This window comes from Panthera pardus, unplaced genomic scaffold, assembly GCF_024362965.1.
Source record: "Panthera pardus isolate Hobbes unplaced genomic scaffold, ASM2436296v1 HiC_scaffold_20, whole genome shotgun sequence".
NCBI classification, from domain to species: Eukaryota; Metazoa; Chordata; class Mammalia; order Carnivora; family Felidae; genus Panthera; species Panthera pardus.
This window is the reverse complement of record NW_026526766.1, coordinates 59042579-59554791: the sequence shown is the minus strand read 5'-3', so window position 1 is coordinate 59554791 and position 512213 is coordinate 59042579. Positions and strand designations below refer to the sequence as shown.

General features: G+C 46.8%; 5 protein-coding genes and 2 pseudogenes across 16 annotated transcripts; 4 read left to right on the top strand and 3 right to left on the bottom strand.

The window, feature by feature from the left end:
* Window positions 1–10618: 10618 nt before the first annotated feature.
* On the bottom strand, window positions 10619–75583 carry LOC109270115 (stimulated by retinoic acid gene 6 protein-like). Of its 4 annotated transcripts, none has more exons than XM_019454425.2 (19): window positions 75475–75583; window positions 65448–65608; window positions 49694–49769; window positions 47910–48010; window positions 44948–45078; window positions 40150–40270; window positions 38543–38588; window positions 34951–35079; window positions 34542–34612; window positions 33010–33121; window positions 28017–28170; window positions 20903–20978; window positions 17538–17619; window positions 17155–17203; window positions 16584–16701; window positions 15508–15627; window positions 14076–14239; window positions 12714–12860; window positions 10619–12002 (listed from the first exon to the last, which is right to left on the bottom strand). In XM_019454425.2, exons 2-19 carry the CDS (start codon window positions 65465–65467, stop codon window positions 11854–11856), a joined length of 1866 nt encoding a protein of 621 aa, XP_019309970.1. In that variant the 5' UTR covers window positions 65468–65608; window positions 75475–75583; the 3' UTR covers window positions 10619–11853. The 4 variants fall into 4 exon arrangements, with proteins under 4 accessions (XP_019309970.1, XP_019309971.1, XP_019309973.1 ...); XM_019454426.2 differs by lacking the exon at window positions 75475–75583 and adding an exon at window positions 59724–59860 and having other exon boundaries at window positions 65448–65774; XM_019454428.2 differs by lacking the exon at window positions 75475–75583 and having other exon boundaries at window positions 10619–10745; window positions 65448–65777.
* A 52-nt stretch (window positions 75584–75635) lies between these two features.
* IGFBPL1 (insulin like growth factor binding protein like 1) lies at window positions 75636–92239 on the top strand. Of its 3 annotated transcripts, none has more exons than XM_019454432.2 (5): window positions 75636–76144; window positions 85538–85647; window positions 86358–86474; window positions 88309–88411; window positions 90325–92239. In XM_019454432.2, exons 1-5 carry the CDS (start codon window positions 75697–75699, stop codon window positions 90330–90332), a joined length of 786 nt encoding a protein of 261 aa, XP_019309977.2. In that variant the 5' UTR covers window positions 75636–75696; the 3' UTR covers window positions 90333–92239. The 3 variants fall into 3 exon arrangements, with proteins under 3 accessions (XP_019309977.2, XP_019309976.2, XP_019309975.2); XM_019454431.2 differs by having other exon boundaries at window positions 75638–76144; window positions 88309–88490; XM_019454430.2 differs by having other exon boundaries at window positions 75643–76144; window positions 88309–88467.
* A 7313-nt stretch (window positions 92240–99552) lies between these two features.
* ALDH1B1 (aldehyde dehydrogenase 1 family member B1) lies at window positions 99553–340394 on the bottom strand. 4 transcript variants are annotated; one of them, XM_053908111.1, is made up of 3 exons: window positions 340191–340394; window positions 245183–245445; window positions 99553–102172 (listed from the first exon to the last, which is right to left on the bottom strand). In XM_053908111.1, exon 3 carries the CDS (start codon window positions 102160–102162, stop codon window positions 100603–100605), a length of 1560 nt encoding a protein of 519 aa, XP_053764086.1. In that variant the 5' UTR covers window positions 102163–102172; window positions 245183–245445; window positions 340191–340394; the 3' UTR covers window positions 99553–100602. The 4 variants fall into 4 exon arrangements, with proteins under 4 accessions (XP_053764086.1, XP_019309978.2, XP_019309979.2 ...); XM_019454433.2 differs by lacking the exons at window positions 245183–245445; window positions 340191–340394 and adding an exon at window positions 104392–104535; XM_019454434.2 differs by lacking the exons at window positions 245183–245445; window positions 340191–340394 and adding an exon at window positions 103996–104366.
* On the bottom strand, window positions 166558–166890 carry LOC109270220 (60S ribosomal protein L35a-like; annotated as a pseudogene).
* Window positions 252863–253684, top strand: LOC109269845 (60S ribosomal protein L12-like; annotated as a pseudogene).
* A 711-nt stretch (window positions 340395–341105) lies between the features above and the next one.
* On the top strand, window positions 341106–475320 carry SHB (SH2 domain containing adaptor protein B). Of its 2 annotated transcripts, XM_019454435.2 has the most exons (6): window positions 341108–342443; window positions 390974–391094; window positions 427366–427581; window positions 443906–444077; window positions 449267–449386; window positions 474445–475320. In XM_019454435.2, exons 1-6 carry the CDS (start codon window positions 341730–341732, stop codon window positions 474626–474628), a joined length of 1527 nt encoding a protein of 508 aa, XP_019309980.1. In that variant the 5' UTR covers window positions 341108–341729; the 3' UTR covers window positions 474629–475320. The 2 variants fall into 2 exon arrangements, with proteins under 2 accessions (XP_019309982.1, XP_019309980.1); XM_019454437.2 differs by lacking the exon at window positions 449267–449386 and having other exon boundaries at window positions 341106–342443.
* Window positions 475321–489576: 14256 nt separating this feature from the next.
* On the top strand, window positions 489577–506188 carry SLC25A51 (solute carrier family 25 member 51). Of its 3 annotated transcripts, XM_019454438.2 has the most exons (4): window positions 489577–489687; window positions 493116–493199; window positions 493749–493872; window positions 501942–506188. In XM_019454438.2, exon 4 carries the CDS (start codon window positions 501983–501985, stop codon window positions 502874–502876), a length of 894 nt encoding a protein of 297 aa, XP_019309983.1. In that variant the 5' UTR covers window positions 489577–489687; window positions 493116–493199; window positions 493749–493872; window positions 501942–501982; the 3' UTR covers window positions 502877–506188. The 3 variants fall into 3 exon arrangements, with proteins under 3 accessions (XP_019309983.1, XP_019309988.1, XP_053764085.1); XM_019454443.2 differs by lacking the exons at window positions 493116–493199; window positions 493749–493872; XM_053908110.1 differs by lacking the exons at window positions 489577–489687; window positions 493116–493199; window positions 493749–493872 and adding an exon at window positions 497517–497564.
* The last annotated feature ends 6025 nt before the right edge of the window (window positions 506189–512213 follow it).

Below are 512213 nucleotides of genomic sequence, written 5' to 3'. Positions count from 1 at the left end.
CTGCCCCCCTGCCCTTCCTCATCCTGCTCTTCTGCTGGGATCCTTCTCTTTCCGCAATCCCAGACCCAGCCAGCCTTCCACTATCAGTAACAATTATCCCAACCACTCATTTGCCTCAGCCCCTATAACCTCTCCTCTCTCTGGATGTTGATTGCAGTCAAATACAGGAGTTCAGGACCTCTAGAGTAGGCGTTTCCTGAAGGGCAGGTACACCTTATTAATTTTGACTTAGCGGCAGTTGCTCTTAGCACAGTGTCTTGCACATGATTCAGACACAATGAATGCTCCCTGGGTAAACGCATGAATACCTAGAATGTCCTCATCTGACACTCCTAGAGTTTGTCTCTTTCCCACACACCCAGCCATAGTCCTATGTGGCCAGACCTGAAAATACTTGTGGTTGACAGTGAACCTGGCTTGAGGGTTTCCTATGTTTTGTGAGGTACTCAACTCCCCCAGAAAAATCCCTCTCCTCGGCAGGGATCTCTGTTCCAATTGCTAGTAAATGCTCCCTATGACAACTTCCTAGAACAAGTGATCATTCCATCCAGACTAGCTTCAGAAATTAATTAACAGTGAATAGAGAACACTTTTATTCCCCTTCTTTGGTCATGGATTTTATTACCAAAGTGAAATATTGTAAAAAAGATTGGACTAATTTTAACTGGAAAAAGAGAAAGTGTAGGTAACCAAGGGAAGGGGTAAAAAAAAAAAAAAGAAAAAGAAATGTGCAGGAATTATTTGCAGTCATTCATACCTCTGTTTATGCCATGCTAGCTTGAACCTTATACACCGGAAACAGTGTTTTCCCCATCCAGATGTTTTCTGGGTTCTAGTGTCTAGCACATCTATAATCAGGGTTCTTTTTTTTCTAGATATTTGGATACATATATGTAGGTATGGATATATCATGTGTCGTGTTTTGTTCTGAGTAAGCAACACACTTATTGTATAAAGTAGGAAAAAAATCCATGGAGAACATAAAAATAACCCATGGTCTTACCACTGAGAATTTGCCTCCCTTAGCTCCTGAGTCTGGGCCTTTGTGTTTGAGTTTGGATCAAACATGGGAATTTGTGTTTGGCTTTTGGATGGCATTTGCATTGCCCTCCCAACTCTGCAATGTGATAACCAGCTAGAGATCATCTGGTTAGTCCCTCTCACATTAGAGGTGGGCTGGAGGTGAGAGACAGGGAATGGTCTTTAGTGGAGTCCTTAGTGGAGCCAAGCCTTTAGACTCTTTTTCTGCACCTCACCATCATATCTTCCCCCTCAGTCTTCATCTAGAAAATGTCTCTTGACTAGAGTCTCATCCTTTTCCTTCCTCTTCCACTGGTCATTGTCTATCTTCTCCACAGTCCATAGAACGGAGACCAGTAAGGACCGACAAGAGCTAATATTCATTGAGAGGATTTAATCCCCTCATAACTATGCTCAGGGTAGCATAATAAGCCTATTTTCCACATGAAGGAACTAAAGCTCAGAGTTAGTAACTTGGCCAAGATCTCCAAGATAGGAAGGGGTTAGATCCAGGATATGAATTGAGTTCATGTAATTCTAAAATCTTGAACCAAACGCTATGCCATCTGGCCTTGCTACCAAATGGGAAAAAAATTCTGGATCAAACTGATTGGATCTGTGTGTTGAAGCATAGCATACATACCAAAGAGTATGGAAATCATAAGTGTATACAGCTTAATAAATTACCCAAAGGGAACACACTTGGTAACCAGTACCCCCAAGAAATAGAACATTACCAACTCTCCAGGAGCCTCCCTCATGTACTTACCCCAAGTCACTGCCCTCTTTTCCCCAAGGATAACACATATTTTAACTTTGAATTAGTTTTGCTTGTTTTTGAACTTTATCTAAATGGAATCATACAGAATATACTCCTTTATGTCAGACTTCTTTCATTATGTTTGTAAAGTTCCAAACATTTTTTAATGTGGCTGTGAGTTCATTTTGATTTCTGTATAGCATCCCATTATTTTAAAATGCCCCATTTTATTTATCCTTTCTATTATAGATGCAGTTGTTGGGTTGTTTCCAGTTAGAAAATTACCAAATAATGCTGCTCTGACCATTCTTTTGCATGGTGAACATATGTAGGAATTTCTACTGGGTATTTACCTAAGAGTGGAAATTTGGGGTCATATAGAGTATGCATAAGTCCATCTTTTTTTATGAAGTTGATTTATTTTGAGAGAGAAAGAGAGAGAAAGCACAAGTGGGGGAGAGGCAGAGAGAGACAAGACAGTGAGAATCCCAAGCAGGTTCTGCACCAGCCCAATGCAGAGCCCAATGCAGGGCTTGAGCCCACGAACTGTGAGATCATGACCTGAGCCGAAGGCAGGCACTTAACCAACTGAGCCACCCAGGCGTCCTTGTGTAAGTCCATCTTTAGCAGATACTACAAAAGAGTTTTTGAAAGTGGTTGTATGCGTTTACACCATGGCAATGTATGAGAGTTCCAGTTGTTCACGTCCTCATCAACATTTGGCGTTGTTAGCCTACCTGGTGGGCTCAGTCAGTCAAGCGTCCGACTTCAGCTCAGGTCATGTTCTCATGGTTCGTGGGTTTGAGCCCCACATGGGGCTCTGTGCTGACAGCTCGGAGCCTGGAGCCTGCTTTGGATTCTGTGTCTCCCTCTTTCTCTACCCCCCCCCCCCAGAAATAAATACACATTAAAGAAAACATTGGCATTGTTAACATTTTTTATTGTAGCCATTTTGGTGTGTGTAGTGGTGTTTCATTTTGGTTTTAATTTGCATTTTCCTGATGAGTAATGAGGTTGTGTAATCTTTTATATACTTTTTGGCTATTCGGTTATCTTTCTGTGAAATATCTGGTCAAATCTTTTGCCCATTTTTTTCTGTGGATTGTCTCTCTTATTAATTGATGTGAGTTAGTTACATATCTTATCTGATGCTTTTTTCCATATAAACATATGACAAGTGTTTATTCCCATTCTGTTCTTGCCTTCTTACTCTCTTTTGACAAAGAGAAGTTCTTAATATTAATAAGGTCCAATTTATTAATTTTTGCCTTTATACTTAGTGTAATTTATGTCCTAAGAAACCTGTGCTTGCCCCAAGGTCATGAAAATATTCCCCTATATTATCTACTACAAATGTTGCTGTTTTAAACTTACACATTTAGCGGTGCCTGGTTGGCTCAGTCAGTTAAGCGTCAGACTTTGGCTCAGGTCATGATCTTGTGGTTTATGAGTTCGGGCCCCACATCTGGCTCTCTGCTGACAGCTCAGAGCCTGGAGCCTGTTTTGGATTCTGTGTCTCCCTCGCTCCCTGCCCCTCCCCCACTTGTGCTGTGTCTCTCTCAAAAATAAATAAAACATTTAAATTAAAAAAAAAATAAACTTACACATTTAGATTTAAAACCCACCTGGAATTGATTTTGTTTATGATGGAAGGTAGGAATCAAGATTCATTGTGTTCCCATATAGGTAACCGGTGACCCTGGGCCATTTACTGAGAAGACTATCTTCCGCCCATTGTTCTGCGTGCCTCTTTTGTTATATACAAAGTGTTCATATGTATGGGTCTCAGTTGGACTCTGTCTATTGCTCCTTCTGTCTGTCCTCGCAACTATTATAGCTCACTGCCCTGATTACTGTTGCTTTATCCTAAGGCTTACCATCTGGTAGCGTAAGCCCTCCAAGTTTGTTCTTCTTTACGATTGTCTTGACTATTCTTGGCCATTTTTATTTCTATGGAAATTTTGAAATCATGTAGTTAATGTCCACCAGATATCTGCTGACATACTTTATTGTGATTGTATGAATCTATAGATCAGTTTGGGGAGTAGCGACATCTTAACAATACATAGAAAAACAAGCAAACAAACACACCAGGCCAAAAACACCACCAAACCAATCAAAAAAAAAAAAAAATCCCAACAAAAGAAGAGAGAAATGATAAACTGGGAATAACTATCTGCAATTTGTATTACAAAGGGGCTCACACCCCTAATATCTAAAGAGTTCCTAGAAATTGATAAGAGAAATAACAGACACACAGTGGAAAATGTGGCAAAAGACATGAAGCCACAGTTTATAGAAAAAGAAACATAAATAGCCTTCACTATATGAAAATGTGCTCAGGCTCAGTCATAATGTGACAAAATTGTGAAAAATTTGACAAATACATTCTAAAGCTGAAGGGGAAAAATAGAAAAGGAATTCTTGCCTCTCCAGGCTCTTCAGGCCCACCAGGTCCGACACCCTGTGGACCGACCTGACTGTACTGGGAGCACCCACAGGGCTCCAGAGGACTCACGGTGCTCAGAGGTGGCGGGCAGGTGTACAAAGAACTCACCTGAGCAGAGCCGTGGGTCCAGTGAGCATGGTGTGCAGGGAGGTGGGAATGCCAGATCCTCAGGAGCTTCTGCTCACTGTATGCCATTTGCCCGCTGAAGAAGACGTGGGGAAAAGTTTCCAGGTGGGTAGTCCTCTCTCCATAGGAGCAGGGTGGGTGAGGAATCTCCCAGAGGACTGGCATTGCCCCCTCTTTCAGCTGGGACCTTTTGGGAGGCAGCAAACCTCAGGGACAGGGATTGAGCTGGGGGTGGGGCCTCTGAGCCTCCCTAGAAACTTAGGCCACCAGTTCTGCTTTGGGTCTCTTCAATGTCAGAGATTGGGTTGAGCCAAATTGGAGATTTTTGAGTGCTTACTTTGTAGCAACAAATTGTATGTCCAGTTGGAACCCAAACTGGTCAAAATAATGCTGCTTAGAAGAACTGAGAATGGAGACCCCAGGTGACCACCATGAAGGCTCCCCTCCCCAGGCCCATAGAGCCCTTTGAGCTCAGAGGAGCCCAGTGGAAATGCTCATGCAGACAGTTTTGATCTTCTGGGTTCTCAAATAAAAAGTATTTATGCTCACACCCTTCCCATCAATCCCTCAAATTTTCCTTCCTTCTTTTCCTTCTCCTCCCCTCAGGAAGAGCTCCTGAAATTTTCAAAAACTTTGTAGCAAGACAACTCATGGAGCAGGGACGCTACTTATCAAGGTAGAGTGGAGGCTGGAAGTCTGGAAAGAAGGAAGGGGTGAGTGGAGGGAGGGCTACTGGACAGGGTGTGGTTTTATTTCTCACTTAAAATCTTTGAAAAATTCCAGTCTTGTTTACATTAACAGAAAGAAGGATCTGTTTGGTCCACGAGCAGGTGAGGAACACTTTGCAGGGCAGATGGCCCTGGTCATAGGATACAGTGGTGGCAGCTGGGCTGTTCCACGAGGGGGTGCTGAGCTGGCAGAATTAGCAGGTGTCTGGCTTCCATGGGGTCCATCCTGCTGGCACTTAGCTTCCTCCAGGCTGTTGGGGATCAGTGGGGGTTTCTTTCTTCCCTAAATAAGCCTGGCCTGTCCTCAGGAAGGCAGGGCCCTACTGCTCCTCCAGTACTCACTCCATCTCCAAGAGGAGGGCACCCTGCCTGCACCAGGGTGGGCGCTGCAGGGGAATCCCATGGGCCAGGTGGACAAACAGACACCTAGCCTTGGGTGCAAACGGCTGGGCCAGGGAGAGATATGTGTGCCTTCTGTGACTTCCTACTTTGCCCCTCAGGCATCAGTATTAATCAGTCACAGTCAGGAGACTCATCTGGGTGTCTAGTTGGCCATGACATATGTCCCAAATACCTTATAAGAGTTTGGGGGAACTAATGGATTCTTAGAGGATCCTTCCTGAATGGAAGTCAGAAGCTTCAAAAAGAGGAAACAAGGTGCTACCACCCCGTGCCCCGATTGCTCTCTACTCTGTCAGTCAGAGATGGCACCTCAGCAGTCCCCTTCTGAGTGGATGAAGAACACTGCTGTGGAGAGGAATGTCCTGAGGGGTACCTTGGGGAGGTGAAGCCTTTGGCCTGGCCTTGGGCCCAGCCTGGGTGGTAGAGACTCCAGTGGGCTGGAGCAGGCAGGGGCTACTCAGCCAAGCCCCCAAGACCCCTGTCCCTCTTCATCCATGGCTTGGCTGGGCTGGGGGCCTGGACACACATTGAGAGCCCAGAGGACAGGACTTGGTCAGCGGTGGGGCTGAGTTGGGGTAAAGGCAGCTCTAGGGCAGGACCTCTGGCTGGAAATGGCAGCTGCCTCTCTTTGGCCTCTGAGAAAATCACTGCCCCTCTTGGGGCCTCTGTCTCCTCATCTGGAAAATGGAGGGTGATGATCCCTCACCCTCACCTGTGAGGGTGCAGGCCTCACAGGGTGGTGATAAGGTTAAAGGGAGGAAAGGAATGTGTTGGAGGTATGAGAGGAAAATAATGATGATAGTAACACGATATTGAGTCCTCTGGAGACCCTGTGAGGTAGGTGGAGTTCACGCATTCTTCAGATGAGGAAACAGACTCAGGGAGGCCAGGCCACAGGCCCAAGGCCACGTATCGGGCGAGTACTGGAGCTAGGACTGTTCTAGAATCAGAACACACTAGAGGACAGAGTAGCACTGGTAGCCACTGACTTAAGTCAGTTGTCCAGGGTGTGAGGTTAGGGGATCTTGGAAGAAATGGGGTGAGGAGACAATGGCCTCACTGACCTTGTCCTTGACCCTGGCAGGAGGCATCTCCAAGTTTGTCACCCTGGAGATGATCCCCCAGAGAGTCAAGAAGAGACAGCAGCAGAAGGCAAGTATGCCTGTGGAGAAGGGGCTCTAAGGTCAGAGGAGAGGGGGCTCTTCCCTCCCAAACAGAGCTCTCCACACCCAGAGGAGGGGCCTTCCCCCTCCAGCTTTGCCTCCTGTGGTCAATGCCAAAAATCCTCCATTAGAAGTGACCAGGACCCAGGACCACACACCCTGTGATTGCGAAAAGCAGGCCCTGAGAGGTGATTAGTAGGAGTCTGGTGTTCTTGGAGGGCGGGGGGAGGAGAACTGAGGAACCCTGGGGTGGAAGCTTGAAGGTGAGGAGTTTTCAGAGTAGGGTTCCAGGGGACCCTGAGAGCCAGTGCTCATCCCCACTCCCACCCTGATGGCACAGGGTGTGTTCCCCTTCCTTGGCACGTTTCTCGCTGACCTGGGGATGCTGACACTGCATGCAGGATTATCTGGAGGTGAGAGAACCCGGGGCGGGGCAGCACGGCCAGGAGGCCAGGATCCGGGTGGGGGTGGGACGTGGGTGGGTGTTGGGAGGAGAGAGCCCCCTGCTGAGTCCAGAGGTCACAGCGCCTGGCAAACCTCTCTGGCACTGGAGCATCCTGCTCCTCTTAGGGATGACCAGGCCGAAGAAGTTGCCTGTCCCGGTCACCCAGGCTGGGGGAGCAGCAGAGCTTCCCCACTGCAAAGCTGCGGGAGGTTTCGTGGGAGTGGGACCTCTCCTTCAGGAGGTGCCCACAGAGGGGAGGGAGATGTAGGGTTCCTCCAAGTCACTTCCTGCCTGAGGCCTTAGTCTCCCTGTCTGTCGTCAGAGTGGGTTGGGCTAGAGGGTCCCTGAGCTTCAGCTCTCTCGCGCCCGTTCTCCCAGTCCAGAGCCTGGCCTAGGTCCCACGCCTGTTTTCTGTGCATGCCCTGCCCTCTGGAGGACCTCGGCGGTAGTGCAGCGTGAGATGGGGCGGGGAAGGGAGGCTAGTTGTGGGCTTGAGGGTCCCCCTTTTTTAAATTAAATTTATTTTTTTATTTATATTTATATTTATATTATTTATTTTTATTTGTCTTTATTATTTATTATTTTGTTTATTTTTAAAATTAAATTTAAATTAAATTTATTGTCAAATTGGTTTCCATACAACGCCCAGTGCTCATCCCATTGAGGGCTCTTTCTGATGGCTCCTGGCTGTCTGCCTCTCAGAGGAATCTGATCAACTTCCATAAAAACAATGAGGTGAGCAGCTGTGGGAAGGGGGGAGGGAGGGGCATCAGAGCTCCTCCCCCCACAGGAGGGAGAGTTTGATAACAGACCAGTGGGAGACCCATCAAATTGGTGGGTGGGGTAAGTCCAACTTTGTGAGGAGGGGCTACTTATGCCCATCTCAGAGGATAGATAGGACCTGGATGGAATTGGAGGGTTTCCCTGTGTACAAAGACCCGGGAACCAGCCTCCTGCCTCTCTCCTTGACCACACATTGTCCAGGAAGCACCACCCTGCCCTGGCTCTGTCTGCATCTGTCCTTCCCTCTGGCTCCAGGAATGCAAAGTAATGCAGCTGCTCCCTGTGGCTGCAAATCATTACAGCCTTGAGCCTGAGGGGCAGTTTGAGGTGAGACCAGGCAGGAGTGAGCCAGAGCAGGTACAGACTCTCCCTGGTCTCTCTCTTGTGGCTGGCTCCAGAGATCCTTTGGCCGTGACTCCCTTGCTGACCACAGGCCCTGTTGCCTGGGGACTAATGGGGCGCCTGGACTACACCTGCCGGGTGGGCACTGGAAGGGACATCTGACCGTGGCTCCTGGTAGGCTCACGGGTGAGCCTGTCCTGTAGCTACAACTTGTCCTGCTGGGGGAGCTCCTGTCCTATTTGGCCAGCAGAAAATTCAAGGCCAAAAAGAACTGGTCATCAATAAGCTCAAGGATGAGTGAGCACCCAGGCTTGGCAGTAGCTGAATCCTGGGGGCTTACGGTCAAACTTCAGACTAAGTGTGGTCTTGGGGAGTGAAATTCCAGCTCCACTATAGACCAGCCCTGTGCCTGGGACAACTCACCTTAGGTTTCCGAGACTTAGTTTCCTCATCTGTGAAATGGGTGATGCTGATTGATCACTTGTGTGGCAGGGACAAATAGGGTACTGTTGACTAAGCATTTAGCGCAGTGCCCAGAGCACAGTGCAGTGAGGGCAGGGTGGGGAGGGTGGGCCATGACCATGGGGGACGTCCCTCTCTTCCAGCCAGCCACCAAGCCCCCAACAGAGCCCAGTACCAGCAGCAGATCACACCCCAGAGGCCAGCTCAAGTGAGACCTCTTCCTCAACACCTGGGACCCTCAGAGTGCATTAGGTCAGCTATCCCATCTGAGGTGCAGAACATTGTGAGCCCTTTCTGGGGCTCCCCGGAGGACCAGAATAAGAGGAGGTGACCCTGCTTCATCTCCCTCTTTGTTCTTCCCCAAGGCCTATTTCCCTGTTATGGAGGGGTGTATCTATTTGTAGCAAATAGTAAATGCTGGATTTGAATATTATCTTAAAATCCTCTTTTTTTTACAGCCTGAGAATTAAGGTTTGGGTCTTTCATTTCCCATGCTAATATAAATGAGATACTGACTTTCACATTCCTCCATGAACTAAGAAATCCTGCAGGGTCACCAGCTTATTGTATGCGGGGAAAAGGGAGATGGGCCAGGCCCCTTCCCTCACTACTGAAGGAGGCCCCAAATCCCACTTCTGCAGAGGACATGTCATTTCAGTATCCCTAACCTGGGCCAGGAGCAGAGACAGCCCCTCAGAACTCTTGGGAGTCCAGCGGTTGAAGGCACCTCCATACGCATTAGCTACAACCATGGAAGCTGGGTGTCTAGAAATAACACTTACCAGGCCCCTTTCTGCCCCAGGACAGTGGCTGCCTTCCTACAGCTTTGAAAGAAGAGGAAACATTCTCTGCTTTTCCTGTTGACGTTTCTTTTGGCCACAGATTAGGAACTGTCGTTTTCTAGTTCCGTCTCTGGAATTAGTACATCAGTACTATGTAGAGGAATCATGTAAAGAAATCAAACGTGTGTGGAAAGGACAAGACCAGAGAAAGAGAATTTGCCAGTGGATGAGGTCCCAGGACTTTCTATCCTCGGTCTCCCTCTAGGGGCTCCGTGTTTCCTCTTTACCTACATGAGAATCCTCCTGGGATCCTTGTCCGTGACCTCCACACTCTTCCTGCTTGCTTCATGTCCAGGGGCAAGATTTGTGAGGCACCTTTCAAGGCTACAGCTGGGCCTCATTCCATCAACATTTATGCTACCTATAAAGTAGGATTTCCAGCGTTCCTGTACCTCTTTATACAATTCTTTTAAAGACAGACATTCCCTAGAGGCCCCAGCCTGTCAGGTACATTGTGGCCACTCCTCCCTGGTGGGGACCTGATGGGTCATGGATGACTTCTGACTTTCCAGGTGTAGGGTCCATATATGTGGCCATGGGACGATCCCCACACTCTCCCTTGCTAGCCAAGATGCCTTCTGAGGCCAAGTCTACTAGTAGGTCTAGAAGCAAATAGGGCCGATGAGTGTAGATCCTGGGGAAAATCAGCACTAATTTGCAAGGCAACTACCTCAGGGGAGACCATCACAGGCTCCTTTCTTCATGCAGCTGAGAGCATAGTGAGGTGAACAGACATTAATCACATCATAACGAAGTGACACAATGAAAATGACAATAACTGATATTTATTCAGTTTAGGATGTATCAGGCACTAACTTAGGAGTGTTTGCATGTATTAACTCATTTTATCCTCAAAATAATTTTGGGTGTTGCAGGTATTGGGTTTTTGTTTTTGTTTTTGTTTTGTTTTTTTTTTTGAGAGAGAGAGAGAGAGAGAGAGAGCAGGGGAGAGGGGCAAAGGGAGAGGGAGAGAGAATCCCAAGCAGGCTCCATGCTCAGTGTAGAGTCTGATGCAGGGCTCCATCCCACGACCCTGGGACCATGACCTGAGCCAACGCTCAGGTTGGACGCACAACCAACTGACCCACCCAGGTGCCCAGGTATTGCCGTTTTTATTCATAAGGAAAAAGCAGCACAGAAAGGCAAAGGAGTTTAGCTGGTGTTACACAGCTGGAGGTGGTCATGTGGGGATCCCGACACACCAGTCACAGTTTTCTCAGTTTCTGAAAGTGGAGTGACATAGTCGCAAAGGTTAAATTAAAAGAGATGAGTCTGGCAGACACGTCTAGCAATAGGACCAGATTTACAGTAGATGCTTAATGTGATTACCGAACTTCAATGGCTCTGGGACTCATGAGGTGGATGGGGACTTCCCTCACCCTGTTGGTATGTCCTCCTGGCACTTGCACAAGCTGCATGACTTTGGTCACTTTGTACAAGCCCTGAACCATCAGAGACCTTACACGAGGGTATGAAGACTCAGGGTGAGGACTGGGCCCTCTGCACACAGAGAAATGTCCAGGCCTGGCGTCTTCCAGCCTGGCGTCTGAGCCTCCCTAGGTGGTCTAACCCATCCCTGATTCCCTGCACTGCAAACACCAGAGGCCTCCCCTCCTCCAACATGCCTGGGGCTCTCCTGCTCCCACTCCTTTGCTCTGTTGTCCTCCAAGGAGAATGCCTGCACACCCCCTGCTCTGCCTCCGCAGATAGGCAGCTTTCCTGGGGGATACCCTCCTCATCAGATGTGTATATCTTCTTTGTGCCCAAGACCCAGGTCAGTTCTGATCTGTTCCTCATCCCAGTGGCCATGGCAGGAAGAGTCCAATGTGTGCCTGCTCACACTACCAGATTAGAAGCTGGGGTCTTTCCCACCACCAGGAGGCCTGGAAAGTGGGGGAGCAATGAGGATCCTATTAGATTAAGGCCATATTGTCTCCCAGAGAACAACTGTGTCCAATAGTTAAACTCTCCTGGTATAGATAGCCATTTTACCACATTCTTCACTGACACAAAGTTCTGCCCTGTGGTCAAACTGTTTGTCCATATGGAACTCCCCAAGGCTGCCTCCTAACCATCGATAGTGGAAATCATTGAGAAAAGATTGTTCAACAGAAATTCTCTTTAGTTCTTGATCTTTTTACCAGGGGAGTGAATTATTAGGGCTGAGACTTCATGGTTCGGCCCAGGTGCCATCCACGAGTGTCTGGTGCTGTATGCAGTGGACAGTGACTGTGCATCCTGTCACAATGCAGGGGACAGCTGCTGGGTAGCCTGGGTCCTCTCTGGAGCAGTCATCCTGGAATGGCCTTATAGCAAGGTCGGAGGTCACTGTCAGCTCTCCGAGCCCATCAAAAGAATCTGGGTAAACTCCCGGGAGCTATGACCTGGTCTTGATTTTCTGAGCATGACTAGTTTGGGATTGTTGACCAGGGTCTGCAGCAGAAGCCACCGCGTCCTGGACCTGGCTGAGACTCGGGGACCTGGGAGAGAATCAGAGCAGACAGACCTGGAGGACAGGGCTTGTCTCTGTCCTTCTCAGAGGCTATTGGAGAAGCTGACTGGTAGGTGTGAGGTGTGGGAGAAGGAGCTGCACCAGGACCCCTGGGGACATGAGGGTGACAGAAGGGACATGAGTTTGTCCCAGAGCTGGATATATGTTGGATATAGCTGGATATAGTTGGGAACAGTGATGAACTTAATCCAGACTCGTGCCCACAAAACATGACTAATTGGTGGGCTTCCCAGCAGAAGGCAGAGCAGAGTAGTAGGGGTGGAGGGGTGGAGTAGACGGTTATAGAGCCTTGAGGAGGCAGGTGTTGGGGGCCAGAAGCACTTGTGGTAAGCAAAACTGAGCCCCATCTTGGAGAGTACCTGTTCTGAACCCTGGGATATGGGTGGGGTCTCAAACAAATGGAATAGTGAACTCAGACAGTGGAACTAGAGCTCATTTCTGGGAACAAGGGAGGAGCCCACTTAGAAGGACAAGGACACCAGACCTCAGGGGTCCCATGGCCAGGCTGGCTGAAGACTAAGCCTCCTGCTTTCTCAGGTCAAAGGTCTTCCAGGGCAGGGAGTATGGAGGAAGGGGGACAGGGAAAGGGGAAGCTGGAACATCTCAGGGATCCCAGAGAAGCCTTAGGGTACTCGTTCCCTATTGTCCAACCCCAGCATGGGTTCAGACAGAGCCTTACCTGCTGACTGATTTAGGCACCAGTATTTGATGGCCTGCTGCAGCCTCCGCTCCCTGTGCCCTGTGATCAGGATGTTACAAAAGCTGACGAGCACAGGGTTGGTATGATAATGATCCACATAGAGCATGCCAATCCAGGCGCTGAACCCTGAAACCCAGAAGGCAAGTCAGGCCATGCAGTATGCCCTGTGTCCCAGGATGCCCGAGCTTGTGCTCTTGATGATGTGGCTGCAATGCCACTTTGTTCCTATATGGTGCCCATGTTCTCACTGAGAACCTAGAAAACTAGGTCAGAAGAGCAGGAAGGGTTCTTAAGATAGCATTCTAATCCAACCATGTTATGGAGAATGTGAAGCTCAAAGCAGAAGGAGAGCTGTGGCTGATACGGAGAGGCTGTCAGTCCTACAATGAATGGACGAGTGAATGACTGGACACAGGTCAGAAATAAGACAAAAGCTGGGGCGCCTGGGTGTTTGGTCGGTTAAGCATCTGACTTCGGCTCAGGTCATGATCTCATGGTCTGTGAGTTCAAGCCCCGCGTCGGGCTCTGTGCTGACCACTCAGAGCCTGGAGCCTGTTTCAGATTCTGTGTCTCCCTCTCTCTCTGCCCCTCCCCTGTTCATGCTCTGTCTCTCTCTGTCTCAAAAATAAATAAACGTTTAAAAAAAATTAAAAAAAAAAAGACAAAAGCTACTTTCGCTCTACAGAAATGGCTTGATTTCAGACTATCTCAACTGAACAGACCGTTTTCATAACTAAGTTAGGTTTCCAACTAATGACACACCAGTCATTCCGAGATGTGTTCTTTCTCAAAATTTTCAGAGCTGTGCATTCATATTTACATTCTGACTGTTCAGATGGAATTTCTAGTACCTCTTACTGCTCTCCATGATATCTTGAAGGTCTGTCAAATATGCAGCAGTTTACTTGCCTGAATTCTCTTCTGACCATTAGGCTGAATGTGTTTTTCTTTTTCTTTTTTTTTAAGTTTATTTATTTATTTTGAGAGAGAGAGAGAGAGAGAGAGAGAGAGAGAGAGAGCAAGCTAGGGAGAGGGGTAGAAAGAGAATCCCAAGCAGGCCCCGCACTGTCAGCGTGGAGCCCGATGCAGGGCTCGATCTTATGAACCATGAGATCATGACCTGAGCCAAAATTAAGAGTCGGACGCTTAACCAACTGAGCCACCCCGGAACCCCCTGAATGTTTTTTGCTACTCAGCTTTATAGCCTCCATAAGAAGCTGAGCTCTGAGGCAAAGAGTGTGAAGTCCAGGCCTCTGGTACCCAGCCTGAAGGCACCACAAAGATATAAGACTAGTCCCCTCCACCTGACTCAATGCGTGGCCTCAGGGACCGGCCACTTACCCATGTCTGCACCCTCATAGCCATTCTGCATGATGGTCCTGTCGATGCGGGCAATCAGCCACGTGCCCAGGATGCAGCTGATGAGCAGCCTGGAGAGGCAGGCGCCCAGGCCCAGGAGCACATTGTAGAAGAACAGAAAGTAGTTGAAGTTGTGGAAGGCTTTCCTGCAAACAGAAGCAGGCAGACGGGCAGCACCCTTTCAGTAAGAGGAAGTGGCTAGCAGGCTGGTTCAGCGCCCCATGCCTGTGATCAAATCCTGCTGCTCCCATCTCCCAGCCCTGTGACCTTGTGCTGTAACTGGGAGCTGACTGTCCCCACCACACAGCACTGCTGTGGGGACTGGCTCAGACACCACATAGAAGGCGCTGAGCCCAGTGCAGGACAAGTGGAGACTGTGATGTTTCATGGGATCCTTGGGTTTTGAGGTTTCCTGTATGGGAAGGAATCTCATGTGGCTACAGCTGGCTTTGTGGTTACAGCAGAGTTTGTGGCTTTCCCACTGTCTGTTGTAACAGTGACCTGCCCCCAGCTGGAACTGTTCCAAGTCCTCCAGGGGAAACTTTTCAAGTGACCACTTGACCATGCAGTTTCCTATTGCCTATGGGATAAAGCCCAAACTCGGCATGCTGGATTTCTGGGCCATCTCTGAGAAGGGCCTTTCTGGGATCATCACTTTGTGCCTCCTCTCTGCCCCTCACCATCTACGGTGACCACTGCATGGTCACCATATTGGATTCTCATGGTTCTCTCAGCACATCTTGCCCTTTTATGGCTTCCTACCTTCATCTGTGCAGTGAGGGCTGCTGGCCATTGCTTCTCCTCAGCTCTCCCCATAGGAATCCCACCACCCTACTGACCTCAGCTCAAACTCCCCACCTTCAGCTGAATGAACCACCCCGTCTCTCTTTCTCCATTCCCTGTGCTGCTCTTATGAGCCTTTCACACCGTCTGGAGTGTACTGGGGCCACGTGACTGTGCCTGCTGGCTCCTGTGGACCGTGAGCTTCTGCAGGCAGGTCATGTAGGAATATCTCTTTATCTCCAGTGGCCCTGTTGTTTCCTCCCCGAGTGAATGGCTTCAAATGAATGAGTTCCAAAGGATCACCATGGGCCAGGTACTGTTGTTCTAAGTTCATATTTTAACACATCTCATTCTCAGAATACCTCTGTGAGGAGTGTGCAATTATTTGTAAAATGAGGAAACTGAGGTTCGTAGGTGTTCAGTAAGGTCACATAAGGTCACACAGTTCATAAGGGGTGGAGCCAGGATTTGGACCCAGGCGGTTTGGTTCCAGAGCCCACTCCTGAGCCACGGCCCCTCACCCTCTCAGAGAGGGCACTATCCCCCCAGGAACCTGCCATGGGTGAAGAGGAAGGAAGGAGAGACTGCTGAAGCCAAGGCCCCCGAGCCCCATTTCCTTCTTTGCCCTCACCTGTTGTTGAGAGCCAAGGGCTTCTGCTTGTCAGCCGTGCTCATCTTTGGCTGCAGGAAGAAGCTGGTGGCAATCCATACCTGCAGGGTCATGAGACCCAGGACGATGGATATGGTGAGGCTGAAACACAGGGCGAGACTGTTGCGGCACCTGCTCTGTGCTTGATGCACACCCACTGTCCGTTGAGAAAACGGAGGCTCACAAAGGGGAGGTGACTTTCTCAAAGTCACACAGTCAGGTCGTTTGGCTCCATACTAGAACTCCAGGATTTAATTATATCCCTTTGTCCACGAGTGGCAGCTGGGATGCGTGTTTAACAGCATGGGAATCAAAGAAAAGCATGAAGTTTTTAAAGCGCTCATGAAGGTCCTGAAAGTGGACGGGCAGGCTCTGCCCAGCCTCCCACATAGCTTTGGGGGAGTGCGGAACCAAGGAGCTCAGAGCAGGGAGGTCCCCGGAGAGTGCCACATCCTGTGTTTGCATCGCCTGAGCAGCAGTGTGGGTGGCAGTCAAATGGGGCCTCGGCTTCAGATCGCTAGCTCCCAACCCTGCCTCTTCCCCTCCTTGGACAAATCGCTTAGCCTTCTGTGCCTCTGTTTCCTTGTCTGACAAATGGGTGTTAATATGAGGCCCGGCCTTTAAAGGGTTCTTAAGAGAAAAGATGCACAGTGAATTATCAGTTACGTCAGCCTTCACTCTTATCTTCCATATGGGATAAACTGAGGCTCAGAGAAGTAATTTACCCAAGGTCACACAGCTGATCTAAAACCTGAACTCAGATTCCCTCTATAGTGTCCGAACTCCCTTGTCACCTCCCTGCACTTTAACCTTCCCAGCTATACAATGGATATGTGTGTGTCCCCCCCAGACACAACTGTGAGCACCCCACTGAACAGTGAGAATGGAAATGTCTTATGAACTGTAAGGCTCCCATTGTGATGAGTTGCTATCTTGGCCCATCCTTGGGTCCGAGCTGAGAGTGTCGGTCCAGGAATGGGTGAGAGCCCAACAGCAGTTTTGAGGCTACACCAGTGCCTAGGCCCTGGGCAATGACAGAGAGCCCACCCTGCACTTACGTCCCGATGCCCAGTCCTTGGAGCATCTCCAGGCCCTGGTTGTGGACGACAGGCAACACCAGGCTGTACATGATCATCAGACCACACAGGCTCTGTACCACATGGATGATGAGGTAGCCTGTGGACCAAGGGAACCCATAGTCACTCAAGGCCCTTCGCGACCCAGTCATGACTTCCTGCAGAGCCCCTCTATCTTCCTCCCACCAAAGGTCCTGGCATTTTTGCTTATGCAGCTTCTTCTGCCTGGCACGACCTCCCTTTTCCTCCCACTCACCTGCGGCTCACCCTGCAGTTCAAATGTCAACTCCATTAGAAAGCATTTGTGTCCTGCCTGGGAGAGTCACTTGCTCCTCTAAGTCACCACCACCTGTATCATCTCTGCCCCATGGGCTTCGGGCAGGTAGTAATGATAGCTTTGTGAGTGTGGGATTCTCCCTCCTTCCTGAAGGAAGGTAGGTGATTCCCTTTACCCATACCTACCCCCCACCTCCTTCTTCCTCACCTCTCTTCTCTCTCCCCACAGCCAGGACCCCATAGGTGCCCAGGGAATGGGTCACATGATGACACTTACCCCACAGAATATAGGCTATTTGCCAGCCAGAGTACCTTGCAATGGCCACCTGAGATTTAAAAAGGAAAAGGGGTCTCATAGGGGTGAAAACACTGATTACCTCCAATATACGGGGCCAGAATCTCTGCCTCATTTGAGGTTCACCCACCAACATACCAGGGCAGATGCCATGACTGTCATTGTTTTACAGATGAAGAAACCAAGGGCCAGATGGGGATAGTGACTATCCTGGGTCACCCAGCAGAAGAGTATACTAGAATTGAGGACTCTGGATGCCCAGTGCAGGGCTGTCCCTCCCCCCGGATGCTGCCCCTGCCTAAGAGGCAGGAGAGCAGGACTTGGCCACTTAGTCTCAGAGCAGAGACAGGCCTCTGTAGACTTACCACACTCTTCGATGAGGAAGGATGATGGAACTTCAAAGGGAGAAAGTGTTTATTTCCTGCCCACAGCCTCTTCATGTGCTTTCTAGAGAAAAAGTGGGGAATCAGTGATGCTCATAACCACAGCTCCTTATGTACTTAGAGCTCAACAGATGCCAACAGAAAAGCCTGCAGAGGGAGATAGAAGCCAGCTCAGCTTCCTTGTATTGACCGCGGCTCGTGGGACAGTTCTCACTAGCCTTAAAAATATTTTTAAAATACGTTTTGGGCACCTGGGTGGCTCAGTTGGTTGAGAGTCCGACTCTTGAGTTTGGCTCAGGTCATGATCCCACGGTTCTGGGATCGAGACCTATGTCAGGCTCTGCACTGAACGTGGAGCCTGTTCAAGATTCTTTCCCTCCCTCTGCTCCTCCCCAGTTTGTGTGCGTGTGTGCGCTCTCTCTCTTAAATTATACAAAAATAAAATAAAATAAAATAAAATAAAATACATCTTAAACTGAGATATAATTGACATATAACACTCCATTAGCTTCAGATGTACAACATAATCATCCCATATTTGTGCATGTTGAAAAATGGTCACCACAGGAGTCTAGTTAACATCCATCACCTCACATAGTTACAAGTTTTTTTCTTGTGATTAGAACTTTTAAGATCTACTCTTAGCGACTATCAAATATGCAATATGGCGCCATTAACTATAGTCATCATGCTGTAGAGTACCTCCCCGTGACATTTATTTTATAACCGGAAGCTTGTACCTTTTGATTCCCTTCACCCACACCCATCCCCTATCCCCACCTCTGAAAACCTCAAATCTGTTCTTTGTATCTATAGCTTGGGTTTTTGTTTTGTTTTGTTTCAGATTCCATATATAAGTGAGATCATACAGTATTTGTCTTTCTCTGACTTCACTAAGCATAATGCCTTCAAGTTCCAACCATGTTGCTGCAAATGGCAAGATTGCACTCATTTTTCTGGCTGAATAGTATACCAGTGTGTGTGTGTGTGTGTGTGTGTGTGTGTGTGTGTGTGTGATACGTCTTCTTTGTCCATTCATCCATCAAAGGACACTTAGGTTGTTTCTATATCTTGAATATTGAAAATAATGTTGCAATAAACGTGGGTGCAAATATCTTTTCTAAATACTGTTTTTGTTTTCTTCAGATAAATACCCAGAAATGGAGTTGCTAGATCATATGTAGTTCTATTTTTACTTTTTTGAAGAACTTCATACTGTTTTACACAGTGGCTGCACCAACTTCCATTCCTACCAACAGTGCACGAGAGTTCCTTTTTTTCCACATCCTCGGCAACACTTGTCATTTCTTGTCTTTTAGGTACTATCCATTCCAACAGGTGTGAAGTGATACCTCACCATGGTCTTGACATGATTTCCCTGACGACTTAAAAATCTTAATATTATATAGTTCCCAAATCTCAATGGTGACCGAATGTGATAGTTGAGTCTCTGTGTGGCTTTTATTTTCTTCAATTTGCTCTATTACTTTTTCTGTGACGTGTATGTATTACTCATGTAATAATATTTCAAAATAGGTAAAAATGGAAAACTGTTTTTAATGATAGACCCACCTTATAGCAACATCAAGGAAACAGAGAAGCCCAGCCCCCCAGCAAACCTCTGCATGCTTTCCCCACGTGCTGGTTTCAGCCTGGCCCTCGGCACGAAGATTAGGTTGGCAGTGGTTATGTTCACAACCCCTATTTACATCTGTGTCCCACTTTTCCTCTAACATTCTATATCCAGCGTTTTCCAGGAGGTTTTGCAACATTATAATCACTAAATTGGCAAGACTTAGTATGAAATAAAGAATGTAAATATCTCATTAATAGTTTGTATATTTATTACACAATGAAATGATGGTTGGGGGCTATGTTGGGTTAAATAAAACATGTTATTAAATTATTTTCATCTCCTTTTTTACTTTTTACTCATGTCTATTAGAAAATTCAAAATTGCATCTGTGGTTTTTATTATGTTTCGGCTCGGCAACACTGGAGTAGAGTATGCCATCAGGAATACAAACACACAGATATATTTGCATGGTGCATAGGAAATTTCTGGGGGGATACAGAAAATGAATAACGTTTAGCTCTGGGGCAACAAACTTGAGTCTGAATGACTTCAGACTTTCTTTACACTAAATATTTTTTATAACATTTTTTAAAAGAGGTTGTATATAGGTTGTAATAATTCTAAGAAAAATAAAAATACTGGCACAGTGCTAGTGCTGTCCACTTGAAGGACTTTCTTATCCACTATTTCCTTTGCCCCATGGTCCTGTAAAGCAGACAGGGCAGGGATCATCATTCCTCTGTGACAGGTGTGGGAAGAAGGGGCCAGCCTGGACACCAGAGAAGCCTCCCCACCACAGAAGCCATTTCTTCCCTGGGCCCTCTACCATGTCAGTGCAGCCAGCTCTAAAAGGTGTCTGTGACTGGCTGTGGTCCAATGTCTCACTAATCATCTCCTAGGCACTCGCAGGTCAATGAAGGGAGGAGCAGACATATCCTTGCATCAGGCAGGGAAGGGGAGAGCAGCAGTGTCCAGCCCACCCATGGGGTCTGGGGAGAAGAAAGCAGAGAGAGGGAGCAAGCTAGGGCTGTGATGGAGAGCTGGGGCCTCTTTGTGCCAGGATGCGATCTGCCAGAGACCCACCTTTTGTGCAGCCAGATGGGGAGGATGTAAAGGCAGGATGCTTTGGAGGGGTAGGAGCTGGCCCTGGGCCTCCTGTGACTGCATATGAGTTACAGCCTGAAGTGGAGGGAAGAAGGAACTGAGAGACAGAGAGGAGGGATGGCAGATACTGCTGTCTGCAGTGGAGAGCTCACTACATACTGAAGGCCATCCCCTCCTCCTGCTCTGCTCTTCTAGAGACTGATGCACCTAGTGCCCTTGACCCGATCTCCTTTGATGTATCCTTGAGCCAGATGCACCTGCTGGGAACCCAGTGTGTTTAGTCCTGGAGAGCGGGGCAGGCCTGACACCCAACAGGGATGCTGAGTGTAGCAGAAGTGACAAGACCTCTCAGGACATGGCCAGCTGCTAACGGCTTGGGTGAGTTATTTTGTTGAGTCTCGGCCTTCTCAGCTGTAAAAACAGAGCTGAAACTACCTCTCACGGTTGTAGTAAAAATCAAAAGATTCTAAGCACAATATCAAGCTTATGGTAGAAGCTCAAATCAATAGTGTTTTCGTTTTGGGTTTTGTTTTATTACCGATCAATGAGGCTGTTCCTGGACCATGTACACCTTCCTGGTTCCAATTTGGGTACTGCTGTCACTGCTCCAGAATTTTTAGAAAAGTACTGGCTGAAGACACACAAATGACTCCCAGAGCCCTCTTACCTGTAACAGGCCAGTATGTGGAACAGATAGCTCACACACGTGAGGGAGGCGGGCAAGATGGTCACCAGCCAGACTCCTGAAGTAGAAAAAGAGACATGAGAGGCCTGAGAAGATGAACCAGAAACAGTATTTTCAAAATGCGGAAGCTCACACAGAAAGGGTTGTGTAAATAAAGTTTGTTTATATTTCTGGTTCATTTCAGACACACACACCCTTGATATCCTTTACTTCCCGCACAAGCCTCTCCTTGGGTATTAATATTTTCCATCTACAGTGAGTACGGGGAAGAGAAAATTAGGGAGTATACACATCGTAGTTCCCTTCCATTCTTGTAAAACCATTGATAGTTGACTTCGATTGGCCACCTCTAGTAAAGAGCAACCATGTACAAGGATAACTGGAATCAAGAGGTCTTGAATGTTCTTTCATCCCATCCATCCTGTGGAGAATCTCCACGGACATTACTCACAGTTTTTAATAGGTTGTATCTAATGTGCTTTCATTGTGATCCTGTGTGCTTATGAGAAAGGGATGGAGAAACAGGAAAGAGAGATGATTTGAAGGTATGAAAGCTTCTGGACAAGCTGTTTCTCAGTCAGTCCAATCAAAGCATTTTAAAAAATCCAACACCCCTTTTATCCTTAACCTGATAAAAAGCATCTGCAAAAAAAAAAAAAAAAAACCACAGCTAACATCATACTTAACAGCGAAAGACTGACTGCTTTCCCCCTAAGTTCAGGAATAAGAAAATCAACGTCCACTTTTGCCAATTCTATCTACATTATACTAGAGGGTCTAGCCGAGGCAATTCGGCAAGAAAATGCAGCCAGACTGCAAAGGAAGAAATAAAACTATCTCTATTCACCAGTGACTTTTTCTTATATTTAAGGATCCTAAGCAGTAAACAAACAACCAAAAATATTCAAGCCCATTAATAAATGAGTTCAGTAAGGCTTCAGGACGCAAGACAAATATATAAAAATCAATTGTATTTCTGTACCCTAACAATGCACAATGTGAAAATGAAGAAAACAACTGCATTTGCACTAGTAGCAGAGGATAAAATACTTAAGAATAAGTTTAGCAGAAGTATATAACTCATACACTGAAAACTACAAAAAACTGTTGAAAGAAATTAAAGAAGACTTAGATTAATGGAAAGACACACCACTTTCATGTACTAGATCTTTGGTAACATGGCAATGCTCCCTAAATTGATCTAAAGATTCAACCCAACCCCTGTTAAAATTCCAATGAAATTTTTGCAAAAATTGATAAGCTAATCCTATAATTCGTATAAAAATGAAGGGACCCAGAATAGGCAATACCATCTTGAAAAAGAAGAAGGAAATTTTGAGACTCACACTTCTTGATTTCAAACTCACTACAAAGCTACAGTAATGAAGTGTGGTATTGCCATACAGATAGACAAACAGATCAATGTAATAAACTGATAATCCAGAAGTAAACCTTCATTGTCAATGCATTTTCAAGAAGGATGAAGAGGCAATTCAGTGGGGGAAAAGAATATGCTTTTCAACAAATGGCACAGGGGCAACTGCTATTCACATGCAAAACAATGAAGCTAGAATCTTACCTCACAGCATAGACAAAAATTAACTCAAAATAGATCACAGGCTTAAACGTAAAAGCTAAAATTATACAAGTCTCAGAAGAAAATGTGAGAATAAATCTTTGTAGACTTCAAGTTAGGTAATGTTGTCTTAGATACATACAAGTGATAAAAGAAAAATGAATATGTTGGACTCCATCAAAGTTAAAAACATTTGTGTTTCAAAAGACACCATCAAGAAAGTGAAAAAGCAACTCGCAGAATGGGAAAAAATATTTTCAAATTGTATCTCTCTTATGGGATTTATGTATAATATAAAGAACCCTTACAGATCAATAATCAATAAATAATTCAATTTAAAAGTAGGCAATGGGGGTGCCTGGGTGGCTCAGTCGACTGAGCGTTCAACTTCGGCTCAGGTCATGATCTCATGGTTTGTGAGTTCGAGCCCCACGTCAGGTTCTGTGCTGACAGCTCAGAGCCTGCAGCCTACTTCCAATTCTGTGCCTTCTCTCTCTCTGCCCTTCCCATGCTCATGCTTTATCTCTCTCTGTCTTTCTCTGTTTCTGTCTCTCTCAAAAATAAATAAACATTAAAAAAATTAAAAGTAGGCAACAAATCTCCATGGACATTACTCACAGAAGATGTACAAATGGCCAATAAATACATGAAAGGATTCTCAATATCATCAGCTATCAGGGAAATGAAAACCTAAACCACAAAAAGATGCCATTTCAGACTTATTAGATGGCTGTAATAAAAAAGACATATAGCTTAGCGCCTGGATGGCTCAATCGGTTAAGCACCCAACTCTTGATTTTGACTCAGGTCATGATTTCACTGTTTGTGAGATTGAGCCCTGCATAGGACTCATAGGACTCTGTGCTGACAGTGAGGAGGCTGCTTGGGATTCTCTCTCTCTCTCTCTCTCTCTCTCTCTCTCTCTCTTGCTCTCTGCCCCACCCCTGCTTGTGCTCTCTCTCTCTCTCTCAAAATAAATAAAAACTTAAAAAGAAAGACACATACCAACAAGCGTTGGTGAAGATATGGAGGGAATTGGACCCCTGATGGTGGTGGGAATACACAGTGATGCAGCTGCTTTTGAAAACAGTCTGGCAATTCCTTGATAGGTTAAACGTAGTTACCATATAACCCAGAATTCCACTCTTAGATACACACCAAGATATATGAAAATATATGAAAAACTTGGAGATGAATGTTCATAGCAATATTACTCATGATAGCCAGAAAGTTGAAACAACCCAAATTTCCATCAACTAATGAATGAATAAGCACAATGTGGTATATTCATACAACAGAATAAAATTCAGCAATAAATAATAGGGGCACCTAGGTGGCTCAGTCAGTTGAGCATCCGACTCTTGATTTCGGCTCAGGTTATGATCTTGCCATTCTTGAGTTAGAGCCCTACATCAGGCTCTGGGCTGACAGCACAGAGCCTGCTTAGGATTCTCTTTCCCTCTCTCTCTCTGCCCTCCTCTCTCTCTCTCTCTCTCTCTCTCTCTCTCTCTTTCTCAAAATAAATAAATAAACTTAAATATTATTTTTAAAGTCCAGCAAGAAAGAATAATGAAATTGGGACACATGCTATGACATAGATAAACTTTATAAACATTGGCTATGTGAGAGAAATCAATGAAGAAAGACCACATATTATATGATTCCATTTATATAAGAAGTCCAGAATAGCCAAATCCACAGAGCCAGAAAACAGTGGTAATCTAGGGCTGGGAGAGTTAAAGGGAAATGGGGAGTGATTACAAATGGTCATGATTTCTTTTTAGGGTGATGGAAATATTCTAAATTTGATGTAGTGATGGTTGTGCAATGGTGATGGTTGAGAAAATACTAAACCCGCTGAATTGTACTTTCTTTTCTTTTTGTTTTTTTAATGCTTATTTTGTTTTTGAGAAAGAGAGAGAAAGAGAGACAGAGCGTGAGTGGGGGAGGGGCAGAGAAAGAAGAGACACAGAATGAGAAGCAGGCTCCAGACCCTGAACTGTCAGCACAGAGTCCCGAATTCACAGACTGCAAGGTCATGACCTGAGCCAAAGTCAGATGCTTAACTGACTGAGCCATCCAGGTGCCTTAAAAAATTTTTTTTAATGTTTATTTTATTTTTGAGAGAGAGAGAGAGACAGACAGACAGACAGAGCATGAGCAGAGGAGGGGCAGAGAGAGAGGGAGACACAGAATCTGAAGCAGGCTCCAGGCTCTGAGCTGTCAGCACAGAGCCTGACACAGTGCTCGAACTCGAGAACTGTGAGACCATGACCTGAGCTGAAGTCGGACACTTAACCAACAGAGTCACCTAGATTTCCCTGAATTGTATTTTAAATGGATGAATTGTATGGTGTGTTAACTGAATCTTCAAAAAGTTCTCTTAAAAAGAAGGAAAAGAAACTGATTTTCATTCCTTTCAAGTGTTAAATATGCCTCCGTCCCAGAAATCACTAGGATTAGGCAACAGCTATATCCCAAACCTCAAGCAATACAAAGGAAGCTGGTAAACCACCAAGTGTCACCCCTGGGGGGTGCAGGGATCCTTGAAGGAAAGGATTAGAGGAGTCTGGCCACAAGCAGAGTGAGTGCAGACTCCCTCCAGCCAGCAGCAAGAACATGACTGCACACCTTTAATTTAATGCCTTTATCTTCCCAAAGATGAAGCATGTTCAGCTTGAAGTCTCTCTTGGCCAGAGGGCAGCTGTTTTAAAGCTGGAAAAAATCAAGACAGAGTGATTTTTATATTTTGATTCTCAAAGTATCTAAACATGTGAGCAAATCCATGAAAGAGTGGGTAAACCATGAATGAATGAGATGATACAGTTACTACAGTTCACCCAGAGCAAGTAACTGAAGTTGGCATTAGAAACTTGCTCAGGGGTGCCTGGATGGCTCAGTCAGTGGAGCGTGAGACTCCTCATCTTGGGGTCATGAGTTCAAGCTTCCCACTGGGTGTAGAGATGACTTAAAAATAAAATCTTTAAAAAAAAAAAAAAAAAACTTGCCCAGAAGAGGGGTGGAAATGTAAACTTAAAAAAGTATGACTTAAAATTAGTATTGCTGAATTTAAAGATTAGAGTATGCTTGCTGAGTGCTGTACTCAGGGACTCATAAGGCAGAGCATAAATCAACATTAAAGGTGAATACAGATGTTTTTTTTTTTGTTTTTTTTTTTTAATTTTTTTTTTTAACGTTTATTTATTTTTGAGACAGAGAGAGACAGAGCATGAATGGGGGAGGGTCAGAGAGAGAGGGAGACACAGAATCCGAAACAGGCTCCAGGCTCTGAGTGGTCAGCACAGAGCCTGACGCGGGGCTCGAACTCACGGACCGTGAGATCATGACCTGAGCTGAAGTCGGACGCTCAACCGACTGAGCCACCCAGGCGCCCCGAATACAGATGTTTAAGGGCAACAATAAACTGTGGTGATAGGGAAGAAGCAGTATCTGCCCCAGTGTTCACATAAAAGGTAACTTTCCAGCTACCCTATGACACAGCAATTACACTACTCGGTATATATCCAAAGGATACAAAAATGCAGATTTGAAGGGGCATATGCACCCCAATGTTTATAGTGGTACTACCAATAATAGCCAAATTATGGAAAGAGCCCAAGTGTCCATAGACTGATGAATGGATTAAGAAGATGTGGTGTGTGTGTGTGTGTATATATATATATGTGTGTGTGTGTGTGTGTATACACACATATATGTATATATGTGTGTATACACACACACACACACACATATATACACATATATACATATATATACACACACACATACGCATATACATACAATGGAATACTACTCAGCAATAAAAAAGAATGAAATCTTGCCATTTGCAACAATGTGCATGGAACTAAAGGGTATTATGCTAAGCGAAATAAGTCAGAGAAAAACAGATATGATTTCACTCATATGTGGTATTTAAGAAACACAACAGATGAACATAGGGGAAGGGAAGGAAAAATAAGATAAAAACAGAGAGGAAGGCAAACCATAAGAGACTCTTAAATAGAACAAACTGAGGGTTGCTGGAGAGTTGGTAGGTGGGGGGATGGATTAAATAGGTAATGGGCATTAAGAAGGGTCCTTTTTGGGATGAGCATTGAGTGTCATATGTAAGAGATGAATCACCGGGTTCTACTGCTGAAGCAAAGACTAGACTGTATGTTAACTAACTTGAATTTTTAAAAAAAGGTAACTTCCCATGTCACATGTATGAAAGAGAATTTTCTTCAAATAATCCACACTAGATCTATTTCTACTAGTTTACGAGTCTTAAGTAAACATATCATTGGCAACACCTATTTCATGGCTTAAGGAGCATTTTGTATTTTATGGCCACTAAAAGTCAGTGCCACAAAGGCTTCTGGAAACCTTAGCACCCCTATCCAAGCCCCATTAAATTTTTTTTTTAACATTTATTCATTTTTTTTGAAAGTGAGAGAGGCAGAGCATAAGTGGGGGAGGGACAGAGAGCGTGGGAGACACAGAATCTGAAGCAGGCTCCGGGATCCGAGCTGTCAGCACAGGGCCCGACACGGGGCTCGAACTCACAGACAATGAGATCATGAGCTGAGCCGAAGTTGGACGCTCAACCAACTGAGCCACCCAGGCGCCCCTCCAAGCCCCATTTTAAAGATAAGAAAACCAAGGTGCAAGAGAGAGGACCCAACTTGTCTGATGACACAGAGTTTACCTGACATCTTATCCAGGGCCTTTCTCAGCAGGCAAGAAGGAAGAACTCTCTTCCCTCTGTGGGCAATGGGCGCAGAATTAGAATGTTTTCAAAGAAAGCTGCTTTTTTAAGGTAAAGTGGCTGCTATGGGCAGATTCACATGTTGAAGCCCTAACCCTCAGTATGATGGTGTTTAGAGATGTGGCTTTTGGGATTATAAGAGACAGGAGAGGGCCTGCTTCCTCTCCCTGCTCTCCAGCATCTGAGGATGCAAAGAGACGGCCATCTGGAAATCAGGAAGCAAGCCTTTATGAGACACCAGATCTTCTGGCACCTTGAACTTCCCAGACCCCTGAACGGGGGAACAAGTGTGTGTTGTTTCTGCTACCCAGTCTACAGTAATTTGGTATAGCAGCCTGAACTAAGCAGAAATTAAATCTGAACAACATAAATACACTTTTCATATAATCCTAAAGAAAAGCCAAGGCTTGCTGTTTTCTTTTTTCCAAAGTGAAAAATATATGATGATTTTAGTTGTTCCCACTGGCACCAGAACAAAATAGGCTATTTAAAATGAGAAAATTCTCAGGGATGTTCAATTCAGCCCCAAAGAGTTTTTAACAAAGTGGCCTGGGTCCTGACCCCACTGGCCTTCTAGTCATCCAAGGAGGCATAGATCTGTTGTAACCCACTTTTCCTCCCAAACCAGTCACCTCATGCAGGTAGTAGCAATACTACAGCAATCATTATTCCAGGTGTGCACCTGCCACCGGTTGTAAGTCTTTTTCTCTGTTTCCCACACTTTCCCAACAAAGGGAGCGGGATGGTTTTACCTTTGCTGACGTTCATCAGCTCTTTCACCTGCAGGATGACAGGGGTCAGGGTCCCCGTCTGGTTCATGGAGGCGATGTAGTTCTCCAGCTCCCCTTCAAACACATCCAGCTCGTCTCTCACATACATGAACATGCAGAACTCAATGACAATGAACTGGTGCAAAGAGCAAACATTTCAAAGTCTCACCTGAGTCCAGCCTACTATGTAAATAACATATGGACCTCTCTTTGGTTTTGAGGTCAAACTCTTTGAAGTTCAAAACGCATATGAAATAGATTCTGACCACTGGCTATACCAAGATGAGTGGGATTGTGACTTCTCTGAAGACATCTTTGGAGCCACCCCAAACTCTTTTCTGCACCCCATAGCATATAAGACTAAGTCCTACAATGGCTCAAGTCAGTCCTCAAACATTAATTACCTCAAAGTGAAATGAATGTCTAACTTTGAATAAGAAGTGACCTTGGGGACAATTCCAGCCATATCTCTCCCCACTCTTCTTCTTGCATCTTGGTGGTAACCACGTTGGAAAAAGTACTGTTTGCTGTATACACGCCACACTTTCTCACTCCCATAATCCTGTCATCATGCCTTTATACCATCTACCACCATGCCAAAGCTTCTACAGTTCCTACTGCCATTTTACTTCATCAACCAAATTTTGTTTGTCTTTGCGCAGCTCAAATGCCACCATCTTCAGGCAGCTTCTCAATCTCGAATAATGCACTAAACTTTCAGAGCACTTTCACCTCATCTTTGTCTCTCTTTACATGGCACATACTTCATACCACATCATATCCCCTTCTCTTAGACCATGGGTCTCTCCCAGGCCAAGACTCTGCTGAATCAGCTCTCTTCTCTCTTCCAGGTCTTAGCATGGTGCTTGCCATACAGTAGATAACCACTAAAGACTAAAGGAACACAATGATTCCAAGTCAATTACTCACATTGCAGAGAACTCCACTTGTCAGTTAAAATCCATTCTCCCCTTCTTTGGGCACAAAGCTGGACTACATTTCCCAGCCTCCCTTGAGGGATGTGGCCATGTGACAAGGTTCTTGCCCATGAAATATGAGTGGAAGGAATGTGTGCTATTCTACAAGGGCACTTTGAAAACCTCCCACATGCATTTCTCCATGCACCTTCCCCTTCTGTTGACTGGATGCAGAGGGTGAAGGTTCTCGGGATAATGAAGCACATGATGGAAGAATCTCAGTTACAGAATAACACATGGACGACTGTTGTCCCCCAAACCTGAACACCTACTCAACATTGTTACATAGGCAAACGTATTTATAGTGTTAAGTTACTAAAATTTAGGGGTTTATGTGGTACTCCAGCATTACCTAACTCATACATTCATTTAAAACTTAATCACAGGAGGGGCGCCTGGGTGGCTCAGTCAGTTAAGTGTCTGACTTCGGCTCAGGTCATCATCTCAAGGTTTGTGGGTTCAAGCTCCACATCAGGCCCTGTGCTCACAGCTCAGAACCTGGAGCCTGCTTCGGATTCTGTGTCTCCTTCTCTCTCTGCCCCTCCCCTGTTCATGCTCTGTCTCTCTCTCTCAAAAATAAACAAACATTAAAAACTTTTTTTAACTTAATCACAGGATTAATTTATATAGGTATCATCCAGAAGACAATATGGTCTTCCACTTCTATCTCTCCATTTTGACTCTCCTTTTGACTCAGACGTTTTACCTCAGATAACTTTGACCACGTGAAATGTTTGGCTCTGTGCTTAATAAAATATGAAAGTCAGAATGATGGCAACATTAAAAAATTTTTTGTTGAGAAAGCAAACTTAAATAACGCACCTATACAAAAAAACATGATGATCACCCAAAGTCCATAGTTTACGTTAGGGTTCGCTTTTGGTGTTGCACATTCTGTGGGTTTGGACAAATGTCTAGTGACATGTATCTACCATATAGTATCATACAAAGTCTTTTCACTGTTCTAAAATCCTCTGTGTTCTGCCTATTCATCCCTCCCTCTCCCCAATCCTTGGCAACCACTGATCTTTTATTGTCTACATAATTTCACCTTTCAAAATGTCACGCAGTTGGAATCATATAACATGTGATCTTTTCAAATAGGAATCTTTCACTTATTAATATGTATCTAAGTTTCTTCCAGGTCTTTTCATGGCTTGGTAGTTCATTTCATTTTAGTGCTGAATTGTAGCCCATTGTCTGGATGTACTAAAGATTATTTATCCATTCACCTACTGAAGGGCTCTTGGTCACTTCTATATTTTGGCAATTATGTATAAAGCTGCTATAAACATCCATGCGCACGTTTTTGTGTGCACATAAGTTTTCAGTGCATGTGGGTAAATACCAAGCAGGGTGACTGCTGGATCATATGGTAAGAGTACCATTTGTATTCCCACCAGCAATGAATGAGAGTTCCTGCCAGTTCACACCCTTGTTGGCATTTGGTATGTCAGCATTCTGAATTTTGGCCATTCTAATATTTTAACGTACAGTAGTTGTTTTGATCATTATTTTAATGTGCATTTTCCTGATGACATATACTACAGAGCATGTTTTCATTTGCTTATTTGCCATTTGTATGTCTTCTCTGTGAGATGCCTATTAAGGTCTTTGGTTCATTTTTAAATCGGATTATTTGTTTTCTCATTGTTGAATTTTAAGAGTTCTTTGTATACTTTGAATAACAGTCTGTTTCAGATGTATCTTTTGGAAATATTTTCTCCTAGTATGTGGCTTGTCTTTTCACTCTCTTGACAGAGTCTTTTGCAGATTAAAACGTTTTAATTTTAATGAAGTCCAGGTTATCAATCTTTCCTTCATGGTTCGTGTCTTTGGTGTCATATCTAAAAAAATCTTCACCACTGAACTATAGAAAACCAACTAGTGGTTATCAGAGGGGAAGTGGGTAGAGGGATGGGTGAAACAGATGAAGGAGATTAAGAGTACACTTTTCATGGTGAGCACTGAGTAATGTATAGAATTGTTCCATCACTATACTGTATACTTGAAATAATATAACACTATGTTGCCCACACTGAAATTAAAATAAATATATATACATACCTACACGCAAACATACATTCATGCATAAATTCACTACCACTCTCAAATAATTGGTAATGCCAAATAATAACAATAACTAATTTAATTAAAAAAATAAAAAGTCATCACCAAACCCAAGTTAATCTAAATTTTCTCTGATCACTTTCTAGGAATTTCATAGTTTTGCATTTGACATTTAGGTCTGTGATTCATTTTAAGTTAATATTTAGGAAGGTCTGTGTCTAGACTCATTTTTTTTTTTTGCATGTGGATGTCCAGTTGTTCCAGCACCATTTGTTAAAAAGAAAATATTTGCTCCATTGTATTGCCTTTACCCCTCTGTCAAAGATAAGCTGACTCTATTTATGTTGGTCTATTTCTTAGCTCTCTATCCTGTCCATTGATTCACTTGTCTATATTGGCAACATCACACCATCATGATTAGGGTAGCTTTGTAGTAAGTTGAAATCGAGTAGTGTCAGTCCTCCAACTTTCTTCTTTTCCTTTAATATATTGTTGGCTATTATGAGTCTTTTGCTCTCCCTATAAACTCTAGAACCAGTTTGTCAGTATCCACAAAATAACCCCCTAGTTTTGATTGAGATTGCACTGAATTCCAATATAGATCAATCCCAATATATGTAGATCAAGTTGGGAAGTACTGATATCTTGACAATACTGAATCTTTCCATCCACACATATGGAATATCTCTCCACGTATTTAGTTCTTCTTTGATTTCTTTTAACACAGGTTTGTAGTTTTCCTCATATAGATCTTTGTGCATATTTTATTAGATTTACATTTAAGTATTCCTTTTGGGGGGTTGCTATTGTAAATGATAGTTTCTTTAATTTCAAATTCCTCTTGTTCAATGCTGATACATAGAAAAGCAATTGACTTTTGTAGGTTAACCTTGTACCTTGCAACCTTGCTATAACTGCTTATTAGTTCCAGGAGTTGGGTTATTTTCAAGATTTTATTTTTAAGTAATCTCTGCACCCAACATGGGGCTCGAACTTAAAACTTTGAGATTAAGAGTCACACGCGCTATCAACTGAACCAGCCAGATGCCCCTTCAGGAGTTTTCTGCTGATTCTTTTGGATTTTCTACATACGCAATCATGTCATCTGTGAACAAAGACATTTTTACTTCTTCTTTCCCTATCAGTATACCTTTTATTTGCTTTTCTTGTCTTATTACCTAGCTAGGATTTCCTAAGTAAATGCTGAGTGATGAGGGGAAACAGTCTTGCCTTTTTCCTGAGTTTAGTAGGAAAGTTTCTAATTTCTCAACATAAAGTATGATGATAGCTGTAGATTTTTTTGTTCATATTTTTTATCAGATTGAGAAAGTTCCCCTGTATGCCTAGGTTACTGAAAAAAATTATCATGAACTGGTGTTGAATTTTGTTAAATGTTTTTCCTGCATCTCTTGATAGGATCATGGGATTTTTCTTCTTTCGGTTGTTGATGTGACTGATTACGTTAATTGCTTTTTTAATATTGTACCAGGTTTGCATACCTGAGATAAATCCAACTCAGTTGTGGTGTATAATTCTTTTTATACATGCTGGATTTGATTTGCTCCATTCCATTGTAATTCTTTAGATCCACCTGTCTCCAATTTCAGGGACAATGGTTTGTGCCATGACTTCTCTTATGGATCTAAGAACTGTTGAGTTTCAGTTCAGATTTTTACTTGTTAGGATGGACTGGCATCTTGCAAGCTCTTTACATGGAACTGACAACCGGAAGTCTCCATAAATAATTCAATTATATTTATTAGTCATTCACCATGTGGGTAAAAGTGTCCTTGGAGTAAAAATGGTGGTCAAAAAAATGTACTTCTTTTATTTACAGACTCAATTTTGACCCAGCTTTTAAAGAATAAGCCCTGCCCTAACCCCATCCCACTTATAAAATAGGAAAGGGTTTGCTTGGCTCTACTTACAAGGTACAGGCATATGAAAGCCAACACAGTGGTTCCAATCATTCTGCTTGGGAACTGAAAGCAGGGGTCCCACTCATACACCCTGGTTTGGAACCAGGACTTTTTAGTCTCCCTGTGAATGAATAAATAACAGAAAAGAGAGGCTGTGGTTGGTAAACAAATGCCCGATTCTTCTGAAAATAACCTCTGCTTCATCTTAGAATTTAGTGAAGAAAAAGAACATCCTGGTAGATTCCAGTTTTCATTCTCCCCTTATTCTTAAGAACAGAGACTCAGTTTTATTCAGTACAGCAATTCACCAAACTAAAGGGCTATGGTTCCTGATCTCTCTTACAGCTAGAGTGACTAAGATTAAGCACAGGCCAATCAGATGTCACCAGATGTGGCAGTTTGGGGGAGGGTGCTGAGGTATAATTCACACAGCTGGGAGGGACCCCATTGCCCTCTTTCTTTTCTCCTGCCTGCTGTCTGAAACACAGACATGGTGGCTGATCCAAGCTGGAGCCCACCCCAGCATCCGTCTTGGACCACGGACAGCCTTCATAATGACAGTTACTAAGAGCTGGAGCAGAAAGACAGATGACCAGTAAGTTCCCGTGGTGGGCAGTTCAGGGTCAGTATGAACTACCTGCCTCCAGAATTCTTTTATATGAGAAAGAAATAAATCTCCCTCTTGTGTGTCCCACTGTTATTTTGCATTTTCTGCTACATGTAACTCAACGTACTTCTAACCAAAGTACTAGCTTTGCCACTGTATGACCCTGGATTAGACGCATCCCACTTGTGGGGCTTATCCCCTTGTACACAGTGGCAGTGGCAGGGATAGGGTTGATCACTGCTTTTGCTTGGCCATGAGCTATGTCCCCTGGTATTGGTAACAGCCCCTGCACTGTTTCTCTGGGAACCTGCTCCCTCCCCTCAGTCCTACCGCTTAAGTGAGGCTGAACAACTTCCTAGTTCCAAAGATGAACATATGACAGGCTTAACGATCCATTTACTCTAATCACCTAGCCACAGTAATTGGTTCTGGGAATGCATGTGGTCTGATGCGACTCCCTGAAACCCACTCATAGGACTTTGGTTTGAATTACTAGAAAGGAAAGTTTCTCTTTCCTGTGATCTTAAACCAGGAGGGTACAAGCTTAGAGATTCTGAGGGCCACCATGGGGAGGAAGCCCACCTAACTACAATGCTAACACAGATCAAAGCAGAGCTAAGAGAAAATGAGGAAACCAGCCCTGGTTCTGATATCAGTGAAGCCACTGGATCCGTCTGCATCGGAACCGTCCACTTCTAGAGTTTTTAATTATGAAAGGCCACACGTTTGCTTTTTCTCTTTAATCTAGTTTGAGCTGAGTTTCTGTCATCAGCAAACAAGAGTCCTGACTAATGTGCCCATCCAGTCATCTCAGGGTCTCCCGCACTGTCAGGGCTCATCAACACTGGCACAAATACCTGGGTGGGGGGGGGGGGGGAGGGAGGAAGGAGGGAGGGGGCTGGGGAGGGGGGGAATGAAGCACAGGGGGGCTTACTGCAGGGGGGCCTTCCTCAGGAGCCGCTTGACATGCTCCGCCTGGTGAACTTCCAGGAAAGGCTTTTCTTCCTGTGAGAAAACAGAGAGGTGTATGCTGGGGCTCACAGATCCTTGTTAGGGTTTCGGTCCCTTTGACGGGTTATCGTCACAGAGGGCAGGAATCTGGGTAAAGCTGCTCTTTTAGATTGAGCACAGTGGTTAAGAGAGAGCCTCGACAGCCAAACTCTCTGGCTCCAGGTCTGGTTCCGCTCCAGACTGGCGACATGACCTCAGGCGACACAACTCACCTTTCTCGGTCCACGTCTCTTCATGCAGAATGGGAGAAGTAAAAATAGCGCCTGCCTCACACGGCTGCTGTGAAGACTAGACCTGCCAGTGCACATACGGTGCTCATACTCAGTACTCACCATCTGCAGCTCCCAGCCCAGGTGGACTCTCAGCGACTTGACAAACATGTGAAGGAAGCGGCCCAGCAGGAAGGCCAGGCACAGCAGTGATGGCCAGTAGAACATGACGGTCTCGTACTTCCCCAAAAACTGCAACAGAAGCAGAGCATGGAGCCCGGGCTCTAGGCAGGGCAGGGCCAGGCTGCCCGGGAAGCTGTGGACAGGAATCTGCCTGCCGGGCCCACTCTCACCAAGCCCGCCTTCCCAGGGCTTGGCGGTCAATGATCGATGTTCTGCTCCCCCAGCCCCACACCCCCGCCTGAGCAGTGGGCCTAGAGTCCAGCAGCCCTGGATGTGAATCCCAGTGCCCCCATTTTTAAAAAATTTATTTATTGTTTAATTTACATCCAAGTTAGCATATGGTGCAAGAATGATTTCAGGAGTAGATTCCTTAATGCCCCTTACCCATTTAGACGATCACCCTGCCCACAACCCCTCTAGCAACCCATTTTGTTTTATAAGAAGGGCTTTCACAGCTTTTTCTGATTAGTTATTAAATGATGCTTTTGGAAAATATATACGACACAGAGAAGGAGAGAAAGAGGGGTGAGGAGGGGAGACAGAGCAGAGGGTTGGAGATGAGAGAGAGGGAGAGACATGTGGACAGAAGGAGAAACAGAGAGGAAGGAAAGAAGGAAGGAAGGAAGGAAGGAAGGGAGGGAGGAAAGAAGGGAGGAAGGGAGGGAGGGAGGAAAGAAGGGAGGAAGGAAGGAAGGGAGGGAGGAAAGACGGGAGGAAGGAAGGGAGGGAGGAAGGGAGGGAAGAAGGAAGGAAGGAAGGAAGGAAGGAAGGAAGGAAGGAAGGAAGGAAAGAGGGGAGGAAGGAAGGGAGGGAGGAAGGGAGGGAGGAAAGAAGGGAGGAAGGAAGGAAGGAAGGGAGGAAGGAAGGAAGGAAGGAAGGGAGGGAGGAAAGAAGGGAGGAAGGAAGAAAGGAAGGGAGGGAGGGAGGGAGGGAGGAAAGAAGGGAGGAAGCAAGGAAGGAAGGAAGGGAGGGAGGAAGGGAGGGAGGGAGGGAGGGAGGGAGGGAGGGAGGAAGGGAGGAAGGAAGGGAAGGAGGAAAGAAGAGAGAAAGGAAGGGAGGGAGGGAGGAAAGAAGGGAGGAAGGGAGGGAGGGAGGAAGGGAGGGAGGGAGGAAGGGAGGGAGGGAGGAAAGAAGGGAGGAAGGAAGGAAGGAAGGAAGGGAGGAAAGAAGGGAGGAAGGAAAGAAGGAAGGGAGGGAGGGAGGGAGGAAAGAAGGGAGGAAGGAAGGAAGGAAGGGAGGGAGGGAGGAAGGGAGGAAGGAAAGAAGGAAGGGAGGGAGGGAGGGAGGGAGGGAGGAAGGAAGGGAGGGAGGGAGGGAGGAAAGAAGGGAGGAAGGAAGGGAGGGAGGAAGGGAGGGAGGAAGGGAGGAAAGAAGGGGGAAGGGGGTCCCATAACTGCCATCATGTTGGCAGCAACACAAGTCCCTGGGAATACGGGTCTCTCAAAATGGTGCTCATAGTTTTTCTACGATTTTAGTTCCATTTTAATGAAAAAAAAAAAAGTGGGTTTTTTCACTGTTTTAAGACAAACAATATTGTAACTTATTTTTCACAATTTACTAGTTGGTTTCATGTTTTTTATGTTTCCAGAGTACTCGCCCCCATGGGGAGTAGGGTTTTGATGTTGTGATGTTTGAGTGTGGGACACAGACATGCTGAGATGTGGGGGCTCATATCTCCCCTTCATCTTCCTCTCCAATATATGTTCACCACTTAAACATCAGATATCACCACTGCCAATATTCCAGTGTCTTTCCTCTGTATCTACCCTTAATCTCTATCTGTTATAAATTGATATTATACCAAATACATAGGTCTGTCTAGATCATAATCATCTCCCCATGTGGTTATGAATTATTCGCAAACATCACTTTTAATGCTGTATAACAGTACACTATTTAGATGAATCAACTTTAGAGTCTCTCCTAATATTAGGACATTTTAGCCTGTTCAACATCTCATTTTTATATCTAATGTTTCCATGAACATTCTTCATTTGAGAACATGAAGTGAAATCTTTATTATTACCTTAGTCTGGGTTCCAGTTCCATGATTTTTAACTAGTAAGTCCCGTTAGCCCCTGAGTCTCACTTTCTTACCAGTGAACTGTGGAGGTACTAACACCTTTCAAAGTGCCTTGAATCACCTTGAACTATGCAGTAGTTAATTTGGGGGACTGAGCCTAGAACACCCAGCACACTGTGGTTCTTAACATTAGTGATTCTGAGCACAGAAGTGAGGCCCTGCCCTCTCTTTCAATTAACCATGAATGTTCTGAAGTTCAAAAGAACCCCAGGAAGACTGGAAGCTCTCCAAGACACCAAAGAAAATGCCTATGATCTGGAATTTCAGGCACTGTGAGCAGAGTGAAGGAGGGCATCTTTTTGGGTAGAGGTATGCCAGAATGTTCTTAATCCCAGCCCAGAGATGCAGAGAGAAGTCCCAGCCCCCAAGTTCATTTTCCAGTCCAGCTCCCCCACTCTCCATCACGCCCTGTAATCCTCCAAGGTTACTCAAGTCTGGGAGAGGTTTTGGCAAGGCTCCTGGCCCAGGTGACCTCCTGATGCTCCCCCTACCTGCCCAGTAACCCTTATAGATGCAGTGTGACTCAGTCTTTCATCTTTTTCCTTTTTATGGTGTACAAGGTTAAACGGATGAAATAGTTTCCCCCAATTCTGAGGACAATGCATGATAAAGCTGGAATGTTCATCCAGTCTGAGACTTCCATTTCATAGACAGAGAAACTTAAGCTACATGAAGGAGTGGAAAGAAATGAGCTTTGGAGCGTGTCTGGGTGCCTCAGTTGGTTAAGCGTCCAACTTCAGTTAGGTCACGATCTCATGGTTTGTGAGTTCGAGCCCCGTGTCAGGCTCTGTGCTGACAGCTGGCAGCCTGGAACCTGCTTCAGATTCTGTGTCTCCCTCTCTCTATGCCCCTCATTAAACATTAAAGAAAACATTAAAGAAAATTAGGGTTGCCTGCATGGCTCAGTCAGCTAGACATGTGACTCTTGATTTCAGCTCAGGTCATGATCTCGCAGTTCGTGAGTTCAAGCCCGACATAGCACTCTGCACTGACAGTGTGGAGCCTGCTTGGGATTCTCTCTCTGCCCCTCCCTCCCTCTCTCTCTCTCTCAAAATAAATGAACAAACTTAAAAAAATTAAAAAAAAAAAAAGAAATGAACTTTGTAGTCAACCAGACCTGGTGTCAACTCTCAAATCTGTTATTTCTTAAGAGTTACTTAATAAACTTGGGCCTCAGTTTCCTCACCTGTAGAATAGGTCTGCTGAGAGGTTCCCTACCTCGAGGGGCTGCTGTGAACATCAACTGAGAGAACATCTGTCTGTGAATGAGCATCCTGATGAACATAAGATGCTATACAAATGGAAGCATCATGAATGGCTCCAGCTCTCCTTTCGGTCACATGAAGGAGCTGAGGCCCAGAGAGTGGCAGAGGCTTGTCCAATGTCACGCAGCAAACTGGTCGTGGTGATAGGACTGAATGTTCTAAACATAGTTCAGCAGGGACTCACCTGCCCATGGGGACACTGTATGATGTAAAGGATGGTGACAGCAAACCTGTAGGACAAAAACAAGGCTTGGAGCACTGTAGTCCCTCCCAGCCCCTGGGAAGAAGCCCAGATCCCATCAGCCTGCAGCTACTTCCTCTTTCCTTACTCCTTGGGAGGGCTGGTTGCCAGGCCTCTGTGTACACCCCACCCAGACTGAGCACCCTATTTGTGCCAAAGTGCATGCACCAAATACACTTAACATGTCCTTGTATAGGACATAATGCTGGAATCCATGCAGCAGAGCACAAAGACCCTGAGTGATCTCCTCCTCCCTGCCCTCACCGGACCCCAGAGAGGGAAAGGAATTTGTCATGAGTCACACCCAGAGCAAGGACCAAGGCTCAGGTCTCCTGACTGGTGTTGACGCTCCTTCTGGTGGGACTGGCCTTGTCTGGAAACACTGCCCTGAGGAATGAGCCTCAAGGCTTTAGTCCCGTGAAACACACACTCCTGGCCATAGTCAAGCTTGATTCATCTCCCAAGATGCACACGCTGCTGAGTGATTCCCACCACCCATTCCTCCCCAGGTCAAAGGTTTGTCAGAGGCCAGAAGATGGTATTACCCCAGGTCTAACCCCGGATACCCTCTCTTTTAATTTTATAAAGCAAGCTGTTTACAAACTTAGGAATGGTACCCATGGTGTGTCAGGTGCTGGTGAGCCCCCCTCCAGTGGCCCACACACTGGGCCTGAGGACCCCTGCCTCACACAAAGTGCTGCAGCAGGAGAGCCAGCTCAGTAAGGGGGACAGGGGCTAGAAAGCAGAGTGCTCGTGGGAGGGCTCAGTCAGCAAGGATTCCTGGGACCGGCTCCATGCTGGATCTGGGGTCAGTGCTGAGAGCACAGAAATCAACAGGAGGGTCAAAAAGTTCTCCATCTGTGGGGTTGGTGATCCATGAAGGATGAGCATGGATCTATCAATGGACCAAGTCAGGGAAGATAACCCACAGGGGAGAATAACAACATATAGACAAAGAGGCCAGAATGCATGATCCACAAGAGTCCATCTTGTTCTCCAGTGTACTCCCTGGCCCATAGCAGGGATATAACAGCATGTTTGCTGAGTGAATAAGCAGGTGGATGAAGGAACGCAGGAGTCTGGTGTGACTGGAGGTGTGTGCTAGAGACTGTTAGGGATGGACACACAGGGGAGGCCAGACTACAGTGGCCCCAAATGCCAAGTTAAGGCACATGGATTTTCTCCTGGGCTCCCAGGGGAGACATGACAGCACAGAGAAGAAGCGTCCAAATGGGTCTCCTACATTCCCCAGTGGGACCATTGGCAGTTGACAGAAAAGAAGTTTTCTACATCCCCGACTTCTGGAATATTCTAACCGCGAGTGGCCTGTGAAGCAGAAAGAATGCCTGACCTCCTGCAGCCTTACATGCAGTCCCAGGGAGAGGCCACTGTGGGATCTGGGACCAGTCACTCCACCTGCCCATCCTGGGCCTCAGTTCTGGGCAAAGTTGCCCTCCAAGGGGAGCTCTCGGGTCACCTCCAGCCCTTTGTCCAGAGTGCAGCCACGGCAAAGGAGTCACAGGAGGGCAGACACGCAGCGTCCGTCTTACCAGATCAGAGAGTAGCTGAAGCCAAGGATGGAGCTGACCAGCCGGAACTCCGACGAGAGGCAGGCAAAGAAGGGGAAGTGAGACAGGCCGACTTCCATGCCTCCAATCAGAAGCACAAAGGCTGGGGGAGACAGGGCCAGAGATCCTGTGAGCTCTCTTCTCACAGGCTCAGGGGTGTTGCAACAAAGATACAGGGCTTTACGCCCACTTCCTGTCACAGGTCTCAGGTCCCAAGGAGGTGAGTGGACAAGCCCCAGCTCGGTAAAGAGGAATGGATGAATGTCTTTCATTCTTGCAACAGACCCTTCCTGGGACCTGTTCCACGCCAGGCCCTGGCTAACTATTGAGATGAAGAAGATTTGGTCCCTGCCCTTGGCTAGCTCACACTGTGATGTGCAGAGACAGGCCCCATAAGTGGACAAACAGCCATCACTGAGACTAAGGCCACCATAGCAACATGAAGAGTGGTGATGTGTGTGTGTGTGTGTGTGTGTGTGTGTGTGTGTGTGTGTGTACAAAACTTATAACTATCACATACTCTCTAAACAAGGCAGTGATAAGATTCATTCTGCCACTGACTAGCTCTCAGAGGATCTAATAAGATCCAGGAAAACCTACTCATGCAAGAGGATCTTTACAAAGTGCCTGCTTTGAGCTGGGTCTGGGGCCAGGCACTAAGGCTGCAGTTGGAATGAAGAAGTCTCTTGCTTCCTGAGGTGTTTACAGTCCAGTAGAGAAGACAGGGAGGAAGGTGAGTGATGTGTTAACAGAGGCATATTCAATCTGCTGTGGGGACAAGGAGAGGAAGCCACTGACTTCACCTGGGGTCTGGGTCGGGGAAGGGAAGTGGTGACATACAACAAGGCCAGAAAGTATAAGCAGGAGTTTGTAAGATGGAGAGAAGAAGGGAAGGGAGGGCATTCCTCACACAGAGGATGGGAAATGGCTGGTTGGGGCTGGTGAGTATTTATGTGACCGTGAGGGGTGGGAGGCTGGCAGGGAAGGACGACATAGAAGGAATACTTTCTGTGAGGATGGAAGCCATGACAGTATCATTTTGTAATCTGCCAGAAGCGCCTCTGCCCTAGAAGCAGACAGAGCAACTAGAATGGCACAACCCACACCTGCAGACAGCATCTACAACAAAGTCAGGTCTCGAGACCATTTGTATCAACACCTGAAGTGGGAGGAAGCGGAGGAAGGCCCAAGAACAGAAGAACCCCAAACTGCCAGGAGATACAAGAGACCAAAGCTGCAATACCCGGATCGAGCCCCCCGTGGAGGCAGACAAGAAGACTCCAAGATGACAAGGACAGGAACACTAGGAGCTGGGAAACAGGGGGTCCAGACAAGAAGCAGAGGCAAGAGGCAGACTCGGAAAGTATGAGGATGTTAGGATGATACATCTATATAATCACCTCGTGGAAACAAAAGAGAGGAATCTAGAGCCACGAACCAAGAAATGATATTCTGACCCAGCCAGATGCTCAATAGCATTAGTCTTTAGGGAAATGCAAATCAAGATAGTAATTAGATACTACTTCACCTGCACTAAGATGGCTATAACTGTTTTCAAAATAGAAAATAGTGTGTGAGGATGTGCAGAAATTAGAACCCTCACACACTGCAGATCAGGGTCCAGAACAGAGTCCAGAAACAGACCCGTACTTATGGAGCCAATCGACGCTGACAAGGGTCCAAAGGCAATTTTGTGGGCAAAGGACAAGTTTCTGAAATAAGCAGTGCTGGAAAAAATGGAAAACCAAAGGCAAAAACAAAAACAAAAAAAAAAAAACAAAAAAAAAAACTTCAATCTATACCTCACACTATATGCAAAAAATTAACTCAAAATGTATTACAGACCTAAAAGCAAAATATCGTAAGACTATAAAATTCCTAGAAAAAACATAGGAGAAAATCTAAGTGATCTTGTATTAGGCAAAGATTTCTTCTATGACACCATAAGCATGAGCCATAAAATAAAATGAATAAATTAGATTTCATCAAAATTTTAAGGCAACTTTTCAAAAGAAATTGTTGGTAGAATGAAAAAACAAGCTACACACTAGAAGCAAATGCAATTCTCATGTCCGATAAAGGACTCGTGTACAGATTAAAGAACTATCAAAACTCAGAAGAAAATAAAAAACCTAATTTTTATAAATAAGGAAAGTGATTTGGACATGTCACCAAAGAGCTATAGGGATAGCAAAAAGCACATCAAAATATGATCAGCATTACCAGTCATGAAAATGCAAATTAAAACCACGATAAATCACTACATACCTCTTAAAATGGCTAAGATTAAAAAGACTTTGTCTACTCATTTGGTATTTAGATTCTACATATGGGTGAAATGATATGGTGTTTGTTTTCCTCTGACCTATTTCGCTTAGAATAAATACCCTCTAGATCCATCCATGTTGTTGCAAATGGCAAGATTTCATTCTTTTTATGGCTGGGTAATATTCCATTGTGTGTGTGTGTGTGTGTGTGTGTGTGTGTGTGTGTGTGTGTATAACATCTTTATCCATTCCTCTATCAATGGACACTTAGGTTGCTTATATTTTTGGCTACTGTAAATAATATTGCAATAAACATAGAGTGCTTACATTTTTTCAAATTAGTGTTTAGATTTTTTGTTTTATTTTAGAGAGAGAAAGTGTGAGCAGGGAAGAGGTTCTGAGGGGGGTGAGAGAGAATCTCAAGCAGGCTCCATGCTCCGTGCAGAGCCTGATGGCAGGGCTTGATATCACAACTCTGGGATCACAACCTGAGCCAAAATCAAGAGTCAGATGCTCAACTCACCAACCCAGGCGCCCCAATATTTTCATTTTCTTTGGGTAAATACCTAGTAATGGGATTACTGGGTCATATGGTAGTTCTATTTTTAATTTTTTAGGAACCTCTATACCGTTTTCCACAGTAGCTATACCAGTTTGCATTCCTATCAACAGTGAATGAGAGTCCTTTTTTCTCTACATCCTCACCAACATGTATTATTTCTTCAACAAACAGCATCAGACCTATATTTACAGAGAACAAACTGATGGCTGCCAGAGGGGGGTGGGGTGGAGGGATGGACAAAATGGGTAAAAGGGACTTCCAGGCTGTCAGTATGGGAATGAATAAGTCATAGGAACAAAAAGGCACAGCATAGGGAATATAGTCAGTGATATTATAATAGTGTTGTACAGTGACAAATTACACCTCCACATTTGCGGTGAGCAGAGCATAACAGAGAGATGTTGAATCACTGTCTTGAACACCTCAAGCTAATTTAACATTGCATGTTAACTCTACTCAAATTAAAAAAAATGTTAGAGAGACTGACAACAACAAAAATGTAAGTAAAAAATAAAAAGACTGACCACATGTTGCTAAGGAGAGAGAAAAACGGGAAGTCTCACATAAGTGATGGTGGTAATCTAAAATGGAACCATTACTTTGGAAAACAGTTTGACAATTTCTTTAAAAAGTATGATCTAGGGGGCGCCTGGGTGGCTTAGTCGGTTAAGCGTCCAACTTCCACTCAGGTCGTGATCTCACAGTTCTGAGTTTGAGCCCCGCATCGGGCTCTGTGCTGACAGCTCAGAGCCTGGAGCCTGCTTTGGGTTCTGTGTCTCCCTCTCTCTCTGCCCTTCCCCCGCTCGTGGTCTGTCTCTGTCTCTCTCTCAAAATATAAATAAACATTAAAAAAAATTTTTTTAAGTATGATCTACTACATGATGTGTACGATCCAGCCATTCCACTCATAGGCACTTACCCAGGAAAAATGGAAGCACAGCTACACACAAAGATTTGTACACAAATGTTCATAGCAGCTTTATTTGCAGTAGCCAAAATCTGCAAATAAATCAAATGTCCATCAAGAGATGAATGCTACACAAATTCTGATTTCTCCATATAGTGGAGTGCCACACAGAAGCAAAAAAGAATGAATTTCTGGCACACGTTAAATATGTATGAATCTCAAAATAACTACGCTGTGTGAAAGAAGGTCACACCCGTACACACACACACACACACACACACACACACGTACATTCTGTATGATCCCATTTATATAAAATTCTGGAAAAAGATCAGTGATGAGGGTAGTGAGGGTAGTGGGAAGGAAAGATTACGAAAGGGGACAAGGAGACTTAAGGGGCTCCTTATCTTGATTGTGGTAATGATTTCATGGATATAAACATTTGTCAAAATTTATCAAATTGTATACATTAAAGAGGTATGTGGTGGTATATCATTTCAGTTTTAATTTGCATTTCCCTAAAGACTAATGAGGCATTGGTAGGTATTTGATCATATAGCTCTGGAGGCCCTGAGAGAGAGCCGGGCTGGACAGAGAGGTTTGGAGTCATTGTATTAGGATGGCTGAATCTGTAAATTAGAGTTGATCCTTCAGGGAGAACATGAGTCATGGGGAATGACGAGACCTCAGGCCAAGGGACAAAGAAGTAAGCATTGTTCTGCGAGGAGGAATCCTAGGGCTTGTTGATATCAAGAAGGCAGCAATGGCTAAGACTTAGAAGAGATTTTTGGGGTAGGTGATGGTGAACCTACTTTCTGAGCCTTTGTTCTCAGTCTAAAGGAGCTCTGAATCTCACTGGGGGAAAGCCCCATAAATAAGCTTTGAGACCTGGTGGGCTAGGCATTTTCCTGGGGCAAGTAACAGGTGGGGAACACTGACTGCTCACAAAGTTTATTTCCTGATCCCAGGGAACCCCGGCCAGGCAGTCTCTGAGAGCAAGACTTGCCATGACAAAATTCCCAGCAGGTATGAGGCAGCCCTTACCTTGTGCCCACTGAGGGATATGTAAGGGCTGGTACCCTTCTGAGAACAAGAACATGACTTTATTGGCTGTGGCCCCAAAGGCGATTCCATAAGACCATCGGTTACTAAAGGTGCCCACAAAGTCCAGAGGTCTGTGAACAAGAGAAACAGCTTGTGAGGCCAGAGAGTGGCTCATTCCCACCAATAGCCTCCAAAATAGCAACCCCACCCTGAGGCGGGATTATCGGGTAGCAAATTGTTCATTTCAGCTGACATTGTCTGAGGCCCTCGGTGCCAACAAGAGAAACAGCTTGTGAGGCCAGAGAGTGGCTCATTCCCACCAATAGCCTCCAAAATAGCAACCCCACCCTGAGGCGGGATTATCGGGTAGCAAATTGTTCATTTCAGCTGACATTGTCTGAGGCCCTCAATGCCTCGGCAGGCATGGATTCAGGGTACTGAGGTGAGGAAGACAAAAAATCTTTGCCCTTGAGGAGACTTAGGGGAAAGGGTGTGGGGAGGGGGACACAAGCAAGGACACCAATAGCCATGACAACAAAAAAAATGGGATGGGTTTCATTTATGAGACACACAAGCAGTATGTCTCGAGAGATCAAAATGAGGAGTATGTCCTAGATAGGCTTGGGGAGCCTGCCCCATACTCGGCCCCTGTGAGAGTTCCAATATCCCTGGGAAGGTCTGGGACTCATTGGCTGTGCTGGTTCCATGCAAGTGTCCCTTCCTGGCCACAGCTGATTGGACCAGGGGTGACCACCTGACTTTGGATGGGCCAATCAGACGCCCGGTCTCGTATAAGGGTTTCACACCCTGAGGACATGAGCCAGTTAGCTGTTAAAATTCTGTTCTGGAAAATCATGGCAAGTTGGAATCAGAGTCAGAGCTAGAGGCAAGTGGAGATTTTAGGGAAGCAGAAATCCTAAGTCATATTATAAAGTCAGACAGCAGAGAGGACAAGAGTAAAGTGGTGCTGAGGGGCTCCTCTGACACAAGGAGGCACAAATAAAATCAGTCTCCCAGAGATGCCCATCTCAAAGTTCCAGTTACCATGAGGCCGGCCTTGCCAGTTTCTGTGAAATCTCTGTAACTTTACAAAAATCCTTTCTTTTCCTTTTACATAAACAAACTTTACAGGATAGCTGTTTCTTCTTCTGACCAAAATACTTTGTCTACATCAAAGTAAGCAATCACATTTGGAAAGAAGAGAATACTTTCCCATTGAAATGCCATCTGATGTGGCTTTGATGAAAACTCAGGATGGCACTGGGGAACTACACGTGGAGGTAGGGATCTGGAGGCAGGATCTGGATCTCACCTCATACCCCCTTAGTCTTGCTCATCTTCACTTTCAAGGCTCAGCTCAAGGAGCACCTCTTCCAGGAAGTCCCCGCCCCTGCCATTACTCTGACCACTTCCAGCAGGCCCACCTAGCTCCTGCCTTGCTGTGTCCCCCAAGCACTAAGTGGGCATGTCCGTGTTTTAGCATGCCCCTCTGCATTGTTGCTTGTCTAGGAAACTACCAGCTTCAAGGGGTGGGGACCTAGCACAGAGCCTTGAAAAGAGTAGGTGCTCACTGCATGTTCGTGGACACCCATTTTGTTGAAGTGACCTGCATTCAATCAGTCCTCCCTGTAGAGCCTCAGAAATAAGTGAGACTGTTTACATATCTTTAAACAGATGGCAAGCCCCGCTCTGCTCATGTCACAGAGACACCATGGGCGGCAAATGAAGGGCTGCTTGACAAACGGTGGTATGCCACACACATGTGAGGGGTTTTTAATGAGTGAGGGGGGTGGGCTGGAACTACTCAGAAAAGCAGGGGTTTTGATGGGAAGGTGGCCAGGGAGCAAGCGAGTGGTGCCATTGTCAACTGAATTCAAAGCAGTTTGACATGACCCATACAGAACTCCCACTTCTTAAGAAGCCCTGCACCAGGCCCTGCAAGTCAAATGCCCAGGGCAGAGTCTGCCTCTGTGTCCCAACCAGTGTGGCTCAGACCTGGCAGTTTGGGAGAGGCTGACCCCTCCAACAGGTGATATCCAGGATAAGTCTGCTACTCAGAACTGGTACAGGCGGTCCCTGGACATTGCAGGTGGATTTGTCACCCTGAAGCCCTAGGTCACCGCTAGCCTTGGTCCTGACACCGTGGTTTCCTCTCCCTTCTCCAGAGCCCAAGGCTGAGACTTGAACAGGTTTACACACATGAGCCTGCTTAGGCTATTGTGCAGGGGAAATGAGAGTAAATAGGAACCAGACCTCAGTTAAAGCTCTTGTCACCTATTAGCTGTGTGGACTTGGGCACGTCACTCAACCTCTCTGGGCCTGAGTTTGTTCATCCATTACATGAGGATAACAACCTCCAGCATGCTACGCTGGCAAGAGTGTTCATCCAAGTAATGCAGGCAAAGCAAATGGTCCAGTGCCTGGGTCACAGTCACCATGTGATAACTGCTATATGCGTTATGATCGTGATTATCATCAATCATTGAAAGTGAGGGGGCATAGATACGAGCAATTAGAGCTTAAGAAAAAATGTGAGAAGGGGTGCAGAGACTCAGAATGGCAGAGCCAGAAACCGGCCCTGAAGGCACCTGGTCCAGCGGGACCTCCTGGTGCCATGCCAGCACGAACGTTTGCTGCTGCCTGTGGCCAACCGAGAACTCTCTTCCTCCTGCTTCCTGAGGCAGCCATAGTGCTGACTTTGGGAAGGCCTTTTCCATAGTGAGCTGAACCTCCTTGAGACGTTTTAATCATATCTGGGCAGCCGTGGGTGCTGAGGCTGCAATGGCTTGGATGTCAATTCTGAACCCCCAGAGCTTGGTTGGGGTGAGGCAGGGAGGGGAAGGAGCGGTGGAGATGAGGCAAGGCTGGGGAGGTAATGGGGTGTTATCCTGGCCTTATAATGGGTGTTGGCCCAAAATACAGGGTGCCCCAAGCTGTAGAGATCAGCCTTAGCTCAACTCACATGATGATTCCAAAGCGGTTCCCCAGGAGGTGAGAAGTATCATCTCTCTGCTTACGGTGCTCTCGTCTTTGGAGAAAGGACAAGACCAAAATGATGAAAAGCTACAGGAAGAGAAGATGAGAACGTCAATGGGCCCTCCCTGAAGGAGGATGTGTGGGTGAGCAGAGGGCTCAGAGTGTCTGTGGCTCCTCAGAGCCCAGAGTCAGGGAGCTAGCTGCACATGCCCTTGAGCTTCCAGAATGCTTTGTACTGAGCTTTCCTCTGTGTTTCCCTGAACAGGTTCAAATTTAGTCTCTCTCACATATTGACTAGAAGAGAGACCCAGCTTCTCCAAGCCTCAGTTTCCTCACCTGTGAAAAGGAGATAACTGTCACACTGTGAATCCTTCTTTCCTTTTTGCTTTTTGAGAATTCAATCATATTCTCAGGCACTTGATGCCCTTTTTCTCTTCCTTTTACTAGAAACTTCCTGAGAACTGTCTACACTTGCTGCCTCTATTTCCTCACCTCTCATTGCTCTTCAACCCCCTAACCTGGCTTCTCCTTCCCATCCATGGAAAGAGCTATGGCCAAAGTTGAAAACTACCATGAATCCATTGGAAACTTCAAGCCCAAATCTGGCTTGATCTCTCAGCCGCATTCCAGTGTTGACCACTTCCTCCTCTGAGAAACACCCTGTTCCCTAGGCTTCCATCAACAGTGCTTTTCTGGGTTTTCTCCATTACCTCTCAGTCTCCTCTGCTGGATTATTCTTTATTCCACCACTAAAGTCGGGATTTCCTCATCATTCAGTCCAAGGATCACTCCTCTTATTAGCAGATCCTCTCACCCATGTCCATGCTTTCAATGGCCACCAATGCCCACAAGACTCAGCTTGACTCTTCAGCCCAGACCTTGTCCATGAGCTCCCCAACTGTTCATCTAACTACAGAGTTGGCACTTCTTAAATTCAGTATGTCTTAAATGGAACTCACGATTTGCCTCCCTGCCCTGTCTTCATCCACCCCAAACCCAGATCTCTTCTGGTTCTCCTTAACTAGTGAATGACAGACACCGTCTTCCTTCTGGCCATGCAAGTTAGAAACCCACGTTGTCCTCAACCCCTCCTCTCCCTAACTACTCTATCCAATGCATTAGCTAGTCCTACTGTCTTACTCCCAAACATCTTGAGCTGACCACCACCCATCCAGGATGAGCTAAAATCTGAACCATCTCCTCTCTGGCCCACCTCCACCTTGATCCCCACAATGCAACAAGAGTGATCATTTCAAAACAGAATACTGATCACATAAGCTCCACGCTGGAAAAGTCCAGTTACTTCCCACTGCACTTAGAATGCAGACACCACTCCTTCACACAGAGCCCCAGAGGGCTCCACCTGGCCCAGGCCCACTCACCTCCCAGAAAACTCTACCTCAGCTCTCCACTCCAGCCACGCCAGCCCTCTCGGCTCCTCACACTCTCCGTTCCCCTCCTCTACAGGGCCTTTGCACATGCTCTCCTCTCTGCTTGAAAGGCTCTTGACTACATCTTCCAACAGACCTCAGCTGTTATTGCTTCCTTAGAAGAGCCTTTTTTGAATCCCTAAAAAACCAGTGTCCTTGACTCTTCAGCCATTAAAAGCCTTCCTCTGCCTGTTTTTTGGTGCATAATATAAGAAAGCAAGTCAAGGAAATTCAATTGATGTCTCTCTGCTGACCTATTCAGGCCCTTTGGGGAGTCTGTGTATGGGAGGGACCCAATTCCCCTCCTCTCTGTTTCTTGCTCTCCTCTGCCTTTACTTACTGATGGGATGAGGGAGTAATGGAGGAAGAGCTCCATGTCCACTGAGCTGACACAGGTGCCATTTAGCTGTCTGGTTCTGAAAAACAGCCAAAAAAACACATTCACATCATCAGTCACTGCTGCAGGCATTGACCCATCAGCACTGAGCATCACTGTCAGGAGTTCAGCTTATTCACCACTAAGATCATCTTATCTTGTTTTTTGAAGGAGAGAGAGAGACAGAGAGAGAGAGGTGGAGGGAGAAGGGGGAGGGCCAGACAGAGAGGAGAGAGAGAATCCTGACATAGGGCTCGATCTCACAACCCTGGGATCACAACCTGAGCTGAAATCAAGAGTCAGATGCTTGACTCACCCAGGCACCCCAATCATCTGATCTTTGTATTTGTTATTTTATTTTTAATTTTTATTTATTGTTGAGAGAGAGAGAGAGAGAGGAGACAACAAGTGGGGGAGGGGCAGAGAGAGAGGGAGACATAGAATCCGAAGCAGGCTTCAAAGTTGGACACTCAACTGACTGAGCCACCCAGGTGCCAGAAACAAAAAGACTTCTATGTTATTCAGAAGTACTTTGATCAATCACATGATCATGTACTATGCAACCAGTATCAATTTGAGAAGAACATTGACTCAGTGCCTAGTAAACTCTGTTCTTGCTGCTCGGACTCCAATACACCCTGTCTACGTGCTCACCGGGACCCGCAGACCTGTGCTGACTCTGTCTCCCACCCCTGCAGCACGTCGGCCATCTCCCAGGCCCCATTCCCCTGCCAGCTCCTGCCTTTCCCTCAGAAGTCTCAGGGAAGACCACTCCTCTGGGGAACCCATGAGCAGGGCACACCCCCACGCCGGAGTTCTTTTAAAGCCCCAGTATTCCCCAGTTATGTCTAACCATAGGTCTGAAAGACCCTAGAAGCGGTGGAGAAGGTGCAGGAACTCAGGCCATCAGAAATGTGATAAAGCTGTAAAGCTCACACTTCTGCTTTTAGGAAGGTACACTGAGAACATGCATCAGTCTCCCCATCCTATATGAAACCCTCAAAATGATAAGGATGTTATTTTTTATTTTTTTAAGTTTATTTATTTTGAAAGAGAGAAAGAAAACACATGAGTGGGGAGAGGCAGAGAGAGAGGGAGAGAGAGAGAATCCCAAGCAGGCTCCATACTGCCAGCACAGAGCCTGATGCAGGGCTCGAACCCATGAACCGTGAGATCATGATCTCAGCTGAAATCGATAGTCAGAAGCCCAAATGACTGGGCCACCCAGGTGCCCCAAGATGTTATTTTTTTTTTAAAAAAAAGAAAGAAAACAGAGATTTTGAAAGCAAGAAGGGTATCTATTGGGGGCACAGAAACTATGGGGAGACCCCGAATGATGGAGAGCAACTGGGACTAAAACAAAGAGAAAAAGAGTGAGTCAATGAGGCCACAGACTGTGGGGCCACACAACGAAAGGTTCTACACTCACAGTGTAACAGGACAGGGTTGTCAGCAGCCCACGGAATGATGAACTGGGGTCTCACAGAGACCCAACTGTCTTCCCACCCCTGCTGACCAGTCAGAGGCAATGGGTGTTGTCCCCAAGAGTAGTGTATATGGGTCAGAGGTGGGGGGGGCAGTGCTCTGGATCACAGATGGTCCTGCAAGGGACCAGAAGCTTCAGCTTCCAGACAGCCCCTGAGGCACCCCACCTAACAGTATCACCTCCATCGCACTGCCCTGACAGCAGCCTTAGGACTTGTCACCCTCCACAAAGCGGGTACCCCAGTGGCCAGCTCAGTCACAAAGATGAGCACACAATCAAGAGCCATCAAACATTTGAGGAAAGATAACACCACAAAAGGGAGTCAAAAATTCAAGAAAGAGGAACTTATTCCTGAGGAGATGAAGTTAATATGGAACCTCTCTGAGGTCATTGCTACAGGAAATCCTGTAGAAGCATAAATCTAGGAGCGCCTGGGTGGCTCAGTTGGTTAAGATGGGACCCTTGATTTCGGCTCGGGTCATGATTCCAATATCATGGGATCGAGCCCTGTATTGGGCTCTGCATTGAGTGTGGAGCCTGCTTGAGATTCATTCTCTCTCTCTCTCTCTCTCTCTCTCCCTTTGCCCCTCTCTCCCACTTGTGCTCTCTCTCTCTCTCAAAATTAATTAAAATTTAAAAAAAATTTTAAAAAGAAGCATAAATCTAGGAGGAAATAGAGGGGCACAAAAAGCAATAGCAGGCAAAAAAAAAAAAAAATCCCTGAGCACAGGATTCTAAGTAAATATACATTTAAATAAATATATATCTTTACACATAGTTAACATTCTTAGACACACAAGGACTCAAAAGACCTTCTCTGGAAAAAAACAATGGAGGAAATTCTCAAGAAATAAGAAAGAGGACTCTACAACCGAAGCTGGAGGCATCGCAATCCCAGACTTCAAGATGTATTACAAAGCTGTAATCATCAAAACAGTATGGTACTGGCACAAAAAGAGATGCTCAGATCAATGGAACAGAATAGAGATCCCAGAATGGACCCACAAACGTATGGCCAACTAATCTTTAACAAAGCAGGAAAGAATATCCAATGGAACAAAGACAGTCTCTTCAGCAAATGGTGCTGGAAAAACTGGACAGCGACATGCATAAGAATGAATCTGAACCACTTTCTTACACCATACACAAAAATAAACTCAAAATGGATGAAAGACCTCAATGTAAGACAGGAAGCCATCAAAATCCTCAAAGAGAAAGCAGGCAAAAAACTTCTTTGACCTTGGCCAAAGCAACTTCTTACTCAACACATCTCTGGAGGCAAGGGAAAAAAAGCAAAAATGAACTACTGGGACCTCGTCAAAATAAAAAGCTTCTGCACAGCAAAGAAAACAATCAGCAAAACTAAAAGGCAACTGACAGAATGGGAGAAGATATCTGCAAATGACATATAAGATAAAGGGCTAGTATCCAAAATCTATAAAGAACTTACCAAACTCAACACCCCAAAAAAAATAATCCAGTGAAGAAATGGGCAAAAGACATGAATAGACACTTTTGCAAAGAAGACATCCAGATGGCCAACCGACACATGAAAAAATGCTCAACATCACTCATCATCAGGGAAATACAGATCAAAACCACAATGAGATACCACCTCACACCTGTCAGAATGGCTAACACTAACAACTCAGGCAACAACAGATGTTGGTGAGGATGAGGAGAAAGAGGATCTCTTTTGCATTGCTGGTGGGAATGCAAACTGGTACAGCCACTCTGGAAAACAGTATGGCAGTTCCTCAAAAAACTAAAAATAGAACTACCCTATGACCCAGCAATTGCACTATGAGGTATTTATCCAAGAGATACAGGTGTGCTGTTTCGAAGGGACACATGCACCCCAATGTTTATAGCAGCACTATCAACAATAGCCAAATTATGGAAAGAGGCCAAATGTCCATCGACAGAAGAATGAATAAAAAAGATGTGGTATATATATACAATGGGGTATTACTCAGCAATCAAAAAGAATGAAATCTTACCGTTTGCAACTATGTGGATGGAACTGGAGGGTATTATGCTAAATAAAATTAGTCAGTCAGAAAAAGACAAATGTCATATGACCTCACTCATATGAGGAATTTAAGATACAAAACAGATGAACATAAGGGAAGGGAAGCAAATATAATATAAAAACGGGGGGGGGGAACAAAACATAAGAGACTCTTAAATATAGAGAACAAACAGAGGGTTGCTAGAGGGGCTGTGGGAGAGGGGGATGGACTAAATGGGTAAGGGGCTTAAGGAATCTACTCCTGAAATCATTGTTGCGCCATATGCTAACTAACTTGGATGTAAGTTTAAAAAATTAATTAATTAATTTAATTAATTAATTTTTTAAAAAGAAGGAAAGAAAGGAGTCTAGGAAGAAGGATTTAAAGGCAACAGCCAACACAGAAATGAGTAAAATATCTTGTTAAATATCTAGGTAAGTAGTTATTGTGAAACAAAATGTGTGAAATGCCAATTTGGAGGTAAAATCCCATGGGGGAAGGGGCGAGCTGAGGCCAGGTGTGGATGCAGCGAGAACAGCAGGATCACATTCTCCTGTTTAGCAGGATGATGGAGAAACCTGTTTTCTCTTTCTGGGCTTTATAAGAAAAATGCAGTTCTAGGTAAGTATGTTAAAAGTACACAGGGAATTGCCAGAAGAATACAAATACAGTGTAAAACGTACATTAAAGGGTATCTATGAAAAAAAGAAAATTCAATCCCTCCAACAAACTACAGGAAGAGAAAAAAATAAAATTGAGACTAGAAGAGAAACACCACAAGAACAAAAATGTCCAAAGAATAGTAAGCCACTAACAAAGAAGAGATACAAATGCGTGATAAGTTCTTAAAATTGCAACTAGTAATAACAGTAGAAATTAAGATAAAGTGTTGTCTTATCTATTAAATTGAGAATTATTGAAAATACTACCCAGCATTACTGAAGATTAAAACAAGTTAGTATCCATTTCCTGTAGTAAGAGTATAAACTGGTATAAACATTCTGAGGATTAATTTTGCAACATATACATGAAGAACTTTTCAAAATATGGCAATTCCACATTAAGGAATCCTACTTCTGAAAAATATAAGCTAGGGAAATACTCAGAGAGGTGCCTAAAGATATGTACTAGAATGCCCAGATTCTTGCTCTCTTTCTCTCTCTCTATCCCTCACTCTGTCAATCTCTCTCTTGTGTGTGTATAATGTTTGAATTGTAATATACGCTCATTGTAAAACACGCAAAATGTCTACCAATGTATAAAGTAGTAAATAAAAGTCCCTTCTCCTTCCATAACTATGCGTGTTTATAACCTCCATAATTTTAAGCAAAAATGGGATCTGACTAAACTTGATTTCTTCATTTAATCAAGGAAAAAAATGTGTTTACTAAAGAAAGGAAATTTCTGTGTGGGTATAACAGGTCCGTCAGACTCCTCTGGATGGGTGATTGCCTGTGCAGACTCACCGCCTGGTCTGCGTCCTGCTGCCAGGGGTGGAGAGTGGGCAGCAGCTGGGAACAGGTGAGCTCCAGGAGGGTGGACAGTGCTGCCCTCTAAGGGGCCCCAGCTGCATAGTCTGGAACCCCTGGGGTGCACTTCCTCTCCAGCAGCCACTGCAGTGAGCATATGAAACATACTGCAGTCAAACCAAGTTCAAAAGCCACTGAGGCCCCTTCCCTGGTCTTTACTACTCATGCTGCTTCCTGGTGGGTCCAGGGCTGGTGGGGCAGGAATGCTGAAGGGTGGACAACACCTACAGGGCAGCCCCGAGACAAAACCCCCAAACACAGAAGATCTGCTTTCCACGGATGGTGCCTTGGAAATATGTTTATGATATACCATAAAGTGAAAGAAAATTCTTTCTTGATCCCAAGTCGTGAAGAGTGGTCATCTCTGGGTAGTGGCATTTGAGGTCATTCGACTGACATTTTATGATTTTTTCTGAATTGCAGTACACAGAGATATGCGGCTTACAGCTGTGTCCGTCTATTGGAGAGCTTAGAACAGCGCCTGGCACAAAGTAGAGGCAATAAACCCATGCTGAATGAATGAACAGGTCGCTCTGTAATCAGGGAAAGACTAAAGGTAGTTCCTAAGCCATAAAACACCATTCTGAGGTAAAGAAGGGTGTGAAATCAGCATAAAGTGAAAACGTGTATGGTTTGGGGTGGTACAAATTACACATCTTTCATTAGTTAAAACATTCCTTTTTGAAAAATGTTTATTTTTGAGAGAGAGAGAGAGAGAGAGAGAGTGCGCATGAGCTAGTGGGGGAGGGGCAGAGAGAGAAGAAGACAGAGAATCCGAAGCAGGCTCTGTCTGCGCTGATAGCAGAGAGCATGACGTGAGGCTCCAACTCACGAGCTGCGAGATTATGACCTGAGCCAAAGTCAGACACTTAACCAACTGAGACACCCAGGTGCCCTTCATTAATTAAAAAATTACTTAATAACATGCTATGATAGCCAATCTGAGGTGTGCTATACAGCTGGTGCATCTAGATGATGGGTCGTCTGAATTCCCAGCTCCTGTCTCCAACACCCCCCTACTGATCCCCTGCCTGTGGCGGGGGGGGGGGGGGTCTCTGCCCCACAATTCTTTTGCTTCCTTTGGCCCCAACATTATCCTTCCATAGTAGTAAGTTAAACATATGATAACAGCTTTCTTTGATGGATGTTACTTTAATATGTGTCACTATGGCCTAGAAATTCTGCCATTTTAGATTATCTAATCCTTGCACGAATCTCGTGAGGCAGGTTGTGTTATCTCCTTTGTAAAACAAGGAACTAAAGCCAGGAGAGGTTTCACACCCCACAGACTCATCTCTGATTCCTAAGGTCAGCCCAGCGCCTGGCACGGAGAGGCTCAGGAATGTCTGCTGAGAGGCAGGCAAACCCTAAGAGACTCTTAAATACAGGGAACAAACTGAGGGTTGATGGAGGGAGGTGGGTGGGGGATGGGCTAACTGGGTGACAGGCATTAAGGAAGACACTTATTGGGATGAGCACTGGGTGTTATATGTAAGTGTTGAATCACTAAATTCTACTTCTGAAGCCAATACTACACTATAAGTTAACTAACTTGAACTTAAATTAAAAAAAAAAAACAACACATTCAGGGGCACCTGGGTGGCTCAGTCAGTTGAGTGCCCGACTTCAGCTCAGGTCATGATCTCACTATTCGTGAGTTCGAGCCCCACATTGGGCTCTGTGCTGACAGCTCAGAGCCTGGAGCCTGCCTCAGATTCTGTGTCTCCCTCTCTCGGCCCCTCCCCTGCTCATGCTCTGTCTCTCTCTGTCTCTCAATAATAAAGAAACATTAAAAAAATTAAAAAAAAAAACATTCCAAGGGAACTTCCCTGAGGAAACTGAAGCCCAGAGAGGGCCAGTGAGCAGAAAAAGTCAGGACGCCCAGGACTATTTCAGGTGAAACTCAGTGAGTTCAGGCACCTTGTGGGCAGGCAGCTGCAGGACCTTGGTGCTCAGCACAGAGAAGGATTAGGGAAGGAGGAAGAGGTGTGTGTGCATGTATGTTGTATGTGTTTATGTGTGTGTGGGTGCCTGCCTGTCCTTGTGACACCTCCAGCAATGCAGTAGTCTGTGTGTTGGGCTGTCCGCTTCTGGGCCACCCTGACCCACCTCTGGGAATCCCATCAATCCCCTGGTGCACAGCCTCCTTGCCATCCTGCCTGAGAGTTCCAGGCAGATGTAATAGTGTGCTCAGGCTGGCTTGAATCACCTTATCAGGAATTTCGCAGGCCCATTGTGAAACACCAGCATTGTTAAAAACTGAATTATATAAACTTATAATTAAATAAGTTATGCTAAAAAGAAAGGTAGCAAAGATTCAAAACCCATCACTTTTTTTTTTATTTTGGTGATGTCTTTATTTTTTTTTTCAATATATGAAATTTATTGTCAAATTGGTTTCCATACAACACCCATTGCTCATCCCAGAAGGTGCCCTCCTCAATACCCATCACCCACCCTCCCCTCCCTCCCACCCCCCATCAACCCTCACTTTGTTCTCAATTTTTAAGAGTCTCTTATGCTTTGGCTCTCTCCCACTCTAACCTCTTTTTTTTTTTTCCATCCCCTCCCCCATGGGTTTCTGTTAAGTTTCTCAGGATCCACATAAGAGTGAAAACATACGGTATCTGTCTTTCTCTGTATGGCTTATTTCACTTAGCATCACACTCTCCAGTTCCATCCATGTTGCTACAAAGGGCCATATTTCGTTCTTTCTCATTGCCCTGTAGTACTCCATTGTGCATATAAACCACAATTTCTTTATCCATTCATCAGTTGATAGACATTTAGGCTCTTTCCATAATTTGGCTATTGTTGAGAGTGCTGCTATAAACATTGGGGTACAAGTGCCCCTATGCACCAGTACTCCTGTATCCCTTGAAAACCCATCACTTTCTAATTATTATACTATTATCTATGCTCCTGAAGTTATTTACATCTCTTGCATGTGTGTGATGGAAACTATGTTATGGCGTGCTACTGAGTTATCTCTTTCCACACCCATATTCAGCGACTTCATGTAGGCACCTTGAAACTGGCCACAGCGGGAATATTTACACCATGCAAATAGGCCAGACACTACAAATCAGGGCTTGCTTTATTGTTTTGTAGATTGTCTATAAAGTGACAGAGAAGGGGCACCTGGGTGGCTCAGTCGGTTAAGCGTCTGACTCTTGGTTTCCACACAGGTCGTGATCTCACAGTTCGTGAATTTGAGCCCCGCATCAGGCTCCGCGCTGATGGTGCAGAGCTTGCTTGGGATTCTCTCTCTCCCTCTCTGTCTCTGCCCCCCACCCTGCATGCACTCTCCCTCTCTCTCTCAAAAATAAATAAACATTTTAAAAAAGTGACAGAGAAAATGTTAATAATGCAGATTACATTTAAACCTATGTTTGTAGCTATTACACTGTGAATAACAGGAAAAAAAAAATTGAAGAAGTATTCTCCCAGAATTCAAAAACTCTTATCCTATCTAGGAAATAGTTTCTGTCGATTGATGAATGAGGGAAGTTTTGACCTAACTCTTGCCTTCATTGTTTCACATTTGTCTTACTCATTAGTGTAAATAAAAATATCTAATAACATTCACGTTGAAACTATGCTCATTCATCAACTACAGGTTGGCTGTAGATAAAAGAGTTCAGTAAAAATCAATAAAAGCATTCTGCAAGAATTAATTGATTCTATGGAACCTGTAATAAAGAGCATTGTATATTTCATTACCTGTGAGTTGTGTGATACATCCATTATATCAGTATAATTTATATTAAATATATGTACGTATTTTTCTCAGACAGCCAGTTGTTACACATTCTCTGGCACACTGCTGGGCAGATGTGGCCCTGGCTCTGGGCACAGACAAAAATAAGGAGGCTGTTCAAGTTTGTAAACTGGTCTGAATATAAACTAAGCTTTGGGAGAAAGGTAAGTTTAGAGGAAAAAACACAGGACAGAGCCAGTGCTCCAACCAACCCTCTTCTCCCATGCTCTGCAAAATGAGGAGTTTGGCCCCGTTCAGTGTTTTTAAGTTTTCTGACTACGAGTCATAGCTGTAGTCAAGTACACGCTATAGCCATGACCCAGTTCATGTGTGTGCGTGTACACACAGCCGTGCACAAACATGCAGAACAAATTTTCGTAACACAATACCCTTCATATCCTCTACTATTTTTAATCTGATTCAATTCTATTCATTTTGTTCTGGTCCATTCCATTTTGTAAAGTGCTGGTCATAACCGTTAAATTAATTTTACAGCCCACTAATGGTTGTCCATCAGCCGTTTGAAACCCTGACCATGAGGTGATTGCCGGGGCCGGGGCGCACCATCCCCGAAGGCCTCTGACTCACTGCACCTTCTGCAAGTATTTGTCCTTGTACGGAGGGGTTCCCAAACACCAGGCCTTGCTCTGACGTGTAACAGCAGGTGAGGTCATCTGGAAACTCTTTAGCCCTTATCACCTGCCCTTCGGGGTGTTGCACCAGCCTCCTGCCCTGGCTCGTCTCCCTGGTGCCAGAGTCCGTCCCTCCAGCCTCTTTGGGAAGGACCCCCCCCCCCCACTCCTTAGCCTCATCGCTCTCTGGCACTCATCACTTCTTGCTGCAGGGGCCTTCTTCAGGCCTCGGCTTTCACTTTTAGCCTGGGCTGTTCCAAAGCAAGGAGCATTTCACTCAGCTTTAAACTCCAACCATCTTCCACTCCAGCCCTACCCCCAGCTTCTGACTTGGGACAGGTACATACATAACAAATCCAAGTAGGTGCCGAATGAATGAATGAATCAATGAAAAGAAGGAAGGAAGGAAGGAAGGAAGGAAGGAAGGAAGGAAGGAAGGAAGGAAGGGGGAGGAGGGGACGGAGACTGAGAAACCGGCAGTGCTGGGTGCGGCGGACACGCGTATGGCACAGCTGCCTCCTGTCCACCCCTGAGATAGAACATTCATCCACTCAGTCAGGATCACAGACACCCACCTGGTCACCTAGAAGCTCTGGAATCCAGCCCCTTCAGATGCTTGAATGCCTTTTAGGACGTTCCCCAGCCCCACACCCACACTCAGGCAGCACTTCCAGGGGTAGGAATCCTCTCCAACCCTTCCATCTCACGGGGCCTAGAGGAAAAGCACAGGGAGCCAGGCAGACCTGAGAGCGAGCCCAGCCCCCTCCCCCCCCCCCCCAGCAGCCGTGTGATGGTGGGTGAGCCATGCCTTCTCTGGGCCTTACTCTCCTCCTCCTGAAAGTGGATCTAATGCCTCCTTTCCAGGCTGCCTGATGATCAGACACAGTGAGAGTCAAGTGCTCGCCTCATGCTCAATGAGAACTGATCTTCTTTTCCATCCCCTTCCCGCTTCTGCACAGCTCTGACCAAAGATAAGCGATTTGCCTTATGTTGGGCTGAAAAGGAACTCTCCCAGGCTCCATTTCTACCTCCTCAGATCCCAGACCCTGTCTGCTCCTCTGTCCCTGGAATCTGCTGCCAGCCCTTCCCAATCCAGTGCATGGCACGGGCAGCCAGCCTGGCTCCCCGTGAGGCACCGGGGTGTCGGGGACTCTGCTGCCCTTGGCCCCTGACCCTGCAGTGAGCTGAATCGAAGTCCTTCACCTGGTTAACCAGTAGCCATGGCAGCTGCCCACGCCTGACTCCATGACCCGTCTCCCATTTCCATGCTGCTGGCAGGGTGACCCAAAGCACAGCACCTTTGCCCAGAATAGCCCCGCCGCCCTCCAGACCCACCCGCTTCTGAGACCCTCATGTAAGAGGACTGGCCGGGAACAACTGCCTCCAGGCCACCTGGCTCGGCTGCTGAGCGCCTTGGCTCCTTAGGCTCAGAGGACCTGCGGGTCTCAGTCTGGCTACTTGTGAATGGAGAAGGCTGAACTGCTTGGGACACAGCCCACTGTCATAGCAGCCAGGCCACTGCTTAGAAGTGTCTTTTCCTGGGTCTGTGTCCCCACTGGATGGGGAGCTCCCTGGGGACGGAGACCCTTCTCATGTATCTCCGCATGCCCAGCTCCTGGCCCAGCATGTGGCACCAGTAAGTGCTCACTAACGTTCCCTAAGTGGGTAGAGGGACAGATAACATTTCTCAAGGGCCCACTGTGCCCCAAGCTATGCTTTAGCGGCTACACATTTATTAACTAACTTCATCCTCCTGACAGTCCTGTGACAGAGGTACTATTATCAGCCCATTTCACAGATAAGAAAACTGAGGCACTGAATGATCAGGAAGCTCATCCAAGCCTACCCAGTTAATAAGTGGAGGAGCCAGCAGGACTTGAACCCTAGCAATGTGGACCCTCACATAGGTACTTTCTGACTCACATTCTAGGACCTTTCAATGTAATTTTCCACTCCTGTGGCCAGGGTCATGTGGGTTCTGTCAGATGAAGACGAGAGGCTCATGGGGGCTTGTGAAGAGTTGACTTTGTGTGCGGCTCATTTGTGCACAGCTTCTAGAATTCCATGGGGGAAAGCAAACTTCCTTTCAAAACTGAAATCCATGATGAGATGCTGGGCTGTCTGGAAGAGGGGGTGCCTCTGAAACAATGCTGGCCATGGAATTTGGCAATGGGAATACGTCCATGGGTTTAATATACTAGTCCCTCTTCTTTTGTATAAATATACATACTTCCAATTTTAAAACTTTAAATTGTTTAAATAAAATAAAATTAAGCCCATGACTATCATAAAACCCACACAGGCAGCCACCTTGCTGACAGATCTCTCGTTTTCTTCCCAGCCCCACAACCCCACTTCAGGCCTGCCTCTGACAGCCTTTCCAGAAAGTCCTATGTGTCTTCTGTGTGATTCCCTCTTACTCCTTGATGCTTTGCCTCTGTCACTTTCTCTGGCTCTCTGGGAATCAGGAGAAATACATACACATCCTGTTTTTATTCCATTTTTTTTCCCCAGAGCTATCTCTTCTGTGTGTCCAAATCCATTTCCTTCTCTTCGGCCTTGACTGTGCCCGTTCATTTTGACCTTGTTGTACCACTAGAAATGGTCAGCCCTAGGTCAGTAACCTCCTTTTGAGGGCATGTATGGGGTGTTTTCATGCTCAAGTGAGACCTCAGATCTGTCTGGAGGGAAGAGCCTGGGATTTGGAATCAAAGAACTTGCAACCTGGGGTGAATCATTTGTCCTTCTGAAGCCTCAGTTGCTTGTCTGTGGAATGGGTGGAATTCCATCACCTCCCTGTATTATTTAAATAATGGGTATGGGGGTGCCTGGGTGGCTCAGTCAGTTAAGCGTCCGACTCTTGATTTCGGCTCAGGTCATGATCTCATGGTTCATAGGATCGAGCCCTGCCAAAGGGCTCTCACTGACAGTGCAGAGCCTGCTTGGGATTTTCTCTCCCTCTATCTCTTTCTGTCCCTCTCCCACTCATGTGCACACACAAGCACTCCCTCTCTCTCTCTCAAGATAAATAAACTTTAAAGAAAAATTTTTTAAAAGAATGGGTATGAAAGGTGCCTTGTTAACTGAGGCCTGCATCCCCCTTCCCTGCAGCCACTTCTCCCAGATGCTGTTCCACAAGCTAGAGGTAGATTTCAAGCAGCAGCCTGGCCCACAGGGGAGCCCGGGGGCACTCTCCTAGGGTAACACCAGCATTATTGAGAGACACAGAAGCCATTGTACAAAAAAGCTGGACACCCTGGCTGGGTGCCCCGGGTCCACCAGTGTCTCAGAGAGACAGAATCAGCTTGGCCAGGTTGGAAACAGAGCTCTCTACTGGGGCATGAGCCATGGGATGGTCCCCTGTGCCAAGCTACGGGCACCATGGGAAAGATTGGGGCTTTACGGTCCACACAGCGTTCTCATCCCCGAGGTCTTGCTGGATCCTTAGAGAGCGAGGTTCAGAAACAGGCTGTCACTTGTCCACAGGGGGACTCAAACACAGATACTAACGTGAAGCTGTGAGGATCAGAGATGAGGTATTAATTGGTCTTTTGTGTCTTTATTCCATTTTCTCCCATGACCCCCTGTTTGTCCCTCTGTGTCCAGGTCTCTGCTTCCTCTCCTCTGCTTTCACCTCGCCCATTCATTTTGAGCTTACTGCAAAGCTAGGAATGGTCAGCCTGGCTGGGCACCCTGCCTCAGACGGTGAGTATGGGGGGGTGTTGCACCCACGTCTGAGAAGTTCAGAGAGAGTTGCCACAAAAAAATGTATGACTGAGGAGATAAAAGCCCCTTTTTGTACTCCCTACTCTATTAAATGTCCAATAAAGCAACGTTCATTTTCATTTCTTCTCCCTTAATAAAATAACAGTAATATTAGGTACCGTTCATTGAAGGTTCATCCCGTGCTAGGCATGGGGCTACGGTTTTATAGTTATTATCTCACTTAATCCTTTCACAGCCTGTGCAGCAAGGACTATTATTCCCACTTCATGAATGGGAAAACTGAGGCTTTGGAGAGGTGAAGTAAATACCCATAGTCACTCAGCTTGCAAGTGGCAGAGCTGGAATTTGAAAACTTCGTATATTTTCTAAACAGGAAACAGACTCACACATTAAAATTACATGAAGACATTGATAAAGGTTCTGTGTCTGGGGTCCTCAGAGAAGACAGTGACCCCCTACTCTTCACTGGGCAGACAAATCTGGACGATGTGCTCAGGCCTGAGCCCTGCCCTGTAAGAAGAGCCGGACAAGCCAGCCTGGGATCCGGGGAGATGACCATGATAAAGAGGCGGTCCTGGGAGGAGTGCACGGAAGCCGTGGAGGGCATGGGGCTGATTTTGAAAGAATGTCCGGGGCCCAGAGGGTACAATGACCCCATGGGGTGGGCCACATTCTCGGGGTCCAGCTCAGACTTTTATTCTGAGTCCAGACGATATAGCCAATTGCCTGCCTCCTGGTCATCTCGTTTGGGATGTCCTGTGGCACTCCAGTCTAACATGTCCCAACTGAACAGTCCTGCCAATCTGTTCCTCCTTGGGGAACCTCATGTCAGGAATGGCACCACTGTCCACCCATTAGGCCAAGCCAGAGACGTAGAGGCACGCTCTCCAACACACCCCCAGATCAAGCCCTGTCAGGTAGACCCTCCAGTCCCTGCTGAATCCAGACATGTCTCTGTCCCCAAAGCCACCACCACAGTCTAGGCTCCCCTCACCCTCACCTGGACTTCAGGGTCAAATCCCTGCCACGTCCCGTACCTCCTACACTGCCCCCTCATCCCTCCTCCACCCCGTGACCAGAGGGACCTTCCTGAAGTCCACATCCAGCCACACACCCCTGCTCCCTCTTAGCCCTTCCCTCCCAGTCCAAGGAGCCCAGCTGGAATGAGGGGAGAAAGAGACCAGTGCCCTCAGGCTTCCTAATTGTGTCCCCCAGCACCTAGCTGACTCTCCTTTCCGTCCACCTGTCCTTCAGGACACCCTCTGGTCTATTTCCTGTCCCATGTCCTTCTCCACCCACTGCCCTCACGCTTCGTCCCTCCTTCCCTGTGCCCAGGACTCCAGGTACAGGTATGTCCCACTTTTCAAAAGTTTACATTATGCCACTTTGCTTTTATAAACAACCTACACTACTACTTGTTTTCACTAACCGAAAGAAATCCAAAGAGGATTTTCCCCTTTATGAGAAAAGGCCAAAAGCAAAAATAGTGTTCGGCGTTTGTTTTGCAGCGAGCCATTATAGAAGCAGCAGGCACCCCAGTAGGGAGATGGGTCCCACCAAGCTCCTTCCCCAGGGAGCACACTCAGCATCTCCATCAAGCCGCCAAAGCTTTGAACTGTCTGTGAGCATTGGTACTTCATCTCCATCTATTTTTGTGCACCTGTTGGCAAGATGTGTCCGAAGGCAACAGAAAAGCCTAAGAGAGGTTATTTTTGGGGTCTGGGAATGCTCAAAAATGTTTCCACGTAATGGCTTGATAGCATTCTGGCTCATGAAAGGTTTCATAGGAAGGAAGCTCTACCCGCAGACAGTGGGGAAACCCTCATCTGCTTTCCCAAGGGACTCCCATTAGACAGTCTAGACTCCGTCTGTCTTTCCATGATGCCTCTTCTGTCTCTCACCCTCCATGGCATCCCTAGACGATCTAACCAGACACACGACGACACCAGAAAGTGACAGTTCTATTTTCTGTCATATTTTGGGCTAGTCTTTTCAGGTCTTTTAAGATTTAAGTAAGATTAAAAAAATTTTTTTTAATTAAATATTTAAGTTTCAATGTTTGGCTGGAGACAAGTTTCAATGTGAGAATTCTTAATTCCTGGCATCTGTACAGGACTTCACAGACCTCAAATCCTTTCACATTCTTTTTTCACATGATCTTCACAAAGCTGGGGTTATTACACTTGATTTATAGGTGAGGAAACTGAGGTTTTCAGATTTCCCAGAAACTACAGAGCCAGGATTCCAACTCAGGTCCTTCAACACCATATCTGGGCTCTTCCCATTCCACTCTGGCTCCAAACTGAAGATAAACAGAAACCTGTTCATTGACCCAGGAACCCATCCATGGTTTCTTCCCAAATATATAAACCTAACTAAACCTATAAACCAACTATAACCACATATATATAACCTACATACATAAACCTAACTAAACCTATAAACCAACTAAACCTATGCCTTTCTCCCAGCTTCCATGAATCGCCGACATCAAAGAAGACAGTTGCCATGAACATGTGGTTGTCCTGTGTGACTTGTGTGTCCTGTGTGTCCCGTGTGACCTGATAACTCACCTGGAGTTTGCAGAAATCATCTTGGTGGGAAAGCACTGCCTGTGGTCCCAGTGAGCGATCTCCTTCTCTGGATTGTTCTTTGAGCTTCTCTGGCCTCGTGGTTATTGACTGCTTCTGATATTCTGGTGTTCTGCCCAGTTCTCTTCACAGCACCCAAAAACCTCAGAGAAAAGGCAAACATCCAGTCAAATATTTACCAGAGAAATGGAAACAGGCAGGCAGCCTTCTTCCTTGTTTCAGAACATAACTGGTTATTTTTCTGCCCTTCCTCCTCTTCTCCTGCAAAGCAGGAATATCCCTCCTATTTCCTCTCTCCTGGACACTTGCTATCTCTTTTAGCCCCCTCGTGTGGGCAGTGGGCCCCCTGAGCTATCAGAACTTTGCCCAGCAGCAAAGGCCTCTTTGGCTGGCTATAAAAATTATGACAGGTAATAAAGTAGGACTCTGCCTCAAGGCAATAAAGTGGGAAACTAGGACCACGGGCTTCAAGATTCTCCTTGGAAACAAGGTCACCCATTGCTGGGAGAAGAGGCTGGAGACAAGTTCAAAACTGAACCCCACCCATGCAACAGAACCAGCTAGCTGTCCACCAGGATTCCTGTTCCCTTTTCATAAAGTGAGGCTGCTGCTTGGAAGCATCTGTCCAGCCAGGGCCACACTCCCCAGGCCCCGGCATCTAGGAACAGACATGGGACTAAGGCTCACCAATGGAATGTGAGCAGAGATGATAGGAGTTACTTCTGGGCCAAAGCAAGTGTGTCTTTACTACCTTCTTCTCCATCTGCTGGTTTTGGACTCAAACACCCTAAAGAAATGGGATGGAAGGAGCCTGGGTTCCTGAGTCACTATGTAGAGGAATCTGTCCTCTGCACCAACTGTCCTCTCACACACTGGTCCGTGAGCAAGAAATGAAGTTCTACTGCAATAAGCCAGCAAGCGTGGGCTTATTCATTATAGCAAATGTTGCCCTAGCTGATGTGGCACAGAATATGGAGGGCTTGTAAGCATCATGGGGTCCAAGTCCTTTATTTGAAGGGCAAGCAAACTAAGGCTTAGGAGGGGAAGTGTACTCACAGGATTGGCCAAGCCTCAGAAAGCCTGCCATGCCCACAGAGCTGTGCCAAGGGCATGAGCAGATGCCCTGGTGCCACAGGACTCTGCCCCAGGGCACTGCCCACCAGACCAGGTGCCGGGCCCAAGAGCAGCCTGTCATAAACTATGTCAACCTATTATCTGTGATGGACACTCTGCCCAGCAGACCATCTGTCTTGGGAGGCTGACCTTGAGACACAGAGCAAGAGTTAAGCACTTGTCAGCGGGACCAAGAACCAAATAACACACACAGAGATGCAGGAATATAAGGCGTGGCTGCATCCTGATCGGGGCAGAGCATGCCTCTTGCTGCTGAGGATGAATTAAGATTTCCCAGTTACCACAATGGCCATGGATTCTCAATGGCCACACTGTTCCCAAATGGTCTTCCAGGCCAAACGGGAACTAGACCCCAGATGTCCCCGTCTGTCAGTTCACCACATCCATCAGCTCCTAGGCCAGGTAATGGCCCCACCACACTCTCATCCCCCATAAGTTTTCTGTGGCTCCTCCCCTGGTCTCGCTCCATTCATTCTGCCTCCCAGTGGTTCTCACCCATCCCTTCACCTCTGTGTGGGAGGGCTGGCTTCCTCCTTTCCCTTCCGCCTGCTCGGAGGAGGTGGTGTTCGGAATGGTGCAACCACAATGAAGAAGGAGCCTGGGGCCCTGCATCAACACTAGGAGACAAGGACCTTCCTCACCCTTGCCAAGCGCCCTCCCATGGCCTGCACTCCTGCCCCTGGCATTCCAAACCTTCCAAGGAGTTGCTTCAACCTGCTTTTCCAGCCTGATCTCCACTAGTTTCCTGCACACATTACACTTTTTGTGAGCTGCCAATCTGTCACTAAACACAGCCTTTCACACTTCTCTGGATCTTTCAGAAGGAACAGAGTCTACTCAAGTTGCCTTTAGCCAGCTGGGTTTCCTAATACTCCCCCACAGGGGTTTGGGACCCAACCTGGGAATGAGCTAGAAACTGAAGCCACTCTTGGGAATGGTCCCTCCACGCCCGTGGCTGAGGGGTCTTTCTCGTCTCTCTCTCTCTCTCTCTCTCTCTCTCTCTCTCTCTCTCTCTTCCTTTTGGCATTTTTGCTTCAATCTCTTTTATGGTTCAGCACATTTGCTTTTTTATGGTTTCTGCCCTCTTGTGGCTTCAACTCACCACTGCTGACTACCCCCCTCCTTTGCAGGGTCCCCCAGTTCTAACCGATAACAGAAAAGCTCTGCCCCAGTTTCTCTTTATCCCCAAGTAGGTCACAGGCCAGTCTATGTTCTTCTGTCTTTGGTTCAGTCTTACAGCCCTTTCTTACTTTGCTAAGGGCTGCCATAAAAAATACCACCACACAGTGGGGCTTACCCAACAGAAATTTATTCTTTCACAGTTCTGGAAGCTAGGTGTCCAAGATCAAGGTATCAGCAAGTTTGGTTTCTATTGAGGCCTCTCAGTTTGGCTTGCAGAGTGCTGCCTTCTCACTGTCCTCACGTGGCCTCTCCCCTGTACCTGTGTGTCCCTGGTGTCTTAATCTCCTCTTCTTAGGAGGACACAAATCAGATTGGATTTGGCCCAACCTAATGGCCTCATTTTAATTTTAACTACTTCTTTAGAAGTTCCAATCTTCAAACACACCCTAAAATACTGGGGTTAGGGCTTCAACATGTGAATTGGAGGGGGGGACATAATTCAGTCCATAACACCCCTGGTCTGATCACCTATGGTAGAGTGGGAGAGGATCATGCAGGGAGCAAACAGGCACCACAACTGACAAGTTCAGGCCATATGTGTTTGATCTCTTCACTCCTACGTGGACCACCTTCTCCCCCTCCTGCTTATCACCAGCGTTTTTGTTCAGTAAGTCCTAGTTCAAGCATAATATCTGTCACCAAGTGTCTCCTGGTCACTATGGTGTAATCTTCCTTTTCTTGATGTGGTCTACATCTCTTTTATGGCACATATGGAGGCCTTCTTTATTTGCTATGTAACACATATTTATGGAGAAGCACTCAGCTGCAGGGATTTTGAGTGTGAACTTTGGGGCCAGCTCCGTTGTGTCCTAGCTGGATAATTCTGACCAAGTTACTGTTAACCTCTCTGATTTTCAGTTTAATCTGAGATAAGGTATTCATGCTGCATGGTCATATGAAGTTGAAATGGGTTAATTCACATAAAGCGTTTAGGAGGGTGTGTGACACATATTAAGCACTCAATGAACCTCAGCCACCTGGGGACACCTACTCTCTGCTGGGTACTGACTGGGACACAGAATATACAGTCACATCACAGGTCACTGTGTCTGAGTCTCAGCTCCCCTCATAGATCATAGTGGCTTTAAAGCCATGACTAGATCTGGTTCAATGCATCTGGGATACAGGGGAGGCCTTGTAAATGCTTATTCTCAAAATTGAAAAAAATGAAAGGAAAATGAAAAAGTCAGAGACATATGAGGATCGGGTCCAACATAACTCTGTTATTGGATGTCCAGAAACAAAGAAACACTGGAAATGTGTTTCCTCGAAAACAAGGCCCTCTCCTTCCCTGGAAGAAGCAGTTCTTGGTGCATTCATGCCACATGGTTCAGAGAAAAGAATTGCAAAGTGAGCTCCTTCCAGACACAAGGAGATGCTATCTCTTCCGGGAGAGCCCATCTTCCAGGTGCTTCCTGGCTCCAGTGTCTGGGCTTCAAATGACTATTTTAAATTCTTGGATTATAATAGTGGTTTCCCTCAACTCTACAATCCTCTCTTTACACTATTAAGGAAGGGTCATTACTGAATTGCCACCAACTGCCCTGGGGAGGCTGGGAAGGCAGCCACTTTAAAGTGGGAGAAAGGCTAAAACAGTTGTTTTAAAATGCTCAAGTTCAGCAAAATTTCATCCATAGTAATAGGGACCTGTTTCTAAGGAATTACGATGCTCCAGACATGACCCCTTTGAACCTGGATACAACCCTGTATGATAGATTTAACTTACCCTCCCTCACGTTTTTTCATTTTAGTGTTGAATCTAAATAAAGAACTTGACGTCTATTTGTAGAACATTTCAACATCTGATTTCCCTCTACCGTTCTAACTTATGCAACCTTTCTGAATATTGCTTCTTCTATCCAATGCACATCAACACACATCTATCCCTTTTGAAGTTTGACAGCATTTTGATACTTCTGCTGAGTTCATCCAGGTTATCGATAAAAACCCTGAACAGAATAGAGCCCTATAGCACTCCATTAGAGACCTCTTCCCGGGAGCTACATAATGGTGCTGCGGTTGGCAGAGAGCGAGGAAAGAACCCAGGTTAGGCAGACTTACTATCTTGCAACCATGTATTTAGCAGGGTTCAGAGTTCTGGTGACATGACAGAAGGGAATCCAGCAGCACCTCACAAAGGCCATGCTTATTCCCTGAGCATTGGGAGCTTATCACAGAACAGCCTCTATTTATTCCAAAGACATATGGCCAGCTTAATTATTAAATTTAGAAACAGAGGAACCCAGATATCCAGATGATCTAGTGCAATTTCTTCATTAAGTAACAATGATGACTTTTGGGAGCAGGTATGACCCCCGACTAGGGACAATTTTTCTCACTTTGAAAAAGAATAAAATGAAATTTATAGTCTGATCCTGTCTCTTCTCTGTCACAAATAAGCCTGGCTCCCCCTGCTGGTAGAATAAAGACAAACTCCTTAACTGGGCATTCAGTGACCTTTGTGACTTTGGCCTGTATCTTCCTGGACTAGACTCAACTCTCGATAAGTCCACAGGATATCTGGACTGACCTCACAGGTACCATCCGACAACCCTGCCCTCACCCATTCATTCATGTCACAATATTTACGAAGTACCTGTGTGCCAAGAAGTATGCCAGTCTCTGAGGATAGGTGCTCTAGGGACATACCTTGGGCCCTCTTCCCATGTTGGCCAAGATCTTGGCTCAAGAACAGTGTCCTCCCTGAGGAAGGTTTTGGTGCTTTGCAAATGATCACAGATGGAATGCAGACAATGAAATTATTGCGCAAGAAGGCAGACTGGGTCAAGGTGCTGGGCTGGGGCTGCACAGGGACAGCCCAGAGCAGCAGATCGACCCTGCAAAGGCTATTTCCATAGCACCAGGAGAGGGACCCATTTAAACTGAAGGCAGACCACGTACTGGAAAAAGAGCTCTGGGCCAGGACACCCAGAGACCTGGGTCCTCGCCCCAGCTCTGCTCTTGTTCTGCAGGGTTCTGTAACTTTGAGTAAGTTTCTTCCCACCCTGTGCTTCAGTAACACCCCTCTGTAAAGTGAGGATGTCAGAGGTGGTCTCTAAAGACCCTTTCTCCCTACTTGACCCAGCTCAGATATCACCTCTGTGAAGCCTTCCCTGATCTCCCTCAAGAACCCCATTGTTTCAGGGAGGGAGACTCGTACCTCTGAGCACAGATTATCTGTATCCATTTCTGTTCTCTCCTCCTAACCGAGAGTGCTTTATCTCAGCACGTTGGTTCATTTGAATTATTAGGAAGTATAGAGGGGGAACTAATGAATGAGGAATGTTATTGCTAGGTCTGTAATCCCTGCATTGTCCACCAGGTGGCAATGTGCACAGGTGGCCACAACACAAACCTTGCGTTTGGTAGAAGCTCTGGAAAAAGATGCTGAAGAGAACAGAGAACCAGGAAGGACTCTCCTCAAAGACTTATCCTCTGATTGTTCAGTGCGTATTTCCTATCCCTTTTCACCCCACACCTTTAAAGTGTCAGTCTGTCAGACAACCACACAGGCCTGAGCTACTGGCCTGGATTCCATGTTTCCAAGCTTCTCAGCTGGCTGAGCCAGGACCGTGATCTGGCCCTCACTGACCTTCCTGGCCTCTGCACTCTCCACAGCACCGCAGCTGGGCTGAGACTTCTCCTCATTCCTGGCTGTGCCATGTTCTCTCTGGTCTTCATGCTTTCAGCCACACAGCTTTCCCTCTCTCTAGACAACGTTTACTGGCTCCTCAAGGATCAGTTTAGGGAACATGTTTTCCAGAAGGTGGACTCTTTTCCCCAAGCACTTTTCTGACCTAGCGTTTATTTATTGCCTCCAATCTGCCTTCCTGAGGCCACCTTCTTGAGCACACAGCACCTGGCTTACTCATCTACCCCGCCCCCCACCCCGGTACCCCGCACAGGCCTGGCAAGCAGTAGCAGGCCCTCTGAGAGATTGTTGAATGAAAATGAATCAGTGAATCTACAAATTAGGGATGTGATGCAGCAGGATGAACAGAGAACCATCTCCCCTGCAACAGGGAGACATCTGAGAAGAGAATAAGAAAAAAACAACTACAGTTGACCCTTGAACAGCGTGGAGGGGTTAGGGGCACTGACCATCTGCAGAGTTGAAAACCTGCATAGTTTGGGAGTTTGACTCCCTGAAACTTAACTACTAATAGCCTACTGTTGATCAGAAACCTTACCAATAACATGGTCAACTAACACATATTCTATATGCCATGAATTGACATATAAAATTATATGTCATTGAATACTGTATTCTTACAATAAAGTAAGCTAGAGAAAAGAAAATGTTATTAAGAAAACCACAAGGAAAACACATTTACAGCACTATACTATAAAAAATCTGCATACAAATGGATCTGCACGGTTCAAATCCATGTTGCTCAAGGGTCAACTGTGCATTTCTATATTGACACTGGCTCCAGAAGAGACCAAATGCTCCTTAGCACAATAATGACATACTATTACTTTGAAAGGAGCAGAGCTAAGGGCATGTTAAAAGGAGACAAATGCTTTCCTCAAGTGAGACTAGACTGTGCTGTCTTCTAAGAAAATGAATCCTCCCCGTGGCAAGGTGACTCCTCCTTCAATTATTTATGAGGAAGCTGATGGCAGCTGCTAACTCTCCAGGTGAAAAGGTAAAGTTCAAGGGACTTTCACCCGGCCCTGCCTCTTATAATAGCCCTGACTCCATGTGTCACAGAACTCATGTGGAGATTCTGCCAGTTGCCAATGCGTCTCTTCTATGCAGGACCTGGGAAGTAACCACAGGGGGGTTCACTGTGATTTGAATGTGGGCCCTGAGTGAGGCAATGCCCCTTCCTTTCACTATGGGCTACAGGGAGCCACTCTAGTAAATGGACAGGTATCCTTCTAGTTAGGCCTTAGGGAGGATTTATAGAATTTGAATAGCATCCTTCTGCAAGGGGACCTGACCTCTTCTACATTAGGTCTGAAACCTGGATAAGACACCCTGGTGATTCAAATCAGCTTTTGGACACCAGTTTTCCTATTTTGTGCAGCAAGTAACATTTTAGGAGGATGTTCACTCTTTCTTTCCTAGGGACACTGTGACAACCAGACACTGCCAAAGACCCCTGTGAATCAAAACCAGGATGTCACCTCATCCTACTGGCCATCATGATAGCTGCGCCCTGCTATGTCTTTGGCAGTTAAGTGCTGCCACTTGGCTTCTGCCCTCTGCAATCCCACCATCCCTAGAGGACATCTCAAGGGTGGCATCTCTCAATCATATATGCCAACAGAGGAGAGCACACACCGAGCTTTTCAAGGATTCCAGAACTCCCCTTGTTAATGAATTTCCCAATGTCATAGGGGAGATGTCTTCTGGAGCCCCTTGGGGAATGTAGTGGGTGGTTGTGCGGGGTGTCCGTAATTCATTTATTTCAAGATCTTCCCTAAGCCTTTTTTATTTCTTCCTTTACAACACACTAGGGAAGTACTGGTATCTCAACTTAACTAAATACAGATCATCATTAAGCCTCAGTTTCATTTAAGTAGCTAAGTAAACTATACAGTCACCCCCAGCTACACCAACCAAAACACTGAACCCAGAACACCTGCATCAACTCAATCAAGAGTTATATTCTGTCCTCTTTGGTCTTTCACCCTTAGAATCTATTCCTGCACATACTCCCCAAGTTGCTGCAATGTAATTTAGCTAAATCCTGACATTTTTGTGGTATAAAAGCTCTCTTTTCAGATTAGACTTTGTATTTGCCCTGCTCAAGCATGTGGAACTCCGATGCCAGTTGAGAGTCTAGTGGCCACAAGAGGCAGGCGGGGTAAGTCTTTTTTTTTTTTTTTTTTTTTTTAGTGTTCATTTTTGAGACAGAGAGAGAGAGAGAAAGAGAGCGCATGAGTGGGGAAGGGACAGAGAGAGAAGACACAGAACTAGAAGCAGGTTCCAGGCTCCGCACTGTCAGCACAGAGCCCAGTGCAGGGCTAGAACTCACAAACTGTGAGATCCTGACCTGAGCTAAAGTCGACGCTTAACCAACTGAGCCACCCGAGCACCCCAGGTGGGGTAGGCCTTGAAGAGAAAGGGTATGCCTTGCAAGGTAACAGCCCTGGGTAACTTCATCACAGGGTCCTTAACCAAGAGAAAGTGAATCTTCTCAGACACAATTGGCAAACTGCTTCCACTGGCAGAAAAAAAAAAGGGGGGGGGGATGCTTAGAATAACTCAAAGGCTCAAGATTCTCAACTTCATCTGCTTCATTTGAATCCACCCAGCCATCCCTATTCAAGGCCAGTACCTGCAAACAGTTGTTGTATTAATTTTTCTAGGTGTTATAGTTATGTACAGCAGGAGGGCAAATCCTCTATCATAGCTTGGCTGATCAGCATGTAAATTTCCATCTTTAAAGAGCTCCACATCTGGCTATGCTCCCTCTTACACAGTATCAAATTGAAATCTGTCCCTCTATAACCCCCTCTCCCATGCATGAAAACCCACCCCTCTCTCTGCTCTGGAATGGCCCACCAGGGGCTTGGAGGCAGGGATTTTGTTTTCTCTCAGCCTGGAAGAGGGCCTTCTATGAATGGCTTGACTGTTACACTTGAGATTCAAGTCTATGGCCCATTTATGGAGAAATCTCTGCTGACCCTAACTCCTCTCCTTAGCTCCTCAGACTGGGACATTCACACCCACTTCAGCAGCTTCTGAGGATGCATGCATCCCCGCTAAGTGCAGTATGAGGTAGCCTCCCCTGTGTGCCAGCTGTGAGCAGAGAAGGTAGAAATTCACACCACAGGAACTCACTACCTGCCAGACAACAGAGGGGCCTCAACCCCCTTCCCTGCCAGGAGAACTCATCTCTTCTTTTTCCCATAATCTCATGGGGCCCACAGATGTTGCCCACAGTGTTAGTTGGCACTCTGGGACCCAGAGTTCACTGGGCTATGGGCTTGCAGACAGTTTTATAGGAAAATGGACAACAATCCAAAAGGCCCCTCCATCTCTAAGAGTTCAGAAAAAGGAAAAACTGCACAGGGCAAATGAGGTGTAAAGGCAGGAAGAGCCATCCATACAGCTTGGTCAGCAAGTCCCTCCCTCCATCCAATGTCTTCACTTGGCCACACATCAAACTCCAGCAATCAGGACTCCCTAGGGTGTCCTGTTTGGGTCCCTTGCCAGAACTGGGCCAGGGATAGAATACACAGAGCCTGGCTTCAAGCAGAGACCACATGAATAAATATCTGACTACAAAAACCTGGGTTACCATATCTTTCCAACATGCACTGCCCACGAACCACAGATATGCTGACGCTTGTGAGCCAGGACATTCATCACAGCATCATTTGTAGTAACAAAAGGATTGAAAACTGGCTAAATAACTGCAGGTTTTGTGCAGTTAAACGCTGTGCAAAGTTTGAAAGTCCGAGGTCAACCCAAAATAGATGACCATATCTCATCACAACCAAAGTCGTTTTTAACTGTGAAGTATACCGTGACTTTAGTAGCATGCGGGGGGGGGGGGGGGGGGACAATTAAACAATGCTCCATTGTTTGTACAAGCCTGATCCTCTTAGGAGGATTAAGGGACATGATAGTTGGAGCTAGCTTTGGATCTGGAGACCGTACATCCAATCCAGGCGCTACCACAGCGTGCTCGGGCAAGTTCCCGCCTGGAGTGGTCTGTTTCCCCCAAGAACCCACCAGGTCTGGGAGAGTAGGTCTCAGGACATCACTCCAGCTCGGAATTGGGGCGGCCGGGAGCCCACCCCTCCGCTCCGGTCCCAGGCCGGGCAGCCGGCTGAGGCGCCCCGCGGTGGAGCCCCGGCCAATCAGCGGCCGCGGGGCGGGCCGGGTGGCGGCGCGGCGCGCACGAAGCCCAGCGCAGCGCGAAGAAGAGGCGCCAGTGCCGTCCCGAAGCAGACCATGCCGCGCTCCACCTCGCTCTTCCCGCTGCTGCTTCTGCTGCTGCCGCCGCTGGCCTCGGGCCTCGGACTCCGCGCCGCCGGCGGCCGGCGCCCCGAGTGCGGTCCGTGCCGGCCCGAGCACTGTCCGGCGCCCGCGCGCTGCCCCGCGCCCGCGATTGCGGCGCGCGACGAGTGCGGCTGCTGCGCGCGCTGCCTGGGCGCGGAGGGCGCGAGCTGCGGGGGGCGGGCCGGCGCGCGCTGTGCCCCGGGCCTGGTGTGCGCCAGCCGCGCCGCGGGGGCGGCGCCCGAGGGCACCGGGGTCTGCGTGTGCGCGCAGCGCGGCGCCGTCTGCGGCTCCGACGGCCGCTCCTACCCCAGCGTATGCGCACTGCGCCTGCGCGCCCGGTACATGCCCCGCGCGCACCCGGGCCACCTGCACAAGGCGCGCGATGGCCCCTGCGAATTTGGTGAGTATGGCTTTTGCCCCGCGGTGCTGGGGTATGAAGAGAAAGAGGGACCCCTCCCCCCAACCCTCAGGAGTGTGGGGCTAAGGATCCCTCAAAGCACAGTGATTGACAGCCTAAGGTTTCCCTTCGGAAGCAGTTTTTATTACCTGGCCAGGTACTCAAGAAGACTGGGACAGGAATCCACATCCTGCACCCTTGCTTACCAAGCTCATGGAGATACAAGTCCCCGAGCTGGTCAGAATTTTGGTGAGCCTGTTGCCCCTTTTGGTATAGTACCAAAAAGGCCTGCAGTTATGGGCAGGCCTGACATGTTTACCTCCACCAGCCTGGGAGTTGGGGGAGGAGGTGTCTTACTGGGTGCAAGTCCCCCTGGGTCTGGCACCGAGCCAGGCCAGGGTGGGGTTTTTGAAGCGAGAGGCAGAGAAAGTGAAAATCCTGGATGAGGAGGAGCTGAAGACAGGGGACTCAGGAATCACTGGGCCAGAACACCAGGGTTGGGGCTCTGCTGGGAGGACCTGAGGGCTCTCCCACCCAGGACAGGTAAGACCTTTGGAGACCTAAGCTCTGAAAAGATGGTGCCATCAGGGAGAGATCTGGGTTTTGTGGGTGTAAGGCTTATCTGATTCGGAGGGTGAAGAAATAGAAATTTTTCCATTGCTGAGTACCTAGAAACTTAAAGTTCATTAACTTCACAGTAAAGTCATCTAAAGTTGCCCACCTCTATATGTAATTTTTAAAACCCAAACAAAAATAAATGAAAAACATCAGTACAGGTATGCCCAGTGAAGCAGCCTCCTGCCCCATTAGGTTTTGGAGAACTGCCCCTGTCTACACTGCCTGGAGGGGGCAGTGAAGAGTTGAGGTGAGTGAGCTTGTGGCCAGGATGTTCCAAGGAGCCTGGCTTGGAGCTCTGGCCTGGGCCTGGAGACCCAAGTCTAGACCTAAATGCCCAAGTTGCGGTGATGACTTTAGCTCCAACAGGGAAACCTTGGCAGTGGGGGATGACCTTTTCCAGACCTTGGGAAATTTCTAGTATTATTTCCCCCCAAGCATTCCTGGTAGATGCACTCAAGTGCAGGAGACCCAGGGGGTTGTTCGGGATGAGACAGGAGGGCTCCTGTCCCGGAAAACAAAAACAATGTGCTGCCCTTTGAGGGGTCTGAGGCAGCCCTGGAGCACAATAAAGTCACGGGTAGCTGTTCCTGGCTGGGGCACCCAGTGGAGGAAAGAGCTGTCTGGTGCTTCTGTGATGCTGCTGGTTCCCTGAGTGACCTTGGGCTGTTACCTACCCCTCTCTGGGCCGAGTCAGCCCTGTAGAACCACTATTGAGGCCCCCTTCCACTTTGAACCTTTGTTTCTGCTGTGTGGCATTAAACAGTCCTGTCTCCTCCCTTCTAGTTCCTATTCCTCCTTTTTACAATCTGCTTTCCTTAGCAGTTAATTCACAGGCAGTTCTCTTTGTCTCCAGATAAGTAACTCCACATGCAGGAGACACAAGAAATGCTGACCAGGTCCCCAGAATCCAACCGGTGCTGATAGTCTCAGATAATTTCTCCTTGGAGTGATAGTCTGTTCCTAAGAGAGAGCCACCTTGAAGACACATAAACCAATTCTGCTATTATGCAGAGGAGACTGAGACCCAGGGGGTCAGGGGACACATCCAGAGTGACCAGTAAAGCTTGACCAGCATCCAGGACCCCGACACCTTGCGCAGTTGCTCTTTCAGGACAGGAGTTGATAGTGTTAAGTCAGGCAGGTGGTGGTTGCCATGGTTACCAGAGTGCGGCCAGATGGCAGATGGAAACCCCATACCCCTAATTCATTGAAAATTACCAAATGACAAGTAAATGTGACAGCCCCTCCAGTCTGATCTAGGGGGCTCTGAGGCCCACCCCAGGCACAAGCCCCAGGAGTAAAGATGTTCAAGGGGCCAAAAGGAAGGGAATTCAGAAGCTGCTTTTAATGATCCCATTAGTGACAGGCATCAGGCCTCCCCGGAATTTAGCTCTCCTTCCCCACCAGCAGTTGTATCATTTGCCACAGACCTGGGCACCGTTCCCTATCTCTTTTTGTCCTGAAGTGTTTGTGACACTGAAGTGTTTGTGACCCCTGTCCATGTGAATCATGAAGGTGTAGACAGGGGGATCTTTCCCGGCCAGTGAAGGTGGCACCTCGTGCTGTGCTGCCCTAAAGCCATCCTTTATTCAGAGGACATAGCAGGGGCACTTTTTAACAATGCCCCTAGGGACCCTGGTGGAAGGGAAACAGGCTGAGTCACAGCAGCAGCTGTTCTCCTTCAATACTGTTAATAAAATCACCCTCCTTGGCCCTCACCTATCCTTCAATAAACGAGCACCTGACTTTCACTGAATGAGACCAACGTAAATATTTATTAGGTTCCGCACAGTGTGGGAAGTGTTCTTACACATAACTCTGAGGGGCATTTGGAAACCATGTACAGGCTTAAACTCTGACCTTTCCTCCCATGCTCTGAAACTCCCCCAAAAGCCTAAGAGCGAGAGCAATCCTTTAACACATTTAATGAAGATTCCTCCTGTTCCCACATATGAATAGTTCTTTACTGTTGGAAATTGTTCTTTCATTCCATCTTCTTACTCAATTCTCACAACTACCCTGGCCAGATCTCACTCCTATTTAATAGAAAGGAAAACTGAGGCTCACGGAAGGGAGCTCCCTGGCTAGCTCCTAGCTGATGTAGGGCTCCAGCCTGGGGTTTCCTGGCTTTTTTTCTTCTTTAATGTTTATTTACTTAAGTGGGGGGGGGGGCAGAGAGAGAGGGAGACACAGACTCGGAAGCAGGTTCCAGGCTCTGAGCTGTCAACATAGAACCCTACACGGGGCTCGAACTCACAAACTGTGAGATCATGACCTGAGCTAAAGTCGGATGCTCAACAGACCGAGCCACCCAGGCACCCCTCCTGGCTCTTTTCAGACGGAGCCATGCACCTCTAACCTGCTGGCCACCTGATTAGAAAGCGGCTACAAAGCAGCTACACTTGAATCTTGAGGGTTTCTCAGTCTGGAGCCACCGTCCTGTTTTCCCCCCAAGGCTTGCTGCTGGTTCGTCTATTGAGCACTGGGTGATGGCTCCAGAGAGGAACAGGGGTAGCTTTATAGAAGCGAAAATACCTGAGAGGAACCCTGAAGGACTGGCAGAAAATTCTTGGGCAGAGAAAAGGGGATAGGAAGGCTCAGCATGAACTAGGCATGAAGGTAAGAGCAGGTAGGAGGAGGTAGGGGGCCCATGATGGGTGTGAACAGTGACCTGCTGACAGGTACCCAGGGGGATAATTGGGGAAGGGGGTGAGACCCAGAGAGGTTGGGAGGGGGGGCATTGCCAGCCTTGAGTGCCGGACTGAGGGATGAAGCTTTGTTCTGTACGAAGTTACTGTTCTCGCTTCTCTGTTGTAAGGTGGTGTGGCGTTGTTTTTGTTGTTAAAAGGCTGTGTTGTTCCATGTGTGCTCCCTGACCATTTGCTAACATTGGGAGGGGGTGGGGATCCTGCAGACAGCAGGTTGATAGCATGTTTTGAATGCTAAATTAGATAGGAACAGGGCCCCGTGCCAATACCCAACAGGGCACCGAGCCCCTGAGCTTCAGTGAGCTCTTGAGATCCTGAATCTTAGAAAATTCACCTCAGCTGAAATTCCAGTCCACTTAGAAATCTCAGTCTGTGCGAGGTGCGTGTTACCAGGTAACCAGGAGAGGCTGCGAATGCCACTTTGTGAGAGGGACAAAGAAGGGGGGCCTCGTGCTCAAAAGCCTTTCATGCCGAGGGAGGGGGTCTGAGGCACAGGCTGCAGGGAGCCGGATTAAGCTGTTTCTCCTTCCACATCCTAACATGACTATTAGCATAAATTATCAGGGCTGTTCAGTGCGTTGATGATTAAACTCTTTGGCTGTGCACTTCTTTGTACAAGCAGATGGGGTCCTGGGGGATGACTCTTGATATTCCTTCTTTCCTTGGCACTGTTAACTTTAAATAAACCTGGGAGGCATTTGAGAAGATTGTCCATTCTAGCCATCCAGGACATATTTAGTTGACCAGGTGGGGGGACAGATCAGCACACACTATAATAATAATATCGATCCTTTTCATTTGTACGGATCCACATGGTTAATAATTCAGTCACATCCATTCTGTCCCTTCACCCCAGAGGATGTGGGGTAGCAGTCATTGTCTTTGTTTGCAGACAAGGAGGAAATGGTTAGCAACTTGCCCAAGCTCCATTGGTTGGCACCTGGACCCCCAGGCATTTGAGTTTCCCTTGGTGCTATTTTGCTCACCCCCAGTGGGTGTACAGGTGGGTGACTATTCTGTTACCTGATGGACGGATCTGTGTGTGCCATCCCAGCATTTCTAGGGCTGTTGCTGGCACAGACAGAAAGAAACAAGTATTGAGCAAGAAAGATCTAGAGAAATGAAGCTGGCACATTCAGACTGGACCCACGAGGCACCATCCTCCCTCTTGAAATCCACATTACTCTTGTCAAATTCAGGTAGAAAGCCCTGGCTCTTCCAGGAGTGTGGCAACTCTGGCAACAGTGAGGTGAGAGGCTGTGCTCCAGGTTTGCCAGGATAAGGGCTATGGGCATGGCCTCTGGATCAAGGTAGATAGAGCCCACCCATAGGCCTGCTCCCCCAGAGGCCAGCAGGGGCTTTGGAGCAGGCAAGGCACTTCGAGGAGATTACCCTTGGGGTAGCACAGTCTGCCAAATCCTTGGGTCTCTCTGTGGAAGCCTTTTAGTTTGCAAGGGGTCTTGTAACTGTTCCTCCCAATAGCTGAGGGGGAGGGGTTGGGGTGGGGAACAGACTCCTGTGCCCATTTTAAAGAAGACACTGAGACCAAGTCACAGCATTGGGGTGTAGCAGAGACAGGATTTGAACCTGGGTTCATCCTGCCTGTGGTCATGACGTTGAGCACCCCAGCACGGCACTCGAATGAGCCCTTGGGGACAGTAGGATTGGGAATGACCTGCTAGTGTAAAGAACGTACCAGCCATTTAATAGTATCTCTACATCAATCCCAGGGGTGATGTTTGGAGGGTTTTATTCCCGTGCAGAAGAGAGTAAACGGAGCAGCCCAGAGACTGTATCCTTAGAAAGACCTGCTGGTGAGATTGACCCTTGGCTAGTGTCTGGGAACTTGGATTTCAGGAGGGTTCCTGCCATTTTCGGAACTGCTGAGGGTGGCTTACTGTGCCTAAACTATACCAACACTGTGGTTCATGGTGCACACCTGCTTTCCTTCTGGGACCCTTGAATTTTGGTACATAGTAAGCAGAGGGTGCCCAGGTGACCTACCGCCAATAAAAATCCTAGGCAAGGGGTGAGCCTCCCTGGGAGATGGCATTTCACACGTGTTCTCACCATTCATTGCTGGGGGATTAAGCGTGTCCTGTGTGATCCACTGGGAGAGGTTCTTGAAAACTTGTGCCTGGTTTCCTGTGTCTTCACCCCGTGAACCTCTTTTCCCTTTGCTGTTTTGCTTTGTCTCCTTTCACTGTAATAAATCATAGCTGTGTATAAAACTGTGCTGGGTCCTGGGGGCACCTCGGTGGCTCAGTCGGTTAAGCATCCTACTTGAGCTCAGGTCATGATCTCATGGTTGGTGGGTTTGAACCCTGCATCAGGCTCTCTCCTGTCAGTGTGGAGCCTGCTTTGGATCCTCTGTCCTGTCTCTGCCCATCCTCCACTTGCATGTGCGTGCACTTTCTCTCTCTCTCAAAAATAAATAAACATTAAAAACAACAACAACAACAAAAAACACCTGTGCTGAGTTTTGTGTGTCCTCCCAGCAAACACTGAACCTGGGGATTGTCTTGAGGATCCTCAACACAATCCCTAAGGAACCCTTTCTTATTCTGGAATGGAAACAGGCAACAAATGTTTCACTTTAAAAATGAGTGTGGTGGGGCGGCTGGGTGGCTCAGTCAGGTAAGCATGCGACTTCAGCTCAGGTCATGATTTCATGGTTTGTGGGTTCCAGCCCTGCACCAGGCTCTGTGCTAATAACTCAATAACTCAGAGCTTTTAGCCTGCTTCCGATTCTGTGTCTCTCTCTCTCTCTGCCCCTCCTTACTCATGCTTTCTCTCTCCAAAATAAAATAAACATTACAAAATTTAAAAAGTAAAAATCAGCGTGGAGTTGATGAAATCAGGTGAGTTTGAGTCTCCACTCCTCCAGGCACTTCATCTTTCTGCGGTTTAGTTTTCTGATCTGTAAAATGGGGATAAAAGCACGTGCTTAGCAGGGTAGGTATAAGGATGAAAGGAGTAGTGTATGTGGAAGTGTCATCCAAGTAGAAGGCAAGACAGTGTGGGACAGAGCTCAGAGCCCAAGCCCTGGGCTCAAAGCCTTGCCTATCATTTAAGCCTGGGTAACTCTGGCTAGCTCTACAGCTGGTGAAATTGCTGGAAAGATCAAACGGGTTAATCCTCTGTAAACAGAATAGAGTGCCTAGCACACTGCAAGCTATCAGAGTCAGACGGTGGCATTATTACCATTGTTACTATTATGACATCGATAGCTGATTAGAAAGAGCTATTATGGATAAAAATGTTTTAAATTTACAATCAGATATGTTAATATTAAAATGAGATTACTATGACAAAAGGCAGCATGAGGAATTTTTTTGAGATAACTGGACTCTTCTATATCTTGGTTATGGTGGTGGTTATGTGACCGTAGGCATTTGTCAAAACTTAGAGCTGCACTCTGCAAGGAATAACATGCTGTATGTAAATTTTAAAATAAATAAAAATTTGAATGTCACTTTATCAATGAAAGCTGGGACTCTTTTGTAAAAGAGGTGGTATTTTCTGCCACAAGATCAGTAGCAAAGACAGTATTTCCAAGACAGTCTTTCTTAATTGCAGTTACTCAAAAGAGGGAGAGGGAAATTCGAGGAGAGAGAACGTTGAAATGTGATTTACCAGTTTATTCATTTAGGACTGAAAGGGATTGATGAAACCTCATTTAAAATTGATGACTTTACATGAATGAAAGTAAAACATGTTGATTGAGTGTCCCTCTGGAATCCATTGAGGGCTCTGGAATAAGATGCGGTTGTGATTGTTCCCCCAGCGAGCCATTTGAGGACGGCTGGGCTCCGGGGAGGTGGTGTTGGCAGGAGGGGGTGGATAAATTAGACTCTCTTTGTCATGTTGCAGATGGGGCCCCTGCTGGAGAGGCGGGGGTGGGGGTGGGGGGGTGGGGGTGTCCTTTGTAGCAGTTTGCAGGTGGCTGGGATGCATAGGGCAATGTTAGAAGCCTAAGACCTTGGTTCACTGGGGGTCCTTTGGTTATACTCAGTGTTGTGGCTAGAGGTGTGGTGCTTGGGGGCAATCATACAGGCACAACTGAAGGAGTGGGCTGATCAGGCTGAGAGGGAAGAAAGCAGCCTGGGCCTGGGGAGGAGGACAGTGTGGCAGTTCAGCTAGGAACTTCTCAGATGCCTGCATGGGCTCCACCCCAGCCAGCCTACCCACACCCTCCCTCCCCTTTCCAGGGTGGAGAAGGTAGTGTCTGTATTCATTGGAGGCCATTGGGGCACTCTCTGAGGGCTGTAGGACTCCAGGAGGCATCAACGTGTGGGAGTTATAGGGAGGTGGGTTTTAGCTCCAAGTGAAAACAAGCTTTCTTAGGAACAGAGCCCTCCAAAGATGGAGAGGCCTGGCTCCATAGGTAGTGAGCTCTCTATCACTGGAGGCATGTAAGTAGATGCTAGATGAGCATACCACAGATGATCAGGGACAGGATCTTGGGGAGTTGGGCCCCTCTGGTCTGAGACTCTGGTTCTAAGACAACTTTCCAGAGACTTTTTTTTTCTTTGGTACCAGCTTGACAAAGTCTGTCTGGAGAGGCCAGAGCAGTCTCATTTCTGTGCCCTTTCACTCCTGAACTTCCCTGCTCTTCCTGTGGCCTTCTGTCTCCTTCCTTTGCTCTCCTTTTTATTGCAGCCTCACCCAGGCAGGCGAGGGCCCTTTCCTTCATGCTTCAGCAGAGCCCTAGGAGCATAGACCCTGCAGTTTGATGGCCAGACAATGAATGTGTTTGCTCTTTATTTGCCATTTGCTTCTTCATCCAGTCATCTGCTTACCAAACCTGCTCCTGACCTCCACTTACGTGTCCTGTTAACTTAAACCATTACTCTAGCACTCATCACCTAGTAAGATGAGCTCAACAGCCCTGTGAGCAGGGGGTATTATCCCCATCTTAAAGATGAGCAGACCCAAGCGGAGACCATTTTCCTCCCTATGCCTCCCCATTGCATCTTGCCCAAGAAACCGAGGGCCAGATGCAGGGATGGGCCCAGCTGCCGTCTAGTTCAAGTGAGGCGGGATGGAAGCACCTGGACGCCAGCAGGCTCTGCTCCAGCAGGTCAGGGAGGTACAGACACCTGGTCCTAGGACACATACCTTCTAGGCCCTGAGGAGTTGAGAGCTATATTCCATGCAGAGTGGGGGAGGCAGTGTGGGCAGGTCCATTGAGAGGCTGGGTGGAAGGCCAGAGCCGAGGTGGCTGCACTTGATTCTTTTAGCACCAGTGTGAGCAGAGGAGGCAGTGGGCCCAGGGAGGAGGACAGTGTGGCATGTCAGCTAGGAACTTCTCAGATGCCCGCATGGTCTCTATCCCAGCCAGCCTGCCCACACCCTCCCTCCCCTTTCGGTAGTGTTCTGGCAGCCTTGAGCTGCACTGCCTGGGTACAGTGATCCCGGCAGCTCCCTCTCTCCAGGCGTCCTCTGTCCCAGTGCCGGCTTCCGTGCCTGCAGCTCTGCCCACCGGGAGGGGGCTGTCGGGGCAGGGAGGCCTCCTGTGGAGTCTGAGAGTCTGAGATATGCAAACGAGCGTCTGGACCGGCCCCGCAGGGGGTCTCAGCTCGGTGTGTGCAGCTGTTCCGCAAGGCCTGTTCTTTGAACCGCCCTCCACGTGGAAGGAGAAAAGCCCATCTGTTAGAAGACTTGGCATTGGTGAGGTGACACCAGCCCCTCCCCACGCACGCTCAGTGTCTCACGGAGTTGAGCTGTAAGCAGATGGCAGCCAGAGTCCTGGAAGGGGCCCTGGGTGGGAGTGTGATGAGACCAAGCCCTGCCACAGACGAGGCGGGCGATTTGGGAAGTCGCCTCTCCTCCCCAGATCCCTGTTTTCCTGTTGATAGAACAAAGGCAAGGATGAGGAAACATGTAGGCATGCCTCCAGGTCTGAGGGAAACACAAGTGCGTTCTTTATGTGTGTAGAGCTTTCTTCTGCTGCTGCCCCCTCACGTCGGACTATCCCAGCTGGCTCTCTGCAGGTAGGGAGTTCTAGTGGTGGGGTGCTGGGAACCTGGCAGGGTAAAGCTTGTGATCCCTTGTCTTCTTCCTCCAGCCCCCATGGTTGTCATTCCACCCCGGAGTGTCCACAACGTCACTGGTGCACAGGTGTACCTGTCCTGTGAGGTGAGGGCTGTGCCCACCCCTGTCATCACGTGGAGGAAGGTACTTATGTCCAAGAATTCGTGTGTGTGTGTGTGTGTGTGAGAGAGAGAGAGAGAGAGAGAGAGAGAGAGAGAGAGAGAGAATGAGAGAAAGAGAGGTGTTTCTCATGTGTATGTCTTTATATGTGAAGCCGACTATTTAAAAAAGATATCTTACATGTTCACTCCTCTACCTCCAGGTTTATGCCTCAAAACTTTCACCCCAAAGCTGCCCCCAGAGAAGGAGAGTGCCATCCTTCCTTGTGCCATTTGCTTCTTTGGCCACTTAGTGGTTGGAAAGTTCATCTACTTATCTAGCCTAGTTCCACTGGAATGAAGTTAGAGCCTGCTTCACTGGATCTGGGTTTTAGAAAGACTATCCAAGTCTTATTCAAAAACTAGATCTTCCTGCAGATCAATTTTTGAGAGACTGGTGTGGATCACAGCATTTCTTGTCCCCCTATCTCGACGGACAGCCCAGAGAAGGGCCATGAAATTCTGAGCTGCTTCTGTGAGATAGTGATGGCGTCGGCATCGTTGCTGTCCAGCAGGGGGTGCTGTCTGCACATACATTTAGGTTTAAAAAGCCACTGACCTTTGAATAGGAGTAAGAGGTGCTAGGGTTTGGCCTTTGAGTCAGTAGGAAGATGTAGACAGCAAGGATGTCTGTGGTGCAGTTCTTAGCCAGAAATGCTCTTTCTAAATCACTCCTGGCTTTCCTGTCCTCTGTAGGTCACACAGTCTCCTGAGGGCACTCAGGTGCTAGAGGACCTTCCTGGGGACCACGTCAATATAGCTGTCCAGGTGCGAGGGGGCCCTTCTGACCACGAGGCCACAGCCTGGATTTTGGTGGGTATCTCATTTGTTTAGGATTACTTGGCTATTGTTCACTGGCCCTTATAAAGCACGCTTTATATTTCTATAGCACATTACACATTTCAAAGCTGTTCTTATCCCTTTCTTGTTGGACCCTACCATAACTGTGAGGAAAGCTTAACCCCGGAGAGCATAAGTGGTCTTCACTGGTGTCAGAATTGTGGCCCCAAAAAGATGTCCATGTCCTAACCCCTGGAATCCGTGGGTATGTTATATGCATGAGGGGATTAAGGTTGCAGGTAGAATAAAGTCAGCTAATCAGCTGACTTTGAAGATGGAGGAAGAGAGCCACAAGCCAAGGAACACAGGCAGCCTATCTAGAATGGGTTTTCCCCTAGGATTCCTAGGAAGAAGGCAGCTCTGCTAATACCTTCTTCTTAGCCCCCTTTCTCATTCAAGAACTAAATAAATACAGGCGCACCTGGCTGGCTCTGTCGGGAGAGCGTGCAACTCTTGATCTCAGAGTTGTGAGTTTGAGCCCCACGTTGGACACAGAGGTTGCTTAAAAATAAAATCTTTTTTTATATAATTTTAATGTTTTTATCTTTTAAATAAAGTCTATTTATTTTGAGAGAGAGAGAGCAGGGGAGGGGCAGAGAGAGGAGAGAGAGAGAGAGAGAGAGAGAGAGAGAGAGAAACCCAAGCAGGCTCTGCACTGTCAGCACAGCCCAACACGGGGCTCAGACTCATGAACCATGAGATGAAGACCTGAGCCAGAGTCAGACACTTAACTGACTGAGCCACCCAAGCACCCCAAAAATAAAGTCTTTAATGAAAAATTTTAAAAACCTAAATATAATAAATTTGTGTTGTTTTAAGCCATTAAGTGTGTGGGAATTAGTTCCAGCAGCCACAGGAAACTAATACACTTGCCCAAGACCATGTGGCCAGTGGAGGGAAGACCGCACATTGGCGCCCCCTCCAGGGCTCCTCTAGGCCACTTGCAGTAGTTTAAGTTGCTAGAACAGTGTGGTCTGAAAGAGTGAGGGAGTGACGGAATGGGGGTCCGTGTTGGGCTAGTCAGTCTACCTCTTGAGCTTCAGTGTCCACAACTGTAAGAGGAGGGCCCTGTGACCCAACAGTCTGTGACTTACCTGCCAGCCTCCTATAATGTCAGGATAACAATGCTCCCCCTTTCCCTCACCATCAGCATGAGTTTAAAATGAGATGGTGTACGTAACTCCCCCGCCAGTCTGCCGAGTGACTCACGATTGACAGAGACAGCAAGAGAGGAGAGAGCCAGTGTGGGTCTGCTCTGCAGGGGCGTGAGAACGGGCTGCTCTCTGAGGGTGTCTGTTTCCTTTCACTCCCATCTCTGAAAGGTTTGGTGACTTCTCCATCCAGCTCAGGGACTCAGAATGCAGCTGGGTCCATGGCTTTTTCAAATCAAGCACATCCCCCTCTTTATTACAAGAAAGGGTAGGGGGAGATGTTCTCTCTTGTGTTACTTTGTAAAGGCTGCCTCCATTGGGAGCACTTGTGCATCATTCCCCAGTCAGTAAATTTTCGTTCTTTTAATTTGCAGTATTTTCTTGTGATGTATACTTATCACCTTCAATAAGAGGACCAGGTAAGCTCACAGTAAAAGGCAGGAATGCAGAGGAAGCCTTAAAATGAGAGCTGCAATAGAGAGGGTACAGAGTATAAAATTTAACTCTTTCTTGGCAGCTAAGGCAAGAAGAGAAATAATGTGCTCTATCTTATTTTGAAAAAGAATAAGTGCTCAGACATATCATTAGGGACTAAATAAGGAAGTGATTTTGCTGTGCCATATATGACCATATAAACTTGCCTGTTTTATTTCTAGATCAACCCTCTGCGAAAGGAAGATGAGGGAGTGTACCTGTGCCATTCAGCAAATGCGGTTGGGGAGGCCGAGTCCCACGGCACGGTGACAGTTATGGATCTGAGTAAATACAAAGTCCCCCGCTTCCCAGCTCCAGACGACCGCATGTGATGGAGCAATGTACATGTTCTAAGTCATTTTCGGTATTTATACACCTGTGTCACAAAAGATTGAGATGCCTTATAAGATGTGTGATAAGAAAGAAGAAAAATACATAAATCGAGGAAAGCAGAGGAATACCCAACAGTGGGAACATATTACAGCTAGCAGGTAGAATCTCCAGGATGGTCAACACCCATACCGCTCTGTGCTTCCCACCTAGCAGGCAAAGTCGGGAACTGTGAACGTTGTGGGTGTCAGTAGGTGGGAAAGACCAGTTGCTTGTGTTCTGTTTCTGAAGTGGAACAGAATATTTCCTTCAAGTCCTGGAGAGGGCACAGAGAGAGCAGACATTGTCATTGTGACAGCACCCGTGGGAAAAGGTGCCCGCAGAGGAGGCTGTCTGTCTGTCCCCGGGTTCTTCCTGGGGAAGAACAGCAGCTCGTGCTTAGCAGCGTGTCTCCAGGAGAATCTGCGTCTCCTCTGGCCCCGTGGCTTTGTCCTCATAGTCAGCCAGGTGAGAGCTGGGGTTGCTTTAGTCCCTAGGAAACAAGCCCCCTAATTAGCCAGCTTTTGATGCTAAACAGCCCCAGGGCCTGCTGGTGCACAGCCATCAACGTTTATGTCTTGCTCACATTCCTTGTCGTGGCTGCCGGTTGGTTGGCTGTGGCTCTGCTCCGAACGTCATATGGGGACCCAGCTGGAGGAGCAGCCCCAGCGTGGACTGGGTCCATTCTTTGTGGCAGAGGGGATGAACGAGAGATTGAGCCAGGTACACAGTCCCTTTTAAAGCTTCTGTTCAGATGTGGCAGATGTCACATCTGCTGAAGTGCAGCCATGCCCGGCATCAGTGGGGTAGGGGACGTCTGCTGCCATCACAGGAGGCCAGGGGCCGGGATGCAGGATTTTGCTGTGGCTGTAATCCATAGTCTTTCCTATTGAGCCACTACTGTCGTGTAGCTTCTGTGTACAAGGCCTTACATCAGGTCTGTACGGATGCACAGAAAACCAAAACAGAGAACGTCATTAAGCGAGAATGGGGTACAGTGTTAAGGAAGTGAGGGGCGTGCATGAGTTTGAGGAGAGGGAAGCTGCTTAGAACTGGGGAAAAACGAAGATGTTGCTGAGAAAGTGGCATTGGGGATGAAGGATGGTGGATGAAGTAGTTCGAGCTCTTGGAAACAGGGAGGAAGACAGAAGGTAGGAAATGGTCAGATAGGAATTCAGGTAGGAGATGGCTCTTAAAGTTGCCCTCCTGATACTCTGGTTTTTCTGTATATGTATTGTTCTATGCTGTCATATACATATCACGTATCAGGACTTTTTCCCTGCACACGTGTACACATATACATGCATATACATATGTATGTGTGTGTGTATATATATATATTTCATGTTTCAAATGTGTACACAATTTTTAAGTATATACGTATTTAAAAAATACAGTGAACTCAGGCTATGAACGCAGTCTATTATAGATGAGTTTTCAAAAGAGAGCCACAAAGAACCATGGAATTTTAAGAACATGCCACCACCCAGTTCTTCAGTCCCCCCTACAACAAGCAGTACTGTCCAGCTCTTGTTTGCATACCTTTAGTGGTGTGGAGCTCACTACCATCAGACATCTATCTTTGGATTTCCCAGTATTTGTAAGTTCTTCCTTGTATTAAGCTGCATTCTGCCTCCCTGAAATGTCCACCCAGTGGTCCCACTTGTACTTCTTGGACACCCACAAGGCCCCTCTGCTCTCCACCAGCACCACTCCTTGCTAGGAAGATTTAAGATTAAGGATCGTTTCCCCCATCTTCCATTTACCACATAGTTGATTGTGACAGAGTAGACTTCTTTTCTCTTATCCTTTTCTCTTTTTCCTTTTAGGGTCTTAGAAACCTGATGACAAGATGTTGGAAAAGTCAAGTCATGGATCATTTTTTTTTCGTGAAGAGTTGGAGAAACTGTTTGTAGATGACCCCTTTTGTATGTTTTTACAGATTAGATGCAAACTAGATTCGTATGCAGATGTAGTTTTTAGCAGGGCAAGCATTGGGAAACCAGACTGCATGTGGCTTTTTTATACTTTTGAAATGAACTGCTCCGTAAGAATTCTTTTTTAACTACTCCCTCCCAGGGAAGGTCACCTGGTGGTATATTTGTAATTCTAAAGGGCTGGAACAAGGCCTGTTTCAGCCTTGTGTCTTTACCTCATCTGTCTGTGACTGATTAGGAAAGCTCTGTGACTTAGTGTGTGTTGTAGAAGGAGGGAGAGAGTCCCGTCCCGCCTTCATCCTCTGCCTGCTCTCTGACATGCTGTGTGACCTGGATAGGCCCCTCCCCATTCTGGACCTTTGTCTCTAGCTGTTTGGACTAGCTGTTACCCAGGTCCCTTGGAGCCCTGCCATCCCAGAGTAAGATGGCCCTGTGGAAAAAATACAGGAAGTGTAGTCTTAGCATTCGTTTTCAAAACTGCTCAAAACAGCTGCCACCGCTTCATACCAGAGTGGGTGTGGAGCTGGCCACAGCTCTTCTGTTCCTGCCATTTTCCTACCTTAAAGAGATGGAGTTCTAGATGGGACACTTTACCAGACTCCGGAGCCCCTTGGCTGGGTGCTTGGGGACCAAGGTGTCCCTTTGTCAACAAGCCCAGCATCCTCTAACCAGGTAAGCAGTAGACACCTGGCTTCTGGACATCAAACTGGAGAAATGGGGTCAGATGCTTCTTCCTCTGAGCTGTGGGATTAGAGTATTAGTAGAATACATTTTACTTAGAGACGTTTTGACCTCACCCAGAAATTAGGCTTACTTTCTTTCTTTTCTTTCTTGTTTCTTTCCTTTTCTTCTTTTCTTTTCTTTTTTTAAAATATTTTTAATGTTTATTTACTTTTGAGAGAGAGAGAGAGAGAGAGCAAGCGCATGTGCGCAAGTTGGGGAGGGGCAGAGAGAGAGGGGGAGACACAGAATCCAAAGTTGTCAGCACACAGCCCGACACCAGGCTCGAATAAATTCACGAACCGTGAGATCATGACCTGAGCTGAAGTCAGAAGCTCAACCGACTGAGCCACCTAGGTGCCCCTCTTTTCTTTTCTTTCTTTCAGTGAGACGAGTATTTATTATCTGACTGAAAAAATAGATTCCCTTGGGTGATTAAAAATTTTTTTAAGTCAGAATTGGGATCTCACTTGTGTCTTGTCCTTAAAGTTCATGAAGTGCTTTTCTGTCTGTGGCCTCTTCACAACTCCAGCACGGCAGGCAGGGTGAACACGGATGTCCCGACCCCCTTTGCAGATGAAGAAACCAGGCTCCGAGAGGGAGACGCTTGCCCAAGGTCCAAGGGCCTCCGAGAAGGACCAGAACTTGGGGCACCCTTTCCATGCCATGGTGCTGCTTCTCGGGATAATCTCATGGCTATGGAAAGGAAGGGGCTTCAGGGACTCTCCTCCTGGTCCCTCTCAGCTTTTACAGCATACTCCCACGCCCCTACCCCCTAGGTATCACATTCTGGTATCCTTTTTGGAATTGCATTTTCTCCCTTTGAGCCTGGCCGTTCCGTATCTGAAATATTGGGGTGGCATCACCCTGATGTACTACATGGCAGGAGCAGAGCCTGAAAATCCAGAAACATGAGGTCCATTTAGGGATTCATCCCTGGCTTGCTGCCTGACTCCGAGCAAGTCCCCTCACCTTCTGGACCTCCGTTTCCTCATTTGAGTAAGAAGGCAACGAAACTAGATGGGTAGTTTGCAAACTTTAAAACATTGGAACCCCTTTCTTTGAATAAAATCAGAGTTGAAACTGATTAACTGGAAGCTGTGCCTGTGTGTTGGAAGTTGGGGCTATGGAGGGTCTGCTCACATCCCTCCCTACTCAGCGCCCCTACCCCCCTCCCCGTACTGCAGGGTTTTTGTACCCAAGGTCTGCGGCTGAGTCTCCGTGTGATTTGCATAATTGGGAAAAGACTTGGTAAGGCACTTACAGTGCCTTCACTTACAGTGAAACTGTCAGAAGTAGGGATGCTGTGGCCCCAGACAAGGTACTAGAACAACATCATGCATGTGCTGATAAGCACATCCAGCAAAATCCATTGACTCAACTTACATTTGCCCAAAACAGTTGGAGAGCTGGGTCTAGATGCAGAGAGCAGGGCAGATGGAGCGCTTGGGTGACAGAGCTGAACATCAAAACCACAGGGGGCTGGGTTAGCATCGTAATGATGTGCAAAATGATAATAATAATATTGCACTCTCTGAAATTTTCACCAAAACCAAAAAGGCAGATTAAGAGGATTGTTCCAACCTAACGACTTTTTTGCACTAGGAGAGCCCCCAGACCCCTCCCAGGGCTGAAAGAAAGGGTGCTGTTGCCGTTCAGAAACATGGTGCCCCCAGGAACTGGGTTTTCTGCCCTATTTTCATAGATGTGCTGATATCACATGACCCATGCACCTGAAAATAAATGTTTTTAAGGACAGTCTTTGTGGTCTGTTTGTCCTGGGAACACTGCTGTGGGTGGGCGCAGGTCCCACTGATAGGTCTCCACTACCTCTGACCATCTTGTCCTTTCCTCATCCACATCAGCTACTTTAGTCCTAATCCTCCTTCCTCTCACACCTGAGTTCTCGTCACAGCCCCACCTGGACAGCTTGGGCGCAATTTTTAACCAGTCCTAATCACCTACCAGCCTGATCCTTCTAACTCTCCTGGAACTCATGTCTCCTGCTGGATACGCATCCCAGTATTTCATTCATTCAGCTTAGCTGTGCCCTCTGTCATCTCCCGCATGCACACGGAGTGGCGTTTTCCAGAGGCCAGAAGGGTGCAGACACCGGCAGGATGAAGATGGGTAGGAACTGGGCCGTCAGGCGAGACTCCAGTGGGGAAGATGAGGTTGCTGTCCTGCCAGGCAGCACAACGTGTCTGCTTGGTGATCAAAGCAGGGGGAGATCAGAGAAGACTTCCCGGAAGAGGAGGCATCTATGCTGCGGACTGGAGTGGGTATGGGGGATTCTGGACCAGGGAAACAGCATGCGAAAGGAGCAGGGACGCAGAAGTGCAGGGTGGCTTGTGAAGGCGAGTAGTGAGCTGTGACTGGTTGCCTGGAGCTGTGGTGGCAGGTGGGCCGAGCAGTCTTAGGCCACACCCCTAAATGCCACCTGGCATTTGGGAGGAGGAGGTTGGACCTGATGCTCCAAGCGGTGGGCAGCCTGACTCACAGTCTCCTGTTTATAACTGGGCTTAAGGGAGACCGTTCAAAAGCCAATGTTCAATCCCAAAACCTAACCACTTCCCACCATACACAAAAAAGTCCAATTTTTAGTCAAAATGGACTTTTTCTTCAGATTTTATGGTAAAAATTAATCCTATGTCTTTTAAAAAACATTGCCCTCCCCACTCCCCCAGGATGGATGACACAAGAAAAATTAATAAGAACCAGCAAATCAATTGACAGTGAACAGTCCCCTCTAATGAATTTCCTCATTCCCAGCCTTTGCCAGGGCCTCCTGAATGTTAAATCAGAGAATGATTATTATATGATATTTTAATTAATTAAAGGAAGCGAAAGTGGCCTGGCGTCTGTAGCTGAATAATGAATTCAGAACGTGGGAGCCTGTCACCCAGGACAGAGCAGATAGCAGTGATTGCCCATGCTTGGCTTGGTGGGACTGACTTTGTCTCCTGGAGTGTGGACTTTACAGTCAGGGCTCCCTCTGAGTCCAGGTGCAAGTACATCAGGGGCAGCCAGGAGGCAGAGCAATCTGTCTCCTTTCACTATGGCTGTCTTCCTCATGCCTAAATCTCCCTCAGGGCAGTGGCTGGTTGTCGAGGGAAGAGGAAAAATCATTGGGGGGGTGGGGATGGTGTGCAGAAGCTTCTCTTCCCTCCACTCATAAACCCACCCACCACACACATTTGCAGACCACCAACCTTGCTCGGTGCTGAGGGGCTGCTGCCACTCACAGCCCCCCCGAGTCGCTGGTGGCACCAAGCCACCAGCTGCTGTAGGTGCCATAGTTGTCCCTCAGGTAGAATGGGCATTAGCTTTGGAGTTGAAGACTCAGAAGCAAGGTCAAGCTGCACCACAGTCTGTAGGTCTGGGTCACTTCCTCCGCTTTCAGAGCCTGTAATTCCTGGTCGGTCCTGCTGCCCGAGCCTGCGTGAGCGAGTGGACATGCTCGGTCCACTCTGGAGGGGATGCTGAGGGCTGGGTGCCAGGTGGCAGGGGCTCAGGGAGACAGGTCAGACATGCTGGGGGGGCTTGTGGAAGACACCATCCAGTGGGACAAAAAGTGAGACCCATTTCATTATATGCTGACAAAAAAGAGCCGGCACAGAACAAAACTAAATGAAGGGTGGGCCTTATGAGCTCAAAGGGGCCAGAGATGGCTGATTAAGATGGTCAGAGAAAGCATCCTGGAGGAGATGGGCCCTCAGTAGGGGTCTGAGAAAATGGGCTGGGTTTGGATAGGAAAGAAGAAAGGAGGAAGGAATAACATAAGCAAAGCTGGAAGGTGGGGCGCAAATGGCCCATGAGAGGGTTAACTCTAAAAATATCTCTGTGAGGAACATCACACACACCCGCATGGAGGTGTCATGTGTGTTAAAGCTGGGATGAGCTATCTGCTGAAAACTGGAGACCTCTCCCCAGTGTCAAAATGTCCTTGTAACTACATTTCCCAGCCTCCTCCGGCACCTGGCACCTTGGTTGGGTCAGGTCATTTGGGCCAGTGGACTGAATGGAAGCGATGTGTTCCATGCCGAGTCCAGGGCTTTAAAGAAGTAGGTGGGCCCTCTCCACACTTTTGTCCCCATCTACCAGCTGACACGGAGGCCTCTGAGGCCCCATGCGGGGGGGTTTTCACTTGGGTCTGTGGACCCCTAGGGATTCTGTAGATGGATTCATGGGTCTGTGAGCCCCGTGAAAGTGTGCAGAAGTTTAAAAACAATTTTTTTAATGTTTATTTATTTTTGAGAGAGAGGGAGGGACAGAGAGAGAGAGAGAGAGAGAGAGAGTGAGTACGGGAGGGGCAGAGAGAGAGGGAGACAGAGAATCCAAAGCAAGCTTGGCGTGTCAGCACAAAGCCTGACGTGGGGCTCAAACTCATGAATCAGGAGATTGTGACCTGAGTCGAAGTTAGGCGCTCAACTGACTGAGCCACCCAGGCGCCCCAAAAGTGTTCAGAATTTTATGCGGATGGGCATGGGCTCAGTTTTTTCTAGTAGCTTTCATTGGCTTTTCAGAAGAATACATAACATAAATGGTTAAGAACCATTGCTGACAGTGGAGCCACAAGATGGAAGGAATCTGTGCCTCTGAATCTCCATGTGGGAGATAAGTGCCAATTAACTAGACACCTGCATTAGATTATTACAAAAAATTAACCATCGTTATTCATTAACCACTTGTTAACCACTGGTTAATTGCTTAACCAAGATTAAGTAAGAAATAAATGGTTGTTGAGTTGACCCCCTCAAACTTGGGCGTTTATTGTGGTACTAAAGTTAGGCTGGGACACGTGGGAAGAGTATGTGGCTGGGGGCCAGGAATCTGTACTTCAGGCCACGCTCTGGCACCACGGAGCCCCATGGCCTTGGACGGGTTACTTGGTCCACCCCTCTACCTAAGTGAGTGGGGAGTCCGGGGCCTCTCCAAGGCCCTCATAATGTGCCTCCTTGCTTTCCTCCCAAGGTCCTCCAATTCTAGGATTAATGTATAGATCCCAGGGGTTTGAGGGGATTAAGTGGTGCTCCCAATCTACAGTAGTCTGGCTTCGACCCCTACCCTTCTGCACAAACTGCTCTTACCAAGTCTCGAGGGAACCCTGAGGCTTCAGCCAGGGCACACTTCTCTGTCCTCTTACCTGACCTCTTGGAAGCACTTGACTCTGCCGAGGGCTCCCTCCCTTTGCAAACTCGCTCCTTCCTTGGCTCCTTGACTCCTGCCTCTCAGGTCTTTTCCTCATGGTTCTCAGCTGCTTCTCCTTAGTGCCCTTTATGGAATTCTCATTCTTCACTCACTGATGTTGGCATTATCAGGATCAAGCTATCCTTCTTCTCCCAGCAATCTGTTGTCAACATGGCAGCTCCCGTGATCCTTTTAAAACATGTCAGATCATGTCCCTGGTCTGTTCAAAAACCTCTGATGGCTCCTTCATCATGCAGAGTAAAGGCCCCAATTGGCACAGTGACCTTCAAGGCTCTAATTACCCTTACCCCAAGACCCTCTACTTCTCTATCTCCATCTCTAGCCTTTGCTTGCTCCACTCTGGCTCCTTGCTTCCAGCCTTTGTGTTCTCTGAGCCCCCAAGATGTGCTCCATCCAGCCTCAGGGCCTTTGCACCTGCCATTTCCATAACTCTTGTAGTCCTTTGTCATCTCTTCAGTGAAACCATCTCTGAGCACCTTATTGAAAACTATAATTCCAACCCCACCATACCCACGTTCCCTATTCTCCTTCCCAGCTAGACTTTTCTCTTATCCATCTGACAGACTGTTTCACTTATTTTACTTGTGGTCAGCCTCCCCCATCAGGGAGAAGGTCCAGGACTGGTATTTAGCTCCCTACTGTGTCCCCAGCACCTGGAATAATAGTTCCTAGCACATGGTCAGCACTGAATACAATGTGTTGAATAAACGAGCAAACAAATGAACTCAGCACCTTGTCCCCAAATCTGCCCCTCCAGCTAGGTTCCCTTTCATAATGCTAGCACTACTGCCACTTGGTCCCCAGCCGGGAGAATGGGTCACCGTAACTTCACTCTCCTTTTGCAGCAATCTGTCACCACACCACACCACCTGTGGGCTGCCAGGATCTGCCACCCGTCCTCACACCTGGCTCAGGTCAGCATCACTTTGGCAGTGGCATCAGCTCAAGGCCGACCCCCCAACCCATCCTCCCACCGAAGCATAACCAGCTTTAGAAACTACAATATGATCCTATCACTTTCCTTGGGAAGCCCTCATGGCTTCCCACTGCTGGACAGCATGTGAACTTCCTTGTCGGGCCTACAGCCCTTCGTAATCCAGCCCCTGCCTCCTCTCAGGCCTTTCTTCCCAGGCTTGTCCTTTCCACACACCATTTCTCACACCCTCCATAATGTCTCACAAACCCCAGGCCCTTCTCCCAGAAACATGCTTCCTGTGTCTGCCTGGTTACCTCCTTTTCATCCAACAGATCCCCTGCCCCTCCCTTGGGCCTCTCCCTTGGGCCGAGTGGGGTGCAGTAGAGTCAGGACACCTGAGTTTGAATCCTGGCTCCACTTAATAGCTGAACACCTCTGGGCCTCCACATTTATTTAGCAAGTGGAATGCTAATAATAAGTACCTTGTGGGTGGTTAGAAGCATTCCATGAGTCCACATATGTTACTATAGGTGCCTTATAAATATTGTGTCGGCCTAATGTTCTTTCTTTCTTTCTTTCCGTGACCTCATGGCCTCTGTGCTTCTACTTACCACAGAACTTTCATCTCATTTGGGAATAGTCTCCCTGCCACACTGTGAGCTCCTGCAGGGTCAGGACTGCCTCATTCAACTCTCTTTCCCCACAACCTGCCTAGAACTGGCACCTGAGCCTGTTTTTTCCCCCCCAATGAATGAATGATCCAAGCAAATTAACTAACAAGGTGACCACCAGAGGTCAGCCTCACACCCAGAATAGAGTCAACCCAAACTATACTTCTTCAAAAGGCCTGGGATCTGGGATCCGGGATCTGATCAAGGGTAGCCTTGGTGGATCCAGCAGAGAAGTAGGGTGTTTGATCTTGTTCAACAGCAGTGCTATGGGCTCTTGAGGTTTCAAGGTATGGTTAGACACTGGCCCCCTTTCTGGCCCCTAGTGTATGCCTGAGAAAATGAGTCCAAATGAGCTGCAGGCTAAACCTCTCAGTTCCCACTTCCTCATCTAAAAGGGGTCAGCCCACTGCCTACTTTACGAGATTGTGAGGCTTTGCTGGCGTGTGAAGACAACTGGCAGAGATCATGCTCCACAGAGGAGGTGCTTGGTGCAAATTTGTTGAATGAGTGGTGGCCCGGAATTGCAACATCTAGGACCAAGTGAAATCCTGCCCTTAACGCTGTCCAAGTCAGGCTCCTGCTCACACCTCCCACAACCAGAGCAATGACAGAGGACAGAGGGGCCTTGGTGGCTCAGCTGACTAGGAATCTGACCTGACTCTTCAGTCTCAGAATTTCAGGGATCGGAAGTGAGACCTATTAGATTGTCTTTTCGCAGTCCCACCCACACTGGGACACCTTCTGACAGTCCCTCTTGGTTTAGAAGTAGAGAACAAATGAGGAACCAGGCTGAAAACATTAGGATGCTACTTGTTAGTCATTAGAGACCCCCACCCACCCAGCCACCCGCTCCCTCCCACCTCCCCCCACCAATGGCCTCCACGAGAAATAGGTAAAAGGTGTGCATTGCAAGGGCAGTCAGGGTCACCCCAGCCTTAGACAAATGGTGCAGAAAGTAGGCCCTAGGAAGGGAAGAAGAGGGGTCTGTTTGGGCCTCAGGAAGCAGTTTCTGGCCCACTCCCGAAGACACGTGACAAAATCACCTCGATGCCTCGGTGAGATAACAGGACATTAGAGATGACAACCAACGCTGTGCATTTCCAAGACTGAGTGGACCGGGAAGTATGGGGACTCGTGAGGTCTAGAAAGATGGAAGACGAGGAGAGAGAGGATCAGCATTGTTTCTGTACCGTGGTCTGGCTGACTTGGAATTTCTCCCTTCAGATGAGGAATGAGGTCAGAAGACTAACAATAAATACATTGAACTCTGAGGTGTGAAAGTCTGGAAACCCCTAGTATGTCAGAATGGCCCTGATGCTGGGCTTTGCTGGAGGGGCAGTGTGTTTGGGTAGAGGCTGGGTGACAATGTGGAAGCCCTGAAATGGGAACCTAAATGAACTTGCTCTAGGCAGGAGGCAGGGCTTTTCTCTATGGGCCTTCAAGTTGCACTTTGTCACTCAGCCAAGAGAAAACAAAAATGCAACTAGAAATATTGGGGAGGGGACTTTTGTACCTGGCTGGGGGTTGACTGGATGCCCACCTGGGTCCCTTCCATCCCCACGACTCTAAAATTTTCAGTTGTAACAGAATATTGACCCAAAGTTCATTTGCAAATGGAATTATGAGTATTTTTTATTTAATTTTTAATTGAAATTAATTCACATATCATAAAATTCACCCTTTTATGTGAATCGCTGTGCAACTCAGCACTTTTTAGTATGTTCACAAAGCTGTACAACTCTACTATCCAACTTCAGAACCCTTCAAAACTTCCCAAAAAGAAATCCTATACCCACTGGCAGTTACTCCCCCTTCTCTCCTCCCCCAATACCCGGCAACCACGGATGTACTTTGGGTCTCTGGATTTGCCTATTCTGGACATCTCCTATAAATGGAATCATACAACATTTGGCCTTGTATGTCTGGCTTCTTCCAGTCAGCCTAATGTTTTCAAGGTCCATCCATGTAGAATGTGTCAGTACTTCATTCCTTTTATGGCTGAGTAGTGCAAGGAATATTCCATGGAAACATTTCACTTATCCACTCACTCACTAACTGATGGACACTTGGGTTGTTTACTTTAAAGGAATGGTTATATAAATGCATTCTTTGCCCACTCCTTCCCTCAAATGAAGGAAAATCAGTAACAAAATGTAGGGTAAGCAAGCGAAACAGCCTGATAACTGGTAATTTAAAAAGGGAAAGCATCCTTAATTTTTAGGTTAAGTCACTGAAAAATGGGGCCAAGATTTGGCATCCACCTAGTTCGAAACTCCTAACGCCTTCCCATCCTATGTCTAAGCCATCAGGTTAATCCACTGGGAAGTTCTTGGATCAGAAGGAAGAACTGAAAGCCACTGTCCAGGTGGTTTTCAATGTATTTTCTAGACTCCCAAGATTTCATGGAAGTAACTCAGGGCCACCAAGGGGGCTGGGACCAAAGGGCAGGTGGGTAGAACTTTGAGCCCAGTCCCCAACCCTGCTTTAACTAGAGCAGCTCTCATTTCAATTGCTTTATTTGGTAAGCTTCCCTCAAAGAGTTCATTTGGGACAAATACAGTGGGGGCTGGGGCTAAAAAATGATTTGGCAACCGCTGGTCTAGGTGATTATGGAATTCCTGGACTGGAGGAGGGTCTCTGTGGTGGCCATTCTTATGAGTTCTTCTGAGGAATCTTGATGGTAACTGTCTTCACCTCGGTGTAGGCCTTTAGCCCATCCTCCCCCAGCTCCCTCCCATTGCCAGATTCCTTAAACCCTCCAAATGGCGTGTGGCAGGTGACAATGTTGTAGGTGTTTACCCACACTGTGCCAGCCTGGAGTGCCTGTGTGAAGTACATGGCCTTGTCCAGGTCCCGAGTGAACACGGCGGCAGCCAAGCCATATCTGGTATTGTTGGCCCTCTCGATCACCTCCTCCATCTTCTTGAATTTAAACAGGGGCTGCACAGGCCCAAAGATCTCCTCTCTGGCGATCCTCATGTCATCCTGCACACCACCAAAGACCGTGGGCTTGATGAAGAAACCACGCTCCCCCAAACGCTCCCCACCGCAGAGAAGTTTTGCCCCCTCCTTCTGGCCAAGCCGGATATAGCTCAGGATTCGTTCGAATTGCTCCTTGTCCACCTGGGGCCCCTGCTGAGTGTCCAGCTCAGAGGGGTTCCCGACTCTTCTCTGCTTAGCCTTCTCCACGGTTCTCTCGAGAAACTCATCGTAGATGGATTCTTCGACGAAGGTCCGGGAGCCTGCACAGCAGCACTGGCCCATGTTGAAGAATAGGGCTTCGTGGCACTGCTCCACAGCATGGCCCAGGTCAGCGTCGGCCAACACGATGCTGGGGCTCTTCCCGCCCAGCTCCAGGGTGACTCTCTTCAGGTTGGAATCGCCAGCCGCCTTCTGGATCAGGTGGCCCACCTCAGTGGAGCCAGTGAAGGCAACTTTGTCAATATCCATGTGCTGGGCGATGGCCGCTCCTGCCGTCGGGCCATAGCCAGTGATGATGTTCACCACCCCAGGGGGAAAGCCCGCCTCTTTAATGAGGGAGGCCAAGTACAGGGCAGAAAGGGGGGTCTGCTCTGCCACCTTCATGACCACAGTGTTGCCTGTGGCAAGCGCTGGGGCGAGCTTCCAGCCCTGCATGACCAAGGGGAAGTTCCATGGGATTATCTGGCCACAGACACCAACAGGCTCGTGCCGGGTGAAGCAGAAATGCTCGCCATCCATAGGGATGGTCTTGCCGTGCCACTTGTCGGCCCAGCCGGCAAAGTACCGGTATACTTTGATGACCTCATCCAGGTCCAAGACATAAGACTCCTGGAAAGGCTTCCCGTTGTCCAAGGTCTCCAGTGAGGCCAGGTAGACACGATCCCGCTCCACAAGGTCAGCCAGGCGGTTCAGCAGCCGGCCCCGCTCTGAAGCATCCATCCGGCGCCACGGAGACCCCAGGCGGAAGGCCTCACGGGCTGCTTTCACAGCCCGATCCACATCAGCCCGGTCCCCTTCAGCCACGTGGCCAATGACCTCTCCTGTGGTGGGGTTCACTGTTGGGAAGGTCTTCTTGCTGGCTGCATCTTGCCACTCATTGTTGATGAACAGCTGGTTGTAGCGGATGTCTGGATTCAGGATGGGGCTGGGGAGGGCAGCTGCCGAAGAGTACGGGGCAGTCCTGCCATAGAGGCAGAGCAGTCGGGGCACAGGCACCAGGAAGCGCAGCATGCTCACGACTCTGGAGGGGGACAGGAGGAACCAGAGTGAACGGGTGACAGGGGACAAAGTGGTCCCCCAAAGGCCCACCAGCTAAGATGCTCCAAGATGCTAGCATAAAGGGGTGTCACTTCTAAAAACATGGATTGTAAGGGGTACAAAGGCCCTAAAGAACTCTGGCCCATCTCCTTCATGTCCCATCTTTCCCCCAGCTCACTCCCTCACCTCTTCTGGGTCTTGGGTCAAATGTCACGTGCTCAGCAAGGCCTCCCCTGACTGCCCTTTGTAAAATTCACAAAAGTGCAACTTTTCTCACCTCCAGCACTCTGTCCCCTACCCCGTGCCTTATTTCTCCCCATCTGACACACCAAATAGTATATTTACATACTCACATGTTTATTGTCTGCCTCTCCCGAATAAAACATCAGCTCCGAGAGGGCCGACATTTTTTTCCCCTGCTTTGTTGTGTCCCTGATACCTCGAAGAATGCCTGCTACAGAGCAGCTGCCCAACAGCTAGTTATTCAGTGATATATATCAAAATTTCCACAAAGACTGTTCATGATTTGACCTAATAATGGGTAGAAACCAAGGGACTGACAGACAGAGTTACCTCTGAAACAGGGGCTTGCTTCACTTTACCTCTGTGCCTCAGTTTCCTCTTATGTGAAAAGCCTCACGGGGCTACACTGAACAGAGCTGTGCACATAAAAAGCATGGTAAGCCTCCACCCCAGCATATCAGAGCTGGCCTCAGACACTGGCCCAGCCGGACCCAGGGCAAAGGTCTCAATTTCCCAGGAGTGCAGCAAGTCTGGTAGCAGCTGGGAAGAAGGGCCTGTTTATTCTTGCCTACAACTCTGAAAACAGGGCAGACTTTATTAAAACAACTAAAGGGGCACTTGGGTGGCTCGGTCAGTTAAGCATTGACTCTTGATTTCGGTTCAGGCCATGATCTCACAGTTCGTGAGCCCCTCATGGGGCTCTGCACTGACAGCACTGAGCCTGCTTGGGATTCCCTCTCTGCCCCTCCCCTCTTCCTGCTTGCTCTCACTCTCTCTCTCTCTTTCTCAAAATAAATAAATAAATGTAAAAAAACCACTTTTTAAACCAACTATAAAATTAAGACAGTATATAAAATTTATTCAATGAAATTTAAATGGGGTATAAAACTTACAGATTCATTGAAACAGTTACTCTTTAGCCAGGACATCAATCCCTTCACCTTCTCTGTTTCACTTGAGTCTTGACCCACCCAGCAGCCAAAAGGAATTGCACCTGCCTTCTCCACCCCCACTCCCCATCCCTGTATGGCTCACCCTCTGCCACTGGGAATCCTGGAAAGCAAAGCCCCAGCCAGGCCCCCCAGCTTCATATAAATCAGGGCCCTCCCTTGGAGGGTGGTTGAGCCAGCAGACCTATAAGGGATACACTCAGGTTCCAACCTGTTCAGAGCTCTGTGTTGTGTTGAGACACAAGAAACTTTGGGTCCAACAGACCTGGGTCTGAGGAGGGAGGGAATCCCAGGGGAGGGGTAACAACCCAGGGGTGGGGGAGTGGAGGGGCTTACCAGGTGAGAGAGATAGTCATAGGCCAAGGCTGGCAAGTCTTTCATGCTAAGCCAAGGCTGTTCCTCCTCTAGGGGCTTAAATAAATAGGGTCTGTGCTTAGAGCTTCCACTTGCATATAGTAAGATCACTGCTCACAGCACAGCACACTTTACAGTTTGCAGGTCATTTTCTTAGCAGTAAGTCACTGAGACTCCCAGCAATCCCCGGGGTGATCTGGGCAGATGATGACCCCCGTTCTGGAAGACGGCTGGGGATCAGAGAGGCTAAGGGACTCACCAAGGGCACACAGCAAGTAAGAGTAGGAGTCTCAGCCAGGATTCCCATAGTCTCAGCTTTGTGTTTCCTCCGACTGTGGGCAATTTCTTACAGTTCCTGGTATTAGTGCCCACTGTGCCAAGGGCCGGCCGCCCTTCTGGATCACCCAGCACGTGGCACCAACTTCACCTTCTGCGGGCAGGAGGGCGCGTGTCACAGCCTCTTGGCTCCGGTCAGGGGCTCTAGGCTGGAGTGCGCTGGATGGGCGTGAGCTATGATTTCTAGCTAAGGCGGGCAAGGTTTGCTGGGATCTAAGTCCTCCGGGCCCCAACAGGAATCACTCCGTGCCCCGGGTGCAGGCACAAGCTTGGAAGCTGCAGCCTGCCCTCGGGATCGAGGGAGAAGGGCGCTAATTACCTGCGGCAGGCCCGGGTCCAGGTGCAGCTTCAAGCTCTTCCAGGTCTAGCCCAGCCTCCCGCCGCCAGCCCAACGCCGGTCCCCCTTCTGCGCAGCGGCTCAGCCTCTACCCCAAGCCGCGAGGCTCCGCCTGCGTCCCAGGGAGCGCCTATCTGCGGCCCGGGGCCAAGGCCGCTCCTCCCTCTAGGCGGGGGCGGGTCGGGGCTGGAAAGGCCGGGGATAGGGGAGGGCAGCGCTCCCCACTTCCCGGGTAACCCAGTCACCGCCTTCCCCACCCCCGAGTCTCGCGGCAAGCAAGAACGCCCTCGTCGCTTAGCGGCTCAATACTGCGGTCCTAAAGGCTCCTTTAAAAGCGGAAACAAAGACCCAGAATGGGGTAGGCCTTTCCCAAATCACAGTGATCACTCCGATTACATTTTGCATATTCTCCCGCAAGGTGCACCTAGTTAGGTCCTCATCCTCGAGCCTCTGCTTAACCTCTTCTGTGCCTCCCTTGTCTTCCACCTTCGCCGCTCTTCTTCCCTGTACCTTTAAGATTTTATTTGGGTGCATTTTAAAAATGCATCTTTTTTTGTTTGTTTGTTTTTTGCCCTAGGACAAAAAGAATATAGGCACAACGTAGAAAAGCTTGGAAAACACAGAAAAGGATGAAAGAATTTTTAAAAATACCTTCAATGCAGTTTTTCTATCAATTTCTGAGAAACATGTTAAAATCTGTGACGATTGTGGATCTATTTCTTTTAATTCCATCAGTCTCTGCTTCATATATTAGGTACATATATATTTATGATTATTTTGACTTATGTATTGAGCTTACATCATTATGAAGTTCTAGTTTTGATCTCTAGGAAAAAAAAATAACTTCAATCCTTTCAACCAAAAGTTGCCATTTATCTTGTCCATATTTTTTCCTCCGTATTTTTCAAAAATCCACTTAATAAAAAGGAAATCTTATGGTGACCTCTATTTTGCTGCCTGCTTTTTTCTTTTTCTTTCTTTTCTTTTCTTTTTTTTTTTTTCACTTAGTGATTTATTATGAACCTTTTCCATGTCACATTAATTAAAAAGCAACATCACCCTGTCCAAAGTGGGCACCTAATTCCATGGTAGGGTAGACTGCTGATGGACACTTAGATTGTGTCCATTTTGTTGTTGTCTTAAAGCGTGCTAAGCACACATCTCTGAGTCGCTCCACCTCCACTGTGCCTTCCTTCTGGTTGGAGAGAGTGGGAAGCTACAAGCTCTTGTAGCCTTGTTTGCAGCTAGAGTTCTGGAGTGAACTGGCTGCTTCCAAATAGCAGTACCCCTGCCAGCTGTGGAAGGTGGAGGTTATTTTCCTGCCCCTTTGGAGGCAGGAGATTGTGAAGGCAGGTTGTGAAGATTCTGCATTGGTGTTCCTCCTGGGTATGGGGTGGGGGCTGTGGCTGTGGCTTCTAGACTCCTACTACCTGCTCTTTGAATCATGCTGCAGGGGTGTGTCTGGACCTAATAGCACCCGAGGTGGCCTCAGACAGTAAAGAGACTGGTGAGCCATGTCTTTCTTTGTTCTGGGAATCTGTCCTGAAGGACTAGTTCTCCCTGCTTCTCCCTCCAGCCCTTCCAACAATTCTATCAGCACCTGATTCTCCATATTAAATCCCTACCTCTGCACATATTTAGTGCTCACATTTTCCTGTTCGACCCTGACTGATTCATATAATTTTTTCTTAAGCTACATCTCTATGGAATCTTCTGTTACCATGTCATCCTTAGGATGTTTACAGCCCTTGCTGCAAAATGTAGTTCTTCACTAAAGCAGTGAATCTTGTGTCTTGCCACAGCTCTGTTCATGTCCTGCTTTGGTTCTCCCCGGAAGTGTGGAGCCCCTGCCTAAGCCCCTTCTGCTCTCCCACAGCACATGGCCAACCTAGCACGTCTTGGGTGCTTGGCACTCCATGATGGGCTGATTCAATGATTATTTGGTCAGTTAACAGCCTCATTGGTAGAGGTAGTGAGTCCATAACAAAGGGAGTATCAGTTTTCATGACAGTTTGGAAAGCTGTGGCCAGAGGCCAGCTGGCAGATAGGAAGTGGCCCCACAGAGACAGGTTGAAGTCTGTGTCCTGTGAGGAACAGCTAAAAAACTGGGGTATCCACCCCTTGGAACTCACAGGACAAGTTTTTGCCCTCCAAATTTCCAAAGGACACAAGCAGACATCTGCAGGGTCCTAGAAGGCAGAGCCAGATCAGTGAGGGGAAGTTACAGGGGGCAGAGGAAGTACTTCCTCACAAATCAGTGCTGGCTAAGGAGGGATAGGAGGGTCTGCTTTGAAAGCCAGTGAGCACCCCCCGCCCCATCACTGGAGAAGTACAAGGAGGGATAGACAACCATTTGGCAAAATCCTGTGGAGAGGAGTACCAAATAAGGACTAAATAAGACAAGTGGCTTCCAAACTTAGCTGTGCATCAGAATTGCCTGAAAAGTGTCAAAAACAAAACAAAACAAAACACCACAATCTCCTGGATCTTACCTTCAGAGATTCTAAATTATTAGATGTTGACTGAGACCTAGGAATTTTTTTTTTTTAAGTTCTCCATATGCTCCTGATATGCAACTCTATCTGGGAAGCACCAATCTAAGTGGTCTTTGGGGATTCTACGACTCCACCATGGATGGTTTTCAGAAAGGGACTAATCCAGTGAATGCTTTGTTTGTATCTAGATTCCATTCAGCTCGCCCCCCCCCCTTGACATTTCATAAGCTGTGGCTTTCACCAGAACTCACAAAAGTAGTCCTGTTGCAAGTTATTTGTAAATGCAGCCAAAAAATTAAAAAATAAAAACCTTCCACAATGTCTGACATTTACAGTTTGGAGAAAAGGATAAATGTGTCATGGCCCAGGGTAAAGTGCATAAATTATTTTTGCAGAGAGTTGACTATTGTTCAAGAATGTTTTGGATTCAGCTTTTTAATTGGCAAAAAAGATCTAGGCCTCTATAACGGATGTTGGGCCTGGAGCCACTGTGAGTGTTTGTACTAAAAGGATTGAAGGAGAAATAGTGAGATAACACAAGCCACAGCCAGGTCATTGTCAGCAAGGAATGTCACTCAGGGATGTGTTTACACTGGCCTGGTGGGGGAAGAGAAGCTATTTCTATCCTTTGGTGTTTTGGAGCCTTATATGTCTAGGAAGTTACTAGAGAAGATTCCTGGCTCTGAGACAGTCAACAGATCAGATAGATTCCAAACAAAAGGACATGCGAGCTGCACTGGGCATTTATTCTGCACCGAGCATAACAGGTGCCTCCATTCTCTTCATTTGAACCGGAGATGGAAGACTGGGTCAAGACAGTGAGGGAGTTGCAGGGAATGAAAATTTAAAAATAAAAATGCATGTAAAAGCAAACCAAAATAGGGGTGCCTGGGTGGCTCAGTCGGTTAAGCGGCTGACTTCGGCTCAGGTCGTGATCTAGCGGTCCGTGAGTTCGAGCCCCGCGTCAGGCTCTGTGCTGACAGCTCAGAGCCTGGAGCCTGTTTCGGATTCTGTGTCTCCCTCTCTCTGACCCTCCCCCATTCATGCTCTGTCTCTCTCTGTCTCAAAAATAAACAAAAACGTTAAAAAAATTAAAAAAAAAAAAGCAAACCAAAATATACCCTTCCCCCCCACCTTTTCCCCTGAGTAAATCTCTACACTGAAGTGAAGTTTACTCTGTGTGAACATGACCGAAGTCTCAATGTTGTCAAACCAAACATGCCCTGAGTATTGACCATAAACTCTGTTTCCCTTCCACCTGCCTGACTTCTTCTTTTCCTCCCTCTGCACCTCAGTTTATAGTTGAGCAAACTGAGACCCAGAAAGGGAAAGGGACTTGCCCAAGGACACACAGGAGATGCGTGGCCTGAGTTCGCGCTAAATCCCGGCTCTCACACAAGCACACAAATAACACTGACAGGGAAGCGAAGCACGGGGCAGCTCATGGCACCTGCAGTTAAGGGTCTTGAGGGAGAGAGATTATCCTGGATGAGATGGGTGGGTGCAATGTCATCACAAGGGTCCTTATCAGTGGGGTATGGGAATGTCAACAACACCACAGGAGATGTGATGACAGAGGCAGAGGAAGGAGTCAGGCAGCCATAAGCCAAAGAACGCAAGTAGCTGGAAAAGGCAAGGGAACAATTTTCCCCCAGTGTCTCCAGAAGGAACACAGCTCTGCCGACACCTCAATTTTAGCCCAGTGACACCCATTTCTGACTTCTGAGCTCCCAGAACTGTAAGATAGTAAGTTTCTGTTGTTTTAAGACACGAGGTTTGTGAGGGAAACGAATATGTTGACTCACTCATTATAGCCCTTGTAGGCATTTGAGTTCATGGCCTCTGACCCGAGCACGAGCAGGCCTGGTGGTCAACATCTTCCACTATGCAGATGCCATAATTACGAGCAAGGGACATTGTTTCTTTCGTTCACCCAGCATTCCTTTGTTCCAAAAAGGGACCCTCTCCTGCCTCCACCCCAATCATGTTTTGGAGTCAGAACCGCCCATCAATGCATTCTCCGTATTCTGGGGACCTTGCTAATCCTGTTAACTATAAATGCCTTATATTTTGCATTTCTAACAAGTTGCCTGGTGATACCAATGCTGCTAGTGCCAAGACCGGGCTTCAAATAGAGGGTGGAAGGTGAGATCTGAAGGACAAGCAGGGGCAGACTAAATGAAGAGGCAGGTGAAAGGGACAGGCTTATGCACAGGCCTTGAGATGGGAGGGGTCAAGTGCACTTAAGGAACTGGGAGAAGACAAGCGGGAGGAGGGAAGGAGTAAATAGCTCTGGAAGAGGCTGGAGGTGTGGGCAGGGGCCAGACCCCACAGGGTTCTGGAGGCCCAGGTAAGAACTCTAACCCTTGGGCCAGGCACTGTGGATAAATCTAACGTGGTCCCGCCCTGGAGGAGCTCAGAGGACAGTGGGAGGAGCCTGACCCAACAACACTAATGCAATACACTACCACCTGCCTCCAGCAGAGAGTAGCACCTAGCTCTGTGAAAGCAGAAGAGGGAGCCCTGAGATCCCCCTGCCTGGGACTTCTCAGGAGATGATTTCTGAGCTGAGCCCCATGTCAGTTAGAACTAGTTCAGACACGTATCATTAAACAAGTGGTTCTCAACCTGTGGCTGCGTGGTAGCATCACGGACAGCTTTTTACAACACCGATGCCTGAGCAACACTTCTGATTCCCAGTCAGAATCCCTTGGTGTGGTACCGGGTTGTCTGATTTACATTGTTGCTTTGGTCTGTTTTGTTTTTAAGCTCCTCTACTGATTCCAATATGAAGTTACATTTGTGAACTCCTGATGTAAGAGAAAACCCAAAATAAAAGTGGCTTTGGGGCACCTGCGTGGCTCAGTCGGTTAAGTGTCTGACTCTTGATTTCAACTCAGATCATGATTTCATGGTTCATAGGTTTGAGACCTGCATCAGGCTCTGAGCTGACAGCGTGGAGCCTGCTTGGGATTCTCTCTCTCTCTCTCTCTCTCTCTCTCTCTCTCTGCCCCTCCCCTGCTCTCCCTTTCTCTCTCTCAAAATAAATAAATAAACTTAAAATAAAGTGCAGAGATAGGGTGTCCATGGTGGAGTGGAGCTTGGCTTTGTCTTCATTTCTAGGGCAGAGAATTCTATTAGAGTTTGGAGGAAGAAGGAGGCGAGTAGACACGATCCAGTTTGCAGTTTGAGAAGATGATTCTGGTTGTAGTGTGTGCCTCCTCCAGTTTCCTAGGGGGAGAGATAATTCCAAGTTATGTTACCCCAAACAGCAGGTGTTGATAACTCCTTAAGCTAGCTGCTAGTGGACATAGGGGGGTCATTATACTCTATTTCTGTGTAGACTTAAACTGGTTCATAATAAAAAGTAAAAAAAAGTACCAAAAGATTATGTTACCAAGTCAACAGAAGGTGTTCTCTTGGTTCAAAGGCTCTGTAATATATCTGTCCCTTTGTGACCCTCATAATTGGGCTCAGTGGGTCCATATCTTTATCTCAATGCACAATTATGGGACAGCAATCACAGGATGGGGCATGAGTGGTACAAAGGGCATGGGTCTGGGTGTCAGAGCTTGGGCCCCAGTCTCTGCTCCAGCCTCTGTGTGACCTTGAGCAACTTCTTTCTCTTGGCCTCAGTTTTCCCTGTTGTTGAAGGAGGAATCTTGAGATACATGAAATGGCCAGGCCCCCAGAAAGTTATGATAAGGCTGTTAAATAACGTTCATTGTTAGCAGAGTCCTTGGACCACAAACTTTGGCCCCGCACACGTTATTTGTGCAACTGTTAGTTGCCTTTCCTGTTCTGTTATCATTACTGGTTATGGGCAGTGATGAGGCAATGACTGAAGTACAAAGTCTTGGCAGAAGCCAAGTGTATCTTTACACATGTGCTGACTGAGAAAGCCTGAGATACTGCCCCACCGTTTGACACCTGGTGCGGATTTGCCGATGAATGCACGAGGGCCGCTTAGATCCAGGAATATCTGACTACAGCAGGGGAGCAGGGATGAGCCTCTGCTCAGGATGACCTTGCCTTTCACTTCTGTCTCCAGTCATCAGTTCTTCCTGCTTCTAAGACTATTTCCACACTAATAAGCATCTGCCTTCCATCTTTCTTCCCTTCACCCAGCTCCTATTATGGATGACCCTGTTGCAGAGGCCCTGGCGTGCACAGATGAACCAGGCACTATCCCTGCCTCTGGGGAGGCAGACAGACATGGACACTGGTGTGTTTCTCTCACACAGTATGAGGAAGTTCCATGGTGCCAACACAGCAAAAAGAAATGAAATGGAACACCATAAATCCTGTGAAGGACCTGGGAGTCTTCCTGGAGGAAATAATACCTGATCTGAATACTGAAAGCTGAAAAGGGCCAGGGGAGAGATGGCATTTCTGGAGAACAGAGTTGCATGTGCAAAAGACCAGAAATGAGAGGTGCCTGGGTGGCATGGGGAGCTATGAGTAGCTTCTGCTGTCTGGCGCCTGGGCTGTGATGGGTAAAGTGGGGTACAGTGAGAGAGCCAAGGCTGGAGTGGTAAGGGGGACATATCATGAAGTGCCTTAAGTGCCATGCTAAGGAGTTTCAATGTCATCCTGAGCAGCCACAGAAGGGCCTTAAAGCAGGAGGGTGACTTGGTTAGATGAGAACCATTCAATTTCATCAGATCCCATGGCAGTGAGTAAGGATTAGGTTTAACTCTGAGAAACAGAGACTCTAATACCAGCGGCTTACACAAAATGGGAGTTGATTTCTCTAAATAAGTAAAATAAGCCTGGAGGTGAGCAGTGCAGGGAGGTGACAAATGATCCTCAAGGACACACATCCCTTCCAATTCACCATTTGGTCATCCTTAGCAGCAAGCATTCTTTGTGGTTCAAAATAGCAGCTTCCACATCCATATTTCAGGTGGCATGATGGAGGGAGGGATGTGGACAAAAAGGCAAATCATGTGTGTCCGCTGCTTTTGAAGCAGGGTCCCCAAAGCTACCCCAAACCGTTCCTCTTGCGTCCCATTGGCCAGAACGTAGTCACATGGTACAACCAGGTAGGCTGGGAAATGTAGTCTTTATACTGGGTGGTCATTTGGGGGAGATTCCATTTCTGTGATTCTGTGGGAAGACAGACACTGGAGAATAACTGAGGCTCTGCCACAGACCCTCCTAACTCTGTGAAGACAAATGTTATCAGCTTCGGTTGACAGATAAGGACCCTGAATCGGTGCACCTGAATTGCAAAGCTTGACTCTGAATGCTGCCCTCTTAAGCACTAGGCAAGCTACTGGAGGTGACTGACCTGGGTTGAACCTCCCCTCTCTGGTTCCAAAGATCCTGCCATGACTGCCTCGGTGGGTCATCTGGGAGGAGAAGCTCCCCACCTGAGAGGATTCCCATGATGGCTGATCCGGCCCCTGGCTTTACAGAATCAGGGACAGAGCAGGGAGCAAGGGGTGTTCTTAGAGCTTCTGCCCTAATGTTGCCATTGCACAGATGGGGAGACTGAAGCCCAGAGAGGCAAAAGGACTTCTCCAGATCCTTCAGGGAGTCCATGGAGGTTGGAGGGGAGAGGGGCTTGGACTACCATCCGTAACAAGAACCCACACATGTCACAGTCTTATTTATTATTCACCTGGTATCTAGTGTGGTTTTTAAACAACCTTTTCAGATAGGCTGCATCCTGGTTAAGGTGGCAGCTTCAGGTTGATGAAATTGCCCCAGGGTTTGAAAAAGAAGGGTGTTTCCCATAGCACATCCATTCATAAGGACTATGGACCATGGGACATTCCTTCCCCAGGACAGAATAATGTGTCTGCAGTGATGGGCAGGATGGAATCACAGAGGAGAGAGGACATGAGATTTAGTGGCTGGGGGCCAGAGGCCTGGATCCCAGGCTGCCTGCCTCATTGTGTGCTCTCTGGGCCTCGTTGTCCATATAGTGAGGGGACTGGGCTAGATCACACACCCAAATGAAATCTCACACAGAAGGCCAATGTCAATCCATGTGAAAAGGAGCTGTTTGCTGGACACCCCCACCCTCCAGGACCCCCAAGGCAGCTCTAGGGGTCTCTGTGGCTCAGTTGTCTTTCCCAGCTTTGCCTCTGGGCTGAGGTGTCTAGGAATGCGCACGAGAAGGGGCATGAAGTGACTCAGGGACAGGAACCAGGGAGTGTGGCCCCCACCTGGTCTGGTGAGAGTCCTTCACAGGGTCTGGAGGACAGCTGGCCAGGTCTGTCCTCCCAGGGCCAACTTTTTGGACCAAATGACCTCCTAGAAAGGAGGGTGGATGGACAGATCAGGGGTCCCTCGCTGGGCAATGGCTTCCTAGCAGTCTGAGTTTGTCCACAAGCTGGACCCCACTCTGGTGTGTAAAGGCGGGTAGAGGCTCCTCAGAGAGACAGTATCAAGACTGAAGAGTGCTGAGCCAATGGAGGAGCCTAGGCGTGCTATTCAAGGCCCTGAATGCCAGAAAGTCGCACTGACGAGTGAACATAGAGCCTGCTGTAATTCTTCTATGCCTGGTCCTTGTGTCCCCCTCGCTGGGCCAGGCATGTCTCCTTTGGATGCTGAGTCACGAGAAGGTTTTGGGGGTCCTTGGGCAACAGCTAGGAGGCCAGAGTAGACACAGGTGGGCATCTGAGGGCTCAGACATTGGCTGCTTACAAACTGGTAGGTGATCATTTCATATTCAAGCACCTATATGGCAGTACTAACGCTTTTCAACTGAAAATGAGTCCTGCACTGTCATTTAGGACTTGAGCCAAAGGGGTTTATCACCGTGATGAGACGAATATGAACTAAGAGCATCGTTACCCTGATTGTACAGGACAGGAGACTGAATTCTGAGCAGGGACAGCAACTCGCCCTAGGCCAGGCAGAGAGACCCTGGCAGGTGAAATAGACCTGAAGTCTCTGCCTCACACCCTGAAGCCACTACATTGGTGGCCTTGGAGGTACAATTACTGCCTGCTGCGGACAGATCCATGCCTTTAGTAGGCGTGTTTATTTAAAGGGCTTCCCAACTCTCAACACCCAGAAGGAAAGAAGAGAAGATTCAATCTTGTTTTCAAACAAAAAGAAAACCAAAGAGGAAGGGTAATGAGGGGGCAGAATCATCCTCCAGTTCATGAGGCCTGAATCTCAGATTGTATTCCACCAAAGCCATCTCTTTTGCTGGGGACAAAGGAGCGGCTGTACTGAGTGGGGTTGTTTGTTCACCGAGCCACGTTTGCAAATTTGTTTAATCATTCTCTTCTAGTGTGTGTCACCATTTCTCTGCTTCACAGAGCAGCAAGGTGTGGCTAAGAGCGCCCTCCTGCCCTAGATGTATGGACTTCAGGTCCCACCCAACCTGGGTGTGCCCCTGCTCGTGGCCTTGATTCCAGCTCCCAGGGCTTGTTGCCTTGAGTTCCATTCCAAAGCTCTCTTGGGCTAGGAAACTGTTTCTGCCTCCATCTGAAGAGCACTGAGGAGCACAGAAGAGGAAAAACAATTGTTTTTGAAAACTCAAGGTCACCCCTTCAGGGAGCCCTCGAGTCCATAGTGAACCAAACTCCTGGTCTTAAAACTTGAAGGATTTAAAAAATCCTGGTCTGTTGGTCAGGCTCTTCCCTTCCTGAATATGTGTAAATGGGTAATTTCTTGCAACCTTAAGGTATGCTGGAGCAAGACACTCACCTAGGTGACACTGAACCAGGTGCTTACCCTCTGCTTTGAGAGGCACAGGAATCCCATGAAGCTGGAGAGATGTCTGATTAGACCCTGTCTTGTGTCTCCCTGGAGTTTTAAATACTTGATTTAAGTGTACCTGAAAATGTCACCATGTTAGTGATCTACTGAACCTTCCTATTTACCCTGAACATTTTAAAAGTGGATAGAGTAGGGGGCACTGAAAGATGACTTCTCTGCCTGGATTGCAGTATAATACTCATTAATAGTCCTTGAGGGCTTACTCTGTGCTGAGCACTTTACATGGATTACCTCGCTCAAGCTTTATCACACCCATGTGATAGATAGGTGACCAAACTCTGATTTCTATCTCCAAGGAGGAACAGATTTAGAGACGTGCTGATCAGCCTGGCTGCACATCAGAACCACCAGGGAGCTTAATAAAAACACTGATGCCCAAGCCCCCTCCCCCAGACCACCTGAATCACCAGAGTCTTCAGGGATGGGACCTGGCCATGGATATGATTTGAAGCATTCCGGGTGATTCTAATGTGTAGTCAGGGCCGAGAAGTTGGAGTTGTATAACCTGCTCAAGGTCATCCAGCTAATGAATGGTGGATTCAACCCAGCATGTCTAATTCACCAGGCCTCACTTGAACATGCTGGAAATCAGTGTCTTTTGTTACCCTCCCAAAGGAACTAGGTAGGGCTTAGGTGTGAAGTTCCTTCTCCCCTTAACAAAGGCATGTGTGAGCCGGAAACCTCTAGCACTTGCAGCTCTGGAACCAGAGGTGTTTATTTCCTGCTCTGCATTTTCCTGATTGTACCACATGGACGTGACACAGTGTATTTGTTTGCTATTGCCCCAGTACAAATGACTACAAACATATGGTTTGAACTCATGCATGCTTATTCTCTTACAGATCTGGAAGTCAGAAGTCCAAAGTCAGTTTCAGTGTGTCAGGGCCGGCACAACTCCCTCTGTTCTCCCTCTAAGGGAGAATCTACTTCCTTGCCATTTTCAGTTTCTGAAACTGTGTTTCTTGCATTCCTTATCTCATGGCCCCTTCCTCGATCTCCAAAGCCAAAGCCAGTAGCATGGTATCTGCGTCTCTTCAATAAGGACCCTTGTGATTGCATTTGGGGTGTAAGTGGATAATCCAAAAAGTCTCCCCATTTTAGGATCTTTAACTTCATCACATCTGCAAAGACCCTTGTCAATCTTTCAGTCAGCCCCAGGGGCATGGTGTGGGACTTTAGTATCTGTCCTCCCCCCATGGCTAATCAGCCCATTGCTTGAGAAAGAATGAAATCTGGCCATCTGCAGCAACATGGATGGAACCGGAGGGTATTATGCTAAGTGAAATAAGTCAGTCAAAGAAAGACAGAAGCCATATGTTTTCACTCATATGTGGATCTTGAGAAACTTAACAGAAGACCATGGGGAGGGAAAGGGGAAAAAAGTTACAAACAGAGAGGGAGGGAGGCAAACCGTAAGAGACTCTTAAATACAGAGAACAAACTGAGGGTTTATGGGGGGTGAGGGAAAGGGGAAAGTGGGTGATGGGCATTGAGGAGGGCACTTGTTGGGATGAGCACTGGGTGTTGTATGGAAGCCAATTTGACAATAAATTATATTTTAAAAAATCAGCCCATTGCTACAGTAGCCACTCTAGTGGCTTTACTTAAGTGAAATGGAAAGAATCTATTATAAGGGAAAGAGGTGGGTTGAAAAGCAGGAAAAAACAAAGCATCCTGCTGACAATAAAAAGGCAGAAAGGGGGCCCATCAAAGTCTCTCATAAACAACTGTGGCAAGATCTCATATTATCTGGGACCTTGAGAGAAAACATACACAAGCTCCAGAGTTGGGTCTTGCTAAGCCTAATGAAGGTGCTGCCTCAGGGAAAGCAGTTTACTCCTGTGAAGGAAGGCTCAGAAAAGCCCGGTGTGTTGGCAAGTGCCCTTCTGCTAACAGAAGAACTTCAGGGGTGGATTGCCCCCCATCCCTAGAGACCAGGGGTTAGGCTAACGTTGCCCTCTAGAGTGTATAATAGGGGTGACCAGAGGCCCTATGTTGAACGAATCATTTTTGGTCTCTCACTAACAGACTATATGAGCTCTAACAGACACTGGAGATGAGTGCACACTTATCTATAGAAACCTCTTGAGATTTTGGAGAGAAATAAAGGCTATTAATGGCAAATTTCAGGCAAAGACCCTTTTCCATCTAAGGTAATCCTTATCGGTTTCAGGGGTTAGGACCTAAATCTCTCTGGGAACCGTTACTCAGTTTACTACAAACAGGAAACAGGGAGATACCCTCATTCGTACTTCCATTCAGGTTCAAGGGAGCCATCGGTGATCTGGCTGAAGGCAACTGGAGTGGAATCATGTTGGTGGATATTAGTGTGGTCCAAGTGAAAATTCGGTTAAGAAAAAAAAAATGCTAAAGCTAGCATCCAAGATAGCCTCCAAGGACCCCTGTCTTCTGGCACTCACGCCCTGCCTGCATTGTGCAGACTCCTCCCACACTGCCCTTGGAGGGTTGGTCTACGTGACCAATAGTGTATGATAGAAGTTGACGGTGGTATGTTACATCCAAGATTAGATCATGAAAGACTGAGGCCTCCATCTTGGGCTTTTTCTTTCTGATCTCTCACTCTGAGGAAGCAAGCTGCCATGTGAGTTTGGAGACACCCACCTCAGAGGAACTGTGGCCTCCTTTCAGGCGGCCAACAACCCATAAGTGCACTTGGAAGGGGACCCACCAGGCAGGTCATCAGGGAGCTGCCCATGGCTTACTCACAGCCCCATGAAAGACCTGGAGTCAGAACCAGCCAGCTAAACCATTCTTGCATTCCTGCCCCTCAGAAAGCTGCCCCTCAGTGCTAAGGTTGGGGACAATCTGTTTTGCAGCAATAGATAACAACTACAGCGACTGTTCTGTCTCTGTTCCAGTACTGGTAACTTTTAGTTTCTCCAATGGGGCATTTTGCAAACTTTAAGGTAACCTGAAGCACTTTTGTCCATTTTCCAGGAGTGTGCAGTAATTGAATTTTCTATTTTGGAAATGTTCAGCCATTGATCTCTGTGTTCTCATGTTTTAATATGAAAAAAGGCAAAGAGAAGATGACTTAGAATGATCTAATATCCAAAAATGGAGATTGGCTGGGACAAGGCACACAGTTCATCACTGGAGCTTCCCTGACACAGGCTGTGGGAAGTGGCTGGGACCTCCTTTATCAGGACAGACCATTATATCCCAGAGGGCCCATGGCCCCTTTCAAAACCACCTTCTCTTTCTTAAAACCTCCATCTTCCCCTCTACCCGCTCCCTCCTCCCTAACCTCCCCTTCCCCTTTCCCTTCACCAGGGAACTTTGGTGAGAAAAACTTCCTGCAGTGTTGGGAATCACCTTTTCCATTCCTGAACTGGGTCTCGCTTTATCTGCTTTCCTAATCTGGCTTCTGGGAATTTCTCTTCCCTACTCTTGACCTTGTTTTTCTCAACCCGCACACTTACTATAGTGAAATGACGCTGACTCTCTTTCCTTAACAACATTTCCACCTGCTCCATGCAAGGGAGCCTCAGCTGAAGGTCAGAATCAGAAGGAAAGCATGGGGTGCCTGGGTGGCCTCTGACTTCGGTTCAGGTCATGATCTCACGGTTCGTGAGTTTGAGCCCCACGTTGGGCTCTCTGCTGACAGCTCAGAGCCTGGAGGCTGCTTCAGACTCTGTGTCTCCCTCTCTGTCTCTCTCCCCTTCTCTCTCTCAAAAATAAATAAACACTAAAAAAAAAAACTGAGAAAAAAAAAGAATCAGAAGGAAAGCAAAGGGATTGGAATAATTTACACCAGGGGATGAATGGCTGATAGCTCCAAAACTATATCCACGCCTATTACTTATATCAGCCTTAAAAACAAAAACAAACAAACAAACAAATGAGTAAGAGTGAATTATCCTGGTGGTGTTTCAGGGGGACTGAAGAAGAACAGGGAACCACTCTGGTAGGTGAGAAAGATACGGAGAATGGAAACTTCCACAGCCTGAGGCCAGGCTTCAGGCTCTGGGATCACAGAGCTGAGGCTGAATCAGCTCTGCCACTGCGGGCTTTGTGGCCTTGGCAAGTTAGTAACCTCTCTGAGCCTCAGTTTCCACATCTGTAAAAGGCTGTCATGACCTCTGCCTCTGACTTGTGAATAAGCTACAAGCAAGTTAAGCACAGGTGAGGTGACCAGCACCTAGCAGAGAGCCAAGAGGGTGCCCCGGTGCGGGATTTCCTTTCTTCTTTCTCTCTTTCCACAGCTGAATGTGAACCTCCTGCCCGTAGCCCCAGGATCTGGTTGTGTTGGCCTTGAGCAGGGTAGACTGGGGGAAGGGAGACAGGTCTGCCCTGGCCATCAAGGATGGGAGGATGGTGGGTGACCTCCCTCCCAGAAGCCCCTAGTCCCACATTCACTGACTGGGTGCAGATGGTGGAAGCTGAGGGTTGGCTGTAGGACAGGCCTGGAAGCAGGCTCCCAGGTGCCAGGTGGGGTGGAGCCGGAAACAGCTTTCCTTCAAGGCAAGTTGGCTCAGCCCATTGCTTTGTTTAGCTTCAAACATTCAGCTTCTCGCTTCTGTTTGAAAACCTGCATCTGATGTGATGGCCTGGCAGCTGGTGAGAAATGTGCGGAGCTGCATCTGTGTGTATCTGACAGCCCAGGCTTCTCTGTGTCTGGGATCTTGTTCATTCATTCATTCATTCATTCATTCATTTATTCATTCATTCATCAAATATCCAGTAGGTGCTTACAATCTGTGCTAAATACTGGGATCCAACTGTGAGCAAGACAGACATGGTCCTTGCCGTCAGAGTGTAGGTTCATGTAGGGGACGGGCTGTCAAACAAGGCACACAGGTTGGTGTAAAGTTAAGGCCCATAAGTGTTCTCAAGGGCCGGAATATGCTACCATCAAGGTGGGTAATGGGCCTTAACCAAGTAGAAGGGGCTGGTGAATTTAAGTGTTTCTGCTAATCCATTTATCCAACAATTATTTACATCTACTCTGCCCTGGGCATGTATTAATCATCCCTCAATGGAACTGTCAGAACTGTCAACTGTCGCCTTGCCTACCAGGAGCTTCTTGAGGGACATGCAGATATGTAATCATTCTTCTCTGGGCCCTCCATGCTAGACCCAGGCTTGATTATGCAATAGAGACTCAGATTCTGACACTGGAATGGAAAACCATGCAGAAAAGCAGAGAATCTTTCCTGGCTGAACAGGGATTTGAGGAAGCAGGGTGTGTGTGTGTGTGTGTGTGTGGGTGGGTGTGGGTGTGGGTGTGGGTGGGTGTCCCAGATTATCACTAGCATTACTGTGAACACCAGGGACCAGACAGACTCAGGTTCTGGCCCCGGTTCTCTTACTCAAGAACTGTGTGACTTCAGGCAAGCCCTCTCCCTCTCTGGTCTTCAGTTTCTCCTACTGTAGAAGAAAGGGATTGGAACAGAGCAATGCCAGGGTCCAAGCCCCAGAACAACATCTGGAACAGAGCAGGAACAACTGTGTCATTTGTCAGAGGAACCAGATGCAGTCAGGGTTGGAGACATGAGTCGTGGTGATGACAAGCAGTACTAAGTAGTGCCATAATACTCTCCTTCTCTCTGTTCATAAGCAGGGTTGTTTTGTAAGCTGAGGAACGCAGCATAGTATGTTTATAGTAATTCTCAGATCATTGGGTTTGACAGGTAAATTTCCTTTTAAAGCTGGATGTTAAATGTATTTTCAAATGATCATAGTTCATCAACTTTTTTTAAAGAACAATTATAATACGGTGATAGATTCTGGGATCCATAAAATAGGATTCTAGATCCTAGCTTTGCTTCCAAAGAAGAGAACATGGAAAGGAAAAAATAGTAACTTTCCAGCAGAGACACCTGGCAGACAGCACCTCAACTGAGTGATGAAGGACAACCTCACGAATGATGTCAGGTGTCACCGAGTATGACGTGACGAGAAGAACATTTCACCTCTGTGGTATCCTTTCCATAAATCTATAACCTCAGTCTAAGCATGAGAGTAACACGAGCCAAGCCCAGAGTAGAGGACACTATCTAGGATATTGAACCAGAACTTCCTGAGACTGTCAGGCTCATGAAAAACAAAGAAAGACAGAGGAACTGTCATAGCCCAGCGGGGACCATAGGAGGCATGACAGCTAAGTGTAACATGGTGCCCCGTGTTGGGTCATGTTGCAGAAAGAGGACATTCATGGGAAAACTGGTGAAATCCAAATAAAGTCTGGAGTTTACTTCCTAGTACTGTACCAATGCCAAATTTCCTTGTTTTGACACTTGTACCTTGGTAACCTGAGATGTTCGCAATGGGGAAAACTAGACGAGGGATATTTATGAACTCTCTGTACCGTTTACACAATTTATTTTTTCCGTGGAACTAAATTTATTCCTAAATAAAAAGTTTATTTTAAAAAAAGGAAGTAGAAACATTTTAAGACTAAAATAAAAGCATTTGGCAAAAAAAAAAAAAAAAGGAGGAAAGGATGATTAAGAGACAAAATAGTTTCCTTCTTAGAAAATGGCATAGAATAATTTGTTTTGTCCTGGTTGATGGGGTTAAGATTTTTGATAGTTAATGAAATTCCTAAGGAAACTAAACCAAACTATGAGGATTTAGGTAAGGTGCTGCCTTATAACCTCATGCTTCAGCTTGGTGCTAACATCGAGGGCTGCACAAGATATACTAAAAGCACAGGAGGAATCACTAACTCTGGAAGGGTTGCAGAAGACTTCCTGGAGGAGTGGGCATTTTGAAGAGTTGCTGAAAGGGTGTATAGGAGTTACGGAGCTAATGAGAAAGAGTAAGGATAGGAATCTCTATAACTATATTTAATAAACATTTATTGTTTACTTATTAAGTGGCAGCCACTAGGCTAGGCTCTGGGGATGTAGCTGTAAAGAAACCAAGAAATGTTCTCTGTTCTCATGGTGTTTTGTTTCCTGTTACCTTCCAGAACCTATGTAACTACATAGCTATAGTTATGGAGTGGCTGTGGATATTCAGGTGTGTGTATTCTAGAAATATCAACTACAGGTCTGCCCTGTCAGCACCCCGACTGCTCAGGGACACCCTCCATGCTAGGCTTCTGCTGTCCAGGCCACCATGTGTTTACCAGACTGGTTTGACAGATAGGTGGTCTGCACAATTGTACAGGACTCTTGGTTTTTTTTGTGTGTGTTTTTTTAATGTTTATTTTTGAGAGACAGAGACAGAGACAGAGTATAAGCAGGGGAGGGGCACAGAGAGAGGGAGACAGAATCTGAAGCAGGCTCCAGGCTCTGAACTGTCAGCACAGAAACCAACGTGGGGCTCGAATTCACAAATCGTGATGTCATGACCTGAGCTGAAGTCAGATGGTCAACCAACCGCCTGAGCCACCCAGGCGCCCCAGGACTCTTAGGTTTTATTTTCTGCTTTCATCATCTTGAAATGCTGAATAACTTTACCTGTGAACTTGAGTTTGGTAAGTGAAGTCTGATGAGACAGTGGAGCACGAAGTGAGCAGAGGAGATATGCTGGTGGCAGGGCTCGGCCCCACGGGGACTGTGGGTGGTGCACAGCAGACAGCCTGGACACTGGGTGCGCATACACAATACACCTGGGGGCAGTTTTGGGTGCTGTGGGACCCCAAGGGGGCAGCCAGGGCTGGGACGTGAGCTCAGATCGATGGCAGTGATGGCAGCAACAGCCAAAGCAGCAGCGCTGGCGACAGCCAAGGCCTCAGGAGAGAGGTGCCTTCAAATCTGAGATATTGGTCCTTTACTTGATTGGTCCTTGCAGTTATGAAGGGGTTACTAAGTGTCAGGTCCTGTGTTTGATAGGAACTCTAGTTATGCCCCGCGAGAGGTGGGAGGAAATGCCAGGTTTTTTCCTTAAGTTTTTTGTCCCCCTAAAAAAATATTACATAGCAAATTTGGAAGAAATAAAAAAGAATGGAAAAAAACTCCAGAGAATCAAAACCTTGACAAATAACTATTACCATTTTGGTCCGATGTTTTCTAGACTTTGCTATGAACATTTTTACAGTGTTTAAATGATATATATAATATACATTTTATCAAGTGAATACACCACATTAATTTTCTTTGACACTTACGTGGTTTCCAATTTTTTGATAAGACTTTGCTTTACATCTTTGTACATAATTGTACTTTTCAATAAACTCACTCGGTTAAAAAAAGCATGAAGTTCTTCATGAATTTCAGATTATTTCCTATCCCAGAATTTCTGTTCTTTGTTGGCTATGGGCTTTTTAGGTGAGTCATTCACTTGTGTGTTTGGTTATTTCAGCACGGACTTATCCCTAGCTTTATAACAATACATTTCATAACTCAAAATGAAATGGACAAATCCCTTGGAAGACACAACTACCAAAGCTTCGCTCAGGAAGAAATAGGGAACAAGAATGGCACTGTATCTGTTAAACAAATTGAATTCATAATTGAAAACCTTCCAACAAAGGAAACTCCAGACTCAGATGGCTTCGCTGGTGAACTCAAATACCAACTTATTTAAGGAAGGAAGAATACCAATTCTACACAAATTCTTACAGAAACTAGAAGAGGAGGAAACACTTCCCAATAATTTTATAAGGCCAACATCTCCCTGTTACCAAAAGCAGACAAAAGATATCCCCCTCCCCTGCTGCAAAAAAAAAAAAAAAAGAAAGAAGAAAAAGAAAAAACCATAGTCCGATACCTTATGAATATAAATGCAAACAGCTTCAACAAAATGTTATCAAAGCAAATTCAGCAGAACATACAAAGAATAATTCATAATCACCACATTGGGAAATAACCTAAATGTCTTTCAACTGGTGAATGGGTAAACACACTGTGTTTATCGTACATTCATATGATAGAATTCTGCTTGGCAATTAAAGAAATGAACTATGGATACACACAACATGGATAAATCTCAAATGCATTACAGTTAGTGAGAGAAGATGCACTCAGAAGCCATATACAGTAGGATTCTATTTATATGACTTTCTGGAAAAGACAAAATTATAGGAACAGAAAACAGATCATTAATTGCCAGGATGGGGAGAAAGGGTGACCACAGAAGGACAGCACAGGGGAATTTTGGGGGTGAGAGAATAACTCTGTGTCTTGATTGTGGTGGTGGTTACAGAACCATGTGGGTTTTGTCAAAACTCATGGAATTCTATGCCAAAAAGCATACGTTTTACTCCATGGAAATAATACCTCATTTATAGAAGAAGAAAAAAAAAGCCCCTCTATGCTTCCATTTATCACATTCTGGAAAAGGTAAACTACAGGGACATGAAATAGATCAGTGGTTGCAAGGCTGGGATGGAAGGAGGGATTTGAGTACACAGGGGCATATGTGTACGTTAAAATATCTCTATGCCCTGGTGCCCGTGATTGCTTGGTTCATATGGTAGCAGTCCTTAAAAGGACATGTGTATATATTTTCCTTTTAAAAAATGTCTCTAAAAATGTTTGTTTATTTTTGAGAGACAGACAGACAGACAGACCGCGAGTGGGGGAGGGACAGAGAGAGAGGGAGAGACAGAATCCAAAGCAGGCTCCAGGCTGTGAGCTGTCAGCCCAGAGCCCGATGCGGGGCTTGAACCCATGAACTGTGAGATCATGACCTTAGCCAAAGTTGGATGCTTAACCAACTGAGCCACCCAGGCACCCCTATATATTTTTCTTAAGGCATTGATTTAAGTCAAATTATCAAATACCCTGCTTCCAGATTTCAGCGGTCTCATCTGTAACATGGCATTTCGACCCTTGTCATGTCTTAGAATGGTAAAGAATGTGGTTTTGAAGTTGAATAATTCTGGGAACAAAATCTGTCTCCACTTCCCAGCTGTGTGACTTTGGGAAAGTTGTTTTAGCCTTGCTAGGCCTCAGTTATAGCTACAATAACAGCACTTGCCTCATAGGAATGTTGGAAGGATCAAATGAGATGGTCCATCAAGAGCATATATAGTGCAATGTCAGACACAGGGCAAACATTCCACAAATGGTACCTGTACGCTCCAGTCCTACCTGTCCTGACCTGTGCAGAAATGTAGAGGGAGATGAAGGGTTTTGGGGTGGGCATCTGTAGCAGGCCGAATAATGGGCCCCCAAAGATGTCCACATCCTAATACCCAGAACCTGTGTTTGTTACCTTCTATGGCCAAATGGACCTTGCATATGTGATGGGATCTTGACATGGAAAGATTATCCTGGAATATCTGGGTGGGCCCAAAGTATTCACTAGAGTCCAGAAAAGAGGGAGGCAGGAAAGTCAGAGTGAGAGACAGAGATGTGACAACAGATGTAGACGTTGGAGAGACGTGGGGCTGCGAGCCAAGGAATGCAGGCAGCCTCAAGAAGCTAGAAAATGCAAGGACACAGATTCTCCCCTAGAGCCTCCAGAAGGAAGGTAGTCCTGCCCTCCCATTTAGATGTCTGACTTCCTGAGCTCTAAGAATAAATTTTTGTTTTTTTAAGCCACTAAGTTTGAAGTAATTTGTTACAACAGCAAGAGGAAACTCGTATAGCATCTCAGGGAAAGGGGCCCTCTTTCCCAGACTATTGGGATTTAGCATAGTACATGAAGGGCATGTTGCTGAACATGTTCTTATAATTGGGCCTGGCAGGGCAACAGAGAATGCAAAACCCCAGCAAATGTGGAAGCTTGGAGAAAGGTCTCTCCCCACCATAATCTGATTATGCACAGCCTGCCTCTGTCCTGGCCCATGAAGCCACCAAGTAGAAGCTCAGTGACCTTGCCTCCATACCAGAGGATGAGTCCTTTCACCCGACACTATGAAGTTGCTGCCTGTGGGCTGGACCCTGCACAGAGTGCCCTGCTAAGTGGGTGCCTGACCTCTCCCGCCCCCTCAAAGACCAGCCTGGAAACTTTGCTGTGTGTGTCACCATGGGACCAGTCTGGAATTGGAGGTGATCCAGATCCTGCTTTCTCTGAGGGAGTCTTAGGGTGCTTTCTTTTGATGTCCACCAGAGGGCACTGTGTACATGTGTATAGGAGGCTCTGAACACAAATTTGGGCGTTCTTCCCTGCAAACATTCAAGTAGAGAAACTCGGACAAAGACATCCCCACACATGTGCCTACAATCAGACACATGGACACATACAAATCCACAAATCATCACACCCACAGCACCCACTCACTCACACTGATAGATATGTATATACACACCAGCATATGTGCACGAAAATCTATCCTCACGAACAGAGCCATGTGGCCATTCAACACAGACACACAACGTACACATCCACATACATTCAGATTCATACAGATTCATCGATATACACACACACACACCATCAACCTAGACATCCACGTAGCCAAGTATACACTTGGAGACAACGCACAGTCAACACACAGTACATGGTGTCATAAACACATATTCAGATACACAGACATAAGCACAAAAACACAGGCATGCACACACATCTCAACACCGACACATGTGTACCTATGTGCACACCTGGTCTGGGGCTTTGTTATCCTACTTTTGTGGAAAATTAAGTCCCTTGAGGGATGATTAATGTTGTGGTGTTTTCTAAGGAAAACAGTGAAAATGTCAACTTCGTAGTCCCCCCGGAACTGTTTTATTCGTTAAATGTTAATGAAAGTCAGGTCAGACAATACACTCAGTTTTTAAACTGAGACATCCTAAAACAGATACTGGTTTTTAAAAATGCCAAAGAAATTCCAGTAGACAAATCAAGATAAACCAAAATATCATGTTAAGATAAATAATAATAAGTCGAAGCAAGTCCTTCCTTCCCAGAAAGGGTACTAAAGAGGCATGGAGCCTTTGCAAATGATTATCAGATGGCCAGGCCTGGAAATTTGCCTTCAATAAAACAAAGGCATTAAAATAAAGGAAAACATAAAAGAAGGAGAAAGGGAAAAAAGCCTATAAAAATAGCTGATTCGATAACAACATTGTTTAGTTGAAAGAAGTCAGCTGTCAGAAATGCAGGCGGCTCTGGCCGCCAAGCCTTGGCATGAAACAGGTGAATGTTCTCCGGGCAATGGGCAGAGGATCAAGCAGAGGCATGAACGGCTTTGCACAGACATACACTGTCCATTGCTGTGTCTTTTTCCACAGAAGTCTTGGAGGCAGGGGAGAGAGGCTCAGCTTCTAGGCCGGGACACCTAGGGCCAAGTCCTGTTCTGCCCCCTCCCTCCCTGTTGTATGACACTGGCAGGTCCGGCCTATGCCTCGGCCTTGGTCTCCCCAGGTATACAGGGAAGTTCCTGGTCTCCCCAGGTATACAGGGAAGTTCCTAATCTCTGAAGTTCCTTCCTTCTCCGACGCCTTATCATTACAAGTCCCCAACGCTACCTTTCTGAGACCCCACTGCAGCCCATGGCAAGAACCTTTGCGAGTAGCTCGATTTGTGCATTTAACAAAGTGCCCGTTCCAGCCCATCAGTGCGATCCCAGTGAACAATAGCTCAGGAATAGATAAAAGGCATTCATCAGGCAGCCAGGCCCAATTATCATGTCACATTGAATGAATGTATTTTAAAATCTTTTCTGACAAGAAAATGTTCCAAGTAGATACCTTCAAATTAGCTGGAAAATCCAGAAAATTTGCTATTAGGCCTTCTTTGAAGAATCTTTATTCCCCCCTACTGTTCCAGAGGAATTCCTTGGATATTATTAATTCCCTCTAAGAGTATGACCTTGTGCCCCCTGCTGGGACTGAAACACTTTGTCTGTCTGCCCGACTCCCCCGGAGCCATGGCAGAGATGATACACGCCATAGTCCTAAGAGGGGATCACCTGTCCATCAATCTCAAGTGTCAGGTGGTCTCTAGTACAAATTCAGTTCCATTCAATTCAATTCCACCAACATTTGCCGAGCATCTTTTCTGTGTCTGCGAACACCGTGATAAGAGCTGAGTCCACCCAGCTCTTGTCCTTGAAGGGACACTCCACTAACAGAGACATGCTTATAAACAGACCGGTGTCAGGAGGAGGGAGGTCCTGTAGCACAGGGGAAAGCCAGACAGACTACATTTTGAAGCTTGATTTGGCTACTGGCTGTGACCTTGGGCACAAGGTGTGACCTCACCTCTCTGAGCCTTGCTTTCCTCACCTCTAAAAATGGTGGAAATGGTATCTCCGGTGAGGAGGGTCAGTTTCATGGGACATAGACTGTCCCTCCCTCTGACCTAACTGTGGTCAAGACCCGGTGTTCCAATGTCATCTCTGCCTCCCAGGGTTGAGGGGTCCCCTGAACTCTCCTCCACCCACAACAACACAGCAATCTTCCTGCTACTTTATTTTCCACTTCATATTGTAGATGGCTCCGCTCGGCTGAGGGCTGGGAGAAGAGAGTTCTCTAGTCTAATGAGAAATTGCATCAAATGCAGCAATGCCTGGAACTTATGGCTCTGATGTGGAGCTCTGGAAACGCAACAGCAGCATTTAGAGAAGAGACTGATTCGGGGAATTCATTTCCAAACAAATATAGAACAATATGCTTTAGCTTCTTCATATCACGGGTTTGTGCAGGAGCAGATTGTTAACGAGGAGAGATTTCTTATTGACCTTCACAATTTTAGGACTAGAGGGAGACTAAAGACCACCTAGTTCTTATTTTACAAGTGAAGAAACTGAGGCCGAGAGAGGGGAAGGGACTTGCCCAAAAGCACACAGTAAGCCTAGATCCCAGATGCCCTATGTCTTGGCTGCTGTCCTTCCTTCATCTCACTGTGTCAGATTGCTACCCAGAGAACTGGGAATGGGCCCCTCTCTCCAGCTTCCCTTCCTTGCTTCCTTGCTTCTGTCCCCCCAGGGATGCCCCCCAGGCCCTGTCCCCCACCCCCCGCCTTGCCTCGAGCTACAGACCTGGGGGGCGTCCCAGTATCCTGAGTGCATTAGATCCTGCCTCCAGCAGACCTGTGGACCTCAAGGCTGAGGGAGGAGTTCAACTGCCCTCTCTTCGGTAGGATTATGCCTAATGACTACAAGTAAGGCCTAGTGGGGTGAGAAGTCTCACTGTGGAAGCCTATTCAGGTGATAATTTTTGTCTAGGGGAATAGAACTCAGATGCCACCAGATACCCGGGAACTTCTACTCGGCTTAATTAACTTCACAGTCTACAAAGCACTTCCACATCCATGAACAGGGTGGGTTCATCCATCCCATTTTATAGATAAGGCTTCTAGAGTGCAAGGGTGTCCCCCTAAGGCCACACAATGACAGAACAATGGAGTTAAGATTTGACTCCAAGTAAGCCCTCTAGGGAAGAAAGGAGCTTAGCGTCAACAAGAGAGAGGTTGTTTGTATTGACTTCTATATTCTCCCTAGTCTGAGGCTTGATGTAGCTGTTGTGCCTCAGGAAAACAAGACACCTACCTACATTCTTGCTAGTTACTTACTGGACAGCGTGTTGCCTGATACTTTCCCCGAATACCTCTGGTTCATTTTACTTTGACCAGGGATGTGCAGAAGAAACTTTCAAACATGCTGCCTACAGGACTGTCTCAACTTGACCCAGAAAAGTGGAGAATGCTCTAAGAGGTGATGTCCATCCATTCCTCTGGCAGGGAGGAGGAGGAATCTTCAAAGACAGGCAGCAAAGGTGTGGGAAAGGGAATGCCAGCCAGAGAGGACACACAGGCAAAGGCCTGGAGGAAAGAAGGCACATGTTTGGGAACAAGAACTTTGATCTGGGTTCAGTGTGGAATGTGTGAGAGTCTGGGGAGGAGAGACGAGGTCAGCACAGGGGACTGTAGTGAGGGGTCTTGATCATGAGCATAATGAACTTAATAAGATCTAGGAGACAGGGAGCAGCAGGATTAAGAAATGTTCTGATCTCTACGTGAGTGGACGGATGGATGGACAAGGGCAGAGATGAGATGAAATCCACCCATCAAATGACCACTCAGTGGGCAGCAAGTCCAGACCTGGTCCCGTGCTAGAGTCTGCCAAATCGGCCCAGATGGAAGGCCTTATGGAAGAAACCCACACCATAGCTCCAGGCCAGGCTCAGGTTGCCCACCTCTGGATGCATCCACCTCAGACTATATCTTTTGAGGCAACACCTTCATAAGGCAGCCTCAGAGGCCCACAGCTGCCAGATTCCTCCTTATCTCTCTTGTAAACACAGATGTTTTACTACCTTGTCAAAGGACTGCTCTTACAGCCTGCCTTGGGGAAAACAGAAATTTCAACCCCTTCAGCCTCCTGGGAAAAAAAATGCCATTGTGAGGTCTCTGGCTCCCATGCAAAATTGTGCAAATCTCTTCTTTCAAAGCAGTGGAGGGCCTCCCCCTCTCCAGGTCTCAGCTCCTTCATGTGGTAAAGGAGTTGGCAGAGAAAGCCTCCTCCTTATATTTACTGGTCTATCTCCCCCTAGCTTGAAGCCCCTGAGGGGGAGGGCATGGCTCACCCAAGTGGGAATGCCTGGCACCTGCCTGCTGTGGCGTAGCTGCTCAAGGAATGTTTGTGGAGTGAATGAATGAATGAACAAGCAGATAACAGAGGGTGCCTTCTTGATGTGTTGTCCTTGGATATCCAGGAGGTCTGTGGAACACAACTTGCCCCGCAGCACCCCGCAGCCAGTCTGCTTTGGGCAAGCTCTCAACTCCACTAGAGCTAGAATCTGCTGGCTGCTCCAGGGTTTAAGGCTCATCTCTTTGCCACCAGGCTCAGAGTTGGACATGGATTTCCCATTAGTCACCTCAGATCATGGGACTGAAAGGCTGGGAGTCACTCCCAGAGGACTCTCATTTCTCAAGGACAATTGAGTCACTCAATTCACATGACAGCCATTGCCTGGTTAAATGCCCACTTCCCATCACATTCCAGATAATGATCCAAAAGACCCTGTTCCCGGGACCCCACGATGAATGACTGTCAAGGTCAGAGGGTAACTTCCACTTTGCCTCTTTACAGCCGCGTCGGAAAGGCAGTGGGGGTGTGGGAGACAGAGAATTGGACATCGTGCCAGATGCATTTGGGTCTCTCAAGCCCCACCACTCTGTAGCTTTGTGATACAGGCAAGTTCCTTGATCCCCTGTGCCTCAGCTTCCTCTTTTACACGAAAGGAGAAATAATATCTGGGATCTTGGGCCCAGATGGCAAGACATGCTCAGGTAAGTTGGTTCCTGTCCTGGGTTCCAGCTTTACCTCCAGCTTCTGAGTTCCTTCAGTTGAGCCTCCCACAGTCGTCACCTGTAGAACAGGCATTATAGCCACCTCAGGAGGCTGGCAAGGGTTAAATGAGATAATTTACAGGAAAAGACTTCTAAACAGAGAAGGGGTGGGCACTGCAACGGAGCTAGGATTCTATTGTTTCAAACTGCTTAAACCAGATGCTCTGCCAAACGTGAAGCATGTGGACCTCAGTGCTGGGGTTTGAGCCCAGCCATGGCTTGTGTCACCTTCTCTGAACAGGTCAATGGCCACACATTGAGGGTGTGTGACAGTGGTAGAAATCTCTCGTGGTGACCATTATGGGTGTGGTGATAGGAGCTGATGCTAGAAAAACGATGCATGAAAATGACTGATTTGAGGCTTTACCCAGTAGGCAATGGGAAGCACATAAGGTCTTTAAGCAGGAATAAGGCAGGATCATATCTGTAAATGAGAAAGAACATTCTGACAGCCTGTGTGGCTTGGGGAGGCTGAACTTGGAGCAGGGAAACTAGCTAGGCCTCAGCTAGCAATGCACAGTTGTCCTGAGACCCAGGTGAGGGATGGCAAGGCCAGACAAGGGCTATGTGACTCCAAGGTCGAGGTCCACCGCCATAGCACTTTGGTGCCTCGCTCATTAATTAGAAATATGAGGGAGGACCTTTTGCTAAGAGCACGGCTGAAGATAAGAGCATTAACCTTTCATAGGAGGGGTTAAACATCACAAGCAGGAGGCAAGAAGTGGTTCAGCACAGCCTCACCCCCAGCCTCCCAAATGGCCCATCTTTGGCTTGGTAACGATTTCTTTGAAGTCCTTGAACAGACGGGGGAAAAAAAAGTCCCATGAACAAATGTGTACTTTGCTATACTTGTGTGAGTGGAGGCTTACGGAGGCTTTTATTTTTAAGGCCACTTTCTTCCATTTAAGGGAAACAACTATCCAGGTAACCGAGTGGTACTTGCCCACACGAAAATCCTGCAGCTCCCTGGTGTATGGCCGGGTCTCCCCCTGGGATGGTTTGGGTAAAGCAGCAGCAAGATGACGCCCATGGAGGCCAAGATTGACCCCAGTCTCACTTCCGTCAATATATTCCCCCTGGCGTCCTCAGCCTTGGTGCTACGACTGGAGTCGATATCTGCTATAATGTGTTTTGGTCTCATTAACATGGACTGGATTAAGCAGCCGCAAGGGCTTTTCAATTAGGAAGACAAGTTTCTGACAGTGTTTACAAAGGGATTAGATCCCTGCTTAGCAGGTGGCAATCCTTGCCTCTCCTTCCCCCTTTCCTTCCTTCCTTCCTTCCTTCCTTCCTTCCTTCCTTCCTTCCTTCCTTCCTTCTCTCCCTTGCTCCTTCCCTCCCAACCTCCTCTTCTTGCTTTCTCTCCCTGTTTCCTTCCCTGTGTTCCTTGAACAAATGGGTTTGCCCTGTTTTTGTTTTGGGGATATTTAGCCAGATGTGCATGTAAGAGTGGGCATATGATTAGTATCATTTAACCATCGATGCTAGGTGACATCTAATCCAGCTGCCCACCCACACTTGGCTCTATTCCCGCCTTGGCTTACATACCTCCCACCCCTGGGAGCTCACTACCTCAGGAGCCAGCCCAAGTCACTGTTAGAAGGCTCTGACCATAAGAGTCTTCCCAGAGCTGAGCTGTCACCAGCCCCCAGAAACAGTTTCCCCTCACACTCCAGGCCTGCTTTTCAGGTCCACGAAATCCCTGCAGCTCCTGCTGCTAATCTGGAGTGACCTTTTGTGACTGAGATTCAGAAATCTCCTGTAGCAGGGTAGTGTCCCTCTGTGCAAACACCCCACTTCTCTCAATGGCTCCTCCTTTGCATGAAGGCAGTCCCTGCTTCACACAGGCACATGTGCATATAGTTTCAATCATACTGTAAATAGCCTTTTGTTCTCTTTTTTAAAATTAAAAATATACCATAAACATCATTCCACATGGTAGGCTCACTCTTCAAAACGTAACTACCCTTTTAGGCATTTCAGAGTATTTCATGTGGAAGCGTTATGGCTTGATTCACCATCTACCATTAATGGATGTGTGCTCTCTGTTTTAACATTTTTTCACAGCATCTTTGTTCATTTGGCTTTTTCCTTCTGCTGAATGATTTCCTCAGGAGAAATATTAGTGAGATTCCTGGATCATTTGTCTTGATTTGATTTTTGGTACATGTGGTTAGATTGCCTTATAAAACATCCATGCCAGTGCAGGTTGCCACCCCAGCAGCTGGTGGGGTTTTGTTTTGCTTTTGCTAGAAACTTCACCTGGATCAGGTATCCTCTTTTTAATATTTTTCCTATTTTATGGAAATAAAGCCATCTTGGGGTTGTTTTAACTTGTCTTTTACTACCGATTAAAGAAGAAAAGAGAGGAAAAGACCTTTTTTCCTTGGGTTTGATTGCTATTTGTCTGTCTCTGGAGAGACCGGTCTATTTGTACCCTTTGCTCATTTACATATTGGGGTATTGATATTTTTCTTAGAAATTCTAATGAGCGCTTAGATTGTAAGGATATTAACCCTTAGTCTGTCCTCCTTAGACTTCCCCACAGCATGTTCACGTTCATTTTAATAACGCTAGTCTTGTTTTCTGCCTGGAGGAGCTCACTGCTGGGGACTGGGCACTGACTGCCCAATCCCCACAAACAGCACCTTTGAGACCAAAAAGATAATATTGACCAAAGCACCATACTAGGTGTTCTGAATGTATCTTCTCTGATCCTCAAAGTGATGCTGGCAGACATTATGCCTCTTTTACAGGTGAGGCAACTGAGGCTCAGAGAGGTAAAGTGCCCCACTCCAGGTCACACAGCATGGACACACGTCAGAGCTAGTGAAGGTAAGCATTGTCTCCGGGTCTGCCTGCCCTTTTCTATAAGACCAGCAGCCTGCAAGAGAAGAAAACATCTGCTGCCAACATCTCCAGGTTTGTGACTTCAAACTCCCCTGGCAGAGGAAAGAATTACCATATTTGGGGGCAATTTACATCAAATTACCATGCACCAGCCAACAGCTGCCGCCTGGAGCAGGAGGCTGGCTGCACGGATACGATCACATTTGTACACACGATAATGAAAACCCACGCTTGGGCCTCCACATTCTCCCATAAATATGGTCATTATGATCTTGTTGGCATTGCTTGTTGAATTCCATCTTGCAAATTGTTTCCTGGTTGCCTGGGGGAGCTGACTCGGGCTCTTCTCATTCTCCTTTTCTCTAAGATGTGACAGTGCTTGGGCTCACCCGCTCTCCTCAAACTGTCCTCTGCCACAAGCCTGACAATTCTCAGGATGGCTTCTACCCAGTCCTATGAACGTTCATCAAGTGCCTGCTGTGTGCATGGTATGTGTGTGCGCGGGTGACAGTGCTTTCGGGGCTGGCCGTCTCTTTCACTGCACTTGCAGATAAGGGCTGCCCAGAGAGGGTGAGAGGCAGGAGTGGGGTTAAATCCAAGATAAAAAGGATGCTTTGTGTTCCCTGCACTGGATCTCCCCATAGCACCTGAATAGGGACAGGTGGGCTATGGGGCTGCGTGCTGGTGCGCCCTATTTTCAATAGTTAGGGCTTCCTAATTGCAAATAATAGAAATCTTCTGAGCTGAAGGATAAGAAGGATAAGAAGAATACTCTAGCTGAAGGATAGGGGGTAGGAGGGAGAAGATTCTGTACAAGGACACAGGAATCTCATAAAATCCAAGGGCTAAATCAGGTCATGCCCCAGGGGGACTAGAAACAGGAAATGGAGAGCTAATAGGAACCCAGGCTGCCCTTTTTCCTCAGCTCTTGTCTGCTTTTCTCTGCAGAGGATCTGATCTTCTCAGCCTGCAAATGCTCACCCTCTGCTCCTCCATCCATGGGGTGGAACGTGACACCCAAAGTGCACTGTTGAAATGTTACAAGTCCAGCCATCCGACGGGTAACTCTCTCTGGTGTCTCAGTTCTAAACTGCCCCAAAGAACTGAGGAGTGCCTGTGATTTTCTCAGTGTGGATCAGATGCCCACTCCTGGCTCAGTTACATGCAGCCAGGAGGGTGAACTCACTTCATAATACATGACTTCTGAGAGCCCACTGTGTGGGCAGAGCTGGGAGTTTCTGGGGAAGAGGCACTGAGAAGAAAACCACACTGGCTCTGCCCTACCCTCAGTCTAGCACTTTGTAGTTAACTAAAATTTGTATTTGGGGTGCCTGTGTGGCTTAGTCGGTTAAGCATCCAACTTCAGCTCGGGTCATGATCTCGCGGTTCGTGGGTTCGAGCTCCATGTTGGGCTCTGTGCTGACAGCTTGGATCCTGCAGCCTGCTTCAGATTCTGTGTCTCCCTCTCTCTCTGCCCCTCCCCCACTCGCACTCTGTCTCTTAAAAATAAATGTTAAAAAATTTTTAAAAAAAAAAAGGATTGTAGATTCACATGCAGTTGTAAGAAATAATGCAGAAGGAGTTCTTGTGCACTTTACCCTGTTTGAAAACTATAGTATATTAGCACTACCAGAATATTGACATTGATTCAACCTACCAATCTTACTCAGACTTCACCAGTTTATGCTTCTACTCAATTGTGTTTGCATGTGTTAGGTTCTATACAACTTTATCCCACGTAGGTCCACATATCCAACACCACCAGGATCCCTTGTGTTGCCCTTTGAGGTAGGCTAACTAATGTCATCACCACCTCTCTCCTGCAAAGACACCTACACCTAATTCCTGGAAACTGTGAATGTCACCTTCTATGGCAAAAGGGACTTTGCAGGCATGATTAAGATCTCAAGATGGGGCATTATCTTGGATTATCCAGGTGGGCCCTAAATGTGATCACAAGAGTTCTTGTAAGACACAGGCAAGAAGGTCAAAGGAAGAAGCAGAAAACATGATGATGGATATGAGAATTTGGAGTGATGCTTGGGAGGGGTCACATGTCAAAGCATGACCTCCTGAAGCCTAAGGGAAGGGAAGGAATGCAGTGTTCTCTCAAGCCTCCAGAAGGAATAATAGCCCTGTCACCACCATGACTTTAGCTCAGTGAGGCTGATTTTGGACTTCTGGTCTCTAGAACTGTGGGACAATAAACTTGTGTTGTTTTAAGCCACTACATTTCGGGCAATGTATTACAGCAGCAATAGGAAACTAATATACTCTTTCACAACTACACCCACCTCTGTGCCAGCCCCTGGTGTCCACCAGCAGCCACTCATCTGTCCTCCACTTCTAAACTTCTGTCATTTCAATAACATTATATAAATTGAATCATACAGTATTTTGGAATCGGTTCCCCTATCCCCATCCCCTCTGCTCAGCGGAATTCCTTGGAGATGCATCCAAGTTGTTGAATGTGTCAATAAAAAAGTTCACTCTTTTTTATTGCTGAGTAGTATTCCACGGTATGGATGTTAAGTCTAGCCTTCTTTAATGCCTGTATATCTTATCTTTATCAGAAGGTCTAATTAGGGATATGTAACAATTCTTTTTCAATGTTTATTTATTTTTGAGACACAGAGACAAGCCTGAGCACGAGTGGGGGAGGGGCAGAGAGAGAGAGGGAGACACAGAATCTGAAGCAGGCTGCAGGCTCCGAGTTGTCAGCACAGAGCCCAACGTGGGGCTTGAACCCACGAACCATGAGATCATGACCTGAGCTGAAGTTGGATGCTTGACTAAGCCACCCAGGGGCCCCAGTCTAACTAGGGATATTTTTAGAATAGTCTCTTGAAGCAGGATGTAGGAAGGAAAGTTAAAAATCATTCCATCTTTGGGCACCTGGGTGGCTCAGTTGGTCAAACATCTGAATTTGGCTTAGGTCATGATCTGGCGGTTTGTGAGTTCGAGCCCGTATCAGGCTCTGTGTTGTCGGCTCAGAGCCTGCTTCAGATCCTCCGTACCCCCTTCTCTCTGCCCCTCTCCAGCTCACACTCATGTGCACTCTCTGAAAAATAAACGTTAAAAAAAAAAAAAAATCATTCCACCCTCCCTATTATCATATCAGGCACCCAAGTCCCCTCTAGAGCCTGCCTAGTGCCACCAGCTTCTGCTTGCATACCTTCTCTGACCTGGATGAAGTGACCTTCTCACTACCTGGATGACAATACCTATTACACAGTTGTACAGCTGTACCAGAAGTTCTGGTCTTGAGTTCAGCCAAGTACCTCTCTTAAGAGGGGGATGGGGTCAGACCCAGAGAACCTCTTCGAAGGAGAGCAACTTCAGCTGGAAAGGGAGCTGAAAGGGAGTCATCTGGGCACTGACGTGGGCCCTATTCACAAATCCTGGACACCTCCACATCCCGTTCCAGCTCTTCCCTAGGAGCCTCGTGCCTAGTGGCCCACAGCCAGGATCCCTACTCCATGAATCCTCCTCCTCCCCATTTGGCTGCATATTCCTCCGTCTTCTTTCCCCTCCTCCATGAGGAAAGAAACACCATCCTGCCAGCTACTTGAAGAAAAGGAGCCAGCCCAAGTGGGAAAGTCCAAAGACTCAGGACAGAAAGACCGGGCAGATCTGGAGGAGCAGGAATCAGAACCTGCCCTGCGCCCCAGGCGGTGCACTTTAACAAAAGGGCTCTTTCTAGGCTCCTCCCTTCTCTCCCCTGGAAGAAGGGAAGCTGGCTCCTCCCAGGCCCATGCTTCCACCCTGAACTCTCCCCACCCCCACCCCCTTGCCTGGAGAGAAGCACCCTGGGGATTCTGAACAAAGACATCAGGGAACTAGAACAAGAGCAGGTCGTAAACCACCCTTTGCGCTGCCAAGCCCCCCCTCCCATCCACACACCCCTGGGCTCCCGCAAACACTCTCTGGCTCAGGCCCAGCTCTGGGCCTTCTGGCGAGAACCCCTCCCTGGGAGTGCCGCCTTCTGGGCAGCTTTTCTCCGGGACTGAGCTGTCAGGAGCCTCTGAGAGATTTCAAGACAGCTCCCCTCCCCCAAGGGATGCCTTTGTCTTTGTCTCCACAGAGGAGGCAGCAGCAGGGGTTTGGAAGAAAGGGGAATATGAGGCTGGTCTTTCTTTGACCCTAAGGTGCTCAGGATTGGGTGTGAGGGGTGGCAAGGCAAGGATGCCTTTTATCCTTTAAATTTGGGGGAGCTCAGAGGACTGAGAGTTCACTGCCTTCTGAAAGGTGGTCAGGGAAGGCTTCATGGAGGAGGCAGACTTTGAGCTGTCCTGGAAGGACAGTGGGGTTCGATGGGCAGAGATGAAGAGGAAGAGTGTTCCAAGAAGAGCTGTGAAAGCACCAGGAATACTGGGGAACAGGAAGTGGTCCGGGGTGCAGGCCCTCAAGGGGGAGTGTGCTGGCACATAAGGCTGGAGAAGCCCCTTGGGCAGCCAGATTGTGGAGTGCCTGGATGCTGGAGAGGTGAGGGCTATTGCTCAGGCAATAGGGAGCCACTGAAGTTTTTTGAGTAAGGGAGCAACTTGACAGGAATGATGGCTTTGGTCACCTGAGTGAAAGATAGGTGAGGTGGAGGCAGGGAGAGCTTCCTTGGTGGCCTGGGCAGGGCAGAGGCAGTTGAGGTGAAGAGAAAGGTGCACATGTGATGAACATTTTGAACAGAAGGTAGAACTTACGGAACATGGGACTGATTGAACGAAGGCTGAGGAAGAAGAAGCAGTCAGGGCTGACTCCCTTGTAGAAGCAACAGGTTGAGTCAAGAATGGGAGGGGGTGGGGTGGCATCCTCTGAGCACAAATGTCTGTGCCCCTCAGGATGTCTGTGGCCCCACTTTTGTGTGTTTGCCCTGGGCAAGACTTTGTTGCCTTGGGCTCCCAGCTGTGGAAGCTAGAATAGGTCCTTGGAGCATATGGCAAGAGGCAGGGCTGGTGTGCTGTACCCAGGCAGGCCTGAGTACCCAGCAGAGGCTTGGGGAAAAGGGAAGGAGCAGGTGGCTGGCCAGCCATTAGACCACACATGGAATGTGTGAGCGAGAACACTATTTTTCTCTCCACTTAAAGTTGATGCTGACTTCGACTTTTCCATCATTCTAACATTGACTGAGCACCTCTGTGTGCTAGATAGTGGTAGGGCCATGGTGGGTTCCAGCCCAGGCCCCTACCCTCAAGGAAGTCTCAGTCAAAGCAGGGAGGCTGGTGTGGACATAACGGACTCCATTACTAAGGCCTACAGTGCTCAGTGCCATTAGCAAGAGACAGAGAGTGACAGGTCAGAGAAGGAGTCCTTAAGGGGGCTTTATCGCAGGGGCGTGGGGCAAAGGGCAATTCCAGGAGAGGACATAGCTTGAACAAAGACATGGAGATAGGAGTCTGCCAGCATGTACTGGAACCCAGAAGGATTTGAGTGGGAGACCAGAGACAGGAGGACAGTGGAAGCCATTCTGGAAAGGCATGTTGAGGCAGATGCAGAGGACCTGGGTGCTGGCTGGAGGTGGGAGGCTGCAGTGCAGGCAGTGGAAAGGGGCAGTGGGGGTAGGCAATGGGAAGGATGATGGAAGAGTTTCATAAAGGCGGAGGCCGTGATGGTTGCCGGGCCTGAGAGGCCACTGAGCCCTGGCCACCCCCGCCTGCCTCTCCAGGACCTCTCAGTTTACATTACTGTCTGGGTCCTGACTCCTTTATGTTACATTTTTGGATCACCCACTCATAAATCCTCATCTTGCCTGGGGCTGGGAGCCCTTGAACAGAGAGCAGCTTTGATTTAGAGACAGAAATGGCAGTAAAGGGGGAGCAAAACTATCTAGAGAAGAGCACGGGCTTCCCCTGGGGGCAACAATGTAATTAAAATGGGGCCAGCTCTCTTTCTGGGGTGGGGAAGTCTGGCCCAAGCTCTGTGTGGCCCTGAGAACCTCCCTAGAGCGCTGATAAGGGAAGATCTCCATGTGCCACCCCTGTCCATTGTGCCAGTAGACTTCCAGATCCAGGAAGAAGGGCCAAACTCAGAGCAGCCCAGCTCCCTGCTGTGGTAAGCAGACTTACAGCCCTCTATACTCGCCCCCTGCTAGTAGTCATGTTTTTGTGTATTTCCCTCCCCTAGGGTGGGAGTCTGGAGTGACCTAATGACTTTTTCTGATGGATGGAATGCAGCAAAGGTGTGGGTTGTCACTTCTATGATCAGGGTACAAGATCATGACTGTATTGCCTTCTTGCACACTTCAGTAAAGCGAGCTGCCACATTGAAGAGGCTCTCATGACAAAGAACTGAAGGTTGTCCTCTATCCATAGCTAGTGAGAAAATTAAGCCCTCCGTCCAAAAGCACACAAAGAATTGAAGCCTGCCAACAACTATGTAAATGAGATTGAAAGAAGATCCTTCTTCCCCAGTTTAGGGGCTCCTGGGTGGCTCAGTAGGTTAAGCCTCCGACTCTTGATTTCAGCTCAGGTCATGATCTCATGGTTTGTGAGATCAAGTCCCGAATTGGGCTCTGTACTAACAGTGCTGAGCTTGCTTGGGATTCTCTCTTTTCCTCTCTCTCTGCTCCTCTCTCTCTCTCTCTCAAAAATAAATAAATAAATAAATAAACTTTAAAAAAGAAAAAGATCCTTCTTCCCCAGTTGAGCCTCAGATGAGACCACAGATTCTGGGATGACATCTTGATTATAGCCTCTTGAGGGACCATGAATCAAAAGATATAGCTAAGTTGTGCCTGGATACCTGACCCACAGAAACTATGAGATAATACTGTGTACTCTTTCAAGCTGACAAATTCATTCATAGCAGTAGGTAAATTATATACCCACTGATTTAAGCCAGTCAATTCCTTACTCTAAATCTCAATGTTCTATCTGAATAAATGGGTTGATGATACTCAAGCCAATGTGTTGTTGTAGAGATCAGAGACAATGGCAGATGGGAAACAGGTCTGTAGACTGTGAAATGCTGTGTACATGGAATGCATTTTTGTGAATTTGATTATCTCAGTGAAGGGTTAGGGAGAGCATGTTCTTGTCTCAGCTTCTCAACTTACATGCCAGGTGACCTTGTATAAGCCAGCTAACCTCTCTGTCCTCAGTGTCCTCATCTGTAAAATGGACTTGCTGGGAGGACATTGCTGTCCCAAGGATGCAGGATGCTAATGGGAGATAAAGCGGGGGGGGGGGGGGGGAGTCCTGGGGACAACATGCATCTTGGTTAGTCTTTTCTTGTCTCTATTGGGTATTGGATTCTCACTGGCTGGTCCTTGCCCTTCTCATGACCCACAGGTAAGGGGTTCTCTATACCCTCCTGGGTCAGAGTCAGCTGGGCAAAGCCATTGGCCCAGAGAGACAGTGACTTACTTGCTCAGGACCATGAAGCCAGTTGATGGAGGAGTAGGGAGCAGGAAATGTGTCTTCTTGACCTCAAAGCCCATGAAAAAAATTAGCTTGCCGAAGTTGAGGTTCTAAGTTTAGACTCATTACTGTTCCTTGCAAAGAGAGGATAAAATTTCAGAGTCTAGATTAAAATCTAGATTTTAGTCCAAAGGATGACCTTCCTGCAGTGTCAGAGCCTGAGTATATTCTGTCCTATATGATCACAGAGATGATCACAGAGATGCTAAAGAAAAGAGTTAGCTTCTGAGAGAGACAATGATATGGGAGGCCTCATTGGGATAGGTGAGAGGTATAAAGAGAAGACTTTTCTGAAAGCAGCTGAGATCTAAAGGAGAGTAGGAATCACCCAGGGAAGAGTGAAAAAAGAGAGTCACAGGAGGAGGAAATAGCATGTGCGAAGGCCCTGAGGCAGGAAGGCACATAGTGTGTTCAGGTGATGGAAAGGACACCAGTCTTCTTGGAGCTTAGTGAACAATGGGATAGTAACTTGAGGCCAAAGTGTATAGTATCTTAGAAGCCTTGATAAGAAGTTTGGACTTTATTCTGAGTGATCCAATTGTCATTATAAACAGGCAAGACCTCTGGGCATGAGGTGGTGGGGTGGTGAGGCGTGGTAGGTGGCAGGAGTTTGGTTGGAGGTGGTGCTGTGTCCTGAGATTAGATGACCAGTAGGTCTGGAAGGCAGATGAAGAGATGAGTAAGATGAGGAAGCACCAAATCCCTTTGAACAAATAGCCTTGGATTTCCTGGGCAGCCTGATGCAGGGAGCTTGCTCCGGGTTGTCAGGCTGAACTATCAGAAGCCATGGCCCCATCCATGAGCTCTCCAAGGTCCTGTGGGACTGTGTCCCAAGACAGAGACTGCTGAAGCCTTGGCACATCTGGTCCAGGCCTGACACACCTACTGCCAAGTGACTGGCTGATGGTTTCTGGGGGCAGGAATCTTCTTTTTGTCTCTGTGACAGGCAAAATAACGTCCCCCTAAGAGGTCTGTGTCCTAATCTCTGGAGCCTATGAATATGTTATAGCTCACATGGCAAAGGGGAATTAAGATTGCCGATGGAATTCAGGTTGATAATCAGCTGCTCTTAAAAGATGGTGAGGATTCTGGACTACTAAACTGGGCCAACGAAGTCACAAGGGTCCTTAAGAATGGAAGGGGGGTGGGCAGGAGACAGGTCAGAGAGATGCGATGTGAGAAGAACTTGACTGGCCTTCTTTGCTGGTGTTAAAGATGCAGGAAGAACTCATGAGCCAAGGAACTCAGGTGGCCTTTAGAAGCTGGAAAAGGCAAAGAATGGATTGTGCCCTAGAGCCTCTAGACAGGAGCATAGCCCTGCTGATAGCTTGCTTTAGCCTGGTGAGACCCGTGTCACAACTTTATCCTACAGGACTGTGTGGTAATTTTACATTTGTGTTGTTTGAACCACTAAGTGTGTAGTAATTTGTTATGCCAGCAATAGGAAACTAATACAGTCTCCTTTCTCCCCAAGGGCAACGCTGAGGCATACGGGCACCACCTCTGTGCCGATGGCCAGCTTATTCTCAAACAAATAAACACTATCCCCAAAATGGGGCACAATGGGAAAAGCACTAGGTCTGGAGTCTGGGAGCTTGGGCTGTCACTGTGGCTTTGCCAAATAGGTGTGAGAACATAGGCCGGTCCCTTTCCTTCTCTGGCCTCAGTCTGGACTGGGGCTAAACCCTGGCTGGCCCCTTCTGTCACCTTGCAGGGGGGACAGCACTCTGTGAACTATAAGGTGGTGCACTTGTGTAAAGGATGCAGGGGGTGAGAGCTGAGGAGAGGGAATTCATAGTCCTAGAAGAGCAGACATTTCAGCGAGGAGAGAAAAGACATGGGCACAAGTCAAGATAAAGTAGGAAAGCCACAGAGACCTGTGACTGGAAGGCACCAAAGCCAGCACTGGAGGCCAGGCAGCCCTGACTGTGTTCAGGGAATGGTGAGTTGCCTGACTGCACTCAAGTCTGGGGCATGTAGGGGAGGGATGGACACAAGGCTAGAGCCTGGCCTTACAGCGCCTTGAATGCCAAGAAGAGCAGCCCAGACTTCAACTTAAAGACTGACCCTGGAGAGCCCTTGTGGGGACCCAGTAACTTATTGGAAGGCCACACAGGGGCTGGAGCACAAGACCACCTAGGAGACTGATACCAGAATCCTGGCTTTGGGTGCCCCTAGATGTGTAGATGCCCTAGTTTGCTTTTTCTGACTCATGACTCTGCTCTCACCAGCTGGGAGACCTTGACAAATCTTTGCCCTCTATAATCTCAGTCTTCCCTCTTGTAAAATGGGGCTGACAATGCTAACCCCGTTAAAGCATTGTGAGGATCACACAAGAAAACATGTAAAATACTGGCTGTGAACTCCCTAAATGCTACCCAAACCACCAGGATCCCTTCTCACAATACAGCGACTTCCACCTTGCTCAGGTGGACATTTTACACCTTTTCCTTCCCCCAACAAAAGCAACTTTTCTTTTCTGTTATCTGTATACTCTTTCCCAGCAAGAATTGTGGATATCTGCACGGAGCATCCCCACATTCTTCAAAAGACGTGTTTGGAAACAAGAAATTGCTAGAGAGATGATTCAGTCTTTGGCCTCAGATTGTGTGTGGACATAAGCAGGCCCATCTGCAGAGCCTACACTGCCAAATTCTGTCACTCTTGCTCCATATGGTCTGTGCCCCCCCACCCCCCCGTCTTGCCTCCCAGAAGCTGCAGCCTGTGCCTGTCTCTCACTCCACTTTGGTTGCTACACAGAAAATTCAGTGAAGGGTGTCTTGACTCCAGTGGGTGGGGCATTTCTGCTCCTCTGCCGTTATGCCTACGGCTGTTAAGGGACCAAAAGCCAGTCGACAGTGGGGGTGGGTATTGCTGGACTTCTTTGGGCCCCCTCACTTTTTGTCCATGTAGGGCCACAGTGTGGAGTCCGAGAGCTGAGAGGGACCAAGGGGGGCTGTCGGTTCCTGCTTCAGAGGCAGAGATCTCTCCTGTAATGAAGTAAGCTCCTAAAATGTTGTTCACCAGTCCATTCGCCTTGTCCCAAAGCAGAGTGATGTTCCACAGCCTCTTTCAACCACATCCTTGCCTCACAGGCAGCTTGACATGGCATTGGAAGACCCCAGTTGAAGTCAAGCTGTGTGACCTTAGTCATTGGCTAGCCTTTTTGAGTCCTCCTTTCCTCATTTGAGACCTGTGAGTAGTGATTCCTGCCCTGTTCATATGGTAGGTTGGTTGTGGGGGTCTAATAAGGTAACAGTTGGGAAAGAGCTTTGTAAATTGTAGAGCAGCGGACTCAAAGTGTAGCCCCAGGGCCATCAGCCGCAACATACAAATTCTTGGCCCCTCGGCCAAACTACTGACCCAGAAGCTCTGGAGGTGAGCCCAGCAGTGTGGGCTTCCACAAGCTCTCCCAGTGACAAGCTTGGGGATCACCACTGTGGGAAGATGGGCACAGGGATGAGATTGTCTCCACCCCATTGTCAGTTTAGCTCAGGGAGTCGCCTCAAGTGTACCAGAGCCTGTCCCACGTTGGGCTGTATAGATCTTTCATCACAAATGGTTTAAGGTTTCAAGATCTGCATGAGAAATCATGCAGGCAAATCCATTTCAAAATAAATTCATGATGTTCACGGTCAGATTGAAAAGCAACTTCCCAGGGAGATTTAAACCTTGGATGGAAAACTCAAAGCCTTCAGGAGCTAAGCAGGGGATGTGAATGAGGCAGAAGCTGGGTGGGATAGGAAGGGGGAGAACCGAGCTGTGATGCAGAGTTGAGACCCTACCTAAAGCCATTAAAAAAGTAAACCCATATACTGGGCCAAACAAAACACATATGTTAGACAGATCTGGTTCAATGCCTGCCAGTTTGTATGTAACTGGTGCAAATGTTGAAAAAAAGAAAAAAAAAAAAAAAGATTTGTTCTTCACCAAGCTATGCATTGGCCACAGGCTTGATTGCCCCGGAAAAGAGTGTTTGGCACACAGTCATAATTTCCAGGTTCAGCCTGGACTAAACATGGTATGATTTCATTAATTCACTCATGTATTCATTATCAAAACACTATCTTCTAGGTCCTGTGCTGAGGTTTGTCAACCCAAAGCTGAATCAGACACTGTCTCTATCCTCCAGGGAAGCAGGGCATGGCTGTGAATGGCACCATGGCATTGTTTTCCAGCATTCTGTGGTATGCTGCTCAGTGAGATAATGAGTGTTCCATGAGAAAAGTGGTGCAGGGTTAAACATGGAAAGCACCAAGTTAAACAAAATTGAACCTATTACTTCATTACAGGACTTCTCAGAGCCTTTACTATGCCCATGTGCTTCACCTATTACATGACCGCCAGGTACCTGGGCCTGTCTGGGGGGTCCATGATGGGCCTAGATGTCCTGACCTCTATTGGGGACTGGAGAGTGAGCAGATGTGGGGCTCCCTTCCCCAGGAGGTGGCTGAGTCAGGGACCTGGTTGCACTTAAGCTTGGGCCTCCTGATGAGTGGGCTGAGGCCCTCCCTTCAGGGTTCTGCAGTGCAATGCTGAGGGGCAGTCCTCAGGGGTAGATTTTACTTTCTGTGGCAGCAGGAAAACCTCAAAGCGTTGAATCCCAGGGCCCCTGGTCCCGCTGCATTTGAGAAATATGACTGCCCTATGCTGGGGAGGAGGCATCCACACCAGGGAATGGAGAGCAGTCAGTGTCCCATGCAACAGGAATGTTGAAGCCTGCTCCCATAGCAGTTTCCGGGTTTTATTACCAAGAAAGGGGGAGAAGGCAATTCCGTGTGTACAAACAGGGTTTGATCTCCCTCCCATAGCATAGGCTGCTGCTCTGCCCAGGAGAATAAGGAATCCTCTGACAGAGCCTACAGTTACATTAACTGCTGCTTTTCCACCAAGGGTGGCTCTGACTTCTATGAATAAAATTGCGAGGTTCAGGATGGATCTGAAAACCAATCTGCCCCTTTCTCTTCTTAACCCTCCCCATTCATTGTCTGCGGCACTCACTCTCACTTGCTCTCTCTCTCTCTCTCTCTCTCTCTCCCTCTCTCTGCAATATATGAAGTCATTCCAGTTTGGGACTCAATACCACTTTTGTTCTGAAAATCCCCACAGCGAAGGCAGAATGAATTGCGACTTGGTCAGGAATAATCTTTCACAGAATTGGGATGGAAACACATTCATGGAAAAACACAAAACACAACAACAAAAAACCCAGACTCCCTTGAAAACATAATTCATGGAGATCTCCAAGACGTAACTTCTCAAACCAAGAGAGACTGATTCTAAAAGTGTCTGTTGTGACTCCCTTTATGTTCAGTTTCAGGTACCCAAAGTACTTGTGCCTAAAGTAGAAAGGGTGGGAAAATCCCACTTTCTTGTAAGTCCTATTTAAGGATCGGGGTAGGAAAGTTTATTCTGGCAGAATCAGAAAAAGCTGGAAGCCAGGAAGAGGAGACATTTAAATCAATCAATTAATTAATTTAGTTACTTAATTATCTGTTTATTTATTTAGTTATATCGCCCAGGGTGTGCTCAACGCTCTTCTGAGACATTTCTATGTATTTCTCCCATTCACACTATCTTCCAAATGCCCCATGTTCTTTGTGCTCAAGAGAGTTGAAGGGACTTCCCGAGGCCAGATGAGCAACAAAGGGCAGCTTTCAGAGTTCAGTCTATTGGTTTTAAGGCCTGTCTGTTCTGTGTCTGGGATGGACCTCAAAAGATCTAGATATCTGGGGGGGGGGGGGGGGGGGTGGCAAGAGAGAGAAGTTTCCACTTGAAGGAACAGCAGGAAGTGCCTGAAGCTGCTTGTCTTTGTGACAGAAGGGAGAGGGATTCTCCCCACAGACGAGCCTGGGGATTTCTTTCCCTCACTTTGTCCTCAGTCCCTCTTGTTGGCAGCCTCTGGTCTGTCAGTTTGTGGGGCATACACCAGCCAGCAATCCAGAGTTCTGCTCCCAGACCAAGAAAAACTGAACTAGAACCTTCCTCCCAAACAGTGTGCAGGACACACAGCCCAGACTTCATGGGAATCTGCTTATGCGCAGCTCCTCATCAGCCAGGAAAGACTGCTCAGCGGCATGATTTAAGAGCAGGGCTCACATTTCTCACACAGTTGGAGGAGGTTATAACCCACAGAGGGCTCTGGCTTCGATCTGGCCAAGACTACAGAGAACATCTCTTTCCCAGCTAACGTGGACGTTTCTTGCTTTAATTCTTGTCCTGTCATTGGTCTGTGTGCTGAAAGCAGGTCTGAACTTGTGGGAGCATCCAACAGGCAGACAAAGGAAATGAATTATTTCTGTAGACACCAGAACATTGGGTCTAGAAGGAGGGAGGTCACAGTCCCACCTTGGCCGCAGCTAGGACATCAGGATCCAAGTACAAACAGCACCAAGCAAGTCCTCATGGCTGGTGGGTGACTGTTTGTATAAATAGGAGTGATGCTGCCAAGATACCTGTCCACCTGAGCAGTTTCCAAGGTCACAGCTTCTATTTTTGCCATTGTTAAGCTAATCAAACACTTCCCAAAGCATCTTTCCTTATGGCATGTTAACAGGTGCTATATGGGGGTAGTCAAATAAGTTTGGAGGGAAAGCCGAAGTCAAGAAGATTAATTCAATTTATTTAACTGAAAGACTTCTCAGAGGCGTTAGCACGCTAACGTGCTTTATGAATCTCTGAGAGGGAAGTAGTTGGTAGCATTCCCCAAATTTATTGATCAGAGATTCATTTTTCCCTCCAGAGCACCTCAGGGGATGAATGTTCCATGGAGCATATTGCTGGAAAGGTGGGTTTCATGTTACACTTTTCTTACTTTTGTAAGGATTGACATTAACCAAGGCACGGAAAAGGAGGATGTCACAGAAGGAGATGAAAGAGAGCATGGAGTGTGGCTACCCCCAGCTGTTGAGAGGTTCCTAATGGCCAAGGCAAAAAGAGAGACACTCGGCTACTCTAACAACTATTGTTTCATGTTCCCTGGGATATTTTCTTCCCAGTCCCTTCTGTCCATTAATGTTTTCCCTCCAACCTGAGTTATGTGTCATTTAGGATTAGATTTGGTTACAAATAATAAAGACTCCACAATAGTGGCTTAAGCAAGACAGAAGTACACCTTTCTCTCACATAAAAACAAAGAGAGGAGGCAATTCAAGGCTGGTAGGGCAGAGACATGGCATCAGGGATCCAAGCTCCCTTCTGTCTTGCTCCTCTGTCACATGTAGCTTCCATTCCATTCCTCATGATGCACATTGGCTGCTGGAGCTCTAGCCATTGCACCCACATTCCAGGCAATAGAAAGGAGAAAAGGGAGGAGAAAAGGACAGCCTTTCCCTTTTAAGAACTTCCAGAAATACCTCAGAGCACTTCTGCTTATATCTCACTGATCAGAAGTTGGACACATGGCCATACCTAATAGCAAGGGAGACTGGGAAATGTCTTAACTGGACAGCAATATGCCCAGCTCAGAAACGGAGGTTCCAGCACAAGGGGAGAATGGATATTGGGAGAAAGCACTCTACCACACATCAAATATCATTCCCCTGACTAGAAAATTTTGGTCAAGCTGACCAGTCTGAGTTTTGCCCCTTTAGTTTGAAGCTAAAGGGGAAGAGTCTTTTTCTTCTATGGCTACTGAGCTGAAGAGAGTCTGAAGGTTTGAAGTGCTTCTCCCCAGTGGAGAAAGCAGGTTTAGATGGAGAGGACAAAGCCAACATGCAGAGAGACTGGGGAGGAGACTGGAAGAGGTGTGAGCTGACTGATGGATCCCCAGGTCCAGCCATCCCAGAGGCCAGCTGCTCCCCCGGCCCCCTCCTAGTTACATGATCCAATAAATCCCCCTTTTGACTTAAAGTGTTTCAATTTGGGTTTCCATCATTTGCAATAAAAGAGCGCTGGCTGCTCCTTTCATTGCTGAGAGCGGGTACCACATGGATCACTCTTTTGACAGGGAAAGCTTTTTCCTGGAACTAAATCACAGAAGGACTTTATTGCCTGATTTCGTATTGAAGGACACTGGGTAATATAATCACACTCTCACCCATCTGTGCAGCTCTTCACAGTTTACAAATTTCTTTTACATCCGTCGGCTCACCCGGGTTTCACAGTCTCTCTGAGATGCAGGTTTTATTTCCCCCTATATGCAAGATGAGGACCCTGAAGCTCAGTGAGATAACCTAGTTCATCTACATGGCTGGTCAGCAGTGGCACCACTTGCCGTTCAAGTAGTGCTTTGTGGGCGGCCTCTGTAAAGATGAGGATGGTATGACTCTGTCACAACATGGGGAGGAACACAGTATGCAGGGTGGACGAGCTGAGGAAACCCGGCCCATATATCTTAGTTCAGGGCCAGACCTCAGAGCGAACGACTGGAGAGAGGGCATGGCCACGGGACTGTCTCAAGTACTGGTTGAGATAAAATCGTTTTCAGATGAATACTGAGGTTTGCCACCAACAGACCCTTTCTGAGAGAATTATGCTAGGATATACTTTAGGAAGAAGAAATTCAAACTCAGACAGGACAAGTAGAATGTAAGAAGGTATGTGGAGGAAAGATATAGTTAACATGGGGTGAAATCTAAATGTGCACTGAATGTATAAAATACTAATAATCTGGAAGATATGAAGATAAAGTGCGAGTAAAATACTGTACAACAATAAGACATAAGGGGTATGGTGAAATTCAGGGTGTGCTAAGGTCCTTGTATTGTCTGGGAAGAAGGATAGACAGTGATTAACATGCATGTACTATGCATATTAAAAAATCAAGGGCAGGGGCGCCTGGGTGGCTCAGTCGGTTAAGCGGCTGACTTCGGCTCAGGTCATGATCTTGCAGTCCGTGAGTTCAAGCCCCACGTTGGGCTCTGTGCTGACAGCTCAGGGCCTGGAGCCTGTTTCAGATTCTGTGTCTCCCTCTCTCTGACCCTCCCCCATTCATGCTCTGTCTCTCTCTGTCTCAAAAATAAATAAACGTTAAAAAAAATTAAAAAAAAAAATCAAGGGCAACCAATAAAAGAAGAAATCATATATATCATCTCTTAAAGATTGAAGGGGAAGCATGTGATAAAAGAAGATTCAATCATACTGACAGAAGGCAAATAAAAGAGCATGGTAAATCTAAAACATTAAATAAGATGGTAGAAATAAATTTAAGAAAATTGATAGTAACCACGTATGTAAATAGACCAAAGTCTCTGATGAAAGAATAGAAATTCTCAGATCAAAATTCTTTTATAAAAATTTTGTTAATGTTTATTTATTTTTGAGAGAGAGAGAGAGAGACAGAGTGCAAGTGGGGAAGGGGCAGAGAGAGAGGGAGACACAGAATCGGAAGCAGGCTCCAGGCTCTGAGCTGTCAGCACCGAGCCCAAGGTGGGGCTCAAACTGTGAGATCATGACCTGAGCCAAAGTCGGTTGCTTAACTGACTGAGCTACCCAGGTGCCCCCCCAATCAAAATTCTTATAAAAAGCCATATGCTATGTATTCTGGGAAAATATTGACCAAAGTAAAGGTGGCATAGATATTTGGATAAAATAGACATTAGCGTCAAGAGTATTATTAGGGATAAAGATGGTTATTACAAAATATTAAAAGGAACAATTGATAAGAAACATATAAATTTTCAAATCACATAAAAATTCTAAGGTAGGGACAAGTTTGGTGAATTGAAGGGACAGAAAGATGACCAAGGTGGCTCTAAACTGTCCCCATCTTCTCTCACTCTATATCCTTTCTCAGTGTCATCTATCCAGTTTGACCTCTGTAATCACCTATAAAGAAGTAGTTCCCAGAGCTCTTCCCCAGAATTTCTGACTGTTTGCTGACCATTTCCATCAGTGTCCCCAGGCAGCTCACACCCAACATGCCCAAAGCCACACTCCTCACCCACACGTCTTCCACAAATATACTTTTCTTCCCCTAGTCCCCCATCTTTGTGAGGCTTTCATAACCAACTCATCACCCAAGCTAGAAAACCGGGAGTCTTCAAGTGGCCCGTAGTCCAATGTCCACAGGCCTTTGCGTGGTAAATCAACATGGCAAGACAAGTGGAATTTGGGAAAAGGTTTGGAGGACAGGAACCAGCAGAAGACTTAGATCATATTCCTTTCCATTTTTGTTAACTGTTTCTAGTAACAAGTAATCCAAACAAAAAGAAGTAGATATTAAAAGTCATTCAACATTACAGTTCCTCAGTCATTCTAATATGTACATCCTGTCAGATCTTTTAAATCCATATATATTTATAGGTGTATGTATATTTTAGATTGTTGCACAATTGTGAATATATTAACAGTCCAGTTTTTTGCTTCTTTCATTTAATATACTTCGATGTCTTTTTATATCAATTCTTTTTATTTATTTATTTATTTATTTATTTATTTATTTATTTATTTTGAGAGAGAGAGAGAGAGAGAGAGAGCATGAGCAGGGGAGGAGGAGCAGAGAGAGAGGGGGAGAGGGGATCCCAAGTAGGCTTCCTGCTGTCAGCGCAGAGCCAGGTGCCCCTCAAATCTTTAAAAAAAAATTTTAATGTTTATTTTATTTATTTTGAGAGAAAGAGAGGTGGGGGAAGGGCAGAGAGAGAATCCCAAGCAGGTTCTGTGCTGTCAGCACAGAGCCTGACACGGGCGATCTCACGAACCATGAGGTCATGACCTGAGCCAAAATCAAGAGTTGGATACTTAACAGACTGAGCCCCCCAGGCACCTCTCATATCACTTCTTTTTTTTTTAACATGTGCATAATAATGCATTATATGACTATGTCCTAATTCACTTAACAAATCTCCTAATGGACATAAAAATGTTTCAAACTTGCCACTTGTACAAGCAGATGCAGCGAACCACCTTGGGTGTGTATATGTGCATTTGAGTGAGGAAATGTGCAGAATAAATTTGTAGAAATGGAATGTCTGGGTCAATAGATATCCACATTTTAATCTTTGATGGATTCTGCCAAATTGCCTTTAAGACGTTCTTTCAATTTACCCCCTTCCCAACTGGGAACATATTTCCCTACCATCTCACTAATGTCAAGCATTATCCATCTTTAAAAGTGTTTTGCCAATCTGATAGGTGAAAATATATTTTTGTTGTTTTAGTCCATATTTCTTTGTTAGTTTAAGCACTGTGTATTTCTATTTCTTTTCAAGAGACTTTCTAATTCAAATCTTCTGCATATTTATTACTCAGGTGTTTTTCTTTTTTTTTTTTTTTTTTACTGAGTTGTAGAAAGTTCTTTATATATTAACACTATTAACCTTTAGTGTGTAATAAATGTTGAACATGTTTTTCCTCAATTTGCCATCTGTACTTTTGTTTCCTTTATGGTATCAGTTGCCTTACAGAAATTTTAAATATTTATGTAGTTAAATGTTTTCTGTCACGATTTCTGGCCTTATTTTCATTTTACCTCCTTGTTTTCAATGATCTGTTAATGATTTTACTCTCTAGTTAATCATGAGTTCTTTGAAGGCAGAGGCTACCTCTTACTCATGTTGGTAGATCCTACTATAGAAATCACTCACCCCTCAGCCTTGGCTCTGATATATGCTCAATAAATAAACACATTTTAAATTTTTATTGAATTGACAGAGTTCTGTGTGCTATAAAATAAGCAAGCATGGAAAATTTAATTCCGAGATTGAAGTTGAGGGAAAAGCCAAAATGCACGGTGAGGTAGAAAGTGTAATTTCTATCAATATGTGGAATAAGATCTGGGTTAAATTCAGCTGGTAACAGAAAATTATTAAAAGGATCACAAGAAGTGTGTTCTATGTTTCATTTTAAAAGCTTGTTTTTGTCACTGAATTATCTGCTTTTAGAATCAGAATTTAATAGGAGTCATAGTTTAATATGAAAATAGTCACAGCTTAATACAAAAAGCCAAAATTTAACATAAAAATCATAAAGCGGGGAGTTCAAATGCTAATCTGGATCTCAAGCAAATCTTGTGCTTGATGCACCACTTTAACCATGCAAACGACCCTGTGTCTACCCCCAGCTGGTGGCAGCGTGCACTAACCCCAGGGTATGTAGGGAAGAGAGCAAGAGGCAGAGTTTTAAGTGCAAGGACTGCAAATCTGAAGCTATAAAATGCTGTGACTTACATTCTTAATGCTGCTTCATCAAAACTTGGGAAAGCCATACAACTTTGGGGAAATCCCTTGGCCTCAGTTTGGCTATTTTAAAAACAAAGAGGTCACTGGGTGATCTTGGCAGCTCTTTCCAAAGCTGAGGTCCCAGGAGCCTATGAACATCTTTCTGTAAAATGGTTTCCAGGGCCCTGCCTTCGTGGGATTCCCTTGCGATTTAATCAGAGGTGTGAAGGCAAACCCATCGCAGCTGTTACCAGCTGTTCTGTGAGGCTGCTCCCGGAGCCCCCGAGAGTGTCAACACTGATGTCTGTATGAGTTAAATTAAATTCCAGGGTCTGGTGTGAAGCTGGAACAGGCCTTGATGTTTTTATCTATCTGCTGCTGGGTCCCTGCAGGGCCCATTGCTTCAGCTGAGATAGCATGAGGGAAGGGGAATGGAGTGGAATGGGCAGTCTTCTCTCTTTTTCATTTATGTATGGTTCATAAGCATTTTATTATATAAATTATACCCCGGTCACTTCCTAAAAAGACTCAAGATGATTCATTAATTCACTTGAATAGCAGGTAGTCTATGCCTGCTCTATGCCAGGTGCAATGCTAGGGGCTGGAGGAGACAGAAACATATGAAAAAAACTAATACTGTCTCCTCCATGGTATTACAGAGGCACTGGATATACCAAGGCTGTGAGGACACAGGAAGTAGTAAACAATTTTGATAGTCCAGGCGTGAACATGGTGAGGAACAGAGAGGGGAAAGGGGATGACAATTTCTTGAGTACCTTCTAGGAGGCAATATGGCATAATAATCAAGAGCCTGAGCTCTGGAGTCAGGGTTCAACCTCTCTAACCTCAGTTTCCTTATCTGCAAAAGAAAATAGAACTTCCTTTACTGAGTTGTTGGGAGATTAAATGAAAAATGCACGTAAAGCACTTAGCGCTGCATCCCACACATGGCAAGCATGAGATACATAATCGTTATTCTATTATTATTCTGTGATTAGTCACCAAGATAGGCTTTATCATTAAATAGTACATTGTAGGGGCGCCTGGGTGGCTCAGTCGGTTAAGCGGCCGACTTCGGCTCAGGTCATGATCTCGTGGTCCCTGAGTTCAAGTCCCGCACCGGGCTCTGTGCTGACAGCTCAGAGCCTGGAGCCTGTTTCAGATTCTGTGTCTCCCTCTCTCTGACCCTCCCCTGTTCATGCTCTGTCTCTCCCTGTCTCAAAAATAAATAAAATGTTAAAAAAAATTAAAAAAATAAACATTGCATTGTAGTCATTTTACAGGTGAGACAGGGGTTCAGAGAGCTTATGTAATTTTCCCAAGCCCACGCAGCTTGGAAGCAAAATTCTAACTAATTTCCAGGCCCATTTTCTTTGCACTGCTGTGATGCCTCGAGGTTTCCCAGAAGACTTGATATTTGAGTTGAATGTTAAAGAACAAAAAGAAGTCCTTTTGTGGAGGTTAGGAAGGAGGAAGCACAGGCAAAGTAAACAGTGTGTGCCACTAGAGCCCAGAGGCAAAGATGGAATGGGCTGTCTGGGAGTGGGGTGGCGGGGAGGAGCTGGTGGAGCTCTGGGTTTCTGAAGTTTCCTCCAGTAGAGGAGGACGGGGTGCAGGACACGGAGACAGACCAGATGGAACACTCAGTGATTCTGTCTCGTTCTCTGCCTGCCTTGAAGTTGAACCTTCCCAGCAAGTGGGAATCAGAACCACTCCTGTCCCATCTTCTGACCCTCAGGGTACATGTCTGATGGCCCTTGTGAGTCCCTGGTTCCCATTTAACCAACACTATGGTCATTGCTGGAGTCTCTAGGCATCCCTTTCTGCACTGTACTCTACCCCAGGCCCAAGAAGTGTTTGTATGTTAGTGGGTATTCTGTTTTTAAACCAGCAAACGGGAGCATCAAGATAGGGAGGAAAACCTCTTATACTCTGACACCAAATCACTCATTAGGACTTACTTTATGGGCAGCAGATTAGGTAAGACCTGAGTAGGACTAGGTTCTGGTTTTGGAGGAGTTCCTGGTCTGGTTGGGGAGACAGATAGCCAAATTCAACATTAGTGACGCGCTGGCCTCAAAGTGGGTCAGGGCTTAGGTCAGTGGCAATACCAAACAATGGTCTGTAGAGGAGAGTTTTGGCATCCTCATAATCTCTAACCAGCCCCTTCCCATTCTTTGATGGTCTCTCAGTTTTCGTAAGTTGTGTTAAAGCATTTTTTTTGTTAGGTAAAATCATCTGTGACAGCCAGAATTCCAAGATGACCCTCAGTCACCCTCACTCTTGTATAATCCCCTCCCCTTTGAGTGTGGGTGGAAACTTTACATATGATATCACTCCTGTGATCACGTAATGTTATGTGGCAAAAGGGAGCTCATTCTGGGTGGTCCTGACTTCCATCAGGAGATCTCTTTAAAAGCAGAGCATTTTCTCTGGGTGGTCGTAGAGAAACAACCCAGAGAGACACGCTCCTGCCGGCCTGGAAGAAAGCACACTGCTATGTTGTGAATTGCCAGTAAGAGACGTGGTCTCCAGTTGCTGACAGCAGTCCCCAGGTGATAGCTAGAGAGAAAACAGGGGTCTCAGTCTTACCACCTCAAAGAGCTGAAGTTGGCCAACAACCTGAATGAGCTCGGAAGTGATTCGTTTCCCAGAGCCTCCAGAAAGGAATGCAGCCTGTCTGATACCTTGATTCCAGGAGACCCAGAGCAGAGAGTCTAGCCTTTCTCTGTACAGAAGTCCGACCTACAGAACTGTGAGCCCAATAGCTGTGGGAATTTGTTACACAGCAACAGGAAACTAATACAATGATTCTCATACAGATATAAAAGGAACATGTGTCAAATACTGTATTTCACTCACTCATATGTATTTCATGAGGTACTCTGTACGCTGTTACAACCCGTTCAAAGGAGGAGTCACGGAATTGCACGTGTGGAATGTTAAAATAGCTACAAAAGTAGTCAATATCCACAGAGCAATAATCATTGTAACTTCAATGGACAAAATTCATTTGCATTTCTATGGGCAGGAATCACCACATTGCTATCCATTTCCTACAATTTATAAAGTCGCTAAACAGCTTAAAAACAATGACAGGAGCAGATTAACCGAAAGAAAAGGTCATCTAGAAGGACTAGATAAGAATTATCTAGAAGTTTCTACAAGGACATCCAGTATTCTTTATTGCCCAGTTTAAAAGACTTTCGGGCGCCTGGGTGGCTCAGTCGGTTAAGCGTCCGACTTCAGCTCAGGTCACGATCTCGCGGTCCGCGAGTTCGAGCCCCGCGTCGGGCTCTGGGCTGATGGCTCAGAGCCTGGAGCCTGCTTCCGATTCTGTGTCTCCCTCTCTCTCTGCCCCTCCCCCGTTCATGCTGTGTCTCTCTCTGTCTCAAAAATAAATAAACGTTAAAAAAAAAAAAAAAAAAAAAAAAAAGACTTTCACGATGCTTCCTTATAAGTGGTATGCAAATGCAGCTTCGAGATAGGCTACCACTGCCACACACACCCCTCCCCAAGTATTGCCACCATGAAATCCTGTCACAGAGATTGTGGCCTGGCCTTGGACTGGATTCAGTGAGGCCAAGGGCTGGATGAGTGTTTTCATATCCATTATCTGGCTCATGATTCTGTCTTCTCATAAGACTTCAGTGGGTAAGGTAGAACTGGTAACAGTTACCCCATCACATTTCTTTGGAGAGTGCGGCCCAGAGAGGAGGGGTCACTCAGGGAGTCAGTGGCAGGTGTGACCCTTGATCCTCTCCCTTCCCATTCAGTGCTTGTCTTCTCCATGTACCACCCTCCTTGTCCTCAGGTGGGTGAGCTTTCCGTCTCCCATCCCCTCCCCTCCTTTGTGCCGGGCCAGCCTCCCCTCCACACTACAGGGCTCGGCACCTGACTTGGGGATTGGCTAAGGCCTCGGACGCTCCGTGTCCAGTCTGCAGGCAGCAATCCCAGGCCTCTGCAGAGCCTGTCTGATCCAACACCCCCAGACCCCCAACTACCCTTTGTGCACTGAGCACATCCATGCCTGTGTTCCCCTCTTTTGCTCTAGCAGCCTGACAGTCCCCAGTCAGGCATGACTTGCCCAAACCTGCTGTGCCAGGGCCACCTGCTCTGCCTTTTGGGCTGCCCACCCCAGCCACCCGCCTCTGTTGGCTTCCCACTGGGACTCGGGCTGGGAAGTCATCTGGGAGGCCAGGCATGCCAGTCTGCCGGAGCCTCTTCCCAAACCCTCCTGACCGGTGCCAAGCACTAGTGCGGGACAAGCCACTCACTGATGCCAGGTCGGGCAGCTGGCTGGCAAACCGGCCACCTGCTCAGCCCACAGAGCATAAAGTTTTTGTTTTGCTTGCCTTTTGAATCCTGGAGCCGAGACTTAGAGCTGAGAGGGTTTGGAGAGAGGCTAGTCCAGCCCTACACCATTCAGACATGATCACTGCAGCCCAGAGAGGAGATGGGCTCTGTGAAGGCTGTTCTCACCAGCTGGGAGCTGGGGGGGGGGGGGAGGGGGGTTAGTACTGCTGCCCTAACTTTCTGCTCCTTGGGGACCCCTGTGGGTGCAGATCACAGGGGAGTGGGATGTAGCTTGATCAGGACTTTTGGATTTTTAAAGAGGCAGAAAAGCTGGAGAGTCTGAGTTCTGGACTCCAGTATCGGCTCAGTTGTGCGACAATAGTGTCTCAGTTTCCTTGCTCCTCGTTCCTCGTCCCCTTCCCTGCCTCTCTCTCTCTCTGCCTCATGCTCCAGTCCCGTGAAGGAACCACATGCTGTTTCCCAGACATACGGCATTCTTCAACACCACTAGGCCTTCCATCATGCTCCTGCTGCCCAAGCTGCCCTTTCCTGACTCCTGTCTGTTTCAAGATTCAGGCCAAGCTCCATGTGGATCTCTGCCCCTTTCTTCCTGCTGCACTCATGCTCCCTGCCAGAGGAATTCACCTGCCTCTGTTTGCTCCCCTGTGCCCTCTTTGCAGCACCTGCCATACCTGGTTCTTCCTTTTTTTTTTCACCTGTCTGTACCCCCTTTAGCTAGTGAGCCTCTCAGAGGTGTCATCCAAGCTTTATTTGCCTCCATAAATGTACACACAGTCTTTGCCAGATGTTTGCTGGATATACGCTACACTTAGAAAACAAAAAGGGGCAAATATCTTCAGAGATATTTACTAAGGCTTTCGAAAGCATCGAGTGTATTTAATTATGGAGAATCATATGGAAATGATTACAACTAAACTTAGAAATTTACCTTGGCTAAAAATATCATAATATAGAAATGATCTTAAAGACGACTTAATGAATTACTGATCTTAAAATGGAATCTCATTTTAAATATTTTAAATACATCCCATTTATTGAAATGGTAATAACTTTTTAAAAGGTCCAGATGTCTTGGGCAATTCTTAAGAATGAATATTTTTGAAATGTGTTTTTAAACTTTTTTTTTTAAGTGAGAGAGAAAGAAGGAAAGAAACAGAACAAAGAAGGAGGGGAAGAAGAAAGAAAAAGTTGTCAGAAAGAGCCCTTTGGTTTCCTTTATGAGGGTCATCATATTCATGACACTGTCGGGACAAATGATGCTACCTTCCTGGGTTTTACCTCCTTTATCAAAAGCCAGAGCTGGGTGCTGTAATGAGAGAGGTGCTGGCTGTTGGCAGAGGGTCACTGCATTGTCTTTCAATGACCCTGGACCTGGCAGTGTGAGAGAGAGTTTTCTCTTTTAGGGAGGAGCACAAAGTTACTACCAAGGAGAGAAATGTAGGACAAGGAGCATGTTCTAGGAGGGCTTTGGTGTCAAGCTGGTCTGAAGTTGGGAAGCCTTTGGATACTGACACTCGAAGCCAAGTTTCTCTCTTCTCTGCACCTCAGTTTCTAAAATGAGTAAGTTGGACCCAATGACTCTAAGCTCATTTCCCATTCCCACAGTCTGTGAACCCGCCTCTGGCAGGCTGATTATGAAAAAGCAAAATGATCCTGTCAGGGCTGGAGAAAGTTCCAATGCCCAGGCTTTATAGGAGACACCTCCCTTTGTCTTACAATGTCCCCCAAACTACAGAGCCAGATGATATGGCCAGCTTCTGGGGACCTCTGATCACCCCCTCCACATTTTGCATCCTTTTCGTCCTCTGTGCCTGAAAACCATTCAGCTTAGCTTTGACCTGCTGGAATGTTCCTCATACGTCAAAGCAGCTGTTGGAAAGTAAAATGGTTGCATCAGAGCAACGGAGAAAGAGTTGTTTGTTTTAAGGCTGGAGACCCACGAAATGCACATGGCTCCTTTTGTGGGTTACATTACAGTGCATCTATAGGTCTTTGTTATTTCTAATTATAAAGTAATTTCATAGCTTAATAGTGTCTCTTGAGCTAATAAGGTAGGTAGAGATGGCCAGAAGTCCTGAATTCACATTGTAGCATGGCTGGAAAAGGCAGAATGGTTCTGCATGAGCATGTAAATGTCCACACTGATGGCCAGGGGAGCCAGGATTTAGAGACCCGAGCTTTGAGGATGTCGTGAGTGGCACCACTCTCACTGAACCCACACCCATAGTCAAGTCACATACCTCAGTCTTTTCACATGGGTTTCTGCTCAACTACACCTCCTTGTCCTGGGAATTAGGTTTTCATGAGGCAGTTTGGACCAAGCATGCTAAGTGGGACTGTGACAAATGGAGGGACAGTGAAGCAAAGGCCATGCTAACAGGAGCTGTCACAAGACCGATATTTTGATAACTTTGGTGTGTAAATATAAGCAGGACTCCTGAGGACCCAGGTGAGTTTTCTCTATTTGTGTCCAGGAGGCAAGGGGGCCAAATACCCCATAGGCTGGTATTTGAGACCTATAACCTTTCCAGTGGCAGACGGGAAACTGAGGCATGAGCTGTGACTTGCCTCAGGTCCCACATCTGGTCAGAGGCAAAGTGAGAGCAGCAGCTTTGGGTCTGGCCTGACCTGCTCCTCTCCTTGCCACACCATGTGGCCTCTTGGGGCTTCCTCTTCAAGCCTCAAGGCAGAGCAGGACTGTCAGGAGCACAGAGCTCAGGAAGCAGAGGGAATGTACTATTACCACAGAGGCCTCGAATCCGGGCCATTTAGGAGGAGCTAAGGAATAAGGAGACTCCGTGGGCCAAGAAACAGACCAAGAAGATGCTTGTCCATGGGTGGGTGGGGAATATCTTGGATCAGCACACATTTGATGTGATGTCTGCTGTCTACCATTTGGTAAATGATGCTGACATTGGCAAGGCACCCACGGCCAGGCAGAGCAATGAGCTCTGGCCTGGGCATGGGGGACCTGGGTGCCTGGTGTGGTTCTCTCTGCCTCACAGCCTTTTCCCACTTAGTGTTGAAATGCCTACTACATGCCAAGTAGTTGCTATATGCGTTGTCTCATTACATCTGGTGCTGTGTGCTTCTGTGGGTCCAGGGTGTGGACATGTACAATGGAGTCCTCCTTTTTTTTTTTTTAATGTTTATTTATTTTTGAGAGAGAGAAAGAGAGCATGAGTGGGGTAGGGACAGAGAGAGAGGGGGACAGAGGATCCAAAGCAGGCCCCATGCTGACAGCAGAGAGCCAGACGAGGGGCTCGATCTCACAAACTGAAATCATGACCTGAGCCGAAGTGGGACGCTTAACTGACCAAGCCACCTGGGCGCCCCACAATGGAGTCCTCCTTAAAGCCCCTCCCATTATATCCACAAAACTGCCCTGTCATGTGGGAGTTGGCTACCTACTTTGAGATCAGGCAGCTGAGGCCCAGGCAGAAGAGTGTAACCACACGATTCCAAGTGCTGCAGCCAGGATTCAAACCCAGGTCTGCTGGACTCTCGACCTGTGCCCTTTCACCCCAGCACTCTGCCTCTCAAGGAGAAAGTACCAGAAGGCCAGGCCTCTTCTTACCATCCATTCTGTCTCTGAGAGCACTCAACATTTATGGCTTTGATGGTCAGAGGCTGAGTGAAATCAGACATCAGATAGGAGTTGGTCCCTGTGGACTATAAGACAGATGGTGGGGGCGGGGGGTGGTGTCAGTAGCAGGAGGACACCTAGAGAAACCCCCCGAGGTGCTGGGGGTAACAGCGGGGTCCTTCCTACTTTGAGGGTGCCTGTGTCGAGGACATTGCACGAAGTGCAGCAGGCGTGGGCAAGCAGACTCCACTGCGCACATCCACCGGCAGAGTCGGTTACTGAACCCCAATTGTAAGTCAACATACTACCATGACACCTGTCAGGACTGGAATGCTGAGATGCAAGAAGAGAGTGCGTGCAGGATGTCAGAGAGTGGAGTGGAGTGCACAGAGCAGCGCTCTGCCTGCTCGCCACTCTGCTGGCACCACCTGCTGGCACTCTGGCCCTCCGCCCCGCAGGACCTCCCCTGGAGTTGCTTCCTACAGACAACTCAACTACCTGATTACTCCCTCGCTCCCATCCGGGGCGTGAGCCACCCACACTCCTGCCCAGCCCTGCAAAGAAGGAAGAAACTTGGGCAGATGGGAGCCAGAGGGGGCCTGCCAGGGGGCCATCCTGAGGGTGGTGGAGCAGAGGCTGCTGGTCAGGCTGCCCAGAGTGGGGGCTGCTGGAGCCCCCCAAAAAGCTCAGGCTGTATGTAGGAGCAAGGGGCTCTCACAGGACACTGGCGGGGGGAGGGAGGCAGGGAGGTGTTAGAGGACTTTAAAGGACTCCAGAATGAGCAGTGGGAGCCCAGGTGGCACGTGTTGGAAGGCTTCGGGGGATAGGATTCCCCATCTTGAAGTCAGTCTCTGGCATTCAAGGTTCCGGAGCCTGGAGAGCAACAAGGTCCTGGGTCAGGTTCCCCTGAAAGGCCCCAGGGCCCACTGAATACACCCAGTATTCTGCTGCAGGAGCAGGGGTGGCAGAAGCACAGAGGACAGCTGTGACTCATTAGGAGCCTTCAGCTCAAAGAAACCCCATGCAACCAGGACTCGTGTCTCTGGACAGCATGAGCCATGGTGTGGATGCTGCCATCCAGGGAAAGCAGGGCCCAAAGTGGGCAACAGTGCTCATGGGGAAGCTGGTGGAGTAGGAGGAGAGGGAAAGGAAAAGAAAGAGAGCGGGAAGGGAGGGTAGCAGACTCGAGGGTTTGTGGTTGTGGGTAGGAAGGTTTCTTGGCAGACCTTGGTGGTGGAGAAGCTGTGATAAGACGGGAGAGAGAGGTAGAAATGAGCAGTTCTGGGGCAGGAAAACTCAGCCAGCTCTGGCATTCCCTCCTCCCCAAGCTCAGAGACGTAGAGGGAGAGAGGAGAGAGGCCAGGAAGGCTCCAGAGGGCGGGTCAGTGCTGCCCATGCTTTGTACCCACCCAGTGTGCTCTGGACAGGCTTTAGGAGGACTTCTCTGTGCATATCCATGCCCTGGACCCCAGACAGGACTGGCGGTGGGGCAGGCGGAAGGGTGGGCCAATAGCAGCAGCAGAGGTCACCCTCTCTCACTGGGCTAGACCCAGGAAGGACTTAGATCACAGATGAACCAGAGGCAGCGAGGAGCACAGGCAAGGACCCCATTCTTCTTGTTGGGTCACAAAAGCACCAGCACAGGGCTACTCTTCAGCCACAGAGGACCTGATGGAGATGCCCAGATTATCTGGGCTGAGCTCAGCCTGACATAGGATCCCTCTCCCGATGAGCCAGACAAGGTGGAGGGGACCCAAACATGTGCCCCCATGTCGCTGATACCTTATAAGTCCCCTGGTGTGTCAGGGAGTCTGTGCTAGGTAGCTAGGTATCACTTGGTGTGTATATTTATAACCAGCTGGAGCAGGATCCAAAGCAGAACTATATATTGTGCTTTTGCTTCCTCCTAACCACACTTTAAGAAAGAGACTGTGAACAAAAACTTTCTAGAGATTTTGGAAAGAAAACAGAAAAAAAAAAAAAAAGGACAAATATAAGAGAATAAATCCCAGTGTTGGCTTTGGCCAAAATGAGCAGAGACAGTCTAAAACATTGCTTTCTGCTTCTTGAGGCTGTAAGTAGTGGAGGGAAGCATAGGTATTCTGAGCTTGGGCATGCCTGAGATGGTGGAATTATGAAAGAATCTGGTAATTACAGAGATTATGTCCATTTTTGTATTCCTAAATTGTTACTAGGTGTCCTACTAAGTAGATTCCTCTTGCCTAGGGGACATGGTACTAAGTTTTTGGCTTATGAAAAGTAAAGCCCAGAGCATTATCCAAAATGAAAAAGTTGAGACTAAGGGAACAAAATTTCTCTATATTAGAAAGCAATAGGAATTTCTAATTTATTGAGGGTGTGGAGAGGAGGGAAGGACTAAGTCGGGAGAAGTGGGTCTCATCAATAAGACAGTGGGTACAAGTCAAGGAGAGAGATGGCTTGGAAGGGCCTCTCTGTGGCAAGGAAGGTCAATGAACTTGAGCATCAGTAACATCTGGCAGGTAATTTTAAGTTGTTTCTTGTTCTGTGATAGCATTTCAATTTTTATGTTAGTCGTACTTTGGGGAATGATAGAGATGGGGTACAGGAGACTGGAGTTGTCCAAAGAGTGCTGGAAAATTATGGAGACATGGTGTGATGGTTGACTTTATGTGTCAACTTGGGTGAGCCACAGTATTTAGATCAAACATGTTGCCGTGAAGTATTTTGTAGATGAGGCTAACATTTAAATCACTAGACTTTGAGTGGAACAGATTACCCTCCATAATAGGGTGGGCCTCATCCAATCAGTTGAAGATCTTAAGAAGAAAACTGACTTCCCCTGAGAGAAGAGGGAATTCTGCCAGCAGACTACCTCCAGATTCAAATCACAACTCATCCCTGGATCTTCAGCCTGCCAGTTTACGTTACAGATTTTGAAATCTCTCTCTCTCTCTCTTCCTCTCTCTCTCTCTCTCCACACACACACACACACACACACACACACACACACACACACACACACCCCTCCTGATGGTTCTAACATAGTGAAGAAGTAACCAGAGGTGAGCAAGTGAAAGCTATTATCTAAGTTTGGAACCAGAGATGGCAGGCAAAAGCACGGACACGTGAATTCCCCATCCCTCACATAAAAATCTCGAGAAATATTCAGGAGGGAACCAAGTTTCCTATCAAAACCAGGCTACAGGTATGTGAAGCAGGTTCAGTGCAGGAGACATGACCACTCCAGGCACTCCTGAAGGGAAGGGATTTGCCCCAGAGCACAGGGTGCTTACCCCGTCATTGGCATGACTGCAGGAGTAGGCTCCAAGCTGGTCTCCAGGAAGAACCCTCAGGACAACACAGAAGACAACACAGAACTGAATCCCAGGGGTTATAAATGCCTCTGAGAACACCAGTGGGGCTCTGCTTGCATAAAAAAGCTAAAACTACCACTGTTGCTGCAAAGGCTCTAGAGACCAGACAACAGGAGAATAATAGACATGGAACATGGCTGCAGGGAGACTGTGTGTCTCCAGCAAGCAGCAGGTACCAAAATGGATCTTCCTCCCTCTGGCTTCCAAAACTCACATGAGTGCACCAAAAGGATGGCACCTACTTCACATCCACAAGTCTCACCATGACAGGTGTAGGAAATGTGGCCTTGAGCTGTCCAAGTTCTCCAGGTCGGAGGGTGGAATAGAGGTTGAGCGATCCCCTCCACAGAATGTTCCCGGGAAGTGTTCTGGGGCACGTGGGAGGCTCTGGAAGCACACGCATGGAGGAGTAAGGCCCACACTGACAAGTGTCTTATCGACGAGCACATGGCAATCAGAGACAGGGTGATAAGCCATGACTCAACTATGCCTGCCTTCCTAGGTGCAGGGCATGAAAAAGCACAGCTGCTGGCAGCTAGAAAATATTTTTTGCTCTCGTGCGGAAGATGGAGAGCATTAGTGGGAGATGGGGCATTGCACTCCAAATGCAGTTGAGATCATATCTTGGCTTTGTTCCCTGAATCCGCACAGTTATTTGTATTTCAGCATAAAATTCCAACTCCCAGGACCTGGTTAACAAAGGCAACGCGCGACGCATGCCCCCAGAGGCCAGCCAGATGGAAAGCCCAACGGAATTTCACTTTGAAGTGTTCTGTGTTATCGGACTCATTTGCAAAAGAAATGAGCTTTATGGGGTGTTCAAATGTTTCCAGACATAACCAGTTGCCCCCAAGCGAGAATAAAGTTATAATCTCTCCTTCACCTTGTGCACATGCAGGGGGACGTGGGCACGAATGTACACAGGCTGTTAGAATCGAATTTTGTCTCCTCCCCAGGCTCTGCAGGGGGTGAGCAGGAGGGGGAATCAAAATAAAAACACCTCACATCAAGAAATGATGGATTTGTTTTCCCCCCACTTTGACAGTAGAATCAGAATGACTGTATGGCTGGTCTAATGAATTACATACTCATTTGTCATCAGGATAATGCAAAATAGGTGACTAAATATGCTCAGTCATACGGCCTCAAAGGCTCTGTGGTTTTGGGTTTAAATCTCAGCCCTGCTGATTTCCAGCTGTCTGACCCTAGAGAAGTAGCTTCTGCCCTTTCAGCCTCAGTTTCCTTTCCTGTAAAATAAGCATAAAATGTTGATCTCACAGTATGGTTAAGAGGAGGGTGTGAAAAGGCTTCAGAAACCTCAAAGTACTGCTCACACATTAGATCTCTCCCTCTACATACCTAGTGATCCTATTACCCCAAACCATCTTGCCTTGCCTGAATATAAGGAGTAATTTCCCCCACTATGTCTTTGTTCCTGCTCTTCCCTCTGCTTAAAAAGCCTTCTCCTGCCTATTTCTCCACATCCTTGCCAACATCCACTGTTATCTGTTTTTTTTTGGTGGGGGCGGGCTGCCCATTGCTGATCCGGTAGGTGGGAAATGGTGTGAGGCATGGTTCTCCTCACTTCTCAGTGACTTGGCATCCTGGAGCCCCTAGAATGTTAGAATCAAAGAGCCTCACGGATCATCCAGTCCAACTCCTCATTGATGACATAGGGAAATAGAGGCCCTGAGAGGCCAAGATGGATACTCCTCCCGTGCCAGGCACCTCAAGGAGCTCTGTAGCATCTAGGTCACTTGGCAGTGCCTGCATTGGCAAGGTCTTGGGTCTCTTCTATTCTCCTCTTTGTAGTAGTTAGGGTTCCCCAGAGAAACAGAACCAGTAGGATGGATATGATGGAGACTGCCAAGTCTAAAATCTGCAGAGCTGATGTCCCGGTTTGAATTCCAAGGCCAGCTCACTGCTCTAGAACCAGGATGAGCTGATGTTCCAGTTCAAAGGCCCTATGGCAGGAGAATTCTCTCTTGCGCAGGGGAAGGTCAACTTTTTATTCTATCCAGGCCTTCGACTGATTGGATGAGGCCCACCACAATAGGGAGAGCAATTTGCTTTACTCAGTCCAGTGATTTATTTATTTATTTTTCTGCATCTTTATTTATTTACTTTTCAGCAAGTTTAAATCCTTGAGAAGTACAGCATCATATGGATTCTGTGGCCAATGGATTTAGCAGGAAAGTTGCTTTGGAATTTGGCATGAACCATGACACTGTTTCCATGAGCAGGAGTTATTTTTCCCCAGCTTACTCTGGTTTTGTTCAGTCTGCCACCAGGAGTCACTGTGTTGTTTTTTGCTTTGTACCCATAAGCACATCTCTTGCCTAGACAGAGTTCAGTGTCATCTCGAGTATAAACACCTTCAATTTTAAGAAAAGTTATGTGCTCCTTCTGGTTCCAGAGACCCTGCTTATAGCCAGAAAAAATGGTCTCGGACTACAGCCTTCCAGACATATTTGTTGTTTCAAGAGTCCTGTTCCCAGGAGGCCTCCACAGGCTCCAAGATGGCAGAAGGAAAAAGGCCAGTATAGTGATTTAAATATTAATTTCATCCAAAAACACCATCTCAGAAACACCCAGAATAACGTTTGACCAAATACCTGGGCACCTCATGGCCCAGTCATGTTGATACATAAAATTAACGATCATACTCATGAAAGTCAAAAACCTCTCAGGAGTTAAGCAAGCAGGGGTGGGTCTATGAGGTGGATACTTGAAACACAAAGGAATTTGGAGAGAGGTGATTTGAACTTTTTAAAAAAATTTAAATATTTCTGGGGTGCCTGGGTGGTACAGTCGGTTGAGCTTCTGACTCTTGATTTTAGTGTAGGTCATGATCCCAGGGTCATGGGATCAAGCCCCTCATTGGCTCTGCACTGAGCAGGGAGCCTGCTTGGATTCTCTTTCTCCCTCTCTCTGCCCCTCCCCTACTGCATGCATGCGTGCTCTCTCTCTCTTTCAAAATAAATAAATAAACTTAAGAAAATAATAAAAATAAATATTTCTAAGTGAGATTTTCCATTTAAAATGGAACTTGGTTAGTACTTCCCTTTCCCACCCACCTCCATATTGTTGATAATACAATGATGAAAACAAACACACAAAGACTAAGGTAGACAGAAACTTATTCTCCAAATCTGAGAGGGCACTCAATGAATGATAAGACAAGTAAAGTAAAAAAAACCTTCTCAGGTTCATCTCAGGAAACACAGAGTTACTGAAAACAGACAAGAAGTTCCTTCAAACTTCCCCCATCATCCAATCCTTGAAAAACCTATAGTCACATGAGAATAGTGAGGGTTGCTTTTGGGGGTGGCCACAATTTCAGCATCAACCCTACAGGATACCATCTTCCTACTTAATTCATGCCTGGAGTCTCAAAGAAAACAGCCTTGTAAATCTCAAGGGAGAGTAAAGCAAAGTGAGATATGATTTACACCCACCAGATTATGGGAAAAAGCTTGACAGTACTAGTTACTGGGGGAGGATATGACCTCACCAATAACTTTCACAACTCGAAGGTTAATAGTGAATTCTCTGTCATCTTCCAGACTTACCAATAGCTCTTGAATGTTTCCTCCTCTTGGAAAGACTTTCTTCATCTGACTTCTAGGAAACCACACATCCAGGTTTCCCCTGCTGGAGGCTGCTTCTCAGTCTTCTTTTCTGACTCATCTCCCCTGACTTATTACCACTGACATGCCCCAGGGTCCACTCCTTGGACCTTTTTCCCTCACTCTCCACACTGAGTTGATCTCTTTGGTCTCAATTTAGAATTAACACCGTCTAGCTGCTAATAGCTCCCAAGTTTATATCCACACCCAAACTTATCCCTAGACCCTCCAGCTTGGATTTCCAATGGCCAACTCAGCATCTCTACCTGGATATCTAAGAGTAGTCTCCAACTTCTAAAGTCCAAAACGGACATGCCAATCATTGCCCAGACTGTGCTACCCTCCCTTTCTCAGTAAATGGCAACTCCATCTTCTGGTGACTTGGGCCAGAGACCTCAGACTCAATTTGGACTTCTTATAACAGATCATGTTGGCTCTCCTTCCCACAATATTCCAGATCTGATTTCTTCTCTCCACCTTCATTGAGACCACCCAGGTCCAAGCTGCCATCTTCTCTTGCTTGGAACATAGCCACAACCTATGATTTAGCCTCCTTCCTTCTACCCTGGTCTCCCTACAACCTGTCAGCCATACACTCCTTGAGTGGTCCTCCTAAAACGGAAGTCAGATCATGGCACTGTTTTGCTCAAAGCCCACCATGCGTGTCACTTTTCACTCAAAGCAAAAGTCAAGGTCTTTATAATCACTTACAAGGTCACTGCAACTGGCTCTCTTACCTCTTTAACCTTACCTCCTACTTCTCCCCCTTACTCACTCACTTATCACATGGGTGCCTCTGCTGTACTTTGAAGCCTCCAGTACTCCTATCCTAGGATCTTTACTCTTGCAGGCCCCCAGATACCCATGTGGCACACTATCTCACCTCCTTCAAGTCTTTGCTCAGTATCACCTTCTCAATGGGGCCCTGACCACCCTACCTCACCTCCTCACTCCCCCTACTCTGCCTTGTTTCTCTTTACAGCATTTCTCACTTTCAAATGTAATATGTAATGTCTTTATTTATCATGTTGATTGTCTCTCTCCCCCACTCACATTGTCAGGAAGAATTTCAGTCAGGACTGGAACACAGGCATGGAAAAGGAAGACAAAGCAGAAGCCAGGATTTCAGCTGTAAGACCAGCCCTGTGAAGTCCCCACAGCTACCACCACTGAGTCCCGAATGTGCCATTTGTGCAGTTGGCAATAGGCCTTGGCCACTGCTGCTGGCCCTACTCAGCCTGGAAACTCAGTATGGCCACCATCAATGGCCAGAAGTAGATTTTTTAAGGTTCTTCCTTCTTCTTTTTTTTTTTTTTAATTTTTTTTAATGTTTATTTATTTTTGAGACAGAGAGAGACAGAGCATGAATGGGGGAGGGGCAGAGAGAGAGGGAGACACAGAATCGGAAGCAGGCTCCAGGCTCTGAGCCATCAGCCCAGAGCCTGATGCGGGGCTCGAACTCACGAACCGTGAGATCGTGACCTGAGCTGAAGTCGGATGCTCAACCGACTGAGCCACCCAGGCGCCCCAGGTTCTTCCTTCTTTACCTCAATAGACCCTATCCAAGGCAGCTCTGTTGACTTGGCTGAATCTAGGCCCCAGCAGCAAGGGAGGTCAGGAAAGCAAGCATTAGCACACTCAATGCCAAACATGGAAAGGGGGTTCAGACACTGAGCAGCCAAGAAAAATGTCTACCACATGGGGGTATACCAGGCCATGAAGGAAGCCCAAAGGTTTCCAGAAAGTTGGAATTGTACAATCTTCTCTTATCATAATCTAATAAACCATAGCTGTCTGGTTGAACAGACCAAATTCAAGAGTATGGAATTGTTTTCTGAAAAGAAGTTGATTCTTTCTCCCTGCTGTCCCTTCAAATTGGTTCTGTATAGATTATTTCTTCTCCAATCCTTGGATGAAATCTCTGGTGTTCCCACAACATTTCCAGTCATCCTTGGATAAAACAAACAAGCCAAGAAAAGCCTCACCTTTAGTCACAAAAACTGTCTTATCTTTTTCAGTAAGGAAAATGTGCCCTATCTCCAGTTAAAGCTTCTCCCCTTCCTTGCTCTGGCCAGTCAGGGCTGGGACACCTCTGGTAGGGGAGGTGGCACAGAGCACCTCTGTCATTATTTCCCCTCCTCCAGCCTCCCCCACCCCCAGCCTCTCGGCCCAGGGCTACTGACCCCTTCAGGTGGGTCCCGGAGGCAGCCAGTGTCAGGGGCAATTGCACAATCTGATGTGGCTGGTGCTGGGTCAGTGTTGGTGTTCCCTGGCACTTTTGTGGGTTTCACAGAAATCTCCCCACCTGGGACCCTGCAGTTATAATCTCCAGGACAGATAAAACTTGTCTCTGTCTGGTAACTTAGATCTCCAACTAATTCCAACTGACCCCAACCCCGATCCCTGGGCTGTCTAGAGGTCCCTTTCCCTCACATTATCTTTGTTGGGTTCATCAACCCTCCAAGTGGACTTCTGGGGCAAAGTCCTTATCAAGATGGCCCAGGTCCAGCCTCCCCGTGTGACCCACTGTAGGTCCATGAGAAAATGTATTCATCTTTGATCCCTTGGCAGAAGTGTGACTCATTCTCTATGCAGTCTTCTGTCTTTCTGTCCCCTCAAGTGGATGGCCTTGGCCTCAGGCCTTTGAATTTTCCAGTAGTCAGTCATTCCTAGACCAATGTTCCCAGACTCTACGAGACACATATGGAGATGAGAGGGAAGCATTCCCAGCCTCTCCCAGGTGAGGGAAGGGTAAAGGCCTCCAACAACTTTCTCAGACAAGTGTTCTCCGACAGACTCTTCACTGTCAACCCTTTTATAAACTTGAGGTGGATATGGGGTTAAGATGGTAAAACTCGGTTTCCAGATTCTTCCTTAGCAAGACCTATAGAGATGGTCTGGCTTTTCACTTCAGAATGTGGGGTTTAATTCCCAGGTTTGGGGGCTTCAGCCAAATTGATAGGGAGTCCCTATTACTATTTATTTATTTATTTATTTATTTATTTATTTATTTATTTATGAGAGAAGAAGAGAGAAAGAGAATCTTAAGCAGGCTCCATGCCCAATGTGGAGCCCAGTGCAGGGCTCGATCCCAAGACCATGAGATCATGACCTGAGCTGAAATCAAGAGTCTGACATTCAACTAACTGAGCCACCCAGGCACCCCACAAAGGATTTAATAATTTCAAATTAAAAATTTTGAATAGAAAAAAAATTAGAAATAAGGTATATTCCATATAAGGAAAGAAGAAAAATGAAAATATATATTAAAAATTACAGTTAATTATGTTGTCCTCAGAGAAAATTTAATTATATATTTTAAAAAGAAACAATAAAAATTAGCCATCTAAGCATTTAACTCAAGAAGTCAGGGGAAAAAAGCAGCAAAATAAATGTGAAAAATAAGAAGAAGAAAGCAATAAAGATTAAAATAAAACTGAACACATTCAGGAACAAGAACCCAATAGAGGGATTAATAAAACCAAGAGCGGTTTCTTCCAAAAGTCCAGTAAATTATACATACTTCAGGAAAAAGTAATCAAGATAAAAAAGGGAAAACAGAAAATGTGGCATTAAAGTTTGGAAGGGTGACAGAACCAGATACTTACGAGATTTTGCAGTTGTAAGAGGACATTATGCTATGCTATGTATGTGTGATATGTATTTATCTATGCTAAATATCTTTAAAACTGGGAGAAATTGATAATTTTGTAAGAAAATATAAGTTCACAAAGTTAACAGAAGAAAGAAAATAAAAAACTATGGAAAGAGACAACACAATTATTAAGGAACCATTACCAAATAAGGTCAAGAGCTCACACTGTTTTATGAGCAAATTTCTTTAAACCTTTGAGAAACAAATAATTCCCATGCTATTTAAACAGTTCCAGACCAAAGATAAATATGGAAATCTTCCCAACCCTTTGTACAAACCCAGCATATCCCTGAGTCCCAAGCCTAATGGAAGTGTCACAATACAGCATGCTTGCCCACAGATTTTTTAAAATCCTAAATAAGGCAATGGCAAATAAAATTCAGAAGTATATTAAAATGATAATGGAGCACCTGGGTGGCTCAGTCGGTTAGGCATCCTACTTCGGCTCAGGTCATGATCTCGTGGTTTGTGAGTTTGAGCCCCTCGTTGGGCTCTGTGCTGACAGCTCAGAGCCTGGAGCCTCCTTCAGATTCTGTGTCTCCCTCTCTCTCTCTCTGCCCCTCCCCTGCTCACACTCTGTCTCTCTCTCCTTCAAAAATAAATGAACATTAAAAAAATGATAATACACCTTATCAAATAAGGTTTATTTCAAGAAGTTAAGAATGGTTCGATATAAATCTATTTATATAATTCCTCACATTAATAGGCCAAATGAGACATATCGTATGATTATCTTAAAATGAAACAACAACAACAACAACAACAAAAACACAATCCAACCTTAATTCCAAATTCTGAATAAACTTGGAATAGAAAGACATTGCCTTAACTGAGTATCTCCTAACAAAAGCCAATAACACACCCAAAGTGAAAGACACATCCCCGTTGTGGGCAGGAACAAGACGTGAATGCCTGTGATTACCACTCTCATTTGACAGAGAATAGCTGAGTGATTCTTAAACAAAGGGTATGAATAGCACAAAAAAAGAATCAAAGATAATATTTGCACGTGATATAATTTTCTAGCTTGAAAATCCAAAGGCATCAACTAGAATATTCAGTAAGGTGATCAGTTACAAAATAAAAAAACAAGAATCAGTCACTCAATACATTAGCAATAAAATGGGAGAAAACCCAGAGGATAAAAAGAGTCTATTCACAATAGTAGCGAAAATATAAATGACCCAGAAATTAATGTAACAAGAAATTTATGTGACAAAGACGACAATGCTTTACTGAGACATGTGAAGACAACCTGAATAAATGGAAGGGTAAATCTACAGCCCTTTGGGGCGCCTGGGTGTCTCAGTCGGTAAAAGCGGCCAACTTCAGCTCAGGTCATGATCTCGCAGTCCGTGAGTTCGAGCCCCGCGTCGGGCTCTGTGCTGACAGCTCAGAGCCTGGAGCCTGTTTCAGATTCTGTGTCTCCCTCTCTCTGACCCTCCCCCATTCATGCTCTGTCTCTCTCTGTGTCAAAAATAAATAAACGTTAAAAAAAAAATTAAAAAAAAAAAATCTACAGCCCTTTGTCTATGGCCACACAGGCTGAACATTCACAACTCCAATGTTAATGGTGCCCTGTGGGGTTATGTAGTTTGGTGGCCTTGGACATCTCATGTTCCTGAGTGGAAAGATTCAGTAATGTGAAGTTATCAGTTTTCCCCAAATGGATTTGTTAATTTAATAAGTTAAAATCCAGCAGGACATTTGAAAACTTGGCAAAATGATTTTGAAGTTCATAAAAGTGCAAGGATAGTTACGAATGTTTTGAAAAGAAATAGTAAATGAGGAGACTTTTACTACCAGGCATTAAAACATATTCCAAAGTCACAATAAAGAAAACAGGGAGGCACTGGTAAAGAAATTTGATACATTCACCTCAATGGAACGCAGTAGAGAGTGTACAAACATGCCAATCTTAGGTGACAATTTAGTATATGATAAAGGTAACCATTTAAACACATATGTTGGGAGTTGGAGAAAATGGATCACACTAAAGTGGTGTGAGGACTACCAGCTAACCATTTAGAAAAATAGAAACTTTTTTTGCAATAACAGAGACCAAAATAAATTTCATCGGTAGACTAAATCTAAATGGAAAACATGAAATGACAAGAAAATATAGGTGGGCATTTACATTTTCCTAGCAGTAGTTTAGGACTCTTATTTAAGACAATATCTTTATTAGTTTAGCGATGAATAAATCATCAATTATTTTTGTGGTGTGTTAGGAAAAAACATACAGAACTCCTAAATATTCCTAATTTATAGTTTTCTATACAAATAGAGCAAAAGTGCTGTTGAAGCTCTCATGAAAGAGCAGGTTATAAAGAGAAATGTAATTTTATTTTATTTATTTATAAATGTTTATTTATTTATTTTCAGAAAGAAAGTGAGGGAGAGAGGGTCAGAGAGAGAGGGGGAGAGAATCTTAAGCAGGCTCCACGCTGTAAGCACAGAGCCCAACATGGGGCTCAGTCCCATGAACCATGAGATCATGACCTGAGCCAAAATCAAGAGTCAGACACTTAACAGACTGAGCCACCCAGGTCCCCAGTGTAACTTTATTTTAGAGAACCATACAGAACTTTTAAAATATCAGCTTCACTGAGGAATAATTTACACATGATCAAATTTAGCAATTTTATTTATATGAGTTTTTAATTGGAATTTTTTTTGAGATAATTGTACATTCACATGTAGTTGTAACAAACATTACAGAGAGATCCCATGTAAACTTTACCCAGCTCCCCCCAATGATAACACTGCATACAGTATCACAACCTAGATATATACATTGATAACATCCACTGATCTTACTCATATCTCCCGTTTTAGTTGTACTCATTTGTAGGTGTGTATTTAGTTCTATATAATGTTATCCCATGAGTAGGGTGGTGTATCCACCACCACAGTCAAGATACCAAACAGTTACATCACCACAAAGACCCCCCCATGGTGCTCTTATATAACTACACCCTATCTCCCCCCACACATACAATTTAATAAGTTTTGACAAACACATGCAGTTGTGCGATCATCTCCACAATTAGAACAGAAAACATTTCCATCACCCCAAAATGTTCTCCCTTGACTTTTTTCAGTCAATTCCTTCCCCTCATACCTCACCCTAGTCAAACATTGATCTGTTTTCTATTCCTGTAGTTTTACCTTTTCTAGAATTTCATAGAAATTCAATCAGCATAAGGTTTTTGAGAGCTATCCATGTTGTTGAAAATATCAGTAGTTCATTCCTTTTATTGCTGCATAGTATCCCATCGTATGGATACGTCACATTTTGTTTATCCCTTCATCCGTCTATAGACATTTGGATTGTTTCCAGTTCTTTATTATTATGAACAAAGCTGTGAATATTCAAGTCTTCATCTGAGTGTTTTCATTTCTCCTGGGTGAATACCTAAGAGTGGGATTGCCAGATCATATGGCAAGCATATGTTTTATTTTGGATAGTTGCTAAAGTTTTAGTTTCTCTTCTTCAAAGTTCAATCTGGTATTAATACCATCACATGTGTTTTTTTCATTTCAGATACTATATTTCACATTTCCAGAAATTCCACTTCCGTCTAAAATTTTTTAAACTTCCATTTCTTTCCTCATCATGGTCACATTTTCCTCTACCTTCTGAACCTTGTGGATTGTGATAGCTATTTAATGTTCTTTGCTAAATATACCATTCTCTATCATTTCTCGGTTTGTTTCTAGTGATTAGTTTTCCATCTGGTGATGAGTCACATTTTCCTACTTCTTTGCCTATTTGGTAATTTTTTATTGGATGTTGGACATTATAAATTTTACATTGTTGATTGCTGGATTTTGTTGTATTCCTTTAAATACCATTGGATTTTGTTCTGGAGCACACATCGGTTAGATCCTTTTGAGATTTACAGAGCACCCCCTGATCTAGGGTTAATTTTGCTTCACTGTTAAATCATTACCTTTCTGAAGACCCTATTCAATGCCTCATGTTTTAAGGATGTCTATCCACTCTGGCTGGTGGGAACATGAAGAACGCCCAGCCCCATATGAGCTCCAGGAAGTATTCTGGAACCATTCCCTTGCCTGGAAACAGCCATCTTTGCTTAGGACTTTAAAGCATAACATGAAAGGCAGAAACTGTTAAGGAAAAGAGTTATAGATCTGATAACATAAAAATTTGAAGCCTCTCTCTTTGGTTTCCTCTTGAATTCACTTCAATTCAGCTGTGTTTCTCATTAATTTGAATGCCAGTTGGTAGAGGGAGAATATCCATGGGCCCTGCCACTCACCATGCAACCAGAGGGGAAATTCTCCTTCCTGGGCTTCAGTCTTCTGATCTGGAGAAAGGAGGGGTGCTCCCTGAGGCACTTTCAGCCTCAATACAATGCCCTCTAGGCAGGCAGTACCAGTTTTCTTGCTCACCTCTCTGCCTCCAGCTCAGGGACTCCAGCTCCACCTCAAAGCAGCCTTCTTATTCCTATTTCCCTTTTTAAATATAATTTAGTTTTTATTTGATTTATGGACTTGGTCCCAGTCACTGAACTTCATTTGGCTTAGACGGCTTATTGATTTTCAATAACGGTGGAGCAGAAGAATAAAGAGATGACAGCAGCACTTGGCTGCAGACCCAGGGCTGGCCGAGAGAGGCAGGAATTAATCATCTCCAGGGTGATCACTCAGGCTGTCCCTGGCAGGACAGCGACCTAGGAAGCTCGGCCAGCCTAGGACAGCCCAGCAAGCCACACAGTGATTGTCTGCCTCTGATAACATGAGCTCACCAGACTTCTCTGCCTGAGTTCTAATTCTAGCACCACCTGATGTAAATCAGTTACACATCCAGCGTCCTCATCTCCACTGAGCGGACGCTGAAAGAGTTCCTGAGGTTAGCTAGAGAAAGGCTGTACCATTTGGATCAACAGGGAGGAGAAGATGATTATGTACAAACGTGCCAACATGAAACAAATGGATGGAAAGATAAATAGATGATGAAAGGTGAGGGGATGCAGATGTGCTGGGTATGCTTGTTGATTTTGGCGTGGCTTCTCTTGGCTGCCTGCAGCAGCTGAAAACAGCAAGTCTGATCTATTTCTACCTCCCTAAAGAAATGAAAAAAAAAAAAAAAAAAAAAAAAGCTTTCTTTTGTCTCTGTCTCTGGTCCTTTGCATAGGCTGTTTTCTGCACCATGTTCCAGCCCTCTCTTTGGCCAACTCCTGCTTCTTCTCCCTCACGTCTCAGCTTAGTTGCTACCTCCTCCAGAAAGTCTTTCCTGATTCCCCCCACCCCTAGTTACCCCCACCCCTATGCTACCCAGCTTCTGTGTTGACCCTGCTAAGACATTCACCACACTGTACTACAACAGTTATTTGGACAATGTCAGAGTTCATTGTTATAGCAATAGCAATGGCCTGTTTTCTTGATCTCCTACTTAATTCCCAGCTCCATGAGGGCAGTTACTGTGCCTATTTATTCATCCAATGTCCTGGTATATAAGGGATAATAAATATTCGCTGAATGGATGAAAGCTAAAAAGAATGATTTTCAAAGTTACACAGTGATTCACAGAATACTTATTGACAATTAATTACATATTAACATTGTGGGTAGGTGTTGAAGTCTATTAATTCTTTTATTTAATCCTCTCTACAACTCTTTATTTTTGTAATGTTTATTTATGTGTTTTGAGAGAGAGAGAAGGGGACAGTGGCAGAGAAAGAAGGAGAGAGAGAATCCCAAGCAGGCTCCATGCTGTCAGCACAGAACCTGATGAGGGGCTCAATCTAACAAATTGTGAGATCATGACCTGAGTGGAAATCAAGAGATGCCCAACCAACTGAGCCATCCAGGTGCCCCTCTACAACTCTTTAACTGGATGCATAATAAAACACTCAGATGGCTAAAATTAACAACTCAGGATACTACAGAGGCTGGCAAGGATGTGGAAAAACGGGAACCCTCTTGCACTGTTGGTGGGAATGCAAACTGGTGCAGCCGCTCTGGAAAACAGTATGGAGGTTCCTCAAAAAATTAAAAATAGATCTACCCTATTACCCAGCAATAGCACTGCTAGGAATTTACCCAAGGGATACAGGAGTGCTGATGCATAGGGGCACTTGTACCCCAATGTTTATAGCAGCACTTTCAACAATCGCCAATTATGGAAAGAGCCTAAATGTCCATCAACTGATGAATGGATAAAGATGTGGTTTATATATACAATGGAATACTACTTGGCAAAGAGAAAGAATGAAATCATGCCATTTGCAGCAACGTGGATGGAACTGGAAGGTATTATGCTGAGTGAAATAAGTCAGTCAGAGAAAGACAGGTATCATATGTTTTCAATCACATATGGATTTTGAGAAACTTAACAGAAGACCATGGGGGAAGATAAGGGGAAAAAATAGTTACAGAGAGGGAGGGAGGCAAAGCATAAGACTCCTAAATACAGAGAACAAACTGAGGGTTGATGGGGGGATGGGGGAGAGGGGAAAATGGGTGATGGGCATTGAGGAGGGCACTTGTTGGGATGAGCACTGGCTGTTGTATGTAAGCGATGAACAGTGGGAATCTACCCTCAAAACCAAGAGCACACTTTACACACTGTATGTTAGCCAATTTGACAATAAATTATATGAAAAAAATAAAAATAAAAAAAAATAATAAAACACTCAGAGAGGTAAGGTGACCAGCCCAAGGTCACACAGCCAGAATCTGGCTAGGCCAGTTTAGAACCTGGGTCTCTTGATTCCAAATTCCAGTTCTGCCCCTTTCCTACTAAGGGAACTCAACTGGTCCCTTCTCTTCCAAGGACCCCATAGTATGCTCCTCTGTGTGATGAGTGGATTGAACCGGACCAGTAGTTCTTAACCTTTGAGAACTGATGAAAGCTATGAATTGTAACCCCAGGGAAGGCACATATGCCCTGAAAAAATTACACGCAATTTCATGGGTTCATAGACCCCCATAAAACCTAGCTTCATCTTCAGATTAAGAACCCGGAGCTCACCGATCACGAAGACCTTGCCAGCCCTCTCAGCCTGCACAGCCTATGGTTCACCCACTGACATTGGTTTTATGAAGTGGCAAAATTCTTTCATTCGTTTTTCAATGAAAAACCCCACCTCTCCTCCCAAGTCGGCTGGCAGCAGTTCCTCCCTGCCGTGAGACCCCATTAGCCCCCAAACCCCAGGGCCCTGCCAGACTGCAGCTGTCACACTGAGTTCTGGTCCTGATTTATTCTCCATGGTGTCTCTCTGGATGAGAAGTTGTGCATAACAGTAGGACTCAGCCCCCGGTAGAAGAAATGGCCAAGTTCAACCCTTAACAAATAAAACCACTGCCGTTCAGTAATTCCCATGGTTCATGAAAAATGTGATTTCCTTGCTGCAGCAAATGTAGAGGGCGGGAGATGTAAAGACGCTCCCACTTCGGTCTAAGGAAGGAACCAGAACCGTAACAGTATAAATCAGTGAGATAGATAACCTTCTCCTCTATTCATTATCTGGGCAGGCCAGAGCTAATGTGTTTGTTTTTTAAATCCCCTGTTATCAGCCCTTCCCCCTCAAGGATGGCTGTACTATCTTTGTCTGAAATCCACCAGGAACACTACAGCAGAGAAACAACTTTCAGTTTCTGAAGATTATACCAATTCTCCAGGATCTCACATGCCAAGCCAAGAATTTTGCCTACAGGCCAGTGAGTCTGTAGGGGCATCCAGGGTGGGGCAGACCCCTGCTGAAGGCGCTGGTGAGGGTAATGGCACCAGTCTTTCGTGTTAGAAACATCATTTTGGGTGTGCATGGGGATCCTTTGGAGGGGCTGGTACAGATGAGGGGTTGTGGGGAGAAGCCTGGTGCAGTCAGGAGAGAGGTCTCCTGTTATTCCTTTTCCTCCTCTTCTTCCCACAATGGGGATGACACAATGTCCATTAAAACTATATACAGATAGGATGGTCTGCCACCCTGAAGAGGGAGTGTCCAGGAGATGTAAGTGGAAGCTGTTGGGTGGGGCTTATTGGAAGACTCTTCTTGGGGCCCTTTGGCCCTTCTTCACATCTTTCTTTCTATCTAGAATGCAGATGGGATGGCTGGCACTACAGCTGCCTTCATGCAAGCATGAGGGAAAGGCCAAGAGAAGCACAGAGACATCAGCTCTGACATGCTGGAGCTGCTGAGTCAATGTCAGATGCTGCCTGCTTCTGGACTCATCCCTGCAGGGCATCAAATGGAGAAGTTAAATAGGTAGATGGAAAGTCTGGAGCTGAAGTGTCAAGGGTGCATTAAATGGGAGTGGGTGAGATAGTTCAGGGAATAGATAGATAAATGCTTGCTTGCTTGCTTGCTTGCTTGATTGACTGATAAGAAAGATGGTCCCGGAGAACACCAACCTTCAAGGAAGAGGCTGGAGAAAAGGAACAGCCAGAGAGAGAAGGCACTTGGAACATGTAGAGTCTTGGGAACCAAGGGAGGTCAGAGACGTTGGAAGTGATGAGTGGTCAACAGTACATGTGACAGAGAGGGCCAGTGGCCGACAGCAGAGAAGGGGACTTGGCCATCGTGACAAGAGCTGAAGAGACAACATTGATTACTCCATCCTGAAAATTCCATCTGGCATCCAGAATGCCCTGCCCAAGGGGTCCTACAGACCCTCGCTGTAGGACTGTTGGCACCTCGCAGGCTTGCAGCTCCCAGGAGTCCACACAGACAACAAGACAATGGACAGAGAATACTTCCTTCCCTGACATGGTGACCAGGAGATACTTTGGACATGATTACTGTACATGCGCTTTCTCCCTGTTCCCAGCCTGTGCTCAGATGCACTTGATCTTGTTAGATTTGATTCTTCTTTGCTCAAAGGACATGCAGATAGGTGTTCAATACCAGCTCTGCCTTGTGCCCTGTAGGCCCCAGGCAATTCACTCGACAAGTTGAAGGCAGAACAGAGGCTAGAGCTCAGGTCTTCCGATTACAAATCCATCAGGCCTCTAAACCCACGCGTGGAACATTTCCTAGGTGTGGCTTTTAACAAATGTATTGGAGGGATGGCATGCTGCCAATGTTTTGCTGGCTAGGGGTAGGTACTGGGATATTTTTTGCAAATTGGGTACTCCGTCATGTAGAAAAACATCTTTTTAGGGGGTAAAACATCTGGAGTTATATTGCATGAAAAGAAACTGAAGGCCAGGTTACACACTTAGTACACAGCTCTCTGGGTTTTAATGATGCTCAAAGATTCAGAATGTTCAGCAAATCTGTTTGTTGTTGCTCTGACTTTCAATGTTTCCCTGGGGAGGTGCTGCTAGTTTTTTCTGTCTTGTTTAACCCAGTAGGATTCTTAGGGAAGGATGTGTCTCCCTGAGCTTGAACAATATCCCCATGAAAGTTCCAGATCTCAGAAATTCTAAGTCACAAAAATAAGCTTCTAAAAATAGAGACTGCCTGGCAAGAACACAGGTCTTGTCATACTCAACCCAGCCCCACAGGCAGATACCAGGCTTGAAGGTGTTAGTATATGGGGCTTCTGCTCAAGGGCATAACTATAATCAGAAAATCTAGCAATGAGTAGAAGACTGGACACAGAATAAGGATGTGATAAAAGGTGGAGCTTTGTAAGGCTATGAAAGATTGGGCAGAGTGCCCAGAGACTTACAAAGCGCTGGTCTTGGAGTTGGAAACCCAAATTCTAGTTCTGACTTGCCACTGATTGTCTGTATGCATTTAGTGAGCCCTTTCCCCTCTCTGGGCTTTGGTTTTTGCATCTATAAAATAAGGATGGTAAATTCCAAAGCCTAACTACTTCAGAGTTGCTGTTGAAAACCGTATAGATGTGAAGCATCAGCCCATATAAAAGGACTGTCCTCTGGTGATGGGGCTCTGCTTAAGCAAGTCCAGACAGCCTGGCATTCTCTATGAGCAGCTGTGGAAGATTCTTCCAAGCAGAAGCATGTGTTTTCCTCTGAAAAGGGCTCTTATTGAGGCCATTTATGTGAGTGCTTACAAGGATTGTATGGGTCACTCACTAGCACCTGAAGTTAAGCTGGGAACCAGCCCCTTCCCTTGTCTCATCGACATAAGACTGAATCTCAGAAACCCAAGTGTGCAAGACAGATACTTTAGCTGCAAGTGCTATAACTGATGGCCTCTGTTTGGTGGGATTAAATCTACCAAAGCAAGACAACAGATCTGGTGGTGGGCTTATGTCCAGAGAAATTGACCTCATCTTCACTATCACCCAGTCAGGTGATTGCAGATGCTTCTGTGAGCAGGGGGACAAGCCAGTCTCCTGTGTTTAGAAAACATCTTGCCCCTTGGGAACTTCTGAATCTTGTGTGTGCATGTATGTGTATGTGCATGTGCATGAGTGTGCATCTGTGGGGTGTGCATTTTGTGTCTATGTGCATGTTCATGAAGGCATGTGTGCGTGCTTATATGGGTGTGTATGTGTAAATGTTTGCATCCATGTGTATTTATGTCCATGCACATACATGAACTTGTGTTTGCGTGTATATGCATGTGAGTGTGTGTTTGCCCAAGTGTATGTACTTACTGTCAAAAGGAGGGAGGTTTGTTCAATTGCACCAGGACCAGGGGGATGATTTAATAAGCCCTGGGTCTCCTTGTCCAACATGCTGAGCTATGGAAATGGCAAAGCCTTTCCAAACCTGAAAGACAGATTAGTTCATTTTCAGGTTTTGCCGTGAATTGGTGGTTCTTGGGATGGCTAATGGCTCAGAGCGGCAGCATTTGCATCCAGCAATGTCAGAGTGGCTGTGGGATTAGTGGCTAGGGGGTGATTTAGGATAGCTATTTGGAAACATCTACCATTTTCCAATAATGCTTGAGAAATTGCCTCTCCTGAGAAATTTCACGAGGGCCTCGAACAGTGATGAAGGAGGCCAGGGAAAATGCAGATTCCTCTTGTCTGAGCAGCACAGCTGCAGGCATCGAGAAAGCCTGATATCCCAGATACCTCTAGGCAGATCGGCTGCATCGATTGCACTGTTGCCCGTCTGGGCCTGCACACGTGCTCGTCTCCCTGCACCTCCCCGGGGTCACCCCCCCGACATCTATCTGATGAAATTAGTATTTGAAATACAATAAAGTGATTAGTTCACTTGACTGTGACAAACATATTTAATCTTCACCGATCGATAGTGTCAGAAAACCAGCACCATTAGTTAAATTATCCCCTGGACTCAGAGAAGCAAACAGCCTAATTGAAGAAGGCAAACACCCAAGTCCTCCTTTTAGCCCAGGCACTTCCCACCTTGCTAGTATGGAGGGCTCTGATTTGAACCATAGCCATAACCTGATTTCTCTTCAGTATCACTGTCTGGACCCATCTGGGCCTCAGTTTCCCCATCTGTCAGCATAGTGCAGAGATGGGGAAAGGAGAGACTCTGGAGCAATGATCTGTTCAGATCAGCACCACTAACTAGCTGACCATGGACAAGTGCCTTAACTTCTCTGTGCCTCAGTTTCTTCACTGTAAAATGGGGATGTTGATACTAGCATCTGGGTTTTGGGGAGGGGCAGGTGAAAGAGGCCTGGCCTGTGTTCTACCCATGGTGCTACACTGCCACAGTTTGACCACGTTGGCTCCTTCCCTCTCTCAGCCTCAGTCTCTCCATCTGTAAATGATAGGAAGTGAGATTGCAGAGGTTCCTGTAGTCCTAATGTTCCATAAACCTTGGAGCCTAACTTTCTTGTCGATGTACATTGGAGTTACTAGAAGTTAGCCAGGGCTGGAAGGCTAAGTGATCTCATAGCCAAGGGAGGATGCCTTTGAGGCAACATAATTGTTTTTGGATGTGGCAGTATAGAGGTTAGGGTTAGTAACACAAGGAACTATGCTTTCTGGGTGTGAAATGCAATCAATTCCATTTCATCTCAGCCCAAGAAGTCTCAAAGGCCTGGTGTCCACAGTGGGTCTGCTGGTGCCAGGGGGAGGAAATGTTTTACTTACTCACTCATCCAGTATTTGTGAAGCATCATCTTTATGGAAGACCTTGTATTGGGAGCTAGAGACATAGGGGAGGACCAGTCCCAGCCTTTGTCCTTTGTCTCCAGGGACTCAGACACATGAATAACCACCTCCAATATGATGTTGTATTAATTTCCAATGGCTGCTGTAACAAATGACCACAAACTTAGCGACTTAGAGCAATACAAATGTATTATGTTGCGGTTCTAGAGGTCAAAAGTCTAACACCAGTCTCATTGGGCTAAAATCATGGTCTTAGGAGGACTATGTTCCCTTCTGGAGGTTGTAGGGGAAAATTCAATTATTTGCCTTTTCCAGATTCTAGAGGCTGCCTGCATTCCTAGCCCCATCATCACTTGACCTCTGCATCCACTGTCGCATACCTTTTCTGTACCTCACACTCCTGTCCCCTTCTTATATGGATTAATTGGACCCACCTGGATAATCGAGGCTATTCTCCCCATCTCAATATCCTTAATCACATCTGCAAAGTCCCTTTTGCCATGTAAGGTAATATATTCAAAGGTTTCAGGTTTATTCTACCTACCACAGACATAAAAGTTTCAAACCTGGAATAAGAAGACTAGGGGTCACTCTTCCCCAGAAGGCTTAAAGGTACCATCAAAAGTGGTCCTTGAAACATAAGTAGGATCTGGGTTTCTGGAGCAGGAGGAAGAATGTTCTAGGCAATAGGAACAATAGCAGCAAATGCTTGGAGGTGGGAAATGGTGTAGTATGTTTACAGAAAACCGTGGCTGGAAATGAGCAGTGAGGCAGAAGAGAGAGGCAGAGGCCAGCATTTGGAAGGCCTTGCATGCCATGCTTTGATGATGCAGAACCACAGAAAGGTTTTAGACAAGGGAGCAGTCAGATCAGACTTGAATTTCATGAAGATTATTCTGGCTAGAAAGGGAGTATTGATAGGAGGGGGGAAACTGAGGTCAGAAACACCAGCAAGAAGGCTGCTATGGAGATCTGAAATGATTAAGATATTGATGGGGACAAGAATTCTCAGAGGCCGCAGGTGGGGTGCTGGTACCTGGCACTGATTGGGAAGAGGATGTGAAGGAAAGAAGGCTTAGATGACCCCAGGACTCTGGCTTTGGTGATGGTGGAGAGCAGAGCCAGAGCCCCTAACTAAGAGAAGCCTCTTGTGTCTAAGTCCTTCCTTCAGGATGGCCACAGCCTCGGGCCACTGTGAGCTGCGCATACACAGGCATGTTTGTATACCCACCTATTGCAGGCCCCGGGGTGACTGAAGCAGGGCCCGCTGCCCCACTCCAGACCTGGCTGGTGCTCCCCCTGAAGAACGGAACACCAACGCTCAGCTGCTGCTGGAACACTGCCTGGGCATTTTCACATGCTGCAGACCCAGGCCGCCGCACCCTCTGACGGGTATATAATCTATTTTCTCTAGCACTGATTGTTGGAGAGAAATCCTCCTGTTTCCAATTACTCTGTGGGTCAGGCTGATAAAATGTTGGACTGAAGGTAATTTTCAATGAATAAAATGTGTTGGGTGTGGAGTATCATTAAGAGAGAACAATGCCCTGAACAAACACTTCCTGCAAGAAAGCCCACTGTGAAAGAGACTCAGCCCCCCGTCCTGCTCCAGTTCCCCAGGCTGGCAGATTTGTAGACCTCAACTGGAAAGGACTGTGAGAGTCACCTGAGCTACATCCCTCCCTTCAATCCACTCAGCAAGAAACAGGACAGCAGGGTGGTCAAGCCACAAGCTATGGAGTCTCACAGCCCTGGCTTCTCTCTCCCTCTCACCAGCTCTCCCTCTCACCAGCTAGAGACCTCAGCAAGTTCTTCAGGAATGCCTGTCAGCCTTATTCGCTTTATGGTGTCCTGGGGAGCACTAAACCTTTGCCCTTGGCATCCCTGGGGCCTCTCCTGGACATCACTTTGACTTAAGGCTCCCTCCTTAGTAGGGATGCACCTGAGGAAGGGGAAGAGCAATTAACACCTTTCCAATCCCTGGGGGATGGGCCCTGCCCCCTGCCAATTACTGCATCTGGACCCACCTGCTCTTGAAAGGGGTGACCAATTATCAGAAATAAGTGTGAAGGCGAGGCTGCTTCCCAGAGTCTCATTACCTGCCTCTTCAACAGCCTGTAGAGGAGGGAGAGCCCTATCTCTGCTCCCCCTAGAACAGGAGGATCAAGGAAAGATGAGGATTTTCTGAGTATTAACCCACCTGCAAGAAGGAAGAAAGCTCTCTCTGCACTGTCAATGGAATTGAGTCAGAGGCTTCTGGGTGTTTTTATATATATATATATATATATATATATATATATATATATATAACAATTATATGTGCATGTTTCTGGAAGATAATGCATTTAGATATTTGCCTGTGTTTCTTCTGTCTTTTCCCTCCTGGTTCCAAGAAGGAATCTGGCCTTTGCTCTCCATTGACTCTGGAGGAGCTGCTTACAGGCATCAGTTCCCACTTGGCCTTTATTTTCCAAAACCCTGAGCTACTGGAGGGATTCACCAAGGGAGGCAGGGAGAGAGGAGCTGGCTGTGAGAGGGGAGATGCTCCAGCAGGGTTGTGAGGGGCTGAGCCCCAGACCCACTTTCCTGAAGTGCCATAGGAGGTGGCAGTCCTCAGAGGGAAATGGCTGAGTGCCCTCAAGGAGGCTGGACTCTGCCTGCACAGTGCCCAGGCTCAGAGACCACAGGGCAGCTGGCAGTGACCACATGCAGGCCAGGAAGGGAGCCATTATCCCCTTCTCCCTGCAGGGAGGGTGAGGTGATCACTCAATTTCCTAAGTGCCTGAGTCCGAATGTCCCCTGCATCCTGGCAGGGGTAGGGAAGAGGTGGAGGCTGGGAGTGTGAGCTAGAAAAAGTGAAGCAACATGATTTTTCATACTGATTCAGGAGTTTGAAAGAAGATACAGGTTATGAGGGATAGTAAAAGGATAAGCCATACCAGGCTCCAGCTTGTGGGATTGGGTGCCTGTATGTAAATAACTAGAAGGAAATTCACTAAATGGTCACAGTTTTCCCTGGGTGAAAGAGATAAGAGGGATTGGTATTCTGTTCTTTTGGTAACGGATCTCTCAAAAATGCTCTCTAGTAGGATGTTTTACTTCAATAGTAAGAAAAATAACTAGAATTGATGTACCATGCCTTTAGTGGCCTCTCATTACCTGCAAGCTAAAAGTGAAAAACTGCGTGGCATAGTTTTCAAGTGTTTCCTGCTTCCCAAATCTCCCCTCCCTCTACACCATTGTGTCTTCCTGTGCTCTGCCTCCCATCCTGGCCATTCATCCTTCAAGATTCAAACTCAGAAATGCCCACTGAGGGAGAGCCAACTCCTCCTCACCTACTTCTGCTATGGCCCTCATGATCCTGCACTGCAGTGCTCATGTCCATGTTCTCTCTCCCCAGCCAGCCTAAGATTGCCACAATCCAGGGACCAGGTCTAATTAATTCCTACCCCCAGCCTCTGGTTCAGGCCTGGGCACATAGTCGGTGCTGATTAAATGCTTGCTGAATGAGCTGTGGAGAACTGGGGTCATTTCCTCTTTGTACACAGGGCTCCTTCTCCCTCTGAGGGGGATGAGGTAGGCAGTGCTCCTCCCCCAACACATGCCTACAGATGGTAAGACCGGAGTGGGGACACATGACAGGCCTGCTTATCTCTGGGGTATTATCATCCCTGTTGCTCCCTGTGCTGATGGGCAGATCACAATGGGGACTTTCATGAATCAGGCTGCAATGGCCTTCAAGCAGATTCTTCAGGTTCCTCCGAGATGGCCGCTGCCATGCACCAACCCCTTAGCAGGCAATTGGGTTCCAAAGCACTCTGCTTCTCATCCCAGCTTTCCTTCCTTCTCATCGCACCTAGCAATCCAGAAGGTGTATTTACCCAAGGAGGGTGAGGTGGGAAGTGAGGAGGCCTGCAATGAATGCCATACAGGCTCACTCAAAACAACATGGAAAGAACTAGAAATGCAAGAGCCACTGCTACCCAGTGTACACCTCTTCTCCACAACTGCCCACTCCCATAGATCTCTTCTGTACATGGCCTTACTGGAGACAATTTTCCACAGATCTCATGTTTCTGCATGTCTTACAAACAGAAACACTGTCAGCTTTCACTCCAATCTCTCTTTTCATGGATATTTGTATAGGGAACAGTCTTGGAAAATAGAGATCATTTCTCCCTCTAGGGCAGAGGACAGGTATATTTGCTGTCCTCTTTATTGTAAATAAAGGTCATGTCTCTCTCTGGGGTGAAGATAGATTTGTGTATGAGCTATTGTAAAATATTTGGGCTATCTACACTTGGGCATCCTCGGATTTGGCACACATCCGTTATGCATGTAATAACTACTGAGGCTGCTCTGATCCCCCTGTAGGACTTGGGGAGGAAGGGAACTGGTGTGAGCAAGAAATGCATGCTGGTTGCTATCCAAGAGGTAATAAAGTCGTTCGTCTCTGACCCAGGAGTCTCATGTCTTCTGCCACCCTCCATGTAACTGTGGCAGGCTTGTTTGCTAGCTTTCAGGGAGGAGAAAATTTCAGACCTTCACAGTCCTTGAGAGGTTTACATTCAAAGGAAATATTGAATTTTATAAAATCAGCTTCCAGTTTTCCTGTAGTTTTATAAAACCAGGAGTGGGTCTGGAATTTGTTGAACTGGGTGCTAGTCCTTTATATACATCATCTCACTGAAGTGTGTATGATAAACCCTATCTTACAGATGAAGAAACTGAGGCTCAGGCAGGTGAGGGGACTCACCTAGAATGGACTGAATTAGAGGACCAATCTATTCTCAGTCAGCCCTGGTGCATCTATCTCAGATCCCAGCAGTGCAGAGAGCTCAGAGCAGACTTGGAGCCCACTTTGTGGCAAGAATCTAGGAAACAATAGGTGTTTCTATAGCAACCAGCTTCCCAAGGTCCACATCAATGCAGCAAGCCTCAACACTGAACCTGACCTGAGGGTCCCTAGGCTGCATTCTTAGGGCTTATTCCCAGGGAAATATTCTTTTGACCTCTCCTTGGTAGAATCAATTCAGAGAGAGGGGAGACCTCAACCCTGGTAACCACTGGAGTTGAGAAGTGCTGGAATGTGTATATGCTCCTGAAGTGGCTAGACATTGCCATGATGGGAGTCAAGCAGTAAATACAAACTGAAGACCTAGCATGTGCCAGACATTGTTCTAGGTAGTAGGCATAGAGCAGTAAAGGGGACAGAAAACCTCTCTGCTTTCATTTTAAAAGATAAATATATGATTAAGTAGGGGGTAGTCATAAAAGTGTTACCAGCAATAACAAACAAAAACAAAAATAACAATAAAAACAAAACAGGGTGAGGGCATAGATGGCAAATGAAGAAGGGCTGATGGTGGAGGTCAAGAAAAGTTTCTCTGACCAGAAGAGGTTTGAATTGACATCTGATGGAAAGAAGAAGTGAGCCAGATAAATACACAGGGGGAGAGCACCTCAGATAGTGAGGACAGCAAGTGCAAAGGCTCTGGGGAGCAGTGAGCTGGCTAAGTGGCTGAAAAGGAGTGATCAAAGGTGAGCCCAGTAAGAGATGGGGTCGGACCTGAGGAAATAAGGATGGCCACCCACTGAGGCCAGGCAGAGTGGTGTTTATATCCTGAGGGCTTTCATTTTCCATTTTTGAGCTTGAATTTCCTTACCTGCTCCATGAAGCCAGTGACATCTTCCCTGATGAGATAATGTATCTAAAGCATGATGTCCTGGCTACTGTAATTATCATGGGTTTATTATTGCTTAACTTCAGTGTCTTCTCCTCACTGTGCTCCTATTCTTGCACCACTAGAATTGGATGCTGTCACTGCAGTGACTTTGGGCCTGTGAGCTGGGGCACCAGTGGGGTGGAGGGTTGAGCCTTTACCAGTAATTACTGCTCCTGGGAAGCCCTCTTGGCTCAGCTCCACACTCAGCATGGCGAGGAAGACAGCCACTTGTCAGAAGCCTCCCAGAGAGACCACCTGGAAATGAGAGCAGCCCTGACCGGGGGAGCCTAGCTGAGGTGGGGGGAAGGGCGTGCGGGCCCCTTTGTCATTAGGCAGCCAGAGCTGGAGGGATCGCTCCGGTTTAAATTAAGGATTTAATGAGATGAGGCCAAATTAGATGCAATTAAAAAGACACTTTAGAGCTGGCAGACGACCAAGAGAGGCAGTAATGACTTTCCTAGAAGGGAATCCCACAGGCTGGGGGTGGGGAGGACCAGGAGGGCTTGGTTTTCTACTCCTGGAAACATTGGAGGTTGGGGGATGGGGGGATAAAATAGTGCTTAGTGAGGCCCTGTGCCTCAGAGTGCTCACAGTGCTGGACGGCGCTCAGATGTTGGCCCAGGAAGGGCCTTTGATAGACTGCCAAGGCTTATGGTTTCCAAACTGGGATTTTTAATGCCTGCAAGGATCCAAAGAAGACCTTTACTAACTTTACCAAGCACTGTCTAAATATATATCTTAAACTATTTTAAATCTTGAAACAAAAATGCCGTGCATGCTTTCAAATTTTAGTCCATGGGGGCTAGCCAACATGCACAGTGGGATTCTCTGTTACCCTCAGGATAAAGCTTCCATGGTAAGCCTGGGCTTCCGGTGGATTCTAAGCAGATGGCACCATGGCTTGGGAAGGTTGCTCACCTCCCTCACTGTACTGCACCCCTTGGGTAATTCAGGCCTGGACCTAAGTTCACATGGCACATTGTCATGTGAGTCCACTCCCAGGTGATTAATGTCCAGCACAGTTAGAGGTCTGCTCTGGGCACCACAGATGGGCTGAGGAGTCCCAGGGGAGTGGGTAAAAGTGCCAGAAGTCTTGATACTATCATACTGGACTATTGCTTGGTGTCAGTTTGGGCACTTCTTGTTTAATCTGTTAACTCCAATGAGCTCAGTATGGTCCCAGGGTTCCTCTGCTTACTATTCTAGATAATGTGTTTTAGATAAAACTGAATCCTAAAGCATGGATTTAACATGCAAAACAAAATCAATTTGACTGTCAGGAAAGTTTGGGTGAAGAGCTGTCAGAGATGGGCACTGAGGCATGAGATTTTCTTAAATGACAACCCTGAACATCCTTCAAACTGCATTTGAAAAGTATTTTTCTACCAAACAATGAATATTTAAACTAAGAAACCTATTCATCATCTCTCTCCAAATTTAACACTTACTGTTTAAGGAATGAGAGCAGGGCTTAGGTATTATTAATAATTCAACCCTGAAACAAAATAATTGCCTATTATTCCTCTTGAAGTTCCTGGATCAATTTAATTGGAGAATATTCTGGGATTGGAAGGTAGAGTGTTTTGAAAATCTGTTGCCATTTGCAACTACTTTTCTGGGTGGAACAGGATTTTAATAATACAGTGAAACCAAATCTAAATACTGAAATAAATTGGATATCGATACGGATACTGGATTGCAACTATTATTTATAGTGCCTGATTTCAAATTATTTGGGTTATTATTGAAATAGCCTTATTATTCTCATTGGCTGACTTTATAATAAGTAGTGCTTATACATTTGAAATGAAACATAAATTTATAATAATGTCACTCTTGTCAGTTTATGCAATGGACTTCCACTGACAAATGTGTTTGACTATCACTGCTGAAATGGTTGGAAACTGTTGACTTAGTCCAACCCCGTGGTGGTACAATCAAGAAACAGACCCCAGAGAGAAGCAGAGGCTTGTTCTTTCAGGACCACAGAGTCGGCAGCAGGGCTAGGCTTAGAAGGGAGATCCCCTGACTTCCAGCTATAAAGAGACCCAGCTCTGCCTCCTGCCTCCACCTGGTCCACACTCTCTGCTCTCAGTGAGACCCTCTCCCTTCTTCTCCCATCCATCCCTTTCCACGAAGTGCTAAGCTGTGACTAAGTTCCCTCTTTCAAACTCTGAGGTGGATTAGAACAGCAGTTTCAAACCCTTCTCCCTGGAGCCGCCATGTCATATGGGGGAATCTGGTGGCCCACTATCCGAGAAAGGGGAGACTGAGCAAACAAAGTGCTAGCCTCCAACCCCACTGCAAACAAAGACGGTGAGTGGGACATAGCACAGTGCTTGAGCACAGAGATGCCTGGTTCAAAGCCCACCTGCCCCCTTTTACCAAAGTAAACCAGGTATGGTAAATACTGTCTGCCGAGTAGGGATGTTATGAGAACTTAGGGAATCAATCCACGTAAGTCACATATAAACTAGTTGATAACTCTTAGCCATTATTACGATTTCTTTAATGTTTATTTATTTCAAGAGAGAGAATGAGCAGGAGAAGAGCAGAGAGAGAGGAAGAGAGAGAAAATTCCAAGCGTGGGAACTCGGGGCTCCATCTCACGAGCATAAAATCATGATGAACCGAAATCAAGAGTCAGACACTTAACCGACTGAGCCACCCAGGTGCCCTCATTATCTGTTTTATAATAAGGGATTGAAATAAGATGTTCTGTTTTCTAAAGGATTTGGCTGCTAAGGAATTTAGGGCAAAAAACTGGCTTAGAATATAAATCTAAAATATTTCACCCTGGCATCTGAAGTCTTCAGCCTTTTCCATCCCTCTACACCTGCCTTCCTATGTCTTCTCACTGCCCACAAGCTGTACCCCGCCCACCGAGGCCTCCATGCCTTTGCACATGCCACTCCTTTTGCTCATGCCTCATCTTACAAGGCCTCCCTTTTACACCACCTCTTCCCAGAAGCCATCTGTGGTAGTGCACCTCGATAGTGGCAACTCCAGAATTTCTATAGGAAAGGTCAACGGCAGCACTGTATTCAGGCATGGGGACTGATTTCTATGCCACAGAGAGGAGCTTGGACCTGATCCTACAGGGTGCTCTGGAATGTAAGTCACGCCACTGGGTTGTCCTGTCCCAAGACCAAGGAGCTGGGCAACTGCCAGTCATTAGCTAAGGGAAAGCTAAATTCCCAGACACTTCAGTCTGTCTGAACTTTTGGGAAGGGTTTCCAGTAGCCTGGGGCAGGCTACTGAAGGGGAGTCACAGGTGTAGACACTGGAAGCAAAAGCACATGGAGGGCGGGGAGGATAGCAGTGCACAGACCGGTAAAAGGCCTCTGAGGGGCACTGGGTGGAGTCCCTCCAGCCTCCACCTCAGAGACTACAACATCCCTGTGTTCAAGGAGCTCACAGAGGGAAAAATATATATGCCAACAGGTGATCTGGGGTGATTAATTGTCTCCATTTTTCCACAGATCACCTGCAAAGTGGGGAGTTACAAGCTGGGAACTGAAGTGTGCTTTGTACTGGGAGGGAGTGAGCTTGCCTTATCAAGCCTGATTTGCATCTCTCACTCCCCACCCCCGAGTTGGGGCTGCTGTCTGTGCTATTGCTCCAGGATGGTTAAGACAAGGCAGGAATCACAGGGCTCTGGCTCCCCACAGACTAATTGCAAGCCCAGGATATCAAAATGGACTGATTTCCCCATGGACACGGACATGTTTTCATGATTCTAAAATCCTCCTTTCATCCTACATCTCTGACAGAGCCAGGATGTTAATCAAGTCATTTCCTGTGCAAATCCACACCCCCACCTTTGGTTTTCAGGGCAATGGAGATGGGCAAAGGGGAGGAACGGGGCTAGGAATGTGAGAGGGCTGCCTCTAAGTGATAAAACTGAGGATCTCTGAAGACGGGGCTCTGTCTTACCACTTGATCCTCGAACCCAATGCTAATCCTATTAAAAACTCATGGACTTCCAGAGCTGAAGGGCCCCTGGTCTCCAAGCCCTGGCTTCCAAACAGTGCTCCTCCAACCCAACATTGCAAGAAGGGACCACCAAGGTCCCCAGGAGGGAAAGGGCAAGCAACTCTGCCCCAGTCATGAGTATGGCCTTCCACATTACAGGCCACCTGCAAAGGCATCTGCAACTGGAAAGGAGTCCCAGATGCCCTGGCCCAGCAAAGCCACTCCTCTTAGGCTGCAAAGCCCAGTGGAGAAGGGGGACAGAGGGCAGGGGAGGGTCCAGCAAGCTGGGGAAGAGCCTGGCCTGGACCCAGAGCTCCTGGTTCCTGGTTTAACTTCCTCTCCTTCACTGCCCCCACTCTCCCCACCTCCAACTACTTCTGACCAAATCTGAAATTCAGAACATGAGGCCTTAGAAGGGACCCCGTAGGTGATTCACTGCATAGCTTCTCCTGCCATCAGATGCCTCAGTGCTCTCAGAGCAAATGCTCAGCCAACCTTAGCTTGGACCTTCGCAGCCACAGAGGAGCCATTGCCTTTTGTGCTGGTCCTTCCTGTCTTTGCATAGCTCTGTTACCAAAGTCTTCCTCCTGTTGTTCTCCAAACTGCCTGCCACTCAACTTCGTCAGTCTACCTCTGGGGCCCCATGAGGCACAACTGTTCCCCTCTCCTGGAAAAGAGCCCTTTAGATGGCAATAATAGCAACACAACCTTACTCCTCAAGAAAGATTTCTACTAACCCTCCCCACTCAACTGCCACCTTATGGGCCCTTCGTAGTAAGAGCCAAAATTCTTCACTGCTTTCCTATTCACATGATATTTTCACCTTCATTATGGCTCTTGTTTCTCATGAGAACACAGTCCAGTATGCACAGTAAGGAGCCTATAAGTCCATTGAATGGCAGCAGCCAACACAAGGGCCGGGATTTGCTTGAGATCCCATTGCACAGCTGGACTCCAAAGTTTCCCATTTTCCTTAGAACACTTGGGTGCTGGGTCTCTGTGACTGTGGGGCTTTCATTCTCTCATCTAGCAGGCGTCCCTAGTGCTTCCCTTAAGGGCCCATCCAACCTTGCAAGCCCCCTAATTGGGGTGACATTGAAAAGTGTGTCTGGTTCCTGTGGCTGTGATATTTAAATCATCAGAGCCCTATGTGGGAGGGTAGGGAGATGGCTACATGGCTCTGATCGCCTGGGAACAAGAGTCTGTGAGTATCCATTCCCTTCCTTAATCATGTGGGCCCCAGTGGTTAAATTCCACGTGGAGAGCTGGGCCTCTGATGTCTGACCTTCAAATATAGGGCAGTTCTGGCTGGCGGGAGGCAGCTGGAGCCGCTTACTCATAATGCCAGCTGACTCACTTTTTTTGGTGGGTGAATTAATTAAGTGATGCAGCCAGAATGAACAGCTACAGGCTTCACTCTGCTACCCTTAGCATCCTCTTGTTTCAAACTTCTTTAGATGGATGCGAGGAATGGGGGAGTACTGGGTTGGGACTTAGGAAGAACTGAGTTTGAATCCCAGTCCTGCTACGACAGCTTGGTTGTATTGCTCTGGATAAGTTCCTTCCCTGACACAAGCTTCAGTTTGCTGGTCTTTACAGTGAAAGGACTGGATTCAGGAAGTGTAAGGGGGCACTTTTCAGGATGTTGCTTTTCACAGCCTTGTGCATGAATGAGCTAGATAAATGATAAACACAGATGCATTGGTTGCAAGCTGATGGCCTGAGAGGTGCATCTGCCTCATGGATGGCTTTTATTTAACAAGCATACTACTATGTAGGGATATATTTATGCTTTGAATGTGCTGAAACGGAAGTACATGTTTCAGTTTGGCCCAGTCCCCATCATTCCCTATTTTCTTATACCTAGTCTCTTTTAGGACCAGTCTGGCCTCTGAAGACAACTGAGTGTGCAGCTCATTTTCTACAGACAGGATAGTGACAGTGAAGACAGTAATAGCCACACTTGTGGGGCACCTAGGTGGCTCAGTCAGTTAAGCATCTGACTCTTGATTTTGGCTCAGGTCATGATCTCACAGTTTGTGGGATCAAGCCCTGCTTTGGGGTCTGTGCTGACAGTGTGGACCCTGCTTGGGATTCTATCCCTCCCTGTCTTTCTACCCCTCCCCCTCTCATGCGCATGCACTCTCTCTCTCTCAAAAATAAACATTTAAAAAAATAATAGTCACACTTGTTTTATGCTTCTGTTTTTTTCCATTCATTGAAGTGTTTAGCGTGATGCTAGAGTTCCTAAGCAATTTTACAAAGTCTCAAGTTCCTTATTCTCCATCCACATAGAACTGTGATGAGGTTCAAGTTGGCCATGTGTGGTAGGGATTAAATATATTATTCTAAAAGCTGCTTGCCAGAATGATTGCATTTTAGAGATGAAAGCTAAATTCACCTTAGTGGATGATTGCTTTGTTTGGGGAAACACACTATTGGATCTTTGTTATCAAAAGCAAGGCCCAGGGCTTAGTTTTGGGGAGTGGGGGACGGTGGTAAAGGTTGTGATGGATGAATGGAAACAAAGCTGCTCCATGTAATAAAGTAAAATTAGGTCATACTTTGGTAGAGAGTTTATAAAGTTAACTGGTTCCAGGTTTCTTGAAAGCTCAAAAACAAGATTGGGGGGGGGGGGGCGAATTTAAGACATGGGAGAGAAGACATAAGAAAAGATTTTTGTCTCCAAAGAAGAACAAACCTGAGCAGCATGGGCCAAGGGAGATATAGTCAGCTGGAGACTCTTAAAGATGTCAAGTGGACAAATGTTAACACACTAGATCAGGAGTCATCAAATTATGGGCTGTGGGTCACTGCTCATTTTTGTACCGGCTGCAAGGTTTTTATGTTTTTAAGTGCTTGGAAAAAAATCAGAATAATAATTTGTGGCATGTGAAAATGATATACAATTTGATTTTCAGTGTCCATAAAGTTTTCTTGGAACCCAGCCACACTTATTTGTTTGCGTATTGCTTATGGCTGATTTTGCACTACAATCACAGACTCAAGTAACATCGACAGAGACTGTGCGGTACTGCCCCAGGGTACAGTCACCTCGGTAAATGTGCTTAGACCCCTTGGAAGAGGAATGGGGACTCATCACCCTATAAACTTGCTGTGGTGGTTTGGGATCATTCCTCCTAAGGATTAGCCTCCTCTTCCATCAATGGGTTCAAGGTATGAGAACTGGCTCAGGTCTATGAACTGAGAAATACGAATGCCTTTTTATTGGGGCAGCCATCCACCCTCAGCCTTGTCTTCCCTTTAGACTTGTCTTCCGATTGTAGATGTCAAGAGTGCCCTGGTTGGCTGACTCTATTTTGCCCCTAGGAATGCCAACTTAGCTTGGGCTGCTATAACAAGATGCTGTAGACTGGGAGGCTTAAACAATAGACATTTATTTCTCACAGTTCTGGGGTGTAAAGTCCAAAATCAAGGTGCCAGCTGCTTGGTTCCTGATGAGAACCCCCTTCCTGTCTCACAGATAGCTGTATTCTTATTATATTGTCACACAGTTGGGGGCCAGGGGTGGGGGAGGAAGTCTGTTCTACTATCTTCCTCTTCTCATGAGGATACAGATCCCACCATGGGGGCTTCACCCTCTTGACCTTATCTAAACCTCATTACCTCCCAAAGGTCCCACCTCCTAGTACCATCCCATTGGGAGTTCAGATTTCAACATTTGAATTTGGGGAGCAAACATACAGCCCATAAGAGATGCACTGCTCTATTTACATCTCCAGAGGGTCAATCCCACTTAGCTGCTGCTTCAACTTGACCAATTGTTACCATATTGGATCCCCTTCTCCTGCAGGGGAATAGTGCTGCTACCTGGCCTCTATTACTTCAGGGCCCATGCTCCCCATGGCTGTTTACAAACCCAGCCCTGTGACCATCTTTTGTACTGCCAGCTCTGGCTGGCAGAGGAGAGCCACCACCTAGGGATGCAGGGGCCCTGCTTACCAGCACAAACCTCATGGTTGGTGAATGGCAAGTCCTCAGGGCCTCCCATGGAATGCAATCCTCTAGGGGGTCTTCCGGTCTCACATGAGATATCCATTCCAGCATCCCCACCTCCCTGACCCCTTCTATCCCTCTTCTACTATCTCCCAGGGAGGTATAGGCATGTCCACCCTGCTCAGAGTGGCCATCACTATTGCCAGGCTTTTAAGAGCTGTCCCAAACTCTGGAGTCCTTGCCAGAGTGTGAAATGTTAATGTCCTGAAAAAGTGCCCCCAAGTCAATAAATTCCCTCTTATTCAGTCTCCTGTTCCAGCCTCCTTGTCAAGCATGCTCAAAATCCAATCCCAGGGCTACCCCCATGGCTTCCCCTGGAATGTGCTGGCTAATTTTTCACCTCATCCTTGGGACTCACCATGGTTATGCTGGGATTTAACTCCAGTTATCAACCTGGTGGCCCGCTGAAGAAGAGGGGGCAGCTCCTGAGGACAGGGTTCCTGTTTCTTTAGGGGTCGGGGGTAGAGAGTGAAAGGTTTCCTGAAAGGAAGAAGTGCTAGCTTCTACTACCAGAGGAGTCAGCCACCTCTGTAAGCTCTGGCAGTTCAGGTATGTCAACAGTCAGAATTCTCAGGGACAGCACCCGGAAGTCTCCACCCATGTTTCAAAGTCCGAGGTTTTCCTAGCCAGGATCTTTAGCACAACAGATCAAGCTTAACTAAGCATGTAAACATCTATGGCCCTCCACAACTCTAGCAAGTCCTGACTCTGCTTTCATTGCAACGATACCAATTTCTTTGTAATTTACCAAGGAGAACTCTGGCTTTCACACTTAACCTTTTTTTTTCTTTTTAAATATTTATTTATTTTTGAGAGAGAGAGAGAGAGAGACAGAGCGTGAGTGGGGCAGGGGCAGAGAGAGACACACACACACAGAATCCAAAGTAGGCTCCAGGCTCTGAGCTGTCAGCACAGAGCCCGATGCAGGGCTCGAACTCACAGACAGTGAGATCATGACCTGAGCCAAAATCAGACGCCTAACTGACTAAGCCACTCAGGCACCCTAATCTCACACTTAACCTTTAACTGTTTGATAACTGCCCTCAGTTTCTTATTATCCCTGTGCAGGCCCCCACATCACCTCTTGTGAAATCTTTAGAGGTTGGGTTACCACCATGTGGGACTATCGGTGTCCCACATGCCATTTGGGATGGATCTTCCTTGACATAGCCAGCCAGTGAGTGAGCCAGGCCCCCATATCCCACCATCGTACTACCTGTTTTCTCATATCATACCTCTGTTTGAGTCCTCTGAGAAATAGACACCAATAAAGGGTTCAATGTGCAAGGGAATTATTAGGAGAAATACCTGAGAAGGGCAAAAGGGGATGGAGTAGAGAATAGGCAATGGTGTAGGTCTGCCATCTGTGGAAGGAGAGAGAGAGGGAGGATTGTCAGGAAGGAAAAGTGTCGGCTCCAATGCAGTACTAAAATGGTTTTGGCCAGCACCATGGGGAGTTCCCAAGCAAAGGTTTGAGGTGTTGCATGATTGGGAAAAAAGGGGCCAATACCAGTATCCCAGCTGTGTTTGACCTGTGGCTAGAAGAAGCCCTGGGGCAGTGTGGCCTCAGAATGATTGTCATGATGGATTCAAAGGTGGGCAATGGAGACTGACAGCCAACTGTGCCCTCCCGAAAAGTTCTCTTAAAGGAACCTCCATTGCCACCATTACATCTCCATTGGTTTGTCCCACCTTCAATACAATGCTCCCAAAATTAATTTAGTTTACTGACCATAGAGTCAGGCAAAGGCATGAAGTCACACAGAATCCAGTTGGACGTTATTTTAAATTTTAATATAAATGGTATCGCTGTCAGAAAGGAAAAATAGGAGAAAAAATAGGGAATTCAATTAGGTATTAAACAAAGTAATTCACTGGATGCAAGTAGATGCAATAGGGTTGGGGTGGGGTAGGGTGGGTGTTGCAGACTCAAATCAGATAAATCATTTAGGTAATGGTATAACTTGCACCTAGGGGAGCTGGGTTGTAAGTATAACTCAATTTGGACACTATGGACTTGGAATCCTTTGGTGTCACATTAAAAAGTACATGAGAGGTATCACCCAGGATGATTATGGTTCCAAGTCTCCAGGGACAGCCACAACCTCTGGACAACAAGCAATGGCTTCCCTTTTAGGTAATAACCAGAGCATGGCCATGAATGAGTGGCCCGAGACCTCAGCTCAACTGAAATAAGTGTTCCTGGAGAGGAGACTTCCAATTCTCTTGGGATGAGAAAGCAGTCCCCTTTGCGAAGAGGAATCTTTTTAACTTCTGGAAGGTATAAATTAAATACAGAAATAATGAAGTCCATTAAACAAAAGTATGAATACTTTTGTATTTAAATTTAGGAATGATCTGCGCATGTTTGGTGTTTGCAGAGTTTGTGATTTCTTAAGAGAATTTGGCATATCTGAGATTACTCTGTAATATGTAACTGAGTAATTGATTTTAGACTTGTGATTTTAAATTAAAAGTTGTAAGAGAATTTGATTAGTTTTGTAAACAGTATTGAATGTTTATGAGAAGTTGAGATTTGCCATATTTATGATTTTGATTTATTAAATTCATAAGAGTAATTTAGGTGCTTGGAAAGGTTTTGCTTGTTAGATCAAGCACACAAAGTGCTCTGAGCCAAAATAGGATGCATCAAATTTATAAACACACTTTAAATTTTTTTTAATGTTTATTTATTTTTGAGACAGAGACAGAGTGTGAGCAGGGGAGGGGCAGAGAGAAAGGGAGACACAGAATCTGAAACAGGCTCCAGGCTCTGAGCTGTCAGAACAGAACCCCATGCGGGGCTTGAACCCACAAACTGTGAGATCATGACCTGAGCCAAAGTCAGACGCTGAATCAACTGAGCCACCCAAGTGCCCCTAAACACACTTTAAAAAACTTAAGGGAATCAAATAAAATAAATTATAAATAAGACTGTTTAAGGGAATTTGGATTTACAATGAGGATAACAAAATTCGAAATTAAAGATTTAGGTTTTAAAATTTGTTATTTTTCTGCATCAAAAAAAATTATCCTAGTCATCAGGAACTCCCTCTAACACTGTCTAAAAAGGACTCCTTTGTTGTTCTCCACCCCAAACTGGTTCTTGAGTGGTGAACAGCACTCAGATGTCCAGATGAGGGTCCTGGGGGCACTTTGTCCTCCCTTCCTTCCTCTGCACATCTAAATAGCTCCCTGTTACTTAGATCCCCTTCATGGCATGAGATCTGCCCTCCTCCTATCTACCCCTACCCCCCCAGGACTCACTCCCCCAGGTTACTCATCCACCTCATGGGGGCCTCCTTGCCTCAAGTCTCTGCTCCTCTTTCTTTTCAGTTATTATAAGAATTACAAAGACATTGCTAAGAGCGGTGGGGAGCCCCAGCCTGCCTGGCCCTGGCTGCCTTTACAACTGCTGCCCACCCTGGCAGCCCCAGAAGTCTGTGGAGAGTCTCTGAGCACCTTGCCTCTGGATAGCAGATGGCCCTTCCAGGTCTGAGTCATAGCTTCCTATCTAAAATGGCAATATATTTCCATGAGCCCAGTTATTGAAGACTTACTGTTGGTGGTTACTGGCAAGAATGTGTGTGTTAGGAGATGTGCAGCCTTCTCTCTGCTCTTCTGCTTCTGCTGCACCTCTGAGTTGGGGTAGAAGCCCTGGAGAGGTTGAGGGTGACAGCAGCCACCTTCTCTGTGGGTTTTCCCCCTGCTGATCACTTTCCTCTAAGGACCCTATCACTGACCTAACTCTGAACTCTTGGAGGACAGACCCCTATTCCTATCTCCCTTAAGGCAGAGATGGGCATCGATTGGAGGCCAAAGAATCAAGGAGAGGACTCTACCTTTTGTAGCAAAAACATGGGAGCAGGAGCCCAGATCCAGCTCCACTGTGGGCTTCCTGTGTGAACCTGAATAAACCATCTCCCTCTCCAGACCCAGTTTCCCCTGCCCCCCTCTATAAACTGTAGGAGAGCCTTTTACCCAGCAAAGCCACTTTTTGGTGCTTGTCTGAGAAAACACTCTCACATGTGCACAAAGAGATCCAAATAATGGCAACCTTGCTAGCAACAGTAAACAATGTCCATCTCAATGTCAATCAACAGAAGTATCCTTGAATAAATCATAGTACCTGAGTAGACTGTGCCTGTCAGGGTACAGTCAAAAAAGAGAATTTGCACCAGTTATTTCCCCCCCCACAACATTCTGCTATGAACATTTTCAAACATACAGGAAACTTGGAAAAAAAATGTAAAATGAATACCCATAAACCCACTAAAGTGAACATTTGGCCTTCTTTGCTTTCTCATGCATCTATCCCTCTATCCATCTGTCTATCTATCTTATTTTTTGATGTATTTCAAAATAAGGTGCAGACAGCAATATGCTTCACCCAGACACGTTTCAACATGTATATCATTAACTAAAGTTCCATATTTGTTTACAGACTTTTTTTGAAAGGTAAATTTTCATGTAATCAAATACACAAACCTGAGGTCTACTATTCAACGACTTTTGCCAAATTTGTCCACCTGTGTAATCCAAACCACCATCAAGATATAGAACATTAACATAATGGATAAACTTTGCTCCACAAACTTCCTTTTCCAGTCAGTCTACACTGCCTTCACCTCCCCCTGGAAAACATTGTACTGATTTTTTTCCAGTAGAACATAGTTTTTCTGTTCTAAAACATTATATAAATTGAGTCCTGCTGTGCAGGTCTCTTTCAGTCTGATGTTTTCAAGACCCACCCATATTATGCATTGTGGTTTGTTTCTTCTTTTTGCTGAGTAGCATTCTATTCATGATATGGATATTCCACCGTTTGCTTGTCCATTCTCCTGTTGATGGATATTTGGGATATTTCTAGTTTTTGTCCATTTGTGAATAAAGCTGCTATGAATTTTTTTAAACAAGTCTTTTTGAAGTCATGTTTTCATTTGTCTTGGGTAAATACCTAAGACTGGACTTGCTAGTTTATAGGGTAGGTTAATGGTCAGATTTATAAGAAAGACCCAGCAGTGCTCATTCCCAGACCCAACCATGATCAGGTCTGTGTCCCCTCCCATCCTTTGTCCCAGTGCAGATGCCAGCCTGCTGATGTCATCACCCTCCCTTCATGGTGAATTTTCTCTTGGGAGACCTCCTCCCCATTCATCCTTACCATGTGGCCTTGGTCTGGACCCCTCCAAGTATGCTTCAGTGATTGTAAGTAACATTCAAGGGGAAGGGCTAGTCTCTATCCCTTTTGTTCCAGGAGCCCCTGCCTCCTTATAAATGTCCCTATCACTCTTCCAGGGACCTCCAGGCTCCTCATGCAAACCGACAGAACCAAAATCAAGCACTAACATTGGTCTCTAAGCTGTAGGCCCTGAATGAACCCAAATGTTCCACCAGCAGGGCTGACCACCCATGGCCACCAGACTGCATTCTTCTCAGACCCACTCAGCTTAGCAGGGGCAGGGGTAAAAAACTGAACTCCCTGGGGCCTGGCCCAGAACCAACCCCCTGGCCCATCCAGGCTTTACACCCCCGTCTCCCCATGATGACTGTGAGGCATCACCAAGAGATCACCAGCGCTCTCCGGCTTGATGAGGGTCAGCCTTCACCTGAGCATATTATCGCATAGGAGTTTAGAGTGCAGACATCAAATATGGACACCCAGACTCCAGTCCTGACTCTGTCCTCTAGGCATTTCTTATTGCATTTATAATTATTCTACTATTGAGAAATTTCAAGCATATTGTAAAACAGAGAGAGGAGTCTCTGCTGAGCTCTTTCTCTTCCAGACAACCTGAGCTTGGTGCCCTGGATGAGATACTTAACATCTGAGCATTAGGTTTCTTATCTGCAAAGAGCTGCAGGCAAGCTACTGGGAGTGGGGGAGCCCAGGTGAAAAGAAGCCCCTCCTGTCACCTAGGGCCACCCCCTCACCCTTGAATTTGTACTAAATTCAGTCATCATCTATAATCCTCCCTTTGGCTTTGGGAGGAGGGTGGCTACTTAGGAATTATTAACCTTTACAGAGGAGGAAATTGAGACTGAAAGCAGGGGATCTATCTGTCACATCCCTAGGCAGGGACTCTTTATGTGCTTGTCCAGCTGTTGAACATAGTAATTCATGGTGAACTCTCACCTGTGGAGGGGGGTGAGGCCTGATGCTAAAAGGCTGGGTTCAGGAGCCAGACTGCCCGGGTTCCCATCCTGATTCCATACCTAATATTAGGCAAGTTACCTAACCTCTTTGTGCTTTGGTTTCTTCATCTATAAATGAATATTCTGAGAGGTCTTATATTGTTAATAATGAAGCATTAGTACTATAAGGCACTGTGAGAATTAAAGGTACACGGGTAAACACAGGTAAAACACAATACCTGCTGACATATGTTCCATAAACATTGGCTATCATGAGGTCTCCCTCTTAGTCTAGGGCACAGGGCCTGTGTCCCTGTGTCCAGCTTCTGTCTGTACTTCCCCCTTTCCCCTCCCCACCCCTCACACACAGCTGGTCCAAGGATGCAAGGTGCCCAGGGACTGTTTGCTGAATGACTGAATGCATTCAGATCACTGGAAGCCTTGCCTTCTATGGATGCAAAACTTGAGAAGAGGGGAGGCTGGCTGGTCTAGGTGAAGCATTCTGGAGTTACCCTGCCTGCGGCCACATAAACATGTATTTCCCAAACCCCTTCCCGGTAGCTCTGACCCTGGCAGGGTGAGCTGCAGGCATCTGTGGAGCTGTTCCTCCATAGCTCACGGCGCCTCTCTTGCTGCCAGCCACAGGAATCCCTCTCTTTGTTAAGACTCTGTTTCCCAAGTCAGACCTTCTCGGCCAGGACACTTTTCAGGTAATGATGTCCATGGAGACAGTGGAGGCTGTAATGCACAGCCTCGCCCCAGGAGTTGTTCCGGGGAGAGCAGTTTGCCAGGGGCACTGCATCATGGAGTGGAGCAAGGTTGGCAAGCACATCCCAAATCCTGAGTCAGGGCTGGAGGAGCCTTGCAAATGTCTCCCTCATCGACCTCCTTATCTGGAGAGGGGGACACTGGCCCAGAGGCCCCGGTCATGGGGAGTAAGGACTCAGCCAGTCCCAGAATCTGTTGACACCCCCCCCAACACACACACAGTGGGTCTCACACTTGAGGGGGCATTACAGTTACCTGGAGGGCTTGTTTAATCAGCAATTGACAGACCCCACTCCAAGTCTGGAGTAAGGCCTGAGCATTTACATTTGAATAAGTTCCCAGACATACTAATGATGCTCCTTAGGGACCACACTTTGAAAACCATTGTTTTAGGAAACAGCCTTGTGCTTAGGAAGGGGGAGTGGAGCCTAAGAATATGGTGTTGAGGAGACAGAGAGCAACTGCATTCTGGAAGGAAACAGAACAGAATGTAAACAACTTGAAGGTTCTATGATGGCAAGCCTCAGGGGAGGGCAGCATGGGGGAGGGGAAGGAAGACAGGGTCCTGGGCAGGTTCAGAGTGGAGCAAGGCAAGACTAGGGAGCAAAACTTAAAGAGACACTCTCTCTCAGGTTCGTGCAGGTGCAGGATTGGCAGTTTGAGAGGGAGTCTCTTTAAATGCACCCTAGGGGGGCGCCTGGGTGGCTCAGTCGGTTGAGTGGCCGACTTCAGCTCAGGTCATGATCTCGCGGTCCGGTCCGTGAGTTCGAGCCCTGCGTCGGGCTCTGTGCTGACCGCTCAGAGCCTGGAGCTTGTTTCGGATTCTGTGTCTCCCTCTTTCTCTGACCCTCCCCCATTCATGCTCTGTCTCTCTCTGTCTCAAAAATAAATAAACATTAAAAAAAATTAAAAAAAAATTAAAAAAAATAAATAAATGCACCCTAGGGCCTGGCTCACTTCTCCCCAGTCCCAGCCATGCTCCTGTGGTCCTAACAACAGCCCAACAGTGCCATTGCTAGCTAGCCTTCTCAGAAGCAGGGCATTTAAAACCCTAGGCCAGGAAGCTGTGTGTGTGTGTGTGTGTGTGTGTGTGTGTGTGTGTGTGTTTAGAGAGAGAAATAAGACAGAAAGGTGGCAGAGAAAGGGCTCTGCAGGAGTATACAGCGCTGCACAGACCCCTTGCTAATTAAAGGATGCCTTCTGGATCAGCAGCATTACCTTTAAAATTTTCTGAAGTTCAGTCCACAGTCTAGAAACTGCATTTTAACAAGATCCCCAAATGACACAGCATAGGAACACTGGGCTCAGTTGGGTTTTTTTTTTTTTAAATACTGATGGTGGGTCCTGCTACCAGAGACTTGGATATAATTCTCCTGGGTTCTGTATGGGCAATGGATTCTTGAAACCGACCCAGGTGGTTCTAATAGGCTGCAAAGTCTGAGGGCTGCTGGTGGAGACAGCTTCAGAGGTCTTTAGGACGTGTGTTGAAGGCAACATACGTAGTAGAACTCACATGGCATTTTAGTATCTGGGGCATGAATTCTAATCCTGCCTCCACCACTAACTAGCTATAGGGCCTTGGTCCAGTCACTTGTTCTTTCAATTCCCTCAAAGTAAATGGGAATATGAACAACCTCTTGAGACCAAAATACTTGTGATTATTAGAGTTCAAAGGATCTTGGTTAATATTTAGGTCACGTAACATCAATTTTACCATTGAGAATGCTTAAGACCTCTTCGGGCCTCAGTTTCTCTGCTTATTACATTGGAGATTGGTAGGGGTGCCTGGATGGCTCAGTTGGTTAAGCATCCCACTTCAGCTTAGGTCATGATCTCACAGTTCATGAGAGCGAGCCCTGCATCAGGTTCTGTGTTGACAGCTCAGAACCTGGAGCCTGCTTCTGATTCTGTGTCTCCCTCTATCTCTGCCTCTCCCCTGCTCATGCTTTCTCTCTTTCTCAATCTCTCTCTCTCTCTGTCCCTCCCTCTCAAAAATAAATAAATATTAAAAAAATTTAATGGGAGATTGGTCACATTCTCCAATTCACATTGGAGATTGTATTGTCTAATACACATACATGTTTTTACCTTTGCACAATAGTTCCTTTGGGCAGCAATACCTGCTCTTCCTTTCTCAGTTCAGGACTTCCAGCTCCTCCTCCAAGCATGGCTCATGGTGGTCTCTCCCCCTGCACCCTCCACTCTCACCTACTCAAAGTTTAAGCTTCAACTCAGAGTTTACTTCCTATAGGGAGCCTTCCCCGACCACCCCCTCCCAAGCCCAGGTTAAGAGCCCGACAGTACCTGACTGTCCCCACTGCCTCCTGCCCTTCATCATGGGATATTCTAATTGTCTAAATAATTGTCTGATTCCCAACTAGACTGTGATGGTCCTATAGGCACCCTCCACATCCACCTTGTATCCCCAGTAGGTGTCCACCAAATATGTGCAGAATATTGAATGAGTGACAGCAGGAGATTGTGCTCAACAGACCTATAGCTAATTCTTGCTCCAAACTTGTGGCCTTTACCAATTTAATTCAACTCAAAGTTTAGAAGGGAACTGAAGCATGAGGAAGAACCTCATTAATTTAGGTCTCTTCCCTCCTGACATTATCCTCAATTATCTAACTGCTGGAGGAACATAGTTTTCTGGATGGCTAGAGACCAACTGAGTTACGGGCCCAGGCAGAGCTCAACCACAGCCTCTCACAGGTGCCCCACAGTTTACAAAGCTTTCCCATCTGCCGTCTCCTCACTGAGAGGATGGTGGGGCAGGAATTATGGCCATCACATTTGAACCTGAACTGACTAAGGGCAGGCATCCCATGTATTTTATTTACTGAGGTTTCCTCAGCACATGGTAGTTGCTCAATAAGTATTTGTTCCATGAAGGAATCTCTTGTCTCACAGAGAAAGGAAAGGGAGACTCAGGAAGGCCACATAGTTTCTCTCATGTTTACAAAGCTGGGGCTTCAGAACTGAGGGATCCCCTCAGCATGCAATGTCTGACCTTGTGCAGAATTTATGCCCCAAAATATGCCAACCACTTTTATGCTCCTCTGCTTACTTACTACATCTTGTCAAGGGCTGGGGTGATGGTGTCCAGCATTCAAGGCTTGCATAAGTCCTGGGGGCACATTTCCGGCCACCCAGCATCTTCTCTGTCTTTGGCTCCTGTGGGTTTGCTGGTTTACAGGCCTGAGTGTGTCTGGTGCCAGTTTACTCTCCTTTACCTCTGAACAGAGTCCTCACTGCCCATCCCACTATAGTCACAAGGCAAAAGGATCTCCCCTCACTCTATCCCTCAGGTCAGGACCTGACAGGGTTGCTTAGGACTCAAAGAAAAGAGCAAAAAGAGGCTAAACCAGACATTTCACACCTGCTTCTAAGTTGGGCAGGGAAGATGATGGCTGCAATGTGGCAATGGCTGGGGGGGAAGCTCAGTCAGAGTGAGAACCATGCCTCTCTTATCCCCCAGCAGCAAATGAACCACAACATCTGCACAGAGAAGTCAATGATGATCTCCTGACTGCAATTTCTAGTTTCTTTCAACACATTGTAACAGGGCAGTGAAAGGCCTATAAATACAGAAGGATTAGATTTCAGTCTTAGCTCCACCACTGACTCAGAATGTGACCTTAACTGAATCAGTCCACACCACCCAGAACATTTAGAAAGAACTGCCTTAAAGGAATGGACATGAGTGACAGCAGAATTATCATTCATTTAGTACTTCACAGTTTCCAAAGACCTTCCACACACATCATCTTGCTTAGTCTTCAGAGCAGGTCTGTGTGCCTATTTTATAGGTGGATAAGTAGACAAATGGGTTTAAGACTTGTCCATGGTTGGTCACACTGGCATTACGAGGCAGGGCAGAGACATGAATCCTTATTTTCCGACTAAAGCCCTCATTTTTTCTCTTCCTTTCCTGTTAGTTGATTCCAACAAGCATTTTTCTGACCCTATAATACACACAGGGCTCAATGGACAGGCCAACAAATGAATATGCCATGCTGTCCACCCTCTAGAAGCCCAGAATCCAGTGGCAGAGTCAGACACATACTTTATAAACAACCCCTTTAGAAGAAGAGGTGGGAGGGCTTTGTGAAGGAGTTAGCATTGTCTCACCCTAGAAGGATGAGTAGGAGCTTAGTAGGAAAGGGAAATGGGAGAAGAGGCAGACATATGTCACCACCAAACACCCAGAAAGTGCAGAGGGGACAGAGGTTCCCAAGTGCCCTGACAGAGATGAAGAGAAAATGAGGCTGGAGAGTTGTGACCCAGGGCAGAAAGGGCCAGGCCAGCAGACTGAGAGCCAATGCCTCTTCCCATATGTGGCTGGGAAACTTTGTCTTTAAACACCATCGACTAGCTCAGACCTACTTTAAAAACAAATTCAGAAAATAATTATCTTCATATATATTTTTTTTCTTTGTAAAAAATGGAGACAAGCAAAGGAAAGAAAATTAACCATTTAAATTTAATCACCTTTAATCACATTACCCAGAAGTAACTAAGGTTTCTATGAATATATATGTTTTTCTAAAATGTCTTTATATAATTATTCCTTTGTACCTTTTTCCCTACTCATTCTTTTGTTTATAATTTCCATGTCATTCAATATTCTTCCTCAACTGTGGCTCTAATTTTTGGAGGGACCATGGACCCCCTCAGAGATCCAATGGAAACACAGACCCTGTCCCCAGAAAATGCACATTCCCGAATACACACCAGTCATACTACCAGGCAGGACAGGCCTAAGGTTGCCAGTTCTTTGGATGTTTCTAGCAAGTTGGAAACCCATTTCTCATGTGAAAGTTGCTGGTTTACAAAGTTGGTCACATATACGAAATATTAAAAATAAAAACAAAACAAAAATACAAACAAGCTCATCAGAGGCCTCGGTCTGTTCTGAGGCAGCTTGTTTATAACCTCTGGGCAAGGCCAAGGTCACAGATACTTAGGGCTTATGGTCAGACCCAATTCGTGTTTCCAGCCTTGGCTTGCCTTCTTACACAGCCAAATCCCTCTCTTCAATTCCCACTTCCACACCTCACCTTGTGCCACTTTGTACATGAAAACACCTGCCCCAAGCCCCACCCCTGCCACGGGCATTGTCCACATGCCACTGGAGTCTACATAGGGCTTTAAGGGTCTGCACCTCAACACCTGCCATACCCCCTCTGCTCCTAGCTACTCGTGGTGCCATCTCCAGTCCTCTGCTGTGCTGGGAACTACTAGGGATGGCATTGTTTGAGTCCTCTCTGTGCCCCACAATGCAGGGCCCCCAAAAAGACAGGCCAGAGCACATGCTCAAGAAACACTAGCATGGGTGAGGGCTCAGGCAGCATTCATCCCGGTGCAAGTAAATTCCTCCTTTGGAGCAGAAGGATGGATAATTACAGCCTGGCTTTAGCAATCTGCTATGCATTCATCCCTCAGGGTGTGTGAATTGCTGTGAAATTCTTATCAAGGGGAAAGTGGAAAGTGACTCTTAAAGGGAAAGTTAAAGGAAGGACCAGAAAGGAAGAAAAGCCCTCATAACTCTGGAGCCAGACCTTTGTTAACCTTTGAGTCATAGAAGAAAGGAGACAGAGCCAGGCTGGTCCAGGATTGCCCTGATGTGACGTGGGGTAGGTGCCTTTTCCCTCTCTGAACAGTAAGGGGCAGAACCAGATCACTTCCTAGGGCCCTTCCTTCTGCATTAGCTCAGATAATAAGATCTGCGTGGCAGTCAAGGGGATTTATAGTGTTAATGAAATCTGCAGGTTTCAGGGACTGACTTTTCTGGTGGTCTCTCTCTGATGGGGCTCCAGCAGGGAAAGGGTAAGGCCAGGAGCTATTGCCCAGAGCCCACTAACACAGCTGCCCCCACTTTCCCTGGAGGTGATCTCTTGGTGAAGTTCTCTAAGCCTCAAATTGCATCTGGGACAATAGAAATCAGGCACTGTGCAGACCCTGAGACTCTTCTTGGGGCCATGAGAAGCAGGGCTGAGATAGTACCTGCAGGACCTTTAACTTTCCACCAAAACTCCTTGAGCCTCAGTTTCTTCATGAGCAAGATGTGAATAATAAATCTAATTCTGGGTAGCTGAAATGATGACATTTAAAAATCCAGCACAAACCCTGACACATGGCAGGTCCCTCATAACTGAGGTCTTTGTCTCATGAGCCTCACTTTGATATAAATAGGTCAACCTTTGTACACAGGCCCAGGCAGTTCTGCAGACTCCAGGAACCTGGTTTGATCTTCAACAGAAAGACCTCAGCCCCACTCTGATACAGCCTTAGGGGAAATCATCCTAGCAGGACAAGTGGGCATAGGATGGTGAATGCAGGAGGGAGAATTTAAGAGAAGTTGGGTCAGGTGCTGGAGAACCTGAAATCCCTCACTGAATGTGAGATTGTGAGTCCCAGTGGGCTCTCTTCCAAGGAACTGTCTCAATTATCTGGAACCGTCCCTAAGTGGGCAGGTCCTAGGTTACAGGGGTCAAAGATGAATGGGCAGAGCCCCAGACTGAGCAGGGTCAAGCTGGCACTTCCCAATGGCAAGGACTAGTGACCCCATGAGGAGGGGCACTGGGTAGAGTGAAACTACAAATGGAGAAACTGAGGGCCACAGCCAGTGGGAGGAAAGCACTCAGGGGCAGGGCCAGAACCAGAGCTTCCTGAGTCCTACCACTGCCTTCCAGGGGAGGAAACCAAGAGGAAGGATGGAATAACAGCTCCAGGCACACAGACCCAAGAGCTGAGAAGGAATAAACGATTGCAAGTATGGGGTCAAACATCACCTCACCAGGCACTCTGCTCACCTGTGGCAGGTGCTCCTTGCCTTCCAAACAAGCCCTTAGTGTAGCAGCACTGGCTTCAGTCTTAAAAATTAATTACTAAATTCCCGCCTACTTTCTGGGTTTGTATGTTCAACATGCTTGTTTCCTTTTAGCCTCTCCTCATTCTCCCCCTGCACTGCTTGCTCAGCAGCTGCACCCTCAGGTTGTAACGTGGTGCCTGGGTCGTAGTAAAGTTTCAATAAATGCTTGTTAACAAGAGGATAGGTCCCTTTGTTTATGAGTATGTTTTGTGGCCAGGCCCTGTGTTGGGGGTACAGAGACACATCTGAGGGGCTCCCTCACCCTGGATCACTACCTCCATTGCCCAGCACCCTCAGCCTCCATGCCTGGCTCCCTTGAGGGCAGACCCCCTGTATTACTCCACTCCCCATGGCACAGGGTCCAGCGCAGAGCAGGATCTCAGAGACCATGGGATTAGGTGAGCAGAGAAGATGTTTTGACCCCGATGAAAAGTCAAAAGCAGACAGCCAATAGCTAGAAGTGCTACAACCTCTTGGTGTCTGTCTCCATTTCTCTGTGTCTCCCTCTCTGGGTCTATCACTCTCCTTCCTCCACTTCTTCTCTTCTCCCCTCTCCCCCAATGTCTGCCTCTAGGTCACAAACATGCTCACGTTTTCCCCCCTATTGGTTAGCTTAAAATAAAGATAAGCCCTCAGTCATTCATCTAATGTATGACTAAGATGATTTGTAACAATAATCAGCATGAAATACATTTGACAAGGGCTAAAACCCCACATAGTGGAAATTCTCATTGACTAAAAATTGACTGAAAAATCAAATCTTCTTGACATTGATTTGCTAAATATGGCCCAGGAAACTCATGCTTGGTCTAAACAGTGGCCAATATAAGAAAAACCACAATGGCAGATGTTATCATGAGTCAAGTTTAAAAAAAAAAACACAAAACCTGATTGATACACAAGTCTTGGTGAACAACAGCCTTGATTGAAATAATGTCAGTAAGAGTGAGAAGAGATCAACTATATTGAAGAGAAAAATCACCAAAGGAATCAATGAACTTTAATGGTGCTTGTCTTGAAAAATATTCTTTTCTATAAAAATGAATCAGTGTTGATATAATTCTTATGAAAATATTGGTAACAGCAGAGTCACATGTACAGGCCTGGGGTGCAGTGGGGATATGGGTGAGTGGGCTTGGTTCACCTGTCTGCTTTCTCTTACCACTCACTCTGCACCCCCCGTTGCCTGCCCTGAGCTGACCCTCTTCTTCCTGATTTGTAATCAACATGGTCTTACCAGTGGTTTTTGTACTGCCAAAGGAGTTGAGTTTTTACACTAATCGCTGCCTCCTTAATCAATTAATGAGACTTAAAAGGCCATTTATCATTGGAAATTGCAACTGGAATCACCGGAACACTACATTGGTCCACAGATGCTAAGGAATTGCACCGTATATTGATAATTGTACTCTGGTTTTAATGAGATTCTTATTAACATATACATTATTAATTAGACCATTAATGCAGATGTCATTTTGAGTCACACCAGGATTCCCGATGGCTCACATGGTTATTAAACCTCACTAATTTGCAGGAGGAATTAATATTATATTAAAGGTTCTCTCCACTGTGTATTTTAAATTAAACGCTTGCTTTTGAATCTTACCCACAGCATCCACCTCCTACTTGTTAAAGAGAGGAATAAGAGGGAAGCATTTAATTCTAAGACCTGAGAGCTTCCTATTTTGCAAATAACTTTGGTGTCTCTAAGTATATAGGGAAGGAAAGGCAGAGAGAATGAGGAGGAGAGAGGAAGGCCCTCCCTCACCTTGGGAGGAGCGTACTGTTCTCTAATTTCCATTATTTAATTTGTAAATAATTCAGGAAATACACAAAGCAAAAAGGAGAATATTCTCAGCACCCATTCTCTCTGCACTCGGTAATTACCACTCTGAACATTCTCATATGCTATTTTAGTCTATTTTCTCTATGCTTAAATAGACATCTTCTACACAAAGAGAATAATGCTCTGTATATTGTTTTAAAACCTTCCTTTTCAACCTAATATTTTGTGAACACTCTTCTGTATCAATAAATGTTCTTCTACAGCATCATCGTCACATTATACATATCAATCTACTTCATTCTTTTGTTTTAAGTTTATTTAGTTAGAGAGAGAGAGAGAGAGAGGGAGAATCCCAAGCAGGCTCCACACTGTCAGAGTGGAGCCTGATGTGGGGCTTGAACTCAGAAGTGTGAGATCATGACTTGGGCCAAAATCTAACATCAGGCACTTAACCAACTGAGCCACCCAGGCTCCCCAGCTACTTCATTCTTTTAAACACCATGGGATGGTCAGCTTGATGCATCAGCGTGATTAGGCTATGACCCCCAGTTATTCAGGCAAACTTCCATCTAAATATTGCCGTGAAGGTATTCTGTAGATACAATTAAAGTCCATAATCAGTTGACTGTAAGGGAGATCATCCTAGATAATCTACGTGGGCCTGATTCAGCCAATTGGAAACCTGAAGGGCAGAGTTGAAGCTTCCCTGGAGAAGAAACTCCCTGTGGACATGCCCGAGTTCCAGCCTGCCTTTCCGGACAGGCTGCCCTATGAATTTCACTTACCTAACCAGCCCCCATAGTTATGTAAACCAATTCCTTGCAATTAATCTCCTAATACGTGTATCTCTTACTGGTGCTATTTCTCTGGCAGAACCCTGATACAGGCTACATAGGATTTTTTTATATGGCTACACCATAATTTATGTAACCAATTGCCTACTCTTGGACACTGTGCTGGATTGTCTTGCTGTCAACTTGGCACTATCCCTCCTGTTTCAAGCTGGAGCTATACTTCCCAGTATACAGTTTCTGGAATGGTTCCAGAATAGTGGAGACTGCTGATGAGTGGGACCCATGCAAATTTTGAAAAGAAGAAGCTAAAGGGAAGCCATTGTTCCTGGGAAGGCATGGCTGTCAGCCATGGTGATGGTGTCACCAGGCAGTTTGGACACATGTAGTGGCTTTGCAGATCTTCCCATGGGCTCCTACTCCACGGCCTCACTTTGTTAGCCAGATGCATGCAGCTTCTCGGACTTTCCCACAATCTCATCTTTCCCACCTGTGCCACCTGCACCACCTGTACCACCTGTGCTTCAGGTGGAATGGTTAGCAACTGCTTCTTGAACCCTTCAACTTCTCCCTCTAGAACCTGGCTCCCACTGCTACCCCCAGATATGCATAAGCCCTAACTCCTATATTAAACCCTTCATTCCTGTAATACTTGTAAACACTCTGTGTTCCTGACTAAAGCCACTAGTAGTTCATGGGAACATATCCTTAAATGGGAATGTGAAATTCTTTCACTAATATTAGAATTAAGAATGTTAAGGACTGGGGCACCTGGGTGGCTCAGTCGGTTGAGCGTCCGACTTCGGCTCAGGTCATGATCTCGCGGTTTGTGAGTTTGGGCCCCGCGACTGGCTCTGTGCTGACAGCTCGGAGCCTGCAGCCTGCTTCGAATTCTGTGTCTCCCTCTCTCTCTGCCCCTCCCTTGCTCATACTCTGCCTCTCTCTGTCTCTCAAAAATAAATAAATGTTAAAAAAAATTTTTAAAAGAATGTTAATTATACCACTGCTGAATCATGATAGTCCATGGCAAAACATCTAAATTATGTTAAATTATTATTACTTGTAGTAATCTGAAGTTAGGTATCTGTAAAAAGAAAGGTCATCAAATAGCTGCAATAGAACATCATATTGGAAGTAAAGATCATAAGGACAGTGGGAGTTAGGAAGTAAAGATCATAAGGACTACTTCTAATTGTGCTAAAGAATCTGAAAAAAGAAAGAAAATGGTGAGGCCAGGCTTTAAGCTCCCAATTCATGGTCTGAGTAAGAAAAGGTAAAGCTTTGGTGACTGCCCTGGAAATTCTCCAAGCTCACAGAATTTGCTGATCTGACCATGTTCCCATCAGTCTGAAATAGTGGACCTGACAGAACAGTGGAGTGGCCTTTTGAATACTAATTTTTGGCACCAGCTGGATAACAAACCTTTGCAGGACTGGGGTAATGTTCTACAGAATGGGGTATTGGGATATATTCTCTAACTCAGTAACCAATGTGTGGTACTGTTTCTCCCACGGCTAGGATTCCAGGGTCCAAGAATCAAAGGGAGGAAATAGAAGTGGCTCATATCACTGTTACCCTTAATGCTGTACTAGCAACATTTTTGTTTCCATCCCTGTGGCTTCAGGCTCTCTGACATAGAAGTCTTTGTTCCTGAGGGAAAACTACTTCCATCAATGGACACACAGTGCTCCATTCAGTACTCACCGGAGTGATTACTATACAGTGGGGGCTGCTATAGATTAAGTGTTTGTGTCCCCCCCTTCTCTGAATTCATATGTTGAAAGTAATCATCCAAAGTGATGGTATTAGGAGATGGGACTGTTGGGAGGTGATTAGGTCCTAAGGGCAGAGCCCTCATGAATGGGATTAGTGCCCTTATAAAAGAGACTCCACAGAGTTCCCTGGGCTTTTCCACTATCAATGTGTAAGCAAGCTCTCACCAGACACCAATCTGCTGGTGGTGTGATCTTGAACTTCCCAGCCTTTAGAATTGTGAGATGTACATGTTGTTTATAAGCCACCCACCCAGTTTCTGAAATTTTGTTACAATAGCCTCAACAGACTAAGACAGGGGCAAAAAGGAGTCTTTCTAGGACCCAGGAGACTTTCCGGATGTTTCCTAATGCTCCCATGTCCCATGGTAAAAGTTCATGAAAAATATCAGCACAATCTAATGACATAGACTCTTCAAGAATGAAGTTGTGAGTTATTCCACCAGACAGGGAAACATAACTAGCCAAGTGCATGCTAAAAGCAAAGAAGATTAAGGAATGGGTAGTAGAAGAAAGAAGTCAAAATTCCAGCTACAACCACACCACCAGTTGCCAAAATGAGAGCCATCTGTTTTCTTGTTCCTTGCTTTTTCAACATGTGTTAACTTTTCTGTTCCCCCCACTCCCATTCTTTTGCTGGTTAATATGAAGTACGTATATTAATAGTGGTTAATCCTACATATCTGTATTTAAGATACAGGGTGCAAAAAGGGAAAGTGACCCAGCCAGATGAGTTAATATCCAGAGACAGATAAAGTGACCTATGAGATGTCATGTTTCCTCTTTTGGGGGGGCAGGGGGGAGTGGGGAGTTAACACGTTTTTAGATGTACTAAGAAGAGTTGCATCATTTTAGGTGAGAGTGTGTCATTATTATTATTTTCATTCAGAATTCAGTCTTCGTGGAAGGGGTTTGCATGAGTGCCAAGTTAACAAAGGGGTGGACTCTTCTGGGATCTTGGCACCACTGCTCCTGTATAAGGCTGAGAACTGCATTTCCCAGAATCCCCTTCCCTATTTGGTTTGTAGGATTAGAGTTTGTCAGAGGAGAAGTCACATAAGATCTGGAAGGCAGAAGTGAAGCAGAAGCCATTTTTCTCAGGACATCATGGAAGTGGCTATGGTGGCAGTTAGATGTGGTAGCTTCACAGAGGGTCCCCACGAATGCTGACATCATGGCTGCCCTTTGATGTTGACACACTGGGCACCACAGACCTCCCCTTTACCATCTTCAGGGTGAAGTTGTCAGTCACTAAATCTCCTGACTCCCCTCCCAGACCTCCACTCACCAGCTCTCAGACACTGGCATGGCTGCCTTGTCACGCAGGCTCCTGAGTTGTGATTTTCACTGAATCCTCCCTACCGGGGAAGTATTATACCATCTGATTTTTTTTTTTTTTAAAGAAAAGTATTGGAAACGTGCAGAGATTATGGAAAGAAATATTGGAGAGAAGTAATTAGTTGTGCAAATGGATCCTTCACCCTCTAAAATAGTGGTTTTCAAATGGGGGCTATTTTGCCCCCTAGGAACATCTGGCAATGTTTGGAGACATTTTTGGTCGTTATATAGGGTGGGGGTTGGGGTGAGCCAGTTGCTACTGGCATTTAGTGGGCAGAGGCAAGTAAAGCTGCTAAACTTTTTGCAATGCACAGGACAGCTCTCCTAACCACCCCCCAACAAAGGATTATTTGGCCTCAAATTTCAATCATATCTAGGTTGAGAAGCCCTGCTTTTCCATGCTTTGGTGTTAGTCTAGATTATGCAATTCCAAATGTTCTCCAGTGGGAACACCTTCAAGGTGGTCAAGGAGGAAGGAAGGAATTTGTTCCCAAAACTAAGCATGCAGCCTTTCCTGCTCTAAAGGGGTCTCCTTCATTGTTGCTTTTTAAATTTTTTAATGTTTATTTATTTATTTTTGAGAGAGAGGGAGAGCACACACAGGGGAAGGGCAGAGAGAGAAAGGGAGACACAGAATCCGAAGCAGGCTCCAGGCTCTGAGCTGTCAGTCCAGAGCCTGACACGGGGCTCGAACCCCCAATCCATGAGATCGTGACCGGAGAAAAGTCGGAAGCCTCACTGACTGAGCCACCCAGGCGCCCCTAAAGAGGTCCCCTTCTTATTGTAAGGACCTTTAAAATGGCACATTCTCCTAGGTAAGGTTTGAAAACAATATTCAGGTTACATAAAGTCAGTTTAGCTACAACTTTTCCAAGCCTCACCCAACTAGGTAAAGCAATGCCTGACTCTGTCCTGCAAGGACACACCGCACTATTGTTCCGAGGCCCAAGTGCTAGTCCACAGGGCATCTTAATACAAATTAGAACAAACCTCCCCCTACCAAATAAAGTTTTAAAGTTCTTAATAATAATAATTACAACGAAGTCATTTTGTATAAAATAAATCAACTGTAGATTATAAAAGAACACTTGAAATGAGCTGTACAAGTAAGATGTGTGTACCATACGTTCATGAAACCAAAATAAAATGTTTGAAATAAAATAGAAATTTTGAGCTTTTACTCAACTAGAATTAGCACTGGAATATAATTATTTGTTTTTAAATCATTGTATGTTGTATCGGATACCTCTTGTGTCCCCCTCATATTCTCTTGGCCACCGTTTTACTCCAGCTGTTTCTAAAGCAACCAGCTGTGGCGCAAGGGTAACCTGAGAACATCTCACCTCAGCTGCCTCCCGTATCTCCTGCTCTCTGCCCTGGGGCTTTTCTACTGTGGTCCCATAGCACATTCTGACAAATGTGCAAACTTGGAAGTACAAGGGGGTTAATTCCTCAGAGAACAGCAACCCCTGAGCCATGGGGGATGGGCTCCAGTGGAGAAATGCTCCATTCTTCTGCCCCATAGGGTGCATTCCACATGGCTCCTCAGTGTCCCAGCCAGATGGAGCCCAGGTGCTCACAGCACAGCCAGCTGCACAACAGGGACATGGATTGACTTTCCTCTCTGCTGCATTTTTCCCAGTTCCTTGGCGCTAGTTTCCCAAAATGAACCACCTTCACGAAAACCCTTGTCTCAGCCTTTACCTTTTAGGGGAACCTAGACTAAGACATGCCTCTTGCTTTCATGGAAACAAAATGTTGATGATCATTTTAACGCTTGCTTGCTCCGATATCTTGTTTTCTCTAGAAAAGATCGCTAGATTTGACAGGTTATAAATCTTAAGCAATTTTAAATACATTTTAATTTCAAGAAGCTATGTTCTCCATTGGCAACCAATGTTGTCAAAGTTAAATATATTCTGAGAGCTACAGAAATATTCAGAAAGGCGTCCAGTAAATTATTGAGGCAAGTGTATTGCTAAATGTCAAGAGGAGAGTTTAGAAAACAGTTTAAGGTTTTATTTGCTCACAGATCAATGCCTTGTCAATAGCACAGAGGTCAATTTCAGTTGTAAATTTTCACATAGTTACAGTTGTTCAAGTTCATCCCAATTCTTCAAATTATGTATGTCAGTTAGAAGAGTGAAAGACCAGGACAGTTTTCAGCACTACAAACCTTTCTTATAAAAATGTATTGTTGTATCCAATATTTTTAAGTAGAAATTCATTTTGAAATTTTATGTACGTCACAAATGGGCTAATCATAGAGTCACAGAAGTAAAATGACTTTTCTTCTGAATTTTTGTCTTACATTTCCTTCTTAAGAGAAGCTGGCATCAGGGCGCTTGGGTGGCTCAGTTGGTTAAGTGTCTGATTTTGGCTCGGGCCATAATCTCATGGTTTGCCAGTTTGAGCCCCAAATCGGGCTCTGCACTGACAGCGTGAAGCCTGTTTGGGATTCTCTCTGTCTCTGCCCCTCCCCCAGAACATGTGTTTGCAAGCACTCTTTCTGTCTCTCTCAAAAATAAAGAAATAAATAAAACTTAAAAAGAGAGAGAGAGAAGCTAGTATCAGTGATTTCCAATTTGTTTAGCATTAAGAATAATTATTCGTAAACACTAGCATTTAATTTCTCTTTAGAGAACGTTTTAATTCCTTTGATGCTTTCAAAGCATTTTGTATACTAGTTTTGTTTCCTGCTTATACTTACATTACTAATTCTGCATAAAACATCATATCAAATTGGTACTAAGGAAATTAATTTAAAAGTGAATTATTTTTGAGAGTATGTCTCAGCTTGCATTCTAGAGTCTACTTTTTCACTAGGTCTTTCAGTTATAAAACATATTCCTTCTTCAAAAGTAGAAATAGGGTAATAGGTACCACTCTGATGATATATATTACTTCCATCCACCAGAAAATTGTCATGATAAATGTGTATGTTACCCATCTTTAGAGTGAAAACATTTACAATAAAAATATTTTCTGATTTTCTTTTTTAAAAAACCACATTGACTTACTTTTTAAAATTTGTTTGTTTGTTTATTTATTTTGAGAGAGAGCACAAGTGAGGGAGAGGGGCAGAGGGAGAGAGAATCCAATCAGGTTCCATGCTCAGTGCAGAGCCCAACATGGGGCTTGATACCACAACCCCGGGATCTTGACCTGAGCCAAAATCAAGATTTGGACATTCAACCGACTGAGCCACCCAGGCAGCCCCCCCCCTTTTTTTTTTAAATTCATTTATTTATTTTGAGAGACAGGGAGAGAGGGAGAGGCAGAGACAGAGAGGAAGAGAGAGAATTCCAAGCAGGCTCCACGTTGTCGGTGCAGACACCAACACGGGCAGGGCTCAATCTCACAAACTGTGAGATCATGACCTCAACCAAAATAAAGAGTCAGACGCTTAACCAACTGAGCTACCCAGGCACCCAATATTTTCTAATTTTCAAAACAATGAGGTTGCTTGCAAAACAAATGATATTCTGAGACATGAAAACTTTGGGCAGTGCACAACATGAACAGCCACACATGGGAGGCCTGTGAGCAATGTTATCTTCTTAGCATTTTAGATCCCTCCTCCTGTAACCTGGCCGCAACCTACCTTAGTAGCCTCCCACTTCACATGCCTCTGCTTTAGCCAATAACCACTCCCTATACCATGTCTTTGCTTTTGTTCTCTCTGCTTTGGATGCCATCCTTGCCCTGCCCCTGCCTAGTGACATCTTACCCAGTGGGGCACTCCCTCCCACAAACCTCCAGAGCACTGTTTGGAAGTCATTTGGGCCTGACTCCTGACCACACCATATACTCTCCAAGATACAGAATAGATCTGTTCCATCTCAGCTTCCCAGGAGTCAAGCCCAGCCCACAATGGGCTCAGAAAAGCAGAACGAATTGAGATAGGCCTAAGATCCAGGAAACTCTCTGAGGACCATGGCATTTCTTGGTGGTGGCACTGACTGCTCTTTAACTTAGCAGTGTTGGAATGATAAGGGGGTCATTCTCTGAGGACCTTCATGGACAGAGAGGGCCCCCGTGCTGGGAAGCAGGGAGGCAAATAACCATGAGGCATAAACTTTCTACATAAGCCTTCCCCTCCACTTGGGCTCTCCTGTGGACATTGTGGCTTTTGTGAACTGCCTCAGCAATTTAGCCTTTATTGAGCACCAACTGTGTGCTAGGCCCTGAGATACACCAGACACAGACTCTGCCCCAAGAAAACCACAGTCTGGTGAGGAGGACACATGTAGATGAGTGAAAATAGCTAGTGTATTTATAGGAAGCGCTTACTAGAGGGAAGGGCCAGATCTGATGCAGGCACAAATCAGGCAGCAACTAGAGGAAGTAATACTGAGGCTGAGATGAAGGCTGAGGAGGAGCTTCTGAGGTGGGAAGTCTAGGGACGGAATTCCAGGCAGAGGAAACTGTATATAGGAAAGTATGGAGGTGTGAAACAGTGTGGTCTTTCTAGGGAAATACGGGTCAGCTGGTGTGACTGGGCATTCAGTTATGAGTAGTGCAGTAGACTCTAGAGACTGGTACAAGCCAGATTATGAGGCCTGAGAAGTTAGACTTTGTCCTGAAGGCAACAGGGGTCCTTTGAAAGGAGTAAGCAGCACAGTGACATGGCCAGATTGGAGTTTTAGGAAGGTCATCCCGGCATGATCCAAGGGTCTTGGAGGCTGAGCCAAGCAACTTGAGTAAGGGTTCATAAAAGGCAAATAAAGGACACATGGGTCCGAAGCTCTTTTTAAAACACAGCTTCAGATTCAGTAGGTCTGGAATGGGGCCTGTGACTGTGCACATCCCCAAAAGCTCCCACTTAATGCTGACACTGCAGGTCCATGGACCATACCTTGAGTAGCAAGGGAATGAAGCTGATTTTCTAGCCCAGTCACTAATGAATGCTATGAATTCATAGAACACCTTCTTTATTCTCAGGTTTTCACTTACAAAGGATTAAAACCATTTGCCCTGGGCCCCACTGATCGTACCACAGCCTCACGTACACAGATGAATCAAAAGGTGCCTATGTCTTTAAGTGGAAGCAAGGGGTCACTGGTAGATGGACAGTGGGTCACAAGGTCATGTGTCTCAGGTTGATATACATGCAGCTCCTGGTCCTGCAATAAGCATTCAAAGGACACACTCATCACAGGATATGTCCAGCCCACACTTCTGGAGTGCTGCGCTCAGCTCTGTGAGAGGGCAATGGTCAGCCACAGTATGTCAGGAGTAAGAGGAACAGATGCAGAGAGGACCCAGTGGCTGAGGGATCTGGGGGCACTCAACCTGGAGAAGACAGGCTCAATGGGACATGGTCACCTCCAAGTCTCTAAGGGGCTGTCACAGGACAAAGGGAGCAGACATGATCTGTGGTACCCAGGAACTGAGCTACAACTAATCAATGGATTGGAACCATAGCAGGAGAGATCTCCTTTCACTATAAACAGACACATTTCCAACGATCAGAGCTGTCTGAATAAGGGAAGAGCTATCTTGGATGGCAGTGAACTCCTCATCACTGGAGATGTGCAAGACTGTTTTAAATAGTACAAGATCCAGTGGGATGACCCCTAAATCCTGAGATTCTCTTCACCCACTTAGCCAGCTCAAGAGACAGTAATCACTGCAGTGAGCCCAGAAACTGTGCTGCTGCCTTCAACAGGATTCAACTTAGTTGTCCATACACTGTGCAAATAATAAAATACTGGGGCGCCTGCGTGGCTCAGTTGGTTAAGCATCTGACTCTTGATCTTGCCTCAGGTCATGATCTCACAGTTCATGGAATTGAGCCCCACATCAGACTCTGTGCTGACAACACGGAGTCTGTTTAGGACTCTCTCTCTCCCTCTCTCTCTGCTCCTCCCCAACTCATGCACTCCCTCTATCCCCCTCTAAATAAATAAATTTTAAAAAATAAATTAAATGCTAATCACATTTTCACACTGTCCTTTCATACCCTACCACCTTTTCCTGACTATACCATGCCTCAAAGAAATCCCTTGTTCTGCTGGAAGTCAGGAATTGTGGTTTGGGCCCCTCTGACCATCTTGCTCTATGGCCTTGGGAATGTCTTCCCCTCTCTGTGGAATTCAGTCCTGACCTTAAACATCACACCCTGACTCACTGCCAAATATGACAACTGGGAAGTCCACTCCAGATGAGGACCATCTGAGGGTTTGCTGGTGGGACCCAGGCCCTAAACATAGTAGGTCTTCAAAAAATAGTTGATTAATTGAATTGTGCTCAGTACAGTGACTGGGACAGTTGAATGGAACTGAATTGAGTTGAGATTAATTGAATTGAATTCACAAATGTTTATCGCACAGAGCAACAGAATGTTGTGCTGGACTTATAAACAGTTTAGCTCCAGCCCCTCTCATCACTCACTCTTCCTTCCATACCCTACCCCCATTTTCTACTGAAGGACAAAGGGGTTGATGTGGTCTGTTACTCCTCACAGAAAACACTATCCCTGAACTACCTTATTTGTGCTAAAATGTTCTAATTTTTTGCTTGCAAACTAGACCTTTCCTCTAAGCTCCAGATCTGTTTGGCCTTTGCTCACCAATATTCCTATGATGATTCCACATGCACCACAAATCAATATGTCCTACTTCTCCCAAACCTGCCCCTCTGCTGAGTTCCCATCTCATCCCCACAGTCCCTTAGTCAAGAAACCCAGGGTCATCCTGGACTTCTCTGATTTTTTTTTTTTTAAACTCAGCTGACTCCTGAGGGAGGAAAATAATGAATGATTCCTGAGTTTATTATTTTTACATCAGTAATAAACTCAATTTTGCAAGCTTAGAATAATAATTTGAAAAAGACGCAGTGCAGAATTGATCTGAAAGTGCACCTTTCAGCAAAGCACGCAAATATTTGCTGAAATAGCCGGATTATAAATTCCATACTCATCACGGTTTTTTTCCAGAAGCAACATGCCCTCCCCATCAGGTTGGCCTTGTTGGCAGTCAACCTGGATCATGCTTTCTTTCCTAGAAGGAGAGCATCTACTTGAAGTGCTACCAAGGGGCTATTAAGTGCCTGAGGGTCAGGAAACCTAGGGTCTTCTTTCCCCATCTGTGTAATGGGGCCAGGGAGTCAGGCAGAGCATCAAAATGCAGCCCCTTGGACCTCACTGATTTAGTAGGTGGGTCCCTGGAGCATGCACTTTCAACAAACTTCCAATCCTGAGGCAGTTGGTTTGCCAGCACCATTTTGAAAAGTACCCAACAAGAACATCTCAAGATGTCCTTCTGGGAGAGACACCTATGAAGTGACAGACACCCGCTCCTCTCCAATGCTCGGATTGGAGCTGGTTCTTCTCTGTGACTGGGACCACAACTATGCGGTGCCCTGAAATGCCTTCCTCCTGAGGATGGGGTCAGCTGTGCTTGGAACCAGCTTAAGGGACAGACCAGCAGGACTGCTCTCTGGAGTGGTGATTTATAAGGAGAACTAAAATATTCCAGGAGATAAAACAAAACGCATTTCCCAGAACACTCCTCAGAGATGGAACCACGCATACCCGGAAAACATCCCTTAACATCCTGCTTTGTCCAGGACCAAGATGCTAACTTGCCTTCTCAGGAGGGAGGGTGTGGTATTAGCTTCAGGGCTCCTGCTGGGAAGCAACAGAAAAAGGCTCTAGCTGATAATAAGCAGAAAGTCAATTTAGCGAAAGCACAGGGAGCAACTCCCAGAACGGCTGGGACAGATACAGAACTAGTAGTAGAAAATGGGCCGGGGCCAGGACCGCAGCCACTGCACAAATAGAGTATCAAGGAACCCATGCCCGGCCCCAGATCCCACGGGCAACGACTCACATGGCAGTACTGCTGGTACTGGGCACTAGGTGCCACCACCTGCCCCACTGCTGCTGTGGCCCCTACAGGCTGGGTAGTACCGCTGCATCCGGATGGAGTCCCCACCGTCTCTCTGTGTCACTGGAGCAGGTGGGTCTGAGTAACTGCAGCCTACTATTGCAAGGGAGGCCTAGAAAGGGAGATTCCAGCTTTTTCTGCTTCTCCGAGAGTCCGGACCCAACGTAGGAAGGATGTTCAGATGCTAAGATACTTCCCAACAGACAAATGGCCACTCCAGGAAGACCTGGCTGCCTCCCCGGCTCTGGTCTTTAGAATGGAATAGAATGGAAAAGAACAGAATAGCCATGTTTGGGGCCAGAAGTAAATATCTCAGGAGAATAGAAATAGGATTTGGGTTGCCGTTGCTACTTCCTCTCTCTAAATAAACGTCAAGGATTTCATTTTGAAGCTGAATTAAAGTACCCACCTGCCTGGGGCTTCTCCATGACTCAGTTAGAGCCTGGTCATTCCCTGATCATGAGTTCTGTTGTGGTAGGCCAGGAAGGAGCAACTTAGACTCTCATATGTGGGGAGGTCTAAGTTCAAAACCTCCGAATGAGTCGTAGAGGTCTCTCTCAAATTGTGTGGCCCCAGCATGGGAGGAGGCGGGCCTGCACCCACCCCACCCCAGTCACGGCTGTGTGATCTGGAAGAAGATAGGAAAGCCATGTGGCTGACAGCGGGAACAGGGTGTGACAACTGTGCCACACACCTGCCTACCTTCTCATGGTGCCCCACCTGGGTCCTAGGGCTGAGGATGCCATGGTTGTATGGTCCCCACCCTCCTCCTCCTTACTGACTTTCATGTGTCCACAACCCAATCATTCTTCAGACAAAATTACTAAGGCCCAGAGAGGGTCATAGAAGGCACCTTGTCTGGCAAAACCCAGAAATTGCAGGGGTCCAGGAAGGAAGGAGAAGTTGCATCCCTTTTCCGAGATTCAGGTGGGAACCAGCTTGGAGTTGAAGGGGCCTGAATCAGCCAGCGTTTGCTAACAGCCCTAAAACGTCAATGACTCAAAATGAACACTTATTCCTGGCTCACACCCATATCCACCGTGGGTCAGCTTTGGCTCTGTTCCACTTCATCTTCATTTCAAGACCCAGACTAGATGAGAACACTGTATTTCAGTCCCTTGGAAGAAGGGAAAGAGCAATCATGGAAGTGTGGGCTGGCTCTTAATGCCTCTGTTCAGAATAGGCTCATGGCACTTTCTTGCACTTTCATGGGCTGAAACAGGTTATGTGGCTAAATCTGACATCAGTAAGGTGGGGCAATTATAATCTTCTCAGAAGGAGGGCAGAAAACAAGGGAAACTAACACAATGCAGCATGGAGCCATCCCACAGGGAAGCCACAGAGGCAGCTCCCTTCTGGGTCTCCTGCTCTTGTGACCTACACACCTCCAGGCTCACCCGCCATCTGGTTCATCCTATTCCTTCTGCTCCTTCCACAACGTCCCTAGGGTTTCCACAGTTCTAGTCCCATTTTAGAGATGCAGAGACTGAGGCTCACTGAGGAGACGCAGGTCGCAAACTCCTTCCTGACGGCCTTCCCTGGACAAGGGGCTCCCTGCCCACCCCATCTTCTTCCTTCTCTACTCTGACTGCCTCAAATAACTGTTGTCTACATTGCCCCTGCTGCACATCTGTTATCAGTCTATATGTTCCTCACATAGTCGCTCAACCACTCTGTGAGGTCAGTAACACTGCTTATGCATATCCTTTCACAGATGAGGAAACCAAAGCTTACAGGGTCAATGACTTGTCCAAGGTCACACACAGAGAAGGCAGCAAACCAGCTCTGCCCAACTCCCAAGCTGCCACTGCTGCTCATGCTGGCTCAAATCCCTTCCTCCTCAGCCCCGGCCCACATTCACTACCACCTGTGCTAATGTCCAGTGTCAGGATGCCACAGCTATGGGACTGTTCACCCTCTCACCAGCACTAACTAATCTTTAATTCAGACCCACGAAGCCAACCCTTCAGCTCCTGTTGCCAGCCACAGAAATGAGGATAAATGCGGCTGTCAGCGGCTTCCTGCCTCTTTGTTTTTTAATTTACTTAGAGTGGGGCAGCAGAGATGGCAGGAGAGGAAGCAGATGGCTCAGCGTGACAGATGGGCTCCTATCCAGTGACACAAGGACAAGGTGAGAGAAAGCGTGATCAGGAGAAAATGCAGGCTCTGTGTGAGAGCGTGTGCACATAGGCTCCTGTGTTAGGGTCTCTGGGCTCCAGCCAGCTAGCCAGGCCCCTGGGTGCTGGGCTGGAAACTCTCAGGGCCAGGGCTCTAGTTTGCCCAGCCCCACACTTTCACCTGACAGTGAGGACACCAAGGCTCAGACTGGGGCTGCAGCCTGCCCAGGGTCACCTGGTCAGCCACTCAAAGGATGCCTGACTCCACAAGGTCCTGGCTACACTCTGTTGTCAGTGTGGGGTGTGATGTCTGTGGATGGGCTCCCTGGGGAATGTGCCACCCTCACGATCCCCACCATACGTTTTTACAGAATTCTACCTTCAGCCTCAACATACCTGTGCTAAAAACTCAAGGCAGGCTTTCAGGCCTGTTCCAGGCCTAGAACATCCCAAGGTCTCTAGCACATAAGTGACAGCATCAGGGCTCTGACCCAACTCTGGAGGCTTGGAGAGGGCAGCTCCCATTCCACCTCTGCTCTGAGTCCATGAGAAGGAACATGGGCGGAGGAAAGAAATAGGACACTGGAGGCAGAGCTCTGGGACTTCCTATGGCGCCCACCCTGGCTGTGTCATGAAGAGAAAATAGTTCTGTTTACATGGACGTGGGCGGCTGCCTTCAAAGGGGCGAGGAGTGGGCGAGGAAAGGCCCTTTCATCTCCAGGCACACTTGAGGGATTCAGGCCGGCACAGGTGTACTGCAGCAGAACTGGGGAGCAGGGTGGGACCAGGCTGCAGTGCTCAGCACAGCAGAGCAAGAGAATCTGGAGTTAGGAGGGCAATCGGCAGGAGGGAGTGAGAGAGGGGATGGAATGAGGAGAGGAAGCCTAGAGTCTGCAGTGGCAAAGTGTTCAGTTTTGTTCTAATCTGGGGAGGTTTGTTTTGTTTTCATAAAAATTGTAAAATGGGCTGCATTTATATGCCTTTTTAATTTAGGAAAGAAACAACATTAGTGAGATAAAAAGATGATTCAGAACTAGAATGAACTTGGAGGCAAAGGTGACCATGGGAAAAGACCTCCCCTCGGAAGTTACAGAAATCGTGGGGAGCACTGCATTTTTCTCAGACGGGGATTGGGGGTTTAAGTCTATTGTAACATAAGAGACTGCATTTGGGATACCGTATTATGAAGGTGATTTCATAGGAGAGAGAGAGAAAGGTGAGGATGGGGGACCTGCCATCTCCACAAGCACCCTCCTCAGGAGTGGGGAGCATCAGAGGATGAGCACAGGGGCGGCCATATCCAGCTCTTCCCCCCCCATACCACAGGCACTCCTCAGAGACCATCATCACTCCTGTGTTAGATGTAGGAACAGGGACTCAGAGATTAAGTGACTTGCCCGTGGCCCCTTGCCTGGGGCACTTGGGTGGCTCAGTCAGTTAAGTGTCCAACTTCAGCTCAGGTCATGATCTCCCAGTTTGTGAGTTCGAGCCCCACATCAGGCTCTGTGCTGACAGCTCAGAGCCTGGAGCCTACTTCAGATTCTGTGTCTCCCTCTCTCTCTCTCTGCCCCTCCTCCACTCATTCATTCTCTCTCTCTCTCAAAAATGAATAAACATTAAAAAAAATAAAAGTGCCACTTGCACATGCTGGGTTTTTTTTAATTTTAAATATGAAATTTATTGTCAAATTGGTTTCCATACAACACCCAGTGCTCATCCCAACAGGTTGCACATGCTAAGTTTGAAGGGAAGGGAAGGGAAGGGAAGGTCTTTCTCCTCCCTGACCATAGCTTTCTTCACCTGCCCCTACGTGAGCCACGCAGTATACTTGTCATTTCTAGAAACTCTAGGCCTGGGCTCCTGGCGGGGAAATACAGAGGCACAGCATCCTCAGACCAGCAACCAAGACCATGGATGTGTGAGCATTTCATATCCTGAGGGGCCCAGGCTCCCTGTGACAGAGAAGCCCAGGAGGAGAGCCATCTTAACAGGCTGAGAGATGAGTGAGAAGGGGGAGTGGGGAGGATTCCCTCAAACTGTGTGGATTCCTGGAGGATGAGACTTCTGTACCTGTTTACTGAGGGTTCTAAAGCCAGGCTTTGCAATCAGATCAGGGGTGTCCAGAGATGAACAAGGCAGGAACCTGATTCCAGCCTCAAATCTCTGTCAGCATCTTGGCAGGAAATGCAAACCCACTCAATGAAGGGACCACTTGCAGAGATGTGAGCAGGATGACGAGGCACCCAGAGACTAGTCACAGTGAGACTCATTCCACTTGCAGGCCTGAGAGGGCAAGGGGAAGACATCACGTTCTAAGAGCTTCGTGAGGGCTGAAGCTGTGGCGTGAGCTGCCTCGCTCACTGTGGTCACGGACGATGCAGGCCCTGCCAGAAACACGATGCCAGACTGGAAGGGGAGCCTGGAAGAAGTACCCTGGCCTCTCCCTCCTACCGCCCTCCAGTCTCCAGTGGTGCCTCTCCGGGGCTGAACTTAACCAGATGTCCAAGGGCAAAGGAGGCAGTGCAATCCCTGAGGCGCAGGGCAGCGCAGCGAAAGTCAAAGACTGGAATGGAAGTGAATCACGATGGAGAAGAACCAGCCAGCTCTGGAATGTGACCATCCAATTTCTCCAATAAACTCCTCCTGACCAGGGCTTAACACATCCAGTTATTTTTAGGTCACGTGTTGGAAATGAGAATTCTACTGTTAGGGACAGGTAGATTTTCTTCACTGTTTCCACCCTTTTATGAAATTACTGACTTTCACCTTGACCCTGATCAGACCCAGGCCACTGTCTGAGACCATCAATATTTGAAGATTGCAGTTCAAGCTGGAGGTGAGGCCATGTTCCAGCTCAGGGAGGGTGGCTGAGAGGACTCTTCCCACATAGAGCCAGACAGTCTGCTGTGACACTAGACCTTCCCTTCAGACTGGAACCTTCCTAAAAGTGTTTCTGGGGACTCAAAGCAGAGTCAGCATGAAGAGCCATCTTCATAGATTTTCACTGCACACTGAAAATTACACGAGTCTCCAGTTAAACACAGACCTTGACCTTCCCCACTGAATTTTCTCCTCTCCCCTGAGCCCTGCTCCAATCTGGGACTGGCCACTAGGGCCACTAGTCTCTCTTGGGAGAGAAACTAACTCAGAACCTCTAAGTTGCTGGAAGAAGCACATATGGTCCTCAAAGCAATGCTCCTAGTGACTTTGAGAGAAAAGAGATGTGCATGAAGGAGAGACCTGTTACCCTCCATGAGATAATGCTGCAAAGATTTGTTGGACTTTAACAGATTAGCAAAACCACATTGTTAACATCAGCCAGAGCTGCAATTTTGATATCTTACAATTTGCATGTTCTATTCTCCTGGTCAATATATTCCTGACACACTTGCTTTCCCCCAAATTCCCAAAACACTTTACATCCTTCAAGGTCTATCTCATCATTCATTTATTTATTCAACAGATATTTTTGAAACATGCTTTTTGCAGAGTATATTGCTGGGCACTGGAGCTGCAACAGTGATGAAGACAGACTTGACCCCTGTCCCTGGAGGCTTTCTTCATTATGCAGTCTCTTCCGTCTTTGACCTCGCCCTGAGCACCCTCTCTGATGATCTGATCACATTTGACCTTCAGTAACAATCTTTCCTGTGTCTAGTCCTGCACACCAGAACACGAGCTCTTAAAAGCCTATGCCTTCCTCTACATTAGCTAGGGTACCGCCAAACACATGAAATCAGAATCCAACAACAATCTTTCAAACAGATGAGGCTGATCACTTAACCTCAGCATCTTTATCTGTGTAATGGGAGACATTATCTCAGGGTTTCCTGAGTCCAGTTTTCTGACTTGATGCTTGTGAACACACTTTGCAAACTGCACACCTCTAAGCATCAGTGGGGAATGTGCCTTTATTTACCACGATAACCACCCAAAGCAGTTTACCAAAAAGGAACTCCGTCCAGCTCTTCTGCAGATCAGGGGTTACTGTGTGCTCCTGGGTGAACCTCAGCCAAATGGGAGAGACAATGCAAGTACTGATCAATCTGCCACCAACCACTCCCCGCCCCCCACCTCCCCTTGCATCTGTCCCTACAGTTAAAAGGCGGATCAATTACCATAGGCTCATTTATAATCATTACAGTTGTTGTCTCGAGTTTTCTCTGCTTATTGCCTGGGTTAAGAAGCCCCTAACCCATGGAAGGGGTACAGGGGCTTGAGAACACCTTTTGTCTCTGAGCCCCAGCCAGTCCTGCTCAAAGCTGGAGGGAAGGGTATCAGGAATGGGGTGCCAGTGTCTTCTGCCTTCCATATCCAAAGGCTTTATGGAGCCTCAGAGACTTTTCTGGGCTGACCTCTGATGGAGGCGCTCAGGAGGTAATCCCATTATGGAAAGGCACCCCTGGAAAGTTTCATTACACTGATGCATACTGTCCATATTTCATCGTCATCAAGGCAGGTTTTCTCACTCTTCTGACACGAAAACAGACAGGTGGAGGCATTTTGATTTGGGCTGCCTAGTTTCTTCCTCAGGGAAGCTGCTTCCTCTGGCTTGCATGATAATTGAATTTCACGGATGGAATCTTCCACATACTTCTCAATTAGGGCTGTGTACAGGCAGCGAGATTTTTCAGGTGTTGATCTATGATTGTCACTCTTTTTTTAGCTTTAAATTAATCTTCTTAATTTCTGCCAGCTCCAAATCCAGCTTTGCTAAATAGCATTATTCTGACTTAAATGGTCTAATCTGTTTGTCGTAAACTGGGTACAGCTGAAAATCGTGTATGCAGGAGCCTTCCTCATTAATCACAGCTGACAAGAAGTCAGAAATCAAGAAGCAAAATTGTCTCTGAAGGCAAAGTGGGGAAGGATTGAAAAAAGCAGCCAACTAGGTGTGATGGTAGAGCTGGGAGTAAGTCCCTGCCCTCTCTGGGCTTGTTTCTGTGTGCATGTGCGTGTGTGTTTGTGTGTGTGTCTGGGTGCTGTGTCGGTTAAGCATCCGACTTCTGCTCAGGTCATGATCTCATGGTTCGTGAGTTCAAGCCCTGCATCAGGCTCTCAGGGCAGAGCCTGCTTGGGATTCTCTCTCTCTCCCTCTCTCTCTCTCTCTCTCTCTCTCTGGCCCTCCCCCACTTGCTTGCACACACACTCTCTCTCTGTCTCTCAAAATAAATTAATAAACTTAAAAAAAGTGAAGGAAGCAGGAAGGATGGGGGATTAGATCAGAGGTCCTCAGGGACCTTTTCAGCTGTAAGGTTCCCTGAGCCTATATATGACATCTCAGAAAAACGCCACAAAAATGACATATTGGTATTTAAATGCACGCTGTTATTGACTCTTGAGAACACTGAGAGCCTACAGTCTTAATACTTTACTGCAGCATTTCCAAAATGAGGAAGGCAAAGTGACTTTAGGTAGTAAAGGAACACAGAATTAGTGACACAGGAAAGCTGTGTCCGCTTTCCAGTCTCCATCCCCCTGAGCAGCTGCACAAGGACTGTTTGGCGGCACACATTTGAAGTGCCTCTCTAACTCTGGCCCCTCTCCCAGGTTAACAAAGAAGGAGCAGCCTCAGTCTCGGCTCCTTTGTCAGGCAGCATACCCAGTTAAAATCCAGTATCTGGTGCGGGTGTGTGTGGTTTCTTTGTTTTTCTCCATATAGGGTAGAGACTGTTTCCTTTTAAGCCATATTTATTAAGGAGCTGATTTGAAAGAACATTAAGTTAATGCAGAAGCTGTATGGCTATGGCAAAAATTAAAAGTGGCATGTAAATGTCCAGTTACTCAGGCTCCGGAGAAATATTTAGTGCCTCAGTAGACGGCCATGCATTATTCAGGCACTGGGGAGATAGGTGTGTAACACCTTGAGGTCCTTACCCACCCCTCAACTCCTTTACTCCCATATCCTGAGTGTCCAGGCCACCCTCATGCCCTTTGCATGCTGCCCCCATCTTGTCGCCGCTCATGGGAACCAGCATTCTCATAGCCCTTGGATCCCCATGTTGTTACTACTGTTGGGTGGGTAACTGACAGTCCTGAGGGAATAGGTGGACATGGGACTTTCGTTCTTAAAATCAGGACAGTCCCAGGCAAACAGAGACAAATTAGTTCTAATGGCGAGCTAGCCCAATCCTGAAGCAATGCTACCCTTCACTTACTTGCACGACCTCTGTGGCTGCAGGTACAGGTGAATCAACCCCCACCCCGGCAGACTGGCACACTTCCAAATTCTAATCTCTTTTAGCACAGCCTGCAGTCTTTTATAGCTTCCCCCCACTCCCTGGCAAGAGCTATTTCACACTTCTCCACCCTCCCTAACACTCCTCTTCCACACATCACCCTCTCTCCCCAAAGAAGGGCTTGCTCCACTGAGAGCCTAGAGGGCAGTGATGATGAAGCTGCTCCCTCCCTGGTGGACCACTCCCCACTGTACCTGCCTGCATGCATCCCTCTCTCTCCCTCTGGACTTCGATCCTCCTGGCTCTCTCCCTTATCTGCAGTCACTCCCACCCTACAGGCACCTTCCTGTAACACAGGTCTCTCAGAACCCCTGAACACCTCCACTTGGAGCAGCCACCCTGTTCTCACCCAAATAGCTCTGAGGCGCTGTCTCCACTTCCCTTTCTCAACTTTCCTGGACACTCACTCCTCTATCCCCGCACTCTGGCATCTGCCTCCTCTAAAGCAGTTCTCGCTACATCTCTGATAGCCCGCTAATTGCCAAATCCAGTGGATAGTCAGTGTCCTTTGTTTTGACTGTTTCACAGATATCAGCTCATTTGAACAAAACTATGTATGTGTTGTTAAAGTAAAATAAAATGATACATCAGCCTACTAAGATAGGTATTCTATTATCCCCATTTTCAGCTTGAGGAAACCGAGGAACAGAGAGGTTAAGTAAATTGCCCAAGGTCACACAGCTGTATATGATAGAGCAGATGGCTCAGAAGTCTGTGTTCTTCACACTCCCCTCTGGTACCTCTCTGATGCTCTCATCTCTGATATCCATTCCCTTCCTCTTAATCTTTCTGTCCCCAGCCCCTGGGATAGGAGCTGATACCCAAAGGATACTCAACAACTGTTTGTGGCTGAACTAACTGAATTTTTGTGGCACGCTCAGGAAAACCAATCTAGGGGAAGATCAAACAGTAGCCACCAGTGTGTTAGATGGTATGCCAGATGCTCACAGGGCTCTGAAGACAGTGATGAGAAATAATAACAACAGCCACAACAGTGGCCACCATTTGTTGAATTCTAATATGCACCAAGAACTGTACTACATTATCTTGTTATCTCACTGAGTCTTCAAAACATTCTTCTGAGGTATCATTCTTAACTTCATTTTACAGGTCAGGAAACCAAAGTCCAGGGAGCTTTTGTTCCAGGGAACAAAAGCATATGCAGGGGAGCCTCAGAGAGCAGGGAACCTGGAAGGCTTCCCAGAGGAGGTGCCACCTAAGCAGGGTTTTGAAGAACCAGTATATTTAGTCAACTGAAGGAGAGCACAAAGGTGTTCCAGGGAAAAGGCACAATGCCTACAAAGGCTCAGGGTCAAAAGAGCATGTACCATTAGGGACCTTCAGATGGCCTGGGCTGGCTAGAGGTCAGAGGATGAAATGGGGAGTGGGTAAGGAGAATTTCAAGAGAAGTGAGAACAGGAGTCTCACAGGCCATAGGAAGGAATTTCAACATCACTGGGGCCATGGGACCATGGCTCTCAAGCTGAGTGCATAAGAATTACAAAACTGATCCTAGACTTCCTTACATAATCTGAATCAGTAGATTTATGATAGGGCTCAGGAATGGTGTGTGTGTGTGTGTGTGTGTGTGTGTGTGTGTGTGTGTACCTTATTAAAGCTCAAATACACTCAAACAGATTTATGAAATATAATTGATATACAATAAATTATACATATTTAAAGTATACAACTTTATAAGGTTTGGTTATATATATATAGTCACAAAACCATCACCACAATCAGGAGAGTGAGCGTATCCATCACCCCACAAAAGGTTTCCTCTGTTCTTCGTAATCTCTCCCTCCCACCCCCATCCCCACTGATCTGCTACTATTATAAATCAGCTTACGTTTTCTAGAATTTTATAAATAGAATCATACTATATATACTCTTTTTTTGTTTGGCTTCTTTCACTTATTTTAAGATTCATTTTGAGATAGACATGTAGTTTGTATTAGCAATCTGTTCCTTTTTATTATAGAATAGTATTCCATTGTCTGGATATACAGTATTTTGTTTATTCACCTGTTGATGGACAAATAATGCTGCTGTGAACACTTGTGTGCCAGTCTTATAATGGGCATATGCCTTCATTTGTCTTGGGTAAGTACCTAGGAGTAGGGTGGCTGGATCATATGATACACCTTTTAAAGAAATGCCAAATTATTTTCCAAAATACCATTTTATATTCAAACCAGCAGGTATTATATTCAATAGCAACTAGTGGTATATCTTACTGTGGTTTTTAATTTGCATTCCTCTGATAACTAATGATGATGAACATCTTTTTATGTTCATATTTTTCATTCTTATTCCTTCTTGGATGAAGTATCTGTTCAACTCATCAATTTTTCAATTGGATTCTTTATTTTCCTATTGTTGAATTTTGAGAGTTCTCTATATATTCTGGATACAAGTCCTCTACCAAATGTATGAATTGCAAATATTTTTCCCTAGTCTGTTACTTATCTTTCTGTTCTCTTAATAATGTCTTTTGAAGAGAAGTTTTTAACTTGATTAAGTCCAATTTATCAAATTTGCTTTTGTGAATTGTGCTTTTGGTGACATATCTAAGAAACCTTTGCATAATCCAAGGTCACAAAGATTTTCTCTTATGCTTCCTTGTAAAAAAGTTACAGTTTTAGGTTTTACATTTATGTCTATGACCCAATTGAGTTAATTTTTATACATAGTGCAAGGCATGGGTCCAAGTTTTTGGTGCTTTCAGTTTTTTGGCTTTTCTTTTTCTTCTTTTTCATTTCTTTCTCTTCTTCCTTTCTTTCTTTTTTCTTCCTTCCTTCCTTTCTTTTTTTTTTTTTTTTTTGCATTTCTATTGTTCCATCCCCTCCTAAAAAGTTATCTTTTCTCCAGTGCATTGCCTTTGCACTTTTGTAAAACATCAGTTGTTCGTATATGTGTGGGTATATTTCTGGACTCTATTCTGTTTATTTGTCTTTATGCCAATATTACATTTTTTATTACTACATCTCTTATTACTATATTTTGTTACTTTATGTCTTGCAATCAGGCAGTGTAAGTCCTTTAATTTTGTTCTGCCTTTTCAAAATTGTTTTGGCTTGTCTAGACTCTGTACATTTTAGTATGAATATCAGAATCAACATATCAATTTCTACCAAAAAGCCCTATTGGGAATTTGATTGGGATTGGGTTGCACCTACAGATCAATCTGGCCAGAACTGACCTCTTACAATGTTGATTCTTGCAACTTCATTTTTTTAGGGTTTTCTCTAATTTCCCTCAGCAGTACTTTACAGTTATAGGGTACTGGTCTCTCACAACTTTCCTCAGATTTATCCCCAAGTATTTTATATCTTTTGATACTATAATAAGTGGTAATTTTTAAATTTCTGTTTCTGTTTGTTGCCAGTATGTGAAATATATTGAGTTTTTATAAATGGATCTTGTATCCTGCAACTTGGTAAAACTTATTTATTCTGGTAGCTTTTTTGTAGATTCTATTAGATTCTCTATGCAGATGATCATGTTGAATGTGAACAAAAACAGTTTGACTTTTTACTTACCAATATGCGTGTCTCATTTATTCTTCTTCCCTGATTGCACTGGCTAAGACCTCCAGTACAGTATTGAATAGAAATGGCAAGAATGGATATCTCTGTCTCATTCTTGATCTTAGTAGGAAAGCATTTAGTCTTTCATAATTAAATATGATGCTAGCTATCAAGATTTTGTAGATGTCCTTAATCAGGATGAGTAATTTCCTTTCATTACTGGTTTGCTGACAGTTTTTATCAGGAATGATTGTTGAATTTTGTCAAATATGTTTTCTATTTAATTGAGATGATCATGTTTGTTTCTTTTTTAGTTTGCTAATATGGTGAATCACATTAATTGATTTTTGAATGTTAAACCAACCCTGCATTTCTGGAGAAAGTCTACCAGTCATGATGTATTATCATTGTAGTCCATTGTTGAACTCAATCTGTTCTCTTAAAGACTTATTGAACTGTAGTTCTCTTTTTTTGTAATGACTTTGTCTGCTTTGAGTATCAAGTTAATGCTGACCTAGAATGAAAGGAAATATTCCCTCCCCTGTCCCCTACTCCTTAAAACTTTTTGGAGGAATTTGTGTTGAACTGGTATTATGTCTTACCTAAATGTTTTGTAGAATTCATCAGTATGGGAAGGTTTACATATTATATACATATATATCTTACAAATTCAATTTATTTAACAGATAAAGGGCTATTCAGGTTATTCAGCTTAACTCTTTCTCCTTGAGTAAGCTTTGGTAATTCGTGTCCTTCAAAAGACTTGTCTAATTCATCTAAGTTGTTGGATTTATGGGCACAAAGTTGTTCATAATGTTCTCTTATTATCCACTTATTATCTGGAGAATCTATAAGGATACTACTTCTGTTATTCCTGATATCAAAACTGTGTCTTCAGAGGTGCCTGGGTGGCTCAGTTGGTTAAGCATCCGACTTTGGCTCAGGTCATGATCTCACACTCCATGAGTTCGAGCCCCGCGTTGGGCTCTGTGCTGACAGCTTGGAGCCTGGAGCCTGCTTCAGATTCTGTGTCTCCCTCTCTCTGACCCTCCCCCATTCACACTGTCTTTCTCTGTCTCAAAAACAAATAAACATTAAAAATTTTTTTTTAAAAAACTGTGTCTTCTCTTTTCTATCCCTGGTCAGTCTAACTAAAGTCTTATCATTCTTATTGATCTTCTTTAAAAAAAAACAGCTTTTGATTTCATTGATTATCTCTACTGTTTTCTATATTCTATTTCATTGATCTTCATCTTGATCTTTACTATCTCCTTTCTTCAATTTACTTGGGCTTCATTTGCTCTCCCCTTTCTACATTCTTAAGGTAAGAGTTGAGGTCATTGATTTGAGACTTTTCTTTTTCTCTAATATAGCCATTTAGTACTATAAATTTCCCCATAAGTACTGCTTTAGTAGCACCCCACAAAATCTGATGTTGCATTTTCATTTCATTCTATTCTAAATATTTTCTAATTTCATTTTTCAATTTTTCTTTAATCCATGGGTTCCTTAGAAGTGCTATTTAGTTCCCAATCATTTGAGGATTTTACAGAGAACTTTCTGTCATTGATTCAGAATTTAAGTCCAATGTGAGATAAGAAAAAACTTTCTATGAAGTGAATTGTTTGAAATTTTGGAGACTCATTTGTAGCCCCAAATATAATCTATCTTGGTAAATGTGCCATATCCACTTGTTAAGAATGCATATTTTGCTTAGGCGTCTGACTCTTGATTTTGGCTCAGGTGATGATCTCACGGTTCGTGAGTTCAAGCCCCACGTTGGACTCTGTGCTGACAGCATGAAGCCTGCTTGGAATTCTCTGTCTCCCTCTCTCTCTGCTCCTCCCCTGCTCACACACAGACACACATACACACTCTCTCTCAAAAATAAATAAACATTAATTTAAAAAGAATGCATATCTCGCCAGTGTTAGGAAGAGTATTCAATAAATGCCAATTGGGACAAGTCGCTTGATAGTATTGTCCAAGTCTCCTATATTTTTCACCAGTTTTCTGTCTACTTATTCTATCATTTTTTGAGAGATGGTTACTAAAGTCCCTAATGATAATTGTGTATTTTTCTATTTCTCCTTTTAGTTCTATGATTTCTGCTTCGTGTATTTTCAACCTTTATTATTAGGCACATAACATTTAGGATTATGTTATCTTGACTACTCAACCCTGCCCCCTTATCACATCATGAAATGACCTTCTTTATCCCTGGTATTCTTTTCTTTAATGTTTATTTATTTTTGAGAGACAGAGACAGAACACAAGATGGGGAGGAGCAGAGAGAGATGGAGACAGAATCCTAAGCAGGCTCCAGGCTCTGAGCTGTCAGCACAGAGCTCAACACAGGGCTCAAACTCATGAACTGCAAGATCATAACCTCTGCCAAAGTTGGACACCTAACCAACTGAGCCATCCAGGTGCCCCTCTGGTAATATTCTTCACTATGAAATATACTTTGATATTAATATAGCATTCCACCTTTTGACTAGTGTTTGAATGGTATATTTCTTCCCATCCATCCACTATAACCTATCTGTGTCTTTATATTTAAAATGTGTTTTTTTTATAGGCAGCATATAGTTGGGACTTGCTTTTTTATGCAGTCTGGCAATCTCTGCCTTGTAATTTGGGCATTTAGACTCTGTACACTTATTGTGCTTGTAGATGTGATTAGGTTTAAATCTATCATCTAGATACCTGTTTTCTATACTTTGTTCCCCTTTTCCTTTGTCCTTTGCTTCTTTATTATTATTATTATTATTTTAAATAAACCCTGTGTCCAACATGGGGCTCAAACTTATGATCCTGAGATCAAGAGTCGCATACTCTACTGACTGAACCAGCCAGGCACCCCTCCCTTACTTCTTTTGATTATGATTCTATTTCTTACCTTTGTTGATTTATTAGTTATCACTGCTTTCCCTCTGTTTTGTTATTTCAGTAGAGTTTATAGAATACATATTTAATTTATCATAGTCTACCTTCAAGTGATATTGTGCCATTACATGGGGCGCCTGGGTGGCTCAGTCAATTAGGTGTTCGACTGCAGCTCAGGTCATGGTCTCACACTTCATAAGTTTGAGCCCCGCATTGGGCTCTGTGCTGACCAGCTCAGAGCCTGGAGCCTGCTTTGGATTCTTCATCTTCTTCTCTGCCCCCTACCCTGCTCATGCTTTCTTTCTCTCTCAAAAATAAATAAACATTAAAAAAAAAAAGAACTTTACAATAGTACATACCCATTTTTCCACTATCAACATTTGTGATTGTTGTTACACATTTTTATTGAGCCCTGTGTTGGGCTCCATCTTGTATGTGGAGCCCACTTGGGATTCTCTCTCTCCCTCTCTCTGTGTCTCTTCCCAGGTCATGCGTTCTCTCTCAAAATAAACAAACATTAAAAATATATGTATATATATTTACCATTTCTAATACTTTTCATTATTTCCTGTGGAATTAAAATTTCATTTGGTGACATTTTCCTTTTGTCTGATCAACTTCCTTTAGCATTTCTTTTTGTATGGATGTGTTAACAATGAATTCCTTCTGTCTTTATATCTAAAAAAGTCTCTTTTGTCTTTGGTCTTAAACAATATTTTTGCTGAATATACAATTCTAGGTTGACAGATTTTTTTTTATTTTGCAGTACATCAAAGGTATGGCTTCACAATCTTCTTGCTTGCATTTTTCTTTTTTTGTTTATTTATTTTGGGAGAGAGAGAGAGAGAGCGAGCGCGCACATGCACAAATGCAAACAGGGCAGGGGCAGAGAGAGAATGAGAGAATCCCAAGCAGGCTCCACACTCAGTGCAGAGCCTGATGCAGGGCTCAATCTCCTGACTGTGAGATCATGACCTGACCTGAAATCAAGAGTCAGACGTTAAACCAACTGAGCCACCCAGGTGCCCCTTGCTTGCACTGTTTCTGATGAGAAATCTGCTGTTATCTTCATCCTTCTTCTTCTATATGTGTGTGAGTGTGTGTGTGTGTGTGTGTGTGTGTGTGTGTGTGTGTGCTTGCTTCTTGCAGCTTTTTGAAGTTTCTCTTTATCAATGCTTTCGAGCAATTACATTACCATATGCCTTGATATCCTTTCCTTCATGTTTCTTGTTCTTGGGACTCATTGAACTTAAATCTATAGCTTTATATTCATCATTAATTGTCATCAAAGGACACACTCTGCATGTTTTCAACTTTTCAACTTCATTAACATTTGTTTTGCTTTCTACCCAGCATATAGTCTATCCTGGTGAACATTCCATGGGCACTTGAAAAACCTAAGTATTCTGTAGTTACGCAGTGTCAAAGTGCACGATAATGTTGTTGAGCTCTTTAATGTCCTTACTATTTTTGTGAGAATAATTTTACCAACTACCAAGAGAGTAAAGATATGGTTATAGATTTATCTATGTCCTCATTTAGTGCTGTCAGTTTTCACTTCATGTATTTTGAAACTCTGCTTTTGTACACATTCCCATTTATAACTGTTTTGTCCTCTTGAAGAATGGACCCAGTTTTCATTATGGAGCTTACTTCTTTGCCTCTGATAATACTTCTTGTCTTAAAGTATGATATCTGATATTAATATAGCCAGCCACTTTAGCTTTCTTATAATTAGTGCTTCTGCATATTGTATACAGCAGTGTCTACAGAAAATAGACAGTTGTAGACAGAAGGTAATTAGCTCTTGCTGTTTTAACCAACCCAAAAGTTTCTGTCTTTAACTGAAAGGTTTAGTTCATTTACATTTGATATTATTCTTGATATGGCTGCCTTTAGGATGGCCATTTGGTTATTTGTTTTCTATTCATCCTGTTTTCCTTTTCTCTTTCTTCTTTTGTCTTCTTTGGAGTTAACAAAAATTTTTTAGTATTCCATTTTAATTACTCTATTGGGTTTTTTCCTCTTTCCAACATTTTTATTATGAAACATTTCAAACATACCAAATTTTTCAAAATGTTTTTCAGTGAACACCCATATACCCACTATCAACAGTTTCTGTAGAAAAGGAAAGACTTCATTTGTTCTAACCACCTTCCACATTGGATATGTGCCAAGTCTCTTAATTTAGAGTAGCGGTAAGTGCATTGAAAGAATTGTATTAATACAAACGTAACTCCCAAAACGTGGGGAACGAGAGTCCCATCTTCACATATATAGCAGGCCTTTACTGTGAGAGGGAACTAGACAATCTGGACTATTCCACAGAGGGTGACCAGGATCAGGCAGTGACTGGATGCTAGGTCATTATGAGGAAGGATCTGGATGTGCTGTACCCAGGAAAATATAGAGGCAGTTAAGAAGAGACATTTATAGGTCATAACCTTCCAGCCTCTGGGGAGGAGGGGAAGTTGTCTTTGGGAGAGACCAGTAGTCAGGACTAGATGAACACTCCATGGAAAAAAATGTAGCATCAACAGAAGGAACAGCTAACAGGAAAAGGTGCTAAAAATGAGCAAGACTTCCTCAGGTGATAGTGAGCTCCCCATCACTGAAGGTATGCAAGCATTCACTCATTCAACAAATATTTATCAAGCCTTTATATACCAGACACTGAGCTAGGCACTGTGGATAGTACAGTGATTAAAACAGATTTCTTATCCTCATATGGTGGTCAATATTAAATAATCCCACAAATAAATCTATAACTATCAGTAATGATTCATACAGGACATCTGCTCTGGCAGGAATTGGAGAAGAGGATTACATGTTTTCTAACTTTAAGACCAAACAGCATAGAATCACAGGAAGCCCTATATAAGTGATGACTTCTGTAATTATATTATTAACATTATTATTATTACTACTTGTTCTATTACTCCTTTGTTTCACATTTCCTGGGTGCTCACTTTGAGCTCTGCAAGAAGGCCAAGCTGCATGAGATGGGTCCTTGTCCTCCAAGTAGAAGGGCGGCCCAGTTAACAGACCATCCAATGCAGTGTGGGAAGTGCTGTAATTAGAAACCAGGATCCCAGGGAGGCACTAGCTTTCCAGGAAGCAGTTAGAGATCCTGGGATGGGAGTGGGGCTGAGGGAAGCTTTAGAATAAGAGGAGATGAGCTGGATCTTGAAGGGCACGTGGGAGGACACTTGAAGGGGTAAAGTCGGCAAAACTGCTATGTTGATCTCCTCTTGCCCTCTGCAGACCTACAGGAAACTGACCACGGGAAGTGCCCCCTCCTCTCTAAACACCTTCCCCATCTCCCAGCCCCATTTCCACCCCCTACCCACTTGGAGATGGCGGGTAAGCTCAGCTGGGCCCCTTAGCCAATTAACACTCTTTGCATCTGAAAAGCTCAAATCAGCTCCTCAGAGGTGTTAGAGATCAGAGTAATTAAGGTCTCTTTCTCATGCAAATCTAAACCAAAAATTGAGTGTTTGTCTCCTTGGAAAATTAGGGCCCTAAGTTCTAGGAGGTGGTATTGAAATTCAGCATGGGGAGTTGATGGCTTCAAGAACTAGAAGGCAGTTTGTTGGGACGCTCTCCAGAAATATTTGATTCAATTAAATAAAAATGGCGGCGGAAGTGATATTCTTTAAGCGCCGATCAGATCCCATCTCTCCCCTGGTCTCCAATGCACTCACAATAAGATCCAAAGCACTTACAACAGCCTCAAGGCCCCTGCCTTCCTCCCAATTTCATCTCAGGTCCCTTCATAACGTGCTTGTCACATTTTGTAATTATTTATTTACTGGTTGGCCTCCCCCATATCATTAATTAAATACATTTCTGTTACTGCTCACCCTGGAGCACGATATATAAAGTTGTCCAACTGAAAAATAGCTCAATTGCAAATCAGTGCTTGCGATTTGGGATGTGCCCTAGAGCTACTGGGAATAGGGCTCATTTAAAATGCCCCTGCCTACCCACAGTGTACCCCTGGCTGGTGTCAGGTGTAGGGTCTGCTGTCACTAACTTCTAGTTGTGTCTCAGTATTCACTCTTCTGGAGAACAACTAACTGCTCTCTTTGAGATCCCCTACCTTCCTGAACACCCTTCACAAATGGCTAATTTTTAATCTGGACACTCATAAACATAACTTCCAGTGCAAAGAGAATTCCTCCAGCCGTGGGAAGAAACAAGAATGACATTTTCCTTAACGGAGTTGTTTACTGTCTTTCCTGTCTCCCCAGCTGGAGTGCATGCTTTGGGAGGGCAGGGACCCATGTCTATCTGGTCACCACCCATTCGCAGCACCTAGAACAGTGCCTGGCACTTGATGGATGTTCCAGAAATATAAATATTTTGAATTTTATGGATTTTCTGAGACTGCTCATGTACAGGCTTGGTGCCAGCCCCAGGGGCATAGAGGTGAAGAAACCCAGATTCAGCCTTGGAGGGGCTCATAGCCCAGCGGGGGCACGCATAGGACCCAGGACTCATTTTTTCACAAAGCTCTGAGTGTCCCCTACAGTGGAATCAGACCGTAAGTGCAAGGATACAAAGTAAGCAAATCTACTACATGAGCTTGGGAGGAAGAAAGGGAGCAAGAAATGACCATCTTCCCATTGTGGACAATTTCCCCAGCAAGAAAGGATCCCAACATTCCACTTAGTCATCAAACATTGTTGGAACCAGGCACTAAGAATACATTGATGAATTAAAGCTGTCCTTGCCCTCAAGCAAAGATGGTAAAAAAAAACAAAATAAAAAGAACGCACACCATAATACCATGTCACATGGTAACAATAGATATATACATGAATCCAGAGCTTTCACAGAAATGAGAATGATTTACCACAAGGGAGAGGAGAATACAGTGAATTTTCTTGAAAGAGACAATGCCTGAGCTGGGTTTAGACAGATGAATAGGAGTTTTCTGGACAAAGGAGAAGAGAATGGCATTCTAGGCAGAGGGCACAACCAGTGCAGAGGCATAGAAATGTGAGCCAGGTCGATGCATTTGAGGAACTGCAAGTCATTTGGGGTCATTGCCGAAGTGTAAAGTGAAAAGGGAAATCTGGAGGCACCAAGACAGGAAAAGTAGCTGGGCCCAGATGCTGGAAGGTTTTGTCTGGATGTTATACCTCAAGGCACAGGAGACCAGCACTGGGATTACACACAAGCATGATGAATCAGCTTTTGCCTCATAATAAACCACTCCAAATCTCAATGGTTTAAAACAACAGTGTTGGGGTGCTTGGCTGGCTCAGTCAGTGGAGCAAGTAGCTCTTGATTATTAAGTCCGAGTCCCACATTGGGTGTAGAGATTACCTAAAAATAAAATCTTTATTTTTTATTTTTTTAATGTTTATTTATTTTTGAGAGAGAGAGAGAACAAGCACACAAGTTGGGGGGAGGGGCACAGAGAGAGAAACACACACACACACACACACAGAATCCGAAGCAGGCTACAGGCTCTGAGCTGTCTACACAGAGCCTGACATGGGGACTGAACTCATCAACCATGAGATCATGACCTGAGCTGAAGCAGACACTTAACTGACTGAGCGACCCAGGCACCCCTAAAAATAAAATCTTTAAAAAGTAATAAAAAATAAAATAATAGTGTTCATAACTTACCCATCTGAGTTCAGCTGGGGGATGGTTTTGGTGGACCTTTGCTGAGGCAATCTGGCTCTTCATGAGTCTCTTTTCTTCCTCTTGGGACCACCAGGCCAACATGGGTGGTGTCTTGATCATGGCAATGGCAGAAGCACGGAGTACAAAAGGAGACATGCAAGGTGTCAGGAAGCCTGAGCTTGGAAATGGCACATGGTTGCTTCCACCTCATTCTGTTGGTAAAGGGAAGTCACATGGCCTGGTCCAGATTCAAAGGCATGCACCTGCAAAGTCATACGACACAGATCATGGGTAAAAAGAGGACTGGAGAACTGGGTCCATCAATGCACTCTAACCCAAGTAATGTGATCAGATCTTTGCATTAGGTCCCTTGGCCTCAATGCAGAGGGTGGATTCAAGGGGTAAGGCAGTTTCCGAGATTCAGGCATGAACTAAACGAATGCCCCTAGGACCCCACAATTTGTTCTTTCTTCTATTCCACGTGCTGGGCTTTAGCCAGATGGGGCAAAGGGGGGCTTATCTTTAGTCTTTTGTTCGATTCTAAGAGCTCAGCCTGAGCACTTTGGTGCTTTCAGCAGTGAATAAGGAGACTTTGAAATAAGCAGATGAAGGCTAATATTCAATAAACTAGTGAACAAGGGTTTTCTTTAACTCTCTTGGAAAAGACATCTCTGAGACAAAAACAGAACTGAGCTGCAATATTGGATAAGCCCCACTGATCACAAGAAACCCTAACATAGGTAATTGACTATTGGCAAACGCAACAGAACCAAATAAAGCAAGTAATTAACAATTATTGTGCTCGGAGGTAATGGAACTACAAATCTAGGCCGCCTAGGTGTTTGTCCCAGGCATTGATAAGAACAGAATGTTTGTTAGTGGGTGAGTAACCCAGGTGTGAAATTCATTTTATTAGACTACATCTAAAAATAGACTTGAACCAGACAGTGGAAAAGAACAGAATTCATCCCCACTTGCTCACTGGGGCACATAGGTAATAAACTCAAGGCTCTGCTTTTTGTTTAAAACAAGGTAATTGTGGTAGATTGTTTGCAAAAATGGCCCCGATTATTTCCCTTCCTGAATCTATGCTGTTTTGCATATGTGATTTTGCAGCTCTTCCTAAGATGGGGGTCTATTTTCCCACCTCTGGAGACTGTGACTAATTCTGACCAACAGACTCTAGTAAAGGTGATATTATGTTACTTCTGAGTGTAAGCCTCAAGAGGCCTTGTACCCTGCCACATGCTCTCTTGGGACCCTTGTCCCCACCATGTGGACAAGCGCAGGCAAGGCTATTGGAGGGTGAAGTAATGAGTCAGCCCAGTTGTCCCAGCAAAGGCCCCAAGCATGTGACAGCTTAGCCAAAATCAGCAAAGAGGAATGATTGAGGAGACCTAGAATGGCTGGCGTGACCTTCAGTGTTGGCATCTAGAGCCATCAGGGCCCCTCAAGACCACCTAGAGCAGGATGACAAATACACAGTAAGTAAGCCCCCTCCTCCCGTCTGGTGCCCAGGGCAGGCATTGCTAATCTATTACCATACACTCTTCAACTTAGCCCAGAAGCAACTTCTGAATCCTTCTGGACATAGCACTGTAGGAAGCTCTACCCATCAGCTGTTCATTCCTGATGACTTCCATTACTCCCATTTCACAGAAGATAACACAGAGGCACAGGAAGAATAAGGGACTTGTCCATGGAGAGCTTTCCCTATGCCACATGGCCTCCACATGGTTATAGAGAACAAACACTTTTATGCCTCAACTGTAATTCAGGGAATGATTCCAGCAGGTGGGAGCGGGTTTTATAAGCAACATCTTTTTTTTTTTTTTTTTTTTTCTGCTTCTAGCTCAAGTTGTTATTTGGCCATGTTTTAAAAAGTAGATTTGGGATGCCTGCGTGGCTCAGTTGGTTAGGCATACAACTCTTGATTTCAGCTTAGGTCATGATCTCACAGTTTGTGGGATTCAGCCCTGTATCAGGTTCTGCACTGACAGTATGGAGCCTGCTTGGGATTCTCTCTCTCACCCTGTCTCTCTGCCCCTCCCCTGCTCATGCTTCTCTCTCTCTCTCTCTTTCTCAAAAATAAATAAATAAACTTCTTTTAAAAGTAGGTTTTTTATCATAATAAAAGAATACAAACAATAGATTGTGCCCACTGCACTTAATAAAACCCTAAGGAATTCATTCATTCATACATGGGCCAGGCAAGATGCTAGGTATTGAGTTTATGGGGACACAATGGACATCCCAGGTGCCCAGGAAGCTAAAATGCCCAACTCTGACATTCCATTTAGTTGGGGGATGGTGAGACGGGCTCACAAGCAGGTTCAGTTCAACTCCTCCATCCCAGGGCCAGGAGGGACCCAGAGATTCCACACTATCACCCCTCACTCCATCTTTTGTGCAGTTCTCTCTAGGGCCCTCTGACAGGGCCCCTTCACACACCTCCAGCAATAGAGAGATCATTACATCCCAAGGCGGCCACAATTGCATCTTCAGATGGTTCTGCCTGCTACAAATTCTTCCTTTTGCCAAAAGTAAATGAGATTCTCCAGAACTCCTTGCCCTTGTACTGTGGGGAACTAATTTGGGGGAACCTAGGAAAAAACATTGAGGGGGAGATGTGTTCAGGGAAAGAGAGACAAGAAAAGGAGAGGAAAGACACTAAAACTGTCCTTCCATATTTACAGTGTGGTGAGACCATTACATATCCTTGCTCATAATTCTTACTCCTATTAATTGAACATCATCTTGCCTATTGTGCCCTGGTATACTCTGAGATCCTTACAAACCCAGCGCCTTCAGAAGACCCCCAAATGCATTTTCTGTGGTATTCTGTGCAAGAGAGCTGGTTGCTATGGTAACATTGGATATAAATTTCCCAGAACCCCCAACTAAACTATTAATCAGAAAGATGAGGAAAGGGCCAGGGAAGTAAATAAATCAGTTAAGAAATCGGCTCCTACCAGGAAGGGCAAGACCACCCCAACCCTGCTGAGGCAATAACTCATCCCTCCCTTTGATATTTTGATGGGGAAGGAGGGGCAGTTGTAGCCTGAGGGGGGCACTACTCACTCCGGTTTCCAGCTGTTTTATCCCTCATTCTTGCAGAGTCATAGAGGCTTGATAGTAGAAGCCAGGCATCTCATCTATGGAGAGTGAGGAGAAGGGCCCTGTCAGCAGGAATATCAAGGGTAAAATGCTGGACCCTGAAAACAGTGTTTTGGCCAGCTTGAAAGAAGCGTTCTACTGAAGTGTGGTGATAAGAGCAGGAGTAGAGTCAGCACAGATGGATACTAGATGGATTAGGGTGACGGGAGCAACATTTTAACTAGAAGTTTATAGGATTTGTTTGGTTCGGTTTTTTCCAAAGATTTTATCATACTTTGTTTAATGTTTGCATTTGGGTTTTAATTTAATAAGGAGTGGCATGGGAAGGCTTGCTAGGCCTCCTTGAAGTAAAGTAGAACCACCTGGAAACTGGTGGGTCCCACCACAATGCCTCCTGATGCTGGGGGGTGGGAGTGGGTGTTTGCTTTGATTATAGGAAACAAGGGAGGAAAGTTTCTTTCCTGGAAGGGAAGAAACAGAGGATGCTTTCCTGGTACATACAGAATCCCGCAAAAAGAACATCCACGTGACCAAAAAGGGATCTGAGGCCTCAGCCTGGGAATGTGGGCACCACTTCAGACCAGAATGTGTCCCCTGCTGACCAGGCCTGGTGGCGGCCCCACCCCTGGCTTAGGCTGGCAGGGCTAAGGCAAGTGAGCCAAGGGGAGGAGTGACTGAAGAAGACCAGCCCTGGCTTTGCTGCAAACTCATATTGGGATCTTTGGCAAAGCTCTTGCCATGTCTGGACCTCAGTTTTACAAACTGTACAAGGAAGAGCCTGGGCCAACTAAGGTCAAAGTCACCGTGTAACTAGCAGTAACGGGACTTGATGCAAAGTCTAACACAGGACCCTTCCCTTTAACCCTTGTTTCTCCTTAAGGGGAAAAGTGGAATACATCAAGGATGTAGAAATAGGGGCAAGGGAGAGGAATCCCACCTCAAAAGCCACCCTGTAAGAGATCTTACCAGAGAATACAGAGGGATGCCTCCAAGACTCCAACAGAGGGGTCCCCAATGCCTCTTTGGTGCTCTCTGACTCTAAATTTAAGACTCTAAAATGAGAAAAAAGGTTGAGAGAATGGAAGGGGGCTTTCTAACCCAAAGGCAGAGGTTGCATTAAAACCTCAAAGAGAAAATTGAATGGCACCCCACCTCTCTCCCCCACGGAGCAAGTCCTTCCTCCAGGGAAAGCACTGGCTACACAAGCCTCTTTGCCCACTGCCTCCTGTAAGCATCCTCAAAAAGCTAACTTAGGCTTGTCAGGGTGGAAAGGCCTTGAAGGGAGCACTGAGACCCAGAGTGGGGAATGACAGACCTGAGGCCTCACAGTGAGAGGTGGGAGAAGCAGGGATTGTAGACAGGTCCCCTGCCCTCAGACCTATGCAGTTTCCACTGCCCTGGCTGAGTATCCTTACATTGTCTTCCTTGGACTCTTGCTATAATGCATGCACATTCTGCAGTGAAAATGGCAGGGAGAGATCCTGCAGGGATTGGTAATTTTTCACCATGGGTGGCACTGAGGCTTCCCTGTTCCCTGGAGGAGGGAAATGAAGGGTTGATTAAGTACTCGAAACATCCCTGCTTGTGGACTGTTTAATAAGTGCCTCGTCCATCTCTCAGGCATTAAAACCGACATTTGGTTTGCTAATCCAATTTGGCAATCCTCTCCAAGGCTGCGATCGCTGGGCGCCATTTTGTTTGATGTGTTAGGAATCAATGCAAGCTCCCTGTACTTGCTCTCACTACTGCTTGATTAATTACAAATGAGACCTTTCCCTTTGCATTAATGTTCCAATAGAGAGAGAGAGAGCAACCCCCAATGGTCCAAGCAGCTTGGAGAATCCGATGGTGACCCAGCCATTCACCTGATTCTCTCAGCCTAAATTCCTGGATCTAAATAAATCAGCAGAAAGCAGGTATAGGGTCTGTAAAACCCCCCTGATCTTTGGCTTATGCTATGCTGTCCACTTAGCAAGAGGAAATGTATAAGGGGAGCCACAGAAGAACATTCAGCATCTTACATAAAAATCAACAAGGTATGGGTGCGCCTGGGTGGCTCAGTCATTTAAACACCCGACTTCAGCTCAGGTCATGATCTCATGGTTTGTGAGTTTGAGCCCTGCATTGGGCTCTCTGCTGTCAGCACAAAGCCTGCTTCGGATACTCTGTCTCCCTCTCTCTCTCTGCCCCTCCCCTGCTTGCTCTCTCTCAAAAATAAATAAACATTAAATAAATTAACAAGGTATGCTGTGATTTCGTTATGTAACGTCCCTTATTTGGGTGCAGCATTAGTGCTCAGTGCATCTATTTCTCTCAGCCAACAAGATCTCTGTGAGTTATTGGGGTTTCTTTTGCTTTGCCACCAGGAAGCTCAAAGCTAAATACAGTTCTGTGGTTCTAGATGCAGGTGTTTTCCTGCACACTCAGAGTGGTTTCTCGCCTCCTTTTATATAAATATTTTTAACTATTATATCACGTCTGTTCCTTATTTAAAAAAATAACTATGGGGGCGCCTGGGTGGCGCAGTCGGTTGAGCGTCCGACTTCAGCCAGGTCACGATCTCGCGGTCCGTGAGTTCGAGCCCCGCGTCAGGCTCTGGGCTGATGGCTCGGAGCCTGGAGCCTGTTTCCGATTCTGTGTCTCCCTCTCTCTCTGCCCCTCCCCCATTCATGCTCTGTCTCTCTCTGTCCCAAAAATAAATAAACGTTGAGAAAAAAAAAATAAAATAAAATAACTATGAAACTATCATTTTGCCCTGCAAACTTGCTTATGCTGCTGGAAATTTTCCTTCTTTCTTTCTTATAGGAGAACTCTCTTGGGAAAGGAAGATGGAGTGGACATTTATTTTTGCTTCCACAATATTCTTTCTTCATAAGGTACAACCCATGAGCCCCCACTCTTAGTCCAGGTTGTCTGGGTAGACCTCTACCCTCTGGCCAGTGATGGGCATCACATTCCTTGGGCCACAGTGATTGGGTTGGAGTGCTGTTAACCTAAGGCGGTCCAATTAGAATGAACATCATAACTTCTGCTAGGAATGCTGAGCAAAGATTCTTGTCCCTTTCTGCTTTGCTTGTGAGAGGTTATAGGCCCAAGCATTGCAAAAAGTCATCTTGAGAACCAAAGGGCAAAGCCTGTTTGAAAACGAGTCAATCTTGGGGCGCCTGGGTGGCTCAGTCGGTTAAGCGTCCGACTTCAGCTCAGGTCACGATCTCGCGGTCCGGGAGTTCGAGCCCCGCGTCAGGCTCTGGGCTGATGGCTCAGAGCCTGGAGCCTGCTTCCGATTCTGTGTCTCCCTCTCTCTCTGCCCCTCCCCCATTCATGTTCTGTCTCTCTCTGTCCCAAAAATAAATAAACGTTAAAAAAATTAAAAAAAAAAAAAAGAAAACGAGTCAATCTTGAAGAGGAAGAAATGAGAGAGAGAGAGAGAGAGAGAGAAGAGAAAGAAAGAAAGAAAGAAAGGAAGGAAGGAGGGAAGGAGGGAAGATACGCATCCTGATAACATTATTTGAGCCCTATATCCAGCTACAGGAGCCAATACATTCACTTTGGGTGGGTTTCCAGTGGCTTGTAGCCAAAAGAGCCCTGATGGTTTCTGGGGCAGGGGGAGGCTATTAACTGCACCTGTGCCTCCAAGTCACCCTCTCTCAAGCCCCCTCAAGAGATCACAAGTGCCCCTCTGTGACCAGTCTGGTATCCTCCCCAGGGAGGTGAGGGTTGTCTTTGTGGCACTAGAGGCCTCTTTAGTGCCCTAATACAAGAGAGGTCAGGTTTTGCTGGTGACCTCCCAGGCCCTCATTTCTGAGTACCTGTCTGTGCAGACTAAAGGACAGTCTTCTCCCTTGCTCTCTCAGGGTCTTCCTCACCCTCTCTCCTTTCACGTTATCATCCCTCCTTTGGTCATCTACCTGCTGATGGCTTCCAAATCTATCCCCCAACTGGGCCACTCTGGGGCTCCTCACCTGGGTGCCTCCCCACCTCTATTCTGGGCACCTCAGCCTCAACATCTCCTACCTTTGTGAGGGCACCTTCCTTGGTCACGGCGGCTTAAAGGTTTAGGGCATCTCTTGCTCACTCACACTGTGCCTCCATCCAATTGCTCACCAAGTCCTGGCAGACATCTGCCTGATATCCCTGGAATCCACTTCTACATCTAGTTCCACTGTTTCTGCTTCAAATCAGGTCAGACACAGGTCTCCACGCTGATATTCTCCCCTCCTCCAACTTACTCCCCACACTTCCATCTGAAGTTCCTCCTAAAATACTGCTCTTACTTGCAGCTTCCCTTCTCATTACCTTCGAGGACTTCCTGTCACCAAAGTCTCACCTGAATGATCTGGCACTACACTGAAGATACTCCAGCATAAAGTACAACTTTCCCCACAAATGCCTCATACTTCCTCTACATCTTTGCTCATATGTCCTATCCCCCTCAGTCTCTACCTGCTGAACTCCTACTCATCCATCAAAGCCCAGCTCCAATTCTACTTTCCTCTAAGAAACCTTTTACCTATGCCCACCTTAAGAGTGGAATCATACTTTTGGCTTTTGGCTTGGAGGAGGCAAAGGTGCAACTGTCTTCAGTCATACCAAATCTGGGTTCATCTCACACCAGTTGCCTCCACCATTCTGCCTAAGTTTAACACCAAGGAGATCAAAGTCATGTATCCGAGGTGCACTGGTGGGGAAGTCGGTGCCATGTCTGCCTTGCCCCTGAAGATTGGCCCCCTGGGTCTGTCTCCAAAAACAGTTGGTGATGACACTGCCGAGGCAACCAGTGATTATAAGGGTCTGAGGAGTACAGTGAAACTGACAATTCAGAACAGACAGGCCCAATTGAAGTGGTATTTTCTGCATCTGCCCTGATTATCAAAGCCCTCAAGGAACTGCCAGGAGACAGAAAGAAGCAGAAAAACATTAATAACAGTGGAATTATCACTTTTTAAAAAAATGTTTTATTTATTTATTTATTTATTTATTTATTTATTTATTTATTTATTTATTTTGAAAGAGAGAGAGAGTGTGTGTGTGCATGAGTTGGGGAGGGGCAGAGAGAGAGGAAGACAAAACTCCAAGCAGGCACCACGTTGTCAGCACAGAGCCCCACACAGGGCTTAATTCCAAACTGTGAGATCATGACCTGAGTCCAAATCAAAAGTCAGATGCTTAACTGACTGAGCCACCCAGGAGCTCCAGAAATATCACTTTTGATGAGATTGTCAACATTGCCCGACGGATGCAGCACCTATCTTTAGCCAGAGAACTCTCTGGAACCATTAAGGAAATCCTTGGGTCTGCCCAATCTACAATGTTGATGGCCACCACCCTTATGACATCATAGATGATGACATCAACAGTGGTGCAATGGAATTCCCAACTAGTTAAAAATTACAGAGAAAGGATGCCTGAATGGCTCAGTTGGTTGAGTGTCCAAACTCTTGGTTTGGCTCAGGTCATGATCTCATGGTGATGGGATCGAGCCCCGTGTTGGGCTCTGTGTTGGGCATGGAGCCTCCTTGGGATTCTCTCTCACCCTCTCTCTCTGCCCTTCCCCCATTCATAATAAATAACTAAATAAATAAATAGATGTTTTTTAAAAATCTACAAAGGAAAATATTTCAATAAAGGATCATTTAATAACAACAAAAAAAGGAGGGGGGATGGAATCATAGACTGCCATAGATATCTACCTAACCTATAATTAGAAACATTATTTCATAAAAATCACACAGGCCTATCTCTGACAACTGAAGGACCCAGGACAAGTAAAAGGGGAGTTTTGTAGCCCACAGCACCTGCTCCCTTTCCTTCCACCTCTCCTGCCCTGACTCCATCCTGCACCGTGAGGGTCTTGTGCACTCAAGTATAGACTTTCAAGCCCCCATGCCCAAGGTCTACTTCACCCCAGTAGCTCCTTGGCAACTCTTACAGTCACTCTTTGAGCACCCCTTTTGGCCAGAGGTGCAACAGCCTTGCAGAAGAGGCCAATACAGGTTCTGGAAGTAGGCTTGGTCCATTTAGGCAGGAAATCTCCAAATGGCAAATGCCAGAGGGAAATCCAGAAGTAGTCAGACTCTAGGTGGGTCCTCAGCCCTGTGGGGAGGAACTATGGGCTCTGCAGTAGAACTTCTCACACTTGAGTGTGCACATGAATCAGCAGACTCTACACTTATAATGAGCTCCCAGGGGATGCCGAGGCTACCAGGCCACAGACCACAGTAGGGGTAGCAAGGGACTAAAGCACAAGGCTCAGGTCTGGGTACATGGAAGCTACAGTAGCCATTGGGAGTCTTCTTTGCCACTTGAGTAAAATACAATGGACGTTCGATTTTCCCAGCAGCCCAGAGAGGCAGTGACTAGGCAGGTTGGTAGATTTGGAACTCCTGACATTAAGTTCAGGCCTTTTGTCTGCCTACTGCTGTGAGGAACCCACCAGCCCACTGGGAGTAGGTATTAGAAGGAAATCAGGTTGTTTCCTGGGTACATATGACTGTCAGTGAAAACCAACCTTGCCATCAAAATTTCACAGCTAGAACAATCCCAGGTGGCATCTCAGGGATGTTGGAAGTGGGAAGACACTTCCCCCCGGGGGTCTTCCCTTCCCCTGCACTCTCTCATACTCTAATTTCACATCCTAGCTAACTACTTGACTCTCTTCTCCCCTCAGCATTGCTGACAAAGTTGGGCCTCCCTCCACCCTGTTTGGCCCCAGGCAAAATGTAGACATAAAGGCAGGAAGTAGGGGCAAGGGGTGGGGGGAGAGTGGTGCCTCCTGCCTTCTTGGTTGTTCCTGAAGTCTTAGTAAACCACTGAGGTTAAACTCTGGTTTACCAGCATAATTTGTTCCCGAAACATGCTTGTAATCCAAAGCACTCGTATATCAAAGCAAATTTCAAGAACCATTGGCTCAGTTGTGATCATGTGACATTCAGTGTCACCTATTACTTGTATTGCAAGACATCGCTCGTTTATCAAGTTAAAATTTATTAGAAATGTTTGCTCATCTTGCGGAACACTCACAGAACAAGTTACTCACAGTCCAGGGTTTTACTGTGTGTGTGTGTGTGTGTGTGTGTGTGTGTGTGTGTATACATATATATGTACAAATATGTATATATATGTATACACACACACACACACACACACACACACACACACACACACACTTGCCTGGAGTTATGGAACATGGGGACTGAAAATACTATCCTACAATTCTTTCATGTAACTATGTGGAAACTGAGGCCCAGAGAGGTGTGGTGACTTGCCTAAAGTCTTACAACAAGTTTGTATGGAGCCATGGCTAAACACAGGTCTCCCCATACCCAGTGCAATTCTGTCCCCTGCTCCACACCGGCTCTTTGCTAAATCCGTCTCTCACCCATCTTGAACATATAAAGGGCCTCTCCCACTTAACATCTGAATGGGTTCCAGCAAACCATTTCATCCATCTGAGCCCCGGTTTCCTTACTGCTTAGAGCAGAGGAGCATGTCCTACCTCCGGAGTCATGGTAAGGACTAGGGGAGCACAGGCCTGGAAGCCTGAGGTAACATGAGTGAGTCCTTGCATCAGGAATCAGGAAGGACTGAATGGCAGAAGAGCTCAGGTGATATAAAAAGCAAGTTACCTTGTTAATTCCTTCCCAGCACATAGAATGAATGTTAGATTCTTACACAACAAAATATCATTTCCCTGTTGAGCCAAGCATCCATTTTCTTGCTTCTCTCCCAGCTCCAGTCCCCTTCCTGGAAGTACTCACTATTAGCAGGGCATTCACAACGGTTGTACATGGTAGCTGAAGAACATGTTGCCATCCTCAACACTTCACATTACTCTCAAATCTGCATATATGCAGGTCTAGACAGAATGTGCACAAAGCATGATATAAAGCATGTGCCTTGGCAATCATGTGGATGTTGAATGATAGCATGCCAAGTTTTACTTTCAGAGAAACATTTAATAAGATTTAATTAAATTTTCCAAAATAAATGTATTTAAATGGTGTTACTTTTCATGAGTTATAATTTGTACTTTATCTTTCAATTTGTTAGATAATTATGGCTTCTTTAGAAGACAAATAACTTTTCTAGAAAATGTATATGAAAAATGGCTTTAATTCTTTGGTTTTCACGTTCACTTTAACTTATGCTAATTTTTAACTTACACTTATAGATGGAAATATGCTCAAATCCTGTATACTTTCACTATAATTACATTTCATGTTTTAATCCCTTAGATCATTGTTGGCAAACTTTTACTTAAAGAGACAGAGAGTAAATATTTTAGGCTTGTGGGCCATTCAGTTTCTGTCACAACTACTCAGCCCTGGTGCTCTAACATGAAAACAGCCATGGACAATATGTAAAAGAATGTGCATAGCTGTGTGCCAATAAAACTTTATTTACAAGAACAGGCAGTGGGCCTGCAGTTTGCCAAACTCTGCTTCAGACCTTTATTGTCAATAGAATCCAAATTTGTGAAAATCTTGATAATATAATTATTGAATTTTGTTGAGATGAAAGAAAAATAAATTTTATGAAATAAATATATAATAACTTATGAATTATGTGTACCTTGATTTTATTATTCATTCAGACTTTTTCAGCTCATCAGCAGTATACCCAGATATGTTCAGTCATAATTAAATGCAATTGTCTTTGGTGATTTGTTGAGTTTCAGCCATATAAAAATTATAGCTTGACATATATTCTTGATTTTTGTCATTTTGAATGTGTATTTGTCAAGGCAGAAAGACGAATATATGTTATTTAATAGTACGTTGGGTTGAATTACAGCTCTTAAATAGATAAACACATGGCAGCTGAGTCTCCTTTTGTACTCTTGTCCTGGGGCCCTGCAATTATTGGGAGCAGCCTGAGCCCTTTAGGAGGGCACAAGCTTGGCTGGCTTTCCCTTTCGCCATTTTGACCTTCCTGCTTCCCTGAAACATGGATATGATAGTTCGAGTTTGGCTACCATCTTGTGACCAAGAGAAAGAGGCTAAGTAATGGTAGAAACTTAGGTCTGACACCACTGAACCCCCAAACCCAGTTCAGAAACCACCTACCCCCAGACCTTCACCACATGAAGAAAACCAATCACTATGTGGTTACTTAGGTTTTCTGTGAACACAACAAATTCCTAAGACATAAATCCGAACTGGGAGGCAGCTCTCCCTCCATAGCTCTTCTGATCCATGTATCACAGCTCCCACCACAGGCTGGTTTACATCACAGCACATTCATTCATTCATTCACTCATACAATAAATATTCACAAGCACCAATTCTGTGTCAGGGCCCAGGGTAGTGCTGGGGTTACCGTGAGGAACTGGAGGGAAACACAGGGAGAGATCATCAGAAGGAACTCACAGCCTGGTGATGGAGCTGAGCATGGAAAGAGTTACAATGAATCCTTGACTTACCTACAGTATTAGTTAAGACATAGATCTACATACATGCGTTAGAAGTTCAGACTAACAATGGCTTAAACAAAAGAAAAGTTTATTTCTCTTGTGTATAAAAGTCCAGGCTGGGGATGCCTGAGTGGCTCAGTTGGTTAAGTGTCTGACTCATGATCTCAGTTCAGGTCACGATCTCATGAGGTAGTGATCTCACAGTTTGTGAGTTCAAGCCCCATATCAGGCGCTGTGCTGATGGTGTGGCGCCTACTTGGGATTCTGTCTCTCCATCTCTCTGCACCTCCATCCCCCCAGCCTGGCTCACATTCTCTCTCTCTCTCTCTCTCTCTCTCTCTCTCTCTCAAAATAAATGAACTTAAGAAACAAAAAGTCTGGGCTGGTATGGCAGCTCTGGCTGTCACATTATCAGAGGCACAGTCTTCTTTCTTATTGCTCTGCCATCGTGGGGCTCCCTTGTACGCCTGGCCCAAGATGCCTAACCATATGTCCATATCCTAGCCCAGGTGGAAGGGGCAGGGGAGAACACGCCCCTTCCCTTTTAGGGTACAACCTCCAAGTTGCACACATCGCTTATACCCCATTGGGAAGAACTTTATTACACAGCCATAACTAGTTGCAAGGAAGTCTGGGAAGTAAAGTCTTTCTTCTGGGCAGCCATGTGCTCAGAAAAAACTCAGGGAAGAAGAAAGGGAAATCAGCTATTTTTGCCATACTTTCCCAAACATTGCTGAACCACCAAAATAATGAACTCAAACAGGTAGGCTTGTGACTTCTGGAATCACATTCCCAACAGGACACTAGTATTTCCTCTGCTCACTCCCACCACTACTATTTAACTGTCTTTTGAAGATTTCCTTAAAGTTTTGTTAATCTCTATTTATTGCACCAAGAGTGCACACACATACACCCACAACAAACAAAACATAAAAACAGTTTTAATCACTTAGGCAGAGTCATTCCCTAAGTGATGAATTGAGAACCCCCAACCTCAGTGAGAGCTGGATGCCAGGCAGACTGCTAGGTTCACTCACTAGCTCAGGATCTTGGTTCAGCATGTTGGCCTCACAACTCAGGATTCTAATCCATGGCTTTTAGGGTCTTCAGAAGAAGCCAACACAGGCAGAATTATGCCTGTGAGTGCTACAAATCCTGTGAACTGAAGTGAATGTTGTGATAAGTGTATGGGTGAAGCAGTCCGTTTTGGTGCTGCTATTTTCATTCAAAGGACCTTTTTTTTAATTTAATTTAATTTTATTTTTTTTAATTTTTTTTTTAACGTTTATTTATTTTTGAGACAGAGAGAGACAGAGCATGAACGGGGGAGGGGCAGAGAGAGAGGGAGACACAGAATCGGAAGCAGGCTCCAGGCTCTGAGCCATCAGCCCAGACCCCGACGCGGGGCTCGAACTCAAGGACCGCAAGATCGTGACCTGAGCTGAAGTCGGACGCTTAACCGACTGAGCCACCCAGGCGCCCCAAGGACCTTTTTTTTTAAAAAAAATTTTTTAACGTTTTTTATTTTATTTTTGAGACAGAGAGAGACAGAGCATGAATGGGGGAGGGGCAGAGAGAGAGGGAGACACAGAATTGGAAGCAAGCTCCAGGCTCTGAGCCATCAGCCCAGAGCCCGACGCGGGGCTCGAACTCACGGACCGTGAGATCGTGACCTGAGCTGGTCGGATGCTTAACCGACTGAGCCACCCAGGTGCCCCTCAAAGGACCTTTTAATGTGGTATTTTCAGAGCTCATTCTGAGCTGTATCAAAATATAAGAGCTATTTGTTTTCTGTGCAAGCCCACCTTTAATTTCACCCTGTTTCTCAGGCTCCAGCCACTTCTTGCTTCACTCCTTCCTCACTCATCATTCAACCACAAAATTTATGACCATAGCAAATGGCCCGTAATAAATGGGCCGTAGTAAAATATCTGTAAATCCACCATTCCTCTCCCAAGAGAGATTTAATAAAAAGGAACTCAGATAAAAATACTCATTAAGAATTGAAACAGACTGATAGACAGTGCTTAATTTATAATTAATACATGAGAAAATTATGGTCTTTCTCAGGAGTATTTGAAAATATTTTAGTCTCATAATTTTTGGCCAGTATCAAAATTGTTTCATTAGTTCTCATATTTTAATAATGTCTGTGGTAGGTTTTTTCTTTATACACAGAGATCATATTCTAGGTTTCTTTGGGGTTGGGCCTTGCACTGACAAATTTTCAGATGGCTTTGACTGGGTTGACATTTTTAGTCATTACTTTTCATTTTCCTTTCATGACCTGAACTAAGATGGGTAGAAATAATGAGGTTTAGTGGAGTGTATTTTTGACAACTTTGGTGGCTTTAAATAAGTGTCTTTGACCCAATTTAAAACGGTTGCAGATTTTAAGGTGCATTATCTACTAAAGCATCAGATGGAACCTCTGGGTCATTAGTTGCCACAAACAGAATTAAAAAAAAAAAAAATCCAAACCACTTTTGTTGACTGCCTTTAACTCTTCTTTGGCTAATGTCTTTTACAGGTTTTTATTTTTTATTTTTTATATTTTGCAGTAACTGTAAAAGATTTTAAGTATTCAAGAAGGTGGATCTGAATAGGTGGGTCTAATGTGTCCTGCTCCAAAACTATTACCACAAATACTGTTTCCTCGTCTGTAAAAGGGAATAATTAATGGTACCTAATGCATAGCATTTGAAAATTATGTTAAAATATGTAAAATGCTTAGCATGTGCCTGGCATGTAAATGCTCATTAGCTATTATTATATTGTTGTTATTCTTTAGGGCAAAGGGCCTGAATCTGGACACAAGTAGAATCAGACCATCCCAGACTAAGGAACCCACCCCAGAATGAAAGGCCTGTCCCCTCTAAAACTGTCAGAGAATTGCATGAATAGGAAAGACGGGGGGCGCTGGGGGGGGGGGGGGGGGAACTGCTCTAGATTGAAGGAGACTAAAGAACCATGTTGGCCTGGATTGGTCCTGGACCAGAGACAGAACAGAGACTTTGCTGGGGCAGTTGACAATAATGGGAGCTCTTTGTACAACTGGTCTTGTAACTTTTCACTGAATCTGAAATTATTTCAAAGTGAATTACTATCATTAAAAGGTGTTCATATATTTCTTCATGCCTTGAGAAAGCAATGGGTTACTGTACATCTCCCTCAAGGGAGTGGCCACCAGCCTCCATGTACCTGAAGCGTTTTCTTCTGGGGACTCCAGGTAACATGAGATCATCAGGCAAATAGCAAACATGAGTGAAACACTTCCATTTCTGTTCATAAGGATTAACTGCCATAGAGGTTCCTGGGTGGCTCAGTTGGCTAAGTATCTGACTCTTGATTTCAGCTTAGGTCATGATCTGAGGGTCATGGGAGCAAGCCCTGAGTTAGGCTCCAAGCTGAACATGGAGCCTGCCTACGATTCTCTCTCTCCCTCTCTCTCTGCCCCTCCACCTCTCTCTCTCTCTCTCTCTCTCTCTCTCTCTTTCTTTCTCTCTCAAAAAAAGGATTAACTGCTACAGAAACTGCCCTCCTAGCCTAAGCAACTAAAAACCACCAAAATGAGTAAAGCATCATTTACAGATATTGAATTCAGGAAAATCAGAACTGTGATTACAGGAAAAACCAGAGGTGATCTATGGCTGTCCTACCTGACTGCCTAGAGTCAGGCCACATCACAGGGAGAAGGACCCACACTGAGCGCAGCAGACCTATTGAGTTGAGGGACAGATTAGAGTTCAAGGTGGCAAAGCCAACTAGAATCTGTAGTATCAGAAAGCCAAAGATGAGGGAGCCACACAGAGGGAGCTCCAGAGACCCACAGTAAACACATCTAGAAGACAAATCAGCAGCTGCCTATGACAGAGTGCGTGTAAAGGGAACTGGCTGCAAAGAAACACAAGGAAACTTCTAGGCAACGGAAAAGTTCTATTATCTTGATTGTGGTGGTGGTGGTGCACAGCTGAAGACATTTGTCAAAACCCATTAAATTGTATGCTTCAAATTGGTGATATTATATATAAATTCTATCTCAATAGGACTGTTAAAAAAAAAAATACATGACTGAGAGCCATCTTGAAGAATCAAACAGCAAAATCACTTGTGGTCCTGAGATGTTTAGAAGCCGAGCCCAATGTTTGCCCTGATGCCCTGAGAATGTCTGGTCTTATTTTCATTGAACTACATTTTTTTGCTGCTCCAATTTTTAGCGATTTCCCTTTCCAGGTGTTAGCAGCACCTTGATAGACCCCATTGAGAATTACAGATGGAGCCTGAAGAGTTTCTTAAACGGAAGTCTTGTCACCTTGAACTTCAGTACCCTCTGACACACTCAAGAAATTTTTCCCTCAGGGCTGAACTTCCCTGCTGTTACAGAATGAAGCAATGTGGCTTTTTAGTTCTGTGAAGCACACTTGTCACCATCCCAAAACCAAATGTCTTCTTTGAGCATAATTCTCTCAAAGTAGCATCAATAGCCATCCCAAACAGACATTGCCCTTGTCCTATCGACTTCTGTTTGGCACCTGGGTTAGGGGAGTAAAAATGCCTTGTGTGAACGGGTACCTGAACTCCTGCCAAAATCTTTATTTTGATCTGTTGCTGTGATATATTATATTAATGAATTTACTAATCTGAGCCATTTTTACATTCCTGAAATAAAACCAACTTGGTCATAATGTATTGCTCTTTTAACATACTACTGGATTGAACACTATTTTATGTGGGAATTTGCCTCTATGTTCTTCCCTTTTTTTTTTTTATGTTTATTTATTTTTGAGAGAGAGAGAGAATGTGTACACACATGAACACAAGTGGGGGAGGGGCAGGGAGAGAGGGGGACAAAGGATCCAAAGCAGGCTCCACACTGACAGCAGAGACCCCGATGCAGGACTCAGACTCACAGCCTGTGAGATCATGACCTGAGCCAAAGTCAAGCGCTTAACCAACTGAGCCACCCAGGTGCCCTGCCTCTACGTTCTTAAGTGTGTAACCAGTTTACTGAACAGTCTAATGTCAGCAGGGTATAAACATAAAATGGTTTTATGTTTTGGTCCAGTTGCTTACCTTCAAATAAATTCTATTAAATTTTTCCTTCCCACCGCATAATGACATTGGAACACACTACAAAGCTTTCTGGTCACTTTCAGTTACTAAAGAGTCCAGGCCAATCTATCACTGGTTTAAAACTCCAGTTGCAGCATGGACACATGTGCAGGTTTAAGCATGTCTAGAACATTTCCTTACCTAAGATTGCTAAAGAAAAATGTAGAACTCAGATAGAACCTCACAGAAAAGCTTCAGAAATGTGCAGACACTACAAATAGCTTTAGATCCTCTCCACAGGCAGCATGAATGACAGCAGGCTAAGGGCATCCAGAAAGCCTGGAAACAGCCGATGTCCCATGTCAAGAACAAAGTGGTAACTGTGGCCTTGAGCAGGTGCTTATCTACATAATACAAAGACAATCCACAACAGGCCAGCAAGAATTTACCAGAAGTTACAGGTCTCTAGTCCACCCACCACTTAAAGAGGAAACAAGTGAAATGCTCTGGAATAAGCCATGCCCTAGCTGGAAACAAAGCAACAACATTCACCGAGCCTGAACTTGGAGGTCTCCACTCCATGGAGCCACATGTGGTCTGCTCACCGAGCTCCAGAGAAGTAACAAAGAAAGGAAGTACTGCTACATGCTTGCAACAAGGACAATCCTTGAAAACATTTATACTAAGTGAAAGAAACCAGTCACAAAAGACCACATACTATATAATTCCATTCATATAAAAGTCCAGAATAGGGAAATCTATAGCACCAATTGTAGGTTAGTGGTAGCTTAGGGCTAGAGGACAGACCGATGGGGGAAAAAGGAATGATAGCTAAAGGATACAGAGTTTCTTCTTTTGAGGTGATAAAAATATTCTAATATTGCCTATCGTGATGGTTACACATAAAACCATTGGATTGTACACACTTTAAGTGGATAACTTGGATGATATGTGGATTATATGTCAATAAACCTATTGAGAGAAAGAGGGAGGGAGGGAGGGAGAGAGAGAGAGAGAGAGAGAGAGAGAGAGAGAGAGAGAGAGAGAGAGAGAGAGACTGCCAACTACAGAATATGCAAGAAAGGCAATGCATTAAGGTGCAATAGGTCCCTATCTGCAGTTCCTTAGGTGAGATGTCTGAATTCAAAACGGCCATCGGATCCATGCAGCAGGCACAGATGGGAAAGTTTGAATCAATGGTGTATCAGGTCCTCAGAAGTATGGGAGAAGGAGGTAACTACCAGGGTACTCAGGCATGAAGACAGACCTCTCCCCCAGGTTACAGCCTTCCTCTTCCTGTCCTCCTCTCTCTGGGAAGAACTTACTTTGTTCTGGTCTGGGGACAAGGAAGGGAGACAAAGGACAGACTGTTTCTTTAAAAAAACAATAACATTGTCTGCAGGTAAATCCCTATGGTAGCAAAAGGGCCCTTTCTTAGAAAAGTTATGCTTCTTTTGGAATTTTCAATACAGAGCTTCTTCCAGGTCCTGGTTGAGCTGTAGGCCCCCAGATCCCAACAGCTTCCCTGAAATGGGAATGAGCACCAGAAACCTCAGAGCTGGAATTTCTTTCTTTTCTTTGTTCCTGGTTGGAATGGAGACTTGCTGAGGAACATGAGCTCCCTGATGGGAGCACCCTTGCCTTTGCCCCACTTCCCTATGCCCACTGGGAGGAGGCCTGCCATCCTTTAGTCCTATGAATGGCAACTGCAAGAGAAAAGAGTTTATCTAACACAAGATATTCGGCCACTGCTGGATGAGTAAATAAGGTGAGTAGAATAGTCAAAAGGCATTTTTAATAGCCAGTGGTGACCTAGGAGGTTTTTGTCTTCTCCTTAGTGGTGACTCAAATGGAGGTTTCTGCCTAAATTGCTCCATTCATAGGGTAAAAAGGGATTGAGAAAAAAGCTCCTTCAGTGCATGTTCTTCCATTTCTATCACATTCAGCCCCATTGCAGACCCTACTGTTGAGAGGCCAGGCTAATTCCCTAATTCCTGAAAGGGCCTGGGAACAGCAATACCCCAATAGCAATGAGGACATCTAATGCCCAGATCTTGGCTTCTAAATACCATTCTCCACTGAAAGAAATAAGAGTCCTTAAAGAAATAGCTGACTACAGTTTTAGAAAGGGAAAGTACGGGACCGCCTGGGTGGCTCAGTCGGTTGAGCATCCAACTCTTGATTTTGCCTCAGGTCTTGATCCCAGGGTTGTAGGATTGAGCCCTGCATTGGGCTTTATGCTGAGTATGGAGCCTGCTTAAGGTTCTCTCTCTCTCTCTCTCTCTCTCTCTCTCTCTCTCTCTCTCTCTGCTCCTCTCCCCTGCTCATGCTCTCTCTTTCTCTAAAATAAAATTAAAAAGAGAACGTGCAAGATGAGCCTGGAACACGTTGTCATGCTAGAAAGCAAGGAAGTACCCAAAGAATTATGGAGACATGTCAAAAAGGACACAGGAACCAGCGTAAAAGGGCTACTGAACACCAAATCTGAGACAATTTAGGCACCAAAATAAACAGTAGTAAACTATAACTTATTGAATAAAACAGGAAAGCATGAGTCTGACATAAATTAAGAAATGAATAAATTGAAAGTTTAATGAGGAATGAGATATTTACACACTCTCAAAATATTTCCCCTCAAAATACTTATTAATCACAAATTACAATGAAAAACCTTGGCAAACACCACCTTAATCACGTGATCAACATGAACCTCATGAACAATGGGTCAAATCAGAATCCCAAGCTACCTGAAAGATAGCAATGAGAAGATCATCACAGCATTGTTCCTGTGAATTGCTACCTAAAAGGCATAACCTGAATCTAAATATGAGGAAATATCAGACGGCCCCCAAGATATTCTACAAAATAACTGACCCATAATCATCAAAAATGTCAGTTATGAAAGTCAAGGAAAGACTAAGAAACTGTTCCAAAATGAAGGAGACTAAAAGACAAGAAACTCATCACTAAAAGTAACACATGATGCTGAACTGATTCTTTTTGCTAAAAGGGACATTCTGTGAAATGTGAGTAGGATCTGATGATTAGATGGTAATAATGTACTGATGCTAATATCCTGATTTTGGTAAATGTGGAGGGATGGTAGTAAGGGTTTGCTCCTCACATACCCCATTCTTCTATTCTGTTTTCTCTCTTGGGTTGGGGCAAAGACAGGGGAGATGGGAAAAGGCAGCTGTTTCTTAATTAGGAAAGCCTATTATCTTTTCCCTGGTTAATAATAACTAATGTGTGTGTGTGTGTGTGTGTGTGTGTGTGTGTGTGTGTGTGCACATTTGCTTTATATATTTTGATGCTGTGTTTTTTATTACACAAAGATTTATGATAGCTATATATTCAAGGAAACTGTACCCTTTATCAAAGTTAAACCTCTTTGTCACATTTAACCTGTTTGGCCTGGAATCCTGTTTAGCCTGAAATTAGTATTTGGGATCCTACTTTCTTTATATTTGTGTGTGCTTGATATGATCTTGCCCATCCATTTTGCTTTCTTGTATTTTTTGATTGTAAAATATGCCATTTTCACCATTAAAAAAAACTTTTAATGTTTATTTTTGAAAGAAAGAGAGAGACAGAGCATGAGTGGGAGAGGGGCAGAGAGAGAGGAAGACATAGAATCTGAAGCAGGCTCCAAGGTCTGAGCTGTCAGCACAGAGCCCAACATGGGGCTCAAACTCATGAACTGTGAGATCATGACCTGAGCCGAAGTCGTGTGCTTAAACGACTGAGCCAGCCAGGTGCCCCAATTTTCACCATTTTTAAGCATATAATTCAATGGCATTAATTACATTCATAGGGTTGTGCAACCATTATCATTATTTCCAAAATGTTTAAAAAAATTTTTTTTAACGTTTATTCATTCTTGAGAGACAGAGCACAAGTCGGGGAGGGGCAGAGAGGGAGGGACACACAGAATCTGAAGCAGGCTCCAGGCTCTGAACTGTCAACACAGAGCCTGATGTGAGGCTCGAACCCATGAATTGTGAGATGATGACCTGAGCTGAAGTCAAACGCTTAACCAACTGAGTCACCCAGTTTCCAAAGCGTTTTAATTATCCCAAACAGAAACTGTTTACCTCCAGCCCCTGATAACCTCTAACTGACTTTGTATTTCTATGAATTTGCTTATTCTAGGTACCTCATATAAGTGGAATCATAGAATATTTATTCTTTTGTGTCTGGCTTCTTTCACTTAGCATAAGGTCTTCAAGGTTCATCCATGTTGTAGCATGTGCTAGAACTTCATTTCTTTTTATGACTAAATAATATTCCATCATATGTATATCCTACATTTTGTTTATTCATTCATGTGTTGATGGACACTGGTATTTTTTTCCACCTTCTGACTCTTATGAATAATGCAGCTATGAACATTGGTGTTTAAATATCTGCGTTAGTCCCTGCCTTCAATTCCTTTAGGTAAAAACTAGAAATGGAATTGCTGGATCTTATTTTACATTCCCTTTTTACTTTGTTTTGAAAGTTTCTCTTGTAGACAGCACACAATCTAAGAATTTTTGTCTTAAAGAAATGTAACCCATTTGCAGGGCACCTGGGTGGCTCAGTCGGTTAAGCATCCTACTTTGGCCCCAGTCATGATCTCACAGTTTGTGAGTCTGAGCCCCACGTTGGGCTCCGTGCTGACAGCTCAGACCTTGGAGCCTACTTTAGATTCTGTGTCTCCCTCTCTCTCTGACCCTCCCTAGCTCACACTCGCACTCTCTCTCTAAAATAAATAAACTTAAAAAAAAAAAGAAATGTAACCCATTTATGATAATTGTTACAATATATATTTAGCATTCTATCACCTACAGATAATTTTAATTCTTTCTTGCTCTTTTTAGGGTTTGCTGTATGATGTGTTGACCATGTTTTCTTTGCTTTTTATCTTATCTAGAGAGAGAATATATGTTTGTGTATATATACATACATATTACGTTACATACAATGTAACTATGTATTATATATTATAATGTACTTGTATTACATATATTAGTATATATGTTCTGCCTATAATTCAACAAATAGCTATATTTCATTTTTTTAAAGTATGTTTTAACTCACATTTTTTCCTATTAGTCAAGAGTAGATCAGTACTTCCTGAGTTCTCTTTGCCTCTTCTTTGAGAATATTTTTAAACTTTTCATTGTTTTGGACCAGTTCTACAACTTCTAAGATTCTTCTCCGTTTAACAGGCACGTGCCCCCTGTCCTTTAGTACCAGGGCTTCCTCACTCAGTTCCTAAATTTGCTTCATCTTGTGACGATCTTGAATACTTCTCCAAGTTCCTTATTTAGAAAGGTACATGGTGGTATGTTTTTAAACTCTTGCATATTTGAAGGGATCTTTCTTGAGACTTCAAACATTAAATGTACCTTTGTGGGGCATCGAGTTATTGGCTCACAATCTTTTTCTTTATTCTTCTGAAAACTCTGTAGACATTCTCCGTTGAAATCAAGGGCAACAAGAGTTTGAAGCCGGTCTGATTTCTCTTCCTTTGTAGATTTCCTGTGTAGTCTGCATGCATACTTGCAAAATTTTAAGACTCCCAATTCTTCAAACATTTTTGTGAGGTGTCAGGTATAGGTCTGATTTTTGCCTGGCACATAATGATCTCTTCCAAGTGGCACTCCCTAGACTGTGTGGTGTTCTCTCATCTATTGGACGATGGCTGTATCTGGTATCACCCTCAGACTCAAGGAGTGTCTGCACAATGTTGCTTTACTCTCTGGTACTTACATACTTTCCTCTTGTCATTTTAATTTCCCCTTCTCCCTGAATTTTTGATGAGATGTTTTGACCTCGACCTCTACAGCACTGATTTAATATTTTACAGCACTGATTCTATTCTTTAATCTCACCAAGGGATTAATGGTGAGTTTTAATTCTGTGATTACATTTTTAGTTTCTCTTACCGTGTTTCCTGTTCTCATTAATTCTTTTTTTCATTTAATCTTTTTTTTTTTTTTAAGTCTCATTCTGTGGCTTTTTAAACAATGTCTGTCCCTCTACTCCTTATGGCTTTCTGCCTTTATTTCATAGGGGCCGTATATTCTGACATATGTAACACAATGTTGAGTAGGATTTCCCCTGTTGATCCAGAGTTCATGTGAAGACCCATATTAGGACAAAGGGCTCGGTGTCCACCTTCTAGCTCAAGGGATGCAGCCCACATAGACCCAATGACTTGATCCTGTGAATTCAACAATTTGGGGGCTGCAGGCCACCCTTAGGATTCCTGAGCAGACATGAGAATGCTTCCACAGAGGAATGACAAAGCCCCAACTCCCAACTTCCCCCCTCTTCCCTTGAAGCTGGCAAAGGCAGATCTTCCAGAGCCCAGAAGGCTCCGTTTTACAGGAAAAAGCTCCAGGGCTTCACCTAGTCAACATTGTCCCTGGAGGAGAACTCAGCCTGTTCCCCAGCTTTAAACTCCTCCTGTTTCCTCTTCCTCCCTAGCAGGTCCTCCTAGCCTCAGCCTAGGAACAAAGACATTTGAACAAATCCACAGGAACATGCTAATTGACAGACAGGCCGGGATCCTGTTGCCCTGAGGGGGTCATAAGCTTGTTGAGCACTGCCAGGGGAAGAGGAGAAATGAACAACTTAGCAATAGCACCCGCTCCTGTATTTTAATGTATTCAAATATGTTCCCTCAAGGAGTTTGCAGGCCCTGCGGGGTACAGGGAGTCTGAGCTGAAACAGTTTCTCCTAATTGCTGAAGCAGACACCCAAACAGAATCCTGGATTTGAGACTCCCATATGGAGATTGGCTCACTCTGGTTACATGGTTGAGGAAGACCCCATCGTAAATCAGGGGCTGCCAAAGTGGGTTTCTCAGAACACTATTTCTGCAGAATGTTAATAGGTATTTCTGAAAATAGGTTCCAGTGAAAATAAATTTGAGATATGAATAGTAAACAGTAGCAGTTTCCTTTCTGCAGGACTTCTTGGCATCTTGCATACTAAATGATTATTATTCAGTCACTCAGCCTGCATACACTGAGCATCTATTGTGTACAAAGTGTTTTGGAAACAGGTGAGATTTCCACATGGTCCATGCCTACAAGAAGCTCACAGCTGAGCATTTCAACACCTTAGTACTCAAATCACGGTTTAGGCCAGTCGCTACAATACCAACTGAAAACTGTTAGACATGCAGACTCTCCAGCCCCATTGCCAGACCTACAGAATCAGACTCTGCATTTTCACAAGCTCCCCAGTGATGTGTATATAAATTAAAGTATGAGAAGCCCTGGAATAATTCATTGTTAGAAGAGAAAAAAAAAAAAACACAAGGAGAAAGAAAGCGGGAGACCTTTTGCTGTGGATCCCAAGCAAAATAGTGGCAGCAGAATTAGAGAGGAGCACATTGTCCTCACTTCAGAATAGACACAGCAAGGCTCTGGACAGGAAAACTGAGGAGGACACAATTCTATTTTGGCATCACTATTGGTTGAGGTAGGGTTCACTTTGAGGAAAAGAAAAATCCTAAGTAATAGGGATTTAAATAAGATAAAAATTTATTCTCTTACTTTAGAGAAATCCAACAATAGGAAATACTGGGCTGGTATGGCATACCACAAAATCACAGACCCATGTTCCCTCTATCTTACTACTCTACCATCCATTCCAACAGTCAACTTACGGCCCAACATGGCTGCAAGGCCTCCAGCCATTACAGCTGCTTTCCAGCAAGCAGGATGTGAGGAAAAGGAGCATTTTTTCCTACTTACAAAGTCACTTCCTTAAGGTTTATACACCATCTCTATTTACATCCCATTGTGTGAACACATGTGGGACACTCTCGAGGAACAACCTGGAGAGAATATGAAAGGGGGCTGAAGACCTAGCAGAATTTAAGTTATTATTGTTAATATATCCTCCTTTGCACCAGCAATGAGTGAGAACCAGGAAATTTGGGTTACACTTGTTTCTAGAATCAGAGAGAATGAGACAGTTGGAGAATTCTCCAACCCTAGTGCTTGCAACTGCTTTTCTACTTTTTCAAAATAAGTGAATAAATGGCAAATGGTGAAATGAACATTAATAAGAAAGAGAATAAAATTGCAAGTTCAACAACTTTTCCACAAGCATATGGTTTTCACTATATTTTGCACACAGAAAAGAGCCATGTTTCCCTCAGGTAAATTATTTCTGGTTCTCATTTGCATGATGAACTTGAATGTATTGAGATTTCCCAGAGAACTACAAAAGGTACAATGACGTCCAGACACTCCATCCCTGAATGAAGCTAAAGTCCAGTGCTCCAGGAGAAGGCAAAGATAATCTGTGAAACCTGAAAGGCCAAATCAAATGACCCCACTGTCATCTGTGGCTCAAATCAGACCCTTGAATTCATATCAGAGTTGCCTTTGGTTCCTACCCCAGACATGCTGAATCAGAATCTGCATTTTAGCAAGGTTCCCACATGGTTCTTATGGACACTAAAATTTGAGAAGCACCGTCCAAGGAAAGGGGTTTAAGAAAGGGAATGTTTCTTAAAGCTGACTCCTTGAAGCTCTTGTGCGTGTGTGTGTGTGTGTGTGTGTGTGTGTTAGTGCACTTATGTGTGCCTGCACACAGGCATGTGAATATAAACAAAGAAACAAGGTCTTGGTTTGCCTGAAATAGCCAAGCTAAACAAAATGCTTTGTCTTCAATACACATGTGTATACTTTCTCATTCATTCATCCACCCATTCACATATCCCATACACTCTCACATGCACGCAGTAACATGCATTCACATGCAGTCACACATTCACAGGCACACCTGCCCACTCACCTGCATGTACATCTTCACATGTATTCATGCACACATGCAGGCCTGGGGTGACAATGACGGTGCCCTCTTAGCAGCACACAAAGGTCCATTTCCCTGGGGTGGTGATGTGCCATGTGTTGCTATCCTGGCCAGTATGTGGCAACCTCCAGATCCTTCTGTCCAGATTGCTGGAATTATGCTGAACTCTGCCCCTATCTGTGACAACCCATTTCCAGAATAGCCGCAGAATGAGTGAATCACCACAGTGTTTGTAATTTTGCCATGGGATGGTTTCTGTCTCTACCCCATCTCCCTACATGTGAGTCACAGGACCTCCTTTTTCAGCTGAAAAGTGTTTTAAAGATCATCCCTTCTGACTTCCTCAATGTACAGGAGACTGAGGCCCAGAGAGGAACAGGGATTTGCTCAAGACCATCCAACAAATCAGAGGCAGAGATGAACTTGAACCAGAATCTAGGGCCAGGGCCCCTTCTACCCTATGTCCCTCCAAAAGAAGCCTCCCTCTCCCCAAGCCCTGATCCTACTGCTAGGCCTTCCTGGCAAAGCAAGGGTGGGAACGGCACGAGATAGTGGCAACAAGTGGCCAGGAGTACCCACTGACACATTGGCCACATAGTTAAGCAGGGCAAGATGTGCTGCTGTCCAGCCTGTGATATATGACCCCACCCCACCGCCCCCACTCCTTCATGAAGGCCCTTCGAATGACTCAACATTCGTAGACCTCCTGGAGCTCAGGGAAACAGAACCAAGAGAAGCAAGGGAACAGGGAGAGGGGCAGGCAGGGGAGGCAGTCAGAGTCCCAGCACCTCCTTTTTCCAGAAAACAAAATATGGCTCCATCATTCCATAAAAGTCTTCTTCTCTACCCATGCCTGCTCTGCTTCCTGCCAGCCCTGCTCATTTTCTTTGCCTGGTGTTCAGATCCATGACAGGTACAGGGGTACCAAGAGGAATCAGAGCTAAGGCGACCATGTCCCTCTTCAAATCCACCATTGCAACCCAGCGTGGGAAAAGCAGAGGGAACTCATTGGAGGGGCACTTTCTGGAGTAGTGGATACTCAAACAAGGGTGGCAGACTTAGCTGCATGAAGTGGGGAGGAGGGGCATCTTAGAAAGAGGGAGAGTAGGCATGAAGGCTTGGAGGGGAGAGTGCTTTGATTGATCATTTAGCGTAAATGGGGAAGAAATGCAGAGAGGAGTCAGAAGAAAAGACCAGAGGGACCTTCCAGGCAGGACGAGGGCAGCACAGGTCCCAGGAACACTCTGAAGGTATTCAGGCTGCCAGAAACAAAACACACTAAGGAACATGTATGACCAGTCCTCTCTTAGTACCAAAGGGAAAACTGAGGCCCAAAGAGAGGTGGAACACCCAAGATCACATCGTAGGCAGAAGCAGTATGAACGCCAGAAACTCAGCCCCATAACTATCTGATTATCAAGTCAAATCATTCCTTGTTCCTTGCAAGTCCTACCCATGCCAAGCTTGAGTATCAAAACATTCCTGGAGAGAGTAGTAAAAACACAAGGTTAGAGGGGGAGCTTTTCTTGCTGGAAACAGCCTGGCAAAAGCAGAGATGGGGGACCCAGAGGTCCCCACAGCTGAGCAGATGTTGCGTAATCAAGTGGGGGCTGGATGCCTTGAATGCCCAGGCATCTACAAGGAGCCCTGTGGCCGTGGGGTAACATGTCACCAGGGGCAGCTTCAGTAGGACAATCTCTGGCCTGCCTCCCTTTGCACAGTAAGAGGAGGACAGGGGATACCCCCACAGCCCCTTCAGCTCTGAGGCTGGGTGAAACCGTGAGCTACAGGAAGCCTCTGGAGACAGAACAAGCAGCTTCAGGTCCTGCTGAGTGTGTACTTGTCAGGAGAGTTATCTTGAGAGAGAGAAGAAGCAATTATATTTAGTATTTTCTGCCCCATACATGACTCAGTTGAATAAAGAATGTCACCTTTGCTGTAAAAATCAATTCTAATAAGGAAAACACTTCTACACTCAACAAAATCCTGGGGATGCACAAGCATTAATTAATAATGTCGCTGCTCCATCTTTTCTATCACCACTAATCCCTATTCAACAGGACATAGATTTAAAGAATTCCCAAGGTAGGAGAAACAGGAAATACCCCTTAGAGAGGGAGCCTTGTGATCTGGTTTCAGACCCAGCAGTAGCACAAGCAGGAGGAAGACAGCGGATTATCCTAGAACACAGGCAGAAGGGACCATGTGTCAAGGTCCAGGCAAAGCCCTCAGCTGCCCAGCTCAGCACAGGTGTCAGGAAGGGGATCCAACACACAGCTCTGCCCCTTTGGGACTCAGTTCCTCCATCTGTATAATAATGAGGGAGTTGGTCCTTCCAGCTAACATGTTCTGTGACTCCAGGGTTGACAAACTACAGTCTATACACCGAATCAGGCCCACAGCTGTTTCTGCATAGCCAGTGAGCTGAGAATTGGTTTTACATTATTAAAAGGCTGCAGGAAGAATAGAAAATTGCAAGGAAGCTCTGTGACAAACTGCATATGGCCCACAAGGCCTAAAATACTTATTATCTAGCCTATTCTAGAAAGTATGCCAATTCCTGATCTAGATAATTTTGGATCTATGCTTCTGCCCCATTAGAGTTCATAGAGCTGTCTGGAACTCTTTGGGATAAGCGGGATTTCTCACTGGCTATGCAATCATTGTTTGTTTCTCTTTCCTCCACTGTCCTGTTGCTTCAGGAAGGCTTGTTCTGGGGTACTCCTAGACCCTAGCATGTAACAGATCTTCAGTCGGAATGAAGTTTGTGCTTCTCACATCCCTGATGCCTGTACCCAGCACTATTTGGGCTGCACAATTACTTCTGCATAATGTAGACTGTAACCATATGCTTATTTTATCCAATTAACCATCACTGAGGGCTTTATTAGGACAAGGTTCCATGCTAGGCTGGTAGCCAGGCCTGGCTCCTTCCACCTGGAGCTTACAATATAATAAGAAAAATCAGAGGTGGACTCAAATAACTTTAATACAAGCTAGACCATGATTCATGCCCCAAAAGAAACTCAAAGAAAGTGAAATGCACACACAAAAGGGAAAGGCAATTATAGCTGAACAGGAATTAGCACTCCACTAGATAAATTGGCAAAACCAGGAAAAGACAATTCACAAAAGGGAATAAATTCTAATAAAACAAATATATGGGAAAATCTTAGCTTTACTAGTAACCAGAAAAATACTAATAAAAAGTACAATGAGATATCTTTTTATGATTATTAAAATAGTAAAATATCTATTTCAAGTCATAATACCCAGTGCTCTCAATGGTACAATGAAATGACTCTCATACACTGATATTAGGTGAGAGGGTAAAATTGAATAACTCTTTGAAATCAATTTGGTAATAATATCAAATATAAAAATGTATAAACTTTATGATCCAGACATCCCACTTCTAACAATTGGACCAAAGAAAATAATTCAAAATAAGGAAAAGTTTATATGCTAATATACAAGACTACTACCTTAGCAGTTATTTGGAAGCAATATAAAATCTCACTGTGGAATTTTCTTCTCTGGATCCCTTTTCTACACCAGCTACCTGACTATTTAAGGATGACTCACATTAGTAGAATAGAACCCTGTCCCTAGAAACACAAGAGGAGTTTCCTCCTGAGAAAGAGTCTCTGTTGGGTGGCTGGATTGTCACATGTAAAGTTTGGGCATGGTCAGTGGGTGTTTTCTGCCACATGGACAGGAAAAGCAGAGGAAGTTGCTCACCTGAGGGAGGAAGGAAAGAATGAAGTTTACACAGACATAAGATACATCTCATGGCATTTGCATCCCTGTTCCAGGGGTCCCCAAAGCCCTGCCACATGCCTATACTTGGCTACTATGAGATGCCCTGATATCCTCTGTACAAAGATCCTTTTTCTGCTTCAGCTAATTTAAGTTTCTGTGTGTAACTATTAAAAATTGCGAAAGGGGCGCCTGGGTGGCGCAGTCGGTTAAGCGTCCGACTTCAGCCAGGTCACGATCTCGCGGTCCGTGAGTTCGAGCCCCGCGTCAGGCTCTGGGCTGATGGCTCGGAGCCTGGAGCCTGTTTCCGATTCTGTGTCTCCCTCTCTCTCTGCCCCTCCCCCGTTCATGCTCTGTCTCTCTCTGTCCCAAAAATAAATAAAAAACGTTGAAAAAAAAAATTGCGATGAAGACTGTAGATGCAACATGGGGAAAAGGACTTTTGACCCAATAAGGGTTGAAAAATAAACCATTTACAACATTACAAATGTACTACAAATTCAAAATTTGTGGACAGAAAAGGTAGAAAAGAATACATTAACATGTTAAAAGTTTGCCAGCAGTGGGATAGAAGTAATTATTTTCTCTATTCTCGTACTGCTATGTTGCTTTTCCTGAACTTAAAAAAAATTCTGAGTGAGGAGATGAATCATAGACCAACACAACTGTGATGTGGAGTGAACAGTGACTGTTGCCCGAACAGAGGGCAGATATGGGGCCATGGAACCCAAGGAAAGGATATTTTTATTACCTCCACCTGAGAGATCAGAGTAAACACCACGAGGGAAGCAGAATCTGAAATGGGCTTTTAGATAAGGAGGGATATTGAGATGGAGAGAAAGGAGAAATGAAAACTTGGAGGTGGAAGATAATCTAGTTTGGGCCATTCACCATGGTAAGAGCAAATCAAAGGAAGATCAGTAGGAAATCAAGCTACACTGTAGACGTTTTAAACGGTTGATGGGTGGCTCAGTCGGTTGAGCCTCCAACTTGGATTCAGGTCAAGGTCTAACAGTTCTCGAGTTCAAGACCCCATTGTTCTCACTGTTGTCAGCACAGAGCCCACTTCGGATCCTCTGCCCCCTCTCTTTCTGCCCCTCCCCCACTCTCTCTCTCTCAAAAATGAATAAACATTTAAAAATAAAAAATAAACAGATGACCTTCAGCCCACACTAGCCCAGTTGCTTTTTATTTGGTCAACACAGTGATCACATATTTCTAAATTAGTTGATAGGCCTCTCATCTCTAACCCTACTCCTCTAAATTCTGCTTTGTGATTCGGGACCTGGGACTCTAATTCTGTTTGGCCACTTGATGCCTTCTTAGCCTGTGCCGATAGGGGGCGCTAGAGGGAGACCACAAGATCAAGGAGTAAGGGAAGCACCACAGGTGGAGCAGTCACTGATTTGGCTTTAACTTACAAGGTTGACTGTTCACACACCATGTGATCCACCACTCCCACTCCGAGGTATGTCTGAGAAACCCTGTGCACTGGGAGACATGCCTGAGAATGTTGCTAGCAGCATTATTCATGATAGCAAAATGTCCTTCCCACAGTAGAGGACAGGGAAGGGGGAACAGGACAGACAATGTGACCTGGGGTTGAACACTCCCTTCTTCAACCCCCAGAGCACAAAGCCTCATGCCCTCCCCTCTGGCCACCCAGGATAACCATCTCCGCTTAAAGTGGGCCTCAGTTTACCAGCCAGAGGATGCCGGAAAATCTGCTTACTTTCCTTAATGAAAAATTAAACAAAACAAAAGACCCAAACCTTTAGAAACACAGGCAGGTTCCTCCCTGGGTAGGGAGCTATGGTGAAGCCTGGGGAGAAAGTATTTTTGTTCCTTCTGGAAAGCCCACAGGAGCCAACAAAACAAGATACCAGTTAATGTTTCAATAATATAGTCTGTTAGCTAATCAGTGTTGGCCAAAATCCAATCTAGCCTGCTTTAAAAGAATAAGTCTTATCTCCCCATTGCTTAAATGCAAACTAAAAGGATAGAAATCTGTACGCAGTGGGTAAGTAATGATCTTCAAGGTGGTAGGAAGAAGTCTGTCTCATCAGGAAGAGGAGAGCTGTTGAAATGCATCGTGGGGTTTTGTTTAGTTTTGAGCCCTATGGTTGGCTCAGGAATGGCCCCAATGATATCCAGGTCCTAAGCCCTGGAACCTGAGACATAACTGATACCTGGGACATACCTGGGACATACCTGTGACATACCTGATAGGGCAAAAGGGACTTTACAGATATGATGAAGTTAAGGGCATGGAGATGAGGAGGCTATCCTGGATTATCTGCATGGGCCCTCAAAGTGATCACAAGTGTCCTTATAAGAGAGAGGCAGAGGGAGACATTATGCAGAAGAGGGGAAGGCAGTGTGACTGGGGAGGAAGAGGTTGCAGAGATGGAGCCGCAAGCCAAGAGGTGCCCACAGCCACCACAAGTTAAAAGAGGCAGGGAGCTGGGGCCTCCCCCAGACCATTCCGGGGAATGTGACTTAGCCCTCTAAGACTCAGCTTGAATTTCTGACCTCCAGAGCTGTCAGAGAGTAAATTTGTTGTCTTAAGCTGCTAAGTTTGAGACGATTTGTTAGAGCAGCCATAGGAAACTAATACAAGCCCTGACCACCAGGACCCTGTGACTTCAATGGCACCAAACTTCTTTTCCTAAGAGACTTGAATAATTGGGTTCCCCCTGATTTTTCTGTAGGGTATAATTTGCACCTTGGAAGAAGGAAGGAAGTGAAACTGCATAGGTAAACTGAGGTCAGATCATGAAAGACCTTTTTTTTTTTTAAGATTTTTATTTTTAAGTAATCTCTATACCCAACTTAGGGTTCAGACTCACAACCCTGAGATCAAGAGTCACATGCTCTACTGACTGAGCCATCCAGGTGCTCCTGAAAGATCTTAAATGACAAGCTAAGGACCTTGACTCTTACCCCTAAATTCTGGGAAGTCAGAGACGGTCTGGAGTAGGGAAAAGGAGTGAGCAGATTTTTTTTTTTTTAATACACCTTAGCTCTGTAAAGAAAGAAATGGGAAGAAGCAAAATTATAAGCTGAGACACAGCGAAGAGGTTGTTTCTATCATGCAGGAAAGAGATGAGGACAGGTCAGGTGAAGGGACACTCATGAAGGCCTTGGATCCTGGCAGAGAAGGGAAGAGTGGCTTTTTAAGAAGGGAAGTGGAGGAGATGAGGTAATTTTCAAAAAGGACAATCCAGGTTCTGTCTTGTTTGGATACATATACAAGAAAAGGAAGGCATTTGTTCAAACCTCCCTGCATATATTTCTAAATGGGAAAAAAAACAGACAAATTATTCATTTAAAAAGAAATAGCCTTTTAAATTCTAAAAAGACCAGTGCAACTCTCATTGGTGCCATGATCAGTGAAAGCCGGCTTGCACACTCCCTTTGAGCCAAATTTTGTAAAGCATTTCACATGGGGCCTTTGAGTGATCAATGCAAGAGGGATGCAGAAGTGGGGCTTTTACAAGGCAGGTGGCCTGGTAAGGACAAAGATGCTTCGGGCTGGGAGGCAGGAGCTCTTGGGTTCAGTCCTGGCTTTTCCACTTGCTGTGTGGCCTCAGATAAGTTCTTGCCCCTCCCTCTCTCTGAGTGTGTCTCCCCCTAGATCAGCAGTGTTCAAACTGGGTGGCAGAGCTCTGGAATTCTGAAGAGGTGCCCAGGGGCCACAAAGACCTGAGAGTGAGTAGGGGGTTCCTCTCCTGCCTCCTGGAGGGGCTGGTAAAGTGTGAAAATTGTTCATTTTCTTCCTTCAGCTGACATTTTCGGACTCCTCACTATCTGCCAGACACTGTTCTAAGTTCCTACCTGCATTACTTATTTTACAGACGAGGGAACTGAGTCACAAAGAGATAAAATGGCTTGTTTGAGGTTGCAGAGCTCATAGAGGACAGAGCTGGGATTTGAACATGACACAATGTGGCTCCAGGGCCTGTGGTTTCAGAAGCGTGCTTCATGTCCCTGGGTGTTCTCTCCCTCTTCTGTGCTCCCACAGCCCCCCAGTTTCTCCTCCATCGCCTCTGTAGTACACTGTCCACTCTAGCTCTAGGCTGACCTGTCAGACTCTTCCAGGTTGCACTGGGAGCAAGCTGAGGTTGAGGACTGAGTCAGGTTTATCTCTGTCCCCGGATAGCACACCCTGGCCCCATAGACGTGGCTCTAGGTGACCATTACTGAGGGGCTGTCCAAATGAAGGTTTAAATGGGGGAGGAGGGAGCCCAGCAATGAGGTGACTCTTCTCTCCATTCACTGGGCACAGACACTGTGCCAGACCCTACACTGGCACTGTGAACACAGAGAGGAATCTAACTAGGCCCCTGACTTCCGGAAGCCTAGCCTGGCCAAGCAGACAGATCCAGAAGCTGATAACAGAAGCCCTGTATACTATTGTCTACATCATCCAGACAAACCCTGCATTACACTGGCGAAAATAATAACGAGATCACAGGAAACCTGCCTGTGCCCCTGACAGCCAGCCTTCTCCCCAGACTTGGAGCCTGGCTAGTTGTGGGGGAGGAGGGCAGGCAGATGGAGACACTGGCTAGCCAACCCCCACCCAGAAGGCCCTTCATTCCCTCATTCAGCTGAGCAGTGCCAGGGCTGGCCCTGGAGGGTGCAGATGAGATAGATCAGACACGGTCCCTGACCTTGAGGATTTCATGGGCCAGTGGGCATGGTGAGCTGCAGACACAAAACCATCCCACTAACACACAGGACTCAGACATGAGCAAAGCATCTCCAGGTGCCAGGTGGGGGGGCACGGATTCACAGATCACAACTGTTAAGCATGCACTGAACCAAACTTTGATTTTACAGATAGAAACTGAAGGCCAAAACTGGGCTAGGGGCTTGCCCACAGTCACACAGTGGTCAGTAACAGAAGCAGGACAGGAGCCCATGCATTCTCTCTCTCTTCACACCCCACCCTTTCCCCAAGTTTGGAAGGTAGAATTCTCCATGACTTAATACCAGCTTTCCCCAGCAGTTGCTGACATTTGGGGAACAATAGACAAAAGAATTCAATGCTCCCGTTCCCCATGCCCAACCCCTCGGCCTACAGGGACAGTGGACACACTTCTGGTGTATTGCTGCTCTCATACCCAGCTTAGACCAGGGTCTGCCTAGAGATCAGATCCCTGATCTTCACACCTGCTTCCAAAGCCCCAAGGCCTTACCATCTGCTTGGGTGCTGGCTGGCCTCAACAAGCACTGCTCGCCCAAGCCTCTGAGCTGCAGTTCAAATCTCTGAGGTGGACCCAGAGAGGCTGGAATTGTGAGGCACTTTTGTCCAGAGCAGGAGGGGAGAGGGGAGGAGGATGGAGAGGGGAGGAGAGGGGAGGAAGAAGAGAAGGGGACTCCTACTTGCTGAGTACCTACAGGGTACCAGAGGTAGCACTAACACCTTCTCATTCATCCTTACAACCCCTGTCTGGGAGGGTAGGATGACTTATCTTTCTGACAAGGAAATTTAGGTCAAAAAGGGCTGCAAGAGTCACTGCTGGACAATCACCAAGCTCTGGAAGCCAGAAGGGCATTTGGTGTCACCAGTAGGGCCTGAAGGACTCACAGTCCATTTGTGAATACCATTTCCTGTAGCTTTGTTCCATAAATCACAGCCAGGCTTCCTTCTCCAAGTAAATGACAGCTGCTGGTAGTAGTAATAGCAGCATGAGCATGTAAACAGTGGAATGGACAGAGGCTTCAGGTTTCAGACTGAATCTGAAAGCCCTGGGGCTCTGAGGAGCTACCTCAGGGCTCAGGAACTACTAAACATGATAAATCAGGCAGGGAGGAAGCAAAGCCTAAAGCAATTCAACTAATGCAGGGACCACCCTATCAAGTGTATACTTAGAGGTGTCATAAAAAGGTGGGCCCTTGATTGTGTCAATATCAATTCAGTCAGCAGTCCCCCATGGTATCCCATGCAAGGGGCCCAAAGGGTCTGCATGTAGGGAAGTGCCAAATATGTCTGCTTATACTCTATACCCAGTACCTAGCACAGAGCCAGACACATAATAGGCCATCAATAATTTTGTTGGATGGAAAAAGTTCAATCAGGCAGGGCTCAAACCCCCAAGGGAGCTCCTCTCTTTTTCTGTTCTACATAACTGACTTCTACGTAGTTTTTCCTTTGAACAAAAGTTTTTTTAAAGACAGAATTGAAATCCAGTGACCTAGTTCATGCTCCTTCCTTTACAGAAGGGGAAATTGAGGCACAGAAAGGGAGAGGGCCTTGCCCAAAGGCAGAGAGCTCAGCAGTACAGTCAGTGAGTTTCCACAGACTTGGGCTTTTTACTCCACCCTGTTAGATCATCTTCCAGGACGCCGAGACCGTAGAGCCAAGAGGGGGGCTGGGATGGGCACTGTGGAGCTGCAGCTTCCAGGCGCCTGGTGCCAGAAATGCAGGGAGGGTGAGGCTTCTCCTATCGCTCCCACTGCTGGGAACAGACCTCAGACACAGTCAGAGGGGTCGCCCAAGATTTATGCACCAAGATGTTTATCATTGTGTTATTTATAATATTGAAAAATTGGAAATGACCTAGAAACGGGTTAATAAATTATGCCACAGCCTTTTAATGAAATATAATGCAGCTAAATTCATCTCTTGAAGTCTGTTAAGTGGCAAGTTAGAATCCAGGCAAGTACAATCCTCTAAATAGAACCGACACCAATTTTTAAAAATATTTAAATTTAGGGGGGAAAAAAGGGCTTGTCAGTATATATCCTGATATTAAGAATGGTTATTTCTAGGGAGGTTGAAGGGGTACTTAAAGGGTGATTTTTTTTTTCCTTCTACATATTTTCTGTACTTTCCAAATTTTCTACAATAAACACATATTACCCTTAAAATCTGAAAGGAAAAAAAAATAATTAAGATTCCCTGACCAGGGACACGTCCCTCTGATAGGGCCAGACTCATTCATCCTTTGTTCAGCAAACATTCATTCAACATTTTGTTCCAGACCCTTGTGTTTCCAGACACTGGAAATGTCTCAGCTTAAAAGCACACAGATACTATTTTTAATCCATTTCATGAGGCAGTCACCATGTATTAATAGGATCCCTCTTAATTGATGAACGAATCATTAGAGATTCTGAAAATGTTGTAATACATATTGTGTATTTAGAAAAGCAATTTAACATTCAAGCTTTAAAACCCCAAAAGATACTGTGGCACCTGGGTAGCTTAGCCGACTAAGCGTCTGACTCTTGATCTTGATGAAGGTCATGATCTCATGGTTCATGAGTTTGAGCCCCACGTTGGGCTCTGTGCTGACAACATGGGGCCTGTTTGGGATGCTCTGTCTCCTCTCTCTGTTTCTCCCCTGCTCTCTCTTTCTCTCTCAAAAGTGAATAAAAACAAAACAAAACATTTTTTTAAAGCCCAAAAGATACTATTCATGTCTGTTGCACCCTGTAAATTGCCCATTGCCTTCTAAGAAGAAATCATGCCAGTTCTGACGCTTGCATAGACTTAATGGTTCTTTTTTTCTCCCAGCTGACCTTATCATTGGTGCTAGTGGTCCCTGGTACACTGTGTGACTTTGAACAAGTCACTTGACCTCTCTGGGCTTCAGCTTCTCCCTCTGTGAGAGCTTTTCCAGCTTGAGATTCTTAGCTTCTTTCAGTTCCTTGGCAGTAGTTAGGGGACTGTCTCAAGATAAAGAGTTCTTCAGCCTCCAGACGGACTCCTTGGCCAGGTCCTTACATGGTATCTCTCAAATGAAGAGTCATTGATTTCTGTATCCAGACTTCCAAGCATTTCAGAGAAGCGGCATCCTTCAGGGGCGGTGCTAAGATAGATCAGGCATCCTAAATGGGCAAATCATTCTGATCTAAATCTTTATGGGCTCCCAGTGCCTCATTAAACGTCCAAGCCCTGGAGGCTCTGAACCACAGCTCCTCCTTCCTCAAAGCCCTTCAGGAGGAGTTCTGATTACCCCATAAATTACATGGTGTCGGAGGGTATCTGCAGGCCCTTCATCTTGCAATCTAGCCGCTGTTTTTATGGGATATGGATCCTGCCAGGCTTGGGCTCTCCATCCCCATGGTTACGAGGGAGGGCCCAATGGAACGTCTTCCTTCAAGCACTAGCTCAATCTCCACTGATGTTTCTTCCCTCCCAGGAACACATTAAATTCTCCTGAATGGAGAGTTCTTTCTACCAGAAGCCTTTGTTGTCAGTTCTGCTGCCAAAACGAAGTCTAGGTGGCTTGCGGATTCTGTTGCCTCAATGAAACTGAACAAGCCACTTTCCAGACACATGAAGAACCGCACTTTTGATCCTCTCAGGATCTCAAAGGGGCTTGCCCAATGGTCAGAATCACTCTTAGGACCCCAGTGTCAGAGCCAGACCCCAACCAGCCAAGCACCATACTAGTGGAGCCATAAACATATAAAGTAGAAAGAAGGCCAAAATCTTCTCAGCCCATGGCCCGATCAGGCTCAGAAATCTTTGTTTTCAGCTCAGCAGGGCCTGCTGTTGATCTCCATGCCTGGAATGCCTCCATCTCACACTTCTGGACATTTAGGTCCATTGCCTGCTGTCTTATTTGGGTTTTTCCAGATGTTGACGATGAGGCAAGGATTCAAGCATAAATATATATTTGGGAGGTAACCCCAGGAAACACCTGTTGATGAGCAGGAGGTGAGGCAGGGAAGGAAGGCAGCCAATAAGCATATGTGGTCAGGGGTGTCTGGGTAGCTCAGTCAGTTAAGAGTCTGACTTCGGCTCCAGTCATGATCTTGTGGTTTGTGAGTTTGAGTCCCAAGCCTGGAGCCTGCTTCGAATTCTCTGTCTCCCACTCTCTCTCCCTGCCTCTCCCCTGCTAGAACTCTGTCTCTCTGTTTCTCTCTCTCTCTCTCTCTCTCTCTCTCAAAAATAAACATTTAATAAATAAATATTTAAAAAGTTTTTTTTTAAAAAGGGTGTGTGGTCAAGCTTCAACCCACTGGGGAATTTTAGCGATAACAGTTGTCCATCCTCCTCCCAGGGCAAGGTTGCTGAGGTATGCACACACTACTGGTCATGGGTTGGAGGCTGCTGGGGAAGACACTTTTAGTTCTGTGGCAGCTCTGACCTGCATGGGCACTGGCCAGCAGGATAAACCTTTGGGCAAAGAGATGCAGGTGCTGACACTTGGAAACCAGGTGTTCATCACAATGGGAAGGGTGAAGAGACCATCTGCTATAGCTACCCGGACACTTGGCAGGCAGCTCACCTCCTCTAGGAAGCTGTTCTGAACACCACATCCTATGCAGAGTTAGGCCAGCTGTGTCCCCTTTTGTAATATTGCCTTCCTGTGAAGAGGCAGGGAGAGTGTGGACATTGGGCCCCAGGGAGGGAAGGCTGTAGACACAGGACATGCCTGCTGATGACACCAGGTCTGGTGGCCTTTCTCCACCCGGATGCCCCTTCATTCCCAATGCTGATGTGATACATTTGCTCCCTCAAGAAGATTTGGGGGAACCCAGGAGTGCATGCTTGTTGATGCCTTCCCTTCCCTGTCTCACTTTCTCACTCTGCTATATATGTTTCCCGGGGTCACCTTCCAAATAAACTACTTGCAATCAAACCCTTGCCTCAGGTCTATCTCTGGAGACCCCAAACTAAGCAGGCAATGGGCAGAAATGGTCGGAGAGGTGAAGGGGGCATTTTTCTGGAAAAGTCTAGATCGCAAGACTGAATAGTATAAAAATGCCAGTTCTTCCCAAATTAAATGCTCTGCTTAATACAATCCAATAAAAAACACAGTGGGACAACATTTAGAACTCAGTTTTAAAAAGGAATTTTTAAGTCAGTATATCAGTTTCCTATTGATGCTGTAACAAATTACCACAAACTTAGTGGCTTAAAACAGCACAAATGAATTCTCCTCCAGTTCTAGAAGGTCAGAAACTGGAGATGAGTCTTAAGGAGCTAAAATCAAGGTATTGACAGGGCCTGTCCCTTCTGAAAGCTCTAGGAGATAATTTGCTCTTTGCCTCTTCCAGCTTCTAGACATTGCCTATATTCCTTGACTTGTGGCCCCATGAGACCAACCTCTGCCCCCCACCATCTTCTCTGTTACTCCTGCATCCCTCTAATAGGGATCTTTGTAATTACATTGGGCCCATCTGGATAATCCAGGATAATCTGCCCATCTCAAAATCCTTCACCTAATCACATCTGCAAAATTGTTTTGCCAGGCAAGGTAACATTCCAGGGACTACGACATGGACTTCGCGGGAGGTGGGGCTGGGGGGCATTATTCAGCCTACTACTGTTATATTAGACAAACAGATGAATCAGAATTGCTAAGAAACTTTTGAAGAAATAACAAGTAATGAAGGTTACTTGCTTACTTGATAAACTCTAAAACTCTAATAATCAAAACGATATACTATTAGTAGAAAAATCAATAGTAACACAGTCATATAGAAATAGATCCAAATATGTTAAAGATTGGTTTCAGATAAATGTGGTAAATCAAATAAATGTAAAAAGAAAGAAGTGATCATTAACTATATAGTTCAACTGGTTAATTTCATGAGGACAAATGGTTTCCTTACAACTTTAAACAAAATAAACTGTGGGTAGATTAAAGATATAATGTTTAAGAGTTCAACCAATAAAGTAGTAGAAGGAAATATAAATAAAAGATATTTACTAGCTTTTGGTATTAAGAAGGATTTCTCGGGGCACCTGGGTGGCTCAGTCGGTTAAGCATCTGACTCTTGATTTCGGCTCAGGTCATGATCTCATTGTAAGATTGAGCCTTGTGCTGTGTGTGGAGTCTGCTTATGAGTTTCTCTCTCCCTCTCCCTTTGCCCTTCCCTGCAAGAGCTCTCGCTCTCTCTCTCAAAAATAAAAAATAAAAAAGCAATAAAATTCCTAAAAGAAAAAATTTATGAATTTGACTACATAAAATTTATTTTATTTATTTATTTTGAGACAGAGAGAAAGCATCAGTGAGGAAGGGGCAGAGAGAGAGAGTGCGGGAGAGAGAGAATCTCAAGCAGGCTCTACACTGTCAGAGCAGAGCCTGATGCAGGGCTTGAACCCATGAACCTTGGGATCATGACCTGAGCTGAAGTCAAATGCTTAACCGACTGAGCCACCCAGGCGCCCCTGACTACATAAAATTTAAAGTCTCTAAGTCAAATATACTATTCTATGAATAGCCAATAAACACATGAAAAAGTGTTGGATATCCTAAGTCATCAAGGAAATGAAAATCATTATTATAATGATATACCACTGCAAGCCCCTAGAATGACTAACATTTGTAAAATTTACAACAGCACATGTTGGCAAGGATATGGGGAAACTGGAACCTCATATACTGCTGGTGGGAACGTAAAATTATATAATCCCTTTCAAAAATTGTTTGACAGTTTCTAAAATAATTAAACATATACTTACTATATAATGTAGCAATTCCATTCTTAGATATTTATCCAAGAAAAATAAAAACATATCTACAAAAAGACTCATACAAGAATATTCATCAGAGCATTATTCACAATAGCTAAATACTAGATAGATACAACCCCAATGTCAATGGACAGGAGAATAAATCAACAAACTGTGCTATATTCATACAAAAGAATACTACTAGATAATACAAAGGAACAAAGTGTATCGAAAGTAACAACATGGCTAAATCTCAAACACAATAGGTTGAGTGAAAGAAGCCAGACACAGAAAAGTGTGTAGATCGTAATTCCATTTGCATAACACGCTAGAACAAGCAAGACTGATCTGTGATGAGAGAAATCAGAGCGGTGGTTGCCTGTGGCAGAGCAGGTGGGGGCTGAGGATTGACTAAGGACACAAGAAAACCTTATCAGGTAATAGAAATATTCTATATTTTGATAGAAATGTGGGTCACACAGGAATATGCATTTGTCAAAATTCATCAAACTTAACACACTTGGTGCATCTCAGTAACAAAAAGTGAAAAGATAAGCAACAAATTAGAAATAATATTTGGGGGGGGGGGGCACCTGGCTGGCTCAATCAGTTGATCTTGCAACTCTTGAACTCGGGGTTGTGAGCTTAAGCCCCACATTGGTTGTAGAGACTATTAAAAAATAAAATCTTAAAAGCAAAAAAATAATACTTGTGAAAAATATGTATGACAAAGTCTTATAACTTTAACATATAAAGATTATTTGTTAATAAATGAAAATTAACATCCCAAAGGAAAAAAAGTGAACACAACAGTCAATTCTTTCCAAAAGAGGAAACACACACACACAGATATGATAAGTAGTAATAAAATGGTATAGGTATATACCATACACGTATACATATGTATATAAATACATCCCTATATATAAAATATAATAGTAGAACTCTCTCTATATGAAAAATAGTAATAAAGGAAGTACTAATTAAAACAATAATTCTAGATAACAACTTGATTAATAAAAATTGTTCATTACAATGCTGAAACTAAGTGACTATTTGGATAAAGAAGGGGGAGAGTGCTCAATAACTGATAACAATGAAAATAATCCTCCCTCATCCCAACCTTTTTTCTACTCTGCAGCACTGGCCTTGGAAGAGGGCCTCCGCAAGGAGCAGTGTCTACACCCGGGTTGGAATTCTGAAATGCAGCCATGATTGCACAGGTCACCCAGAGTTCCTTTGGAAGCTCAGAGACGAACTCTGAGCCCAGCATGTCTTCTGTGCTACCATGAATTTTTATCCTGACACAATTTCCTTTTCACCTCTCTCATCTCTGCCACCAACCGTCATTACCTAGAGTCCTATTCATTCAGTTCTCCCATCTCCACTACTCTCTCACTGCCACCCCCACGTTCTCATGTAAGAGACTCACTTGATAATCTGGTACCAGTCAGTAACCTCCCTGATGTTCCCAGTGCCTTAGAAAATAGGGTTTTTTCTGATAAAGCACATCTTATTTTCTTTGTATAAGAATGTGCTGTCAAATGAGCAGAGGAGAGGAACAGGCAGTTCAGAAAGGCAGAAATGCAGTTAATTAACAAACACATATTAAAACACTCAACCTCACTGCTAATAACAAATACAAATAAATTAAGGCCCTATTTTTTTAACCTATAAAATTAGCAAAAATTAATTTTTATTAACAATACCCAGTGTAGATCAGAGTATAACGAAATTGAGTATACTATATATTGTACTGTCATTTGAGAAAGCAATTTGACAGTATGTATTGAGTCATAAAAATGTCCACACTATTGACCTAGCAATTCATCTTCTGAAATGGTACATTAAAAAAAAAAGTCTAAAAGAAGAAGAGAAAAAGCCTTATGTACAAAGATGTTCACAGTCATTTAGAAACAGCATGAATAATCCACAAGAATAAAGTTAAGTAAATTAAGGCACATACATAAAATGAAATATCCTGTAGGCTTTAAAGAAATGTGACTCAGGGGCGCCTGGATGGCTTGGTCGGTTAAGCGTCCGACTTCGGCTCAGGTCATGATCTCACGGTCCGTGAGTTCGAGCCCCGCGTCGGGCTCTGTGCTGACAGCTCAGAGCCTGGAGCCTGTTTCAGATTCTGTGTCTCCCTCTCTCTCTGCCCCTCCCCTGTTCATGCTCTGTCTCTCTCTGTCTCAAAAATAAATAAACATTAAAAAAAAATTTAAAAAAATGTGACTCAGTCAAAATGAAAAAGCAATTTACCAAAAAAATAAAAAATAAAAAAAAATCAGCTACCCTCATGATTAAATAAATGCAATTAAAGCAATAGAGATACACAGTTTTTACCATCCGGATTGACAAAGATTTAAAATTGGGTTAATGTCCTGTTGGCATGGGGCATGCTATTTACTGTTCATGGGAGTATAAACATTGTAACTTCTTGTACATGTGTGTTAAATATCCAAGCATACAGAAAAATATGGGCAAAAAATGGTCCTATCCAAGTTTTGAAATATTAACATTTATGGGACTTCTTTGAAGAGCAACTTGTCTTTATCACATTTTAAAATGCATATGCTCTTATATTCTGCAACAATTTGATTTAATACTATGTATCCTCTTTAAATGTATATGCTATGATATACTCCAAGAATTCCACTGCTAGGAATTGAATGTACAAAAATAGTTCCACCTATGCACAAAGATGAATGTGCTAAAAGGCACAATGAAGTATTGTTTCTATTGACAATAAATTGGAAGTAAGTAGTAAGTCCATGCCACAGGAAACTGGTTGAACAAGCCCCACTCCAGCTCCCCTACAGAACACCATCCCACTCTTGAAACAGAATGAGCAATCTCTATATATTAATAAAAAAGTATCTCCACGATACAGCATCAAGTGAAAAAAGCAAGGTACAGAACAATATGCATTGTACCATCCCACTTGTCTATTTAAAAATATATGCATATACACAATTATATATGCATTAAAAGTTTTTGGAAGAATTCCCAAGAAAACTGTAAAAAGCAGTTACCTTGAAGAAGGCAGCCTGGGGGAAAATGGAGACTCACTTTTCATCTTTTATTCCTTTTTGAATTGTTTGCATTTTGTTTTAACATATATATGTGTCACTTTTATAATTTAAAATCTAATTTTTTAAATTTATTTTTTGAGAGATGGAGAAAGATGGATTGTGAGTGGGGGAGAAGCAGAGAAAGAAGGAGACACAGAATCTGAAGCAAGCTCCAGGCTCTGAGCTGTCAGCACAGAGCTCAACACGGGGCTCAAACTCATGAACTGCGAGATTATGACATGAATCGAAGTCTGATGCTTAACCAACTGAGCCACCCAGGTACCCCTAAAAACTACTTTTAAAAGACAAATATAAATATTATAGCAAATGAGAAATGTATATAATATGAAGTGACCAAAACAAAAAACCAGGATACAATGTGCCCTCTGAGACTCCAGAACCTTGTTCTTATGGCTTGCCACCTGCTACTTGCCTCATGTACTAGATGTTCACACACAGTTCCCTCTAAGCTTTTGTGCATTCTGTTCTCTCTAGCTGATCATTAAACAAGTCACATCCCAGAGCACCATCTCTCTCTTTTAGGCCTAGAACTCTTCTGCCTTGTGCTTTGTTCTCCTGTTCAACCATGATTGCCCCAAGTCCCAGGCTGCTCACAGCTCAGCCCCGACAGGACAGGGCATGCAGGAGACATCAATGAGCATTCTAAAAAAGTGCCTGGCTCACTGTTTTCTGGAGATAGTTCCTGACCCTGTAATCTGGGCTATGGGTGGGCACCTGACCCAACTCATGTTGGGTGGAATCCTTTTAGGGATTTCTCCAACTGAACCTGGAGAAAAGGGAACCATCCATCTCTTGGGGCAAAGCTCTGAACTGTGGGACACTGGGCAGTGGTCAGCACTGTGTCCCCTAAGATGAAAGAAGCCGTTAGAAAGTGGGGCTGACACACAGATGAGCAGAGAATGAAAGATGGGAGAAGGGTCTTGGCTGCATGCAAATTCCCATGTCCCTGAAGTCAGTAGGTACATGATTTGTTAACGTGAGAAAAGCTTCTCCACAATTCGGTGACAGGGAAGGCCCAGTGTCTTTCCAATAACCTCCTTTCTCTCTTGGCCTTGTGGGAAGTAAGGGAGATATTCATTTTCAGAAATACCAAATAAAAGCTGTGTTGTCTAACATTAGGTTTACAACCTGTTAGAAATATGTACAACACCCCCCCACACACACACACAAACACACACAATGGCATCTCAAACCCTTAGACACTTCACTTCCTGGTTCTTCTTCTCCTCTCCATTTCGAGGGCTTATTTTCTTGGGCTTTGCAATGAGCATGAGCCAAAGAACAAACTGAGGATGGACTGAAAGTCTCTGCATCACCTCAGGGAATGTATATTTGTTCCAATCTGACTACTTTTGCCTTACATGGGCATAAGCAACTTCCAGGTAAGGCTATAACCTCTGGATTCAGCCAATGAGGAACCAGGGGGGAGGGACTTGCACGCTAGGAGATAAATTGTCTGCTGTAACTGCCTCAAGTGTGCTTGTCCGTCAGATATCCACTCTTCCAAGAACATTGATTAAAGCCTCGCCTCACTGTGCTCCTAGTGTCTGCGTCCCTCCTTTGATGGGGTCAGTGGGCATATTACTAACTGCCTAAGCTTGTTTGAGTTCAGTTTCTATGACAAACAAAAGCATTCTTATTGAATGAACCAAATGCAATCTGAGAATTGCCTCTGCTGTAAGGAATCCAAGCTTGGAAGACTCCCTGTAGGATGAGGCCCCATTATACTCCCTCATCCACCTGGGGCAACAAGAGGCCTCAGCCATTGCCCTTGTTCCAATCTCCCTCCACCTTCCCTTCTAGAGAATTCCATGAAATCCCAAAGGACCCATCCTGTCCATCTTCTTTGGTTCCAGGAACACAAGCTCAGAGGAGTACAGCTCAGCTGTGCCCACTATTACTCACTCCTCCCTGCCCAGACTTTGTCTGAGGACCCCACACAGGCAGCCTGACCAGCAGAGGGGCACCTGGGAGGGAGGCAGGCCTGGGGTGGTTTCCACACCTGGGCTTGGGAGAGGGTCATGGAAATAGGGAAGGGTCTATTTCAGAAGATATACTGTACAAGTCAAGAACTTCTCTAAAGTTGATTTGAAGATCCCATCTCAGGACTGCCTCTTCAGTCCCTTATTCTTAACGAGATGAGACAAGATAAGACAAGATAAGATAATGGCCAGGAGATAACCTGAAGCCCTGGAAAACCCCTGGCTGTTTCAGAAGCCTCAGCCTCTAGTCCCAGTTCTGCACTGACTGGCTGACTGGCTGTGTGGCCAGGCTCCTTCCCTTCCCTGGGCCTCTCTCTCCAGGCTGTAAAATGAGGGGGTTGGGCAATTTCTAAGGACACTTCCAACTCTGATGTTGGTGGACCCCCCTGTTAGATGGAAAGGGAGAGTGTACAGAGAATCCCCAGGGATGGGAGAAGAGAGTACAGTACGTACATCAGGCACGTGTAGACTAATGGCACACAGAGACCCCCATCCTAGGCACAGCCTGAGACCAACATCTGCCACCCTGCCCAAGCCCCTTAGCTCAGACCGCAGAGTGACATGGGATGAGATCACACCAGAGATGAGGACCTCATGGACAAGTTGTCTAGCTCCAGCCCCAAAATGCAGGTCCCTGCAGCCTAAAAAGGCATCTCTTCACATCCCACCATCTGACCTCCTTCCACTTCACCTTGGCACTTTTGATGGTAGAGAAAAGGGCAGGAGGACCGGGAACAAGTCCAAAGAACCAGCACTTTCAAGGGAGGTTTGGGAATGGGGGGTTCCAGGGGCTCAAGGGGGTTCAAGGCCAAGTTCTGCTACTGTTTTCTGTGCCCCAGGCAGTCCCTTCATCTCCAAGCCCAGGTCTGTCCTCTGCACAACGAGTGGTGAGACCATGTGACTGCTGAAAATCCTTAGTAACTGACATGTTGTCTTTCTGGGAGATACTACCCTAGTAATGACTCTGGGTCCTCGTCCTCCCAAGGATGGTGTGCCTCAAAAACCTAATAATCTCATTTACTGAGAGCATTCGATGACCAGCCTGAGGAGAGACAGAAACAGTCCTTTTTGCTCAACTTACAATCTTCAGCCATCCATGGGCAGCCAAGAAGCCTTACAGATGAAACCCTGGCCTCTTCCCAATGCCAGCCCTGCCACCATTTCCATCCTTAGGAGACAGGCCACATCTTTTATGTGGCCTAGAAAAGTGGGGTCAGAGGCCTTTGGGCAGAAATACCTACCTCCCTGCCCCAGGGAAGTTGTGGGCCAAAAGAATAGGCACCTGTGCTGTGGAAAGATGCTGGGAACTAGAGTCAGCCAGGTGGCCCCCAAGGATAAAGGAATGCATGGGGTCAGGAACGGGGAGGCAGTAGAAAGGGGAGTCTGGCCTTGTGGTCTCATAGTTTCTTTGTACCCAGAGCATCAGAGCTTCTGGTAGACCCCATGTAAATTATGAGTAAACACCCCCCACATTGAAACATAGGCCCCAAAGCAGACCAAATACAGAAGAAAATGGTTTGTGGGTTGCCTCCATTGCACCTTCACTCTATATAAATAGATGAAGAAGTGGTTTTACCTCCACTAGGCCCTGTCCTCTAAGGTTGGGGCCCTGCCTGGGAGCCTACCATATTCAACCACCAAGATCACAGGACTATTTTTACTACAAGTTGTCTACCCTAGTACACTAGCACAAGTAGATCCACCTTTCTTTAACTTTGGGGTGCCTGAGGTCCTCCCTGGTATTTTGAGGTCCTATTCCTCTAGGGAGTCCTCTGTCTACTCTGGCCATTCATGTCTGCACCCAGCACAATCCTCCCTCACTGCCAGCATTTCATCACCATCCTCCAGGCCCAGCATTCTCCCTTGCCCCCACCTTGCCCCCTTGACTCTTCACCTTGCCCCCACTACAGAACCATTAACCAGAGCCACATATGTTCACTGAAAATCTGAGGGTCACAGCAAGGAATTACCTTACAGAATAAGAAAACTATTTATTTATTTATTTATTTATTTATTTATTTATTTATTTATTTATGACAGCAAGTGCAAGCGGGGGAGGGACAGAGAGAAAAGGGTGAAGGGGAAGAGAGAGAGACTCTTAAGCAGGCTCTATGCCCAATGTAGAAGATCCTGATGATCTCACAACACTGGGATCATGACCTGAGCCGAAATCAAGAGTCGGACACTCAAATGACTGAGTGATCCAGGTGCCCTAAGAAAACCATTTAAAATGAGATATCAGGTTTCACTCCAGTTAAAGTTCATCAGCCAAAATTAATCATGGGGAGAGCCTTATTGCTTTGGTGTTTGGTAAGACTCCAGCCTCCCTATGTTTATTTATTCATTCAACAGTTACTGATTGTGCACCTGCCATGCCCCAGGCACCCCTTCTAAGTGCTGGGGAGATGCAGAAAACAACACTAAGTCCTTGCCATTACAAAGCTGCCTTTCTAGTAGGGACAAAAGACAACAAGCAACACAAGTAAACATATAATATGACTTTAGAATTAAGGAAAATTATTCCAAACATGAAAGTAAGTCCTGAACTACAGTATTTTTTTTTTTTTTTGAGAGAGAGAGAGAGTTGGAGAGGAAGCAGGAAAGAGGCAGCGAGAGGGGGTGACAGAATCCCAAGCAGGCTCTGCATTGTCAGCACAAAGCCTGATGTGGGACTCGAGCTCACAAACTGTGAGATCATGACCTGAGCTGAAATCAAGAGTGGATGCTCAGCCAAATGAACCACTCAGGTACCCCAGCTACAGCATTTTCTAATGAGCTACCTAATATCATCTGACTTCCTAGGGCTTTGTTGTCCAAAAGGGTAGCTGCTAAAATTTATATTAAAATTCATATTAACTTTATATGAATTAATAAAATATATTTAATACAAGAAATTATGTTTACAAATAATTTATATTTATATTATATTACTTAATTTATATTCTATGCCTATATTACATTCCATATTATATTAACATATACATAAATATAATATGTATGTAATATTTCAATTACATTTATTGAACTTTAAATAAATATTAACATTTTGTTTCCCCGTTACACCAATCACAAGAGATGACTAGTCACATGAGGCTAGGGGTATCATCCTGGATAGCCCAGCTATAGAACATTTCTTTCATTGTAGAAAGTTCTTTCGGACAGTGCTGTTCTAGAAGAGTAACTTTTGTTTGGCCATTTGCTATTAGGGTCCAGACTCTAAGAAGTGAAATGTTGATTTAAAGAAGATGGATAAGCTGCAAATGATTTTTGTCCAGCAGAGATGCAAATGATTTCTGTCTGGAAGAAAAGATAACCCCAAAGACTGTAGTTTTATTTTGCTATGGGACATTAACCAATTTGGCATCTAACTCTGCAATCTTATTCCAGCACTCTTTTTCAATCGATTATATGTATCAGGTTCTCATACCCCCTTTGAACCAGCTTTGGCATCCTGCTGATGCCCTCACTAATGAGTTAAATAAATCACTGACACGTCCCACTGGATGCTTGCTTGTGTGAGAGCCAGATTTTTTTGACTCTTTGTAAATTATGCTTTGTTTGATACCAGGTAATGATCAGGGCTTGAAGAAAATTCAAGCAGAGTGAGGAGATAGAGAGTGACAGGGTGCAATTTTAGCCAGGCAGGTCAGGGGAAGCCTTCTGGAGAGATGACATTTGACCAAAGACTGAATGAAATGAAGGAGCAGACTGCTTGGAGATCTAGAGGTGTGTGTTACAGCAGGGAGAATATAGGTGCAAAGGCAGGTATTGAGGCCGGACTGTACCTGGTGTTTGAGGTGAACTGGGAAGCTAGTATGTGTGTAGAAGTGTGATCCTCATGGGTGAAGAGCTATAGGAAAGTCCAAGTTAAGGACTCTGGATTGCATTTTACAGGTGGGTGAGGATTTTAAGATAGGAGTATAACTACTCCCTCTCATACTCCATGGGGAATATTGAACAAAGTCCTTCATGATTCGCCCTACTGTGGCCCTTCCTGGGTGGGAGGGAATGGAAACCCTTCACAACATGGTAAGTAAACCACAGAAGGCTCACTAGAACCAATGTGGGGAGTAACTCCCTTGACCGCTCCTGCTCTTCTGCTTTAGCCCCGCCCACCTCTGTGTCTCACCTAAAGGCTCTAGAAGGAGCTTCTCTAAACAAAGGAGCAACTTTCTCTAGAAGACTTTGACAGACTTCCAGAAGGTTCCAAAGCAGCCAGCTTTCAAAAGAGCCATTTTTCTTTTCATTCCAGATAGGTGAAGCTGGGTTTTCACCAGACATGGTTGCAGGTCTAGGGTTTCAGAGAGCTGGTGAGTTTGTTAGTACTAGCTCAAGGATTTGGGATGATAAGGAAGTAAAGACAGGAGGGTCTAAGGGACTGAGTGCAAATAGGAAGTTACAAAAAAGGCCTAGAAGTCTCTGTAAGACAGAAGAGCAGGGGTAGAGAGAAGCTGTGGCTGGGGAGTGAGATGTCACAGCTGAGATGTCATGGGTGAGGAAAGCACTGGTGAGTGCAGGTCCTGACACATAGGTGCCTGCATCAAATCCTAGCTCTGCAATTAGGACCTGCCTCACCTTGGGCAAATAATCTACCCTCTCTATGCTAGTTTCCCCAAATGTAAATGGTAGAATAATAGTGTTCCCTCTGAAGGGCTGTTGGAGCATAAAATGAGATAACATGTGTGGAGACCTTAGAACAGTGCCTGGCATGAAGCAAGGTGCCATAAACACTAGTCACTCCTACTGTTATAAAAGATGATCCCAGGGGAGTCTGGCTGGCTCAATCGGAAGAGCATGCGACCCTTGATCTCAGGGTTGTGAGTTAGAGCCCCATGATGGGTATAGAGATTACTTAAATTAATTAATTAATTAAAGAAAATAAATAAAGAAAATAAAATTAATTAAAGAAATAAAAGGGATTGTCGGGCTGAGGAGGAGTGTAAATCCAGGGACACTGAGGTCACCTAGGATGGTGGTGGGACTTGGGTAGAGAGGAAGAGTATGTTGAATTGAGTGCTGCCTGCCAGAGGCAGGAGTTGGCTAGGATTGTCACCAGCCAAACTCCAAGACCTGACCTTTGCCGCTCACCTGCTTGTACCCATTGACATTGGTCCCACAGTTTTCCTTAAAGCTCTTTCCTCTTAAAAGAAGGGCATAACATGCTGTGATGAAAACAGAAACCATCCCTCAAGCAATAACTGCCTGAAGGAAGAGCTCTGATGGCCCAGACCACCCAGTCCAGTTTGAGCTAAACCCCCAACTCATACCTGCATAGATGGACCATGGAGTGACCTCTGGAATGACCAGCAATTACCTTTATCTCACTATAATACTAAAATTTCTGCCCAAGAAGGAACACAAACCTCATTTACATAACATACAACGTATATATAGGCATGCTTCCTTAAGGTGAGTGAGCGACCTTATGCCCACCTCTACATAGAATGACAAGGCTTCCATATCTAAATATTCATCCTAATCCTAAATAAAAGGAACCAATCACCCTTGCTCAGGGGTCATAGCCTTGGAAGTTATTCCCCATGACCTCCTTATTTGCTGCAAATAAAGTTTACTTTGTGCAACAACTCTACCTGGTGTAGTTTCTCTCTGTGACTCACCAAGGAGTGAACTCATGTTCGGTTACAGGACAAAGTGTCAGAATGACAACTGCCTGCCTGGATACCCTCCAGGGTCATCTTCCAAGCCCCATCTCCAGCTCCCCTCATCCCCAGCAGAGCCCAGAGCGAATCCCAAGCCTGTTGGAAGTCCTCAGCGCCTCCCAGCATTATGAAATCCTGAGAGCTTTACATGCATCACCACATTTGGTCCTAACAGTCCTGAAAGGCAAGTATGATAATCCCCATTTAACTTCAATCCCAGGCATAAGGGTAAGTTGACCAAGGGCTCAACTGGCAGAATCTTCTTTCTTTGCTTCAATTAGGGCAGCCTCTTTTTTGTTGGTGTCCATATTGGGCTTTCAGTGAAGATGCTGCTTTACAAAAGGATGCCCAGCTTAAAAAGTAAACAAAGAAGGATGCACTGAAAACACTTGGGCTTGATTATCTTAAAGGGACTCTTAACATTCAAACATTGTTGGCCCCTAAATTCTGCTGAAATATTCTAAGTAACCCTTAGTTTCAGTTGGACCCAAAGAGGTCTTTTCCCCCAATGTCACTGCTAACTATGCTCCTTCTGCCTCACATAAATCTACAAATAGGCAGAAATGTTGGGTTTTTGGGAGAAGGGGAGGGGTGAGACCAGAGGGGGAAGAGAAAGGGAACCTGATCTTCCTCTCCAGATCTCTCTTGCTCATTAAGATTCCACAGCAGGCTGCCTGATACGCTTCAATACGCTCTGTGCTCAGGAGTGACACACAGAACACAAAGATTCAGCAAAGCTTATCTGCTCACCCAGGCGGGTCACAGGACAAAGGGCAGGCAGAGGCAGAGCCCATTCTGCTCCACCCCACTCCACCCCACCCCTGTCCCACTCTGCAAGCAGTGTGTCCGTTTTCACTGCCCCAGGTGACACTTCCCTTCCTCTCAGGGAGGGCAGGGCCCTCATCTCTGCTGATGGAACATCTCCAACCTAAAGGCACCTTCACTCCATCCTCACACAGCTTCCTTCATCTGGAAGGGAATGTCCTGAGTTGGGATCCTCTCAACTTCCATTTCTTTCCTTCTTTTTTTTTTTTTAATGTTTATTTTTTGAGAGAGAGAGAGACACACACACAGGGTATGAGCAGGTGAGAGGCAAACAGAGAAGGAGACACAGAATTTGAAGCAGGCTCCAGGCTCCAAGGGGTCAGCACAGAGCCCATCACGGGGCTCCAACTCATGAACCGTGAGAGCATGACCTGAACCGAAGTTGGATGCTTAACCGACTGAGCCACCCAATCTCTATTTCTGATGTAAAGATAAACTTCCTCTCCAATGTTTATGTCTAGGAAGTAAGATTTGGTGTACTTTAAATTTTTTTCTTTTTTGTACTTTTCTATACTTCTTGGTTCTGTTTAATTAGCAGTTATTACAAATATAAAAGCACTAAAACTATTAATTTTATGTAGATTTCATTTCTTATCACTATCTACCCTTCAGGGTCCAGAAAGGATTTGCTAATCCCCAACCAAGGAGAAGTTCTATCTCTTCCTCAGATCTCTTTACTTTCCTTCTTCCACATCCCTGAGCATGCCCATCTGTAGTTTTAGTGTTGATTCCAGGTCATACCTCCTTCCCAACCAGACAATCACTAGGTGACTTGTCTCCAATGCCCAGCTCTCCACCTCCAACATCTCCATCAACACCACACCATTCCCCCTCTGAACAATACAACTGTCACCACCCACCAACATTATCACCACTACCTCCACCACCATCACTACACTCACAATCACTAACAAAGCCACCACCACCAATCACCAATCATCACCACCACAACCATCAACATTGCCATCACCACCACCATCACCATCGCCACCATTACTCTATCAACATCACAATCACCACTGCCTAACAATACCACCCAACAAAAACAAAAACCCCATCTACCACCACCACCACCCATCATCACCAAATTTCCAACCTATCACCACCACCACCCATGACCACCATTACAGCATCAACACTACCATAATCACCAGCACTCATCATTACCTCCCACCATGAACAAAAGTATCCCCAACCACTACCACCACCACCACCAATGCCACCCACCTCCACTAACATGACCACTCTTGAGCACGTGCACCATGAATGATTGGTTGGTTGGTTACATGAGTGAATCAACAAGTGTGTGTATAAATGATTAAGTAAAGGGATAAAGAAAAAGACAACCTCAGAATGTTCACGAAAGGAAATCAGCTCCACCACTGGTGATTTGTGGTATGTAATGTAGGTAGATCTATATGTCTAAGCTTTATCTAGTTAACGGCCCTTTCATCTCCCTGATTTGCCCCTATCTGCTGCCTTCTTCAGCCACTGTCCTGTACCTTCTAAAGCCTAGTCAGGGAGCAACTCTTCTAAGATCATTCTCAGGTGTCTGTCAAGGCTTTGAGACAAAGGAGCTTAATGTCTGAGTTCCTGGTGAATGAAGGTGAAGTGTGCAATGAGGTGGGGCTGTCCACAGAGCTCTGGATAACAGCCTAATTCAAAGTGGGGGAGAAGAAGAGAGAAGCAGTACCACTCAACCACTCAACCTCAATTTTGGGGGATGTTTCTGGGGCATTAGTTATTCTTACTGGCTAAGAAACCCCTGTCTTTTTTTTTTTTTTTTTTGCATTTTAAAATAATTTTTTAATGTTATTTTTGAGAGACAGAGTGTGAGTGGGGAAGGGGCAGAGGGAGAGGGAGACACAGAATCCAAAGCAGGCTCCAGGGTCTGCGCTGTCAGCACAGAGCCCAACACAGGGCTCGAACCCACAAACCATGAGATCGTGACCTGAGCCAAAGTTGGATGCTTAACCAACTGAGTCACCCAAGCACCCCAGAAAGCCCTAGTCCTGTCTTCCCAACTTCCCTTCATGCCACTTGGCATGTAGTCTGATGCCCTGGGACATTGCCAGGAGCCAGCAGATTCAAGTTCTAGCCTCTAGCTCCAGTTCTAATAATGACTTTCTGGGTCTCTGTCTTCCCATCTGAGCAATGAGAAACTTAAGAAAATGTGTCTGGTATCCCTTCTGCTCTGATAGTCTGTGATTTAACATTTCCTCCAAGAAGATTTCTTTGCTGGACAAATCAATAGGTGAAGTTAGTCTCCTTGAATGGATAATCCCTTTCAGTACACATCCTTGACAGTAGACATGATCCCAAAGTAACAACTGGGGGTGAGAATCCAAGAAGAAGCGATGAAACCCTTTGTCTTTAGGTCCAATGGCTCCATCAGTCATGAAGTTCAAAGCTAGAAGGGCCTCAGGGATCAGTTGATCCAAACCCTAGTGTGAAAACCTTCTCAAGCCCCCCAGCCAGGCAGTGCCAGACCAAACCCCCAAACCAGGGCCAGAGTTCCCAATGAGCCTTCCCTCCTGAGCTCTTTCTGCAGCCACAGAAAACCTGGAAGAAGCTACCAGATCAACCTCAGCACTTTCTCAAAATCCCTCCTCATACACACAAAGCTGCTGTAGCCCATGCACCACCTGAAAAGCTGAAGCCCCAGCTCCCAGAAAGAAGTCTTGGGACAAAGGCCTCTAGGGCCACGTCATCCTAAAAGCCCCAGAGAACTCAAAGGGAGCATCAGCTGCCCATCCTTACCTTTGAAGTATTTCCCAGGGTAGGGTAGATGAAGGAGATGGGCAGTATAGAGACAGGGCTCTGTTATTGTAGTCTTTCTCTACCTCTGCCTCCTGTCTCTCTCACACTGTTTATCTCTCTCTGACTCTTTCTTGGTTTGTCTATTGGACTTTGGTCATTTTGCTTCTCTTTTTCTGTCCCTCTGTCTCCTTCTCTGTTCCTATCTCATTCTTTTTTTCTCCATCTCCATCTTTTCTCATCTCTCTCTCTTTCTCACTTTTGCTCTATCCTATCAGTGAATTTTCTCTTAGATTTAAAAGGTAGATGCCAATTTCAAGGTCTTATTAATCCAGCCCTACGAAAATCCCTGTTTATGAACTAAGATATCCAAGAATTACAAAAATTCTTATAAAACTCCACAGCCTGGTAGAGAGGGAAGGGCTCAGGGCCCTCTTGGGGCTTCAGCTTCTGTATCTATAGAATGAAGGGGTTGGGACACATTGATCTTGAGCATCAGCTCCATCCCTGACAACCCAGACTTGGAAGGATCCAGAAGCTCAGATTCCCTAGTTCCACCAGTATGAATCCTAGCTGTGGGGATCACTGACCACTTGCTTTTGTGGACATTGGCTGGGGATTCCACCAGAGCTCCTTGTGCCAGTAGTTGGGTTTGGCAGCAGATGAACCCAGCCACCCTTCAGAAAGATCTCTGATATATGAATTGGAGGGATCTCTCAAGTAGCCTGGTAGAGGAGAGAGTCTAAAGCCAGATACCAAGAGAAAAATGATTCCCCATTTCAATAAATGTGTTTTTTTAATGTTTATCTTTGAGAGAGAGAGAGAGAGAGAGCACAAGCAGGGGAAGGGCAGAGAGAGAGGAAGACACAGAATCTGAAGCAGGCTCCAGACTCTAAGCTGTCAGCACAGAGCCCCATGTGGGGCTCAAACCCATGAGCTATGAGATGATGACCTCAGCTGAAGTTGGATGCTTAACTGACTGAGCCCCTCAATACATGTTTCTGAGGGCTGCCTATGTGCTAAGCATCTGACCTAAATCAGACACTGTCTTTGCTTTTATTAGAATATGAAGAAGAAAGAAAATGATTCTTCTCTGTTGAATGAATAACATTCTGTGGGAATTTGGAAGCAACAGGGTTTTACTTTGAATAAGGAGATCAAGAAAGGCTTCCCAAGAAGGTGACAGTTGATCTGAGGCTTCGTGGGTGAGTAGGATTTTAATGAACAGAGAAGTATGGGGGGAAAGTGCATCCCAAACAGAGAGAATAAGCAAGAGAATAGAGGGACCATCCCTTCAGAAACAGCTGAGTGGGAAAATGAGTTGAGATTCAACGATTGAGGGTATGGGAGGCTAAGGAAGTAACCTTTAACCTGGGGATCTAGAGAGCCACTGAAGGTTTTTCAGCAGGGGAGTGACAAGCTCTGATTTGTGCTTTAGAAAGATTCCACTGGTCTTCACTGTAGGGGCTGGAATGGAACAGAAGAGACAGAAGGCAGAGTCTGTCTGAATAGATCAAAAGAACACAGAAGTAGAAGTTGTGCCAATAATCAGAATAAATGTGTACATCAGCACAAACATCCTAGGTTGCAGAGCAGGGGACAAAGCCAAGTGGAGTGAGTCAGGGACACGAAATAAAGTCTGCGGAGGACCTGGAAAAGGAGAACTTTCCTTAAAAAACAAGTCTGTCAAGGTAGGGTGAGAGGGAAGGAAGAACAACAACATTTCAGAAGCCCCATGAATGAGCCTTGTATTTGAAAAAACCACAGTGATAAATCATCATATGTCAGAGCTGGCAGGGGCCTTCAAGATTATTAAATTCTTCATCCCCACTGCATGGATGGGGAAACCAAAGTCCAAAAAACACAAAGGGCTTGCCTGGGTTCTCTGGCAAGCCATGGCAGAGCCTAGTCTAGAATCAAGAACTTCTGCCTTCAAATCCCACAGTTTACCCCTCTCCCACATTTGCCTGACTGGTGTGGGGCTCCACCTTGCTAGAAAAAATAACAAAGAGAACAGAGACGGCACAGGAAGGTGCCTGGAATCCTAGCTCCAGTGAGGTAGGCAGGCAGCTCTTACATCAGAGGCTGTTACTGCACTCAGAATTCACTGAGGGCAGAGCTAGAATAGAGTCAGTGAGGGTCAAAAGAAAAAGTGGGGAAAAGGATATTTTGAAAGAAAAGTTAGCAGGATCAAGCAAAGGATGCTCCACAATGGAAGAAAACAGGAACCTGGGCATGAAAAAGCTCTGGTGATGTTGGATCCATGTTGAATGTTATCATCATTAGTGAACACCACCAGGTCAGAGGTGACCCCCAAAGTGAGGAGGCTGGAGGGCTGGAGAAGGGAGAAGATAGAAAGGCCTTGTTTGGAGTGAAATTATGAGCTTGATTTGGATAGGTTGGATTTAAAGTGATGGTGGAACCCCAATAGCTAATATTTTTGAGCATTTACTCTACCACGAGAACAGAGCATTGGTGCTATCTCATTTAAGCCTCATGAGAACTCCTTGAAATGGCACTATCATTATCCTTCTTGGACAGATGAGAAACTGAAGAATGGAGTTGTGAATCAATTTGCCCCAGGCTCCTCAGCTTGTAAATGAATAAGTCAGATGGCAAACCCAGGCCACCAAACTCTGAAGCCCACTCCGATTATTACAGTGCTCCAGTTCCATCACCAAGGAGCTACAGAGGAGACCTCTCTACAGTTGGAGAAGTAAGAGTAGATAAGCACTTGAAAGTAGAGAGAAGAGAGAGAGGGAGAAGGGAGAGTACGGCAAACCCTGAGCCCAGTAAGGAGTCAGAGAGGAGAAGACAGAGCCCAACGGAGAATAGAGTCTTTGTCACAGAAGTCAAAGTTGGAAAAAGTTTCAAGTCCAATGTCAAGATGAGCCTTGAAGTCAATCCAGAATGTCTCGTGTGGTGAAGATGTGCTGATCTCAGTAAACATGGGAAAAGCCTTGGGTAACAGTAACCCCAGTGTTTGCAGTGCCTGGGCTGCCTGGAGGACTTAGAAGGGAGAATCAGAGTGCAGATGAGAGCTTTAGGTGGGGCAGGGCTAGAACAGCCAAACCTGTGAGGGCATATCAGGTAACATGCACTGACATGGAACAACAACAACAAATTCTGGGGTGGGGGAGAAACTCTGATTTCCAAGCTGCATATTATATTACTAAATATATCCAATTTTCAAAAACAACAGAAACAAAATAGAAGACATGCAAAGAAAAAAGAAAGTATGTATCATACACAGGAAAGAAAGCAATCAATAGAAACGGTACCTAAGGAAACCTAGGCACTTAATATCAGCTATAAAAAGCTATCTTAAATATGTTCAAAGAATTCAAGGAAACTATGTTGAAAAAACTAACAAGGAGTATGAAAGGGGTGCCTGGCTGGCTCAGTCAGTACAACATGCAACTCTCGATCTTGGGGTTGTGAGTTCGAGCAGCACAGTGGGTGTAGAGATTGTTTAAAAATAAAATCTTTAAAAACGAAGTGTGAGAATGATATCTCAGCAAATAGAGAAAAACAACAAATAGAAATTATAAAGACGAACCAAGTAGAAATTATGGATTTGAAAACTACTATAACTGAAATGGGAAATTCACTAGAGAGGTTCAACATCAGAGCTGAGCAATCAGAAGAAAGAATCAGCAAACTTGTGGGTAGGTCAACTGAGATTATCCAACTGAGGAACAGACATTTTAAAAGAATGAAGAAAGGGGCGCCTAGGTGGATCAGTCAATTAAGCATCCAACTCTTGATTTCAGCTCAGGTCACAATCTCATGGATGTGATATTGAGACCCACATGGGGCTCCATGCTGAGTGTGGAGCCTGCTTGGGATTCTCTCTCTCTCTCTCTCTCTCTCTCTCTCTCTCTCTCTCTGCCCCTCCTCTGCTAGCACACACATGCATGCTCTCTCTCTGTCTCAAAAAAAACAAAAAAACAAAAAACAAAAAACAGAGAGAGAGAAAAAGAATGAAGAGAAACAAAAAGAGCCTCAGTCATTAGGGAAATGCTACTTTACATGTACTGGGACAGCTATAACAAAAAAGACAGTAACAAGTGTTATTGAGGATGTGGAGAAAGTAGAACCCTCATAAACTGCTGGTGGGAATGTAAAATGGTGCAGCTGCCTTGGAAAATAGTTTGGCAGTTCCTCAAAAGTTAAGCACAGAGTTACTATATGACCCATATATTCTATTCCTGGGTATATAACCCAAGAGAAGGGAAGACATATGTTCAAATGAAAACTTTTACATGAATATTCATGGCAGCATTATTCATAATAGCTAAAAAGTAAAAACAACCCAAATGTTCATCAGTTGATGAATGGATAGAGTGGTATATCCATACAATGTGATATTATTCAGCCATAAAAAGGAATGAAGTACTGACATACACTACAACATGACAAACCTTGAAAACATTGTGCTAAGTAAAAGACGACAGACACAAAAGGCACATGTTAGGGGTCCCTGGGTGGCACAGTTGGTTAAGCATCCAATTCTTGATTTCGACTCAGGTCATAATCTCATGGTTCATGAGATTGACCCCCACGTTGGGCTCTGTGCTGACAGCGTGGAGTCTGCTTGGGATTCTCTTCCACTCCCTCTTTCTCTCTCTGCCCTTCTCCTGCTCACTCTATCTCAAAATGAATAAACTTTTTTTTTTAAGGCACATGTTATATGATTCCATGTATGTGAAATATCCAAAACAGGCAACTTCATACAGACAGAAAGTGGATTAGTAGGAGAGGAAAAGAAGGGGAAAGAAGAATAGAGAGTATCTGCCTAATGGCTATGGAATTTCTTTGGGGGTGATGAAAATGCCCTGGAATTAGACATTGGTGGTAGTTGCACAATCTGTGAGTATACTAAAACTACAGAACTGTACACCTTAAAAGTATTTTAGAAGGGTAAATTTTATGGTATGTAAATTATATCTCAATAAGAGAAAGAGAGAGCAGATATAACTTTCTAAAGTAAATATTAAATGATTGTTTAATCCTTCAGAGAACATCCAGAATTCATTCAGATTATATAGAAAAAAAGCAGATTTTATTCAGCTGTTTAATTCTTTTGGACTTATTATTTTGAAGGCTAGCTTATCCTGCATTTAGTACTACCTTCTGATAAAGTTATATGTTAATTATAGCTGGGTTTATAGTGAAATGTCTCCAAGGTTGTTACCTGAAATGGTAACAGCGGTTGCCTCTTGGGGATGGTGTCTTGTGTTGTTTTAAATTTATTCTTATGCTTTTATGTATCATTTACATTTTCTATATGCATATTTATCAACTTTATAATCAGTAAAATTCACAAAGCTCTTTTTGTTTTGGCAAAAAATAAAATAAAACAAAAAAAAACTGGCCATGCTGAGAAAATGTTGATAAATAATTTCTCAAATTCCTTCTGCTTACATGAAACCAATATCATTTTGCCAGTTGCTCCCAAGAGGCGAAGAATGTCCAATTAGCCCAAGTGTTCACGATTCAACAATTATTTTTTGAACACTGAACATGGCCCTGTGCTAAGCCATGCTGTGTGAGAGAGAAGGACGTTTAGGGCACAGCTCCCGCATTCAAGGGTCTTTTGATGTAGTAAGAGACCTCAGATGTGTAAATAAATAACTGAAAGCAAGGTAGAACAGAAGCCTAGCATAGAGTGCCTGCAAGACGCTGCACAATCCCTGAGGAAGCTGTGATTTGCCACTGAGGGATTCAAAAAGACAGGGCAGCTTTGGAGTTTGGTCTTGAAGCTGAGTTGTGTGGAAGACAGGAGGGAGGGACAAGTGAGAAGGCAAAGAATGAGGCACTTCTGAGCCCTAGCCGCCTTTTCTGCCCCTCTCCACCTCACATTCGATGCCCTAGCCTTCCTGGGCTGCTACTTCTAGGCACAGGCCTGCAGTTTCACACCTTCATGCTGTTGTTCACCTGCAATGCCCCCTCCCCCTCACTCCTGCTATTCTGAGACTCCCAGTCCTGTCACTCTTCCAAGAATTCTCCTAGACTGAGCAGGTTGAGTTCAAGGCCTCCTGCCTGTGCTTGGACAGCATTCTGAGTCTGTCTCTATTGTCACACTCTGTACCCTGCATTGTAATGATCTGTTGGTTATTTGTTTCCTCCACCAGACTGTCAGTTCAGGTGAAGGAGGGGCCAGGAGCCTGGCACACAGCACTGGTGCTCAGTAAGCGCTTAACTGAATGGAACACACGCTGGGGCTAGTCTGGGGAGCAGGGATGATAGCCATGGCTCTGTGTACTCCCCTACGCCCTTCTTCTAGGAGCCTACCCTGTCCTCTTGGCTGGGGCAGCAATGCCAGCTGGGCCGTTTAGCGTTCACCAGGCACTAGATTCCAAGGATGCAGGTGGCCCAAGCCAGGTCAATCAGAGCCCCTCCCCCAGTGCAGCTGGGAGGAGGTATGCTTTCCCGATTAAGGAGTTAAGCTGACAGTGCCCATATTCCTTGCCATGGAGGGAAAACCTGTCTGCAGGAGAGAATGAAGCCTCACACCACACAAGCAGGAATGGGTGGAAAACAGAAATGGTGTGATGAAAATTACTGATGGTTTTGGAGACCCTGGTTCCAGTCCTTGAGATCCTCATAGCCGGGCTGGTCCAGGCAGATCTTTCTTCATTATGTGTCCTATCCTGGGACCTTTCAATAAATACCTTTGTGGGTATAAGCAAAATTAGGTTGGGTTTCTGTCACAAGAGTATCTCTGTTCAGTGCTGAGGTCCTCAGTAATATGTACAGCTAGAAAGATCAGCTGAGGCCAGATTAAGGAAGATTCAAGTATTACACGAGGGGGTTTAGAGTTTATACTGTAGGTGCAGTAATGGGTAGTAAAAGACTCATGAGAAAACACCAGCAACATGTAAGTTTTGAATTAGAGGGAGAGGCAAGACAGGAAGCCAGTTGGAAATGCAAAACAAAACCACCCCCATACATCACAGAGGTCAAAGAGAGAGGAGACTGAATAGAACCCTGGTTTTGTTATGTAGGGAAGAGCAGCAAGGCTTGTGATAAATGGGGAAGTAAAGGAGAAAGGTGGTCATGTCGAATAAATAGTCATTTCTAAAACACTGCAAATAGCCTCATGTGCAAACATTAGTCACTGATACAAATGGGATCTCAGGGGTTTTATAAACAAGTAAGCCATTGCCAACACTCACATCTGGCAGATGATACATCCATCATGTGTAAATACTTCACGTAGCATCGATTACCCTGATCAATTTTAGGCATCTATCATTTTCCAGGCCTGCAACCCAGCACAGAGAAATTACAAAGAAATAGAATGTTCTGATCATTCTACGGCTACAGCTGGCTCCTAGGAAAATAGTGAATAAATCCGTAGCAATACTCAGGTGGTTTTAAGGCATAAAGAAAAAAACTGCTATTTTGTTTTTCCAGAGAATTATTTCTTAAACTAGATCAAGAAACCATCATTTTCAAGATTCACTAGGAAAATCATCCTCATCTTGGGAGGGAGAAAGATCAATAATAATATACAAGAAATATAGACAACAAATGCTTAAAACTGGGAGCCGTAGTCATCAAATCTGATACTCCAGCCTTCTTAAAGAAAGTGAGCAGTGCCTGGGTGGCTTGGTCGGCTGAGCGTCCGACTTCAGCTCAGGTCATGATCTCATGGTCTGTGAGTTCGAGCCTCACCTCTGGCTCTGTGCGCTGACAGTGAGGAGCCTGTTTGGGATTCTCTCTCTTTATCCCTCTCTGCCCCTCCCGCATTTGTGCGTGTATCCACGCATGTGCTCTTCTCTCTCTCTCTCTCTCTCAAAATAAATAAATAAAAACTTAAAAAAAGAGAGAGAGAAAGTAAGACGGGAAAGGCCGAAGGTGATAAGGAGTTTAGGTTTGATCTTGTAGGCAAAGAGTAGTCATAAAAGGTTTTTGAAGCAGGAAAATGACATGGTCAATATGGTTCCAAAAAAGCCTTTTCTAGGTGGGCATGGAAGGCAGTAAGGTCCCCGCAAGCAGAAGAAGTCTGAGAACTCATGATAGTCAAGAGAGATGATGGGGGTTGCAGTGGGATGTGAGTGAGGATCCATCAAGACAGAGGTGGAGGCTGAGGTCCTACAAGAGGGCAGGAAAGAGTGACTGGCATGTACTAAGGAGTTAGGAAGGAGCCCGTGATCACTGAGTCCTTACTGGGTGCCAGGTAATACTCTGGGCACTTTCTGCACATTCTTTCATTTAGTTCTTCAAACAATCCTGCAGCGTAGCTGTTGTTATTTCCAAATTTCCAAATGACAGAAAGAGACTCAGAGAGGCCACACAGGTCTTTTCAACACAAAAGCCTGTGTTATTTTCAACTGGAGATACCACCTCCTGGTGGACAGAATTTATTTCTTTCAAACTCATCAGGTAGGAGCCGACTTTGAGATTTGAAAATCTAGTAACACTCCCAGCTGGTGAGTGCCCAGTTTTGGAAATGAACCCAAGCCTGACCTGTTCCCATTCTCCCTCACCTGCTTGCCCAGCTGATCTGTTAAATGAGTCTTTGTTCTGTCACTTTGTGTAGCTCTTATCCTGTTCAGTGTTAAACCACAAAGTCTTATTGGTTGTGTTTTATTTTTATTTTTAATTAAAAATTTTATTTATTTATTTATTCTGAGAAAGACAAAGAAAGCTCAAGCGGGGGAGGGGCAGAGAGAGGAAGAGAAGGAGAATCCCAAGCATGCTCCGCAGTCAGTGCGCAGAACCAGATGTGAGGCTCAGACTTATGAAACTGTGAGATCGTGACCTGGGCTGAAATCAAGAGTCGAATGCTTAACCAACTGAGTCACCCAGGCATCCCATTTGTTGTGCTTTAAAAAGAATCCCATGGGGTACCTGGGTGGCTCAATCAGTTAAGCCTCTGACTTTGGCTCAGGTCATGATCTTGTAGTTTGTGAGTTCCAGCCCCACACTGGGCTCTGTGCTGACAGCTCAGAGCCTGGAGCCTGCTTCGGATTCTGTGTCTCTCTCTCTCACTGCTCCTACCCCGCTCTCTCTCTGACTCTCTCTCTCTCAAAAATAAATAAACATTTTTTTATTATAAATAAATAAATAGGAACCTAGGAAGGGCTGGGGGTGGAAATGGTGGGGAAGGGATGGCTCTTCCTCCTGCCAGGAGGAGCCTCAGCGCCTTTGAAAACAATTCCCCCAAAGTCTCCTAAAACCCCAAGTCTCTACCTATCGGCCCCAGCCTGCCAAGGTAATTTCCAAAGCCCCAGCCTCACAAATCCTCTGTTCATGCTCAGACATATAAATTGCATTAGTGGAGAGGCGAACTATGCGTCTGGTGGTGTGATCTCCAACGAAGAGAAGGCTCTGGAGTTCAAGTGCGCACACGTGAGCACACTTGGGGCCTGGCCCATCTCCAACTGAGCCCAACAGGAAGGCTGGGCCTCTCCAACCCTCTCCACGCTGAGATAAAAAAGGAGCCCATTTCCCTCTAGAGCGTCCTAGGTGTGGGGGAGAAGGATTTCCCATACCAGCAGGCACACGCACACACACTCCAGGTCATTGTCACTGGAATTAACAAGTTTGCTCAAGAGGCCTGGCTCAGAGGGTCTGCTGGAGCATATGGGGCAAATATCTTTTCCTGCAGACAGCCCAAAAACTCTTGCTTTTTTTCCTCAGCACTTCCAGCTAGTAGCTTATTAGAATTCCAAAGAACAAAACATTTTTCAATCCATTCACATTTATCTTGAACTCCTGATCTGTTTTAGGTTCTGTGTTGGGTTCTAAAGATCCAGAGATGGATTGAAAATGGTCCCTATCTCAGGTTCTCAGTCTAGAGGGGAAAGCAGACACTGAAAGAAGTCAAGCACTTAACAAAAGGGCTCTGGGAAGGTTTGGAGGCAGACAGAGCTGGGTTCACATCTCAGTCTTCAAGCTTGCCAGTTGCGTGGGCTTTGGCAAGTCATTTGATAAATGAGCCTCTGTTTTTTCATCTGTGAGTTAAAATCTATCTATCAGAGGGGAACCTGGGTGGCTCGGTCAGCTAACCATCCAACTTCGGCTCAGGTCATGATCTTGCAGTTCATGAGTTCAAGCCCCACATCAGGCTCTGTGCTGACAGCTCAGAGCCTAGAATCTGCTTTCACATTCTATGTCTCCCTCTCTCTCTGTTCCTCCCCCACTTGCTCTCTGTCTCTCTCTCTCAAAAATAAATAAACATTTAAAAAATTAAAAGAAAATCTATCCAGCCGAATTGGTGTATGGAAGAGGAGATTGACATAGTACCCAGGGCAGAATAGATGTGCCATATATGCTACTGATTATTTAGAGAAGAGAGCAAATATTTTCAACTACAGGAATCAGTGAGAGTTTCATGGAGGAGGTAGCATCTACATAAGGCCCTAAAGGATGGGTAGATTTTGACATAAAATGCCAGAAAAAGTGGTTGTGAGGGGTTAAAGGGAGGGATAAACAGGTGGAATGCAGGCTTTTTAGGGCACTGAAATTCTTCTGTACGATACACTAATAGTGGATACATGTCATTATGCATTTGTCAAAATCCACAGAATGTACAACACAAAAGAGTAAACCCTCAGGTAAACTATGCACCTAATAATAATATATCAATATTGGTTCATCACTTGTTTTTTGATAAAGTTTATTCATTTGTTATTTCTGAGAGAGAGGCAGAGACAGAGAGACAGAGAGACAGAGTGTGAGTCAGGGAGGGGCAGAGAGAGAGGGAGACACAGAATCTGAAGCAGGCTCCAGGCTCTGAGCTGTCAGCAGAGTCTGACGCAGGGCTCGAACTCATGAACCATGAGATCATGACCTGAGCCAAAGTCAGATACTTAACCAACGGAGCCACCCAGGCACCCCATCAGTTGTTGCTGGTTTTTTTTAAATTTTTATTTATTTATTTGGAGAGAGAAGGAGAGAGAGAGAATGAATCTCAAGCAGGCTCCATGCTCAGCATAGAGCCCAACGTGAGACTCAATCCCACAACCCAGGGATCATGACCTGAGCCAAAATCAAGAGCCAAACACCTAACCGACTAAGCCACCCAGGCACCCCTGGTTCATCGGTTGTAACAAACATAACACGCTAATACAAGATACAAGCACTGGGGGAGACAGGGGAGAGAGGGAATATATGTAGGAACTCTGTACTTTCTGATTCATTTTTCTGTAAACCTAAAAACCTGTAAACTTAGAAAAAAACCCAAAAAACAAAAAGACAAGCCAGGAAAGACAGCATTAAACAAAGGACCAAGATAAACAAAGGCCAGGGGGCAGTGACTTGTGGCTGGAACATGGAGAACCTGGTAGAAGAGGTGGTTGAATATCATGTTAAGGTGTCTATGCTTTATCCTGAGACTATGGAGAGATGGCAACTATTCCAAACAAGGTGCTAACATGATCAGTCTGCATTTAAGGATGGTCAGTTAAGATTGCCACTGGACAGACATGAAGCTGTAACAAAGGCCAGGACAAGAAATGATGAAGATTGGAATTAAGCCAGCAGCAGTGGGTGGACTAATTGATTGATTGATTGATTGACTTGACAGGAGAAGGGGAGGAGACTAGGAGAATGCCTGGGTTCTGATTTATGCTAGATTGGGGCAGGGCTTTCCCTGCAGAAGTTAGAATGAAGGAGGGGTACATTTGAACATATGATGACCTGGCCAACATATTGTTGAGGAACATCATTTTGGATGTTGTGCAAAACACTTTGGAATTCTCCCTACCTAACCCCTTACGACTGACCAGGGAATCACTACCTACAGACATGGGCTCAGGCTTGCTGATGTGGACACTCAGTCTATTATAAAGGTGTTGTCAATGCTGAGCTGAAGCCTACCTCCCTGTAGCTTCCCCCACTTGGCCCAGCTCTGCCCTTGAAGGACTCACAGACCTGATCTCTCTGCCTCCAGATAGCCCAGTACAGATCTTCAGACAAGGCACATGTCTCTTGAATCTGGCCTTCTTCAGCTGAACAGCCCCCAAATCTTTCACTTGTTCAAACCAAGTTTCCAGGCTGCCCTTCCACCGCAGACATACTCCAGGACACAAAACCCCAAGAGTGTCCAGTGGGGTCCAGGATGCATGGAACACTCACCTCCCTCCATCTAGACATTGCTCCACCATTAGTGCAGGCTGAGATCCTCTTAGTCCCTGAAGGTGGCCACCTCATGCTTCTCACCCATAACCATCAACTCAATCCCCTGAGCCCTCCTCTCATTTAGCTCTGTTGAGCCAGGGTTCTGTACTTGGGTTTTTAGCTCTAAGAACAGGACTTGAAATTGAACCTGGATAAACCCTACACTGCTGTGAGGCCATCTATAGGACAAACCAGTTGGAAACTGGAATGCAAAGAGCTCCAGTCAAATCCTTTTGAGAACTCAGAGGCAGGTAAAGGGGAGGTGAGATGGTTCTGGCCCTGCTCTGGCCTCAGCTCCTCAACCTTCCATACGGGCATGAGTAATGCCTGCTGCTCATCAACCCAGAAGAAGGTATCATACCTCATCTCCCAAGAGCAACAGACTCAGAGGTCAACTCATACATCCCTCTCTTGTTGGACAACAGTGTCTCCAATCTATCTGAACAGAAAATTCTGCAGAAGCCATGATGTGGAAGCAAGTGTCTCTAACGGCTCCCTGGCCTTCTCGTGGCAGAGCACCATGGTGGCTGCTGGGGAACCCTGGCCATGATAAATTATAAACCTGGGTATTCAAGACCAGGAAGAAGAGCCAGTCAGGGACACAAGCTGGCCACCACCCACCAGCCAAGGGCTCTTAATACCTCAAAGTCATCCCTCATCTCAGCAGCTTGCTCTGTGGGAACCCTGCCATCTTTCCAAGAAATACAACTGTGCTGTTCTCAGCCCTGAAGCCCTATCCAGAGGCTGATTCAAGGTCTAACTTGCAAAGCTGGACCTTTATTTTATTCAACAAATAATTTAAAAAACAAAGGCAGGTGATGTTGCTGACCATAGCAGTGATCTAGAAGACAAACCTCAGGGTTACTTACTTTTAAAATTTGGGGCGCCTGGGTGGCGCAGTCGGTTAAGCGTCCGACTTCAGCCAGGTCACGATCTCGCGGTCCGTGAGTTCGAGCCCCGCGTCAGGCTCTGGGCTGATGGCTCGGGGCCTGGAGCCTGTTTCCCATTCTGTGTCTCCCTCTCTCTCTGCCCCTCCCCCGTTCATGCTCTGTCTCTCTCTGTCCCAAAAATAAATAAAAAACGTTGAAAAAAAAAAAATTTAAAATTCAATTCATTTTGGTTCATCAAATACTAATACAGGGTTTAAAATAAAGTGTTCCGGGGTGGCTGGGTGGTTCAGTTGGTTAACCGTCAGACTTCAGCTCAGGTCATGATCTCATGATCTCATGGTTTGTGGGTTCAAGCCCCACATCAGGCTCTGCACTGACAGCTCAGAACCTGGAGCCTGCTTTAGATTCTGTGTCTCCCTCTCTCTCTGCCCCTGACCCACTTGTGTGCTCTCTCTCTCTCAAAAATAAATATTTAACTAATTAGTTAATTAATTAAAATAAAAGTGATCCAGAGTGACATCAGCAAAATGGTACAGTAAGGATCTCCAAAAACCCTCTCCATACAAGCAATAAAAATACTGGCAAAAGTTGTCAGAATCAATTTTTTTCTGTACTCTGAAAATTAGCCAAAGGCTTGCCGCAATTCAGGGAGCATTTATTCACGAAAGCATATATCCATTCAAAGACTTGTACCTGAGTGCTCATAGTATTCTTCATAATACCACAAATGTGGAAACAAACCAAATGTCTATCAGCTGAGGAAAGGATGAATAAAATGTTCTAAATTCATACAACAGAATATTATTTGGCCTTAAAGAGAAATGATACGTGCCACAAATGGATGAAGTTGAAAACATGTTAAGTGGAAGAAGCCAGTCACAAAGGCCACATGGAATATGATTCCATTTCTATGAAATATCCAGAATAGGCAAGTTCATGGGCACAAAAAGTGGATTTGTGGTTGCTACGGGCTGAGGAGTGTGGGAAATGGGGGGTGATACAAATGGGTATGGAGTTTCTTTTCAGGGTGATAAAGATGTGCTAAAAATAGATCACAGTGATAGTTTCACAACCTTTTGAATTTAATAAAAACCACTGACTTGTATAAAGGGTGAATTTTATGGTATATCAATAATATCTCCATCTTTAAAAATACCTGTAAACTAGAAATACAAACAAGAAAAAAAAAATCAACAATAGTAGAAAACATAAACTATATACGTTACTCTCCTGTTTAAAATTCTTCAATAGGGACACCTGGCTGGCTAAGTTGGTAGAGTGTGCAACTCCTGAACTTGAGATCATGAGTTTGAGCCCCAAGTTGGGCCTACAGATGACTCAAAACTTCAATAATTCCCAGCTGCTCTTACATTGAACCAGACCCTGATGACCCTCAGCCTACATCAGTCTCCCTGTTATGCTCTGAAGCCACCTCTGTTCTGTTCTGGTACTTGTGCCCTCTACCCAGAGCACCCTTCCCTAGGGATGCTCATTTCTCAGTCATCAGGACTCAGCTCACAATCCCCTCGGCCTAGAGACCTTCCCTCCCTCATCACTGTCTCCCCAGCCTGTTTACTTACTCCAGAGCACTCGGCTCAATCCATACCCACTGCTTATACCTTGCTTCCTTGTTTGTGATCTTTCTACCCACCCTAGAAGAATTCCTCCATGAGGACAGGAACTTTGCCTGCCTCATTCACTGTACCACAGGGTGGACATTCACTACATGCTTTTTATAATACATAAGTGACATAGCCTCTCAAAGCTCATTGTCATTTGGAAATAAATATTTTCTAATATTTTCTTTTATTCTTTGCCATAGGTTTCTTCATGAGAGAGAAACTTAGTCTGACTGGTCCCCTGATTAGGATTTTTTTCTTTGAAGTATAATTAACATACAGTGTTAATTTCAGGTATACAATATAATGATTCAACAATTCTGTACATTACTCACAGTGTTCATCAAGATAAGTGTACCCTTGATCCCCTTTATCTATTTTTTTGAATCACGTGAAAGATATATGATGATGTTGGGGGTTGGGGTTTGGTACCCATCTAATAATGGGATATTCCAATTCTCTATTGGAATAGCTCAGGCCCAGATGAAATACTGCTGTCCTACTGGCCATAATATTAGTAGCTTGAGAGCCACCAGAAGGGACTGCTGCCTGACAGGGCCCTTACCTTTCTGGAGGAATGACTTATTTTTCATAAGTGTGGCACAAATTGAAGTACGTGGGCCTAGTACCCTTCCCACATTGTCGGACCACCTGAGTTAGGCACAAGCCGTGCTTTGCCTTGCAAGCTGTCGATGCCGAACATGGACTGGGAGGAAGAGCTCCTCCTGGGTATTGGTCAGGGGAATTCTCTCAGATATTCTCCAGTTTTTTCTAGCTGGTATCGGCCCCTTCCTCAACCTAGAATGCCATGAAATTTCTCACGCAAATGTCTCTATTTCTCAAGCAGGTAGAAGATACCCACTTAGATTGTTTTCATATTTTTTCCACTAATACCAAAAATACTTCTTTCTATATACATCCTGAGGCACACATTTTTGCATTCTTGTTTGTTTACTCAGATACAGTTTTTAAAATACTGAGAGAGTATTCATACTTTACAATTTAATATTATGTGGTTGCCCTCCCAGAAGGTTGAACCAATTCATGCTCCTTCTAGTAGTATATAAAGTCTTGTTTTTGAAGGCATTTCTCAAGAATTATTTCCAATTCCTATCTCCCCATATCTCACTTTTCACAGAGATTGAAAGTAAACTCCCTCTCTCATTAGGGAAATTTAATGGAGAAGGATCTGTCCTGGAGAGTAGCACAGTGGGTGAGGCTAAGGGTTCTTCCCTCCCAGGCACATCCTGGGGTATACAGAACTGTATCTCAGAGGTCCTCCCCAGGGGTAGGAGTATCCTGAGTCACGGCTACTCTAAGTGCCCACGAGAGCTGGGAGGAGTTACCAATATCATGAGGTAACCTTTGTGCGATCCCCTTAAACATTCCAGACATCTCCATAGAGCCGCCTGGGGAGGAATCATGCCAGGTCTTTCCTCCAACCGTTCTCTCTGTGTCCTTCCCCACCTCCCCCTGCCCCCAGCTCTGCTGGTTAAAATTGGGCTCTTCCTTAATCAAAGAAAGGTGGACTGAAGCAACAAGAGAGCATGGCTCTCCCCCATCAAAATGGCCAAGATTTAAAAAAGAAAACCATGTTGGCAAAAGTATGGTGAGATAGGAGAGCTGCTCTGGTGCTGGCGGGAGTGTGAGGGGTCAATAGGTGTCCAAAGTCACAGCAATGTTCACACTCTTTCCCCAGAAATTATACTCAGAATCTGCCCTCAGGGAAGACGCAGATGCCATTTTAGGTAAACAGGCTCACCCTAGCAGGATTCATAGTAGCAAGAAATTTGCAAACTACCAAGACAACCAATGATAGTGAAGTGGTTACACAAATCTGAAGAACAGAATACTGAACGGCCATTCAATATTATGCTTTTGAAGAATATTTAATGATATGGGAAAGAACTCTTAACATATGAAATGAAAAAAAGAGAGTGCTGCCAAATTGTATCTACACAACGATTTCAATGTTGTTAAACTTAGGTAAGAAGCCTGAAAGGTTACTCACTAAAATGTCCACAGTGGTTTCTCTGGATTAAGTGTGACTGTAATTATCTTCCTTACCTTTTTATGTATTTATGAAATTTTCTTTTAGGAGCATATATTATTTTTAAATTGGAAAAAAATATTAAAAATAAAAAGTCGTATCGTGGTCTAAGGCTCAGCTTAAATTATACTTCTTTTCTGGAAACACTCCCAATGGATGTGACAAGTGTTTCAAAGATGTGGCCATTAACATGACAAGTTCCTGTAACTGTCAGATATGGTCACTGAACCTTGGCCCTTGAGTTTCTTTTGCAGACTCATCTCAGTCTGTCTTGCTTTAGTTACTTAATAAAGTGCTCACCTGCTGCCCTCTCCCCAGTTGTCTTCCAGATGGGGAACAGAGGGACAGGGACAGTCTCTTTTTCGGTCCTGTTTTTCTAAGGCCGGGTACAGCGAATGTTTATTGTATTTGCTGAATGTGATCAATCAGATTACCCATAAAGTAAGAAATTCTAATTGAATTCAGAAGATCAAAGCCAATGAAGTTCATATTTAAGACAAACAGATGCCAAGATTAGGATAAAGACCTCTGCTTCTCACCATGGCCTACAACAGAGGGCTCGGTCAGCCTCTGGGCATCTGCACCAGCAGCGAGCCAGCCCTTGCTCACCACTCCTTGCACACTCTTGCTGTCTTCCTCAGTCTCTGGGCTGTGCCCTCCCCCTTCCAGCTTCAGGGCCTTCAGACCTATTCCCTTTACATGAAAGTTTTGTCCCCTTCTAGCTGGCCACCTCCTTGTTATCTGGCAAGTTTCTAGTCTATAATAGGCTGGTTTGGCCCCTCCCAATAGCACTTTCTTCTTTTCCTTCTTGTCCTTTTCCACAATTGTCATTCCTTATTTGTGTGAGCATTTGCTTCATGTTTATCTTCCTGCTACCCTGGCATTCCCAGAAAGCCAGGTCTGTCTTGATTATGGCTGGTTCCAGTATCTGGCACAGAGCTTGGCACAATCATGGCCTGAAATAGATGACATGGGATGGGCCTGGCACTTAGTAGGCATTTCCTATTTCCCTCCTTTTTCAGATTCCAGAACTTATCCAGTTCCGTGCATTTAAGCTCCTGATGTAGCATCAGCATCAGAGCCAGCCAACAGTGCAGAGAGGCAAGAGGCACAAAGGGCACACAGTTTGTTGGTGGGACGGTGGGCTCCAGAGCCCAGGCTCCTGATTCCTGGCACAGAGTTCCAAAGAGCTAACACATGGGGTTGCAAGCAACTCCAGGCTGGGATCTATTTTCCCATCACCCAAATCCCTTCCAAGAACGTGTCTTGATATGGTAGAAGGAAGCGAACAAAGTCATTCACACCACCATGTATCATCAAAGCAGGGAAACCAGAGCTGCTGTCTGTTTGGATCTAGCTCAGTGCAACAACAGTAATCCCTTGTATCTTTACCCTACATTATCATTTCCAAAGCACATTCACATTCACTTTTGTTCTCTTTTTTTAGCCTCACAGAAATCCTGTGAAGATAGGAAAGCAGCTGATCAATCCATTTAATACATGAGAAACAAGAGGCCCAGAGAGGTGTGTCAGTTTGCCTAAGGCCACACAGCTGGTCAGTGGAAGAGCCAAACCTGGAAGCCAGGCCTCCAGATTCCTAGTCCAGAGCTCTTTCAGCATTTCTAATATTCAACCATGACACTTAAATCTTTGTTTGCTTCATATAGCATTTTTTAAATCAATGGCATTTCAGCATTGTTGGGGATTTGTTAAATGACTGAGGAAGGAGCTGATGGGGTGATGGGTGTGGCCCCCACAACTGGCTGTTACCAGACCCCAGTTGCCATCACCCCAATCATGTGGTCTGGATCTCTGGCTCAACATTCCTTTCCTAGTCCCTCTGCTCTGATTAAGAGCAAAACAAATCCTGTATTCTGCCTCCATGCACAGCCCCAGCAAAGAAGGAAAGACAGGGATGGGAAAGTTCAAGGAGGTTTTTTTTTTTTTTTTAAGTTTATTTATTTATTTTTGAGAGAGGCGGGGAGAAAGAGAGTGCACGTGTGTGCACGAGTCAGGAAGGGCAAAGAGAACATCCCAAGCAGTCTCTGGCAGGGTCAGCGCAGAGCCCTACAACACAGGGCTTGGTCTCAGGAACCATGAGATCGTGACCAGAGCTGAAATCAAGAGTTGGATACTTAACCCACTGAGCCACCCAGGCGCCCCACAGGGAGTATTTTTTATGGAATCAGGACCAAGGATTATGCATATCAGAGAGGAAAGCACAAACCCTTTGTAGTTGAGAAGAATTTGGGCTGTGAAACAGAGAGAGAAAGGGGGTGGGGGTGGGGATTCAGAACTCTAAGAGCCCGATACAGACAGAGTTCATTAAGAACAAAGAATGATATATTGAGAAAAGCCCAGTGTGGACATTAAGTTCTGACTCTAGTTAGGTTTTCATGCTGTAACCTTTGAGAAGTCATTAGACTTCTCTGGGCTTTAATTTTTCTCATTTGTAATATTGCATGGGGAGTGGGGACGGTCAAGATGTCGAGCTTCCAGTCTTTCTAATTTGTCCTGACTGTCCCCCAAACTCTCACCATGACAGTTCTCACAAATACCTTACATGAATGAATGATCACTTAGCAAAACACCCACAGAAAGTAAGTTCTCATTATCTGGAACACCTTAGAACACAGTGCTTAAGAGCACAGGCTCAGAAGCCAGACACGCTCCCTGGGTTCAAACCTAAGTTTCCCTTTATTAGCTGTGTGACCTTGGATAAGTTACTATACTCCTCTGTGTTTCAGTTTTCCCATATTTAAAGCAAAAATATTTGTACCATTGTATAAGGTTGTTATGTGGAACAAAGGAGTTACTACAAGTAAAGCACTTAGACTAGGGCCTAAAACACAGAAAACATTCATTAAGTGTGACTCTTACCATTAGCCAGCAAAACCTGGTAATTCCATTTAAGTAAGATGTACTGATAACTGAAGCTTTCTCTGGGCCAAAATGTTAAAAACTATAATTATTTTGGATATAAATTAAGAACTACAATAATTTTGAATGTAAATCTTTCTAACATACACTATAAAATATCTTGCTTTCTTGAACAGTATCTGCTATGTTTCATCTCTTCTCTTGACTCAGGCTCAACAAGAATAGATCAACTGTGGACTAGGTCGCTTCTAGAAACCTTTCCAGTCTAAGTTTGAAGATCTCCCATGTAAGATACCTGAAGACAGCTCACCTCCATCCTGGGATAACTTGTGACATGCCCTGTCCCAGCCCAGGCCCCTAAGATTAGATGGTGCTCTGCAGTCCCCCTGGAGGACCACATGCCCAGGAACCCAGTGCTCATGCCTGTCCCCTTCTAGTTGTGGCGCTGCCAGACTCTCTAGGGTCTTCTTTGGCCCAGCCCCAGGGCTGATAGCAAAGTTATGATCCCAGACTCCTGTGCTTTCTCAACGTGTTGAAACCCAAGCCCGTTTTGCAAGAAATTTGGCCCCAGTGGTGCCAAGGATGGCAGCCTGCCCACTGCCCCACTGTGTGCCAGGCTTGGCTTGCAGGTTGGAGCTTGCTTCCTTTCTACCTAGTGTTTGTGTCAGACCAGGCAGGGACCAAGAGGCCTCCCGGCTTCCATTGTGGCCTTGGAGAAAGTTTCTGGCAAGCCCATGACAGCACCCTGCCAGTGATAGTGTGGTTCCTATCACTGGCAAAAAACCCTTTAACACCCCAAAAGGGAGAGTCTCTGATTTTTCTCAAATTGGGGAAACTTTGCCTCTTGAAACCTTACCAGAAGCAAGGTTAGTCTTGAACTCTTGAATTGATGAAGGAAATCTCTCTACAGGTCCACAGAAAATGAAAGGGATGTCCCTGCTCAGGCTTTTGGGTCAGTCAGACAAACATGGTCAAGTTATCTAACCTCTCTTGCATGATTCATTTTGTTTTGCTTTTTAAGTGCTCAGCATGGTATCTGGTATATAGCAGGGGCTTAATAAATATTAGTTGATTTTTCCTGCTTCCTGAGCTTTTCCCACCCTATATGCCCAACACACACACACACACACACACACACATACACACAAACACACGCACGTACTCATGCAAGCATGCATGCTCGTGTCTTTCCCGACCAAGGTTCTGAAGCCTAGATTAGGGAGGATTTAGAAGTAGATAAAGGGACCAATCCGCTCCCCATCATTGCCTCCATTCCAAGTGGGACTCCCAACCTCTACCTCACTACCAAGACAATCTAGGAGCCAGCTCCCTCCTCCACCCCATATAATAGCAATTACTCCAAACAATTATTAAGCACTTCCTCTGTACCAGGTGCTGTGCTAAACACCTTTCATGCATTGTTCTACCAGCACAGAAGCCAGCTCACGCCATCCTCAGGGGTCCAGGTCAGGCAGACCAAACTGGGTCTCCACCACCCCCAAACCCAATTCCTTTAGACAAGACCAGCCCCAAAGATCCCCAGGCCTCTCTTCCTGAGGCTGGAAATTCCTGAGAGGATGCCTTTACATTCACGACTCTCCCACACTCTACCTTTCTTTAAACTTCAGATTATCATTTAGATTTTTTTCCTGAGCTGATATAACAGTGATTTTTTTTTAAATTACATGACATTTACCAAAGTCATTCTTTTCTTGCCTTTTTGCTGGTTTATCAACTTTGCTTTGCAGTTGAGTTTTACTGATTTTGACAAATTGGAACTACAATAATAGCTTTCTAGTCCTTTCATAAATAAGAGACCCTCAACTAGGAAACTTGAAAGGAAAGGAAATTATCCATTTAAATAGACCAGTTGTTTCGCCCATCAGCTCCCTTTCCCCTTCCTTTTTGTCTCTCTATACATATTAACATAATTTCATAAGATGTCTCCAAGCAGCGTTTCCATTGTAATTAACAGCTTTTCACTCAAAGTGACACATCTGAGAAGTGAACTAACACAAAGAAGGATATATTTAAGAAATTGAGAGCTCAGTTAACTTTGCTACTGATTGCTGTGGAAATGAATAGCTCTTCTTCAGAAAAAGAGGGACTCTCAAAGATTAAAGTCTACCTCACTTATGGGGAAAACTACAAGAAACAGAACAAAATGTTACCAGTGGTTGCCTCTGGGTGATGGAATGAGGGATAAATACATCCTTGTTTCTTCTTTTTCTTTTTTTTAAATGTTTACATATTTATTTGAGAGAGAGAGAGAGAGAGAGAGAGAGAGAGAGAGAGAGAGAGAGAGAATAACACACAGCAGGGGAGGGGTAGAGAGGCAGGGAGAGAAAGAATCCCAAGCAGACGCTGCACCTTCAGGGCAGAGTCCAATGTGGAGCTCGATCTCATGGTTCACGAGATCATGACCTGAGCTGAAATCAAGAATTGAACGCTTAAGCAACTGAGCCACCCAGGTGCCCCCATACTTCCTTGCTTCTAATGTTTTTCTGAGCTTTCTAATTTTTTTTTAAGCATGATTCATTTCAGTAACAAAAAGAAGAAAAAACACACTCGGGGCGAGGGCTGGTGAGGTGCAGGCATATCTAACAAGTCATTCCCTGGCTCTCCTTTGCTATCTTTTCCTTGAGGAAACGTCAGGGTGGAGCAGGGAGAGAAGAGAAGAAGGCCTTGTCCCTAGTGAGCAGATGGAAATTCAGAGGTTGTACAACTTGGCCACAGTCACAAAGTCATTGACAAAATTAGAAGAGCTCTCTGTCTCTAGGCTATCAGGGCAGAAGGAAAGAGGAGTTGTTCAGTATGCATAGAGTTTCAATTTTACTGTTTGTTTGTTTGTTTGTTTGTTTGTTTTGAGAGAGAGAGAGCTCGCAAGCAGGGGAGGGACAGAGAGAGAGAGGGAGACACAGAATCTGAAGCTGACTCCAGGCTTTGTCAGCACAGAGCCCAACGCGGAGCTCGAGCTCATGAATCATGAGATCATAACCTGAGCCAAAGCTGAAGGCTTAAGCGACTGAGCCACCCAGGTACCCCCAGAGTTCCAGTTTTACAAGATGAAAAAGTTCTGGAGATCTGTTTCGCAACAATGTGAATATACTCAACACTATTGAACTGTACACTTAAAAGTGATTTTGATGGTAAATTTTATGTTCTGTGTTTTCTACCACAATTAAAAAAGAAAAGACTAGGTTGATGGTATGAGTAGGCTACTGTCTGCTATTTCCACAGACTTGAAGAGGAAGTATTATGTTACTATAATAACCTTGGCAGTGCTCCGACTTGGGTCCATAATCACTCTCCCATGGATCACATTGGTTCCTTTGTGTAACACACGTGTCACACCCATGGCAAGGGCCAGGCAGAAGTGCACCAGACACAGAGGGACGGGAGCCCAGGGTGTTGGCACCAAGCCCGTTGACTCTTAGCTGAGAGCTCTGGGGAAAGACTGGATGGGCCTTAGAATCCCACTGGTCTGAGTCTCTTAAGAGAGCAGAGGTAGGTTCTGCCCCTGGAGGAAGAAGGTTGGGGCAGGAAGCTGGAAAGAGAGTTACAGTGAGGCCCCTGCAGAGTTGCAGAGGGTTTGCAAACCCTCTACAAGGATTGGTTTCCAAAGCAGAAACCTGGAAAGATCAGCCTCTTCCACTGCTGAGCTGCCTTTTAACTCACTGACGTGCCTAGGTACATCCCTCAGCTTGCCTTCTTAATAGTCTCCCTGACTCCTCCAGCTTCTGCTCTAACACCTACCTTGGGTTCCCCTTCTTGTGTCCTCCTATCATAATACCTGCTTCCTGTCTCTGCTTGTGCATTCTTCCATTTGTTCTTCCATTTATTCTTCTGTTCACCTATTGTTTCAATGTATTACAGAGGTGAAGAGCCATACTGCCTGGGTTCAAATCCCAGCTTTGCCCCTTATTTGCTGTGTGGTTATGGGTATTTACTTAGCTTCTCTGTGCCTCCATTTCTGCATTGTTAAGATGGACATAAAAATGGTGCCTACCTCAGAGGGTTATTCAAACATTAAATCCATGACAAGTGCTGAGAACCATGCCTGGCATATAGTCAGTCAGCACTCAATGTATGTTAGCCATGATCATTCATTCACTCATTCATTCAGCATTCAGAGTATGGACTACACATGAGGTGCAAACGAAGCTATATTGTGGGCCATGGGAAAAAGAATCTATATATTGCCCATGCCTCTGAGTTGCTCCCAGTCTGGAGGGGGAAATAGGCTTATAAGCAACTAAATATAAACCAAAATCGTAAATAAAATGCTATGGGGCCAGAGGACAGAAAGGAAGGAGGAACTGATTTAGGGGGAAAATCTTCCAAAAATGTGGCATTTGAATTGGACCTGTAAGACAGTGTAGGATTCAAAAGCTGGGACTGGAGGGAATCTCTTTCTGGTGGAGCTTGAACCTAGAAAAGTGTTTAGTACTTAGAAAATGATGAGAAGTACTGGTGTCTCTGGGGTAGGGCTGTCAGAGAAAATACAGGAAGCCTAGTTAAATTTGAATTTCAAATAAACAATATATCTGAATTTTTAGTACATGTCCCAAATATACTAAAAATTTATTTGTTACCTGAAATTCAAATATAACTGGGGGTCCTATGTTTTTATTTGCTCAACCTGGCAACCCTACCCTGAGGTAGGAATAAACCTTTTCTGGAGCCTATGCCCTGGGCCTGAGCTCTGTGTCACCATCCTGTCCCCCACCCTGTCACTCCTGTGCGGTCTGCCACCTTCATGACTCATTTGGCATTGTTGATTCCGGGCTTTAGAGGGACCCTGATGAACTGTCAGCAAGTCATTCGGTGCCACTTTGTTATTAACAATCACCCTCCCCATCCCCCAGACAGAGATGAACGGAAAAATCCCACATTTGTTCATTTTGTTGAAGGTCACTGTGTCTGCTGTTTTTATGTTATCTTCATTTTTCTGAGATCCCATCTCTTTTTTTTTTTTCCTTTGAGATTCATTAACACCATGATGGAAAGGAATTCATTCCCTTCATAGTTGTATAAAGGGAGAGAAGGAGAGAGAGAAATTAAAAAAAAAAAAAAATGCCAGCATAATAAAGTATCTGAAGACTGTAGTACTGGCTGTGAAATGCACCTGGGGGGCCTACGTCTTCATAGCGGACCCAGAGTGCTACAGACTGGTGGTATTTTGTGCCAACTCTTTGATAGTCTCTGTAGCTTCTGCCCAAGGTGGGGCTTTAAAGATTCAGGTGAGGGGCACCTGGGTGGCTCAGTCAATTAAGCGACCAACTCTTGATTTCAGTTCAGGTCATGATCTCATGGTTGTGGGATCACGACCATGATTGGGCTCTGTGCTGAGCACGGACCTTGCCTGAGATTCTCTCTCTCTCCCTCTGCCCCTCCCCACTGTTTGCACTCTCTTTCTCTCTATAGTTAAAAATTAAAAAAAAAAAAAAAAAAGCTTCAGTTGAGCAGTAGCGAGTGAAGTGGATGGTCACTTGCAGAACAGGAACCTGATCAGCAGCCAGGTCAGAGGCTGGGGAAATCAAAGGCGGCCCTCGGGCCCCTCCTCTCATCCATAAAACATGCCTCACAAAGTCATTTCACGCCCCAGCATCTGCCTGCTGTTCCAGAAAGGTACACCTATTCATCTGTCTCAAAAATGTTTATGGAGAGAAATTATCAGCAGGAGAAAACAAATTCTCTGGTGAGATATCGCCCTTTGTGAGATAATGATTTCTGAGGAAACACTGACAATGGGGATGGTGTCCAGCTTGAATGTGGTATGCCTGAGAGGGCTGGGAGGAACCCAGCCTTACAAAACCTCTGGAGCAGGGAAATTCTGCCACCTTCGTGCCTGCCTGTGTGACTTGGCTGTAAGATATGGCTACGATGAAGTTTCAGAGATTAAAGGGAAGTAGGAGGAGGCATCCTTTTCTTGTTGATGCACTCACAGCTCACTCAGGCTTCCAGACCAGGGGACATGAAATAAAATGTAACAACTGAAAGAAATGATCCCCCCCCCCCCCCACCAACTCTGTCTCAGCTGCCTCAGGTAGGGGGGTTTTATTCATCAGGTGTCATATACACAGGACTGAAGATATACAAGCTTTTCAAGAGCCTAGAAAAATATTTGCACACCACATACATTCTTGTTGACTCCAAGATGCAAAATGAAAATCCAAAATCAAAAATTAACTAAATGTCTGGGCACCTGGGTGGCTCAGTTGGTTAAGTGTCAACTCTTGATTTTGGCTCAGGTCATGATCTCAGGTTTGTGAGGTTGAGCCCCACATAGGGCTCTGTGCTGACAACACAGAGCCTACTTGGGATTTTCTCTCTCTCTCCCTCTCTGCCCCTCCCTCAATCATGCTCACGCATGTGCACACACGCTCTCTCTCTCTCTCTCAAAAGAAACTTAAAAAATAAAACCTAAATGTCCACAAAATACATGTCAACTCCCTAACTTGCTCAATTTGGTAGGCATAAAAAGCTTATTATATCTAAAAACAATTAGTGGGTTCTTTCACTTCAAGGAATTCCTAACTATGCACTATGATTTCAAGAAATCATAGCCACTGGAAATTAAATTAGCAAAATAATCTTGAAAGCAAAATTATAAAAGCACCTTCAAGATTATTTTAAAGCACAAATAACTGAATTTACTATGGGATGTGGGGACACTTTGATGTGTGCTGTGACATGGGGTGGTGCATCTAAAAGTTAGACTGCTTAACTTCTCTAAAGGTCTTTGAATAGCCCTGATTCCATGGGTCAGGGCCCATCAACAGTTTTAAAGAGAGCAGGTGTACACACACAGGGGTAACGAAGATATGTCTTTATGTCCAACTGAACTGCTTTATTCACATAACCCCAGAGACCAGTCAAGCAAGAAGGATTCCTGGCCACCATGGGGGCCCAGGGCAAAGATAGGACTGGTCTCTGAGTCTCCAGACACCAATCCTCTTTGTATAAGATCAGACACCTGAGGCTCAGAGAGGAGAAAGTCATTGCTTAAGTCATACGGCAAAAGCATTCATGAGGGCCGAGGACCTATAAGCTTAGAGATGAAACTCTAAGTCTCCTGCTTTCCAGTCTTTGCCCTTACCACTATACCACGTTTGGACTTCCTGCTTCCTTTGCCAAGGCATTGAGGCACCCCTTTGTCCTTAAGAAAATATCTAGATCTCTTAAAGTTCACTCACTTTGATTTTGGAGGGTTCTGATCATCCTTAGATGCCTATTGATGTCCACCATCCATCTGTTCATCCTTTGGCTTTCCTAACCTTGGTCCAGGTACCCTGCTTTCCAGGCTTTCTGCTAGGAGGCCCACCTCATCCTGTGGAGGTTTCTTAGACCAAGATCTTTCCAATGCGGCTCAGCTAGCTGACTGGTTGGCTCATCCAGCTGCCGTATCTATACCTTACACCTGGGCCATACCCTCTGCCGCCCCCCTGTGGCCACTAGGATAGGGATTGCTTGGGACTCCATGTCCACCTCTTTTTGCCAAGCATATTTGGAAAGGCTTCCTTATTCCTGGAGGGCTAGTACCTGGACAGCATTCCTCTCCTCCACTCCTACCCCTCCAGTTAATTGCCCATGGCAACTTCAGCCTCTCCCCTGAGCTTATCAATCTGCCAACTCCAAAGTATCAACTAGGCACCATCAATGGTGATAAACCTGGGGATGGGCGATGCAGAGAGGAAGTAAGATGTAGTCCATAGCCTTGAGGAGTTAGTTTACATTTAAGAAGAGAAGTCAACACACACAAAAATTAAAAATAATTTTATGTTCAACTGTTCTGTGCCAAGAACTTCAAGAATTTAGAATTGGGGTGAACTGGGTAGGGAGGCCCCCGGAGAGAGCAGATTTGAACTGGTATTTGGAAGACAGGAAGTATCTTAAAAATAGAAGAGTATAGAAAAACATTTCTATATGTTTCCTTTACTCTCACAATGCTACCACACTACTTCTGATACCAGGTGTGTGGGTTTTTCACATACCAAGCAATTGTACAACATCAGCTGAGTATCCCCCAATTTAACTCAATTCTCACACTATCTACCTGGAGATAGCGTCAGATCTCATAGGTTAAGTGTTCCATCCCACAAGACTGCCCACCCCTGCCCCACTTTGGATGCCAATTGCAATTGCAAGTCCAAGTTACCTGTGTTTCCGACCAGCCAGTTGTAACTGGGAGGTTCCCACAACCCCCTCCTAGGGTTTGATTAATTTGCTAAAGCATCTCACAGAACTCAGGAAAAGTTAACTCACTAGATCACAGGTTCATTACAAAAGGCTACAACTCAGGAACAGCTAAATAAAAGATGGTGGTTAGGGCAAGTTATGAGAGAAGGGGTGAGAAGCTTTCATGCCTCTCTCCCCACATCTCTGTGTTGTCCAACCTGGAAGCTCTCTGAACTCCATCTTTTTGGGCTTTTACCAAGGCTTCATTACTTAGGCACGATTGATCAAATCATTGGTTATTGGTGATTAATTCAGCTCCTTCCTGGAGAGGAGGGTGGATCCTGACAGTTTCAAGGCTCTAATCACTAGGTTGGTTCCCCTGGCAACCAGCCCCCATTTTTAGGGGCTTTCCAAAAGTCACTTCATTAACATAAACAGGTGTGGTTGAAAAGGGCTTGCTATGAATAACAAAAGACAACACTTCACTTTTATGCTGTTAACACATAATAAATTCCAAGGGTCTTGGGAACTCTGTGCTAGGAACAGGATACAGACCAAATATATATTTATTATAAATCACAATACCACAAGAAGAAAAGGAAGAGGAGTATTCTGAAAGGAAGCAAAGGCCATGAGAAGTAACAACTAATATAAAAGCTACAGCTAAAATAACATTTCCCAGATAAAATGGAGACGAGCTCCCTTCTTACATGGTCTCTGGATGCTCATACCACTTTGTTACTCCTCTTTGTATAGCACATACCACACTCTGTGTAATGTTTACATGTATCCCTCCCACTATTCATTAGGACCCTTTTGGTCATAACAGAAATCCAACTTAAATTAGCTTAGGCAAAAAAAGAAATTTATGGATTGCAATAACTGAGAATGACATGGATAGTACTGGCAAAGGTCATATGACCAAATCCAGGGCTGACACAATCTTATCAGCTTGCTCTCTCTCTCTCTCTCTCTCTGTCTCCTTCTTGATCTCCAGCTCTGTTTTTCACTCTGTCATCTTTTGAGGGCCCCATTCTCTCCTGCCACATCTGAGCTCCCTCCAAAAGACAGGAAAGATGGCTTCCACAGAAAGCAGTTTCATATGCTTCCAGCTATAATCACAGAAAACAGAGAAAGTTTTTCTCACTAGCTCCATCAGCAGAGTCTCAGGGAAAGACATTTATTGACCCAGCATTCCTTCTATGCTCTTCCCTATACCACGGTGTCTAGATGCTTGGGAAGGACATGTCCCAGAGTCCCTATCTACATACCCTAGAGTAGAACATATGAGTGAGAAACACTTGCCAAGATGTGGAAGGCAGAATAAGGCAGAAGCCAGATTTTTGTTCTTCTGGCAACGTCAAACTTGAGGCTTAAGGAGACATGACATTTTGCAGTGGCCTTTAAGTATATTCCTGAAAAACTTGGGCCTCAAGATTGAAGGCAGCTGTGATCATCTCTCTTGGTTTCCCAAGTTCCTTCCAATTCCTATCTAGGAGAGCTAGTGATAAAACTGGTGGCCTTCCTTGACCTTTGTGCAGACTTTCAATGATTTTGTAAGTACTTAATTCCCTTTATTAAATATCTTCCTACTTTATTTTTTTAATGTTTATTTTTGAGAGAGAGCAAAAGACAGAGTGTAAGAGATGGAAGGGCAGAGAGGGAGAGAGGGAGACACAGAATCTGAAGCAGGCTCCAGGCTCTGAGCTGTCAGCACAGAGTCTGATGTGGGACTCGAATTCATGAGCTGTGAGATCATGGCCTGAGCCAAAGTCAGGTGCTCAACAGACTGAGCCACCCAGGAGCCCCAATACTGTCCTACTTTAAATTCCAGCAGCTCCTGTTTGTGACCATACTCTAACCAATACATGTATATATACCCAACAGTGGAAGGGAAGGGTCATCACTCTAATGAGGGAAGAGAAAAGATGTGCTAGCAGCCAAATCAAGAGCAATCACATTTCCCCATGGGAAACACGGGGAGGTAAGGTCAGGTAGGGTGGGATGAGGTCCAACAATGGAAGCTGTTGACTACCAGACATTCAGACTTGATGTACTGAGGAAGAAGGAAGTCAGGTGAATATGATAGCAAAGGACACATTTTAGGGCAACTAATGGTAGTACATGTGGGACAGATTGGGGCATGGGTGACAGAAAGGAGGCCATAAGGACAGAAGTGCCCTAGAATGGGAAAAAATGTGGAAGCATAGAAAAAGGTGCAGCTGGGAGATGTGTTAGAAGAAGAAACAGGATATTTTGAGTTGTACTTAAGGTATTTTGGTAGGTTGTGTCTAAGGTCAATCAGCTAGAGATCAGAGCCAGGACTTGAACTTGCTTCTGTTGCTCTTCAAAACCTGCCTTGATTCCTCAAACCTATGCTGCTTTTCTTCCTACCACTAGTCTTTTTAACTGTATCCTCACCTGGCAAGAGACTGTGGAGGACAAACCAAAAGGGCATATCTTTTGTCCCTCTGACATGAAGCCCTGAGAAGAATACGTCATGAGGAAACCATCCAACAAATCCAAATTGAGGGATATTCTGTAAAACAACAGGCCTGGTCTCTTAAAAAATGTCAGGGTTACAAAAGATAAAAAACAAAAACTGGAATACCATTCTAGATGAAAAGGCACTAAGGAGATGTGACAAGTAAATGCAGCGAGTGATCCTAGATTGAATGCTGAATCAAAAAAAAAAAAAAAAAAAGCTACAATGGACATTTTACAAACAATTGGTAAAGTAATTACCAGTTATTAAATAGTAATATATATTATGTCTCTCTCAATGGGATGGAGACCCCTAAAATGTGGGGTGACAATCAGGTAGAAGCTGGAGGAAGGTTGGGGTCAGTGCCAGGGCAGGGGCAGAGGTGGCTGGCTGGCTCAGTTGGTAGAGCATGAGACTCTTAAACTCAGGGTCAAGAATTCAAGCCCCACATTGGGTGCAAAGCATGCTTTAAAAAAAATGGGGAAGGAAGGAAGTATGGGGACATACAGAATTTTCCTTTTTTTGATAACTGTACCTGGTTGTAAATAGCCCATTGGTTAGTTAGGTTCTATGGATATTTTGAGGTGGGTGGCCTGATGAACCTGTCTGTATTCAGCCAGGGCGTTGCTGTGGGACCTTTTGCCTTGATCAAGTTTTCATTGCTCAAACCTGTTGTCTAAAAGCAGCCTCTACAATGTACTAATGTTAAACTTCCCAAGTATGATCATTTCATTGTGGTTTTGTGGAGGAATGCCCTTTTTCTTCAGAGATGGGCTGAACTATTTAGAAGTAATTCAACACAATGCTTCAAAATTCTCAAATGGATTAGCACAATTAGATAAGAGTGCAGATGTGGCAAAATGCTAACAATTAAAGAGTCTGGGGTTGATTGTATTATTCTTGCAATTTTTCGGTAGTGTGAAATTTTTCAAAGTAAAAAGGGAAAAATTATAAATGCATCCATTCCTCTCCAACCCCCAAGAAAAAGACCAGAAAAGAGGAAGTCCTTTAAGTTGAACATATCTGAGTCTACCACAACTAGCTGTGTGACCTCAGAGCCCTCGTCTCCTCAGCTGGAAAATGGCAGTGTTAAGGCCCAACGTGAGTGTTTCTACAGGACGTTGGCAGATACCATTGGTGTGAAGCCCAGAGCACAGTGGCCAGTACACTGTTCTCTGTATTCTCAGTGTTCACATCTGTTCTCTCCTCTTCCTTCAGCCTAATCTACACTTCTCAGAATCCAATTAACTGGCCACTGAGGGAGATTTGCTCAGGATAAATAGGAATGCACAACTGGAGGCTACATGGTGCCCTGCAGGGACACTTACCACAGGCAGCCTGCCTGCCTGCCTGAGTGAGATGCAGGCAGGCTGACCCTCTGAAGGTCAGACCACAAGAACAAAAAGTCAAAAATGCCTTCACACACAACTTGTTGGCTCATGTCATGGATTGGAGCTCAGAGATGAGCTGGAGCTTCTCAAAGTGGGGTCCCTGTCCCATCTGAGGAGAATCAGCTGTGGTTCATGTAAAAATGCAAATTCCTGGGCCCCACCCACTAGGATCTGAGTCAGCTTCTCTGCAGTGGTTTTGCGAGTATACATTCTGACTGTTTTCTAGGTGATTCTCAAGCCTGAGCTCCTGGACCCACACCATGGCCATGGTGGATGTGCCACTTTATAGCAAAAGTGGTAATTGGAGAAGTGAATTCCTATGGTGAAAGCCTAACAATAACATAAAAAGGTTATCCACCACAAAGATGTCCACAAATGGGAGCAAATGGAAATATGAATAGAACTATAAAAATAAAAGCTGGAAATTCATGAAGAAAGCAATACTTTTCTCTGGGTTTGCTAGCTCCGGATCCAAAGTATATGAATGAAATGTTGCTCCAGTCTTGGGGGTGAAGTGAGCCCACAGTCTAGAGCCCCCAAGTTCATCACTCTCTGAACATTAGGACCAAATGAATCAGAGTGGGCACTGAGGACTGGGCAGAAGGATCCTTTTCACTCACCATGACTCTGGGAAGCTGAAAACCAACAGCTCCCTCCTCTGAACATGTGCAATAAGCAGTGATTCTACAGCACCTTGTAAACTCCAAGAGCTCCAGAAATTCCAATGACCTAGAGGCTCACTGAGATTCTGCCCCCATCTGTCAGTGCCTCTCCAAGCTGTACCCATTGGCCTTAAGGGACTCCATCTGAGTATGATCGTTCTCTTGGATGCCAGCTTGGTGAAAGAAGCCGATACCTGGTTTCCCGGTGACTTGGTAAGGACTGGTTAGTGGTTGTTCGGTGTAAAGTGGCTGAGCTCTTCTCTCTTTAAGCCCAGATCAGATCTTTTGGCCTTGAAAGTTCCCTCTGATCTAGAGAATCCCCTATTCCCAGCAGGCATTTACCCCTAGGGTCTGAGTTATTTTGGGAGACTCAATATCCTGCACTCAGCCCTAGGGAAGGAAAGAGAAGGACACACAATTGGGCAGTCTCCACCACCCCACCCCCAAACTGAGATAGAAGACAGACTGCCATTTGCAACTTTAACTCTTTCCTGGCTTTGGCTAAGACCAATGTATCCCACTTAGGAAAGCCTCAGATGGCAGCATGGTAACCATTTTAATTCAAGGAAAAACATAAACTGTAGTGGGAGAAAACTATGCATGGAAAGTGACTTTTAAAAACTGTCTTTAGGGGCACCTGGGTGGCTCAGTTGGTTGAGCATCCTACTTTGGCTCAGGTCATGATCTCATGGTTCTTGAGTTCAAGCCCCACAGCGGGCTTGCCGCTGTCACCCTGTCAGAGTACCGCCCACTTGGGATCCTCTTTCCTCCCCCGCTCTGCCCCTTTTCCGCTCACCTTCTCTCAAAAAATAAATAAAACATTAAAAAACTTGTCTTTAAATGTTACAGCCAAAGTGAGAGGATGGAAACTGCATCAAAAGAACATTTTTTGTGCAGGATATAAATCACTTTCCCAACTGTAGGGCTTGAAGTAATAAATTTCACCTTTTCAGGAACTCCGAAGTTTACTTTGGAGATGAGGAGAAGCAGATTAAACTCTTCAGATTTACAGTTGTACACACTAGCACAAAGCAATTCACATCAGAACCCATGTAAGTGTGATCATGGAGGTTTCAATGTTTGCTGCCTCTTGCCTTCTTTTTTCAGTTGTTCCCTACAAAGCGAAAAGCCCTCATGGCAAAGCTGGTCAGTAACATCTGGCTTTGCACAGGAGTGGTGCTCAGTGGAAGGAAGGGAGAAAGGAAGGCAGCAAGGAGGAAAGTCTGCAATGACTCTCCAAAGGTGACAAGTGCCCTTTTGCATGTGGAATGTCTGGGCTCTCTCAGTGGTGTGGTTTATTAGGGCCTGAGGTGATAACTCATACATAAGAACGATGATTTGTTGGATCTCTATTGGATTCGATTCCACACACAGTCACTCAGGGCCTAGCTTTTGGCAGGCACTGAGCAAAGCCTGGGGGTGGACAGAAATGAATAATGCACAGTCCCTGCTACCTGCCCTCCAGATGTCTCTCAAGGACAAGAGAGTCACATATTCTGGGCACCTGGCATCCCAGAAGCAAAGAAACCTGAATGTGAGACCCCCAGAGAAAACCTGGTATGCTAGTGGGCTGGCATTTAAGCCCTCCTCCACTGCAGCAAAAATGCTGCTCTGTTCTTGAACACCACTTGCCTCTTAACACAGAACAAAGCAAAACAAAGCAAGAATAGCCTCCCTTCTCCACCTCTGCTACCCACCTGCTCTAGTCTGCATCAACTTTGGCCTGCCCTGGTGCTGGTTCCTCACAGAAGCAGTGTGACTTGGCCTAACCAGCCCTGGAGACACCCCTGATATTCACTGCCCCAGTCTCCTTGGGACCTGGGCTGACCTAATGTACCCCCGACCTGTGGTTTCTTTCTGCCACACTTTCCACTCTTCCTTGCCCACGGGCTCCACAGCCCCTTTCTGCTGGGCCTTCAGGTTGCCTGACCCAGAACTTTATGCCCTCAGACACTTGTAGTCCATTTCTGGCTCTTCCCAGACTACCTTGTCCTATTGGCAATAAGCTTCAGGTGCCAATGGTAGCCTTCAAGACTGCTATCAGACTGATGGTTGGGACTGAAAAAGCTATTGTACCCAGTGGGTTTGCAACCTCTATAATTTATGCTGTAATTGCCAGATGTTTGACCATTAGGATGCATCACTGAAAAGCAATTCAACTAATTTGCTTTCCTAGCACCCACATATATATCAAGCCCCAAAAGACAGGTCATTGTTGTTATCTAAGGAACTTTAAAACTGGTTCTCAGACTTTAGCTACAGCAGAATTACCTGGAAGGCTTGCTGGGCTATAACCCCTAGCTTCTAATTCTGAAAGTGTGGAAGTCAGAATGACAATTTATATTTCCTTTTATTTTTTCCTTCCTTCCTTTCTTCTTCCCTCCCTCCCTTCCTCTTCCTTCTTCTCTTTTTTTCCTTCTTTCTTTCTTCTCCCCTTCCCTGCCAATATTTGTATTACTAACAAGTTCTCAGATGAAGCTGATGCTCTGGCCCAGGGACCTCACTTTGAGAACCCCTGCTCTAGTCCAGTGGTTTTCAAACTTGGCTGCACATTGGACTCACTGAAGGGGTTTTTTAATTAAAAAAAAAAAAAAATACAATGCCTGAATCCACCACCAGAAATTCTGACTTAACTGGTCTGGAATACAGACTGGTCACTGGTACTATATAAGCTGTGTAAGTGATTATAATGTTCAGCCAGGGTTAAGAACATCTGCTCTTGTCCATTTCATTAGCAGAGGCTAGGCTAGGGGTTGGGAGCCTTTTTTATCTCCCACATGGACAGACAAATATAGGACACCCAGTTAAATTTGAATTTCAGATAAACAATGAATAGTATTTCACTGTAAATATGTCCCAAATATTGCATGGATGTCTTTTTTTGCTATTATTGTTTTGTTTTTTCTAAATTTGGCAACCCTACTCTTAGACACTTCCATAACACAGAATGAGAAACAATGATCTGCCAGCTCCTATTTTATAAATAGTAAGAGCAAGGCCTCACAGGTCGCATAGGAAGTCAGAAGACAGCCAGGATAAGAACTCAGGAGTCTTGACCTCAGTCCAGAGCTCTTTTCCTTCCATCACACTTAACTGTGCTAAAGACACTTGTACCTTTTCTAGTTAGGAGGTCATTGTCAGTTGCCTGGAGGTGACTTCAAAGGAATCAGTATGATTTATGTTCTCTCTGCTCCCATGCCAATCCTCACCTCCACCCCCTTTCTGCTGCTGCAGGTATCACAGAGGCTGTCCTAGGATGTGGCCATTCCCAGAGCCATATCTTTAATGGCCACCTCAGGGAGGAAGTGGACTGGAAGTGGTACCAGCAGAGACAGTTGTGAGCAAGAGTGCATAATTGGGTAACACAAGGACAAGTGGGATTTGGCACAGGCAAACTTCAGGCAAAGCATGTTGGGAGAGGCCCACTTAATTCGCAGAGACACTCAGAATTAGTTGTAAATTCTCTGGGAAGAGATCAAGGCAGCAGCATAAACAGTTCAATTAAACTGTCGGCTCAATGCTCAATGTGTGGTAATGGTCAAAACACAGCCTTTAATCTAGATATAGAGGATTATCTTTCGACCCATAATGAGATTCCTAAGATTAGTTGTACTCGAGGTGGAGAGAATAGAGCTGGCTCAGTGACACAAGGACAGGCTTGCATTCCAGCATGACTGGGACTCTTGTGGAAGGGGGCTACCTGGATGCCACAACCTTCTTGGAACCCCCTTCAGATGCTGGGAAGTCAGGCATAAATCTCATTCTGCTTCCTCTGCTTTAGAGACATAGCATAGGAACAGAACACCAGAACACACTTGCTTCAAAAACTTTCAAAAAAAAGTCTGATATGCTCCCACCTCCAGATCAAAGTTAATAGCCACTAGCACCAGGTCCACGGCAGAGATGTCAAGCTTTAGCTCTCTGCCTTTCTACCCTTCGTGATCGCCCACTCACATTTACTTGTTCTCCTGAACAAACATTCATCATGTGCCTACTAGGTGTCAGGCAGTGTCCTAGACACTGGAGATATGCAGTGAACAAAAGCAAAGATCCCTTTCCCATTGTGGGGCAAGACAAGGAATAACAGACAAACAAAAAATAAGTAAAATATACTGTGCATGAGACAGAGTTGAGTGATACTCAGAAAAACAAACCAGGGAAGGATAGGAAGTGTTGAGTGGGGAAACAATTCTAGAAATGGTACCCAGGGGAGGCCTCACTGAGTGTGTGATGTTTAAATACAGACCTGAAGGGAAGGAAGGATGACCCATGGGGACAGCTGGGAGAAAGCATTCTAGGCAGAGGAGATGTAGTAGGAAGGTTCCAAGGTGAGAATGTTCAACAAACACCAGGAAGAGGCAGCCTGATTGGAGCAGGAGAGAGGACAGTACAAAAAGAAGTCAGGAATTTGAGGGGACTAGGTCATGTAAGGCCTTATGGGCTACTATAAGAATTTTGGCATTTACTTTTAGGGACATGGGGATTTAATGAGAGATTTGAGCAGAGGAGGGACATAATCAGATTCAGTTTTAATAGGATCACTGGCTGCTGTGTTGAGACAGAAGCAGGGAAATGGGTAACAGATGCCTCTGATGATCCAGGCAAGAAAAGAGATGGAGTGTTGGACTGGGGTGGAAGCAGTGGAGTTGGTGAGAAGTGGTAGGATTCTGAATACTCCTTCCTGAAGGGTTGGATGGAGCAGGAATGAAAGAAGGTGTCTAGGAGGACTGAAGGTTTTGCCTCAGGTCTTCTCAGAGCACTATTGGCTCCCAAATTTATGCTTCCAGGCCAGACTCCTGCCCTGGGGCCTGGCTCACAGCAGGAGACTGACATTAACATTTGTTGGCCCAAACTGAAAGAAGTAGATGAGTCTGTTGGGTTGGTGGCATCATTTTTTCCAGGCCTCTATCAATAACATAGCTACCTCCAAATACTGAAAGAAGGATGAAAAGAGCTGCCATGTCCCCAGCTTGGTCTGAAGTGAGAAATAGAGACAGGGCAGAAACAGACACAGGATCATACTCAACCCTTCCATTAAGAAAATCAGAGATGAGTGGTGGTGGGGAGGGGAGAGCTAAGAGTAAAAAATGCCAGAATGGGCATAGTGTTGGGTTTGTGATATCAAGAGACTGGGTACAAACCCCAGGTGTGTCTCTGGATTCTATCTCTTCCCTTCAGTCATTTGTTTTCCCTCTGTGAAATGGGGTGGCTGTTTCTCTGAAAGGAAAGTCTGTTTAGCTCTAACCCCCTATAGTGCCCTGAGTCCCTTCCCTGTGAGTTCCTGTCTCCTTAACCATTTGACATACTACTCCTCCAACATAGTCTTTAGGAAACTTTTCTGTTTCCTTTCAGAATGATTATTTCTGACTCTGCCCTTTAAGTTGTGTCTACACTAGTTCCCAAAGGAAAACACCCATGTGTTTTTGACTACTTGAGGTAAATACTACCTTCGTCCAGTTACCCCATCTGTAAACTGGGAATAACACCAACTCACAGGGCTGATGAGTAGGGTTAATTATATACAGAATGTGTTGGGGTTGAGCAGATACACAAGTGCTCTGGAAGTTTTTGGCATAATACTATAGCATTACAATAATTTTTGGCTTGCAAATTATACCCCAGCAGAGGCATCACATGGAAAAGTGGGTCTAACCCCATGGTCCGCTGAAAGTGAAATGGAAAAAATAAGTTGTGAAATATAACTTTTCTTCCTAAACCTAAACCTAAAGGCAGAGATAATTTTTCCATGTGCAACCCACATGCAGGCAACAAGTTTCCAGATCCTGAAGAAGACTTTCTTGTCCTGAGTGGCCTGGCCTGTTGCCAGGACCTGGCCGCTCCTCTTTTCTGAGCCTACAAACCATTTAAATGAGAGGGGAGGGAGCCAGAGAGGATTTGTGGTTGGTTGAAAGGAGGGGCTTACAATGAAGATGTCCTTGCCTTTTGGGTTTTCTATTTGGGCCTCTCTTGCTTACAGAATAATTAAGTGTTTACACAGCAGATACAGCAGAGGAGTGATTTAAAGGATAATTTGAGATACTTCAGTTTAGGGTTACCCGAAATAAACACTTTGGCCCAAGTCAATTTCTGGGTCTTCCAATATCCCCTAGACACATTTCTCTCCCTCTCTCCCTCTCTCCCCACCCCCCCCCCCCCCCACACACGCACACACAGATTATTTCCTGAGAAATGTTAAGTAGGTACATCTCAGGCAAAGAAGGGGCTGCGTAGATGGGGTTTGTGACTGTGGGAGTTATAATGGTGGGTTTAAAAAAATTAACTGGCTCATAGAGGATGACAGTCCTGTCTGACCAAAGAGGGAAAGAGCAAATGGCTTCATCCTGAAGGGACAATCTGCAGTCAATTCCATTACATCACTGTGTGCGGCTGAGTGGCCAGAGCACAGCCTTCAGAGTAAGATCCAAGTTGGAGTCCTGGTTCTGCCACTTCCCCACTGTGGCCTCAGGCAGCAAAGAGGCGACAGCTCTCAGACTGTGAATGGGACCTCCACATCCAGCATGGCCAGGGAGCCAGGGCTGTGTCCTGACCAAAAGAGCCTCTGGCCTTCCACCTGCCCTAACAGGTCCCACTTTTCCTACAGGTTATGAAAAAAGAATAGACTCCCCCCAAAGCCCATCTATTCGAACATAGGTAGCAAGTGGAGACGATTAATGATTAGGGCCACTGTCCTAATAAGTCAGCCTTCTGAGGGAATTCCTCTGACTTGGGGGTCTCAGTCCTCACACCTCAGGGTTAATAATACCCTGGGGTTTGGCGGTCAAACTCAAAGGAGCACCAGCTCGTTTACCTCGTTTCCAGGCAGCTCCTCTGGCGCCTCTCAGGAGAAACTTCACTGGGCAAGCGGGCCCCCTCCCTCGGCCTCAGTTTCCTCAGTTTTGGTCAATAATCAAAGGACGATCTTAAGTTGCGAAGGAGAGACTAGTGGAGATGACATCATTTCGGCGCCACCAGACCGGGAAGTGGCAGCCAGGCCCACCTGGGTGGCCCTCCTTTGGTCCTCGGGTTGGCAGTGCACGGGGTTAAAGCCCCGACTTCCTCAGGGGTGAAAAGGGAAGCCAACGTCCGGCCTCCCCTCGGCCTGGCGCGGGTGCCGGGCCCCAGCTGCATCAGTCATCCCGACTGCTAACACGCTCGTTAGCATAGAGACTCCTCCGAAGATCTGGCACGCGGAGGCTGACCTGAGTCTCTGTCCCTTCAAGAAGGGGATTAGGCACCCTGTCCCCGAGGGGTCCCAGGCCGCACTTCCCTCGCGCGGATCATGCTGTACACTAGAAATGTCCGGGGATAATTAACCCCCCGTGTCCCCCCTCCAACAGTGGGGGTCCCTGAGGTGCACGGCGCGCGGGCACCCGGAGATGCGCACAAGTCTGGCCTCTGAGCGCGGTGGGCTCCTACTGGCAACCTCACTCCGCAGGCGGCGGCGGGCCGCGAGCGAGGCGGAGCCGGCAGCGCCGCGGGACCCCAGTGCCCTCAGGCGCCACCCCAGGGCTGGCGCCGAGGCGGCCGCGGGTGGCGGCGCGTGCTGAGGTGGAGAGTTGCGCCTGCTGAAGACCAGGGCACGAGGAGGGCGGGGCTTGGGCCCGCGGTCTGGCGGCCAGGCTCGTGGGGGTGGGCGGGGCGGAGCCTGCGGGGGCGGGCTGAGGGGCGGGGCGCGCGCAGGCCCGGGGAGGGCGGGGCCGCGGCGCGGGGCGGGCTCTGGCGGCCGGGGTGTCACACACGCGGCGGTTCGGGAGGCGGCGGCGGCAGCAGCGGCAGGCGCCGCCGGGACGGGCACGGGCGCACGGCTCGGGCGGGCGCTGGCTGCCTTCCTCCGTCGCTCGTTCGCTCTCCCTCCTGCTTGCTCTCCGGCTGGGGGCCGGGCTGCCCCCAGCGCTCTTGGGAAGGAAGAAGGGGGGGGCTGAGGACGCCGACAAGTTCCCGTAGCAGCCGCAGATTCCGGCCCAGGCGAAGGCTGCGGTTCCGACGGGGCAGGAGCGCGCTCCGCCGCGGAGCGCACGGCCAGAGTGTACCAGACGGGGGGCGCCCAGGCCTTTCGCTCTCCTTGGGGCCGCGGGCCGGGATCCCATGAGACGCGCCCGTGAGGGGCGACAGATCCGAAGCCGGGGAGGCGCGCGGCAGAGGCGGAGGGCGGTGCTGCAGCTGCTGGAGGCCAGGATCCGCCGGCAGGAGGCGGCGGAGAGAACTTGAACTTGGCGTCGGGAGCTGGCGCCCCGGACGCCCCCCGCCGGGGCCGGGGCGCCGAGGGACCTGGGCCGCAGCGCTGCTCTCCGAATGGCCGCGGCGGCGGACCGGGCTCCCGCGCCGCGGCCCTAGGCGGCCTCTCGCCATGGCCAAGTGGCTGAACAAGTACTTCAGCTTGGGCAACAGCAAGACCAAGAGCCCCCCGCAGCCGCCGAGGCCGGACTACCGCGAGCAGCGGCGCCGGGGCGAGCGGCCCTCGCAGCCCCCCCAGGCCGTGCCGCCAGCCCCCGCGGGCGCCTCGGCGTCCTGCGGTCCGGCCGCCGCCTCCTGCTTCTCGACCTCGTCGGGATCGCTGCCCGACGACAGCGGCAGCACGAGCGACCTCATCCGCGCTTACCGCGCACAGAAGGAGCGCGACTTTGAGGACCCCTACAACGGGCCTGGCTCTTCGCTGCGCAAACTGCGCGCCATGTGCCGCCTGGACTACTGCGGCGGCGGCGGGGAGCCGGGCGGGGGCCAGCGCGCCTTCTCAGCCTCGTCCGCGTCGGGCGCCGCAGGCTGCTGCTGTGCCTCCTCCGGCGCAGGCGCCGCCGCGTCCTCGTCTTCGTCCTCCGGCTCCCCGCACCTCTACCGCAGCAGCAGCGAGCGGCGGCCAGCCACCCCGGCCGAGGTGCGCTACATCTCCCCGAAGCACCGCCTCATCAAGGTGGAGAGCGCCGCGGGCGGTGCCGGAGACCTCCCGGGGGGTGCCTGCTCTGGCGGCCGCACCTGGAGTCCGACGGCCTGCGGTGGCAAGAAACTGCTCAACAAGTGTGCCGCCTCGGCCGCGGAGGAGAGCGGGGCCGGTAAAAAGGACAAGGTAAGGCATCCCTTGGTCTCACCCCTGGTTCCTGAGACACGGTGCGCGTGGGTAAACTGAGGCAACGCTCTGGTTCCTACATCAGCTTGGGGCTAGGACCCTGAGGTCAGGGATCCCACGCTGCTTCCTAGTTCTGCCCCCTCGCACGCGCTTAATCCTGGATCCTCGGCCTCCTGACACAGTCTTTTTAGCTGCTGTTCCTAGAACGTCCCCTCTCTGGGCCCACAGCCAGGTGCCCCCTTCGGAAGTAGTCTGACGGGAGCATCCTACCAACCTAGACCGAGAAAGACAGCCAGCCCTTCCATCCCCCGAGGACTGAAGTCTGAAAGTCAGAGCTGGCACGGATTTAGAAGAGCATTTATTCTTCTTTACCCCGTCCCCCCATTCTGTGGATGGGAAACTGAGGTCCAGAGCTGGGAAGGGACTCGCCCGATATTACGCAGCACTCTTGGTGGCAGATCCGGACCGGCTGTCTTTAAACGTGCATCTGTAAATTCCTCTAAAAGCCCTGCCCTGCCCCACCCCTCGCGCCAGGTTGCCAAATCCGAGCGGCCTTTTGTACTGGAGCTGCACCGGGAACCCCCACGCGTGCTTTTCCGGTTGAAATGTGCTGCCTGCAGGATCTCTCCACTTCGACCAGTCAGTTGCTCCCGCCGTGCACAGAAGGGGGTCCGGTCAGTCAATCCATCCGGCTGGAAGGAGACTCACCCCTCCACTCCTCACCTCTTCCTTATCCCACCCCACCCCCTACTGTACCGGGAATGTAGGGGATGAGTTTATGACAACCCCCCCCACACACACACACACATATTAGGCCATTTTGATCCCTCTCTTTGAAGCAAACCAGTTACAGCCAAACTGGGCCCCCACTCCTCCTCCTTCACACTCCTGTGACACCCTCCCTTCCCCATAAAATAATACTTGTTCTGCCTACTTATGGTGGAAGGCAGTGTTTTGATTATATCTGAGGCCCAGTGCCCTGCAATGTCTGTCAGGCTGACGTCCCTCTTGTTCTCCTCATCACCCCCACATTTTCCCAAAGGTAAACTTTTGCACAGGCGTGGGCTGGGGAAGACTGATAGAGAGTCTGAGTTCCTTTTAGGACTGGATGTCCAGACAGAAGGGAGACAGGCTCCTACCTGCCAGCTGGTGCTAGGAAAGGGATCTTTTTGTTTTTCAAGCGGGAGGACTAAAGGGATCCCCCTCTTTTAATTTCTCTGCTTGGCTTCTCTCTGAGGCCCCAGGTCCTGAGAGTCTCCCCTCTCATCTGGGTCTGCTAAAGGGTGGGCAGTCAGTGGAGGATCCCACCTACCTCTGGGACCAGTTAGGGGGCACACTTCTGAAGCATGAACTCTGGGCTTCCTACAAGAAGCTGGGAGCCAGGTGGTTCCCCCAGGTGCTGCCTTGGAGGAGGGGGAGGTTTCTCTGGGAGCCTCCAGGATCAAAGGCTTACGGCTGATCTGTGAGGGAAACACCAAAGAGGCTCTCTGCTGCCTTATGCATGGCTCAGGCTTGGCTAGGTGCTGGCTTGGGAGACTCTGAAGTTCCCGGGTATTATGGTTGGTTTGAGCAAGGCCCCACCAGTGAAGGTAGAGAGATTCCCAGTTAATGGTGCTGACCTTCTGTGTCCCCTGTGTTATTCCATGACCACCTCCCAGGCGGGCAAATCCTTCTCTCTCACTGCTTGTGGTTCTGCTGCTTGCTAAAGTTTTCTTTAATGGCTTTCAAAACTTTAGTAGGCATTTTTTTTCCTAATTACAATTAAGACTATTTCAAATACTGAGGGAGGGATAATGTGTTTTATAGCTGGAATGTCAAATGTGTTTAAGAGTTGGCTTCGTTCACCATCATGTTATTTTATGGGTCTTTTCTGTGCCCTCCTCTATTGGGTGCTGGAGCAGCCCCCCCTTGAATTTTATGGCCCAGGCTGCAGTGCTAATGATGAGTTCTGTGATGGGAGTGCTGTTACAGCAGGGGATGAAGTGGAGGTGGTCAGGGAGGGCCATTGTGGGGGAGGGGCGGTGACGATGGCTGGCTGCCGAGAGCTTGGCACTTTAGGGGATGCCTTTGTGGCTGGTATCGAGAGGTTAGAGTTGTGCAGGACCCCAGAGGGGCATCAGGGCCCAGGTTAGGAAGGACCTTGTAAGCTAAGCACAGTGAGGACCAGTGAAGGGATTTAGCTGCTAAGGGAGGTTAGCAGATTATTTTTTTTTATCTCTCTTCCGCTGCATTTCACCTACTAGGTTGTGACTTTGAGACCTTTGATCTTTTAAGAAATTGTTCTGATCCAGAGACAGGAATCACAGCTACCAGATGTTCTTTTTAACCAGGAAGAGGGGAGGCAACCACAGAGGGCCACACTACACAGTGGTTCTCAAACCAGAACTTGCAGTGCTCTCTAAAACACTGATTCATCAAGCCTGCTGTGGGTCCTGAGAATGTGCATTTCTAACAGGTTCCCAGGTGATCTTTGCTGCTGATCCTGGTATCACACTTTTGAGGACCATTGATGTAAAGTGGCTTCTCCTTAACGCTCCCCCTGGGTCTTCTGATTGGAACTGCTTTGGGATGCAGAGACTCTAGATCCCCTCATCTCTGCCCTCTGTGTGGGGCTGTCTCCTCATCTGGGGCCACCACCCATTCCTGGTCAGGCAGTCAGATCGCAGCCTGGTTTTGTCATTATTTTCAGCCAGACAGCTTTTGGAAGCCCGGGCGTACTATAGATCACCCCTGAACACCTCGGAGCCTTCCTTCTGCCTCTCACACATGGATCCAGGAAAACCCACTTCTGGTACTCCATTTAATCTCAGGCCCAGCTTCCTTCTATCAGTTGTTGGGGATAGGACAAGAACCCATAAGGCTGTTGAATGCCTCCCCACCCCCCCACCCTGTCTGCCAGGCCCTATGTTTGTTTTTAACATCAGGCCTCAGTTGGGAGTTACTGTGGTGTGAAGTAGAAGCTGTTGGTCCACAGATCCTCCTTTTCGGTGCCTCCTGTGCCACCTCCCACCACAGGGGTTCCACCTCTTGCCTCCCTCTGTACCAGAGCCTTTCTGTATCACACACTTAGGCGTCGTTTTATTCTCCCAGTGAGTTCTATAGTGTGTGCGCGCGCGCGCACACACACACACACACACACACACACACACACACACACCCCAAGCATCCAGTCTTGGGTGTTTTCCCTTTTAGAATCATGTGGAAGAGGGGAAGGAGTGACAGCTACAGAAGACTTGTCAGTAATTTCTAGCATAAGTCTCTGGAGGAGATTGTCATACACTGTCTTCATCATTTGTTTCCCCTGGGTTTGTCTTGGGGAATTTCTTGAGGTCTTTACCTAGGAGGCAGCTTTGAGCTGGATCTAGAGATGGAACTGGGATTTTCTGTGCAGGGGAAGAGGTGACTGCATCCTGCATCACTTCTGTGTCAGTGCTGTGTATACGTGTGTGTGTAAGTTTGCATATGTAAATGTGTGTGAGTATATATGTGTGTACCTGTTCATACAGAATCTCAGCATGGAGTATGTTCCTGAAAACCAAAGCTTTCTTGCAGCGGGCCTCCCTTAGTGAATGGGAGATGATGTCAAGTAGGCGGGAAGCTGAGTTTGGACCCCCGCAGGGAGTCCTTGAAACTGGTGAGCCAGGAAAGGGACAGACCCAGAGCTATGATTGAGCTGTCACAGTGGGGGGTGGGGGTGGGGTGGGAGAGAATGGGATCAGAGTTAAGGGACAGTTATAGTCCAGGTAAGAGGCTGAGAGAACCTGAGCTTCCCGGAAAAGAAAATGAAACTTTAATAGATAGAAATATTATTCCTTCAGGTTGTCTTTATTAAAAACTAACAATGACAAAAGAAGCCAGTAACTTGGTAGATCTCCCTTTGTGCAGCCAAACAGGTCTCATCCCGTTATGTTTTCTGCTGAAGTCTTGTTTCTTTTATCATAATTAAGTAAATGTTTCCACCACAACTGAGAAAGTCAAGATGCATGATGACATCAGTTTCCCAAGTTTTAAATACATGCTAATGTGTACCAACACTTTATATTTTGTCAGCATCCACAGGGTTGAGTTAAATAACACGTTTTCTAAAGAATAATATCATGTCTAACCGTTTGTTTGTTTGTTTTTTGTTTTTAAGATTCAGCAAACAGTTTCTGAATGGCCTGCTAGACAAGGGATATTCAGAGAATAAATGGTGGTCAGCTTTCCAAGAAGGAAGCTTCTCAGTTTGCAGTTGAATACCAGCTTTGCAAAGGTCTAGTCTGGGAGACAAATACAGCTAGAGAGACCTGAGGAATGCCAAGACAGAAGTGTGTGCAAGGGACTGGTAGGGCCTCGAGTTATGGGAAGTCAAAGAGAGCTTTCAGGAGGAGGAGGAGGTGATATTTGAGCTGACTCTGGAAGAATGAGTGGGAATTTCCTAGGCCAGGAACTGCTGAGGAGGGCTGTCCATGAAGAAGGGACAGGACAGCTTGTGCCAGGGTCTGAAGGCTTGGGAAAGAATGGTTTAGAGGCTCAGCAGGGCAGGTATTATGGGGGATTGCAGAGGGGGTTAGAGCCACAAAGGGAAGAGGGTCTTTCATGTGCCTTGCTGGGGAGTTGCAACTTGTTTTTTGGGGCTTTTTCACACGAAATCATTGATGTGTGGCTTGACTGAAGCCAGAGTCAAACATAAGTTGTCAGTTTCCATTTTGGTTAACAAAAGGTAAGAGCCAAAGTTAGTGTCTGTGGTTTGGCTTGGGATATTCTTTTCTTTTTAATTTTTTTTAATGTTTATTTTTTATTTTATTTTTGAGAGAGAGAGATTGAGCATGAGCAGGGGAGTGCAGAGAGAGGGAGACACAGAATCTGAAGCAGGCTCCAGGCTTTGAATTGTCAGCCCAGAGCCTGACGTGGGGCTCAAACTCAAGAACCTGCAAGATCATGACCTGAGCCCAAGTTGGTCGCTTAACCGACTGAGCCACCCACGTGTCCTGAGATACTCTTTTCTTTGAAGTCCTGTCCCTTGAAAGTAGTGTGAGAGAGATGTTGCATATCAAACCCATTTTTCTGCATTGAGTCCCCAGAAGAGAAATCTGTTCTCTAGGCTTTGTGCTGACCACTTAATTGGTCATTTAATCCTCACAATCACACTAGGAGAGGTTTAGATACTGTATCAGTTAGCTATTGCTGCATAACATATAACCCCAAACTCTGTGATTTTAAAAACTAGGGGTTAGAAACTTTTCTTAAAAGGCCAGAGGGTGGGTAATTTTAGGCTTGAAAACAGTTGTGTCTCCATCACAACTGTTCAACTCTGCCCTTAGAGCTGGAAAGCAGCCATAGATGATATATAAATTAAAGGGCATAACTGTGTTTCAATAAAATTTTGTTTACAAAAACAGGCAGCTGACCTATGGTCTGTAGTTTCCAACCCCTCCTTTAAATGATAAGCCTTTATTATTGTCCACAAGCCCACATGTCAACTGAATAGTTTTTCTGGTCTCAGCTGGGCTCATGTAGGCATCTGTGGTCCATTTGGGGTGGATGTGCAACCCTACTGATCCTTGCTGGTCTCTCTTACATGCTTGGGGTAGCTGGTTTAGGATGGTCTTGACTGAGACAGTCAGGCTCTGTTCCATGTGGTCTCTCATCCTCCAGCAGGCCAGCCTTGTTCCTATGATTGTGGCAGGGTTCTAAAAGAACAGAAGCCCATGAGGTTGGAAACTGGCACACTGTTCCTTCTACTACATTCAGTTGACCAAAGCAAATTACAATGCCAGCCAGGATTCAAGGAGAGAGGAGGAGGGTCACCTGGGTGGTTCAGTCAGTTAAACGTCCCACTTGGGCTCAAGGTGTGATCTCATGGTTCCTGGTTTTGAGCCCTGTGTCGGGCTCTGTGCTGACAGCTCAGAGCTTGTAGTTGCTCTGGATTCTGTGTCTCCTTTCTGTGCTCCTCTCCTGCTCATGCTCTGTCTTTCTCTGTCTCTCAAAAATAAATAAATGTTAAAAAAAATTTTTTTTAAACAGAGGAGAGAGGAGGATCTGCATAATCTCATGGCAAAGGGCAGGGATACAGGCAGTCCATTAACCAAGGCCTTCAATACTATCCATCTACCACAGGTAGTATTACCCTTATTTTATAGATAAAGAAACCGACGCCTCAAGGTTAATGACTTGCTTAATGTTACACAGCTACCAAGTGACAGAATCAGGATCACATCTGTGCGATCTGAATTCCAAGTTTATATGCTATTTATCAATTTGTTGTACTATTTTCTGTGATTTAAATGGAGATAGTAGGGCTCTGATATTTACTGAAATGTGCGTTGTGTGTCTCCTCCTCCCTTCACTTAATGTTCCTCTTTCTCCCCTCTGCCCTAATTTCCACCCCATTCAGTCTGGGCTTTGGGGGTCCCCAGAAGAGACCCCAGAGCTGGCTTTTCTCTCTCCCTCCCGCATCTGCCTCCGAGGTCCATAAATGAGATGTTAATGAAGCCCTTGAATTATTTTATAGAGAAATTCTGTGCGCAGAGTTGGTGCTTCTCAAGGGACAGCTGCGCAAAACACGTGTCTTGTAACTGTCATGTCTTCTCAAATGAGAAACACCAAGCATTCCCTGCCTCCAAGGATTGGTGACGCTGTATGTGCTGCTTGGGGGTGGGGGTGGGGGGAATAAATAAATACATAAAAATAACCAAAAATCTAATGGTACCTTGAACTTATCAAAAAGGAACCTAAGTTTCCTTAAAGGAGATCAGGTGACCATCCTCTAATCTGACAATCTCGGAACAGGATTGATTTCCCCCGACTTAACCCCCTAAGACTTGACCTCATCCTCTCCCCACCCCCAAAACATTCTGACCCATAAAATAGACATTAAAGGGCAAATTTGAAACAGGTGTGGCTTCCTCTGGTCATTTAGCAAAGCTCAACTCGCCTGTGTCAAGCGCTCCCCTGGGCAGTTTATCTTGGGCTGACTTTTAGATCTTGTGCTGAGACAGCCAAGAGGTAGTGGCCTGTGGGAGAAGGGGGAGGTCAGGCTTGGCCCTAAAAAATAAATTGGGATGTATAACTTTGAAGCAGAGAGCTGGGATGCTGGCTGGCCGATGGCAGCACCTGTTGGCATTCTGAGCGGTGGTGGTGGGTTTCCTGCTGGATGGAGACAGGATGCAGTGGTCTCTACCATCCTGACTTCATGACTTCTATTTGGCCTGTGTTGCCATATGCAGGCCACTGTCAGGAGCTGTGTGGATACAGGGATGAACCAGGGGGTATGTGGTGCCTACCCATAAGGAGTTTATTGGTGAGGACACAGGAACCAGGTGAGAATACAGATTTATGTGGCGGAATTTATCAATAAAGTGGTATGGGTGAGCTGAGAGCCATTCTGGCACAGAGGCTATTCTGGGCAGAACCTTGATTCCTTGGAGGTGAAGGTAGCACCTTCTGAGAAGAAGAAGCACCTTCTGAGGTAGGTGCTACTGTCCTTCCCATTTTACATATGAGAAAACTGAGGGACAGAGCTGTTAAATAACTTGTCTGAGGTCCTACCACCAGTAAGTGGCAGAGATGAGATTTGAAACTGGATCCAGAGTCTTTGTCTTTGGCCACTGTGCCATACCCCCTCAGGCTGCGCAGTCTCATGCCTGAATTTCCTCTGCCTTATTTGTGGCTAGACTTTATAAAAAGCCCCTCTGTTAGCCTTGTAGGAGCAATTGATTCCTACATCTATGTAAGTATTCCATAACTTAAGAGCACTTGCATACCTGTAGTTAATTTGCTTTGTAGAGTCAGTCTGTAAGGAAAATGCTATAACCCCCATTTTACAGATGGAGAAACTGAGGCTCTGGGGAGGTGTGGAGGTACTTCACAGCAGGTACTGGCTTGAGTCAGTGGCCAGGCTATGGACCTTCTGTTCTGAGCCCAGTGCCCTTTGTGCTGTGGGTGTGGAAGTGGTTTGGCCAAAGCTCCAGTCCACAGGAAGGGTGACAGCCTGATTGATTTCCGGTTCTTTCCATGTTTTGATTCTGAAATACTTTACTGAGACCATTAAGGAGCATCGACAGAGGACCTTGCTTCCACAATGGAATTTTCCTTCTCTTCCTGTTTGGTATTTTCCAGTAATATTTCTATTAATGTTTCACTTTCAGAGGCACTAGCTTCCTGAGAGTTTTTCGCTTTCTCAACTGCTGAGCCAGGAAGAATTGAATTTTCCTCTAAGTCATTCAGTTCCTTTCCATTTTCTCCAAGGGGAGCGCTCTCTGGATTTCCCATTATGCTGTAGAGGAAGGATCTTGGAGGTGGGTCCAAGGGATGGAGAGAGAATTAGTCAAGGCCTTGGGGAATGACTCACACCCTGTGTTTTCCAAGCAGGACTTAAGAGTAATGGTCAAAAAGGGGCTCCCCAAGGTCCACAAGGGGAGAAGTAACTTGACAGGTGGGTGGGGGGAAGTGGATATCACTGGCCCACTGCTGGGCCTTCACTTACAGGCTGGACCTCCAGTCCTCAGCTGGACCATGAGAGCTTATATCAAGACTTTTTTCCCCATTCATTCATTCAACAGATATTGTTGACCACTGCTTATGTGCTGGGGATTGTTCTATTGAGGTACTGGGGATAAAGTGGTGAACAATACAGATAAAAATGTGTGCTCCCTGGGGTACCTGTCTGGCTCAGTCAGTAGAGCACGTCTCTTGATCCAGGATTGTAAGTTTGAGCTCTACATTGTGCAAAGCGTTTACTGGAAAATGAATGAATGAATGAATGAATAATAAAATCTAAAAAAAAAGTTTGTGCTCCCCTGAGTTTGCTCCCTCATGAGAGGAGTCAAGCAAATACAGTGTGTTGGGTGGAGAGTGTGAAAGGTAAAGCAGGTTAAAGAGGCTAGGGTGGGCCAGAGTTTGAGATATGGTGCAGTTTTAGATGAGTTCTCAGCTGTGCTGAGGATGTGAAGGCAGGATTCCCATGGTTTCAAGGGCAGGGCATTCCGCACAGAAAGAGCAGTCAGGACAGGAGCCCAAGTCAGGAGCAGGACCGGGGGGCATTCAGGGAAATGAGCATGACTGGGTGGGAGAGGTGGGCTGGGGAGGTGGGGAAAAGTGGGCCAGGGAGACTGAGTATGGTGTGCCTTGGGGGCACTGGAAAGGTCTCTCAGTTTAAGTCTGAATGAGACCGTGAGACAGGGAGTGGAGGGTTCTGAGCAGAGGAATGATGGGCTCTGACTTGGGTTTTGAGAGGATCACTCTGGCTGCCTAGTGGGGAACAGCCTGGAGCGGGGTGAGCAGGAGGCCAGCTGGGGCACCTGCGAATGTTGGATCAGGGGTGCTAGTGGTGGGTGAGGAGAAGACACCGCGCTCAGGACACATCCATAAGGTAGAGCTGCAGGATTTCCTGACAGATGAATGCCACGTGAGGTATGAGGGGCAGGAGAGTCAAGGGTGACCCTGAAGTTCTGGCCTGAGCAATAGGGAGGATACCAGAGGACAGTCATAGTTAAGCCTTGATGGGCTTGACCCAGCGGCTCAGTCCTGAGGCTTAAAGCAGGACACATTTTGCCTCCCAGGGTTCCTGAGAACCTGGAGGAGGCACGGGTGACCTCTGGTCCATCCCGGCTGGGGAAAAACACCCTATATGGGAGGTGGGTTTGGAGGAAGGTGCAGATGGGACATCCCAGACAGAAGGCATCCTGTCCACAGTGGTTGAGATCAGAAGGGGAGTGCTGCTGGGTGCATACAGGTGTGGCCAGAGCCTGGGACTCGCCTTGGTGTGACTGCCGGTGATGGAGGAAGGTGGCAGGAGTTGTGTGTAAAGGGCCTTACCTGCCACTGGTCTGAAATGGCCCCAATTCTCCAAATTCAAAAGAAGCAACTTGCTGTGTTGCATGCCTGAGCCGGACACTACAGAAGGGCAAAGATGAGTGCCATGGTTATGTCTCCAGGGACAGGGCTGGAGCCTGCCTGCTTTGCTGAGCAGAGCATTTCATTGCTGAGCATTTGTGATTGTTGGGAAAATTCCCCCTTCTATGGGGCCCAGCAGTACGTGGGCCACAGGGAGGAGGCAAACAGAAGTAGGAGGAATGGGGCTTTCCTGGTTTCTCCAGGCCATGACTAAATTCTGAAAATGAAAGTGACTAGAAAGTTCTTTACAGTGAAGCTTCACTTTTTTTTGGATGTGCACTCCCAGAAAGCCAGACAGCCCCATAATCCGTCTGGTGCATTCCAAAGCCACGCATGTGATTTGGAGCCTGCGTGGCATTTGTGGAATGGTGCAGCCTCTACCTGCTCCTCTGTGGGGGCGGTTGTGAGTTGGCAGTGTGCTGAGGCAGTTCCTTAGAACCACAAGCTTGGATTTTTAAATATGTTTCAAGGTTTATATCTGTGAACTTTTTCTCCCCCTTTTAACAAAACTAAGACAAGTTTGGTGTAGAAAATGCAGATAAGCAAAACTAGCAAAACTAACAAATTCTATAATTCAAAGAAATCATCATTAGCATTTCACTATTTTTCAATTAGCCATTTTTTCAACGCATCTATCTATACATTTTTCCCAGCAGAAAAATTAAGTAATATTGTACGTATTTATTTTCTTTTTGTTTAGAGACATGGAAAGATGTCTCCATTATCTTAAACATTAAACAACAGTAATTGAGTATCTATATCATATTCAGTTAGGCTTTCCATAGTCTTCCCTAATTTAACAGTGCTCTAACGACCATCTTTGTAACAGAATTCTTAGCTTAAGTCTCTGAAGGTTTCCCTGGGACTGAGTCCCAGAAGGAGGATTGTTGGGTAAGAAGGGGAAAATTTTGATATGTGCTTTCAAATTGTATCCTAGAAAGATTTCACACATTTACGCCTGTTTTACTCTAATCCAATTTAGTTTCATTTGTAATTTCTTGGGTTACTGGTGTCCATGTGCTTTGACCATTTATGTTTCTTTTCTAAAAGTGTATACTTATATCTTCTGTCTGTCCTTTCTACGGTAGGGTTTATAGGTTTGTTTTGTTTTGTTTTGTTTTTTGTTTTTTTTTGAGAGAGAGAGAGGGAGGGCAGAGAGAGAAGGAGATAGAATCCCAAGCAGGCTCTGGTGGTGTCAGCATAGAGCCCAACCCAGGGCTTGGACCCACAAACTGTGAGATCATGACCTGAGTCAAAATCAAGAGTAAGTCGCTTAACCAACTGAGCCACCCAGATGTCCCTGTGGGGTTTAGGTTTATCTTTTTATTGATTTGTAAGAGCTCTTTGTGGATTAAGGATGGCAGCCCCTTACCTGCCATTTGAGTTGCGGAATAGTTTTTATTTACAGATTTATAATTTGTGTTTCAGTTCTGTTTGGTGATTGCTGTTGCTTACACCGAATCGTTTTCTGTTATTAAATAACTCCCAGTGGTCTTCATGATTTCTGGAGTATGCTGCTTAGAAAAGTCTTCCTTACTCCAATGTTAATCTGTATTTTCTTCTAATAGTTTGATTTTTTTTTTAACATTGAAATCTTAATCCATCTGGAGTTTGATTTCAGGGTATGAGGTAGGGTTTTAATTTTGTTTTTCTGAATGACCAGTCTGTGTCGGGGCATCTTCTCGTTTCTTGCTCTGTGATCTGTATTTCTTCAGGTGCCTTTTTAGGCTTAAATATTTTGACTGTCTCGCCGTGACTGAGTTTAGGTCTTATCAGCCTATTATGATAATGATGATTTCGCCTTGTCTTCATAAAAATGACACCTTGTGTCTGCAGGTACCCATGTGCTTATTACACATTCAATTTCTGACACCTGAGGGAAGTAACTGGGTATTAGCGCTTTGTCTTTGGATGCCAGGTGTGACACTGTGGGCGGGATGAAGCCAAGAAAGCCTCAACCCACCTCTGGTGGAGTCGGCATCCCCATCCAGGATCAGGGGACTGGATGTTTGTATATATTTGGGGTGACCACATTCTGTGTTCTGCCCTACCTGTGGGGCCTTATCTGGGTGTGTCTGCTTCAGCTTTCATATGATGACTTGTGGAGAAAGGGATGCAACATTCAGTCATCAGTGCAGCGACCATTTTTTAGATACCTACCATGTTCCAGCACTAAGCTAAGCCCTGTGGATATTCAGAGATGAGTAAGCCCCGTTCTCATCCTCAAAGCCCAGGAGGGGTATTGGAAAGGCCCAGGGCTCTCTCCAATGCAAGACAGAGTTCAGTGCCAGGATAGAGAGACAGGTGTAATGACTGAGTGGGGAGGAGAAGCATTGGAGCCCAAGGTGGGCACAGGCAGTAGTGGAGCTCTCTGTGGGTAAAAGAGCTCAGACTTGGGGCATGGCTAAGACTTGAAGGTGTGGCATATGAAGACTACAGTATTTTGGTCACTTGGCTGTTTTTCACACCCACCAAAGTCCAGCTCAAGTGATACGACTTCACAGAGTTCTCCCCTCATCCCCAACCTTTCCTGTCCTCCTTAGCCCAGGTGTCCTGTGTCTTAATCAGCAAGAGACCCTTTCTGAACCCCTGCTGCATGTTCCTCTTTCTCTGGCTCAGGCTGTGTCAGGATAATCCATCTTGTAGTGTCCGCTGTGAGGTTTGTGACATTAATGAATTGGTGTTGATGGCGCAAATTAAGTCCGGGAGTATTCACCGGGAATAAACCAAGAAAAAAATGCAGATTTTTGAACACTGAAGAACATTTTTATGGTCCTAAGAGGCTGAGGGTATCTACCTAGTTCATTATATTGTGTGTTACATCGCATCACTGAACACTAGACCAGCCCTCATAACACATTAGAATCACCTGGGGAGCATTTTTGAAAATTTTCAGTTCCCCACACTAACTACCATCATGGCTCCCTAGGCATCAGTATTTTGGGAAGCTCCCCAGATATTCTGATGCATGGCCAAGGTTGAAAGCTGCAGTCCTGGACCTTAGTTTAGAATTCCAGGGGAGCCTGGGGATCGCTCAGTCCAACCCTTCGGCATCCATGCCTAAAAACCTCCAGTGATGAAGGGATTCATCACTTCCCAGGCCACATAACTTACCCACTCCTTTGCACAGCTGGGCTTGAAAGGTTTTCGGTTTTGGGTTTTGTTTTTTTTTTTTTTTTTCTGTTCCCTCCAGCTTAGCACAGATTTGTTGAGTACTTGGTGTTACAGGAGCTCTGCTGGCTGACTTATTTCTCTCTGTAGACTCTACTGTTGTAGTTGGACTCCTTGAGGTCAAGTAGAACCAGTCTAACCTTACTTCTTCTACATGATGACCCTCAGATGTGTGAGACCCTCAGATGTGTGATCATATCTTCAAAGGCAGAGGGAAGCTGCAAGTTGTAACAGTTCCCCATAGAGCCAGGTTCCCAGCCAGGACACCCACTGCTAAGGGCAAGTACCTTCCAGTATTACAAGTGTGGAGGGCACTGATGGACCCCAAGTCCAGGACATTCCTGGACAGGAAGTGGCAGGCTAAACCAGGTCCTGAGTGGGTGGCCTGAGGTTAGCGCCGAGGAGTGAACAGTGCCAGTGCATGACCCAATGGGGAGCAAGGTTGGATTATCAGGTGGATTTGGGGGGTCCAAAGCAAAGAGTAGAGGAGCAGTTAGGAGTAGCTTCCAGGGGAGCAGGTGGGATCTTGCCACCCAGGACCTCAGTCCCAAACAGGTAGAAGTAGAGCAGAAATTGCCCAGATGAGAGCGGCATTGTGTAGGAGGCTAGGCATTCTCTGTCCTGGTTCTTTGTCCTTTGTGGGGGGTAGCCAGCAAAGCCACGAACCACAGGTGCCCAGAGCTATTGATTTAAACACTGTGAAACCCTAATGGTGTCCAACCGTGGTGGTGTGAAATGAGTACCAGCTTTGGGGTCAGAAGTCTGGATTCAAGTCCTGGACCTGATGCTTGAAAGCTTAGTAACTTGGGACAAGTGATTAACTTCCAGGCCTGGAATGCTGCATCTGTCCTAATGTGGGTTTAACAGTAATAGATGGCGTTTCCTGACTGCTCACTCCATGCCTTGCAGCTATGTAACACTTTCCATGTATGATCCTCATGGCAGGTCTTTGATGTGGTCCTATTAGAATCCCCTTTTTTAATGTGAAACATTTTGGAGATGAGGTCCAGGGGCAGTACACAGGTCATTGTGAGGCTTTAATAAAATCATTTGTTTAAATGGCTGTGCACAATGTCTGGCATGTAGGAAGAGCTTTATGAATGTTTTCATATTCTTTTGGCCACAGTCTATCCTAGGCCTCAGCCTGGAACTCTGGGCTTCCTATAGTCACAGTCAAGCCAGTGGAGCTGCCCTGTCTAGCTTGGTAAAGGCATCCTCAAAAAGTAGGCCTGTCCTTATTTTGATGGTCAGTTTGTATTGATCCATGATACCTTGCAGTGGGAGAGTAAAAGTAAAAACTATTCCTGGGTCATCATCCTGTTCCAAGTTCTTTATATAGATTAATTCACTGAAGTCCACAACACTCCCTAGGAGGTAAATTCTATTAAAAGTCCCATTTTACAAATGGGGAAACTGAGGCAAACAGGGCTTTGTTGTTTGTTTTGTTTTTAGTACCTTGTCATAGATGATGCAGCTACTAAGAGCTGCAGATGGGGGGCCCCACGCAGTTAGTCTAGCTTCTGTCTACCCTTAATCTCTGTGCTAATAGCTATAGGGCACATTGACAGAGGTCATAGTTCTATATCACCTGGTGGTCTCAAAACCATGATGCCAAAGTCATTTACAAACCAGAGAGTTGATAAAGCTTCTGGTTTGGACCAGGTACTCTCTATGTGTTCTCAGGATAATGCTGCTGAAGGAGAATTCAGAAGGCTTCATGGAGGAGGTGGCACAGAACTGGGCCTTCTTGGAAAGGGAGCATTTGGGTATTTGGACACTGGTGGGTGTGAGGAGGGAATCAGGGGTGGGGGGCACTGTGAGCAGTCTCAAGTGATGGAGGGAGAGGCAGTGAGAAGGTGCAAGGGGAAAGACGCCAGAATGGGAGCCGAGGCCAGGTGTCGGAAGTCCTGAGGGCCAGACCACAGAGTGTGCTCTTTATTCTATAATGGGAAGTGGTAGAGCCAGGGGGTAACAAGGTCAGATCTGTGCTTTAGGAAAACCAGTCTGTGTGCCGCTTAAGAGGACTGGTTAGAGAGGGTGGGAAGGGGGAGACCTAAGCGGAGCTAAGAGGTGGGGACCCCAGTTAGGAGACTTCAGATGCCTCAGGCAGAGGGAGAAGGGCCTAACCCCAGTCTGGATCCTCAGGCTGTAAAATACCGTGACTGACTACTCAGGCAGCTTGTGATGACACCGGTCAATGGAGGAAAATTGAGCACTTGTCAAGCACAGGTTTGCCTGGATCACCTCATCAGTAGCCGAGATGCCTTGTGTGTGAGAGTTTGTGAGTTACCCGGTCCACCGGGGCCTTTGTCCGCGTTCTGTCCGTCAGACACATCTTGTGCCAGGGATTCCTCCTGGGCCTGGGCTGGGAATGGAGGTACATCTCCACGTGTGGTCCTGCCAGTGGGAGAGTCGGACCAGAGGTCTTGTGTGAGTCCGACGGCACCTCAGCTGGTTGTTGCTGCAGAAACGCAGAGCAGGCAAGGGCAGAGCCACCACACGGGCAGCCTATCCCTGAGGGAAGCTGTGCAGGTGGTGGAGATGGGGGAGGGGGCAGTGTTTGTTCTTGGGGGCCGCAGAGCTAGTCCCCCGGTCTTGGACCGAGGCTCACTCTGCCATCGGGTGGCGGCACCTCACAGAGTTGGACGTTGGGGCTATCCATAGAAGGTAGAAGGAAGTCATGGTAAAGCTGTGAGTGGTGTAGCTGGAGCCTTCAGAAGAAGGGAATGCACAAGGGAGAGGAGAACGCTGGGGCTCTGTCCAGTGCCAGAATGCTGACCTTTAGAGGACGTCCTCTGCAGGGAGAAGCTCTTTGAGAAGCAGTGAGCACTCAGGAGCCATCAGGTCCCCAGAGGGGAAGAAACATTAGCCTTGATGAAGATGTTTGCTGGGCTCCATCCAAGGATCCCCTGAGGATCACCAACCAATTCCTTCCGCATTCAATACTGGATCAGAGAGGCCCCTCTGGCCAGCAGAACATTCTTTCTGAGCCCAGAAGAGATACTTTGTAAATAAATATCCAGGAATAATGTGCCATCAGTCCAGCTCAGGGGGCTCCTGCTGCATGCATGGGGCACACATTCGGGGAATTCAACTGTCAGTCAACTCCTGCTTGCTGAGCTTCTGTGGGGCTCGGGATCCATCTGAAAGCCATCTGTGGTGTGACTGCCAAGTGACAAGATGGTGGGAATTGGTGTCATCACTTCCTGGTCCCCCACAGGATGGCTGAGAACATTGTTGAGGCTCAGATCACACACACACACACACACACACACACACACACACACACACACACAGGCCTTGGGCCTGAATGTTGTCAAAGTGCAGACACCAAACCCAAACTTGCTACTGGGGTCTTGCCTTCCTTCCCCTTGTCCCACCCCATCCTGATTTTTGTCTGCACTCTTGTTCTGATTCTTTATCACCCACACACTAGGACAGAAGTGGGCCTCATCTTGAAAAAGCTGAGGAACTTATCTCTATCCTTTATTTTGAGAAGGCCTTAAAGATGATTAGACATGAAGCCTCCAGAGGAAGCAGAAATTGCTGAATGTGACAGCTCGCAGAGGGATGCTGATTAAGCAGCTTGGAAGTAAGAAGCTGTAGTCAATGGATAGGGGTGAGGGCTCATTCTTGATTTTTTTTTTTTTTTTTTTTTTGTACGATTCAATTCCTCTCTTCTTAAATTAGAAATGCCCTTTTTACACCTGTCTGATCCTTTGGGGAATGGTAATCCCAGAAAATCTCGTAACCCTTTGCTCTTGATGGTTTCTTCTGGTTTTACCTATTTCTCCACAACCTCATAAGCACTTCACAGTATTGGATTCTGTCAAGTTCAATGGCTCAAGGTTTTGTTTGCACTCAAACATTCCTTACTCTGAGAGTAAATTTCAGTTTTACACTTACAATTCAGAGTCATTTTATTTTGGACATTTCTGATGGCCACCTTATAGTTATGGATGGGAAAGGGACTTTAGATCTGTAAAGGGTACTGAAACAAAACAAGAAGTTTATATGTTCTTATCTTCCCCCAAACTTTTTGTTTAAAAAATTCAAAAAGGGAAATCAGGGCTTCCCTTGAAGGAAGAAGCCAGGCTTCCTTAGATCTGTGTATTTGAATTTCAAAGGCTTGTTTGAATGTGAAAACTAAGGACATCTTGCCTTCACAGTCTAAAAATCAGAGACTACTGAGTTAGATTATCATTATAAAGTTTATTCCTATAGTCATTAGGGGCATGACCTGTTCTACTCTTTAGTTCTTTAGTGGTAAACGAGAATTGTCCCCATTGCTGCATTGGTCCATGACTGGATGGTCAGAACATTGACAAACATTCACAAGTGGATCCAAAATCATAGGGTATGTCTTGGGGATTTGTACCAAGCCGTGTGTGTTGCAGATTCATGCATTGATTTTAGAATAGCCACATAGTACCTGTTCAAACGCTGGCCTAGGGGCCTGTGAGAGAAGCAGTATAGGACAGTGAAGGAGCACTGCTCAGGCTTAGTCTGGATTTGGAATTGAGGGTCTGTGATTTTGGGCAAGTTGCTTGACCTCTCTGAGCCTGTCTTCCCATCTTTAAAATGAGAGTGCTCATCCCTATCATGAGGTCAGCCGTTGAGGCTGCTGTGAAAAGACTTAATAAATTAAAGTTACCCTAGAAGTGTTGTACACTTGGTTCCAGGTCAGAAAGAGTAACAGCAGACAGTGAGGGAACAAGACAGAGAAGCTGAAAAGTTGCTGCTCCATGACCTAGTGTGTGCCCTGATAGGAATTTATCCTGAGGATAGAGTGAAGAGAGTCACAGTGACTTAGTTACCAGTAACCGACAGCAATTGGGAAAGTGAAAAACTGGAAATCCCCTAAATACCCAAGCATGAGAAATGTCTAGCATGTGCCACATGCTAGGGGAGAGGGCCACAGCCAGCCAAAGTGGAGTTGAGTGACTCAACTGCAGAATAGTCAAGAGGGGAAGGGGTTAGATATAAAAAGCTAAATATTTGTATTCTCCCCCCTACCCCATTCCTACATACCTATGTAGGAAAAAAGCTGTAAGTAAATAGATCCAAATGTGAACAATGGTTGTCACTGGAAGATTGGGTATTTTTTCAGATTTTAAAAACAAACATTATTTAATGGCAGAGATACTTTTTTTTTTTGTTTGTTTTTTGTTTTTTTTTTTTTTACAAGCTAATGATATCTCAAGTGCAGAGGAGAATGAGAAGGTAAGCCAATGCAGGCTCTCTGCCTCTCAGCCCTGCCATCTGAATGAGTTGTTGAACTTCAAAGCCAGGGCTGAGAGTGTCTCATTGTGTTGGAATGTGGGCAATGAGGATCACAGGAAGTGGTGACAAGCCCTTTGTTATATAAGCTCACCAGGCTTGCTCGGTGCCAGCTCTGGCCCTTGGTGCTCCATCAGGGGCATCATCTGTCTGTGTCCGTGGTCACAACCTGAGCCTCGGCAGGGACCTATATTATCAGAACTGTGCTGCCAGGCACAGGAAGCCACAACTGCACACCCTCTCTCCTTTAACTGCCGCTGGTGCATTGGGCTGTTATTCCACGAAAGGAGAAAGGCCATTGTGGAGGGATTTACTGGCTTTATTCCCGACCTGGAAAGGTATGGGGATTTTCCCTTACCCCTTTGGAAGGAATATATCCTGGCTGCCTCTAAAAGCCCAAACAACCTGCTTTTCATCTGCTTCTGTTTCTCTGTTCCTATTTGTGTGTGCTGTGTTTACAACTGTGGTCGGCTGAAGGAGTTAGCTGGGAGAGGGGACTGTTCCCTTGGGCTGGGAATGTTGCTGCTCCAAAGGCAGATTGCAGTTTTTCCCCTCTGTTAACTTCCCTGTAGGAGGCAGGCAGAAGCGGGCCTTGCACATGACAGGTGCCCAGTGAAGCCTTGCAGTATTGAGGAGTTTCCTGTATGGAAGGGTGTCTGTGTGTATGTGCTTGTGGGTAAGAATCGTAGAATATTGCAACGAGAAAATATCTTGCTCTCATGCCTGAGATTATGAGCTGCTTTTTTTTTTAAGATTTTATTTTTTATTTTTTAAGTAATCTCTACACCCTACGTGAGGCTCGAATTTACAACCCCGAGATCAAGAGTCGCATGTTCTACAAACTGGAGCCTGCCAGTCGCCCCAAGCTGCTTTTTATTGAACACCCATTGTATGCTGTACTCTGTTGGGTGCTTTAGGTACATCAAATCACTAATCCTCCCAGGAGCTCTATAAGGAGGATATTATCCACTTTTCACATAAAGAAACAGATTTAGGTCAGGGGGACATGGCCAAGGCCTATCTTCCTTGTTTTTGTTGACATTCCCATCTTATTGGATACCAGGGACTCCGTTCCTGGAGAACATGTACTCATTTTTTTTTTTTTTTAATGTTTATTTATTTTCGAGAGACAGCATGCAAGCAGGGGAGAGGCAGGGGCAGGTGAGGGACCGAGGATCCAAAGCAGGCTCTGTGCTGACAGCAGACAACCTGATGAGAGACTCAAACTCAGAAACCATGAGATCACGACCTGAGCTGAAGTTGGACGCTTAACCGACTGAGCCCCTGTATTCATTTTTGATGTACCCCTGAAGCTCCTGGCTTAGAACCTGGAACACTATAGCCACTCTGGATAAAAGCCACCATGGCTGGGTGACTTTTGACAAGTCCTAGCCCCTCTCTGGGCCACAGTGTCTCCATGTATAAAATAACCAGCTGTTCTTCTCTATCACAAGGCCCTGTCGTTTTCAAAAAAAACTTTCCGGGACAGCCATCCCCCCTGTAGGTTCCTGTGGAATGTGGTTGGTCTTGTAAGAAGTAGTCACAAGCAACTGAGGCTTTTTTACTGTCAGGCTCAGGCCCAAACATCAGATGACTGTTGTCCCCAATTAATAAGACACAAGGAATAAAGTTGCGTAACTTTATAATGAAACCTCATTTCTCACTGCGGTTTTAATTCATCCAGCGTCTAAGGCACGCGTCCTGCCCCTGGCAAGCTCGCATGTTTCATTCCTTGGCGCAAACACCCACCTTTTCACCTGAATTAGTTTGGAAAAGCCTTGGGCAGTTTCCAGAAATTAAATCTAGAGGATGGAAGGTTTACCACCCCAAGATGTTCAAAGAAATGTGTGGCTTCCTGGGGGGACCCGACTCAGAGGGGAGCCCAGAAGGGCTTTGGGAAAAGTATGTTGCCTCCCAGGGTGGTCACTTGTTCTGGTTGGGTAAGTTCCCATGTGTGTCACATAGGAGCCACTGAACTTTCTGTAGACGGCCAGCCATTAAGTGTTTTAGGCTTTGGGGCAACTACTCATTTCTGTTTCTGTTGCAGCTATTCATTCCTGGCCTTGCAGGGCACAAGTGGCCAGAGACAATAGATAAATGATCAGGTGGGACTGAGTTCCAATAAAACTTGACTACAAAAATAAAACTTTGCAGACCTCTGGTCCAAAACCTTAGGCATGGGGCTCCTGGCTGGCTCTTCAGCAGAGCATGCATGTGATTCTTGATCTTGGGGTTGTGAGTTCAAGCTCCATGTTGGGCATAGAGATTACTTAAAAATAAAATCTTTAGGGGCACCTGAGTGGCTCAGTTGGTTAAGTGTCCAACTCTTGATTTCGGCTCAGGTTATGATCTCCCGAGTTTGTGAGATTGAGCCCCGTGTTGGGCTCTGTGCTGACAGCACAGAGGCTACTTGGGATTCTCTCTCTCCCCCTCTCTCTGCACCTATCCCACTCATGTGCGCGTGCGCTCTCTCTCTCTCAAAATAAATAAATAAACTTAAAAAAAATCTTTTAAAAATTAAAAAAAAAAACTTAGGCACATATCTTCATAATCATAGCCTATGTTCACTTGTTCCTTCTGTGTTTTATACAAACCTGTTTTGACCTCCTGATTGTGTGGAAGTCCCCTCCCACCGCCTTGCTCTTACAAGCCTTCTCTGACCTAGACATGCCATGAGATCTTTGATCATTACTTAGTTGCACAAAAGTTGGCCATGTTCTCATGTCAAAAAGTTTGTCCTTTTTTTTTTTAATTTTTTTTTTCCACGTTTAGGTATTTTTCAGAGAGAGATAGGCAGAGTCGAGTGGGGGAGACACAGAATCCAAAGCAGACTGCAGGCTCTGAGCTGTCAGCACAGAACCTGATGTGGGGCTCGAATCCACGAACTGTGAGATCATGACCTGAGACGAAGTCAGACGCTCAACTGACTGAGCCACCCAGGCACCCCCCAAAAGTTTGTCTTTAAAGATGCATCATATTTTCATACAACTGTGTGATCCTGTGTAGGATCTCTTTTTGTATAGTCTGGTTCATTATAAATGTTTAGGAAATCGATATATTATCAGATGGCTCACTATTATAGCCTTCTCAAATGCTGTCAGAAGAAAAACATCACACCTGATGTCCTGTAGTGCTTAAGTCTTGACTCTCGTGGTTGGTCCTTCATCTTCTGTCTTTCAAAAGTGACTCTGGATGTGTCATTTCTTAAACACTCTTCATTGGCTTCTATCATGTCTAGACTCGTAGCATGAAGTTCAAGCTGACCCTTATCTCTCTGAAAGGCTTCCCACTGTTTCATGTTTCCTGGCCCACCAGCTGGAAACCTCTTGCCTTCCGCCAGGATTTTACCTACATGTCCCTCTATCTTTACATGTATTGTACCTTTTTCCTCTTCATCCTCCCCAGTCCAGCTCAGCTGTCAAGCATTCAGGAAGCTTCCCGGTCTCCCACCCTTCCTTTCTCTATGTACCCACGTCCATGCCACTGGCAGGAGCTGTCACACATCTTGTGGCTCCAGGACAGCAGCAGTGAGAACACCCCACGCAGCCTGGAGTGGGCCCAGGAATGCTCATCAGATGAGCGGCCTCATAGAGGTTAATTGAGGGTCCAATGTTCTGTGACACCCCAGGTCCCCAGATCTCCAGTAACTCCAGCATAGGGCAGCTCCCCAAACCACAGGGCCCTCCAGAGCAGCCAGCACACTCTAATGATAGGCACCTGGTAGGCCTCCAGCAGGCAGAATGGCTTTGGTGCCCACCTTTCTAGTGTGGTAGTGTGCTTTATAGGTGAGTGGGTAGGTGGGCATTTGAGAAGAGCATCTTCCTCCTTCCGCAGGGGTGGGTGGGAGCAATAATAGCTACCAAGTATTGAACACCTCCTGTATGCAGAGCTCTAAGCTAGGGGTTTGTGTGTGATCTGCACAGGCTTTGGGATGATGGAACCCAGGGATCCTTCAGTTCCTTTAGCATCATTCCCAGCACATAGTAGGTGCTCAACAAAGATTTTTTTGTTTTTATATTTTATTTATTTAAAAAAATTTTTTTTTATTTTTGAGAGCGAGAACACAAGCAGGGGAGGGGCAGAGAGTAAGGGAGACAGAAGATCTGAAGCGGGCTCTGGGCTGACAGCAGAGAGTCCGATCCGGGGCTTGAACTCACGAACCTTGAGAGCATGACCCAAGCTGAAGTCAGACACTCAACCAACTGAGCCACCCAGGCGCCCCACAACAAAGATTTTTTGCATGAATACATGCATTAGACCAGAAGGAGGTTTTTCTGGAAAGATTTGTGGCCAGATTGAAGGGCCACAAATGCCCTACTAAGGAGTTAGTTGAGACTTCAGCCCACAAGGAGTGGGGACCCAAGGACAGGTTTGTGTAGGGAGGGACATCTGCATAACATGTGTCACGCTTACCCCATTATTTGCCCTTTCCGGTGTGGCTGAGATGCCAGATAATGAGGTGTTGAGCTGCACAAAGCTTCCTTGTGCCGGAGAGAGGCAGGGCTGGCCTTGAAGCCAGTTGGCCACTGGCCTCCTCCCTATAATTTATGTGCAGTGGCAGGTTGGAGTGGGCTGCCTGGCAGAGCCAGGGCTTGCCTGCCTCTCCAGGTCGCCGCCTCAGCTTGCTGGCTGCAGCACAGGGGCCATGGCCCTGACACGAGGCCTGCCCCTCTGAGCCTTCCCTGTTGCCAGCGTGTTCTGAGAGGATTAAAGGCGCCTGCCCAGCTCTCCCCAGGACTTGCTGACTCAGCTGATGGTTCCTGTGGCAGGGGACGGTAGGGGGGAGTACTATTGACCTTCAGTTTCTATCCCCACCACATTCTTACTACACATTCCCAGGCTCGGTCACCTTGGGCTTCCCTTGCCTAAAGGCAGCTGGCCCCACAGCTAAGTGGTTTTGCCCATCTGCCCTCAGAGACCACTTTTCCAGGGAGGATGCAGCTCACTGTTTTCAGACTGGGAAATACACAGTTAAGATGTCAGTCCCTGGAGTCTAAGTATGTAGAACTGTTAAGTCGTTCACGGGGGTCGGCGGGGGGGTGCAGTTAGCAGTTCAGTTCCCTGCACAGGTACTGGGGGAGCCCACTGGCCTGGGCAGTGGAGAATGTAGAACAGGGCATTATGGAGTAGGTAGGGAGAAGGAAGCCGGGGCGCAGGGCAGCAGACACCAGGCTTTCCACTGCATGGCAAAATGGTCACCATTACAACGGAATCTGATTGATTGATTCTGGGAAGGGGATCGGGGCAGGGTCCTTGGAAGAGGTGGGAGTAGGTTTCAATCTGGCCCTGAAAAGTGGCTGCAGATAGAATGAGTACTCCAGGCAGAGGGCACAGTTTGGCCCAAATCATGGAAGTACAGGTGGGTCTGGTGGGAAAGGTGTGGGGTTGGAACTCATAAGGAAAACAGGTGGGACTCTGGGTGATTTCGCAGAGAGAGGCATTTGAGTGGCTCCAAGGACCTGGCCAAAGAGTGATGTGGTTCTGTGACATTAGTAATGGGTCTGAGGGGCCCCTGTTTGGACCTCCATTACCATAGGGATGCAGAGAAAACCTAGGGCCCAGCTCATAAAGGGAATTAAGAGGAATTTGATTTCTAGACTGGGCTGTGTGTCACCCTAGGAAAGCCCATGCTTGGCCAGGCTGGACATGAGCCCCTGCTGTTCTGGCTGTGGCATCTGTTTCTTGGGCTGGCCTTCGAAGAGCCTGTCATGGTGATTTCTGAGGGAAGCCAACAGATGGGCAAGTTGGAAATGCCTCTCCCGCTGAGGCAGATCCTTTCTTAGGCTCCCAGCTGAAGTCGGAGGCAGGGGAGCACTGGCCCCTCACATGGGTACTTGATAGTTTGCCCTGGGCCCTCACATTTGTGTTGTCTCGGCCACTCCAGGAGGCAGAGTGAGCGGGCCTCCTGGGGTAGAGAAGTGAATGGCTGGAAATCACCCAAAATCAGGGAGCCCCTTGAGCAGGGCTGGGCCTCCCCACTCCCAGCCCAGTACATTAGTCATCACACAGCACAGTCCCTTAGTAATTAAAGGGCATATGCACAGTTTGGAGTTGAGGTTTGCAGTTAAATGACAACTGGAGATAATGGGTGATTTCACTAATACATACTAAGCTCCTACTTTGTGCCAGGTGCTGTGCTAAGCTCTTCTTTGCTTCCTTCTTGCAACAACCCTTGTCATAGGTATTTTTATTATCCCCAATGAGGAGACCCAGGCACAGGAGTTTATTGAGTAACACGTGCAGCACCCCAGCACAAGACAGACATGGCATTTGATCCCATGTGGTCCCACCATGGGCCTGTTTAACCCAATGCCCCAGTGCGTTTGTGAGGCCAGACATGGGCACGGTCCCCTCGTCTGCCTTGGCACTCCGAGCATGCTTTATAATTAGAACAGACTGCAGCTCCTGTTAATGACTTCCTCAGGGGATCCATACTCACAAACTCGGGAGAAAATTGAAGAATGAGAAAGGAAATAGGTAGAGAATGAGGTTGTTTCCACCGAGGCCCAAAGCACTATTCATAAAAAGTGTATTTGAAAGCCGACTGCGGCTGGCTACGTTTTGGTGATCCACAGGCGTCTGCCGTGACTCCTTCTCCGCTGTGCTTTGTGGGTTCAGTACCGGCCCACCTACGACCCTGTCCTGGAGGACAGCTGACATTACATGCCTCCAGTGAAAGCACAACTCTTCTCTCGTTACTTGGCTTCTCAGAATCTCTGAGGGCTTCCCACTGCCTTCTGGAATAATGTTGAGTTGCTATAACCTGGCATTCAAGGCCCCCCACAAGGTGGTCCCTGTCTCCTTTTTCTGCTATGCCAGAGAACATCCTTCCCTAAACTCACTGGATTGCTTTCTTTTTTGTTGTTGTTGTTTAAGATTTTATTTTTAAGTAATCTGTACCCCCAACATGGGGCCCAAACTCACAGCCCCAAGGTCAGCTAGGCATGGGATAGGTGTCTTCTAGATCAACCTGGTCACCTTTCTCCAGTATGGCTACTTTCCATCCCACCCCTCCACTCCCCCCACCCCCCATACTTCATCCCCCCTCATCCTGCCGAGCACACGGTTCCCCTCCACTTCCAGACATTGACATGCTCTCCATTTCCAATAAAGCCCCAAAGCAGAGCCCTCAGAATCCACCCCAAACTCCGTTTCTGTGTGTCTTTGCTGTGCATCCACCACCCAATCTCTCCAGCATTATTGCCTGGTCTCTTTACTGCTCTGTCCCTCACTTCCACACCTGCCTCCAGATGCCTTACGCTGTTGCTCCCACCTGAGCCCAGGGGAGAGCTGCCCACCTGCCCACTCTCACTGGTGTGGAGCACAGTGGCCAGGACAGCTTTTCAGGAGATTGTGTCTCATCCCCTCCAGCAGAGTGGTCAGAACCTGTGGACTTGTCCCCTCTCTGCATCTCCTCCTCTGTCTCACACGGTATAGGTGCTAATGCATGTCCGAGGAGGCACCCTTCTGCAGCCGGCTTCAGTGATAATGGCCTCCTTGACCTTCGTATGGCTTCACACACATGGTCTCATTACCTCCTGACAGCCCTCAGGTGACTGTCTGTCTTCCCCATGAGGCTGCTGAGATTTGCCCAGGGTCAGACGGGTTGCCAGCCAGTGGCCTAGGCAGGACCACAACCTAGCCTTTCCTGGCTCTCTGCCTCTCTGAAGCTGGGAGTTTGCCCATTGTTTGCATTTCTCTGAAGGAACTGAGGCTCTGGGGAGGAACTGTAGGGGTAGTTTGTGAATTTCTGAGGACAAATAACAAGTCTTGCCCTCTGGGAACAATTGTGCTGCGAGAGCCAGGCTGCTACCATCACTGCTTTCTGTGGTGCAGCTCTAGAGCATGGCCCCGGAACCCGGACCAACGATTCTGGCTTAAAACTGTGGCCCAGGGATTTGTGGAGGGCAGGGTACAGGCTGCCAAACTCCTGTTAGGAGCCCCCTGGCAGAATTCCTCCTGCTCTTCCCCGGCCTATCATGTCACCGTGCATGGCCCCTGCCAGGGCTGGCCATCAATCGATGGCAGGCCCCAGGCTAGGGGTGTTTTGGACTTACAAGGTAGTTGAACTTCCCCGAACTGTTTCTTACATCAGAGTTGTTTCCGGACAACTGCGGGTTGTGTGGTCAGATTAAAGAGGTTGTTCAGAAAGCCAGACTGGCATCTACAGGAAGTAGGATTACAAGGGGACCTTGTGGCTTTGTGACCTCTGCTCTGTAGATGGGGGAGGGCGCAGGTAGGGAAGGGCAGAGGGTTGTAAAATCAGAGTGCCTGAGCCAAGAAGCATGGAATCCATTCATTCACACACTCCTTTGCCACAAAATAGGATGCAGTCCTTGGCCCCAGGCCATGGCCCCCTTTCTTTGGATCTTGCAACCTTGAAATCTGCTGTAGCACAAACAGGCTAATGACAGTCATTCCCATACGGTAATAAAGTCTTACATTCAGCTTTCTCTTGGGATTATCATTCAAAGTACACTTTTTGGTAAAAGAGTCTGTTTGTCACTTTTCTCCTGATTTAGTTGCAATGACAAATCAGAATTGAGTTTTGAAATTTGTTTTTTAAGATGCCAGTCCCTGGGTTTGGGATTAAGTATTGGAGTAAAGGCCCAATAGCAGCATATGACAGAACACTTTATCTTAAGGATGGTTTTCATCATTCTAACAACAAATTATCTACATTTTTCAGGGAAAGAAAACTGGCAAACCCTTTCCTGCGTTCCATTGTCCTGGGCTGTCACGCCCTCCTGTCAGCCCTGCCTGATAAGCTTCAGGAGTTTAGAAACCTGTTCTTCACAGCTGCCAATCTGTCTCAAAACCTTCTATCTTCTCACCCCCTCTGGCCTTCTCCAGCCAGCTGAACCCCCAACCCTTCCCCCCCTCCCCACCTGTCTTTGTTCTCTCTTGGTCAGATGAAACCTCCCTGGGGTTTGATCTGCCTTTCCCCCCCACTTCTTTTCACCTTCCAGTCACCACTGCCAATGGCCCCTGCCCACTGTCACTCTCTACACCCAGCTTCTCCTGCTGACCTGCTGTTTCTCCTCACTGTGTGACCTTGGGCAAGTTTCTTAATCTCTCTGAGCCAGTTTTCTCACCTGCAGAATTTATTTTTTTCACTTACTGAACACCTTATTGTGTGCCAGGCCCTGCATTAGACACAGGTACCAGAAATATGCATGGATGTAGGCTCCGCCCTGGAGCCCCAGTTTAGGAAGACTCACTAATCATGGCATGATGACTTCAGGGGTTGTTGAGAAGAATAAGAGACACTCTGACCTGGAAAGAGTGTTGGTTACTGGGGCTCCTGGGTCCATTGCTTTTATGATAGAATAAGGCCTGCCTTGTGGCGCTTTTAAGTCTGGAGGTCCCTTCCAGCCTGGTGCCTGTGTACCCACCCTATTCTGTGGCTGCTGAGCTCTGGTGTGCTTGGAATACATGAAATGGGGCACACATCTTATGGGGGCACAGGATGGGAGAGAGTGGGAGTGGGACAGCCAAACCCAGACTGCAAAGTAAGGGAGGGAGAAAATTCTGGGAGCCTTTTGGAGCTTTCCAAATGTGGTTTGACCTGATTTTTAAAAACTCTTATACAACTTGTCAGGAGTTACTGAAACTGACTTTAGTCAGTGGGAAAAGAGCCAGATTTTTAAAAAATCTTGTGAGTGTGACAGGATGTGAAATGTCACTTCTTAGCCCCTCACAGCTATTTGTGAACTTGTGTCTGTCCCCCTGACTAGCCTGGAACTCCTGCAGGACCCCAGTAGTATCTGGTTCTGCTTCATGTCCTGGAGCCCAGCACGGAGTCTGCCCCAAGGGCGGCCCAGAGAGGCTGAGTGGAGGTGCAGACAGAACTAAGATAATACAGCTGAGCCCCTACCGTTGCCAGGCACTGAGTCGGGCTCTGTCACTATCCTCACTTTATAGATGAAGACACTGAAGCCCAGAGGGGTTGAGCAAGCTTCCCAAGGTGGCACAGCCAGAATTTGAACTCAGATCTAACTCCAGAGCTCATGTTCTCGAGCACTGTTCCTTGCAGACTGGGTGGAACTTGAATGTGCAGTGATTAGAGAAGGGAGTACCCTAGGAGGGCGCGGCTGGGCAAAGACCCATGGTGGGAAAGCTGAGGGCAGGCAGCTCTGTATGTGAGCTGCATGACTCTGGAAACAAGCATACAGCCCTCCCCACCCTGGAGGTGGGATGAGAAGTTCCTGAATGACAGGGGGTCTCCTGGACAGGCTGGTGGACAGAGCCAACCCACTGTCCAGTTGAGCAGGCCCTCAGCATCTTGTGTGAACCCATTGCTCTGTGTCATTGGAGATGGCAGGCCCCTTCTCGGTGAAGAGAGAGGGCTCTCTGAGGGGGTGGTACCTAGAACTGGTTTTTCCCAGCCCCTTACTTTCCCTGAGCCTGTTTCACCATCCCTGCAGGGAGGCTGTGCATTGGTAGATTCACTTTGAAGTCCTTTGAGCCTGAATCTGGGACAGAGCAGCTGAGCTTGAATCCTGAATAACTCACTGACTCCCCTGCCAACCTGTGCGTCGGTTTGTTCATCTGTAAAACGGGGACAATATGAGAACCTACTCCATAGGGTTGTTGTGAGTATTAAAAGAACTGAACACAGCCCCTGGTAGCTGCTTATTGTATTATTACAGTAATAATTAGGCCAAATGCTTGCTGTCTTGAGCCCCTGACTGTCCCCGTGGCTCCAAGGACAGGAGGGAGGGTCTGGGGCTCAGAGTCTCCCTGGCCACCCGCAGAGCTCCTGCAAGGCCAGGGATGCCTGGGTTTGCCCTGTCTGCCTGAGTGCGTTTGCTCTGTAGACGTTGAGATCATCACTGCCAGTGGCTGCCCAGCCTCAGCCAAGCTCTTGCAACATTCCCCAGGGTTCTGGGGGTTCCTTGTGCCCAAGTCCTGTGTGGGCAGAGCTCTGGGCAGGCGGCACGTTTTGGCAGGTCCTTAGTGGTGTCATTGGTAAAGAGTTTCCTGTGGCTGCACTTCTTAGGACTGAGGAAATACAGTTTTTACAGTACTCTTTTGTTCCTCCCAGATGCCGATAAACTGTTTAAACTTTGGTTAAAATGGTGTTTCTCAAAGGAAAGGGAGATGTTTTGGGAATTCTGTTCCTGTGTTAGTATGAGGTCACTGAGGTTCAGCCTAGGGAGAGGTTAGGTCCCATGCATTAGAGTGGGTTGGGTGAATGTGGTTGGTATTTCTCCCGGGTCTTCATGCTCCTGGAACAAGGGGCACTTGCATCCCAAGCTCTGGGAGGGAGTATGAGCCCATCTGTGTGTCTGCTGTGGTGCAGGGGAATGCTCATGGGCTGGGAATCCTTGCCTCTTGACTCACTGTATGACCTTGAGCGAGTCACTTCCCCCGGGCTGGGTTTGTGAAATCCTGTGGATTATTGTGAGATAATAGTTGGATTACAAGTGCCTGTCTTCTGCTAGAGATCAGTGATTCTCAGTCTTGGTTCCATGGTACAATCACTTGGGGGAGCTTTTAGAAAATGCAAATCTCAGGCCCCTATCTCTGACCACTTAAATTGGAACTTGGGGTGGAGTTCAGGCATTGCTGTTTGTGAAAAGCCCCAGCCTGTTGAGAGCCATTAGACTAGACCAAAGGTGGGCAAACTGTGGCCCTTGGGCCAAATCCAGCTGCTGCCTGTTTTTGTAAATAAAGTTTTATTGCCACAGAGCCACACCCATTTCTTTCTTCCTCGTGTGTATGGCTGCATTTACATTACAGTAGCAGTTGAGTTTGAGTGGTTGCCATAGACACTGCAAACCAAACTGTTTACTATTTGGCTCTTTATAGAAGAAATTTGCTGACCTCTCTTACTAGACTCTCCCCTTCTCGAGGGCAGACACTGAGCTATATTTATTCTTCTGTCCCCAGTACCTTACCCACCATGAGCATTGCTGAATTCCAGTACAGAAGTGTTGTGAGTATGATTCTGTGCCTCCCCCCCCCATAGTACCCAGCCTATGTGATGTGGTTAGAGTAAGAAGCCCTGTCTTGGCTTAGGCTGAGACCCTCCTTCCACTGAGTGGCCCAGGGCCCCCCACCTTGGAGATACCTAGAGATGCTGAGCTCATGCTCACCTCCTGTGTCTCATCTTCACCTAGACAATGACGGTGCCTCTCCGAAGGCAGGCTTATCTAGCCTCCCACCCTCACATGTTTTGGGGGAAATGAACCAGTACAACTGGTACTGCAGAGCTGGAATGCTTGGGGACTTTTTGTGGAAGTGAGAGAGATGCACTTTTATAAGGTTGGGCCGACGCCTTCAACACTGTCTCGCATGCCCTCAGTCTCATGCTTTGGGGTACTGTGAAAATCCCAGGTGACACACAGTTTCCAATGGCGAAGAATCTTAATCTAGGTCCTTCTCCTGGCTCACCCAGGTTCTGCCTAGAGATTCCTGTGGCTGGAAGCTCACTATGTCTCAAAATATCCTGTTCCATTTTGATCAGCTCTGTCTGATCAAACATTCTTCCTAAAACTGAGTTGAAATCTTTTCCATAACCTCTGCTGTTTGCTCCTCATTCTGTCCTCTTTAACCCAACAGAACACACCTACATCCTGTTCTAGGGATTAACCACCCATCCTGCACCGTGCACACATATCCCTGAATATTCTCTAAAACACCCATGCTCCTTGGTCTTGTCCACCATGCTCGTGACACATGAAGCCAGGCTCTTTGTCCTCCCAGTGGCAGCTCTAGATCTGAAGTGAAGGGCCCAGAGCTGCATGTGGTGATGGGTGACCCTCGGTTTGTTCAGATTGAGGAAGACCATCTTCCTCCCCAGTAGCACAAGTCATACTCTCACACTACTGTCAACACAGCCTGTGGGCAGGTTTGCCTTTGGGAAGCTACGTTAGACCATGTGAGCAAAACATCACTTTAATAAAGGTCCCAGGCAGCCAAGACCCCTGGGTTCTTGCACACCTGTGGAAAGTTAAGGCCTTATTTCTCCCTCCTGCCCACCTGCGGTTGGCTCTGTGGTGTGTCAGTGGCCTTTCCAAAGGACTCTGTCCCTTTCCTGGCCTACCCCCAGGGTGTACCCACCCCCCTCACCTGGCAGATGGTAAGTGTGGTCATGAGAGAGCTTTGTGGGCCCTAGGTTTATGGGTTTATCACTGGGCCAGGAACAAGATTAATATTTTTAATGACGAAGCGTGAGCCCCATTATTACCCCAGCTCATTAATCAATGGTGGAACCCGTTTTACCTGTTAGGTGCTTTTGGTATGGGGAGTTCATGAATGGGAATCCAATTTCTCTTTAAACCCAAGCCACCTCTCTCCTTCTTAAATCTGGGAGGCGGTTCTGGGGAGGGTGTTGGCGTTTTATAGCAAATTTTTCTTGGGTGGAAAAGGTTGGGGGCAGCCTTTGAGGACCCTTCCTGCCTTACTTACCACACCAACTCTCCCAGCCAAGGGTGTGGGGAAGGTGGTAGGAGCTGTACAGCCTGCCCAAGCCAGTCCATAAGCCCATGACACTCCAGTTATGGGGTCCAGGATGGATGGGGAACTCAGGACCATCTGTTTTGACCTGTTGTCCACAAATCAGAGGATGGGCCTGACATTAATGTGAGGAGACAGGGAGTGTATCCAGACCACTTAGGTGGGCCCAGTCCTGGCCCTTTCAAAACAGCTGGTCAGCGGGGGCATTGGTTTAAATGTCTCCAGGAAGTGCATTCTTCTTGTGGGAGGGAGGAGGGTGTTGAAAGGACACCTCCTCCGAGTCAGGTTGCCCACATCACCTGTGTTATCCCCAAGAAATGGGCATGATGGAACCCCCATAAAGATGATGGGGTGCTCACTTTTATCCCAGGAGACTGCCACTTTGAGTTATTCCTAGACCCCATCTCAGGAACCATCACAGCCAACACCACCTCTGGGCTGCGAGGGCCCGTAGGGATTTCAGGCCGGCCACCTTGACCCCAGGCCTCCTCTTCTACAGATGGAACACCTCCAGTTCCTCTGGTCCTCACAGTATGTGTGGACACTTGTTTTTTTTTTTTTCAAGTCCAGCTGGGCTTACCCTAACAAGATGAAAAATGAACCAACTCTACCATAAAATTCCCTCCCACTTTACCAGGAGAACAATGAGGCTTACTTTACAGGCCTCTTTGAAAATAACAATAACTTAGTGCATGCTGGGCACTGTCCAAGTAGTAACTCTTACTAATGAAACAAGAGGTGAGGTCACGTTCACCTTCTAGCTCTCCTTCCCCTCCTATGCTGCATGGGGCTTCCATGTTTGGGGTTTGGGGACGTGAGGAGGGAGGCCCCGGGGCCTCATTCCCTCTAATGTAAGGATTCCTCCTGTGCTATACTGTGCTATTTTTGGTGGTGGTTGTGGGGAGGTGGAGGAGGTGGGATCTTTCTGGCAGGAAGGACGAGGCAGTAGGGGATGGAGGGAGGAAATTGCTGGAAGCGGAACGCAGAGTTCCAGGCTGCAGGCGGAAGCGGCTGCTTCCCCAGGTGTGGCCCAGGCAGGTTGCAGGTGTGCTCCAGTCATAGGGCGGCTGAGGAAGAGGAAGGGAGACTCCCAGCACCCAGCTGACTGAGGGAGTGTCAGGGGTGGCCCTTGCCCGAGGTTGGCACATCAGAGCCAAATTGGCAGAGCTTCCTCCTCTTCCTTTCAAACCTCCCTTCAGAGATTTCCTCCTGCTGTCGAGAAGGAATCCAGGGTATTAGAAACTCATGCAACAGGCCGTGGGTGGCATAGGAGAGCCAAAGATTTGGAGTGAAGCCTGCACCACCTTATGTGCTCTATGGCCTTGGGGACACTACTAAACCTCTCTGAGCTTTGATTTTGTCATCTGGAAATGGTGTAATTAGCAAGAAGAAATAAGACCCTGTGTGTAAAAGCACATAGGCAAGTGCCTGGCACATAGGAGGTACTTACTTCATCGTCAGCATCACCTCAGTAAGCCTCTTGCTGGTTCTAATGCTCTAAGAATGCTCTGGCTCTTGGAGGGTCTAGTCTGAGGTTCTTAGGTCCTGGCACCAAAGGACCCTCATTCCCAGGAGTCAGTCCTGTGAGTTATGCATGACTTCAGCATGACTCTACAGAGAGATGTGTAAAGAGAGAAAGTAGAGGGTTGGGGAGGTCTTGAGATAGGTGTGTTATCAGCAAGGGGCCGGGCCTCCCCAATCACTTGATTAGCACAGCAGCAGTGGATTAAAGTTTGCTCTTTTGAAATTGATAAGTCTGGGATTCAGTTCAAGATACCTTTGCCCCCCTTTAAGGATAGAACGTTTCCGGCAGTGGGTGATTTATGACATTCCATTTGGAAGGTAATTTTACCATGTGCACCAATAAATTAGGGCCAGTTTGTGCCTGATACATGAGGCTACTGTCAAGCACCGTGTTGGTGTTTCATAGAGGCCAGTCCTCAGTGGTGGTCTCGAATATGCTGTTGGAGTGAGCGGGAGGGGAGGAGAACTGAGCAGGAAAAGCCAGTGCCCTTAGGCCATAGATATACACCAGAACTTTGTGTCCTAAAGGAGGGCTTGACTTTCAAAATAATGTTGGAAGGACTGAAATGCCCATGTGGTCCAGTGCTTTCCCTGAAAGTAATTAGAAAAGTGAAAAGTTAGGGAGTCTTTTTATGAAGTTAAATTCATTCTTTAAAGAATTGTACTTTATTCTCAATTTCCTTTTTACTGTTTATTGTTCTTTCCTTTAGAAAATGTCAATAGGGACATATGGTAGTTGGGTTTTAGTGTTGTGATCCTGTGTCTTTTCTCCTCCCTCTTTTGGTAATTATAGTGGTCTGTGAAATCCAGAATTCTGGCCCTGAAGTTTGCTCTCTCCTTCCCATTTTACAGATGGGGAAACTAAGGTCCCAACAGGGAGTGTGACTTAGCCAGTGGTGCCCAGTTGGAGAGAGGAAGGGATTAGAGTTTGGGTCCCAAGTTCCGCATGGGAACTTCTGGATGTGGAAGACCATCAGGATGAGCAACGTAATTTGTAGGGCTCATTCCACTGAAAAATAAGAATCCATGTGGGCCCTCACTCAAAAATTATTGACGGTTTCAAGATGGCAACAGAGCGTGAAACCACGTACAGAGCCCCATGTGACTGCAGAGGCCACAGGCTTATGTAGCTGGCCCTGGGCACATGTATGTTAAACTCCTGAAGTACTGGCATGTAAAAATAAGAACCTGTCATACTAAGCCCAACAAATAGAATGCTTTGGACTGGGCCTTTGAAACTCCCTGAAATCCCCACTTAGATATCTCCTCTGCTCTCCCCAGCCCTCTGCACAGAAGCTTGAGGTCAGATAAAGAAGCCTGTGGGGGCGCCTGGGTGGCGCAGTCGGTTAAGCGTCCGACTTCAGCCAGGTCACGATCTCGCGGTCCGTGAGTTCGAGCCCCGCGTCAGGCTCTGGGCTGATGGCTCGGAGCCTGGAGCCTGTTTCCGATTCTGTGTCTCCCTCTCTCTCTGCCCCTCCCCCCTTCATGCTCTGTCTCTCTCTGTCCCAAAAATAAATAAAAAACGTTGAAAAAAAAAATTAAAAAAAAAAAAAAAAAAAAAAAGAAGCCTGTGAAGAGGATTATAGAGGTGAGGCCTCTTACAAACCTACAGGAAGGGGGCAAGACAGGCAGAGTTTATCTGGGCTCTCTGTGTGCTCTTGGCCACCGTTGTTTGCTCTGGTAGCTCCGTATCTCCAGGCAGAGGTGTCGTGCATCGCTGAGGTCCAGTGGGTCTGGAGTCACCTGTCACAGGGTTGGGTGGGGCAGGGTGCTCTCTGACTGGAGCAGCATACTGGTGTAGAAAAGCCTGATGGATAACTGGATTGGTACAAATGACCAGGGTTCTCAGTCATGGCTATTGGTCAGTACACTGGCTAGACTTTACTCAGTGGGTTATTATTGTTTAGGGCAGACTGTAGCCCTTCTCTCTTTGCCCATTGGCTGTGGTAGAGTACACATATTTGACCTCAAAATCCGTCTGGAAAAAGCAAATCAAGGTCATGCTCTGCTGGAGCCCATGGAAATGTGAGCATGTGTGTTTCTGTGGACATTCATGTGCACGCATGTCTAGGTGCAGGTGCATGTGCTAGACATGTATGTATATATTTACTTATTTTATTTACTAAATACTTCAGTGATGCTTACCTTTGCTGTGTGCATGGTTCTAAACATTTGACAAATATTTTTTTAATGTTTTTATTTTTGAGAGACAGAGACAGAGCAGGAGCTGGGGAGGGGCAGAGAGAGAGGAAGACACAGAATTGGAAGCAGACTCCAGGTTCTAAGCTGTCAGCACAGAGCCCGACATGGGGCTCAAACTTAAGAAACGCAAGATCATGAGCCAAAGTTGGACGCTTAAGCGAATGAGCCACCCAGGCGCGCTAGCATTTGACAGATATGAAAACAATTCTCACAGTGAACTCGTAAGGGAAACCTTAGTATTATTTATCCTTTATCAGTGAGGGAAACTAAGGACAGACAGTTCAAGTAAGTCATATGGCTTCCCTAACGTCATGCAAGCTAGTAAGCAGCCAAGCCAGGAAGTTTACAAATGCTTGAGTAAAAGTGTGCTTGTTTATAATGCCCTACTGTGAGAGGCCCCTTATACCCTTATGGGCATGGACATTGGGCTTCCCTGCAGAGAGAAATGGCCCAGTAGACCCTCCCTGGATTCATTAACTCACTGACTCATCTAGCATTTGCTCGTACCCCTTTATGCTGTGACTAGACAAGGGTGGGGTGGGGATGGACAGAGCCAATCAGACTGCCCTGGTGTTGAAAACTTCTGGCACGGTGGCAGCACTCGAGGATTTTCAGGGCAAAGGCCAGAGTGGTCTGAAATCATCACATGTTTACAAAGTAGACATCTCTGGGTAGGATACAGCAAGGGGTCCAGGTCCATGAGGGGAGGCTCTGAGACCATGGAGTGGGTGTGGAACAATGTGTTCCCTGAGCGTGGAAAGCTCAGTGGTCCTATGTCTTCTAGTCCATCGCCCAGGTGCTGGAGGTCTTGATCAGAGAGAAGGCTTGTGGACCAGCAGGTGACAAGTGCTGTGTTTTACTGTATTTCCTTCTAGTCCTTTTTCTATGCACATAAGCACATTTCTCTTTCTCCATCTTTGTGTGTGTGTGTGTGTGTGTGTGTGTGTGTGTGTTGTACTTTAGAAAAATGGAATCCTCCTGAAAGTACTCTTGAAGTCTGATTTTTGTCACTTGCTGAGATGCCAAAAAGCATTTTCTTTTAATCCATAAAGATTCCGTAACTTCTTTGCTTGCTGCATTGTGGGTGTCCCCAGGTAACTCACCCCATCCTAGGATGGGCATTACCAGGTCAGAGTTTTTGCCCTTCTGTACTTCTGGTTGTGCCCTGACCTATATATGTGTGGAAAAGGAGAAGATTCATTTTTCCATTATCTCACTGGAGGCCACTACTTCTCTGTCTAGGGGGTGGGAAGCCAGCACCCCTGGCTGCAGGGTAAGAGATGTGGGGTCGCCGTAGTGCTTTGATGTATCACTAGCCAGTTGTAAAGAGCTGTGGCCTGTCCACACACAGGCTCACTGTGGTGCCATCTGCCTGGCGTGGCCTTCCCAGGTACTCACATGGTACACCAGCCCCACCCGTTGGACAACAGCTCTTCACGGGCAACAGCTGCCATGCTGGCATTTGGTCCCCCAAAATTGGTTTTGTCCAGGTGTTTCCTTGGGGAGCTGCCTACTTGATCTTTGGCCCAGGAGAAAATGACCCATGGGACTTCATGTAGGGAAGCTTACCTGTACTGAGAAGGGTGGCTTGTGGGGATAGCCTGATTCCTAGATTCAGTAACAGTCCCCATTGCATTTGCAAAATGATTATCTGCGCTAAATCCCCAGAGGGAGATGGGACAGGGATCTTTCTTCCCATTTCACAGATGAGGAAACTGGAACTCAGAGGAAAGCAGTGAGCTAGGCAGGTGAGGGGTCAAGTGGCATAGGAGCCCAGGTCGATCTGACTGGCCCTCCTATGGCTTCAACTGGGTGAACTTACCCAGTGGACCTCTCCTCTCACCTCACTCCTTCTCCATGAGGCTTCCTCTGTCCTAGGCAGCTATCTGATGCTGTCAGGCCGCACCAAGTCCCTCCCACCCCTGCGGTCTGACCTTCTTCAGTGGGCTTGAACCCATATCTGCCCCAGGGCTTCATGCAGAAGCTGGGATGCGGATAGCCACCCTTCCCACAAACACCAGCCAGAGTAGCCAAGGGCAGGGACCCAAGAGCAGCCTCCAGTGGTGACTCCGGGAGTTAGTTGGTGTTTGCCCCCCCTCCCCACCGCCCCAGTTTTCCTGTGGGATGAAGTTCTAGTTGCCCACCTTGGTAGTTGGCTTGATTAGCCAGCTTTTCTGCTGCCTTCCCTGGCCCATTTCCACATCCCTCGTAAGTTTTCAGGTCACAAATAAAGGGCTTTCACCTGAGTCCTGGCTTCAAGGTCTGTGTCTGGGGGAACCCAAACTAAGATATGTGGCCTGTGGCATCTCAAAGGTGAGAATAGCATCCTTTCCATGTTCTCCAGTGCCTCCTACCTTGCCGACACAATGTGCCAGCCATTGTGTTACCCGTAGGTCCATTGATTCAATCTCCTCCTGCTCCAGGAGGAAGATGTTCTCCCAGTGAAGGTGGGTGAACTCAGTCTCGGAAAAGGTAGACACCCTCCCAGAGCCCTACAGATGGTGAGAAGCCAGGAAGCACTGAAGCTCGAACCTCTGAATCCAGTACCGCCCTCAGCATCCCTGCCTGCCCTGGCTCCCGCCTGGCACACCTTGTAGGGGCCCTACTGCACGCCAGGGCTGTCCGTGGTAAAGAGGGAACCGGCTCCAGAACCTGCTTCCCAGGTTTGGCAAAGCAGACAGGTGTCCACATAGCTGCAATTCAGGAAAGGGTACGAAGGGGCCTCACCTGTGCCCACATTCGTCTGCCTCAAACAAGCCTGCTGAGTATCTCCTGCCCTCCGCGGGGAGGTAAACTGAATAATGCTGCTCTCCCTGGAGACTGGATGCTCCATGAGGCAGGGGTACAGGCCTGCCTCTGCTCCTTGCCGCATTCCAGCTCAGAGCTCATTGCCTGGCAGGTTGTGAGGATGGGGTAAATGTGATTGAACGAGGCTTTGACACCATTACAGACAGGTTTGTTGTCGCAAAGCTCTGTCAGCAATAACTTTCTTGTACTTACATTGGAAAGTGCTGAGTACATATGAGAAGTGCTTTGGGGTTCAGGGGCAGTTTCTTAGCCTAGAGGTCTGCATGTGAGAAAGAGTTAATTGAGGCTTGATGGCATCATTTTAAAAAGTGAATCACCATTTATTACTGAGCACCCACTATTAAGCGGAATATAATTGGGAACCCTTAAATCTGGTGGTGGTAATTATGGCCGATGCTGCATGTCTTCAATAAAAAGGTGGTGACTTTGGGGGGAGGGCAGCTGTTTAGTGCTGCTTGTGTTTTAAGATGCTCTGGCCTGCCTTGCGGCTCTTGTGTTAGAAATGTGCATGCATCATCCTAATGGGATCCATTCAGAGAGAAGTGCCCCTTCATTTAGTACGGATCCCGGGGCCGGGGTTGCCAGTCACTTGGGCTGCACCTGGCCTGAGCCCTTTCTCCCCTTAATCTCAGTTCTGGGCACGGAGCTCACATGGGCTAGAGAGACCCCGCCTCACCCAGCCACTGCAGCTCATCTCCACAGCCTGCACTGAGGCCTGGCTTTTAAAGGTACTGTAGCTCTCAGGAAGGCCTTTGGCTTCTAGGCTCTGTTTTGCTTTACATACTTTTCCTGTGAGAACACTGGAGAAGTTGTTCTTACTGTACAGAGTCTTCTGTTACCGTGAGAAAGCCTCACGGGCATTCCTGATCCTTTCTCAGGAAGAAAGCAGCAGAAGGGCCGGGCCTACCAGGCACAGAAAGATCACTTAAATTCAGTTGTCCAAAACTCATTTTGGAAACAGGCAGGCTATACATACATACAAATAACAGGTTCTCCTGTGGTTATGATTTGGTGGGAGTTTGGTTTTGTCACTCCAGTAATGAGCATTCTCTTCCTGGATATCCAGGTGACCTCCATAAGCCCCTTTCCCTCTCCGGGCCTCAGTTTCTTCCCCCATAAGACGAGGGGATCCATCAGGCTAGATGACGGTTGAGATGATGATAATCACACCTGACATTTCTTGAGCACTTGCTGTGTGCTGGACCCATTCTAAGTCCATCACTTAATCCTGGTCCATTTAGTCCGTATCCTCTTGTCACCTTATAAACAAGGCAGCTGAGGCATGGAGCAGTAAAGGACTTTGAGAGCCATCCCACGTCCCTGCTCCAGATGATATGTTCTCCAACCCTAAGTGTTCTGCAAAGGAAAGAAGAAAATCCCACTCTTACCCTTCTTGATCCAGGGCTGGTCTGAGAGCATTTTCTAGGCAGTGAGCCCAAACCCCAGGAGGAGCACTTGTCCCACTTGAGCAAGAAACTTGCAAGAAAGGACTGTCTGGGAAGCTAGGTGGAAGTTGATGGGGTTTGTCGGAGGGCTGGGCAGTGCTGAGCCAGAGCCTAGGGGAGGACAAAGGGAGGCTCAGTGGATGCTCCTGCCTGGGGCCCACCTCCCACAGGGAGCTGTCTTGGGGGGAGAGGGGGAGATGATAGATGGATGTTAAGAGTGGTGGTCCTTGCAAGAGGCGCTAAGCTTTTCCTAGGGGTGGGGAGAGTTCTTGTGCAAATTGACAATGTTAGGAAGGATTTCTTTAAACTTTATTTATTTATTTATTTATCTATGTATTTATTTAGTCCGTTGTCTCTACATCCAACGTGGGGCACAAACTCAGGACCCTGAGATCAAGATTCGTATGCCTTCCTGACTGAGCCAGCCAGCTTCCCCATGTTAGGAATGATTTTAGAAGAAACATTAGATAGCCATATAGGTACTACAGAAACAACATGGACCTGTGTATTAGGAAACGTTGGGTTACCTGTTTTGGGTATTGACCTTTACCATCCCTCCTCCTCGGGGCCTCCTGCTCCCCAGTAAATTCAATGTTTTCAGATTGGGTACTGGTACATATTGGGGTTCCATGTGAGGTTTCCTTTACACAATTCCACACATAAAAATTTGAAACCCATTGGACTTAGATTATCTCCCAGGACTCTTCTACTCTGACCTCACATGTAATGCCACTGCAGACCCCTGTGTGCTTCTGTCCTCAGGAGGGATGCAGTGAATTCTGTCTCTGGTCCTAGCTGAAGGCAATTAAATTCTAGGATTGAGCTATTTCTGAGTTCAAAATAGAACCTTCCACTGCTGAGAGATGGTGAGAAGCCAGTCCCTACGACCTATTCAGCAAGCTTCTGAAGTAAACAGAGGCCTGAGCTGGGCTCCACTCCAGCAGCCTCCCACCCAGGACGCAGAGCCTTCTCTACGGGGTTAAACTGAGGGAGGGTGAGGAGTGTGTGTGTGTGACTGTGTGTGAGAGAGAGAGAGAGGGGCTGAGCAAGCAGGGCCTGAGAGGAGCTGACAGAGGCTGTAATTTGAAATGCGTTTTTCCTAACAAGTTGGAGCCTGCAGGTGTCTAGGCAAGCAGCTGTGGCCGTGGGAGGGGCAGGACTGGAAAGACCAGTGGAGACCACTTGAAACACCCCTGGCCTCCTGACATGCGGGGCAAGGTAACTGGCTGGTCTGTAAAGAAGCATGTGCAATAGAGCCCCCAAGGTGTGCACAAAGCAATGGGTGGCGCCTGCCAGAGGAAGATTGCCCACATGACTGAATTATGAAGTCATGAACTCCCGGCCACTGGAAGCACTTGACCTCCAAGCATGAAAAGAGGGGCTTAGAACTTTGGGCAGAATTCTGAATTCTGCATGGCTGAATCAGACCTCAGAGGAAAGAAAGGGAACCAGTCCTAGGTCAGTGTGAAAAAGTGCTCCCCTCCATCTGATTTCCAGGAGTTGCCGCTGAATGCGAGAATGTAGCTAATTAATCTTCCCCAGATTAATTTCCTTGCCATGTCAGAAATGATTTATTGGTTCACCTGTAAGGAGAGTTGTCTATGATGGTTAAAGCCAGGGACCGGGAGAAATGAGCAAGGGGGTGCTTGCTTGCATCTCCACTTGGGGCATCTCCGCAGCCCCCTGTGTGTCCCAGCCTGGTTCTCTGGACCGCTCAGAGCCCTGGACGCAGTCTAGAGACCAGGAGCACGCTGCTGCCTCCCAGCACACAGGTGGGGTGGCCCCGGGGGTCCCACGAGGTTCTCTTCTTCTTAGCCAAGTGCCCCCGAGTAGGAGGTTCATCTTACCCAAAGCATAAAAGGAAAAAAAGGATTGTTCACAAACATTTTTCTTTTTGTGGTTGAGAACTCTGACAGCTATTGTCATGCCTAATTGCAGCTAGTTTTCTCTGTCACCACTGGAGCCTTGATGGGTTCTTCTTAGGTCTCTGTTTTGTCTTCTTCACTAAATCTCCACCGCTTGTGAGCAGAGACTCTGCCCAGCACTTAGCTCCATCCTGGGCCCCCAGAAGTTGCCACCATCGCCTTTTCTTTGTAAACTGCTGACGCGTCCCCAAATCATCTGTGTTTTCTCCTCATAACATTCATGTGAAGCTGAGAAGCCAAGCCATCTTCTTGTTCAGTTCCACAGGTGAATTGATGAAACTCAGAGATAAAGCACGCTGTCCAGAGTTACTCTGCAGGGCCGTCCCTGCTTGGTGATGTCCTTCCTTTCTGTGGTGCCATTTTCTGTGTATTTTCACGGCCCCAGGCAGCTGCTGCTGGTCAGCTTTGAGCTTTGGAAATATCGCCTACCTTGGTCACAGTGGGGGTTCTGCAAACAGCCACCCATCTAGGCGGTTCTGGAAGCTGAACTTCTGCTGCAGGGTGGCTGAATCTGTGCTAAGAAAACAGAGCACAGACAGGTGATAGCCGGTGAGCTGAGCTCTACCCAAAGCAGAAACCCACCTTGGCACCTCTGTTTGGACACTGAAATGGTAGGAACTCTGGTTTCCAGGCAGCATGCCCCTTTATGGCCGTTAGATGTCCTTTCTGACTCCCCGAGCTTGCTTCTATATAGTTTCTGGGTATGTGCAGAACATTTGTCCACTGTCTTTTTCTTAGACAGCCTGCTGGTCATTTGAAGCTGTCTCCAGACCCCAACATTTCAGTTTCTTTAATGTCATCTCTTAGTTGGCATGGCAACAGAGCCTCCATCATGGGGACATCATGCCTGCCAGGGTTTGTGTCATGGTGGATCTCAAAGGAGGACCAGGACTCCAGTCTGCCCAGTCCCCTACTGGGGGACAGAGGCAGGGAGCCTTCTGGCTGCTGCTGCCGCCACCTCATGCCCTGCATGCTGTTCGGTCACCTTCAAGGATCCCTCCTGACCTCCACAGTGAGAGAAGGAGCCAGGTTGCCTTGGGTGCTGTGTGGCTGTAAGCCAAGATAAGTGGACTCATGCTGTCCTTTCCTGTGCCCCCCACTCCCCACCTCCAAATGAATGGGAGGCCAGTCACACATCACACTGTATTTTCAGCAGGTGAATGATGTGTGTTGAATTATGATAGAGTCTGCACCCACTGCCTATATAAGGCACAGAGAGTATGTCCCATCTTAGCTGTTCTTTAAAGTGGCTCAATGCACAGGGACTTGGTCTTAACACAGTACTCTTGACCTTTCTGACGTGAGCCCTGCAGCTTTGCAGTCATATATAAACTGGAGGGAGCCACATCTTCAGCTATCACATTTCCAAAGGGGTCTGTGACCCACGAACTGTTAAGAAAACTTGTATAGTTTTAATGGCAAACTGGTGAGGAAACGGTCCGACTGGGACCATGTAGAACATTCCCAGGTGTGTTCAGATGCAGTTTGCTCTGGGGTAGAAGTCATGGGCCTGGAAAAAACCCAGGACCTCATGGGGTGCTGCCCCCTCACTTCCCAGGGAAAGAAAAGCAGCACAGAATGAGGGAGAATTCTCTTGCCTCATCCAACAAGTGGTTGAGCTGGGGCAGCCCAATGCCACCAGTTCCCATAGGCAGCAGAGCTCGTGGAAGTGACCACATGGCTCAGAGGAGGTGCCCGTGGAGCAGAAGGGACAGCGTGGGTCACCCATTCCCAGAAGGTGGTGCTTTTCTGCCTCTCTTATCACGCCTTTTTTTTTTTTTTTTTTTTTTTTTTTTTTAAAGCAGGGATGCCTCACGCTTTTCAGCAGTGGCTACTGTCCACAGTCCTGTCAGCTTTCCTGGGGCTGTGTGATCTCCCTGCAGAGTTTGCTGAGAGCCATGTTGACATGGCCTAAAAGGGTCTATGCTCCAGGACAGAGAACCTTGCACATCCTCATGGCCCAGTCTCCCCTCATGGGGCGGGGCAGGGCAAGGTCTTGCCTGGTAACCCTCTCCCCCCTGCCCAGGCTGTGTTGCTTCATCTGGGGCCAGCCCTCAGAATTACACAGGGAATGCCATTACCTCTACGTCTTAGATTCTGGAGATGGACCAAGGCATGTTGGGCCATCTCTTACTCTACTTAATCCCCAGGGAAGAAAGCAAGAGAGAGCTGAGTTTAACATTGACTTCTTACTTCAGTTTAATGAACAGGGCTGAAAAATACCTGGGGAAAGTGAAATTCCAGAGTAATATCTGGAGGTTTAGCTTTAGATTGGTGGGGGAGGGGGCTGGCTGTAGCTTAAAGCTTCTCAAACTTTCCTGGTAAGAATCACCTGGGTTACTTATTAAATATACAGATTATTGGGGCTAGGGATCTGTTTTTTTAACAAGCATTCCAGGCCATTCCTATCTCCAGGCAAGTTTGGGAAACAGTTTATCTACTGTACCAAAAATAGCCTATGAAAAGAGTGCTTTTTTAAGAAGTTTAATTTTGCATGTAACACATTAATAAGTTTTCCTTATTTGAAAAATACATTAACATTACAGGCAAATCTCCTTTGATTTCCTCTAACCACTCAATCTCAGGCCTTCGCTGCCCCAGAGGAGATATCTGTTTAAAGTTTATATCTCCCTAGAGATGCCCAACTGGCTCAGTCCATAGAGCATGTGACTCTTGATCTCAGGATTGTGAGTTCACGCTCCATGTTGGGTGTAGAGATTACTTAAAAAATATATAAAATCTCTTTTTAAAAAAAGTTCATTTCTCCCTAGATCTTTTCTTTACATTAATAGAGCTTTCTGTTTCATTTTTCATAAGTAGGTATCATGTTGTATTTTATCATTCTACAACCTGCTTTCTTTCCATTCAAAGCTATGCTGTAGAGAACTATGTTAGTGCATATAGAGCAACTGCTTTTTTTTTTTTTTAAACCTGCTGCATAATATTTCATAGCATGGAACTAGCATGGTTTATTTAGCAATTCCCCTATTGATGGGTATAGCAGGCGCTTACAGTTTCTTATTATTATGTGCTCCCATGAGCATCCTTACCTGGCTTCTTGTGCACATTTGGGAATAAATATCAAGAAATGAAATTGCTGGGTCAATCCATGTGCATTTTTGGATTTTCATGGGCTTTGCCAATAGCTGTCCCTTCAAAGAGGCTTTGCCAATTTACCTTTCCATTGAGAGCATGGGAAGAGGACCTGGCTCTCCCCACAGGTGTGGCTGTCTCAGAAAAGCATGTGGCCAAGTGTGGTCAAGTGGCAACACCCATCTTCCTCTAGTGCTTCCCTTTGGGCGTGAACAGGAAGACTACTTCCTATCACAAAGCAAAATTCCCAAGATAAAAACACCCAGGCCTCAGACTACTGGAAGGGAGGGACCAGTTTCACATAGCAGTGTGTGCAAACCAGAAAAGAGGGATGTGGAGCCGACTGCAGTCTGCAGCGAGCTCACAGAGCCTATTCATAAAGGCAGCAAGCATGGTGGAATTCTGAAACCCTCTGGGTTGCAGTGGGCTATTACAAAATGAGAATTTAAAGCAGGTCTCTCAAGGACCCCCATGAACCCACTGCTTTATAAGCCTGTGAAAGTCCTCTGGAGCACTGGGCTGACCTGAGGTCTCTAGTTTTGTTTGAAAGCAAGAAAAGCCTTGCCTAGGGTTTAGCCATAACCCTCTTCCTTTTTCGGAGATGGACCAGTGCACCCATCCCAGGAGGCCAAGAAGGCAATTGTGACCCGCTGGTTGGACAGGCTCCAACAGCCCACCTTTCTGCTGCTGCTCAGCTGCATAGTTGAGTTGTGAGACCAGTAGGCTGGCCCCCTCTAAGCTCTGTGCCTGTGGGACCATGAGCAGGCCCAGGTCCGATGCCCAATGCCAGTCAGGTCTTCACCAATCCAAGATCGAAATCAAGGAAAACTTCTCACAAGCACAGGTAGCCTGACCTGCAGAGAAGTCCCGACTGGCTCCCTTTGGGTTGAATTGTTCTATTAGATTCAAGGACATTTTAAAGCAAAGCAGTGTCAGCCCCAGTAGGAATCCAAACGCACATCTGGGGAAACTGCTTTCCTTTCTTTTAACTCAGAAAATCAGCAACCTTCACTCAAGCCCCCTGCCAGCCCTCCTGACTTGCAGTGCGAGCTGGGCAATTGGGACAGCAGTTACACTGCTCAGTGCTTGTGGCCCAGGGCCTGTGGCAAGTTGCTCGGGCACTCTGGTTAACTGCCTGCTCAACTCTCCCAGCACCTGGTTAAACTTTTACTCCAAAAACCAGGACATGATTTTGCAAAAGGTCAGACAGCTCAGTTAAGTGTTTGCCAAGTTTCAGGTTGCTCAAACCTCAGATTCCCTCCCCTCCACCAACCTCACTTTGAAGTTGGAAAGCAAATTGATTAAATATACATTTTAGGAACCTTCCGATTTGCTTCCTAAACTAACAATTCTAAACTTTTTTTTTTTTTCTAATGGAAGGATTTTCAACTGTCAGCAGGTATAACTGGAACCATATGTCAGCAGAGACCAGGGGCTTTTCCTGGTTTTAGGATTTGTAAATTCTTATTGAAACGGAAGTAAGCAGGGCAGGCAGCTGGGGGCCCCTTGACAACCTGAGCTCAGATCTCGTTTTAATTAGAAAATACAGATAGTGTCTGCTGAACTGAAGGCCTCCCAGAGCTCCTGTCCCAGGGCGAACAAAGATTTGGTTTATATCCTGCAAGCCTTCCCTGTTTGCAAATTACAGAGCACTTCCGAAAGGAGCTGGAATGTTGATTTCCAGATTACGGAGACTGCAGCCCACTCCCTCCCCTGTCTTCCCCTTCCTCAGCTAATCCCCCCCAAATAATTTGGTTTTCTTGGGGAAATATTTGCTCCCTTCCTGAAATAGATGGAGGATGTTCATGTTGAAAAGAGATGGTAAGGCTGTATGGAATAGATGTCATCCACATCAGGCTCATGGTTTTCTCCATTTGGACTTCTAGTTGCTTGAACTCTGAGACACAAAACCCTACACCAGATCAGCCTCTGAGCTGTTCTATTTGACAGTGGTTCACGTGTATAATTTTCTCCCTAATGTATTCTGCAAATGGTAGAGTAGAAATATCAAGTGAAAGACATTGCCAGACCCAGCGCTCCCCCCATCCCCATTTTCCCCCTGCCTGGTGTCATTTGAGCTCAGTGAGTCTCAAGAAAGCCCACGATTACAATGTCAGCATCTGGAAGTGTCCCCGCTGGGACTCTAAGCCTGTCCCACAGCCACAATGAAGCAGTGGCAGAGCAGTGGCAGTGGGGTCACACATACTCAGATTTCGGGCGCTCCCGCCCTGGGTCATTCCCTGATAAGCTTGCTCTTGTTCAGGGAGCAGTGACTGCTATGTGCCATGCCTCCCATCAGCTCCCCCCTGCCCCCACCAGCCGCATGCCAGTGACAGGGCTGCTGCACGCTGTCCCTCCGCGGGCATCACATTCCTGGCAGCTGAAGGTCACTTGCTCCCTCTGCCAGGGCTGCTGCCACAAGCTGCCATTTACCAGGCAGACAAAGGGGGATTTTCCCTTCCCCTGGGTTTATAGGCCCCTCAAATGCTTTACATTCCAGGAGCTGGGAGAGAGAAGAGGCTCCTGTGGTTTCTAATTAAACCCACAATTTAAATAACAATTCATGTAACCCCAAGGGTTGAGAGAAATGCTAACCTATCCCCTCTCCAGAGAGGCAGCTGGGTGGCCTTGGCTGGGAGGCTGAGTACTTGCCCTTTGCCAGATGTGACCAAAGGGGCAAAGAACTCCACGGAGGTCACAGCAACTTTGTGGTGGGGCTAGGGTGCTGTGACAGGGAGTGGGTTTCCCCACTAGTAAGTGTGCCCCTTTATGAAGCTTAGAAAGTCAGAAATGGGAGGAAAAACTGCCATGTTTACTCTTAGCCCAAGAATTTTTACTCTCCTCCAGGGAAAATGTGGAACTTTGTCTCCAAAGTGTTCACATCCCAGATTCTCACGTGCTCCTAGGACTCCCCTCCCTGCCCCTGCTGCCTACCCCGAGGTGACTCTGTATTTGGTGGAACTTTGCTGTTTTGTGAAATGCTGACAAGTGAGGAGGCCGAGAGAACAGCCCTTAGAGGCAGAGGATATGGCTGAGGGTCTTAGTCAAGCCCCTTCCCTCTCTGGACCTCAGTTTCCCCATCTGTTACCGAAGAGTCTTCCAGTTTATTGCTTCCGAGCCCCTTTCTGACCATGGCAGTCTATGGGCCCCTGAGCTGCTTTTGTATTTTCTTTGGGTCTGCCTGGGGCCACGGTCATGTTTGCAGTGTGTTGATCTCACCAAATTGTTGTCTGATTACCCAAGGCATGCTTGTGTTCCAGATTGGGGGAAGATGGAACGCTGAACATAATTATCTCTAGGCAGGCTCTTCTAGGCCTCAGCCAGCACCAGGAGCATGTCAGCATCTCTAGGCTTTGCTATCTCATTTCCAACTTTCCTCCATTTCCATTCCATTAAATTGAGCAACTCACATTCCCCAAAGACGCCCTCCAGGTCCTTGCCTTTGTGCTTCCCTACCCAGATGCCCTTCTGTTCTCATGGCTGTGCCCGGAACAGCCAGGCTGCCTGCTCAGAGGCCCCTCCCTTGTAAGGAGCACTGCCAGTGTGGGTCTCTTTGTTAGGGGTACGAGAATTGGAGCTCCCTAAGGGCAGGCACCAGCTCTTTCCTGTCTCCACCTCCCCCTCCTTGCTGGTATGAGGCAGGCTCCATTTATGTTTGTTGGAGCAAAGCCTGGTTGTGAACAGAAGTGAAGCAGAAAGCCAGAGGTGGATTCACACACTCCTGCCATCTTGCTCCCTGCAGGTGACCATTGCTGATGACTATTCTGATCCCTTCGATGCCAAGAATGATCTCAAGAACAAAGCAGGAAAGGGAGAGAGTGCTGGCTACATGGAGCCCTACGAGGCCCAGAGGATCATGACAGGTAAGCAGAGCTGCTGACACAGGGACTCAGCAGGGAGGCAGAGGGGCCGCTCCTGGCAGGTGCCCAGCCAGCCTCAGCAGGGGAAGGTTTGCACTTGCACCACGGGGGTTGGAGGATAGTGCTGTGTTGAATCTTCACTACAGTTCACCAGTTCATGTCTCACCTACATCAGGAAGAACCTGGCAGGGCACACGGAAAGTCCAGAAAAAGTACAGGGCACCAAGTAACAGTTACCCAAGGTAAGAACTAAAAAAATACAAAAGGAATTTCTGCTGAAGAAAAATACAGCTTTTGAGATCGAAAACTTAGCCTGGAGCTTCCTAGCAGCCAGGGCAATCAAAGAATCATGCTGGGTCATCTTACTTTCAGTACCTAGTAGAAGAAGGGGTGGGGGGGGGGCGGGTGGTGTTCGATCGTTGGGGACAAAATTATCCCTGGCCCCACACCAGGAAATCTTTGGCATGTAGCTGGAAGCAGCATTAAGTCCTCTGGTCTACATGGCAGGTTTATAGAAAATACAGAGACTTTCCCCACTGTGGCTGTTTTCCTGTTGGCCCCAGATGAAGAAACCTTGTCCAGATAGTCATGTGGGACCCAGAAGAAAGTGGCTGTGTGTGCAGTACCCTGCTTAGGGCATCTTTAAGGAGTGAATGGTTATGAGGTGTCTGCCATCTCAGACCCTTGGCATGAGCAGGCAGTAGGGAGAAACCACACACGTGGGTCCTCCTGGCTCAGGAGGATGGTCCAGAGACAAAAGAATAGTCCTATGGATTGGCCCCCTGTGACCCCACACCGGGCAGGAACATGAACAGGGGTACCACATGAGACTAGAGTGCAGGAGGGTGGCCAGTAGCAGGTTGGGAGCCGCTTTGACTTTTGAGGCCTAGTGAATTGGTGCCCTGTGTGTCTTGGGATTTGGGTTACAGATGCCACTTTCTAAAGTGACCCTCTTATGGTTTGCTCAGTGTTCATGTCTTTGGGTACATTCTCTTGATTCCTCTCAAATTAGAAGAAGAAAGGGAAAGGAAGCAACATTGAGCACTTAGTGTATGCTGCGCCCATGCCGAGTGTAGCTCATAGGGTTGAGGAGACCGCATGCAACAATTGCTGAAAAATACGGGTACAAATCCAGACCCTGCCTCTAAGACTCTGCCTCATGCTCTCCCGTTCCTGGGTACTGATTCTCTGGCCACCAGTGTGGCCTCCAGAACGCTTAGCCACTTTGCAAAAGGCTGAGGCAGGGAGTGATTAGGCCAGACTTCTGTAGGGCCTCCTGCTCTCTCCTGATCTCTCCTGGGAGAGTGGCCTCTGTGGGCAGCAAGAGGCAGAGAGCTGGGGCTGGCGCCTGGTGGAGGGGTAGCCTGCTCTCCTCCAGTGACTTAGGGAAACAGGTCTGCTGGTGGAATCTTGTTCACCTCAGGACTGTAGTGATACCCACTCCCGCTGCTACATGCCATCATCTCCACCAGGTTTGGTGAACTATCAGCTCTGTGGGAGCACCGGGGGCATGTCAGCCCAGGGTTAAAGGAGTGGTGGTTACAGGAATGACTTTGGGACCCTCTGCCACATTCAGATGTCAGGCAGCAAGGGATATTCAAGGCCACTTGAACCCAACAGCCTCATTTTATAGATGGGAAAACTGAGGCTACAGAGGGAGAGATACTTGCCTGAAGATACATAGTAAGTTGGTGGCAGAATGGCAAGTGTGGCCTGTGCTTGGCAGGGCAGTCTGTGGGGTGGAGTCCTGGAGGAAGTGTATGTTTGTGCTTGATGCTGGGGTATCCGGGACACAAGGAAATGGTGGGAGCCATCTGAGGCTGGAACCCCCGCCAGGCTCCAGGCTCTGTACTGGGCCCTTTGACATATATACTTTTAAGCCTCACCATGTCCCTGCAAAAGGAAGTAGTGTCTCACTTTACACATGAGGGAAACAGGACAAATCGCTTCCCTGGGGTCACACAGGTACAAGTGAGGGGCTCAGACCTACATCTGCAGAACATGGGACTGGGGTAGAAGGGCACATCTGGGAATCCAGACATTGTGGACACGGCTGTCTTTGGAATGGAGCTGGTTCCTCCTTGGTGCATCCGTGGACCTCAGTGTCAAGTAGCTGCTTAGCTGGACAGAACTGTTCTGTGGGACTTTGGCTTTTTAATAAGACACACCCACGGCAGCTAGGTCCAAGGCAGGGCGGTTTGATTTAATTAGAGATCTGTTAAGATCTTATGCATTCTGTCTCCAAAGAGTCATCCTTGTGTTTGCTGCTCTGCACTCTCTTCCTAGCTTACAGGCTATGCCCAAATTTACCCACATTTTCGGTTTCTAAGGAAATAGGTGATTAAACAAGACGTTTTCTAGCTGTAACGACCTTACTGCAGCTCCCTTTGACTCAGAATTCTTTGTGTGTAACGTCATCGCTCTGACTGATGGCAGGGAGAGGGGGCTGGGGTGAGCCAGTGCTGTGTAAATGTTCTAGGAAGCAGCTCGTCAGGGAAGAGGGGGGCAGTGGATCACGGGGTGCATGCTATAACATTTACGTGTGCATGCAACTTCTAGGAACAGGGCAAGCGTCTTTGGTAGATAGGAATAACCCTGTTGGGAAGAGCATCCCCTCTCTGCCTGAGATGGCATACCTCTCTGTACTACTGCAGAAGGAACCCAGGTGTAATCAAGCAGATCTGAGATGGCCAATTGCCACCTGAATGACCTTGGGCCTCAGTTTCCCCGTGCAAAGCAGTAGTCTTAGAGCAGGCAGTTGGTCATACTTCTAGCTGTTTGGTTTGCAAACTGGCTGTTTGAGCTTTGGCAACACATTTTGTGCCTCTGTTTTTACCTATTTGTGGAGGTAGCTGCTAGGCTCTTGTACTTGTTTACAGCATTTGATGTGAATTCTTGTTGGATACTCACCATCACTCTTTCTTTCTTTCTTTCTTTCTTTTCTTTCTTTCTTTCTTTCTTTCTTTCTTTCTTTCTTTCTTTCTTTCTTTAATGTTTACTTATTTTTGAGAGAGAGAGAGAGAGCAAGCGTGCACAAGTTGGGGAGGGAGAGAGACAGACAGAAAGACAGAATCTAAAGCAGGCTCCAGGCTCCAAGCTGTCAGCTCAGAGCCCAACACGGGGCTTAAACACACGAACAGTGAGATCATGACCTGAGCCAAAGTCGGACGCTTAATCTACTGAGCCATCCAGGCTCCCCTCACCATCACCCTTTAAAGTGTAGCTGCCCGTTTTACTGATGCAGAAACTGAGGCACAGAGAGGTTAAGTAAGTAGCCAGATAGTGAGTTGTGAGGCTGACTGTTGAGGCCCTATTTCAGCCACTGTGTAGGACGTTTTGTCCAGGGCCTGTGCAGCCCTGGGGTGCTGCAGCTTGATTTTCAGAACCCCCCTCCTACCCCAGATGACTCACACAGCCTGTGATTAGCTGATGGGGTTTTGTTCTTGCCTCCTTGACTCCATGCAGCGGGTGGATGGGGGAGGCTTTGGGGAGGTGTGCTTTTGTGAACAGAGAACTCACCCCAGCCCCACAGGCTGTGGTTGCAAAAGAGGGTGAGGAGAAGTGCACCTGTTTCCTCAGGGGCTCCTCTCACCTCTTCCCTCTGTCTGCCTCAGTTTCCCTCTCCATAGATTCCCCTTTGTATCACCCACAGGAATTAGGTTCTGGTTCAAGATGGAGGTGAAGCTCTCCACAGAACCTCACAACCCAAATGCCCATGAATTGCCTGGGCTTCGCTCTCTGCCCCCATTGCCTCTCTCATCCCAAAAGCAGCTTCAGAGGTAGCTCCTGAAAACCCGAGGGCTCTGTGGAACCCAGTGGGGAAGCTCGTGACCCAGTTCAAGCTTTCCTTTTTATAGGTAGAGAAACGGGCTCAAAAAAAGTCATAATCCTTTTGAGATGTTTTTGAACTTACCAATTAAATATGAAGCTGTCCTGTGAGGCAATGTGTTGCCCATCCCTAGAGGTATCCAGGCAGAGGCAAAACAGCCCACATTGAGAGATGACATAAAGATAGTCAAGTAACAGATGGGTGGTTGGCTCAAGCCACCCCTGAAGTCTGTGTCAACCGTGAGTTCCGAGATGTCATGATTCACTGTGCATTGCATCATCATTAGACACCTAAGACCAGGCCCGTGAAGGGAGTACCGGAGACCAGCTCTGAATAGGAAAGGATCTGGCAGCTTCCTTTGTCAGTGCCAGCCTGGCTTGTGCTAACTATACAGCCCTAATTCCCCTTTTCATCTTACACGACCCTTCTCTCAAGGTCAGATTCTGGCCTTGGCCTTTTCCATGCCATCTGGGCCTCAGTTTCCTTCCTGCACCAATGTCTTTGGTGTCCCCAGGCCAGCCCTCTGTCCAAAGCCCTACCTCATAGCCCATTCTTACCCTCTTCCCTGTGTCTTAACCCCAGGCTTGAGGGCCCCAGTCACATGGAGCCCTGCTGGTTTGGTGAGAAGGGCGCTGGGCTCCCAGTCAGGCTGACTCAGGTGCCTGGTGGGCCAAGATGCTTAGCCTCTTGATGGCCACAGTGTCCTCATTGTAAAATAGGGCACACAACACTGATGTGAGTCTCTGGTGGAAGAACATGCTCTGCACATGTGTATGAGAGTATTGTTATTGGGGAGCAAAGGGCCTATTTGGGCCTTCACTTGGTATTACGTACTATTGAGTTCTCTGGCCATTCCCTGTCAGGGTCCCTGCCCACCTGGAGGTAGGTGGCCAAATCAGCAGGATAGTGGAGCAGGTGGTCCTCAGGCCCTCTGCAGTGCATTTGGTCAGCCGAACCTGGAGCCCTTGCCCTGCCCTGTTGTGTTGGAGACTTGACCATGTAAACTAGGCACATACTGTCACTGCCTTTAGGAATATCTATGAAGAAGGGAGACAGGCATGGACCCAGGTGGTCAGTGGTGGGTGCGTGGAGATGAGTGGGTCAATCTCCAGGAGCTCAGAGGAGGGGTGAAGGCTTCCGGTTTAGGCAATCCAAGTGAGATGGGAGGGGAGAGGTGGTAGGAGGTAGTGATAAGAGCTGGGTCTGGCAGCCCAGGCAGAGGGAAGGGCTTGAGCAAAGGCATGGAGGCAGGCGTGGGATCTTTCTGCTGGGGAGGAGTGGCAGGAAATGAGGCTTTTGATAGGATAATGATAGGAAAAGCACGTGGGGCAGGAGCTTAGTATAAAGACTGATTGGGTCATGAAACTCTAGTTGACCTAAAGGTGCAGAATATTTCTCAACTGGGACCCTTTCTCCCCAGGCTTTCAGCCCAGAAGTTCTCAGAGGTACCCAAGGTAGTGGTGGTGATTGGGATGGAGATTTCCACCTTCCTCGTGTGTTTGACACCATCTCTGCCCCCTAATTCCAGGCAGTGCTGTTCTCCTTCCCTGTTATTCCAGTGGCTAAGAAAGTAAAGGGCCTTTCTGTCTGGGCCCCTGAGTCCAGGCCCTTCCCAGCTCTGCAGTTCCTGTGGACTCTGCTCCCAGAATGTCCACGTATTGTGTCTTCCTCACCTGCTCTGCGCAGCTCTGCTCCCCAAACCATCCCCACGACCCCTCACTTTCACTCTCCTCCCACCCACCTGCCTCGCCCCCTGCAGGCCCTGTGCTTCACACCCCGCCCTTTTCACCCAGCATCCTCTTTCTGCTTGAGGCGCAGGCTGACTTCTAACCTGGGCCTTGTTTTGAAACCTGCCCTTCCACCCTCTTGCCTGGCTTGTCATGGACTGTGCAGAGTTCCCTGGCTGGTCTGTCATTTACCAGAATGACCTACCTACCGGACGGGAAGGAGATAATCAAGTGTAAATAGATTTTGTATTAGTCACCCAGTGGCTTTCCTGTTGTTGAGAAAGAGCCGGGCTCACACACCCAGCCCAGTGGTGCTCACCTGAGGAGCTCTAGGCCTGGGAAGCAGTGAGCTGGGGGAGTAGAATGCTGAGCAGGACTGAGAGCAGAGAGCAGGGTAGCCTGGGTTTCCATGGTGACCACTGGGCCCACTCCAGCAGCCACTTTCCTATTCTCTCACTCCACCTGGCACCTATCCCTTTGGCACTACCCACCCCCTCCAACCCCGACATCCTAATCCCCTCACCCCCCTGCCCCCCTGCCCAAAGCTTGCCCACCTTTTCAGGAAAGTTGCAACAGGACCGGGACAGGCCTCAGAAAGCTGACATTTATTGGCAGCACACCTGCTGTGTGCCAGACATTTGTCCCTGGTGCCCCCCATCACAGGGGGGAGGTTGACAAGGATTGATATCTGTTGTATAAAACAGGCAGAGAAGAACGTCACTGGCAAGAGACGGAGGAAGGGGTAGTACTGTCCCCTGAAGACCAGTATAGACCGCATAGAAAGGGTGGCATTGAGCAAGGCCACACTTAAGGTCTTGACTCAAAATGGCCTTTCCTGTAAGGCCTTCCCTGGCCACTTATCTTAAATTTCAACCCACTCTCAACACTTCCCACCCTGTTTCTCTGTTTTATTGTGTTCCTTAATACTGGTTGCCATTTAGCATACTACATATTTCACTTATCCTTCATCTTGTGTTTATAATCTGTCTACCACTAAGACGTGGCTTAACTAGGGGAGAACTTTGTTCCCTGCTGGAACCTCAGGACTAAAGCAGTACCTGGCACAACGCTGGTGCTCAGTAAATAGTTGTTGAATGGATGAGCATGTTAATTAATTCTAGGGACCCAGGGCTGATGCACAGACATGCTGGGTCCCCCTCAGGATCCCAGAGACCTCCCATCCTCCTCTGAAGATTGCCATATCTGGAAAGTCTGAGTGTAACCAGACTGCTAAATGGGTGGGGGAGTTGGGGAAGAAGCTGGTTTGGCCTTTGGGTGGGAGTCAGGCCGGTGACCCTTGTGCCTTGCTCTGTCTCAGAGACCTGTTCTGTGTCCATGCTGGAGGACTGCATGGGGGTGTCTGGTCATGCCTCTTTTCCCTGCCTCCCTCTCTGGGCTGAGAGCTCCTTGAAAGAAAGGACTGGGTCTCACCCATCTTCATTTCTCTTCTGGGCCCAGTAAATATTCACCAATGCAATGACTGAGTGTAAGAATAAAAGTCTATATGGAGAATAAATGAAAGAAAAGGAAGCAAACAGTAAACAGTTACCTGCTGTAAACAGCCTTTCCCACTTTGCCAAGAACTGCTTGCCTAAAGTCACGGGGCCTTAGGGAACAAAGTGTGATGCATTCAGTCACTGCATGGCTGTTTGTGAGTATCTGCTATGTGCTGCTGTGTACACGTTCTGTGTTCTGGGAGCTGTGCAGTGGACAGAACAAAGTCCCTGTTCTCATGAAGCTTATAGACTTCAGCATCAAGGGGAAAGTGTTATTGAACTGTGATTCCTATAAACTCATTTCTGGGAGTGCTGGGACAGGAAGGTCTGTATCCAAGACACTGCCGCCTCCCCTGATCACAGCAGCTCTAGGTTATCGAGGCCTAGAAGTTAGAATCTTGCTCAAAGTCAAGAGCAGAGTGGAGACTTGTCCCCAAGGCCCTGGCCACCCTCAGGAGGCAGGATGGTCTCCATGATGTCTTTGGGGGATGAGGGGCACAGCCTTGACCCAGTGGCTGGCAGTGGTATTCCTCTCTTTTCCTAACATTGGTGCAGGCCAAGACTCTGGGGGTCGCCATGGAATTTTCTAGAGCAGTGAGTATCATCCTGTGCTGTGGCACCCAGCCTCATAGGTGTGAGGGCCCACAGTGCTAATTGCAGTATCCTGCTGGACACTTGGCAGTGAGGGCCCAGACCCCCAGGAAATCAGCCCCTAAAGCCTTTTCTTTCCTGGCAGCTATGAAAGAAGCATTCTCCTAAAGGTAGAAATAAAGGAACAGGAACTGGAAATAGAGGAGCTCACCTCCCCACCTTTGCCCTTTGCCTTTCAGAATCCCAGAGACACGTTAAAAGATCTGAAGGCACAGAAACTGTTGATAATGCCCATCCAGAAATAGACTAGGGAGACTTGTGTGGATCAGCAGCCTAGCTCCTGGCATCCTTCAGCCACCCTACAGCACCCTGTGCAGGGGGCAGACCTAGGAGGCTGTGGGGAAGCACTGCCTGTTCCTGAGCAGAGGTGTGAAAGTGTTAGGAAGTTGTTCAGGAAGTTATGCCTGCCTGGGTGCATAGGATGGATTAGAGCCGAGAGAAGCCAGAGGCAGGGGGACTGGTTCTGTGGCTGTGTGGCTACAACAGTCATCTAGGCCAAGGGGTGGGGTGAAAGAGCCTGTCAGCCATTGAGGTGCAGTGGATGAGAGAGAGGGAGGAGCTGGGATTCTGGTGAGTGATGAGAGTGTCAGTTACCCCAGAAGGGGAAGGACAGTTCTTGGGCAGAAGTCAGTGGGTTCAGATGTGGACACTTTTGCATTCAGATGTTCAAGAGGGTCCTGGAGTCAGGTCAGAGGGGGGCCCTAAAGTGCTCCCAGTGCCCTGGGGAGAGGAGCTGGTTTGCAAGGGCTGTCCAAGGAGACCACAGGCCACAGTTCCTGCCCCTCCAGAAGTCTGAAGAAGGAGATTCAGTGATTTGCCCCACACCCTATTATTTGACTAATTAATTAGTACTCTCCTCTAACTCGGGCTCAGGCTGGCTTTCTGGAAGCTTATAGGGATGACAGAGGGCTGTATTTAAGGGTGCCTTTTGTAGATTATGCCAGGAATCTCCCTAAGGCTCTAGGAGGGAGCAGTATGATTATTTCCATTTTGCAGGTCAGAAAGCTGAGTCATGGAGGCTGACTGGAACCGTGCCCCATTCTGGACCCCCCTCTCCCTCCAGGGCCTCTGCCTGGATGTATGAGGGAGGGGTGCTGAGCAACAACAGGTTTGCTGGGGGGTTTTCATGCAGCCCTTCCACCTCCGGGGTAACTTGGCAGGTGTCTGAGGTTCAGTTCCCGCCGTCACCTCCTCCCCCTCCTCCCCCTCCTCCCCCTCCTCCCCCCTCCTCCCCCTCCTCTCTCTCCTCCTCTTTCTGCCTTTCAGCTCTCTCTCACCTGGCTTGGTCCAGGTGTTTTAATGTGGTACACTGCCTCAGGTCCTTTCCCCTAACAGGCAGCATGAGCATAAATAAGGAAAAGGCCGCTTCTGTCCCTTCCAGAGCACAGGCTTGTAATTATACCTGGCAACCTAAAAAATGATGCACTGGGAGAAGGTCATCTCCCAGGGCCTGAGCTTCATTGTGGGTCCTCCCTGTTGTAGCTACCACGATCACTCTCTGCATAATCACGCTGATACAGCACTCAGTGCACTACATCGTAATTCATCTGCCAGCCTGGGGGCCCCCTGGAGGGTAACGACCACAGGGCTTAGAACTCTTCCCCCAGACTGTCGGCGCCCAGTGTTTGAGATATTGGCCCGGACCTTTCCAGCAAAGAATGTCCCCAGGTCAGAACTTGCTGGTTCTGGTAGAATGTTGTGCAAATGATCGTAAACTCTTCCCTGAAGATTAAAGGCTATCTGGGACTTGAACTGGGTGTCATTGCCTCCCTAGCCAGCTTACCTCTCAGTCCTTGCCAGCAGGTCCACATGCTCCTCCCTTGGGTCCTGGGCTCACCTGTGCCTCTGTAGGCTCACACCTGTCACCAGGCCTTGAGTCCCTATGAAGGGACTGGCACATACACACATGTCCCTGAGCCCCAACCACTGAGCCCTCCGTGAAGCCACCTTATCTAGCATCCCATTACCAGATTGGGGGTCCTTTCAAGTCAGCGCGATCCTTGTTGCCCTCCTGTGGCCCCCGTGTCACCACCTTCCCCTCCTTGTTCCCCCCCCCCCCCCCCACCCCAGCCGAGTGTCTGATCCCTACTCGTCTTCAGCTGTCACACTTTTCTTCAGACTAGCATCTTGCCTGCGAAAGCTGGGACAACCTCTGACCTGACCCCACATGACCTTTCCAGCCAACAGTCCTGGCACATAGTGGGAGTGGGAGAGAGTTTCTCCTGTTGATTTCTTCCTTGCTTGGCTCCATCTTGGTATCTTTGTTCACATTCTGCCCTTCCCTTCTAAAACCCGCCCGGCCTGCCAGCTTTGGATAACCTTCCCTTGAAGCCCTTCTGCATGCTTCTGCCCTCACAGCCCTGCTTCTTGGCCCCACAGATACAACCAGAACTGGACCAGTTAGCATTCAGTCATGAACCTGGCCTTAAGAGCACCCATCCTCAGCCTCCCCAAGGCCCAGGCAAGGCCGTTGCTGGGATTGTTTCCATTTCACTGATGAGAAAGCAGGATTAGAGGCCTGAGCAACTGTTCTGGTCACAAGGGAGGATTTCTGGTGTCCTGGGAGCTGTGTTCCAAAAGCCAGGTCAGGTGGGGTAGGGGTAGGATCCCTGGCTGAGGGAACTCCATGGGTCTGAGCATGGTAGAGACAGGGACAGGCAGCTGTGGGGTCAGACAGGCTGGCTCCATGGGGGCCAGATCCTGCCCTCCTGAGTAACAAAGAGCAGAAGCCTAAAGTGGGACAGGGGCCATAGCGGCAATAACTTTACAACCTAGCTGAACTGAAAAATAGTCAAGGTAGCTTTGCCCAGCATCTGTTGAGCCCCTGCTGTGCCAGGAGGCAGATCCCACCTGGGCCTTGCCCCTAGGAGGGTCATTCTCATAGAAGAAGGTGGCCATGTGATGTGTAGTGGTAGTCAGTTTTTGAGGTAAGTCAGGTGTGGGCATAGGAGCCTGTACCTGGGAGCTGCGGGGGCGGGCATTGTCTGCCCTGCTTGGGTCCGGGGATGTGGGTCAGAAGAGAACTTCACCTGGACACTGGGCTGGCGAGGATGGTAGGAACAGAGGCAGCCAGGGGTGTGGCCCAGCCCCATGTTCTAATGGTAGACCTGGAAGGAAGAGCTGCTGGACCGGCCTCACCAGGACCCCAGGGGGCCCCTGTGTTGTACCAAGGAGACCTTATCATTGAGAAAATCTCCCACCCGGGACAGGTGCTTATGAGGCTGTTGGCTCGCCCACCTCTGCCCCATCCCCAGCTCTACTCAGGCTGCCATGGAAAGGAGCCTTGTCGAATTGAGCCTCAAAGGAAACTAGGCAATGTTTCCATTATTTTCATAATTTACACCCAGAGATTAGGAGGAAAGGTTTGTTATTAATGTACTCAGCCTGGTTACCCCCTAGACTTGAAACCAATTTTTTTATGTGGACCAAGATTTGCTGTAAATTCCCGAGGCTCCCGGTGCTAATGAAAAGCTCTGGGCTGCCCTTTGGGCCCCAGCCCCATGCTCCACGCTCAGTCCCAAACATTGGCAGAGGTGGGGAGTCTCTGGGGCTGAGGCTGAGCTGGGATTGCCTGTGGTTCCGTCAAACTTTCGGGCCTCACAGCCTCCGCGGGGACTTGATGCCATGTTCTAGAGTCCCCGGAGCTAGTGCTGCTGACTCTGGCCTGAGCTGTGTGTGGTGCTATTGGGAAAGCTTACACTCAGGTGGTAAAACCTTTCCACTCTCCGGAAATCTTCCTTCATAGAGTGAGGAGTTTGGAGCCAGGACTATGTGGCTGCCCCCTTGTTTTATCGCTGAAGAAACAGAAGGCATGGGGGCGTGGGGGGGGCTGTCTGGGCAGGGCTGGAGAGGGCAAGTCCTTGCCCAGGCCTGCCTTTGGTCCCCACCATGTGGTTCCGTAACTGTTCAAAGCTTCCCGCAGCCAGTGTCCCCTTGCTTCTGGGGAGTTCATTACCTAGAAACGACCTGTCTTCTCTCCTTTGTGAACTCCTGGGGCTTTGCAGTGGCTCACACCCTTGGGAGTTGTCACCCCTGTCCAGTCATGGGGAAGTGTGAAGCAGACCCTCTGCCCGCCTCCCCTCCGTGGATGCCCCATCTTGGTGGGTCCATCTCTCTGCCACCAGGGCCTCATCTGCGGGGAGTGATGTATTTTCCCTTCCGAGGCTTAAGAGTCCAAGGGAGGCATTTTAGTTTCGGGAAATCTGTTGGTCTGCATATATTTCTTTTTTTTTTTTTTTAACATGAAATTTATCGTCAAATTGGTTTCCATACAACACCCAGTGCTCATCCCAACAGGTGCCCTGCTCAATATTTCTAATTAATATTGTCAAATTAGTTGGCCTTCCTTTAATTTTTCTAGGACCTCGGCTATCAGTTATATGTGTGGGGTTATTGTCATATCAGTTAATGTTTACTTTTCCTTTTACTGAGCGCTTTCTCAGACATTATCTCATTTCATCCTCAGAACAACCCTGGAGGCAGCCCTGTTCTCCTTGTTTGTAAGACAGCTGAGAAACTAAAACCAGAACATCAGGGCAGCCCACACAGGGTCACCCAGCAGCAGGCCCAAGGTGTGAGCTCCAGTCTCAGGACTCCCAAGTCCAGTGCTCCTTTTGCTGTATCCCCTCAGTCTCTGAGCCAGATCTTGCGGGGAGGGGTCGAGAGATTAAAGACAGTCACAGAAGCTCCTGCCCTCCAGAGCTCACAGAATGGAAGGGAAGGGAACCTCTTATCTACAGAGGTTTTGGTGGCTACATGTGGGAAACTGCCAAAGTCCTTAAGTCCTTGGTGGACACTGGGAGAGAGAGCCCTGTGTGCCAGCCAGTCCTGCTCTCAGGTCAGGGACTGCCTGTTGCTTCTGTGTCCCCAGCAAGGGAGGACTGCAGAGGACCCAGCTCAGAGAGTATCCAGCCCAACTCTCCTGGACCAAGCTTCCAGGTAAAGCATCCAAAGAGCTAGGCCCACACAAGCCACCCTCAGCAACAGGATAGAGCTGCGCAGGCTCTTCCCGTCCACAAAGAGCCTTGTGTGTTTTCGCACACAGGGCAAGAAAGCCGCAGTCGTGTCTGGAAAGAGCCCCGGGTTTGACACTAGACACAGAGCTATAATTATCATCTTTAATTACACGACAGAGCCTCTGCCAGGGAAACGTGCTTGACGATTATCTCCTCTCCTGACAAGGGTGGTTCCGTCTGCCTTTATAAGTACTGACATAAACATACACGCTCACTTGAGATTTCAAAATTATAAAGGGCCATTTCAGAGTTGCCTGCCGAGGACCTCAGGTTTCTTTTCCAGGAGAATTGGGTGAGCCAGGAATAAGCCATGCAAATGCTTTCTTGCCTACTGCTGAAAAAATAGTGCCTGTTTACCTCTGAGTTGACTTGATCTCTAAAACTTCAAGAAAATAACAAGCCTTTTCCTGAAGACTTAAAAAAAAAACAAGGAGAACAAAAATCTATGTAATAGTAATGCTGTGTTCACGTTGACACACTGAGTCAATCTGTGCTCCTTTGATTTTCACACACACCCCCACCCCGGGAGATAGACCAGGCCTGTGATGCCATCCCTGTTCTGTAGGGGGGATAGGAAGGCTCAGAGAGGGTAAGGGACACCCCTTTAGCCCCCACAAGCCAGGCTTCCATGCTCACAGGGCAGTTTTTGTGGTTCATTTTGTAAGCTCCCCCTACCCTCGACTTACTCTGGGGCCCAAGTCTAGTGAGTAAAGTTTGGAAGGCAAATGGCACTTGAGTCCCCAGGTGGACTGTACAGGTTAGCTGTGAGCTGTGGGCAGAATTGGTCTGCTGGGCTTCAAAGCAGGCCCACCAGGGCAGGGGACACAGTGTAGGAGGCTCAGTGGGACACCTGCTATGCCATCTCTCCCCAACTGCTCTCCCAGAGGCTCCTCACCACAGCCACTCTCTTAAGACTTAAGGAGTGTCACCTGCCCACCACCCTGGGCCAAGGTGAAAGACAAGCTGCCCTCAACACCCATGAGTACAGGGCCTCCTGAAATGTACCATAGTCACATGGGAAGTGAGGGTGAAGTGGGTGGGCAGTGTTGAGAATGCAGGTCCCTAGGCCCTGCCCCTTACAGGCTCTCAGTGGAGTCTAGGGACCTGCGTTTTAATACAGGGCTCCATGATTATGGAACAGACGGTCCCATGGTTTGAGAGGCCCTGCTTTAGCCTGGGGTCTCCTCAAATTCTTGAAGCCCTGGTCCCTTCTGCCGGCTGCATCATTCTCCCTGACTTCTTGGCTCATTCTCTTTCTTCCTCCATTGCGAGGGCATGGACATCCATTCTGTTGTCTCCTTGACATTCCACATACACATCCTGAGCACCTGGGGCTGCAGAGAGGCACAGAAATCCTCACCCTGTGAGTATGGGCCGAGAGTGTGGGAGTGAGGGCCCAGCTTTGCAAGACCATCTTGTTAGCTTCGCAGAACTGCGATCTTACAGCTAGAACCGTGTAAATCTTTGAATGACCAAATAGAGCAGGGCTGGGTGCAGGGTGGGGTGTGGTTAGGGGTAAGAATCTCACCATCTCAGCAGCTCATCCCAACTCATCCACTGATTCCTGGTTTGAGTGTGGGTAAGGCGCTGCCTATGCCTCTCTTGGGCCTTAGTATCCCCGTCTTTAAAGTCAGAGTTCCAACCTGATCCTGAGGTGACTTTAGTGCTGACCTATTCCAGTGGTGTCAGTAGTAGCAGTAAGACACCTGGAGCCCTCAGTTCCTACTAAGCTCAGGGACAGGAACTCCCGCAAACAAAAAGCCTTTCGTGTGCTGACCGTTGCATTTGGCTAAGTCTATGGGTATCTTTCTGATCAGGTGACAGTATTGGCAGATTCCACCCAGCACCCTGGAAACTTGTTTCTGAGCTAAAGTCACGCTTGACTCCCTAGGGGATCTTTTCACAGAAGCCTGCTTCCAAATGGAGCATAATTTCACTGTGCCCACTTAAAAAAAATTTTTTTTCTTATATATTTTAAAGAGCTGTCATTTTGTACATGCATCATCCTAGTAAACAGGAGCAGCCCTTCAGCTTCTGGAAACCCCATTAAGTGCAGCAGTGTCTTTCTTCCTCACAGGGCAGCTCTCAAAGAGGGAAGCCAGATAGGGAAGGTTCAAGGACCAAGTAAGGGGCTCCCCTTCACTGTCACCAGATGATTTTCCCAGGCATGGTCTTTATTATTTTCCTGCTCAGAGACCTTCAGTGGGTCCCACAGATCCAAGTGCAGACTTTCTAGGCCTTGCTCAAGCCTCACCTTCCTCTGCATCCAGGGTTCCAGGCAGCACCCCCAACGGCTTCCTGCTCCCCTGGGTCAATTCTCAATGTCAGCTCCTCCCAGGAGCCTTCCCCAGATTCCTCACTCCCACCGCTTGCTGAATACTTCTCTTCCCTCTCTCTCATTCTTTCTCTTGCTTCTGAGTCCCAGGCCAGCCTCTTGTCTCCACCAGCAGCATGGGCAAGGCCTGAGTGACTCAGTCGGCTCCTCAGAGCCCAGCACGAGGCTTGGCACTTGGGCAGAGCTCGTTGAAATGGGATGAAAATGAGCTTCTCCTCTGCATCCGTCTTAGCCTTGTCTTTGAAGTTGATTTAATGGCTGCAAACATAATAATCATTTGGACTGTTGGATCTCCTATTTGTCCCTGAAAAATGAGCCCCCCCCACCCCCCCACTTCCAACACACACAAAAATGAATGATTTTGAGGCTATCAGAGCACGTGGTGTCCTGAATTTAAAAACAGGCAATGCTGGGGCGCCTGGGTGGCGCAGTCGGTTAAGCGTCTGACTTCAGCCAGGTCACGATCTCGTGGTCCGTGAGTTCAAGCCCCGCGTCGGGCTCTGGGCTGATGGCTCGGAGCCTGGAGCCTGTTTCCGATTCTGTGTCTCCCTCTCTCTCTGCCCCTCCCCCGTTCATGCTCTGTCTCTCTCTGTCCCAAAAATAAAAACAGGCAATGCAGAGGTGGCTGGCTTGTCTTGTTCTGGGGGGAAATGTTGTGAGTCTCTAGGGCGCCTGTGGTTCTGGGAAGTTTACAGTTTATGGAGCTATTCGTGGTTGGGGAAGCTCAGGCCAGCAGGGTAATGGTCTGGTCTGGCCCTGTCCCTAGTGCCTCCCTTCCCTCCTTCCCCCTCCCTCCTTTTCTCCTCCCTCCTGCCCTCCTTCCTTCTTTCCCTCCTCCCTCCTCCCCTTCTTCCCTCCTCCCTCTTTTCTCCTCCCTCTTTCCCTCCTCCCTCCTTCCCTCCTCCCTCCTTCCCTCCTCCCTCCTTCCCTCCTCCCTCCAAGCTGGTCACTGGCCTTGGAATTATTCTGAGATCTTAGAGCGATAGAAATGCTGTAAATCCCCATCACCTTTCCCTTTACAAGAATGCAGGTGAGCAGGGTACTGCTTTACAAGGGAGAGAAGCTCTACCACAGCAAAATGCAAAGTGCCTGTCACACAGCTTTCCTGCCTTCTGTTTCCCTTTGCTTTGTTGTATTCAATGGGTACCATAAGCCAGGAAGAAACATAGCTCATATTTGTCTCCACCCTTGTTTCAGGGCCCTCTGTTCCTCAGCAGGGTCTCCAAGGCCCTGTTGTGCAATCTCCCTCTTGCCCTTGTCCCAGTGAGAAACTTCTGTCCACTGTGGACAAATTGACCAGCAGCCTTGGGGTAAGGGAGCAGATATGCATCTATCTGTCTGTGTGAAGTGAAAGGCATAGGACTCCAGGTATTAGACAAGAGGAGGATGGAGCTGGACATCACCTCTGGGCATCTCAGGGCAGCCACAAAGATAGACAATTTGGGGGTATCATGGCGGTACTCCAGGAGAGCTTTGTCCATTCGGTGGTCATTTTGCAGCCTCCCACGTGCCAGGCACCAAGGACACTAAGATAAATGAGACCCCGGGAGGTAGCCGTGGACTGGGTCAGGCATTAAAGTGTCTTAGACTTCGCTTCGTGGGGTGAAGGTCTCCACAGAGATGGCACAATCACACAGATTCCAAGGGAAGAGGCAGGAAAGGCTTCCTAGGAGTTGAAGCTTGACCTAAGTCTTAAAAGACCAGCGGTCCAGGAGGAGGGTATCAGCATGATGGTCCTGGGGACCCACCAGCAGGTCTCATGGGTCCCCATGAGCTGGGTCCTGAGGAAGCTCAGAGGTGGGTGCTGTGTGGCGAGGAGGGAAGGGATGACCTTGCAGGAGAGAGAGAGACAGCCTGTGCCATGCCCAGAAGTGAAGAGAACAACCCAGTAGCCAGTGTGGCTTCAGCATCAAGGTATGTGGGGAGATGTGTAGCTGCCAGGTTATTTGATGGCCAGTTCCTGGAGGGCTTTCTGAGTCCCTGGAAGGAGTTTGGGCCCGAGGTCAAGTTGGAAAGTTAGTCCAGGATATGAAGTTGAAGAAACAGAGTCACATAGCAGTTAAAGCCAGCACTGAAAGAAATGTCTTAAGGCTTTGCGTGATTAATTGACATGTGAATTGGACAAATAATCAGTGCAAGAGTGTGCAGCAATGGGGGCAAAACGCCTCCCCAGGGAGGCTGGGGTCATTACTTGAAGGAGGTAAGATCTAAGCCTGGCCCTGAAGGCCTTTGGTGTCAAAAGGAGGAGCTGAAAAGAAAGGTCATTGCTGGTCAGGGGGGCAGGGAACGGGCTCTGACCTTGGCCGAGGGCCCGGCACAGAGTGGCGTGCTGATGTTTGTGATTCTGAACCTATATAGTGTTCAAGGTTTGGGGAGTTAGCCAGTGTTAGAGAGATGAGGGTTTTAGACTGTCACCTAAGTGTTAGTTGAGTTATTTAAGAACTATTTAAGTACTTAAAATAAGTCTGTGCAGTCAGGACACCATGTGCGTTAATTCTGCACAGAGATTCTGCACACAACCCAGGCCTTGGGATCTGGTTTAGGGACCCTCCATCCAGGATCTGCATCCAATGGCTTCAAGGCCATTGTCCTAATATGCTGCTCCTGCTTCCTGAGCAGGCTTCCCCCTGGGCGTCCCAGCTGGGCTCAAAGGTTGTGGTGAGAGCCTGGGACAGAGGTGGGCTTCAGATCTTCCTGCAAATTGAGATGCTCACCCAAGCCTATGGATGGGAGGCCACCCAACATCTGCTCCAGCGCATCTGTAGACCATGGTTGGCTGTGGGCTTACCTAATGGCTACAGCCATGGTAGCTTGGACGCTTTTCAAAACAGCCATTTTGTGTTATCCACCACAAAAAAAAAAAAAAAAAAAAATCTTCATAAAGCACCCCGGTATGTATTTAAAACAGCAGGAGCTTTCTGGTGAACCCTGTAAGAAGAATTAGTTGCAAATTAAACCCCCAGGAAACAGAATGATTTGACCTATCATATAGAACTGTTGGATGTGAGCCAATTAGATGTTGAAAGACATCTGCCTAAGATGATGATTTGGCTCTTGGAGTAATTGGTCTTAAGCCCTTCCTTCTGGTAGATGTAAGGGAGTGCAATTGAGGGTCCTAACAACAGCGACCTTCTCCACAGAGTGGATAGGAATGACCAGAAATTAGCCAACTCCCTTTTGGTGCATAACTAGGGCCCCTGCAGGTGCTGGTGGGTTTTCTTAGTACATTTGTTCTCCTCCTAGTTTTGAACACCCCTCTTCTCTCTACTACTCCTGCCCTGGCCCCCACAAGATTACTCCTGCTATTAATTGTACTCGATGTTGTCCCTGAGGAAGGCAAGAGAGGCAGAGGGAGCCTTCTTTCAAGTGGAGATGGATGAGATTTTAATGGACTTCGGTGACAGGAGGCTCCTCAGCAGGACCCCTGAGGTCCTGTCCTGCCTCAGGCTTGGAGCACACTGTGACCATTGCCTTTGGAGGGGGCATTTTTACAGACCGCAGCCAATGGCCAGCCCTGCTGAGTTGGTCGTGAGGCTCAGCACAGCAGAGCCTTCTCCCAGGCGGCAGTGGGGCAGATGGCTGACACATCAGGTCCAGAGTCCAGCAGGTTTAAACACCAGAGGAGACCTTGCATTAAAGGGGAATTGAGAGATTCCATGGGTGGGTGGGATATCTCTGGGGAGGCACAGCCTCTTTGTCTCACCAGGAGGACGAGTGTGGAGTCCCCAGTCATGTGGCCTGTGCCTGGTGCCTCGTCAGGGGGACGTGAGTGAAATCTGAAGTGTGTGTGTGCGTGGCGCGGCTGTAACGTGACAGCTGCCACCCTCCCCCCACTCCTCCTTCTTCCCAGCTCTTGCCGCCCCCGCCCTGTTTCCGAGCGAGGAAGCCTGTCTGGCAGCACCGACTCAGCTGTCATACCACATCAGTTTTTGTAGGTTCTCAGCTAGTGGAAAAGTGCCAAACGCAAGCAGATGATCTACTTAATGAAACGCTCAGGAAGAAAGCTTCAGTTCCAGTTATTAGGGGGTTCACATATGACATAAAGGCAGGCCTTTTCCCAGAGCCTTACCGAATTGTTCGTGCTAGATGCCATACAAAAACTGTGATGTTTCTGAACCCTGGAATCCGACCGTGGCTTCCCAGAACCTTGTCGCACATTGCAGGGTCCTTCGCTTTGGGGGCAAACATCGAAAATATTGAACAGGGAGAAGTTGATTCTATTTGTTCAGCATCAGTGAAAGGCACTGTACCCAACTGATACCACAAAAGAAAATGAAATGAGACATCTCCTTGTGGACATAAACCAATTGAACAGCGAGTCATTTATACCAGATGTCAGCTCGAAATCAGGTTGTATATCTATCTGTGCACATGTATGCGTATGCCGCCCTAATCTGTAACATCTGCATAGGGTTTTATGGTTTACAAGGCTTTTTTATATCCTTTGTCTGGTTTTATTTCATAACAGCTCCATGGAGTTGATATTAGTATTCTCCCCACCGCACAGCAGAGGCTGCCGAGGCTCTGCTGGGGCAAGTAACTCCCCACAGGGTGTGAGCCAGTAAATGGCAGGGCCTGAGCTTGAAGTGAAATCTCCCAAGTCCAGTTCCAAAATGTGCACACCAGTATACAGAGTTGCCAGTGTGTTCGGTGCTTGGGATCAAAGTGCTGTGTTATCGGGGAAGGTAGGAAGTTAATTACATGCATTACATTTGCATTTATTCCAAGGTAGTCAAGATCTGAAAACTACTGGAGTAAGGGGTGGGGCAGAGGACAGTATTCATGTGCACAGTGCTTTTCATTGTTACTCATTGAGGTCTAGTGACGTCATTTGGCTGTTGAGGACCTGGAGGCCCAGAGAGGTTGGAGGACTCACTGAGGTCACCCAGGTGGGAAGTAGCCATCTGGGGCGCCTGGGTGGCTGAGTTGGTTGAGCGTCTGACTTCGGCTCAGGTCATGATCTTGCAGTTCTTGGGTTCGAGCCCTGCGTCGAACCCTTGCATTCAAGCCCTGCGTCGGGCTCTGTGCTGACAGCTCAGAACCTAGTGCCTGCTTTGGATTCTGTGTCTCCCTCTCTCTCTGCTCCTCGCCTGCTCGTGGTCTGTCTGTCTCTCACTCTCAAAAATAAATAAAAAACAAACATAAAATAATAATAATAAATGCTCTCTTTCCTAACTTTCTTGTTTAAAAAAAAAAAAAAAATAGTCATCTGATCCTGTAGACACCTTTTTTCCCCTCCGGTGCTACTGGGTTATGACAACCACATGGAAGTATAGAATGTAAATACATTTTATATGAAGAAATAAATGAAAAAAGGGATTCAGTAAATAAATGAACAGCTAAGATCAGTTGGCCACCTAACCTGGAGCCACTTTGCAGATGAGGAAGCAGCAAGGAGAGGCCTGCTCGGGGTCTGCTAGCAGCAAGCTCGAGCCGGGCTCCTGACCCCCAAATTGAGTTCCGCCCTTTGACCCACCCCCCGCAACCTGGGTCTCAGCTTCAGACAAGCCCTTGGGTGCTGAGTTTCCCGTAGGTCTTTGAGCCGGCAGGTAGGAATGTTCCTGGGGTTCATCCAGTTCTGTATCGCCAGCTCCACAGCTGGAAGAGAACCCTACATTCCACGCTGCAGCAACTCCCCCTAATAAGTGAGACAGTAATCTCAGCCTCCCATCAAAAATTCCGTATTTCTCAATGGTGAGTCCACACTAGGACTCACGGTTATTTTTAGATGGGAACTTGATATTTTCTGTTCCATCCCACTTTGTTTTCCCGCCTAGCTGGGGTGATATTTTCTGTCTAGCAATAATTTGGAACTGCCTTATTTTTAGCTTCGTTTTTCTTCCTGTGATTTCCTTTCTCTTCCAGTTTAATCCACACTCAAATATGTTCCCTCTCCCACCCCACCTTCCCCCAGTTCTTGTTCACTGTGTCACAGAACTGGATACAAATGGCAGGTGCTCAGCTTCATCTTGTCCTAGGCACAAGCAAGAGGGAGAGTCTTCTGCAAGCCCTGAGTAGCTGCTTGTAACCTGGGCTGCTGCTTGTCACTTTATGAAAGCTTCTTCACCTGTCACTCACCCTGGGTGCTCCTGACTCCCTGCACAAGTACACACCTGAGGAAAAAATGCTTCCAACCCATGCACCCCACCCACCTCCAACCCACCTCCACAGAAAAACCGACAGACCAGGGGTCTGAGGGGCTCAGGCATTGGGCTACTAGAGTGCCTAACACATGAGCATATAACTGTGTGTGTGTGTACGTATATAAATGCACATACTCCCATGGACTCTGGTGCTCCACATGGAGCAACAACCCATGGTTGTTACAGCGCATTGCCTGTGTTTATTTCATTTACACTGCCCCATGTGCAGTGGCAAAGCAGCAGTGAAAATCTAGTTTAAAACTTGAGGAAACAGGTCCCAGGGGACCTGACCAGACCAGCCCAGCCTCAGGCACAAGCTAAGGACCGGGGGGCCCCTGAACACCAGTTGGCGTCCTCAGAAGCCTTTGATGGCTCCCTATTGCCTCACCACTAAAATGTGAGCCTCTTAGGCTAGCAGTACTTGAGCAGATGACACACTTAAGTAAATAGCCCTAGAAAAGATTATGTTTTAGGCTGTGAGCTCCTCCTTTAGGGAAGGGACCAGGTTTGATTGATCAACATGTTCCCATCAACCAGCGGCACAAGTGCTCACTAGGGTGACTGAGTAAAAGAACAAACTAGTTAAACTAGTTGCCATATATGGTCCTTCTTCCTCATTCCCTCTCGCCGCAGGGATTTCCAGAGTCTGGGCTCTCAGTCCATTTCCCAAAGTACATTTCTTATGTTGGAACCTAGAATCCTGTGGATAAGAACTTTTGTACTGCTTGTAATCCCTCTGATCCCCCTCGGCAAGGAAACACCTTTCAGGAGGCACCCACTTCTATAACTGGGCATCAAGGTGTAAACCCCACTCATCCCTGAGCACACCTCCTCTCCAAAGGGCCACCTGTTTGCTTATTGCCCATCTTAGGTTGATTTTGGTTCACAGCTTGCTGATCAACATTGGTTGATGGGAATTAGCTTGACTTGTGACTTAGAAGAACAGATCTCAAGCTCCTGGGAGAGTGGGGACACTTTGTGGTGAAATCATGGACCCCCAAAAGTGATCAGACTCACCCCCGCAGCTGTGTGTCTTGGGAAAGCTTTCATCATTTGTGGTGCCCAGACTGTAACTGCAGATCTTTCACATGTCTTTAAAACTCGAGTGACTCCCTGGGTGACCAGGGCCGTGTTTGGGGGTCACATTATAATTAACATGCACATCTTAGAGCTAAAAATCAAGACAGAATTTCTTCTGAACTCTATTTCCTAAACTTCAAGTGTGTAAACATGACATGAAATGGAAATTGTTTAGAAACAGCCACAAAAGCAGAAGCTGTCGATCTAAAGCCTGTTCCACCGGAATGTTAAGTAAAGGATGAGGGAGTTCCACGGCCGGTGCCTCCCGAAAGCAGCAGGGAGTGAGTGAATGATAAGTACAGAGCGCATTGGCTCTGATGAAAGCAGTTGAAAGCAGGTGTGGCAAATCCCAGCTCCCCAAGCAGCCTTAGTTCCCTCCCCATCCTGACGCAGCCTCCGTTTCCTCATCTGTTCAGGGTTCTAAAATTCCTGGCACAGTGCCTGGTGCAAAGCAGACCCTCAACAAGTGCAGTCACCACCACCAGTAATGATAATAATAATAATAATAATAATAATAATAATAAGTGCCATCACCACCACCACCAATAATAATGACAACAATAATAGTGAGAACGGTTTCATGTGCCACATCTGCACATGAAACTTTTTAAATTTTTTTTTTAAACATTTACTCATTTTTGAAAGAGAGAGACACAGAGTGCGAACAGGGGAGGGGCAGAGAGAGAGGGAGACACAGAATCCTAAGCAGACTTCAGGCTCTGAGCTGTCAGCACAGAGCCCGATGTGGGGCTTGAACTCACGGACTGTAAGATCATGACCTGAGCTGAAGTTGGACGGACGCTTAATCGACTAAGCCACCCAGGCGCCCTGAAACTTCTTTTTGAAGTTTTTTTCTATTTTTTTTAATGTTCATTTTTGTAAGAGAGGGAGAGAGAGCACACATGCAGGTAGGGGAGGTGCAGAAAGAGAAAGGGGGACAGAGGATCCTAAGTGGGCTCTGTGCAGACAGCAGCAAGCCCAATGGGGGGCTTGAACTCACACACTATGAAACCATGACCTGAGCCAAAGTTGGACGCTCAACCAACTGAGCCACCCTGGCACCCCCAATCTTTAAAAAATTTTAAATTTAAAATGTTTTATTACATTAAAAAAATACATGCTCTGTGCAAGAAGATTCAATATGCAGCAGCTTAGAGGAAGTGAAAGGTGAAATCTCTCTCCAGAGATAAGGATTGTTAATAATTTGTTGTGTAGTCATTTGGCCTTTGCCCATTTGCTTTACAGAACTACACATCTCCACATATTACAAGCATGTTTTCTACATAAACACTCTCCTACTAAACATCCTCCTGCATCACAGACCTTGTCCAAGGTTGTCCGTTCTTTTGAATGCTTCTATACTGTGACTCTGGCACACAGTATTCGTCATTTCCCCTATTTGTAGACTTGTAACTTGTTTTCAGTTTTTCTTTCTTACATTCGGAAGCAACCATCCTTGTGCATATACTTCTTTGCACGAGGGTCTGGGCATTTCTGTAGGATCGATATCCAGAAGTGGAACTTGAAGCCGTAATATTTAATATTTGTTAGGTCCACCAATTGTATCTCCATTCCAGGGCCATTTCCAGTTCTGCTCCTTCCACCAGTCTATGAATAATGTTCCCTTCCTCGGGTAGACAAATATTTTTTTAAATATTTTTTTCTGTGCTAATTTCTGCATTCACAAAAGGCTCTTTGTTTCTGTTCCTTCGACCAGTATTTACAGAGCATCTGCAGAGCCAGGTTCTGTGCTAGGAATTGCAGGGGATATGTCTGGATGGATTGGAGTTGAACTTGGCCCTCAGAAGCTGTGGTGATGGGGCAGCTGGGTGGGGTGATGGGGCAGTTGAGCATCCGACTTCAGCTCAGGTCATGATCTTAAAATTTGTGAGTTCAAGCCCCACATGAGTCTTGCTGCTCTCAGCTCAGAATCTGGAGCCTGCTTCGGATTCTATGTCTCCCCCTTTCTCTGCCTCCTCCCCCCACCCCCCCACTTGTGCTCTCTCTCAAAAATAAATTAATAAACATTAAAAAGAAGAAGAAGAAGAAGAAGAAGAAGAAGAAGAAGAAGCAGCAGCAGCAGCAGCAGCAGCAGCAGCAGCGAGCCTGGGAGCTGAGCATGCAAATGGCTAGAGGCATGGTAGAGAGGCCCAGGTCCCTGGGCTGACAGCGAACATTGAAGAGGCGGGCAGCAGGGGGTGGTAAGAGATGTCAGGACACCTTCCCGGCTTCTTGAAGGGAAGTTCTAGTGAGGGTGTTGGCTTCATGCTTTAGCTGTTGCACCACCACTGGCATGCACTGGCACTCACTGGCAGGGTTCAGTACACGGTGTCCCAAACTGAACAGAAACCTGGGACTTGGGGCTCTGGGGGAGCAGTTCAGGCCTGCGTACCTTGGAGGGAGCCAGGTGGAAGAGGCAGCAGTGGTGAGGTGGCTGTCTCCACCGAGAATCTCGAGGTGCCTTTGCTTTCGTGTTCTAGACGTTGATGACACCTTTCACATGGTATGGAGTCTCTCTAGGGCACCTTTTTAGGGTCCTGAGGAGCGGCCGTTCTTGTGTTTCCCAGCACAAAAACATCCATTGTCCAGATGTTTCTTTCCAAATACTTCTTGAGATGGTTGTACGGATGGCGTTATCTGTAATAGCTGCTGACGGGAAATTGCTGCTTGAAGGTAATTCTGAACAGTGGCAGTTTTCAGGTTCCTAATTCTTGTGCATAGCACCACCCACACATCTTCCCCTTCCCCACTCTTCCTTCAAATTAAACAAAAACAACTTCATTGGGTTTTTGTGCTGTGACGCCAAGAAATACAAGATGTGACAGTAAAGTTGGAAAAACCAGTCAGGTGGGAATTGTGCCGATTTCTCACTCTGACTTTGGCAAAAACCTTTCCATTCTGGGTTTACCATTTGCTCTGTTACACGGGGGCCCTGTTACATGCTGGCTCCGCCTATAGGATCTGTCTGCAGTCCAATGATTATAAGAATCAGATAACACAGAGGGCTCTGATGACCAGAAAGTACTGTATGGAAGGAGGGAGTCTTGCTGTTGTTGGTCTTTGTATTAAGTTTGGGTTGGTCCTTGGCAGATGGTCACTCCTGAATCAGGTAGGGACACCTGCCAAAACTCCCAGTCTTGTGGTCCAGGGTTCTCATTGTATATTGTAGTTGAATTGTTGAGGAATTTGTTGGAAGTTAGTTAGGATGCCAAGTCAGGGACCCCACACACCGGTAGGATGGGTGCTCTTGTATATGTCCCCTTCTCCTTCACATGCAGAAGCCACAGCACTGGAACAGGACGCATGTGTGAACATCCACTCTTATAGAAGCAGATTGAGAGACTGTGGAGCCAAAAAGTCATCCAAAGCCTCTGCTTCACCCCCTCCTGCCTTACCTGGAGGAATCTTAGCTCCCATGGATCAGGCAGCCAGCCAGGGTCACACAGCTGGTGAGCGGAGGGCCAGGCTGGTCCCAGGCCGGCCGCCTCATCATCACCATCCAGGCGGCTTTGGTTGTGTACAAGTCCCCAGGGGGATTAGTCCCTTTTGAAGCAGTTCCAGATTGAGGAGGGCTGGGGCAGAGAGCTTGCCAGATCTCAGCAAGTTGCTTCCGGCCAAGCAGCTGCACTAGGCACAAGGCACAATGCCAGCAACACCCCTCAGCATGAGGCAGTGACCCCACAACTGGCTTCAGGGCTGCCATCACCACCAGATGGGTCTGGGTGAGATTTGCCCAATTTAGCTGCAAACCTGGCATCGGGCAAGGGTGCTATCAGGTAGAGCTGGAGGGAAGAGTGGTGCCTGGAAGAAGTCCCTGGCTCTGCCCTGGGAGGCTGGCACCCTGTACCTGATGCCAGTTTGTAATCCCTTGTTTGGGGCCAGCCAGACCGGAACCAGCAGCATGTGTTGATCAACCCACTAAAGATTAGAATGCACTGGAACAACTCTTTAATGGGCATTTCTCTTCCTCATGACACCTCCCCCTATGCTTTCTTCCCAAAATGCCTGACCACAATGATTACTTTGGGGACCTATGTGTGGTCCTAGTCAGATAAACCCTGAGATAACCTGAGTCACCCTTCCTAATGAGCAAACCGGCAACCAGGAGGCAGTGACCCACTGGCATCACTTGACACAGTGGAGCCAGGACTCTGCTCTTCTGCTCCTTGCTTCCTTTGCTGACCTGAACTCATTCATGCAATTGTGGTACAGGGAGCACTGACCTGGGTTGGAAAAGCAGTGTAGACATCTGCACGGTTAAGAACATGGGCTTTGGAGCCAGGCTGCCTCCATCACTGGCTTGCTGTGTGAGTGCATTTAAGGTGGTGATGCCATCAGCAACCCCTAGTAGAGCTGTTGTGGGAATTAAGTGGGGAGCCAGATGCAGAGCACTTAGCGTAGCCCCCGCACACAGCGTGCACCCATCACTCAACCATTCTTAGAGCGCATTATTAAGAGTGGAGCCTTTGCGACTATGGCTGAACCATTCAGTTTGTCTGACCTGCAGATTTTTTTATCAGTCAGGTGAGGAGGGGGCTTGGGTTTGGTCATGACCCTTCCAAGGCTTGCTCTGTGAGGTTCCGTGAGAATGGGCCGGTGATGCTGCTCAGTGAGGGCTATAACCATGACTGGTCTGTCATGAAAGTCTGTCCCCTGTGGCTTTATCACATTAGTGTGTGGCCGGAGGCCTCTGTGGAAGCCGGGACCACACCGTGCCCAGCAGACCGGAAGATTGCACCAGGGGGGCAACTGGCCCTTTGTACAGTCCATCAGTGCTGGGAGGACACAAGATAGGACTTGCATCTGCCTCTATTTGCTAAGGCTTCAGGTGTTCCCTGCAGCACAGGGGTCAGGGGATGCCTGCCCCTCTCAGGATTGACTTGAGGATGCTGGTGCTACCCTGCCCCTTATCCTGATGGAAACACTCACGTTTGGGTTGCTTGCTGGAGTGTGTCTGTCTTTCTGGAACATTGGGCACCTTCTGTCCACTTCTTGAAAGGGTGAAGCCCTAATTGTTTGGAGGGTCAGACCCTCAGATCATCAGCAGCTGATTGCCACACCCTGGTGGTTCCTGTCAGCTTCTGAAAAAGGCATTTTGGGTGAAAGCATAAACCTGATCAGATCTCCTGATCCACTTTTCCCAGTTTCCTCCCCTTTCAAGTCTGCACCCCTCCTCCCAACCTTCAGGGCCAGCTCCAGTCTCCTTATCCAGCTACTCCATGTCCCCTCTTCTTCATGAGCACCGAGCCCAAGGCGGCTCACGGTATTTGGTTTTACCTCAGAACCCCTCAGGCTTTCCTCTGTCCATGACTTTGCTGCTGCTTGACTTGTCTGGGTTGCCCTTCTCCTGGTGTCCCTCATCTTTATCTGTCTGTCCTTTCCTTGAGCGTATTCTACCGAGGGCCCTCCATTCACTGTGTGTGACACAAGGCAGGTCCCTCACCCTGGAGGGGCCTCCTTGCACTAAGACTTGAGATTCTGTGAAGTGCCACCTCCCCAAAGTTTTTCGAAATCCCTGGGACAGCATTTGCTTTCTGCCTCCACTGAGCTGCCACTGTGTGTACCAGTTTAGGGTACTCGGGGCCAGTCAGAACTGGGTTAGTCCCAGTTAGGCCTCTGAATCTGTCTGAGCCTCAGTTGCTGCACCATAAAATACAGTAGCACTTGCCTGTATGTGCCATGGGGATGAGGAATGATATACAGCCAATACCCAGGTCAGTGCCTGGCATAGGCAGGTGCCCACTAACTTGCAGCTGTTATTAACTCAGTGCTTATGGATGTTGGCATCCCGATTCTCCTGCTAAACCATGAGGTCTCTTGGGGGTGGGAGCGTTGTCTAACACCATGTGAGTGCTCAGCGTTTGGCCTGGGGCCCACCTTAGCACACAGTAAGGACTCGGTGGATGCTTGAGAAAGAAAAGCAGGCAGGCTCCTTGATTGCCTGTGAATTGGGGTCTTGCAGTTGACATGGAATCAGAAAGCTGTCTCTTGAGAAACTTGCTGCTCTAAATGGAGACTTGTTTATGCACTGCACTGAGTCCAAGGGCAGCCAAGATCCTGGAGCAGCAAGTTCGCCTCAGTGAGTCTCCACAGGGGATGGTGACAGAACTCTGGCCTGCAGCCTCTCAGAGTCCTCAGCACACCAGAGCAGTCCCTGGAAGAGTGCAGAGTGACAGGCAGGGCTGACGGACTCGGCCGTAATTGCAGAGAGGGCCTAAAAGCTCTGTGGAGACCCACATGGCTTTTTAAATCCTGAGGAGAGCATAATTGGTGTCATCGGGTGTGCGTTCTCGTCTCCCCTCTGGTGCCACAGAACAGGGGGGCTCAAGGGAAGACCCCATCACCGCAGATGACGGAGGGAAGGGAGAGCACACTGGGCTCCCTGACTCAGATGTGGGCCTTTCCCTCGCCCTTGGGCTGAGCACAAAAGAGCAAGTGGTACAGGTTCTGCCGGGCAGTGACAGGCCCTCTCTGCTCCCTCCAACGTGACCATTGTTCTTGTTCCACACCCCCTGCTTCCGCAGAGCTCACCACCCGCTTCTTGGGTGTTTCTGTGCACGCCTGGAAAAGATGGTAAGAGAACTCCAATTAGTCAGTCTCCTGGCTTCTAGACAGCTCCGGAAACCAGACTAGATAGAGGAGGAGGAGGTGGGGCCTCATGCTTGTGTTGCATTGGGTTTATCTCCAGGCTTTATCTCCGAACCTCCCTGCCCTGCCCTTGCTGGCCCGCACCGTCCACCCAAGAAGACCCCTGCGGCCTTGGCCTCTGCCTCGACCTCTAAGGGATACCTGAATTCAGATGTCCGTTGAAGCACCTCAGTCAGGAGTCGGGCCTTTTTCCAGCAAATGTTTTAACAGTTCAGATGGGGATGAATGTCCCCTGTCTTTCCTTTGATGTGGTGCCCTGGAAGTTGGCTGATTTTCAGCTGCATGCCTAATTAGGAACAGCCACCCGCCACTCCTGTGCAGTTCCTCACTCTGTGGTGCTGGGTGTGATTTTAACACCTCAGACCTGACTGAAATAGATGCCCCAGCCTCCAGAAGATTAAGAACTAGACAGTCTGATAAAAGAGATGTCAGGAAGCATCAGGGAAAGGCAGGAGGAGGAGTCCCGGCCCAGGAGTGAGAGGACCTCCAGCCTCATCCCTGCTACTTTCTCCCCATCCCCAGCTCTCAGTTTCCCGGATCTGTAAAATGTAGTGACTAGCCTGCTGATCGCTGAGACCTTCGCGTTGCACACAGGAGTTGATCCAGAGCAGGGCTCCCACATGAAGGCATGAGACTGCCAAAGCAACAGCGAGAATTGGAAGTTTGGGATCCAGAAATGAAAGTAGGTTTAGAGGTTGGTGTTGAAACCCTCCATCGTGAATGCAGAGTTGGCCCGTCAGATTTCCGTGAGCAGAACTTCTGTGGCTCTGGGAGATGAAGGGTCATCTCAGGGCAGGAGGGGGTCTTAGGATGGGGTTCCCAGGAAGCCCAGCAGTGGCAACCAAAACAACAACAACGTCCACAGAGTACTTTCTGTGCATCTGGCACTGTTCTAAACATGGAAGGTATATGAATTCATTTAACTCTCCTAAACGTCCTTCCAAGGTATGTACTGTTGATCCCCCATCCAGAGATTTAGAAACAGTGGCAACTTGCCCTTTTCCTCCGCTGGAGCCAGGCCTTGGGCCCAAGCAGTCTGGCGGAATCCGTGTTTGCAGCCACCACACCGTGCTGCTGAACCTGTCACTCACCTGGACCCACGGCTTTGCCTCCCTCCAGGTGGATGGTGCAGGGCAGCCCCAGTCAGTGGAAGGTGCATCAATCTCGTAAGGCAGCCCTAAGCTTCCAAGTCTAGTCTACTCCCATCCCTGGCATCTCAGGCTTCGGTCCTGGTGACCTCTGACCCATGTGAGAGAGGTCTGGCAGCACAGCCAGGCACGTCCACACTGGCTGAGTAGAGGTTTCTTGGCCTGGGAATGGAGGCTTCTGTGGGCCACATCCCTACTGAGCTCTGCCACCCTGTGATTTGGCATCTGGTGTGGATTCCCAGACAAGCCCAGCTGGGAAAATTAGAGGTGAGGGGCCTGCAGGCCAGCGTCTATCATTTCCAGCTAGGCTTCTGCACGTCTGTGCCAGCCTTTCTCTGCCCAGCTCCACCCTGCCCGGAGGTTCTAAGACACCTCTCCTTAGACACTCTTGGGGGTGCCATCCTGTGGCATTCAAGATCATCCAGAGCCCACTTTCGCCTGCCTCCAGCTTCCTCTCCCACCAGGCCCTCTGGACAGCCCACCTTCCCCATGTATTATGTGCGTCCAGCCCCTGTGCCTTTGCTTCACTCCTTCCTCCATCAAATGTCCATTTTCCTCGCCACACCATTGTGCAATGACCTCATGTCTAAATTCCTTAAGCTTTCCCACGTTTCCCCCAACTGCACTGTAGTATTATGTCTGCTCCCTGGTGAGGATCCTGAACCATCTCTGTGCTGGAGGCTCTGGCCCTCCCTCACCCAGGGCGTCTTGAAGACCAGGATCATGTCTCCATCTGGCTCTTGTGCCAGGCATTCAGTAGATGCCTGGCTGGGTGCACAGAGTGGTGGATGCCAGTGCTGCCAGAGGAGGCTGGGTGCTCCAGGGATGCACATGGATTTCCTCCCCTTCCATCTCCCAGAGACCTCCTTTTCCTGTTCCCGAAGGGAAGGTAAAGAGGTATAGTATAGGTTTCTTTTCTTCTAGTCTTTTGGCTGGTAAAAGATATTGACCGTAAAGTATGTTGCACATTTGTTTTTCATTTATATGTGTATTTATATGTGTTTTTATTTATATGTGTATCCACCTGCTTTCAAAATATAGATTTGGGGATGCCTAGGTGGCTTAGTTGGTTGAGCGTCCAACTCTTGATTTCAGCTCAGGTTATGATCTCACAGTTTCATGAGCTTGAGCCCTGCATTGGGCTCTGTGCTGACAGCATGGAGACTGCTTGAGAGTCTCTCCCTCTCTCTCTGCTGCTCCCCTGTTTGTGCTCCCTCAGTCTCTCTCAAAATAAATAAATAAACTTGAAAATACATATTTGAAGTTGTCCATAACTTTCTTAAATGTATATAATGAGGCCATTATAATGGAAATCAAAATCCACATTGAAGGAAGGGCAAATGAATGGATACAATATCTAAGATAATGTACTTATTGAAGTCAAGCATCAGAATTAACCCTGAGCTTCCTGGCAGCCAAAACAAAGAAAAGTGGGGATGGGGGGCTGGGAGGGGGTGGGTGGTGAGAGGGAAGCAGCACAGAACTGGTGAACCCTGGAGCAAAGTGTAGCTTGTTGCTCATGGACTTGGGGAACTCTAAACCCTCATCAGACCCACTCAGGAGATTCTTGGTTTGCACCAAGCTCTGTCCTGGGCCCCTTACTCAAGATAATCCCCTCACCCTTGCTTCTCCATAGCCACAATCCTTGTGCAGCACGCCCACCTCCCTCTCCTGGCTCTGTGCCTTTGGTGAGTGTTCCCAGGGTCCCTTCCAGGTCTTAAGTCTCTTAATTCCAGAGAAAGTACTGTTTTATTTGTTTGTTTGTTCTTGTTCTCTTTCTCTTTATGTAGTTCCACTTGAAAACCTTTCTATTCCAGAGATTAACAGAAATCCCCACCTGTCAATTTAATGTTTCTGCTCCCTGCCTAAGAGGCATGAAATCACAGCCTGCCACCAATATTAAAGGTCATTTTCCATGAACCTATAGATGGTGAGGTCCAGATAACTTGTGACTTAAAACATATGGTCCCCTATTAGATCAGTCTCTGGACCATCAGAGGTCGGTCTGGGTAATAAGGAGGATGGGCCTGGTCATTAGGCGGGAGACAGTGACGTCTGGTGAGCTAACCTGATGCAGTGGCCCTTGACTTCTGGAGCCCCTGGCAAGCCTTTCCTGGGAGAGAAGATGCTCTCTAAATGAGCATCTTCTCAGAAAAAGGCGGCTGCTTCCGAAATGCACATAGCTCCTGTAAGCCCATCTTGCTTAAAACTGTATTTACTTTCATGTCCTCCTGTCTTAATTACCTTTTTTCTTTACTGGCATCCTTATTCATTATTTAAAACAACTTTCAAAAATAATTATGCAATAATTCCTTCCTCCATGCACCATAGCTCTTTACTTTCCTGTATCAGGTTTTCGGCCCTTTATTCATTTGTATCTGTAGTGACAACATTGCTGTCATCAGAGTCTAGATATTGTGGGCAAAGTGTGTGATGACAGTATTCAGCAGTTCCTAAGCAAGGGCTAGAATTCCCTTTGGTGCATCGTTCACAGTGGCCAGGACTTGTTTAGAAAGCCCACATTATACGGTTTGCTCAACACATAAACAATCTTGTATTTTACTTTTTAACTTAGCATAATTTCATGCATGCTTTTCCATGTAGCTACATAATCTTCAGATTTATCATTTTAATGGCTGCTTAATATTCCATCCAGTTAGCGTGCCATAATTTACTTAACTGTTCCCAATTGTTGCAGCCTTAATGAAAATTTGAATTCACCATGTACTACAGGGGGAAGCTGGTTTTAATGATTACCATTATAACATCCCCTGCCCTAACTGCATGCCATTAGTAACCCAGCTTTAGGAAGGCGCAGATGCTTTTGGAACAATAAATTCTGTAAGAGAGGTGTATGCACAAGTCCCTCTGATTTAATAGCTAATCTGTTCACTGCACATGTTTTCCTTTTATGCTGGTGTTTATGTAGAATATCTACCTCTTCTGCATATTGTGTAATACTAAACTACATGCATTTGGCATATTGCTCCCGATACTTTATCACTGCTGTCAGGAACTTCCATAAATTAACAAGAATTTGGGGGTAAGGAGTGGTTTCTGGCTGTCGATTGTCGTTCATTTATCCCACCCACACTCTTTGAAGATCTATTTGCAGCCAGGCTCTGTCAGGGAGAGAGCAAAGGCACTTCCGATTATTGGAAGCCCACAAATGTGCCTCTGTGAATTGCTTTGTGGTGCCCAAGAGTAAATGGTGATTCTCATGCAAAGTGCTTTGTAAACCGTACAGTGCATTAAATGGTTGCTGGTCTTGCTGATAAAGTAGGGTGAAGAGGAAGGTGGTTTTCCTGGGTCAGTGTCCATCAGCTGTATCCCCAGTGTCCTCAGACCTCGGAAATTTCCAAGGACAGGAGGCTAGACTGCACTTCTCAGAACCAGCGAGAGTGATGATGATGACCCCACAGAACAGATTAGATAGTTTGGTAGGTTCAGTGAGTTTCAGAGTTGTCTATAGTGCCTTACAGTTGGCGTTCACTTTAAAGTGACCAAGTCCTACCTTTCTTTCTTTCTTTTTTTTTTTTTTTTAAAGTTTATTTATTTTGAGAGAGAACATGAGCAAGGGAGGGGCAGAGAGAATGGGAGAGAGAGAATCCCAAGCAGGCTCCATGCTGTCAGCACAGAGCCCAACCCAGGGCTCAAGCTCATGAACTGTGAGATCATGACCTAAGCTGAAATAAAGAGTTGGATGCTTAACCAGCTAAGCCACCCAGGTGCCCCTGAGTCCTACCTTTTATAGCTCTTCTCTTTTCCTCTTCCTCCCCCATAAAAAGAAAAACATCATCCCTAAAACTAATAAACGATCCCAGTTTACTCATGGAACCCAGTAAAGCCATATTTTGCCAAAGTACAGGACATCTTTTCAGAGAGGACAGGATTTTCAGGGCCCTGAGAAGGTGAGAAGGTTTTTCCATTTTCTTCCTCTCTCCTTGTAAAAAGAGAAAGTGTTTTCCAAAGAAAGTATCTCTGTGCACTGCCTACACCCCCACCGGCTCTCCAGCTCAGGTCTCTTTCCAGCAGAGAGAAAGCAAGCCTTGGGCCAGTACCTACCTACTTGGTTTTGTTCTCATTCATTCTTTTTATGTGTATCAACTGTTCTAGTAAAGGATAATGACTTAAGGATAGTGATGTAAAATTTTTGTAATGAATTTACTAACTCTAAAAAGTGAGGCAGCATAAATAAAAATGGAAAGTAAGAACCCAGGCGGTACCTGCAAACAACAGAATCAACAGCAGTTGGTGTGTGTGTGACTTAATGAAGTCTGGGAAACACTACCGTAATGTTATTTAACATCAACGCTAACGGCACTGGCGCGGCATCAGCTGGCTTCTGTGGTATCAGGGCATGTGCACACGGAGTTTTGCCATCCCCACGAGCTGGCCCTGGACCATGAAGCCCAGCCTAAAAACAAGCTTTTGCTTAGAAAGGCTGACATCACCATGTGTTTTGTCCACTGCTCTTCAAGGCACATAAGTCCCGTGGGTTTCTACTGTGTCTTTATGCCATCGGAACTCCGATTTGGAGAATGCCTCCAGAGTCCTTTTCAACAGCTCACTCTCAACGATCCTCACCCCTTTTATATCAAGCCTTACCTCTCCCCTCTCATCTCCTTGGACCCAGTGCTCCAGCAAAAGTGGACAGTGAATAGACCAATTCAGCCTTAAATGGAAAGGAAATTCTAACACACACACTACCATGTGGAAGAACCTTATAAACATTATGCTAATTGAAATAAGCCCATCACAGACGGGGACAAGTACCATATGATTCCTCTTGTAATGAAGTATGTAGGGTAGGAGAGTGGTGTCTCCCAGGGGACAGGGAAGGGGAAGTGGGGAGTTCGTGTTTAACTGGGACAGAGTTTCAGTTTGGGAAGATGAAAAAGTTCTGGAGATGGATGGCGGTGATGGTCGCACAATGGTGTGGATGTATTTAATGCCACTGAACTGTACCATAAAAATGGTTAAAATGGCAAAGTTATGTTATGTGTGTCTTTTACCACATGAAACAGAAAGGCAGTGAACAGTCTTCTCCAGCCACACTGCCTTGCCTCAACATGATCCGACCGCAGGGAACTCTGACCCTCCTGTTTTCACTTCCCTTGTCATTCTCCCCCCCTGCCTTGCCCCTCACAGGCCCTGCACTGAGCCCTTTGCCACAGAGAATTATGGTGATTTAGATGCGTATGTCTACCTCTTCTGGAAGCAATGGGCTTCCTGAGAACAGCCTCTCGAGCAAACCCTCCCTTCCCTGTGTCCCATGCAGGCCCTTCACACAGGGGGGTCTAGGATCAAAGCAGGTGAAGTGTCACTGTTTGGCTCAGAAGCACCTGATTCTGACATCCTAGCATCCATCTTCGAGCCACCACCGGCCTCTCAGAAATGAGCAGCTGACATGGATGCCCCTGTCTGGGGCCTGATCTAAACAGGCAGTCACCCCTCAGCCCACAGAGGGCCAGGCCTTGGCCTCCCTTCCAGAAGATTTGGAGCCGCCCCCCCCCCCCCGCCCCACACTTATTCAGAAGTGAAGCTGGGGGCGCCTGGGTGGCTCAGTCAGTTAAGCGTCCAGCTCTTGATTTCAGCTCGGATCATGATCTTGTGGTCCCTGAGTTCGAACCCCACGTCAGAGCTTGTGATTCTCTCTCTCTCTCTCCCTCTCTCTCTGCCTTTGCCCCACTCGCACACACTCGCCTGCTCTCTCTCTCTCTCTCTCTCTCTCTCTCTCTCTCTCAAAAATAAAGGAGTGAAGCTAGATGTCTGCTCTCAAGTCCCTCGGATGTGCTAGTGTGTTAGACTAGTCCTAGTGGGGAGGCCTTCTACTCATCTGTAAAGTGAGGGGGTGAGGGCTCTTTGTGATATCAGAACACACCTGGAACATCATGTGCACATCTGGGCCTGTCCTCACAGACTACAGTGCACAACCAGATGGCCGCAGTGAGCCTTCTGGTTCTGTCATTAGGTCCAAGAGCCTGAGATCTTTGTAAGGAAACTTTGCCCTGTCAGAGCAGAGACACTGCGTTCAAGGGGTGGGGAGGAACAGGTAAGCGCAGTAACGGGCCTGTTGCTGTGCAGTCCTCACCTCCTTGGCTGGGACTGAATTCCTGTGGGTGTCACCTGACAGATCCCAGATGAGGAAGTAAGTTCCGCACATCCATTACATCCCTGCCTCCTTTCTTGTTGCTTGCAGAATTTCAGAGGCAAGAAAGTGTCCGGTCCCAGCACAAAGGCATCCAGTTATATGACACCCCTTATGAACCTGAGGGCCAAAGTGTTGACTCGGACTCAGAGAGCACGGTCAGCCCCCGACTACGGGAGAGCAAGCTGCCCCAGGACGACGACAGGCCCGCCGACGAGTACGACCAGCCATGGGAGTGGAACCGGGTCACCATCCCAGCTCTGGCAGGTAAGGAGCCAGTGGCCCCGCTCAGAGGGCACTGCTGACCCATGCTCAGTAGTCGCCTTTGGTAAAGAGGGTACATGCACTGGTCCCTTTTGCTCAGGTAAACCCACAGGGCTTCATTTGATGGTCCGGCTGGGCCCCTCAAAGATGATGAGGGTCCTAGAGAGAAGGGAGGCCAGGTCAGGCCAAAGGGAAATCCTAAGTCTGGCCTCCAGGCCCTCCGTTCCGGTCTTTCCTAGTCTTCACAGATGGCTCCGATGATTTCATTGTCTGACTGTGTTGGTAGTTCACTGAAGCCAAGATTTCAGAAGGAATTTTCTTATAAACTAAAAGAAAACCAACTGCAAAGCGGTTCCCACTGAGCCTGAGGGAGCCAGTGCTTCTGTCTATTTGTGTGGATGTGATAGGCCTGGTATACCTAGGGCCACCACGTTTCCTGTTCCAGCTTTGGCATGAAGCCATTCATAGAGCATAGGCATGGGCACATCCTGACCTCAAGCTGGCTCTCGCCCTGGCCGAGAATGTCAGGTGCCCCCCATCTGCCTCACTCTGAGACTGGTTCTCTAGAATCTGGGTATCTGTCACAGCACTAAAACTCCTCTCCCACAGCCTTTTGGAAAGCTGCCTGCTACATGTGTCACAGGTCTTAAGTTTATGTGCTCACCCTCTGATTCTAATCCCAGCCTATTGGATCCATGCCAAGGTTATGATCTAAAATTCAGAAAAGGCATTGTTTATGATCATGAAAGGTGGGAAACAACCTGAATGTCTAGCAAACAGGGATTGATTCAGTGGAATACTGTACAGCCACTAACAAGTGATATTGACAAAGAGTTTATAACAACACAGGAAAAATGCTTATGTTTAATGTTAAGAGGTGGAAAGCCAGATGCAAAAAATTTCTTATGCATCTAAGAGTTTAGGCATGTGAAAAAAGGGACATTGAATGACTCATTTAATTCTTGCCACACTGAAGGTCAAAAGGGGGGGGGGAGGGTGGTTTTAATTTTTAATTTAAGATTCATTTTTGCCTGAAATGTCTCTTTTTCATACCCAGCTGGACACTTCCTTTCTAGTCCCCAGCAGCGAGGCCTCGGCCCTACCCCCACCCTGAACAACAATTGATGTTCTAGCTGCTCAAGCACATACTACTCACAGTTCCCTGGACGTAGTGTGCGTCGTGCAAATTCCATTCCTTCTGCCTAAGTGCCCTTCACTGCCATGGAAAAAATCCTGTGCCTCCTTCCAGGCCCAGCTCACACATTGCCATCTCTGTGAGCCCTTCCTGGTACACAGCTGTGCATCCCAAGGGCTTTCTTACTGTGTCTCTGGGCCTGTTGAGCTTCTTGCACTCAACCCTGGCATGACATTTCTCTCATTGTACGGTTAGCCCTGTCAGTACCAGTCTCCACCTGTCAGACTTTGAGCACCTTGCCGAGAGCCAGACATAGGAGTAGTCGTGAGGTTGAAGGTCAGGTCGCTCCCATGCATTTCACAGCCTCCTGTCTTCCTTTGGCACAAGGGAATCCAAGGACTGTCTCTGTCCCTTGGCATCGCCAATAAGGGGCTGTGCTCTTCTCCTGGCCGTGAGGGGAGCTGGAATGGGGCCATTGCTACCCAAGAGCTTACTTTCTGCAAACACCGGTTTGATCAAAGGGCTCGTGTGGCAGCTCTCCCAGACACCCAGGACCTGTGGCATGAGATAGCACTGAGACAGGTGGAGGGTCTCACACTCTCCTAGACTGACCACCTGTGGGTCCCTCGAGGGTAGGGTTACCTTTGATGCTCTAGTGTGGTCTGGCACCGTGCTTCTCACAGCATGGTCCCTGGACCAGCAGCATTGCATCCCCTAGGAGCTGGTGAGAAATACAGGGTCTTGGGCCCTACCCCAGACCTACGGAGTCAGAATCTGTTTTAACAAGACCCCCGGGTGATTTGCATGCATATTAAAGTATAAAAGCACTTAACCTATAGGACCTCAAATGTTCTAAAGGCTCTCAGATCAGAATTTGCCCACTTCTGCTCAAAGGTGGTTTTAGAACTCCTGTACATTCTATACAAAGGATCACAAGGTCTCAGCTAGAACGGTCTCCTTCTAAGTTTCTGGGCCGCAGGTGTCCATTCTGGACGTGGCTTTATGTCACTGAGTTGCTATCACAAGTGTCATTATAGGTCTACTTCTTAGGCTGCTGAGAGAAGACAGACTCAGAATCAGGTCCCTGTCTGTGTCTCATCAAGTCACTTATCTGTGCATGGCCTGCTCCAGAGTATAAACCAGCTGTTCTCTTTCCAAGAAGCTTTTGGCTTCATTCTGATTTCTGGGGCCTAGAAGGAAGCCGTTTCACTCGGGCTGAAGGGATGCTGTGAGCACCCGTCATTAGTCGTGACCGGATGCCTCCCCATGTCTGAATAGCCCGTCGGTGCAGTGTTCGTAGGTAAGAAGCACCTGGTATCCTAGCCCAGAGTGAAGGTGGAGTGAGAGGTGGATGGGCCACTTTCCAGGTAATGAGGATGAGTTGAAGTGGCTTGAGTGGATAACTCAAGTGCTGCCATGGTCCCATTTGTAAACCCAGAAGTGTGGCTGCCCAGGATTGAAGGACGGTGTCCTGTGTGAGTCAGTAACGCACGTACATGGGTATGTCCGGACGCACACACTTTAGCAAGTCATTGGTGTCACTGGGGAGCAAGGCAGTGCTTGGCCAGGCCCTGTCCTCCTTACAACACCCGTTTGAAATGGTTTCTCTAGACTCTCAGGAAGCTCTCTGATGCTCACTGAGACAATGGAGTACAGGAGCTGGGAAGTGTCTGTGTATGGGATAAAGTTGGCTGGGCAAAATCGTTACCATCTCTTTCCTCCGTTTGTGTTCTCTGGTTCTGCATGTTTAGCCTGAGGGAATCTGGGCAGTGTTTTCAAATTTCCAAAGGGTATGGATTGTGAGGGAGCCCCAAAGGGCAGAGCTGGACCCACCAAGAAGGAGTCACCAGCATTTAGGGTCCAAGTGAGTGGTGAGAATCTCATTTACACCTGGAAGTATAATGAGCTTCCCCTCACTGGGAATTTGCAACCAGCAGCTCATTTGAGGCAGGAATGATGATAGAGACTTTGCCCAGCAGTGGGGGGTTGGTCTGTCACTTTGAGGGTTGTGTCCATCCTTCAGCACCCCACCATGCTGATCAGAGACAGGGAGAAGGGAAGGCCTCCGAATTATCTCCATGATTCAATCTATGAAGCAAAAGTGCTTCCTGCCTTTCAAAGTGCTGTCCTATACTGCATTCATGGAAAGAGGCACTCTCAAAAGAGTTCTTTGGCATTCTCCGTAGAAGTAACCCTTCCCAGCCAGCAGCTCCAGACCAGCCTTTATGAAAGTCAGGCCCTTCCCAGCTCAGCCACACTCTGGCAATCTGGGGGCCGCTGCCTCTAGAAGGCTCAATTACCACTCCCCGGTTGTGGTGAAGACAGCTGTTGCAGGGTATGAAGTGGTCTTAGCTTCTTGGGTATGAAAGTCTTCCCTCCTAGAATTCTCTGGCCAGGTGAGTGAGAAATACCACAAGCTCTCCAAAAAACCTTGGGCCTTCACTGCCTGCTTTTCCTCCAGGAAGCTGACTGTGGCCTCAGCCAGAACCTCCACCTGCCCTGCACTGGAGTTCCTTCCCACACGCGTGGCCTTTGTTGATCCCAGCCCGCAGAACAGATGCCTGGTCAGGTTTCTTGCACCGCCAACTGCAGGAAACAGACAGGCTGCAGCTCCACTGTGCACAGAGAGGTGGTGTGGCTTCCATCAAGCTGTCAGCCCCCTTCCCCATGGCAGAGACACCTACCCTTAGAGCTGGCTATGTTCGGTTCCCAGCCTGCTTTGACTCACCCCTTGGGAGTCTTTACAGCAACAAATTGCAAGGTAGCAGGTGGGTCTAGAAATGGCCTGTGGCACTCCCTGCCCAGTGTGGGGCAGGAAAAGCAGCCTAGGGTGATTCCACACTGTCTTGGGGCAGCGTGGATTGGTACAGAGGGTCTAACCAGCCCTGGGCCTTGTGGCAGGGATTGTGACATGGACAAATGGAGCCTGCACCGGAAGTATCCACACAGGGAAGGGCAGAAGAGCTGAGAGGATAACCTAGAGAAGCAGACATGGGCTCAGGGTGGCACGGATTAGGTGTCTTCACATCTCTGAGTGGCCACTGGGAGGATGAGGATTGAACCTGTCTTAGGAGCCTCCCATTTTCTCACCCAGGAAATGTGTCTGCTGCAAAGGGTCCTGGTGAGGCTTAAAGGACACGGCATCAGGAAAGTGCTGGCATCTACTGAAGCACTTTCTGCCTGCATTATCTCCTCTAATCCTCTCAGCCACGCTCTGGGGGACTAGTTTCCTCATTTTACTGAGAAAAAAGACTGAGGCCCAAAGAGAAGGGGCCCATAGCTAGTCAGCCACAGAGCTGGGATGTGAAGTCCAATTCCAGAGCCCAAGCCCTAACCCAGCGGCTGTCTGGGCTCCCTGCTGCCGTCAAAGATTCTGCATAAGATATGGTTGGAGCCCATGGGAAATGTCACCTGCCTTTTGTTGCCCTTGTACAGATTCCTCCCTATGTCTACATCTGGGAGGATACTCTACTGGGGTGTGCAATCCTACCTGGAGTGGTTCCAGCTGAGGATTCTGCAGGAGCCCAAGTTCTGGAAGTTCATGCCTGTGGCGGGGGGTGGGGGTGGGGGTGGGTGGTGGCTAAGCAGAGCCATCCCATGGGCTAGTCATGCTCTGCCACCACTCAGCTCCCACACCATGGCATCCCACTCCTTCTTGTCCAGCTGGAGAAACTGAGGCCTGGAGAGGAGAAGAGAACCCCCAGAGACTTCATAGCAGAGCCAGTCAGGCCATACACAGCAGATAGATCAATATTTTCCTTTTAATCCAATGAGTACGGTTAACAGCTATATCCTTAATGGTTTGTAATTGCTTCTGAGAAGCAAATGATCAGAGTGCTTGGTCAAAGAGCCAGGTGGCAGGGAGTGTGTGAAGGTTGCCCTTGAGATCTTTTAAAGGAACAAAGTCATTTCTTTTTTTCATTTTCGACTCACTGTCTGAAGATTCGTTTCTGTTGAAGCTACTTTTTGGGCGATGCCCTGGGTTCAGCCGGCAACAGGTCTGCTTCCCAGCAAAGATAGAAGACAGACAAATGAATCAGTGCTGAACATAGTTATTTGGGTATTTATCTGTCTTCGCCACTAGCTTCTCAGCGAGTTTCTCTGCCCTCAAAAGCTCAGGACAGGGGTGCCTGGGTGGCTTGGTCGGTTAAGCGTCCGACTTCGGCTCAGGTCATGATCTCACGACCCGTGAGTTCGAGCCCCGCGTCGGGCTCTGTGCTGACTGCTCAGAGCCTGCAGCCTGTTTCAGATTCTGTGTCTCCCTCTCTCTCTGCCCCTCCCCTGTTCATGCTCTGTCTCTCTCTGTCTCAAAAATAAATAAACGTTAAAAAAAAAATTAAAAAAAAAAAAAAAAGCTCAGGACAGTGTTTTGCATGGAGTCAGTGGGGCAGTTGAAGGAGTCAGACAATCCCAAGTTCATATGCCAGCTCCACCACTCACCAGCTGTGGGACCTCAGGCTGTTCAGTCTCTGAGTCTTAGCTTTCCCATCTACAAAACGGGGATGCTCACAACCCTTTTCACACTGGATCCCTGTAATGATTAAGGGCAAAGATCTGGATGAAAAGACTTTGTTAGCCCTAAAGGGTCTCACTTGAGAACATGGTTGTCAGTGTTCAAGGAAGGCCTACTGTACGAAATAAAATTCAATTTAATGTTAAACTAGTACCCCATGGGGAGGTACTTCGAAGGCTCAGAGGCCCCACTTACAAAGTCCATTCCTCGTTATGCCTGGCAATGAGAAACATGGATGGTGTGGAAAGCAGTACTTCTATAGGAAACCGTAATCTATTCCTATAGTAGTTCCAATGGTGAGCCACCCAGTTTTTCTATTCTTCAGTCCTTCCCAAGATTGCACCACTGGTCCCTGGGTGTGAGAGGGTCCCCATTGCCTTTCTCCCTTCTGTCCCCCTCCCCATTCTAGCCATGACACACTTGTGAATTGGTTGGCTTGCCCCAGAGCAAGCAGGGGACTCACCCAGAGGAAGCATTAAATAGATTGCTGGGTCACACTCCTCAGAGTTCCTGATGCAATAGGTTTCAGGGACGAGGCATGAGAATTTACATTTTTAATAGCATCCCAAGTATTACTGATGCCGCTGACCTGAGGGCTTCACTTTGAGAACCTACAGTGTACCCTGTATATGTTACATGTTAGGTACCAGGATCAGGGGGAGTTAGAAAGGGGATATCACAGCTCAGCTCAGTGGTAGCAATGCCACCTCCTCCAGGAAGCCCTTCCTGGATATCTCCAGTCCCTTGCCCACCCTCATCCCAGGTTGGGCTGGGACCTCTGTGCTCCTACCACAGCCTGTACGGGGTGCATTGGTTTATTCTGGTAGAGCCAGATACACACTTGCAGGGGAAGTGCTAATGATGTGTTGGTCACCCCACCCCAACACTCAAGAGACACCCTGTTGAGTTTTGACACCTGCCCAACCTCATCAAATAAGGCTGAAAGGGCAGAGAGAGGGCAAGTAAAGTCCTGGATATGTCTATTTCCTCCACAATTCTGAGTCATCTCTGAACCAGCTCAATTGACCAATTTAAAATAAACCTATTAAGGTAAAGGGACAAATGTGGGAAGGACAGGAAATTCACATTTAGAGAACACCACTTATGAAGCCCTGCAAGGTGGGTGTGGTTTCATTGTCCTCACACAGGTGACAGGGCTCAAGCTCAGAGAGGATGAGCTACTTGCCCACAGTCGAACAGCAAATGAACCCAGGTCAGTCTGACTGCAAAACCTTTGCTGTTTCTACTGCTGCATTGACATCTCAAGTGTGGAGAAGGCAGGTCTGAACATTCCCTTTACCTTGTGCTGGTGCGATGTGCCTTTGGTTGCTGTGGAGCAGTTGTACCCACTCCATGCTGACCTCGTGACTTGTCACTGTCAAGTGCAAGTGCTCTGAGTCTGGTAACTCTGATAATATGTGCATCAGACACTTCCTCTGGGCTTGCTGCTCCCACCAAGCCCCGTGACTCATCGTCATGCACTCAGAATAAACAGGCTCAGCCCCTGGAGAAGGTTCCTCCGGGAGTCTTAGACCTGCCACTGTCACCTGGCGCACCGAGACACATGCCACCTCCTGCTCACCATGGGCCCCAGAGGGGCTTTTGTGATGCTTCCTGTCCCTTGCACAGCTCCCAGAATACCTTGGGCCTGCAAGGAAATTAACAATTTTGTTTGTATGGGGAGCTTTTTGCAATGTAATGAGTAACAGTTGTAATTAATGTTTAACGCGTATGAACAGCAGGTCTGCAGAGAAAAGGGGGGTTTAAATGACTACGAAGAGAACTGGGATCACTCACTTCCTTTGGCTAATATCTTATTGAGGGACAGGTTTTTCCAGTTGGCTTTTCTACTTGACATATGAATGAATTAATTCATTCACTAGCCCCCCCCCCCCCCCCCCCCCGCCAAAAAAAGAAAGAAAGAAAGAAAAGAAAAGAAAAGAAAAGAAAAGAAAAGGAAAGGAAAGGAAAAGGAAAACACTATTGTTTAATAGCTTTGGTTTGTCTACTAATTACATTGATAGATAGAAATGTTCCTTCGAGTGCCTTTGTCTCCTGTGTAACAAAAAGCACAAAGATTTGATAGAATCTTTGCTCTTCTGTTTGGCAGGGCAGACATCTTCATGTCAATAGAGATTTTTGTAAGCTCTGTGAGGTCAGAGACTCTGCCTGGCTTGTTCACCCCTCCAGAGTCCCCACCTAGATCCATGCCTGACACATAGTGAACATACAGATATTTGTTAAGTTACTGAATAAATCATGGCTCAGGAAAACCAACCCCATGACTGCTTCAGCTCGCTGGAATACCTAGGTAATTGTGCAGCCTGCTCACACAGAGATGGTTTATTTTCATATCATTCTTTCATGCTATATGCCTGTCTTCTCTCCAAATGTGGCTGAGGGATCTGCACCTGGACAGGCATTTTTGCCTGGGTGTTAACTGCCGCAGTTGCTACCTCTGTTCTGAATTCCTAGGAAGAAGCCAAGAGTGTGTCCCTGGCTGTCTGAGGACTGACCCAGGAGTCCGGATACCACATTGAGGGTGGAGAGAGTGGTGTGCTAGTGGGTGGCATGCAGCCCCCTGAGAGCCATGCACCTGGCTTGTCCCCTCCTGTCACTCTTCCTTTTCCTCACTGCCATCTCCAGAGCGATGGCAGCAGAGACATATAAACAGCTTGGTGGGGGCTTTTGGGCTCCTGGATGGGGGGACTTGTTTCCATAGATGCCCACCATGCAGGTCCTCTGAGGCTTGTGGATGGGGGGAGAGTCTCTTTGCCTGGCCCTAGGATTCTAAGTGAGCGTCTGTGGGTGTCTGTAGGTATAAACATCAGGAAACCTGCATCAGACACAAGCAGGCGTTCTCCATCTAACAGGTGAGCCCGACTCAGAACTAGGAGTACATATGAACTCAGGTGCCAGAGCCACGGGGTCTGGATTTAAAGCCCCGTGCTGCCACTTGCTAAGAGGGTGACCTGGGGCAAATTGCCTCTGTTTCCTCATCTTAAAATGGGTGGTAATTGGTGCCGAGAGTTAGGACACAGTCAGTGCTCGGTGGATGCAGGCTTTGGTATCACTGTCATTGTTAACTATGTTTTTGAGAATGTATTACACTGTAGACAGGATTTGTGCTGACCTTGTTAGAGGCCTCTGGGATTGAGAAGACTTGGGTTGGAGTCCAGTTCAAATCTAGCTGTTGACTTGGGGCAAATCAGTCTCATTTCCAGCCCTCCAATTCTCATGTATAACATGAGTTACGACAAAAAAGATGGCTTGCTTCGGCAGCCATCAAGGCCTCTGCATTTGGATCATCCCATCATTTTCATCAGGATTTGTCTTATTTCCCATAGCCTAGAAGCAGCCCTTGGGGTGGGGTCTTTGCATCAGACAGTGGTGCCTGTTTCCTATGGGGGGTGCAGAGTAAGGGGACGAGGACACACCCACCCCTTGTTCCAGGCCCTCCTTCCCCAGCCCAGACTTGAGTGTACATGCATGGACAGCGTTCCTGGAACCCAAGCAGCATCCCGGTGCCTGCTTCAAAACCCGTCCAATGCCCCGCTTCTCGGGGAGTCACCACTGCCTCCCTTCACAATGGAGACCTCTGTTCTCAGACACTGCCCAAGAGATGTGGCAGCGTGGTGCCCTGGGGCTTGCATGTGTCTGCCGAGGTGAACACAGAGGCCTCTTGTCGGCAGTCCTGGAACACAAACCAAACATTTGCTGAGCTGCCTGTTGTCTCCCAGTACCTGGAGGCGCTGCTCTCACGCACAGGGCAGGTGGCGTGGGGGGAGGCGGGGAGTGAAGCCTGCTCTTGAACTGGAAGGAAAGCGGGGGCCTCACCTCTCTGGGCTTCGATTTCTCCATCAGTAAAATGGGAATTCTAATACTGATCTTGCCGTGAGAAGCACATGAGGTAACCTAGAACATATGTTTAGAAAGTTGAAGCAGCAAAGACCATTGTCGTGGGAACAGAGTTTCAGTCAATTGCAAGTGTTTGCACATTGTCGTGAAAGTCTGTGGTGTTTCCAGAGGCTCCAGGGGTCATGTGGTCCACCCCAGCCCCCCAGACCACTGCACTGTCTCCCTCCTTGCCCCATCTTGGGGGCTCACTACTGCCTGGGCAGCAGCCCCTTGTATGCTTCTCCACCCCTCCCCTCACGCTCCCTTCCCCCCTCACACACACAGATAGACTAGACTAGAGTTGAGGCCTAGCTGTTGGCAGAATGGAAGCGTCAGCGCCAAGGACTGTGTGAAAGGGGTGCTTTGGACACCTTCATTCTAGTCCCTGTGGCCTTGTGTTTTCAGAGCATAGGGCAGGCCCCTCCTGTGAGCCCCATGTGATTTACAAGGTTTTCATTTCTGCTTCATCCACAGAAGGCCTAAAAAAGCGTCTTCAGTGGGCTGAGAACTCCTTGCAAGGCCTTGTTTTCGGTTGTCTAATCCTTGTTGCCTTTTCTTAACAGACTCTGTCCTGCATGGGTTACTGGGAGGGTCAGAGTCTATTACTAACTACCTCCGTATGGTATATGGTATAGGTATATGGTATATACCTTTATGGTATAGGTATTGTCAACCCTGTTTTACAGAAGCGATAGCTAATGTTCAGAGAGGCCTAGAAACTTGCCCAAAGTCACACAGTAATGGCAGAGGCAAGAATCAAACATGGGTCTTTCTAACTCCATAGTCCACACCCTTTCCATGATGCCGAGCCACTATGGTTCCTCCATTCCCTGGCCTTGGTGTAGCCCATAGGCGGTTCTTTAAAGTCGGCTGCATGCTGGCTGTGCAGAAGTTCAGAGGAGGCTGAGGTATGAATGAGGCGCTATCTCCATTTGGTTCTGAAAAGACACCTACCTATACTAGAGACTGGGGTGGGATTAGACAATGGCATAGACTGGGGATGTAAGGCACAGAAGAGGAGAAGGGAATTACTACCTGGAGGGTCTAGGTCAAAACCTCCCGTAGGAGGAGGTAGCACTGGAGCTGAACTTTAAAGAATAGCTAGGATTGTGCACCAAGAGATAGTGAAGAAAGGGATTCCAGAGGGCAGGCAAGACAAGGCAAAGGCCTAGAGGTAGTTGGTGGATTTGGGAAATGGCTGGGGTTTTTTTTGTTGTTTTGTTTTGTTTTGTTTTTTAAGTTTGTTTATTTATTTATTTTGAGGGAGGGAGGGAGGGAGAGAGAGAGAGAGAGAGAGAGAGAGAATGAATTCCAAGCAGGCTCTGCACTATCAGCACAGAGCCCAACACGGGGCTCAATCTCACAAACTGTGAGATCATGACCTGAGCCAAAACCAAGAGCCAGTCACTTAACTGACTGAGCCACCCAGGCACCCCTAGGGGACTGGCCATTCTTTGTGACTGGAGCCAAGGGCTGGATGTGGATCCCAGAGGGGTTTTGTAGGAAAAGGTGGGTCCAGAAGGTTGGACTAAAGTCCAAGTCACTGAGGATCTTGAGCACTAGAGTGAAAAGTTTGCCCTCCATCCAGGGGTACTGGGAACCAGCAAGGGTTCGTGAGCCCAGCAGAGCTGTGCTTTAGAAACCTATTGGCTTTTTGGAACTTGTTTTCTCTGACCAGCCCTGAACGATAAACAAGAAAGGAGCTAGACTCTGAAGGAACACATTTATTTCATCTAAGCAAACGTTTACTAAATACCATCTCCATAACAAGCACTACTTTAGGTTTAGGAGCAAACGAAATTGGAGAGGAAAAAGAGAAAGAAAATAAATCCCAGGCACTGTCCCCACAGAACACCCAGGCTGACTGGGGAAGAGTGGGAGGGGTGTCCGTGGAGCTGTGCCAAGTGTTTCTGGGGAGGAAGGGGCTCCCAGCAGGCAGTATCCGGGGAAGCATTGTGGAGGGTGGCCTTTTGCCAGGTCTTGGAAGCTTCTAGATGTCATAGAGATGGAGTAGGAGGGTGGTCATCCCAGGCCTAGAGGTGGGAAGCACACCACAGACTGAATGAGGGAGGCACAGCCCCTGCCTGACCACAGGGAAGGAGGACCTGAGGGGACAGAGGGGGAGCTGGCAGTGGTGACCCAGAGGCCTGGGCTCCAGCCTTGCCTTCCCTACCCCCATCCCACCCTTTAGCTTTGAGACCCTTTGAGGTGAGTTCTTCCTCACCTCTGAGTCCCGATCCCTCACCCATCACACACAGGGTGGTGGGGCTATTGTGAGAGTCAGAGCCAATGGGGGTGCCTGAGACACCGTCTCCGTTATTGGCAGTGACTAAACACAAGACCAGTTGGTATAAAGTCTGTAATACAAGTAGGAGGGGACCACCAGAGTTGGAGGCTAATGCAGATAGAGGAAAGGCCTCCTGGAAGGGCAGTGCTGGGGGGCACCTGAGCTGGGTCTTTAAAGGCTGAAACCTGTTGTTAGACCGGAATTTTTGGAAGGACATTTGAGGCCTCTCATGTCTCCCACTGCCTCCCAGGGCCTGGTCCTGCCCACCTGAGCCTCCTCTCCCTCCTGCACAACTCTGACTTCCATTTGTAATTGCCTATAGGTGCAATTAATTAGGTTCTGTCGTTCTAATGACTCACAGGGGTGGCATATTTTTTCTCTAAATGCAGATATTCTTTTGAGGGTTTGTGTCTTTATCTTTTGCAGAAAATCACTAAATTAAAAGAATTGCCATTTTAAATTGCAGATTAAAGAGAAACTTAATTAGAAGGAATGAAAGCAGTTGTGTTTGGAGCTTTTGTTCTTAACATTTTTTTTCTTTTGCTGCTGAATCACTGTACTTGCAGTTGGTGTATTTTATTTTAGGTGAAATGATTTGCCTAATTAAGCCTGTCATTCATCACCACCTGTTCCCTCTAAATATATGGCTATATTATTAAGCTTGCAGGCGAATGTATAAATTAATTCAGTGGGGAATTACAGTGTTGACTGGGATATTATTAGGTTTTATCCAGTTTATCTGGTATGAAAACCGATATTTTCTTCCAATAAAGTGAAACAACAGCTCATTAAGCTTCTTCATTCATTCATTGGGCACCGGTTATGTTGCAGGCATGTGCGAGGCATAGGGCACAAGGGTAAATGTGGTACAGCCCCTGCCCCTGAGGGTCTCATGGGGCACCAGACCACGAAACTGGCCATTAGGATGCCATTAGGAGCAAGGTGAGTCTGGAGAGAGGGTGAGGTCAGGGAAGGCTTCCTGGAAGAGGTGGCCCCTGAAGGGCAAGTGGAGTCAGTTAGGTGGAGAGGCTGGTAGAAGGTTGTGGGGTTGTGGCCATTCAGGCAGAAGAATGGCCTTGAAGTGCTCATGGTGCAGACTAGGCTGGACAGACAGCCAGGTCAGTGGCTGTGCTGCAGAGCTGGGGTTCCTTCTGCGATCAGTGCTCCATGCTCCATGCCTGTCCTCACCTTCCGTGCCAGGGGGTATGTGGTAGGATTTTATATTGACAGAAATCTCCAAATTCCAATTTTAGTCCCGAGGTGAACATGTCTTAAAGTTCCTCTGGTCTCTCCTCCTCTTTAGCCTGTGGCAAAACTATACCTAGAGCCTCATCTTCCCCCCCAACCCCCACCCCAACCTCTTCCCACATCATGCCACTTCCCTGTCCACCTCAGCACTCTTAGCCCCCCGGGCCAGAGGTCTGCTGAGCAGCCCCCTCTCCATTCCTAACAGTCTCAAAGTTAGCAGAGGGAGGGACTGTGGAAAAGTGCACACTGGTCCATGATCCCTGGCCCCCCTCTCCTTCTGTGCCCCAGATCTCCTGTCAGTGGAGCATCACAAAGAGTCTTGGCTGGCTCAGCCCATGAGTAGTCAAGTCCTGTTGGAGTCATCTCTTAACATCCCTCCCCTCACTGAGGTATTCACCTCCATTACTTTCCCTAACTGGTCTCCCTGCCTCCCTGTTTGCCCCCCACATACCCTCTCCATCAACAGAGTCAATCTGAGGATGGCATTCCCTGATTGATCCGTCCATAAGATCAAGACCCAGCTCTTTAGAAAAGGGCTGTGTGACCAGGTGCTCACCCCTGCCCAAGGTCACCCATCCAGAGCTCTGCAAGGCAGGTGATTCACCTCTTCCCAAGAGGTGACCCCCCCACCCCCACCCAAGAACATACACCATTTGACTAGTTGCCATGAGGGCTGGTGTGTTCAGCAGGAGCCCTGGTGGGAGAGCCAGGTTGCTGGGAAGCCAGGCAGGGGCCCATGGTGACATGTGCCAGGGCCCCAGCTCTGGGCTTCACCCCTTCACTACCATGGTGAAAGCCCAGGTTATCAGCCAGATGGAAGAGGGCTCTCTCAGACACCCAGCCCCAGGATGTGTACCTTAGAAGGGCCTTGTCATTGCTGTCTGTCCCTGTGGTTGGGACAGAACTGTAGCCTGAGAGGAGGGCAGAGCCCCCAGCAAGCCCTCACTCTCTCCCCTCCCCACACTTCCAGTCCTGGTCTCCCAGCTTGTCAGTGTCTCTAGATTAGAGTTTGGCCTCTGTCCTCCTTCCTCACGAATTTTAATTATGATTTTCTGAGTCCTCACCTCCTGGAGAATGCCAGCCCTGTCCCTCCGGTGCTCAGGCCAAAAGGCTGTAGCCCATCGATCCTCTTTCCCGCACACTCCACTGGGAATGCACAGACAAGCCCTGTCGGCCGGTCCAGCAGTGGCATCCTCACTGCTCTCCTTGTGCACCTCTCTCTCTCTTTCAATTATAAACTTTTTTAAGAGCAGTTTTAGGTTCACAGCTGAATTGAGCAGAAAGTGCGGGGAGTTCTGATAAACCCCCGTCCTCCACCCTTTTTGGCACAACTGTCCTGTTCAAAAGTGCCAGGTGAGACCCTCAGAATGACTCTCCCTTTCTCTCAGAATAAAACCAAAGTCCTTCACAAGACACAATGCCTGATGATCTGGCATGGTTTCCTCCCACCAACCCTCCATTCCCACTGGACTGTATTGTTTCTGTCGCCCGAGGCATGTTCCCACCTCCGGGCCCTTGAACTTGCTCTTCCCTCCGCCTGGAATGTCCTTCCTCTGGGTTTTCTTCATGGCAGTTAGAGCAGCTGGTAGGTATGCTGTAGCTCAGACGTATCCCCCTTACTGTGTCTATCCCTGCCCGGACTCTGAACTCCTCCGGCAGGATTTCTGTCTGATTTGCTCACTGCTCTTTCTCCAGCCCTGACCTTGCCTGGCACATGGGAGTGAGGGTTGAGGAGCGGAGCAGGTTGATGGACGGGCTGCCAGCCTCCCCTGCAGTCATGAGAGTGACCATGCACACGTGGGTCCGGCATGTCTAGAGCCTTCCATTAGCAGGAATCTCCCTTCCCGTTGTTTCCCATCATGGTTAATGCAGAGTGTGTTTTGGAGGGATGGAAATGCTTTGCAGTCCTGATGGATGATCTTGCTCAGCGGCAGAGACCTAGAACAAGTTCACCCACATTCCACTCCCCCCACAGTCAGAGCTGGGTTTTCCCACCACCTCTCCTGAATGTGAGGTTGACGGCTCGCCACTTCTGTGCTTGCTCTTTGGAGATCGTGTGTCCGTGGGCCTGCAGCTGGACCTGGCTTTGGGAGCTTGTTCCGCAGGCCCTGGCCCGTCTCACTCTGTGTGCTAGGCCCTTAAGAGGTTATTCTGTCATCTGATCTTCACAGTAATGTGGTGATGGGAAATGGGGCCTCAGAGAAGTTGAGTAACTTGGCCAAGTCACACAGCTAGCCACTGACAGTCTTGGGAGAGGAACTCGGTTCAATTTGGAAGCTTGTGTGAAGTACCTGGCATGGTGTCCACACTGAGCAGACATGATAATAATAATAATAAAAGTAAATATTTATTATAATGTTAATTGAATAGAACTACATGCCAGGCACTGTGCTAAACTCTCGGTGATGTCACCTGCCTGAATTCTCGCAACAACCTCATGAGGTAGCGACAGTTATCATCCCTTACAGAGAAGGAGACCAAAGTCCAGAGAGATAACTTGCAAGGTGGACTAACTGGTCTTCAGGAATGCTTCTGGCAACTCTGGGTTCAACTCTGTGTTTTCTTCCCTTTGTGGGATATCTCCAGGGTCCTGCCCTTGAGAAACATCCTCCCCAAGTCTGTGGGGGTGAACGATGCTCCCACAGGCCCAGAGCCGGGAGAAACATATGGCGGGGCCTGCCCCCGTGCTGTGAACTGCTTCAGCCTCACCTGGGTGCAGGGTGTGGGACAGGGCTCTCTGCGTGTGGGGCGTCCATGCAGAGGGCACTGAATGAAGAGGAGCAGACATGGGGGGTGCAGCATGACCCTTGATTGGAACTCTGTGGGCTTATCCCAGAAGAAAGGGAGCAGATGTGGCTGGTGTGCCCTGCAGGGGATGGGAGTATGGGAGGAGAGGAGCCACTTGGAGGCAGAAATGGGAAACACCTGCCCCCCTCAGAACTGTCCAGGGAACTGAGCCCTCATGGGAGTGCCATGCCCCCCTTGCTGGAGATTGCAGGGGGTGTCCTTCGGGGATAAAGCTGAGCTCAGTGGCCTCTGGAGCCCCTTGAATGCACCATCTGGTTCTGACAGCACCTGTTGTGGGAAACTTAAGTCTCTTGAGCCATGTTCGTTCATTGCCTGGAGTTCTTCCCCCTGTGAATCGTAAAGCCCCAGTAAAAGCAGTCGACTATTACCCCACTGTGCACCACCCAGTAACCTCTTGGGTAACACTCTGGTGACCACGCACTTTCTTTCTCCCCCACAGCTCAGTTTAACGGCAATGAGAAACGGCAATCATCCCCCTCACCTTCCCGGGACCGGCGGCGCCAGCTTCGAGCTCCTGGAGGGGGCTTCAAGCCCATCAAGCATGGGAGCCCTGAGTTTTGTGGGATCTTGGGAGAAAGAGTGGATCCTGCTGTCCCCCTGGAAAAGCAAATGTAAGTTCTAAGGGAGCAAGGCACAGCCTCAGCTGCAGTTCATACAGTCACTGCTAAGGCTGAGAGAAGATCAAAGCCACCATCAAGTCAATGGCTGATGAGATTAGGGTACATGTCTCCTGATTCTTAGCCCCATACCTTTTCTCTTCATACTGTATCACCACCTTTACTTTGGATTATTATAAATTGGATTCATTTTCTAGCTACATTGATAGTTTTGCCTTACATCTGCTTGGCATTTGTTGGGCAAGGATTTAAGGCTCTAGATTTGCGTTTTCTCAGCCCCTTTCCCCTGAGATTTCCCACCTCGTGACCCAGTCCCATCCCTGCTGCCGCCTTCCCTCCCTATTCTTCCCTAACACTGTCACCCCTCCCCTTGACCATGGTGGTCACCTCCCTTCTCACTGTGTGCATGCCCCTGCTCTGCTCTGAAACCTTCAGTGGCTCCCCATCACCTCCAGGATAGTCTCATCTCCCTAGCCTGCCGCTCAGTCTGTGAATTGCCCCCAGACTGCTTTTTCAGTGTCTCGCCATTCCATATACCTGGACTAAAGTGAGCTTCTCCAGGTACTTGATAAATCGGGTCCTGCATCTTCTGCTAATACCTTTAGCTGTATCATCCTCTTAACAAGCAAGTGTGCGATAAATGGGGTTATCATCCCCGTCACGTAGCTGGGAAATCAGGACTCCAAGAGGTGCACAGCCTTGGGATGTCACAGCCCACAGTGCAGAGGCAGGATTGGAACTCCAGCCCTGTGCCTTGACCTCACTCTCCCCTCACTCACCTGTCCTCGTACACACTCTTATCCCTCACCCTTCGCACAAGACTGGCACAGAGGAAGCACCATAAGGACAGGAGATGTGCTGACAGCTCGCCGATCCCTCATCAGACTGTCCCGCATGTGTGTCACGTACTATATTAATCTCCAGCGGGGGATTCTGGCCTCAGCACAGCCGGCAGTGCATCCCTCACAGGAAATGCTCACTTGGCGAACAGATGCAGGGTTTTCCAAATGACATCATGTGCAATGGGCCCCTTTTTCAGCTATCATCTGATAGATATGCTATCATCTGGGGGGGGGGGGGTGCGCAGCCTCCTCTGTGACCCCCCATGCCTGCTGTACCGAGCACATGGGGGAGCACTCCCAGTGGGCGTCTTTGCTAACTGTCTGTCACAGCCACCCAGATTGGGTGGTAGGTTTTGCTTATTTCTGATCACTGTGTACTTTTTAATTAACAAAACATGATCCAGAGATAGCTGGGTGCTGTTCAGCCTGCATCCTAACCATTTCCACCCAATATCCCTCTCTAGCTCCTGCCCCTGTTGGAACATAAGCTCTGTGAGGGCAGGAACTGATCTGGGTCACCACTGCATCCTCAGTGCCTTGGAACGATGCCTGGCACATAATAGGTGCTCAAAAAACAGTTGTCCAGGAAATGGATGAAGTCCTCAAAGAGCTGTCAGTGCTGTTTCTTTCCCTTCCATCACCTCCCATTCTCTCTCACTCAGCACAGTAGACGACTCCCTCCTTTGAAGATACACTCTGCTCCTGGTTTTTCTCCTGCCTCCCTGGCCACCTCTTCTGTCTCCCCAACTGGCTCCTCACCTCACTCAGCTTGACCTGAGGGCGGGATGGTCTTGGGCTGGGTTTCCAGCTACGTGTTCTCCCTGGGTAGTCTCAGCATCCCACACACCACCTGGAACTCCCAGCTCCTACATCCAGCTGCCATCTTGGCATCTCTACTTGGCTGATGAATGGGCTATCTCAAATTTAGTATGTTTAAAACTGGGCTCCTGATCTTCTCCGGACACTTGCTCCTCCCCCAGCTTCCCCACCTCCATAAATGGCATCACATCTACCTACTTATTCAAGCCACCAATCTGGAGTCTTCTTGGATTCCTTTTTTTTTGCCTTACACTAGCATCTAATACATTACTAGGTTCTGCTAGTTCTCCACGCAGAATAACAGGCTGAATCCATCTGTTCCTCTTTGTCTCAGAGCCACCTCCCGTGTGGACCACCGCAGAAGCCCCCTACCTCATCTGCCACTCTACTGCCCCTCTGGCCCCTCTTCAGGGTAACCTGGTTGGTCTTTTGTAAGACCATCCAGAGCAAGTATCATCCTCTTTTTAATACTCATTGCCCTCTGCTGTGCTTAGATGAAATCAGACTTCTTCCATTGCTCACAAGGCCTCGGGAAATTGGGCTCTGCCTCCATTTCCACTCTCATCCTGTACCACTCCCCATGCTCACAGTGCTGGGCAGGGCCATTCTTGCTGTCTTTCTGTTTTATGAACACCCCAAGCACATTCCTACTTTAGGACCTTTGCTGGTTCCTCTGCAGAGAACATGTTTTCTTTGGCTCCTTACATGATTGGCTCCTTCTCACGATACAGATTCTCAGGTCAGATTTCATCTCCTTGGGAGCCTCCCCATTCTGTTCATTCTAACTTAGGCCCTTCCCGTGCCCCAGTCAATGCCTATCACAAACTCAGGATTCCTACATAGCAGTTGTCACTTTCTGATATTGTGTCCTTAATCTATTTGTTGACTCTCTGTCTTCCCTGCATCAGCCCCATGAGATCAAGGATGTAGTCAGTGGTGAGTAAATATTGGATGAGCTAATGGGTAATGCATAGGCTGAATGGCAGTGGTTGAGTCTTCTTAATCCCCAGGATTCGGGCATGACAGGCCAGCCCCACAAAGTCCAACACATCCCCAGACAGCCTCCTGCCTAGATCCTGTTTGCAGTCCAAGCAGAGCCTGCTTGGGCCCAGCAGTTGGCCCTCAGCCCCCCATGGGACCACCCAGGCCCACCCTGTTTCCTGGTGGACAACCTCATGCTGACAGGCTGGCCAGTGGCTGGCCCTGGCCCCCTGAGTGTGTCCTTTGGCCCATCTCTCCCAAACTGCCTGGGTCTCCTTTGAATCTCGACCCGAGTCCCTGCCTTTCTCTCAGTGTGCAGTAGCTGGGGCAGCAGGGAAGGAGCCAGCAGCTCATCCTGTTTACCCACCAGGGATTACCTTTAACCAAGATCCCGAGCCCCCGGAGGCCCATCTGCTACCAGCTCAGCCCCTGTGCTCAGGGAGGGGCAGAGGGTGGGCGGCACTTCCCTAGAGACTTCTTCTAGGCCTTTCCCTGAGGATGGCTCTGCTTCAGATGGCTGGAACTTGTTTTCCTACTAAAACATGTTTGTCAGCTCACTGGGGGTATGTTACACAGGTGAAATTTCCCAGAAAACGACCTTGCCAAATCTGTTAACTCTTAGTTCTAAAGTCCATTCCATCCTTGTCTGGCTGTTTCCCCAAACTACAGTCATGAATCCCTTCCAAAGTGTGGCTTCAGCCCTCATATCTCTGGAAGTGTTTTAATTACAGGAGCCTATATTCCTCTTCATTTCTCTGTACATCTAGAAAAGAAGGCAGTCTACACTTCCCCTGCCCCTTCCCCTGCAGAGATCCAGCCCCAGAGCTGACCTGCTATGGGTGGTCACCTCCTGGGCGGTCAGTGACTCACATGCCCACTGGGCAGGGACACTTGTATCTGCTCTTCCCGCCCTTGCTTTCCTGAAGCAGTTGGGTTTTGAGGTTATAATTATGTCATCACCACCACTGCAGCTAACTGTTCAGAACGCTGCTTTGTAAATGGCAGAAAGTGTGCACTGAAAGGCAGTGCCGTGCTTTTCCCTAAGCAGAATGCCTGTAGCAGAATGCTCAGAGGCACTGTTTGCAGGGCACCCCTGGGCCGGGACCAGGAGGCAGCAGCATCCCTGCTTACACCTGGGAATTTGAAATGTGGCCTACGGTGGGCAGCAGCCTGAATAATGATAGTTGGGGGAGTTACCCATGGCCATCTGCAAGTTCAGTCTCTTTCTATGGATGCTGGGAGCTGCCATTTGTTGAAACTCACCCACCCCAGGCTCTGCATATGCCCTTCTGTGCATCATCTCATTTAATCCTCACATCCCAAGGCGGGAGTGGAGTGACCCTAACCCAATTGAGAGCCGAAGTGCAGCCAGGTTCCGCCGCTTGTCCCTGACTGCCCAGCTGGCGAGCGGCAGAGCGGTCTGTGCCTCTGTGGCCATCCAGCACCTGTGGTTCTCTTCCTGGCCCAACTCGCCGCCCTCCCACCACCCCTGCCCCTTAGAGACTGTGATGTAAGCAGAAATGCATTCTGGGTAGACCCACTGACTACCCCCATCTTGTGATCTTCACTCTTCCTCTGAAATTTCACCTTCAACTCTCCCAATCTTGAAAATCAGTTGTTCGTCTTTTGTCCTACAGCGGGGGGGCCTTAGTCATGTCGTCTGCCATTACACCCCTACCTTCTGATTCTGCTGCTCACCACCTAGTGTCCAGAAGCAGTGATGCCGGGCTTCCCACATGCCCGACCGATGCCAGATTTGCTTGACAGGAGCACTGGTGTGGCTTTCCCACCCAACCGTCTGCTGTCCTGAGTGACAAGCACCACCCACTTGTCCCGCAGATGCCACGGAGAGTCAGCACACGTCCCTCCTGTTAGCACCCTCTGATGGCCTCCGTGTCACTCAGATGGAGAAAGCCAGGGTCCTCTCATTGCACACCGGCCCCCTGAATGGCCCTGCCTGGTGGCCTCGTGGGTTGCACTGCCCACCCCTCCCCTTTGGCTCCCTGCAGCCATGCTGGCCTCCTTGCTGTTTACCAAGCACATGGGGCACTCCTGCCTCGGGCCTTTGCCACCCCTCCCTCTGCCAGAAGCACTCTTTGCCAGTTACCCTCTTTTGTGGCTTCCTCCCTCAACTCCTTCAGGTCCACATTGAAAATGTCACTCTTTCCGGAAGGTTTCCCTGGCTCCTGCTTAAAATAGCAATCCCTACCACACGCTCCAAACCACACTACCCTGCTTCATTTCCTGCATAGCACCAAATTGTAGTGCAAGCCCTGTGAGGGAGGAGGCTGCAGGCTTGTTCACTGCTCTCTCCCCAGGATCGGGCATGCGGTACACGCTCAGCAGTTCCATACTGAATGACTGAATGCACACACACACACACACACACACACACACACACACACCTGCCTTATAACGAGGAGGCTGGGACATGCCAGCTGCCCCCAGACGGGGCTGAGCCTCCCCAAGGAGGAGTTTGCAAGGGTGTCAGCTCTGAGGGTCCTGTCCTCTTCGGGTTCTGACCCTCTCTCTCCTCTCCAGCTGGTATCACGGAGCCATCAGCAGAGGAGATGCCGAGAACCTTCTGCGGCTCTGCAAAGAGTGTAGCTACCTTGTCCGGAACAGCCAGACCAGCAAGCACGACTATTCCCTCTCCCTGAAGTGAGTACAGCCTCGCTCACCCCTCTCAGCCCTCCTCGGCAGCCTCAAGTGAAGCGCTGCCTGGCCCTTGTGTCTGTGGCAGGAAGACCCGCCAGTGTTCCCCAGGAAATGTGCCAGTGTGAGATATTTCAAGCCTTGGTTTTTCAATTTGATCCTATTCTCCTGGAAGGCAGAGGAGTTCTTAATTTCCTCCGCCCTAGAAGAGGAGGGGCATTTTCCTAGGATTCAATATTAAATACCCAAGGAAAGCTTTCATATCTGCTGTGAACCAGGAACTGAATGAAGCTCTGAGTATACCTCATCCCTCCCTCAAACCTCACAGGAGTCCTTTGATGAGAAACATATGGTCCCCATCTTGCAGATGAGGAAACTGAGGCTCAGAGAGGGACTTGGAAGGCCCAAAGGGCAGAGCCAGGACTCCAGACCAGCTGTTTGACTCTCCACAGCACTGCACTGCCGCTGTGAGAACAGCCCTTTCCCTATGTTCCAGGTTGCTGTTTGGGTGGGTCTGATTTTTATGTGTGTCACAAAGGTTGTGAGGAGTGCTGGGAAGAGCCAGGGAGAATCCTGCTGGTGTTCTCTGTGGCTGCTTTGTAAACTGTTGGGCCTTTCTGACCCATGAAGCATCACTGTTGAGATAGGCAGCCTCAAAACGAGAAAAGGGTTTTTTTTTTGCTTGAGTGCTTCATCATTCAGTGCTATTGCTAAAGGGGACCCAACAGATTATCTAAACCCCATTTTACAGATAGGAAAACTGAGGCCTAGAGAGAGGAGGGATTTCCCAAGGAAATATAGAGAGCTAGTGGCAGAATTGGGGTTTAAGAAACCCAGGCCCTTTAGCCAGCACAGACCCCCGGGAACATTGAAGCCTTCTGCCTGGCTTCCTCTCTGCACTGCTCTCCGTTCTTAGAGCCTGTGACAGAGAGAGGGCCTGCTGTGATGTGACTATCAGCTGTGTAGACATTGGCAACAGTGCAGCCAAGGAATGAGAGATTGGCCTGCACTCTGTGCTCAGGACTGAGCCCACCCTGTCTGCTGGGCTCTGCCCTGAGAGGGACCATGACAAGTTGCAGAGCATGGTCAGCAAGCAGAGGCACTGGATATCTGCCTGGGGAAGAAAGGACGTGTGGGCACATGGTGGGAACCACAAATCTCTCAAGGATTATCAGGACAGAAGGAGCAGATGTGGTCAGGGGTCCCCAGATGGGACTTATGGGCAGGCAGATTCCAGCTCAGTGAGAGGAAAAGTTTTCTAACAGTCAGAACTGATCAAGAATTAGATCCATCCAAAACTGCCTCGATAGGTAGTGAGTGTCTCATCACTGGGGGTGTGCAAGTGGGGCTGGATGACCCTTGTCAGGGAGAACATGGAGAGGATTTCTAACAGCAAAGAAGGCACTCAGGACATACAGCACCTTCATACTTCACTGTCCACCATCAGACCTGTTGGCATAAAGGATCTGTTTGGTTTTCTCAGCCGAGAAGATCTCAGTACTAAACTGCAGCAGGGCTGGGAGGCTGGACTGGCAATGAGCACAGTCGGAGATCCCTCAATGGATTGAGGAGCGGGCGGCAGGGGAGCAGATGCACATCACCAGCCATGCTGACAGGGACCAGGGGGTCCTCATCTGCCCGCTGCTGCGTGCAGCCCCGCTCCCTCCCTCACTGTCCAAGGTAACTGAGCAACCCAGGTGCTCTGAAGTGATTCTTCCAGGTCTCCAACCCCACCCCCACCCCTGCCTCAAGGTGAACTGTGCTGTTCTGGGTTTCGAGAGGTGAAGGAGGCAGGTGACAGCAGAGATGGGATTCCCACGTCACTGTCCTTCCACAATGACTGAGGCAGCCCACCCACCCCCTGGGCTTCCTCAGTGCAGCACTCAGTACGCTGCCGATCTGCATTCCTCTGTGAATCTCTTCTCTCCTGGAATCTAGGACCTGGCTAGAAGACTGTTCCCAAAACCACTGATTGAGTGCAGCAAGGAAGGGGGGGTGGAGCACCCCATACCAGTTCCGGCTGACCTTCCATGACCCTCCATGAGCTGGACAAGGGCTGAGCCTCTGCACTAGGCGGACCAGGCCCCATGGGCACCCCGGCACAGCTCTGCCTGCATGGGAACAGTAGCCTCCCCAGTACCCAGCAGTGTCCAGTTGAGGCACCAACATGGAGCCATATAAGGAATCTCAAGCCAGTTGCAGAAGTAATCATACCAACAATACCTTCAGGGTCCATTTCTCAGTCTCCTGTGAAATGTGCCCTGTTATGCAAACAGGCCTAAAATCCACCTCCTGGACGGGTCTCTAGAAGAATATTTCTATCACAGCCCCAAGTGTGCAATTCCGTTTCATCCTGGGTGTGCACCGTTCCCTAAACAGTAGTACCACTCCAGAGGGATGGACAGCACGTTGGTTCTGTTTTCACAGTACAGGCTTATAGTCCTGTGTGCAGGGCTGCATGCAGTGGAGAAAGCAGGGGATAAGCTTCCCCACTCCACGGCCTTATGGCCTGGGCAGCCGTGTCACTTTTTTGAGCTTTCTCTGTGCACAGGGGATGGCAATGCTCTTCGTACAGAGGGAAAACATCTCTAACCCAACCAGTACAGTGTAAACATTATCTTGTATTATTCCCACCCTGCCCCTGCTTTCCCAGGTTGGCCTCATGGTTTCATTGAAAGCTGTTTTTTTTTTTTTTTTTTTAAATGTTTTTATTTATTTTTGAGAGAGACAGAGACAGAATGTGAGTGGGTTAGGGGCAGAGAGAGAGGGAGACACAGAAGCAGAAGCAGGCTCCAGGCTCTGGGCTGTCAGCACAGAGCCCAACGCGGGGCTCGAACTCACGAGCTGTGAGATCATGACCTGAGCCGAAGTTGGACGCTCAACCGACTGAGCCACCCAGGCGCCCCTCATTGAAAGCTGTTTTTAAGGGCAGCAGAGAGAACCTATTGTCCAGAGTTCTGGACAGGAGTCCTGACCTACCACTCACTGCTCACTGTGTGACCTTGGGCAAATTCCTTCCTTCTGGGGCTCAGCATCCACATCTTTACATTGGGACTTTGATGGTTGCTAAGGACACCTCTGACATCAAAGAGTCTCTGACTCCCTAGATTTCCCGTGTCCATGGGCTCAGCCTTCCTTTGTCTTTGGAGCACTCTGGTCAGATCCCCTGCACCTCTCAAGCCAGGGAGGAAGTGGAAGAGACTGAGAGCTGGGCCCAACAGCCTGTGGCAGAACCCCCGATAAGAACACTCTGCCATCAGGCCTGAGTTTGGGTGACTAGTCTCTGCCCACGGGTGCTAGAAGTTTAGTTTTGCATGCTTGTCTAGAGCCATAAGATCCCAAAGGCCAGATGAGCAGTCTCACACGGCCAGATTTCCCTTGAAGAAGCCCAAAATTGAGGAGGCGAGCTGGGCCATCCTGTGGCTGGGCAGGGCAGCCTGCTAAGGGGAGGTGAGCTTGCTTTCCAGCATGGCCCTAGTTCACGATAACCAGCTCGGGAGCCAGCCAGGGGGTGATACCTGGCATTAATCACCTTAACCACAAATGGAACGACGCTGGTACTGAATGTCACGGCTGCTTGGGACAAGTGCCAGCTTTGCCAGCCACCACATGACGTGTGAAGTCTCTCAGATCTCCAAGGCCTGCCTGGTAGGGGCAGGGTACGATCAGCCTTCCCCGTGCATGGTGTTGTCAGGAGCATGGTGTAAATTGACATTGGGATTCCAGCTGTGTTTTTATGTGTGGATCCTTTGTGAGGATGTTCTAGGGTGGAGGAAAGATTTGGGGGAATCCAGCCTCAGATGACAGCCCTCCACCTCTTCCATCCTTCTCTCAGCAGATATTTACCAGAACCCACTGTACCAGGCACTGGGCAGGGCAGCATAGAGAGCTGAAATGAGAACAGCTCAGCTTAGGCCACAGGAGCTCACAGCCTGGCCCATCCATCCTGGGCCTTGCTACAGCCAGGTTTGCATGAAGGTCCTTGGGGACCTGGAGTTGGCACAGGAGTGGGCAGTCCCTGACATGGAGGGTTAGAAGTTGCAGGTGCACTTGAGCCTTAAAGAGAGGGTAAGTGGTCCCCAAGCAGGGACAGCTTGGGGGGATCTCAGGTGGCAGGGACAGCCCAGGCAAAGCCCTAGAGATGCAGAAGAGCTGTTGGCAGGCCTTGTGCCTGCCTCACAAAGGAGTTGAGACTTAATATTTAGTGATGGAGCCACTAAAGTGTAGGGCCACTCTCAAGGACCTGCCTTTATGCTTTAACCCCACTTCTTGACCCTGTCTCCCTGAGTATCTGCACGACCTTACATCTTAGAAGGCCTGAGCTTTTGCCCTAGGACAGCCCCACCAGGTGGCGAGGGCAGAGAGCACCATCTTTTTCATTTTAGGGTAAAGGCAGCTGAATGAACTTCCAAAACTGGAATGGAGGCCACGGACTCCCAGCCCAGTCTCTTCCCACCCCTCTCAAGCACTTCTTATACCAGGTCAGAGATCACCTGGAATGACCTTAGAGGCCTCTCTGGTCCTGCCTTTCCTTCATGGGTGGGGAGACCCAGACCCAGAGGGGAATCGTGATTGACCTCAAGGCTACCTAGGTGGCAGCTGACCACACTGACAATAGAGACGGCGACTGCTCTCCACTGTGGGGACTGGCCCAAGCTGCCACCCATCTGCCCCACTAAATGCTCCCTGCACTCATGGTGATCCAAAATGACGCCTGCGCTCCTCACCTCACTGCCGGTAGATCCCCTCCCTGGCAGATACCCCCCACCTGTGGAGCAGCTTTACCGAGACCTTGCCCAGCTGCTTTGGAACACTGCCCTTATCCCCTTCTCCCAGTGGAACTCTCCCTCTTCCCAGTCTCCAACCTGACTTGGGGGCGGCGGGCCCTTAGGCTTCTTCTCAGCTACTAGCAGACACATTGGCCTTTCAGAACACTCACTCCACCCTCAGGGAAGCAAGGGGTTGAACCTTTAGATATTGGCAAGAAAACACCACACTCTAACAACTTCCTGTCTGGAAAGGCAAGCAGTGGGGGAAAGGGATGAAAAGTTGAAAAATCTCATTAAAAAGGTTCTTCAGGCACTTTGGACTATGAATGACTTTTTGCAAGTTCCAGTTTCATGAGTTTTTGCAAAGGAATCTGGACAAGATGAGGGAAATAGGACTTCAAAGACTGGAGGGCTTGCAGCTGGTGGGGGCAGGGAGGCAGGGTGAGTACCAGGGCTCCCCTCCGCATGTGCTGGGCAGGCTCTGCCTGCACTGGGCCCATCCCTGGGAGCAGGCAGAGTGGCATTTCAAGGCCTCGCAAGGATATCGCTACTCCTTTGACAAGGTCCCCGCCCTGGCTTTCTTTAGGCAGTGAGAGTCCCAACCCCAGTGAGGGACATGGCCCCAAGGAACCCACATAAGTAGATCATCAGCTTTCGAATCCCTAGAAGCAAACTGCACGGCACCCTAGTAAAAGTGGCCCAGATTCTGACCTCAGGAGACACTTCTGGGGTCTGGCCTATTTGCATCAGGATGCAACTCAGTCTTGATCATTCAGGAGCCTTCCTCAGCCCCCATAAGCTCTGCCTCACTGAGCATCAGTTATGTACTGGACTCCAGCCCTCCAGGAGTTCGTAGCCAGAGGAGAGAGGATATTTACACCTGTTGACTCATACACTCACAGGACTGCTTGAGGGCCACTCAAGGCAGAAAGTGCTCAGCACTGTGAAAGAGGGAAGGCACCCAAAGAACAGGGTATTTGTAGGATGATCGGGTCATCCTATAGACAGGGCAGAGAGGGCAGCCCATGCAAAGGCAGGTAAGTGCAGACTTGTGTCAGAATGACAAATAACACTTCAGTGGGAGCTGGGGAGAGGTACAGCCCTAGTCGCCAAGCTGAGGAATTTGGGCTCTATTCTCTAAGGTAGGGGGCATCCCTGAAGGTTTTGAGCAAGGTGCAGTCATGTCCTCAGCTTTATTCTAGAACCATTAGTGAACCGGGATGCACCATGAGTATTGTCCAGGAAGGACCCCCGCTTCTGCCTCCCTCGGTCCTCCCAAGCCCTCCTTTCCCCCCACATACCCACAAACATGCCACTTGAGCTAGCACAGTCCAAGGGGCTAAGAGGCAGGCATCCCAAGGAGAGATCCAGGGCAGCCCTTTCCAAGATGTAGAGGGACAACATGGGCTCTGCAGTCAAAGATATTGAAGACTTTGGAGATTCAAAGAGTTTGAATCCTGTCTCCATCTTTTACTTGCTGTGTGATGCTAGGCAAGTGACTTTTACTTGCCTGATCATTGCTCAGAAAACCGCGTGGGCCACTCTTATAAAGCTGTTGCAGGAAGTAACGTGGCTCTGCAGGTTCACCCTATGCATTTGCTTCCAGGTTAAGGGCTCCACAGTTAGGGTGAAATACCTTTCCCCTAGGTTCCAAGGATGGTGGGAAGACTCAGCCCCATCTCCTTCTCCAAGGAGGAGGTGGGACAATTTATCAAGAACATGCCTCTTGCTCTGATTGCTTAAGGACACCCGCCTGGTTCCTGCTTGGAGCTCCACGTTTGTGCTGATGGCTGGGCAGCCCAGTCTTCACCAACAAACGCTTCCTGGGGCTCCAGTGTGGGGTGGTGGGTGTAGCAGGGCCAGGAGGAGCAGATGGGTTGCATTCCAGGGGAGCTGGGGGCACATTGCTGTTAGAGTTGTTTTTCTTTCTTCTCTCCCTTCATTGATTTATATAGTAAAGGAGAGAGTTTTCAAACAGTAGGCATGTCTGGGTCTGGGCAGGCAGGCTAGTGATTAATCTTCGTTTGTTGCTGCTGACAGCTAGGAGCAAGAAATAATAAAGGTTTGCAGGGTGAGGAGGGGTGGAGAGTGCAGAAAGGCTGCTCACTCTTTGGCCTTCGGTAGGGAGCACAGACTTCACTTCCCTCTACCATCAAAGCACCCCTTGTTGGTCAACATTTGAGGCTCCAGATACTTCAGGGTGGCTGCCTGCTCCCGAGGGTGAGCCCCAGGATGGTCAGGGCCTCCCCAGTTGCTGTTAAGCTCTCCGCACTGTGTCACCTCCAGCCCCAGAATGCCTGGACTTCCTTCATCAGTGGCCCTTTTCCCAGCCCTGCTCCTGAGGGCAAGGCCTAAAGAAAGGCAGGATTGTGCACCCAGAGGACTGTCTGTCTCTGATGTGAGGGACCCTCTGACTCCACGCCTCTCTGAGCTGCCAAGTGGGTGTGAGGGCTGCAGGAAGGGCACACGGAAGGGAGTTGAGGGGGGGGCAGACCGTGACAGCAGGGGCTACTGGGGACCTTGAGGCTTAGAAGGAGGAGGGGCTCTGATATGGTCCGAGGAGGACTGAGGCAGCTGTGAGTGGGCAGGGTAAGGAGCTGCCCATGCTGGGGAAAGAGCAGCACAGGAGTAGAAGCTTCCTACTTTCCAGCCCACAGTTACCAATATATTGCATCGTGAACATCTTCTCCGCCCCCAAAGGAGGCAGCTCTGTGCAGCTAAGCCATGGACCTTTAAACCCAGCTCTGCCTCTTAATAGCAGGGTGGTCTTGGGCAGAAGATGGTCTTAACATCTGTGAGCCTCAGTTTCCTCATCTATAAAATGGGTTTTACAGCTCTATTAATGAAGAGACGTTGTGTGAGGTTTTTAGCATGTGCCCAGCATACAGTAAGTGCCCGTTCAGTAAATGAGTGGTAGTTCACAGTCTTTGTTATAGACTTTGGAGAGCTGCAGGTGGTTGGAAAGAGCTCAGCACGGTCCAAAGCCTTGTGGATTATCTGGGTCTGGCTTAGAAGTCTCTGTCTATACCCACAGCTGCTCCCCTCTATTAGGGTGGGATTTTAGAGTTTATGCAACTCAAATGCAACTCAAAACCCTGCATTGACTTCGAATTGCACAGAGCTGGAGTCAAATCCAGGCTGCCCTCTTCCTGGTTGTGTGACCTTGGGTAAGTCACTTAGCCTCTGTGATCTCCCAGCTGAAGATGATGAGCACCTCAACAGGCTTTTCCTCATGTTCTCATGGTGAAGCATTTTTGTGGCAAGCCAGAGCAGCTGCTCTGGGACATAGAATACGCTAAGCAGAAATCTTGGGATTTAGGGAACAGAAGGAGATCTTTTAGATCACCTGGCCCAATGCCCTGTACAGGTGCAGAAACTGGGGCCCAGAGACAGCAAGAAGCTTGCCCACCTCCTGGCTTCCCGGCCAGACCCTGTTTTCTGGCAGCATTTGAGTCGGGCTGAGACAGAGGGCAGGAGGGACAGGGCTGGAGTGGGGGCAGGTCCGTGTCTTTGTTCCCACTATGTGGAGGATTTCACATCCTTTCAGGGCTGGTGGAGGAAAAATGAACTTTTAGCTCAATTAGTGTGCACTGTGCTTCCTCCTTCTAAAAGGTTTAAAGGAAATGCCACAATTAGCTGCTACTGTAGGCAAAAGAGGCTCCTCAAACGCTCTTCACAGGAGGCCAAATAGCAGTGAACTTTAGAATGTGCAGATGCCTCACAGGATGAAGGGACAAGCCATCAAGAGCTAGCATGAGGAATGATAGATGTTTCCCTGCACTCAGAATTACTGAGAAAATATGCCCTGCCAGTGGTAAAACATTTCCATGGATGCTATCCTCACCACTGAAACAGGCACCTCTCCTACATTCCATATATGGTGCTTTGGTGATTCTGGCTTGGACCCAGGAGACCCGGGTTCAAATCCTGGCCCCACCTCTGTCTAGCAGTGGGGTTGTAGACCAGTCAGAAGCCCGTTCTTTTCTTGAGGGGCACCATGATTTGGGGGGATTCCCTGTTGCAGTTGACATTTTCAGAGCTGTGGGGCCTTGGTTTGGGTTGCAGAAATGGCTATAGTGAGGTGGTATGTGACAGGGCACCTGGCGTGGTTGCTGATACTTACAAATACTGGGTTTTCCTGCCCTGGTAGTTAGTGTATGGGGAGAAGGGCAGGAAAGATTACCTTTATCTTAACACATGCAGAAACTGGGGCTCATTCTGTCCTGCAAATGAGTGAAGAGCTGGGCTTAAATGCAGCCCAGTGCCCTCTTTTCTTCCCTCTGGAGCCTCTCTGAGCAAAAACACCCCCAACACTTCCCCTCCAGCCGGGCCCAAGAAGCCCAGGGAGGGCCCAGGCAGGTGTCTGGATAGTGTAGCCCCAGGACCACTGGATAGTGTAGCCAGATTTTCTGAGCAGGACCTGGGCCACAAGCCCTTTGCCAGGCATTGCCTGGCATCTTCCCTGAGGTGACATGTAGAAGGCCAGAGACCCTAAAGCTCCTTCCCTCAGCTTGTGGGAGCCTGAAAACATTGGGATTTTTCTGGCTCTGAGGTGACAGTGTCAGGATACAGACCCAACTATAGAGTCCACTTTTCTTCTCTGGGTCCAGCTCTCAAGCAGCAGAAGCTGGGAGCATCCAGGGATCTGGTGGCAGAGAGGGAGGTTGAGGCCAGCTCAAAAGGGACAGTGGTGGCCTCCATAGCTGGTGAGACAGGTTTTCAGAAGCCGCCCAACCGTGGATGTGTCTGGAAGGCGGATCAGGAGTGCAGGCTGGCTGCTGGGGAGGCAGGAGTAAAAGGGAGTACATGGAACTGATGAGGGCAAGAAGGGTGGAGGAGCCAGGACCTCATCCAGATTCCTGAATGACTGGTGAGCTATGGCATCACCAGCTGGAATGGACCTAGAATGGTCAGATGGACCTGGGATGGTCAGTTTTGTAAAGACTCAGGAAAACACACTCTCCCTAACTCAACTGCCCTCTTTCCACTGGTGCCCCAAACCCGGAGGTGACAGGCACCTGCACTCACACTGCCAACCCATTCTCCAGAGCACCCACTGGCCTGGCAGGGCCAACCGTGCCCATTGACAGGCTGGGGTTTCCCTCTCCGACCTGCTGCGTCTCCCCTCTCCCAGCCAAGCATTTAGGTTTTGCTCCCCTGAGAGCTCCCCAGTCCCCTCCAGCATCTGAGCCACCCCGATTACATTTCCAGCTGGTTTTTAATTATCTCCTATCTGCCTACATAAATCTGCCTGTGTGGCACGCCCGCCAGGGGAGGCGTTCCAACTGCCCATGCGTCGCCAGGAAACCTCTCATGCCCCGGGACAGCTTCTCTTCGGAGGCCCTGGGTGGTCTCTCCAAATGAGAAAAACATTTCCAATCACATTTCTAACATCTTGTTAATAGGACTTATTTAATAATATTTTTGCAAAAGCCATCTGGGAATGGCTTGGTTGGGGACTTGGGGAGGGCATATGGGTGCTGCAGGGACGGTCATGGTGACAGATACAGACTTTGGATCTGCCATCAGGGAAGGGGCAGGAACATGGAGAAGGATGCAGCCCTCGGGCAGAGGACCAGGGCCTGACTCCCAATGCTTCCACCTGTGTGAGGATCACCCAGCAGGTAGCTTTGTCAGGTCTCTGAGCCTCTTAGCCCGGAGGCTCAGGAACACAGTGAAAGGAAGGAAAGCCCTTTGTAAACTTTGAGAGGCTGTGCTAGTGCGGGTGGCATTATTTGCTTGCCCCAGGAAAGTATCATGGTCTTCCTCTGCTTCTAGCTAGGCAAATAACGCAAAGGTCCCCAGAGGAAATATGTTGAGCCCCCCAGAAGCATTTGGCAGGGCTTGAAGCAAACAGCTTCATACACTAAAACCCTAAGATGCAGGATTGCTGTTCCCCAGACCTTCAGGCCCTTAAAATCAGGAATAGGGTCTTGAATCGTCCCAGTCAAGACCCTGGCTTTGGGATGGGAGAAGCAGGCACAGGAAGGGGAAAAGACCTTCCCAAGGTCCTGGGCAAGTTGGTGACAGAGCCCCAATGTTATTACCCTTCTGAGCCCCACAGCACTATATTTTCTTCTCCCATTTTCCGCATAAACCCTCTTGGTATTTGAGGCAGATTTATAAAATCAGATGTCAGATTTTATAGCTCTCATCTTTGCTCCCACAGTTCAAATGCTATAACTATAAAAATAATGTTTTGCCACGTATGAGTGTGTGTGTGCATGTGTGGTGTCACACTCGCACACATGCACACCCTTCCACTTTGCTGGGTGAGGCGCCCCTGCTCCTGGTTCTTGGTACCTCACACCTGCTTTTTCCTGGGCAGGTCCCCTAGTGAGCAACCACTGTCTTCTTTCCAGCCAGGGGTGATTTCTGCCATTTTTAATGCCTTTTTTTTTCTTTTTTTTTTTTTAAGATTACTTCACCCGAGAGGAATATCAGAAACAATTGCCTTGGCAAAGCTGGCTTATTAGAAATGCTTTAATTAGAACTTTTTTTTTTTTTTTTTTTTTTTGCTATTTTCCCTTTGAACATCCACATGCTGCTCATGGTCCCAGCCAGCATGGGAACCAGCCTGCCACATTCTCAGCAGACCTTCAAGGCAGGGCCGACAAACAAGTCAACAGTGTGGCTATCACTGCTGTGTTCCTACTGTGCACCAGGCCTCTAACTGGGCAGGGAGACAAAGACATATCAGACTCTAAGCTAGTAGTCCTGGCAAGGGGACAAGCAGGTAGGTGAGTGCTGTGATATAGGGAGGTATGGCAGAAAATAAGCGAGGGAGGGAGAAAGTTAAGTGAAGGCTTCCTGGAGGAGCTGGCATTTGAGCAGGGCTGAGGAAGATGACAGTTTATCGAGAATAGCAAGGTAGAAGGAGAGTTAGGTTTGGGATTGGAGGAGAGGTCTCTGCAGGACCCATTCTTCCTCTAGTCCCAACTAGTTTTTTCAGTTGTCCCTACCACAGAACCTCCCCCCTTGGCCCAGGTGACCAATAATATTATGGACACAGACATGCCTTAAAAACTCTGAAGTCCTAGTCAGCCCTCTCCAGCTCTTCATAACATCCCCATTTCTCCCGCAAGGAAAGGGGTTCAGCAAGACTTGGGCCTTACCTGTGGCCATGACAGCTCTCCGCATTCCCAGCTCTTCATTCTTCTGACCTCCTGCTTTGCCAAAGAGCAGACCACGTGCCCATCATTTCTACTTGACACTCAAAGTGTATACCCCGCCCAGACTGGACAGAGCCTCCCAGGGAGAAATCCATTTACACAGTGCCCAGCAGGGCTCTTTGTGGTCTCAGGTACCTGAGAGACGTTGATTGGAACAGGCCTCTGCAGAGTGTCCTGTGAGGTGGGTAGAATTATACCAATAACAATGATTAAAAATATGGGGCGTTGTACAAGTGAGGATAAAACCACTGGGGAGGCAAATGTATAAGATCGAGTGATCTGGGCAAGCCCAGGTTTCAAATCCACAATCTCCAAACGTTAGCATAATCCCACTTGGAGTTCATATTTTCAGGCCATAAAAATACCTTTTCTGTCTTGAGTTATTCTCATCTTAACCAAAAATGTATTCTATGAAGAATCTAGGGCTGTTTTACTTTTTTGCAGGAGTTGTGCTTTTAAAAAGCAATCAGTTCCGATAGTAAGTTAACTTTTTGAAACTCAATTACTTGCAGCCATGCTGAAAAAAACTATAATTAATGTGGTCAAATCCTAGCCAAATAATAAAATGAAAGCTTTGTTGTGTATCAAGGCAGAAATCAATTTCATTAGGGAGCAAAGAGCCAGAGATTTAATTTTGAGGAAATTCTCCACCCTGTGGACAGAGGTTGTCAAGAAGCTGCCAGAATGAATGCCCAACACAAGAGGACTCACCCTCCAGAGCCCAAATTACTGAGGACTGATTGACCTTTCAAAATTGCATTTGCATACCTTCCAAGTGTGGCCTAAGCCAGTGGGCTTTTGCTCTTTAATGTTCTTGGACCTGGTACCCCTTTTGGTTTGGGTCAAGAGGTGAATGTTATCTGCACCCAATGACACTGGCATGTCAAGAAGATCCTGTCCTTTGGAACTCGGGATGAGGTGGCCTCAGAAGGTCAGTAGACATGAGAAAGGAGTTTAGCAAGGACTTGGGGTGTGCACATTGATGGTGGGGTCATTTCCAGACAGCAGGGCTGAGGGCAAAGCCGGACAGACCCACTAGGGACGATGCCCAGTTGCACGACCCCAAATGCAAGGGGAATAGTGAACAGCAAGTGTGACCAGAATGGGAAAGGACAGGAAATTCTGCCCTGTGAGGACATCTGGAGAGAGAGCAGCCTAAGGTCTGCTCCTGCTTCTGTCTTCTGGTATCTAAGAGGCCTTCCCAGGGCAGAAGGAATGGGCTGTGACCCGCAGGAACCAGAGCTCTGAGCTGAGGCTACTATCAGTGAGATGCACTAAATTCAAGATGGACTTTCCTGTGGTCAGAGCCATCAGAGCTTGGAAGGGATTTCCTGGCTGGGGAGTAAACTCCCCAATGCTGGGGGTAGGCAACAAAAGCTGGACACCAAGTATTATGAATATTGCAAAGGCATTTCCATCGTGGGACCGCACTAGAATGGGGGTGCTTAGACCTGCATGTGCATCAGAATCTCTTGGAGAGCATCTTAAAAGCAGATCTGGTTCCAAAGAGGCCCAGGGAGCCCCAGGTTTGACAAGTCTTGAGGGACTCTGATGTGGGCATTCTGAGGCACATTGGAAGAAACTATTTTTGAGAAACATCCACTCTTCTCCCAGCCCTGGGATGCTGGAACTTCTGTAATGCAGATTGAGTCCTTTTGTTTAATAGCCGAGTTGTCATTCCTTCCTTGTCATGTGATGTGAGCATCTCCTGTGTGCCAAGTTTCAAAGGTTTACAGGTTTGGGGAGCCTGGGTGGCTCAGTCAGTTGAGCATCCAACTTCAGCTCAGGTCATGATCTTGTGGTTCATGGGTTTGAGTCCCACATCAGGTTCTATGCTGACAGCTCAGAGCCTGCAGCCTGTTTCAGATTCTGTGTCTCCCTCTCTCTCTGCCCCTCCCTCTCTCACGCTCTGTCTCTGTCTCAAAAATAAATAAACATTAAAAAAAAATTTTTTTTTTTTAAAACGTTTACAGGTTTGCAGGACCTCAGGGGTCATCTAGTCCTGTCCCTTCATTGTATTGATAGGGAAATTGAGGGCTGAGAGGGCAGGAGCCAGGGCTGGGATCAGGTTCCTGATGTCCAATTCAGAGATCTTTTCACTTGCTTTCAGTGGACTTCCGGGAGCATTGAAAACTACTCCCATTTCACACATGAAGAAATTGAAGCCCAAATTCCAAGGACTGTTGGGAGTTCTTCCACTGAGAACCACTGTCATTCACATGATTTGCAAAGGTCCTTAGCCAGGGTGTTTGGGTGGCTTACAGTCAGCAGTGTTTGAAATTCCAGAGAGGAGAAAACTACCCTCAGGTTAGATACAAGGTCACTGAGCAGATAGATCTGTTTGTTTTTTTTTTTTTTAATTTTTTAGGTTTTTATTTTAATTTTGATAGAGAGTTCAAGTGGGGGAGGGGCAGAGAGAGAGGGAGACACAATCTGAAGCAGGCTGTAGGCTCTGAGCTGTCGGCATAGTGCCTGATGTGGGGCTCGAACTCACGGACCTTGAGATCGTGACCTGAGTTGAAGTCAGATACTTAACTGACTGAGCCACCCAGGTGCCCCAGATCTGTTTTAATTTGAAGTCTTTAAAGACCCCTGTGCATTTTCTTTTCTCTCTTTACTTTTTTTTTTCTTTTTTGAAGCAAAACTGTAAGCTGGATCAGGTGCTTTGTGAGCAAGTCCCTTCCTTGCCATGCTAATGGACTCCCTCTTTCAGTTAGCAGAACTGTCCAGCCCCCACCAGGACAGGAGTTGGGTGGGAGGATACTGGGGGCAAGCCCTGTGATTTAAGGATGAGATTCGGGGTGTGGGAGATTGCTGCTTCCCCCCTGTCTGCACCCCCACCCCACTCTCCCTCTCCACTTTGTCATACCCCATCTCTGCTGACAAGACGTTATAAAGACTATTGGTAGTGGCCAAGACTCCCCTACAACTGATAGCATGGGGGCGTGGCATTCTGGCCCCTGATTCGCTGGGAAATTAGAGCAGACCTCCACCACTCTCTGGGTCTCAATGTCATCTGTAAAATAAGCAGGGAACCAAATAGTCTCAAAAGCCTCTGCTTGGTACTTTACCTGCCTCAGAATACATGGGTGCCTGGGTGGCTCAGTCGGTTAAGTGTCTGACTCTTGGTTTCGGCTCAGGTCATGATCTCACGGTTTTGTGGGTTTGAACCCTGCATCGGGCTCTGCACACTGCTTGGAGCCTGCTTGGGATTCTCCCTCTCTCTCTGCCCTTCCTCCACTCGTGCTCTTTCTGTCTCTCTCAAAATAAATAAATAAACTTAAAAAAATAATAATAAAGAGGGGCGCCTGGATGGCTCAGTCGTTTAAGTGTCTGACTTCGGCTCAAGTCATGATCTCGTGGTTTGTGGGTTCGAACCTAGCATTGGGCTCTGTGCTGACAGCTGGGAGCCTGGAGCCTGCTTCAGATTCTGTGTCTCCTTCTCTCTCTCTGCCCCTCCCCTGTTCATACTCTGCCTCTCTCTCAAAAATAAACAAATGTTAAAATACAATTTTTTTTAAGAGCACCTGGGCACCTCAGTTGGTCAGGCATCCAATTTCAGCTCAGGTCATGATCTCACAGTTGGTGAGTTCAAGCCCCGCATTGGGCTCTGTGCTGACAGCTCAGAGCCTGGAGCCTGCTTCGGATTCTGTCTCTCTCTATCTGCCCTTCCTCTCCTCATGCTCTGTCTCTCTCTCTCAAAAATAAACATTAAAAAAAATTTTTTTTTAATTTTTTAAAAAAGAAATGGTGAATACAGAGCAATATGCACAGTAGTACTTAATAAATACAGTGCAATCATGTATGACCAGTAGTTTTTAAGCAGAGAAATTTCTTTCCTCATCTTTCCTATTCTGTTTTCAAGTGGAGCCCTGTGTGTGACAATGTACTTTTGAGAGGGTCATGAAATACCGCTTGATGTTTGGGGAAATTGATGCCAGGGAAGTAAACACGCTTCCCATTGTCACCCAGTGGCAGAGCTAGGGCCAGAACCTAGGCCTCACCACCAGCCACGGGGGCTGCCCAGCTGGAGGAGATGGTCCTACAGCCAGGAGTCTGCCTGGCCATCCATGGCTTCTAGGCTGCCAGCATGGCCATGAATGACAGACCGGAAGACAGGAAGACACATTCACTGCTCAGCCCAGACCACATGGAGCCAGCAAGACAGACCAGATGGGCAGCAACTTGTATGTGGGCTCCTGCAGAGCAGATGGAAACAAAGCCATGTCAGAACCCCAAACCTCGGCACCCGCCAGACTTGCTCATGCACTGCCCAGCTCAGACCTCAGACAGTCTCTGTTGGGGGGGAGAGGTGTGTGTGAAAGCTCCATTCCACAGATGAGGAAACTGAGGCTGAGGAAGCCACAGCTCAATGTAGCAGGGCAAGGACTCAGACCCAGGTGGCGGTTCCACAGGCGGTGGTTCCTTTGAGAATGGTTCTGCTTTCCTTGCCAGGCGCGTCCCCCCTTGTCTCAGCCTTTCCTGGGTCAGTCCCAGGTTTCCAGCTCCCCTGTGCCTTTAAAAGCCATTGTGCGCCTCCAAGTCCTCTCAGCCACTGGTGCTTACCGCCACAGCTGCTTTTGCCCACCCTCTGCTGGGTCCCTGGTCTGGAGCTTCCTTCAGGTCTGGCCTGCCCCCCACCCCCATCTGCTGTTTGTGAGGAGGGTAGGAGGTTGGTCCTTGAAAACAGCCTGGAGCCCTTTGCAGCCAAGCAGTTTGGCAAACTCTTTGTGTGTCACGCCCTTAAATGTGGAGCGGGATGACCTGACCTTTATCAAGCGTTCACACTGCATTCATTCACAGCTAAGTTCTCACTTACCCTGATAACTACTGTGAGGGTGGACTCTTGTTATTCCCATTTCACAGACGCAGACTTTTAGGCACTGGAGAATGTGGGTGTGTGGCTTTAACCTCAGTGCCACCGGAAGTTGAGCCTGGATTGTTCTTTGTTGTGGAGGCTGTCCTATGCATTGTAGGTTTGTCAGCACCCTTGGCTTCTACCCAGATGCCAGCAGCACCTGAGTTCCCAGGCACTGCTGAATACCCCCCAGAAGGGATGAACTCACTCCCACGGAGAACCCCTGCTCCAAGGAGCGTATGGGCTGGGAAAGGCTTGTCCCAGTACATGGAGACCACTCTGAGCTGAATGCATTCTGTCCATCTGTTGGCACAAGTGTTAGGACTGCTCTTATCATCGTGCTGTCCCTAAGCCTGGGCGTCTGCTGTGCCCACTGCTCTACTTGTCTTTCTTCCTGCACTGAGGCCAGCCATCCTGCCCTGCCTTAGTGCTCCTGGCTGGTGCTGGGGTGACCTCTACCCTCCTCGGGCGTCCCTCATTGGCTTGAGAACTTTAGTGCTGGAGGGACCCCCTCCACCTTTTCCAAATGAGAGAAACTGAGGCCCAGGGAGAAGGTACTTGCCTGGCGCATGACATCATCAGTGGGATCAGAGTTTGAACTCAGGCATCTGACTTCAGTCTGGCCACCACCACCAGCCCCCACCTGTCCTAAACACAAAAACTCATTCCCGTTCCCAGAAGAGTACTGATTAGAAGTAAAGGGGAAAACAAAACAAAACACGCTAGACCCTCTTGCCTCTTCCCAAAGCTCTGACAGCATTACACATGTCACCCCCACCCCACCTCCTCCCCTCCCCTTGCAGTTTTCGTGTGCACTTGGCAGAGCCTGAGGACTGATGGGAATCCTAAACAAGGGGACTGCAAAAGTTATCCAGCCTACCCTGAAGCGTCATTACCCTTTTCACGCCTCCAATAATGGGAGGCTTACTCTGCTGTCAGCCTTGATCATTAAAATCCTCCTGTCTAAAAGTTTGTTAGTCTTCTCCTGAGAAAATTGCCTAAAATGGATTCATTTTGACCTACCCGCTGCTCTGTGTGGCACAAAACAAACCTATGCCTTTCCATGTTTGCTGGGAGAGGCTTCTGCCAGCTCCCCTTCTGCCTGGAGATGGCTTTTTGTCATGATTTACTGAAGGCTCTCACCCCGAGCCGCCAACTTAGAGCTTGAGAAATGCCCGCGCGTCTCAGGAAGGCTAATCGCTGCTGATGCGTTTATTGAAAGTCCAATTATTTGGTTGTAAATCAAGTCATTTGGCTCAGCAGCATTTACATGTAGACATTTGTTCGCAATAACTTGACATATGCGTCTTTGGTTTATCGTTGTGAAGGCTGTTTCAGAAGGCCCTGGGCAGCACGCAGGTATTTGCCATGTGGACTTCTAAGCCCCTTCCCCCAGCTCCCTGGACTCCTAGACTATCTCAGCCAGAGGGGCCTCCGTACCTCCAGCTCCTTGCATTGCAGTTGAGAACCCCAGCACACAGCTAGAACAAGTTGCTGCTCCCTCCAGTCCCTGGTCCTCTCCCCTGTGCCATGGGCATCTTGCAGATAATGATGCCAGCCCTCCCAGCATCTTTGTGAAGCCACAGGCTGGTCTGGTCATGGGCCAAGGGTGGCGGCTATCACTACTGTACATCTTTGTGTCCCAGACTCCTGGACCCTTTTCGGGAAGTTCACAGCATGTACAGATGCTAGCCTGCATGCAAGTAGGGCCTTGGGAGCTGTCAACCAGGTTGACAGGGACCTGTCCCTGAAGGCTCCCGGCACTTGAGTTCTGGATATTTCTTTCCCAATGCAGGCCCAGGGCTCTCACATCATGCTTCTCTGCAGGCACTTGTGAATGTTTCTGGGGTTTCTACGCATTGCTCACAGGTATGTTGAGGAGAATTTCTCTGTAGACACACACACCCAGCCAAATATCCCATCTCACTGGAGGTCAAAGAGAAGGGAGGAGGAAAGCAGACATTCTGAATCACAGAGCCATCTGCTTGCACGGTCAGTGTTGCCAACTGCAGGGCGGAGTTAGCCGGGAACAACCTTTTTTGTGGGAACCTAGGTGGCCATGAATATAGGAGGTGCCTTGCCATGGGCACCCTCCAGGCTGGCTCCCTGGGGATGCCAGGTCCCAGGGTCATGACAGATCAGGGTAAGGGCCAGGCCTAGGACCACACCTACCCCCGCATGGACAGCACAAACGTCTGTGTCCATCTCTACTGCCACAGAGGGCTGGGCTTTGAGCGGGAGCACTGGCTGGCATTCTCATGCTCATGGAGGACGTGGGAACTGCGACATTTCATCCCTGAGAATCATCCTGCAACCAGTTGCTGAGGGCACTTCAAATGCCCAGGAAGTCCATGGCTCTAAGAGGGAACTTGTCTCATATTTGTGCTTCGTTTCTCTAGGCCTGGGCAGGGGGCATTGGCTGCCTCAGTCACCCCAGCAAGGATTTCTTCTAGAAATCTGAGGAAAGAGGGGCTTGACCCATTCTTCCTTGTGACCTCCCTCAGGCAAGACTTGTCTTTTGACTTGAGAGGTGCAAGACTTTGTACCCCCTAAAGGGGTGACCCTCTGGGTGCTCCTCATGACTCTGCCCCTCACTAAGCTTGCTCAGCTGGTCCTCACTGGCTGTCCTAGGACCAGGGCTATCCAGACAGAGCAGCTACTATATCTGACCTTGGAGGAAGTGGCTTCTACCCTGTCTGGGCCACACTAAGGGACAGGGTACAACAGCCACCAACCTGCCCTTGGGAGCTTATAGACCAGAGAGGGGGTTGTGTGGGGCCTCATTGCTGGCTCAGGGCAGACCCTCACCAGATAGCTGATAGTTGGATGGACGGATGGATGATGGACAGATGGACCAAGTGCCCAGCTGTGGGCCAGGCTTATGCTGAGAGCCCAGAGAAAGTAAGGCTTGGCCTACTGAGAAACGTCACAGTGAACAGACAGGATTCTTTTTTTTTTTTTTTTTTTTTAAGTTTATTTATTCTGACAGAGAGCATGAGCAGGGGAGGGACAGAGAGAGAGAATCCTGAGCAGGCTCCACACTGACATCGTGTAGCCTGATGCAGGGCTCGAACTCAAGAACCCATGAGATCATGACCAGAGCTAAGACCAAGAGTCGGACGCTTAACTGACTGAGCCACCCAGGCTCCCCTGAACAGACAGGATCCTTGACCTCAGGAACTCACAGAGCTACAAGGAAGCCGTGTCTCAGGACAGAAAGAGTTCAAAGGCCCACCTAGACACCTGGATCCATCTGGTTAGGTGGCTGAGCAGGAGAAAATGAGGCTGCAGAATCAGACAGCTATAGTGAAATCCTAGCCCCGCCATGTGCGATGGGACTTGGCACTCAACCTCGCTAGCATCAGTTTCCCATCCGTAAACAGTGGTAGATCTACCAGCTTAGGAGCATGGCTGTGGGCTTCCATGCGATAATATGTAGCAACAGCTCAGCTCCCTGCCTGGTGCACAGTGTGGTTTGAACAGTGCAGGTGGCATTCATTGTGCAGTGGCCATGGGGAGCCATGGATGGTTTTGAGCCGAGAGACAGTGTTCTGGGGCATCTCCGTCGAGAGAGCAGTTCCCCAACCACCTTTTAGTAGAGGTGGACCAGAGATCCTTGCTGTGTGTGGATTCCTGTAACCAGGTTCTATGCGATAGTCCCCAAAGGCAATTTCCTTGCCTTGTCCTGCATAAATATTATATGCAAGTATTTTTAAGTCATTTCATCATGAAAAGAAGCGATTTAACATAACTATTACTCAGGATTCTTCATGAAATATGCATCAAGCAATTAGGTCTAAAAGCGAGAGGTGAGGCCTTGTACCCTGCTTGGGCCGGCAGCTGCGGGCTGAGTGATGTTTTATTAAAGCCCATGATTATGAGACGAGGTAGGGCCTGTTATTAGGCCCGGCACGCCAGGCACGTTTGATAATCCTGGTGATGAGGAGGTGCTTTTTGTGATGATAATGAGGGATCTAAACGCAGTGACAGCCCCAGCACCCCCAGCCTCCGCCAGCCTTACATGACTCATTAGACAGGTCACCCACCGGAGACACCCTTAATTGTGACTTTGCTCTCGCAAGATGTCCTATCAAAGGAGACAGGCCTGACACAGGAGCCTCGCGGGCGGCCACAGCCTGTCCAAACTCCCTGGGGACCAAGGCCCTCCCAGAAGTGATGATGGCGAGGTGGCGTGGCCGGGGACCTGGCCCACCTGGCCCTGGAGGCAAAGAGCTCTGCGTTCTGGCTTCAGCCAAAGCCCGCCTTGCCGTGTGCCTTGGCCCAGGGTGTTGCTCTCTCCCACCTCAGTCCTCCAAGGCACCCCAAGAGAAGCTCTGTCCAGAGCATCCACAGCACCCCTGGGCATGCTGGTTATCTGATGCACCCTCTTTTCTTGCTAGAAATTCTAATTTTTTTCTATTCTTATGCTAGTTGTCTTCTGAATTGAGTTGGGAGTAATTAAAGCCATCCCTTCACAGTTGTTTTTATTTTTTTTATATTTTTTATTTAAAAAAATTTTTTTAATGTTTATTTATTTTTGAGAGAGAGGGAGAGCCAGAGCATGAGCAGGGGAGGGGCAGAGGGAGAGGGAGACACAGACTCGGAAGCAGGCTCCAGGCCCTGAGCTGTCAGCACAGAGCCTGACATGGGGCTTGAACCCACAAACCGTGAGATCATGACCTGAGCCGAAGTCAGATGCTTAACCAACCAAGCCACCTAGGCGCCCCTTCACAGTTGTTTTTAAATCTTCAGCTGTTGTAAAGTATCATCTCATTCATGGGGACCTTGTGACCCATCAGGATATATTATCAGGATATATTACACATCTCTTGGGTGTGTGTTGACAAGGTTTTACCTGACCTATTCGTGAGTCAGAGTTTGACAGATTGTTTCAAAAAGCAAGCTCACCTCTCAGGGCCTGCCAACCTCATGTGACGGGTCTCCATAGCTGGGGCCTTTAGCAGTCAGGACAAGCCATCCCCAGTGCCTGAGATGACCTTTCCATGCCAGCCCTGTGCTGTCTCTGGCCCACCATCAGCCCTGTAGGGTAAGTACCTAGGGACTGAGGCCAGAGTCAAAGAGTCCCTTGCACAGGGTCTAACGTCTCTCCCCTGCCACCTTACCTGGCCTCATACGGAGTGTTGAGGGATTCTCTCCTGGAGCTGGATGGTACTAAGTCAGGAGCATGGACCCTGGGAAAGGCCCACCAGGGAGGGAAGCAGCACCACCGCTGATTGCTGTGTGACCTTGGGTCAGCCACCTGACTGAGCCTCAGGACTTGGCACACAGCCTGAATCACAGGAAGTGCCTGGGAAACATTGGCCGTGAAGACCATTATGACCAGTGCCCCGTGAGAATAAAGACTGGGGGCTGTGAGCAGCAGTGGAATGGGGCATGAGGCTGCCTCCAGGCCCCTTCCTGCGAGAAGTCCTCACAAGGGGGCAAGAGCTTATGTTTACACACATGGAATCCAGGACCTTAGGCCCAGAAGCACCCTCAAAGGTCATCCGGTTAGCCTCCCCACAGATCCAGTGGTGCCAAGGACAGAACCCACCACCGCCAAAGGACCGCCTCAGGTCCAGAGAACCACGGGGTGCAGTGCTTGAGCCCAAGGGGAAGGGCCACTCCTGCTGGGGGCTTCTGATGTGGGAGCCAGCTCGTGGGCCTTTATCCCTCTACCAGGGGATGGTCATGCCTTGGACTGGGCGGTCATAGGGCCTGAGTCCTCTGCCATGGTCTGAGTTTTGTGACTGGCCTGCCCCACTCGGCACAGCCTAGCTCAGTTACAAACCTGTGTCTACTGAAATACATGTGCCAGAGGCACTTCAGGGAGGTGCTAACAGCTGCCCTGCCTCACCTATGTCTGTTGAGGAGGAGGCATCATTGTGGAGTTTCTGATAACCTGGTGGCCATTCCGAACCTGTGGCCTGGGAACAGAGGGGCCTTCTCTCCCTCTGGTCCCATCAGCTGTTTTCACCATCCCTGCCACTTCTCTTGCTGGGTGTTTTAAGAACAACCACTATAAAAACGTCCCATTAAACCATATGAGTTACTTCTCTTCACCTCCTTAAAAAGTAAATCATCTCCTCCTGCCACTTCCTTTCTGTGTTGCCAGCACAGCTTTGGCATTCTGGCCTGGCTCACAGCTATAGCTGCTGTGATCCAGTCTTCCACATCGTATGCTCTGCACCCCAGCCGCAGATCTGTGGTCTGGCACCCAAAACATCACCCCACTCCACTCACAAAGAGGAGCATGACTGTCCGAGGCTACACGCCCTCTGCTCCCTCAATCACCTGCAGCTCCAGCCGGTGCTCTGCCCCGCCCCCCCCCCAACCCTTTGTCCAGGCAGAGCTGAGCTCATGGCGTCAGTGCACAGAGCTTTTTAACTAGTCCTAGTTTCCTTAGCCACACAATCTCAGCACTTCATTCAAGCAGTTACCACCCTATCCAGGCCGGCACAGATTCGTGATCTCTCCCGTGTGATGGGTAGCTAGTCTTCGCTTAAATGGGGTTGTACGTTTTCTCACTTACTGCGCACGCCGTTCCCTTTCTAACAGCTTAAGCAAGTGCGCCTCCTGCTTCTCAGATGTGTCGAGGCAATTCTCCAATGAAATGACCCTTCACTGAGGAGCAGAACTTGCCACAGGCTCTGTAATTAGAACATTGTCAGCCTTAAAAAATCTTGATTTAAATTTTAGTTCTTTACAGGAATTATTCTCTCTAGAAACATAATTGCTCTCCGAACGATTTCCTTTAAGCTGAGGGTGACATCTCTAAATACATTATTATGAGCAGATGTATTGCTCAGTGCCCGCACTTCATTAAGCATTTGCTCTGCCATTTGAAAATGGTGCTGGAGTCCAAATTGATGCATTAACAGAGCGGGCGTCCGTGAGCGCGGGGAGCCCAGTCCTGACTGGAAGAGACGTGGTAAGCCCTCCAGTGCCCCTGTGGGAGCAGTCGGAGCAACAAGAACTGGAGCTCAGCCTCGCCAGGGGCTGGGCCTTGGTCTCCCAGAAGCAAGGCCCCTGGGGCTGGTCACAAGTTATCAGTGCCAGGGGACAGACTCTAGAGAAGGCAGCAAGAGGTCAGAGTGCCAGCTTTCTCACTAAGTGACAAATGTGAGATAAATTGGACTGTGCTTTGGAAACCAAGCATCTACAGGTTTGGCAGCAAAATCATAAAAGGCCAGGCTTAGAGCTGAGTGGGCAGGGAAAAGGCAGCTTGGGCAAAGGCAGATTGACAGAGGAGTGAGTGATCTGATATGGCCAGAGACCTGGGTGGAAGGTGGGAGGACCAGGGCCAGGTACTAGGGCCAGGTGGAAGCAGCATGGCCATTGCCATCTGAGATCTGTGCCCCAGCCAGTGTATGCTGGTGTAGGGGCACGGGGCTGCAAGGGGCACGGGGTCCAGGGTTCTACTCTGATCTCCAAGGGACCCACCCACTGCCCTTTTCAGCAGATGCCATGCATGGTGTGTCCAGGGACCGGGCCCTGATCTGTGGAGCTCTCAGGGGAGTTGGGAAAATGGAGAAGTAATTGCAATTCAAGGAAGCAAGTGATGGAGGCACGAGTTTGCTCGGTGCTGTCAGAGGAAGGAAGGAGCTCTGCTTGTGGTAGCCTGGAAGACTTCCCAGCAGAAGAAACACTCAGGTTGGGCCTTGGAGGAGGAGGCAGAGTTCACTGAACAGAGGGAAGATGCACAGAAAAGGGAGTGCCTGCAAGGGGGCAGAGCTGGGGAAGAACACACATACCCCCGACATTCCCTTGGCTAAAACTAGTAACATGTTTACAGAGGCTGCAAGGGAGGCTGGGAAATGTAGTCCCTGGCAGGGCAGGCAGCCCCTTCCTAGTGGCAATAAAGTAGTATGGAAGGGAGAGCATCAATTTTTGGAAAACAGCTCACCTGTCATCCCTGCTATGCTGTTTTCTCACCTATAAACTGGGGGTGATGAGACCTGCCCCGCACACTTGCCAGGGCACTGGGGACTTAATCATACTTTTCGCCTGGCACACACAGCCTAAAAACTTGTCTGTGTCAGCAATAAGAGGAGCCAAGTCTGGGGGCTTGTTTTCCTGAGGAAGCCTTTCAAAAGCTCTCAAGATCCTAAAGACTCTCCAGCAGTGTTTGCTGCTGGTTCCTGGTCTATGCTGGGCTTGGGGAGCTCTGGGGTGCAGCTGCATTTCAGTTGGGCCTGAGCAGCATGGCTGTTTCAGCCTTTGTCACTGCAGATCCTAATAATAACCTCTGTGTTTTGTTCACAGGAGCAACCAGGGCTTTATGCACATGAAACTGGCCAAAACCAAAGAGAAGTACGTTCTGGGTCAGAACAGTCCCCCATTCGACAGTGTCCCAGAAGTCATCCACTACTATACCACCAGAAAGCTGCCCATCAAAGGGGCTGAGCACTTGTCCCTCCTCTACCCTGTGGCTGTGCGGACCCTCTGAGCGGACAAGCCCCACCCTGCTCTGTGACGGGCCCAGACTTGGAGGAGCTGGAGGCCCCCGCCCACCAGCCCGGCTGTTGCAGGCGGGGTCCAATTTGTGTCGTGTGTATGGTACTAGCACACCACTGCATGTCTCTAGAATGCTGTTGCCACTTATGGGGGCTGGAGAAAGCCTGGACAAAGACAGAAGGACAGCCAACACGCCACCCCAGCCCCCACCCCCGCCCCCTCCTTGAGTTTCTGTGAATTAAAATATTTGCAAATCCAAAGAGATGCCTTCCAAGATGAACAAAGGAGAGCAGCTCCGGAGGGGCGAGGGGCGGGGCGGGAGCTCCCCGGGTTGCAGCTCTTTGTTCTCCAGCTGTCACGAATTCACACCTGTGGGGGTGGGGGGTGGGGGGGCACTACGGTTTTCCCACCAGGGCCCCTGCTGGTGCTGGGAGACAAATGCGGGTGCTCTGAGAGCCCAGAAAGCCCCAGGAGTCTGGCTTCCCCTGTGGTGTGTGTGTATGTGTGAGTGTGAACACATGCACGAGAGAGCATGGTCACACACAGATGTGAGTAAGCCCACTAAATCCACTGTTAGTCACTCAGTGTAATCACTAGGAGATCTTCAAGGAATCATTGTGCAGTCACAAAGAGGATTCAATTATTTATGAATAGGGTGTGTAAATAAAATAGTCATTTAATACATATTCTTATCCCTTTTTTTATATGTACGTATATATACCACAGGGGGTCTCTGAGGAGGGCAGTGTTTACCTGCTGGTTTCGATCCCAGAGCAAGGTGTGTCTCTGGGCGTGTGTGGTACGACAGGCCCCAGGGAGGGAAGGAAGCAGAGAGGGGTTTTCTTTGCCCGCCTGAGAGCCAACCTCAGGACCGTGCAGCAAGGCCCTGCGTTCAGGCTCCAGCAATGGTAGCCTCAAGTGTTGACCCACCACCCAAGCTCTCCCTTCCGCCTATAGCAGCCCAGTGATGGCAAGTCTGTGCAGAGCACCCAGCAGTCTACAAAGGGCTCTCCCGTTATCTGGTCAGCGCCACCCCGTGAGGCATTTAATGTGGGGAAAGGGCGGCACAGAGAGGGAAAGTAATCTGCGCTATGTCACATAGCTTGTAAGCGAAAGAGGCTTCTTGAGTCCAGATTGGCAGCCTCCATGGCCAGTGCTTTGGCTATCCATGGCTTCACTGTTAACCCTGCTCCTGAGGGAAAACAAATCCTAACCTCTCAGGGGGACATGGAGTTCTCTTGGTCATCCATCCACACTGCTTCCCCGCAGATAACACACCCATTCCCCCGGTTCACCTCCATCTTGCCTCTGCCCTTGACTGGAGCAGGGATGCTCACCACACCTTCAGGTCAGGCTCCTAAGACTGTGAGGTTGCTTTTACTTGGTTCCTCCTCCTTTCCCTCCCACTCACCCACCACCACGCTATGGTTAAATGCTGGTGGAAGACATAGAAGAATCCCACCCAGCAGCATGACAGATAACGGCTTCCATCTGCTGAAGGACATGCAAGGATCCAAATACGGCCCAAGTTTGAGTTTCAGTGCCTTCACCAAACACACGTCTTCCTGCCTGCCCAGATTGTCTGAATGGAGTGGAAGCTTGGTGACCGTCATCCCCAGCACAAGGGGCTGAGTTCGAACATCACCAGCAGTTCTAGACATTCAGCACTGCCCAGGCTTCAGAGATGCTTCAGGCTCACTGTTCAGATGTGGTCTCAGAGGCCCAGCAAAGAAAAAGGCCTTGCGGCTGCTGCCTGTCAAACCAGGCAGAGCAGGACTAAAAGCTGTGCCTCTTTAGGGTGCTGCTGTGGATTTCCCAGGTTTGTGGCCAAAGCTGTTTCCTTAGCAACCAGTCTTTCTGCTCAGTCCACCTCGGGTCATTCTCCCAGCCACCACAACCCCCCCCCCCCCCCCAAAAAAAAAACCTCTCCCACCTGCAGATCCCACAGCCTGAGCTGCCTCATGATTACCACTTAGGCCATGGCCTGACTCTGTCCTGACCTTTTGCCTGTTGTGCATTTTCCCAAATGTCCTTTGAGGCAAAAGAGTACCTGGAGTGATTCACATTCCCCCCACCCCCCTTTCTCTCTCTCTCTTTTTTTTTTTTGTGAATGAGAAAATGAGTGAGGAATTGGCACTTGTCCAAACAGAAGTGCCAAAGGAGACCGGACCCCAAGGATCCACTTAGAGGTTGGGGCTGTGGGAGCAGCCCCTCAAGCTGGGTGGGGTGAGACTGCATTAGCTTTCTCCCCCCTGAGCAAGCCCAGATGCCCACGGGGCACTTCCACTTCCGAGGCTGCAGGCTGGGACCGTCCAGCAGCTGTGTGAGCCTTCCCAGTAGACAATCTTCCACAACAAATTCCTCCTCAGGAAAGGCTCTATGCCTGTCTGAGGAGGAACTAGGTTGTTTTGCTGTTGCCTTTGCTCTTTTAAGGGATTCCTGGGCCCTCCCTCCTTCTTCCTGAAGTTTCCCCAGGAGGCCCAACCCCCAGCTGCCCTTAGGGACAGAGGCCGGCAGAGGAGCCAGCTTACAGGATGGGAGCTGCTAAAAGGAATTTTTGCCTTAATTTTACGAACCTCTCCCTCTTCTTCCTCTAATTGTGACCATTTCCTCTGTCGGTGTGTATTCATGTTTTCTTGGATATCTAACAATTGAAATGGCTTTTCCCTTTCAGAAACACTCACATTCAGGTTACTGGCATTGGTTTGGTTTTTGTTTTGGCTTTTTTTTTTTTTTTTTTTTTTTTCATCTGCTGCCAATTAATGGAAAAAATGAGCTGGGTTTCTTTGAGGGGGAAAAAAAAAAAGCTCCCTGCTACACAATATCTTGCCCTCAGCATTTTGTCTCAGAACACTACCTCCAGCCACTAACAGGCCCCATTGCTCAGAGCCACTGGACTGTTTTGTTGTGTGGTGTTTTTTTTTTTTCTTCCTTTCTTTCCCTTCTTTGCTGGCCTCATTATTGACCATAATGCCCCAACCACTTCAGCAGCTCTGTCCTTGAGCACTGAGGAGTCAAGGACCTTTTTGGCAAACCCCCCTCCCCAACAAGATGGTGGCCACAGAAAGAAAGAAGCTTTGTGGGGAGAGAGAGCCCACCTGCCTGTCAGGAGAAAGGCTCAGGGAGCAGCCTTTCTAAGGACAATGCTGAAAGAGTCTGGGTCTCCAGGAAGGCTGGGCCAATTCAAGCAGAGCTGTGCAACCCCTCGCAGAGCAGCTCAGGGCTGGTGCCCCTCTGTGGCTAGTGATTGAGCAGAGGGGATCCTGACCTAGCTTTTGGCAAGAGCCTCATGCCAATGAGTAGAGCTCTTGGCAGGCATTCTGCTTCTACTACAGTCACAGGACCTGGAGATTCCCCTTTTAAGATTTTAAAAATAATTTTTTTAATGTTTATTCTTGAGATAGAGCAGGGGAGGGGCAAAGAGAGAGGGAGAGAGAGAATACCAAGCAGGCTCCATGCTGTCAGCACAGAGCCCAACGTGGGGCTCCAACTCAAGAACTGCAGGATCGTGACCTGAGCAGAAATCAAGAGTTGGCCACTTAACCGACCAAGCCTCCTAGGTCGTCCCCTGCCCTTTAAGATTTTAACCCCAAGATCTGGCCAGCTCTCCAGGACACTCAAAGGTGGTTAATGTCACTTGACCAAGGGCCTCACAGGGACAACGGTCAGGCTTAACCATTCGCTCTCACAGACTCTAGGGACGGTGCGTGCAGAAAGCCAGCAGACGGGGCAGGCTGGCATTTGGAGTTGGCCCGTGGGTGCCCATGAAGCATCCTGGATGGATCAGGCAGCCATCCAGCAAGCTGCCACGTCTGTCTCTTCACCCTTCCAGAATCAGTTACCAGCAAAGACCAAATGGACCAAGTTGTCCGGAGGGAGCCAGCACAGTCCAGAACCTTAGCTGCAGGAGCACCTTCCAGAACCCCACAGAGACCCACTCAGGTGCCTCCTGGGCATGGGCGGCAGCCCTCAGCCTATCCTTCCCCTCGCTTCAGAGCTGTGTGTTACTGCCAAGAGCCCATGCCAGCCGCCTACTGCTAACAAAGTGTCCTGTAAAGCTCTAATTCTGTGTGATAAGCTGTATGATAATGTATATTTAATGTGAAGCTTTTAACATACGGTTGTCTTGTGGAAATGTACCTCATTGAGCACACCTGTGTTATTTCTTTAAAATGCAACAGTGAAATCTAGTTTGATTGCCTTTTGTTTACAGAGGCTGAGGTTCTGCCATCATCTCCCAAAGGTGGATTGTTACAGGAACCTCCTGCTTCCCAATTAAGAGGAAGATAGACCCCTAATGAGTTCGTTAAATGAAAACAAATTAATTTGTTCAGCAGACATTTGTTGAGAGCCTCCTGGTCCTCGGACCTGTTGGATACACAGGAGAATGAGATCCAGCCCCTGCCCTCAGGAAGTTTCCAGTGTGGGAAGAAACAAACAGGTAGCTACACTTGGTGTAATGGGGGGGGGGGGGGGGGGACCGGGCGGGGAGGGGGCCAGCAGCTGAGGGGGCCCAGATGGGGGAATTGAATCTGCCTGCTGTGTTCAGGAAAATGGCCTTGAAGGATGAGGGCTGGGTGTTCCAGGCAGAGTAACAGGTGCTGGGTTCATCAGGGAGCGTGGAACAGGTGTGGTATGGTGGAAATGGCAAGGCTGCTGGGTCTCTAAGGGTTTCATCCTGTGGAGGCAAAAGAACAGAGCAGGGCAAGAGGAGAGGTGTTCACCTTCTCCAGCCAGAAAGCAATTCCCTGAAGACTTGGGGAGGTGCTGCCCCTCTGTTTCCTGGAGGGGTGATTACTAAAGGATAGGCTCAGGGTCTCTATCATTTGCCCTCACGCTATCATCATGAATGACGTCATCGCACGGCCTGAGGTAGGAAGGGTGCAGGAAGATCTGCAGCCCAAGTCCACCCTCACACACAGATCAGCACCTGAGTTTGCACTAAGTCCCCTGCAGCGCTCCAGGAAGCCTGCTATGAAGTGACCCCTGACCCCCACCTCACCATGGAGGAACTCACTGCGTCTCCTCCTCCTCTCTCCCGAGAGCCTGGCCTTTTGCCCCCAGCAGGCTCCTTCCTCCCCCATAGCCCCAAGGATTCAAGCTTTGGTTCTCCTCTCCCCTTCCATACTGCAATGACCCCAAATCCACTCCTCCATCTCCCAATCCCAAGCCCCTCAGAGCACACTCCATGACCACACCACACACACACACACACACACACACACACACACACACACACACGTGTGCACGGGTGCCCAGGACCGGGACAAGGGCAATGCCAGTGCTCTGCAACCAGGAATTTCCTGAAGGGCAAGGAGGAAATGTCTCTGGTGGTCGTCTCTAATCTATGTTATGTTCTAGGGAGGGTTTCATTTCTGTTTCAGTTCAATTTAACAAACATTGAGTGTATAAAAGCGTCCATGACAAGCTGGTGACCTGAAGCAGGAAGCTGGGCACAGGAAACATCTTCAACCATAGTCGACAGGAAGCAGTGAGCGGCCAGACGCCTGCCCCCACGGCATCCCTGCACAGAAACCCAACAGTGCAGGGTGGAAACTGAGACCCAGAGAGGGACAGGGACTTGCTCAAAGTTACACAGCAATTCCATCTTAATATGCCTCAGGTGCTTGAGGGGGACCGGTTCAGAGGGTCACCTTGGCCAGTGTAGCTCTGGGAAGACTGGGGTGGAGGAGGGGATTCTTCTTGGACAGAGTTTATAATCCAACTCTTTCTCGCTGGCTCCCTCCTGAGTGGGAGCATCCCAGACATGCAGTGATTGGTGTCCTAACTAGGAGACAATTTTGGAAGGGGCCTTGGTCTGACTGGGCGGCAGGATGTCACCAGTGTGGTTCTGGCGCCCTCATGTGGTTATCTTCAGCATTGCAGCCAGGACCAGGGGGAGAGTAAGACCGCTCCAAGTCCCGCGCTTGTTATAGAAAGAGAACACAGGCCCAGAAAAGGAATAGGCAGGCATGTAAATAAATAGCGTACCAGCACAGTGGTGGGTGATGGGTGTTGTAGCAGAGGTATGGCTAGCAGAGGAAGTGACAATTGAGCTGGGCATTATATGCAAGGAGTAAGCGCATCCCAAGGAGAGGAACCAGGAGTAATCAAGAGCAGGGAAGGAGGCTTCCTCTGATTCCCAATGCAGTGCTCTCTCAACTACCTCCCACTCTAAAGCCCCACTAATTCATGACAACTGAGAAAGAAGGTCAGGCAGAGTTAGAACAGCTCAGTACAGAACAATTTTATGCAGTATTTTTTTTTTTTTTTTTTTTACATTACTGACTTTCCGATAACATTTACTCACTGAACTAGATTTGTATGTCAGGAAAATGTAAAGAAGAAAATTAAAATCACCCTAAAGGCAAAGAAAAGCACTGTGAACATTCTGAAGTATCATCTTAGTGTTTTTTTCTGTGCATACATATAATTCTTTTCCAGCTTTATTGATGTACAGTTGACATATAACACTGTAATTTTAAAGTGTGATGATTTGACACATGTATATATTGGGAAGTGATTACCACAATTAGATTAGTTAACACACCCATCACTTCATATAATGACAAATTTTATCATTTGTGATCAGAAATATCACATACGTGTATAATAAGAACATTTAAGATCTACTCTCTTAGCTATTTTCAAGTATATTATACAGTATTATTAACGATAGTCACAATGCTGACTATTATATCCCCAGAAGTTACTCATTTTACAGCTGGAAATTTGTACCCTTTGACCAACACCTCCACATTTGGCTTCATCCCTCAGCCCCTGGCAACCACCATCTCCTGTCTGTTTCTAGGAGTTGGCTTATTTTAGTTTCCAAATATAAGTGAGGTCATGCAGTATTTGTCTTTCTCTGCCTGACATTTCACTTAGCATAATGCCTTTACGGTTCATCCATGTTGTCAAAATGGCAGAATATATTTTCTTTTTATGGCTGAATAATGTTCCATTGCATTTATATACCACATTTTCTTTAATCATCCATCAAAGTATAAATCTAAACTTAGATTGCATACATTGTATTATTTTTTTCTTTTTGGTTTTTTGATTCATTAAGTATTCTCTACACCCAACGTAGGGCTCAAACTCATGACCTAGAGATCAAGAGTTGCCTGCTTTTCCAACTGAGCCAGCCAAGCGCCTCATAAATAAAATTGGGTTCATGCTGTGTTTATATAGTTTTATGCTTCATTTTCTATTTAAAATAATGTCTTCATGGGGCGCCTGGGTGGCTCAGTCGGTTAAGCATCTGACTTCAGCTCAGGTCATGATCTTGCGAGGTCTGTGGGTTCGAGCCCCACATCCAGCTCTGTGCTGACAGCTCAGAGCCTGGAGCCTGCTTCAGATTCTGTGTCTTCCTCTCTCTCTGCCCCTCCTCCACTGGCACTCTGTCTCTCTCTCTCAAAAATAAATAAACATTAATAAATTTTTATAAAAAAAGAATAGTGTCTTCATGTTATTAAATCTGTGATATGATTTTGTTTTCTTAGCTGCATGAGATTCTATTTTAACTCATTCATGTTTTTGTATAACCAGCTCTGCTGGGAATATCTTTGTTCCAAAATCACTGTCAAAAGAAAAATCACTGTCCATATTTCTTTTTCTTAGGAAAAACTCGTAGAAGTGGCATTCCTGGTCAGAGGCTAGGTACATCTTTAAGGCTTCTCGTCTTCTAGAGAGACAAGTGTATCTTCCACTATTGTGTCTGGGAGTGTCCCTAAACGCTTCCAGTTATATTAGAGAACTTTAAGCGACTTAGACTTGCCTAAAATGTGAGGCATGAGCTAAGCCATTTCCTTTCATGAAACACAGCCTGAGTTCTGGCATGGGGCCACCGGGGGGCAGGACAGGAGGCTGCCTGGGGTCTGCTTATAGGTGACCAATGGTCCCCATCTGCCCAGGACTGTGGAGCTCTCCAGGATGCCCAAACTGGGGTGATCCCAGCCAGACTGAAACTGTTGGTCACGCTAACTACCGGCTCCTGACATAACTCCCAGCAAGCTCTTCACCCTCTGCCCCTGTGAAGGTGACTTACTGGGCTGGGGGCCAGAGATGGGAGACCCTGAGAGGCTGAGAAGGGGTCCTGCCCTCCTGGAGTTTGGGAGGCAGACAACAAGAAGAATAGCTGTCACCCCTACAGAAGCATTGAGGGGCCCAAGCTCACATCCTAATTCCATCCTCTCTGGCTGTGTGACCTGGGCAATGGGTAAAAAGCTTCCACTTCTTCTGTAAAATGGCATGAGGGGGCACCTGGGGGGGCTCAGTAGGTCGAGTGTCTGACTTCAGGTCAGGTCATGAGCTCTTGGTTTGTGAGTTGGAGCCTGCCACCGTCAGCACAGAGCCCATTTCAGATTCTCTCTCTCTCTCTCTCTCTCTCTCTCTCTCTGCTCCTCCCCCACTTGCGCTTTCTGTCCAAAATAAACAAACATTTGGAAAAGAAGATAGTGTGAGAAGTGACCTCCCCGGGGTTACTGTAGAGATGACAGTGTGAAATGAATACCCTAAGCATGCCTTACCTTCATCAACCTTCAGATCATGTCAGCCAGATCAGGTGAGTTTTCAGGGGAAAGGCAGGGGCTGTTACAGCCACAGAATTTCAAAGGAAAGAGGGTCTGGGGTTCTGGGAAGGCCTCCTTTACGAGGTGAGAACGGAGTACATTTTACAAAGTAAAAATGCCCTAGCTCCACATCTGCGAAGTAAGGGGCAGAACTCAAGATCGTTTTCCTCTTCAGACTGAAGTCCAGGGTGTGGTTCTTGCCATTCCCCTGTCCAGGCACCTTTTTTTTTTTTTTTTTTTTTTTTTTAATTTGAGAGAGAGAGGGAGAGGGGTGGAAGGGAGGGAGGGAGAGAGAGAGAGAGAGAGAGAGAGAGAGAGAGAGAATCCCAAGCAGGGGCTCAATTCCATGACCCTGGGATCATGACCTGAGTGGAAATCAAGAGTGGGATGTTCAATCAACTGAGCCACTACCACATTTGTTGTTTACTTCAATATTGAAATCTGTTTATTGTCTTTGTTATTTATTTGTTTGTTTTTAATTAAGCAGGCTCCATGCCCAACATGGGGCTCAAACTCATGACTCTGAGGTCAAGAGTTCTCTACCAACTGAGCCAGTCAGGCACCCCCTGTCTTTGTTATTCAAATATCAAATCTATGCAGTGTTTTTACTGTTTAAATATTAAACGTGTATCATGTTCATTATCTGTCTGTCTCCACCCACGAGACTGTAACTAGAATGTAGACTCCACACAAGCAGGGATCTAGGAGAGTCTCTGGCACATAGTAGGTGCTCAATAAGTGTTAAATGATATAATAATTATAAAGTCCCCATGGATGGTGGGCTTACTCTGTGTGCCCATGTTGTGCACACGCTGGTTTCCCCTGATGAGATCCCCACTGTACAGATGAGAAACAGGATCAGAAGGTGAAGGGAATATTAGGAAACACAGAAATTAGATTTAGTGGTGGCTGCCCAGAGCTCATGCTCTGTGCCTCTCACCCCACAGGAGGGTCAAGACCCACAGTCAGTAGGGTACAAAGGGAACTATGTAGTCCCTTCTCAGGAGCAAGAAAAAAGGGTGGCATTTCGAGCTTTGGGTGACCCAGTCCCTAAACTCCATTGTTCCTTTCCCCCCACCCCACTCCAGGAAGGAGAATGAGCCATCCTGGGGAGCCTCTCTCAGGGACTCAGAAGGTGGGCACCAGCCAGGACTGTCCTTTTGAAGAGGGATAGTGAGGTTCAGAAATGGGGAGAACTTTGCCCTGGGTACACAACCAGGAAGTGATGGGTCTAGGATTGAAACCCAAGTATGCTGACCTTGCAACAAGTTGTGTCTCTGGTAAAGTACAATTCCTAAGTCCTTCCTCTTGGAAATCTTGATTCAGTAGGTCTTGAGTGGGTGCTGGAAACCTGTATTTGTAACAAGTTCCTCAGGGAAATCATATGATCAAAGAGTCCTGGGTAAAGGGCCAGTCTGCCATTCACCATCCACAGATCTTTTTCCCAAAAGCTAAGCACCAACTACTCAACTGTGCTTCTGTTCTCAAAAATGGTGGATGGTAGGGTCCCAGCCGTACCTTTCACTAGGTACTAAACTCAACCAGGTCACGGGGCTTCTCTGAGCACAAAAATTATGTGAAAATCCGAAGAAATAACTATCATGTAACTGCTCGGAAAACCCACAGAGTATTGTGCAAATGTTTGATGTTATTTTATTGACTCAGTCCTTGCTAGATAAAAATGTGTTTGTATTGCACAAGTATGTGTCACTTAAATACCAAGTAAGGTGTCCCATGATGCCACGCAGAGGTCAGCAACCGTTCTGAGCCCTGAGAGCTACCAGGGGGCATAAGCTCTGCCTGTAGGTATGCTTAGGACAAAGGCAAAGTTGGGGGATAGGAGCAAGGTCAGGGAGAGTCAGAAACCTAGTGTCTCCTTCCTTACACATTCCTTCCCATCCTGTGCTTATTCTGGAGCCTACCTTGTTTAAATCCTAATCATGATTTGTGGGTCACCTTTTCCAGGTAGCTTTCCCTGATTGCAGCTAGTGCATTTTTGCTCTCCTACGGACACTCTTAGCACTTGGTATGTGCCGGTCTCAAGCACTGATGGTTTCTTCTTAGGGCTGGATCCTAGTTTTCCCCCTGGGCTGCATACTCTTTCACTCGTACATTCTTGAGCCCTGCAAGCCCTGGTGTTTCAAACTTTAGGTCACTATCATGGGTCAGGATATCCATTTAGAGCTGTTGTTTCCCAAAATTGCCTGAGAAGAATCACCTGGGTCTTGTGTTAAATGTACACAGGCCAACTGGCCTCTCCCTTGGAGATTCTGATCTTGCAGTAGGTCTGACTTGGGACTGGGGATCTATTTACCAACCTTCCAGTATGTAGAATCTAGCTTTTCGATCTGTAAAGTGCATACAAGTGCATACACTTGATCTCAATAATACAGATCCTAGTTTACTAGGTCTGGGGCAGGCCAGGCAGAATAACTTCTGGGGCACCTGGGTGTCTCAGTGGGTTAAGCATCTGACTTCAGCTCAGGTCATGATCTCATGGTTCATGAGTTCAAGCCCTGCTTTGAGCTCTGTGCTGACAGCTCAGAGGCTGGAGCCTGCTTCAGATTTTGTGTCTCTCTCTCTGCACCTCCCCTGCTCATGCTCTCTCTCCCTCAAAAAAATAAACATTAATTTTTTTAAAAAAAAGGAGGGATAATTTGTAACAACCCCCAGATGATGCCAATGCTGCAGGTCTAGGATCATAGGCTGTTTGGCCCAAGTTCAGGTGATTCTTACTCTTAGGCCCCACTGGAGAAGTCAGGATTTGGTGCTGGTCTCAACATCAGCACACCTGGGGAGATTTTAAAACATACTAAGGTCCAAAAGCCAAACAAACATACTAAGGTCCAGATCCCGCTACGGGCCATTTTAAAGCAGAATCACTCAGGTTTTTTGGTTTGGTTTTTAAAGCTACTGAGATAATTCTGATATAATTACATAAGAATTATCAGAGGTTGAGACTCACTGACTTAGTGGGTCCCCACCAGGATGAAAATAAATTAATGAATAAATGGAATAGAATAGACCATCTCACAGACTTGTGGGATAAAGCCTTTGACTCCATTATGTGCATGGTATATGCAGATCATGTGAGTTGCTAGATCGATGTAGGTTTGAAAATGAGTGAAGGAGAAATGAGCATGTCCAGGAGTTCACGGACAAGCTGTGGGGACAGACAGACTGAATGAACTCAAGGGCACCCAGGCTTCCCCCCACTACCACCCGGGGGCTAACAGCACAGATGGAGAACTCCATAGCCTCAGGCAGTGAAGTCATAGTCAGAGAAAGCCTCAAGAAGCCTCTGTGTAAGCTAAGTGGTTCAGGGTGAACAGGGCTTTGTCATGAAGCAGGCAGGGCCTTCAAAGCACAGAGGACAAAATGCACGCAGTTTGGAGGTATGTAAAAGAACACAGCAGGTTCAGGGAAGGGAACTAGCAGTGGCTGGCCATGTGTCTGGAGCCTGGGGGGTGTGAAGGGGAGTGGCCGAGATAGGCGCAGAGGATTGCAGGGGCCTGGGGAATGTGAGCTGAAGAGAAAGGAAGGTCACTGGCCCTTTGCTAGGGAATGACCACAGGTGACTTTTCTTGGCTCGTAGTAGCCAAGACTCCACTGGCAGATTGTGTAAAGCTGTTTTTGTGGATATAAGGGCCCATGGAGACTGAGGGCCCTAGACAACTTTCTAGAAAGCATTTGGCAGGGGTGGGGGAGTCAGAGGGTGCTTAAGCAATCGTCTATCAGCAACATTCCCATGTCCCTTTTCGCAAGACCCCAGACCCTCTTGGGCAAACACCCTTTTTGCCAAGCACTGAATTGGAGGGCCAGAAACAAGGCAGACAGCCCTACCCCGGTGAGCTGGCAGTGGGAAAGTGATTCACACTCATGAATTATTATAACATACAGCAGGGGCTTGGAACTTCCCCAAACTTTGTGCTATGGGAAAGCAACGGCAAGAGCCATCAGTTTTGCCTGGGTTGGTCAGAGAAGGCTCTTCTGAGGAGGCAAAGAGCCTTGAAGGGTTAACATGTTTAATTGGAGAAGAATCAATGGTGAAAGGGGGGAAGAAGCTTAAGGAACCAAGGATTTGCAAGACACTGAGAGACTGCACAGGGCTGGAGTACAGAATGTCATCGGGCATGAGGTGGACAGTAAGGCAGAGCGGCCAGAACACAGTCCTCACACCAAGTTAAGAAGTTTGTACGGATTGGGGAGGCAAGAGAGAACCATTGGAGGTTTTTAACCTGATTATCGAAGGTGGGTTCTAATACCTTCTAGGATATTATCTGGCAGCTGATATGGAGGCTGGAGGTGTGGATAACAGTTTAAGAGGCTAAAGAATGAATGAAAAAATGAGTAGATGAGGACCGAGAAATGAAACGCTAACTCTATTTATTTACTTTTTTAATGTTTATTTTTGAGAGTGAGCAAGCGAGCATGAATCGGGGAGGGGCAGGGTGGGGGGAGACACAGAATCTGGAGCAGGCTCCTGGCTCCGAGCTGTCAGCACAGAGCTGTACGTGGGGCTCGAACTCACCGACCGTGAGATCATGACCTGAGCTGAAGTTGGATGCCTGATCAACTGAGCCACCCAGGCACCCCCAAAACATTAACTTTGTGATGACTCCTGAGAAAACAAAGGGTTTTCAGTTCCAACCTTAATATGCCCCAAAAGAGCCAGTCAAGGGCCTAGGGGTTTCAGACCAGGAACTAAGACCTGGAGGGGCAGAGGCTTGCCCTGTGACCTGCAGCATGACAGAAACACACTGGCACAGTTCGAGACATGGGTGTTCCTGTTGGCCTGGGATTTCCTCTCTTTGGAGTCTGGTGTGTGTGCCCCAACAGTATTTAATTTCAATCTTTTCCTCCTCTTTAGGTTCTACCACAGGAGACTAACTCCATCCTAATCTGAAATGAATTATTTATGCTTCTGAAAACGCTAGATGCCTGCCTGATTTATTTTTCAAATAATACATCTGAACAGAAATTCACACAAGACGGGGCAAACAGAATTTTGAGTTGAATGCCCTGCCCCAACTGTTGCCCGATTTATCATTTCAAACCAGTGTGTGGCCTTGTCATCATCCCGTGGAGCCCCAAATCTAACCCCACGCACTAATTAGATGCCAAATGCCTGTGTCTGACAGTCAAGATTTGCCTATCAGACCCTGCCACCTGACCTTTACGGTCTTCTGCTACTGTGACTTTCTCCACTAGTCCAAATTCCAGTCATTCAACCCAGGCCCAGCTCAAACACCTCCTACGGTCTGAAGCCATCCCTCGTTCTCTCTCAAGGGGAAAAGGCCCTCATGCTTCTGAATTTCCAGAGTCCTTTGTCTTTACACCCTTCATTAGATTCTAAGTTCCCCCAGGGGGCTTGGGCATGAACAATGGCACACAGCAGGTATCTCAGAAGAGTTTGCTGAAATTAGGTGGCACAGTCTCCTACATCCCAAGCAGCAGTTAAACAGCCAGCTCAAGCAGACCAGACAAAATTTTGGAGTTGATAGTTACAAAGCGCACTCTGGACAAGTGGGCAGGGAAAGCCACCCACCGAGAGCTAATCCCTGACTGATGCTTCCACCCAGTGGAAGTGGCCTCTTGGACTAACCCACATCCTTCCCGCGTATTTCAGCAGCCTCCAGAAGTGCTTCTCCTCTCCTGGCTGACTTCTCACGTTTCCTTCAACCCCTCACACCTGTTGTGTTGCCTTCCAGTTTACAAGTCAGAGTCAGGTCATAATTCGTAGTGATTCTTACAAGAGCCAAAAGATGCACACAAGGCAGGCATTACTTTTCGGACAGGGATTTGGCGCTTAGGAACCAGTGACTTGTCCAGGGTCGCTCCCAAAAATGACAAGGCTATTACTCTATTTAAGCCTCCTATCTCCAGGTGCAGTAGAATCCGAGACCTGCAGTTGTCTGAGGGAACAGTTTAAGCGTGATCTGTATGTCCTAAAGCACACACAGATGTTCCTCTGTGGCCTGAGGCATCGGTAGCTGACAAAAGGCCCCTGGGAGGGTGTCATGAAATCTAACCGAGGCTACAGAGGGGAGCCAGGCGGGGCACTTTCAGCGCTTGCCACCCACAACTGTCAATGCCCACCGGCCCTCCCCCAGACTGGACGCGGGAGAACGCGCTGGCTTCTCGTGGCACGGCAAGGCCACCGAGTGGCGCCAAGTCAACGGTGTTCTCGCTAGTAGAGGCCCAGTGCCTTACGACAGGTGTGGTGGATGACCCTACACCTGCCCTGCCGGGGCCAAGAGTACTTGTGCGGTGTCACCTGACTCTCCGCGGCTTTAGGGAGGGGCCGCGCGGCTGCGCCTGCCTCACGTGATCGGGCTCCGGCGGCGTCGAGCGCGTCAGGCCACGCCCCGCGCGCCGGGTCGGTCACGGCCTGCGCCTGCGCGGCCGGTGGCTAGCCGGCTAGCCGTCCTGCGGGCTGGCGGCTACCGCGCGCGGAGCCGGACGCCCGCTGCAATGGGTGAGTGCAGGAGGCCGGCGAGTGGGCAGCACGGGCCTTCCCCCGGCCTGTGGGTTGAAACAGCGGAAGCACGAAGGACGGTCTGAGGAGGTCGCCCTACGCGAGCTCTCTGGCGCAGCCCCTGGGGCCCACCCCTCTCTGCGCGCCTAGTCGCTCCCGCGCGCCCTCCCGGGTGGGGCCCGAAGCCGCAGGAGCCGGAGGAGGCGCCGCGCGCGCGCAGGGTCGGTTCCGCGCCCACGCGGCTCCCGGCTCTCCCGCTGGCCCTCCGACTTCGCAGGGCTTCGCGGGGCGGGGGGGGTGCCATCTGGCTGCCGGAGCGAGCCTTTCCGGCGAGGGAGACTGCGTTCTTTCGGACGCGCCCCTGCCGGGGAGGTGCCTCACGCCGCGCACAAACCGTAGGGCGGGGAGGGGCCCGCTGCGCCCGGGGAGAGCAGCGCTGGCGGCGCTGGGACGTCGGAAGGGCCCCTGCCCCTCGGGGTTTGGGATTCCGGGTCTCCGGAGCCTGTTGACTGTCAGAGACGGAAGGGCCTTCGGTAATCCTGCCCAATTTCCACCCCTCCCCCTTACGCCAGATTGGGGATATGGACGCTCAGAGGGCGGTAAATTCAGCCACAGTTAGGCAGTGCTTATTCTGCGACACCATGTTGCATTGCGTTGTGGGAAACTCAATTGTACAAGGCTTTCGGGGTGGGGGGGTGGGGAGAAGCTGGCAGGCGGGCGATGTTCATTCTGAATCTCTGTAGTGATTATTTAGCACTGAGCTTAGGTAGGGGGAACATGTCGGTGCCTCAGCTGTATTTACCCTTTACACTTAACCTTTATTTTGCCCCGTCAGCTATACACAGCTGGTCTTAATTCCCACCCTTGGTTTCTCTTGTCAGCAGTGAAACAAGCCCTGAAGGTATATGCGTAGTGACCTTGCGGGTTCGAGCCTCCTCCGCCTTTGCTTGGAAAGGGATTCAGTAAAATCAAAAGGTGCCAGAACTGGTCAGGTCCCCTAGTGGTTCCAGAGCACAGGTTAGGCACTTTGGATCTGGAGTCACGCTTATGATTTTTTCTTTAAATGCACTAAGCTGTTACTGCTGACCGGAGGTATTTGGTTTCTCCTTTGATAAAGTAAGCTTAGAGAATTGGATTTTTAAATTAGGGACGTTGCTATGTGTATTCTAGCAAGATACTGTCATAACTAGGACTGGAACCCACCCAGACCGATCTGGTTCTGAATGCTGACTCAGACCTGCTGACTTGTGGGAGTTCACATCCTTTGAGAATTACACTTGCCTTCCCCCCACTTTTTGCACAAAGACCTTTGTGCTGGGATCATATCTGGATCTTGTTTATCCGTGTGGGCTGTAAATTACAGAGTAGACTTTACACTGTTGGGTTGTGCAGCAAAAGTGCTTCACACTTTTCAAGTGTTGCTTGAAAGCTTGTTAACTGTGCTTCCTATTGATAGATAGGTTGAGTGTTTTAGGTAGCAAATAGGATAAAATTTTGTTAAGTTTTGCAGTAAATTGCACAGAATTATCCATGTTAAGGAATTGAAGTATAGAGGTTAGTTTAGTAAAGAAATTGAGCCATGTTTGCAATATAGATCAACATTGTAAAATTCTAAACTCCATTTTCACAGAATACTGTGCACCCCATCCTTCTGTTGCTAAATTAGGAACCTATTCATACCATTCTGGTGTGTAGGATGAAGCTAGAGGGAAAGCTTTAGTTTTATTTCTTTTCCCATGTGCATCTGGTGTCTTTGAAGACATCAGTCTCAGGAAGTTAAAATTTAGAGGGAAAGTTTTAAATCTATGAAGTCTAGGAGGGTTTCATTACCTTCCTTTTTCTATATCCAGCCCTGTTAATTTGATACTCTAAATGTAGAGTGATGTTCTTAAAATATCTTAAAATAGTTAAATACAGTGGTCAGTAAGCGATTAACTTCTGTGAGCCACAGTTTACTGTTTGTTTAATAACAGTCTCCGTTATTACAAAGAGCTGTGACAAACTAGATGAAGTAACTTTAATTTGCAAATTTAGAACGTAAATCATTCCAGGGGTCCCTGGCTGGCCTAGGAGGTTAAGCATTTGACTTCGGCTCAGGTCATGATCTCACGGGCTTAGGGTTCGAGCCCCGTGTGGGCTCTGTTCCGACAGCTCAGAGCCTATTTCAGATTCTGTCTCCCTCCCTCTCTCTGCCCCTCCCCCGTGCAAACTGTTGCACACTCACACGCGCGCGCTCTCTCTCTCTCTCTCTCTCTCTCTCTCTCAAAATATTAAAAAAAAGAAAAAATCATTCCAGTCAAAACTAAAAGTGAACATGGACAAAATTTGGTTAGTCAGGTGTACAAATAACTTGGTTTGTATTATCAAGAAACAATAGATTGTTAAACAGCTTGTAGGTGGTGACTGTAGAATTTCAAGTCTGTTATGTATTTATTTAAATGAAATTTTTTACATTCATAAGTTGTCACAGTATATTATATAATCTATACATTAATCTGAGTATTCTTAGTCCTGAGACTGAAGAAGAGCAAAGTTTTACGTAGATATAAAGCATTTGTATGCTAAGTTTTTAAAATGTTGGTTGATCCTAGATTGGCGAGTGTAGTACTTACAAATTTTTAAATTCACATCTGTCAGCTAAAACAGTAAGAAGTAATGATGGAGAAGACTAAGTGATTAATAATTATCAAACTCTGTACCCTGACAAACTTCTCAACCATCTTTAGACTTTTTCTTTTTTAACTAAAATGCCATTGGTTTCTTTAACTGGTTAAAAGCACAAAATGTATGAGGCAGAAGGTGTGTTTTAAACAAATTAAAAAGCTGTGGGTTTTCTTTTTTCAGTTCTCCCCAAGTCATAAAATACCCACAAAAATAATGCATGATGGAAAGCTGTCCTATGCAAGCACTTGTATCCTGAATTCAGGGAAACAGCTATTGAAACAGGAATTAGCATAATAAAGTCAGCAACAGGTTAATGGTTTTAAAAATTGAGTCTTTGAGGCACCAGTCAGGCTCAGTGAGTGGAGCGTGAGACCCTTGATCTCAGAATTATGGGTTCGAGCCCCACATGGGATGTAGAGATTACTTAAAAAATAAAATAAAATCTTAAAAAAAAATTGAGTCTTCAAATGCTGCATGGCATGATGCTATACTATATAAAGACTGAAGTACTGCTACGGAGGAAGGAGGAAGTCTGTATGGCTTTTAGCAAAAATGCTTTAACAGAAAAGCAAATCATAACAATGTAGTCATCAAAGCAGGGAGGCTGTGGCTAGATATCAGAGCTATGGCTTCTCATATCTGTGCTGGAAGATCCTGTTTCCCCAGGATGGACCAAAATTTCAGGACAAAACAGGGACTTTTAAAAAACATTTCTTTACCCATTTTAAGTTCTCTGTTTCTTTCCCTTTCCCCCTGCATTTCAGCATGATCTAGCAGAAAGATGGCTGCCAATGGCTATTTTATTTTTCTTTCTGTGGCAAGATTGTCATGGAGCCTGGATATTTCAGGTTTGTATACATCTCTTCCCTTTGTCCTGCTGTGGTCAAAAAACTTAGTAATGGACTTCATATACTCAGCTTGTTTTGCCGCTGCCACAGCAGCAACTGCTGCTGCTTTGTTCTCCCACTAATCAAGGTCAGCTTCAGGGTGTATTTATCATCAAATCTTTTGTGACTGGAGGACGACTGCCAGATACTGAGATCTGTCCTTGTCTTTACTGTAGGCCACAAGAAAGATGCATAAATAGAGGATGTGAGACGGGCAGAGCTAAAACAGGCTTGGATTCTGTAGCTGGGTGTGAATAATCCCATCTAACTTGAGAAATTAGAATACAATAAGCCTAGATAAAACAAGAGAAAAGAGATAAAGAGGAAAAACATTTAACAACTGAAAAATAGTAAAACTGGTAAATCTGAGAGCTTGTTTTTTTTTTGCTGAGATGGGGGAATGTAAATTTGATAAACTGCCTGCCCTGCTCAAGACTAGAAGTATTTTTTAAAAACAGCAAGTACTATATAAGACTATATAAATAAACCAGATTTTTTTTTTTTTTAAAGGGAATCCAGTTACCAAAATGACTCCAGAAGAAAGAACCTAACAGACCAGTAACAATGGAAGAGATTGAGAAAGTTACCAAAAAGCTACCATCCCCCAAAACACCAGGCTCAGATGATGTTACAGGTGAATTGTTTTAACTTTCAAGGAACAGATAATTTTGATAAGATTTAAATTGTTCACCAGCATAAGGAAGGAAAAGTGACAGATTCTTTTTACAAAGCCAGTGGAACATTGATGCCTGAACTTGGCCTGAAGAAGGTACTAAAATTGAAAACTTGGTATGTTCTCATGATGTGAAATTTTAAAATATTAGCAAATGGTATCTAGTGATACATTTAGTGATACGTTAGCAAATGTATCTAGTCATACATTTAAAAAAAACATTTCATCATTTCCAAAGAGGATTCATTCCCATATTACAAGGGCAAGTAATTAACAAGAAATATGCTAACATTAACCCATCAGAGAGGAACAGTAATAATAGTTCATCCATGTTGAGCACCTCTGGTGCTCTGGACTACTCTCCTGGATACTTTACATGCAGTAACACAATTAATTGAGCCAACCTATAAAGTAGGTAACATCCCTATTTTATAAATGAGGAAATTAAGCCATAGAGACCTTGAGGAACTTGCTGAAGGTCACACAGTGGGTATGTGGTAGAGGCAGTATCTGACCCCGGGCTGTAAGCTGCAGCTCTTAAATGTTATACTGGCTCTGTCTCTTGTATTCATATGATCATCTCAGTAGCTCCCTGAAAGCGTTTGACCAAAGTTCCTGATTTAGTGGTGGTGGGAAGGGTTGAGGGTGGTTGAATTTCAGTAAAACAGGAATAAATATATTCCTTTCCCATGTTTGAAAATCCTCTAAGCCCTTACCAGTTGATCATTAGTACTAGAAAAGTGGAATCCAGTTTTAATGGGAAACATAATTTCCTAGTAAATAGTGAGGTAAAGGGGCTTAAGTTATAATTAAAGATACAGTTCTTAGGATGAATGCAGGATGAAGTGTTGGGGTTTTTAATGTAATTTGATGAAATGTGGTAGTGTTGGAAAGGCATGCTTCACTCCATGTTTGCAGCACAATCCTAAAGCTGGGTAGGGAGAGATGACAGAGAAGTTTACTTGAGTGGGTACTCAGTATGTTATAGGGGCCAGTTAATCAAACATTTTTGTGTCATGATGATCTGTTTCCCTGTAAACTGCTAGGACTTAGATTATGAATACTCCGATGACAACTTCTTATCTCTCACACCAAAAAACCAGTGTCATATTTAACATTAATTCCTAGCAAAGTTCCCAGAAATGTCAAGAAAAATATAAAGAGGAGTGCCTGGGTAGCTCAGCTGGTTTAGCATCCAACTCTTGATTTCAGTTCAGGTCATGATCTCACGGTTCGTGAGATAGACCTCCTTGTTGGGCTCTGCACTGGCAGCACAACTGCTTGGGATTCCCTCCCTCCCCCTCAAATAAACATTAAAAAAAATATATGGGGGGGCGCCTGGGTGGCTCGGTCGGTTAAGCGTCCGACTTCGGCTCAGGTCATGATCTCGCGGTCCGTGAGTTTGAGCCCCGCGTCGGGCTCTGTGCTGACAGCTCAGAGCCTGGAGCCTGTTTCAGATTCTGTGTCTCCCTCTCTCTGTGACCCTCCCCCATTCATGCTCTGTCTCTCTCTGTCTCAAAAATAAATAAACGTTAAAAAAATTAAAAAAAAAAAATATATGGGGCGCCTGGGTGGCTCAGTAAGTTAAGTGTCCAACTTCGGCTCAGGTCATGATCTTGCGGTTCGCGAGTGTGAGCCCCATGTCAGATTCTGTGCTGACAGCTTGGAGCCTGGAGCCTGCTTCAGATTCTGTGTCTCCCTCTCTCTCTGCCCCTCCCCTGCTCATGCTTTATCTGTCAGTCTGTCTCTCAAAACTAAACATTAAATAATAAGGACATTCACTATTACCATAATTTTGTTCAGGAAGTATTTGTGAGTCTAATAAGATAGAAAAAAGACATATAGAGGAGAAATAAAAATAATTTGTGGTATTTTATATGGTGGAAGCTGAATCAAATCCAGTCCAGAAAACTGAGAAGTTGCGAGAGGATTCAGTAAATTGGCTGGTTCTGACCTTAATACACAAAAATTGGTAGCTTTTTTTGTATGCAGACAAAAAGCAGTCTGAAAATTAATTGGAGGGAATCAGCACATTCATAATAGCAACCGAAAAGATAAACTATCTAGACACAAATTTCAGTATCTATATGGAAAAAAAAAGTTTACCAGGAAAAGCGTGAGAGCCAGAAAGCCGAGAATTCTTAGAGTATGGGGAAGCCCTACCAGATGGTGACACGTGTCCTGCCGCCATAGTGGGTCAGAGCAGGTTGGCGCGAGAGAAGTGCTTGTGCCGCTCCTGGGGCAGAACGAGTGCGGAGGGACCGTGCACATGCCTATGAGCATTTAGTTTATGCTCACCAGTCACTTCCAGAGGCATCTCTTCTCTGCCTCAGGCCTTACTGTGTCGTTTGACAGATCACAGTATGGATGGATGATAAAGCTATAGAGGAGAGCAGCTGTGGGTTACTTGTTCATAATTTTAGAGTAATGATGGCCTTCTGAGGACATTACAAAACCTAGAAGCCAAGATGAATAGATTTAATATCCATATTGAGAACTTCAGCACCACAAAAAAGATAAAACAGAGAAAGTATTTGCTGCAATTTGATAAATTTAACTAGGATGGACTTCTTTATATATAAAAGGATTTTACAAATCAGAAAAATTTTTTCTGTGTACAGGAAAATGGGTATCGTGAAAATTTATAGTAAATCCAAATGGTCAAAAGTAAAAAGTGCTATATTTTAATCAGAAATTTTAAATGACAGGCACCTGGGTGGCTCAGTCGGTTAAGCGTCTCACTTCGGCTCAGGTCACGATCTCGTGGTTTGTGAGTTCAAGCCTCGCATCAAGCTTCCGGCTGTCAGCACAGGGCCTGCTTTGTATCCTCTGTTTCCCTCTCTGCCCCTCCCCTCCTCACACGCTCTCTTCTCTCTCTCTCTCCCAAAAATAAATAAAACGTTAAAAAAATTTTAATGACAAAATGAAGGGTTTTTCTTTACCCATCAGATAGGCAGAAATTACAATTAATACCTGCTGCTGGAAATGGTATCAGAACTGGTACTGGCATACATGTAATTTAAGGTGTAAATCATAATTTTTCTGGGGCAATTGGGAGTAGCTATCAAGTAGTATTTGAGCCAGCAATCCCATTCTAAACATTTACCCTACAGACAACCTTGTGAGAGTTCACCCAAGCAAGGTGTATGTACAAGGCGGCCCAATGAATCAATCTTTAAAAAAAAAAAAAAGCAAACCTAAACAAAAAAACAGGGACTAAAATAGGAGATAGAATAAATGATATGTAATACATCCAGTTGTTAGAATGCTATGCAGTTATCCAAAATACTGGGGTATCTCTGCTGCTGTTAGAAAATTCCAGAATGCATTGTATCACTAGTGGCAGGCTGACTAGTAAAGAGGCTCTGGTGTGAGTTAGGCAAGCCTGAAGAGCCCTGAGCCAGGGCAGCGAGCCTGGAGCAGAAAGACGTCTGTCTGTTTAGTTTATTTACAACTTTATTTTCTCTTAAAAAAAAAAAAAAAAAAAAAAAAGGTTTTTTTTAAATGTTGAATTTCTAATGTGTACTTTTTTCCCTAAAAATTAATACGTGTTTCTTTTGTGAATTTCCATTTAAATGATTCATTTGTTGTTTTATTGGATCTACAAGCAGCCCAACTCCAAGGAATGTGGCCTCTCTCTGTCCAACATACAGGTGACTTCATAGTTTAACTGTTTTCATACTTGCCAAAATTAGAAATAATTCCTCTCTCTGAACCAGGCCTTACTCTATTTACATTGCAGTGGAACAGATTTTACTGCCCCTTGAAACGGATAGACCATGTAGCTAAGCAGCATTCAGATGCATTTCTGCTCCTTCCAGTGCCCCTGCCTGAGGGGGATGGTGTGGCTCCCCTGTGGGTGGACAGTGAAAGATTGTGCCCCTGGCACTGTCATTTTCTGTCAGTGTAACCAGGGGATTTCGTGGCAAGAAAAGTTTCCTGACCCCTTTTAGGACCTTCCTTAATGGCAGAGTTTGGGCCTGCAGTGGTGTCACGGTTTTTCTCAGCTGAGGGCAAGTTTATCTTTTCTAATAGAAGCATGGAGCAAGCCAACTGGAACTCCAAAACAAAGAGACTTTGGGCCAAAGGTTCAGTGTTACATTTTCTTTTTAGTGTAGTCTATCTCGTGGGAAGAGGACACAGACGCTAGTGAAGGAAAATAGCTTGTTTTCCATTTGCTTCACATGAGAAAGGGAAAAATCGTACTCCGTAGTGTCAGAGGGTCTTGGAATCTTCCTGAGGGTCTCTGATAATACCGGTCCAAGCCTGTTTCTCTTTCCACTGCCACCCACCCATCTTCTACCCACACGGTGCTCTAGCAGAACATACTGGAATAATTCCTCCAGAATGTGATACTGCTGCTCCTTTGACACAGGACCTACACCTTAGCCTGTGCTGCCTTCTTTGGCTGAAGGTGCTTCACCCTATTTGCCCACACGTCCTGTCCTGCCCTGTCAGACTGCTAGTTAATGATGACCCCTTCCTCTGTTGGGCCTTTATGTACCTTGTGTCTATTTCTGCACTTGGCATTCATCACACTGCAGTCTAATTGTCTGCATGTCTTATCTGCCCTGAGGCCAGGGTTCTTGCTTATTTCTAGTCTCTGACACGTAGGGCAGTGCCTGAACGTGGAAGGAATTGCATAAGTTGGTTGAATTTAATTTTCATGGTATGCTAAGAGTTTATTTTAAATGCTAAGAATTTAATTTTCATAGTATGCTAAAATCAGTAAAGAAGAACTTCCCAACAAAAGTAAAGTCATCTTGACAGTGTTCTCCTAGAAGTCTGAATGAAACAAACACAAAAAACATTGTTATTAAAAATTTAGGGAGGAAACCAGTGGGAAGGCTGACATTTGTTGACTAGACCCTCAGTGCATTGTTCACTGTGTCCCCAGCATTGGGGTTAAGACTCTTTAGTTGACTTTCACTTGGATTGTGCATGGCAGATGACATTGGCTTCAGTTGTAAGTGTGGAAACTGATCCTCAGAGAGATATAGTAATTTGCTTACTTTGAAACTTTGTCTCATTGGTCTGTCACTGTTGGCTTTTTGTTATTCTAATTAGAGCTTCATTATTGTCATCTCATCTTTTGAAAACAGTTGAATAGATTGACACAAATTTAACTTGAAAAAATATAGAAAAGAGGGTCACCTGGGTGGCTCAGTTGGTTAGGTGTCTGACTTCGGCTCAAGTCATGATCTCACAGTTGATGGGTTCGAGCCCCGCACAGGGCTCTGTGCTGACAACTCAGAGCCTGGAGCCTGCCTCGGATTCTGTGTCTCCCTCTCTCTGCCCCTCCCCTGCTCGCACTCTTTTTCTCTCCAGAATGAATAAACATTTAAAAAAAAAAAAAAAAAAGGACCTAGATGGTTTATCTAGCCAGTTTGTTTTTTTATTTATTTACCATTAAAATCCTTACATGTAGTGTTTTTATGTGTGTGGTAAAAAACACATTATGAAATTTACTATTGTAAGCAATTTTAAGTGTACAGTTCAATAATGTTAAGTATATTTATACTGTTACAGAACAAATCTCCAGAACTTTATCGTCTAACAGAACGGAATCTATACCCATTAAGTAGTAACTCCGTGTTCCCCCTTCCCCAAGCCCCTGCTGACCAACATTCTACTTTGTCTCTCTAAATTTGACTACTTTATATAAGTGGAATCACTTATATAAATATATATATTTGTCTTTTTCTGACTTTTTTTTTTAATATGTAGTAGCATGTGACAAGATTTCCTTCCTTTTTAATGCCGCATAGTATTCCATCGTATGTATGCACCACATCTTGTTTACCATTCATCAGTGGATATTGTGCTGCTGCTTCGTCTATCTGTTGTGAATAGCCCTGCTGTGGGTGTGGATATGTGCATACCTCTTGGAACTGGCTTTCAGTTCTTAGGGATACATACCTAGAAGTGGGACTGCTGACTCCTATGTTCTGTTTTTAATTTTTTGGAGAAATGCCATACTGGTTTAGTGGCTACAGCATATTGCATTCCCACCAGCAGTGCACAGGGGTTCGCAGCTCTACCCACACTTACTTTCTGAGGTTTTTTGAAGAGTAGCCATCCTAATGGGTGAGATGATCTCATTGTGGTTTTGATTTGCATTTCTCTGATGATTTAGATGTCAAGCATCTTTTCATATGCCTGCTGGCATCTGAGTATGTTCCACAGTTTTGTAGGTATCTCTCACACCTGGCTTGAAAGATGGGTGGAGTCTCCTCTTTTTTTATATCTCCTTTGGAGAAATCGCTGGTTCAAGTCCTTTGGTTATTTTTTAATTGGGTTATTTAATGGTTTGTTGACTAGCCTCATAAATGTGGTCTCATACTGTTGAGGAATTAAAACCAATTGAAAAGTATTTTGCCTGTGGAGGGGCCTGGCTGACTCAGTCGGTGGAACATGCAACTTTTGATCTTGGGGTTATGAGTTTCAGCCCCATGTTGGGTACAGAGATCGCTTAAAAAAATAAAGTATTTAAAAAAAATTTTTTTTAGCCTGTTAATATAAAACATAAAATTGCCATCTAGTTCCCCAGTGAAGATTACTTCTGGGCTGTGGGTTTGTTCTGGATGATCCAACTATCTGGATCCTTTTGGGAAAATCAGACTTAAATGACTGGGGTGGTCTTGCCACTTTAAGGAAGCAGTTGCATTCTTGAGGGAGGGCCTTACCTTAGTTTTACTCAGTGGGCTAAGCCTTTATATTTAGGCTTCACATCTTCTTCAGCAGTCATATATAGCCACTTTTTGTCCAGGGCAGCCTCCCAAAGTCCTTGCTATCCTGTGGTATGATAGCAGGAGCATGAACTCTGGAATCAGACTTAGGATGCCAGCTTCACCAGTTACTTTCCGTACCTCGGACAAAGAAGAATATTGGTTATTTCATTGGTAAAACTTGGAAAATAATGTTTACTTGATGGAATTGTTTTGAGAATTAAATACGTGAAAATACAGTGTATAGTACATATCTGCAGGCCTTCCATGACCCTGTTCTTCCAGCCTCTACCTCCCAAAGTGCATGCTCAGTGTCCCTTATCTGTAGCAAGGTATTTATGCTCTGGTGTATTTGTTTTCCTTGGCAGTCTCCTGTTAAATTGTGAGCTCCTTGCTTTGTTTGTTTGGTTATGGTTTTGTTTGTTTTTTTAAGTTAGGCTCCATGCCCACTGTGGGGCTTGAACTTCCCACCCTGAGATCAGGAGTCAGATGCTCTACTGACTGAGCCAGCCAGGCAACCCATGAGTTCCTTGCTTTTGAATCACTAGCAATTTGTAGAGGGCTTAGTTCAGATTAGACACCAATAAGTAAGTGTTAGTGAACAGAATGAATGCGTGATTTCATATTTTATTTCTCAATGGAGGACTTTGAATTTTTTTCAGAAGGATAATGGTATGTACCATTAAGTAGTTTACGGCACATGTGAACTAGTCCAGGAGTTCTCAAACTTTTTGGTGTCTCAGGACCCCTTTATGCTTAAAAATTATTGTGGGCCCTATTTATGTGGATTATTTATGTGAGTGCTTATGTATGTGGGTTAGTTATTTATGGTCTTAGAAACAAAAACAAAATTTTTAAATATTCACTTTAAAATATCAATGGTAAACCCATTGCACGTTAATATGGTAACATGTTTTCATGAAAAATAACTGTTTTCCAAAAAAACTTAATGAGGAGAGAGTGTTTGACAGTATTGCAGGTCTGTGTAAAAGAGAGGGCATAAAAGGTGGGTGGAATCTCATCTCTGCGTCTACTTTGTGTCTTTTGTGAGAAGTTGTTCTAGTTGAAGTATAAGCAGAAAATCCCACTTCCCACAGATAAGTGGCTGGAAAAGGAAAGACCTTGTGGACCCCTGCAAGGGTGTCCGGGACCTCCAGGGGCCCTCGGCAAGTACTGTACCAACTACTCATCCAGTCTAAAAGGGAAACGTAATAGTGTTACAGAAGTTAAAGGGTCAAGGAATAGTTGCACATGTTTAGTCCTATATATAATGGTTACCTATTGTCATTTTCTTATTTGTAGGTTAAAAATATCCTTCATGAAGAAGAAAGATCTTAAGCAACATGGTGGATTCAGAAGCTCATGAAAAGAGGCCGCCCATCCTGACATCTTCCAAACAAGACCTGTCACCTCACATTGCAAATGTAGGTGAAATGAAGCATTATCTGTGCGGCTGCTGTGCAGCTTTCAACAATGTAGCAATCACATTTCCCATTCAGAAGGTGCTCTTTCGGCAGCAGCTGTACGGAATCAAAACCCGGGATGCAGTGCTTCAGCTGAGGAGGGATGGCTTTCGAAACTTATACCGCGGAATTCTTCCCCCACTGTTGCAGAAGACCACCACGCTGGCGCTTATGTTCGGTCTGTATGAGGACTTATCCTGTCTTCTCCGGAAGCACATCAGTCCCCCTGAGTTTGCAACCCGTAGTGTGGCAGCGGTACTTGCAGGGACAACAGAAGCAATTTTTACTCCGTTGGAAAGAGTTCAGACATTGCTTCAAGACCACAGGCATCATGACAAATTTACAAACACTTACCAGGCTTTCAAGGCACTCAGATGCCATGGAATAAGAGAATATTATCGAGGCTTGGTACCTGTTCTTTTCCGTAATGGATTCAGCAATGTCCTTTTCTTTGGCCTTCGTGGCCCCATTAAGGAGCATCTCCCTACCGCAACCACCCACAGCGCTCATTTGGTCAATGATTTTATCTGTGGAGGTCTGTTGGGTGCCATGTTGGGAATCTTGTTTTTTCCAGTTAATGTTGTAAAAACTCGCATGCAGTCTCAGATTGGTGGAGAGTTTCAGTCTTCTCCCAAGGTGTTCCAAAAAATCTGGCTAGAACGAGACAGAAAGCTGACAAATCTTTTCAGAGGTGCTCACCTGAATTACCATCGGTCCCTCATCTCTTGGGGTATAATCAATGCGACTTACGAGTTCTTGTTAAAGATGATTTGAAAGAAACCATCAGTTAAGTGCCATTTATTAACTGCATAGACCTAAGAAGAATGTAGTTTGGCTTTGTTCCTAATTGACCAAATACAGATTGTTGTAAGTTCAGGGCACAATGAATTATGGGGCAGAGCTGTTTTCCTTCAGCACCAACAAATTCAGAATAAAAGGTTCTAATAGGAAAATTTAAGGGGTTTTTGGTTTTGTTTTGTAATCATTATCTAAGAACTTTAGGCTAATTGCCTGGTTAATAGCTATCTATCTGATGGCTTTTGACAAGGAAAGCTAATAGCCAAGATATGGTTCTTTTCTCCAAAAGTCTTTAAACCTTCTGTATTGAAACATCAGTGGCCATGACCAGCCAGAGAAAAGGCTCTTAGAGCCCTGTGAATTCTCAGGCTTTCTTCTCTTACTCCATTTCTTCTCTGCTTTTAGGAGTTGCAAAGGGTAGTGTTCGTTAAACATAAGCATATAACGTGGTAGGACAGAGAAGAGAAAAACAGCTTATTAGGTGTAGGCTTTTCGTGATAAATCGTTTGTGTTAGTTTTGAAACTAAGTACATGTTGGGATGGTCATCATCCAGACTATTCAGGCACAGTAGGGCAGACCCAAGCAGCAGGTGAAAGCTCCCATTTTGCTTTCTGAGTTGGAAAGTGTTGTTTAGTTCTGAATGTGACCTTAAACCCTTCGAATGCCCTTATGTTAATTTCACTTATTTCATTGCCAAAAGATGGGGAGACTTACATTTCGTCACAGGTGTTTGATCCTGTGAAGAAATTTCACATGAATTGCGTATGGATCAAACTCTGGTTAGTTTAGTTCTTTGTTGCCAACTTAGTGAAGAGCTTTAGGAGTTTGGGGAATATTTTCACTTTGAGTCCTAGTTTCTCATATTCAAGTATCCTGTTCTCTTGAACTCTCCTTAAAAAAAAAAAAAAGATAAATACTTGCATAATATTGAATTTTGGAAGTCTGTTAATGGGACTCTAGATTTTTCCCTCCTGGTTTCTAAGTGTTACAGAAGAGAAAAAAAAAAAAACCTCAGGATAGCTTTCACTCCAGAGTGTTAGTTGTCTTTTTTATTTTACTCTTGGAAATGGAGACTTCTATTAGGATTTTTACATTTTGGGAACCCAGTTTTACCATTTTATCATTAAAGCCATTTGAGGTGATAAAATCTAAATCAAGATATTTAGAAGGTTAATTTTAAATGCTAGAAGTTGGTAATAGCTGGATAGCATACTCATCCCCTACATAACAGAGAAAAACTTGTTGAAGGAATCAGATTTTAAAATCTTTTGCCCTGATCAGTAAGGCAAAATGCCTCCTATTTACCAATTGAATAACTAATAAAACCTGAAACATCCTAGAAAAGTGGTTTATCAATCTTTTAAAAATCCCCATCTGTAAATATGTAGTTAAGATTGCTTGCCAGCATCTGACATGGCAGAGTAGTTAAGTTTCTTATTACCAGTTTTTCCTCATTCTGGGTAACTGCATATGAATATGTGCATACACTGACCAAAACAAAATCAGGGTCTCAGCTGGTAGTTTACTCAGTTTCTGGGCAGATAGTCCAAAAGAGATGTTTACCTCTAAATGCAATATGGCTGGTCACATAAGCATCCTTCCAACCTTAAAGGATTGGGAAGCATTATCAAGCATTTGCCAGGCAGTAATGAGGCCCAGTAGCTTTACAACAGCCCTGTTTGAAAATGTTTTGTTGGAAATGGCAGTTTACTTTGAAAACCAAGATGCAGATGTGAGGATTTCAGAAAACAAGGATTTGACACCGAATAAACGTGAGTAGCATCTTTGGCTTATTGAATGGAGTCTGGCTTTGAAGCGGGTTGAATTTGGGGGCATGAATGACAAAGGCACTGGTGCTGGAGCACTGACGAGTGTGTGTAGGTGCTCAGCGTGTGGCAGGTGAGTCAGCCTGGGGCCATGCTCTGGGAATGGGCTTCCTTTTGTCTATACACTCCAGTAAGGTGATGGATAACCAAGTTCTGAAGCACTTTTGTGAAATAGAAGTCAAGTGAGAATTTGAAAGGGGGATGCTTTGGTTTCTGCAGTCTCAAACTTGTGGCATTTAAAAACAATAAATATTTTTAATGGTTTTAACTCCTAATATATTTGGATTTCTTTGTCCCTTTTTACAGCTTCTGAAGACCAAACTGCAAATACATTACCAGGGATGGTTTCGTGTTGTCCTATAGACCTTTTAAATTTGACAAAATTCGGCAGAACTTGCTTGTGGTAGCCAACAGCTTTGTCTGAACTTTCAAAGAAGTCAAAGTGTTATTAATAAGAGATTCTAACTATTGCTTTTTTATCTTCAGTATGAACTAGTAATAATTTTGAAAAGGCAAACATGATTGAATAACTATCTGAAGAGCTTTAAAAGTGGCCTTTTTGTTACATAGGTGGCACAGATGCCTTATGAGCACAGGGCCCTTCTGGTCCTGCCTCCCATACTTCAGCTCTGATGCCACCAGGAATATGTTACGGATTCTGTATTTAACACACTTAGGAGTGGTATGAGCCCTTAGGACTGCATCACAGAGTAAACGCCACCTTTGTATGGTGGCAGGTTTGTGTGTCTTTGTTTCATTTGTTGTTGGAGACAGTTGATGTTTTTGTCTCAATCAATATTCTTCTTACCTTATGGTTGGTTATGTAATTACCTGCTGTATATTGTAAACTGTGCAATAAAACAGAATTGTGTATATAGAATCATCTTTGGAGACCTGAACTTTCCTAGCTCGATGACAGGGGTAATACTCCGCTCTAGTGCTGTGCAAACATGTAAGGGAATCGTGGGTGGCACACAGGATGTGTGGAACGGGTCAGCCGATCACACTGCTGGAAATGGCAGGTCAGTGCAGATGAAGTTGTGTAGTGAGGGGTATGCAGTCAAAATGAAGGCGAGACAGGCCATCACATGTGAAGAAAGGGTGAGCCCTCAGACTTGATTTCCTTTAAATTAAGATACTGTTTTCTCCTGTGCATATAAATGCATATTAAAGACTTGAACAGGCATTCTCTTTAAACTTGAGGACTTTTCATTTTTAATACTGTCATTTTTGCTTAATAGTAAATATTTGCTTGCCTAAGTGACTCCCAAATTGTGGGGGACTCTCCACGTGTCCCTTTTTTTAAAGTTTCATGATGAAAAGTGGTTAAGCACACAAAGCTGTTTTTGTTTGATATTTTGAGTTTTGTGACTGAGTTTAAATGAAATCTGTTAAATGTGTTCGAGTTAACATTCTTCTTTTGGTAATTCTGTTTGGAATAAAGTTGTTGTTTTTTTTTAAGTCCATTCTATTTGGTCTTCTACTGTGGTTGGGTTAGGGTTACTGGCACAGCTTTTCTGTGGTTCAGGCTTGTCACTGTTGCTAACCATTGAGCACTCTGCTTTGGCTGTAGCACCTTCACCTGTTAACTTTGTAGGTAGAACAGTCCTTCGTTTATCCGTCTTTGGTCAAGAGGAGTTCCAGATAAGTTAATTTTCCAGACAGCTTAATTGCAAAATATTTTTTAAAATGGTTTTTCTCAAATACACTTTTCCCCACTAAGTATAAGCTTAGTAAATGCATCTTATCAGTAATTTCTGTGGTATAATGTGCCTTCAGGTCACACCTACCCCCACGCTAAGTAGTCTGGACCTTTGTGCTGTTTTGAGTTTTTTATATCTACGTTTGACTTCCCAGCTACGCCATTCTGTTAGGAGATTGTGAAATTATTTTAGCTACATTGTTTACACATTAAATTTTCAGGTGCTCCCCGTCTCTAGGGACAGTCGCGGCTGCCTGGTGAGGACCACTAGGAAGGGGAACAATTGCCATAATGTTTCTAAAACTACAGTTTAGGGCTGGAATTCATTATATATACTCTGAACTTCTGAACTGGTAAAAGGGGTGTTGTACATGGCATGCGATGCGATGCCGTTTCAGCCCAGCCGCTGGGGTGCTATTATTGACTACTGAGCACATTTCTCTGTGTGACCTGGTGTGGGCAGGGTGCTTCGGATCTCTAAGAGGTGGGCACCCAACTTCATTTAGCATCTGAAATTTCCAATGGGGACATTTTTTCCAGTGAGCATATCTGATTTTGAAGTAGAAACTGAAGATAAAATAAGATTTTTTCTAAATTCTGTCCCTTCAATCCATTCTGCATATTGCTTTAAGACTAATTCTTTAGATGAACGGATCCAGGCCCCCTCCCCTCCCCACCTCCCTTTCACTGGTCCTGCTCAGTCCCCGCCTTCTTCCGCAGGAACTTGGGTGCTCTCGCAGCCTCCCCGGCCTCTGCCCAGGCCACGTTCCCCTGCCCTGAGCACAGCACCCTTCCCTGATGGCTCAGTAACTCCTGCTGAGGCCTTCAGATCTCTGCTCCAGCGTCACTTCCCCAGGGAAGCCGGCTCCCACTTTCAGGACTACGTCAGGTTTCCCTTCTCTGTTCTTGTGCCACCATGTTCCTGTTTTTCATAGCACTTAATTGTTTTAATTGGACTGTGATGATTTGATGTTTCCTGCCCCTTTTGAATGGCAGCCACATGAGGTGGGGGCTCTGCCATAGCTTCCTGTTTCAAGTGTCCTGCCCAGTGCCTGACACCTGGTGGAGCTCTGATTAACAGTAAAGAATCAGTCAAGAGAGTAAAAGGACATGTGGATATTCAGGATCATGGCATTCTGGAATAGCCTTTTTTTTTTTTTTTTTTTAATTTTGAGACAGAGACAGAGCCAAGTGGGAGAGGGGCAGAGAGAGAGAGGGAGACACAGAATCTGAAGCAGGCTCCAGGCTCTGAGCTGTCAGCACAGAGCCCAACATGGGGTTCGAACTCACAAACCGTGAGATCATGACCTGAGCCGGAGTCGGATGCTCAACTGACTGAGCTACCCAGGTGCCCTAGCATTGTGGAATATCCTGTCTGACTTTCCTTCCTTGATGGGTCATGGAGGTTGTGTAAGGACGAAACTTTTACACTGCTTGGGCTGCCATAGTGAAATACCACAGACTAAGTGGCTTAAACAACAAACATTTATCTTTCTTCAGTTCTCGAAACTAGGAAGTCCAAGCTCAAGGTTCCGGCAGATATGGTTCCTGGTGAGAGGCCTCTTCTTGATGTGCAGACTTCTCACTGTGTCCTCATGTGGCAGAAGGAACCTCAATGAGCTCATCTAAACCTAGTCACCTCCTGAGAGCCCCACCTCCAGGTACTGTGACATTGGGGGTTAGGCCTTCAACATACAATTTTGGGAGGATGGGGGGCACAAACATTCAGTCTGTAACGTGTAAGCCTGAATGATGAGCCTAATGATTATTTCCTTAAAATAGTGTTGTTGACTGCTTGCTGCTTTGTTGCTGTTGAAGTGCCACGAAGGCAGTGACTTGTTTTAATTGAGAGCAAATCACAAAGCATTTCTATAGTTTCATGGCCAACAGAAATAAAAGTTTCAGGGCACCCAGGTGGCTCAGTCAGTTAAGCGTCCGACTTTGGCTCAGGTAATGATCTGGTGGTTCCTGGGTTTGAGCCCCGCATCAGGGTCTGTGCTGACAGCTCAGAGCCTGGAGCCTGCTTCTGATTCTGTGTCTCCCTCTCACTGCCCCTCCCCCACTCGCAATCTGTCTCTGTCTCTTAAAAATAAACATTAAAAAAAAAAAAAGTTTCAGTTCAGGTACTTTTTGGGAAACCAGTCATTATTAGCAGTTCCTTGTGGTTGTGTAAGGCGGAGGACTTGCTCCTGATCTGAAGCACACACTAAAAAATGGGGAATACATTTAGTTACATGGAGATGCTACCTTTTTGTTTCATATGACACTACGGGAGAACTTCTTTCTCTTTCAAGGGTCATCATAGCTACAGTTGATAGGTGGCTCCTGGTAAGTAGCTTCCTCCTTTCCCTTGGGCTAAAAGCAGCTTTGGAACTTTTCCTACTCTTCTAGAACAATTGAACAAGAAATTTCCAGGTTTTCTTGGGCTCCTCACTCCCCACTAAAAAACAGCCATAGAGTTTTGGGGACAGATGGTAGGGAGTAGTGCGTATGTATGGGAACCAAGTGCTTTTCATTTGTAATGTCTGCATAAACTATGGAGGTAAAGGGTAAACAGACGTTAGGAGGCGAGGGCCTGAGTTTGGAGGTGTCCTAGGTTTCGTAGGCCTTGAGAAAGCATGGGTGAAGTCCAAGACCAGAGATTTGCTGGATGTGTGGAGCTCTTCAAAGCTTCTGCTCCTTGTGGTCCAGGAACAGAAAAGCATGTTGTTTTTGTGATTGAGGGCAATACTACACATATTCGAGTTCATGTCAACTCAAACTAGAGAAAAACAGAATCCTTATTAATGGCAGTTTGTGCCTTTTATAGTTTTTCCCTTGTTTATTTTGTTTAGCAAATTTGCCATGCATCCATCTGCTCAGTACTGGAGAGCTGCCCTTTGAAGGACAATCATTTTGAGTTAGAAGATTCTAGACTTGTGGGAAATACAGAGCATTGGCTGCCCGAGACCAATTCCGAAGTAAAAATGTAAACCTCCCTTGATTCCTTACTGACTCCCACGCTGGATTAGGTCTTCTGTGGCATATGATGACTGTTTCACCCCTGGCTCTCTCTCCATGGTGTTTGTGCTGTATCCTTCATGCATCCTTCAAGACCATGTGAAAACTCACTGAGGGCAGGGACTCTGATCTTTTTATCCACGGACTAGAGGTTCTCATAATAAACATCTACTCAGTGAATGAATCCTCTGATCCCAGATGTTGTCTTTATCTCTGTTACTCTCCCTGTTTCGGAGACACTTTGAATTCCTTAGGAATGTCTTTTAAAATCATCAAGGAAGAATGCATATTGTATGATTCCATTTATGTGAATTTCTAGAAGAGGCAAAAAAATTTGTGCCGGAAAAAAGAAAACAGTGGTTGCATCTGGGAGGGAGGGAGGGGAAGTAGACTGGAAGGGGCATGAGGGAACTTTCTGGGGTGACGGTAGTAATCTATATCTCGATAGGGGTTTGGATTACACAGGTGTGTACATTTGCCTAAACTTCAGAAATATACCATTAATACTTGGGCACTTCATCATGTGGAAAATTTAAAACAAAAGAAAAAGATACTAAACGTTAATGACATGTATTGCTGAGGATTTTTAGGGTACAGATATCTGCAATTTATTCAAAATACCCCCAAAATTAAGATCGATTGATGGATGGGAGTATTAGACAAGCGATAGAACAATTAGGAAAATATTAAGGATAAAATTGTGGTAAACATGTTCACTGTAAAATTCAGCTTTGCTGTATGTTGAACATTTTCATAACAAAATGCTGAGACACATTAGGGGCTTTATCACAGAATGTGCCATCCACATTTACGGACTGTGTAGTTTCAGTGTGTGTGTTCTCAGACTTGCACAAAGCCGCAGGATGCAAAGCCCTCCTTGCTAGAGGGGAACTGTGGCAGTTCCCACTGATCAGAGAGTATGGTGGCCACCTCGTCCACTGTGCACAGATTGTGACAGGGCTAATCAACTTACTTTTTTCTTAGACTGCCCCAGAGGTGAGCGGTCTGCCCATCCCTTGAAGGGACAAGCGGAGGGATCATGATTTACCTGCCAATACACTGTAACTTTCCATAAATGCCAGGAAATCCTTTTAATTACACACATTTTTTAAAATTTTTTTTCATTTTTTTAAGAATCTTAATTTTTGAGAGAGAGAGAGAGAGAGCGCACACATAAGCAGGGGAGAGGCAGAGAGAGGAGGGGACGGAGGATCCAAGCGGGCTCTGTGCTGACAGCAGAGAGCCTGATGCAGGGCTTGAACTCACAAACTGTGAGATCATGATCTGAGCCAAAGTTGGATGCCTAATCAACTGAGCCATCCAGGCGCCCCATACATACACTTATTAAGTGTACACACACACAAGATGAGGTAATAACTGCTTAAACATAAATACAACATTTTCAGAACAGATCTGATACTTTGTATTTAACTTTTTAAAAAATTTTTTAATGTTTCTTCTTAGATACAGAGGGTGGGTGAGAGGGAGGGTGGGAGAGAGAGAGGGAGGGAGACACAGAATCTGAAGCAGGCTTCAGGCTCCGAGCTGTCAGCACAAAGCCCGACACGGGGCTCGAACTCAACGAACCGAGAGATCATGGCCTGAGCCGAAGTCGGACACTTAACCGACTGAGCCACCCAGACGCCCCATGTGTTTAACTTTTAAGAAGTAATCCTTTAACAATGAAATTTGGATCCTTCATTTTACCCCAAAATGAATCTTTATTATAGTGAAGGGCTTTTTGCAAATTAATGTCAGTGTGGCAGTCTAGCGTACCCGTAATTTAAATGGCTTTCTTAGAGAAAGACAAATATCCTATGACTTCATTCATATGTGGAATTTAACATACAAAACAGATGAACATAAGGGAAGGGAAGCAAAAATAATATAAAAACAAGGAGGGGGACAAAACATGAGAGACTCTTAGAGAAAAAACGATTGCTGCAAGGATTGTGGGTGGGGGGATGGGCTAAATGGTAAGGGGCATTAAGGGTTACACACCTGCTGGAATGAGCACTGGGTGTTATACACACAGGATGAATTACTGGAATCTCCTGAAATCATTATTGCACTATATGCTAACTTGGGTGTAAATTAAAGATAAGTAAAATTTTTAAAAATGGCTTTCAACAGAGGTGATTTCCAAAAAAAAAGGCTTAAAAAAATGTTTTGAGTGGTCTGTGCCCTGGTTAGAGTTTCAGTTGTTCCTTTTCTGGATTGACTGTTAGCAACAGTTGCAGCCATCTATAGCTCACACCAGAGAGCGTATTCCTGTGGCAGGGCTCCTCTTCTTGAGTTAGAAGATAAGCCACACAGCACCAAGTCTGTTCCTGAGAAGGTAAGACGATTATTGAACTTAGTGCCCAGTAACAAATATCGTGTTAAATTAGGGAAGTGGAAGCTCTCAGTGGTGGAGTGCCAACCTGACAGTGTCCTGAGAATGGCCTAGCTGATGGGACGAACTGGTGTTCATAATATATAACCAGCCTCCAAAGTTACGATATTCTCTTTAAAAAAGGCGGGGGGGGGGGGGGGGGTGGGCACGGGGGGCTGGGGGGCTCAGTCGGTTAAGCTTCTGACTTCAGTTCCGGTCATGATCTGGCCAGTCTGTGGGTTCGAACCCTGCGTCAGGCTCTGTGCTGACAGCTGGGAGCCTGTAGCTGCTTTGGATTCTGCGTCTCCCTCTCTGCCTCTCCCCCACTCACGCACTGTCTCTCAAAAATGAATAAATGTTAAAAAATATATATTATTAAAAAAGTTCTTTTAAATTGGCTTCCTTTATCT

Coding starts and splice junctions, on each gene's coding strand:
- LOC109270115 (XM_019454425.2), bottom strand. CDS start 65,467: ATGATTTCTGCAAACTCCAG. Junction 40,271..44,947: donor TATCCCTCAGTGGGCACAAG/GTAAGGGCTGCC, acceptor TGTCTCCCCCAG/CCTTTGTGCTTCTGATTGGA. Junction 28,171..33,009: donor CTTTCATATGCCTGTACCTT/GTAAGTAGAGCC, acceptor TCTTTGCACCAG/TTCATTGTCATTGAGTTCTG.
- IGFBPL1 (XM_019454431.2), top strand. CDS start 75,697: ATGCCGCGCTCCACCTCGCTCTTCCCGCTGCTGCTTCTGCTGCTGCCG. Junction 76,145..85,537: donor CGATGGCCCCTGCGAATTTG/GTGAGTATGGCT, acceptor TTCTTCCTCCAG/CCCCCATGGTTGTCATTCCA. Junction 86,475..88,308: donor AGGCCACAGCCTGGATTTTG/GTGGGTATCTCA, acceptor TTTTATTTCTAG/ATCAACCCTCTGCGAAAGGA.
- ALDH1B1 (XM_053908111.1), bottom strand. CDS start 102,162: ATGCTGCGCTTCCTGGTGCCTGTGCCCCGACTGCTCTGCCTCTATGGC.
- SHB (XM_019454435.2), top strand. CDS start 341,730: ATGGCCAAGTGGCTGAACAAGTACTTCAGCTTGGGCAACAGCAAGACC. Junction 342,444..390,973: donor GGGCCGGTAAAAAGGACAAG/GTAAGGCATCCC, acceptor TGCTCCCTGCAG/GTGACCATTGCTGATGACTA. Junction 427,582..443,905: donor CACCATCCCAGCTCTGGCAG/GTAAGGAGCCAG, acceptor TCTCCCCCACAG/CTCAGTTTAACGGCAATGAG.
- SLC25A51 (XM_019454443.2), top strand. CDS start 501,983: ATGGTGGATTCAGAAGCTCATGAAAAGAGGCCGCCCATCCTGACATCT.